General features: G+C 48.5%; 26 protein-coding genes across 103 annotated transcripts; 15 read left to right on the top strand and 11 right to left on the bottom strand.

Annotated features, from left to right (window-relative positions):
* Nucleotides 1-203: 203 nt before the first annotated feature.
* LOC115347527 (PTTG1 interacting protein) lies at nt 204-10,394 on the top strand. The gene is made up of 7 exons (XM_030029011.2): nt 204-485; nt 3,257-3,309; nt 4,281-4,389; nt 7,309-7,417; nt 7,525-7,590; nt 8,006-8,052; nt 9,606-10,394. The coding sequence occupies exons 1-7, from the start codon at nt 392-394 to the stop codon at nt 9,647-9,649; spliced, it is 522 nt and encodes a 173-aa protein (XP_029884871.1). The 5' UTR covers nt 204-391; the 3' UTR covers nt 9,650-10,394.
* Nucleotides 10,395-14,219: 3,825 nt separating this feature from the next.
* Nucleotides 14,220-18,753, top strand: LOC115346992 (small ubiquitin-related modifier 3). Its single transcript, XM_030027759.1, has 4 exons — nt 14,220-14,358; nt 14,794-14,922; nt 16,529-16,600; nt 17,264-18,753. The coding sequence occupies exons 1-4, from the start codon at nt 14,338-14,340 to the stop codon at nt 17,324-17,326; spliced, it is 285 nt and encodes a 94-aa protein (XP_029883619.1). The 5' UTR covers nt 14,220-14,337; the 3' UTR covers nt 17,327-18,753.
* Nucleotides 18,754-19,195: 442 nt separating this feature from the next.
* UBE2G2 (ubiquitin conjugating enzyme E2 G2) lies at nt 19,196-40,258 on the top strand. 5 transcript variants are annotated; one of them, XM_030027754.2, is made up of 6 exons: nt 19,196-19,318; nt 26,575-26,610; nt 26,698-26,743; nt 32,345-32,463; nt 36,131-36,271; nt 38,186-40,258. In XM_030027754.2, exons 1-6 carry the CDS (start codon nt 19,276-19,278, stop codon nt 38,311-38,313), a joined length of 513 nt encoding a protein of 170 aa, XP_029883614.1. In that variant the 5' UTR covers nt 19,196-19,275; the 3' UTR covers nt 38,314-40,258. The 5 variants fall into 5 exon arrangements, with proteins under 5 accessions (XP_029883614.1, XP_029883616.1, XP_029883615.1 ...); XM_030027756.2 differs by having other exon boundaries at nt 19,207-19,318; nt 38,201-40,258; XM_030027755.2 differs by lacking the exon at nt 19,196-19,318 and adding an exon at nt 20,531-20,602.
* Nucleotides 40,259-50,615: 10,357 nt separating this feature from the next.
* On the top strand, nt 50,616-66,721 carry TSPEAR (thrombospondin type laminin G domain and EAR repeats). 2 transcript variants are annotated; one of them, XM_030029266.2, is made up of 13 exons: nt 50,616-50,880; nt 53,695-53,915; nt 54,002-54,240; nt 54,367-54,457; nt 55,046-55,202; nt 55,615-55,746; nt 57,317-57,549; nt 60,476-60,662; nt 62,658-62,887; nt 63,183-63,370; nt 63,719-63,820; nt 64,116-65,727; nt 66,613-66,721. In XM_030029266.2, exons 1-12 carry the CDS (start codon nt 50,787-50,789, stop codon nt 64,267-64,269), a joined length of 2,028 nt encoding a protein of 675 aa, XP_029885126.1. In that variant the 5' UTR covers nt 50,616-50,786; the 3' UTR covers nt 64,270-65,727; nt 66,613-66,721. The 2 variants fall into 2 exon arrangements, with proteins under 2 accessions (XP_029885126.1, XP_029885127.1); XM_030029267.2 differs by lacking the exons at nt 63,719-63,820; nt 64,116-65,727; nt 66,613-66,721 and having other exon boundaries at nt 63,102-63,329.
* Nucleotides 65,942-69,330, bottom strand: LRRC3 (leucine rich repeat containing 3). The gene is made up of 2 exons (XM_030029268.2): nt 68,880-69,330; nt 65,942-67,402 (listed from the first exon to the last, which is right to left on the bottom strand). The coding sequence occupies exon 2, from the start codon at nt 67,398-67,400 to the stop codon at nt 66,537-66,539; it is 864 nt and encodes a 287-aa protein (XP_029885128.1). The 5' UTR covers nt 67,401-67,402; nt 68,880-69,330; the 3' UTR covers nt 65,942-66,536.
* A 282-nt stretch (nt 69,331-69,612) lies between these two features.
* Nucleotides 69,613-89,818, bottom strand: TRPM2 (transient receptor potential cation channel subfamily M member 2). Of its 2 annotated transcripts, XM_030029119.1 has the most exons (33): nt 89,496-89,815; nt 87,697-87,963; nt 87,267-87,352; nt 86,597-86,765; nt 85,550-85,730; nt 84,995-85,161; nt 84,375-84,555; nt 83,771-83,832; nt 83,342-83,542; nt 82,868-82,970; nt 82,506-82,627; nt 80,786-81,136; nt 80,194-80,331; nt 79,376-79,505; nt 78,927-79,072; nt 78,654-78,766; nt 78,335-78,548; nt 77,641-77,759; nt 77,186-77,318; nt 76,872-77,043; nt 76,242-76,425; nt 75,782-75,963; nt 75,499-75,631; nt 75,293-75,380; nt 74,563-74,650; nt 73,989-74,140; nt 73,364-73,440; nt 73,171-73,272; nt 72,759-72,845; nt 72,451-72,556; nt 71,801-71,902; nt 71,172-71,288; nt 69,613-70,896 (listed from the first exon to the last, which is right to left on the bottom strand). In XM_030029119.1, the coding sequence occupies exons 2-33, from the start codon at nt 87,889-87,891 to the stop codon at nt 70,771-70,773; spliced, it is 4,527 nt and encodes a 1,508-aa protein (XP_029884979.1). In that variant the 5' UTR covers nt 87,892-87,963; nt 89,496-89,815; the 3' UTR covers nt 69,613-70,770. The 2 variants fall into 2 exon arrangements, with proteins under 2 accessions (XP_029884979.1, XP_040982863.1); XM_041126929.1 differs by having other exon boundaries at nt 78,335-78,766; nt 89,496-89,818.
* A 6,603-nt stretch (nt 89,819-96,421) lies between these two features.
* THAP4 (THAP domain containing 4) lies at nt 96,422-116,104 on the bottom strand. Of its 5 annotated transcripts, XM_041126760.1 has the most exons (8): nt 115,869-116,104; nt 113,813-114,969; nt 105,967-106,017; nt 105,574-105,733; nt 102,524-102,633; nt 101,059-101,162; nt 98,739-98,890; nt 96,644-96,756 (listed from the first exon to the last, which is right to left on the bottom strand). In XM_041126760.1, the coding sequence occupies exons 1-7, from the start codon at nt 115,943-115,945 to the stop codon at nt 98,747-98,749; spliced, it is 1,803 nt and encodes a 600-aa protein (XP_040982694.1). In that variant the 5' UTR covers nt 115,946-116,104; the 3' UTR covers nt 96,644-96,756; nt 98,739-98,746. The 5 variants fall into 5 exon arrangements, with proteins under 5 accessions (XP_040982695.1, XP_029883691.1, XP_029883692.1 ...); XM_041126761.1 differs by lacking the exon at nt 98,739-98,890 and having other exon boundaries at nt 96,422-96,756; nt 115,869-116,090; XM_030027830.2 differs by lacking the exon at nt 105,967-106,017 and having other exon boundaries at nt 115,869-116,093.
* Nucleotides 116,105-116,640: 536 nt separating this feature from the next.
* Nucleotides 116,641-139,317, top strand: ATG4B (autophagy related 4B cysteine peptidase). Of its 8 annotated transcripts, none has more exons than XM_030027841.1 (15): nt 116,641-116,774; nt 123,120-123,218; nt 123,754-123,825; nt 124,416-124,448; nt 125,952-126,050; nt 126,922-127,023; nt 127,775-127,847; nt 128,949-129,028; nt 132,241-132,437; nt 133,506-133,584; nt 134,324-134,469; nt 135,127-135,183; nt 135,477-135,570; nt 136,079-136,114; nt 137,464-139,317. In XM_030027841.1, exons 1-15 carry the CDS (start codon nt 116,765-116,767, stop codon nt 137,535-137,537), a joined length of 1,251 nt encoding a protein of 416 aa, XP_029883701.1. In that variant the 5' UTR covers nt 116,641-116,764; the 3' UTR covers nt 137,538-139,317. The 8 variants fall into 8 exon arrangements, with proteins under 8 accessions (XP_029883701.1, XP_029883702.1, XP_029883703.1 ...); XM_030027845.2 differs by lacking the exon at nt 124,416-124,448 and adding an exon at nt 117,517-117,688 and having other exon boundaries at nt 116,694-116,774; XM_030027846.2 differs by lacking the exon at nt 124,416-124,448 and adding an exon at nt 117,604-117,688 and having other exon boundaries at nt 116,713-116,774.
* A 1,716-nt stretch (nt 139,318-141,033) lies between these two features.
* On the bottom strand, nt 141,034-148,787 carry DTYMK (deoxythymidylate kinase). Of its 2 annotated transcripts, none has more exons than XM_030027857.2 (5): nt 148,613-148,784; nt 147,935-148,043; nt 146,261-146,351; nt 143,864-144,061; nt 141,034-141,611 (listed from the first exon to the last, which is right to left on the bottom strand). In XM_030027857.2, exons 1-5 carry the CDS (start codon nt 148,740-148,742, stop codon nt 141,501-141,503), a joined length of 639 nt encoding a protein of 212 aa, XP_029883717.1. In that variant the 5' UTR covers nt 148,743-148,784; the 3' UTR covers nt 141,034-141,500. The 2 variants fall into 2 exon arrangements, with proteins under 2 accessions (XP_029883717.1, XP_029883718.1); XM_030027858.2 differs by lacking the exon at nt 141,034-141,611 and adding an exon at nt 142,811-143,587 and having other exon boundaries at nt 148,613-148,787.
* Nucleotides 148,788-148,959: 172 nt separating this feature from the next.
* Nucleotides 148,960-157,494, top strand: ING5 (inhibitor of growth family member 5). 5 transcript variants are annotated; one of them, XM_030027850.2, is made up of 8 exons: nt 148,960-149,100; nt 149,806-149,877; nt 150,605-150,771; nt 152,218-152,329; nt 153,315-153,408; nt 154,392-154,527; nt 154,685-154,746; nt 155,709-157,494. In XM_030027850.2, exons 1-8 carry the CDS (start codon nt 149,064-149,066, stop codon nt 155,749-155,751), a joined length of 723 nt encoding a protein of 240 aa, XP_029883710.1. In that variant the 5' UTR covers nt 148,960-149,063; the 3' UTR covers nt 155,752-157,494. The 5 variants fall into 5 exon arrangements, with proteins under 5 accessions (XP_029883710.1, XP_029883713.1, XP_029883714.1 ...); XM_030027853.2 differs by having other exon boundaries at nt 155,390-155,734; XM_030027854.2 differs by lacking the exon at nt 148,960-149,100 and adding an exon at nt 149,310-149,509.
* A 1,968-nt stretch (nt 157,495-159,462) lies between these two features.
* On the top strand, nt 159,463-168,541 carry D2HGDH (D-2-hydroxyglutarate dehydrogenase). 6 transcript variants are annotated; one of them, XM_041126764.1, is made up of 10 exons: nt 159,463-159,616; nt 159,910-160,061; nt 160,918-160,975; nt 161,767-161,906; nt 162,598-162,791; nt 163,916-164,084; nt 165,097-165,240; nt 165,667-165,809; nt 166,612-166,777; nt 168,024-168,541. In XM_041126764.1, the coding sequence occupies exons 2-10, from the start codon at nt 159,917-159,919 to the stop codon at nt 168,281-168,283; spliced, it is 1,419 nt and encodes a 472-aa protein (XP_040982698.1). In that variant the 5' UTR covers nt 159,463-159,616; nt 159,910-159,916; the 3' UTR covers nt 168,284-168,541. The 6 variants fall into 6 exon arrangements, with proteins under 6 accessions (XP_040982698.1, XP_040982697.1, XP_029883697.1 ...); XM_041126763.1 differs by having other exon boundaries at nt 159,910-160,310; nt 165,136-165,240; XM_030027837.1 differs by having other exon boundaries at nt 159,910-160,310.
* Nucleotides 168,542-170,833: 2,292 nt separating this feature from the next.
* On the top strand, nt 170,834-181,594 carry GAL3ST2 (galactose-3-O-sulfotransferase 2). 3 transcript variants are annotated; one of them, XM_030027848.2, is made up of 5 exons: nt 170,834-174,030; nt 174,067-175,198; nt 179,550-179,636; nt 180,073-180,352; nt 180,444-181,594. In XM_030027848.2, exons 2-5 carry the CDS (start codon nt 175,173-175,175, stop codon nt 181,293-181,295), a joined length of 1,245 nt encoding a protein of 414 aa, XP_029883708.1. In that variant the 5' UTR covers nt 170,834-174,030; nt 174,067-175,172; the 3' UTR covers nt 181,296-181,594. The 3 variants fall into 3 exon arrangements, with proteins under 3 accessions (XP_029883708.1, XP_040982702.1, XP_029883709.1); XM_041126768.1 differs by having other exon boundaries at nt 174,067-175,919; XM_030027849.2 differs by lacking the exon at nt 174,067-175,198 and having other exon boundaries at nt 170,834-173,197.
* Nucleotides 181,595-183,066: 1,472 nt separating this feature from the next.
* NEU4 (neuraminidase 4) lies at nt 183,067-187,045 on the top strand. 4 transcript variants are annotated; one of them, XM_030027835.1, is made up of 4 exons: nt 183,359-183,471; nt 184,333-184,538; nt 184,730-184,985; nt 185,397-187,045. In XM_030027835.1, the coding sequence occupies exons 2-4, from the start codon at nt 184,338-184,340 to the stop codon at nt 186,446-186,448; spliced, it is 1,509 nt and encodes a 502-aa protein (XP_029883695.1). In that variant the 5' UTR covers nt 183,359-183,471; nt 184,333-184,337; the 3' UTR covers nt 186,449-187,045. The 4 variants fall into 4 exon arrangements, with proteins under 4 accessions (XP_029883693.1, XP_029883695.1, XP_029883696.1 ...); XM_030027836.2 differs by having other exon boundaries at nt 183,453-183,471; nt 184,277-184,538; XM_030027833.2 differs by lacking the exon at nt 184,333-184,538 and having other exon boundaries at nt 183,067-183,471.
* Nucleotides 187,046-187,364: 319 nt separating this feature from the next.
* TM4SF19 (transmembrane 4 L six family member 19) lies at nt 187,365-196,216 on the bottom strand. 2 transcript variants are annotated; one of them, XM_030028117.1, is made up of 5 exons: nt 191,985-196,216; nt 189,904-190,126; nt 189,715-189,792; nt 188,982-189,166; nt 187,365-188,675 (listed from the first exon to the last, which is right to left on the bottom strand). In XM_030028117.1, the coding sequence occupies exons 1-5, from the start codon at nt 192,047-192,049 to the stop codon at nt 188,489-188,491; spliced, it is 738 nt and encodes a 245-aa protein (XP_029883977.1). In that variant the 5' UTR covers nt 192,050-196,216; the 3' UTR covers nt 187,365-188,488. The 2 variants fall into 2 exon arrangements, with proteins under 2 accessions (XP_029883977.1, XP_029883978.1); XM_030028118.1 differs by having other exon boundaries at nt 189,904-190,087.
* A 116-nt stretch (nt 196,217-196,332) lies between these two features.
* On the bottom strand, nt 196,333-230,518 carry UBXN7 (UBX domain protein 7). Of its 5 annotated transcripts, none has more exons than XR_005933319.1 (12): nt 227,616-227,745; nt 224,202-224,349; nt 222,187-222,254; nt 219,249-219,314; nt 217,176-217,288; nt 210,877-211,023; nt 210,377-210,467; nt 209,149-209,276; nt 208,337-208,730; nt 207,494-207,573; nt 201,178-203,024; nt 196,333-201,140 (listed from the first exon to the last, which is right to left on the bottom strand). XR_005933319.1 is itself a non-coding variant. In XM_030028116.2 (12 exons), the coding sequence occupies exons 3-12, from the start codon at nt 223,172-223,174 to the stop codon at nt 202,863-202,865; spliced, it is 1,269 nt and encodes a 422-aa protein (XP_029883976.1). In that variant the 5' UTR covers nt 223,175-223,268; nt 224,202-224,349; nt 226,935-227,582; the 3' UTR covers nt 196,333-202,862. The 5 variants fall into 5 exon arrangements, 4 of the variants coding, with proteins under 4 accessions (XP_029883976.1, XP_040982428.1, XP_040982427.1 ...); XM_030028116.2 differs by lacking the exon at nt 227,616-227,745 and adding exons at nt 223,155-223,268; nt 226,935-227,582 and having other exon boundaries at nt 196,333-203,024; XM_041126494.1 differs by lacking the exon at nt 227,616-227,745 and adding an exon at nt 230,040-230,518 and having other exon boundaries at nt 196,333-203,024.
* Nucleotides 230,519-230,825: 307 nt separating this feature from the next.
* On the bottom strand, nt 230,826-241,002 carry RNF168 (ring finger protein 168). 2 transcript variants are annotated; one of them, XM_030027299.2, is made up of 10 exons: nt 240,891-241,002; nt 240,041-240,212; nt 239,319-239,429; nt 239,113-239,195; nt 238,405-238,748; nt 237,418-237,494; nt 235,550-235,726; nt 234,727-234,851; nt 234,339-234,426; nt 230,826-233,666 (listed from the first exon to the last, which is right to left on the bottom strand). In XM_030027299.2, the coding sequence occupies exons 5-10, from the start codon at nt 238,703-238,705 to the stop codon at nt 232,602-232,604; spliced, it is 1,833 nt and encodes a 610-aa protein (XP_029883159.1). In that variant the 5' UTR covers nt 238,706-238,748; nt 239,113-239,195; nt 239,319-239,429; nt 240,041-240,212; nt 240,891-241,002; the 3' UTR covers nt 230,826-232,601. The 2 variants fall into 2 exon arrangements, with proteins under 2 accessions (XP_029883159.1, XP_029883160.1); XM_030027300.2 differs by lacking the exon at nt 239,113-239,195.
* Nucleotides 241,003-247,214: 6,212 nt separating this feature from the next.
* Nucleotides 247,215-253,538, bottom strand: WDR53 (WD repeat domain 53). Of its 15 annotated transcripts, none has more exons than XM_041126496.1 (4): nt 253,100-253,199; nt 252,200-252,365; nt 251,353-251,844; nt 247,215-248,522 (listed from the first exon to the last, which is right to left on the bottom strand). In XM_041126496.1, the coding sequence occupies exons 3-4, from the start codon at nt 251,827-251,829 to the stop codon at nt 247,935-247,937; spliced, it is 1,065 nt and encodes a 354-aa protein (XP_040982430.1). In that variant the 5' UTR covers nt 251,830-251,844; nt 252,200-252,365; nt 253,100-253,199; the 3' UTR covers nt 247,215-247,934. The 15 variants fall into 15 exon arrangements, with proteins under 15 accessions (XP_040982430.1, XP_040982429.1, XP_029883163.1 ...); XM_041126495.1 differs by having other exon boundaries at nt 253,095-253,110; XM_030027303.2 differs by lacking the exons at nt 252,200-252,365; nt 253,100-253,199 and adding an exon at nt 253,498-253,538.
* A 177-nt stretch (nt 253,539-253,715) lies between these two features.
* Nucleotides 253,716-261,396, top strand: FBXO45 (F-box protein 45). Its single transcript, XM_030027313.1, has 3 exons — nt 253,716-254,015; nt 254,203-254,559; nt 256,721-261,396. Exons 1-3 carry the CDS (start codon nt 253,731-253,733, stop codon nt 256,904-256,906), a joined length of 828 nt encoding a protein of 275 aa, XP_029883173.1. The 5' UTR covers nt 253,716-253,730; the 3' UTR covers nt 256,907-261,396.
* Nucleotides 257,147-274,375, top strand: NRROS (negative regulator of reactive oxygen species). 17 transcript variants are annotated; one of them, XM_041126480.1, is made up of 7 exons: nt 257,175-257,259; nt 264,681-264,784; nt 265,412-265,587; nt 266,439-266,635; nt 266,827-270,628; nt 271,242-271,365; nt 271,615-274,375. In XM_041126480.1, exons 6-7 carry the CDS (start codon nt 271,258-271,260, stop codon nt 273,580-273,582), a joined length of 2,076 nt encoding a protein of 691 aa, XP_040982414.1. In that variant the 5' UTR covers nt 257,175-257,259; nt 264,681-264,784; nt 265,412-265,587; nt 266,439-266,635; nt 266,827-270,628; nt 271,242-271,257; the 3' UTR covers nt 273,583-274,375. The 17 variants fall into 17 exon arrangements, with proteins under 17 accessions (XP_040982408.1, XP_040982416.1, XP_040982414.1 ...); XM_041126478.1 differs by lacking the exons at nt 257,175-257,259; nt 264,681-264,784 and adding exons at nt 262,393-262,538; nt 266,232-266,303; XM_041126481.1 differs by lacking the exon at nt 257,175-257,259 and having other exon boundaries at nt 264,690-264,784; nt 266,827-266,926; nt 267,036-270,628.
* Nucleotides 274,376-277,549: 3,174 nt separating this feature from the next.
* CEP19 (centrosomal protein 19) lies at nt 277,550-282,466 on the bottom strand. Of its 2 annotated transcripts, none has more exons than XM_030027401.2 (3): nt 282,446-282,466; nt 278,856-279,054; nt 277,550-278,553 (listed from the first exon to the last, which is right to left on the bottom strand). In XM_030027401.2, the coding sequence occupies exons 2-3, from the start codon at nt 278,983-278,985 to the stop codon at nt 278,192-278,194; spliced, it is 492 nt and encodes a 163-aa protein (XP_029883261.1). In that variant the 5' UTR covers nt 278,986-279,054; nt 282,446-282,466; the 3' UTR covers nt 277,550-278,191. The 2 variants fall into 2 exon arrangements, with proteins under 2 accessions (XP_029883261.1, XP_029883260.1); XM_030027400.2 differs by lacking the exon at nt 282,446-282,466 and adding an exon at nt 281,630-281,722.
* Nucleotides 281,768-287,494, top strand: PIGX (phosphatidylinositol glycan anchor biosynthesis class X). Of its 3 annotated transcripts, none has more exons than XM_030027399.2 (6): nt 281,768-282,013; nt 282,958-283,021; nt 283,499-283,640; nt 284,576-284,789; nt 286,071-286,171; nt 287,268-287,494. In XM_030027399.2, exons 1-6 carry the CDS (start codon nt 281,947-281,949, stop codon nt 287,424-287,426), a joined length of 747 nt encoding a protein of 248 aa, XP_029883259.1. In that variant the 5' UTR covers nt 281,768-281,946; the 3' UTR covers nt 287,427-287,494. The 3 variants fall into 3 exon arrangements, with proteins under 3 accessions (XP_029883259.1, XP_029883258.1, XP_029883256.1); XM_030027398.2 differs by having other exon boundaries at nt 281,838-282,013; nt 286,815-287,494; XM_030027396.2 differs by having other exon boundaries at nt 281,838-282,013; nt 285,957-286,171.
* A 4,139-nt stretch (nt 287,495-291,633) lies between these two features.
* Nucleotides 291,634-340,012, top strand: PAK2 (p21 (RAC1) activated kinase 2). 4 transcript variants are annotated; one of them, XM_030027392.2, is made up of 16 exons: nt 291,634-291,785; nt 301,210-301,276; nt 316,406-316,616; nt 322,330-322,430; nt 322,941-323,091; nt 323,978-324,009; nt 324,370-324,477; nt 325,699-325,831; nt 326,486-326,549; nt 327,348-327,396; nt 329,446-329,558; nt 330,095-330,212; nt 332,095-332,194; nt 334,843-335,039; nt 335,589-335,726; nt 336,221-340,012. In XM_030027392.2, the coding sequence occupies exons 3-16, from the start codon at nt 316,430-316,432 to the stop codon at nt 336,305-336,307; spliced, it is 1,578 nt and encodes a 525-aa protein (XP_029883252.1). In that variant the 5' UTR covers nt 291,634-291,785; nt 301,210-301,276; nt 316,406-316,429; the 3' UTR covers nt 336,308-340,012. The 4 variants fall into 4 exon arrangements, with proteins under 4 accessions (XP_029883252.1, XP_029883253.1, XP_040982426.1 ...); XM_030027393.2 differs by lacking the exon at nt 301,210-301,276 and having other exon boundaries at nt 291,635-291,785; XM_041126492.1 differs by lacking the exons at nt 291,634-291,785; nt 301,210-301,276 and adding an exon at nt 292,098-292,288.
* Nucleotides 340,013-340,346: 334 nt separating this feature from the next.
* Nucleotides 340,347-359,040, top strand: LOC115346856 (aquaporin-12-like). 4 transcript variants are annotated; one of them, XR_003925287.2, is made up of 5 exons: nt 340,347-346,872; nt 347,365-347,481; nt 348,099-348,403; nt 350,498-350,637; nt 350,773-350,860. XR_003925287.2 is itself a non-coding variant. In XM_030027395.2 (3 exons), the coding sequence occupies exons 1-3, from the start codon at nt 346,131-346,133 to the stop codon at nt 348,278-348,280; spliced, it is 1,041 nt and encodes a 346-aa protein (XP_029883255.1). In that variant the 5' UTR covers nt 340,347-346,130; the 3' UTR covers nt 348,281-349,182. The 4 variants fall into 4 exon arrangements, 2 of the variants coding, with proteins under 2 accessions (XP_029883255.1, XP_040982434.1); XR_003925286.2 differs by lacking the exons at nt 350,498-350,637; nt 350,773-350,860 and adding an exon at nt 358,959-359,040; XM_030027395.2 differs by lacking the exons at nt 350,498-350,637; nt 350,773-350,860 and having other exon boundaries at nt 348,099-349,182.
* LOC115347759 (galactose-3-O-sulfotransferase 2-like) lies at nt 350,906-363,922 on the bottom strand. The gene is made up of 5 exons (XM_041126490.1): nt 363,367-363,922; nt 358,933-359,005; nt 354,493-354,603; nt 352,947-353,898; nt 350,906-352,273 (listed from the first exon to the last, which is right to left on the bottom strand). Exons 2-5 carry the CDS (start codon nt 358,959-358,961, stop codon nt 351,425-351,427), a joined length of 1,941 nt encoding a protein of 646 aa, XP_040982424.1. The 5' UTR covers nt 358,962-359,005; nt 363,367-363,922; the 3' UTR covers nt 350,906-351,424.
* A 17,926-nt stretch (nt 363,923-381,848) lies between these two features.
* Nucleotides 381,849-408,358, top strand: TF (transferrin). The gene is made up of 24 exons (XM_041127025.1): nt 381,849-382,187; nt 384,336-384,499; nt 384,680-384,788; nt 386,117-386,308; nt 386,514-386,649; nt 387,084-387,139; nt 388,452-388,621; nt 388,748-388,934; nt 389,993-390,147; nt 390,890-390,983; nt 391,450-391,485; nt 392,162-392,320; nt 393,360-393,504; nt 394,404-394,468; nt 395,071-395,255; nt 396,070-396,256; nt 396,494-396,527; nt 399,255-399,418; nt 399,565-399,659; nt 400,028-400,105; nt 401,861-401,943; nt 402,387-402,523; nt 403,467-403,521; nt 405,944-408,358. Exons 1-24 carry the CDS (start codon nt 382,145-382,147, stop codon nt 406,158-406,160), a joined length of 2,946 nt encoding a protein of 981 aa, XP_040982959.1. The 5' UTR covers nt 381,849-382,144; the 3' UTR covers nt 406,161-408,358.
* Nucleotides 408,359-412,758: 4,400 nt separating this feature from the next.
* On the bottom strand, nt 412,759-441,556 carry SLCO2A1 (solute carrier organic anion transporter family member 2A1). Its single transcript, XM_030027296.2, has 14 exons — nt 441,353-441,556; nt 428,798-428,935; nt 426,611-426,773; nt 423,655-423,870; nt 421,466-421,564; nt 419,688-419,821; nt 418,422-418,503; nt 417,084-417,248; nt 416,346-416,535; nt 414,594-414,753; nt 414,054-414,223; nt 413,852-413,916; nt 413,575-413,695; nt 412,759-413,443 (listed from the first exon to the last, which is right to left on the bottom strand). The coding sequence occupies exons 1-14, from the start codon at nt 441,440-441,442 to the stop codon at nt 413,323-413,325; spliced, it is 1,914 nt and encodes a 637-aa protein (XP_029883156.1). The 5' UTR covers nt 441,443-441,556; the 3' UTR covers nt 412,759-413,322.
* Nucleotides 441,557-449,590: the final 8,034 nt, after the last annotated feature.

Below are 449,590 nucleotides of genomic sequence, written 5' to 3'. Positions count from 1 at the left end.
CGGTTGGAGCAGGGGGTCTCCGTTTCGGGCTGGCACTACCCAAACCCGGCGGGTTTAGGGGGAGGGCAGGTGCCTCCGCAGCCTCCCTCCCGCGGGGGTCTGGCCCCCTCCTGCGGCCGGGACCGGGGCTGCGGTGTCCGTCCGCCCCCCCGGCCCCAGCGGGCACCGGCAGCCCCGGGAGATGTGGAACCGGGCGGGACGCCCCTCCAGCCCCCGCCCCCCCTCTGCCCTACGGCTTTTCCTTCTCCTCCAGCCGGTGCTCGCTCTCCTCCGGCTCCGTACGCTCCGGCCCCTTCCCCCACCGGTAGCCGCCGACGGAGGGGCCACCCCCGGCCCGCCTCCGCTGCTCGGCCCTACATAGGCGGCGGCGCCCGCCCTGCCCGGCTCCGCCATGGCCCCGGTGCTCCGGCTCGGCGCCGCCCTGACCCAGGCCCTGCTCCTGGCCCAGGCCCTGCTGCCCGCCGCCGCTCAGGACGTGCCGGGAGGTAAGCGGGGTCCCGGCGGGGTGGGTGCCCCGGTGTCCGGTCCCCTGACACCCTCCCCCGTCGGGAGCCGGGGCGGAGGGGGGGCTCTGAGCCCTGCGGTCCCGGCCCGGTCGGGTGTTCCCCTCCCAGCGCCGGAGGGGATGGGGAGCGGATCCTGGCAGCAAGCGCTCCTCGCAGAGCACCCAAAACTCATGGTTTTGCGGTTACTTTGGACCCTGCTTTTGCGGGACGGCTGGTGGGTGAAGCGGGCTGGCACCCCGTGGCCTGTGCTCCAGGCGTGCGCTGGCTGGGTGCGGGGTGGCCACTGGTCAGGGTCCTGTGGCCACTCAGGATGGGGATGGGCAGTGGGAGCCGGGAAAGCAGGTCCCGTCTTCGGTGGGAGCTCCGCAGGGTGCAATCCTGCGCAGCACGGGGCACTGGCGCGTCCCTCTGGGGTCTGGAAGGTGGGCTGCTGGAAGAGAGGCTTTACTTGCCACTTTTCCAGCTGCCGCCGCAATGTAACTGTGCGTTTGGTGATGCTAATGGCTTGGCCACGTCTCGGGCAGGAGTTGGGTACCAGTCCTGGCTAGGGGGGACTCACTGGGTGACTGATGGCCCTTTGGAGGAGGAGATCCTCCTTCAGGACAGGGGAGATGGGCTGGGGGACCCTCAGGCTGAGAGCTTCACACCAGGAAGAAGATGGGTGCTGTCAGATCCAGGTGAGGGTGAGGAGCAGCGAGTGGCCGGCTGCTTCTCCTTGGTGGGTGGAGAACATAGCATAGCCCTGTGGGTGCTGTGCCAGGTGGAGAAGAAGCTCTAGCAAAGGGTGGGGACAGCCACCTTCAGGGGTGTCCCAAGAAGTCTGCCTGCTCTTCGGAGTGAGCGACTGTCCCCCACGTAGTGACTAGCCCTCTGACGGCTGCATGGTGCCTCCAGTTGGGAGGAGAGTGAGGACCAGCATGTGTTTTGCTGTCTTCCTTCCCCCCCCAAGCCATTCACTTCTCTTTTAGCCAAGTGACAAAAGCGTTGTTCAGGAGGCTTCTGACACAGCAAAAGCTGCTCTGCCACCTCTGTCCCTGAGGACTGTGGTGCCTCCTGGGCTGTCTCATGCTAGTGGGCTTGTCCCATGAGATGGAACTTTGGACAAAACCCCAATCCTGAAGGGCTGCAAATGTCCTGGAAATGGCCCATTCCCATACAGCTGTAAGAGGGTTGCTTTGACTTAACAGCTAAGAGGATGAACCCCAGCTGGGGGTGCCAGGAGAGGGGACACCCCTGGGGAAAGCAGAGCATCAGTAGGAAGCCCAGTTAAAACCGCAGGCTCTCCTTTTGCCTGCCGATGGCCTCCTGCGGTGCGAGAGGGCTGTTGCGTGACTCCTTGTAAGCAAACAGTCTGGGGGCAGCACAGATGCTGTAATGCTTTTCCAGCCTCGGTTGGAGAAACAGGGAAGACTCAGCTTCCTAAAGTGTTTAAAATCTGCAATCTCGGCCTCTCCTGGTGGTGTGTAAACACCCTTATCTGAGCTATGTTAATAAATCGCCCAGTTGTTTGGATGTCTGTGCAGAGCATGTGACTGTTGACAGTGGGTCACAGCTGAGGGTTCCTGCCAGCTGGAGAGAGAAAATGCAGTTTTGCTGCTTGTGAGCGTGGAAAACGAGCACCTCTGGGACTGATTTTTTCCTGATTAAGGTGCTGCGAAGCAGTGATCCTTCTGCCACCAGTTGCTGAGTAGTCAGGCAAATTGGTTTGTGGGTGGTTTTTTTTTTTGTTTTTTTTTTTAAAACCACAGTCAAACAGGCTGATGCTTAAACTCTTTAGGCAGGGGTGAGGTTTAAATGGCTGATCCTCAAGGGCTGGCAAACCACCCTTCCTGAGGACCTGGGGGAGCATACCAGTGAAATGGCAGGCAAGTATCCTGTAGAAAGACTTTCCTGAAGAGCCAGCGCTGCCGGGAGCTGCAGGCAAGCCGAGAAAGGTGGCTGGACTGGGCCACCTTGTCCTGTGTTCAGACCTGATCCATTCCTCCCCACCGAGCTGAGCTGCATCCCCTGGGGATGTTGTCATCCATGGTGACACTGGTGCTGAGAGCCAGCCGTGTCTATAGACCAGGGGTCTTCCTCTGCCAAATGGAGGTGGAAACAGGTTCTGAACATGGGCACAGATTTTGGCTGCGGTGCCGCTCCTGTCACCTGGAGCGTTTCCTGCTGAAGGAGGGTTTGGATGAATTGGCTGGGGCAGGGTACAGTCCTCATGTGCGGTGGGAGGGTACAGGCTCCCACAGGGACTGTAGCTGCGTGTCCCCCTTGTGTTCCTCTGTTTCTGCTTTTCCTGGTAGTAACTTCCTTGTCTGGGGCTTGTTTGCTTGAGCTGCTCCATCATCCGGTGTTATGGGACTGCACCACCTGCCCAATGCTTGTCCTTGTCCCCGCGGGGTCCCCCTGGACCGACCCCAGCTGTGTCCCCCAGCTGTCCTGCTGCCTGCTGGCCACAGCACATGCTCAGGCTTTTAGGGAAATAAGACCCAGGGAGAGGAACTCACAGCTCGGGGCTTTGGGTCAGCATGGGCAATGCAGATGACTTCCCTTTGCATTTGGGCTTCCCACCATGACACTGTGTTTTGCAGCTGGTAGCTCTTGCAGCAGCATTAAGCTGCATTGCTGCTGGTCCAACAGGAGTGACTGCCTCCTGGAGCAAGCAAAGCAGTGGGCAGGAGCAGGCTCCAAGGCACCCAGAGTTTTAAACCACTGAGAATCTCTTCAAAGTACTGAGGTGTCTTTTTTCCTTCCTGTAGATTGTCACCAGTATACGAACAGGAGCTGTGAAGAGTGTCTGAAAAATGTCACCGTAAGTAGCAGCAGTAAAACTCCCAACCTCTCATGATGCCTGAAAATGTAGCGTGGGCTTTGCGGGGCTGTTACAGAGCAGTTTCTCTCCTGGAAGGGGGGCTGCTCCCCTGTTCTTGTCCTGAGCATCCTGCAAATGCCACCCACCCATGACGATGAGAGGGCAAACACCCCTTGGTGCTCTGAGAAGAGGTTGCTAGAAACTGCTTGGGTTTTGTTGTATGCTTTTCCAGTCGAGTAATGGAATTGCTGAGCTCCTCCTCACAAATGGGAGACACTGTCAGGGGGATGCACACAGTGGAGGAGTGAGTGCGCTGGACTGGCTGGTCCAGCTGCCCCTCCACCAGTCTGTGGGTACCACGGCACTGGGTGGATGTGGGATGCGTATGGGTGTCCTGCCAACCTCTGCTGCCTTATCTCTGGTATCAGCAAACTTGAACTTGAGTCAGATCTCACAGCTGACGTAGCCAGAACCAGTTTGACCAAACCCAACCAAATGCTGGTGTTGGGGGTTGAAGCCACCAGGAGAGGAGGGTGCAAAGCCGCTGCAGGTAGTCTGGCTGTGGAAGACTAGTAAGGGCAGACACAAACCTCTTCTGCTCATCAGTTCTGCGTTGATTGGCTTGTCTCAAAGGCTTTTTTCTTGTCCCAAAAATGTTGCACAGAATAAACACAAAGGATTTGGTGATTACTACCACCATGCAAGCCAGGAGAAGGGTTCTCAGCACCTTTACTTGCTCTAGAAATCTGTGGTCCCCTCGCCTGCCTCTCGTGGTGCAGGCAAGCCTGATGCAGTCTGTGCTGATCAAACACAACTCTTACTCCTGAGCGTCCTGTTGCTGCTGGGTGGTACCTGGCTCTCTGGAGCAGGAGGCGGTACCCCTATTGCTGTGGCTAACAAAGCGGAGCGCGGCTAACTGGCAGTACTGCCGCATGCCAGTAACGCTGTGCTGCCTGGTTCCTGTGTCCCAGTGCCTGTGGTGTGCCAGCAGCGGGAGGTGCATGGAGTACCCCATCCGGAGAGTCCTTCCCCCAGCTGACCTCTGTGAGCTCCGCTCTGCACGCTGGGGAGTCTGCTGGGGTAAGTGGATCGCGCTTGAGCAATGACTGCCTTTAGTGCTTGCTGCTAAACGGCACTGACTGCCGCTTGTGCTAGTGGTAATGGGAGGTTTCCCTTGCCTCCCTTTCTCACTGCTGGTGTAGCAATGACAGGCTGAAGTCAATCAGGGTTCTGCAAACTTCCCGAAGAGTGGGTGAGAAAGCAGAGTGTGAGCAGTCCCTGCCTTCTGGCAAGAAGGACCTGCGGGGCTTTAGTTACTCTAAATATGTTCCTCGTGCTTTGGTGTGATGGAGGCTTCCAAACATGGCTAGCACCTAGGAGCAAGAGTCGAAGGCGCTCTGCAGGCAGCTGCCCGTGCAACCTTTCACCAACCCTTTGGTGTGCAAAGCATGCACACCAGTGTCTGACTCTTTGGCAGCTCTCTCCTCTGCACCCCATGCATCGTTCCTTGCACTGCTTTTGGCTCTTCACATTTAGCGGTGCGGCTGCTGTCCCAGGCGGGCTCTTCAAACTCACGGGGTCTCTTGGAACCAGAAGCGAGGTGACTTCTCTGGAGGCCTGCATGGGCTTCTAGTGCTGAGCGTGCCGTGGTCCTGCTCAGCTCTTACCCACCTGAGAAAATACCCTCTTCCAAAACTAGCCCTGCATAAGCTGTGCTGCAGCTGGCTGCCTGCCGGCTGCCTGCCAGCTGCCTGCCAGGTCACCTCCGGGAGCTTTTTCTGGCTGCCAGCTGACTGTTGGCTGCCTTTCCTCCTTGGTGCTCTGTTTCCTGGTGGGTTTCTGGTGAAATTAGTGTCTTGTTTAGACCAAGCTTGGTGCATGCTCCTGCTTGGAGCTTTTGGGGGCTGGGGCAGCTAGGAAGCAAGCTGGGGCTTGGTTTCTCTCGCCTCTCCCCTTGATGGGAAGCTTGGATTTGAATTGTGGTCGCCTGTCATCTATTGTGCTTGAGGCTGATCTCTCTTCTGTACCCACAAGGGGGTTAAAACCACTCCCATGCATTGTGGAGGAAGAATCTCCTCTTTGTGAGCACTATGTTATGCTTTTGTGAAACTTGTGTAAGACCTTGAAATAACTAGTTTTTATGTGAGTAGCTTCACAAAAGGTTTCATTATAAAAGAATGCATTCTTTTGCTTGTAAAACTTGCTTTAGAGGAGATTAGTCCTGTGGGAGATTAGCTTTTAAGTGAGTCTGCATTTTTGTTGTGTGTGACTTAAGCCTTTACCATCAGGTGGAGAAGTGCCCAGTGCTCTGCCATGGACCTCTCTCTGTGGGAAGGGGTGATCTGAACCCCAGGCTCACCCTGAAAGCCAAGGTTTCAGAAGCACCAATACAGACATGTGCTGGTGGAGAAACTCCCTTTTGAGCTAAAGAGGCTGTTTGGGTTTGTCTGTCCCCCACGGGGCTGACTTCTGATCCTTGGCTTTTTGGCTCTCCCCTACATGACTCCATGGGTCTGTCACAGCGCAGCCAGCAAAAGCTTCACATTGCTCCAAGGCAAGATAGTGCCATGGACAGTCAGGTCTCAAGTACCATCTTTCTCAAAGCCTTACTGGGAAAACAGACCTGCAGACCTCCCTGCTGCTGGGTGACTGCTGGAGAGGCTGTGCGTGCCCACCTGCAGGGACAAACACAAGTGTCTGCAAGCTGGTGGCTTGCTGACTTCTGGTCTCACTGGTGACCTGCTAGGCCATGGCAGCTGTCTGTGGTTGGTATCTGGAACCACATTCCTCATGTGGTGCTTGCCACTCTAGCCTGTGTAGGGACGCGGTATGATTTGAGAGTCAGATGGCACAGTTGTTGGCAGTGATGAAGCTCTCCACTGGGAGCAGGAGCTGAAGGCTTTGAAAGCAAGTTCAGTGGTGAGTCAGCTCAGCCTGGAGCACCTCAATAAGCCTGCTACTGCTGAGCCCCTGCAGTGAGGGGACAGGCAGGCATCTTCTGAAATGCCCTGAAATGCACCATGTGAGGTGCTCAGGCTTGCCACTGGGCTCGCGGTCTGAGCTGTGTGGTGAAGAGGGGATCAGAAGTACTCTAAGCAGGCTCAGGCACACTAGGGTTTCTGTAACTTGGCTGCTGTATGTGAAGTGGCTCCTAAACAAATACTTCCACAGGCCCATGCCTCTGAACAGTCTGAATCATACTTGGAAGACACCCCTCTTTGTTGCAAAGGATTTCAGGTGATGTCTAGATATGTCTGTTTTGGCTGGTGTCTCTACTGCTATTGCTGCAGGAGCTGAGCAGGACGACTGCCTCTCTAGGGCCAGGGCTCAAGGCTGCTGCTTCACCACCACGTCCCAGTGGGTTCTGTGCTGTGCATGGGCGAGCAGATCCCCCAAGCCCTGGGGAGATGTGGTGGTGGGGTGCATGAAGCAGCCCTCTGCCTTCAGCTGTTGGCCCCAAGCTGATAAATCCCAACAGATCTTGTCTCACTTTGTCTCTCTCCCAAGGACTCCAGACACCCATAAGTGCCTCCAGTCCACTGTCATCTCATCTTAGATGACTTCTGAGGCTGGCTTCTATGGGCAGTAATTCCAGTGCCAGCTGTGGCCTCTCTGTCAGGGGTTGCTCTTCAGCACTGAAGCCTCCAATTTTTTTTCCCTTGATGGGTTACTGTTCACCTGGATTAGTGATTAAGACAGCTTTGCTCCTGTTTCTGCCAGAGGAGTTTGACCTGAGTGTGTTTTGTTCTTGCCTTTCTTCATAGCCAGTAACTGAGGGCTATAGTTAGCAGCTACATATACTCTGGTGGTGTGTACGTGCTGGTGCCAATGCTTTGTATACCTATAGATAACTATGTCCACCTTGCTTTTCCGGGCTGTTATGCCCGTCTCCAGCCCAGTGACTGAAGCTGCTGGTGACAGTAGCCGTATGCTTGTAAATATTGTAATTCCAGGCAGCCATGTACTTGTGTGCTAAATGTGTTTTGTCAAATCCTTTAGTGAACTTTGAAGCCCTGATCATTGCAATGTCTGTGGTGGGAGGAGTGATCCTTATCATGTTGGGGGTCTGCTGCTGCTGCTGGTGCCGTTGTAAGACAAAGAGCAAAAAGCAAGTATTGGAGGGGTTCCCTGTTTTCTTGGAGTAACTCAGATGCAACGATGTGCAGTTGCAGAACTGAGTGCCTAGCGCTGCTAACGGGCTTTTCTGTCTGTCAGGCTAGACAAGGATGACGAGAGAGCGGCCAGGGAGCGGGAGAAGAGGCGGGTGCGGCAGGAGGAGAGGTGAGGTTGCCCCACAGCCCCCGCTTCCCTGTGAGCGAGCCACACTGCCTCAGGCTGCAGAACAATTTGGCTCCTGCCTGTACTGTCAAACGTGATGCCAGGAGGCACGTGGGGCTCAACACATGTAGTCAGTCGCTGCTTCAAACCTAGTTCAAATGTAAACCTCACAAGCAATGTCTTTCTGGGGTGACTCATGGATGCAGCATCACAACAGGGTTGTGTGTCCAAATTCCCAGGGCTGCTGATGTGCGTGGGCTCTGGTGGTCCCCAGAGTCTCCAGGAGGTGGGTGGTGGGGGGCTGAGCAAACCTGGCAGCCTGGAGCTCCCAAAGCTGGGAAGAAACAAGGAGCTCCTCTTGCTTGGTTTTGTATTGCCAGTCACTGACTTGTGGCTTTTCTGTTTTTGCTTCTTGCAGAAGAGCAGAGATGAAATCACGGCATGATGAAATCCGAAGAAAATATGGTACAGTAATGCGAGAGACTCAAACTAAGCTTTAGATCAAGCAGCCTCGATAACTGGGCTCCTTGCTGTGGTTACAGCTGCAGAGGAGACCTGGCCAGCAGGGAAAACATGGTCTCTGCTTCGCCCGTCTCAATGAATTGCTCTCTTGCCCTCTGGGAGCAAGTGGAGAGATGCTTGGGTCATGGTGTGTGACTCCACACAAGTGCCGCTTCTCTTGGGCAGGGATGAGGGAGTGTTTAACGCTCCCTGGGACCTGTGTCCTCCAAACTCACCATGTGGGAGAAGCTGCTGGGGCTTGACTGGAGGGCAGAAGCAGAAGGTGGTAGACACAGCACCACCCGTAATGCTGCTGCCCTTCAGGCACAGCCCTCTGGCAGCCCTTTGGTCAGCGAGTGGGTGGGGGGCCAGGCAGAAGCCCAGGTGCCCACAGCTGCAGGAGCACAGAGCAGGCACAAGCCTGACTGCAGAGCTGGTCCTCTGTACCGGCAGCGGTTCCCTGGGAGGTGGCTTAGTCCCCTGGTGCTGCGAGTGCACAGCCTCCCTCCTGGGGCTGGGTTGTCCTTCAGATGAGTCCCATGGCCCTGGGGCAGGTGGGGACCTGCCTGAGGGGGACAGCAGCCTGGAAGGAAGTGGGGAGCAGCCAGTCACTCAGGGCCAGTGGAGGGGTCTCTCCTGCCTGCCCGTTGGGGCTGCTGGGGACTCTTGCAGGGTGGCCATGGAGCAGGGAGCAGTCGGGCTCATGCACACTGAGTGGGGTGGTCTCTGGCTTTGGGGGTGCTGTGGGGAAAGCTGGAGACCCTTCCTCTGCCTGCAGCTGCTGCCCGCTGCAGGTCCAGGTTGGGTAGGAGATCTAGGGGCCTCTGGCTGGGCTGGCTTCTCTAGGGGAGGAAGAGCAGGCAAGGTTGTGCCTGAAGGAGGTCTTGGTGGGTGAAGCACCTGATTGTGGAAGAGCTGTGTGTGCTCCAGGACCATCTTGCCATGCCAGGGCTCTGTCTTGCTGCAGCCTGACTGCAGAGTTTGCAATCTTGTCCTTTCTGGCTGTTCCTCCTCAAAAGTGTTGGGCTAGGGCTGGGAAAGCAGCCAACAGAGTGGCATGGGGGCTTGTCACCAGCCCAGGAGTCAGCCCCATACCCTGCCTTGCTGTCTCCCAGTTTGTGGATGTAGGAGCAGGGGAGCAAGTCTAAGAACAGTTTTAATTTAATTTGGGTCTGGGCTCTCTGCTTCCAAGTCCAGTCCAACAGAAGGAGTGTGCAGAAGGGGTGCTCTGGAAGATCAGTTGTGCTGCTTTACCTGGACTTTATATGGACTGCCTGGGAGAGAAGTTTGCTATCAGGTTGATCTTCTTAATGGATCTCACCTCTTGTGTAGAGGAGGAGAGTGAAATAGTGCTGACTTCATGCACGGCTCGAGTAAGAGCAGGTCTTTCAGATGGACTGCAGGACAGGAGGCTGGATGAAGCACAAATGACAAGAGTTGTTACCAAGAAATAGGTTTCTTGCTGGCTGTGACTGGCATGGCAGCTGCTGTCTGAATGAATCTCTCTTCTCTTCTAGGCCTGTTCAAGGAAGAGAACCCTTATGCAAAATTTGAGAATTAGCATCTCTGGACCTGCCCACCCTGGTGAATGGTGCGTTACTGCAAAGCTGCAGGACTCCATGCTTCCCCTGCCATGAGGAGACCACCGTGGTGCCACTTCCCACTTCAGCTGCCACAGAAGATGAGCCAAATGCTTGGTGACACCATCGTCCCCACTCCAGATGCTTGGTGTGCTCCAGAGCTTTGCTCTTGCTCTGCTGGTGCAGGAAAACATGGTAGCAATACCGGAGGATGACACATTTCTTCTCACCCCTGGGGTGGTAACAGAGTTCAAAGCAATGCAAATAACAGTCCTTGTGCCTGGCCAAGGGCAAGAACAACCTTATGCATCTGTCTTGCTCCTGCCTCACCAAATACCCTTCACACACACAGAGCCAGGCTCTTCTGTCTCCCCCTTTTCTTTTTCTCTTTTTTGTTTTAGTACAGACAAAAGCCAGCAAGAGTTTCTTGACTCATTGGTCAGCAGGAGGCCTTGGCTGTTACTCCAGGTGCCTGTACTTGTCCCAGCACACTAGCATTCCTTTCAAAAAGCACAAGTTTCTGGCTATCTTGGGTCTCCAGGAGGAAGGTCCCATGTGCACGTTCTCACTTGCAACTAATCTGGGGAAATGCCCCAACTCTCCTACCTCTCCGTGCCTTTCTAGAAGGGTGGTCTCCTGGGCTTGATGGCCATGGCTGATAGCAATATGTAGGATTCAGATGCATTTACAATGTGTTGACTATATATTAAACTGATTTGATTACTATCCTAGTCTGAAACAGTTTAATTCTGCTTCCACACCAGGTATGGGTTGGCAGCGATGGCTGATGGAGTTGTCACTGTTACGTGGCCCTGGCTTGTCAGGCCCTGATGGGGTAGCTGCAGGAGGCAGAAGCAAGGCCTCCTTGAACTCTTGCTGGGCTTGAAAGGAGGTGTCTGTTCATGGAGATGGTCAGTTGTTAGGAAAAGCTGGGTGTTGGGAGTAAGGCTGCTCTCTAAGAAAGGAGCTGGGTCTTTCTGCAAGAGCTTGGCCTGTGTCTCTTAGCACCCCTGAAAGCCCTTGTCTGAGCAGGGTGGCCTGGGGGCTCCGGGCAGCATTGGGCACAGACTAAACCCCGTCCTGTGCTACCTGCGTAGGGGGCCCAGGGGTGGGGAAAGGAGGATGGGAGCTGACTGCTCTTACGTGGTCCTATACTTGACCAAAATTGGCTTTGTAGTGTGAAGGAGCCTCGCATGCAAGCAATACATCTACCCTGATAGTTTTGTCTAAGAAAAGCTGACTTGCCTTCTGCCAGGTGGGGTGACTCGCTCCGGACTGCAGATGATAGCATTTCTGTGGGCTTGCATAAACTTCTCCGTTTGCATTACCAGGCTTATGGCCCTTGGACACAAACTGCTCGAGCTGAACTTCTGAAGCTAAACCAGCTGTGAAACCTTGCTGCTGCTGCCTGAGCTGTGTGCTGGCTGCCAGAACCTGGCTGGCTTTTGCCAGGATGGTCAGTGATGCAAGACTTGCAGGTGACACTTAATCTAGGCTGTCTCTGGCTGCTGCCAGAAGATACTTGGCTTCAGGCGGTAGGAACAAAGTGAATGACTCTGCCAATGCTGAATAAGCACCTGGTCTGTAACCTGGCTCCTGTTAAGTGTGAACTAGGCTGCAGTGCTGGGAGGAGGGCTGAAAGAGTAGGGTTGGGTTGCCAAGCTCTCATGGGTGCTCTCCCATGAGCTGTCCTAGTCCGTTGGACTGGCTGGGCAGGGGCTATATCCTGGTGCTGCCAGTCAAGAGCTGTGGGAGATGGTGATAGCATCTTACCCAGCTGTGCGTGGCTGGGAGATGATGCTTTAAAGAAATCCCCAATGCCCTGCATTTGGTTTGGAGCTCCTTGTGCAAACTGCCCTGTGCGCAGGGAAAACAAAGCGTGGAGCCCTGTAAGGAGAAATGAAAATGTTGATAAAGATCGTGGTTGTGCCCTGTGCTTTACTGGGTACACTGGCCTGGAGGGGCTGTGGTCCCCCTGCTAGCCAAAGATATGGGGGACCCTGTGGGAGCTTTGCTTAAGAACAAGCAATATATGGGGGCAGCTGGTGCTAAACTGCAAAGCTGTTTACCCCTCCTGGGCTACGATGGGCTCTGGGTCCCATTCTGCCCTGGGGACTGGGACCAGTATAATCCCTTTGGGCTACCTGAGCACTTCCACTGGTCCTGCTCCCAGCAGTAAGGGGTGGTGCCTCCAAAACATTCAGGGATGGGGGACCCCTGCAAGCAGGTTCCCCTAGCTGGGACCCCACTCGTTACAGGCTCTGTGCTTCTCCGTTGAACCAGGGCAGCAGAGGGACCTGCTTCACCTGGGGAACTGGGTCCCTGCCTGGACGGAGCATAACCATGCCCTGGGGACAAGCAGAGGGCATGCCGTGCTGCCAGGGCAGCACCAGTTATCACTGGGCAGAAGTGCTGCATCCTCTGCTTGTATCCCTGGCCTGGAGGCTGCCTTCCATAGCATGTGATGGAGCTTCTGCTAATTTTTCTAATTACTCCTGTGAAGGTTGCTGTGTGCAGGTATCACGTGGCTGACATGCTCCAAAGCTGTCGATCCCTTTGGCTTGGCTGGCCTGCGGTGGGGAGGTGAAACTGGGTCCTTGGGTGGCTGAGATGCCTGCCCAGGTCCGGGAAGAAACATGTCTGCACTGGAACCGAGAGCTGAGCCTGGCATCTAAAAAGACCCTTCATGAGGATTAGTTAGTCCTTTGCGAGGCAACCATGCTGGGAAGGCAGCCCTGGTTGGGGTGGGGGGAAGCAAGATGGTGACGGGGACAGCATGACTGAGCGGTGGGACAGTCAGTGTGCCTCACCACCCATGGGGTGCACGGCCGAGGACAGTGAACGCTCGGAGGATGCACAAGGGAACTTGGAAAGAAGGGGCTAATGGGGTGTAAAGGGGAGCTTGGCTTTAAGCCATAGGACAGTCGCACATGCAGGGTGCTGTGATTGTGGGACAACCCTGCACAAAAAGGCTGGACAAAGCTGGTGCTGGGCCCATTCCTAGGGCAGGGCATGGCTGGCCACTCTGCTGTGTAATAGGAAAGGTGGGACAACACCGGTGGGACAACACCCTGAGGGAGATGCAATCCCTGGGTAAAGACTGAGCTGTGAGCACAGGCCTCCTGCCTGCGGGTGGAGGATGGCCATGGTGGGGTGGGCCTCCATCCCCATGGCCGAGTCCATCCCTACGTGGGGCTGTGGCAGGGCCAGCAGGGGCGGCGGCAGCAGCGGCGGGGCCCCGGAGGTCCCTGGTGCCGGAGACTCTCTGCAGAGCACGGGAAGCGCAGCCCCCCGATGCCCCACCAGCGTCTCCGGAGCCTGTCTGGGCAGTGGGACAGTGACGGGCACAGCCGGCTCCGCTACCCTCCAGGGAACATCCAAGACCCGTCATGGCTGCGGAGGGTCCGGGAGGAAGAGCCGGGCTCAGGGGACCATGCACGCCGCCTCCCCTGGCTCCACTTCTGAGCGGGGCGGCCGGTGCCCCCGGGGTCGCTCTGAAATAAAAACACCGGGGATGCTGAGAGGGGCCATGCCTGGTTTCTTCTGTGCTGCTTTGCTCGTTGCTGCAGAACTGGGGGAGTGGGAGGGATATGGCCCTGGGAACTGGGGGAGAGGGATGCACCCCCAGAAAGGGAAGGGGAAGGGAGAGTCCACTGGGCCTCTTCTAAGCAGATCCCCCAAGGGCCAGTGCCTGCTCTCCTGAAGGCCAGGGCGAGGAAAGAGGCTGGGATGGAGGTTTGGGGGAGACCCTCCTCTCCTCTCCTGGTCCCGCACACCCCCGTGCTGCGGAGGGCTGCGATCCTGTGGGGAGGCTGTCCGGGCTGGGGGAGGCAGCCCTTGCACAGCCGCCTGCTGAAGGGCAGCTGCCTGCGCTGCCCATGGGACAAGCGGCCCCAGCCAGGAAGTGCCTTGTATTTCGGGGGTCTCTTCTTCAGGGAAACCCGGAGCCCTCCCCCCAGTGCTCTCCAGCAGAGCTAACCTCCTGCCCTCCTGGCTGCTCGGCACCAGGCCGGGCCGGGCCGTGCCGTGCCGGCAGACTCCCGGACAGGCCCGCATGGGAGCCCCCGACCGCGCTGTGCTTTGGGGCTGGAAGCCTTCCGATCCTCCCCCGCCTCCCGCCCGGTTCCCCTGCCGGTGGCACGGCAGCTGCTCGGGGCGAGGCGCGGGGGGAGCGAAGCACCGGCTGCCCCGGGCGGCCGGCCGGCGGCGAGGCGGGAAGGTCGCGGCCGCCCCTTCCCCGGGCCGCTGCCAGCGCGGCGGCGCACAGCACCCCCCTGCGGCGCGGCGGGGCCCCGGCTGCTCTTTGCTCCGCCCCTTAGCCCCGCCCCATGCCCCATCCCCGTGGCAGCGCCCCCCCCCTCCGCAACGCTTCCGGTTCCCCGTGACGCACTTTCCAGAGCCGCCGGGGGAGGTGCGCGCCGTCGCTTTCCCCGCCCCCGGCCGATACGGGCCTCCCCCCCTCCTCACGTGACGGGGCGGGGGCGGCTAATGAGCGCGCGGGGCGGCAGGCGCGGCGGCAGGGTGGGGGCGGAGCCGAGGCGCGCGCTCTCGCGGGCGGCAGGCGGCGGCGGGAGCTGAGGCGGGAGCCGAGCGCGCGGGCCGCACCCTCAGCGCGCGAGCGCGCCGTCCCCTCCCCTCCCCCCCCGCCCCCCGTCCCGTCCCTGCCGCCATGTCGGAGGAGAAGCCCAAGGTGAGGCGAGGCGCGGCCGGGCCGGGGTCAGCCGCGGCGTGGCCGGGCCCGGGGCGGGGGGTGGGGGGTGGGTGGGGAGAGGCCTGGCCGCCGGGCCCCGGGGCAGGGCTGCCGGTGGGGCTCCGCCCCGACCGGTGGCGTGCGGCGGCCAAGATGGCGGCGTGGGCTGGGCCGGGCCGGGGCGCGGCGGCGGGAGGGGTAGGCGGCCGGCCAGCCAGCCAGCCAGCGGAGCCCCGGGCCCCCGCCGCCCCGAGGGAGGCCGCCCAGCCTCCGCAGACCGCAGCGGGTGGCGGTCGGCCCCACCACGACCTCCTGTCCCGCCTCGAGGGTGGCGGCGCGGCTGTGGGGCCGGCAGCTCGCCCGGGGGGCGGGGGGCACGGACGTCGAGCCTGGCTGGGGCTCTGAATCGGTATCTTCCTCCCGCTTTTCATCCAGGAAGGCGTGAAAACGGAGAACGATCACATCAACCTGAAAGTGGCGGGGCAGGACGGCTCCGTCGTGCAGTTCAAAATCAAGCGGCACACCCCGCTGAGCAAGCTGATGAAGGCGTACTGCGAGCGGCAGGTAGGCCCGGCCCGGCCCCGCCGGCCGCTCCCGCCGCTCTCCCTGGGGAAGAGTCCTCGGGACGGCGGGTACTCGGCTGGAAGGTTACGAGTACTAGTGCGTCGGGGTGCATATAGCCCTGTGGGCACGTGGGAGGGCGAGGAGTTGGGCTACCGCCGACTCTGAAGCGTTAGAGTTCTTCAGTTAATGAAAACTGCCTCTTGCTCATCAGGTGCTCCTAGAGCTCTAAACACGTGTCTTGTGACGGGGTTAGCAAAATTTTTCGAGTTGCGATTCTGGCTCTGAGACCCATTTGCTCTGAATTTTTAGCCTCACAACCCCTCAGTTCTATCATCTCTAAAAACTTTTATCAACTTTCTATAGACCGTGTTTGCCGTTTGGAAAACAGTAGAAAACAAATACTCCTATGCCATGACTTGCATTGTGGGTTGGTTTGGTTTTTATTTTTTTCTCTCCTCCCTTCATGTGTCTCTCCCCTCACCCACTGCAGAGTTTGGACTGCTGTGTTCTGCAGGTGGCAGCCAGCTGCTCTATGTTGGAGGCCGTTTCTCGGTGCCACCCTGAGCTAGATGGGAGAGGGATTTATCCCCACAGCCCGGTTCCCAAGTCTGTAGCCCTTGGTGCCTGCGCTTCTATGCTGTATTAGGTGGCGCAGAGCAGAGGGTGGGGATGTGAACGGCTTTCAGAAGTGGAGTCAGATTTTGTTTGCCAGCATTTCCCTTCAGCCAGAGACCTCTTTAGAGAGGTGCGGGGAGTTTTGGCGTTCCTGTGGCTCTGTGTATGACTGGAAGTGTGAATCGCATGGGGGTTTTGAAGGATTTTGGAGAGCAAAGCAAAGACCTCGATCCCTGGGGCAGGGAATAAAGACTGTCTCGTGTGATTAAACACTGTCAAAACAGGATTCAGTCATGAATTCAATTTGGGTTTTAAGGGCAACGTTAACTTTGACGTTAGACTCTAGCGTTTTTCTAATAAACCTTGCAGGTAAAAAATCCGCATCAAGTTCTGCAGGTTCTTTTTTCCTCAGTCTTCTTCATGGTTCCTTTTTTCATCAGAAGATAAAGACCTAGAACTGGGAGCAGAAGGCTGGCAGGAGTGAAAACTTGTCTTAACTAGGGGTAGTCGGTGCTGATAGCTAGTTACGCTAAAAAGTAGGGTGTTTTCAGATTTTTTTTAAAATTTTGTCCTTTGAGTGAACTTAATCTACTGTTACTTCTCTGACTGCGTGAGAAACAATTCCTGCTCCTTCCTGACATGTCCTCTGAGGCTTTATAGAATGGTGTATTGATTGATTGCTTCTTAAATTACCTTTGTAAATTAGCTTTTGATACTTGTGCCTTGCAGAGCAGGATCAGAACCTGGATCAGACCCAGGTGCCAAACCCACACCTGTGGTTCCATATAGAGTCCTTGCTGTGACAGTCACTCAAACAGTTCCGCTTCCTCAATGTATGTAGCAAGATAGATGCACTAAGTTTCCTGTCTGGTTAAATCTTTTGAGTCTTAATTTTGTTAATATTTGTTCTGACAGTAAATCCATAAATGTTTTGTTTGGATTCAGAAACAAAAGCATGGTTTCTCATATATTAATTATTTTAAACTTGCAGGGCTTGTCAATGAGGCAGATTAGATTCAGATTTGATGGACAACCGATTAGTGAAACAGACACACCTGCACAGGTATGAAAAACACTTTTACTGCAAATTGCCATACAGATATTTTGATGTCTGCTTGCAAATCAAAGGGGTTCAAAATCAAAATGATCCTGAAGTAGTTGCTCTAAGTTTAGTATGTTCCAAATAATTTGTCTAGGGTGGGATTTTTTTTTTTTTCCCTTGTATGTTTTCACTATTGGGGGGGGGGGGGGAAATGCGTAGGAGCATTGGTGCTGAACAAGCTGGCACCGGAGTGCTGGTGTGGAAAGGACCCCTGGCAAGTGCCGGCACTTTGGGCTCGGTCCTATTTCTGTGTCGACCTGTTCTGAGCCGGCACTGAAGCTGTAGCCGCCATTGGCTCTAGCAGTGCTGAGAGCATGGGGGATTTCTTGGGCTGGCAAGGCCGGAGGCAAGGAGCAGAGATGTTCGGCTGGGTGATTTGTTGTAGAAGACGCTAAACTGCCCAGTTCGGTCTGACTGACCAGCGTGCCTCTCAAACCCATTTTGGTGTTGGCGATCCTCCAATGGGAGGGGCGATGGAGTGCCTGATGGAAAGTGTTTCATGCATTAATTAATTAAAGTTACACCTTAAGTGCTCTGTTACTGGTACGGTTTAGGAGTAGAGAGCTAAGTGCTTTTGTAACTGTCTGTATTTCAAGTGTTGTATTTTCTGTATTACTCTAACAGCTGGAGATGGAAGATGAAGACACTATCGATGTGTTCCAACAGCAGACAGGTGGAGCGTGTTAAGACATGCCGTCCTTTTGAGAAGAGGAGTTCAAGGTTCCTCATCACACCTCACTCTCTCATCTGTCCTTGGATTTGCTATTAAACAGTAAACAAATGAACATGCCAATCACACGGAATTCTTCTAAACTTTAGAGGACATTTACCAAAATTGCTTGTTGTCTTTGACGTACTGCGTGTGCAAGTCAAAACAGTATCTGCAGGGATTAATCTATATCTTAAATTGGGCCAATTTGATTTAAGTTCAGATTAAGTAATATGCGTTGTCTCTCTGCTGTTACCTTTTTTTTTTCTTTTTTTTGTTTCTTTAAACCTGTGGCCTAAATATTCATCCATGTGTTAGGACATGGAGTGTTCATTCCTGGTTCTTGTTGGTCTTGCCCCTCTGTTTAATTCTAATCATGTAAATAATTCAGTATATTTTCATGCCAATTGTGAACGTAAAAGTTTCCTTTTAAGATACGCCTAAGAGAAGGAAAAGAGACGCTGATTTTAAGTTTTTAGCGCGTGTTGCAAACACAGTTACTTCAGAAGCGTTAAGCCTGTGACACGAGGCTGGTACATGCAGATACGATGCTTAGTATAGAGTTGGAGTTTAAAATATTGCAGATTTACATGTGCTTTGTCATATTATGATAAAGTTGTCTGAAATATACTTTTTTAATGCAGAAATGAGATTTGTCCTGAATTATTGTCAGAACCGGAGTTAGCAGAGCAGCTGGTCCAAAAACGAACACTCAACACTCGTGATAGAGCAGCAGCATTTTTTTTTGCTGTGCAAGCTTATAAAAACAGAAACCCGTCACTGCACCATCAGCTGTTTTTCGCTGAGTGCTGGGCAGAATCTGTCACCTTTCTCCTGCTCTCTTTAGTATGTCTCTATTTCTCAGTGGGTACTAGAAGTCTGCAGCCTCAGGTTTCTTTTTAATATTTGTTTTTGGTAGATTAACTTGATAAATGAGGGGAAAAAGCGCCTTTTAATGTCACCAAGCTCTATGTGCAGAAGAGCTGTGAAGAACCTGGTGAGCAAAAGGAGAGGTGTGTGCATGTCTGTGTGTTAAAAAAACAAACAAACAAACTACTGCCTCCCCAAACTTACTGAATTTTAAATGCATTTGTGTGATGGGCTTTGTGTGGAGCCTGTTCCAGATGAATTTTTACCGAGGCTGTCCTGTTGTCCCTCGGTAGGTTGTGTGCTGCTGCCCTGTGGAATCGTTACCTGCCTTTTATATTTACCTCACCCCTTTGGCAGTGTTAGATCATCTCCCGCTTGCTGGAAATCTTGTTGGAAAGGCCCTTATTTTCTTTTTCGTTTTCTTGTAAATGGGCTGGGGTGGGACATCCCATAGATCTTGCTGTTTATTCACCAATTTGTACATTTATTTGTTGTCCTTTACTATTGTATACAGTAAATATAGTTTGGTACTCTGTCTCATGCCTTCCACTCGATACGGCCGTGCTCCCCTTGGCTGGTTCTTTCCCTTCCTGCTGGGGAGGTGTATGTGGCGGCGGTGCTTCAGACCTCCACCTTGGAGGCTTCTGAGGCAGCAGAAGTATAAATCCCCGGGGGTATCCGCTGCACCCCTCCCTTAGCAGCAAAACCCACCCTGCCTGGGGGATTTTGCCGCACAATACGACTTTTTGCACTCTTTTCTCTCTCCTCCCCTCCCCGGCGAGCAGCTGTACTTTCTCCCTCCGTCTCTGCAGCCTGGTACCTAAAGGATCGCCGCCAGGCCCTCCTGTTTCCGTGCAGCCCTGACGAGCCCCTCGCCTGAGGTTTTTTTTTCTGCTTAGGGGGTGCTCGGCGCAGGGCGGGCGCCCGCTCTGCGCATGCGCGGTCCCGGCACTGGGAGGTCTGGGCGCGTACCATAGAGGCGGAGGGGCCGACCGCTCTAGCCGTCCTCTCTAGCCGCCCGCCCCGGAAGCGGCGGCGGGAGCGGCGGGGCCGCGCCATGGCGGGGACGGCGCTCAAGCGGCTGATGGCCGAGTACAAGCGTGAGTCCGGGGAGCGGCGGGGCCGGGCACTCCTTGGTCTTCCCTCCCCGCTGCCTCTCCTGACGGGATCCTTCTGAAAGCCCGGGAGGGCCGGAGGCCGCGGGCCGGGCGGAGCGGTGACGGCGGCGGGGCAGGCCGTGGGCCTCCCTCCCCCCGGGGCACTTCCCTGTGCCCCCGCCGGCCACGGTTTCCCGGACCCCGCCGGTTGCTCGGCTCCACTCGGCCTGTGGAGCTTTCCCTGCCTCCCTAGAGAGACACCCGGGGCGGGGGATTAGGGGGCACCGGGGTCTGTGAAGCGCGGCTGTGGAAGAGGGGAGACATGGTTGGCACTGCTTCCCTCTGTGAGGTGGTTCTCCCTTCGCCCTCGCTGTAGGCCTCGGTGGGAAACCGTCCTGTGCACCGACCCCGGCTGCGAGCCCCGGCTGTTTCGGTGGGGACACAGTGGCACGGGGAGCTTAGTCATGGGGAAGGCCTGGGGATCCTGGGCCAGTGGCCAATTCTTTTTGTTTTTTACCCCGTTAAATTTTCCAAGTGGAACAAAATGCAGCCAGGGAAGCCTCTGTTGCAGAGCTTTGTTACCTCAAAGATAATTAGAGGTGTTTGTCAAGACCTTAATGGAAGCGCAGCGGCTAGGAACAGCCTTGAAACTCGAATTTAGTGATCAACAACATAGACTTCTTTGTTTAAAAATCTGTGGGAGATTATCTTTGCCGGCCCCACCACAGGGAGCAGGGACCTGCTGCTGCAGGCTGGCTCCCTCTGGACATCCCATTTGTCCCGGGGTGGGTGACCTGCTTCCTGGTGAGCTTGCGGGGTGTCTGAAGGTGCTTTTTTTGGGCAAGAAATATTTTTTGCTTGTTTGTTTGTTAGTTGCTTTTGGCCTCTGATGTTCTGGCTTTTATTTAAGGCAAGGAAATAGAATGGAGAAAAAAAAGACGTGTTTGGTAGGGTAAGGATGGTGTTCAGCTATAAGAACTGGCCTCCTGCTCCAGTGAAGGTCATTTACAGAGCTCCCGACATTGTCAAGGGATGAGGAGTTGTTTCTCACTTTACCATCATTTCGTGGAAGACTCCAGCTTGTATAAAATAGAGTATTTATAGACACATGTTTCCTGCCAATATTGTGTTTATTCTCAGGCTGCTCTGCAGAGCCCAGGTCTCTAAGCTGAACCGTCACGCAGGTGTTTGTGAGGGCCGAGGCTGGCGTGGGTTCCCCCTGCTGCTCGGGCTGCTGCCTGTAGCCGCTCGGGATGGTGAGCAAGCCCCACCGGTGTGGTTGTGCAGGTAAAGCTTGTGCCAACAGCAAGTCCTAGAAACCTGCATTTTTCTATTGTAATCCAGAAGCACTGACCTGAAAGGCAGCTGCAAAAAGACTTGACTCTGCTTTTATCTGTTCTCTTACATAAATCCCCTTAGTCCCAAAAAGCATTTCTGATCCTTTATTGTTGAGAAGCCCTGAGATCTTACTAGAATGTCTTGTATTAATTAATTCTGTAGGAAAAAAGTGACATTAAATAGCGTCAAAAAGAATTTGACTTAATGTTACAGGCAGACATTACATGAATCTTCTCCGATAGTTTCCCAGGGTAACACTTGCCATGAATTGAGATACCATCTTGTTTGTGATCCTCCTCTATAAATACTTTCCCAACTCTAATGAAACATAGTGTTGTAAAAAATGAATGTAATCTACAATGACTAAGTGTACAGTGCTTTTACTTCTGGAGACCTGAGTTACAGAATTAGGGTAAGCCAGACTTTTCCGTTTCTGTGGCTGCCTGGATTACCCTATGCTAGGTGTGCATTTCCAGGGTTGTTACTTTCCTTTCGTGGGTGCTCTCATCAAACTTTGCTGCAAAGCCCAGAATCAAGCCTGAATTATAACCCTTCCCTAGTGTTTCCCAAAAGACTGGGCAGTCGCAGCTCTTCAGAAGCTGTTTTGTCCTGTAGAAATTTTCAGCGAAAGTTATTTTGAAAAATAAAAATAGTTCCTAGTTGTAGGTAGTTCTGCTGCCTCTTTTTGCAGAATAAGAGAAGGTCCTGTCTGGGGGCAGGGCTGTAGTCTGAGGTTCAGCTTTGCTTGAACTTTCAGCTCCCTCCTGACGATGCGTGTTCTCGATGTATGTTCCTGGTGTGGGCATAAGCACTGCATGGCCCTGGGTGAGTGTGAGTGTGGAAGTGACTTTAAACTTCCTCCTGGCCGCCCACCTCAGATGAAATCTTGTATATATCTATGTGTATATTTCTGCACACAATTTTTTTTTTCTTTAGTTTTCTTCTTCTCTATCTCTTCCCTTCAGTTACTTCTAGTCGCGACAGAGATGTCTGGCAGTAAGTGCATTGCTGGTGGGTGTATTTTGTTTACCAGACTTCTAATTCTTTCCTTACTTGCTTATTTTTTAGTTTTGGTCTTTGATTTTCCCTGTGTATGTGCGTGCTCGTGTTTAAATCTTTAAATAAAGGTTTATTGTTACCTTATGTGAAAAATGTTTGATGTTGTGAGGAGTTTCTACGTGTTGGAGCCCAAATACATTATGTCATTTTGGGAGAGGCTGTGAAATTGCACTGTTTTCCCTTCTTTGTGGAGAAGGAAGGGAAGGTGGCTCTGGGCAGCCAGATGAGATGGATTTATTTTTTGTCCTCATTCAGGTCTTTTTTTGCATGTTTGGAGTGTCTCATACTTTTTGCTGTCTCACATTTATTCAAGTATTTTTCTACTCTGCCAGAACTAATTTAGATAAGGCTTTCCAAAAAATCAGATATAAAAAAGGGCATACTTTCTGTTAGAGCATGTGTTTGTTGTTGATTCTAGATTTAGAATAGTGTTAAAGCCTGAAAAGAGTCTCTCAATAGCAGGTTATGTTTGTGAGAGTTAAGAGATGGAAACCTCCTCCTTGTATGTTTACTGTTTCCTGGTCGCATGATCTTGAAGATGTCTTTATCGCTGGCTGAACTTTTTAAATCTAAAATGGGTTACGTTGAAAGTATTACGTCAAATCTGTGGAGACACAACAATTGTAGTGCCTAGTTGTATGCACTGTACTTCCTTTCTATTACAAAGAGGCAATAGAGCAGTGGGTTGTAATGCCAACAGGTATCATTGGGAGTGCTGTTGGGTTAAAAAGAGGAGATTTACATTAATTTGGAGATTTCAGAGTTCTCAGAAGAAATACACCTTTGTTGTACAGAACAGAATCTGGCGGTGCTTCAGTGGGTGCTTCCTATCCTTACTGCTTAGAGACAGTTCGCGTGGAGCCGAAGAAAAGTCCCGCGGCAGCAGTGAGGGTTGTGATGAGCTGCTCTCTCTGGGGGGAAGAGAGGGATGAGTGTTTGCGGTAGGCCTCTGCAGCTGTCCCTGTTACACATACTTTGAAAATGCTCTTTCCTAAGTGTAACACTGAGGAAATATCTCAGACACACACTGCGCTGTGTGTCCGTCTGAGCTCAAATTGCCTTATGCCGATCAGATGCTACGTCAGAGAGGAGAGAAGAAAACAGAATTTCTGGCAGAGCGGAAAGAACAAGATTCTGGTTACAAGCATCTCAGTCCAGATGCTGTCAGATACTGAGGTGAGTATGTGCCCTTAATATTTCCTGAGTCTGGTGCATTTAAATCACCTTGGAGATATGCTAAATTGATAGAGTTTTTAGAAAGCATACTGCTGAACTTCTCTTTTAAGAATGTGATCAGCCTTTATTAACTGCTTTAACAAAAAGGTGTGTTTTCAGTTCTCCTCCTTTTGGCCAAGGCATAATTGGCCTGTGACAACTCCATAATGAGCAGTGAAATGAAAAGGGAGGCATTGATTGTGTGTGCACCCAAATCTGCCCCAAGTTCCTAATAGAAGTGTTGCACTTCGCTAGTGTTGGCTCCGTTTCATTCAGTCTCAGCTTACAAGCAAAAGCTTTTAAGTAAGGTTTAGCTGTGGTGCTATAAGCTGGGACTTCATCGCGTTTCGATTTGGAAGCAAATCCCCTGACTGTGTGCAGCAGAACCACCCTGCAAAACGAACAGGATGCCTTGTGGAGGGTGCAGAGAAGGAAGCTGCTCCAAATGCTCTCCAGTGCTGAAGAGATGTTGCTCTGAATCAGGTGGTGGGCTGCACCACCATGGGCTCCTCCAACATGCACCTAACACGTGTGTCTGAGTAGAGAGCTCCCTACACGCCCCCCAGACCCTGGGGCACCCTGAAGTGATTTTGGTGATGTATAGGTGACCTGGTGCCTATTCGTTACCACAACCTTGCCTTCCAGCAGCAGCTGCCAGCCTCAGCTTCTCCTTGTGACTCTGCTGTTCCTTTGTTTTCCACAGAGACTTTTCCTGGCCTTCCCTTTTACCTCTTTCAAAACTGATTCCTTTTCTGGCTTTGTTTTATCCTTTTTTCCACATTGACTGCTTATCCTTCCGTCTCTTGGAATTCCTTAATAGGATGTTGCTGCTTGTGCGTTTTCTCTGTAGGAACCGTGAAGGCTTGCCTGGCGGTAGGGTGCTCCCTGCATATCGGGAGGCTGCTTTATCCCACGGCTCCTGGTGGTGGCAGCTCTGATAGATAGCACCGTGTAAAATACCAGCACAGGAAGGTGGTGGCTGGTGTAGCTTCAGGATCCGCGTTTCCCCCATCAGTGCCTTGTGTTGGATGCTGTCCATGCTCAGCACAGGCAGAGGGTTCAGCTCCCTGCTATCACTGGGAAATAGCGCATGCAGGAACAGAAACTGCACGTCAGTGTTTGAGGCCGTCGGGTGATGGTGCCTGGGGTGTGGGTATGCGTTGGCATGCTGCTGTCGTGGGTGGACGGTGAGAGGGCAGCATGGCGTGGTACTTGCAGAGGGGGAGAGCTTTCCTTGGGAAAGCTTTAAACCATGCACGTGGGGCAGCAGGGGGATTGTCTTGCAGGCCAGGAGGCCAAACTTGGGCTAGCCAGAAGTTACTCCAGGCCGGATGCCGTGGAGAGCACAGGGTGGGCTGTTTCATCTGCTGACGTGCTCCTGTTGTGCCACGCAACTTGTTCGGGAGGACAGCCGAAGAGGGACGGGGTGGCAGAGGAGAGTGGGGTAGGAGACTGTTTGGCCGAGCTGACTTGTGAAAGTTTAAAACCAATGCTCTGATCGCGTGGTTTTTTTGCTGCTTACTTAAAAATAATTGGAAAATATCCCCCCTGACATTCCATTAAAGTGACCCTATTTTGGAGGCTCTGGTAACACTGAAGCCACTGATGCTGTGTCAGCTACTGGCAGTTCGTGCTGTGTAGCTCCCGAAAGCTGTGCTTCCAATTTCCCTTTGAATGGCTCTAGAGGAATCACGGGGTAGAATGTGACCATCCATGTGGAAAAGGGTTTTTTCCTTCCTCAATGACCAGGCATAGTAGCGGCCACTCAAAATCAAAGCTCGTGCTCCTGCACTGCCCAGTTACTGCTTTGCCTGATCCTTAAGGATGGAAACCTCTTTTGCCTATCTCCGAGGGGAGAGCTGAGCAAGGTGAAGTAGAGAATTAAACCTCCATCCTTGTGAAGGCCTTTGCTTGGCGGGGTTTGGCTCTTGTTTCCCATCGCCCCAATTTTCCTTGGGGGTGGAGAGCTGTATGGCACACCTCTGCATGGCTGCCTGCTGCAGGGGACATGCAGATGCTGCCACCGGGCAGCTGCAAAAGCTGCTGGGCTTTTCAAGGGAAATCGTGGGAAATATCAGAGGGATTTTCTTCTTAGAGAGCCACAAGATGGAGCAAAATGATTCCAGGAGCTCCTGGATTTGACATCTCCCTCTTTCTGTCTAAAAACATCAACAAGAAAAGCTGTTAGAGACCCACTATCAAGCTGGAAAAACCTGCTCCTTAACATCAGGACTTCGTGGGAAACCGTAATGCTGAGTTACAATCTGCTGCTGTGCTTTTGAACTTCAATTGGAGAGGTCTTTGCCAAAGTTAATGGCAATGTGAGTGAACAGAAGAGTTTCACTATCTTTCCTGTTGGTGTATCTCAGTACATTTTTGAATCCAACAGTAACTTAGCTGTTTTAAGACAAAAATCCTTGTGCTGTTTTGTGCAGCGCTACCCACAGTTTTCATGTATAGCCTAACAGAAATTAGGTCAGGCATCTCGTTTATCAGTTTGTGACTTCCCTATTCCCTGGGTCTGTATTCCTGCTTGTTTTCATGGGTGGGAAAGCACATGGCGCTTCCTGTGGCCACTTTTTGTGTGTTATGGGCCACTAGCAGTCCACAGGCCATCGGTTAGGAAACACTGTTCTAGGTAAGCAGCTCACAGCCCTTACTTAAGTTGACCTCATCCTGTCACTTCCTCCGGTCTGACACCCTCGGAGCGTCGCCTCCTGCCACCAGTCCTGCTGGCTGCCCCATGTCTCACTTGGAGCTGTGGGGCTGGTGTTCAGCCCCCCAGGGACTGCAGGTCCACTGGTTGCCTGTGCGCAGCTGAACTTTGCCTCACCAGCTGCTACCACCCTGCAGGACTTCGGAAACTGGAAGTTGATGGTGATTGCACTAGATAGTAGAAAAACTGCACAGAGTGCTGGGCTTCAGCAGGCTGGAAGTGAGGTACTGCTGCTGGAAGTTATTGTATGAATTGGGAATTGTACCGGTTTCCTACAGAAAGTGAGGGTTGATGAATCCAAACTGGCCTTGTGCAGCCATGGCTGCTTTATTGCTGCTGCTTTTTTTACTCGCATTTTCCAGGCCACGCAGGGGGAGTCGAATTAAATTCAAGGAACAGAGCCGCTTGTCAAGTCTCTCTTGCTTCTGCTTCTCCAACTTTTTGCATTGTTTTGGGGCTTGTATTGTGATGCTGCCAAGTCTGAATTGGTGCAGAGGGGTTATGGGAATACAACCCATTTTCTTTTCAGGCTGTTGAGTTTGTACCTGCAGATACCACAGTGCTCAAAGAGGAGAGTGTTCCTCATGCTTTGTGGAAAGAGGTTTTTTCCTTCCTTCTCAGTTTTAAATTGTTGCCCCTGGGAAGACTAGTTCTGGGAGCCTGAAAAATCACAAAACAGCAAATAACGTTGGCTACAAAACTCTCTTGCATGAAGAAGTTAAATTGTCAGCAGTGAGATACTGGGCCTTCTGGATGTGGAGTCTTGTGCAGTAAAGCATGGCCAGAACATTTCTCCCCTGGCGTCCTCAAGCTTTTCCCCCAGGGTATTTGCTGGCGGGGCCTCTGTGCTAAGCTGTGGCCATCCAAACGCTAGCCAAAATGCTTGGGCTTGCAGGTCATGTTAACTTTCCTTGTGTTTTTGTTTTTATAGAGCTGACCCTGAACCCACCAGAAGGGATCGTAGCAGGTGAGGAGCTGAGCAGGGTTTATGCACTGTGAAGTTGTTGCCTTGCTTTCAGGTAGCGCTAAGTGTTATTTTGTTTTTTCTTAATAGGTCCCATGAATGAAGAGAACTTCTTTGAGTGGGAAGCTCTGATTATGTAAGTTGATACTGGTTTGTATCTGCACGCTATGATTAGATTCTAGGAGAACAAGAATGCAAAAAATATATCAGTTCTGTGTATCATCGACCTTGGCCTAGCTTTGGCTGGGAGCTTCTTTTCTGACCCACACTGGGAATTATATTTGGAATTTAAACAGTGTGATAGAGGCAGCATTGGGACTTAAGTGATCATTTGTTGTACAGGTGTCATTATAGTAAGCAACATTCAGCATAAGTAACGGGCAAATTTGACAGGAATACTCATTTGGGCTCCCTTGGATATACGTTGCATATACAAACACTGTAGGAAACAATTAATTGCTTGTAGATCACACAAACCTGTTGAGAACTTTACTCAACTGCAAATATAGGACAGGTTTTTCTCGTGTTTTAAGTGGAGCAAAATACACAGATTATCAGTGACAGGAGAAAAAAATTAATGTCTAAAATTAGTTTACTAGCTATTCAGTTTTTTTCTAGAAAAATGGAAGGGGATTGATCTGAGAAAGTATTCAAATTAAAAAAAAAAAAATTCTTGTGAAATTCTTTACACTTCATGAATCGGCTGCTGGTGTAAAGATGTTGGGTGCAGTGGTTCCATGTAGAAAGCTCCTCTATTGGTGAATAGCTCTGATCACTACCTGTTGCGTTTTGGGGGGTGACAAAGACTTCTTTACAAAGCTGTGTCCTCCTTCTTCCACTCCTGAACTGATAGGCCCAGTTGTTTGTACCAAAACTTGCCATGAAAAGACAAAATCTTCTTGCCCAGCATCTTAAAAGTCGTCTTCTCTCTTGCTTGTACTCTTTTACTCATGCTGTGCCCTTCTTTGGGAACTTTGAGTGCGTGGAATAACTGGTGAGTTTTGCAAAATAAAGTTCTAAAATGGCCGGAGAGAGGAAGAGAGACCTTTGTCACTCAGGTCTGACAATTTACGCAAATGCTACAGAATGAAAAGATGAAGAAGCTCCAAAAGGCTAAGTTTGTCTTGAAGCTGATGGTCTGTTGTTAGGGTAGATCCAGGCTCTGTATTTCAAGATTCCTTTAGTAAGAGCTGGTGATTTCCTTTCCTTCAGCCAGGGCCAGGGGGTCCCAGAGGATGCTGGGGGCAGCAGGCGGTGGCCGTGGCCCCGCTCAGAGTGTGCCTGCTGTGTTCTTGGCAGGTTTTCACTGCAGCCCCTAGTGCTGACTTAGGAGATTCTCAGCGAGCATGGGTGGCAGAATTTTCCTAGCTCAGTTTGCTTGGAGTGTATTGTCTAGGGGTGAAAAACAAGATTTCTTGGGATCAGGCATGCAACCAATACAAAAGTGTACCAAGCTGTAGCACATCACCTATTCCACACAAGCTAGCTGCGTGGGTGATCCTATTTTATGGCAAGCGTGAGCCTCTGAGTTATTTTAGGCCTTGGTAAATGGAGATTAGGATTACCACTGCTTGTTTGCTGATTGATATGAAGAGTTGGCAAATGCCTCTGCTTATGTGCAGCAATTTATCCTGTGATAAACAGGTGGTACTTCCTGGTAGCTCAGTCTCCTGAAATTAAACACTTAGCATGGAAATAGGTGGTTTGTTGCCTGACACCAAAGATTTTGGCTGCAGTGTCTTACACTTTCTCTTTCTGCAAGTGGGATAGTTATCACTTTTCTGAAACATGCGCTTTGTAATGTACCAAATTTCAGTTCAGACAGCTGTGCGTTGCTTGGACTATGGAAATCCCAGAGGATTTAATGCACTTCTTGGAATCTGGAAGGAAATTCCTGCCTATTGGTACTTTCTCATAGCAGAGATTTTGTGGTTGAGTAGAGCTTTCATGGGGGACACACAGAAGTACTTTTGGATTTGGTTCATTACCTAGAAAATACTTTTTCTGATGTTTCCCATGACAAATTCTTAAACAACAGAGGAGCTGCTTGCAGACTTGAAAGCCATTGAAAGTGCTGAGTGTTGAGCTTCAGGTCTTTGTCAGCGCAAAATGAGGGGTGGAGGTGCTTTAATTTTGGTTTCTGTATAGTGTGTGTGTCATAATAAAATTATATTTTAAGGTCTGCTAAATTCTGAAGCTGTGGTACAATAGAAACATATTTACCCTAAACATGTTTGGTTACTTTCATCTCTTTACAAAATTCTTATTAGTAGAAGTATTTGCGTACATTTGGAAAGCAAGCTAAATGACTTGTTTATATTTGTCTGTGATAATCTTCTCGAATGTTTTGTAATCTCAGATGTGCTGTGTGAGATTATGGGAATGAAAGAAGTGCAGATGAGGAAATTATAGTTGGCGTAAAATTTTTAGGCAGATGAAGTGCAAAAGGTAAGTAAGTAGCACAATAATGAAGAACAGAATAGAATACTTTTTTTTTCCCTTCACCCAATTTATATAAAGCTAGAGCACATGTAATGGCAAATAAATACAAAAAAAAAAAGAGACCTAAGAGAGAAAAGACATAGCCTGTTTATCAATTCAGAGGTGGGCTAGGTAATGTTACACAGATTGGTGTAAGAGCTTGTCTCAGAGATAAAATAATGCCTTTTAAAATAATGGTGGTGATAATTTGTATTTCCAGTGTTCTTGCCTGCAGGAGCAGTGCTGGATAAATGTTAAACATATAAATGTTAAGGCTGTATTCACATGTCTGAATGATAGAACAGTTCTTATGCTCCCAAAGTGAGTGTAATAGATCCACAACTGAAAATAAAACGTGGTAGTCTTTCTGAATGGTGGAGGTTTGGACCCTGATGGTGAAATGCACCCTTTTGATGAGACATGAAACAGTAGCTGAATTAGAGTATTTATGAAAGCCAAATCTTTGCAACAGGGTGACTTATCTGTGGTGATAAATAGCCCCAGCATGTCAAGAGAGTTTACCATAATGCCGCTTGATTCCTTAGCACTGCGTGAGGTCCTACAGGCTGCATTGAGTTGTGCAAGTTCATGAATTGAATGTTTCGAGACCAAGTTTTGCCCTCTTTGGTTGGCATATGCAAGTGTGTGTTGCTATTAAAGTTTATCCCCAAAAGACGCAAAACCACATAATTGTTAAGAACTAAAGATTGCTTGAAAACTAAACAGTATAAATTGAAGTCAACTTACCAGAAACCTGTCTAGAAAGGTAATTAGATCTATAATTAGGTGTATGACTTTTGTTTAGCATGGAATTCCCCTTGACAGCATCTGATGACTGTGGGTTTTGGTCTTCTTCCAGCATCTTTTTACAAATAAGAAGCCATTTACAAATGTATGTGAAGCTATGATTATAGTATTAATTGTCCTTGTCAATGTGCTTTTCCCTCCTATTTTGGCAGATACCTGCCATCCTTTTCTTGCCCTTGCCTAAGTAATAGCCAGCTCAAGGAGTTCAGAGTTTCTTATTTTCATTCTATATCTTATGTCAACACAGTTGTTCATTACATCTCTCTCACAACTAAGCAGTCTGGTTGTCTAGCAAGTCATTTAATGCCATACAATGGCCGGAGGAGAACTGACGTGATCTGCTCCTCAGTGCTTTAGGGAAGTCTGTAGAGTAGCATCGGGTGTGGAAAAAGATGCAGAGACTGCCTGCTTTGTAGGCTGTAAAGAGTCTTAGATGGAGCAGGTTTAAGACAAGGTTTTTCTTAGAGTTACATGCCTCGAGCCTGTGCAGAATGAGTGCCTTTTGTGTGCATGTGGTTAGTAGTGGCCAGTGCTTTGTCTTCCCTGGGGTGTGGGAACTACTGAAGGCAGCTGGCCCGTTTGCTCAGTGCTCTGTGCTCAGTGGGACAGGTGTCACCACTGCATGGTCTGGGTGTTTCTTGGAGGAACCCTAATCGAGTACTGGGTAGTCTGGACTTCGACTAGCATAGCAGCTCAGACGAGATTATAGCATAAGGCACGGAGGCTTTGAATGTGGTGTACTTTGCAATCACACCACCTGCTCTGCAAAGATTTCAAGAGGTGCTGTGCTCTTTACCTCTCGGGCCCTGCCGCTGTCCTTTTTGAACTGAAAGTGATGCTGTAAAGTTTAAACGTTGTGGCCTCCTGAGCATTTTGTAGTTGCAAATGCTGTCTTGGATTAACTTTAATAATTTCTTTGAAGTTGATCCTGGCAGCAGTGAGTGGCTAAAAGAAAAGCATTTTGCTCACATAATACAGGGCCTGAAATGGAGCATGTTGGGTTAATATATTTGACAGAAGAGCCCTTAAGGCTTTGTGTTTGCTCTCAAAACAGAACATAAGACACCCACCAGCTTTTCAATGCGTGTATGTACATACTCTTAGAAGTTCAACAATAAGCCTTTAAAATGCAGCTCGAATTAAAATGTTCATGAAAAAATGCATTCAGTGTACTCTCAGATGTGAATTGAATCCTGACTAAATTTAGGGAAAAGGCCAGAAAGGGAACAAAATGGTTGAGATGGTTTAGCTTTCATTCTTGCAGTATGTTGATGCATTTCTCTAATCTAACCTGCTAGTGTCAATATTCAGGTTTAAATCACATAGTTCGTGTGTTTATCTAGCAGCCAAGTCTTTTGAATCCCAAAGTTTAAGAGAGTGAGCCTCCTAGGGCTTTAGGTTTTGCTGGTCTCAGTTTTCTTTTTCTGTAGATTACCACTTGCAGCCTTAACTGTTAGGAGTCCTTGAACTTTTATGTTCTTTCTGGCATGGAGAATGTGGATTGGAAGGAGGAGACATGAATATTTTCCTAAACCTTATTTCCCAGACAGTGTAACCCTTGTTTGAAGAGCTTTTTACTAAATACATGAGGTTTCCTTGGCTAAGACTTTCAGTGATGAAGCTTGTTTCATGATCTTTCCAATCAAGGGAGATCATGTTTGTGTTATAACTTCCAGATGGTTCCTCAAGTTCGAATAAATCATGCCTAATAAACTTTTTTGCTCACCTTCCAAAAACGTTTTATGTAGGGAGAGTAAAATAGTTGTCTATATTCGTAACTTGATTGCACTTTGGACTAGATGATGAACACAATAAGGAAATGTTTCTACAAAAACCCTGATGCAGCCATTTGTTCTCAGTGTGCACTTGAGGGAGTGCAAACTAAATACCTTTAAGTCTGCAAAGAAACATTGTTGTCCTGCATCTAGCAATTATGGTTCCTGAGCTGTGTTTTTATTTTTACAAAACATTGCTGTATTTTTTGCATCAGATAGTGCTGAGTGTTTATGTGTGGTTATGCTCAATACTGGCAGTTTGAATCTCCGAGGTTTTATAAATTACTTTTGAGCTACAGCATTTGACATCTCTGTCTTGTGCAGCATAACAGTATCTTCAAAGGCACAGGAGTCCCACACCTGCCTCTGCTTTCTCTTGACGTGCAGATGCTCAAATCCTGGAACATGCCTTGGAGCCAGATACTCCAATTATATGCAGACACACCCTGCTAATTAAGCAGTGTTGTGACCTTCCTAGTAATTTAGTGTGCAAGCTTTGATTTCCCCCTTCCCTCCCAAACCCCATATTTGGATTTAAGTTTATGAGGTGTGGGCTAAGAGTGCATTAACTCTTTGTTTTCTGGAGAAGATGATATAACCCAAACCTCCTAAAATGTCTTTTGGGTGAAAGAACTATCTAAAACTCTGGTGAATAGCTTTTAATCTGTTTCTAGGGGTCCTGAAGACACCTGTTTCGAGTATGGGGTTTTCCCTGCTATTCTGAGCTTTCCACTCGACTACCCGTTAAGTCCTCCGAAGATGAGGTTCACGTGCGAGATGTTCCATCCGAACAGTAAGTCTGATGCAGCCGGACATATGGGGGAGTGGGTTGCTTGTGCACCTTAAAAACAGACTTTTGCAGCAGGAGAGCTGGCATTCTTCCCAAGGGTGGTTCTCTCTGTTTCCAAGCTTGAGTATGCAGTAGGAGTGTTCAGCTGTCCAGCAATTTTGCTCTGTCAGTTTATCACATTATTCTTCATATACCTTTTGGTCATAAACAGTCCAATAAAGATTCCAACAATTTCACTGTCTTTAAGATCATTCCAGGAATACTTGTAACTATTGTCTAAATAGTCCAAAGATAGATCTTCTATACATGATGCGAGATTTAGTGAATTAATACAGACTCTTTCCAGTCTTGCTCTGTGGCTGGTATTTAAGTAGTTTGATGTTACTGTAATGAGTGAAAAGTTGTTCATGTTCACCAGAGTGTGGGTGCAGCTTCGTCAGGCAGCACGGCTTTTTCCCCATTAAGTCACAAGTTTAGTGACATTTCTGATGTGATCTTTCTGAATTACAGAGTACTCTGTCCAAGTAGATGACACGTTTGCAGGCATTTAATATTAAGACTTTGCTGGCCTTTTCTCTGCAATTCTGATGGTGACAATATTATCTTAAGACTTTTCATTGGAAGTAATTGAAGTAACAAGTACAGCTAACAAGTTTGAGCCTTGGACAGGTAAAAACCTTAAAGCCCCCTTTTGCAGCCTGGAGCACTGCTTTCTGGAGTCAGCCTTGGCATTCTTTGTAAAATTGTTGCTTATGACATCTGCTAAATCAACATGGATTGCATAAAGATTGTTTATCATCACCCAGATTTGATGGGCTGGATCTGTATTCTAGGCTGTTAGCTCTCTGCCACTTGAGAGCAGTAAAAGGAAAATGCTGCCCTCCTGCCTAGTGTTTCCTTCTCAGCTGACGTTCCTGCACTTGCATAACGCAGATCTTAATGGCAGCTGGGAATCGATTTATTTCATCCTATTCCAAGGAATTCTGCAATTTCTTGAAGTTCTTCTGTTCTTTCCTTCTCGAAGCACCACTGATGCGGATTCTTGCCCATTTAATCCACATCTTCCTGTTCTCCTGTGGAAGACACACCTGCATGTCACAGCATAGAACTGTGCGGATGTGCCCAAGGCAGTGTAGCATCGCCTCTGATGTCTGCAGCAGTGCAGCGTTTGGCACCTGGAAGCAGTGCGGCCACATTGACACCTTGCTCCAACTGGACTAATTCACCCAAACTTCTTGGCAGAACTGGTCTCTGTGAGCAAATCTGTGTCCAGGCAATACTCTGCAGCTGCAATTGTGGCCTTGGCTTGAGGTTCGTTGCTCGCAGCTGCTTTGTGGGCAGCATAGCCAGGAGGAGTGGGGTGCGGAGAAGCACAAACTGCCTGACTCTCATGTGTTGCAGAGTGACTCTACACGTGGGTGCTTCTCCCGTTGGGTTAACTGAAACATACTGGATGGTCAGCTTAGTTCTTTAAAGTCCCATGACTCTGGGTCATGTTAATCTAAAGTTGAGATCACCTAAAGTAGATACTTCAATCTTTCTTCTCGGGTCGGATTGTGATCGTCTGGTTATACCCAGAAAGGCTGTAGAAATGGGTGGCTGTGCTGTGCTTTTTCTGTTCTTTAAGTGCTTACTCCTCCACCTGTGAGGAGTTGCAAGTAAAATCTTTAAAAAGTCTGCTGTGTTCCCCTTATCTTTGCAGTTTGTGTTATGTACAGGAGGAATTGAGATACCACAGAACTATATTCTCCTAAAGTAAAACTATGTTGGTGGATGCTCTGGTGAAGATAACTTCAAAGTAGCATTTAATGGCAAGTCTTGTGTTAGCAGTTAGTGACAAAGTGGGAAGATGCATACATCTTCCTGGAATCAGCCTCTGCTATCATGACTGTGCCACTGTGGTCCAGCTGTTTTAAATGAGGCACTACATAAAAACATTAGAGTAAATTACAAGTGAAATACCTTCTGCCAGTGTGTTCCAAACTTGCAAGGAGAAGTGCTGATTGAGCACGTGCTGTTTTCATCTCTTCCAGCTACAGCTAGACCAGCTCCAGTCCCCAGCCTGGGGCTGCAGGAGGGGATGCAAATAAAAGTCTTCCAAAGTGCTTACGTGTTGCAGGCTTGTGCAGACATTAGCTGGGTGAATGGAAGGAACTGGAAATGAGCACAACTGCTTCCAGCGGTCATTCCCTCTTTTTGTTTTGTCTTGTTCACCTGGCAATGGCACAGGTTTGGACACCCGAGGAATAGAAGCACTGGAAGTACTGAGATAAAGTTGTCATGCCTTGGGAGGCTGCAGAATTAGGCCATGCTGCTAAAGCAGTGTTTTGAACTCCGTTCTCTTTGTGTTGCGTCTTCAACCTTTCTTAGGCCTCATTATCAAGTCAGTGGAGTCCCGCATCTGTGCAGTCGACTTGTACTGTTGCACGTGCTTTGCTTATGCTACAGGTGGGAGGGGAAGATGTCTGTATCCTTAATTGACAGGTTACCTTGTTTCCATGCACTTTAATGCAGCAGAGCTTTAAGCAAAATTTAAAAAAGTAGTGTGAACTCTTCTGGTTGCACCTCAGTAATGTTCAAAATAAGATCAATTATCTTGTTTATAACATACCACTTTTCCCTCCTTGCTGCAGCAGAGCAAGTTTGCTTAATTCTTTTTACAGTCACGGTCCAGTGGAGGACTCCAACATGCATTCAGTGCTGTGTGACTGTTACCCTTCTATTTAAGTAGGACTGGTTACCTACTTGGAGCCGTGTCTGTGCATAAATACTTGCCTTGTTCCACCAGGCTGCATCTCTTCTTTTTTCTGTGGAGCCTGTCACTGGTTAGTAAATGACAGGAGTGCTCCCAGCAGGCTTCTGTTAGGGAAGGATGACCCAAGTTTGTTAGATTTGTGTCATGGTTTAACCCCAGCCAGCAACTAAGCACCACGCAGCCGCTCACTCACTCCCCCCCCACCCAGTGGGATGGGGGAGAAAATCGGGAAAAGAAGCAAATCCACGGGTTGAGATAAGAACAGTTTAATAGAACAGAAAAGAAGAAACGAATAATGATAATGATAACACTAATAAAATGACAACAGCAATAATGAAAGGATTGGAATGTACAAATGATGCGCAGTGTAATTGCTCACCACCCACCGACCGGCACCCAGCTAGTCCCCGAGTGGCGATTCCCCGCCCCCACTTCCCAGTTCCTATACTGGATGGGACGTCACATGGTATGGAATACCCTGTTTTGGCCAGTTTGGGTCAGGTGCTCTGGCTGTGTCCTGTGCCAACTTCTTGTGCCCCTCCAGCTTTCTCGCTGGCTGGGCATGAGAAGCTGAAAAATCCTTGACATTAGTCTAAACACTACTAGCAGCAACTGAAAACATCGGTGTTATCAACATTCTTCTCATACTGAACTCAAAACATAGCACCATACCAGCTACTAGGAAGACAGTTAACTCTATTCCAGCTGAAACTAGGACAATTTGCTTAAAGGAAATTGTTGCTAGATTTTTGTCTTTCAGATTTTTGTGTCCGCTTGCCTTTGGAAGAGGAAATTTAAAACTGGGTTTAGCTTCAGTCATACAAAGGCCGTGTCCAAACATTCATCTGTGCTAAAGATCAGAGAGGCTAAGTGTTTCCACTGAGTAACAATCAATCCCCTGTACTTCTTGTGCAGTTTACCCAGATGGGAGAGTTTGCATCTCTATTCTTCATGCTCCTGGGGATGATCCCATGGGATATGAGAGCAGCGCTGAGCGGTGGAGTCCTGTGCAGAGTGTGGAAAAGATCCTCTTGTCAGTTGTTAGCATGCTGGCAGGTAAGGACTGCTGTTCTGTTAGCAGTAGCTCAGATAGCTGCTCTAGCTAACTCAGTAACTGCTTCTTGCTGTTTGATTTAAGTGAGCAAAGGACATTTAAAGCTGCTCAGCAGCAATCACAGTTCTTAAAGCCCTCGTATTTATTTATTAATAAACCAGTTCTCTGAAAACAGTTGAAAAAGTATAACTAAACAGGTGTTTCCAGCTTTGCCAGCAACTGCACTGCTTTTCTTCCAGGTCAGCAGCAACCGAGGAGATGGTGATGGGTAGGTGGGTCTGGAGGCTCAGCTGGTTCCCTGCTCCTGCATAAAACCTGTGCTCTGTCCTTGTATTAGCTATGATGCCTGTTTAGCTCTTGCAGGTCTTAAAGCTATTGATTACAGCTTGTGTTGGATTTGGCTTTAGCAGCTGAAGGGTTACCAGCCGGATCTAACCAGTACGGTAAACTGGAGTCTGTGGCCTCTGTGATTCACAAGCCAGCACCCTCCATTTCTGTTTGGTTTTTGCCAGCCTGGGAGTGTACCCCATTCTGCTACCTCTGGTTCAGGGGAAGGTTTCTTGAGGAATGGGGTGAAAAAACTTTTTGTGCAGCCTTTTAAATGGCTTTCCCTAAATCTAGCAAGGGCTGTGGATCAACTCTGTTGTGTACAGCTCCCTGAAAGTCAGATTCTTTACCACACAGCGGACAGAGACACTGAACTGCCCGAAAAGGGCAGAGCTGTGTCCCTTAGAATCGTTTTGAATGATAAAAGATTTTAGAAGGTTTAGAGGGTTTAGAAGCAGCAAAGTTGATCAAAGAGCAAGCAAGAGATTTTTACGTAGGACCATTTTAGCTTTAGAATAGTAACCTACCGTTGGGAAGCTGTGCAGACAAACAGTACCTTGCTGGGCTTCCTGTGGCCTCCAAGAACTTGGTTTGTTGTGCAGCCTTACCGAGACTGGTTAGTATGGGAGTCACCTGGTCTCTCTTATTCTCTGCCTGTGCATCCTGTTTTCCCACGGCTTCTGGTGGAATTAGTCTAAAACATCAATGGTCAGCTTCCTTCAGGCTGCTGGCAAACTCTTGGCTCTGGTTCTGCAGATAGGGTAAGCCCAAGCTTACCAAACTGGGTGACCTGGGTGTCTGCTTGGCTTTTAAGGGTGGACCATCAGCATTGTGTTGAGAAAGACATGAGCCCAAGATGTCTGCCATGAATGGGGCTGGGGTGGATTTGGACTAGTGTGTGAAGCAAAATGGGTAGAGTATGTTCTGTCTTAGTGGCTTGTGTAATCCTGTGACAGTTGTCCTGTTGTATGCTGACCACAAACCTGACACATCCTGTGTTTCAGCTTACCTCTGTACAAAATGAAGTGTGGGAGTCACAGGGGCTTAATGTGCTTTGTAAAGCGCTCTAAAATCCTCGGATAAAAGATGTTGGAGAAATGAAAGCATTCTATGGGTTTTCTTGTTTTGTTTTGTTGTTTTTTAATAGGACAAGCCATCCTAAAGAGTGACAGAGCCTGTTTGGGTGGCCTGGTCGGGAGGGCTTTGTGTCTGTGAAGCCGCAGAACCAGAAAAAACATTTTGCAGGGAGCAGTGTGCAGTTTTAAAAACGCTTGATGACACTGGTGGTGCAGCGTTGTGGTGTTCCATGTGCATGCTGGGGCTCAACTGCTGAGAGCATAAACAAGAGTCTTGCTCCTCTGCCATTTTTTTCTTACCTAAACTCAACCTTGCTGTGATATTCTCTTGTGATCAGTTAAATCAGAACCATTTGGGAACCCAGCAACTGTCATTGGATTTTCTTTAGTGGTGTTTCTGTAGTCCCAAGCAGGGGGAGTGTGCCAAAGCCACAGGGAAGTGGCAGTGCTGAAGCATTATTGAAAAAGTGAGAGGGTCTTGCTCCGTTGCCTGCCTGCCTACCTATCTTTCAGTCTTTCTCGTTTCAGAGCCAAATGATGAAAGTGGAGCCAATGTAGACGCCTCGAAGATGTGGCGGGAAGACAGAGAACAATTTAACAAAATTGCCAAGCAGATTGTGCAGAAGTCACTTGGACTTTAAGCTCACAAACAGACTGAAGTGTTTTGTATTTCTCTCCGCCTGAAAACGAGCAGTGCTCAGTGCTGGTACCAAAAAGGAAAACTTTGCAAAACTATTAGCCTAGTTATTCCTATCATTCGTTATTTATTTACCATCTCTTTTCTTCTTCCACTGCTCCAGAGAAGCCTCTAGTTCACTCACTAAATTGTGTGGAAAAGGGATTTAATACTATGGAAAAATACGGAGACAATGCTGTTTCAAAGGCTGCTTGTTGCTACCTCACTTCATTGTATGGAAAGCTTGGAGACTTTGCAATCTGCAGCCCGCCTTCACCAATCTGCTGTTTGAGAATAGAGCTGGTTTGGATCACCTGCTGGAAGAATTAGTTGTATGTTTTTCTAGGTAGTATTGTATCTGGAGCACCAGTAGGCAGGAAATAATCTATCAGTTTTATAATACTCGCTAAGTTAAGGACAGCATTTGCAGTCAGCACTGAGTTGAAGAGTATAGTTAGCAAGAGAGGCTGTAAAACAAGGTTATAGTCAGGATGCATTAGCAAAGAAAGTGATTGTGCAACATGTAACTTTAAAAGAAGATCTAGGGAGTTGTTGTCAGTGTCTGACTAGGGGTCCAGAATGGGCTGGTGTTCCCATTTAACACTGTGAGTTTGTATTGAGCCTTTGAGTCAGTGTTTGCTTGGAAGAAATCCCAAGAGCTGCTTTATTACTCCTTGAAGACACTTAATTGTAAACTTTACATTCAATTAGAGGTGCAAGATGTGAAAACTGGATTCTTAAAGGCTTTGGTCAGGTTCACCATGGACGAGGTAGGTCATTGGCAGCCTGAAAGTCCAATGAGAATGTGTCTGCTCCACTGGGCATGTAAAATATCTCTGCAATACTGTCAGCTCCTCTTCTGTTGACATTTGGGTGTTGAGAGGATTAGGTACTGCTGGCCTTTGCCATTACAGCCCAGGTCACCCGTTTTTCAGGTGAACGAGTGAAGAGGGACGTGATGGATTTTGTAAAATGAACTGTAACACTTCTTTATGCTGACTGCTCTTGTGTATTTAAATATGAGTCAGAGAAGACACTGACTGTGTTCTCTAAGGGATGGTACGACATGTTTAGAACTGCAGAGCATTGTAGCCAACCATTGGTGGAGGGTGTGGAAAGGATGAGCAGCCACAATCAGTTTGTAAAACTGCTTAGGGGCCACTGATGACCTTTGTGCTTTGTAAGTGAATCTCTTGTGTAGGTCCAAATCTTCTCCAATTTACTACAAGCAATAACATGCCCATTGATAGCACATGAAATCAAATTTTGTTGGCAGCTTTAAATGGGCTAAATTTGAAAAGGGTTTTTTTGTTTGTTTTTTTTTTTCCTGTGACAAGCCTGTGACATTGAAGGAGTTGCACCGTGGAGAAAGCTTTACGGAGGTGATTGTGTGCATGCGCATGTGTACAACTCATCAGTATTTATGTCTTGCTGTCCATGCTGCATATTCACGTGCTGCAGATCGCGGTATACCATTGTTCTGCACCTCTGAAGAGTTTGTATTGCTACAACTTGCTGATTCTGCCTCCTTGTAGAAGTAATTCTTCTTGCTTTGGTGTAAGGATGGGAGGGGGACCTGACATAGTTTGGGAGCAGAGATGATTAAATAGTGTTGTACCTAACTAGTATTTCAAGGCATACAGGAAAATGTAGCACATCTATGCAGACTGGGAGCTTTTTTTGAATTGTAGTTGATGGAGCACTGCTCCTGGGAGTACTGCAGCCACTCTTGGAAACAACTCTGGAGAGCTGCGAGCACCACGTGGCAAACGATGGATTCAGCAGACATGTCAAAAGTGGGCTTTTTTAAAGTGCAGAGTATTTTATTCATGTGTGCTCACTCATTATCTTTATTTTATGGTGGAATTTAGTCTGTATACTGAAAATAAAGTGATTATATTTTCTCCTTTCCTAGATGTATGCAAATGTATTGCAGTGGGTTTTTATATGGGTAACAACTGCTCAAAAGAGTCCAATACATGCTTAGTCCAAAGGAGTGGAAGGGTTTATACACAGTTAAAACACAGGGGATGCTTTAGAGGGGTCAAAGAGTTGGCACAGTTGCTTGGGCTTTCCGAGCAAGTGTCTTGTCTCTGATGCTGGCAATGACTTGATAATTCAAGGAAAAATATAAAAATCTGAGAGCTGGAAGATGTGATGCACTTTGCTTCTTACAAAGGTCTTGTTATGATCCATGTACCTGGCCTAGGAAGGTCTTGTTATGGCAACAGGTGAATCGTGAGTTTTAATATATCATTCAAAATCTGCTGATATTAGCTCTTGGATTTGAGAAGGACAGTTGGATGTCCAATTCCTACTGAGAATTTCCATAGTCCCCAAATCTCTGTTGTTTAGAAATAAAATAATTTCTTTTTAAGTGACTGGCATGCAGCGGGCTTGCTAACTCAGGTTGTTTTAAGCCACCGAGTGAAGATATATGCCGGGCAGTCTTGCAGACAGCAAAATGTAAGCAGAAGCCCACCTCAGAGGACTAAAATTTGCCTTGTCAAGGTGAGAACTACTGTCCTTGAACGATGGCTGTTTGCTTAGCTGAAACCGGCGGTGAGCATTTGTGTTCATTGACAGGCTTAGACATGGCACTGCAGTTGGAGTGTTAGACTCCCTGTTTGTTTTACTCACAGGAAAGAAATAAAACTTCATGGTCATTATTCTGTAATAAACTGAATCCTAGCATACAGCACGAGGGTTCGTCTCACAGCTCCATGACTGGGTGGAGGCAGGTGGGTTCCTGCTGTGCCCTGCTTACCCCAAGAGGGTTTCACTGTGCAGGCAGCTTATTACAACTGGGGAACACCTGAGAGTTGAAGCTCGTAAAGCTGCCATGTCGATCCTGTGATAGACTTCCCTGACAGGCTTAATCCCCCTCCTGTTGTGAAAGAATACTCCTGTTGGCAGCGTGTGTAATACTAGCCAGTAGCAATGTTTTCCTGAGCAGTTGCCTTTTTTCAGTCTGAAACAGTTACTATAAAACATGTTCCTTGGGGAGTGTCAGGGCTCTACAGGTGTTACGCATGCAGGTAAAGTATTAAAGATTTTAACCCCCCCTTTTTCTGGATTATATTTGCTTTAGGCTTTTATATTAAAAAAAACAAAACCTTTCAACAAAGCTGTAAAAATGCAAGCAACGTCCTCTTTAAAGCCTTTGTATATACATACATCCACACACGCACGCTTTTTTTTTCCTTGGCAAATGGGGCTGTGTCAGAACACACACAGTGGGATGCGAGACATTCGTTAATTGTGTTTTGTGTGCCTGTGTGCATGCAAGCGGTTCTTTGAAAGCGCGAGCTGCTGAGCTGCTGGGCAAGAGTCGTTGGAGCCACATGAAACGGCTGCAGCTTCAGGGCAGAGCCAGCCCCAGGCTTCTTTCCAGCTTATTTTTGGCTGGAGCTATATCATGAATGGAAGGTGGTGTGCTGCCTTCAAGATAAAATGGTGAAAGCTGCATCTCTGGAAGGTCCTTGCTTTCCTCCTGAATTTGCATCTTGGTGAGGATGCTGTGAGCATTTTACCCCTATGAGAATCGAAAGGAAAACTGCCCCCTCTGTGAGCCCAGACCCCAAACGTCCATGCCCAGTACCAGCCATGACACTGATACTGGGATTGTCTTGGATGTGGGATCAGCGCAGCTGTTAGCAGGTAGCTCCAGACAAGGGCCTTGAAGCAGCAGCTCCCCCTACCCCGTGGCGTGGGGCAAGGGCTGCGTGTGCTGGCTGGGCAGCAGTGAGCTGGGGCAGCAGCAGGCCATGGAGGTATGAGCCTGGGAGGTCCCCGCACTGCCTGGGCGAGAAGCGGCACTCGTTACCTGCCCTGTGTTGCTTCTCTCTCAAATTTCCCCGACTCGGTGGAAGAAGAAAATCACTCTGCCCTTCAGCGAGGTCAGGGGCTGGGAGGAGTGCGAGGTGAGGGATGCTGAGAGTCTTGCTGCCAGCTGGTGGGATGGTTGGGGGTAGCATGGGGAAGGGGAAGGTGCAGGAATCTGGAGAATTCCTCTAGCATCTGAGGGTCTGGTTGGGATGAGCTGCTCTCCCCATATGCTGCCTGAACAGCAAGGTGGCCGAGCCTCTGCACCAGCCCCGGTGAGGGCTCCCGGTGTCACCTCTCACACAGCTGGGTCCGGCCTAATGTTATGTACACCAAAAGCACCGTCAGGGTCACGCAGGCAGATACGGCTGTGCAAGGCTCCCTGGTGCCTCAGGAATGAAACCCAGTGCTGGAGAGGGAAAATCGCTTGAGCCACTTAATGCTTGGTGGTCCTGCGTAATGTGCTTGGTGGTCTCATGGTGCCGCAGGAGCATGAGGTGTCCGGGAGATCTGTGCCTTCCCCGTCATTCCAGCCCTGGTGATCTTCCTGCCTGTCCCAGCCCTGATCCTCGCAAACACCTGCTTGGTCCTAGTCCTGCCTCTGCCACCAGCCCCTCTCCCAGGGTGGGTGGTGTAAGAGCCAAAGGAGAACCAGTCAGGTGGCTTTTGAAAGCGGCTCGCACCCCCCGAGATGTGACTTAGCAGCAGTTAAGATTATGGGGTATGTTAATGTATAATTAATGGTAATGATACGGATGGTGGGTTATTACAGGGTAGCTGCCGGTGTTAGCGGCGTGTGCGTGAGCTCTCAGGGAGTGATTTGCAAGCGGGTCTGTCTAGTCATGTCGTTGCTGAAGGGTGGGGGGGCAGGATGAGCCAAGTCCTGGGCCGAGTCCCCTTCCTCCATGCGTGAGGCACCAGCCAGCCCCGGCTCGCCAAGGCAGGGCTCTCCAGGGGCACTTTGATGCGTTTAACTGGAGGATGCAGGCAGGACTCAGGCGTGTGTGGCATGGCTCTGCGCTGCTGTCACAGCTCTGAAAGGAGCCAGGTCACCCTGGCCGGAGGGGCTGCGGGGGGGGGGGGGGGGGCCGGGGGCATGGGTGCCCTGGGGCATGGCTCGCTGGGCTGTGGAGTGGAGATGGATGCACCCGCTGCAGCCGCCCCTCTGGGGGCTGCGGGGTGATGTGGGAGGTGGGTTCAAAGCAGCAGAGATGCAGGATGCAACATGCCGGGGGGTGGAGGGGTGGGGGGCACCCACGCGTTTGGATGCTGGGCCCAACACAGGGAGGCTCTCCACCCATGGCGGGGTTGGGAGTTTTGCCCCAAACCAGTTTTTCCCACGCCAAAACAATTTGGCAAATTGAACCCAAATTGGGGCAGGCATAATGATGTTGGGTGAATTGGGGTTTCTTTGCTGAGTCTGCCTGGGATGGGTTCACACAGGCTCCTCTCCTGGTGTGCTGCTTCACCAGAATCCCCATCTTCCTCTGCCGGTCTGGTCAATGCATCGATCCCTTTGAGCTTGGTTAACGGCAGCCATTCTTGCAATGAAGGAGGGACGCCAGAAGGGCAGGTGTTTTCAAATCTACTTTGCCTGGAGAGGCAATTAGAAGTTGAGTTTTGTCCTTGGGCAGGTCCTGGTTTGACACAAGATCTGCCTTGGAGCCTAGGCTTGGCTTTGGCGGGAGTGCTTGTGTTTGAGACCCTCATTAAGGTCTTAGGGCTCTATATGAAGCTTGGTTTTATGAAAACATTGGTGTCATTGCTGAAGCCACTTGCCCAAACTGTCCCCATGCAGCCTCGCTTTTAGCATTTGATGCTCTTCAGTATCCGTCCTTTTAACACCCAGTCAGTAACCAGGGGGCATCTGATGTATTTTACCAATTAATCACAATCCCCATCAAACAAGACTCATGTTAGGTTGAATTCCTTCTCATGGGTTAGATGCCTTCTTCTTCTGTAGACACCCTTCTGCTGACACCCTTCTGCTCCCCTGTTAGGACCTGTGGAGAACAATCAGCCCAGGGTGATGCCACATGCTGAGCACCTGGACAGCGGGACCCCAGCTCCCCCTCCTGCAGCAGCCCCTGCTGCCACCCTCACCTGTCCCCTCCTGACTTTCTCTAATCCCTCCCTGCTCTTGCAAAGTGCAATTAGGAGCAGCCTCGAGGTGGTTTCTGAAAGCCTGGACTTCAAAGGCAGTGATCTCTGGGTGCTGCGGTGCTGGCCCAGGAGAGGACGGGCTGTAATTAGAGCCCTGCTCAGGGGCGCAATCAAGGGGATGCTCGTCCTGCTCGTGTGCGGTCCCGCTGCGTGATGTCCCGCTCTCCGGTATGAGGCCCCGCTGCCAGCAAAGGCGGCTCTCCTCACCGCATGGACTGCATGGGACCAGCAAAGGGGAAGGTGAGCCAAGTTCCCCGAGACAGCCTGCTCCATTCTTCTCCTTCCCTACCACTTTGAGCTGTGGGCTGGGATCGCCCCTTCCCTGCTGTGGGGATCGCACCTTGGTGAGTTATGGGAAGATGGACATCCCCGTGCCTGAGCATCTCAGGGATGCCTGATGGTGCTGGGTGCAGGGGGAGAGTGGAGTGGGACCAGAGCTGTGGCATGTGGGGTAACCATGCCAGCTCCATCTCCCTCTGTGCTAGTGGGGACCAGGCTCTGAGAGTTGGGTGGCAGGCGCCTGTGGATGGGGGCCGTGTCCCTGTCGGCATCTGCACAGCTCTGAGCGCAGTGGGACCGCAGTGCTGCAGCCGGAGTGGCTGGGCGGCAGCACCACACTGGAGGAACTGGCCCGAATAAAGTCGTGGAAAACAATAGCAATTGTTCTCTGTCTTTGTTCTCTTCCCTCCCCGGATGTCAGAGGAGATGGAGCCACGCTCGGCTGCCGGTGGGTGGGCAGAGCAAGCGTGGCTGCCTGCACTCCCGCCTTGGCACCCGGCAAGCCCACCTCACGAGCCGCCTGCTCTGCTGCCTGCTGCCCTCCCAGTCCCGCCCCAGAGCCTGAATCATCGCTAATATAATAATAAAAGCTCTACATTGTCATATGGGCAAGCAATAAAATTGGGCCACGATTCTCATTGTCATGGGGCAAGAGGATTTTTAAGGCTGCAGAGCAAAGTGGTGCTAAAGCTGCTGTTCTTCACTGCAGGGCACTCAGCCTGCCCGTGCTCCGTCCATTGCAGCCTGGCAGGAGGGAGGACCTGGCCCCAGCCCTGAGTGCAGGCAGCAAATTTGCTGCCTGCGCTGGAGGAGCTCTGGCCGGCGGAGGGGCTTGTGGTGCCCACACCTTTTCCTACTGCCCCAGGCAGTCTGAGGTGGGCTTCAGCTGGGAAAGAAGGTGCTGGCCAGGCCCTAACTGGGGAGCCGTGGGATTGTTTCTGGTCCAAGCAGCATCATGCATCCCTTTTTCTATCCTTGACGGGCCCAGGCATGTGGGGGCAAGACCCTGGGCTTCCCTGCTGTGGCTTTTTCTGCTGTTCACCGCCATCCGCCTGCTGCGAGCTGGAGCGTGTGGTCACTACCAGGATCAAAGGGCTATGAGGCAAAGGCAGAAGGTTTCCCGCAGGACTGCCAAAGGAGATGCCTCTCTGCGTGGGGAGCGGCTGTCCCCATCCCAGAGCCAGCCCCAGGGCTCAGGCATTACCCCAAGGCAGCCTCCTGAGACAGATGCAGCACTTGGCACAGAGTTTGCTCAGCCAAGCTTCCCCACGCAGAGCCCTCAGGTTTGCATATTCAGTCTGATGAACTGCTGCTCCTGACGGAGGAAGGCTTAGACATTTGCAAACTCCTTCCCTTTTCCACTCTCCGCTTGCAAGCGCATGCTCTGCAAACCCCCGGGGTCTTCGGGCAAGTGCCATCGCTGAAGAAGCGCAGAGCTGGGAGCAGGCTGGGGTGAGCACGGGCACCTGGGGGCTTTCTAGCAGTAAGCATGAAATGAGAATGTTGCCTCTTTCCTCTTGGCCTTAGGAGCTCTGTTTATTCCCTTTGCAGAGAGATCTTAGCTGAGCTCAAAGGCAAGCAGGGCTTTCACGTTGCAGATGGAGCAGGGAGTCCAGGCAGAGCTCCTGGATCTCCTGCACCACCACTGAGTGACATGTTAGTCCCCCTGCTACTCTTTTGCCTCTGTGTAGACATAAGACCTCCAGAAAATACCCGGAGCCCCATTTCCATAGTTTGCATGCTCATGGTTGCTTGGGTTTGATGCCCTCCATCCATATGGAGCCACCTTGCTGGAAAATGGTGATTACAGAGAAAGGTTGGGGGTCCTGTGGCTGCGGGGAGGTGGCTCAGCCTCTTGCAAGAGGTTCAGGCGCAGTGGGGGGAGGTGGCAAAAAGAAAAAAAAAAACATTGTCGCCGAGGGACAGGCAGCGGTAAAGGGCTGTTTGTCACATGCAGGGGAGAAGCAAGGGAAGATGCAGCTGCTGGGCACTGCCTAGCCCCGTCCTGAGCAGCTCTGGTGCAGAAGCGTAGTCTTAAAGCCTGTCTTTTTGCTCATACTGGTGAAAGTTAAGTGACTGCTTTTTGCAGCCCTTTCGAAGTTTGCCAGCTTGGCTGCCATGTGTCCTCCAAACGTGGTGCATGATGCTCGGCTTGCTCCCAGCTACCTGGGAAGGGACCTGGGCTGCAGGTGGCCAGCCCTGCCTGCTGCCCATGGCCGAAGCCGGAGGAGCCCTGCCAGGATGGCAGCTCCCGGTTCCTTCATTCCACGGGACCATGGGGCTGGCAGTGCCAGGGAGGTGTGCGGGTGTATGGACACAGGGGGCTCTGGGATGTGAGCGATGCTGGTGGTTCACCGCTGCCCGGCAGGGATTGCTCCCGAAGGCAGCTCCGCGCCTGGGAAGCTGGCAACAAGACTTGCAGTGTTGGGGCGGCTTTGTGCTTTTTTTGGTGGCTTTCCTAAAAACAGTGCCTTTTGCAATCCTCCCAGTCCTTCGACAAAACTTTTCCTGGCAGAACCTCTCCAAAACTTATGGGAATTAAGTTTTTGAAAGGCAATGGGGTTAACGACATTTGCACTTCTTGTATGGCACTGACAGGTTTCCTAGTGTGGAGATTTCTTGTGGGAACTCCAGTTTATGTCAGTGGGTTGGGCTCGGGGAGCTGAAGTAGCTCCAGGAAACACAGAGAAGATTTTCAGCCTACAAGAAGGGGCAGAGGTGACAAGGGAGGAACCTCGGAAACTGCCAGGGATGGAGACCCACCATCCCAGGGAAGGTGTTGTTCCCAGTGTCCAACCTGAACTGGGATTTGGGGAACTGCGATCTGGAGTGTTGCTCTGAGAACAAATTTTCCCCCATCCCTTTCGTAACTGACCTCCAAGGGCTGATCCTGACCCTGCTGCTCATGCAGGCGAGTCCGGCTCCATGTGCTCACTGTTCACCTCCAGCTCCATCCCCGTAGGTGTGCGTGTGGCCATACCTGCGTGGTGGCCAGCTGGGCTCAGCCAGCTCCCCTGGCCCTGCCGGTGCGGGCAGGTAGATGGACACTGCGCTGCCCACTGCTGGCTGGAGCCGGGGCCGAGGACATCCGTGAGATGGGCAGCGCTGCATGTGTCTGGGCGTTATGTATAGGGTCCCTCAAAGGTTTGCTACAGCCGGTGCCTGTATGCGCGCTGCATTTCAAGGGAGAAAGATCTTGCAGATGTCAGGAATAAAGACTGAAATGAATAGGGCATAACAAGCCCTGAAACATGACTTTGTGTCTGCAAATAATAAGGAACGAGTTACAGTCTTGGAAGAGCGGGAACATTATCCTGTGTGCAGGGTCCAGCCTGTCCCTGGCGTTGATTAGGTGCCCTCCTTGCACTGTCCTCTGCGTGGAAGCTCTGCTTGAAATTTATTGCCTGCAGATGAGTTTCTCAACCTTTTCTAACCCAGGGATGGCCAAACCTTTTTGGTGGAAATCCAAGGATCGTTTTGTTCGGAGCCGCCACATGGTTTTATTTACGACCCATGCGAATTAGGCAAGCATCTCACTGTTTGTCTCTTTTATTTCATCCTCTCGCGCTTGCTTGTGCACATAGGAATGTGCGCGTGTGTGCTTAGGAACAATTTTGCGGACCACTTCCTACTGTCGTTGGGACACGAAGCAGGTCCTGGACCCAATGCGACTGCGGGCAGCAATGGGCCCCTGTCCTTATTTCACATGACAGCTTGGTTCCCTGGGCAGGTCCTCCTGGGAAGGGAGAAAAGCACTGGACACTACCCAAGCTGCTCCACCATTTTCTGCCATGCCAGGGTCCCCAGCCCAAGGATGGAGAAAATCCTTGAGGATCATCAAGGTCCCTGTCCTCACCAGGAGGACGTTCATTAACAGCATGTGGCTGAAAAGCAGCCTGAGCCCATGGTGCTGGGCTCAGTACGACCTGGCATGTCCTCCTTGCTTATCAACGGGGGCTTTGGTTCCTCCACCTCCTGCCTGGAAGTCCCCAGATCCCCCTGCTTCTGGAGGGGACACCCGCGGCTGTGTCCTTCGGTCTAGACCTGTCCCCATCAACCAGCTTTTTGGCCAAGGAAGCGCTCAAAGGCTGCTGCATCCCCTTTGGAAAAACCAGTCACCCCAGCATCCCCGGCTGGACTTTTCCTCCCTCCCTGGGAGGAGTCGCATGGGCCGCCTGGACCCTCGCAGAGCTGGGGCTGGCCTCGGTGGGAGACTTCCCAAAATCCGTCCGCTTGTGCGAGTCCCCCTGCTCAGAGCGGTGCTGCCAAAGCCACGCTTAACTTGACACATGTGTGCAGCCCTGGGAAATGTGGCGGCTCTGATTCTCATTTGTGCTGCCTTACCCAGTGCCAACCTGCCGGGAGGCAGGGTCTTGCCAGCAGCCGTGTTCCACTCTGCGCCAGCCTCCCTTCCAATGCACCGACCTCTATGCTGGATGGGCCGGGGATGCCGGACCCCACTCCTCCTGCCAGCAGACACAGTGTGGGGGCTCGGCGAGATGGCCGCTCCCAGCCCCAGTGCTGGCGGGCATCCCTGAGGCCACGGGGAGCAGCAAGAGGGGCCAAGCCTGTCAGGCGAGATGGGATGGTTCGTGCCTCCTGCATCCCTCATGGTCACCACCAGCGGCTGCCTTTTGGGACCCCAGGTTTGGGTGGTGGCTGTGCTGGTGGGCACCGTCCTCACTACGAGGATGAGGAGGGATGGGGAGCCAGTGGTGCCTCGCCTCTGCAGCTCTCTCCAGAGAGAGATTAAGCTCCACTTAAGCTCTGCTTAAGTGTGATCGCAGTGGAGGCCTAATTTGGGGGATGCCCAATGAGAGGCTTTGTGGGGAGGGGGAGCTCCATGCAGCCCTACTCACTGTAGAGCATCCCCGGACATGTGTGCAGCTGCCCTCCAGCCTTCAGGGGCTGTTTGACTCTGAGATGGAGGCACTGATGGCGTTTGGATGCCTCCAGGCACCAATAGCAGCTCCTCTCGGGATTTGGGACCGAGGCGCAGGGTGCTCCTTGCACCAAAAGCTCTGATGCATGCCCGCACCCCATGGGCTACACCCTCCTGGTCCCAGCACGGTGGGTTTCGGTCCGGTGAGGGGTGCGGACGGACCGGCAGCGAGCCACGTCCGCGGGTCCGGCTCTGGCTGCTCCTTGCTGACGAAACCCCCGGTTTGCGACACAGTTTTTTGGCGTTTCATCCTGGCCATCCGCTTTCTATTCTAGCACTTGCCTTGCGGGAAGGCTTTGGGGATGGGGGGGGTGGTGGGAGCCTATTTCAATTGTTCAGGGAATGGAAGTAACTCGTTTTGCGGCTGGAGAAACCCAGCAGAGCTTGCTGCGTGCAGGGAGTTTTTCCACTGCTGTGTCTCCCATTTGAACAGCGTAACCTCGAGGGTTTCCGAACCGATGCTGCCGCCATCCTCGTGGCAGGGCTGGATCCGGTGGCTGGCCTTTGGGCTGGAGCCTTGCCCGAGGCACTGGCTGTGCATCACTTGCCTGAAGTCATTTTGGGGGAGAAATATGCACCTTGTGGGGTCTGGGGTTTTTTTTGGGCAGGGTGGAGTGGACCGGAGGGGAGAGAGGTCCCCCCCAGTACAGGCTGGGATTGTGCTGCCGAAAACCCAAGGCTTTTAGGGGCAGGAAAGTTTCCACCTTGGTGTCTCCAGGCAGGGGTGAATCTCCCACCTATTCCCACGTGACCCCAGAAAAATGAATCACCAAAAATGAAAGGAAGCAAAGAAAAAAGAAAAAAAAAAAGAAATTAAAAAATCACTCCCCAAAGCCGCCTTCCAGAGGGTTGGGCAAAAGATAAAAGCTCTTCAAGGAGCTGGGACTCCTCCTCTCCCACCACGAACTTCTCATTTAAATGTCTGCGCGCAGGCTGCAGCCGGCACTGCCTCTGCGGCTGCCCCGGGGGAGCCCCCACCGGCCCCCCACCCGCCACCCCTGCCGTGCCCCCAGGGGCAATGCCCACACAAGGGGACAGCAGAGCCGGGGCTTAGCACCCCAGAAGCAGCGAAGCAGCAGCCCAGCATGGCACGTCCCTGAGGAGGTCGTCCCACTGGCAGACTATGCGAGAGCCCCCAGGGGAGCTGAGCCGAGCGGTGCCTGCCTGGGCACGGAGGAGCGGTCGGCAGGAGGGCCCCAGTGGATGGACCCTCTGAGGCCAGCCCCCCGATGTCGGCTCCGCTGCTGCTCTGGGTCATCCTCCTCCACTGGGCCATCGGAGGGGGCTTCAACCGGGGGGGCAGGACGTGGCGGCACTGCACAGGTAGGAGAGAAGGCCGGCGGGTGGGCTGTGCCGGGAGGGAGGCGTCAAGACAGGTGTTGGCCGTGCCGGGGAAACACGCCGGGACCCGTGTGCTCCCACGGATGGGATGTTCCCCGCGCTGCCAGGGCAGACCCCAGACAGTGTGCTCCGTTTTGGGGGGGATACGTGGCTGCTGCGGGGTGCCCCATGTGGGGCAGCCTCTCCCTGGCAGCCCAGCCCCAGGGTTTCAGTGCCCGGGTGCCAGTGGACTGAGTCTCGGGGTGACAGCACAGCGCAATGCCTTGGGTGCGGCAGCTGCCAGCATCCTGCCCGCACCCATGGGCAGTGGGTAATGGGGTCAACCCTGCACCTGTAGCCCCCTGGCATAGCACAGGACCGGGGAGCGACCAGCCCTTCTCAGTGCCATGGGGAGAGCTGTATGCCCATCCCTGCGGCACAAGCATTGTCCCAAGTTCTGCTGGCCCTGGGGACTGATGTGTGGGGAAGGGAAGGGAAGGGCTGGAAGGAGAAGTAGAGGAGAGCCGTGAAGTCCCCCCCGGAAAGTCCCTCCCGCTCTGGACTCTCCGGGGCACCCTGTGCTCTTGCCAGACACAACCTACGGCCCTCCCAGCAGCAAAATGTCCCGGAAAGTTTTGGTCCCGCCACCCCCAGCCGAGGAGCTGGCAACTCCGACAGCATTTCCTGCAGGGAAGCGCCAAGAGCAGCCTGCGCCAAAGAGGGTCCCCGTCCCCTGGCTCTGCCTTCCCATCCCTGTCCCCATGCCATGCGTTCCCTGCCCAGGCAGTGAAACTTCAGCCCAGCTTTTGGGGCTGCTTGGGCCCAGGCTGCGTGTGCTTGGGGGTTGTCTCAGTTTGATGGCACCTGTATTTACATTTTATTACAGCCCAGCCGGCGGTGAGAAGGAAAACTGGGAGAGATCAGAGAGTTTCTGTCCACCGCCTCCTCCCCCAGGTGCTCCGGTCTCTCCGGGGATGTCCCCGCTGTCCCCAAGCAGCCTCGGCTGGAGGTGTCCAGGGGATGTCGAGGCCCCAGCATCAGCACATTTAACCGACCCCGTGTCCCTCTTGCCAGTGCCTTGCCCCAGCTCCCGGTGAAGCCCTGATGCCATCTGGCTGTGGGCAGCCACCCTGTGGAGCAGGCAACTTCCAGGCACGTGCACTGCCGGACCTGGGCTGAAACACTCCAGCCGCTCTCCCGGCCATTAACCGCCAGCTCCGCTCTGATCGTTAGCAGCGCTTTGATGCGGGAGGCAGATTGGGATGCACATCTTTGGGTTTAGGGATTTGGTTTTGGTTTTAGGACTTGGTCCCTTCCCACCCCACAGCCTTGGGCACAGCCTCTGGCCCCGGCTGAGCTGTCCCACAGCTCATCCCAGCCGCCTCCGGGGCAGTTGGGGGCTCCTAAACCCCTCTGCAAATCCAAGCCTGAATTCAACTTGTGCTTTTTGCTGAGAAAAACAGGAACTGGTCATTCCCCAAGTCATGCATTTCTGAAATAAGTTGTTTCAGTTAAGCCTCCCCCACCAAGGCTGTGCTTTAGGAGCAGCTTAAACCAGTGGAGGGGCGGGCAGGGGGGACGCAGAGGTGGCAGGGTGGGAAGGACCTCGCCGGTGTCCCTGCTCCAGGCTGGATGGAGCCACACGAGCAGATTCCTCCTTGCTCCGCCCATCTGGGTTTGGGCTGGCTGGGGGTGCCTGGGGGGGGAATGCTTCCCCTCTCCAGCTGGTTTGGATTCACACACACGCCAGTCCAGCCTTGCTCACAGCTCCCTCCCTCTTAGCTCTCCCGCTGTGCCCCAGCAGCCGAGATTTATTAGTACAAATAGGAGCTAAAAGCCTGGTCTCGCTGGGGAAGGGACAGAGTCAGGGATTTTTTAGTCTAGCCAAGTGCTGCTTCATCCTCTGGACATCATCACCGAGCCTCTCTGCCCTTCACTACAGACACCGCAGTCCTGCCAGGGAAGCACTCAAAAATTAAAGCTATGAGGGTGCCAAGGCAAGGAAGGTCAGAGAAGCACCCACCGCGGGTACAGCCCTTCCCACAGCTGCCGACATGGAGCTTGCTGAGATGTCAGACTGACGGCGACCCTGGCACTGTTACATGGGGATGGCTTTGCAGTGCCGGTGCGCAGTGCTGTTCTTCACCTGGGCAATGCCCTGGGGCTGGGCACGTTGTTTTCTTCTGTGGGGAGAGGATAATTATTTAATGAGCGGTTTTGGTGCCTGCCAGGGGAGTACGTGCCTGTGTGCAATTAGGGCTGGGTTGGGAGAGCCTGGATTGGGACTGGAGCAGGGAGCGCCATGTCCCACCACCCTGGGGACGGGTGGCCGCCCCATGAGCGAGCCTGTGGGCACTGGATCCCTGCCCGCTTTCCTGGCTCTGGTTGCAGTTGCTGGTGCTGGTGGATCCCGAGGAAGCTGGTGACAGCCTGGGGCTGCCTGGCCAGCAGGTCCCAGCGCCGGGGTCAGCATTTGGAGCTGCATCAGTGGGACGGTTCATGCAAGTGAGCCTGCACACTTGGTGTTCCTGTTGTGGGGATGGAGATGTCAGCCTTGGTGCCTGGAGGCCAAACCTTCCCTGTGTCCCCGAAGCAGGGGCTTGGCGCAGACCCTGGGCAGGGGACGGCAGGCTACTGGGACACGCTGGGCCCCCCCTGCTGCCGTGGAGCCCTCTGGCCAGTGCTGGAGATGGGCTGGCTGCCTTCAGCAAACCAGGCTGCCGAGCACCCCACCTCAAGGTGGGGACGCCATCCCACAGCGGGGCAGGGTGGGATGGCTGCCACCATCGTGACGTGCTCTGCTGTCTCTTGGCACAGACCTGCGCCCGCTGGACATCCTTTCGGAGGTGGTCCCCACCAGCGGGCTGGCCCGCGGCATGAGGGTGTTCCAAGTGCAGGGGGTGCGCGGTTTCCAGCTCGCTGCCTCGCGGCCCCGTGCCCTGGGCTTCCCCGCCTCCCGGCTCTTCATCCACTGCGACCGCTTCCCCGAGGAGTTCTCCATCATCGTCACGCTGAGGGTCCTCAGCGTCCCTGCCAAGGTAAGCGCCGCCGGTTGGGCACAGAGTGGGCACAGCCCAGCCCTGCAGCTTACGGCACGCAGATTTGAGTCTGTGCCCTCCTGCAGAGAAACGAGTACGTCTTCACGCTGATGGCAGAGGAGAGCCCCAGTGTGCTGGTGGGGCTGCGCTACGCCCCCGACAAGCTCCACTTCCTCTTCTGGAGCCAGGAGCACGCCGGCGGCTGGCAGACCCGCGTCACCTTCCCCAACGTCTCCCTCTCTGACAACCAGTGGCACACGCTTGTTCTGGCTGTCTCCGGCCAGTCCTTCTCCCTGACGGTGGACTGCAGCCTCCCCAAGGATGTGTAGGTTGGGGGCGGTGGCAGGGGGGTCAGGAGGGCTGGCAGGGCGATGTTCCTCCACCAGCGTCTCCTCCAGCCACCAGCAGATGCCATGAAATTGTCCCCTGCCTCTTCTCTGCCCATCCGCAGGGTGGTGGAGACACCATTTCCAGCCTCTCTGTCAGTGAAGAGAGCCAGCTTCTACCTGGGCAACAGGAGGAGAAGGAAAGGCGTGTTCACGGTAGGTGCCCCATGGTGTGGGGCTGTCCAGGGGTGCTCGTGGCTGGCCATGGGGCGAGCTGCAGCCCCCTCCCAGCCCTCCTATGCTGGCAGGGCTTGGGCAATGGCACGGGTAGGGGAGGTGGCCGGGGGTCCTCCTGCTGGGCTCGGTCCCCGTCCGGCTGTGGACATGCAAGGGGTGGTGTTGGCAACTGGCACTTCGTGGGACAAATTTAAGAGGACGTTGCCAGTGGTGCGGTGGCAGAAAGACAGTTGATGGCACAGTCTCACTGATATAAAGGTTAGGGCAGTGCCTGATCCTGACCGGTAGTGAAAAGTGGAGGCGGTGAAAGCCATCTGCAGCTAACAAGCCCCTTGCCAGTGCTCCCCTTGCACCAGCTGTTAAATTGCGCGGGATGGAGATTTTGGTAGGCTGAACGTGTAAGGAGGATTTGATAAATGTGCGTGAGTCCCTTGGAGGCTTCCACAGCCCAGGAGGGAGGGCAACGAGCAAGAGTTGGGAGGGAAATCCAGGGCATGAATCACCTGCAGTTTCCATTTCTTGGTCTTGCTGGACTTGCTCTCCAACCTGCTGCTCCCACTTTCCCAGGGCTTGCTGAGGCAGCTTGTCCTACTGCCAGGAGCCGATGCTACCCCTCGGATATGCACAGCCATGAACTTTAAAGTAGCGACACTCTCTGTCCCCACTGTCCTCCAGGATCTCCCCGTGAAGCCAGCAAGCAACGAGGTGCTAAAATATCCCTACGGTCAGTAACTCCTTGCAGCACGGGCTCAATTGGCTGCCTTGTGTTTGTTGAGGAAGGCTCTTTGTGTGGGGCTGGGCACCGAGCAGGAGTGGAGGGGAAGAGGGTGTCCCCAGTACCCTCTGTTTCTCAATGTGCGTGTGGGATCCAGGTCCAAACCCCACCTGGAGAGCCCCTGTCCGGGTCCCTTGGCAGCGCTGGGCTCATGCCAGTAGCCCCACAGGTGCCAGCCCCCAGGGTTTTCTCAGTCAGTGCCTTCCCAGTTTGGTGCCAGCATGCCGTTTCCCCCGTTCTCTGGTGCCCATCATCAGGATGGGACTGGGACATCCAACCCTTCCTATGTGCATGGGGACGAGCCTTGCTGCTCCTCCATCATGTGCGCTGAGGCGCTTGCCTTGCTCCTCTCTGTGCCCAGAGACTGACACGAAGGTGACCCTGGGGTCCCGTCCACCCTGCACCAAGCAGGAGAAGGCGCGGTTCTGGTTCAATGCCTCCCGGCGAGGGCTGTACCTCTGCAACGGCAGCGCCTGGATTTCCATGCTGGAAGGTACTGGTGTGCAATGCGCTCTTGGGGTGGAGGGAGGCTCTTGCAGCAGAGGAGGAGCAGAGATTTGACCTTGACAGCACTTTGGGGCGGGAACCAAGTCAGGCAACAGCAGAATGTGGGGGCTGGGTTGTCCCCCTGCCTCTCACCTGCTTGGCCGGGCTTTGCTTTGCTCTTGGTGCCCACATCGACACTTCCAGTGCAGCTTTGGATTCAAGTGCCTCTGTGAGCCAGCTCCCCGATCACTCACACAATGACCATGTTGTCCATCCAACTTATCCATGTTGTCCGTCCCTCCTGGGGCTTCTCCAGTCAGGAACGAGCTCCCAGTCTGTCCAAGCGGGACAGCTCAGTCCATGGAAAGCCATGCCTGGGGTGCTGGGGTGCTCCCTGCCGTGGGGTCCCAAAGGCGCAGGTGCTCCCAGTGCCAAAGCACTTGCGGGTGGACAAGAAGGAGCAGAAAGACTCATCAGCTGCCAGATATACCAGAGGGAGCAATGGGAGGGCGGCGGAGGCAGGTCCCCATGTCATCCTAGCTCTGGTGGCCTTTGTGCAGAAAATAATGGGGCAACATTGGAGCAAGAAGGTGGCAAAGCAACCAGAGCCGGGAGGGATGGACGTTATTCGATAACGAAATGGATTTTGCCTACTGGCACTCTCCCACTTGCTCCAGGCAGTCTGCTCAGGATCCCTGGTGAGGACGTGGAGGATGGAGCATGCCTGCAACCCAGCCATCCTTCACCTCTGCCGGGGTTTTTCTTATGCTGGCGCCCACATGGGGGGTTTGGATGAGCCATTTGCTCCCCACAGGAGCTGGCAGTGGGTGGACTCCCTATCATTCCCTACCACAGGCTTGGCACTGTGTCCTTGTTTTCCCAAGGAGACCTCGTGCCAGGATCTTGCTGACCTGCACCACTTGGTGCCACCAGCACTGGCCCTTCTTGTAGCCCTTCTCCTGCCATTTGTCCCGTCCAGTGCCCACCCATTTGCCGTTGGGACCGCTCCTAGCGTTTCCGTTCTAATTTCTGGCATTAATTGTGTCTAAGTCTTCTCTAACTTCTTCCAGAGCTCATGCTGACTCCAGCCAGAGAAAATATCTGGTGCAGGGCTGCCGCACCCGCAGGTGGGTGCGGGTTAACCCGGCTCATCTCAGCAGCCCAGGCCCTTTCGCTGTAGGTCTCTTCCTCTCCTCCCCATTCTCTTTAGGATAAATATATCAACCTACTTTGTAAGATGCAATCAAAATCCGTGGCATGTCATTCTTCACCCCTCCCAGAGGAGACTTCCCGGCAGAGCATTTTGCAGCCCTGCCCTCTGCCAGAGAACAGGCAGGGGTGGATGGGGCTGGATGTGTTGCCCAATGAGATGGAGTCAAGCCTTTTACCACTCGCTTGGGTTTTGGCCCTGCACCACCAGTGACACCAGGACCTTCATTCCCCGCCCCCCCCCCCGCCCGTAAAGCTCCATACATCAGCAAGCACCACCGAGCCAGCTCCACTATGCAACGTGGAGCCCCTCTCCAGGCAAGGTCATCTGGTTTTAACCTCACGCCTCTTTTTTTGTGGTCTCCTAGTCAAACAAAGGCTGGACTATTTGGAGGAGTACCAGAACCTGGTGACCAACTCTGAGACAATGGGTGTTGAGGTCTTCACCATCCCCAACGTGGGACTGTTTGCAGCCACTGCCAACCGGTACACTCCCCCGGGATCGGCCATCTATAAGTGGACTGACGGGAAGTTTGTGCCCTACCAGAACATCCCCACCTACCAAGCTCAGTCCTGGAAGTATTTCACTATAGGAAAGAAGGTAAGTCTGCCTGGAAGGTTATTTCTGTGCCTTCATATTTCAGTATAGTAAACTGCAATTGCCCAACACCAGCTTCTCCTCTGAAGCCCCGAGTCTCAGGCAGGGTTTAGGGGGTGAATCTTTCTCTCTTCTGTCTTTGATGGGGTCGCACGGATACATGTATTCAGCCAGTAGGGGTCTGTCCTAGGGACTGCTGGCTGATCTGTGTGCTGCCCTCTGTGTATACTATTTTTGCTGAGAAACAACTACAGCCACCCAGGCCATTTTCAGCAACTGATGCTGGCAGCGTAGGTAATTGCGTGTCCGGAGTGCTCAGATCTCTTCCCCAGGGATCTCCAGGATGTCTGCGAGGTCAGCCGCCAAAGCCAGCTGTTGGATCTGGATCCCTCCATGTGCTGGGGTTCATTTCTAGCAGGCTCTGCCTGTTCCTGCCTCAGATGTAGTGAGTGCCAGTGTCAAAATGTCCTTTGTGCAGAGTACAGAGCCTGGCCTGGGTGTGCTCATAGTGCAGCCTCCACGCTGGTGCAAAGGCTGACTCCCCGCCCTGCCCCAGGAAGCAGGTTTTGCTGCAGTTCCTATCTGGCACCGTGAAGTGAGGCACAGGGATCACCCCAGGCAGTGGCTGTGGCATTGCTCTCAGGGACATGCAGCTCCTGACATGGGAGCACAGAGAGCAAAGCCCTCCCTGAGCTCTGACTGTGGTGGGTGTCCGGCCATGTATAAGGTCCACTCTGGTCTCAGAGATCTACCTGTGGTCTTAGAGAGCCATTGGAGCCCATAGCTCCCTCCTGAGACCCACCAAGTCCAAGCTTCTGCGTTTTTAAGCCCTCTTGCTTTTAAATCATTCCAGGACTTTGGAGCCATCTCTTCTCCCCTGGGCAATCTGCCATGGGACTTCTGCCTGGTTTCTCTCCCTGGGGAGCTATTTATCACTTTGTGAGGAGCCCCGGGCAAGACCAACAAACATCTGCTGAGAGCCAGCTCTGTGCAGAGCTCCCAGGGGTGTTGGGATCGTTTTGCCTCTGGCATGACCTGTTCTGGCTTTGTCACCAGATGCTACGCACCGTGGCTGCAGGGCTCCCCCATCATAAGCCAGTGCTCCAGGGTACAGAGGGATGGGCAGAAGTCCTGCCTCGAGGCTTGGTGGTACTGACAGCCCTGTTGTTTGGATTCAAATGGGCCACATCCCCCATTACCTGCCTGATGGTGGGGTCCTGCAGAAAACCTGGTCAACCCCTGAAAATGCAGCTGTGTTGCAAAACTGGCTTTGGGCTGGGAGCATGCCTGCCATCCCCAGCACTGTGCCCACTCTGCAAAGCGGCTGCACCCCCACAGGCAGAAGACAGGAACGTCCTCAGCTGGGTTTATCTGCTGACGGGAACCACGTTGAGGCTCCCCAGTGTTAGTCTGGACCCACAACATCCCCTTGCAGTGATGGCTGTGGGGGCAGAGATGGCCAGCCTGGGGTGTCCCAACTCCCTGTGGTTCCCACACGGCAAAGCACCTGTGTTGGTGCTCACCAAGGCTTACGTGCTCTGGGTTTGCCTTCAGGTCTTCACCGAGAAAAACTTATTCAGATTTACCAGGCAGGATGACCTCTCTCCTGCACAGCTTGGGGCAGGTTTTCTAGCTGGGGCTAGCTCAGAACAGCTGGGGACAGAGGCAGACACCCTGAGTGCAGCTGCCCATGCTTGGCACGTTTCTGCATGGAGATGATAACCAGATAGTTGTTGCACCAGCAGCAGTACAGACCTCTCCATTTAGCCCAGGTTCCTCACACACGTTGCGGGTGGGATGAACCTCTGGAGGTGCCAGCACCTTGTTACTGCACCAGGACCTGCTGATGCTCTGCCAGGATGGGGTGAAGAGCCCCAGAGGGAAGTGTCGGGGTCTCTTGGTGGCTCCTGCCAATGGAGAGCAAGGGACCGCAGGTTCCTGAGTTGCGAGGTTGGATCCAGGCTTTTCTCTTCCCTCCGAAGCTGCATTTCTGGAGATGCCCTGAAGAGACTCCCTAGACTAGGGCTCGCAGGGAGAGCTGCCCAGCGCTGCAGTTGCACCTTCCCTGGAGGGATGTGTGGACCCAGCACAGGCCTGTGAGGGGGAAAGGTCTCCATCCTCGGGGGTGGCTGACCCTCAGCTGGATGAAGTCCCAGGCTGGTGCTGGCAGGGTGTTGTGCTGGGCGGGAGGCAGGAGACCATCCACACTAACTGTTTTCTGCTTGCGGGCTGTGTCCCTGTGCTTCTTTGTGGCCCAGACGGGGGCATAACCTCTGCCATTCCATACGAAACACGCCGGAGTGGCGGAGCTAGCATGCCACACTGCGTGCTCCCATGAGCTTGGATGCGCTCCCCGCCTTGCGCAAGCCCATCTCTGCTGCTGCACACTTGTCCCTAACACTCACAGGGAGGTTTTCTTGGTGTGGAAAATATTTTGCCTCAGGGAATCGTCATCATCGTTATCGTATTATAATCACATCTGCGATTTTTCTTCTGAACAACCTTTCCTTATGAGGAAGGTTTGGTAGCTTGGAGGCCCCCCCTCTCTCCCCAGCCTGTTTCGCCAGCACAGCCATGCTCCCCGTCCATGGGGCTGGTGGGGCACGAGCGGCTGCAGCACGGCTCTCCTTCCTCTTGACCCTGAGGCTGTGGCTGTGGCTCTGCGGGCAGTGGGCTTTGCTGCTGCCATGCACAAAGAGACCTACGGGCCAGTGGGCCCCTGTCCTCCTGTTTGGGTGCACTGTGCTGCTTGGGGGCTGCTCGGGGACCCCAGCCAGCCAGGGCCATCTTGCCCCACACCGGCCGCCTTGGACCCTGGCCCCGCAACCCATGGGTGCCTCCCCCACCCATCCCGTCTTCACCCTGCCCATGCTTGTCCGCACCCCTTTGAGAGGAGAAAACCAAGATGTCCTGGCTTGTTATTTTTCAGATCTTCCTAGCAGTGGCTAATTTTGAGCAGAATGACAGGGGTCAGGAGTTCTCTGTAATATACAAGTGGAGCCGCAGGAAAGAGAAATTCATCACGTACCAGAGGATCACCACGCACAGCGCTAGGGACTGGGAGGCATTTGTCATTGAGGGAGAGGCTTTCCTCGCAGTGGTCAACCACAGAGAAGGTACCCAGCCCTTATATTCCCTACCGGCCCGGCTCAGCCGGGGCAGGCGGCCCTGGGGTGACAGTGGGGACCATGGCACCCTGCTGCAGGCACCCTGCTTGAGAGCATCCTCCCATTGCCGTGGAAACACTGCAGATCCCTGCGCATCCTCTGCCTGCGTGCAGGGCAAAGCCGGGGAGTCAGTGCACGCAGCTCAGAGTGTGGTGTCCCTCAGGAAGCCCGAACCCTTGCAGACCCTCTCATTTTAGGAGAGAAAAGCACTCGGGGAAGCGGCTGACACAGTCCCCCTCTGGGTCTCTGACTGCAGGGGACAGGGACAGGAGTGGGGACGGTGTCTTTGCTGAATCTCTCCACTTCTTTTCATTTGTTTCCCCAATGCTACATAACGTGGTGAACACGGTGGGGTGGTGAGGGCAGCTGTCTGGGTTTGCAGGGGCTGAGCCTTTTGAGAAGCCAAAGCCTTGGCCTTGTGGGCACACAGGAAACTGAGGGAAGCTGAGTGAGAGCCTGCTGACATCCCTTCCTCCCTGGGCACCCTGCAGACATGATCCAGCCTCGTTCCCCTCCCAGGCCATGAGTTGTTCTGCGTTGGGGGGTGCACCCCTCAGCACAGGGGATGAATGGGTCAATACCACAGCCCCAGGTCTCCAGGATGCTCCTAGCTGGGTTCAGATTCTGGGCCAGTGGGCTCCTTCCCTGCCATCAGGGCTGGCTCCTGGGGCATCAACTCCTCTTGCACCAGGCTCAAAGCTGGTGGCACGTTGCTTGGGCTAGAAGCTCCCCGTGTGACCTGTTAGACCCCACCATGGCCAGTTTGGATGAGACCTACTCCCGTGGCAGTGGCAGCAGAAAGGTCCCTTCACTGGCCGTGCACATCATGCAGGGGTTAAGACCATCATGGCCAAGCCAAACTGGGGATGTTCCCCTTAGGGGTGTTGGAGGGTCGGTCTCTGAAGAGCTGCCACTTATCCACGTGGCCATTTCCCACTCTCCCTGCAGCCCTTCTTGCCAAAGGCTCTTCCATTGCAGTGAGGATTGCCTATAAACCCATTAACACGTGGTCCTGCTGCTGCCCAGCCAACAGAAACACCAGTGGGACCAAGTGGAGTACAGCAGTGCTTAGTGAGTGTGGGGTGGAAAGGGGCTGGTGGTGCTCCTCTCCTGTCCTGATGAAGCCAGCTCTTTATTAGAAGAATGTCTCTGGCTGGAGGGGTCATGCCAGGCTGGAGGTGCAGAAAGGTTTTTAGCTTTAAAGCCAGCTGGGTCCCACACAGACATGAGATTGAGATGCTTCAACAGAGCCCAGGAGCTGCATGGAGCATGTGCTTTGGTGCTGGTGGGCCCAGCCCAAGTGCTCAGCACAGGGCAGGCTGTGGGCTGCAGCATCCCCTCCGTCTTTCTGGAGCTCATGCTATCAGCGGGGATCAGCACATGGAGGTCCCTGGCCAGCTCCAGTGCTCAGGAGCTGACCACAGGGACTTAGCAAAGGAGAGCTGAAAAACATCAGTGCAGTGCCATTCCAGCTGTGGCCCCCCTCCCAGATGTGCAAGCTTGTGTACGAAGGGTGACGGCAGCCCGTGATGTCAATAGCTTAGAGATTTGGCTCAGACTTGCCCCACTACACATGGCCACCCTGTGGGACAGCCAGCAGAACTTGGCTGCCCTGGGATGCTGGCATGGTGCCCTCTGGTGTGCTGCTCGTGTGGGGAGATGGCACCCTCCCGTCCCTCCTCTGCCAGGAGCTGCCACGAAGCTGCTACAGCACGCTTGGGAACAAGCTGCCAGCGTGTTCAATGGGGATGGAGGCTCTAGGTAGGGATGGAGGCTCTTGAGTCTCTTTGGCTACTTCTTGGGGAGCAATCGGTCACTAGCAACCAGCCTTGCAACCTGCTAGCAAATATTTGTGTAGCTGAACCTGTTTCTGGGTCTTGTTTCTTATGTGAGCCAGGTATTCCTTTTCCTCACAGTGCACGTCTGTCTGTCCATCTCCCCCAGGGAATAACCACAACATAGACAGCGTGATATACAGGTGGAACCCCAGGACAGGGTTGTTTGAAACCAACCAGACCATCCCTACCTCTGGAGCCTATGACTGGGAATTTTTCACCATCGGGCCATATTCCTTCCTGGCTGTGGCTAACACGTTCAATGGCACATCCACTAAGATCTACTCGCACATCTACATCTGGCTCAGTGGCTCTTTCCAGCTCTTCCAGTCTATCCTGGTAAGGCTTGGCCACTGATCAAACTCTACTCCTCAGTCCTCCCTCTGGGTTTAGAGAAGCCAGGGAATAATTACAGAGACAGATGCTCTTCAGTCCTCTGGAAAGATAGTGATAGTTTCCCACTGATTCTCCCATAGGGACTGACAGAGCGAGGTTTATTTTTTTCCTTGGAGTGTTTTAGCAGTGGGTAACTTCCCTGCTGTGCCTTCTGCAGGTCCCCCCCACACCTTGCAGCATCCTTGGCTTGCAAAGGCTTGTCCACATCTAGCTTCTCACGTGGCTTCCTTCCCCACAGACTTTTGGTGCTGCTGACTGGGAGGTCTTCAGTATCGGAGACAGAGTCTTCCTGGCTGTTGCAAACAGCCACAGCTATGACAGTGGGATGCCAGCACCCTCTAACTTCTATGCCATCAACTCCTCCATCTATGAGCTCAACATCACTGCCCAGATGTTTGTCAAATTCCAGGACCTCCTCACCTACAGGTACCTGTGCAAAGAGTCAGGGTGCTCCTCAGTCCCCTGAACAACCTGGAGGTCTCCTGGAGGGTTCATGCAGGCTTGAATGCTGCCAGGGACCAAGACTGGTGGGGAGGGCAATGGGTGACAGGTCCTTGGCACCAAATCCCAGTGGGAGCTAGGAGAAGGCCCTGGATTTGGGAACAAGGGTGGATTTCCTTTCAGGAGCAGCCTGGGAAGAGCGGGGTTTTCTGTGTATCATCAGGGTGGCAGAGATTAGGGTGGGGTGGGCTCAGCCCCACGGACGCACAGCCCCATCCTCGGCTGGCCACGGAGGGGCCACCTCACCTGTCCCTCCACTTGCTTCATCCCCAGTGCCCTGGACTGGGAGTTCTTCTCGGTGGGAGACGACTCTTTTCTGGTGGTGGCAAATTCCTTTGATGGCTTCACCTTCTCTGTTAACAGTATTATCTACAGGTACTGCTGTGGGAGGAGGGCAGGGTTGGGTGGTTGGGTGGAACGACTCTGACGGGAGCCCAGCACGGGGGGGGAAAATCTCTGTGGATGCTGGTGCATCTGCCCAGGGAGGACAGATAGCACTGCTCCCTGTTTCTGGGGAGGTTTCTGGGCAGGAATGAGAAGGCCCCGTGAGGGACATCCCACCCTGAGCCACATCGGGGAGGTGGGAGATGCCAGCCCCACGGCTCGGCTTTCCTGCCCCTCTTTCATGAGCCCAGCTTGTGCCCAAGAGCTTACTGCCCTCCCCATGCAGGTGGCAAGGCTATGAAGGCTTCGTAGCAGCTCACCACCTCCCCACTGTTGGCTGTAGAGACTGGGAGGCATTTCACACCGTCGAGGGCTCCTATCTCCTCTACTCTAGTGCCAAGGAGCCACTTTCCAAGGTGCTCAAGCTGAAAACCACCTGAGGTGGCTGAGACACGCTCAGCTCATCACCAGGATCGGGGCGAGCTGGGCATTGAGGTGAAGACGGACCACAGAGCCCAGGAATGGCTGCAGCATGAGCCCTGCAGCTGGCTGGTTGTGCTCTCCGCAGGAGGGGGAGGAGGAGGAGGAAGGGAGCGCCAGGACTCCCTGCAGCCTTGTCCATGGACTGGCAAAGGGGCTGTGATCCTGCTTTGGTGCTGTTTCTTCTGGGCAAGCTCTCCTGCCGTGCTCCAGAGCCATGTCCTACCCAGGGTGCCTGGCAACCAGGTGCTTCCCCAGGCTCACCAGGATGCTGGCGCTTGGCAGTCTCCAGCCAGGAGGGACCCAGAGCTGCTATTGGTTGTGGCCAGAGCTTGCACAAAGCCAGGGAAGAAAGAAACTGAGCAGAGCGTGTGCTGCCAGGGTGGGTGTGTGGCATGGGGAGAAAATGGCATGTAAGAAATTGGGGAAAAAGATGGCTTCAGACTTGGCACTGGCTGCCCAGCATGTGGGGCTGTGGCGCTGCTGAGGACCCATCTGGTTTGACATTGCATGCAACATTTTGTGTCCCTCTTTGGTGGCCTTGCCACCCCATCCTGCTGCCATGGATGCCTGCCCACCCTCCCGCTCCACCATGGCTGGTTTTGGTCATCCTCACCAAGTGACATATATATATTGTACAAATCCATAGATGTGTACAAGGACCAATGCCAGTCCTTACACTTCTTTGCATGAGGTCAGCGACTCCTGAGCAAACCTGCTGTGCATTGAGACCAATCCAGCTACCACGGGCATGGGAAAGACCCAAAACTGCTCCAGGTGAAACTGTGGCCTCTTTTCTTTTCCTCGCCTTTGTCTGGGGGACTCTTTTGCTTAACCAGCACTCTAATAAACTGTGTGCACCCAGCCTTCGTCCCACGCACAAGCTGCAGGTACCCGAGCTGCTCTGCCAACGGCAGAGGCTTCCCTCCACTCAACAAGCCACCCTCGAGCAAGACAGGGCCATGTCCATGGTCATAGGTGGCCCACGAGGACGAGGTGGCCCTGAGCACAGTGAGGTTCTGGGGTGAGGGTGCCCCTCTGCCTCCCCCTGCCTGGGACCCTCTCCCCACTGGCCCAGAGCACCGTTCAGCCTTCCCCGGCCCCGGGTTTCCCACTGGGGCTGGGCCACCCACCCTGGTGCTGGGGAGCCCGCAGGAGGTGCCACCCCCCCAAGAATGGGCTGGGGAGGACACGACCTGAGCTGCCCCAGGGTCCGGGTCTGGGAGAGCAGCCACAAGAAGCCCCTGCAGACCTTCCTCCTCTCCCAGCCCAGCCACGGGTGCGGCTGGCTCTGCCAGGAAGGACCATTTCTTGCTTATGAAACAAGGCAGAATTCGATTTGCTTCCATTGTGCTGAGCCACAAGCAGCGTCTCTAATTCGGGCCTGAGGAAGGGCAACATAAGGCAAGACAAACCAGGTGAGATGCAGAGGCACCATTTAGCCAGCTGGCCCCTGCTTGAGGCAGGCTCGAGTAAGGGTGGAGGGGATGTAATCTGATGGGAGTCGAGCTGGTACATTGAATTTAGGCTTGTCTGTTGTGGGAGAGATTGAATTAGGACAAGTGCAACCCCCTCGAGCACCACCACCCTCCCCGGACACCTGGCTCCCAGTGCAGCACAAACCCTGAGGGCTTTTCCTATGTGCAGGCTTTATTGAGAAATCAAAGGTTTGGGCGCTCACCCCTGGGTTGCTGGTGGCAGGCAGAGGCTGCTGAGATGCTGCGCGGGAGCTGGGGGCTGATGTCCTGCTCTCTGCAAGGCCAGTCCCTCACTGGGGCCGGGACAGGGTGACCCCACTGCACAGAGTGACCCATCCCTCTGCACCCCAGGCTCCAGGGACCTCTAGGCCCTATGAAAGCCCCCTCCCCCAGTCTGTCTCCCCCCCCAGGGGCTTGTTCTCTTTAAACCACATGGATCGCAAGCATGTGGCTGGGGCTGCTTTCCCTGCGAGCCCAACTCTGGCAGGGGAGAAGGGGTCTGCGTGGGGGGTGTTCCTCCCTGGGAACCTGGGCTCCATTGACAGGTCTGCATGGGGTGTCCCCAGCATCCCTACCCCATGTCATTTGTTCACACTCAGTCCAGCATCGCTGGGGAGGGGCAAAGTCAGTGGCACTCATTTGCAGGACTGGAGCAAGCACTGGAAAATCCCATAGAGAAGCTTAGAAGCCCACCAGGTTGCCACTGGCTCCCTGCAAAGAAGCTGGGAACAGGGCACCCCAATCCTGCGCTACAGGGCAGTGCTGGTGGTCTCTGCATGGCCCTGGGTGCTCGGCAGTGACTTCAGGTAATCCACATGCTTGCAGGTGTCCTCTCGATTGTGCCGGACATAGCAGATCACATAGACGATGACCATGGCAAACCAGCCGAACATGGTGATGAACATGGCCACGTCCGTGGTCCTCTGACGCACGCTGCAGAAGTTGACACCAGCATCCAGAACCTGGAGCAGCGGTTTGCCCACATACTCCTCGCGTGGGGCCGTGTGGCAGGTGATGTCCTGGACGGAGTCAGGGTCCAGCCGTGCCTCCCACAGCACCTCCTGCAAGGCACACTCGCAGTGCCAGGGGTTGTTGGCCAGCCGGAGCTTCGCATTAAGTGCCAGCAAGGCCTCCTTGGGAATGCTGCGGATGCGGTTGCTGGAGAGGTCGAGGGTACGCAGCCCAGCAGCCACCCCTTTGAAAGCTGCCCTGTCGATCTTCTCAATGGCGTTCCTGGAGAGATCGAGTTCCTCCAGGTGGGAGAGGTGCCTGAAGGCATTGCTAGGGATCCTGGTGATGCTGTTGGCGTCTAACTTGAGGAACACTGCATCTTTGGGGATGTCTTTGGGGATCTCCTCCAAGTGCCGAGAGCTGCAGAGGACGGCCTTTGCCCCTGCTCGCTCTGTGCATTGGCAGCTTGGGGGGCAGGAGCTGCCCCAGGGGACACACAGCAAGAGACAAAAGAAAGCTTGGGCAACGCTGGCTGCCGGCATGGGTGTGAGGGTCATCTTGCACCCAGCCAGCTCGGCATGGCTGCTGGTGATTCCCCAGAGGTTGCAGCAGCTCCTGGGCAGCAGGGCGGCTCCTCTGCGATCCTGCAAAGCCTCTCCCATTGCTGGAGGAAAGCGGTGGGTGGAGGGGATATGACACGGCATTATTTCCTGGAACACCACTTACGTCTCATGTGTAATGTGCCCTGGCAAAGCAGTGAGAGGCTGGGCTCAGGAGCCCAGAAAACAAGGGCAGAATGATACTGGCTACTATCTTTTCCAGGACAGCTTAATTTGGTTTAAGATTAATTATACCTGGACATAGAGCTGCAGAGATTAAACCTTCCCCCCACCCCCCATCTCAGCACAGACTGCCCAGGCAGGCAAAGGGTGCTGCAGGATGGGAGTGTTGAGACTGGCATGGGGCCTGCGAGCCTCTGCCCCAGCCTGCTGCCAGTTTCCACATGGGATGCAGTGATTTGCTGCTGGAGAACAGCAGCAGTAAATTCCTATCTCACCGACCCCGAGTGTTAAAAAAAAAAGATGAGTCAGACTCCCCGGATCATCAGACTGGCTTAATCACCACCGGCTTTTTAAATAACAAGATGTGGAGTTCTTTTGCTTTCCCCATCTGGTCCATGAGCTAGTACAAGTCACGTTTCCAAGGGTTTTGCCAAAGCTGGGGTTTGGAGGTGACTTCGTTTTTTAAAGTAAACAAAGTGTATGGTTTAACAGCCTGACTCCGGGAGCTGGAGCTTAAGAGAGGAGCCACTGACTATCACAGTAAAGGGGGTGATCTGGGAACCCCAAGGGCCACCCCAGCCCTGCTGGGGATGAGGCAGGAGGTGAAGCAGGTGGGTCTTCTTTCCTCTGCCCTTTGGTGCTACTCACATCTCTCCTGCTGCCTTGGTCAGGCTGGGAGGGGAAAAGATCCCCATGGGGGGGGGGGAAGTTTGGGGGTGGGACCCTGGCATGCCCAGGGAGCTTTTCACCCGGGAATTAAATTATCCATGGTGCCAGCTGGGCACCGCGTCATTATCCCTCTGGTACCAGCATCCTTCTGATAATGGCATCCCCCTGGTAACGGCATCCCTTAAGTACCAGCATCTCTCAGGTATGAGCAACCTCAGGGTACCACCCGGGGGGATGCTCATACTTGGGGGATGCTGCCAGCGGACCTGCTCAGGGGTGTGGGACTGTGCAGTGGACTTTTCCAGGAAAGGTTAAATCACGCTGCCGGGGAATCTCTCTGGCCCTACAAATGGTCCCGGGGTCTGCCAACCCAGTCTCTCCGGGGGAAGCGAAGATGCGCTTCACGATGCCGGTTCCCACCGCCTGCCCGAGCCTGCTCCCGGCCCTGGCAGGGCTCTGAGGGGCCGCAGCCGCCCCAGCCGGCCCCCGCCGTGTGCCTGCGGAGCGGGGGTGGGTGATGCCCAGCCCCGACCCGCTCTCACGCCCGGGACGGGGACCGGGGAACCGGACCTGCCCGGGCGAGGGGTTTGGGGAGCCGGGGCCCCACTGGGCTCCGCGCAGCAGAACAGTCGTCCGTCCGTCCCCGTCCCCACCCCCTCCCCGCCTCCTGGAGTCCCGGGGGTCCCTTACCGGCTCCGGCTCCGGCTCCGGCTCCGGCTCCGGCTGCGGCTCCGACCCGACCTGTTGCTACGGCTGCTCCCGCCGGGGCCCCCAGGACGGGCGGTCCCCGCCTCGGCGGCACCGGGCGGTGCAGGGGCGGTGCGGAGGAGACGGGATCGGGGGGGGGATCGGGGGGTGCCCTGTGACAAGAAGACCGCTGGACCGGGGCGGTGGGGCCACCCAGGCAGCACAGCCACGGGTGCTGTGGGCGAGCGGCAGCTTGGAGCCCTTTTGTGCTGTAATTGAGTGATGCTAATTAGGTTTCAGCAATTCTCCTTAGGCTGTGGTTGCTGCTCGTCGGTTCGGGGCTGCAAAGCTTTCTCAGCCGTTGTAAGGCAGGATTGTCTCTTCCCTCCCCAGCTGTGCCCCCGGCCTGGCCCTCCCTGCGCCTGCGCTGGCTCTTGGCTGAGCACGGTGATGGAAGACCACAAGCAGTCATCAAGCAGGCCAAGAGCAATGGGAGAAGGTAGTGTGCCACCGCCTTGGCACACAGCTTGCTTTCCAGCACCTCCTCACATTGACTCCAAACGTGTCAAGTCATCTCTGCAGCCAGCGTTGGGGGGGGGGGGGGGTGAGTCTGCGAGCAAAGTGAGTTCGTGCAACAAGATTGGGGGTGGGAACGCTCAAACTGGGCTTGTCCTGGAAGTGCGTTCCAAGCATTGCCTCCAGGAATGGCCCCTGGTTAAATAGCCGTAACAGACCATTTTAGTCATTTAATACACGGTTTATTGAGCTGGGTTGACTACATTGCCACTCTGACCGCACCCTCACCAAGCCCCAGTGCATCATTAGTGAAACTGCAGTTGTGCTGTGGTGGCCACCGCTGTGGGAAGAACCGCCCTGGCTGGCCAGTGTCTGATCCATCGGGAGAGGGTGGGGGAACTGTGTTATCCCCATGGCAGGCAACAGAAAAGGTGAGTGAAGGACCCCTTAAGAGCAGAGATGTCTGGAATGGACACACTGATGTCCTCTCTCCTGTCCCTACCTGCCCAAGGGACCACAGAACATGGATCACCTGGGTCCCAGCAAGCTGCCCCCTCCTTTCCCTCCATGTGCACAAGGGGACAGGGGTAGGCAGGCAACATTTAGCTGGTGCCTTGGCTCAGACAGAGGGAAGGAGTTCAGCTACAAGATGGTGCTCAGCATACACACGCAGGATCACAGAACGCTATGGGACGTGGGGGGTGGACTTGTGCAGAGCTATGAAACCATAGGTATATAAGCCAGGAGCTGCTCACACCTTCAGAAGTGCTGGATCATAGCTCAGGACCATGTTGTTGGGTCTGAGACAACAGAGATATGGGGACAGCTGCCACAGGAGTGACTTGCAGGGCAGTCGGGGCCTTTAGGTGCAAAAGACCCCAAGCCTTCTCCAGAGCAATCCTCCAGGAGCTGTGGCAGTGGGGCTGCCAGGGCTCAGAGCAGGAGCAGGCGAGCAGAGATGCCCGATGAATATCCTGGGTGGAGGGGTAGCTGAGGCTGGCAAGTCCCCAGTGCCCACACTGAAGTAAAGAGCAGGTGGGAGCTGAGAGAAGGAACACCTCGCAGGAACAGTCCCGTGGTTCTGCTTGGCCCAAGCCCTGTGGCTGATGTGGAAGCACCAAGACACAAGCTGGGCTGAGCTTGGTGGCTCGGGTGACCGGAATGCTGTGTAGGCACTGCCCAGGCAGTCCCTTGCCCCCGGCTGGTGGGGAGGGGACCATTTTCCTCCCAGAGACCTGCAATGTCCATCCACGGAGGCAACCAAAGTACCTAGTGTCCAGCAGCTGCCCATGGTCTCACAGGTGAGCTGGGGTAGAGCTGCAGGTCCCAACCAGAACCTGGTTTGGGGCAACAGGAGCCCTGGCCTGTGCTTGAGGACTCAGTAGTAGGCGCCGAGGAGGGTTGAGACCTTGTGCAGGAGCTCCTTGTGATTGGCATGCAGGGGGATCCTTTTGTCCAGCACCTGCCAGCGGATGCACAGCTCCGGGTCGCAGCCCTGAAGGAACTGGAAGGGGACCAGAGACATCACGTACGCACTGCTGGCAAGGGGCCATGCCAGCCACACTCAACAGTACTTCTAGTCCCCAGCCTCCTGCCCTTTCTTTTTGGGGCCCCCATTGCAGTGTCACCCCGTGTTCATCCCCATGTTCTTCCTCCACTGCATGCAGCTGGAGAAGCCTACTCCTGACGAGGGTGAGTTCTGGGTCTGGAGCTCTGGGTCCCCTGCCCCATGCCTGCTGAGAGCCGGGTCAGGGAACCACAAAGGCAAGAAACCCATACCGAATTCAGCCGCTTCATCTCCACATCGTTCTGGTTGTCAAAGTGCACGCTGACGGCGACCGTCTCAACCCAGGCGTTATCTGTGTTGCGGGGGTCATCAAGGTACCCCTTGTGTACCTGTGCATGGTGAAGGAATGCCACATTAGCAGAGCCCTCACCACCAATCTGAGGGCACCGAGAGGCCCCGGGGGTGGGGAGGCATCACTCCACAGCTCCTCTGCCCCGCTGGAGACCAGCACCCTGTTCCCACTTCAGCTGGAGCCGTGGAGAGCGATCACAGCAGGCACAGACACCAGTGTGTGCGGCCCACCCCATGGGTCCCTGGGCTGCCTCCCAGACCCCTGTATGGTACAAGGCCATTATGGCGTGTCTCCACCTCCCCCAGCCATTCCTTCCCAGTGGGAGCAGTGGCCAAGGTGTGATGCACCCTGCCCCTGTACCCTGGGTACACCCACATGCCCCTGTGCCACCATGATGTCCACATGTCCCCGTACTGTGGTGATGCCCCCGTGTGCCTCTACCGCTGTGACACCTGTGTGCCCCTGTACCAGGGTGATGCCTGCACGCCCCCGTACCGCTGTAACACCCATGTGCCCCTGTACCACTGGGACACCCACGTGCCCCCCCACCTCGGTGCCTTGTTTCAGCAAGTTCTGGAACTGGGACCAGAACTCCCGGCGCAGGATCCACTTGAGCTTCAGTGGCAGCGTCTCACCTGGCTCCAGTGACCCCTGTGCCAAAGCAGATGTCAGGTGTGGGGCCTGCCATCAGCCCAGCCCAGCCTCCCTCACTGCCACCAGCTTGGCCATCGGGCAGTTGCCACCACTGCAGAAGATGCCACAAGCTCTGGTGGGGGGAGCAAGCAGTGGTGGTGCCTCCCTCCCTCCCTCTCCTGCCAGAAGTCCTCAGCTGTGCCCAAGCAGATGTCTGAGTTTGCCTGATTCAACCCCGGGACCTCTCTGTCAAAGGATGCTATGCCAATGGTTTAACATGCTCACATGAAGGACATGTGAGGACTGAAGCCATGGAGGAGGAGGAGGGAGAAGCAGGAGTCAGTAGGTCAGGGTGGGTGGGGGTACGTAATGGGACCACCGCCTGTCCAGCACTCCTGGCAGCACAGCCCTGCACGCAGATGCTCTGTGGGAGGGGCAGAGGTACCTCCTTGGACAAGGCTGTGACACCCATCTGTGTTTCTCCCTTTTCTGCAGGGCATCCAGCCACCAGCTGGTCCCCATCTCCCCAGACCCTTCTGTGCCAGCTGGTTTACACCAGCTCTTACCCCGGGCAGAGCCCAGACATCGGACAGTGGGTACTGGGCCACTAGGACTTCCAGCATCTTCTTCAGGCTCTTCCTTATGATGGACCCATCCAAATTCCTCCTCCAGCTGTGAGAGAGGCCCCTGTTATGCTGCAGCCGGGACTCAGCTCCCCCCTGCCCAGCACACTGGCACAGGTTCCCACGTTGAATGGGCAGCAGTGGGCTTTGACAGGTGCCAGTCTCTCTGAGATGGCTTTGTGCCCCCTTTTTCATTCCACCTCCCCAGCCCCATCCTGGAGCAGGACACCTCCTTGTCCCCATGTGCTTACCGGGTCACAACGGGGTGCAGGGCATGGTTGGGCCCAAAGCAGCGCAGCCTCCCGCGTCCTCGCAGCCCCGTCCTTCCCATGGGGTTCCTGGCAGGGAGAGAGTGAGCAGGCTGGGATGGTGCCAGGGTCCCGCTGCGCACCCCGTCATGCTGATCAAAGCCCTATAACCGCATCCCCAAATTTCCCGCCACTGCACTGCACCTCTTCTGGGGTTCTGGACTTCTTGGAGGGGGTGGACAGCCCTGAGGAAGATGCATGCCATTATCCCTACCCCACCATTAGCCATAGGGAAGTGGGAAGGGGATGGATGCAACCAGGCCCCCCTGGATTCTCCATCTCCCTGGTGCTTTGCCTACAGATGGGCACCCCAGCTCCCATCAAGCCCATCTGCCCCCATGGCAGATGCACTCACAGCGGCAGCCCATCCTGCACGGCGTAGAGCCCGTGGAAGCTCTGCCGGTCAATCAGCCCGTCCATGGTGTTGTAGTTAATCTTCAGGAGAGACTCCAAAGAGCTGGGGGGCAGGAGGCAGCCCGGCAGGGAGGGCTGGCTGTGCCACCCAGAGGAAGGGGCAGAGGAGCAGGGAGCCTCAGGGGGACACTCACGGGCTGAACGGATCCTGCACAGCCATGTCCTTGTGGTCAGCTGAGTAGACGGGAGGGTCGTAGAGTGGGAAGTCCACCTGCAGAGCACGTGGCTATGTCAGGTCCCACTTACATCTGTGCCCTGGCGGCAAGCAGGGACTGGGACTTCCAGGGACGCTTTCTGCCCCAATCCCTTTCTCTGCCTAGCTTGTGGCATCACTCCCCGAGGTATGTAGGGCTCCAGGCCCTGCTCGGGGGCTGAGATCAGGCTCCCGGCTAGAGGGTCGGTGCCTCTCACTCATGCCCCTGTGGAAGCCAATGCCAGATCCTGTCCCTGACCCTGAGCCAGCCCTGATTCAGGAAACGCGGAGGCAGGTGTTTGTACCCTCTGTTTCCCCACCAAGCATCCCCAGGCATCCCTAGCACTGCAGAGCCAAGCAGGAGTGATGCCTGTTCACCTTCCCTTTTCCCTGGGAAGGCCTTGGAGCTGCTGCTCCAGGAAGCCACTTGTCCCAGGGCTGGGAAGAACAGGAGCTCCCAAGTGCGACACAGGTGCGATGATGGGCTTGTTCCTCTTCCCACCACCATTGGGATCTGCCCCATGGCCCCTGCTCCCAGCCCCACTGCCCAGGGTCACAGCTCCTACCTCCCAGGGCACCTTCTCATCCGGCACGGGGAAGCGGTGGGTGTGAGACCCTGGGTACAGGAGGTTTCGGGCAAGCACGTGGTATGGGGGCTGGCTCTCCTCAGCTTTCCCCTCCAGGTCAACCTCCTTTGTCTCTGAGGCTTTGCTGGAGCCTGCAAGGCAGATGTAGACAGCGAGGCCCCACAAAGCAGGGTGCTGAGTCCGGTGCTGCGGACCACGGCTCTGCTGAGGGGGCTGGCTGGGTCTCTCCATGGGGATGCTGCTGTACCCTGGGGACCTGGCCCCCGGCATCCCTTCTGGAAGGCGTCAGAGGAGCTCCCCTGGGGATGCTGCCATGGAAAGCCTCAGCCATGGGCTGCAGGCTCTGGTGTGGAGGGTGGGAATGGCTGCAGGAGGGGCTGGACAGCCTCACAGAGCCCCCAGACCTCCCTGGGCCCAAGGAACCTCTGCCTCTGCCTTACTGCTTAACAGAGGGGTGTGAGGGGCTGCTCAGCCCTGGTCTGCAGCCTGCGGGCACCAGCGTGGCGTCCTGGGCTTCCCCGGTGCTGCTGGGGTGGAGACGGGCTCCACTTACCGATGGGCGGCAGGTCCTCGCCTGAGCCGAAGCCATTGCCCTGCAGTACCTGCATTATCCACCTCAGGGCCTGGGTGCTCTGATGCACCTGCATGGGACAAGAGAGGGTCAGCCCTCCTGGAACCCAGCTTGCCCCTCCACGCTCCCTCGCTCAAGTACTGCAGGGTCCAGCCCTGGCAGGAGGCACTGCTGCCCTTGGATCCTGGCTGCTCATCCCCCCAGGGCAGCAGCAATCGTTGCTGTGCCCTGATGCTCCACCTCTGGGGATGTATTTTTCCAAAGCAGGTAGAAATGGAAGTGGAAACAGCAGCTGTGCTGTGGCTGTCTCAGAGAGGAGGCGTCAGGGCCTGGTCCTGCTCCCCAGGCACCCCACTGCTCGTGCAGAGTGTGGAACAGCTTCACAGGAGGGGGGTGGAGAGTTCCCCATCTCCAGAAGGTCTGGAGGGTCCTCTTGGGCCAAGGAGACCAGCTGGGTCAGATCTAACTGCTTGGGTGACCAGTGGAGGCGGGGGCTCATTCCACCACTTACTGCCTTCATCTTGTTCACTTTGGAGTCAAACAGAACATTTCCCATAATCTTTTCCTCTCAGATACTATTGATTTGGCAAGGAAACTCAAACTGTTTGAAGGGGGATTGATTCAGAGGGACTTTCTCTTGTGTTCTAGTTCAGTTGACTCAGCCCTTGGAAAACTCCCCCTTTCTTAGGTAGTTGCTCAGCTTTTGCCTCACCTGGTCTTCCAGAGAGACCAGTTTCTGTTCCACCAGCCCTGTCCTCTTCAGCCGGTCCAAGTCCAGCAGCTCTGCCAGCATGTCAACCCTGGAGGGACAGTGCAGAAAGGAAACCCCTCAGCAGCCACTCCTGCACTAATTCCAACTCTTTCCTGCCCAGGACACTGGAGGACAGAAGGATGTCCCTGTCTCAGGAGTGCTGGTACCTCTGTGCAATGTCTCGGATCTTCTGTTCCGTGTTCTGCTTCTCCTGGCACTGCTGGTGCTGCAGGTAGCTCTCCTTCAGGTACATCTCCCAGGAGAGGAGGGCAGCTTCTTCGTTCTTCTCCAGCTTCTCTTCTGCCAGAGAAAGGGGACAGCAGTGCTGTCAGATCTCCGGGCATTCCAAAACCCAGTACTGCAGCCCAGATGTCGTGCCTCGTGCCTCGGTGCACAGTGCCATGTCCCAGGCAAGGGGCAAAGGGCAGGAGGGAAGATGTTGGTCCTCACTGAGCAGCTTGTGGCGCGTGGCCGGCCTGCGGAGCAAGCCTCGCCAGACCAGGATCTGCAGGTGGTTGAGGAGGATGAAGGGTGGAGGTGCAGGTGGGCGGCCGTGGTACTCCTCAATCAGGTCGTGCCGCTGGAACTTCCAGATCTGGTCTGTGTGCTCCTGGACCTGCTGGAAGGTGTAGCTGGGGCAGAGCCCAGGTGTCAGCCATGCCATGGGGATGAGGGGGTACATCGTGTCTGTATGGTGCCCTGGCTCCTACCCATCCCTGATTAGCCCTGGCCTGCATCTGCGACTTCCACCATATCTACAACCCCCCCAAAACTCCCCTGTGCTCTGGTCAGCATGTGCCCCAGGACCCTCCTTGCACTTTCTCAGTGTGCGGTGCCCTGGCCGTGGCCAAGCCTGTAAGCAAAGCCAGCTCAATTCACTGTCAGGGCCATGGGGCCAGATCAAACTCACTTGAACATGGCGATGAGGAGGTTGAGGAGGAGGATGTTGGTGAAGAGCAGGTATAGGCACAGTAAGATGACCGTCAGCCACTCTGGGAAGATGGGTTTCTTGTTGTCCTCATTTGTCTCTGGGCACTTGGGCTTGTAGGGGTCAGTCCCATTGGGGCTGCACTGGTCAATGTTGAAGTTGACCCCTGCAAGAGAGCATGGCAGGACTTCATTGCAGCCAAACCTCATGGTGTCTCAGGGAGCACGCTGTGCTCTCTGAAAGCAGCCAGCATCAAGGGAGCTTAGCACCAGGCAGGGATTTGACCTCGATCTGCATCATCCCAGGTGCTCTGCTCACTGCCACCAGCTTTGCAGCTGTGGCACTGAGCTGGATCGACTCATGGTCCTGTGCCTTTGCTAGTGTGCTCTCTTGACTGCTTGGGCGGATGCAAGTCCCTGGGTTTGCATTGCTGGCAATGCTCCCAACATACTGGAGCAGCCTTATGTTGTGTTTGGAGAGGAGCCCTGTGCAGGACTTCCACGGGCCAACATGGCGAGAGCTAGGCAGACTGCGGCATGAGCTTGGTATCCCTCAGCCTTGTAGCAGCCACCTTGCTCATGCCACATGTTGTCACAGGTCAGTGTCCCTTACCATCGATGTAGGAGGGAATCTGCCCAAAGATGGTCAGGTAGGAGTGGTAGACCACACCACGGAAAAGCCACTCTACACGCTCCTCATTGTGGATCAGGATGGCCTGCTTGGCAACCCCAAAGGACACCACCCACACTGCTAGCAGGAAGAGGAAGAAGAAGACATCCTTCATCTGCAAAGACAGAGGGGAAGCAAAATTGTGTCCTGGAGCAAACCCCACTCCAGGATAGTATAACACAGGTGGCACATCCCTCCCATGCAGGCACCCAGTTGCTCCAGCTGATCACCCTGGCAGGATGCAGGGGAACTCTCACCATGCGCTTCACAATGATGATCTTGGGCCCCAGCGTTTTACTGACTGTAAAAATGTGCATCAGACGCAGGCAGAAAATGATAAAAGCCAGTGACAGTATGATGCGCCCGGGGTATAAAGTTGACGGGATCAACCTGGGCACACAAGAGAGGAAAGGAAACATCTCAGTGCCGCCGGTGTGGGGGTTTTTTTCTGATCTCACAGCATTACATTTCTGCAAGATTAGTGAGCTTCCCCAGTGCTGGGTGAGAGCTGCGGCATGAAAAAAATCTCTCCTAAAAGCAGCTGAAAGCAGAGGCAAATTGGTCAGAATTATCACATGACCACAAAAATCTTTGCTAGCCTTTGGAAGAAGAAATTGCAATTAAAAAACCTGCACAATTCTCACACTAGTTCTGTAGCCTACAGCTGTGGCTTGAGCCTACACACTGCCAGACAAGTGGCTGTGCAACTCACCTGCAAGTCAGTCCTGTGATAAAGACTAGGATGGCACAGATATCCAACTTATTCCAGAAGTCCTTGAAGTACAGGGAAGCCATTTTCACAACCCCAAACCCATCTGGATCATACAACAGCTGTTGGGAAGAGAAGAGGGGTTGGCATTTCAGAGAAAGCCTTGTAAGAGCTCATGTGCTTTGTAGATGGGAGGGACCACACAGACCTGCTGGCCATCACTGGACTCTCTTGCTTACCCAAAGTTAACCTGAGCCTACGGGGTAGAAAACCTGAGGGTTTTCTCTCACCTGAGGGGTGAGATACCTGATATGTGGGGCTGTTTAGTCTGGTGAAAAAAGGCACTGAGATGTTGAAGCAAAAGCTGAAAGAAATCAAATGTCAAGCAAAGCCTGGAAATGCTTCTGGGAATAAATGCCCAAGGAAGGAGGTGATCTCTCCAGCTCCTGACATTTTCAGCTCAAAACAGCATGTCTTTTTGCAAGTACCAGGGGCCAGACCAGATGTGGCCAAGGAGATTCTCTGGCCTCAGAGATGGGGGGATCTGGCAGTCCCTTGTGCTGGGACCTCTCCGAATGGATGGTGACATGAGAAGCATCATGGGAACATGAGCTACACAGGATCTTCCAGGAGCACCCAGGGGGGTGTCTCTCCCTCCTCTTGCCTCCTCCCAGCCTCTGCTCTGCCTGCCCCGTACCTGGCGGGTCTCCTCACACACCAGGGAGAAGAGCCAGAAGTAGATGAGGTACTCCCACCAGGATGGCAATGGCTGGAAGTCAACCATCAGGACATAGGCGAAGAGCAGGAGGAAGGTGAAGTAAGAGAGGATGTTCATGTGGAAGATGACGACAGGTGCAGTGAAGAAGGCTCGGAGGCGCGTCAGGCAGCCCACGGGCTGCAGCCTCTTCTCCCTGCGGGGAGCAGGGGTAGAAGCGGGGCTGAGCTGCCCAGGGAGATGCCACGGCACTTTCTCCCAGCCAGCCTTGGTGCATGCATGCCCTGGCTGCAAGAAGTACCTGAAGGTGATGAGGCTGGTGTACAGAAGTGGGAAGAACAGCATGCACGCAATCACCCGCCAAAGCCCATTGTCCACGCACATCTTCCCCCACCAGACTTTGGTTAGAAAGGCCTGTGAGGAGGGAGGGAGAGGAGCACTGGTTATGGAAGCCACCCCCCCCGTCAGAGCGGGGCTGCAGGGCAGAGCCCCACTGCTGCCAACAAGGAACCCTGGATCTGGGGCAGGGTTCACTTGGGCAATCCCCCTCCAAGCACTACTGCTGGGAACCCACCTGGACACCCCCATGGGACACAAAAGTCATGTTCTTTGCCTCCAATGCCAACTGCAGGCAGGTTGTTTTCCCCCAGGCCTCAGAGACACGGGTGAGGAGCTTCTGGGCTCTCTCTTCATCCTTGCGGTAGCAGTCTGTGAACACACCTGGCCGGGCAGGGACCCGGGAGACAAGGCTGAGCTCTGGGGCCAGCTTGGTGCTCAGCAAGGCGCCCGCTGAGTCACTCTTTGCAGCAGGATCTGGACATTGCACCATGCAGTGGCCACCCTCTGCGCTCCCACCACCACCCGGGCATAGCCCTTGTAGCCCCACGACCCTGACTGTGAGGAGGGGACCCCTGTTTGGCACCGGCCACCCCACCCATCGCCCCCCAGACACCTCCTGGGCAAAGCTAGCCAGGCCTGCAGGGCATGAGAGCAGTTCTGGGCTCCTGGTCCCCTCCCGCTCACCAATGGCCTTGTGCTCGTACTGCTCGGCCAGGGCCAGCATGTCGTCGGTGGTGTCGGTGTCTTCCTCCTCCTTGGCGAGCTCCTTCAGGATTTTGCTGCAGGCCAGTGCAGCCACCACACAGTCCTGGCTCTGGAGCAGAAGAGGCCAGAGAGAGTGTGGGGGTCTGCCGCTATCCTGCAAGTCCCGGCAGCCCTGCCAAGTCCTCCATGGCTCCTATGGGAGGGAAGGAAGGTGTCCCAAGCAGACTGCTGCTCAGGATGGACAGCTTGCTGTGACAAGGGCTGAGCTGTGTTCCCTTCTGGGTGCAGGGGCAGCAGGTAACCCACTGCCATGGGGAATATGGGGACACCCCTGCTCTCCCAGTGGGAAGCCTTGGGTGATGGGACGGTGTGCCTCCACGGCTCTGCATGGTGCACACACCATGCTGCCAGCCACACTGCCTCTTGCCCTGGGAATGCTGTTTATCAGTGGAAGCCTTCTCCACCCCAGGTGCCATGCACCTGTGTCCTGCCTGCTGTGTGCAGGCTTTGCAAGGAAGAGCATGCTTCTGGCCCAGCACATCACCTCTGCCCACAGCATACATTTTGGCAGGGAAGGGAGCGATCTGGCATCATGGTGTGTGTCTGGGGATGAACAACGAGTGTCCGCAGGCTCACTAGCTGGCTCCCATCTGGCTGGGGGTTGGGCTCTGGCACTGCCATGGGCCATCTCGCCTGCTGTCCCAAATGCCAGTAGGTTCAATCTTTCCTCTTGGGGCTGGGAGGTTTGGTTCCATCTGAGCCTCTCATCTGGGACCGTCAGCTCTGGGCTGTGATACCTGGGCCCAGATGATTTCTGCCAGCTCCTTGCGGTTCTGGACCACAGCCCAGATAAGCAGGTCGCGGACCGGGTCCATGGTGAAGGTGACTCGGCCGGCAGAGCGCTTGTAGAGGGACCGGAGACTTGACCCCTGAACCTGCAAGGCGTGCAATCGTCAGACCCATTCCCCTGCCAAGAGGCTGCAGAAAGCAGACAGCCTCTCAGCACAAAGCCACCCCTGAACCCTCGGTGCCTGCTTCCACCGCCCATGGAAGGGCCTTTGCTGCAGACCAAGACTGGAGTCCTCCTGGAAATGCCACTTTCTCTAGGGCCAGGATCACCTGGGGATGTGCCCATCCTGCCCAGTGCACCCACCCCACTGGGTCCTGCCCACCAGAGTCATGCAGCCACGTGGGGCTGCGGTGTAAGAGGGTGGGATTTGCACCTTGAATGTGGGGCAGATGACTTGGGCAGGGCTTTAAGGGACTTTAAGTGGGATTCTTGAGCAGGCAAGAGGACAGAGACCTAGCTGCAACCTCCAGCACGGTTTCTTGAGCCAGCGTCCCCCTCCCTAACGCAACCTTGCCACCCCGTAACCTGGAGATGCGTACATTCAGCTTGATGTGTGGGACAGGGATGGAGAGCCGGGGACGCTCCGTGTGCTTGGGCTTGGGGTAGAGAGGTTGCGTGGAGCAGCCCAGCAGCTCCCGCAGCACCTGGGAGACATGGTGCAGTTGGATTCTTGGCATTTTGGAGCCAGCTGTGTGCTCTCTCTCCTCCAGCAGCACCTTCTGCAGCTTGCTGTGGAACAGGCAGGATGGTGCCATGTTGTCGTAGAGGTAAACCAGGGTGTCCCAGGTGACAAACTCCTTGAGACGCACTCCCTGCTCCAGGAACAGCTTCACAAACTCTGGCTTGTTGGAGATCAGGGCAGCTGCCATCACGGGGTGGAGATCTGTGGGCTGGCAGGCCAGAGGCAGAGGTGAGGGGCTCCATGGCCCCACAGCAGGGCCCCCACCATGGTCCTCACTTAGGTGGGGGGAAGATTTTATCCCTGAGGACACAAGGAGTTTCTGGATATGAGAGAGCAGCTGGGAGGTACTGGGACTTGTGGGACATCCCCCAGAGACACACTTGTGGGTTAGTATGCCCTCTCCTCTGGCAGTAGAAGCCCCCTGCTTCCTTGGCTGCTGGCGGAGGGATGGGGTAGGGTAGAGGGTAGACCCTCTTTCCCCAGCTCATGAGGATGCACCACACAAATGAACAGGACCTCACAAGTTTGTCCCCTGTGCAAAACTCTTCAGCTGAAGAAGGATCACAGTGCTGCCAGCTGGATCTCAGCCATGGGGAGACTGGCTGCTCCCGATGGTCACCCAGTTCAGCCTTTGTAGGGTTTTCCTTTCCAAGGCAACCTTTACATGTGAAAGCACGGCCCGTGGGTAAGGGGGTACATGTTTGTCCTGGAAGGAAGGTACCTGCTCAGCTTCTGCCACAGCTTGGTTTCAGCCTCAGCTTTTCATACCAGCCACACCTGTCCAGGGCCGCAGGACCTGTAACAGCCCTGGCCTGCATCGGCTAATCTGAGTGCCTGCCTCATCCTCCCTTCCTGACAAAGCTGTGGATCTTTCTCGGGCTGTGCATTTTCACACCATCAAATATTTCCTTCTGGGGTTCCTAGTTCCCACCAGCCCTTCCCAGTCCCACAAAAGGTATGTGAGCTGGGGGAACACAAAGTGTCCAACGAAATAGGAAAATCCCTTCCAAGTCCCACAGCCCTATCAGAAAGGACAGATAACCCTGCTCAGCTTCGACTTCTTGGCAGCAGGACCAGGCGTGGGACAGCAGATCTGGCTTGTGCTGCTCCCTGCCCCACTCTGTAGTAAAGTTTGAGCAGGGAAGCACCAGGCTGTGTAAGAGGAGTTTAGGGACAAGTTGCCATTTGACAACATGGCATGAGCAGCGACCACAGGGCAGAGCTGGCAAGAGGTATTTTTGGGTCTAGGTTGGTGGATTGTCTTTAAAAGACACTGGTTTTGAGCAAAATATTGATCAATCACCTTTATAAAAAATATAAGCCAAATAGGACCTTTACAAGCAATGAATTGTAGGGTGTGCTCACCTCTGCTTTGGGTGTTTGAGTGCACTTTTGAAAGACAGGACAGATGAAGAGCCCCTGGCAATGTGGTGGGAGTTTAGGGTCCAAGAGAAATGCCCTCAAAAACTCTCCCTAGGCACAGCCAAGGTGAGCAGTGCCCTCAATATCCACAGTCTTCAAGTGGGACCTGACAAGCTGTAAGCCTCACCAGACAAGCAGCACAGGTACTCCCTTACCTTCCACTCATAGTCGTCCGTGAAGATCTCACTCCGAGCAATGTCCACCCTGTTCCAGGCCACAGCTAACTTCAGCTGGTGGTCCCAGTTCTCCCGACCAAAGTGGTCCTGGTTTCGGGATGCTGCATGCAAAGTGCATGTTTTAGAACAGAGAATCATTTACACAGCAAGACAATACTACCTGGAAGGCCCCTTGGAGACCTGGCCCTTTGGCGGAAACATCTCTCCCCAATCAGCTCAGCATCACAAGGTTTGGGGACCCCTTTGGTGACACCATAAGTCAAGCAGCTGCAGGAAGTGACTTGTGACCCCCCATCCCATTCATCTTGCCCCATCCTCCCAAGCAGCTCCCCACCCCTCACCTTTGAACAGGGCCTGGAGGATGGCCACATCCACATCCTGCTGGCCATATTTGCCCTCTCTGAAAATGGTCAGGAGCTGCCGGCTCCGCACTATGTCTTGAATCTACAAGGAGAGCCGTGGGCAAGCAATCAGCAGCAGCACCTCCTCCCTGCCACTTCCCACAGCCCCTGTCCTGTGTGGGGCAATTCCTTGCTCCCCTTGGGTTGCCTGCAGACCCCCTGTGCCCGGCTGGGGTTGGTCCCAAATGGTACCTCTCTACCCAAAGGGAGCAAGCAGTGGAGGAGCAGAGCTTCAGCCCTTGGGGTGTCCACCAGGACAATGCTGAGCATGGCTGGGGGGAGATGGATGGTTGGTGGAAGATGACCCTTAAACGTCATACTGAGAGCGTTGCTGCTGATGGGCAAGGAGCCCTGGGGACCCCTTTGATCTCCACAAGCTCAGCGAGAGGAGCTGTCTCCCTGCAAGAGGCTCACCTTCTTGGTCCACTCCACCAGCTTGTCCTCAGTGAAGAGCTCATAGGTGTCGTGGAAGAATACGCTCAGCTTCTTCTGGATCAAGGCAATGGTTATCTTGGGCACAGGCAGGCTGGCCACCTGTGCGATGACATCGGCCACACGCCCAGACCCTTCGACAATCACACAAGGAGTCCCGTTGGCGATGGCATTGTAGACGGTCTGCAACAGAGTGGGGAGGCTGGTCCTAATCCCACCAGGGCCAGCAGACCCTCTCTGAGCCTGAGACCCACACCACTGCTCCGCAGCACTCCTGCCCAGCTGCATTTCAGCTAGTGTGGCACCATGCTCACACCAACACCGGAGAGCAGCACCCTGGGCAAGGAGCTGCCCCCTCCCACCACCCCCACCTCTCAGCTCTGCTGGGAGCGGGCAGGAGGAGTTCCTTACATCCAGTGTCCCAGGGCCTCCTTCCAGCACCACGCACACGATGGGGATCTTGATGGCGACACCTGTGGGGAAGCAGAGCCCAGGGTCACCTCCCTGTGGGGCAGCCCCCACCACCACCCCTCCATGCAGCTGAATGTGGTCCCCTCTGAGCAGTGGGGTGTGAAAGGCAAAGTGGGAGCACTGTCCCTGACATACCAGGCTCCAGGAGGGAGGGGAGACGATCTCCTGGCAGTCATGCTGCTGGAGCATGTGTGTGCATATGTTAGAATAGAAGATCATTTGCACAGCGAGAAGCCCCCTTGGAGGCCTAGCCCTTTGGGAGAAATGACTCCCCCTGATCAGCTCAGCATCACAAGGTTTGGAGACCCCTTTGGTGACCCCATAAGTCAAGCAGCTGATAGAGAAAGGCTCTTTGATTTATGTTACTGAGGAACCAGGTTCCACATTTATCATGACAACTCACTCGAACCCCTTGCCTGGATCCTCCAAGGAAGCCACAGCCTCCCCTCTCACTGGAGGCCAGCATGGGCACCCCTTACCAATGGATTGCCCATCTCTCCTTGTGCCCTCCCCTGCCTCAGGCCTGACTATGTGTTGCCATTACCTCCTTTCACCTTGGTCTGCTCTGAAATGAACTTCTCCAGTCTGGTCCTCAGGGGGATTTCCACCCCATACCTCCCGTGGGTCCCATCGTCCACCAGGATGAAGTGGGAGTGGTTGCTGTCTAGGCATGACAGGCTGCCTTGGTTCTCCTCATCCAGTATGTATTCAGCTGGAAAGCCACCCTGTAAGGTGCAGGAGAGGCTCTGGGAAAAGCCTGGCAGGGCTGCGGAGGAGCACCAGATGCCCAAAGCAACCAGCATGTGGGACAGGAACAGGCCAGCACATGGGGACAGTCTGGCCAAACAGCTGGCCCTGCCCACCCTGCAGTCCTCACATCAGTCTTGCCCCATGCTCCTCCGTCTCTGCTCCACCTGCCCTCACACCCACAAGAATCCTCCCAGGAGAAGCACAGCACCTACACAAGATACTGGGTAGAGTAGAAGGGTTCTCAGCAAACATCAGCCCAGGACCATCACTCCTTCTGGTGCTGCTGGGTTTTACCACGGCTGCCAGCTATGGGCACATCTTGAAGCACCCTTTCCCACCACAGTCCTTGGCAGGACTTCCTCAGCAGTCCAGACAAAGGCAAACCAAACACATCTCCAACTCTGCCTGGCTCACCATGGGGCAGATGAGGCTCTCCCGGTTGTACACAGTCCCCCAGGTGGCTATGCCAATGGTGACAATCTCGCTCTCCTTGTGGCTGCAGCTCAGGATGAAGTCGCGCACTGCCTCTCCCACCTGTTTCATCACACCAGTGTGGGACCCCCCTGTGATGATCCAGGCCCCTGGGGGGGTCAGAGAGGGGCTTGGGAAGGGAGAGGCTCTGCTCACAGCAATCTCCTAACATCCCCCTGTATGGCTGCAGGAACACCTGGTCCTCAGAGGTGCTCCATCCCCCAAAAGATATCTTCCCTGCCCACTACATCAAGCCCTGGCAGCACAGGAGATGCCTTCTTCAGCACAGTGTTGCATCTCTCAGTCCAGCTCCCTGTGAGCCTGTTTGCAGCGACTGAGCAAGAACAGTCCATCCCTGGTGGTAGTCCAGACAGGGACCTACAGGCCTCCTGGGCCAGCTTGGCATCTCCACAGCAGCCCAACTCACTGAACCTGGCATGGCCAGATGACAGGTCCCTCTCCTGCTACAATCACAGGGAGAGCCTCTGCATCTCTTACCAGTCGTCTGGGCCACTTTGACTAGCCCTTGCCGGAAGATGTTCTTCAGCCTTGGCTTCATGACAAAGTTTTTGGCTCCCCCGGTGACTGAGATGAGCAGGTTGGGTGCATCAAGGCCCCAGTGCTGTGTCATGAGGTGGTAGATGACCCGTGGAGGGGTATCCGAGGAGACGCGCACATACTGCAAAAAAGGGAGCATATACACATTTTGGGTAAAACCAACAGGGTTGTCCTGGTTTCAGCTGGGATAGAGTTAATTGTCTTCCTAGTAGCTGGTATAGTGCTATGTTTTGGGTTCAGTATGAGAAGAATGTTGATAACACACTGATGTTTTCAGTTGTTGCTAAGTAGTGTTTACACTAAGTCAAGGATTTTTCAGCTTCTCATGCCCAGCCAGCAAGAAGGCTGTAGGGGCACAAGAATTTGGGAGGGACACAGCCAGGACAGCTGATCCCAACTGACCAAAGGGATATTCCATACCATGTGATGTCATGCCCACTGTATAAACTGAGGGGAGTTCAACACTATTCAGTACTCTCAAGGGGAAGAGAAGGTCTCTGGATCTAACAACAAGGCAACAGGCACTGCGGCCACTCCAACCCCCACAACAAGCACTGCAGCTGAACCAGTGAACCAACCCACACCAGTATCAGTTGCCCCCATACAGAAGAAGAAATATACAAAACAAGTGATGCACAATGCAATTGCTCACCACCCACCGACTGATGCCCAGTTAGTTCCCAAGCAGCGATCCCTCCCCTCCGACTCCCCCCAGTTTATATACCTAAGGACAAGGACAGGGAACAGCCACTCCTTGAAGCAAGGCCCTCAGAGCATGAAGATCAGTCTCATGGTTTCAGAAAGGGACTGGGTACAGGGCTGGGAGAGAGGAGAGATCCTGTCCCACCCCGTCTTCCTCTGCTTTGGGGCATTTCCACACTTTCCTAACCTCCTCTCGTTCAGGAGGGAGATACTGGCATTTCATCTGCCATGGCAAGACCTGAACACTGGCTGCCCATGCACCACAGATGGGGAAAAAAAGATCACCTTCCCCATCTTCTGTCCCAGGCCCATGAAGTGGATATCACCGAAGGCATCTGTTGGCATTTCCTGGATATGCCTGCTGGGGTCCCATTCCTTCCCCAGGAAGATGGGAGGTTTGGCAGCATCTTCCAGGTGCTGTTCCCTGAGATAGCCGCACTCGCACACAATCCTCCTGAAACACACACTACCAACTTTGCCAAAACCAATCTAAACCCAAAAGGCAAAGCCCAGCTGGCCCACCTGCCTCAGGCCAGGCAGGAGATGTTGGCGTTCTCATTAAGAACACCGCATGCACCAGCATCTCCCACCCAGCTCATCCTCCGGCTCAGAATGTGTGCAGAAACAAAGGCATTGTTTGGGGGAGAATTTAGCAAAAATTGGTATTTCTGCCTGCAGAGGTTTAGGACAGAGATATTAGGGTTGCTCTGGATGAAGCATGGATGGAAATGACTGCATACCAAAGCATCAGAAATGTTCCTCACTGGGACACGGGATATCAGCCATGTGGTGACACACAGCAGCGTGAAGAACCAGTCAAAAAGGAATTTGTGAATCCCCTTTACACCAGCTTCCTTAATCAGAAAGGTGGGATTTTCTGGTGCTGTAGCTTTGTCACCAAACACCCCTTCTGCTTTCCTGGCAGGGGAGGGGGATGAAGGACTATTTGACTTACCCAGAATCTGATGTCTGGGAGCTTTCAACAAAGTAGGTGCACTCTTTCTTCCGGATGTTTTCAGGAATCCATGAGATGAGATTTTCCTGAGGGAGCAGGAAAAGCAGCAAGGGGTCAGGGTTTCTGCAAAGGGCCAGAAGTTACGCCAGGGGCCAGACACCCTGGTGCTTGGAGCATCTCTGGGTGCTTCTTTTGACATGAAGGAAGAAAGCTCCATCGCTATCTGCAAGGACAAAGCCAGATGTACTCCAAGGAGAGGAGATATAAATGCTGGACACGTACCTCAGATATTTGGGTTTTTTTCTGTCTGTCCCTAAATCTAAAGTGATCTGTTATTAATGCTCCCATTAATGAGTCACCGGACAACTCATTAATGCTCTTCCGTCGTGTGTGGCTAACCACCCCCTCTTCCAACACCTCCTGAACTTGCCTTTTCATTGCTACCCATAGGGAAATGTGCCTTCCGCCTGGTCTTCGAGACACTGCTACTGCTCTGCTGGAGGTTGGGGACCACCTCGAAGTCGCTCATCTTCCTGGGGTGCGTGGCGGGATCGTCTCCTCTCTCGGGGCACACCTTGTTCAGTTCGGAGGGGAGCACCTTGGTGCGCCGGCCACGCACAGCCATGGCTGCTGTGTCTTGTCCCACTTGGCCTCCTCTCTCCTGTTCCTAGGCTGGGAGGTCCAGAACATCTCCATCCTGAGCGCAGCAGAAAAGGATACCCATGGGCTTAAAGCACTGGGGCATCCTGTCCATCATTTCCTGGGTGGAGAGACGTCCACAGGAAACCTGCTGGACCCTCGCCACGGTCCTGACACAGGGGCCACGTGGGTGGTGAACCAGCCTCAGTGTGCACCACGCTACCCCGGGGAAGCCCATCAGCCTCCACAAATTGACCCCACCATGCTTTGCCCGCCAGCACAGCTGCTGGCCTGCCTGATCCGCTGCCTGGCCATCCACCAGCCTGCAGCTCTCCTCCCTTGCTCTCCGCTGCAGGCAGCTGGGATATTTCTGGCAGCAGGGAGAGCAGAAACCAGGTCTCTTGTGTGAGCAGCCCAAGCATGGCCCTGCATGGAAAATCTGTATCAACTGCTGGCTGCAGAGACAGGGCACTCCTCCGCAGAGGCGGGGGTCTCATGCCCCCTGTAAAGGTCCCCTGAGACCCCAGAGCTAAAACCGAGGTGCACACAGACATGCTGCATAGCGGGGACTGCAAAACTCCTGAGCCCTCCCCAATGCCCACAGCCCCCATTGCTGAGCTCCTGAACTGCTGAGACGGGAGAGCTGCCAGAGCAAGGATGGAAAAGCTCCTGGGTGTTTCTGGAGCCCAAAGGAGAATGGTGTCCTCTCAGGGGAGATGTGATTAGGTAATGGAGGAAGCACAGCGCTCAGGTAAAGCACTGGCAAAGCTGTGGGGTCAGCAGGCCTGTGTTTAAGGAGGATTTTGGCTGCCTTTCTGCAAGGCAAACTTGGCATCACACCAAAGGGTGGAGAGCCCTTTGGGGGGACACAGCGTGGCGGAGCAAAATTATGGCTACCAGTGTATTTCCTTCACATCTCTTTCTCCCAGGCTCTGTGCTGCTGCAGGCAGGGAGCAGCGAGGAAAAGCCTTTTTGTCAGCCTCACTGGCAGGGTACTGGGAAGTATGCAGCCCCACCAACCTTAGGAGCCAGATTTTGGCAGACTGGCTTTCTGCATCAGCACAACCCACGGCAGATCTAATTGCTTGAGAAAGATCTGTCTAAATAAGGTCAAACACACCCTTAATTCTTCTTCCTGGCCCCCCAGGGCAGGCAGGCCGGTGAGGGTTTGGGGCATGGCCACAAGCAGCTCCTAAGCCCATGCAGAAGGGCTCTCACATGGGGTCCTCCATGGGCACCCCAGGGGTGAACAACCGTACTGGTAAAACACCCAGAATACCTGTCCTTAAGGTCTCTGGGGCCAAGGGCAGAGCTTCTTGCGCAGCACACGCAGCCTGTCCCCTCCGGGGCTCGGCAAGCACCGTGGGAGGGGGGCTGCACCCCTGAGGGGCCTGGCAGCCTGCCCCACTGCAGGCAGCACAAGGACCCTCACGCCAGGGGTCAGGTCACCTCTCGGCTGCACAGGGTGGTCACGGCACCGGTTGGGACAAGGGTGCAAAGCCCTGACCGCGGGCACTGAACAATGCCTATGAACCATGCCCACCCCCCCAGCCCCTCCATCGGCACGACCGTCAGCGAGGCTGCCCGTACCTTCCCTGCAGCATCCTCTGACCGCATCACCAGCTCCTCTGCTCTGTGCCTGTCACAGGGATTCAGCCCCGTGTCCCTCTCCTCCGGCGGGTCATTTTGTCACTGGAGACACAGACGATGAGCGGAGAATAGGGCAGAGCTGCCTGCGAGCTGCCTGCAGAGAGGAGGAGATGGCAAGGGCGGCTGGCAGCCTCCCAGCAAATCAGGCTGCAGAAGAGGTCCCTGCCGAGAAGCTGCAGAGCCCAGGCAAGCCCCGAGTTTGCTCGAGCGGCTGAGTCATGCTCCTCGCTGCCCGCAGCAGCGATTTCCATCTGCAGCCTCCAAGCGCACAGCCTGCCACTGCCCTCAGCCCCACGCGGGGTGAAACGCTCATGCCCGAGCCCCTCTTGGCAGATGTCACAAGCAGGGGCACATGGATGCTGCCGGAAGGAAGCAGCAGCCCAGTGGCTCTGATGGAGACTTGGGTGTGTCGCTGGCTTGGCAAGTGTGATGAAAAATCTCTTCTTTATCAATTTCAATCAGTCTATATAGTATGAAAGTGTATTAACTTTATTTATATATATATATATTTTAGTTATACACTGTGATGTGACGAGGTAGTGGAATTTTCCTGGAGACTCTGGTATTGTTCATGCCGAAGTAAAACAAATAAAGGACAGCCTGGCCCTGGAAAGAAGGACTTTGCTTTGTGGAAGCTCAGAGCTGTCCCTGAAGCATAAAGGGTACCCCAGTCAACCATGATAACGCCAGCGTCCCAGCCCTTCTGACACATCTTTGAAACCCTCCCAGCATCGTCTGGCATCACAGATCGGTAACTCGAGCAAGACCGACTCCAGGGATGCCGGGGTCAATAGACAAGTGGCAAGAATGCTGCAGAAATAGAGTGGCTTTGCAAAGTTTGACCGTGATTAGCAATTGATAGCGTGGCTGTTAGTGATTAGTCAAGTCATGTTGTACCTGACCGTTTGAAGGGTATAAGAACCCCGTGTAAAACCACATTCGGCGCCCTGATTTGGCTGGGACACCTCATGCCCATGAATAAGTATTTACCCTTGTAATTCTATGCTTTGCATCCCAGCCTCTCTCCTTGGTCAGCACGGGCCAGGTGTGAATGTTCGTAACACAAGCCCCGGGTGAGGAACCTCACTGTCACACCACAGGGATCAAAAGCCTCTCGGCTGGTGCTTCCCACCTCCCCGTTTCAGATGCTCTCCTCCTCCTATTCTGCTCCATGCCCTAAATGAACTGGCTTCTCCACTAGATTTGCAGCCACTTAATTTGCATTTGCCACAAGATTCGCTTAACAAAACCTGCATTCATCTTCCTCAGGACATGTGTTAAGCAGCAAAGCCAGGCCAGGAAGGCAGCCAAGGCAGTGGACGCTGCAGCAGCGAGCGATTTGGCCTGCTGTGGCTCAGCTGCAGCCCTGGCGACTGCAACTCGGGGCGAGCTGAGGATTCTGCAGCACTGGGGCCTGGACATCCCCGATCACTCTTGCTGGAGAAGACTGTAAAACATCATGGGGCAGTGTTGGGAGACAGCTGGGAAGAGACATGTTGCTGGTTCTCAAATGCAGGCACATCCTTCAGGGCTGGGGCTGAAGCCCTGTGCCGCCCTTCATGTTGCGACGGGCTCAGGGGCTGGGGCAATGCATTAAACAAACAAGTAGGGTCCAACGGAAAACACGGTGGTGCGATCACATCCTTTAGCTCGCTTTCCAGCCAAAGCATATAAGTTAGCATGGGCCATCTATGCAATGAGTTCTGGTTTCCTTGAACAAGAGCAAACAGCTGAGACATTTTGCTGGGAGAACAGATGCCACTAATAAGGCAGTAAATAAAATCCATGTGCAATGCTTTACAGTTTAGTTGTAATTAACTCTGCACTGCCAAAAGAACTGAAGCCAGAACTGCATATTAATTACACATTAATGTGAATGTTCATCCGCTCTTGGCTGGCTAGCTCTCTGGAGAGCGTGGCTTTTATTTCACTTTTGCATATGCCAAAACCACTGTGGCCCAGTGGGACCTGCATGGAGCCAGTGCACTGGGGTGGTTCCCACTCCTCCTAAAAGCCCAGCTAAAACCCAGCAAGGCTGAAAGCAAATCCTGGCAAGTTAACATCCATTTGCAACAGCGGGAGGAACAAGGTAAGAGCATGAAGGACTCTGGTCGCTATCGGGGGGCTGTGCCTGAACACACATCCCATGCCTCAGGTCAAATTCAGCCAGATTGATGTTTGGGAACTGCACCCCAAGGCATCATTTGGGCCCGTTTCTCCAAGGAGTTCCTGTGAAGGATGCCTCCTTCCTGAAGCAATGCCTCTTGCCTGGTGGAGACAGAGGCCAGCACTGGCTGGGAGGAAGGGAGCATCTGTAGTGGAGGCACTGCAGCCACCAGCCCCTCCCCAGGCACGGCCAGCGGCGCATGCCCACAGGGGCGAGCAAACCGGTGCAGAAGAAACCAGGCACAGCCCCTCTCAGCACCGCCGGCACCAGTCCTGGAGATGGTGGCTCGGCTCCAAGCCTTGTCCCGCTCCTCAGGCCAGCAGAGAATGTCCCTGTTCTCTGCTGAGCCTGGTCATGGTGCCTGCCCCTGCACACGGCCAAGCTATGTTTTGGGGACAGAGGAAGGGTTTTGCACTGGCTGGCATAGAGGGCAGGTACTGGCAGTGGGGGATCTTCAGCAGAGGGACCTGCTGCACCGCTGCCCGGACATCTGTTACCGATATTCAGCCACGTTTGTGTTCCTTCACTCCACCGCCATCCATTATATATGGCCAGGATGGATTAGCGGGGCTCGGATACACGTGAGAAATTCCATCGAGGGGCTGGAATACAATCAAGAAGCAGCAGATCGAAGCCTTTAAACACCTGTTGCCTGGTGAGGATCCATTACAGATTCAGCCTCTTAATCCCTGCCCGGTCCTGGCACGGGCTGATGCCCGGCACAGAGTGGCTCTTGTGCAGATCAGCTGATGCCACCCTGCAATACAGCCGCAGTGCCAGAGCAGGTTACGCTGTGCCATAAGGGGATTTTGCCAAAAGCCCTGCAAGGGTTGGATCTTCCTCTAGGTACCAGAAAGCCGCTTGCAAACATCCTGCCTCCTGCTCTCCTGGAGTGCCAGGGAAGGACAGAAAAGGCCACCCGGATGCCCGGCGTGGCCTGGGACCTCCAACAAGAGGATGCTGCTCAGAGGGAGCCTTTGGGAAGCGCCAAAGAGCCACCTCCTGCTTGCCAGAGTTTTCCAATCTAAATCTCCATGAGATTTTCGTCTTTGCATCCACGTCCGGGGCAGAAGGCACTGACAGCCCGTGGTCACCCTGAGCAGCCTCACCTCATGTTTGGCTGCCCTTGCCGGGGCAGATGTGGCCGCCGAAACTCTCGACACCAACGTTTGGGTCCGCTCACTGGGAAGCAAGGTCTGCCAAGGCGGCAGGCAGGTGTGGGCAGCAGCTCAGCCCCAACGCCAGGAGCTCCCAGCCACCCGGTCTGCGGGAGGGGATGGAGAGGGGTGGCAGTGAGGGCCTGGCACCCTTTGGGGCATTCTCCCACTGCACAGCTCTTGGGGAGGCCCTGGAGTGGGGGGAGCTCTGGGTTTCCCTGGAGACTTCCGAAATACAAGGCACTTCCCGGCTGGGGCCGCTTGTCCCATGGGCAGCGCAGGCAGCTGCCCTTCAGCAGGCGGCTGTGCCAGGGCTGCCTCCCCCAGCCCAGACAGCCTCCCCACAGGATCGCAGCCCTCCGCAGCACGGGGGTGTGCGGGACCAGGAGAGGAGAGGAGGGTCTCCCCCAAACCTCCATCCCAGCCTCTTTCCTCGCCCTGGCCTTCAGGAGAGCAGGCACTGGCCCTTGGGGGATCTGCTTAGAAGAGGCCCAGTGGACTCTCCCTTCCCCTTCCCTTTCTGGGGGTGCATCCCTCTCCCCCAGTTCCCAGGGCCATATCCCTCCCACTCCCCCAGTTCTGCAGCAACGAGCAAAGCAGCACAGAAGAAACCAGGCATGGCCCCTCTCAGCATCCCCGGTGTTTTTATTTCAGAGCGACCCCGGGGGCACCGGCCGCCCCGCTCAGAAGTGGAGCCAGGGGAGGCGGCGTGCATGGTCCCCTGAGCCCGGCTCTTCCTCCCGGACCCTCCGCAGCCATGACGGGTCTTGGATGTTCCCTGGAGGGTAGCGGAGCCGGCTGTGCCCGTCACTGTCCCACTGCCCAGACAGGCTCTGGAGATGCTGGTGGGGCATCGGGGGGCTGCGCTTCCCGTGCTCTGCAGAGAGTCTCCGGCACCAGGGACCTCCGGGGCCCCGCCGCTGCTGCCGCCGCCCCTGCTGGCCCTGCCACGGCCCCACGTAGGGATGGACTCGGCCATGGGGATGGAGGCCCACCCCACCATGGCCATCCTCCACCAGCAGGTGGTGGATGGCCATGATGGGCTGCCAGCAGAGCGGGCAGGTGGCAGCGATGGTGGTGGCAGCCCAGCGCTGAATGCACACGTGACAAAATTCATGCCAGCATGGGTCCACAGCAGCGGGGTCTTCGAGGAGACCCAGGCAGATGGGGCAGATGTCCCCCTGCCAGGACCTCATGGTGGGTCCCGGCACCGCCAGCTCATGCCTGGGCCCCTCCAGCGCTGCTGCTGATGGGTGCCGCTGGTGGGACTCGGCTGCTGGCAGGTCACGTCTAGTGTGCTGTTGGTAGGACTTTGATGGCTCAGGCACTGCCCACAGGATTCGACCTCTCGTGTATCACTGTCAGTACATGGGTGGCTCAGGTGCTGCCCACAGGACTCAACCTCTCATGTGCCACTAGCAGTAGGTGCCACTGGCATGTATCATTGCCCACTGCAAGTGATGTCATGGGGTGACTGTGACTCTCTGGTGACATCACAAGGCTCTCAGGGACGCACCCAGGAGCTCCCCCAGCCTCAGAGACACACCCTGCGATGCAAAACCCATCTGGCAGCGTGCTTCACACCTCTGCGTTTGCTCAGGCCCCTTTCAGGCGGTCCCTGTTGTTGTTGGTTGTTGTGCCAGCATCACACACTCACAGAGCGGTTGCGGTTGTCAGGGGCCTCCAGAGCTCATCTGGTCCAAGCCCCTGCTGAAGGAGGGCCACCCTGAGCCGGATGGAGCCTGGGCACCACTGAAAAGAGGCAGGCTCCATCTTCTTCGCACTCTCTCTTCAGATATTGATATATATGGAGAAGATCCCCCCAGCCTTCTCTTCTCCAGGATGAACAGTCCCATCTCTCTCAGCCCCTCCTCACTGGAGAGATGCTGCAGTCCCTTCCCCATGTTGGTGGCCCTTCACTGGACTCTCTCCAGTCTGTCCCTGTCTCTCTTGTGCTGGGGAGCCCAGCACTGGACACAGCACTCCAGGGGTGGCCTCACCAGTGCCGATTCCCTCCCTCGACCTGCTGGCAATGCTCCTCCTCGTGCAGCCCAGGACACTGCTGGCCTCCTTTGCTGGCTCATCTTCAATGTGGTGTCCACCAGGACCTTCTCTGCAGAGCTGCTTTCCAGCGAGGCACCCCCAGCGTGTCCTGGTGCCTGGCGCTGTTCCTCCCCAGGGGCAGGATTTTGCGTGTCCCTTGGTTGAACTTCAGGAGATTCCCATCAGCCCATTTCTCCAGCCTGTCGAGGTCCCTCTGGGTGGCAGCATGATCTCCTGGTGGCTCAGCCACTCCTCCCAAACTTGCCAAGGGTGCACTGTGCCCCATCATCCAGGTTACTAGTGAAGAGGATCAGACCCAGTATTGACTCCAGGGTACACTGCTAATAATCAGCCTCCATCTAGGCTTCATGCCATTGATCGACACCCTCTACTTAAAGACCTAGAGCATCAACATTCAAAATCACTTCTCCACAGATCAGAGACTATTTGCAAAGTTCTGCCTCCCCCAAGCATTCCACTGTTTCCAGAACCATGAGAAGTTTCTGGGCTATCATTTATTGGCCTCAGTTAGCATTTTCATCTTCCAGCTGCCTCCTCCACTTTTCCCAAAAATACCATTGTAGCACTACATGCTGAAACCACCTATCTGAATCATTTTGCGCTCCCTGCAAATACACTGAGGACACCACTGTGAAGCTCAGAGAAGCTCAGGGAGCCGCCAGAGCAGACATTTCCAAAACCACGAAGGTTTTAAATCCCTTTGGCCGAGAGGGATCTTGAGTCCTGAAGGAAGCTACAGGCGCAAACCAGACCCATCGTACCCTCACGCACAATGGCTGGCGTCAGAAAGCTTATGAGAAAGAAATGTCACCGCCAAGGCCTTCTCTAGAGCCGCACACCCACCACAGAAAGCCTTTGGAGACCATTGATGGAGAAACACAGGCAGAACTGTCTCTTCTACCTCCGCTGTAGACCAGAAGCAGTGCTAGACCTTTGCCTCCCTCACTGCTGAGGGACTCAATGACGCACTTCATGAAGGTCAAAGGCTGCATCATGACTGCCGAAATAGAAAAAATAACTGCTGAGATTGATCCCCACTGTTCACAGTTTCTCTTGCTGCCCGTTGGCTCACAGCTGTCACCCAAACTCTTGTGATATTCTGCACTGAAGCTGGTGAGGTCTCATCCTGACCTCCAGGAGTGCCCCAAGTCCATTCAAGTCAGCTGGATGGCACCATCAGGATCAGGTCCTGTGACAGTTCTCTTCATCCCACAGCAAGATGTAGGTGCTCCCTCCGAATATTTAAGCTGAGTTTCATTAGGCAAGAGCTGACGTTCTCAGGGTCTGTCTCTGCAGTGCAAATCCATTCCTGGTCCTGCTGCTTCTGTGGCGTTACTCAGATTGCAGAAAAGGGTCCAGGAAGTTGGATATGCAACCCAACGCCTACTAATGAACAGGCATCAAAAGCCCCTCTGTAACCACTGCCAGAGCAGAGGGACGCACAGACCGCTCTGCAATCAAGCCCAAAGACACAGCCATAAAAATAAAAGCTTTTTATTTTTTTTTTTTTTAATATACCATTACAGAAACATCTGAGTAACATTCTCAACAGGACGGGCAGCTCTGCGGCCCTGGGGGTGAGCGCCGGCAGCTAGCTCCAGGGTCTGCCATGCCGTGCTCCCGAGCTGCCACTGCTCTTGGTGCACAACACCCCACTCCTCGCCCTCGGCGGGGAGACTCAGCCCTCCCAGCATCAGGGTGTCACCTTTTTGTAGGTAATATGGAGGTGCTGAGTCATGGGCTGCGTAGTGGTTGCCATCGAGACAGTTTGTTCAAGTTTCCCATCGGAATTGAGCCTGAATTTTCTGGTAATCTAAAAAGGGGGTAAGAAAAGAAATAACGGAATCAAGCAAACAGCATCCACAGGCTAAATTCCTTACCTGCACTTTTGACCTTCCCTTTACCATCCTTGTGTTTGCTGTCAACGCACCACAGATGGAAGCATATGCTTACTACAGCTATGCGAGTAAACGAGAAGTTTTCTCTCCTAGAGAAAGGCAGTCCTTTCCAAAACACCAGCTCCAAGACCCAAGACCATTATCCATGGAGCGACACAGCATCCTGGCACTACTACTGACATCACCCCAGCACAGACAGGCCAACATCCCTCCCTCCACCAGAAGAGCAGCTCCCAGCCGGCAGCTCAGGGAGATGCTCTGCACTAGATGACGTGCCCAAGGCACCCTTCAAAACCACTCAGGCTCTCTGCCAGTCACCACACTGTGCCACAGTAAGGCGTTGCTCATGCTACACAGGGAAACAGGAGCCTGCCGAGCCTTGTCTTGCACCTGCAGCCAAGCTGGCGTTCAGCCCCGGGACAGGAGGGAAGAGCGCTGCCATCCATCGGGAGGGCTCGACAGGCAACATCGTCCCCATTCCTCCACCCAGGCAGGCTGTGAGTCTGTCTGTGCTGCACCAAACCTCAAGAGAGGCAATTTGGGGTTGCCCTGTGGAGCACTTAGGACCCGTGCAAGCAGATGCTCGAACCCAGGCTTCAGCAGCTTCCAAACTGGAGGAGGGAGCAGCTAAGCATTCACAGTGCTCAGCACAGGTTTTAGGTCTGCTCCTAGGTGTTGCCGAAATAAAGGAGAGAAGTGGGATCATCCTTTTTGAACCTCAGCTCCTGTTCCCGAATAACACTCTGGAGTGCGTCACTCCAGCTGCCCAGCCTGGCAGAAGGGCCACGTAACTGCGTGGATGACACCAGGGCATGGCAGCTCCCTGAGTGAGTGCTGCTGTAAGGAGGCAGCTTGGCACGGACCCCATGCACCCAGCACTTTGGCCCTTCACGTGATTTCAGCACAGATTCACTCCACGTCATCCAGAAGAGCTGTTTATACTGCCTGGTGGCCACTTGCTGCTTCTCATGCCAAACACAATCCCAGGGGTGAACAGAAACAAAGTCCTGGGGACAGCAGGATAACCTGCAAGCACGATTAATCTGCAGTCACTTAAACCAGCCCCATTTAGAAATTCCTAAAATGCAGAGGCTTTTGCAAATGCATTAGTTTCCAGTGAAGGTCACTCAAGGGCATGTCCATGAGCTATTGCCAGTCTGCGTGCTCAGAGACAGCGTCCTCTCCGTTAACACATCCATTCCTACGTCCACACTGTGCCCTTAATGCCAATATCCAACATGTCCTCCTCCCAGGTTATCGCCAGCTGAGAGCGAAGCTACCCAGGGCTGCAGAGGACGCACCGCTGTTCTGACATTCATGAGGGTGACAGCAGGAACAGGGTCATATACAAATGATGTTTTGATTAATGTTGGCTGATCAGACGGGGCTTTCTTTGTAATGCATGACAGTGTTCCTCAAATACACTAAGCAGGAAAAGGCGATTAAAAGGAATACAAAAGACACTCATCTTTAACAACAAATTATCTCACAATATGTGACCTTAGCTCAGGGTTCCTGAATGACCCATTTTTTTCTGAATGGACCACTGCAGCTCAGACAACTAAGTCTGAATGCCAAAAGGAGGAAATGAAATGAACTGGGCAAAAAAGAAGAGGATTCTCTCTTAAAAGCAAGCTTCAATCAAAGGCTGGCTGATGGGACCGTGGGAGGGCAAGTTCCATGTGCACCCAAGACGCACAGGGAGACTGCTACTTCCCACACAGGAGAGGAAACATGAAGCACTGGGAAAGGGCCGTGGGAAATCACCAAATTCAAGGTAAGCGACAGCCACTGCTCTCCCCTTGTCCACAAATCCAGTCATTTTATCACAGAAGACAACCAGGTCAGTCAGGCACCATTTACCAACGGTAAAACCACACTGACTGTGCCCAATCACCTTCTCTTTCACATGTGCAGAAATATCCAGGGGGTGAAGTGAGGCTGACCAGCTTGTAGCTCTCCAGGTTGACCTTCAGGTGCTTTCTGAAGATGGGTGACCCACATGCCATGTGTCTCCAGCCATGGGGAAATTCCACTGATCTCCGTCACCTTTCAAAGATAACACAGCAGCCTTGCAGGCACATCAGCCAGCTCCCTCAGTACCCACATACTGTGAGGACAGTCCTGGAGTCTAAAAATATTTGAAAGCGTGCCTGTTCTCCAGACACTTGCAGGGGAACATGAGCAGAGAGTTTGGAAACAAACCCGGTCCAAGAGTGCTCCTCCGCTCCCTGCAGAGCATCTCTTATCTATACAGACAGGGTGGGAGCTGAGAGCCACTTGCTCCTCAGAGAGGGAGGAAGAGTCTAAAATGCTGCAATTGTGCCTTACATCACATCAGCATCGCCTCTAGCAGAGACAGACTCCCAGGGACTGCTCCTCTCTGTCCATGTGGGGAGCTCAGCACAGAAAGCACCTGCAACACAGCCCTGCCCCAGGGAACAGGTCTTCCTGCTTGAACTATGGCTCAGCCAAGCCACAGCCATCCCGAATCACTTTTTGGTGGAACACAACATTATGGTGAAGTTTTCTCAAAATGAGCAACTAAAGCAGCAGCACATGTGCCCTTCTCAACACCTGTGGTCTCTTCATTTCCACAGGCAATTTATGCTGTTCTTGGTGCAGAAGAAAACACGTTGGAAGCTGGTTACCTGCCATACCCTCTCATTCCACTTCCTCCTTCACCAGCAAGGGCCTCCCAGATACTCACTACGACTAGTACCTGGGCCTGAGCTGCCCTCAGGTACCAGGCGAGCATGGACCTTCAGCTCGGGAGGTTCCCTCTTCCAGCCTTCAGCCAAAGCCAGCCTTGGAGCCCTCAACCAGTAACACATTCGCCAGCTTTCTGTTGCTTTGCCCCCTCTCCTCCTGCCAGTCTATCTGCTCACATTTCAGGCAGTGACTCTGAGAGGGCAGTCCATTTTATTTAAAAGTTTGTAATTAAGAGCTCTGCTGCCTTGACGATATCCATAGTACTTAACAGCTTCATTTCTCATGCTAGAGGAAGGAGGCAACACAGCTGCTCCTGGGAAAGGAGAAACCCAACAACTTGAAACATGCATCTGAGGGCAGGGGAGTTAAGACTGCCTTTCCGGAGTTAGGACATTGTTTGTGTAGGCACATACAACTTTTGGGATGTCAGTGAATTTTGGGAGCACTCTTATGACACTGGCTGCATCTCCACAAACTTGTGCTCTCAGTTAGGTATTGGTTGGTTTTATAGCGCATAAAAACTAGGTTGCAAAATTAAGCCTTAAAGTCCAGAATAAGACAACACTGTACTTGCTGCAATCAATCAAAGTAGTGTCTTCTCTCCTGAGAGCCACACCTCACTTATCACCCTTCAAAAATTGCAGTCAGTCACTTGGTTCACATGTTATCAGAGAAAACAAAACAGATGCAAGGACACGCCAGTACCTACTCTTTGTGAGAGCCTGTTCAACCTTGCTGTCTTTCTCAGCTGCTAGTCAGCCAAGACAACTTCATATGTGACAGGATTCCAGTGGTGACCTCAGAATGCCACACTAACTCCAGCAGTGCCATCTTACTGGCAAGCTGGCTGTACCCCATTCAGCTGCGTTAACAACAAACTGCCGCTACACACACACACACACACACACACACACAAAAAGTCAAAAACCAAGAAACATTCAACCAAGACTGGAGCTGACAGCAAGTGCCAGTCCTGCCAAGCAGCCACAGATGGGAAGAGAGCCCATAGCAACTTGTGAATGCCCTGAAAAGCAAGCAAGATTTGCAAAGACAAGGTGGAGCTCCAGTGAAAGGCAGGTGTTCCTAAGATACTCTGATGAGGCCCAACACTGGACATACTTTACGTGTGCACCCTCATACTGTGATTAATCCAGAAGACCAGCATTAAGAAGTAACACTGCTGCTGTACAAGGGCATTTAGACAAGACTTTCTTATTCTCTTCCCTAAGGACCTGCTACTGGCCACTGCTGGAGACAGGATTCTGGGCTGGCTGGTCTGATTCAGCACCATCAGTTCTCATCTTAACAATCCCTCTGGGTCTTGTAATGTACAAAATATCTTCTGAAGGCTGTTACAAAAAGGATAAGCCAGGATGCCATGCAATATTTCCAAGAACTCCTGATGGCAATCTGTAATTAAAGCATGCCAATCTGCCTATCCTCTCAACTAGACACCTTCTGGGGCTAGCAACACTATGTGAATTGCTCACCGTGTGTGCACTCACCTGCTCTACGTGGGGCTTCTTGGCAAAGGAGATCCTGGCTATGGAGTGAGAAGCTATAGACAGCTCTTGTCCATTCACCTCCCCTTCCTCCACCTCCACCAGACCTAGTGAGAAGCAAGGTCATAAATATTATTAGGCTACAAAGGTTACTTAACAATGTCACACTTATTAGGCTACATAACAGACCACCACTCTCCCTGGAGAACAGTTTTATTTGACCTAGCACATATCAACAACTACAGATCCACGCAACCTCAGACATGCAATGCTGCTTAGAAAAGTCTAGCCAGACTTACTCATACAGTGTGGGATGAGTATCGCATTGCAACTGGCATTTTTCCCTTCAGCGCCTGCTCTAAGTTTTAGATGCAACTTTAAGCATCAACTGGGTTTTAACACTTACAATAATTTAGATGTGATTCTCTCTCTCATTCAGTCCCTGTAAGGTGTGTAACAAGTACTAAGACACTACATACAGACAGTAGGAGGTTCTCCTAGTTTAGGAGCTAAGAAGACTGCACTGAGGTTACTCTCCGAGATTGTTAAGGGAACAGTGGGAGAGACGCTCTCCTGCTACAGTGCCATGGAGGCTCTTGGTAGTGCCACAGCCTGGGCAAGGTCTCTAACAGGGAACCTGCTATACAGGTCACACCAAACACTCCTAGATGGAGAGGCTGCAAAGGGGGTTTAAAACCACCACAGCCCCACCTTGCCAGGGCCACAACCTTTACCCTGCACCGCAGAATCAAATATGGCAAGTGTTGACATTGGTAACAACAGCTTAAGTGGGATGTTAAACCTGACTCTGCTTAGAAGGAGCAGCTGGCCAAATATGACACTAGCAATAGAAGGAGGACTCTAGACCCAGAAGGTCATCGACTAAGGCATGTACTTCTCTATTTCTACCACAGGGTCAACTGTGGCCAACTCACAGGAGCAGTGGGAATGAAGCATCTTACCTGTACACATTCCCCCTGCCTCCCCACAAAAAAAGACTAGGATACTACGAAGGCATCAAGAATGTCACTGGCCACTTATCACCTGCCATTATTAAGGCTCGGACTGCAATTATGGTTAAGAGGCAGGGGTTCTTTTGGTTTACAAAGCTATGTCTGAAAATACCAACATACCATCTGAGGAAGGGATACCCCTCGAGCTTCCTGCACGAGCAGTATTTCGACTTGCAGTCCTTTCCTGTCACAGAAAGCTAGAAAGCCACACTGTCTGGGCAAAGGCACATAGCCAGTCCTAGAAACTCAGTGCTTTTGACACAAGCTCATTTATTAATTTTTTTTCACTGTGGGTTGAGCGCCATCAGTTTGATGCTGCTCTTTGGCACTGAACCCACAGTGAAAACAATTTATATGAAACTGTAAGAGGTGCAATAATTTTCTGGAAAAGTGATGAAATGGCACAGCAGGGTAAGGACCTCTTCTTCTCCCCAGCGTGGATATCAGGTGTGTACCTGTGTTCTGGGCACTGATGAAGGCCACCTTATTAGTGTCAGGCTTGAGGCGGATGAATCCACATTCTCGGTGCATGGGCTTCCTGGTGTCCGGATGGAAGGCGTTGAACCTGAGGGGAAATCAGAATACAAAAGCTGCTGTTTGTTGCACTGAAAATACAGCATTTGGCCTGGTTTCGTCTCAGAGGAAGCGGTATTTTATTTAACCTCATGATTGCCTGCAGTATTATTGAAGAGTAAAAGACTGACAACGCTTCACGGTTGGGAGATGTAAACGTGTAAAAATACAGTTACGTTACAGGCACAGGTATTTCTTAGAGCTGGAGTTAGTTATTTAAGTTCAAGCTTCATATTTTCCACAGCTCCTGGGTCTTTCTAAGACCTACCTCAGAAACTCTCTCAGGAAGTCAGACATAGTCTCTCTCAAATATTTCCTTTTCTCAAACAAATATCTGGAATTACAATATCATCATTATTTAGCTTTTAAACCTAGCAAGTTGGGGTTTTTGTATATTACTTGCTGCAGGCAGTAACAGAGCAGACTTCTTTCTCCCACCATCCCCTTCAAAAAGAAAAAAAGTTCAGCTCAGATTCTTATTTATCCTTCATGAGGCCTGAGAGCTGTATGTTTGGTCACCCATAATGTGGGTGATTATATATATCACGCATGTTCATATATTACATTAGTGCTACAGCATTCCTGAGACTACACCGGTAACTGAATTACACAGGAGCTTAAACTCAATAGTAAGCTAGGTATCTATATAATGTAGCAGACTATCCTATTGGTGTTTCTTTATTCTAGACTAATCTCTTTCTTTTCATAGTGTTTTTCATAGAATTTCCCACTCTGCATCCTTCTACAGGAAAGGAGACAGAGGCAACCTCGGAGCTGCTGCTGCTAAATCTGCACCCAGAACTCCCTCATGCAACAGCAGTTTCCACACATGCCTCTGCTGTGCAGCTGGGATGGGCCTGCTGGAAATGGCCAACACCACTCACCTTGGCCACTGTGACCTGTCCTGGGACTGGGGATATGCTGTATTGTCAGCTGCCACCCAACGGTAATAGGGCAAGTGTGCAAGAACGTGACCAAGGGGCTTGTCCAGGTGCTGGCACAAGGCAAGCAGAAGCAGTTATTTAGTAAAGAAGCACTGAGAGCTGAAAAGTCCAAAGGAACTGTTTCCTATCTGAAGTAAAATACAATGAATCACACAGAGTCAACATTTCCTAGAAGACCAGCAGCACAAGGTGTAGCACATGGTACCCCTACACATGGTACAAGAAGCCTGTGGGCTTCAAAGAACTGGAGACAAAGAAGGGGGAACACAGCTAAGGCATGCAGTTAGGGAAGAGTCTGGGTGCCTTGCAGCTGCTTCTGGCTCCCCAGTGTCCTCTGGGTACAAATACACAAATTACTCCTCCTGTTTGGCTTTGTCTCTATATAAAGGTGGTCTCCTTTTAACCATGTGGCTATAGAAAGAACAAGGAATGACTTCTATTGGTGGTGCAGGGCTGTATCCCTGCTAAGGACTGTCCTAGCATCTCAGCCTCTGTGCTCTGCAGCTAGTGAAGCCAGGTACCCTACAGAGTCGTGCCTTATGGTGGGATTATCTAGAAGCAAAGGAGAAACAAACTTAAATCAGGCTTCTTTCAGTGCTTGGAGTATTCAAGAGATATGGCCTGTCTTGTAACAGTCAAGTGGCACTGCTGCAGGAACCAGGAAGGCACAGGGTCTCTGTCCTCCAAACCTGGTGCCTACTTTCCTGACGCTTCCCAGAATTCAACAGCTCTGAGCTGTATATTTCCTTGGCACAAAGAAATCCCAAACAACAAAAAATCCCAAACCAACCAACCATGACTCAAATCAGCAACTGTTCAAAAGTTGGAAAGGGAAGCATAGACAGAGCATGATGGTTGGAGATTTGTTTCTTTCAGAAACTGGACTAAAAATGTCACATGCTGAGCTGACAGCTCTGTCACAACACACGGCGCACACCAGGAACGCAGGGCATCTTTCACACAGTGTTGGCATCTTGTAATTATTCTTTTCTCTGGTTTTCAAAGCAACAAACTTTCCAACTCACCCCTCCCAAATGAGTACTGGAGCAGCACTGAACAGTTAGCTAACATGTCATTTCTCTTCCTCCAGATTTCTTTTCGTTTTCTCTTAGAACAATTACTTGCAGACAAAGCAGTTAAGCTATCTGTCTCCTATCCCATATAGCTTGTTAAACACTTTAATTTTTCTCAGATTTTCATGGTGGTGAAGACTGAGGATCACAGTTTAAAATGGACAAACTTGGCAGTCATGCCATAGCTCCTCCATTTATTATATCTGTAAGTGGGAGTTTCACAAAGCAGAATGATAGCAGTTGTAATGCTATTACCTGAAGATTCATTTCTAACTAGACAGCTACTGCCAGCAAGAAGAATGATGGGTTTTTTTCTGGCCACGAGGACAGTACATCTTTTGGCTAACATATGCACCCAGTGCACATCACATTAAAGTGGAAGAATCACTGGTCCTTCAAAGGCAGGTACGGAATTTGCACAAACAATAGTGATGTCCATGCTGGGGCCATTCTTGGTACCTGAAGTTACTCTCGCTATTCTAAGTTACAGTCACATTCACAGCACCCCAAGTTACTTCTCACTATGTAACCCTCAAGACTGGCAGGCCACAAGAACTGTACACTGCATGGTGCCCACAGTCCCAATCCTGTCCACATGTGCTTCTGCATGAGTTCACAGGTGTGAACTCACTTTTGAAAAGCTCTGTAGAAGTGCACTTTACTCTTGGGCTAGTGAAACTTCAGTGACTGCAGGTGTGCAGCTCTGGGTATGTTGCAACAGCATGCCAATTAATCACAAGTTTTAAAGGAAAATGAAAGTCAGCGCATGCAGTCACATATCATTACATCGTCTCATTTGGTAGGTGAAAACTTGTTTACTTTGCCACTGGAAAAGAAACACAACCAACAAATCTCACTGGAACCATGCCTGCTCAGATCCAAAAGCTACTGCCAACAGATAACCCCTAGACTTACGAGAAGTTGAGCATGGGTTGCCCCACGTGAGAGATGTGCACTTCTTCCAGGTACTGGAAGGGCTTCATTGTAGGGAAGGTGCCATCTCCTGGTGGGTCTGAGAGCCAGGTGCCCAGCATCCAGGACAGGGGTTCCATCACAGGATTCAGCTGGGGAGTGTCTGTGGAGGAAGAAGAAAGAATGAAGAAAGAAAATTCAGGGATCTGTGCTCTACAGCTTGCTGCAAGCTGCTTACAGCTGGGTGGAGGTGAACACAAAACACCTCAAAAACAGTCTAATGCAGCAGCAATGCTCCTCTCTAGAGCAGCATCAGCTCCAAGGTGCAAGGGGAGACTGGGAACAACAAACAGTCACGGAAAGTAGGTCTGTTTTCAAACCTGCTCTTGGCCTTACATAGAGCACTCTTCCCGGTGGTCCATTTCTGACTCCTCTCTGTAGCTTGATCTGAAAAGAAAGCCCCCTCTCGTCTACACACAAGGCAGAAAAAGACTGAAATCTCAGTGTGAAGAATTATCACTAAATGATAATTAAATCTCTAATGCTCTGGCTTGATTCTTCTCAAGCACTGAGTACGTACCGTGCCTGTTTGTTTCAGAGACCAAGGAAATGAGTCCTCACTTCAGAGGAAAAAGAAAATCAGGCTGCATACATATTCAAGATCAAAGTTTGACTCTAATTTTTTTTGAAGAGGTTAACAAAGACCTGCACTTGTACAAAGAGACAGGGATCATTCAGAAGTTGTTCTGCTTAGGCTCTGGACTAAGGCTAAGTAAAATGCTTTAAAGACTAGAGTGCCTGCAAGTTAAAGCGTAAACAGAAGAGAAAGCTACTTCCCATCGTCATTGCATTTATTAAGAATCAACCAAGGTCTGTTTCACAAACTTAAAACTCCTTAATAAATCATTTTAGAAGAGCTTTGATAAACAATGGTTTTGCATTTTGCTGTGATTTCAGAAGGTGTAACCTGAAAAAAAAAAAAAAATCAAGAGAAATGGAGACAGACAATTTAAAGCCATGTGAACAGCAAAGCAGTTCCACTCCTAAAGTGTAAGCAGGGAAAGTGATATGGCACTCACACGATCTCAGGAAAGACCAATACCAATAGAAATGAAGTGCCCACCACTCTAGATTAGCTATGTTATGCAGACAAGTATGACTGAAGTATACTTAAAGCATGTCTTCCTCCCACTCACTTGATAAATGACTCATACTGGCAGGGTGGGAGTTGAAGGGGGTTGTTTTCCACACCTAGTGATATTGCCTAATAAAAGAACAAGCTACCTGTCCAGCTGGTCTCAAAGGCACAGACACAGCTGCAGGGAGAAATTATGACTTTAAAAGGTGATGCTGTGGGTAAAAATTTGCTTGATCAGTCTGAGTTTCGCTGTGCTCAGTCCCAAATGTCAGGCTAAAAAGATTGAGCAAGGAGGAATAACGGAGAGTCCACACCTGGAATGCCAGAGGGGGAACAGAAACTTTCCAGGGTAAAAGAGAATCACCATTTTAGTTATTTATTCTCCCACAGACAGCAGGTTTAGAAAGCCAGCTGGCATGTCAGCAAGATGCTGCTAATTACTCCTCTTTATCCTGAAGTATTTTGCAAGTGAAGCAACATGAGAAAACATGAGGGATCACTGTGAAATAGGTGATAAAAATCTATGGCATCAGAGACAGCCTTTGCAGAGACTGTCCTGCCAGCCTGTGCATTCACCACCAGCTTACCAAGGTGTTAAGAAGGGGTTCCTACAATCCATACAGCAGTGTTAGTGTACTAGAGAGTAATTCATTGTACTTACCTTCCACCTGTACTGTGAGCAACCAAAGCAACAGAACATTATTTTCTGGTGCAGCAAAGACCTTAACACAGTGATGACTGATAACAAAAGTCCAAACTTATTGCTACAAGAAACCCCGTACTTCTACACTGCTTCTTAGGAACCAGTTTCCCTTTCTACTTCATGTTGAGAACATGCAGTTTTGCGAGAAAGGAGAGCATTGCTACCCCGTCCAACTGGTATTTGCCTTTCACTTCCTACTGCATACGATGCATTTCTTTCCAAGCTTTTTGCAGGCTCAAACTCCCACCGTGGAAGGGAAGAGCAAAGTTTTGGAAAGGCTAGAAGAGACTGCAGCCTGGGCTGCTGCTGCCCCCTCCTGGGTCACGAGGTGGCAACAAAGCCTAGGAGTGGGATGCTTTCTGTCAGACTGCTTGTAATAGGGAGCTTGTACTTTCTTCCCTTTTTAACGATCTAAACTCTTTGCACATCACTTTTACAAACAACCTGCTACTATGGCTTAAAAAGTAAGTGTGTTATGATATCAAGAATGCAAACCACATCTGAGAATTTGCAGTGCAAGAGACACAGGCCACCCTTCTGCATGTTTAAAGCTTCAGACTCAGATGGGGTGCTCTTAATGCTGGTTCTCTTGCATCCACATGCAGAGTTTCTCTTTTATCTACTAACAGGGAAGCTCACACTACAGCCTCTTTCTCAACAAGGACATTCCTGGAGCCACTTTCCCCTACCAGATCATACACTTCCTTGAAGCCATTAGGGACCCAGCATCTTCAAGACCTTCGCTCCTCAATGAAATTTGACTGAAATCAGCCACGATGCTCCCAAATTCCAACAGCTTGGGAGACAAAAACTACAGGCACATAAGCAACCTGATCACCTAGATCCCTTTTCTTCAGGAAACCACTCAGGACAAAACTGCCATGGTCCTGGGCACAAGAGTCAGCTCCATTTCACCATCTGACCCCACTTCATCCCTCCAAACTCATGATGGACTGTTTCCACATCTTTCACATTCACAGAGGGTTTAGAAGTCAAATCCCTCCCTGCACTGTAACAAAGTCAGACTGTAACCGGCTGTCCACGCTTTGCAGTAGGAGACAGTACGCTCTCCCTGCCATGAGACAAACCAGACAAAGCAGATGGACAACCCCCTCAGGCCATGTCTACACAGGCTTCAGCCAGTGTGGCTCTCAAGTGGGATCCTTGGCACAGAAAGCCACACCGGCACAAATTCCTACACAGCTTTATCAGTAAAACTGTGGCATAAGCAGCCAGTTAGTTGCTAACAAGGCAGCTAATCTATGTCCCCTAAGCTGGGGAATACTTGCTGCAGGAAACTTAAGAAAAAAACCCAACCAACCAAACAACCAACAAACCCCAAACAACAAAAAAAACCCCAACTCACACAGCACCTTCTCAGTCTTCAAACTACTGCATCTACAGCAACAGCTGGGCAGCTTCCTGCAGTCCCTTCTTCAGCTGAGTTGCTTACTAGATTTAAGTCATCATCAAGGTTCTGGCAATTAAGGAGCAGCCTTGTTCAGCATACTTTTTTGATATTTAAGTACAGAAGGTGGCTTTATACTCCGCTGCACTTCCCTGACTGTTGCACCCCTTTATGCACTTTGCTGATGCTCCCCCCAGTAAACCATTCCTAGCACTGACAAGCTTTAGCTCCGTCTCTGCTGTAAAAACTGGGAATGTCATTACATTCACAACTTTTCATCTTATGGCCTATCCTAGTAATTAATTTCATGACCAAGCACCAATGTGTTATTGCCTCTGTTTCTAACCTCTGTGGTAAAATGTTCCAGTGCCTGTAGTCACTGCCAGTGTTCTCCTGCACTACAAAACAGAGAAAACATTTTTAAAATTATACACTACTATAAGAACCATGAACATCCTACCTGAGCTTACCTCAATATGTTTTACTTTCTCTCAAGTTTTCCTAGTTAGCATTTTCATTGCTTCCTAGTTGCAAGCTGTTTTTTTGTTGTGAGTCATTGCCAACTCACTGCAGAATTAAATGCTTAACGCACAAGCTGTATAGGCTATTAGGGAAAAAACCTAGAAAAAACACAACCATTCCACTGGAAAAAAAAAAAGCAACAGCAGAGCAAAAAAGTCTTGTTTCCCCCTCTCCAACCAAGAGGGCAGTGAAAGAGCCATCTCTCTGCTCAACCTAGTCCCAAACCTGCTGCATGTCAGGTCAGTGCTGCACGTGCTCAGGCCATAGGTGCCATGAAGTCTCACCTAGCCTCTTTTGTGATGCCTTCTGCCACAGATTTAGCCCTGCTCTTAACCTATGCACACATATTCCTATTCTTTATGTCACTCTTAGCTTACTTTACAGCTCCCTTGTTCTTTGTAACACCCGCTTACTCTATTGACCAGTCTTCTACCCTGGCTGTTCCCATCCCAGACAAGGCAGACAAAAAAAAAAAATCACAAGCAGCACCTGCCATCTCAGAATAAAAGCATTTTTCTTCCAAAATCCAGCTCCAAGTTAACATGCAGCTGGCAGGTCAGCAGCGCCTGCCCTGGTAGAGGCTATTTTTCTGACAGCACACCTTTGTGATCCATTATAAGCATTAATTTTCAAGCTAAACTGTACAGGGACCCATTGCTGTTCAAGTCCTGCTCAGACAGATGAAAGTACAGCATCTCACATCCTTGCAAAACCCCACTTCTCACCGCCACTGAGGAAGATGATTTTGCTATTTGTTTCCTGCAAGACGAACGAAAACCTGTTGCCACCTTGATAGGAAACACCACCTCGGCCCCACAGACCAGTCATCAGGACTGCATCTCAGCACAAAACCAGACATTTAATGTTCGAGTCCTTCTGCTTGTCCCCAAAGTTCACCAACTATGCTTCACTCACATGTAAAAAGTGTTATAAATGACCCCATTTCTACGCTGACTTTGTACAAATACTTAAAGACAAATCTAAGCTGGAAGGAAATACGATTTCCTACAGATTCCTAGCAAAATTCTAACCATTTTTCACATGGATGCATTCTGCAAACTCTCCTGCCTTTAATATGACCTTCATGAAAGCAGACATGCAGTGTGGAAAAGGCTCCACATACGCTCAAACAGCTGAATTCTAACAGCTTTACCTCTCTGATAAATACAGACCCTTCAATCGCATTGAATCATACCTGTGTTTGCTCCATTGCCAGCCATAGTTTGCAGAGTTATTTTTCTATTGCTAGGTCTAGCTCTCTAACCACCTTTGCTCACCAGAAAGTGTTTTGCGCAGGGTTGATAAGATGGCTATAAGGGAAGTGATCTCATTATTAGGTAAGACAGTTATCCCGGTGCCTGCTGGGAGATGTAGTTTTACAAAAGGACAAAAGTTGAGCAAGTTAAGACAAGGTGATCTTGTGAAAGGACCATCTCAGATCTCCTGTCTGTACTAGCACTGGGGGAGCATGATGCAGCAAAGCTGTGAAACCTTCAAGCAGAACAAGATGGTCAGATAGTACTTGTGTATCAGAGGACAGTGCTATCAGACTAGTCTCCCCTTCCCCAGGACACTGGATCTGTATTTGCTCACTGGCTCTCCCTAATTTCTCCCAGTGCATCCTGCTGTTCTCCAGAAGATGCATCTAACCTTGTTCTGCCTGGTGCACTGTGCCTAACCATGCTCCTCTGCTGGAAGTATTCCTCTACCTTTGGTCCACGGACCTCAGAAGTGGCCCACAAAACAGAAGGAAACATTTTCCTACCAAACAAGAAAGCAAATTCAAAGTTTACACAGAAAAGGTCACTGTGACAGCTGTGCAGGCCACAGCCCAGGGCTTCTCCTAAAACCAGTTAGTCAATCCCCCTGTTAAGACAGGTTGGGAAACACTGCTTGAGCTCATCGTGACAGTTCGAGCACGCCATGAGCCAAACTCACCCAGACTGAGTCACCGATCCTCGAGTGTGGCTGGCAGGGACTGCGTGTGCAGCAGTTTTGCAGAAACCTGCTCTTTCCAGTCGGTTGTATTTTGGATACAGCCAGCAGAAATTTACTTGTCTCATTGGAGGAAAATATCAGTTGAGAACTAGTACCAAAATGAAGGTCTGCTTAATGGGTGTGGGCCTAAAGCTCGTTTTTCTGCTCACGACTTTGTGGAAGCAGCTGAATGTCAGGCAGCAGCAAAGAGATGTCCCGCAGTCTGTGGAGTTGGGATGCAGACACGTAACAACTTGCACGGTCAGTCCAGTCGGTTACTTTACTTACACTCCCCATCCCCAAGGCACTGCCTTTGGAAGAAAACAACATGCAGGCCCAGGTTCACAGCTAATAACATCACCTCGACTACATATCAGATGATTGAGGACAACTGAAATGTAGCTACTAACAAAGACTATAATTATTATTAACCTAATATGTTACCTGACTGTATCTTTATGAATACCAAAAAGCCTTTCTTCAATTCAGCTTTGTATTACAGTAAAACTTAGTGCCTAGCATAAACCAGACTCTGCCAAGCAGCAGTCAGCTGTACTTCATGAGGTATTCTGACCACCATAAACTGTTACTATGAGCACACAAAAAGCAATGCAAGGCAGAAGAGCACCAAGATTAAGCTAAAAAAGAAGAAGAAAAAAAAAAAGCCAGCCAGCCAACAACAAACCCTTTAAAAAAGTCACCAGCCAAAGAGTTCCATCAGAACTTCCCATCACACCAAGCTACAATCGCCGAAATGGTTCATTTTCACATATTGATCTCCAGTTTTGTTGATATGAGACAGCAGAACAGGTAACAAGTTAGTAAATGCATTTTAAAAAATGAAATTTTCCCTTAGAAAATAGAATATGTAGTTCTTATAGAAGATATCCTTAATATGTAACTCTCACATTCTCAGACATATGTATAAGAACATCCATTTCGGGAAAGAAAAGAAAAATCATAGCGCTTACTAGAATAAAGAAAAACATCCTTCAGGATGCTCTTTTTGCAATTAGTATCTCATTGAAGATATTCCAATAAAGCTAGACAGCCTTTATACATATATATATATATATATATATATATATATATATATGACAGACAATTATGGAACCCTAAAATTGTATTTAGTTATTTTCTTTAGTTAGACACCAAAACAATACAAAAATACAGACCAGAACGTACAAATAAGACTATGTCGATTTCCCATGGGGGAAAAGAATTCTTTTCCCCCCTCTACCCAAATAGAAGCATGAGTTTTCCCATACTTTGGAAAATCAAAAACATGTGGGAAAAGTAGCATTGGGTATTGACCTTCAAGAATTTTGTCAGGGTTTATTTTCTTGCACTTAGGCAAGGAAATAGGCCATGCTATAATAGTCTGGAGAACTTGTCTGACTATGCCAGTATCACATTTCTGGCCATGTCTAATACTATAAGGCTTTAGAAGAAGCCATGAGGTTTCTTCTCCTAAAGAAGAAGAGATGCAAGAATTACCATCAGGGGATACCTGACCATCCATCGGTGACTTCTTCAAGAAAGCCCCAAGTCATGCATCCTTCACAAGGCAACCCAACATTTTCTCAGCAGCCACACAAAGATCATTAGATGCTCCTAAACTCTTGCCCTGAATTGTATCTTGCAACTAAAGTAATGCAAAAGTTTTATCAGCTGTATATTAAAGAACTCTTTTTCTTGCAAGAGAAAGGGTTACGGCCCAATTTGACTTCTCTGCAACAACCTTTTTACGCAACCTCGTCCCTTCCTGAATTCCCCTACATTTTCCAGTATCTCAATTTTTTTTTTTTAGTTAGTAGAGAAGTCATTCTCCATGTCTTCCCACTTTATTATCCATTTCCTGACTTTTTCTGCCTTCCAAGGGAGGAAATGATCAAACCACACACAGACATTCAATCACAAAAAGTGACCTCGCTGTGTATCACGACATTGTCATATTGGATACCTACCACCTCACTTATATTTCATATATCCTGAGTACTGAGTGCAGTATATGAAATCTAAGCTCAGAAGTACTTCTTACATCACTGGAGAAGACTACAACAGCTTTCCCAGATACCTGCTGCCCATGACAGCTCATTAACACACCAAAAAAATTCACAGGCACACTCTAAAGGCAGGCAAATCCTAACAGGTGCTACTGAGTCACAAACAAGTTAAAATAATCCAAGAAGAAGAAGAAAAAAAAAAATTCATCAACATAGTTGTCTGCAACACCACAACCTAGTTTCCCATGCCGCACCAGGAATCACCTTGGAAACTTTTGGGATATAAGAAATAGCTCATATGCCCAAAAACTTAATTATTTCACCTCTATCTGTTGGTCTAATGCAAGCTACTACTTCTCCTTCCAAAAAACCATACCTTCCTCATATCTTTTACCCATCACATCTTTACAACCCCTAACTTAAACAGACTCTTATTGCTAAGAAAACGGTGAATTCTGCCTCAATGCAAAGCCACTGGGAATACTGACCACAGTCCCGGGATAGCAGGCTGTTCAAGTAAGGGAAACTGATCCTCTTCAGCTCATCTAGCTTCTCCTTCAGCTTCCTGACTTGACTGTCAGAGCGACTGATCCTCTGCCTCAAGAGTTTCAACTCTCCGTTCTTCTTTTCTACCTGCTCACGCAAGCAGCACACCTGACTTTTGCTCTGCCTGGAGGAGAAACAGTACGAGTGGAGGGAGTCGATGAGCTTGCAAGCTCCTGAGGCTGACATGATGACCTCGTTGATTGACATGGGGTTGGCATCTGTGTCACCCTTCCGCCCCACCACAGCCTCAGCGGCAGGCTGAGGGGTAAGGTCTGCTGGGGACGCCGACAAACCCTGGGAAGGTTTCTGAGGGGTCGCAGTGAGGGATGAAGTAGGGGAGCCTTCTGCTACGGCCTTGTCGTGTCCCATAAGATGGCTGCTGCAGCTTGGTTCCACGTCTCTCTTTGGCCTTTTCCTTTCCAGCTGCTCTTTTGGGAAAGATGGCCTCTCTCTGGCATGCTTAGAGGAAAAGCTGTAAGAATGAAGGGAGCCAATGAACTTGCAAGCACCAGAGGCAGGAGGCGTGAAGTCGTCGACTGACACACCACTTCTGTCTGCTACCCAGCTCCCCGTCCAGGTGGCTTTAGGACAGTCCTCCACAGAAGATCTCTCAGGCTTTTTCTGAGGTCCAGGCTTAGCAACCAAATTATCACCTAACGTCCTTCTCCGAGGGCCATCCAGCTGGCTGCGGAGGTTCTCTTCCTCCTCAGACATTGATCCGATTTCCGCCTGCAAAGTCACCTCCTCCATCTCTTTTGTCCCTTGCATCACCATGAAGTCCTGGCCAGAAGATGAGGTCCTCTGAACTACCTCACGGCCTCCTTCCCTTGGGTCTTCTCCATCCTGCAGTGGCACCTGGCTTGCTATTTTTCTTCTGCTTCTGACATAATCCAGGTTGTCGTGTTTTTTCTCTACAAGCTGGAAGATAGTAGGGACAGCAGTGGGCTTCAGCAACCGGTGCTGGTCTTCCAGCCGCTTAGAAAAACTGTCTTTGGTGAAGTGCTCGCTGCAAAGAAAGGAATACTTGGTGGGAGTCCAGTTGTCTCTCTGAACAGCTTTTAGCCACTGAATCAGACGCTTTGAATCCTTCAGAGGGAATCTAAAAAAAACAAACAGACAAAACCCATGAAAAGTTAAGTTGCGTTTTAGAAATTGGAAGGGTTGCTACTCTTCAGTTTAGGAAATTCTCACAAAAGCTGCGTTTTAACAGGTTACATTCATTTGAGGATTTGGCCCTTTGGGCCAAAACACTCAGTATTCATTCCCTCTGTTAACAGCTCTACTTCACCAGCAGCGCAGAACTAGAAAGCGTTATTTCTCTTTCCGTCAACACCAGACCCATTATTCACCTGCCTGTCCACCCTAGGACGAACGCAGCAGCCCGTCCGCAAGGAACGAGGATGCGACAAACCCCGAAACACCCCCACCACCCCCCGAGCTCGGCCAACACGTTGTCCATCCCCTGTCTCCATAACCCTGCTGATGTTTACGCCAGGTGTATTAAAATGAGGTGTAAAAATGCCTCGGACTGAAAAAAGACCCGAGGAGTTGGACGAAGCACCTTTTCCAAATGGGCCGGCAGCGGTCGCCCAAGATAACGACCTTCCCTTGGGGACTCACCGGTGGCAGCATCCCCGGCAAGGCCCCTGCTGCGGGCAGAGGCAGGGGGACACAGGCCAGGCCGTGGCGTGAGCCTGGGGACCAGGCCCCGCGGCTGCCAAGCCGACTTCTGGAGGCGTTAAGGAGCCCAAAGCCGGTCCCCGGCGCTGAGGGAAACAAAGGGTGGCCACTGCCGCTCGGGGCCCGGAGGTGCCGGGGAAGGGACGGGCGAGCACGGCGGGGGCGGGGGGGAACGGGACAGGGACGGGACGCAGCCGCCCACAGCCCGGCGGCCGGGCCGGAGCGTAGCCGGGGGGGCGGGGATGAGGGAGGCCCGGCCGCGGCACCTGCAGAGGGCCGGGGGCGGCGGGGCTGAAGCGGGCCGGGCGGCGCCCTTACCTGTGGAAGGAGACGGCGCCCCGGTGCGCCTTCCCCTGCCGGTTGGAACAGTTGGCGGCGGCGCAGCAGATCACCATCTCCGGCTGCCGCCGCCGCCGCCGGCCGGGCCCGCCCCGGCCCCGGCCCCCACCCGCCGGCCCGGGCCGCCGCCAGCCGTACAGCAAGATGGCGGAGCCAGGTCACCCCGGCCTCCCCTCCGCCGCTGGGGAAGGGGTTTCTGTACGGCACTGCCGTCAACCAAGATGGCGGCCGCCTGACGGCCGCCGCCATTTTGGCCGAGGCACCACCGTACAGCGCTGACGCTACGGGGCGGGGGGGGGGGAAGGGGGGGGGGGGCATCGCTCCCGGCACCGCTTGCTTGCCTCCTCGGCGCCCCAGGGCGTCCGCCTCCCGACGAGCACGCTCGGTCCGCGGCGGCCGAGCCGTCAAAGGCGTCTCCGAGAGGGGCGGGCGTGGGGAGTTACCCCCCACCCGGGGAAAGAGGGGCGGGGCTCGGCCGGCTCCGTACAACAAGATGGTCGCGCCCGTACGGCGGAACTTCCCCGGGCGTACGTGTCACCGGCCGCTCCCGCCGGCGCCGCGCGGAGCGAGTGGAGCCCTTACTCGCCACCACGCCGCCTCCCCCAGCCCCGGCTCCGCTGCCGACTCGACGCCTCTCCCCTCTCCGCGCCGCCCCTCCGTACGGCAAAATGGCAGCCCCCGGTGCGCGGGGGAAACCGCACGGCGCACCGAACCGTGACGAGCGCCGCCGGCAGCCAACCGCCGCGGAGCCCGGCGGCGAGCGGCGCTCCCATTGGGCGGGCGCCGCGCTCGCTCCAGCAGCCGCGCAGGGCTGCGCCGGGGCGTATGTGTCGGTGGGGACGGCAACGGTCGCAGCCCTCGGCGGGGCCGCCGCCATGGACGCAGGTGGGTGGCGGGGGCGGCCTCTTTCCCGCGCCGCGACCGAGGGGAGGGCGGCTGCTTTCCCCCTCAGGTAGCCCGCGGCCCGGCCCGGCGGCCCTTTGAGGTCTGCGGCTTCCCGGGGCGGCCCAGGCCGGGGCGGCCCGGCCCGGCCCGGAGCGGCGCGGCCTCCCCCGGTGCTCTGAGGCGCGGTCCCTACCCGGCCGGCGGCGGGAGAAGCCACCGCCCCCCGGCCCGATCACCACCCCGGGGCACGGCCCTGGAAACGGCGTCCCCAGCCCTGTGGGGCCCTAAGGGGCCCGGCCGCCTCCCCTGCGGGGAACGGCAGAGGCTCGGGGCGGCCCGGCGGTGGCTCCGGTACCGCCGGTGCAGGCCAGAGCCGAGAGGGAGCCAGCTCAGCGCGGGGGGGGGGGAATCTTTCCTACCCTTCCCAGCCCGTCTTTCGCCGTCGTCCCTAAAAAGCCTGGAGCCCTTCCACGTTGTTTGGCGATGTGGCCTGGACGGGGCCGCCCGGGAGGCGAACCGGAGGACCCGGGCGGTGGCGGGGCAGGTGTCCCGGTGCTGTGCTCGGCTCCCGAAGCGGTGGTGGGGCGGGTGTCCTTGTGCTGTGCTCCACTCCCCAGGCGCTGTGGCTGCCTTCTGCTGCGTCAAGGGGTAAAGGCGACTTGGCCGCTCGTCGTGACTGGTCGTCACCTTTACCGAGAGTGCCGGCAAGGCCGTTTGCAATAGAGATTTTGTTTTCATACAGGGGGAGATAAAAGGAAGCATGTTGGCATTTGGCTTGGGACTTCCTTCTAGCCTTCGCATAGTAACAGCTTTCATCCACCCTCTGCAGAGATAAGTGTTGTTCCATAATAACGAACGTTTTCCTGTGCCACGTGGGCTCCTCCTCTGCGTTGGGCGAGCATGTGTATGCGGAGGTAATCTGTAGTTCTCATTCCTCCAGACTGCTGTTTTGACTTGTTTTTGTTGTTGGTGCAGGCGCTTCTGTTGTCAGTGTAGTCCGGTTGATAGCATCCCAACTTTCTGCCTGGTGCGTCCTTGCACATCGTTGCATCCAGTCTCTCACTCCTGGGAACAAAACACATTCCAGCAAGTGAACTAACACAACATGAGCTGGGAGATATGTTTGCTTTTCCTTTGCGTAAGCATTGCAGGGCTTCTCAAGGGAAGGAAAACTTTGCTGGGATAGACAGTAGGGCTGGATCTCCTCTATACAAAGGGGGGGGGGGTCTTATTGCCTTGGAGCAATGAGAGCTCAAGCCCCTTCGCATCCAGCCCTGCTCCTGAGACAATTGGAGACCTGACAGGCAGACTTTGAGCTGCTTGCTCTGGGCCTCCAAGAAGATGCCACGCTCCAGTTAACTGACTTTCCTCCTTGGCTGTCTCTAAATTCCTTGTCGTTGCTTAGATAATCAGGATTTGTCTTGTTTGAAAGAGCTTAGCTTCTGCAAAGGCCAGAAATAAGGGTTCAGGCTGTTCTTTGGTTATCTGTTTTCTATGCATTTTTCAACAATAAGCTTTACTAACACAATAAATTTACCTGTTCTTGACTCTCTTTTGTAACATCCTGCATCCAGTAGCTTTCCTCCTCTCTGCTCTGTCTCAGGTGATGTACCTTTATCAGCTGAGGGAGATGATTGTCTGCCCCATTTCTGATTCTTTTGTGGGGGTGTTAACTGGAGGCTGAAGGACTCGGGGAAAATGTCTCTAAGCTGTTGCAAGTGCTGCCTGAGGAGCATTACAGGGTCAGAGAGAGAGGCCTCTCCAGAGACTGGGAGAAGACCGAGAAGCAGTTTGGGAAGGGAGGTATTGCAAAGCCTGGTTTTCCTCCAGTGTGGTGCTCTAAATCCCTGCTTCAGTATTTTGTACAAAAAGTTTTTCGACAAAACACCTAAGCTGTATAGGCAAACTGTAACCAAGATGATTGATGCTGGAGTGAACATCAGCTGTTTTGCTGTGCGGACCACAGGGAAAATCAGTTGCCATATTTCTATTTGAGTCATCAAAGTTTTGACTTGTTATTTGTTTTCGAAAGTTGATAGAAAAACGAATAGCTTTGCTTTTGGTAAAGCAGATAAAGTTAGTGGCTCTCAAGGACTTGATATTTGCCATATTTCTATTTGAGTCATCAAAGTTTTGACTTGTTGTTTGTTTTCGAAAGTTGATAGAAAAACGAATAGCTTTGCTTTTGGTAAAGCAGATAAAGTTAGTGGCTCTCAAGGACTTGATATTTGCCTTAAGCCCATATCTTGCCTTCAGCACATCTGCAAACTGACATCACTAGTCAGGGTCTGCTTCCCGGTGCCGGGCTGCGCTTCTGTGTTTGTTTATGTGGGAGCTTATTACAAGTTGGGATAATATTTTCAGCTCAGCTTTTCCACTGTACAGCTTAAGAATATAAGAACGGAGGCAAGATTTCACCCTCTACCATAATTCTATGTATTGAGACAGTTTTTCTTGGTCTATGTCAAGATGATGCTGTATAGCTGTTCAATAACCTTGCACGTACTCATGTTTAGTAAACTGATACTGAAAGTCTCTGATACTGCAGGCATGTGCTGGGTATGTCAAGGGTTGGTTCCCTGCACTTCATACAAGGCAGGCTTTTGTGATGTGGCCTGCTGTCTTATAACTGAGTAGATCTAACCACATGCAAAAAAGTGGAAGAGAACTCAAACATTCAGGTTTAATTCTGGTATTTAATGCGGTTTTAGTCTGAATGCCTTTACCTAAGTTGTTTAATGTAGGTGCTCTCTGTAGTGGCACATACAAAGCTTTGCCTTTTCTGTCGAGGCTTTCTTGGTAGGGTGTGGGATGAGAAGGTGTTCTGGGACACTGCAGCAGACCCTGTGGAAGGTGTGCCCATGGGGCAGAGATCTAGCCAACCTCATGTCATTCACAGCATGCCTGAGGCTCCTGGAAAGCGAGGCTACCTCTCTGAGGGTGTGCTTTGCAGGGCTGAAACTCTTGGCTTTTTAACTGTAAATCCACTGTGCACAGAGAGAAGTTGAACTGTTGTATTTGATGTGCGCTCGGATTTTCTGCAGAGGCTGCTGCTCTGCTGTCTTGGATGCTCAGAGGTCGGTATTTAAAATAGATTGAGGGCTTCTTGAAGGTGAAGTTTTGGAGTGCTGCCTGAGAAATCTGCTGATCTCACCTGACTTTTGCAGCTCTGAAAGGAGCATCTTTGAATAGGATTTCTGCTTGGTGAATTTCCAGTTTTATTTATTTTCAGACCCTTTGCCTCTAACTGTAAGAGGGAGAGAAAGGCTCCTGTGCAAGCTGTGACACTCTTTGTACCCCTGCCTGAATTGTTTGGGTCCCACTGGCTCATATTTGGCTCATATTTAGCTCATCTGGGCAATAGCACCGTGGATGTAGTTTTGAAAAAGTGCCAGAGTGTATGAAGGTAGGTGTTTGTAAAGGAAACACTTAGTGGCTTCAAGCCTTGTGGGGAGTTTACTGCTCCCATTACAACATCGTTGATACTAACTGGGAGCACTCACTTGAATTTTCCTCCCTGTGAAGGTGAAACCTCAACTCCTGCATTTAAAGGTTGTGCCTTTTCAGATGGTGGCAAGTATATTCTTCCAAAAAACCAACATGCGCACTAATGTCTGACTGCATCTTTCGGATGTGCCGCTGGAGCTGCAGGACCTTTGCACAGAGCCCAGATGCTGGGCATTCAGCTGAAGGACTGCAAGTCTGGAACTCTCCTCCCGAATGTGCAGTGTCATGGCACTTGTAGTTTGCGTGCGCTACGCTCCCTGAATATGCAGCTGGTCCAGCGGGCAGCCTGGGAATCCCTCCTGCCTGCTGACCCCTTCCTCTCCTAGCTTTGATTGAAGGGGAGAGACTCCAGCAGCCCCTTTCCAGCAAATCCTTGCCATGAGGCTGCCAGTTGTAAATCCTCTGCTTGCTAAGGACCTGATGCCCTGCGAAATGTGGAGCCACACAGGGTGTGACATTTGAGAAGGCGAGGAAATGTTGCTAGGAAGGAGAAAGAGGGTTGGTGCGTAGCTTGATAGTTTCTGTGTAGCATCCTTGTTTCAGCCATTTTATTTAAGCTATTTGAGGCTCTTTTGACAGAGCCCTGGATTTGCAGCAAGCTTGAGAACTGACATAATAAACCACAAAATACTTCTTGCACCTTTAAAACCTGAGAACTTCAGTTTTTATGTTAAGATTGTATTGGGTAACACACTGAATTTTAAAAAATCCTAACAACTAGCCTTCCTTTGAGCTGTTAGAATAAATTTGTAATGTCTCGTCCCAAAGGGGAGCTTCTGAAAGTTAAGGGAGAAAGTAGAAAGTGATGCACACTTGAAAACATCTGCAGAAGTCACGTCGCTTCCTTCCCTGGAAAGGAATCTCCAACATTGAGCAAGAAGCGGGGCAAAGCAAGCCAAGCTATTAGGTGGAGATAGGTACAGAAAACATGGACTGCTGGGGATTCATAAAGTTTGGCTAGTGTTTGGTAAAGAAATTCTTAATTTCCCTGCTAAAGTTTGTTAGAGGAACAGACTGCATTAATTTGCTGGAACTTTTCTGTGCAAGCAGAATTGCTTTGCTTAGCTGGCTGTTGAGAAGTCACATCACAGGATAGGAATGGGAACATGTGGGCCGTGCTATCCTAAATGTGCCTGAAACAGTCTGTAGCCTAATTCACACAAGGAACATGCTTTAAATCTGTTGGACTACGGTTAGGGCCAGTGTCTAATTCAGAATTTGATTTCTGAGCCTATTTTCATCGATATTGCCAGGGTTTCTGCTTAAAGAGTAGCTGGTCTTAGTGATGGTGTCTTGCTGCTGCTACTTAAGTATTTTCTTTGACATTTGGAATTGGAATTTCAGGTCAGAGAGCCCAGGGGCAGAAGGCTGATGAAGTACCTACAGGAGGCCAAAATGTCTTGTGTAGCTTGTTTGCCCAAGCACAACATGGAGTATCCTAGATGTCTGGAAGGAGGGGGAGCAGAACTTTGTGGTGACTTTCTGGAGCTATTGTTGATGCAAATCTGCTAAGTTCTTATTTACTGGTGCACCAGATAATGCTTTGGAAAGCTAAGCAGGGAATGATTGGGAGGAAAGCTCATCTACAAACATCTTCTACTCATGAGAAGGGTGAGGTCTGCTACGTAGGCATCATGGGAAAAAAGCAGCAGGTGACTCTCCTGGGAAGCAAAAAGCGAGGCGTGCACTACGGAGGGTGGTGGCTTTCACAGCAAACGGGGCTGAGAGGAGCTTGTGGTCGTTTAGTCCGTTGCCCTGTTTTAAACTCGTGTCACGTTACTGCAGATTCTATTGCATTTTCTGTGAGAGAGATTTTCAGTAGCCACTTTAACAGTTGCAGAACAGTCTGGCTTAGTTCTGCTTTAAATTTTATAGGTGGTTTGTTAAAGAATTGTCACCTACAAAATTAGATGGTTCATTTCCAGGGTTCCCAGACCACTTTAAAGTGCCTTATTTCCAAATACAGGCCTAGCGGAGCATGGTTCATCCAACTCTCCTTTTTTTTTTTTTTTTTTTTTTTTTTTCCCTCCCCATTCCCTGTGCCTTTTGCACAAAAGTTTAAACTACCCTGATCCAAGGGCAGCCTGTGCTGCTGAGTTGTTCTGTAGTGGTTGTGTAAGAGGATGGATACCTAGGCACTGATGGATGCCATGCTGTGAAGGGAGCCAGTAAAATAGACATAAGGTTTGTCTATCACCTGTGAACAAGTACATCTCTGCACAGCTCTGTGTTCCTCAGATTTTAGTGTGATAGTTGTAAAGGCAGTGCTGCTCCTCAAGCTGCAGGCTGTTTTCAGTGCATGTGATGACTACTGCTGGATTCATTGCCTTTCGAGGAGGGACTGACTTGCAGAGCAAAGTTTAATTCCCATCTTAATGCAATCTGTGCTTTTTGTGTTCCACCACCAAAAATTATATTCTCTGGAAGAAGTTTTTTAATCACTTTGCTCACTTGAAAAGAGGACCTCGGTATCATTGCTGATGACGTGCACGATGATGCCTGTTCTGGGAAACAGAGAGCAGCTGCCAGCTGAAGTCCTAGACGTTTTCTTGACCATTTTCTGCACCGGACAGAACATGCAGCTCACCAAACCTGGAAATCCCTCTGCTTTTCTGTTTGTGGAGCAGCCAGGAGTGAGCCAGGGCTGTGTCAGCTCTCGCTGCTTTCCAGAGTTGGTGGCCGCAAGGGGAGCTGTACCTTTTCTTGTCAGCTAGAGCCAGGTGCTCTGGATGTGTAAGTTACTGGGCCATAGCAGCTCCAATTCTGTAGTTTTGTATGATTTTTTAAAACACAAGGAAAAGCTATAAAAGATATATAATTTCTTCTTTTTCTTTCTAGCTACTCTTACCTATGACACTCTCAGGTTTGAATATGAAGACTTCCCTGAGACTAAAGAACCTGTTTGGATCCTTGGCCGGAAATACAGTGTTTTTACAGGTATTCTGCATGCACAATGCAACGTTCTCTAATACTCCAGAGGACTTTGTTAGTGTTGCACTTTGCTTTCTGAGCAGCAAGGTGACTGCAAACCTTATAAACACACTGCAGAGTCTGTCTGTCTGCTGGCAAAGCATCCACACCGTAACTGCCATACTTCTGTCTGGCCATCTCTGCAGGCTCTGGAATATTTTTGTGCAGAAAGTTACCATATAGTAGTTATTGGGACTTGTGTCATGAGGCCAGGATGGTTGAGGCCAGGGGATAGCTCAGGGGAAAGGCAAGAAGATGGTTTACTGCTTCATAATTTGCCATAGTGTCTTTGGGTTGATTGCACCTATGTGGGGGGAAAAAGAAAGTTTCTTCTGCACAGCGGCACTGTCCTGTTCCTCAGCCCGATTTTTGCCTCTCTGGGCATGCAGACTGTGTGAGGAGCAGAATGCTGTTGTCATTAGGGAGGGTGAGTGGGAGATGGATTTAGCTGTGTTTGGTGCTACCCTCATGTGCATGCCTTTCGATTCTGAAAATTTTTCAGAGAAAGAAGAGATCCTATTGGATGTGACCTCTCGGCTTTGGTTCACCTACAGAAAGAACTTCCCTGCTATTGGTATGTACTGTGGATGAGTCTAAGTACATCCTGGAAATGATGATAATCTGATTATCTCTACCTAATAAAACAGTCCCCACAAGCATAACATTAATGCACTTCCGTTTATAAGAATCTGAAATGCACTTCATTTAATTGGTAGGATAGACTTTTTGTTTATCTGATAATGAGAATTCCTCATCCCCTTGGGTATGAGAGATAACAGTGTTTTAAAAAAGGACATAAGAATGAGTTTGGGAAGCCTACCTAGAAACATCCTTTCTTTGAGCAGCATGGGTAGATTTTTGTACTTATGTTCATTAGATCCTACATAAGTCTAATGTGAAATATTATTTAATGAAGTTCTTGGGCTTGAAGTGGATTAAAATGATGAAAGCTGGAGATGTGATACAGAAATTACTGCCTTTGTGCATCTGCTCTAAACCATGTGTGGGTTTGTTTGTGTGTGGGTTTTTAAATGCCTGAAGTGGCTGTTACACACGGGAACTGTAGTAATATGGGGAACATTTCTCAGTGAACTCAAAGGAGGATGTCTTCGTTCCTTATGGTATTCTGCATGGTCTCTTCTGTGGTTTGGTTTTGTGTACTAGGTGGAAGGTGTATCAGAAGAGATCCGAGAACAGGTAAATGGGACTCCAAGCCCCATCCATGTCCCCAGTGTCAACATCATCCCCAGCAGTCAATGGGGAAAATGGCTTAGATTTGGAAAACAGGCTTCTTGGTAGATGGTCCTTCTGGCTTGTTCTGTTCTTTTCCTACTGGGAAACCCTTTGCCTAACAAGCTATGGGACATCTTGGATGCAGTTTAATCCCTTTAAATTCCTGTTCGTGAGCCATAGTTAAACATGTGTTTGAAACTGAAGGGTTAGCATGTGTTTAACTATGGCTCACAAACACAATTGGGGTTTCTATGTGAGTTATTAAAGGGCGGGGGGGGGAAAGAAATCCCATTTTCTGAGTCATTTCCCATTTACAGTATAGATACAATTTGCATGTCGTACAGTAAACCTTTTCCTTTTTCAGTCTTTCTTCTCCCAGTTATCCCTTTTATTGTTGGCCACTTCCCTCTTTGTGCTTGCCCACTTAAATAGTGTAAGCTCTTCAGAGGGTAAGGGGAATGTCTTATGCTAATTTTGTAACACATTATCAGTTTTGGATGTTGTATATGTTAAAAATTGCTGGCAAAATTACAGAAGATAGCTGCTGACCATCCAGAAGTTGATTAAATAGTTCTCTTGGGTGATTTTTCTCCCTGTGCTTTTTGTGCAGAGTAATTGCGTAGGATTGAAAGAAGAAAGCAGCATTACAAAGAAACTACTTCTACCAGCTGTGCTAAGGCGCAGCTGACTGCGTGCTTGTAAGACAGCTCACTTGCTGTGGTCGCACTAAACATTTTATCTATGAAGCTTGTAATAATAGCCAGAGCTTCAGTGGAGAAGCAGCAGTTTCCTTTTGAAGTTCTGTCAGGAAAATGCTTCCACCGTTGAGGCCTTTGTCTCAGACTTTCCAGCATGAGCTAATATCCAGCTTATTCTCCAATACTATGTAGGATGTGGTTTTTTTCATTGCTGGGGTGGGTTTTTTTGGCTGGTGGGTTGTTGGTTTTTTTTGGTTTAACTGTGATGTTCACTTTGGAATCTCATCCAGTCGTAGCTGCTTATGATGTGGGAGTTCCTCGGGACTGATTTGTTTTGCATGATGAGTTGCCTTCTCAAGATGAGGATTACAAGAAGTCGCCTGTAACAAGCACCTCTGTGTAGAAATGTGTCTCTGAAGTGGGCTGGGAGTCTGCAGCTAGGCTCAAGGGCTGTTGTGCTCCTGAGAAATTCAGCTCTCTTTCTAGTTGAGTTGTTTGGACTTCCCTTTGAAGTTTTTTTCCCCTTTCAGTTAGTATTAGAGGGTTTTGTTTGGTTTTTTTTTTTTTTAAGGGATGCCATTAAGTTACTCACTGATAACTACATTTTTGTTTCTTAGTCTTGGGTATGTGAGCTAAGGTAGTCCTTATTCCCTGCCTGATTTCTTGGGTGAACCTGCTACCCGTGCAGACTTAGAGTGCTTTCATTTCTTCTCCCTCTTGGCACTGTTTTAGTATTCATTACATATTTATATTCTGTCCTCATTTACAGGAGGAACCGGTCCCACATCTGATACTGGCTGGGGCTGTATGTTGCGGTGTGGCCAGATGATCTTTGCTCAGGCCTTGGTCTGCAGGCATTTGGGAAGAGGTAAACCAGTGCACAGCCTGTACTGACTTCCAGGGCCATGTGCTCCCACAAGTGTAGTACTTGTGCCCTTGTTATCTACTGTCCTTACAGCTGGTAATTGCTGAGGGCTCTAAGTTTTTCTTCAGTGTCCTCAATTTCAGGGCTGTTGAGAGAACAGTCTACTGGAAACCCTCCAGCAGGTTTTTCCCCACTGTCTACAACTCCACATAAATAGATATAGTTGTCCAAGCCTTAAAACAAAGCAGAGCCCTGGAACATGCTAGTTAAATCCACTGAAGCCAAGCACGTACTAGATTTTTCTTGAAGGGTTTTTTATATAGCTGAAGTTTAAAACAACTTAGTAGGTTGATTCTTACTTATAATTCAGATTTGTCACAAAGCCCTTACTTACTGCGTGTAGTCTCCTCTCCCTGAACACTTCTGTTCTTGTGCTTGACCTGTGCTTGGTTTGTAAGCAGCTATATTGGAGTGTTTTTTGACAGTTGTTGATGGCGTTTGAATTTGTGGAGGATGATTTTTATAGTGAGGTCACCTGTTTTTTCCCCAGAATACGTAGCTCACGCCTGTCAATGAGAAATTGTAATCCTATTTCCCATCTGTGGGATAGAGGTACAATTTGTGTTTTCTGATTTTTTTGTTTGTTTATTTGCTTTTCTGTGGGTGATATTCCTTTATCACAACTGTGAGAATGCTTACTTTTCTTTTAAAATTAATCCTTTACTGTTGGGAATGCCTCAGATGCCTAGTGATAAGATAGTGACATGAAAATTGGGTCAGTTGATTGATGCACAGGGAAAAGAATTGTAGCTTGCAGCCTCTAGTTGCTAATAAATACCATGTTTTGTTTCATATATCCCCTTGTCCGTCTTAGACTGGAGGTGGATAAAAGGGAAGAGGCAGATGGATAATTACTTCAATGTTCTTAATGCCTTCATTGACAAAAAAGACAGCTACTACTCCATTCACCAGATAGGTAAGAGTCTGGGTGCTGAAGAGTGTGGAGTTACTCAGTCTGGGTTTCCCACGAGTGTAGAACATCACTCCGTGTTTGTTTTACCAGCTTAGCCAAAAAAAACCCCAACTATGCTGCTTATTTTCTGACATGGTGTAAAACTACCACTCTTCATTATGGATTATGATGGATTTTTGTTCTTGACTCCATTAAGGCCGTCAGGTTTGCCTAATGCTTTAGGTTATATTCAGCATCACTTTCCATACGCTAGCTAAGGTGAGAGGAACGCATGGGGTTGCTGTTCTCACTAGGACCTTGTAATATGAGAAGATTGCTGAGCGAAGAAATTCTCAGAAGTAGCAAATGGGCTAAGGAAGGATCTCACTTTGTTATAAACTTCCCTGACAAATAGAAGAAGCCTATTCCAGTTTTTCCTATAGGGTGTTAAGGCACCTATAGCTTCAGCGAACAGAACTGCAGATTACAGGGGTGGTCTGGTAATCAAACTAAGTAAAATTTCTTCTGAGGTAACATTGCCTTTTGAAATTCTGCTTTATTGCATTTTGGGGAAAGGATTTGCTTTACGGTCCTTCAGGATATGCTTCTCGCTCCCATCTACGCTAAGATACCCCATGAAAGGGTAGATTCTGCCGACTCAAAAATGTTTCCAAGTGAGATTTCTTCCCTATTAAATACAAACTCTGATTAGGAAGGGACACAGTGTAGGTGAAATTGTTTGATAATTTTTTATGTTTTTTTTCATGTGATGCAGCCCAGATGGGAGTTGGAGAGGGAAAATCCATAGGTCAGTGGTATGGACCAAACACAGTCGCACAAGTGCTCAAGTAAGTGCTGTGTTTTTCCTTTATATCTTTTGAACCACACAGTGGGGTCATTTGGTTTGTAGTACCTCCTAGTTTACAGGTTTCTGCCCATTGACTGAAGTGCAACTGTATGTTTTAAAGCTGTTAGCAGGCCACCTGCTTGACCTTATTGACCTGTTTGGGCAGGAACTTGAAAGGAACCCTTCTGTCATTCAGATGCTGGCAGGATGTGAGAGAAAACAGATTTCAAGTTGAGGACAGCCCCCCAAAATCTCTCTCCATGTCCCACAAGTAACGTGCTTGACACTAGAACTGAGCGTAATACTCTGCAGCAGACCAGAAGCAAGTGTCAGAGTAGATGATTGTTGCTGTTGTTTGGATCTCTGCTAGCCTCTGAGTTGCCTCTGCTGACCTGACAAGAGTGTCATCATTACGAAAAAGCTGCCAGCGAGCCATCAGGTCACTAATGCATTGGCAGAGGAAACCATTAATATTTGCTGCCTGGGTTCCATGGTGACAGGCAGAGGATCAGAGCAGTGCTGGAGCATGGACTGCCTTTAATAACTGGGACAGAATGTATTTGGAGAAATGTTGTCCCTCCTGTCACCATTCTTCCCTCACTTTGATTAGATGAGCAGGTAGCTCCCTGGAGTAGCCTAGGATTGCCTAAAAGCAGCTTTCCCAGGTCAGACTATAGGCCGAATTAGCCCAGGATCTGGTATAGGTGATCAGGAGATATGTACAGAAAGTAAATGTGACTTTTTTCAGGTGTTGTTGTTATTTATTTTTTATGCTGTCTTACTTTCTGGTAACCAGCAGTTATGGGATTTGAGTGGGAGATTATATCAGGGCTCTTGTACTTAGTAGCTGCTGAGGGACAAATTCCCAGATGTGGTCCCATTTGCAATCTTGTTTATTCTTCTGGCCGTAATTACTAGTGGCAATGAAGTCTACAACTCTGATACATGTATAAAAGCGTACTTTACAAGATAATTGATGAAAGCCAATCTCTCCTAATCCACTTTCTCCTCTCTGATACGCCACCATCTTTCTCTTTTAGTTGTAACTAATCCTTGCTTACTGGTTTTTTGTTTTTTGTTTTTTTTTTTAATTTTCCTGTAGAAAACTTGCAACTTTTGATACATGGAGTTCACTGGCAGTACATATAGCCATGGACAACACAGTAGTGATGGAGGAAATCCGTAAGTATCACATGAAGGTAGAATGTGGTATATCCTCTGGCACGAAGAAGCCAGAAAAAAAATGGAGAGCATATAGTAGTACAACACAACAAGCATGAAGTAAATGTTCTGTCTTAAAGGTGTGGCCAAGCACGCTAAAACCAGACGAGAATTGCCGTTCTAGGGCAAGGAAACCCCTTGTTTGACGTTTGCTTCATCTGATAAAGCCTCTGACTTGGCCCTGTGGCCTCTGGATCTGGAGAGAGGGTCTGCTGACCTTCAGACAATAGGTGGGAGCCACTTGGAGAAGGCAGTGTCAAACTTGTTTATGGCCACAGGGAGCAAGCAGTAAATGGCTGCTTCCTCTCTCATATAATGGGGTAGGAATGTTTCTGCTATTAGGCAGAGTAAGAAAAATAGAACAGATAGCTGAAGAGGAAAATGAACAAAATTGGCAGGGGAGAGGGGAAGTAGAAGGGAATCCATCTCTGGAGTGGATCTCTCATCATCTTTTAAGGAGTGCTCACTGGTTGTTTCTTTTTTTTTTTTTTTCCTTTCTATTTTGGTGCATCCTGACAATAGGATGGTGCTGGAGGCTGAGCAGCTGTGCAGTGTGTTCATCCCTAGCATGCTTTCTTGGGCTGCAGTGCTGCAGTAACCAAAGCTGAATGCCTGCCTTGCTGGTTGCTGCAGTCCTGCATGGTCCTGGCTGCCCAAGCCTTCCCCTCGCTTGCTTTAGGCTAACTCATGAGGCAGTGCTCTTACACAGCACAAAACCATGCAACGTTTTCTGCCAGGTTAGTGTTCTGAAACGGCACATAGAACAGTCCAGTGAGCGCTGGAGCTGATGCAAGATTACAGGTGAGATCATGGCAGGCATCAGTTAGGCTGGCTTTGGCTGCCACAGAGCCAAAATCAGTTAACAGGCAATTTGTCCCTAGAGTGCAGGACAGTCACTTTACAAAGTCACATCTTTTATCAGGTAGTCTCAGTTGAGAGGCAAAGAAACGTGGGATCTGATTGAGAAGTGCCTGTCTAACCTTGGGTACTTGTAGTCCTATGAAGGTATGTGCTGATGCTCTTGGCTTAAACAAGGGCCAGTGTGAAAGCAGAAATTGGATTATCTTTCATCTTTAGCCTGAAATCATTACTTCTAGAACTGAAGCATGCTGGTTGTGAGGCTTGGGTATGCTGCAGGCTCTTGTCTGTGTGGCACTGACTGTTCAGCACTGATACCACTTCAAGTAACATGTCCATACAGCTTGTAATGTGCAGGGGGTGTTTGTTTATTTTCCTCAAATATAAATCATAATGTACCTGTTCAGCGCCTGAAAGTCACTGTATGAGTGGGTCTGATGTGTTACATGTCTGTAGGTATGTGTTACATATTTTGTGCCCCAAACATCTGTCGATAGTGAAGCATTCAGAAGTTAATGCTGTTTCATACTTCTGCTAAATTTGGTCACTAATACTGTTCAGCCTAAGGTTCATAGGAAATGCCTTTTGCTACAGCAGTGAAGAAACATCCATCTTTATCCCTTCTGAGTCAGTCTGTTGTATCAGAAAGGGGCTCTTAGCTGGGCAATGGAGGATCCTGTTCATCAGAAAGGTGACAAGACAGTAAAGCCAATACCTGACAGCAGCAGCTGCAGCAGGAGAGATGTTGTGTCAAATCTGTTGGAATATGTTTGCAGGAAATGGTTTGGATCCAGCCGGGAAGCTTTAGGCAGATTCTGCCGTGCTGTGGCACCACAGCACTGCAAAGCCTGCCAAAGAAGCAAGGTGAACTTATTCTGTGCTGAGCTCCCTACTGCTTAAACTTGGGTTAAAAATGTTCATATCACAGTGCAGGATTACCAGTTGTTTTGCCTGATGAGGAGACCTGCAGTGACACCCTATTCAGCAACAGCCCTGACTTGGCAGCTTATTTCAGATCATCAGAACAGGCAGGCTACTGCAGCAAAAAAACCCATGATTTTACTGTTTGAACAGGATAATTCACTATGAATAATGACTTTCAGTTTTCTCAGGACCTCCAGTAACTATGTTTGTGGATGAGAGGAGGGACAGTATAGGGAGCAACTGCAACCTCTTCAGTGCAGGTTGTCTCTCATACTGAGGCTTTAGATCAAAGTCCTATTTCTTCTAACCTTGGGTGTAATGTTCTCCTTGTTCAGCTGGTTTCGAAGCTCTTAGTAGTGAGCAAACACCCTGCTGAAATGGCTGGTGATGAAGGTGTTTGTTTACATGGTGTCCTACCTGCTAGAGTGTCCTGGCATTCACCTTAGGCCAGGAATAAATTAAATGAGCCTCTGGCATTTTGTCTAATTGCCTTGGCTTCATGATTAAAGTACTGTGCATTTCTTTGGGGTTTGAGTTTTTACTTCACATGCCCAGCAAGTAATGAAATTGGCCAGTGAGACACGTAGGCTTGGAGATGTTTCTGTACCAGAATTTACATAATCTGGTTGCATGACAGCCTGGCTGTGTGTTTGTCAAGCCTGTAGAATGAGGATGCATAGTGCTTATGTCATGCTTATGCCCCGAGGAGTTTTACTGCCCCATATCTTACAGGCAAAGCTCTTACTGAAATTGCAGAGTTTAATGATCATCCTGCTTTAGGTCTCTAAAGTAGCTTCTGAATGATCCCCGATTAAAATTTATGAAGACTTTAGTGAACTTGAGGAAAACTACAACTACTCTAGACAGACACTATGTTTGTATCTTGTTACAGCGCCAATTACACATGAATATTTCCTGTGTTAAGCTATAATGCTTTCCTCATTCAGTTCAACTGTCTTCATATCTGCCATGAACTCCTCTGGAGTTCAACACACCAGATTTTTCTCTGCCTACACGCTCTCTGAATTCAGGACTCTTGCCTGACCTCCTAATCAACTCGTTCAACCTTGTTGGCACAGGTTGTTGCTTAGCTGCTCACCTGCTGGAAGAATTTGCATTTTAACGTCCCACCAGATGGTGGCTGTGAGTACAGCATGCTTTGGCATAATCTTGATGTAAGCTTAGATGAAATGCTGAGCCCTACCAGAAGCCTTGCAGGGAGTACACACATCACACGATTCCAGCACTGGACCTCTTTAAGCTTTTCTTTTTATTAAGTGCTGTAGGCTTTTAGTGAATAGCAGTTGTTGATCAGAGCTTGAATAGAATTATTCAAGGTCTAGAAATTGAGGTTATTTCTGATGCTTTCTGCTCATGTTCCCTTTCTGTAGGGCGGTTGTGCCAGTCCAACTTCCCGTGTGCTGGAGCTGCAGCATGCCCTGCTGTGGAGTCAGACGTGCTCTATAACGGGTACCCAGAGGAAGCAGGGGTTAGAGATAGGCTCTCACTGTGGAAACCATTGGTGCTGCTGATACCTCTCCGCCTTGGGCTCACAGAGATCAATGAAGCCTATATTGAAACACTAAAGGTAGGGAACCTGGAGCTGAATTCCTGGTGTTCTGATGCTTAAGGACCCTGTTGTGAATTAACTCATTTCTAGAATTTGGTTTTGGGGCAAAAATACTTGGAAGTGATAGTCCTATTTGCAAAAGAAAAATGTGTTTAGAGACAATCCTTGCAGAGGTCAGGATATGGGTTCTTGCAGGCTGTAGTCAGGAAAATGTAGGGGGGTTTTGGGAAGTTGGGACTTTTTTGGTTGGTGGGGGCTTTGGGGGTTTTTTTTGGTTTGGTTTTTTGGTTTTTTGTTTTTGTTTTTTTTGAGGATCTTACCTCACAACTTAATCTTAGTCCCTATTTGTGTTTAGAGGTACTGGCCTGCTGAAGCATTTGTTCAGCACAACTGTACTGTGCTTGGAGGCAACCTACGCATTAATGAATGTAGTGTTGTAAACTCCTTGTGGCTCTGATGCTGGAGCTTGTACTGCAGACCGAGGCTAGAAGCTGGCAGACGGTTGCAGGTTGGAGTATCAGCAGGCTGCAGAATTTAGGGTGTGCAGAGTGCACGCATAAGACAGGGTGCACGTTGTCTTGGCTGTCCTAATGCTAGCAAGCTCTGAGCTGGACAGGTAAGAGAGCTCCAAATTCACGCAAGGTTACTTGCCGTTAACTCAGTAGATGGTGGCTGGATAAGGAACTTAAACTGTTTCCTGAATGATCGTTCCCTCCCGAGAGCACTGTTGCAACCAGTTGACCAAATGACAGCTCCAGGGGATCTTGTCATTGACTGCAGCAAAGCCAGGACTTGCCCGGACTGGGTCCTGGAATAGTGCTGCTGCTTCCATTTGGTCTGCCTGTGTGTTCCTGTCAGCAGTTAAAAGTGGTTTTGAGCTGCTTCCATGTTCCTTGAACGCCCTGCGTTGCAGCTTTCAGCCTTCCTGATGGAGCTTCTCTCCAGAAATGGCTGATTCTGCTGCTAGAGTTGCTGATTTTCAGTGTCCCTGTCTTACTTTCCTGCTGCATTTTTGGATGTGTGCCTTTGTTGCCACCTGCTGTCTCACTGTCTGTCAGCTGTGTGTTTTCTGTATTGCTTTTCCAGCACTGCTTCATGATGCCTCAGTCCCTGGGAGTGATCGGAGGGAAACCAAACAGTGCTCACTACTTCATTGGCTATGTAGGTGAGTGCCCAGAGTACTGAAAGACTTTCCAAGCATCTCCTCCCAGCTAAAAAATGCTTGTGGAGCAGTACAGCTCTCCTGCTTGGTCTGTGGTGCATGCTGCAGGGTTCTTCTGCTGGAAGCATGGAAGGCTGCTGCAGACTGAACCTCTTTGTGAGAACTGAGTGATGTAGCTTTGAACAGTGGCCATAGTACGGGCCATAAACTTCCACTGCATAATGCTAAATCTTGTCTGTAAAGAGGTGTGGATAGAGACTTTTTCCTGCATTCAGAGCTGACCTCCCTTTGGGGCTTGGCTGGATTTAACTGTCCTGTAGTTGTCCCCTTCCTGAAACCCTACAAACTGTTCTTTTACTCTCCTCCTTCCCTCTGATTTCTCTCTCTGCCTGAGACCTCAAGCTGGTTGTGCTTTGGATTTCTGGGGCCTACCTGAGCTTATACAGGACCCTGGAAGGCATGTGCAGGAACAGTATCCAAATAGTGCCTGTGCCTTGATCCCAGGGTGTTGCTGTGGAGTGGCCACCGTGGTTCTGCTGGCAGCTGGCTCTTTGCCTGGCTGAGAAGCATTTGGGAAAGTGGCTGAAAGCAAGTTGTCCCTAGAACGTGGGTTCCTCTGTGGGGTTACAAGAGCTGGCTCTGTCATCACTCTTCCTCCTCTTTCTGTCTCACCATTTGCTTCTCAGAAGACCAGCTTCTGGCATGGTTCTTCCTGTTGATGTCTCCTTGCCTGTCTGTCTAGGTGAGGAACTCATTTACCTGGATCCCCACACTACGCAGCCTGCAGTGGAGCCCAGTGACAGCAGCTGTCTCCCCGATGAAAGCTTCCACTGCCAGCACCCTCCCTGCAGAATGAGCATTGCCGAGCTTGACCCCTCCATTGCGGTGGTGCGTTCCTGCTGCTTGTTTCTGGTCACCCAAAGGAGCAGTGTTGTGGTCCCTCTGTTTCACAGCTGTCCCTTTTGCCCAGGGAACTGGCAAAGGCAGTGGTGATGGGTTGGATACTACTTTACAGGCATGCTGTGCTCTGGGCAAGTGCTGCTGTGGGTTTCAGTAACGTTGGTAAAGCAGCTCCTCGTGCAGGAAGCAGTTTGGTACAGGGAAGTTCCCCTTGCATGGCAATTAAATGCCATTCCTCATGGGGCAGTGTCCTTCTCTCAGGTTTAGTCTGGGCTTTCGATTCCTGCCTTTTGATGGGCAGATCTGAATCCATTCCTGAATCTGTATTATGATTCAGTGTGGCTTGTTTTCTGTTGTATCTGAGATGCCTGCCCTTTGTTTCCATATGGGTTTTTTTCTGCCCAGTGTTCCTTCTGCAGTTGAGCAGACCATTACATTGACGATTCCAGCACTTGGGTAGTCTGGTCACATCAAGCGTACGCAGAGTGTTCAGTTTAACAGAGCAGTGTAAGCCACAGTTTAAAAGCAAGGCAGTTAGGTGTTCTAGCTGCTTGCAGGCCTGGTCATGTTGCTTGGTGTTAATACAAAGCCTTGAGACTGAAATGATCAATCTACAATATATAAAGATAAATTCCTTTTTTTCAGGGCTTTTTCTGCAACACAGAGGAGGATTTTAACAATTGGTGCCAGCAAATCAAAAAGGTTTGTGTTTGTATCACTAGGAAAGGAATACAGTGTATTGTCTTGTTTTCAAACCGCTGCACAGACACCATGTTCTCTGCAGCATGATCCCATTTTAAAGCATATGAAAATAGTTTACTAAACTACCAAAAAGAGCATAGCTCTGAAATTCTGTTGATTGATGCGAGTCAAAGATTTGAGAAATGTTTTTTCAGCTGCAGCGAAGTCCCAACAGATCATTATTACCCCTTAAAGACCCAGAGCACCGCGAGTACAGAGTTGTTGGTTCTCATGGCTTTACTCTTGCTCCGCAGCTGTCCCTGGTAAGAGGAGTGCTGCCAATGTTCGAACTGGTTGAACGCCAGCCGTCGCATTTCTCCAACCCTGATGTCCTGAATCTCACACCAGGTGAGGCCACACGGGGAGGTAGAGCTAAGGGTGAGCTGGTCCCTTTGGTTTTCCAGAAATTGTGTGGAACTGCATGGTATTTCTAGTATGTTCCTGTTCTGCCTGGAGTTTGATCCAGAGCTCTTAGGTCAATTGGTCTAGTTCTTTGGCTTTCAACTAGTGGTTTGCAGATCCCACAGTGCCTCAGGATTATTTTTAGAATGAGTCTGTGAATGGTGATGTTGACTGAGAGCAAGAAAAAACAAGTTCATAGGCCATTACAGCAATGTGAATCTATGATTTGTAAAGGGATGCTTGGAGGAATCAAAAGGGTCCACTGAAAAGGCTGAAAATTGAGTTTCTAGCTAATGAAAATTGTCACAGACAGGGCTGGTCAAACTTAGTTCCAGTGTAAGGCACTCCTTCCCTGTGCATGTACCACTACCAATGCAAAAAGGAACAAGCGCTGGGCAGTATCTTGGCTGTCAGGCTCTGCTTATCATGTCAATAATGTGCACAAACATTGCAGGAGATAAAGAGCCACTGACAGCTTCTGCCAAGAGGAGTGAGTATGTGAGGACAAGCTTACCCTGTCAGCAGGCATTGGACCGTGTCCTGTCACTTGCATCCTGCACCCTGTGCTGCCTTGCTCGCTCTCTCTCCCTTAGCATGAACTTGCAAAGCCTTTTGTACCTCACTGTCCTTTTCTGTAAGAATGCTTGATTCCTTTAAACTGTCAGTTGATCCTTGCCTGTATTAAATTGTCCCTATTTGCTGCCTTTCTTACTCTTAAAAATGTTTTTGTAATAGGCTACTTGCCCTTCTCCCTCTTCCCTAGCTCATAGAGCCTCTCCCGTCTGCTATGTCCATTCTGTTTCTCTTACAGTCCCACCCCTCACTAGAAGGAGTAATTGTACTTTCATGACTGTCCAGCCCCTTGTCCTTATTTTCCCCAGCCGGTTGGGTTCTCTGCTGTCTTACTTAAGTGTAGGGGACTGCTCCTCTGAGGAGCACCTCTGGAAGTTGTGCTGCCAGCACTCACAGGCACTGCAGTTTGATCAAAATCAGTGACACTAGGCATTTGCACGCTCTACTGTGGGATTAAAGCTTGTCACAAAATGTTCGAGGTGGGGTCTGCAGCTTTGCACTGCTCTGTCCCCAGTCATCAGTTATTGCAGTTTAGCTTTTGGCTGGCTGTTCTGCCAAGTCCGGTGAGTGCTTTCTTGAAGCCTGAGTTAATGGAGGTTTCTTCTTTACTTCCCCAGTTTGCCCATACGTTCTCACCCGAATTTCCTCTATGGTAAAGTTGCTTCCCCTTTAGGTATGTGCTCCCTCCTCACCATAGGGTTGGAAGGATGGACAGGAGGGATCAATTACATTACGTTTCCTCACAAAATGGACTGTACTAATTGCTTTTGGGAGAGTGCATGTTGTGTAATTACATTACCCAGTAGTTGGATCAAAGGCAACTACAGCAGAAAGTCTCTAATACATGGGGGGGCGGGGAATGTTTCCATATCACTTAATTGGGCAAGAAATCTTCATGGATATTAGTCCAGACCTGGGCAAGTTCTCCTATTTTGAGCCTCTTGAGGCGGAACGGTCTCCTGCTAATACAGAGCTGCTGCACAGGAAGGTTGTACAAAACAGTCACAGCACAGAGTTGCACTGCACCAGGGCTGTGTTTGGGATTTGTGAAACGCGGCACACCTGCGCACCACGTAATTCTCTTCAGTGCATTTTCTGCTACATGTTCTCATCCCTCCTCAGAGCCTTTGTTCAGGTATGCCACTGAGTCTCTTGGAACTTGCGGGCACTTGACACTCAAACTCTGCTGCCCTCCAGCTGCTGGCCTCACTGATGATGAGTAGTCAATGCATCCCACGGAGGTAGTGTTTTCTTTTTCTCTTGCAGACTCCTCTGATGCTGACAGATTGGAAAGGTTCTTTGACTCGGAAGATGAAGACTTTGAAATCCTATCCCTTTGAAAACAAATAGGAAACTGACTCTGCAAATTTGTGTTATGTGTGGGGAGAAGGGGGGGAGGGAAGCTCCTTCGAGAGCCTGGGGCTACCGGTTTTCATAGGCGCTTGCTGCCATCCCCGCCTCTTGTCCATCCTGGCATTCTGTGCAGCCTCTGAGCGGAGCACGCATTGTCTGCATTGGGATGAAGAACCAAGTGGGTGTTATAGCCTTACTGGCTGGAGTCGGAATTTCTCAGCAGAAGATAGTTGCTGGAAGTGGATGCAGTGGTGCTTAGGAGTTCAAAGCCTATCTGTTACATCAGCAGGTCAGTTGGCCTTCTGGGGGAGGCATAGAAATCGTTAGAGTGCTAAATCCTTACATGGGGACTCCCCTCTAGAGCTTAAATAGAACCACCCATCATTTAGCAGGTGAAATGTACAGTTAATGCCCTTAGCAGCTTCTCTTCTCACTGGCCAACTTGGACTGCAGCTCACAATGCAAATGAACAGCAGACATGTCCCAACAAGACAGCTGTGAAGCCCCTGGAGTGCAGGTGGCCGGGCTTCCTACAGTACAAGTCCTGTTCCTGCTTTGCAGTACGCAGCACTTCCTCACAGGTGTAGTACCCCTCGCCTGCTCACATCCTATGAAAAGGAAGTTGAGGGAACTTAGAAGCAACTGGTAGTTCAATAAGCAAAAGGCTGTCTGGGAAAGTGTGGAGCAGACTCATGCTGCTGGGAAGGAACATCTCAATCTATCTCAGTTTAAATTACAGCGGAAAGAATGGAAAAAGAACAGAAAATGTACGTGTTCTTGCTCAGTGAGTCAATAAAGCATTGTGCTTCTACGATGGATTAATCTCTACAGCAAGTATCTTCAGGAAAGCTGCTTCAAGCAGAGAACTGGTTTCCATAGCCCTGGGGGAAAAAAAAAAGTCCACAGTTGAGAGAGGTGAAAACAGGACAACTGAGATCTGCCAGTCTTGTGCCTGCGCCCCAGCATGCTGGCATGGTGTCTAGGGAATTAATCCTGTTGGTACCAAAAATATGAGCTGTAAAATTCCTCAAGGTGTCCTCAGTGGGTTGTTCAGCAGTTCCTCCAACTACTCCTGTTAGACATTCCCTTTCCAAATCGGAAGAGGTGCCTGAAGGCCGAGTAGGCTTCCTAGCTGTGTCGGTACCTCTCCTTTTGTCTTCTGCCAGCTCCCCCTCCCTGCAGAGTATGCACAAAGGTACTGTAGGAGCTAAGCCAGAGAAACCCATGTCAAGTAATTATCCCAAAGAGGGCAGTAAAGACAGAATGCCTTGAGAAGGTCCAATTATACTGGAAATTTTAGCTACTTTAAGTTGATAGCTCTGCCTGGGGTCCTTCTCTGCACAGAATTCAGAGAGAGGTAAACTGTGGAGGAGAGCTGCCATAATGCAAACTGCAATAGAAGTTGCTGAAGTAGTTTCCTTAATGCATGCTGCAGATTGCAAACCTGTTTACAAGGCTTGGTTTTGTACATTTAGGATTGGAACCTGTCAGCTGATGCTTTTGTGCCCAAGGGTCGTGACAGCTGGCTAGAAATGACCTGTTTCCCCTGTGACTGACCTACTGATGCTCTAACTGTCCCTATGCTATCCAAAAGCAGAGGTTTGAACTGGGAACCACAATGCTTCTGTCACTAAATTATTATTTGCTGCTTTCTGCCTGCTTCTCCTCTTCTCTCTTGTAGTTAGGGGAAGAGGCTGCAGAGGAAGTGGGGCTGTGCTCCATTCATCTGCTTTCAATTTGTATCTGAATAAACAGATCTAAAATCTTTGCCTGTCCTAATGTTCTTGCACTTGAATTGAAGGTGGTGGTGGGTGGTATCTGGTAACCCTGCAGCGTGGTTGGGAATGCTGTCAAAATGATTGTAGTTTTTACCCTGTTTGGGCAATGAAGGCAGATGGGAGCAAAAGTCAAACTATGTGCAATGGTGACTTTATCTTCCTTTTGGTGTATCCGATAGAAGAGCTGCTGGCTGCTTGGGACTGCCAAGTTAATGTTCCTACCCCAGAGGATGAGCACCTGCAGACATGTTGGTAGAAAAGGAAAAAACACTTCCATAGCAATTCTGCTACTTGAATTTTAAGCAGCACAGCATCTCTCTGCGTCTAAAATGGTGTAAGCCCTTCAGAGACAGGACATACTTTTTTGGTGAGTGTCTGCCATGTGTGCTTTTGAGGTAGAGGGGAAAGAGCCAAGCAGAGGCTCAAAAGTTTTTGCATTGGTAGGTGGAAAGTGAAACTTGTTTCCCTTAAGATTGCATGCCCACTATTTAACTGATAGCTTTTCATAGCATCAGTTTCCAGCTAGCCTTTCAAGCACCAGCTCTGCAGTAGCAAATGTTACAGAAGTAAGCATAGTCAGTTCAATAACCATTTTTCCTATTTTGCCGTGCAATGGCAGGACACAGCACTTGAATCGGAAGGCTGTACCCTCTATTGTCACTGGCAGGTCCTTTTTTGTTGAGAGCTAGTCACTCGGGATGCATCTCCCTCTTGATTTGTACACAAGAGTTACTACTTGTTTTGTATTCATGCTTTTATGGTTAAGGACAGCTCAGCCAGGCAAGATTTTACCCAAGTGTTAATGCAACCCCAGTAACAGAGGTGAGCTCAGCTTTCTTAGATCTTTAACAGGTATTTCTGGCTTTTTAGTCAGGAGCCTAAAGCTAATATGAATTAAATGATTTCTCTGTGTGTTGTCTTCTTCCAGTGTTGCTGGAAGGGTCTGATTTAGCATTACAGGTGCTCACCTTCATGAGGAGTGTTTCTGCTACCAAGTGCTAGGTAGCTGTAGAGTGAAGGCAGCAGCTTTTTCCATTTCAGCTGATGCTTGCATTAGCAATTTTGCTTTAAATATTTACCTTCCTCTCCCTGCTAGTGGATCAGTTCAATCTACCTCTCTCTCTGAGACTTAGAGCAGGATTTAGTCTCTGTATTGGCCAGCTTGGAGATCAGTCCAGTACACACTGCTAGAAGACGAATTAACTGTCCAGCAGAGACATTAACTCTCCTGGTAATCGCTGTATCTCAGTGCACCTTGCAAATGATTCAGTTTAACATTCCAGTTTATTGTTTGCTGGTCATTAATGATGACTTAGATCAATTCATAGCTGATCTGGTTTGGCAGCCTGTGCCAGGCTGTTTAAATTGCACTATTTATTGCAATAAATAACTATTCCTCTGATCTTGGCCACAGGAGTAACTTGACCAGTCTAAAATAATTTGTGCCACTCACTCTTCAAACTGGCCTTGCTATGAGCTAGTACATCTATTTCAGACTCTTACCTGTTCATAGAAGTTCAGTTTCTGTACTGTTCTCAATGGACAGCTGGGAAGAAGGCCTGAATTCATCTCTCCCTTCATTTCACAGCTGTAGCACACTGCTCTCTCTGGATTTACTGCCTGAACCGCAGCACCTTCACCTCCCATATATCCTTCTAGAAGATAAATGATCGTACTGGGAAAAAAAAAATGCCCTGTGCAAAACTTTTAGAAGAGTAATTTATTAGCAAGTCCTCTACAAACTGGTTTCAGCACAGGGAATGCATTTACTAGAGAGGCAGAAGAATCAGAAACATGGCAGTTCCCCGAAACTGGGAAGGCTGTTACCTGCCTCTTGCTGCTGTGTCCAGGGGCAGACCTGGGCTCCATGCCCACATCTGCACCACAGGACTGGGGCTAGAACAAGAGCTCCTGCTTGAGGTTGGGAGGTTTTTATGAGGAATTTGTTACATGCTCGTTGCATGTTCATTTATAAAATACAGAAGGGACTATGCAGGATGGGAGGGGAGGAGTAGATAAAATCACAAGGACATCAGCACCATGCTGGACCCAGAAGAATACATGGGATCTAAGCTGTAGTTACTGGAAGGTGGTGTAGGGGAATCATCCAAGCAAGGAATATCCAAGAGGTGAGTTTTCCCTTAGGTCTAAAAGAATAACCTGTATAAAGTTTTATTTCCAGAGTTCTCCCAAAGGTTTATTCTGAACCTCCTGCATGGTTTCCTCTGCAACGGTCTTGATTTCTCTGTGCAAGTCTTCTATGCTCTTTGAAGCATCCATTGTCTGTTTCCAAGACAAAAAATACAGAAACATGTTACTCAATTAACACCACCAAATGAGAAAAACTCACCTTGCTGTTTTATCTGCTCCTCCTGTTACTCAGTATTGTTACTATTCATGAGCAGTGAAATGAGCTAATTACACCTCCTGTGCACTGTTTCTGGAGTGGAATTGGAAAAATCTGTTTTACTTAGGAATAGACATTTAAGAAGCAGATGTGGGGCTGGATGAAGGGAAACAGAGGAAACTGCTGCTGCTGCCTGTAGTTTGCTGACAGTCTTTGGGGCATGTGACATAAAGGCACGTAAACATTCTTCATCCTGTACTGTAGTCCCCCAGAAACATCAGTGTATTGATCCTTCAGTGGTTCTTCAAAATAAATTCCACCCATGAATGTAGGAACCTCTCAAAATCTATCACGCGATGTTCCAGTTTCAGATTTGTTGGTTGTTTTTTTTTTTTTAAATACTGCAAGCTGAGGTCAGTAATGGTGGTAGAGCTATACGATGCTGGTGATCCTTAGGCTGATGTTTAAAGAATAGCAGCATTGCTCCTGTGTGGTTCAGGGAGTGACCAAGGTGAAGAAAGGATTTGGTGAAAAGATGTAGAGAGGTGCAGATTTATCACAGTGACCCATGCAACACTGGCCCACACAGCACTGCTGAGAAAGAGCAGGCTGCGAGGATACGCAATAAATAGACTTCATGATGAAATGGTAGCCTTTTCATTGCAGCACAGCCAGCACCCCACCTTTGTGCTCACACAGTATCATCAAGTAGCTTGCTGATCTCAATTTATTTGTGTAACCGATGGTACTGAGCTGCGTTTTGTGCCTTGGACTAATCTGTTCTTTGGCAACGTTTGATGTCTGTTATTCTAATACTGAGGGGCAAAGAGACAAGAATGCTAACTATACCTTTAATGTGTACTGAAACTGGATTTCCACACTCATTTCAGGGACACCTCTTCATCATCTATTCTGATATTTATCTGTTTGATAGTTATGCACTTTGAGATATTTTAAACAGATGTGTTGCTTTAAGTGAAAACTCCTTTCAACCAATGGATAGAAAACAAAAGAAATAACAGAAGACAGGTAATAAGAGAAACGTGGTCCACTGCTGGAATCTCCAGAAAAAATCACAGTTTACAGACTATACACAAGTTCCATATCATCTCATATGACAGCATGCTTATTTTTGTTAAATGAATTATTTTGGGTTTTGTGCTATGGTACATGTTTTCTGTCAGCTTATTTTTCCAGTTGTTGTGATGTAGGGAACGTAATTTCCTAGCATAACATTTACTGGAATAAAAGTCCTAGTCTGGTGATTGTTGTACATTTAGGTCCTTCAGGTTCTAATAGTACACAAAAACTCTTTCATGTTAGAGAATGATGTTTACCTGAAACAGCCTGTGAAGAATTACTTTTACCTTACACAGTCTGCTCATTTGACAAATCTGTGTATATCTCCAGCTTCTGGTGACTAGTAACTTATCCATAACCTGTGTCCTCCTATGTCTGCGTGAAAGCTACAGAATAAGCAGAAGATGCTGCCCATATCTCATGATCGAGCACTGACAGGGTGATGGAGATGGTAAAAAGGATGCCCCCACCAGAAAACCTCAGCCTAGATGATCTACACACAGGGTAAATGGGGAACGCTTCCTCTTCTGGGATAAGGCTGCTGACTGTGCAGTCCTCTGCAAACAGCTCCAAGGGATGAACAAGAAGGAAAAGTGATGCAGCAGGGTGGAACAAAAAAAGATCATGTATTTGGAGAGGCTTCTGGTAGCATTCAGACAGCAAATGCTGATGGAAACTGGCCATGTGAGAAGGAAGGTGATCATCAGTATTGTGTCTACAAGCTGCAGGAGCAATTCCAGAATCCTTGGCAGATGCTGCAGGATGCCAAGGAAACAGGCAGGGAAGAGCATGGGTGTGTCCCACTGCTTTTTACCCAGGTTTGTCAGCTTATCTTTAAGAAAGAGAATGATTTCCAGAACGCTCTTTTAGAAAACAAATCAACCAAACAAAATTCTTCCCCCCATCCCAACAGGGTCCCATAGGGTGTCCTGGAATGGGGAAGTGCCCTCTCTGCCACAGACCACAGTGCACTTGGCTGATCCCCAACGTGTCCCCCTGACCAGAAGCAGGAGGGGGGACCACAGGGATGCAATGGGCACAATTTGGGAGCTCTCATGAGACACCCCCACCCTGGTCTACGACAGGCCTGTTAGGGTTGTTTCCTTACCTTCCAGTTTAATGTCTTATCCTTCATCAGATGATAGAAGGACTGTAGAACTTTCTCTTGGAAGGAGCTGTTCTCATAACGTTCATTTCCAAAGTTCCCTCGTTCCGCTGCTTCTTCCGGGCTTAACTGAAGAAACAGAATCAGATCTGGCTTTGGGAGTCCAATGTCAGGCTGTTTGCACCAGTCCAGGCAGAAGTTCTGTCCCAAACAAAGACAAGCAATTTTGAGGTGAAAGAAGGAAATGCGAAGAACGGGAAAGAAGCAGATTAGCTGGAGAGTGGGTGGGAAAGGAACAGCCAAAGAGAGGAGATGCAGCCCGAAACACTAAGCACAGGCTACAAACTGAAAAGGCAGTATCTGAGCTTATCATGTGGGAATTCAGTCCTGTTAATTTTGGGGGGCCAGGTTTAGCTAGATGCTGTGCACCTCTCATGCTCATTTAAGTTGGACAGAGCTGAAGATTTTAACATCTCTTCTGCAGAGCCCCTCAGAGCTAAATGCCAAGTCATGTTTTGAGTGTCTATACAGCCATTATCAGTCCAAAACTTGTGATCAGTCCAAAAGAAAGCTGCTGCCAAATATGAACACCACACAGCTTCAGTGTGGATCTTTCTGAGCCCATGAAGACTCCTTTTCAAATACCCACCCTACCCAGGAATTTCAGCCCAGACACAAGGACAAAGCTTTCAACTTCTGGATCTAGGTGAGAGATTTGAAGACTTCCATCAGGGCACGTGAATCCACAATCTTGTGGAGAGACCACCAAGGCTTGTCCACTTCCTACTCATCCACACAGGCACCAGCAATACTATCAGGGTGACCTTAAATGTATCAAGAGTGACTGAGGGCCTCTGGAGGTGAGGGTGCAGGGCATGGGGGCCCAGGATTTCCTCAATCCTTCCAGGAAGTGGGGAAGGGCTTGGGCAAGAATGAATGTAGGTCAACTCTCAGCTGCACAGCTGATGTTGCAGGCAGGGCTTCAGCTTCTATGACCACAGGATGCTCTTTGAGCATCGATGGCTGCAGAGCAGGAATGGGATGCATCTGATAGACTGCAACAAGAGTGTCTATGCAAAGAGGCTTGCTAAGCCTGTGAAGAGAGCTTTAAACTAGGCATGTCGGGGAAGTTGGCAATCTGTAGAGAACTGAAGGTGGGATGCCAGGAGGAAATGGCTGGGGGATGATATGATAACAGAAGCTCACCTGAAAGTAGGACAATCAGGGCAGAGTAACACCAGGGATGTTGGGGTGGGGCCTGCTACAGACTGCCTGGTTAAAGAGAGGGAGTTGATGAACACTCTTTAGACAGCTGGCTGGAAGAAGGATCACAACTGCAGGTCCTGGTACTCATGGAGGACCTCAAGCACCTGCCTATCTGCTGGGCACAAGCAACCCAGGTTTCTGGACCATGCTGAAGAGATTCTTGGCACAGTGACTGATAAGCCAGTGAGGAGAAGTGCCCTGCTGGATTTGTTACTCAGAAGCAAGAAATAACGGGTTGAAGATACAAAGTTCAAGGATAGCCTTGGCTGCAGGGAACATGAGACAGTGGTTTCAAATCTGGAGAGTAGTCAGCAAGACAAACAAAATTGTGGACTTCAGGACAGCAGATTTCTGTTTATTAGGGACCTCTTAGCAGGATGGCCCAGGAAACTCATGTGGAAGGCAGAGAGACCCAGGAGAGGTGGTTGATCTTCTGGAACAGCCTCCTCAGAGCACAACAATGAGCACAAGACTCAGGAGGATCTTACAGCTGTGTAGAATGACCCAAAAGGAGGCTGACAGAGCTGACTTGTCTTGAAAGCAGAGACAGGCCAAAAGGCACAAGTGGGAATGTGAGAAATTCAGGCTAAATGAAGAAAATAATTTTTACTATGAAGGTGAGCAAACACTGAAAGTAGAGACCAGAAAGGTTGTGGATCTACATCCCTGGAGATACTCAAACCTTGGCTGGATGTCGCCCCAAGAAGCCTTCTTGACGTTAGACCTACTCTTGAGCAGGAGGCTGGGCTTCATGACTTCCACAGGTCCCTTCCAACATACGTGGTTCTGTTATTCTTTGCAAATTTGTGGGCCAGCAGCCAGAGCAAGCGTGGAGAATCTCAAGTAAATGGGCATAATCATTCTCCAAACAGGCCAGCTTCCCCGCAGCCAGGAGTCTGTCCAGATTTACAAAAAGTAACCAAATGAGTTTCTCTGCTCTTTCTGAGGAAGGAGTAGACCCAGGCAAACAGACCATGTCAATACCTGAGCTGAAACGTCCATCCCTCGATTTCAATCCTCATTTCCCCAGGGGAGGAGCCTGGGCCATGCACACCTACATCAATATCAGGCCTCTAACTGGAGCTGCTTCCCCAAACACAGAGAGGGGCAGGGGCTGCTGTAGGTATCACTCACCTCTTTGGCACTTGTGAAGGCCACTCCAGAAAAGGCGTATCTGTCAACCACAAGTGTGATCCCTTGATGTAGTTTCTCTCTCATTGACGGTCTGAAAACCATGTGGGAGAAAAATAATAAAGTTACACTCCTTTATAGTGATACAAATGAAAAGAGTTCATCTAAAAGACAGCTCATGAGGCCAGTGCTTCTCTGTTAACTTATGTCATCATTAACAGTGATCATTAGCACTGTCAGGGTTATCTGTGATGCTGATCATGGCTAGCCATTTAAATGTATTCTGTCCTCTAGCAAACATTAAGCAAATATCCTTTCAAGACACCCAAGTTCTGGATCCCCCAGTGCCGGGCACTGCTCTAGGCAGCTCCACAGCTTACAGGCAAGATCACAAATGAACTCTAGTCAGACATGAACAGCTTAAGTCCTCTTCCCTTTTTAAGTCGTTGTCCTGGTTTCAGCTGGGATAGAGTTAATTTTCTTTCTAGTAGCTGATATAGTGTTATGTTTTGGATTTAGTCTGAGAAGAATGTTGACAACACACTGACATTTTCAGTTGTTGCTAAGTAATGTTTATACTAAGTCAAGGATTTTTCAGCTTCTCATGCCCAGCCAGCAAGAAGGCTGGAGGGGCACAAGAAGTTGGGAAGGGACACAGCCAAGACAGGTGACCCAAACTGGCCAAAGGGGTATGCCATACCATGTGACATCATGTCTAGTATATAAGCTGGAGGGAGCTGGCCTGGGGGGAATCACTGCTCAGGAACTAACTCGGCATCAGTCAGTGAGTGTTGAGCAACTGCATTGTGCATCACTTGTTTTGTATATTCCAATTCTTTTATTATTGTCATTATTATCTTCTTCCTTTCTGTCCTATTGAACTGTCTTTATCCCAACCCACAAGTTTTACTCCCCCCCCCCCCCCGCCCCGATTCTCTCCCCCATCCCACTGGGTGGAAGGGAAGTGAGCGAGCGGCTGCATGGTGCTTAGTTGCTGGCTGGGGTTAAACCATGACAGTGGTACAGCAGATTTGTGATGCACTCTGCCTTGGTCAGACAAAAGGATCCTTTATTCACGACAATGACACTTCTTTTTACAGCTCACTCATCTGCCTTATGCTTTCCCAGTTTGCTTGGCATCGCCACTACAGCAGAATCAGCAAAGCTTTTTTTTTAAATGAAAACATTTTGCAACATAGATTTCCAGGTAAAAACAAGAGCCGACACCAATTTCCCTAGCTCTACACGCAAAGACTCAGGGGCCAAAAGCAAGGACAGCCACTTACAGCTGAATGCAGCCTTCAGCTGGAGGGGAAGTTTGGACATGATTCCTTAACCACTCTGTCACTCACATGGAACTCTTTGCAAAGCAAGGTCTTTTCATTCAGGAAATAAAGTAAATTCACAGTCTAGACTGGTACTGTCTCAGCTTCCCAATTCTTGAATCTAGTATAGCACAGGGACTGGAAATATTACACCTAATGATTTAAAAAAAGCAAACTGTGGCATTAGATCTAAGATTAAATCCAAAGCTGTAAGAGTCCTTGAGACATTGCTTCCAGCCATGTTTCCCTTGCTAAACAGGATAATACCTACAGTACCTACTGCAAGCTAAAACCCTGGGAGGATTCAGCGCCATGCGTTTTTCTTTTACAACTTAACAAACATTGTCTTTACACATGTTCCCAGCGGTTAGCGGAGAAGAGCAGGTGAACGGCGTGGTCCTCCAGGTTCTTCTCCTTCACCAGGTAGGAGCTGATCAGCTGCCCAATCTCCGTTGTTCTCTCTGTAGGAAAGAGGGGGAGAAGGAGCAAACACTGCCCCAAGCTGCTCTTGCCAAGGGGGTGTCCACCTGTCCTGGGGGGCATGTCAATCTGGGGGTCTATCTGCCCACCATGGGTGGGAGGAGATCAGTCTGTTTGGGGTGGGGGTCTGTCTGTCTGTCACAGGTGGGATGAGAGCCGTCTGTTCCTGGTGGGGGTCTATCTGTCTGTCACGGGTGGCACACAGTTAGTCCATCTGGCGTGGGGTCCAGCGTGGGGGTCTATCTGTCACGGGCGGGAGGAGATCGGTCTGTCCGGGGTGGCATCAGTCTGTCACGGGTGAGAGGTCAGTCCGTCCGGGGATGGGGATATGTCTGTCACGGGTGGGAGGAGGTCGGTCCGTCCGGGGGTGGGAGTCAGTCCGTCACGTGTGGGAGGAGGTCAGGGGCCGGGGGTACCACGAAAACCCCCGGATGGCGCCCCCGCACCCCCACGGAGCGGGGGGGGGGGGGCACACCGGGCGCCGCGGCCCGGCCTAGCGGGACTCCCTCCCTCCCTCCCCGTTCCCTCCGGGCGTCGGCAGGCCCCGTACCCGGGAAGCGGAGGAGATCGGCGCAGTGGCCATCGGCCCGCAGCGCCTCTACCAACCGGCGGCCCTGCGTGCTCTTCCCGGCGCGGTCCACCCCCTCCAGCACAATCAGCGCGCCACGCCGGCCCGCCATAGCGCGCGCCGGCGCGCTACCGCCCGCCCCTTCCGCCGCCGCCCGGCCAATCCCGGCCAGCGCCCCCCCGCGCCGCTCTAGGCGGCGGAAGGGCACAGAGACGCCGCGGTCCTCCAGGGAGGCTGCGAGGCGCGAAAGAGAGGCTCCGCCCCCCAGCCCGCCCTACCCCTCATGAATATGCAGCAGGAGCGTCCCCGGCGACCAATGAGCGCCGGGCGGGCTATGAATATGGGATGAGGCCGCGGCCGCGGCCCTTGTCATGCGGGCCCGGCAGGCGGCGGGAAGCGGCGGCGGCGGTGGCGGCGGGGCGCGGGCAGCAAGATGGCGACCGCCATGTACCTGGAGCACTACCTGGACAGTGAGGGCGGGGCGCGGGGCGGGGGGGGGGCGGGCGGCGGAGCCGGCGGGGGATGGGGGGGTTCGAGGCGGCGGCCGGGGCGGCGGCGGCGGCGGCGCGGGAATTAGAGCTGCGCCACGGGCTGGGCGGGGGCGGGGGAAGGGGGCGGTGCCGCGATGCGTCATCAGCCGCCGCCGCGCGTCATCGCTGTGCGCCGGGTAGCGGGCCTGTGAGGCGATGGCCGGCTGCGCGGGTCCCGCTCGGCACGCTCCCCGCCCTCCCTCCGTCCTGTCGGACCCGGGTCCCGCCGGGCACGGCGGTGGTAGGGGCCGGCCGAGGCGCGGAGGGCTCGGGGATCTGCGCTGGGCAGCGGCGCCGCTCGGGTCCTCTCCGGCTGCCCGATAAGCAGCGGGAGTAACGCGGCTGCTGGGTGAGTGTGAGTCCCGCGAAGGCCTGCGCGGCTTCATGTAAGCTCTCCTGATGTATACAGGCGGTTCAGGGCACGTAAAACTAAAGGCACGTTCGGGTGCGGGCCTCCCGTTGCGCAGGCTTCGTTCTTGGGGCGCTTCTAGTTGGGGGCAGGGGCTGCACGCTGCTTCTGCGTCTCTCTGCCTGTGTACGCTCAGCGGTGGGGCTTCTAGGTCTGCTGAGTTGGTTTGGGGTCAAAGGAGGGATGGCCGCTATGAGGAGAACAGGCTGTAGTATTTCTTGGCCTTTACCTTCCAGGTATTGAAAACCTGCCTTGTGAGCTGCAAAGGAACTTCCAGCTGATGCGGGAGTTGGATCAGAGAACAGAAGGTGTGTTCAGGTATTTTGGTAAGCGAAGTCTGATGGAGAGCCTCGGCCTGAAGGACCGGAAGGGTGTCCTGTGGAGACTCAGCTTTAGAAAATGTGTGTCCCCTCCACCGCTTTTCCTTTTCTCGACGCAAGTGCTGTGCGGTGTTTGTTTCTTTTCTGTGAAGGCTACAGCTCACAGGACTAGATTTTTTTTTCAGCAGTTGCATATTGATTTGTAGCTGGTGATCGCTGTACCCGATGGCCCCTCGGATGGCCTTACTTGCCTGTATTTATTTCCACATCAGCTGAGTTGTAGATTGCTGTGTGTCTTGCAAGACCTTTTTTTTTTTTTCTCTTCTGAGGTTGTTGATATCTGGTTGCACATTAGTGATTTTCAGTTTGAGCCATTAGAACGGTAAATGGCTGTGCAGCAAATACGGTGTTCTGCCTGTGGGAAGAGAGGTTGAAGTTTGTGGACCCATGGGTTCAGTTTCTGATCTTAACTGTGAGCCCCTCCTCTGAATTAACTGTAAAACACTGGGGAAATCAGAATCACACCTCAAGTGTTGAAGAGTGAATACCTTTAACTTAACATGTTTTTTTTTTAAAAAGGTAAATTAAGGAATTAAGGAATCGGGGGAGTCCAAAAACTGTCAGAAAGGGTCCTCTAAATACCATAAAGAGGTAGAAGAAAAAAATACTTGCTTTGGCAGACAGCTTTCTCATGTGTATATACTTTGCTCTTCAGATAAGAAAGCAGAAATTGACAGTCTTGCAGCAGAATACATTGAATTGGTGAAGAGCATGTTACCTGAGGAACGAGTGGAACACCTGAAGAAAATCCAGAGTGCCTACAGCAAATGTAAAGAGTACAGCGATGATAAAGTCCAGCTGGCTATGCAGACGTACGAGATGGTGAGGATCACAACCAGTGAGACTTTTGTAAAAATGGTCATACTCTGGAATGGGGCTGTGGGTGGGCGTGGAAGACACTTCCATGGCGTCCATTTGCCCTGACATATTTATGTTTTTGCTTAAATATCTTACTGATGCAAATTATTAGTCCTCAAGTCCTCAAGCTTATTTTTCTTACTGTTGCCTTCCCCAAAAAGCTTCCTCTTGTGTCACCAGGTTTTGTGTCAAGTAGACTTTGCTTCTGGTGAAGAGCTAAATGCATTTAACCCACTTGGAGTTTGCTTGATTGGTAGTACCCATCTGCTGTGTAATAATACCAGCAAACTTACCCCACTCCCTCTTCCCCAGCATCTCCCCTGTCACCCGGTAATTTACTTAGGGCTGGTCTTAGTCATAAGCAACATTTTTGAAGTCAACTTCAGCACTATATTGTGGAGGAGCGGAAGGAAATCTGCTCCATTACCTTGGTTTCCAAGTGACAAAAGAAAGCAGACCCGTCAGCGCCACCATTCTGGTTGTATACTGGGCACCAGACTTTCCTCGATGGACCTGGTGGGAAAATCTTGTATCTTAAGCAGCAGCTTTTCACTTTTTTCTTCTTCTGCCCCTACTCCTGTGTCCATTTAGCTGTCCCTTGAATAATTCTGATCTCTGTGTATTTTATTCCCTAGATAAAACTTGAGTGAAGGGAATCCTTTTGACTGTACTTAGTGTGTTTTGTCCAGCTTCTAGAGATGCTTTGGGTTCTGCTACATCTGCGGCACGTTTTATTGCCATCAAACACTGCAGAAAAGGATTTCACAAGAATTGAAACGTGTCCTAGATAACTAATTTGAGGACTAGGTATTGCAGCAACACAGTCTGGGGGTGGTGGCTTAAAATACCTTTGCTACATCTCTGTTCTGGAAGCCATGTTATTGCAATCAGGGTCGTACAAGGTATTTAATGTGTATTGACTTGATATTGGAGATAGTCGGCAGAAGCCTGTATTTATTACTAAATTTCTTCTGATAGCGTGCCAGTAGAATACCAGAAAAAATAGACTGATCTACTCAACACATTTCATGGACAATAGTTGAAGAATGTGTTTTGAAAATTGCAGGGAGAAAACAATTATTTTTAGTACCTCTCATTGTCTTGTTCTGTTCTGCAAACCATTAGTCTGAGTTGCTTTGACTCTCCTTTATGCCGCCTCCCTTTTCCTTCCTTTCTCTTTGTAGATGGAGTGTGTCTTCTTGCTTTTGCCTGTTTTCTTTTTCTGTCTGCCTTAATTCCCTTTGTGTGTACCATTTCCCTTTTTCCAGTTTGGTACCCCTTTTATGCCTTGTTCTGAAGTAGTATGCTCCTGTTCATGCCGATAACAGCCAAGTTATTAGTCCTTCCTGTTTTCGTTTGGGGATTTTTTTATTTTTTTTAATTCAGTTTGTGGTTTCCTCTTCTGTGCAGGTGGATAAGCATATCCGCCGGCTGGATGCAGACTTGGCACGGTTTGAAGCAGATCTGAAAGATAAACTGGAAGGCAGTGACTTTGAAAACCCTGGCTCTCGAAGCCTGAAAAGTGCGTAAATTTTTTATGGTTGACAGCCTTTTCCAGCACTGTCTGGCTAACCAGAATATAAAGGAGGCTGTTATTTCTGGAGGAAGAAAAGAAGTACACCTTAGTGTACTTCTCTACTTGTTTTTAATGCTCGTCAAATATTTACAGTGTTCTGGTGGGCAATAAACAGATGAGGAAAGATCTAGTGCTGGGATCTAACTCACTGTCTCTGCTTGCCAGATCATCCTGAGGTGGCCCACGGTTACTGGTTGTAAGCAGCTTACTGGCCAAGGGGGAACTAACTGACAAAACTGAACTGATGTTGTTAACAGCTCTTGAGTTTAACAATCCTAGTTTCAGGCTTGATCTGTTACTGAGTAAGTTCTAAGCTCTTTTTGAGGAGAGGCAATTTGCCTATTTTCCTCCTTTTACCAGAATTTGAATACTAATCAAGCTGAGAACAGCAGGAAAAATTAGGAGTTAACAGAAGGTACCAGTTTCTATATACTGGTTGTACCAGTTAATGTATACTGGAAGTCTCATACGATTACAGTGAAATTAGAGCATGGCTTACAGCAGCACAGCCTCATGCCTTTGAACTATGAAATAAGGGGTAATATCAGGGATGTGGAAATAAAAGTTACATTAGCTATGGAGTAACAAATTAACTGGCTGAGTGTCTAAAAATATACTGAGATATAAAAAAAAAAAATTACAGCACGTCTAATCAAATATGGTGCTATTTATATCTTGTGCAGCAATATGGGCTAACATTGTACTGCAGTGATTTAATTGCCAAAACTGCAAATGCAAGAGTTTGGTGCTCGGTCATGCTACATGCCAATTTGGCATATTTGTGGCACAAAAATGTATTTCAGAATCAGTATTCATACTCAGTTACATATGAAATAAGGATTTTGAAACAACAGATGCATCAAAAGAAAAACATCTGGGGATGTTTCTGGTATTCAAGTGGGTTGAAATGATGGGGTTTTTTCCTTTATAGAGGGACGAAGTCAGAAAGACAAAAGAGGCTCTCGCGGTCGAGGCAGGCGAACATCTGAAGAAGATACACCAAAGAAAAAGAAACTCAAAGGAGGGTAAGGCATACCCAGTCACAGCTCTGGCGACTTTGCCTTGACACTTCATGAATTTTCCGCAAGCTCATGTTACCCTATTTATGACTCGTGTCTGGATGGTGAGCGGTGTTAGAGTGTTCTGGTCTTACTCTATTTCATTAGCGTCCTTCTTAGGACAAGTCAGCTTTGTTAATTAACTCCTTGGATGGCATGTGGAAACTCAGCATGCTTGGAATGCCCTCTGACTGGAAGGACAAGATGAGCATCTCTGTTGCTGTTGGCAAGCTGGGAGAAAATAGCTTTGTTGTCATGGGGCTATTTTTAACAGTTGCTTGTGGTCTTGATTGTAAAAAGAAATACTTGCCCCTCAGGACAAAAATTGATATTGTATTGTTGTTCTAGGAATCTTGGAGAATTTGGCAGGGGGGGCGGATTTCAAAGAATCGTGTCCTAGATAGTCTTGAATAATCTAATTTGGTTTTGTGAAGTAAGGCAAAAAGCATGTCCCCTCTCTGTGATATGATTTATATTAAAGGGGCTCTGTTAATTCTAATATTTGCAGTTGGCTAAGTGGAAGGGCACAAGACTAAAAATAGTTTCCATTGACTGTTACTGACATGTCAACTTAATACCTTCCTGTCAGAGCAAGAGGGTTTGCTCATGCCTGACGATGAGAAAAGAATGTATATTAAAACATATTGGGGGAAAAAAATTGAATTCTTCTGTCCACGAGCAGAAGTGTTCTGTATGTAGTCATGGCATCTATAAATCATTCTCTTAATCCTTTATAGTCAAGCTCATGTTTTGTGTTTGATCAAACCTACCTTATGATTTTAGTCACTGGATAATATGTGATAACGTGATCTAAACGCTAAACTAGGGTCAGTGTGTTTTAGGGAAGATACTGTTAAAAACTAATTTTCTCAAGTGGGATTTAGATCTTGGAAACATGGTGTTGCCTGCAACTGGAAAGTGTTTTGTCCTCAATCTGTCCTTGTCCACAGATCTGAGTTTGCTGATACCATCCTGTCGGTGCATCCCTCAGATGTCCTAGACATGCCAGTGGACCCCAATGAACCTACCTACTGCTTGTGTCACCAGGTGTCCTATGGAGAAATGATTGGCTGTGACAACCAGGATGTAAGCACTTGAGATGATTTATTTTCAGGTGTTTGCTACATCACAACACTGTGAAGTCCAAGGGGGGGTACTTGCTCAATTAGATCATGCAAAATGAAAGCAACGTTTCTGAAACACTAAGCATCTCCTCTGTGGGTTTTTCCTTTCTGTTTTGCAGTGCCCAATTGAATGGTTCCACTTTGCTTGTGTGGACCTCACCACCAAACCAAAAGGGAAATGGTAAGTATGACAACATATAGCTTTTTGATTTTTATCAGGCTACAATTTGCCTCAACAAGAATCGCAATAAGAATTAAAACCCCATTGTGACCCTTCCTGGCAGAGGAGCTTTGCTGTTGTCATTGGAGGGTTTGCATCCTCTGTGGTTTGGGATTGTGTTTGTGTGAACGTAGAAGGTACAAGGGGAACCTTCTTCCTAAAGTCTACTTCCACGGGAGTCTTTGTTTCTGGTGGGAGCAAAACGAGGACCTGGGCATATGCAAAATCGCATGATAAACAGCAGGTTTTGGTCTGAGGGTAAACGTGTATCTGATCTTGTGTAAACGTGTACATGTTAACATCTCAGGTTTGCTGTATTGTCGCATAGTTGTGGCTGTACTTAAAACTGAGAAGAGAGATGTGTTTATTTTTTTCACTTCTGGAAGCAAAGTTTGAAAACTGCTCTAGGTTTTGCTTATGTACGTGCTCATCTTGGAAAGAGTCATAGGTGTGTTCTGTACTTGGTTTCTGTTTAATGGACTGCTCTCATCTAATTAACAAGATGCCTGTTAGAAACAGGCTTAAGTGAAAGTGAACTGCAATCATTGGAGGGAGAGGAAGGAATGAATTGGAGGAACATATCTGTTTTTTCTTTTGCCTGTAGAGGAAGCTTGTGTGACAAACTTGGAGAAGTTACTTGGGGTAACTTCTAGGTGCATGAAGTAAGGTGAATCACAGCTGTGAGGGGGCTGATGAGCCCTGGAAGCCTTCCAGTGCTATCTGTCACTTCTGCCCACCTGAGTTGGTACAATTCCTTTCCTATTTGCCCAGGGTTCCTGCATGTCATGAAAACTGTTGCAGTTACTTGAATTGGCTGCTTTTAAACGACCCTCCTACCCACTCATTCCCAAATACTAAAAAGAGTTCTTAGGCTATGTGTTGTTAACTTCAGGAACTAATTACAGCCTCTTTTTTCCTTGTAGGTTTTGTCCTCGTTGTGTTCAGGAAAGAAAGAAAAAGAAGTAAGGAGTAGAGGGGAATACATCCTCTGAGGCAAGAAGAATTTAATATATTCCTTCATTCATGTTGCAATATTACCTTTGATTTTTTTTTTTTTTTTTTTTTTTTTTAACCTACCCTTCTCCTTTTTCTGGTATGTTATTTAATTGTCCAGCGGCCAGTTGTAATTCCTGTTCTTTCACGAGAAAATGACTTTGGGAGGGAGTCCCAAATCCCTTTGCCACAGGGATTTTATTTATGTTACACTTGCACAGCACTGAAATTGGTGTTACTCTGAAGTGCTAGGGCACTCAGGAGCTGTAGTCTCTGCTACTTTATAGGAGTCTGTGAAACCACGTAAGGCATTGCAGGAGAATGAACTACCTGTATCTTCAGCATGGTGCATTGCCATCGTGGAAATAGTTTAGGCCTGGAGCTTGGCGTGGCAGAGAAAAAGGAATTTTCTCTGATGTAGCCTGCATGAAAGAAGTAGGCTCTGTTGTTTAGGTGTGAAATCGATTTGTTCTGCAGCTTTGTAGTACAGAACGGAACAGGAAAGCTGGTTAACTGTTCCCAGTGTCCATTTCCTCAAAGCCAAGTACTGTGCTTAGTTTTGACAGGGGAGGGATGGGAGAGAGGTATGGTCGTATCTTCTCTTTTGGGGAATTTCTTCTGTCTACCTTTGCACTGCCTTTATTTTACTTCATCTTGCCCCCATTCACATGAACCTTAACAGAAGCAGACCATTTGACTTTTCACCTCCTTGTAGAAAAGGTTTGGGAGAAAACCTTTAAATAGCAAAGGAATTGTCCTGCAGTGTTTCTTAGTGACAGTAATATTGAGAGAGGGCACTATCTTTCCTGGCTGTTTCCATTTCTCTGAAGATCCTTTAAGTACATTACTGTGAAGATAAAACCTACAGTATTCTTGTAGAGATAGAAGGTCGGGTTTGTTCATAAAATAGGATGAAGGCCTGATTTTTGTTACTTGTGTTTGCCTGTGTTGCACCTGGGTAAATCAGGAAAATAAGCCTTAGGGGAAGGCTCTGTAAAGAGGATGTGTGTATGTTCCCCTGATGGTGTGGCAAAGCTGAAAGGTGGCCATGTGGTAGCATGGTGGGGGGTTTTGAATTGCATTTGGGATGAAGCACTGCTATTGAAGAAGGCTATTCAGCAGGAATGCTTTAAAATGACTTCTTGTCTTTTTTTGGGGGGGGGGTGGTGGTGCACATTTGCATGTTCTTGACTTCTTTAAGCTGCCTTTCAGATTATGAATGTGAATCCTTGCTGTCATCACAGTGTCAGTTGCTGCAGCGGAAGGAAGAGAAGGAAATTGGGTGTAGGAAAACAAAAGTCTTTCTGTCTTTTTCCTTCCTCTGAGTTATAGTGCATGCAGAAGTTGAGGGAAGAGCAGAGACAACTCTTGTCTTCATATATATCCCGTGTATTATGGGGCTTACCTGCCCGCAATAAAAGATATTGTAGGGAAAGGTGGTTCTGCTGGTGGAGGGGAAAAAAAAAATAAAAGCCTCAAACCAAAAACCCCTGCAGCAGGAGGCACCAGGGTTCATGAACTTTGCTGGCTGTGATCCCTGATGTGTGTTAATGGCAGCTCTGTGCAGGGCTGTGTACTACTTTGCATACCATTGTGCAGGAGCTCTTGGTATAGACTGCTGGAAAGGCATTAAGAAACTTCCAGATAAGCTTTTTTTGCTGCTGTAAAAACAATCTGAATAAACAGTACGGAAGGAAAAAAAAAAAAAAAACCCAACCCACTTCTAGTCAGATTTTGGCACCTGTTTCCCAAAGAAAAAAGTTTTTTCCCCTGTTATACTGACCCTCTTACTTGTGTTTTGCAATGAAAGAAAGTAGAACACGGTCCTTGCCAGTATTCCTCCCCTGCTTTGGTCTGTTGGGCTTTGTAGATGCTGCAGGTATGCCAAGACTGACATAGAAGAAACCTCTTGATACTGAGACAGCTTTTCTGTGAACGTTTTGATTTACTGCATCTGCTATGGGGAAAAAAAAAAAGAAAAATACTCATCTCCAGGGTCCTGTCATTTAAAGTGTGATGTTGCGCATGTCTTTGCTATGTTACATCACTCCATGTGTTGTATATGAAGTTTCCATGGATACGTTTACAAGATGATGCACGCTTATTGTTGCTATTGTAATAGCACCGGGAAAGCAGGCAGCCAAATTAAAAGCAGAGGGGGAAGGAGGAGGAAAGCATAGTCATGCAAACCTGAACTTAGAAATACAGTCAGCCCTCTTTTTCTTTCTGCCTGTTTTTTTTTTTTTTTTTTTTTTTTGAGAGCAAATTTAATCGTGATACCTCATGAGCCAGCCTGTAATTCAGTAACCAGTGAGTGAGACCTGTACCTCATTGACCTGCTACACTGGATTAATGTAGGAGCGTTACTGTGTCCTGAAGACTAGTGTTGGTGCCGTTTCAGGTTTTATTTTCCCCTTCCATCCAGTGAGATTGTATTTGACTTTTTTGTTTGTTTCTTTTTATTATTATTATTATTATTATTATTATTATTATTATTTTTTTCCCCTAAGGCTTTATTAGTAGTGGTATCACCATAGATTAAGCATTTGATTTGAAACAGTCTCGAAATTCCACTGCGCCTCTCTGGAGGTCTTGCTGGAAACGTGCCCTTACGGAAATGTGCAGCTGTGGATAAGTGAGTGCGGAGCTGACCACCCTCAGCTCAGGAAGGATGGTCGGGTAGGACAGTAAAATGCATTTTGTTAGCCAGTGCTTTCTGGGGCTCGGAAGAGCGGACCTTTTCCGTTTTAACCAGCAAAGCAAAAAGAAAAACAAGCTCTGGAAGTTACCATCAGCCCTCAAAAAGAAAGATAACTTTGCAGGAATCGTGAACAGTGTGAGATACAACATACTCCTCTTCTTTACGACGTAACATCTCTAATGTATCAGAACATCTAATGTCCAAAACCAGCAATAAACTGTCCCCCTCAGCCCATACAGGCTCAGGAGCGTCTCTTGGCCATGTACGGCTGGCTTTAGAGATTTTTAAAACTCCTTAGAGACAGAAATACCAGTAGCCTTCATTTTTGCTTACAAAAGGATTTAAATCTTTCTCCTGAATTTTGAATGTACAGTGTTAAATATACTTTTCTGGAGAAGGGTGAACAAGACTGTGATATATGTAAAGGAATGTTCCACTAAAGATTGTCGAAGCACCAGGAATACCCTGCGGCATTCAGCTTTATTGCAGCTCATCCAAACTGGAGGTGAAACGACTTTAACCCGATTGTTCTATTTTTTAAAGGAATTAGATCCGTGTTCCCTTTGTAAATGGAAGAGAATATAAATCTTTTTATTAAGGAGAAGCAAAACAAAAAACGGAATGTAAAGTAAAAAATGTATATCTGTATTTTTGGATCACGATATAGATAATGGATATATTGTTATAAATAAAGTATTTTTGGGAACAAAGACAGACGAGAGCGTGTTAGCGGTGGCAGAGGTGTGCTTCTGTCGGCGTTTGAGGGGGGTGGAGGGGTGGCGGAGTGCCCGGCGCTCCGGCTGTGTTGCAGGGTGGGCCGGGGGGGAACCGGCGATCAGCCCTGCCGGGGCAGGCGGCGGCGGCGGGGGGCGCTAGGGCCTGGGCGGTTCCGCGGGGCCGGTGGGCGTGCTGCGGCGGCCTCCTGCCGCCAGGCGGCGGTGCCGCCCGCCTGCGCTGAGCGCATGCGCTCTGTGCGAGGTGGCGGCGGTGGCGGACTTCGGCCCGGCCCCCGCAGGGAGCGGAGGGGAAACCCGGGCCCGGGGCCCCGGCCGCAGCCGTTCCTCACAGCCGCCCAGCCTCCATTGCTGCCTGCACCGGGACAGGCCTGAAGCTGCCAGGCCCAAAAGCACCCGAGGGGTGCGTGAGGCTGCCGTGTCCCGGCTGGGCTTGGGCGGGCGGTTGGTCACGGCAGCGGGGAGACCCGCTGTCTGAGGCGCTACGGGATGGGTATCCCCCCCCGCCCCCCATCCGCCTGATGCGTGGTATCGCCTGGCAGGGTGGTTGTCACACTCGAGGGGCCTGTTCCCAGCTCCTCACAAGCTGGGGGAGCGCTTAAGCTGCTTCCTCCGGGAGAGGACACCCTCCCGCCCCACCCGAGCCCGGGCGGCAAGGAGGGGAGCTCGGCCATGAGCTAGGCCTCTGCTTTTCAGGGTGATCATGGGGATTTCCTCTGCGGTCCCCCGCTGCTCTGTGTGGAATCGCTGGACTGGGCTAAGATGGCTGACAAGCTTCCCCAGGAGAATCTTGGCACAGCAGAGAGTGACTTCTGCCCCGGGGACGCTTCAGCGGAGGAAACTGTCAGGTGTGCCCACGAGTGTGGTTTCCAGGCCTTGGGGTATGAGGCCTCGGGGCAGGAGAGCACTCCACGCAGCCTCCTCCAGCTTCCAGGAGGTCATGCTGACTAGTGAGCGTTACAGAGTGCAGCGGCTGCCCTTCGCCCTTGTCTCTGACACTGATGTGGCTTTCTTTGAGCGTGTAATGCCAGGTAGAGTCATCACAAATCCGGAGGAATTGAAATCATTTAATGTGGACTGGCTTAAATCAGTCCGAGGTACGTGAGCTTGTGTTTATTTTCTTGATTTTGGTAAAACCTCCTCTCTGCCCCGATAATGTACCAGAATGAAAAGCCTGCCAAAGGAAATCTCATCTTTATTTATAGCAGACCATGTCTTTACAGGCCAAAATGAGTTTTCCTCACAGAAAATATTCCTTTGAGAATTACCTAATATCTGCCAATCTTTCAGGCTTTCATTTAAAAAAAAAAAAAAATCTAAGCCCAGTTAACTTACTAAGTAATTTTTTCCTGAAACAAATTGATACAGTTAACAGTTTTGGCTGAACCTCAGAAAACAAGTGGTGTGAATTTTCTGTTGCTTTTGTCAAAGATTGCATGAGAATATAAAACCTTTCCCATTGCCCCCACTGGGAACCGAGTCTATGGATACATGCAAAGTTTCTACGGTGGTTTAAGGGAAAGCCCACTATTGAAAATGTTTGGTTTAATAGTGGTTAAAATGCCTCTGCCTCACAGTGGAGAGAGCATTGTTATTTCGGACATCATGCTTCACCACCTTTTTCTTTCTCACCTCAACTTTAGAGCCCACAACTTCAGAGTTGTTCAACTTTAGAGGCTTCAGAGTCCCTTGCTTTCATTGCAGGCTGTAGCAAGCTGATGCTGAAGCCGCAGACAACAGCAGAAGTATCTCAAGTTCTCAGGTAACACACACCTTTTCTGCTGGGCTTTTGGTGAGGAAACTCTGGTGTAGTCAGGGAGGATCCGGCAGGTGAAGGGAAATTTTAGATGTTGAGGCACTAATTGCCCAAGCATTGGAATTGCTGAAGCTGTTTTCTTCCCGACTATGTGTCTTGTGGTTGAGCTCTGGTGACTTCAGCTCTCCCCTCTGCTCTTTATATCCCCATTTCCTTGGGCTGCCCAGTGTTCCCTGATGTACCTTTTGTTCCATCTGCTCCCAGGATGGGAAACGCTGTATGCTGTTGCTAGTCTGGGGGTATGCATGTACTGGTGGGGAGCCAGTGTTGCTTGTCTAAAAAACCTACAGGTTCCTAATTAGGAGTGTTTTCACTTAGGCAGCTGAAATTTTTCAAGCAGAAGGGGACTTCCACCTGTCCCTTGTATTTCCCAGGCCCAGTGCTCTCCCTGGACCTCCGCTTTTCTGGGGTGATAAATAGCTTATGTATAAACAGAGTGAGCGGTGACTTCCAGGCAGATGTTAAGTGGCAGATCTGTAGATATGCATGAGGGTAACCCCAAGTGTTCGTTCCTTTGCTCAGTGCTGCAATGAGTTTAGTAAGGAATTGTGCTTTCTCACTTTTGCAGTGAAACTGTCCCTTTATATCAATTTAATCTTCAGGCTAAACGCTGCTTAATTTTAAGGAGTGTTGAGTGCTGTCGCAACAGTAGACGTTCATGTGGAGGTGAAACTCTTCTGATAGACTGAATTACGGCCTTAAAATGCATAAGGCTTCAGAAACCTTTTTCCTTCCAGATACTGCTATGAGAGGAACCTGGCAGTGAACCCACAGGGGGGTAACACAGGCCTTGTTGGGGGCAGCGTTCCTGTCTTTGATGAGATCATTCTCTCCACTGTTCTCATGAACCGGATCGTCAGCTTTGACAAGGTGTCTGGTAAATATCATAGAGATGTGAGGCACAGAAATGAGCCCCAGGCCTTAAACCAGCCATTTTTCCTGGGAACTGATAACTGCAGCATCAGCAAGGTTCTGCCCAGCAGTGTCATAAGGAGCATCAGAGGTTTGTTTCATCCAGGCTTCTGCTGCTGATGTAATCCTTAGGCTATAACAGTAGCAGATATAAAAATACATCTGGTGGCAGAAGGGGGAAGAAAGGGAGAAGAGAAACATGGACATCCTATTATCTGCTCATAAATTAAATTAGAAACCCAGCAGGTGGAGCAGAATGACAGTGTTGAAGGCGGCACCTAATAACTACACTAGCAGAGGGAAGGGAAGGGGAGGGGAAACTTACATGTTGTTTGGATTTGGAGAGTTAGGAATCAGGCTGGTTTGAGTATTTTGGTTCGAGAGAGAGAACAACAGGCAGAGATACACTTAATGTCATTGTGTTTTACCAGTCCAGAGTTGTAGATGACTAGATGTTGAGGCAATGGCAAAGCTCCCCTAGGCTTGTGAAGGGGTAGGACAATGCCCTATAGCATGGACAGACTTCCTGTGCATTTAAACTGAATCCCAGACAGTTTTGGAGGAAGGGGTGGTTGCATCTGCTTGTACTTATCCCGCCTCTTGAGGAGGCACCTTCTTCTTGGGCATCAGCTTGTAGCAGGACATTTATGTTTCAGGAATCCTTGTGTGCCAGGCTGGCTGCATCTTAGAGAAACTCAACGAGTACTTGGAGGAGCAGGGGTTTATCATGCCACTTGACTTGGGAGCGAAGGGTAGCTGTCACATCGGTGGTAATGTGGCCACAAATGCTGGAGGCTTACGGCTCTTGAGATACGGCTCTCTCCGAGGGACAGTGCTAGGACTGGAAGTGGTAAGGCGAGTACCTGGCAGTTCCGTTCTGCATTTAAACCTCTACTTCTTACCATTTCCTGCTGTTCTAGCCCTTAGCTGTCCATGATGCAGACAAGTTCCTCTCCAGGCTTCCACTCTTAACTTTCCCTTGTATGGCTCTTTTGCAAGGGTCAACAAGTGTCCTCATGCATGTAGCATCTGTTACTGCTACTGTAGTTTCCAGCTTCCTCCTGTGTCCTTACTGACAGAAGTAATATCAGGTAGTTTTCTAATCCAGAGAAGTGAAGAGAATGTAGGGAGAGATTTGGTGATCGCAAGTTACCTGCATGAGGTTGGTTCCTCTGTGGAGCGGTGAGTCTCTGGAACACTCTGCTAAATCCATCCTACAGCACACTCTTTCTAGTGGCTGCTCACTCGACTTTTAATAGAGCCGCCTGCTTTGGGTTTGTTTGGCTGCTGGCTTTCTCCTAGAGTCTTTGCCGTTCCTCAGCCTGCTTCTGCCCTACAGGCCTGTGCCTCTGTGTGTAAAGGCTGGGATTAGTGGTTCTAAAAGATTTGGGGGCTTGGGAGCAGAGAGCTAATAGGAAATAAATTGGGTAGGTAACAAAAGCCTGGTTTGGTTTTATTGTGTAGGCCCAGAAAGGAGAGCTTTTGTCTCTCAGGTTAGTCCCTCTAGTGTCAAAACAGCCTTTAATAACGTGTCTTAGAGACATTCAGCCTTGATTTAAGGCTCAAGTGGTGGAGGGCTTGCTTCATTCTGGTTAACTATGTTCACTGTCTCAAATAGTGTTCCTTGTTTCTGTGGAAAAATGGGAGCTAGGGCTGCAAAGAATGGCTGATCTTCTCCACTGCTGGTAAGAAAAGCACAGCAAACTCCATCTTCTGTTATTACTTGTCCTGCTGGAACATGTGCAAACAGCACCATAAAAAAAGAAGCAGAAAAGTTTGGGGGAAGACTCAGGCAGGATACAGAGAGGAGGAAGAGCTAGGAATGGAGGAACAGTGATGAGACTGTGAGAATGGGCTGCAGCTGGTGTCCACTGCTCAAGGCTAGTGGCAGCTTTTCATCAGCTTGGTAGTAGACAAGCTTACGACAGCAGATTTCTACATTGGTGCTTTGACTGGGTCTCCATATTCCCACAGGTGCTGGCTGATGGCTCAGCTCTGGACTGCTTGGCGTCTCTGCGCAAAGATAACACTGGCTATGACTTGAAGCAGCTTTTCATTGGATCCGAGGGGACCTTGGGAGTTATCACTGCTGTCTCCATACTCTGTCCTCAGAAACCTAAGGCTGTGAATCTGGCATTCCTAGGTAGGAGCTGATATTAATAATTTCACACCTGAATTCAGAGGCTGGGAAGGGAATAGGAATGGGGGAAGAAAGCACTGGTCAGCCTGCTGAGCTAGACTACCAGCATCACCTTGTTTCTGAGAAACAGTATGGTGCTGTATGTTAAAATGCCTGTGCAGGTATTTGTAAATGTGTAAAATACCTGCAAGGACAGGTTGCTCTGCAAGGGAAGGAGAGCCAGGAGCTTAGCTGGATGAAGAGGCAGGCAGGACAGTGCCCTCACTGATGAGGGCCCAGTCTGACAGTACCCGAGTGAGGTGAGCAGGGCAAGTCTGGTCACAATCCAGCGGTCACTGGGTGAGTCCATAGTGACAAGGCAAGGCTGGGAAATCAAGTCTGCAGGTCAGGGTGTGGATCAGCAGGGTACATGGCCAGGCACAGCTGCTTAAAAGCTGCTTCAGAGTGAGCCTCAGCTGGGGTGTCCTTGCTGAGGCTTTTTGACAGAGTTGTTTGTGGGGAGCCTTCACTGAGACTGTTCTTTCCTCAAAAATCTCCAAGGCCAGCAGGGGCTTCTCAAACAGCTTGGTCACATCAGATGTGGCCTTGAGAGCAGAGAGCGAAACTCCTAGGAGGGGATGAGTAGACTCCAAGTGCTGACAGACCTGTGGAATATGTGCAGTGGACCCCAGAATTTGCCTGGACTCTTACAGTGGCCTTTAAATTTCTGGGGTCACCTTCTTGCCTGGGCTGAGAACTGAGCGTGGGGCAGACATTTTGGTATGAAGTGTCTTAGAGTGTTCAAGAGGTCTTGCCACAGCAAAGACTAATTGCTATATCCTCCTGCTGTTCTGCTCTGAAACCTTTCCCAGCTCAAACCATTACAAGAACGGCTGATCTAAACCCATGCGGGGTAGCAGGTTGCATTTTCTGGAGATGGGAAAGATGACCTGAAGCCTGATAGACTTTTTAAAACTTTTTACAAGGTTTTGGGGAGCTGGTTTTTGTTCCTGATTCCTCTCTGTTCTATCTGAAGGGTGTCAGAGTTTCACTAAGGTTCTGGAAACATTTACAGCCTGCAGAGCCATGCTGGGAGAGATCCTGTCTGCCTATGAGTTCATGGATGAGAAGTGCATGGAATTGGTTGAGAGACATCTCAAGCTGTCCAGCCCAGTGACAGGTACCACTGTCATACATGCATTGGGGATTTTTAGCCTAGTTTTATATATATACATATATATATATATATGTCAATGAGTGTGTGGGCATTCCTTATAATTTTTTTACCCAGTACTCAATCCCAAACAGGTTTGGTGGAAGTCTTTAAAGATAAGACTTTTTACTTCTACTTGTTCCCACGAAACTGCTAGTTTTCTGAAAAGCTAGCTAAAGGATAGGTGGCTAGGTAAAGGATAGAGTGTGTAAGTGAAGTGCCCTACAGATAAAAGATTGCGACTTGAGCTGCCCGTTCACCTGGCACCAGAGAATCTGGGCAGTAGAGCGACCTCATGAAATGTGCCAGGCTTGGGAAGAGCTCCAGAACCTGCGCTAAGTTCTGTGGTTTTACCCCAGAGCATCTGCTTATTCGGTTCTCCCTCACTTTCAGGCAGCCCTTTTTATGTTTTAATTGAAACTTCGGGCTCCAACTCAACCCATGATGAAGAAAAATTGAACAACTTCCTAGAACAGACCATGACTTCTGGTTCAGTCACTGATGGAACTGTGGCAACGGATGATAAGAAAATAAAGGCAAGTCATCGTTTCCTTTTGCGCAAATCTCTTTGACGTGATTCTCTACTTGGATTTGTATTTTTCATAGGGAAGTGTTCAGACTGATGTTTGGTATAAGCGTCCCCAAGCAATCTGGTAGCTTACTTGGCCTATTGAGTAGGAGTGCTAAGAGAGAATACTTACCACTGCTGACTCTTCCCAGAAGGCCTGAGTATTTGGTGGATGTTTCCCTTTTTAAAAAGATCAGGATAATGAATTACATCTTTCAGTAGTTGCTGGGGTAGGACCCAAACTGCCTGAAAATTATCAAAACCAGAAACAGAGTTGTCAGCAAGGCTGGGAGTGAGCAAATTCCTGTAGGCCAGCGTGACAGTGTGTTAGAGCCAGAGACTGTGGTCCCAGGGAACAAGACAGACACATAATGTCTCAGTGAGAAGGACAGTGATTTGTGTCCGCCCGGTGAACATGAGTCTTTTACACTGACCCATGGTTCTTCCAGCCCCAGTTGCCAAACCAATCCTTGCAGTTCAGTAGAGGAGGCACATCCCCACTTCTTGGGAAACCCAAAACAGCTTTGGAGAGAATGCCCCTGCCTGTGTTCTTTCTATGTGGGGTACTGTCAAGCTTGAAGAGTTGGTGTATCACTTTACTGTATGATGCTGCCAAGAAAGTGTTACTACTAGCTTCCAAGACGCAAAGGGTATCGAGGGAAATCAGAAGTTGATGCGAAGAATCAAGGCTTTTTTCCCTCCATGCCACAAAGCATGGAAGCCAAGAGGTACTTGGTTTATTTGGATTTCTTTGATCTTTGATTTGTCAGATGCTGTGGAGTCTGCGGGAGAGGATCACAGAGGCCCTCACTCATGATGGTTACGTCTACAAATATGACATCTCTCTCCCTGTGGGAAAGCTGTATGATCTCGTGACTGACATGAGGGCTCGGCTGGGCCAGAGTGCCAAAAACGTGGTGGGCTATGGCCACTTGGGTAAGTGTGGATGCTGGGAAAGGAGGTGATTGCTCTTTTGTGCTCCAGGTTTTGCTGTGCAACTTCCTAGCAGTTTTAATGGTGGTTTTTACATTAGTGAGAGGCATAGACTAAATAGCCGAGAGCTGTTAGAAGAGGAGGATGCGTAAGGATCTTTGTGCTTTAATTTCATTGCTTTCAGACTGTATTCCATATATTAATGGCAGTTTGGTAGCCAGACAGGCACAGAACTGGTCATTTGTATCTTCTTGCTCTGTACTTTCTGTTTAAGTGTGTAGGTTGTTTAATTGGACCATCAATTTGATTAACGTACTTAGACACATTTGGTAGATAAACACTTCCTTGTCCAAAGTGATTAGTCGTATTGAAAATCAATTTTATCTAGGCCATTAACCCTCTAAAGGAGAGTGATAAAGGTAATGCACAGAAAGGCTGGTACGTTTGTCAGAATGCTTTCAAACTAATTTGATTTACAAGCAGGTAAATTGGTAGTTTAGCAGAGCTGTTCTGTTTAAAAAAAAAAAGAACAGAACACTCTTGAGCATGCTTGGTTTGAGATGATTTGAAAGACATGGGAAGACAAGTCTGCATAATAAAGCCTGCCTCTGGTAGCTCTTGGTATTGAGGATTAAGCTGTGAGGGTTTGCTGGGATGTAGGAAGAGGTTCCAGAGTGAGAATGAGTAAGTTGTGTTTATCTTTGTGTGTTTTGTCTTCCAAATACCCAGCAACTATGTGCTTAATCAAATACCATCACACACAAATGGCAAAAGGAGAAAATGTTCTGCTTGTGTTGTTTCTGTTGACACAGTGCCAAAGTGCATTTAGAACATTGCACAAACATAATAGGGAGAGAGAATGATGGAGGGCCATATTAAAATCTAATGATCATTATGAAATACCATTGGGGAATTCTATGGCATGCCATCTCGGCAGTGGGACAATAATTAATGCAGCACAGTTGTTTGAATTTTAAAATCACAAGAGTGGGAATTTGAAAGTAGCTTAACTCAGAATACTTCCTCAAATACTGTATTGAAAGCATGGAAAAACAAAGGTCCTGTTTGAATTATTTGTGCATGGAGAGGCTGATGTTTGTAGAAGGACAATGAACTCATCCTTACTTGCACAGTTTGGAGACTAACAAAGGCACTGTTGTTTGAGTACGTGGAGGAGGCAGTAATGAGTCTGCACGGCAGGGCCACTGAGTTTTTCTTACAGACCCATCTCTGCAATGTTTTCTTCCAGGAGACGGAAACTTGCACTTGAACATCACAGCGGAGTCCTATAGCCATTCCCTGCTGGATGCCATTGAGCCATTTGTGTATGAGTGGACTGCAAGATACAATGGCAGTATCAGTGCAGAGCACGGACTGGGCTTCAAGAAAAAGCAGTTCATTCAGTACAGCAAACCCGATGAGGCAGTCTTTCTAATGCAGCGTTTCAAAGCCATGTTAGACCCCAAAGGGATCCTCAATCCGTACAAGACACTGCCCTCCAGTTCCTGAGAGCAACAGGCACTGAGAAACGAGCAGATACCATCATGCAAGGATGGCACCTCTAGCTCAGTAACTGCACTTTAGCCATAAACAAACTGATGGATCAAGCAAGCACATGGAATGGTCCTTCTTTTATTTCTTTGGTGTGATGGAACATGTAAAGGAACGTGGTTTCCCTTTTCAGGGGTGCCTGCTCTTTCTGAAGATGAGCATGTTACTGGGTTTGACCGTGTGGGTTTCCTGTTTAATCTGAACACTGAAACAGTGCATGCAGATACTGTGTGTGGATATTTCAGCTCTCCCCTCAGTTTGCTCTGATTTATTAGTGAAGTGACACCAGCCAGAGAAGGCATTTTCTCACTTGGGGTGTGCAAGTGAAGCATCAGAGGCACAGGAGAAGAACCTGTGGATGCTATTCCACCATCTCCAAGTGAAAATGTTGCTCTTCCTCACTCCTTTTGATGTAATATGTGTGTCCCAAAGCCCACAACAGCATCAGGTTATGGCCTCTTTAGTGATGCCACCTACAAGCTGTCCCCAATAGGCATCAGTGTTGTCCCACATACAGCACACAGGTACAGATTTGCAGTCCTGGAAGGGCTGGCTGGAGAAGAGAGGGTGCCCAGAGACCTAACTTCTGGGTAGTATCAATTGGAGGAAAAAGCCGGCAACCAGGCTGAGGGAAGGAATCCCAGGACATCTGTCTGGGTCAGCCTTTAGGCATGCCATTATTTCCTGCTTCCTTGTCTTCCAGTCTGACCTTGACAGCAAGTCCTGATTTGCTCTCACAGAGGGCAAGAGCCTCAAAATCTTAATGATTTACAGCAATATGTAAAATCTGTATCCCTCCCAACCCGCAAACTAGATTAGGCTGGGTGGTGATAATGACAGTGATGTTAAAATCACCCAGAGTTTTCTCTGCGCTGTGCATGTGGTGTATTAAGGCAAAAGAGATTTCTGTGCATACCAGTACTAACTTATTTTCCCGAGGTGCCCCCTTACCCTGGCAGAGATGGTTATAAGGCTCCCTGGCCAGTGGGCAGACTGGTGCCTGCATCCAGCGCCCTGCTCGAGTTGGTGAGGCCACAGAACAGTTCAGGCAGCTGTTTCCCAAAAGCAGCTCAGAAGATGTGGCAATAGTCAGGAAAATAAAAGAGTAGGAAAATAAAATCAGCCTGTCTGGCATTCAGGAGGATCCCTGATTGCAAAAGATGCATTAAAAATGTAGGCTTACTCAAGCAGGAGGGTGAGAGAAAGAAGATGGTGGTGTAGGAAAGTATCAGAAGTCAGCGCAAGACCTAATGAAGAGGAGGGTGATCTTATTTTTAAAGCAGGCTGATTTTACTCATGTTCATTCTCTCATCACTTTTGCATGCCCTCTCACAAGCATGCATCACCTGTGCTACATGTCCATATGGTCTGGCCAGGGACACTTGTGGGAGGATAAGGGATGTTTGGACATGTCTTTTATACTTCTTAGGAGTCACTGATTATTATGGAATGATCCTTTTGACTCAGGATCTTGCTTGACCCTCCACAAATCCCAGGCACTCTCTGTTTCCTCAGTTTGCGTATTTTTTTAGTAAAGATTTTAGTAAGGCTTTTGATACTGTCCCTCACAGCTTCCTTCTGGACAAGTTGTCCAACTGTGAGATGAGTGAGGTCACGGTGAGCTGGGTGAAGAACTGGCTGAAGGGCAGAGCTCAAAGGCTTGTAGTGAATGGGGCTACGTCTGGCTGGTGACCGGTGACCAGTCGTGTTCCTCAGGGCTCAGTCCTAGGGCCAGCACCGTTCAATAATTTTATCAGTGATCTGGATGCGGGAGTTGAATGCACCATTAGCAATTTTGCTGACGATACTAAGCTGGGAGGTGCTGTTGACTCTCTGAAGGGACAAGAGGCCGTGCAGAGGGATCTAGATAGATCAGAGCATGAAATTTAACAAGTCCAAGTGCTGGATTCTGCATCTGGGACAGAGTAACGCCAGGCACAAGTACAAACTGGGAGAGGAGTGGCTGTAGAGCAGCCCTGCAGAAAGGGATCTGGGGGTGCTGGTCGGCAGTAGGCTCAACAGGAGCCAGGAATGTGTGCCCTGGCAGCCAAGGGGGCAAACCCCATCCTGGGGTGCATCAAACACAGCATCACCAGCCGGTCAAGAGAAGGGATTGTCCCGCTGTATTCGGTGCTGGTGCGGCCTCACCTCGAGTACTGTGTGCAGTTCTGGGCCCCTCCATTTAAGAGGCATGTGAAGGTACTGGACATTCATGTCCAGAGGAGGGCAACCAAGCTGGTGGAAGGGCTGGAAGGAACGTCCTATGAGGAGTGGCTAAGGACACTGGGTTTGTCTGGTTTGGAGAAGAGGAGGCTGAGGGGGGACCTCATTGCTCTCTGCAGCTTCCTGAGGAGGGGAAGTGGAGAGGGAGGTGCTGAGCATTTCTCCTGGGGATCCAGGGACAGGACACCCAGGAATGGTTCAAAGCTGCACCAGGGGAGGTTCAGACTGGACGTTTGGAAACATTTTGTTACCCAAAGGGTGGTCAAACACTGGAACAGGCTTCATGGAGAGGTGGTTGATGCCCCAAACCTGTCAGGGTTTAAGAGGCATTTGGACAATGCCCCTAATAATATGCTTTCATTTTTGGTCAGCCCTGAAGTAGACGGCTCATCAGTTGGACTAAATGATTGTTGTAGGTCCCTTCCAACTGGAGTATTCTCAGATGGGTTGTTGGTTTGTTGGGGTTTTTTGGCTACAGTCTGTCTCATGTTTTGAGATGACAGGAGAGATTGTCATTTACAGTTTGGTGTACAAAACCACATTGTCACCCTTCTGTTATCAGCGGTCAGGCAAAGCCATCTGCTAGTGAGTCATCTGGTCTACTCAGTGTTGGCTAGTCACATCCATATTTACCAATACATGTCACTCTGTTAACACAGGCTTTGCTGTATCCAAATGAAGCAGGTGATTGGAAGAAGGCCAGGATTTGCCAAAGGTGAATTGTGTCACTAACCTGACTACCCTCTACGACAAAATAGCATTTTCTGCCGACATGGGGAGAGCAGAGGATGTTGTTAGCCTGGATGTCGGCAAAGTGTTCAACACGGTTTCCCACAGTCTTCTCCTGGACAAGCTGGCAACGTGCAGACAAGATGGGTGGTCTGCAAGATGGGTAGGAAACTGGCTCACAGGCTGTGCTCAGAGGGTGGTGATGGATGGTTTTTACTCAGGTCTGCTGGTTTGGGAGGCTTCACCAGACTCTGTGAGTCTAGGAAATGTGGTTGTGTTACCCAGTAGCTGTCTTCTCTATTAGCTGCTTTTCAGTGATTTCTGCTCTTCCACAGTACAGTGAAATAGATGTTCCATCCAGAGCCTTTTTCTTGGAAGAAAATCATCCTACAGTCTTTTTTCTTCTGTTTTTAACCAGAACACTGTCTCTACAAGGCTGCAAGCTGTTGAATTGCATTAAGGATGATGGCTTACGCTCAGCGCTGTGTTGCAACACCCTTCACGATACAATTCTAGGGTCACAACTGTCTTAACTTGGCTGCACAGATGCTTTTAACAGAAATACCTCCATATGTTATGCAATCTGCAGTGCCAATATCTAGGCCCTGCCCTCTGGTCTCTTCCCTCCCACTCCCTCTTTCTTTCTACTGTCAGTGCCCTCCCCACCTCTCCCTTCATTCCTCAGGACTGCTTAGAGAGGAGCTGGTCTTCTTCTGGGGTTAAGCAGAGTGAATGATGCTGTCATTAGCAAAGAGAAGACAATGTGAAACGCAGTCAGCCTGTGATGCTTGTATATCAGGTGATGCAAAAATATGGAAAGTCCATGATGATGTTAGAGAAGAAATTTACAGGATTTGCTTTCTGCCAAGTTAAGCTGATGCAGCTCGTTCTTTCCGGATCAGGCTGTTTATATTCTCTGCCTTTTTCCTATGCCATTCTTTCTCTTTTTTTTCCCCCAAACCACTGACCATAATTGTTTAAAACACAGGCTTTACATGTGAATGGTTCTTTTTGGGAAGCGGAACTTTCCATACTGCTGCTTTTCAGCTACATATGGAGAGAGTGCTAGGGAGGCAGTCAGGGCTGACTGACAACCTAGTGCTGTGGCCAGGGAAATTCTGGCACAGCTACATTCAGCTGTCTGCTTTACACATGAAGATCCTTAAGCTCAATGTAAGTTTACCGTTTTAGCTAAACAATAGAGCAATTATCCTGAGGGAATAGAAGGGAGGAGTTATTGTAGGGTTGTTTTATAGTATCTTTCCTAGACCTTAAACACCAGTATTATCCTTCTCTTCCACATTCTCAGTGCTGCTTTCAGATATTGGTTCACTGTTGTATATAGGAGGGAGAGACAGGGTGGGTACATGTATGTGCATGGGTGGTATTTTTATAAAGAATCATTGTGGTAGGAATTTCTTGTCCAAAATTCTATTTTTTCTAGGACAGACTTAAATATTAGAATGATGTGGATGCTCAACACTTTGAAGCAGTGGTCTTCTGGCAAAGTGAGGAAGCACTTGACTTTACTGGTTTTGGCTGGGATAGAGTTAATTTTCTTCATAGTAGCTGGTATGGTGCTAGGTTTTGGATCTGTGACCAGTGTTGATAGCACAGGGATGTTGTAGATGTTGCTAAGCACTACTTGCACAGCGTCAAGGTCTTTTCTGCTTCTCACCCTGCCCCACCAGTGAGCAGGCTGGGGTTGTGCAAGAAGCTGGGAGGGGAGGCAGCTGGGACGGCTGACCCCAACTGACCCAAGGGATATCCCACACCATATGACGCTGTGCTCGGCAATAAAAGCTGAGGGAAGAAGGAGGAAGAGGGGCAGTCAGAGTTACGGCGTCTGTCTTCCCAAGTCACTGTTGCGCGTGGTGGAGCCCTGCTTTCCCAGGGATGGCTGAACGCCTGCCTGCAATGGGAAGTAGTGAATGAATTCCTTTTGCTTTGCTTGTGTGCGCGGCTTTTGCTTTACTTGTTAAACTGCCTTTATCTCAACCTGTGAGTTTTTGCACTTTTACCCTTCCAATTCTCCTCCCCATCCTGCTACGGGGGTGTGAGCGAGCGGCTGCGTGGGGCCAAGCTGCCCAGGGGGGCTGACCCACAACACTCTCCCCTAAGCAAGCAGGCGCATGAAGCAGAGGCAGTGTGGAGCTATTAATTCAGCATGCTGCCCCAGCTAACTAATTCTGCATCAGCTGGCTTCCCTTCGCTGCTTCCAGCCTCGGAGCAGCCCGGCCCCACGTGAAGCCATGTATTTCTGCATGGCACCATGTTTTTCTGCATAACCAAACCTGATGATTGGTGTACAACAACCCAGGAGAGAGCAATGAATCAATTGTAAAAGTGTAAAAAATGGACTTTTGTGATTTGTGAGCTCTACCAGCTTCTGAGCAAGAAATCGCACAGCTGACGTGTATAATGTAACAGGAGAAGGAAGTCTATTAAACGTGACCCCCCTGCCAGCAGCAGCTGACACTGTGCCAAGAGTAACCCTAGAAATTCTTCGTAAAATAGCACATTGGCTCACGTTCTACCAAGAAACTCAAGGAAAGCAACTCTATACCTTGCTAATCTCTGAATCTTGATAAGCACTGGAGTTGGGGCTGGCCTGAGGAAGTTGTGATTTAAAAAGAAATGCTGTATATTTGGGTGCTTTGAAGACTTAGCAACATAGGTGAAGGATACCAGAATGCTGAGGACTTGGCTCTTGGTGTGGCAGGCTGGGCCACCAGTGTGCAAGGTTTAGAAAGGTGGCACCATGGGTGGGGAGGGAAAGGGGACCACAGGTGGCACCATGGGTGGGGAGGGAAAGGGGACCACATCAGGAGGTGCATGGGAAGCGGCGTGGCCGTAAGAGACCACAGCAACAGCTTAATCCCCTATTCCAGGCTGGGAGATGGGGGTAAACTTTTTGTTGCCCAAATGAGGAGAGCATCGACTTCATCCCTGCTGTGGGGAGCAGGGGAGATCACCCCACCTCCAGACCCGCAGGACACATCCTGCTCTCCCGGGGCAATTTGCAACCATCAAACCCAGTTTGTGAAGTGCTGGCATATGGGGGCCTTGGTGGAACCTCAAATTCCTGTGTAATGCAAGTTGTTAATAACACCAGAAAGTCACTTTGTAGACAAACCATAAAATAACACCCATTTAGAGCAGGAGCTCGCTCTCCCAAGGCCAAGATACAGCAAAGTCTCTAAGCTCTTAACCTCCAGCTACAACAATTGCATTTTTACCGGGAAAGAATTTGAAGTCTAAATGTTTTAAAGGGAATTTCCAGTAGGTGAACACTGTTCCTGTTTTGCTGTTGTCCCTAACTTCCTGTTGCCAAATGTGTCTGGCAGAGAATTCTAGTCCTAAACCACCGAGCAAGAAGTGGAGGAAAGGCACGGCAGGCACCGACCATGGCACCAAGCAGCGTGGCGGGGGGCAGGGAAGGGACGCCGAACAAGCAATGTGACGGTGGGCAGGGTGACGAAGGGGCCGACAATGCCCTCCCTCAGCCACTCGCCACCCTGCCTGGATCCTGCCCTGAGCCCCGCACGCCTCCCTCCTGCAGCCAGGAGAGAAGGGGGTTCCCACTAAGGGGTCCCTGCTAAACCCTTACTTCCCTGCAAAACTATTGTAAACTCCGTCTCCTGAGGCAGCTCTTTGTACCTGTGTTAATGTCATGCCATACCAGTGCTTTTCATGGCTTATTAATTAACTTCCACCCACCTCTGGGAACACCTAGCCACTCCCTTTGTCCTCACCTATCCCAGCCATTTATAGCAGCGATGGGATGCTAGAAATAGAGACGCATACACTAAGAGCCGGAGGAGCCTGTAGACGAAAGGAGTATTGGAGTCGATTTGCAAAGGAGATATTTTCTAGCTCGCAGCAGTGAGGCAGCATGAAAAGCCCTGGGTGCACTTCAAGGTAAGGGGAGAGGGAGGTGAATGCTATGGGTGCAGAATTAAGATGTGGTTTGTAGAAACATCTGGTTGAGGTAATCCCTGTAAGTTGTTAATAGCCTATGGAGTTAGTTACAGTTTGCTCCAGGGTAGAGATTAATTTCGCCGTGAATGTTTCTTTCCTGTATTCCAGGTCTTTTAATTTGAAAGAACCTTGTGAGGTTGACACGGAGGTGTGTTATTTTCAGCTTAAGCCAAATGAACGAGAAGGTTGTCCCAAGCCTTAAAGCATCCATAGCAGCACCTCCAAGTCTGACCTGAGAGGTAGTTTTCCATGTTTTCTTCCTGGCTGGCAGATGGCACGGCGCAGGTCAGAAAGGCAGGTTGAACCTCCGGCACCAGCCCTGCTGATAGCTTTGCAGGATTTTTGGTTTCTGAGAAGAATTCTGTGTCTTAGCAATCAGCTCCCAAGTGCTTCCTCAAAGAGCTCCCAGGCTGGTTCCATGTCTTGCGTGACTTTCATGCGATATTTGAATAGTGGCTTTCTCTCTTGAACTTTGCAAAAAACTGTATTAATGGGGCAAAAAAGTAGATGGGGACTCTGATCATACTCTGCAGCTCTCAGCTATGTTGGGCTTCATGCGCCGCAGGTGAAATGCTTCCTTTGCTGTGGTGTGCGGAAGGAAGAAATCGCTGCAGCCATGATCCTGTGCGTCATGCCCTCCACGCTCCCGTTGATACTCCAGGTGGTTACGAAATCCCTCTGCTTATGGCTGTAACTGTTTGTTTAAAAGATCAGCACTGTCTTCTGTAACGCCAGGTACTCGCCCCGTTCACCTTCAGCCCGTGCGTGTGAGACAGTCAACAGCAAAATAGCTCTTGGACAAGTGGGACTTGTCTTTCTTGAAGGGATTAAAGGATGGGCGATATTTTAGCCAACACTGAATATGGCATCTGTTGGCCCAAGACATACAGGTTTAGAAGTGGCTTGGTCAGAGACTTGCAGTCTTGTGTGCGTGTGACACTAAGGGAACAGTCTTTAAGAGTGGTGCTGGCTCTCACAGAGGTGAGCCAGGGCAGTGGCTGCAGAATGGATGGAGAAACCCCATGTGCAGGTTTGCAGGACATGCTGAAGCCAGTGACAGCCCCTGCGAGTGCTGCTGCCGGTGGCCGAGCCCGGGGGGGCAATGGGGACAGGACCCCCCCCCGCCAGTGATTAGGCACGGGACTCGGCTGCACGAGTGCACCAACCAGCACCCTGTGTACCTGCAACCCCCTTCTCTCGTCTCCCCCCTGGTCTCCATTTTCCTGTCCTCCTCCCTGGGGATCACCTCAATCCCTGCCTTTGGCCCTTCCCCTGAACGCCTCGGTCACTTGCCTTTGCTGGGTTGAGGTGCAGCGGGGTGAAGGTGGCTGCAGTCCCTTCCCTGTCCCCGCTCCCCGCTCGCTCCCTGAGCTGGAAAGCAGATCGTTTTCGACCCAGGCAGGGGAACAAACACCATGCCACAGAGTAGCGTTGTTCAGCACCCCTGGGACAAGAAGCCCATCGTTTCTGCATGGGGACTGGCACCACCATGGCCCACATGCTGAAGAAATTGGTCACTCTTGCTCCTTAAAACTGGCCGTTCCAGGAAACTGCCCTGGTTTTGGCAAGCCTGACATAGGCTGGGTGGCCACCACTCGCAGCAACAGCGTGGATGTCACTCAGCTGCAGGTTGCCGTTGTCCTCAGGACAGTGCCACAAAGAGCAGGGTGAGCTCTGCACGGGCCCTTGGGGCTCACTGGTGGCATGCTTGTGCCCAAAACTTGCCCACGGGGCACGTTTGGCACTGCAGTACCAGTTCCTTATGCGGCACCAGCAACACTTTGAGGCTTTATGTGCCTAGATAATCCAGACCGTTATCCCTCCCTGTGTCTCCAGGTGTAAAAGCCAGCTGTTGTTTGCAGCTTTTGAAGCACATCCAGACAAAAATGGGTCTGCTGGGAGCATCCAGTTACACTGGAGATGGGCTTGGTGTGCTGCATGTGTTTGAAGATTTGGAAGCAGGATGGCACTATGTAATCTCTTATTAAACAACTGTTAAAATATGGTGGGATGCCTTGAGATGATAAGATGTAGAGGTCTGCAGAGCCTGTCTTCTTGCAGTAGAAGGGACTGGTAATCATACTGGAGCGTGTTGTGATCCTGATCTATCTTCAGGATTGTTTTAGGTGTCTGCTGATTTATTTGCCCCTTAAAACATTGATCTGAGTTGCCATTTTGGGGACACCACCCAAACAAATGCGTGGACCATTATCGCACATGTTAAGCTCTACAGAAGTGGTGCAGAAGAAGGATGTCACTGGACCAGCTTATGAAAGACCTCCAGGCAGGCAGGGTGACATGTTTTGGAAAACCATCACACCAATGTCAGCTTCCATTTAAATGAAAGACCAAGAAAATAGACAGGGGCTGCATTTGACAGATATGAGCCTGCTTGCTGCCTGTGGGCCCCTCTGCATTTCTTCTCCTGTCTGGTCTCTACTTACATATGTAGAGTGATCAAAGGAAAAGGGATTTTCTCACCCCTGTCCCCCTAACAAGCCTGGGACAAAAAATTAGGAAATACTGATGACAGGCTGCCTGTAGCTATGTCTTGAAACTCTTCATGGAGAAGCTGTGCTGCAAATTCTTATTGGAGATTGGTACCAGCTGTGGCTGAGGGTCTTCCCTGGCTTTGGAAGGGCTCTTCTGCCTGAGGATTTCCCACTTTACCTGGGGTGCTGTTGGACAAGGAAAGCACTCCGGTGCAAAGCAAAGCTTGAAACAAAAGTGGTTTTGGGCAGGTTTGTGTGGCAGGCAAAGTCAAACGCTTTTCTGCAGTGCCATCACAGTGTTGCGACATCACTGCCTGTCTCCGCTCTTCCACTGTGTTTACATTTGGTTCGTGGCTCCCCAATCACAGCTGGCTACAGTGGCTGTAGCCATGTGCAGCTCTTCATGTTCTGTTGGACTTTTTGCTCTCATCCTCTCTCCAGTTTTCCATGGCCAGACCCAGGCTATCACAGCCTGGCTTGTCATACTGTGCCCGGTCAGTGGGAGGTTGTAGACCATGCCAGATGAAGCTGGTGGTTGCACTCTTGGAAGGCCAACTGGAAGGAGCGATTCAGCGTCTTTCACATGGTACAAGCTAGAGGCTATGAAAGCCACCATCCTGTGGAGCAGCACCATGTGTGAGGACCCCTTGGCCAGGAAGACAGTAGAAAACACCACCAGGTCCAGCCCACAGCGAGCCATTTGCCCCCATCGATTCTCAGACTGGGCAGGCTTGGAGCCCTCCTTGCTGGCTTGGGAGAGTGGGAACCACAAGTGTGACCATCCCATGCTGTAAATAGGACTGTATCTTCTCAAAACAACTTAAAGCCCAAGCCAGATCTGCTGCATTTTGGAAATGGCAGCTGAAAACATGGAATTCACACTGAGTTAAAAAAGCTTTTAGCATCGGGGAAGTCAGATCAAGCTTAGTGATGAAAAGTTCCCTTTTGGCGGGCATCAAACCTTCAAAAGATCCTGTACGTGTGTCAGCTAGAATGCACTGGCAATGATACATGGTGGTTGCCTAATTAGTGCTGGAAAAGACCCCTCATCATTATCCAGACAAAGCACAGATAGATGAGGTGCTTGGTCCAAAGGGCTGCCTCTGAGCTCAGCGGTTTAAAGTCTGGCCAAGGTGAGAAGACAGGATGAAAGGGAGACCTGGAGGAGGCTGAGCGTGGGAGCTGGGCTGGGAGGAGGAGCTGTTGCAGCAGGAAAGCAGTCCTCTTGTTTGAAAGCAAGACATAATTAGTCCGCTGCAGGTGCTGTTGGGTTATTAATTGGTTTTCTGTATTGAAAAATCTCAGTTATATTGAAAAAAATTCAGTTTAGTGGTTCTTTGAGATCCCCATCTTCTGGAGTGATGTGATTACAGGAGCTGCTCAGATTTCTTACGAAGGAAATCCTTATACCCCCTACAAAGGGCTGATTTTCTAGTGAATAAACTAGAAGCTTGAATAGTGAATAAGCTCTAAAGCCCCAGAAGACCAAAAGAAAGGAAAATAAAAGGCAGCAGAGCGGGAGGCTGTTGGAAGAGCTTAGGCTCTGCCTGAAGTAGACTGTGTCTTGCCAAAGGCCAAAATTAGGGGAACGGTAGTGCAAGTGCAATTTCTCACTGTCCTGCCTCTAATGCCAGAGCTGCTGACACAGCTCAGGGAGCCAAAGGTGGCTGGCACCACGAAGACATAAAACTGTGCTCCCGGTGATAAAAACTCCCAAGGGCAATACGCAAAGTTTGGTGGTTCGCATTCCGGGAAGGATTGTCAGATAAAAATCCACTGAAACTCTTCTTTCTTTCCAGGCATATCAAATGTTTCATCATTTTCTGCCTTTGCCTGGGACTCATCTTCCTGTCGGGATTCTTCCGTATGAAGAATAAAAATTACATGTAAGTGAAGCAGAAGCAAGGTTGCATGACTTCATCTGCCCAGGGCAGCAAGGATCTGACCTGTGATGCTCTCAATTTAAGTCTCATGAGGTTTAGGCTAATACTGGAAGGGCGGCGGCCCAAAGTTAGCTCCTAGATCCACATTTGGGCAGGCAAGGGACCAAATTAGCCAAAGTGCAGCTCGCTGGGGCAAAATCAGCTGTATGGAAAAAGAAAAGGGGATTGAGCTGAAGCCCTTGGGTAAGTGAGGACCTGGAGAAGCAGAAAACTGTTCAATATATATGCCTGAGGGATGGGGCTTGTTTGGGTTGGTGCCTTGCACCAGCTGCAGGTGTGGTATCAGAAGGAGAACCTGCTCAGGTTTGGCTTTGCCAGGTCTCAGAAATGGGATATGGCACTGGAGAGGCTCTTTTTCCCATCTGTTGCCTTCCTGCAGAATCTCGAAAAGCCACAAGGAGCTGCTGATACCTTACAAGCCTTGCCGTGCCAAGACTAATGTCATGTTCCTCAAGACCCACAAGACAGCCAGCAGCACCGTCTTGAACATCATGTTCAGGTTTGCGGAGAGGTACAACCTCACTGTCGCCCTCCCAGCTGACCAGCTCGTCCACCTGGGCTACCCAAAGACCTTCCTGGCCCACTTTGTGGAGGAATTTGAAGCCATAGGACAAAACTACAACATCATGTGTAACCACCTGCGGTTTAACCCCTCAGAGGTAAGAAAGAGCCACGACACCTGCAGAGAAACCTGGTTGAACAAGCAGTGCCTCCAGACTAACAGCCTGTCTTCTTCCTCCCTGCAAACAGGTGAAAAAGGTGATGGCAGCAAACACCTTCTACTTCTCCATCCTGAGGAACCCCATTCGTCTGCTGGAGTCTTCCTACGTCTACTACAAGGACAATGTCCCTGCCTTCAGGATCTCCAAGGACGTGAATGAGTTCCTGGCATCACCCATGAAGTATTACCATCTGGCAGATTACAAGAAAAACATGTATGCCAGGAATATCATGTGGTTTGACTTTGGCTATGATAACAATGCAGAGGACAACAAAAAGTACATCCAGGCAGTCTTGAAGGAGATTGAACAGAATTTCCATCTGATCTTGATATCAGATTACTTTGATGAGTCCATGATCCTCTTGAAGCACACTTTGTGCTGGGATCTGGATGACGTGATTTACTTTAAGCTCAATTCCAGAAGCCAGGACACTGTCCAGACCTTGACTCCAGAAAGCGAGGAGCAGATAAAAGTGTGGTGCTCACTGGACTGGAAGCTCTACCTGCACTTCAACCAGAGCTTCTGGAGGAGAATTGAGGAGACCATAGGATTCAAGGAGCTGGAGAAGGAGGTGAATCGCCTGCGAACAAGACAGAAGGAGCTCATGGAGACCTGTCTCTCGGACCAGGAGGCAGTGGGGAAGGATGACATCAAGAACAAAGCTTTCCTGCCTTTCCAGTCAGGGGTTGCAAATATCCTTGGGTACAACCTCAAACAAGACTTAGACAACATGACTCTGAGAACCTGCCAGAAAATGGTTATGCCAGAGCTCCAGTACACATCCTATCTTTACACTGTTCAACACCCGCACAAGAAGAGGAAGATCTTGCCCTTGCCGTGGACCAGTTTCCAGAAGACGCAGCTCCCAAATCCCAACTAGGGCATGCGACAACCCACTGTGGTTTCCCACCGCTTTGCATCACCCCATGTCTGGCACGTGACTGGCCCACAGGACTCTCGTGCATGAGGGGAGGCAGGGGGGGAATTTGTTCTGGACCACCAAGCTGGTGGTGGGTCCTTTTTTGGGGACCTTGAGCCAAAGGCTCTGCATGGGCCGGATCCTACGTGATCCCTTCTCCCCGTTCCCAGGGAGGGGGACAGCCAGCTGCTGCTGAGCGCTGGGTAGGCTTTCAGCTGGCTTAGATGTTTCTGCCTCTTAATCATTAATCACAGGCTTAATCATTTTGTTTGCATTCGACTTTATTTAATAGCCGTCATTACATCCAGGCTGGTCACAGCTCGCTAGAGCAAGTCCTGACTTTCGGCCTTTAGGGGAAAAAAGGGGAGGGGGAGAGAAACGAGGGGGAGAGAAACGAGGAAGAGAGCAGGATGAGGGGATGAAGTGCTTGAAGGAGTAGCAGAGACATTGGGTCTCCAGTCCAGCAGCATCCATGCTCAACCACGTGCCTTGTGATGCTGAGGCTGCTTTTCAGATGAGCGTCCCAAGCATCATGCCCAAAGCCAGGCACACTGTCTGTCAGCCTTTCCCCACCGACACATGAGACGTCCCTCTCATGTCATGAGGTGTGGGGGGCCTCTGCACCACTTGGGAGAGCTTGGTGCTCCCCTGGGAGGGCCTGTTTTGTGGTTTCACCCCTCTCTATTGGGTGAGGGTCCCTGGGCCCTGGGCATGGATGGTCCCTTGGGCTCAACATCTCTGAAGCCTTTTATCAGCAGAGACTTTGTTGGCCCCCCCTTGCCATTTTGGCCAAACTCTCCACCACCGATGAGGAGAGGGGTGGAGGGAGGCATGGCCGCTGCTTGTTTAGGGCATGACCTTGTTATTGAAGGAGGTAATTAAACCTGCCTGGGATATCTTTGCCCATTAGCCAGCTCCCTACTGCCATGCTGGTGCTGGGAAGGTTCGGCAGAAGAACGGCAGTGCCAAGCCCAACGGCTTTGGCGTCACCACTGTTAATAATTGCCCATCACCAGTTTCCAATGCACCTGCCATTACCGATGGTGTAATATTTCAAAGCGTAGTCAGTGTCTCTTCCCGCTCGCACCGGTCAGGGCAGGAGCAGGGACCTGGATGGCGTGACTGGGATGATGGATCCAGGGTCGCTCAGCTTGCAGCTTCGCATTGGGGTGAAGCTAGCTGGGCAGCAGCTCAGCCTGGGAAGCAGGAGAGATGCTGTCAGAGGAAAGTGGAGGGAGAAGCAGAGTTGGGATTTTCCTTGGCTATGTTTAAACCCAGCAGGTAGCCAGGGAAGCCAGCTGAGGCAAGGGTTAACCTCCTTGCAATGCAATCCATGCTCCTCTGCAACCCCACGAAACAACATGAGATTAACAGCACCTTCACTGTTTTCTGCTCCAGCAACCCTAGCTAAAATTAACCAGGCTTAGGAAGCATTTGTAACTAGCTGGGGCAGAGGAGACAGCAGCTGCATGTGTTCAGCCTGGGCAATCCCTGGGGGCTTTTCCCAGCCAATTCTGCAGCCTGAGCCTGAACTGTCACCTTGGAGCTTCTGATCCGTGACTTGCCATATGAATTTTATCAAGCCCCTTTAGTTAAGCTGATGCCAGCAATGGAATATAAGCGTAAAAATAATTTCTTAACAGCTGACCTGTGTCCGGATGGGTGTCCTGGGAAGGCTGGGACCCTCTGGACCACAGCCCACAGGCTGGGGAGCTCACGGCTGGGGTAGACCATGGTGAACATGGGTTGCAGCACCTGGGCAGGGAGGTCGGGCCTCTCCCAGCCTGCGGGGGGAGGGAAACTGAGGCAGGAGATGCAGACACCCCCGCCATGGCTCCCTTTGCATTCCCTCCTGGCGGGTTTGAGCAAGGTGGTTTGGCAGTCCCCCGGCTCTGCCTGGGCTGATAATGGTGCCTTTGTGCCGCCCAGCGCTGCACGAGCGGCTGCCACTGCTGACTCAGGGCTTTTTCCCGGCCACCGCCACTGCGGGAGCCCCGTGACCCATCGGTGGGGGGACCCTGCAAGGGGGGGGGGTAGCAGCGAAGCAGTGAGGCAACAGGCTCTGCAGAAAGCCAGCAGCTGCAGGAGCCGACATTACCCTGTGGTGGAGGGGACACTCCCAGCTGAGCAGGACCCGGTGAGTGCCTTCGCTTCTCTGTGGGGTGTTTGATCAGCAAAAGCTCCTAATTAAAACACCAGTGAAAGTTGCCCTCAGCCACTCCGGCTGCGCCCTGGAGTGGGATGCCCATCTCCTCCTGCGGCAATAACCTAGGACATGTAGGGAGATGTAACCTGGGGACAGCTGACCATGGCGGCTCTCCTGCTGTCCCTGAATGAATGGTGCTCGGGGATCACTCGCAGCCCGCTGCCGCAGGGACAGCCCAGCCGGGGACTCCATGGTTCATGTTGTGCACCCCAGGTTTTCCCTGCAGGGGAGGGGGGAAATGAGGAGCTGGCTGCGTCCGCTGTGCTGGAGGTACTAGAAACACAGGACAAAATGCTCCCTGACCTCCTCGCAAGGAGCCTGACCCCATGCTCCCAGGGTTTTGGCCATGTGGGGACAGGGTCTGTCCCCCCAACACTCACTTGACGGTGGGAGCAGGGAACCACAGGTCTCACCCTGCCCTTTGCTGACTGGCCTCAATTTACCAGAAACTGCTTTTGAAGAGAATCTCGAAGATTGATTTGATTTAATTTTATTTCAGGGTAGCCCAGGTCAGCCTCTTTGGTGTTACCCAAAATCCTGTCCCACCTTTGAGGGGTGGTGACTTGCCACCACAGCAGCACACATTCAGCCCCCCTCAACCCCAACCCTGCCTGTAGCAACCTGCCCTCCAGCCCATGCTCCCAGGGTGGGGGGTTCCCCAAACCCAAGCCCACCAAGTTAAACCCCAAACACCTCCAAGGACAATCCAGCTCGCAACCCCAGCCATGCCCAGCAGCTGGTCCCCCCGCCTTCATGAACCCACCGGGGTGAGGCTGCATCTTTCTGCCACAGACGCCATGGGCTCCCGGCACTTCCCTGCCCGGACCGTCCTCTTTGAGAAGGAGTCCAATGGTGTCACATACCGCGTGCCTGCTCTGCTCTACCTGCCCTGCGTGGCCAAACTGCTGGCTTTTGCTGAGGAGCGGCTGAGTGCTGACGATGCCCATGCCAACCTGCTGGTGCTGCGCCGTGGCACGATCTACGGGAGCTATGTGGAGGTGAGACGGGGGATGCACCTGGGGTTGGGGGGGGGACACGCTGGGCTGGGGGCACGGGGACAGCGAGGTGATTATCCTCCACTGCTTGGCACAGCCGAGCTCCTGGAGGCACCCGCATGGGGAGGGGAGGCTGGGTCAGGTGAAGTGGGGTGGTCCTCACCCCTCTCCCTCCTCTCCTCCTCCCTGGGCAGTGGGAAGACATGCGTGTGCTGGAGACGGCGACGCTGCAGCACCACCGGTCGATGAACCCCTGCCCGCTCTATGATGAGTTCACTGGCACCCTCTTCCTTTTCTTCATCACGGTGCTGGGCAGGACCCCTGAAGCCTACCAGATCGTCACCGGCCAAAACGTCACCCGCCTCTGCTGTGTCACCAGTGCCGACCAGGGCCTGAGCTGGAGCACAGCCACAGACCTGACGCAGCAGGTCATTGGCGGGGCCATCAAAGGTAGCCCACTGGAGAGGGGCGAGGAGCAGGGGGGGGACAGCCAGCAAGAGGACGACCATGGGTTTTGGCTTCCTGGAGCCACCTGTGGTGTGGCTGGAGGTGGCCTCGGGGTAGGAAGCCCACAAGCATCAAAAAGAGATGGGGTGGAAGATGACCTCAAGCAGAGGGGAGAGGGGATGGAGGGAGTAGCTGTATCACTTGCACGGGGTGGGAGAGAAGATGGAGAGGCCCTGTAGCTGTGGGTAGGCCCATGTGTGAGGACAACCAGGCAGCACTGGGCTCTGCTGCACTCCCACCCCACCACCTTGCTTGGCTAGGCTGAGGGGGATGCTCTGGAGACCCTTCCACATTGGGCATGGCAGGTGCACCATGGAGGCCACTCTTTACCCACATCCTATCTCCCCTCCCCAGACTGGGCGACGTTTGCACTGGGCCCCGGGCACGGGATCCAGCTGAGGTCCGGCCGGCTGCTGGTGCCTGCCTACAGCTACCACATTGACTGCAAGGAGTGCTTCGGCCAGCTCTGCAAGACCACCCCTCACTCCTTTGCCTTCTACAGCGACGACCACGGCCGGGGCTGGCGCTTTGGGGAGTTCATCCCCAACCTGCAGACGGGCGAGTGCCAGCTGGTCTCAGTGGATGAGGAGGATGGCTCCAACGTCCTCTACTGCAATGCCCGCAGCCCCTTGGGCTTCAGGGTCCAGGCGCTCAGCACAGACGACGGGGCTGTCTTCCACGGGGGGCAGCTGGTCCAGCGGCTGGTTGAGCCCCCCCATGGTTGTCATGGCAGCGTCGTCGGCTTCCCCGCACCTTTCGTGTATGTCCCCACTGCCCCCTGGGACCCCACGATGCCCCTCCGGGGCTCAGCTCACAGGCTGCTCCCTGGGATGCTCCAGGCATTTCAGTACCTGCCCACCCGGCAGGCAGCAGGTAATGAGCTGCCCGCTGTGGCCACCGGCAGCCACCACAAGCCAGCCGAGCCTGAGGAGGGCTGTCCTACCCCAGGGCTTCACGGCCATGCCCATGGTATTGCCTCAGTCCGAGGGGACCCTGTGGTGACCCCCAGCCCTGCTGCCTTCTTCCAAGCACCTACGTGGGTCCTTTACTCCCACCCCACCAGCTCCATGTCACGGGTCAACATGGGGGTTCACCTGAGCACTTTCCCCAGGGACGTGGAGAGCTGGACCGAGCCGTGGGTCATCTATGAGGGCCCAAGTGCTTACTCGGACCTGGCTTACATGGAGCTGCCCTACAACGAGGCCTCCATCTCTGGTGGCCCAGCCATCGCTTTCGCCTGCCTCTATGAGAATGGAACACGGTCACCCTACGAGCAGATCTCCTTCAGCATGTTCACGCTATACGATGTGCTCCAGAACATCCCCCTGACAGCCTCTGCTCCCCAGCAGGATGGCAGCCCTACACACCGCAGGAAGCGGAGGCGAAAGAGCTGCCTCATCTCCTAATGCCCCCCCAGGTTGGCTCCCCCCGCTCCCCCAGCACCGGACCCTGGGACACCAACCCAGAGCCCAGTGCACTGGGATGTTCACAGCCTGGGGTCCTGCCACCGGCCAGCATGGCCACATCACACAGAAGGCATGCGCTACCGTCCCAAAACTGGATTTTTATCTCATTTTTATTGCTATTTTTTAATTACATAGTTGATTAGGCATGGAGGCTTGTGCCACCAGCCCAGCCCCAGGCTCCTTTCTGAGTACATGAGCCACCCCATGAAATACATAACGGGGGGGGCAACAGCAGCAAAGCAGGGGAGAAGGCAGCTGGGGACACCCTGTGCTACCTGCCTATGCCAGGTGCTGGGCCGGGGGGACGTCATGCTCCAGCTGTGCCATACCTGGTACTACCACCCTGCTCCGAGGGTTTTCCTCCCATGGTCATAAATATTTATGTTCATTTCTTAATTGCTCCTTTTTAATGATGCTGTTTGAGCCAATGCCTCTTTTTCTCAACAGTCTCTCCAAAATCACTGTGCTGGTTTTGGCTGGGGTAGAGTTAATTTTCTTCATAGTACTATATTTTGGATTTGTGCTGAAAACAGTGTTGATGATACAAAGGTGTTTTTGTTACTGCTGAGCAGCGCTTACACAGAGTTAAGGCCTTTTCTGCTCCTCATACTGCCCTACCAGTGAGCAGGCTGGGGGGTGCACAAGCAGTTGGGAGGGGACACAGCCGGGACAGCTGACCCCAACTGACCAAAGGGATATTCCAGACCATGTGATGTCATGCTCAGCAATAAAACTGGGGGGGAGGGAAAGTTGGCTGGGGGCCGCTGCTTGGGGACTGGCTGGGCATCGGGCAGTTGGTGGTGAGCAATTGTTTTCATTTGTATCACTTGTCTTTCTTGGGTTTTATTTCTCTCTGTTACTTTCCTTTTTTTTTTTTTTTTCAATTATTAAACTCTTCTTATCTCAACCCACGAGTTTTCTCACTTTTACCCTTCCATTTCTCTTCCCTCCATTCTGCTGGGGAGGAGGGTGAATGAATGGCTGTGTAGTGCTTAGTTACCGGCTGGGGTTAAACCACAACAGTTGCCCTGTTACTGTTTAATCTGGCTGATTGTTTGTGGGTTTTTTTTTAAGCTACCCTGGACATTGCTACTTTCCTCCGAACCTTATCAGTTTTGTGGCAAACATCCTCCCAGCGCAGGCAGGTTCAGGTCTGTACCCATGCTTGGTCCCTGTGAAGGATTAGGGGATGAGGGCACAGGGATGGGGGACGCGCTGAAGCCAGTGACACCCCCTGCGAGTGCAGCGGTGGGTGGTGCGATGGAGGTCCTGGGCCGGTGGGGATGAGTGCGGGGCTCCTAACATTTGCTGCATGCATATGTGTGCGTATGGGTGAACTTCAGGGGAGCTACACCTCAATTCCAGCACTACTTCCCCCAGCACGACTCCATCCAAGCCCCACAGCCCCAGCCAGAGCCTGGCTTGGCTCCTCCAGTCTCCTTCACCTCTCCTGCCCGGCGCCGGAGACAAACACCAATGCAAGCTGCCCTAAATACAGACTGATTAATGAAAATAAGTTAGTGTTCCAGCTCTTGTCTCTACAAATACCATCGTGTCACATTTTGCACTTGGGCGGGTGGAAGCTGATGAGTAACGGCCAGGGGAGCCATTGGGCTCGTGTTGGGATGCCAGGAGCCAGGTCCTCACCTCCATCGCTCACTGGGCTCATTTCCATCCCCAAATGGCTGCCAGCCCCAAGGGCATCTGCTCCAGGGAGGAGGAAGAGGTATCGCCCAGGCGGAGGGCTCTGCATGGAGGCAGCCCTTTGCACACCGACCCCACGCCCATTGCTTCAACAACTCACGCAGGCTGGGATGTCTGTCCCCTGTGGGCAACTCTGTCCATCTTGCACAGGGCTCTTGTACTGGGCTGGTGTCACAGTTCCTGCCCTATCCCTGCTACAGCATTTGCCACCAGCCAAGGGACACCCGGGGCTGATACCTCCTCCAAGTGCCATCTTCCTGGCAGCGTCACAGGTCCCTACTTCCCCTCACAAAAGCCGCAGAGGCACCCAAGGCAGCCGTTGAGGATCTGGAGGGAGGCCAGCACCATCTCAGTGGCACTGACAAGCAGCAGGAGGGAGAAGAGGACAACATTCCAGGCCACAATGCCCTCCGGCTCCAGGCAGGTGCTCCAGGTGTGACGATCATACAGGTAATTCTGTGCCCTGCATGATGGGGAGAGAAGGAGATGCAAGATGCTGCCTCGCAATGCATCAGGAATCGCATCGCTTTCCGCCATGGAGGTGTGCCCCAGATGCCCCGTCCTTCATCCCAAGGATGAGTGGGGTCAGCAGGGGGATGGGGATGGGAAGGACCACATAGAAAGCCGTGAAAGGTGAGGACCTCTTGAGCTACTGGGGTCTTGCATGACCACCAGCAAGCCCACCTCACTCCACCCACCATAAATAATACAGACTTAATTAGCAATAAGCTGACAAGGTGGCACTGACGACTCAACCCTGCTGCCTCACCTGGTGTCAGGCTCCTTGCCACCGGCGTCTAGGAAGGGGTAATCCCAGAGGATGCCGTGCCCGCGGCCATGCTCGGAGGCATTGTAGAAGCAGAGGGGTCCATCGGTCAAACCCACGCCGGAGAGGACGAAGCAGGCGGCAGCACCCAGAAGTGCCAGCTTGGAGAGCACAGCAGAGATGAAAGCCTGCAGGCAGCACCCGGTGAGGGCAGTGTGGGGGGACTGAAAGTCAGGTGGGCTCCAAAATGCGGCTGTGCGTTACTGGTGGAGTTTGGTAAGCAGGCAAAACTCCCCTTCCCTTCACCCCAAGGGGCTGCAGCCCTGGGGAGCCGAGGCTGAGGACAGAGCCATCGCCGGGCTGTTTTGAGCCAGACAGAAGTGGGCAGGGAGTGGGGACAGGCAGGGAGCAGGGATAGGCAGGGAGCTGCCATGCAGAGGTTGGTGAGGCAGAGCCCATGCCAGCAGCCCATGCCACCTCTTGGGAGGTGGCACCATGCAACATCCCACCATGGGGCCAGGGGAGAGGAGGCACCCTTCCACGACCCACCATGCAAGAGGGGGCACCCTGCCACATCCCACCCTGGGGCCATGGGAGAGGAGGATCCATGCTGCGTCCCACCACAGGACCACAGGAGAGGTGGCACCCCACCACATCCCACCCTGAGGCCACCCACCACATCCCACCACAGGCTGCTTGGGACTGCTTTGGCAGGGGGGTCCCGGCACTGCCTTACGTTGCGACGGGTGCCGCAGTCGGAGCAGCCAGCACATTGCCACCCCACCGCCGTGATATGGGTCGCTGCCAGCAGCACCTGCAGGAAGGAAAAAGCAGCTGGGGGACGAAGGGGAGCCACCTGCTCTGTCCCTCCATCCCTGCTTCACAGACACGCGAGGAAGGGCACAGTGCAAACCACAGTACTCACGGTGATGCCGCCTCCCCAGACACCTGGCATGACCTTGGCTTGCTTGCTGATGTGCCCCTCCACCAGGTACTTTGATGTCCCGCCAGGGAAGAGCAGGAGGATGTTGGCTGCCACAGAGAGCATGCCCAGTGCCAGCAGACAGGGACCCACGATCCGGCTGCATTTCCCCACACACATGGCCACCCTGCAAGAGGATGGGGAGGAAGAGGAGGAGAGGAAGGGGCTGCCTTCATCCCTGCAATGCCCCATGGCTCCCCTACCCTGAGCCCATCTCACAGCCACGGGTGGATGGGAGTTTTCTGGTTCATGCTTTTGGGTCCCAGCCTACCCAGCTGGCATTGCCCTTATTCGAGGGCAATTTCCAGTGGAAATCCTATTTTCCACACACCATCTAATTAATGAAATATTAAAAATAAATCCAATGGTAATACTGATCTACTGCCAGCAAACAGTTTTCTTGAGATTGAGCTATTTTATCATAGAAGGAGAAGCCCAGCTACAGACCTGCTAATATTTCTTTGCCAAATGGGTAAGGGAGTTTAAGACAATGGCAGGTCCCACACCAAGCCTTGAAAGATGTGAGAACCACAAGGACGACTCCTCCAAAATGTTACCAACCATCGCAGCTCGGTTTGACTTTGAGTGCTTACAATGAGCAGGAGGGAGCCAGGAAAGGGGCAAAATCCTTGGACAAGGACTTGTGAAAGCACATCAGTCTCCAATCAAATCCAACAGCAACACCATCCCCGTCACACGCTAGTCCTACCGTAAGTCTGAATATGCTGAAACCAATCAAAGTTAATTAAGAAAAGGTTATCACCTATCCTCAGGCAAGCCATCCAGCTCTGCTGGCATTTTATTAAGTTATCAGTTCACCTAGGAAGTGCCTGCCCATCTCCAAGTGATACCTTGTCAAAAATTGACTCTCCCTCTTCTGTACCCCCAAGACAGGGGATATCCATTGGTCACTCTGGGACTGCTGACAACAACCTGGTTTGCTGTTGTCCCGGTTTTCCAGGTTTCTTCTACCCTGTATTCACTTTTGCTTCAAGTTGGTTTTATGCATTTTTCTCCTTTCCCAGTGGCTTGCAACCCATTTTGTGCAAGCTCCCTGAATCAAGCTGCTTCTCGCACTGGCTAATTTATTTCAGGCTCACTCTGGCTTTGCAGAAGCAGAAGCAGAAGCGAGAGGTGCCGCGTGGTTGTTTCCGTGGGAAGAGCTGCCTCAGCCCCCCCTCGTGCACAGCGTCAGCGATGGGGAGGAACGACTCAGGCTATGTGTCCAGCATCTGCATAGCCTGAGAGGCCGGGGGGCACCAGCCCAATGGGGCTTCATGTGGCTGCAACCTGCTGGAGACCAGCCACACCAGCCCCGGCAGGCTGCTGGGGGCTAGGGAGGGCTGAACGTGGAGGAACAGGGCTGCAAAACTCTGCTGCATGGAGATGACACAAGCCAAGAAGCCCAAGGTGGACCACCAGTTCCACCCATCCTGGAGCTTCACCTCTCCACTGCTTTCTATCCTCCCTGCCTTGGTTATAAGGAATTTAGGGCCTCTTGCCCTCACTGCAGTCCCACCTGTAGTCCAGGGATTATGCACGGTTGTCCCCCCCAGAGCCACGAGTGTTCAGTGCTGAGTCCCACCTCCCCACTTTGGAGGACCTTCCAGAATAGCTCTTGCTCCTCAGGAGCTCACAGCGTGGGCTGCTCTCACCAGCCCGAGGCTTCTGTGGTCTTCGGCAAGTCTCCCCTTAACCTCTCCAAGGACTCTCTTGCCCCTCCACTGCTGCCCTCTCTCTGGGGAAGGCAGCAGGTCTCCTTCCCCCAGGAAGCTCTCCACAGCTTGCTGTCCCCCCAACAACGCTCCCCTTGAGCATGAAGCAAGTTTGCATTAGCTGCTTTCTTCTACCTCAGCCAATACAGACAGACAAACCCTTCTGTAAGGGGAGGTAAAGCAGCTGAATCAGTCTCTGTTAGGACACTCGAAAGAAAGACTCCCTTCCTGCCAGCATGTCTCCATGGCCAAAAGCAAGGGGATTCAAGCAAAGCCCAGGCAACCTGTCCACCCGCCTTCCCGGCTTACCTAGAAGTGATGCCACGTGGAGCCAGCAGCATCCACCCCTCAGATGAGCCCTGTCCTGGAGGCATCACCCATGGGTGACTATTTATGATGTCCTAGCATGTGCTCCATGTCTTCCTCCTCCACCCTAAGGTCCACCCACCGCATCAGTCATGATCCTCCCCTCTCCCACACAACTGGCGGCTCAAAAGGAAGAATGACTGTCCCGTCTGAATGAGCCAGCCTCTGTCGGCGTTGCGGCTGATCCATCTGTTTGATCATGCCCCCTTCCACTGGCTGAAGCCACAAGTCCACCAAAACATGCACAACTTCAGATTTTAAGGCTTCTACCACGTCTGCCCCTAAATGCCTTGACCATTGCCTGAGTAGCAAACACCATTTCTCCTGGAAGAGCCTGCAATGACTATGTAGGGAGAACATTTTCCTCTCTCCTCTGCAGCCCACTCCAAACACTATTGTTCTGTCACCGTGAGTCCACGTTCCCCACCAAGGGCTTCTTCCATCACGTTTCACCTTATTTCCCTTGTTGTGCAAGAGCTTTGTGCGTGGCTGCTGAATAGTTCAGGTTTGCCTCTTCTTATTCTTACCTGCAGGAGGGAGTATACTAATATTTTGATAAAAGCTTTTAAATAAATATTCTCGTGTCTCAGCTGGTTCCTATCTTCTGCCTTTTGCTTTCTTGCAGATAGCCCAGCTTTTCCTCCAGGTGTTGAGCATACCCCCATTACGTATATATCTCGCATCTTGGTGATAACATTGAGAGAGAAAGGTTATTTCTGGGTATCTTATCTTAACTATTGCAAGTCACCAGACAGCAGCATTTCAAAGTCCTATCCGGGGTCTCCATGGCTGGCAGTTAGCATGCAATGGGAAAGCTCCTCTTCTGGTCCCACAGAGAAGGTCTGACAGTAGCAGCTCCAAGATGGGAAACAGGACCAGGAGAACATGACCTCCATGTCTGAGAACAGGAGACAGGGAAGCTGTAGTACAAAAAATGGCAAAAACGGAGCAGTTTTTCTGGCAGGGGATTGCGGGCAGCACAAGCAGAGGAGAACTGCTTGTGGGCTATGCAGGCAAAAGGAAGAATCTTCTCAAAGAAGAGTTTGGAGAAGGTTCATATTACTCGTGCATTCATCATGAGGACCTGAGGAACATCAGCTACTTGGGATGTGGGCTTCCCCATCTCCAACAGCCACAGGAGATGAAGTGTAAGTGCAGCTATCTTATAGCCCCGATACAGTCTTGCTCCAATATAGTAAATAAAAAAAGCAACTAGAGTGCTACCTTGCTCTACCTAGGGTAACGCACACCAGTAGCATTTGCCAACACATTTCAAAGTGGCTTTTCCTGCTTTCAAACCAGTGAGTACAGGACTGTCGAGAATATAAAAACTGCTCTAAGTACAGCATGTCACTGTTGGCAGAAATAGAAAATGGAGTTGGACCCCTTGAGCGCCACATGGAAAAAGATGAGTGGGTGAGACTGGGTTACATCAGCCAATTCCATTTTTCTAGGAAAAATAAGCTGAGAGGAGCAAATTATCCGAATAATGATAGTTCCTCTGAAAGGAAGATCAGAGTTTGCACCAGCACGTAAATCCCCGTTTTATTCTTAAATAAGATGAATTGGTCTCTAAAAACCAGACAGCAGCAAAGGCGAAACATGTAGGACAGCAGACTGCTGAGAATAATACAGTTTTTCCTTCTCTTTTTTTTTAATTTAGAAAGAGAGGAAGCGTTTTTCACTCTGCTGGAAGAAAATGTGTTGCAACCTCATCTTGTGCCCTTTTCTACGTCACGGCAATCTGAGCTTCCTACGTTGCCACACACATGATCTGGTCAATCATCTCCCACAAAAAACACCATGTCATTCATGATGAAGCATCAGGGTGAATCTTTTCCCCAGTATCACTGATCTTTCCCTTATACCCGCTCCAGCTCAAGTCCATAATAGTAATAATAATAATAAAAGGCTAATTTTAGCCCTGCACAGCTTCCCCAAGCGCCGTGAGCTGCTGCATGCCTCCCTTTCGCGCACAAGACCTTAATTATGAAAGTGTCGGCACAGCAATTCAAGTAACTTGCTGCCAAGTCACCCAGCCACAGCGCTGCCAAATGTAGTCCCACGCAAAGCGACGTTGGCTCGGCAAGGTCCTCCTGCCAACTCCTTCTCTGACACTGGATCGCAGCTGAAGAGATGCCGGCTGCTTTCATCCTAGTCATTTCGTGTCACTTTATCCTGTCACACTTAGAGGCATCCGCCTCTCCAGCCTACGGTTTGCAGGTCACATTTGGCAGTGGCTCTTCCTGAACTTTAAGGTCTGTGAGCTTTTTATAACCACTGCGTCCGCTCTCTTAACCATGCTCCCCTGCTCTTTGCTTCCCCAAACTCCCCTGGGGCTGTGGAAATTGTACGGCAGGTTGGGTTTCAAAAGTGGTTTGGCTTCAAGGAGAATCAAAGAGGCTGAGTTGAGTCTGAATCGGCAAGATCGAACCATTCTGTGCCAAACCAACCTCCACCTTGGTCCTGTCCAGAGGATGCTCAGCACGAGTCAGCAGTCTCTCCCACTCCTCTCAGTAGCATCTGCAAATCTGTTTCTGCCACTAGCTAGCTAGGACTTCTCCGAACTCAGGTGTGGGCATGTTCGCTGCCAACGGTGATCTCCCTAGACACATCCTGCACAGAGTTTGTGGCTAGAACTCAGACTGAAGAAATACCAACACGATTGTGCTAGATAATATGGCATTTGCTTTAGCTTCCTTATGAATTTCACCTGATTTAATACTTCAGATGAGATAAACCAACCCAGTCAAAAGTTGGAAGGCATCTGCAGAAAGGAAAAATAAATAAATTAAAACCAAAAGGTAGGTATCTGTAGTCTATCCTGTATCCCTTGACCTGCAGACTATGATGAAAAAATATTTCCGACTCAGTTGGAATGGGAAATATTTTCCTAAGCTGCATGAAGACATCAGGTTGTTTTCCAGCCTTGAGAGGCGCACAAGCAAGTCTTCATCACAGAAGCTGGCATCGTCCAGTTAACATAGTGAGAAGGAGAGGCACATATGCTGAAAACTAAAGAGAAAGTGACTTCCAAGATACCCCTGGAAAGGCAGCTGGAGCAACAGCCTTCTGGCCTCCTCTGGAAGTCAGTGTCTCCCAGGAGGGTGTTAACCACAGAACTCGGATGACCTCCCTCGAGAAAGTTTTGGGTTCGGATAAGCCAAGCCAAGGACATTTGCCCTCCTATCCAAGGCATGCTGGAAATGAGTCACGATGAACACTGCTTGAAGGTTTTAGCATGACTGTTGGCACAGTCAGTCACCCTATTCCATAACTTTTTGGAGAGTTCAAACAGAGCAAGACCGGGGCAGCGGCTGAAGTTATTGCTTCAGTGGACACCCACCTACAGTCAGGAACACGAGGATGACCTGAAATTGGCTTCCTAAGTTTTTGTTTCTCCACTGTACCTGCTAAGTACTTGCCCAGAAGGGACTCTGCTCATCAGCATTTCATGTGAGGCCATTATAGGAATGTCCCAAGGAGCCCAAAAGACAACTGCAGAAGTTTAGAGGCTCTGTCTTGACAACACCTGTACCAGGAGGACATTGATGGTTCAGAACAGAAAGCCGCATTTTCTCTGCCTTTCCATTGGGAAGGACGAAAAGTCCTAGCGCTGCCTCTTTTTATTCATTTTCATAAAGGTATTTTTCCTAGCAAGGTACCAAGTTTGTCTCTCTTAAAGATTTTGTAACCTCTAGAATGGGCTGAAGCTTTCTTGGGCTAAGCAAGCAGCTCACAGTAATCAACAATTCCTCATCAGCAGGAAGCGGATGCTTTCTACTGAAGTTACCTACTTGGTTGCATTTATGATCAGGCACCATATTGCAAATGGGCTTCAAATTCAGGTAAGCCCTGTCCTTGCTGGCTGGGCAGACCTGGAGCTAGTATCTAAAATAACACCCATTTGGACTTCTCCAGCTGAGCTGCAGCTTCTGCTACTTATTTTGTAATGACAGTCAACGCCAACGAAAGCTACTACAGCCAGGATAGGAAAATCGTAAACTTCCCAGAGGTTCAACAGAAGCTATGGCACCTGGACCTATTCTGCCTAGTCGAGATTCACAGACCCAGAGGCAAAGGAAAAAGAAAAGCACCCAATCTGACAATTTTACTGAAAAGTCAGATACACACACATAGGGAACTTGGCTTGATTTTCTTTCCTTCTACCCCCAATAACCTTAAGGAAAAACTCAGAAACTCTCCATATAACACAGGGACAAACTTTCATTAGAACTAAAACAACAAAAAAAAAAAACCCCAAACCCAAAACCCAAGAGATGAAGAAAGCTACTGAAAACCGTTTGTTTTATTTCCAGGATCAAATATTACAATAGGACATTTACATATATTTATAAAAAAATGCAGCAGTTGTGTATATAGATCAGAGGTTTCCTTGAGTTTGGTCCCTCCCAGCATGGTGAGCTGAAATCTTCCAAATTAATCCTCTCCCTCCTCCCACATGAAGTCACCATCATTGAAGAAGAAAGCGATGACCGTAAAAACTGACAGGCAAAGTCATAATTTTGAAAGTGTAAGTTCACCAATTAGAGGAAATAGCCTTATTTTTAAAAATCATCTATCCTATAGTCTCGTGTCTCTGACGAGGCACCACATCTCTGAATTTTACCCAGATGTTCTTCATACAAATTTGTTCTATAAAATAGCACCCTGTCCCCCTGCTCCATGTACTTCTAATATCTATCCTTCTATACCTTAAAGACTCAGCACCATTTAACAAGCAGTTACAAAATTACTTTTCTCTGTACTGCAGACACTCACAGTAATTAAAGACAGTGACCAAATCCCGAACTTCTGCATTCACTCGTAGTATACCCATGTAAAACAACAGAAGATAAAACTGAGGCAAGTTGAGGCACTGATGTCAAGTGCCACATTCTCCGATTAAAAACACGTGTGTGTGTGTGTGTATATACATATGGCTATATTTATTGGGAGTGGACAGACACTAAGCATCTCACGGACAAGAGGAGACTGGAATAAAAGTCATCCGGTACATCATCACAGAAAGGGTATCCATTAACCTCGCTGGTTCAGGAGCAGATAGCAGAGTAAAACCAAACTGCAGTAAGACCTCAGGCTCGGACAGAGAAAACCTCAGCAAGACTCTTTGCGGAATGTCAACCAACAGACCTCAACAGCCGGTTGTCAAACGTGTTCAGATCAACTCCAAACATGCGACTGCCGGTATTTCCAACAATGTAGATGGCCAATATAGGGCTCAAACCATGAGTTTTGTTTTCCCTTTAAAACAGTAGCTGTTCCATTTAAAGAAAATAATTTCTGTTAAATAAATGGAAAGGGTGGGGGAGAGGAGAGGCTGCATTCAATCTATTGAAACAGCTAGACAAGGCACACTGAGTCTTTATGGGACTGAGACTTTGCACTTCACCCATCTAAAGCGCATCTCTGCTACCCCTCCTCCTCTGGAAATCCAGGACTACCTATTTTTTACTAACTGGACTAAAAAGGGATTAAACAAGAAGAAACTAGTGAAATTTACTAAAAATCTTATCTCTTTCTTCACGTGGTTTAGGGGAAGGAAAAAAAAATAAAAAATCACAAACACCAGATTTTATGCATCTCCACAGCAGTTGGTACCTGACAAAACGCGGCCCAAGTGACGCCTTGCCCCCAAAAGAAAAATGCTTTTAGTTTAGCCCTTGTTGCTCTTCAATCGCTGCGAACAAGCTCAGTGCTCGTCAAGAACAGACTCAAAAAGCCAGGATTCAGCATCCCAGCTCCTCCCAGAGGCAAGGAGTGTGTTCTCAGATCTGGCTGTCATTAGCTGCCCACACAAGCTGCAAACTGCGTGTCGTGCCCTCTGCTACAGGGCAGCTGTGTTCAAAGACCTCCTGCACAGAGATGAAACTTTTATTTTTGAGGATGCTGGCTTTTCTTTCTAGTGCTTTCAAGAAATTTTTCCACTTAGCCATCAAGAACTCAAGTACACTTAATGAAAAAGTTTTCAATAGTCCAAACGTATATCAAACAGCAAAGCACAGAACTACATGGAAGTTTTCTAAAAAGTGTATTTGAGAAATCAGGCCCTTCAGTGGTGAGGTTTGTTTATTAAAACACATTCTAAAAACAGCTGCCAGTTTCTGCAATGGTCCAAACCACAGCACCAGTGAAAGTGGAAGCTGGTATAAGCTGGTGCAGGTGAGTATATAAATTCGGTAGTCTTTAAAAAAATGTATCTATGAAAGTAGTGGACCATGTGAAATGCAAGCTGTTTGCAGCAGCTAACAACAGACGTGCTTTACAGACGGGAGCTGTTATTCTCCTGTAATAGCAAGGCAGCAGTTCTAGTGAGCTCTGGAAAGTAGGCTGATGCAAAACTGCTGTTTAAATCTACTTAGGAACAATGGTACCTTTGAGTGCCTTTTTATAGACAACTGTATTTTACAAGGCTATTACGCACATACATGCACGTTCTTTTAATACTGATGTTGTCAACTTATCTGATTTATCAGGAAGGACAACATACTTCAGTCCATGAATGTCAGAAACTTAAAAATTGCAGACCTTAATTCAAAGCCTAAAAAAACCAACGTGAGTACACTCAGAAATGTTTGGCACAGTCTTCATCTGCCCTTTTTACGTCACTAGGGAATGCTGTGAGGTTGAAGCTGGTCAATCAGCTTGACTTAAGAGCATATATCATCAGGAAGACCTGAAATCCTTCTCTGGGCCTCTGAAGGATCACAAGCAGGAAGCCAACAGTAAATGTATCAACAGCACCTGGCAGGAAAAGCCAGTGCTCATTTTGCTTTCTGTTTCTGAATACGGGTTGTGACTGTGACTATTAGCTGCAATTAGACATTAAATGTCAAAACAAAGCATTGTTAGATGAAAAGCACATGCAAAGGAAACTTCTCCACAAGCAGCAAGAAGCTACAGCTTGAAACACGTTAGCTCTGTTTAATTCTCTTCTCAGAAAGACTTCCACTGTCTACATGCACTTCTGCTCCTCCAAACTCATGTCAGTCCTTGCAACACAACACACAAATTATGGCCAAGCAACACTCATACGAAGCCACAAACCACAGCCTTTGAAGGATTTTTTTTTTCTTTGTCCTTCATATTTCAACATCTTATTTTGCAAACAGAGATTTAAGGCATTTTTTTCCAACCTTGTCAAAAGCAACTTGAACTTCAGATTTAACATCTAGAAGCAATGGTCACAAAGGCTTTTTATAAATAGAGCCCAACTAGTTTACACCTTCACTGCTACAAGCTGTTGCAGGCATAACTTGGTTAATGTTTTCAGCCACGTTCCTCAGGCCAGCAAAACACAAAGCTTTCGGAGTTTGGAGGAACAACATGAACGACGTTGTATCCTGGTTGGTGCTTAACAGCTTTCAGACACCGCTGCACAGCTGATTGATGTGTGTGCTGCAGCACTGTTTTTATTTGGGTTGGGAAGAAGGGGGAAAAAGGGGAAAGGAATGAAGGGAGAGAAAAACCGCATGCAAGGACACGTATTTCTTAAAAACTTTTTTTCTCTGCCTCCTGCTCACAGATCAAAGCAAAAGAAAACTGAAAGAAAAAAACACATAGTGCCAGAAAAACAAACCAAAACAAACAAGCTCCTAACTTTCTGGAACAGAATAAACTACTAGGAACTGCAAGACAGAAATAAAATCCCATTTTCAATGTAAATTTTCAATTTTACATTCTTCTTTCCCTGTTAGGGGATTAATATTTTTCTAAGTAAAACCTCAAACAAAAAAAAAAAATTAAGTGAGAGCATAAGCACTCCTGGTCCTACTACACCAGCAGGTGAAACCATTTACTGTGCTCGAGAGGCATGCTTCTTGATGGTTTAAAAATAAACTTGCAGCAGCCAAGTGCAACATTTGCTTCCTTGCAAGAGAAGTTACTGAGCATAACAAAAGCAATGAAAAGCTAACTAACCTAGGGCTCCCTGTTTGTTTTTGATAGCAAGCAAGATGATGAGCATAAGGTTACTGTTTTCCTTACAGCCGAGCAGAGAAGAAAGGAGTTGTCAGCTGCCCGCTGCCCTGCGGCTCGCACGCTTAGCTCTGAAAAAGAGGGTAAGAAGGGAAGGTTCACAGTACAGGACCACACAGTGCACAATCTCTCCAGCAAGAGAACTGATGGAAGAAGTTCAGCTCTTGTCCGCAATGTGGTTTCCCCTCTTCCCCACTGCTGATACAGCTGTTAGTTATTTTATATCAGAATGCTTCAACATATCACAGCCTAGCCTCATGTACATTAGTACCACAGGGGAGGGGCAGGGGGAAACAAGAGAAACTACCAATAAAACAGACCTAGGACTGAAAAGGCAGAGTCAATTTTCTATGTTTAACTTAACTGCTAGAAAAGTTGATGCAAACAATGTTCCCAGAGCAGATACAAACCCAAGCCTGTGCAAAGTGAGTTGGCCCTCCACCAGCAAACATAGCCAGCCTGCAACAACTCAAAAGAGGAATCGAGGAATCAGCAGAACCACAAAGGCTCCCTGCCTTACACTGGCAGGAGAGCAGGAAAGGCCAACATGCTCCCAACCCCAGCCTGCTTGAGGGACATGAAAGGACTATCTATACATGTGTTGGGTACTGCATCCTGTTGGCAGCCTGCCTTAATTTTCCTGTGGCTAACCACAGAAGAGGTCATGAGTTTCAAGGCAACAAACATCAGAGTGATTATTTCAACTAGACAGCTGAAGCTACTTCGGGCAGCATTAGATCTACACGGAAAGGGTTTGCTTCTGTCCCGCTCTCGTACGACCAACTCTGAGTTATGAATTTGGATATCCTAGTTACACAAAGGATCCTTCAGTCTACAGGTGCCACTGCTGCTTCACAGGCCAAACACGAACATCCCCTCCTCCTCTGCTGGCCTTGCAAATCACTTTCCAATGCTGGGAAGCAGCCTCCACGCCAGGGTCTCTTTACAAACTAAAAATGCCATCTGATGTCACATGAACCATTGACCAGGAAACCGTGATCAGCTTTTGCTTTCTGGATACTGCATCTTGCAGTAGAATGCAATATAGCGCTTGTGTAGAAGGGAAATCAATTTATGCAATTGTATGATTACACATAAAACCTCAATTATGAGCAGAAGATAGTTGTACACATCAAACCTCAATTATGAGCAGAAAATAGTTGTGAGCTAGTATTATCATGGAGAATGCAAGACATTTTCTGTGATTTCCTTAAAGACTCCAAAGTATACAGGCTAGTATGAAATTAAAGGCAAAACATCCTGAAAAGTTTTAGTCTATGGTAAATTTCTGACCACTAAAGTCTTTTTCTTTAACAAGTATAATCATCTGACAGTTGCAGAAAAAGTTAGCAGTTATAGTAGGTCTCACGTGCCTTCTTCCTCACTGATGAAGAGCACACTAACTTGAGTTCTTAGTTGTAAATACACAGATTCGACATCCACCTTGAGGATGGCTGTGTTTGTTAACTTTTATCCCACTGTAATACCTATTGTAACACCAACTGATCAACAGCTCAATGTCTACGAGAAGACACTAGAAAAACAGGGCACTGCACAGCCCAGTGTACACACAGGATATGCCTGCATGACTTCTGGTGCCAGCTTCCAGAGCTGAAAAGAAAGCCTTAATAAAGCAGCAGCTTTCCATACAGCCTTCCAGATTTAGAGGTAAGTGACTGTAGATGAAGAGCATAAAAAGCAGCCTAGAGCGTTCAAGCCACCAGGCTGTGAAGTCTTTTATAAAGCATTAATTCATTCCACAGTTTGACAAGGCTGTGTATGTTTTTAATTAATGAAAGAAAACCTGCCTAGGACTTGCTGTCCTGCTCACTTGCAGTCAGTGCTCTAAAACCCCCGCAAAGCTAGTCACTCCTGGGGAAAACAAAACAAAACACCATGCAAAGCAAAAAGCCAACTAACTGTCAAGTTTTTATGACAAGTGTTTTCCAGAGAGTCCAAGTTCTTTACAGTATCTTGCCACTTTCTATCATTTGCAAAATCCTGAGAGTAAGTAAAAAAGAGACACTTAGGGGATGCTGGGAAGAGAACAAATGGAAACCCCACCTACTTCTACCAAGGAATCAGTTCTGCTCCAACAGTGGACACACAGCTTTTCCTCTGGGCCAAGCAGTCAATCCCATATAGAATATAGTTGGGGTTTTTTTGTTGGTTGGTTGGATTTTTTACTATGTCCGCTGGCAGCATTTAAAGCAGGAGGAAAACATGCATGCAATCTAGAAGCCTTGAAATTAGATGGGGGCAGAGTATCTCACCACAGCTCAACCCAACTCCTTCCCCAAAACCAAGTTTTTGCAGAGCGCTAGATAAGTGAAACCTTAAGAAGGCTGTAAGGTTAATGGAGACCTTTCGTGGAGAGAATCAAAACAAAGGAAAGACTGTACTGAAGATTACACTCTCTCCTTATAGACAGATGACACAGTGCCTTATCACACACTATTTTCAAAAATAAATTAAACAAAACAGATTTAAGAATAGCAGCGAGAAGGGTATGTATATTATGGCCACTCCAAGCCCCAGCATACTGGATACACAGATCATCATTTTACTCTATTCCATGAAAACAATGGAAAGATGTTCTTCCTAATGCTCTCTGCAGGGCCCAAGCTGAGGAAGAAAATAAAACTCTGAATGCTCTCATTTGGTCACTAGAGCAGGAGAAGGGAAGAAGAAAGAGAAGGGCCAGCCAGCTGCCTGCCTGATTTCAGCACTGCAATCCTATGACCCTCAACTGCATATTTAATGAATTGGTGTCCCAGGCAAAGAGGAGAGGGGAGGAAGGCTGGGAGAACTCAGGCCACCGTGCTAATTCCTTTCCTGCACAAAGACAGTCTCTTGAGGACACAGGCCTGCCTCCTGTAATGTGATCTCATAGTCCAGGTGGGAGAGTTTCCTTCGAGGGAAGTTGGTGAGAAGTTCAAAGCGTTCATTGGGGTATCCTTTTGACTGGACATGTTTCACAAGAGCCTGGAGAGAAAGAAAGGCAAAGAAGTGTCATATAATTCAAAACAACACAGAAGAATGTAAAAAAAAAAATCCCATTTTCCTTTAAAAAAGGAAGTTTGTAATCACAAAGGAAATTTTGAAGTTTTGCATATAGTATAGACCCTCTTGAATATCTAATTTGGCCCACATGGTATGAATAATCATAAAAACTAATTACCAAGTGATCCCTTACCTAACTGATTCTTTAAACAGAAGGAAGACATACATAATAGTACATTAATTCAAGCAAGCTGAATTCCACATCACACATTCAAGTCACAGTAAACTAAGATTAAAAAAAAAAAAAAAAGAAGCCCCCTCACTTGTTTATCAGACATTACCCTTACACTAAAACTAAAAGCCACCAAAGAAGCATTTTTGTGATGTAGCATTGACAAAAATAAATGCAGTATTTTTACTCCCCTCACCCCCCTTGCCTTCAAGAAACATGAGGTTTTGGGGTTGTTTTGTTTTTTAAAGCTCTTTCCAATTCATTGACTTCTCTGCCTACAAAAGCAATTGGGGCAGGATACAGAGGGCATTGGGATGAAGGGGTATCAGCCTCACAACCCAACAAGCAGACATATCAGGAAAAGCTAATGTCCATGCTATGATGAGAGAGATTTCCCAAGTTCATCAGGAAACACAGCAGATGAGAGTGTAAAGCATGAATAGACAGGGATAGAGAAATGGAGGTTGGCAGAACAGTAGGGGATACAGCAACAGTAGCTTTTTAAAGAGGGGAAAAAAGATAAATCAGTATGTAATAAAACAGAAAGTATGAAAAAATAAGGGGGTCCCAACAATACTGTTCACATAGTTTTGGTGGGCAACTTATGCCAGTAAATTAAGCGTAAGGAAGTAAGCTAGCAGTATTAAGCTTCCACTAGTACTAATTATTGCACTAGCTTCCCCTTGCTATTTAGCTGCTGCTTCGGGACCACAGCGACCCAGCACACAGAAAAAAGTGGTTGCAAACAAGCACTTGGCAGTTACTGCTGCAGCTCACAGGCAAGGGGCTCGGGAGATCACTTGGGTGGCTGCTCATTTTAATGTTCATGTTCTGGTAGGAAAGCTGTCGATCATATGGTGCTGACTTGACACAGGATATGGTCTCCCACAACAGCCTGCAGCACTCTTCCTAACGTTTCAGGGGCATCAACGCAGATGGAGCATGAGGTCAAGGAGCTGCAGGAAGAGGTCAGCTTGTTCTGCTGCATCAGGGAAGATGAGCAGGAAAGCAGCAGGATGCTGGCAGCAACACTGCAAGGGCAGGAACTGAGGCCTTGTGGTGCAGACAGAATGGGATGACCAGAAGCAAGACATGAATGCTGGGAGGACAGCAACTTGCAAGATAAGGCACCCTGAAGACCTGTGGCAGCAAAACAACAGCTCTCCTCTCATTTGGGGCGGGGGGGGGAAGTGAAAATCAGTTGAAAAAATGATATGAAGTCTTGGCAATAAATGGGGAGGACAAACAAGTTCCACTGGAAGACACAACTGGATGCACTGGTCCCACTCAGCAGGTCAAAACCAGCAGGGAGAAGCAGTGCATGCTGGTGGAAGGGACTCCGGCACCCAACTGCCAACCTAACTCTGAGTCTTGGAAGCCTGCTACTTGCCTAGAGCCCAGATCCAGGATGTCATGGAGAGACTGTCAAAACTCATCAAGAAAGCTCAAATGTGTCTGCACTGCGCCCTTGCAGCAGTGGCAGGAAACCTGAGCTGCATCAAGCGTATTGCCAGCAGATCAAGGCATACGATTACGCCACTCTTCTTGGCCATACCTGGAATACTGTGTTCAGTTTTGCTCTCTCCACATTCAAGAGGGACAAGGAAAAACTGGAGAGGAGCCAGTGGAGGGCATCAAAACGACTAGAGTATAGGACATGCCTTGGTACATGAATGAAGGTTGAAGGACTTAGCTTTGTTCAGCTAGAAAGGAAAAGGCTCGGTGGCAATACCATCACAGTGTTCCAATACAAAGAAGATAAAGGCATTTCTTTCATAAAGATGCACGGTGACAAGAGACAACACATACAAGTTGCTCCAGGGGAAATTTAATCTGTGTATAAATAAGGAATTCTTTACCGTGAGAGAAATTAAACTTTGGAGTAAGTTGCCCAGAGAATTGGTGGAATGTCCCTTGCTGGAAGTATTCTAGACTCAGTGTGAGAGGGCCCTGGATAACCTCATCTACAGCCCTGCTTTTCAACAGAGGGTTAAGACCAGATGATCTCCAGGGATCCTTTTCAACCTGGACCTTTCCAAGATTTGATGACTGCAGAACAGTCAGGGAAGTACCTGCACGGAGATTTCTTCTGAAGTCATCAAAATCCACACACAAACCTTTGGCATGAGGAGAGTGTTGCCCCAACCTCCTCTTTTACCTGTACTGTTCTCCAACTGGCTGTGCAGATTACAGTGCCTGTGTCTGATGAGGAATGCAAGTAAGTGGGTTTGACTTCCTTTTCAGGCAACTGTCCTGTTTAAAGGCCAGCCTTTCCTGCACACCTTGTAACACTTGCTAGACAACAAAAGTTATTCAGGCAATCAGTCAGCGGTGGGAAGGGCTGAGCTGCTGAACAGAGTGAAGTCAGCTTACTAATTGCTTCTATAAAAAGGCAGTGTTGCCTTTTTTTTTTGCCTGGGGGGAAAAAGGGATTACGGTAATATTGGAGGCAAAAGCACATCCTGGAGATAACAGTGTGTAAAGAAGACACTCTTGATCAATAACAGTGCAAAAATTTAAAAAAAAAAAGTTTTTCAAAATGGTCAGTGTTGGTGGGAGAACAACTTCATATCATCAGTTAAAACTTCTAAAGTGCAACTGTCTCCTTAAACAATTTCTTTTTATAGTTTTGGACAGCTTTAAAATGGGAGCAACTAAGGGCTAAAAAAAAAAATCAGCATGGAAATGATGCTCACAAAGAAACATCTGAGACTCAATCTTGATCTGACTGAAATGGCTTTAAAAGATCACATGACGTGAGCATAAAAGCTGCCTGTTCAGCTCTGCAATAAAAAGACATCTTTACCCACAAACCTTGACTCACCTAAATTCCTCTGCTGACTCTAAAGCAGACAGCAGCAAAGTAAATCACATGCTGAGATTAACTTCCTTTAACTACCACAGTCCATAAAAGGAGTCAAACCAGAAGTCAGGATTATCAGGAATATATCAATATTACACGTATGTACCACCTAAATAAATTAGTTAAGTATTCAGAAGTGCTACATGTTTAATAATACATGCAACTTTATTTAATAGACTTTTTTCAAAAAGCAGTTAAGATATAATAGAGTACTTCGAAAAAGATTATACACCAATCACTGCTACAACAAAACAAGAATGAAGGTCTGAAAGTAAAGCTGGTTCCTACAGTAAGAGCAATGCTCTGCCAGTGTTCCTCAATCTTTATGTTTCAGCCCAGGACTCCACATGTAGCACTGTAGGCAGTCTACATCCTACCTGCTTACGCTTGGTTTTGAGAGCTGACAGTGTAAAAAAAGCAGCTTTTTTTTTTTATCTTTTATTTTCAAGCAAAAGAGTTAAGGATGAGAATATGAGCTTGAGACACTGTACATTTCTAGAGTGCTGCAGACTAGGTTATAGTCTCAACTTCTGTAAAAGATGTGACACTTTTCTCCTAAACCTGCACAAGATCCTTCTGAAGAGGTGTGCTTTTGCCTTCCCCAACAGTTCAATGCAGAGCTTTTAGGTTGATTACATTCAAGTGAGCTTAACTGGCCACCATGTCATGAAAACTCACAGCTAACAGGAATACAGTGACCTCTTAACACACTGCTTCCAGATAAGCACCTCCAAAATTTTGATGGAAATGCCATCCACATCAACTTCTCCACGGTAAACAAGTCCAAAGCACAGTTGAGACACACACCTGAAGCACAGTAATTAAATATTGTAATAAATTTGTTTTGGGAGAACTTTCTCTGAAGTCTGCTTTGTCATCCACGTCCAGAAGGGAGTGTGGAAGTATGATGAAAGAGATGGAGAACAAGAATGAAGAGCTTTGCCTTTGATTTACCATTGTGTGACCATGGGCAATGACTGAACTTTTCATTTAGAAAAAAAACAACAAAAAACCACCCCACAAACAAGTGAGCTGAGAGTATTTTATGGTAATTTAATGATTAATGCAAAAGCCATTTAGAGTCATTTTAGAAGAGAAACTAGCAGGCTTGGAACTAAGGAAGACACGGGAGTGTACCCACAACCCAAGCAGCAATGGAAACATACAGAGCCAGCAGAGTCTGTTGATCAGAAGAGAGGAATGACACGGAAGAAACACAGCAGAATGACAGTGCAAGCACTCTCTGGATATACCACTTTCACTAGATCCGATTTCAATAGTGCCATCACAGGAAAATAAATTCTCCAGTTTCAGTTCTCCTATACTCAAACAAGGATTCCGATTAACTCCACTCACCAGAAGTTTAGCTTGTTCGGGCAGTGAAATTTGTTCCCTCTTTCCATCTGGATACCTTAGCATCAGCTGTGCCTTTGGTCCTAGCATAAAGGAAGTTACTACAAGTTAAAAAACAAGGCAGCTGAATTGAGGTCTTCCATAGATTTTAGGTGGCACGCTTTACCGCGCAGCATAGCAGGCTTAGGGACTGGAGACAAATACAAGGTTCCAGTCTATGAAGATATACTTCTACCACATGCATTTAAAATATACACATCACACTCAGGACTCTTTCAAGAGTTAATAGTAGTGACTGAAACTGGTCGGTGTTCCCAGAGAAACGCACACTGTGCTACCTCTGCCTTTGAGACCACCTCACTCTGCTGCATCCCAGCTCAGGCACCACAGGGAGGAACAGAGACTTGGGGGACTCGTTTGTATTAGCCAAAGTTGCATTACTAAAACTCAGTCCAGACTGTCAAGGCCGCCAAGCTAACTGAGCAGGAGGTGGGGCTGATATTATTCTGCTTCTCTTTACCATACTGGTAGAAGCCCTGTCATATGCACCTGCATTACACCAACGCGTACTTTATCCGAGGACAAAGTCTCAAACTGATAAACTTGAGCTCAGTGACTAATGCAACTCTGCAGTTTGTGGCATCACTATGCCAAAGTGGTGCTGCTGGCAAGGTGAATCACTCAAACATCTGGTGTCAAGGAGGGAGTAAGACAGAAGAAAAGATTTAGCTTTTCAAAACAACGGATGAAACCATACTGTCAGCGTATAAAGATTTTCAGGAGAAAAAAACGAAACACAAGTCACTATTAAAAAAAAAAAAAAAAAAAAAAAAAGTGGTAACTTACCATTCACATCTAGGCCCTGAAATGTACTCTCAGGCTTGTCAGTTGACTCTTCCAGTATCTCTGCATCAATGCAGGGCAGTACTCTGTGATTTGATGTTGTCCCAGGCTCAGTCCTTGCAGGGGGCTCAGGCTGAGGCCTCCGGCTCTCCTCTTTTTTATACCCCAAGTCCTTATGCGGAGACTTCCTCAACTTGGCAGGATTCTCTGATTCTTCCTCCTCCTCAGATCCACAAACTGAAATAAACTCTTCGCTTCCAGAAAAAAGCTCCGACTCTGACTCCTCATCTGACCGACTCTCCTGCTTGGCCTGTGAGGAATCAAAATGTGTCTCCTGTAACGAGGCTCTGATAGCAGCTTCCAACTGGCTGTCCTCACTGGCATCAATGAGACTCTCCTGTTGAATACAGACATGACACAAATACATAAAAATGGCTTTTAAATATGTACTGGACATCAGTCTTCCAAAGAGAAGCTACTAAAACGTCAGGAACAAACATCACGGAAAGCTAGTCGTGCTATGACTACTTAATGATTTCTCCTTGGAGTTTCTCATGGAGTAATATATTTTCCTTTCACACATGCACAATTGTGTGACTGCTAAATCCAAAATAAATGCCGAAAGCATAACTGCACAACAAAAATAGTTATCACAGGAGAAGGCATTCCCCAGCACACCATTTTTTGCATGCTCTTGCGCTAACTCATTAAGTCTGTTTATACTACTGAATGGGAAATCAGTGCAGTTGAATAAAGACAGGCTAGCATGTTCTTTCGGGTTTCTCCAGTCCTCCTAGAGAGGGCCTCATACTTACTGAACGAGAGCATTTTTGGGGAGGGCTAGTAGAATGGCCATCCAGCTGTCCATGCTCACTCAGGAACCCAGTCACTTGGTCCAAGAAAGAAGTCACGTCTAGCTGGTGCCACTCCACTAGTTTCTGGCCTAGGGAACGAAAGGTGTCATGAAACATAACTTCAGAAAAAGACTGCAGCTTAGTGGTCAAACACACCAAAACACACCAGTTCACTGCTGTGTGTGCACTCTGCAAGAGTCCTTATTTGTGGAACTGCAGCTTCCTACCGGCTACCACCTGCTAACTATGAAGCTTCCTCCTTCCACTCTCTTGAAAAGGTTTCAGTCATGGACAGACATAAATACAGATTTCTGTTCTTTTCTTTTTATCTATGGGAACATGTGCACAGAATGGTGAATTAGGCTTCAAAACGAAAAAAAAGCCAAACCACTAAGTTTATGAAGAAGCATTTTTACATTCTTGCCTGCTTTGATTCTACACCTTGGCAAACAGCATTTGTTTCCATAAGTAAAGTGCTAAGAAGAGTATCCTAACTCAAAAAAAAAAAGTTTTTGGGTGGTTTAAGTCAAATAGCAAGAAATCTCAGCTCTGATTACAGACACTACTACTTCAGTCCTGAGAAGGAGGAGACCAGACCATTAATATAGCTGCATCATATGATGATAAAAGAAGAAAAGGTGTTGGGATACAAAAGAAAAAGTAACAATTTCAGAAGAGCTGGAGGGGGAGGTAGAAGTTTGATTGTTCAGGTAAAAAAAACCCAAAACCAAACAACAAACCCAAAGCCAAAATGGTATTTCAAAATTAAGATGCAATTTAATAAGTCATCGCTGAGTCTCACAAAGTTACTGTGCAAGGAGCACGAAGAAGATCGATGTAATGTTTACAAATGTCAAGTAGCTTTCAAGAGGACATTTAAAAAAAAAAGAAAAAATTCTGAGTTTTACCACCAGGTGGTACTATTTTCAAAGTACTCGTTAAGCTATACCAAGTAAGATAACCAAATACATAAAATTTCAGCAAGCCTTGGGAGTTCTATTCCCTTAGTTCCTCCAAAACATACCGCTTCACTTCTTCAGGGACAACAAGGTCTCTCAGAGAGCAAAACAATGTAACTGAGATTCTTCAGCTGAATGCAACACATACTGCAAAAGACGGTATTCTAGCCTACAACTGCCAGTCCTTCTCACAGGATGTATGAACTGCAGGTAACCGCCACTTATCTTACCTGTCCTGGGATCCAGGATGGAGACGTAAGGGAAGTCTGCTAATTTATAAAACTGTATGTACCTCTGTCCTTCCTCACTGTCATGGTATACCTACAAAATACCACGTTGGCAGCAAATTACTGGGTGGAGACGGAACACAAACAAACTGTACCCTGAAAATGTACAAAGTTTTTCTCTATTTTACAGTATACCCTACAATTAGTACGTATAGTTCTCAGTAACTCTGACAAGCTGAAAAGGTGCCTCTAATGCTCCATGTATTAGAAGCTACATGGTAACATCTGGAGTGCACAAGTGAAAGGCAGTTTATGCATTCAAACGCATATCCACGAACTACACCTACCTCCATAAACTACATCTCCATGCACTACTGCATCTTTTCTGCAAGTTCACCAAGAGAACTGCAACAGTGCCATTTTATTTGAAGAAGTCCCTTTTTTTCCACTGCCCCACCTACCAGCACACGAAGTTACCTGCACAGCCCCATTAAATTTCTCACCTGCCAAAAAATGAAATGTTCCCGGATTATGTTCTTCACAGCCTCATTACTCCAGACATCGCGGTTGAGACACTGACACGCAAAATCTTGCACATTCTGAATGTTTATCATGAGCCATTTGTTCTGCATCTGACCGCACTCCTTGGCCTGTAAGCAGAGAGAAGAGCTTCATTACGTAAAACTGAAGAGCCAGACATAACCAATGCCAGCAATGATCAGCGATGGCTTCTAACACTGTCAGATTTTTCACCAAAACCCCTTCACAGTGACAAAGATGGACAGTGCTAGTGAAAAGGCATCCACAAAACAGAAGGCAGGGCTGAAAGACCTGCTTTAAATGAGACTGGTTGAATTACAGAATCACATCGATGAACAGAGCTGCTGGATTTCAACAAGCCAAGCACAGAGTGGGAAAAGCAACTTGGGGGGGACACAGGGATGCTGAATAAAGTATTTGTTTGGGAAAGAGTGTAGTCAGTCACACTGATCTGACAACAATGGAAAGACCTGCTCATTCTAAAGATAAACCTGTGGATCATCTTCTACTTAAATAGGTCGCATAATTGACAGAGCACTTGCATTAATTCAATAGGACCCCCTCTCTGCATGTTTTCTCTTTTCTCTCCAAGTTTTGAGTTACTCTATTACTGTGCAACTGCCGAATTAGGCATCCTTTTTTGATGCTCTTTATCCAAACTGCAAGTGGAGAGGAAGACAGGAAGGCGCAGGAAGAAATCTTACTGGTTTGAGTCACAAAGCTGGCATTGTCTGATTGCTTGGTTGCAAGTTAATGGTAGGAGTTTGATCAAGAATGTAATTCTGATCGCTGAACTGTCATACCTGTTGAAAAAAAGAGGGCTATATCAACAGCAGGAATGCTCTTACCACCTGGAAAGACTGGAACTAGCATATGAACTCCCTTTCCTTTTAAAAAAGAAAAAAAGAATTTATTTATAAGTGTGTTCACCATCCTGCTGGTAATGCACTTAACAGCAAATTCAAGGAATTAGGATGTTATGCAAGATTTTGCTGTTTTTGGCAATATTTTGTTCCCCAAACCGAAGTTTTTACTTTTAAAACGGATTTTAGCCAGTGCACTTTCAAATAGTCAGCCTATCTAATGTGTGATAGACAGACATGTGAACCCCACACACTTAGCTTCATGAAGTGAAGAATCTCAGTCTACAAAATTATTCTGCATGGCCAAGTGACCTGCAGAGCCAATTTTTATTTTACTCAAAGGAAAAAAATGAATGTAGAAGCATGGAATAGTCCTCCTGTTCTCACAAGGGACCTCACGCTAACTACTTACCACTAATATTACAGTGTCAGAATCCAGTATTTGGTCACCAGGAGAGAAAAGTGGGGCAGGTGACACCTACGTAACTGGTAAGGGTCTTAAATACAGTCATTATGCTTTTATTTAAAAGACTTGTTTTGCACTACCTGTGGATTTTGAGAACTAATTTTAGGAAATCAGTTTAGGACAAGGCCTAGAGGTACTCCCCAAGTTTAAAGGGAACAAAACCCCTTATGTTATTTGAGTCAATTGGATTGCCTTAGTCCTGTGTTCTAATGTAATCCACATTGGATTAAAAATATGTAACTAGAAAGCTGGAAAATGCATCTCACTATTCTACACTTACTTTGTATATTTTTCAATATTAGTGAAAACCTGGCTCTACCTCTCTTCCATCCAGCTAAGGTCGTTGAAAGGATGCAAGCAGGAAATTCCACACAGAACATTTGCAAAGATGAGTTTTCACCTGTAGAGCAGGTATAGCTTTTGAAGCTACTTTTAACTTCCTTCTAAAAACAATGGGCTTCACATTTAACATTTAAAAGGACACAAATTGCTACCATCTCACACACACACAACTCTGCTCTTGCACAGCTACTGGTGTTTTTCTGAGGGGGTGGAGGTGGGTGGAAGGAGAAGACCATGGGGGGAAGAAATGCTGTGGGTTTGGAGATTAAATTGGTGGGTTATTTTGGTAAGTGACAAAAGAACAAAGGAAGGCTCAAGAGCTGGTTTGCATATCCCGAAAGCTATGTCAGATGGCTTTAGAGTCACTGTTTCCAATATCAACGGCCCTCCATGTCTCCCCCTCCTTCGAGGTATAAAGGCCAGCGCCAGGCACTTAAAGAGCACACAGACAGGGTAAGTACAGAATAACCACTCTTTGCAAGCCTGTCTGCTCAAGCTTTCAGCAATCAGCAGAGTAGGAACTTTCAAAGACAGAGGTAGTGGATCTCAGATACAATGGACCAGATGCAAACCCAAAACAAAACCAATCTGTCCTAAGTTTACCTTTACCCTTTCTACCCATTCACCTTTTTAATCACTATGACAACTTATAGCAACAAACCATCAATCTGGTTAGACAATGTGAAAGAAGTCTTGTTTTACACTCAGTACTGGATCTCACCAGATAACCTCTAGCTCTTGCACTACTAAAAATAACATGTTTTCCTCTCATTTGACTTTTCTGAACCATGTATGGTTTACAAATGTTGTGGTGGTTCTTTCTGGCTCCGCTTTGTTGAAATGCACTGCTCCTTAAGTCAGCAGAGAGAAACAAGGAAGTGGAGCCAGCATCTTGTGACATTCTGGATGTCTAATAATCAAGCATGATTCAGTTTGGAAGACAACAGGTGACAAAATCAGAGCATGAGATTATCTAACAAGAAATATCCTATCTGTGCTACACTTAACATTTCTTGCCTGGGACAGGGCATACATCCTTTCATCAACCAGCCATTCCTGTGCCAAAGGTGCATCCGCAGGCTATGCTTAGGCAAAGGGCCAGTCTAGAAGCACCTTATGCAAAGATAACTGCACCATTTGAGTACAATGACTAGGTTAGCTTCCAAACTATGGCTGCTTGCTACATACAAAGGAAAAAAATCACTATCAGCTGTAAAGCAGGGAGCAGCTAGAAAAGGTTTAACTTGTAAAATGAAGAAACTTCATACAGACTCGAAACTCCGCAACATTACATACAGTCACTTCACAGACGTACTGAAATCCAAATGAGTGTTAAGCACAAAATTGCATGTGCCAGAACTATCTCCTCACTAAACAAGAAATGTAAACTAAGTCACTTTGGTGTGTACCCCACAATTTATTAATCACAAATTAAATCATATCTTACATCATATGCATGAAGACCTGCAATTCTTGAAAGCTGTCTTTGAGATTAGAACAAAACCATACTGTTCTTTACAAAGCATGTTTGGTGTGCCATTTATTTATTTATTACACGCTAGTGATTTATTCCTAGCGGATTCTACATTAAGAAGATACACATTGAAGCTCAATACTAGTTAGGAAACGACAGTTACAAATCCCTTGTGCAATGGTAACTGACAACAGCCTAATCATATAACCACACAACACTACTCAAATACAGACTTTTCAGTGACACTGTGTATTTAAGCTCTGAAAGTTTTTCTGAAATTTTCTACTAGGAAAAAAAAGGCAGTTCAGGTCAACATCTTGCTGGCCCATCAGTTGTTTGCCTCTGGTTTATATAGCCCCATTCCACCAGTCACTAGGTAACTAACATCTAGTGGCTCATGTTCCAAAAGCCTGCACGATTAGAAGAAAGCCTTTTACAGATTTTCTGTATCAAGTCTTTTTCACCACATTTCTATGGTGTAATTTAGTTAATCACACACTTAACTTTACAAGTTTAGTGATCGTAAGTTGTTCTGTGTGTGAAGCACACTGCTTTTTCACAAATAGCAAGTAAAAAAAATAAAAATCAATTTCATTCAACACTTAAATTTCTCTTTAATGAAAGTTAATTCTCACCTACTCTTAAAAGCTAGTATTACTGAGTTAAAATGAAATGGCAACTTTTTGCACCTTACTGATAACAAAGTTTCTTTCTAAGTGAAGAAAAATGAGCTTTCTTGGGGAATACCAAAGATAACTAAATCTACTATCAAAATCAACCTTACAGTACCCAAAGAGGAGCAACAGAAGATGAGCAACAAAGATACATGAAAACCTTAGGAAGACCAGATGCCACCACTCTTGCTAAGTCTGAATAAAATCCTAAATGATTCTATGATAACTGTACATGGCACAACACTGGCAGAATGTTCTTGCACACCCTTCCACCGGATAGAATACACCACACACTACTAATAGTAAGAAAACCCCACTTAGATTAACACTAAACTACAAGAGCATCAAAATGACAGTATTTAGTCTTTGGTACTTTGGAATGGAATAAACATCTCTGATTTATTATATAGTTTATATATGTTTATCTAAGCATACAGAGAAGGAAGAAGCTAACAGCAGCTTGCTAGAGATGAATTTTGAGTCTCTGGTCACTGGATTCACAGGAGGCCCTAATTGTCCCAGGCTGAAGCAGTACAGCAGTCTACAGTCATAAAAGGTAAAACCGAAGGGGTAACAGTCAACAAATTGAGAAGCTGAAGATTTTTATTGCAATGAAGTTGAGGAGCATTGGTTTGAAATGAAGGGTATCCCATGTGACAAGGAACTGTACAAGAACACCAAAAGGTGAATACCAATACCAGGAAGTGTACATGTCTTTAAATTTGAGTTACTGCAAAGAACAGGACAGGGTGTGTATGTACAAACCCCCCTCCCCCTTTTTCTTTTTTTTTAATTTACAAGGCTGAGTAAGAATAGAGAGACCTTAGGACAATCAAATCTATCAATCAGCTATTTCATCCTCTGAAACTACTTCTGACTGTGGCAGATGCCACAATCAACATTGCTAAAGTCTTGATATGTTTTCAGCAAGACATGAGGAAAGACTAGCACACACCTCGAATTCCACAGCAGAGGTCAAAGGACACTCGCTGACTGCATACGTTCCAGTCTGGAGCAGCACTGGCTGTTTTCATGTGAATTCCCTTTACTGTTGCCTTTAACTGTGCATTCGCTCGGTTCACAAACAGCTCTGAACCACAGGCCCAGTAGGTATCATCAGCTGGAGGAACTGACACAACCTGGTTGGAAGTAAACCCTGAACCACGTATTGAAGGGCAGGGATGCCTCAGCACCAACTACTTCAGTCTGCTCATCTGTTTCCATTGCACCAAATTACTTGCTGAGGCAGACACAGCTATTCTCTGTCAGCATCCTTTCAAACCCGGAATTTTGTTAGAAGATTAAACATATGGAGGGCACTGTCAGAATATAGGAATTAGTGACAAGCCAACTGATCCCTGGTGATTTGGGAAGCATAAAAAGAGAGATGAGGCCAACAGGATGAGAGCTGGAGACCCGATAAAGGCACACATCATGTCTCCAAAAATTCTCCAGCAGTGCTCTAGTATTTCTGCACAGGAGTAGAGGCAAATGTGAAAAGAATGTAAATAATATTTTTGTTCAGCTCGTGCAGTCAGATCTCCAGCACTGTTTGCTGCACCTGTATTGCACCACTTGATAAATAGTTTGCATTCTCATGAAATCATCATATAATTAATAATAATCTCAGCTACTTAAAGATGACCAGGTGGAAGTTCAGTAGTAACTGCAACTTCTGAAGAATATCTAGAAATTATGGACTCAAAAAAAAAAAAAAAATTTGCATATTTTCTAATCATTACTTAAAAGTCACTGATCCATATCATAACAACTTATGACTAGATCCACTCATGCCTACAGAGACAGGAAAGGTGACACCTGAAATTATTTAAATCTAACAGTCCCCTTCTCAGACAGACAATCTCTTGGATACTTTTTCCATTGCTACCAGATGCAAAAGACAACCACTGTGATTTTATAAAAGAGCAAGACCTCTACTGAAGATAAAGTTGTGCCCTCATGACAAAGCCATAAATACTTTTACTAGCTCAGGTATCAGAAACCACTTAGCCGTGTTAAGATAACTCTGCCTGAGCTTCTTCGCAGGGCTGTGCTGCAAACTATATTGCCCCTTGCAAAGTACCTGCTTACCTATCAAAAGAATCTTACTTTAGCTTTTTCTGTATTGTGCTCTACAGAGATTCTTCAAGGGATGCAATTTTTCCATTCTGACCGGCCTCTCTTGTGCACTAAAGTCTTTCACCAAGTGTGATTTGCCACACTGACATTTAAACATAAACAATGTTGTCTACCATCATTACTTAAGTCCTTCAATAAGTCATCAACATTTCCATAGGCAGTCCATCAAATATTTATCACTATACAGTCTTTTGTAACTTTCTGATCATTCGACAATGGATCCATACATGCCAGCAGCCTAACACAAGGATTCCACACTGCACAGTCATCACATAAGGAACTGCACCAAAATTTCAAAACTTACTGTTTCAAAGCTGCCTTTGTGCATCAGATCAATGGGAGGCCTGAAGAGGTCTGCTAGAGTAGTGAGTTTCTTATCTACTGCCCCTCCATTTCGTAGCTCCTGTTCCTGTCGAACTGCACAGCCCCAAGAGGAAAGGAAGCTGAATTAGACAAAATACTCACAAGATGTATTTATTATTGGCTATATGCTCATACACAAAACTCCAGCACTAGAGTCACAAGGTTAGGCCACACTGAACAAGATTAGTTGCTATGTATGGTAAGAACCCCACCTGCCCTAGCCTTCTCAAGCACTGGGCATTTATTTCACTTTCAAAAAACATCTTAATAAATTTATCAGCAGAGGGGGTCATATGCCAGTATTTGAAAACAAACGAGGCAAAAAAAAGCCGTGACTTGTCCCCAGTGATGCTTTTAAAAGGGGAAACTGAGCTCTATTGTAGCATCATAACTTTTACTCAGAATACTTCTATTCCAGTGTTTCTATTTCTTGGCTGTAAGGCAATCCCACAGAAAAGAAAAAAAAAAAACAAACCAGACTTAGTTTACATGGAGAAATATCTTTGGATGTTTATATTAAATATCTTTGGATGTTTATAGTAAATATTTCTTCCCACAATCGGCTGAAGATACCACTGTCTCTCTCAGGTGATGGGTTTTCAGCCTTTTTTATCCCCAAGTACCACACTTGGAGCATGCTTCTTTTCGTGGTATCAATTCCACTCAAAATAATACAGAACACATTCTTACATAGACATGACCATATACAATAAAGGTAAATCACAGCAATTGCTCACCTAAAATGCAGTGATACAACACATTTTATGGAACCAAGTCAGCTGAAATGGGCAATAACTACCCCATGACCAAAAACCTTCTATAAGTGAAAGGAGCTGTCAATGGGCCATAGCATACAAACCATTCTCGAGCAGACACTGGATCCCCACAGAGAAAAAAGCATCCCCATGGAGCAGGCCTAGAAGCCAGGAAATAATCTGGACTTTCATGGCCAGGGCCACTTTTTCAGAGCCAGTGGTATTCATCCATGAAGTTTTACCAAAAAGCATGATAAAGCTTCATCATAAGCACTCGCAATGATCTTACATTTTGTGCATCTCTAAATGTCTTGTAAGAGTGGACCTGATGAAAAAAACATTTAAGGGTATGATGATTCTGTAAATGGTATATTTTCATTTACAAAGCTGCCAGTGACTTTAGTACTTGACAAGTTCATTATTACTGGAAAACCCTGATCAAACCTGTCAGGGAAAATAAAGTAAATGTGAATACTTATTTTCAGTTTGGCATCCAACAGCACCTAACTATGTGGGAACCTGGTCCATGGTTAGACCTCTTGAACACTCCAGCAACATCAGCGATAACAACTGCACAACAGCTCTAACTCAGCTGTGAAATATCTGGCGTTCTGCTGTCCAAGAATCATATTCTATGAAACTTAATGGCTTAAATAACAGCCAATGCTTTGTCATTTGGAGATTCTGCATGTGAACAGATAGACAGTGGTAAACAGCAACTAAATTCACAAGAACCTTGTGTGCTGCCAAGGAAGAAGCCTCGGGGCTACTCAAATCTAATTCAAGTGCCAGAATGACCACTGGCTAGCCAAGAAAAATTCAGTGGATGAATTTAATTTCTACATGGGTGTTGGATTCTTCCCCCATTCAATTCCCTCTAGAGCAGAAAAAGTATATTTTGAGAGTTATCAAGAAAATACTTGCCATATGAAAGCAGACAGAATATAGTCTGTAGGTTTTACTTATGTAACACAGGCGAGTGTTCAGACCAGCATCCTCTCCCTTCAGCCACCCCAGAACAATAGACAACCTTAACTGTACCACTGATGTGGAAAAGACGTGTCAGCAAACAGTACTGACACTACAACAGTGAACAGCCTAATAATGTTATTAAAAAAAATTTTTCTATACAGCAGGCAATTTAAAAATCATTCAATGACTGAAAGCTGTCCTAACTTACAATGGAAACTATTTTTCAATCTTACTTGCGTTAAAAAAAAAAAATAGAACCTCTAGCTTACTGATCTGTAGACACTTACTGGTTTCTGTTTGAAAATCCCGAAAGCCATCAAATATTGAGCGCGCAGGTCTGCGTCTTTTAGGAGCTTAAAAAAAAAAAATACATTTCAAGAGTTATTTCAAAAGTATACTGTCAAAATAATTACATATTAGTACTTTCCATCACACGTGTGGAAAAATAGAATAGGAACCCAAACCATGAATGATGTGGGAGTAAGGTCATTAGGAAGGGCTGGAGGAGGATGGGAGGATGGAAACAGGTAGTTTGTAAGACCTGTTTCCTAACACATCCTCCCACCAGCAAAGCTTACTCCAGAAACAAAACATGTATCAACAATACACAAGAGTTTAAAGTTAGCCCTTTCTGATGGACTCACCCAGGCTGATCAGTATGTAGTGGCAGTGCTGTCACAGCATCAACATGTCACAATTCCAGTCAAGATTTTTACCAAAGGCCTTCAAGTTGATGAAAAACTTCAAAAGATTAAACCCCATGGGAGAATATTTTCTCTATTAGGAAACACATTTGTTTTTTCCACAATGCATTTCTATTCTTTTCTAATCTCTTATCCAGATCCTGTCCCAACTTCTTGGCTGGACTAGCAACTGCCACACTCTTCCATTGGATCCAGTATCACTATCCACAAGGAAACCTTCAGAACAGATTATCTGCACCTGGACAGACAGCGGCCCAGGCAGATAACTGGAATAGTACCTAAAAGTACCACTGAAGTCCTACGGTACAGCACAACCACTGTACTTGGAATGCAAAACAGAACTGGCTGCCAAGACTTATTCCAACTATTCATCTGCATTACTATTAACTGAGAGCAGAACAATTTTAACATAGAACTTTCAAAGCCTAATTGTTATAAGACATATTAAATAATAATCAAATTAAACAAAGTAAGATAAATACAATGTATACCTACCAGAAACCTGTAGTAAGAAAAATCCATTTACTATGAAAAAGCACAACCTACACACAGGTCACAAGGCAAGTACCTCCAAAACTCAATTTTAGAGACCCTTCTGGTTTTGCACTCATAGCGCATGCAGCATCTCTCACCTTGTGCCACACCAAGGGCATAAAGAACAGTACACAGTTCTTGTTCCTTGCATTCTTCTCGTACAGAGTACAAAGGAAAGAACCAGTGTATCTCATACAGACTATCATGGAAAAAGAAAGTAAGCCTGAATGAGGAACATGTTGGTGAATAATGCCCCTCTAACTCTAGTAAGTAACATCTCTTTCACCTCTAAATGCTTAGACACAAGCACAACCCATTAAAACCAACTTTTGCACAACTTAAACTGCAGCTAAGAATAGTAAGTGAAGGACCACTTCAGCAAAAGCATAATTTCCCTTGCCAGGCTTAGCTATTCCCTGGCAGCACTGGTGAAGATGTTCACAGCAGGCCAGGTAGATGTTTTTCTCATTTCCTTTGTATTGCAGATGGGATCCGTGTACCTGGCAGAGCACAAACAGACAGGGTCATCTCTTCAACTGGAAGAAAACCTAAGCTCATATGACCACCTCAATAAGACACTGTTAAAAACACAAACTGGCATGTCCCCTGCTTTGAGGTTAGAGCTGAAAAGACCAAGTGAAGTTATCTCTCCAATTTCAGCTAGCTTGTCAGGCTGCTTCATGTTATAAACAGAAGTGGCATTAGTGAGCATATTGGCACTGGTGGACCAGACAGTGCCAGGAGGCTATCACTGATCCAAAGATCGCCTCAGCTGGGTGGTCAATAACAGTGCGTCTGAGATCGGTGTGTGACAGATGGGTAGAACAGGAGCAAGCATTAGGGTCAGCAGATCTTAATCCTGAACTTTGATTCTTGAACCCACAGGAGTCTACAGACCTTTGTCAAAAGGTTTGTTTACCCAGTTCCAGGGTAAACTTGAAGCTTGGTCTCCTCCTTTCTAGCACAGGAACTAAACAATAGAAAAGAGCATTTCCTATGGGTACGAAACCACTTTAAAGACGAGCAATTGCATGCCCTTTCTTGATAAAAAGGGCAAGACTCTCAATGCAGTTGACATGGCAAAAGTCATACAGACAGCCAGAAATGGCCTGGTCAACATGAGAAGGACAGAGCCTCACAAAGCTAGAGGAAGTAAGCATAAAAAGAGAGAGCCTTAGATCTCCATACAGACATGGACACTACACAAAAGGCAAGGATAATGCACCAGGTAATCCAGTCCTGCTACAGAAGTTCCACCCCTGTGCTGCTGTAAAAGAATCACTACAGCAGAGGTTTGAGATTGAGGTTTTGAGATTCAGAACATTAGTGTACTACATGAGTGCTAAACAGTGTTTTAGATAAGCACCCAAAAGAAAACACCATTTCCACCACCTGTTCCCTTAGAGCAAAAAAATGTTTCAAAAGCAAAAGTGATAAACAGTTTCAGAAAACAAATAAGAAAACTAGCTGCACGATGCAGTTTAAAGAGCAAATTAAATTCCCAAATGAGAAATGGAGAAAGTGATGTGTAATCATACAGTTCAGCCCTTCTTTCTAATCTATCATCTCCCTGAGAAGCATGCATTTGTCCTCTTCATTTTCACTCGTCAATCAAGGCTCAATCTTTTATCCCACCTCCTTAAACTCCTTCACAGCAGTATCACATGGTTCTGAACTCCCAGAACACAGGTGTATACTTAAGCATCGCTAATTGGCTGTTGCCTCACAAAGTCTCATGAAACAGGGGTTAGCAAATTAGTACCACTGGGAATGTAGCATCTCTAATGTGTGAGGTTTTCAATAACACTGGTATTACTTCCAAGTATGCAATCATGTTACATGGCTGCAGAGTTGTAGCAGGAAAAAAAACAAGAATAAAAATACATACAATGCTTTCTTCACATTCAGCAAGTTCTGTTTTTCTTTTGTCACTTAGCTCATCTCAAGTTAAAGAAAACAAAAAAACAAAATAAGAACACAAGCCTACCTCCAAACAAGGGCTCAGGCTCTACTAAAATTTCCTGTTTTTGAGGAATTGGAGCTCGTACTTCATCCCTATCAAAGGGGAAGAAAAAAAAAAAAATCAGAGAGATTATAATATTTCAAGTACTATATAAACCACATCCCATTGTGCTCCAAAGGCTCCTGCAACTCAAACCAGCTAAGGATGCTGCTGTACCATTGCACAAAATCAAGAGATTTGGGGTCAAGAGGGACCTGAAGAGACCATCTATTCCCACTCATGGCACTGATGCAGGACTTGGTACACTCTGCATTAAGATCTGGCATGGACGACCTTTGTAAGTCTTGATAGAAGATTACACAAATCCCTGGGTGACTTGATCCCAGGCTTTGTCAATCTACTATTTAAAGTTTTTTTTTTCTTCTTTAATAACTTACTTAGAACTTGGAAAAGTTTCTTAAAACTTAGCAAAGGCTGCTAATTAATCCACTTGCCACCCTCCTCCCCGATTATCTACATGGAGAGAAAAAAATACTATCTTCCTTATTACCAGCTTTCTTCTGTTGGAAGACTTTTTGCTTCCACTTGAAACTCACAGCCCTCTCTTTTCCAGAGGAAGGAAAACAAGATGGTCAAAACAGCCATTTCCCCCCATTTCTGAAGCAATTCTTTGCTTACATAGCTGGGCTCCCTCACATAGCAACAGCTTAGTTACGCTTGCAGAGACTACAAAATAATCTGAAATTATGACTAGAAGAAAGGAAATCACAAGGCCTCTGAAACAGTTATCACTTACTCAGTGTGGTCACTTGGCTCATGGATCTATGTGAAGGAGGGCATGGGCTCACCCAAGGAAATCTATTGCTTTGTCCTGCCTATGAACTACTCCTGAAGTGCCCTCTTCCCTCAGACTCTTCCAAAGTGTGCAGTTTGTGGCTCTTGGCCATGCAGGTTTCAAAAAGTAACTCATAATGTCAGCAAGATGCACTAACCTTGCTATTAACCTCCACATCTTTGATTGCTGTTGTGAAGCTAGTTATTCTCCATTTTGCATTTGCATATTTATTGTTCTCTCTTCCTAGAAGTAACACTAAGCTGACCAGCACCTGGAGGGTGTCAAGTATAAAAAAGAAAGTATTCCAATAAAAACTTGAATCTTAAGTCACTGATGTGCCAGAAGTTGTCTAGAAATAAGAACTCTAACACCTATAGATACAGAGTTTTAACTTCATTACCTGTCAAAGGTTCAAGCAGGAAAGCACTTGACATCAACTATAAAGGTTAGTACTAAAAGAATTATTTAAATTTATGCATGTGCTTCAGAAGTATGAGTGGCAAGAACTTTCTTTAAAAGTTACTTCTTTTTCCTGAAGTGGAAGATCTTCATAAGACAAAAGCATGGCTAGGTTTAATTTAGAACATTTAATAAATGTGACTTATAGCAATTAGCTTCCACTCAAAATATTCCATTTATACCAAGCAGCCACATTAACAGGCAGCAGTGAAAGGCTCTCTGCCATGTTTAAGTCACCGATGCAGATTTTGTAGTTGCTTATTCCTCTGCATACTAGTGTACATGATCTAGCCTTTCCAGTGCCAAATCTGGTTACACTTAAAACACCACAATAAAACCCTACGAATGGGACTAAGGTCACTACATTTCTAAGAACGAAACCAACAGAACTCTCTAACTGCTAAAGCAAGATTGCTGGAGCAATTTAAAAGTAAAAATCTCTTACTACTGAATCCCCCCTTTAACATCTTGAGCTCTGTTTACAAAAACCAGAATGTATAAGCTACAGAAAACTTCTGAAGTACATGCAAGAGAGACTAACTGATGTTGGTCTACATACCAACTTACGTAATAACTTATTTACCCAGAACAATATGGGGGCCGTCTATTAACAAGATCATCAAAGAAGCACGTATTACAGGGAGCTGACAGCAGGTTAGAAGTGACAATTGCCTTATTTGTTCTGCCTTACACTATTCTTAAGACAGACTACTCATTTATACAGACATGTTCATCAGGTACATACTCAGTGTGCGGTCGAACAGCAGACACCCCTGCAGAACTGGTGCTAGGCTCCTCTGCTATGCCTCCACCATCCAGAAACATGGTGACAGCCATCTCCAGATTATTGTTGCATGCTTCAAGCATATGCTTTCCCACACTTTCACTGGCACCTGTAATGCCAAAGAAAAATTAAAGCATTCTTTGGAAAACATTTTGATTGGAAGCGCTAGGAACAGCTGACCAGCAAGCTTTCTCTCTCAAAGTATTAATAATTAGAAGGAACGGGTCATCAGTTGCCATTTATCTCTGAAGTACAACTATGAAATGAGACAAACACAGGTATCTCACGGGGGAAGGGAATGACTGCATATAGGACAGCCAGACTACTTCTTTCCATCAAGGGAAAACTTAGTGGAAGACATCTGAGGGATTTTAGCATGTTTGGGGTTTTTTTTTTTTTCCTAGAGGTCAGACCTTTTCCTGGTGGGCATACACCAAAAAAAAAAAGAAAAACTGACTTAACATTTTAACAGGGACAATACTGAATCAGCTGCTAAAGCTTTTTACCCACTCATAACAGATATTTAGAGATGGAAGAAAAGATATCCTGTTTTAGTGATTGCCCTAAAAGGCAAAAAAAAACCCAGCAGAAGCTCAGTTCACATAACGGGGGGGGGGGGGGGGGGGGGGAAGCCAAGAGGGAGAAAGTCTACAGAATTATTTGTATAATGACTAACATCTATTAAAATTTCTCTGAAGTGCAACTAAATCCAGTCTTATTCTTGTTGCTCAGGATGAAACAGTAGTTCTTAGCACCACTTATAACTCTTTCCTCACAGGGTCAGCCTCTACCTCCCAACTTCTCAAAAACCATACCAGCAACAGAAGCACCCTCATCAATGGAAGCTCTCCTGCACTCAACCCTTTAAATATCTCCTTACTACAGCATCTGTCTGCATAGCTGGTGGGCTGCCAAAGAGTTTATTTTCATATGGGAAGGCTGGCAGAGAGGAAGAGTGGCAAAATGCAGCTGAACCAGTCTGGGAGTAGCTTTTGGATCTGTAGTAATTCTTACTAGGTTCACTGCAAGTCACCAAAATGAAGAAAACACTTTCCCCAGCATCAGTCACAGATAAGATCAGTTTGGGCAAACCACATTTGGATGTTTTTCAGATTTTTGGGGAAGACTGAAGAAGCTCTAGTTTGAACAGAGAATACACTTTGAAACTGTCAAGATAAATCCATTCTAAATGACCTGCGCCACCATTGCATTAAATCACAGAGAAAGCCAAACTGACTGAGGGAACTGGTTTTCCAAAAAAACCATCCTGCCACAGCAAGCGTACTCAGATGGCAGTCAGCTGTATTTTAAGATCTTAATTGAGATGAAGGAGGTGCAAAATAAAAACTAGTGACATCTCAAAAAATGATGCGAGAGCATCAAGTTCACGTTCTTCAAAGAAACTGCTCTTTGGTATCTTCAGCTCACTTCGATGTCAACTGTAGCAATTAAACAACACCTGTCTAGTTTGGAATACATACACCACCCTACAACCTCACTGTACAGTCATGTGAAGTCATTCATTTAGAAGAAGTAGAAGAAAAATTATATTCAACCCTCTACTATTTACAGAGAGACCAACACAGAAAGTGATTGTACTGATTCTTCATCACTCCTAAGGAAACTGCCATCATATGAATGTTTTCAGTGCTTGCACTAGCAAACAGAAAATACTAAATACTTGTTAAGTCTCAAAGCAAATTTCCAAGAGATCCCATCATTTCATTGGTAAAGATACACAGGAGCTACGTTCTTTTTAGCAAAACTTTCCTGGATGAGAGCACCAAAGAAACACAATTCTGCCATCTGGATAAGAGAAATATATCAAGGACTATTTCTCCTCATTCCTCACCATCACCTACGCTAGAATCAAACAGCTGTATACTATTCACTCAGCCTTTTCCCCACAGACAGGAGTAATTTCGTACACTTACAACTTCAAGTTGAAAGCTGCTAACACAAACCACAGAGGGTGTGTGCTTCTGAGCACCTGTCAAATCATGCCAGTATTGGCAAGACAAGCTCCACAACAACAAGCCTTTAGATATAACCTTAAATGCTGTTAAAATGGAAAAATGAAACTTCAAAACTCTGCTTTAATAGTGGACGGGTGAAGCCCATCAGGTTCTTTTTCTCCTTTGTGAAAGCATAAGAGGGATGCTCTTACGTTTAGCATATATCATCTGTATAAGCACAAAAAGCTGCCAGGAAGAGCAAACTAGCATGGCTCCGCCTGTTCTAGTTTGTTTTTTAGCAAATCTCTCAGGAACTACTGAAGAGAAAACACAAGGCGCACACAGGCACATACTACAATGAAAACATATTTGCTGTAGTTTTTTTTTATTCAGAGAGTTTATTCTAAAAGGCTTCTTTAAGGATAGCTGAGCGATCAATAATTTCCCAGTGTACCCTGCCGGCATGTTCACAGCATACTGAACACCCTCAACACGCTTGTTCAGGATTTGAGTGCATCCAAGCCTGAGTAGAGGAACACAACCTGAAATTGAGCTGGTTAGACTAACCGAATTAAAAGCAGTTTCACTTGTATCTACTAAAAAGCCAAAGATGTTTTATTAAACGCTCCTTCAGTATTTGGTACACAACACCATAAGCAAGGGGGAACCATAGTGAAGCAGATTAAACACAAAGTGGGTCAAGCACTCAAAGTACACAAGCTAAAGCAGGAATTCTCACCTGCCACAAACTTCAATTGAAAAAGCGACTTGCTATTTTCGTTAGCAAACTAAATTCTCAGCAAGCCAACCGTACTTTCAGACATTTGTTTGTTTGTTTGTTTTGGTTTTTGTTTTTTTTTTTTTTTAAAGGTGGACTCGGGGTTCGGCTCCAGTCTCCCTCCCGGGCGTCAGCCTGATTTGCAGGAGCGGGACGCCGTTCCCGGGCCGGAGCGGAGCAGACCGCCGGGAGGGAGGACACGCACCCGCACCACCGAGAAGCTCAGCCGACCGGGGACAACTGAGAGGCCCCCTCCGAGCCGAGGGGGACCCCACGACCCACAGGGCGGGGGCACGGCCCGGGCCTCGGGCACCACCCGCCGCGGCGGGCCGGGCCCCGGAGCGCGCCCGCTGACAGGCCCGGGCGTCGCCAGCGCCTCTCGCCTCGAGGGAGCCCGCGGCAGCAGCGCGAGGGCCTCCCAGGAGACCGGGAGGGGGAGCGTGCCCGGGGCCGCCCGCCGGCGCCGCTCCGCCTCGTCCCGCGCACCGCCTCACGCCGCGGCCCGCTCCTCCCGCCCCCGGCCCGCCGGGGCGGCCGCCCCCCTGACGCGGCGGCGGGGGCCGGGCGGGTAGGCGCCCGTTAAGCACGCAGCGGCGGCGGCCTCGGCCGAGCTCGGCGGGCCCCGGCTTCCGTGTGCCTCACCCGTGATGGCGGTGAACTGCTGGATTAACCCCTTCAGCGCCGAGGAGGCCGCAGAGCCCCCGTGCGCCGCCATCTTGCCGCCGCCGCACAACAACACGCACGCCGCCGGCCCGCGCGCTCTGCGCAGGCGCGGCGCCCGCCCGCGCCCTTCCTCTGCCCGCCGCCGGGGAGGCGCCTCTCCGGGCCGCCGCGGGCGGGGCGGGGCGGGAGTTGCCGTGGCAACGTGGCCAGCCCCCGCCCCGTCGCCTCAGTCGCCCGGAGAGGCGGGAGTTGCCGCGGCAACGCGGCCAGCCCCGCCCCGTCGCCTCAGCGGCGCGGACAGGCGGGAGTTGCTGTGGCAACGCGACCCGCCCCTCCGCCTCAGCGGTTTTTTAAGTGCTATGGCTGCTGGCAAAAGTTTCCCCCTTACATATCAGACCCTCCGCTTTCATTAGTCGCGGGACGCGAGGAGCAGGGGCCATAGTGCCAACACTGAAACGCTCGTGACGTGAGGCCAGAGCTTCCACACAGATTTACCTCATCACAGATGCCTACAGCAAAGCAAGGGGTCTGGCAGGCCTCAGCCCTTACACAGAAGCATGCACAGGGCCCACAGGTGCTGCGAGGGAGGAAGTAGGACCTGAGGTGCCCAAGAAATGGTGTGGCTGCTCCTGTCGAGGCAGCCCATTACAGGGCTATCAGGATACTTTCGCTGTCAGTTCTTCAAAGTCAGAAGAGAATAACCCTCAAAAAACAAGCACACTGGGTGGTTTTGATCCCTACACTACCTGTAGAAATTGCACTTGCAGAAAAGGAACACTTTACTACTTTCCGTTGTTGTACAACATAGCACAGCATGTGGCTGGCTTGCTGCCAACACTGTCAACAGGCTGGAGTGCTGCAGAGCACCTTGTCATTAACAAGCATCAACCAAAGTGAGTGCCACAGAAAGCAGAGGTTTCCTTAGAAGTCTAAGAATTTAAAAACTTGCTGCCATGAAAACAGGCAGATTTGTTCCCTCTCTTGCTCCTCTCCCAACCTCCCATCCCCACACCAGCTCCAGCTCTCAAGGGAAGCCACCAAGCCTGTCAAAGTATTTGTTTTTTTTCATACTTGCTTTTTTTCCCTGGTAGTTGGATGAACTGAACTTGTTTACAAAGGGGACAAATAAACCACTAGAGCTAGCTGAAGGCAGAAGGTGAGCAGCAGTGAACTGTTACACCAGTTCAGGCAGCCTAAGTATGGACTCTTGCTTCACAAACACCATTAAACCCACCAAAGCTGATTTCACGCGCTTCAGAGTTCCCAGATTCTAGCAATGGAAACAGGGCACTGGTGCAACCAAAATCCACTCAAGCAGTGGCCAAATTCCACCCTCTAACAAGCAAAATATAGAAGGACAGGCCAAAGAGGTGCCTGGTGAGGAATATTATGCCATGTACGCAGTGAGGACTGTGATCATCTTTGGGACCCGAGGGTTTGCATTACCCCACCTTGGATAAGGCTGCTGGTACAAGTTATAGGTTTTGTATATTTGGCAGTTAAGGTTGGGTTTTAGCTAATGATCGACTTCTTAGTCTTGTGCTTTTTTTTTTCCATTCTGCTTAAAAAAATAATGATTCTTACGTAAGAGGTCATTCTTACACCAAGGACAAAATCCAGTAAGCTGGAAAAACACAAATAACCCCTAAATACTTTAACACATCCTCCAATATATGCACACACCAAAATACACTTCTGTACTATTTAGACCTTTGAAATGGCTAATTTCTGTAATTTTTGTATTTATTTTCAGTGGAATCACAGCAGCAGGATTTGCTATTGATGGCAAGGACGTAAGTCTGTGCAAGACTGAAGAGTAAGATGCAAAAAGTCCCCCCTCCTTTATCGAACTTCTAACTGGTATTAGTTTAGTGCATTTCATAAACCTTATATGGAAGAGACACATAACCAACACAGCAAAAGGGAAAAGAAAGAAACCACAGAACAGATTGTGGAGGAAAAGGGAATGAATGCACAGGGTGCATTGCTGCCAGAAAAGGAAATTCTCCCTTCTCCCTTGCCCACGCCCCTGTTGATGCTTCCCCTACCGCTTTAACATCTGGAATTAGATTGTGGAGAGTGCCCAAGTGCCAAACCTGGCACAAATGAAGGAACCTTGTCACTGGCAGTGAGCTGTCATGGCAGCTCACTCCATGTTGTTGAGGGGTAGACTGCATGATCCTGCTGAATTAGTGAGCTCTCATACTGTGTTTTTTAAACAAAATGCCTCTTATCTTATGACTAAGCATACGTTACTTAGTGTCAGCCTGCTACAAGGAGAGCTAGCCCCGAAACTAGGTGAGCAGTAGATTAACTCTAATAAAGATTAAGGCTATTGGGGAATATATATTTCACTTCTAGCTTCATTCTGTTCAGCGCTTTAGAGTTCATCTGGATATTTACCTGTATGACCACACATGCTTCCCCTCCTTTCTTTTTCACCGAGTATCTCTCAAACATCGGGACCTGGCTGTAAAAGCAACTCCAAAGCCAGCACTGCTGTAGTGGAGCATAACGATGGCTGATCTGAGAAAAATACAGCAATTAACCGGGGTCAGAATTTGTAATAAATGCAAGGCTGTTTCTTACCCATGAATGGCCAGCAGTTCAAAACACTTGAGATTCAGTCTTCTTCAGTGCTAGACATTAAAGGCAGTGATTGAGAAGAACAAGGCAGGCACCCAAACCCCTTAGAGGAGTACAACAGGACTGTCAGGACCACAGAAACGAAGTGTCTCATGCTGCAGGGACAGTTGCATTGGGCATAAATTTCAGGGTTTTGGCAGCAGGTGGCTGCAGGGGTGACCTGTGTGGGAAGAGGCCAGGAACTGCTCTGCAGCACTCCTAACCATTTCCAACCTGCTCTAAAATCCTAAACAACCCATTACACCAAAAAGGCACTAAATCAGAGGAGCATACAGTGCCTCTCCTCAGACATACTTGAGAACAGGCAGCAGTCGACAGGACACATGATCTGGGAAGGAGGAGCTCCATCCCAGAGCAGGGACCATTTTTTGACTAAGTTAAAAACAGCCATCAGACTTCAGAAATTGATTGTAAAATGAGGCTGAACAGACTTAAAAAATAAACTCTTTCCCCTCATCTGTTTTGAAAATGTAAAGTTTACTTCTTACGTGCTTATCATGACTGGAAGGGCCGAGTGTCACTAGCATGAAAACAGTCAATATCTCTGCCTTAAAGAACACTTTAATTAATGAAGGAACATACTTGACTGCATGGGTAAGACAGAAAACAACCCAAACAACAGTAAGGATTAAACAGAAACAGATCTATTTTGAAAGAAGGCTTCCAGCACAATGGTTGAGGCAGCAAGAGGAAAAGTGAATGATTTGCAACTGGTTGCCTGTTGTAACCTTCTCAAAAAGCACCTCAGAATAGATCATTTATTTATGAGAAACCCCGCATTACTGGAGAGATGCAGGCAAAGAAAAAAACCAATTCACATTTTTGGCTTGGTGTACTGTTCATGCTTTCAATGAAATTTCAGGTTTTGTTTTGTTTTTTAAACTTAAAAACTGCTTTGAAGTATTTTGTTACAAGTTTCCCAGAACTGAGTTGAAGTCTATAGATCATCAATGAGGTTCAAAAAAAGTACACATTTAAAACATTTGCTAACTTTGATGACTAGCACACACACTTCAGCAATGTAGATTGGTGCTTTGCTCTCTTTCAAACACGTACAGTGGAAAAGTATCTCATTACAAGCAAAGAAAGGCCAGAAGATAGGTTTCATAACAGCAACAGATAAAACAATCCAGCAAGATTACTTCCTCTGCTGAGTAGCAGCTGGTCAACTCTTCACCAGCCTCAACTTCCTACAGGCCTCAGCTTCCCCCCATGCCTAAATTGTAATTCTTTTGAGTGACGTTAATTTTGAACCCAACTGGAAGACAGTATTTGGTAGTCCCTCTAAAAACAGGGGCATGGCGGGTAACAGTTAGGGCCAGACATGTGTTTATGTGAATCTTTAATTATAGTTACGCCATTACAGACAACTCCAGTTTTCAGTTGCTTTTCCCCCTTTTGGTTTAACTTTCTCCATCATAGCTGTCTTCTGGACTAACTATTTTTTTCAATATTATGTGTTTTTAATTAGACTCAAACCAGTTTGAGTATGAAAATTAAATAGCACTAAATATAGGTAATATTATCATACAAGAATAAACTCGGAGAACACTAGCAATAAGAAAACAAAAGTATCTTTTTCCTAATGACAGTAAGAGTCAGATTTGCAGAAGTGACCTCTATGAACAGAGGTGTAAATACAAGCCCACAACCACTTATACTATTGGCATCTATGAAAGATCCTTGGCATTGGCAGTGGCAGAAGGACCTGTTTTTTCCCTCTTTGTCTAAGAAAGGGGTTAGTATATGAGAGGGAGAAGGAAAGAGTGTGACTGCAAGACTGGCTGTCTGGTTATGCTCTTGTTAACTGTCGCGTGAACAACGCAATTCAACAAACAGCCTAAATTCCCGTAACACGCTTCAATTTAACAGAACAGTGGTTGTGCAGAGTGAAGCTTCAACCTTGCAGTTGGCAGACAACTGGAAATACAGATTCCGTGGGTTTTTTTTTTGTTTTGTTTTTTTACTTGTTTCCTCCACGGAACATGCATCCTTTCCGTAGAAGGCTCCAATTGTTCATTTTAAGATAAGGCGATCAGTTATTTTTGTTTTTAAACACTAACAATATTCACATTCAAAATTAGGTAAATGCAAATGCTAGAAAACAAGCTGTAGTCAAGAAGACCAATTAAAATTTTTAAAGTCTGGGGGCGTATGTTATTAAAACTTCTCAGAACATACAACACTTTGTGGCCCAAAGTGATCCCCCTCAAAACCAGCAAATTTAAAACTGTTTACAGGAAGCTTTGCCTAACAGGAGGAAACAAAACCACCACAGTTTTAATTCTCATTCCACCACGTGTCTGTGGTTCTGTTGATCTACTCTGCAACAGAGCTTTTAAACATCTGAAGGATCGTCTTTTGCTTATTCTTAGGTAATGAACAAATATCATTTGCGTCACTGGTATTAACCACACAATTCAAAACTTTTCCTTCCTTGATGCTGGGCGATTTCATTCGGACTCTGGTAGGGGACTGCCAGTTTTCATTGCAAGAACCTTTCCGAGTCTTGCGGTGATTTGTTTCAGCCTGTTTTTTTGGTACCTTTGAGTCTTTTGCCATCTTAGAACTTCCCTTTCTAGCAGGAGAGTCTTTCACAGACTGAGGTGGTTTGGTGCGAAGAAGGTACTCATCTGGAGAGCCCTTTTGTCGATTCAGTGTCCTTTCCTCCTTGTTTATCTGTTTTTGTAGCTGCAGAGCCAGAAGCCTGTCCTGCTCCTCTTGCATACGCCTTTCATAGAACTCCTGCTCAAAGGCTTTCTGTATTTGCAAGTTAAAATCATTTATCTGCTCCCCTTGGTCCTCTAAACTTTCTGGAAAAGTTCTTCTCCTCTTATCAAGCACGCACAAGTCAAGCACTGCTTCAGCTGGTGGCTCCAGCAACTTTCTTTTTGGAGTCTCCTTAGTGTTCTGCAGTCTCTCTGGTTTCTCTTCATCTGAGGGTCTAGCCACCTTCATGAGATCACATATTACACTTTTGCTGCCAGACATCACAGAATTTGTTGCTGACTGAATACAGGTACAAGTTTCAGCAGAGTTTGCAAGGTTTATGCTTTCTACATGTGTTAAACGGCTACTGTCTGATTCAATTTCATCATCTCCTTTGGATCTACAAAGAACTGTTCCAGATCCTTCCCCTTTTGTGATTCCATGAAGTGCATCTGGAACTTTGTCTCCTAGACAATTTGGTCCTGGTGTTTTTTCCTGCTTGGCAGTGGCCATTTCTTCTGAAGCTGAGGCACTGAAATAGTTCATGCATGATTCCAAAAACGAGTCCTTAGCACTGGCATCTTTAATCACACCGGTCAGCTGTGGAGACAGTGTTGGCATTTCCTCTTGCTCATCTTGCCACGTAGAACTGCTGCCTTCATTGCTATTGGTCTCCTGCAGAAAAGGGAAAGACCACTAATAAAATAAATTTATCAAAAGCCAATGGGTATGAATAAAATGCAAATCTCACTTCTCATAGCTGCACTGCTCACAACTACTCTGGGATATTAACTTGGATTCTTCTCTTTTAAAAAAATACATAATTGTTTAATAATTATGAAAATATTTAAAACAACCTACAGAAGCCTAGCTAAAGGACTGAAAACACAACTGCAGCATTCTCCTCTTATCAATGACTCAAACCAACTGTTCAAGCCTGCTCACCTTCTTTTGAAGCCTAACAGGAAAGGTAGGACAGACAGACATATGGAATGATGAAAATCAGTGTGCAACCTCCTCCAGTGAGCTCCAGAACCATCATTTTCATTTTACACACTGTCGGTTGCAACCCAGAGCTTACTGAAGATGTTCAGGTAAGGTACTTGTAAGGCTATACAGGGTTACTATGGAAGTAAGCCGTAGGTGTGCATCTATGGACTGTCAAGCATGGTTTCTTCTCTTTCCGCTTTGGGGAACCACAAATACGGAAGGTAGTTCAAAAAGGGCAGGATAAACTGCCCAGTGCTGATGTGCAAGGGGAATATAGGATTGGCAATCCTATAGGCAAGGGGAAAAATAACCCATAATTACTAACACTGAGATTTATAACAAAATTATTCTAGTTACCACAGAGTCAGAGTCACTCCTGCCTCTTCCTGCTGTTCTGGAGAATGATGCTGATCCCAATGTATGATGAAGCTTTGGAGACAGATACCTTAAAAGGAAAAAAAAAAAAAAGTATACCTGTTAAAACTTTTTTTCTTGAATTGTCAGTCCTTTGCATTAATCAAGATCTTCAGGTTCATTCTGACAAACAAAAACAAAAGAAGGGCAAGTGTTTCCCTTCTTCTCCATACTATCCTATGCAGAGATGTTTTAACATTCAACAGTTTACATTTGCCCCAGATTATCCAGGGAAGTTGGACTACAGGATTCCAAGGAAGCAAATGGAGCAGAGGGACACTAAACCAAGAAACAGACCAATAATTAAAGAAGAAAAACTTGAATTACTTACTTCTGAATGTCTCCAGGGCTGCTTGGTTTGTTCCTTGTCTTGCACAAACTAGCTGGGGATGTTTCAGCTGAGAAACTGCCTGCTGGTGAAGGCCTGCTGAGCACATGTCCTTTGGAATCGTCATTCTTCGATAACAAGTAAAAATAGCATTATATAAAACAAAACACAACACAAACTGGAGAAAACTCAGAGAACTACTTCGTTTCTGCTGCAGAATTAGTTACTTTTGTCCAAAGAATTCTAGAACTGTAAGTCATGGATAGTTATGGAATAAGAAATGTCACATGTTGTACGTGCACTTTCCTGTGCCCGGCATTAAGGGACAAGAGGTTTTGCTCAAATAAGTACACAGGTTTCATCATTAGGACTATTATCGGGTAACAAAAACCAATCAACCAAAACCCCAAAACAAATTAACAAAAACAAACAAACCAACCCCAAAACATAAGGTAAACTTTCATTGCATGTTCCTTTTTTTCAGTACACGTTACAAACATCAATTTCTTCCAAAGAAGTATTTTGAAAACCATGGGGAAAAGGAAGTATTCAGAAGAAAACCAATGTTTTAAAATGTTTCACAACGAAAACATCCAGCACACATTTCAAGTGCATATTACACAGGTAGAAATGTTTGGGGTGTTTCACCCTCCCGCTGGTTCTTCAAAAATTAATGGTCAATCAAGGATCTAAAGTACTGGGGGCTGACAACAGCTTCCAACTACAATTACAATAAATTATTCAAAATTTTAACTTTTGCTCCGAAAAGTCTAAGTTGCTAGCGCTATATCAAGGTTTTCGACTGTCACCCTTGATCCTAACTCACCAGACTGTTGCTCAGCTGCCAGGCCAACTCTTCATCTTGCTTCAGCTGTTTCTCCATCTCCCTCCACCTCTCTTCTGCCAATCTGCGTTCCTCCTCCTCTTCTGCTAGAAGCCGTTGAATGTATTCCTCACTTGCCTTGTTCTCCTCTTGTTCATGCGCTCGCCTTTCTGCCTCCACCTAAAAAAGATTTTTTTAAATGCATCTGGTTACTCCTGTAGGACCACACTTTACGCCAGAACCTCTCAGCTGACACTCCTTAGATGTGAACGATCCACTATTCACAAAGACACTGCACACTTCAAAGCAGTATTTAATTACACAAGTCTCCAAAGATGTAACAAACTGATTCTGCATGTAAAGTTTGATAACAGTGACCTACCTTTTGGTTTCTGTAAGACTATACCATTAACCTTGCTTGCCTGCAAGGTTAAATTCCCTTACTCATCTTTTCAAGATGTTAGTAACAGAAACAAAGATCTCCAAATACATGGACCGACACAGAAACTCAGACTAAGATTCTTTACAAGGCTGGATGCCAGCTAGACCACAGCATTTGCTCAACCTGCTTATATCATCGTAACCCGAATATTAGTGCAAGATGCCTAAAAGACAGAACACCTCTCTTCTGGAAGAGTCCTTCTGCTCTCTTGAAACACGCAAAACCAAAAGCGGCAGACCAGGAATTTTAAATCTGCCTTCCTTATGGTGGACATCCACTCTTGATAAATCAGTTATGAGTAACTCCACAAGGACAGCAAAGTACTTTAAGAATGAATAAAGCTTTCTTAACTGGGTAATGGAATTTGGAAATTTGCTTTAGAGAAGAGTGTCAAGCTGTACTACTACACAAGCTATGTTAAGTCTGAGTTTGTTTCAAATCACGTATTAATGTCTTATGATTGGTGACAGACACCATTACTTATTTCACTGCTTCTGGGCACCATCTCCATCAACCATCGATACTATTGCTGCCAATCAATCTTATCCCCTAACTGCCATAAAAGAGAACCCCCCCAGTCCTCTGCTTCACATAGTTCCCCCTGCTCTTGTAACAACCAGCAACAGAAGTGTCAGGGAAAGAAGCATTCTTGCAATAATTCTTACTACTACTGTGTCTCAATTGGAGGAAGAAGGATACTTAACTAGGCAAACATTAAGATTTCTTAAAAATCTCTTCTGAGTTTCAAATGAACACAGATAACACAGGGAGTGAGCAAATAAGAAAGAAAATGCTGTATGTTCATTACTGAAGCTCATCTAATTGTGGTCTGTTACTTAAGGAGGGAAATCAAGAAGGCAAGTACAAGACCAAAGCCCAAACAGTTCCAAATTTTTGCATTTGCTAGCCCGAAATACTTTATGTGCATCTGAGGACCTATAAAAGGCATTTTGCCCACAGTATGTGTGGGCAGGGATGCAGATAGAGAAAGGTGACACTCTAACCCTGAAATAACTATTCTGCAGAGTTTTCAGAAATACGGGGTATTGACTAAGAGACACCTGCCTGGGCGTTCTGCCATGCTGGCACCTCTATGTGTTTCCTAGCCTGTGAAGCACACCTGCTTGCGGGGACAACAAGGCAGCATATGTTACTGGACTGACTGAGAGGGTGAGGTAGGAAGTATAGATCAACCAGCACAAGGAAACTCGGGAAATGTCGCCTCATGTCAAACACAAGGAAGTCTCTCCTGTTCTATAAAAGATACAAATTTAATTCATGCTTCAGGAATGACCAGTGTGTTCTTCCAGCAGCAATGCCCTTTTAAGTTCCTTTCTTTTTCATTAAATAACATTACAGATGTTTGTGGAAACAATTAAAATAACTAGATACAAAGCATTTATGCTTTTAAATATATTTTTAGACTTACCTTGCTAATCTCTGCTTCATATTCCTGCCTCAGTTCCCCAGGCTTGCTCAGCTGGTGTTGCGGATGGGGGACACAGACTAATTGAGAGGAAGGAGAGAAAAAAACACAATTGAGGAACAAAGCAAGATCACGACAGTCAACAATGAAAGATTTTAACAAAAGATGACTTTCATAGCCTGTCACAGGAATGATTTGACTTAAATCAAGTGCTATGAAAAAAAAAAAGCACTTTGTGTTACAAAGGAACAAAATAAAAAAGCACTGTGTTACAGAGTGGCAAGAACAGTCAGTGTTTTCCAAGCACTCTATATAAAGCAAATATGTATGCTGACCATAACTTGCGACTTTCACTTTTTGCGATTAAGAAGACTTCATAATACTGCAAGTGGAACAACATGTCATAGAGCCAACCTACCAACTAGTCTCCCCCAAGGGAGCTTACAACATAATAAACCCCCAAATCCTTCTTCAAAGAGTTAATCAGATTTCACTTCCTTTTCTCTGACACCACAGTTTTAGGCTTAGAGACTCTCACAAAGACTGAAGCCCTGGCACTTCTAACCAAACTAATTAAGAGCATCTAAGAGTTGAAAAATGTTTAACCACTTCACTTACTTGAAAGCGGTAAACACACACACACACAAATACTCCACTTACAGTTCTACAGCTGAAGTTGACCAGTAACGAATTACTGCCTTTGCAAGGACAGGCAGCCATACACCAATGCTTTGTACAAAACGCATGAACAAATATCCACTTATATGACCAGAAAATATAACTTACCCTCTGTATTACACATGGAAGGGGCATGGATGGCCATTTCTCTGCCTTGCAAGCCCCTTTCACAGGTGAGCTCTGACACTGCGTTTTCTAGCAGTAACACAGCCTGTCTACACACAGTTTCTTATTTCACAACATTCAAAGTCCACCAACAGTAATTACTTTGGTAAAGCAGAGACATCCCAGGACAAGTGACATTTTACTTACTTTCCTCTTCCAAATCCTGTCCGTTAATCCTACGCTCACACTCCTTTGGGTAATTCTTCTGAATCTTTTCCCAGAATTCCCAGTTGATAAGAGTGTTTCTGCGGGCATTATATCGTGCCCAGGAAGAGACTCGACGCCGACAAAAAGGGCAACAAAGACTGGCCTTTTCAACTGTCAGCTGGAAGCAAGAATTGCAGAGGGTATGGTTGCATGGCAGCGTCACAGGCTCCACAAAGATCTCCATGCAAATTTGGCAGAGACAGTCAGACAAGGAAAGCGGAGCCTCCAATTTCTGCGACATACTGACTCGAAGTAGAGGAACAAGACTAGTACAACATCAGTACCTGAAAGCAAAAAGAAACACGTATTTTACTTCTGCTAACAAATATAAAAGAAAATAGAAAATGCTCAGTTTTACAGCTACTTTATGAAAGCATTAGTGGATTTAAGAAGTCTGCTTAAAGTGGTTCCTTCTGCTTATGATCTGAATGGTTCTTGACTTTCAGAGGAAGATGCAGATCTTTCCAGAAGTCATGGAGAAACTGCAGCAGGTCTTCCTACCAGTTTCCTGTGAGTTATAACAGGTGCTTTGGGGATAGCAAGGAGGTGGTAAGGAGAAGAGGGAAAGAAGGCGAGAGTTCTTCCAGCATTCGGCCTCTATTAGTGACAAGCTATGCTCACGTTTGGTGGATATGTTATCACAGTTACCTTAACCTTCCATTCAGTCAATTTTTCAGTATATGCACATCCTTCAAAAGCTGCTTCTGGTACAGACTTGGTTTCACCATGTTCTGAAGGCAAAATACAACATCCCAACACATCAGAGGAGAGGAGGCTCTTCCTCGTTCACTCACTTGCTTAAGCTGGGACTAAAAAGCCAAAACACTTTTTGTTAATATAAGCAAAGAACTAACCAATACGTTCAACACTTCAGCATCTTCCTGTATGAATTAAAATGGTCAGGATGATCCAGCCTTTCTATCACCAATGCTCCTCATGGGATTTTTCCACTTGGCCCAGAAATACTGTGGAACAAAGAATAAAAGACACATACAGGAAACAGGATAAAAATACTGTTTTTTAAGTTACAGGAAGTTAAGAAAAGTTCTTACAAGCTTCTTAAAAACAGCCAGCTTCACAGAGACAGGAGGTCCTTCTGACAGAAAGACTGCAATTTCAGTCACACAGGAACTCGACATGGAGACAAATATACTTTAAGTCGGGCTTTATTGTTTCTGCTCTCGCTTTGTTGATTAAACAAATCCTTTAATTTTTCAAAAAAGGACACTAGATAACATGGAAACACCCGGTTTTACAGGGGGTTTGTTAAACAGACCTCAAAAGTCCACGCACACCTCTTCTGGGCCGATTTCAATTTGTACATAGACAGAAAAAAATAACGCGTTCTAAGTCCCGAAGACGGGGGTGCCCGGAGAAGCCGTGGGACAGCCCCACACACACCACCGCCGGGGCCCGGCTCACAGGGACGCCGCTCCACCGCTACGGAGCCGCCAGCGGGAAGAGGCTGGGCCTTCCCCCCCCCCCCCCGCCTCCCGCCCGGCGGCCGCCCCCTCCCCAGCCCCCCGCACACCCCCGGTCCCCGAGCGGTCGGTCAAAGGAAGGAGTCAGCACCCACCCAGCTGCAGCTCCGCGGCGGGGGCGCGGCTGCCTTCAGGCCCGCCGGCAGGCAAGGCTGCGGCCTCCCGCAATGGCCGCCGCCGTGGCGCAGCCCGCCCGCCCCGCCCCCGGCTGACGGGCCGCTCCCGCCGCCCGCTCTCTCGCTCCTCCGCTCCTCCTCCGAGCCGAGCCTGCCGGGAGAGAGAGACCGAGGGGCCCTCAGCGGGGGTGGGGCAGGAGGCCGGCCCGCCGCGGGGCTAAAGGCCGTCCTCCGCCTTACCCAACCCCCGGAGGGCCCCGGGACGCGCCTCCGTCTCCCAGCGGTGCTGCAGTTTTATTGTCTAAAGAAGTATTTCAGCCGTAAATAGTTACCGACGGATCTTGCTGAAAGGCAGCCTGACTAGAGCCTGTTTCCCCGGGTGCGTGGAAAGCAAGAAACTCTCGGTCAGAAGATGGAAAGACCGAGCCTAGGCTGGGTGCTAAAAATGTGAATCTTCTGGCCATATTTAATTGGAGAAAGTAATCACAGTGTTAATGAGTTGGGGTTTTTTTTCCTTCACTTACTGTGGGACAAGAGTTATGCAAACAGGCTTGACGTCCCTGCTATCCTGGAAGCAGCATGGCTGTTTTTAAACCACATAAATATTTCATAGACTGTGCTGTTGGTTTTGCTTTCTAAAGAAACAGTTATCGAAGGAACCGTACTTTTTCCTCATATTACCCATCTCTGCAGTAAATAGCAATCCCGACTGGGAAAGGAAAGTACGTCAGTAGGGGTTGTGCAGCCTGGCGTTGTAGAGCACCCACAGTCACACCAGCATCACCTGCGCGTGCGGGACGAGGACTGACCGATCCCTCCCCATGCTCACCCCTCTGCAGGCGCCCACATCCACGGGGCATCCTGGCTCATCTCTTTCTCCAGCATCTTGGCCTGCAGCTCGAACTTCTGCGCCAGGTTCTGCAAGCTTGAGTCCAGGTCTGTGAACTGAGCCTCCAAGGTTTGCAGCTTGGTTTCTACTCTGAGGGATGGAAAACAAGGGCATTTCATAAGGACTTGGGCATCAACCAGTGTTGCTTTCTGCAGTGATGGCGGATGACACTTATGTTGCACTGTGAACAGCTCCAGACCCCATTCTGGGGCTCCTCCCAAGCTGTATGGGAATGTACACCACTAGAAATTAAGTTTTTTTGATGTTGCCCAGGTCTTTTTGGCCCTTCCCTGGTGCAGAGGTCTTATAACTTGTAAAAACAGATGCAAGACTTGTATTTAGATATGTCTGCAGGTCTCAACCATTTGCATTAACGTTAGTGGCGCAGTTTTTTTCTCTCATACATTTGGAGATGATTTGTGCTTTTGCTTGTAGTGTCAAGATCTTTTGAACCATTTTCATTTGACATTGAACAGAACTTCTCATTCCTCCTCAGATTAAAAATGATGCAAGTAATAAACAAGCCACCCACAGTGTTTCTTCTCCCGTCAGCTCACCCTGCTCTGGTTTTCCCTTTTATAGGACTGTCCTTCCACAGAACAACTGTGTGATAAGAAGACCTTGGGGAAACAGCACTAAGAAAACTGCTTTGTAGCTGGTATTTGTTAGCTGCTTTTTCATTACTCAGTATCTGTTGCAGTTTTCCTTATTTAAAAAATAAAAAAGGCAAAAAAAGGTGCATCTTTGTAGTCTCTTAAATTATAATCCTAAAGGTGGGGTTCTGAGCCTGAGCTACTCCACTTTTGCTTAAGAAAACTGCCAGGTTTAAAAGAACTTACTGTGTTTAGGGACAAAGTATGAGGGAATGCAAGTATTTATGCTTTGTACCCGTTGGCAGCTCTTTACTCAAGGAGTAGGTTATGCTGGGCTTCTGTCCTTCCGGGAGTGGCTTTTGTAAAGACAGTTTGCTTTAAGTTTGCCTCAGTTAGCTGATTTACATCGAGGTGTGTCCTTGAGAATCCTGAGGATCTCAAAGCTATCAACATATGAATAATTGAAAGTTCTTTCCTAAATACTGAACAAATATCTCAGTACTATGTACTCTACAAGCAATTTACTAGCAGAACATCAGCCACTCCTTACAGACTTTTGTGATTTTTCTTTGCATTTTAGTGGCAGAACTTCAGGCTGTATCAGTTAAAAACTATGCCATTGCTAAATTTTATTACGGGCAAGACCCTACATTTTTTTCTTTAGCCCCTCTTTCTTCATCCCCGGTTTGCTCCACTGCTTCTGTTACTATTATTATTGTATTGTTCTAATGTTTAAGAAATTGGATTCTGATTGTGATCTACCTGTGTTAAACACTGTATTAAGGTCTTTATCTTGTTTGTTGTGGCCCTATTTCATTTATCGTTGGCTTAACTTTTTTGTAAGGACAAAATACACAGTAGCTTTCAGGTGATGACGTTAAAAAAAACCAACAACCCACAAAAAAAACCCTCCAAACAAACAGAGGTTAACTTCAGATTGGATAAACAGCAGATTAAATAATTTACCATTAGTTTTCCCTTCTTTCACGCATATTCCACCGTATTTTAAAGCCTGTTTTAAGAGAAGGACCAAGAACGTCATTGCTTCACTAACAGTAGCCCCCCCCCTACCTGCCTTCCTCTTCTCCTGCTTTGGGTTCTGTCTGCAGTTGACCTGAGTGAGGAGAAAATAAAAAGGCATCAACAGTGGCATGTTTTTCTAAGTCTCCCTGACAGCTTGTGCAGATCCTCATCTAATGATTTGCTGTTGTTTCCTGAGGCTAGGAGAATTCCTTTGCCATCTTGTAAAAACTGCTTACATACTGATCTCACTTTGGTAGGGCTCCTCTTGCTTCAGCAAGATGTTTATTTCTCAGAGCCTCCTGTCTCCTGCTGGGTCACAGCAGAGATTTTGAAACTGGGCACAGTTCTTACTGGGTGTTGGATTTCAACTAATTATTGTGTCTCATGTTGCACATCATTCCTGCACTCACTTTTGGGGGAGAGGGGATGTCACCTGTTTAAATGTATTTATGTGTGCATACTTGCCAAGAGAATTTTAGGACTAAAATAGAATTTAATTGGAAAATTGAGCTTGTGTGATGTAGAAATGCAGGTAGTTCAGAAGAATCAGAAGACTCAATACGTCATAACGGGATTGAGTGTGTCAGCACAGAGAGAGCAAGTGTATAACCTGAGGTGAGGTGGGTCACTTCCCATCTATAGCTGCACAAGCAGAGAACAACAATCTAATAGGATAATACAATGTGGTAGTGCAGAAACTCCAATAGTAAAAGTTTCAGGAATAACACGATGCAAGCACTCTTTGAGAGAGATTTGGGGAATTGTCAGAAAACGAGTATATTCTTCAAGGTTTGCTGGGTGGATAATGAGAGCTGTCCTGGGAGAGATACTTGCCTCTGAACTGCTCCCCGATTTGGAGCTTTTTATCAAGGTAAATAAGCTTCCTAATGGCTCATTGTTGCGAGCTTTCTCCTCTACAAATTAAAGTTACCAAAGATCTCAGCATTAATGCTACAGTCAGCACTGTAGTTGTTTTTCAGCAGCCTTTAGTCCAATGCTTTCGTATTTGCCCAGTTTTGTCTTTCCAGCACTTTTTTGATACGGGGTATATTGTACATCTGTAAATTACTCTTGTGTATTTTTAAGCATCGGTAGCAAACATTTCAGCATTTGCTAATTTTGGTTCTAAAAACGTCTGTTCGGTTACACCATGGTAGAACCAATCTCTGTAACTAATCATATACAGCTTTTTGTGAATTCTGAAAGAATCAGTGCTGCTGTCTCTTGAGCAAAATTCTGAATGAAATGAGGAATGGATTAAACCTCCTGCTTTCATTTCAGTCATGACCTCTAAACACTTCTTCCTTTAATGTAAGTGAAGTTACCATTGAGTCGGTCTAGTGTATGCACAAACCACATCCCCATTCTTTACCAGAAAGCTTTTAAAGTTCTTCTCTTCTTGTTAGAATCCAGAACATACTTGGAAGATTTGCAGTAAAAGCTCTAGCACTCCCACTTTTCTGAAAGCGTGGTTGTATGTGTAACCTTATTTCTGCTGTTCGGGCATTTACAGAAAATGACATTTTTCATTATTTTAGAGCTGTCACATCAGTTTTATTTTCCAGGCAAATGCAGAGCCTCACACTTCTCTACAGCTCTTCCTGTACACTCACTTCATGGTACCAATTAGATGCATGCTGCTTCAATCAGTTTCCCACAGACTTAATTTTCACTTTTTCTTTCAGGAGTGGTTTCTGCATTTCTGTTTCTCTCTCCAGTCGGGTCTCTAGTATCTTTTTTTGCAGTTACCGTTGTGTGAATCAGAGTCATAAAAGCCATTGGTGAACAATGTTAGTATCATCTTGACCAGAGGAGCAGTTTCTTACCAAGTCTGTCAGATGGTGTTAGTCTGTAATCATCAGCCGTCATAGCCTTGAGAGACAGTAATCGCTTTTACTACAGGTAAACCAGAGTTATATGTATGATACCTAAGCTGACTTAAAAGTTTCTTGCCTGATACCATTTGCACAGTACCTTTAAAGGTAGTATATGAAAATCCATATGTGAAAATCCACTGAGAGAGAACACTCTCTCATCTGTCTCTAACTGTAGAGAGTTTCAGACCATTTTTCAACTCTCTTTCCTGAAAGGCCACGCTCATGTCCTATATTTGATCCCACGATGTTGTCTGCCCAGCTGGTTAGAGACACCATCTACCAGCAACTGTGCTGTCGCAGTGCAGCTGAACACGTGGACTCGTGCCAGCAGGGACAGCTTAGGCCAGGTTATTTCACATGAAGCCAATGAACCTGTTGGTCAAGTGTTGCTCTTCCAAGTACAGGCTTTGAAAATGGACAGTGAATCAGCGTCACCTATGTCCCAATTCCTCAGCGACGGTGATTTTCTTTCTTTAAACTTCTAAGAAAGGTCCGTTCTCAGGGTTTTTTTTTGTTAATGATAACCACTTACTTCCTATCTTTGAACCCTCCAGACTCAGGCATTTTCCAAAATTCAGAACTTCATCCCAAATCTCCCATTTACAACAGTAGTGGAGTGCGAACCCGAATTTCCCGTTACTCATAATCGCCCAGCAATGCTTCATGCAGCTACAGGCCTATGCTGATGGAGCAATTGCGCAAATCCTGCAGCAAACAGCCAGGAGTAGCAGTCTGCATGCTGGCCAGAACGGCGTTTGTGAAAGGGTGCAGCTTGTGGCTCTATCCCCCCTCCCTCCCCAACGAGTAAAGGAGAAGCAGAAGATTGCTCATGAACTACTCCCTTCCTGTATACACACAATGTATATTTACATCCTCTCTATTACCCATGAAAATTTTCAAGGAAGCACAGGTTTGTCACGCTAACACAGTCTTGTCTCCTCTCCCCTGCCACAGTCCTCTTATGCCCCTCATCCTTCCCAGTCCCTTAGAGCAGTGCTAGCACAACCCTTTAATGACCTGTTTAACGTGTCGTTCAGGGAGCGCAGAGAGATGCTGGCTTTAGCCATCTTCCTGGAGAACACGAGGAGAAGAAATAAAAGCCAGAGTGGGCTTGATCCTCTCTCCCGAAGCAGGCAGCAACAACAGGGACAGGGGATCCAACTCTTGCGGGAGGTTGTTTGTACCGAGGCTTTTTATAGACTGTATATCCAAATATAGGTCATCAGGGCACAGACACATGCTCATGAACATATCACATACTGAACTACACATCCAGACCAGTTCCTCTGACCTACAGATCCTGCCTGTCTTCATACATAAATTAATTCAGAGGTAACACGAAAGGGGGTACCTACACTATTCTGCTTTTTTGCTGTGTTTTGGCTTCATTTTGCTGTAGCGCCCACCAGTTAGTTCATGTCTTGGGCCAAAGTCTCCTGCTGTTAAAGGCTGTACAAGCAGATCGCTTTTTTTTTTTTTTTTTTTTTTTTCCAAAAAAAAGGTATGATGGTAAAATCAAATTTGGATGAGAATGAGTTGTGTTTGGTTGTGGGGAGCTACTTTGAGCAAAACCAACACAACTGGCTAATGATTTTCAGGAGCTGGGTGATAGCATATTTCCATACATTCTGTATGGTATGTCTAAATATTTTGATGGTTTTAATATTTTGCACCAGCTGTGGAAACTGGTTTGCTGCTAGGTGACTGTAAAAGTGAGATTTGGTAAATAATTATTAGAAATCTTATACTAACACTATGATTGAAACAATAGACAAAAGTATAGCCAAGCAATTAACTAGTAGAGGTAGTTACTCATAAGTTTTGCAGTTCTTTGCTCTTATGACTAGATGTTCCTGTACGCTAGATGAGAACAATGTTGAAACTGACCACATGTGATTGAAGCTGCATTAAGCTTCAAGATCAAAGAACAAGGACAAGAATAAAGACTTCAAGGAGAGCCAACAAGAACTTCAAATGGATCGGTGGTCACAAAAGCAGCCCTTCAACTCAAATGGATCCTTCATTGCGCATGATCAGATGTAGGCAGTACTGACATAATCAGTTGCAATTATTTTTATGTATATGTATACTAATCTGATTAATATGCAATTAGTTATTCTATATAATCTGTTAGTGCTAAAGCTATGGTATGCACACTAGGTGGAACTATCCCCCGTGCACCCAGTGCTGCAATAAAGAATGCCTGCTTTCTAAAACTCCAAAATGAGTCCTAGAGAGTTTCTTCAACCGGCTTTTCGGTATCAGGGTATGCAAAAAAAGAGCGGGAAATTTTTCCATCAAAAAGAAAAAAGAAGGCAGATAGATAATGTGCGTTGGGTAACAGCACAGCTGGTGAAACAAGACAGCACAAACCCCCACATCAGTGAAGCAGGTCATCAGCCAGTACCAGGCACTCAGTTTTGTGAAAGGTTAAGGATGGCCTGAGGAAAAAAAAAAGCTTTTTTTCCTTTTAATTATTTGCCTATTCCATGGGAAATCCAGCATGAATTGAACATATCCAGAGCTGCAGCATTCCCATTTAGCTACATTATCCCCACCTTCAACTTGCAAATTAAGAGATGTTTCTAGCAAGCCAAGTTCTGCTCGTTGTGTTTTCAAAGCTTTGGGAAGACAGTGGAAGTATTTGGGTAAGGAGGACCCATGCCTTCGTCCCTTTATATTCCCGCTGTGATGGGGTATACAGTACGCTTCTTGACACAATTTTGTGTACATCTGGCAATATTAGAGTGAGTATAAGCACAAGGGAGCAGTGAGAGAGAAAGCATTTATTAAAACAAGTGTAATAGTTATTTTTCCCTGGGATAAACAACTAAATGCATAAGACAGCTGACCCATTAAACAGATGTTAACATTTTCCCCTGCTCCTTCGTTTCCTGCAGTGTGAAAAAATCCAATTGGCAATGACAGTTAAACTAATTTGATTACTCATTAGTTGATGCTTCTCTAGTCTTATATCCAGCTGCTGACAGACTAATGAAAAATATATTTCCACTATGGCCAATTTAAGCTAACTGTGACACAGTTTAATGGGGAGACTAACGTAAAGCACTGCAATAGTTCAAAATGCAAGGAGCTCAGCCAATGATATGTCTGTTACTGCCCAGCATCCTCATTTAGCATTGTGGGTGTCCCTGTTAGCGTGAATTTCTTCCTCCAACCCTAATTATGTCAGCTTAGTCATGAACTAACATTACCCCTAAATACAGTGAAACCCGTTTTACTTAAATTCAAGAAGCAAACTGCCAACTCCGCAAGAAACAGCTGCAGTGAATACCAACAGCCACAGAAAAACATGACATGAGGCCAGTTACATCACAAGTAATTGCGTGAGGACACAGCAAATCCCTTCCCCTTCTGAAGGACGCAGCAGGTTTCACTGTTCAGTGCATTGTCAGCGGATGTAACTGGACACATTACAAATGCTTCGAAAAGTGGTTTTCTCCCACAAATTTCTTTAAACATCTCAGTGTCTAAGATTCTGGCAATGGATACACAGATACAGAACTACTCTGATCAGCAACTAATACTCTCTTGGAACCTTTGATCTCTGTGCACGAGATCCAGTTCACCTTCTCTCCGTGCTCAATGGTTAGCTTTGGTAAAACTCTAGCATGTTCATCTGAAGCCACTTTGTTGACCTTTCCATCTTTTCTGGTGGAAGCAGGTGCTTGGGCCTTCCTTCTCTGCAGAGATTTTGCTGGACTTTTCTGCCGCCTTCCAACATCACTGCTGACATCCCAGAGCAAGACCTTCCCATCATTTCCTCCAGTCAACAACCAGTACGCTTCTGGCATAAAAAGGATCTGCGACACTCCCAAGCTGTGACCTTGAAACTCCAGCTCATGTTCAAACTTGACACCGGTGACTCTGAATATTCTGACTTTACCGTCTTGAGCTCCACAGCCAAAGATGTTGCCGCACGATGCGACAGACAGGGAATGCGCAAGCGGTGGGTTAAAGAACTGGCTGGCTGACTGTGGACTGTCTTCCGGCATTTCATACTCCTGCAGGTTTGTGGTCCACAAGGGGCGAGCTTTCTGCAGGTTCCACAGCATAACCTTGGAAAAAATTATGAATCAATAATTTGTCCATTTTAGGTAAAATCTGATTTTTCGCTAACAGCAAAAAAACCCAATCACACTTCTTGCTCTAGCAGAGTAAAGGCTATGCGTGAGTGCAAGAGATGCAAGATGTGTTGTGAGGAGTGGCTGAACTTCACCGGATAAACACAGCAAATCTTTACAGCATGCTTTCCAAACCCTCATACTGCGCTACTCCGCAAAGTCAGTGACTCAGACCTTTAGACCACAAAATGGATGAAAAACCTATTCTAAATGCTTTTGCATTCATCTCAGCAGTGGTAATCATGATCTACTGCACATCAATTATTTAAAAGGAGGGACATGGAAATGCTAGCAGTAAATAGAGATCATTATAATTCTGAATTTTACTTCTGTCTCTGCTACGTACTTGTCCTAAAATAATCACTTCCGTGAATGTGTTTGAAAAATGGAACAGCAAAAGGCAAACAGTAGTTCAGGCCCTCATTTTTAAACATACATATATGTATTTTTTTTAATATCCAATGAGTAGATCCAGTTTGCGCTATTACCATATCGAGGTAAGGCACACTTTTCCTGATGAGATGGGGGGAGGTTGCGCTTTTAGACTTGTTTTTAAAATGCCACCTCCAAGCCCCTCATGAAGCAGTAATTGTGTCTTCAAATGAATCCTGCATCTCTCATACAGCAATTCAAGTACTATAGATTTATACTGCGCCAGTTAAAAATAATTCTCTCAATACTTCTGTAGGATCTGAGTCGATGATGAGCATTTTCAAGGCCAACAGGTATGAAAGCACAAGTCAGTCTAATGCAGTACTGGTGTGCTGTTTGCTTTTTTAAGCAAAGCTTTAATTTGTTATTAATAAAAATATTCCTCCACTAGTAATCTCCAGTAGAAAGTACAGGAGCCTTTAAATTTGGGCCACAAAAGAGTTGTCACACTGGCTCTGTGTTTCTGGAATCCAAATCACACTAAGACATCTGAAATGTGTTGTTTCCTGTCACTTTTCTTTTTTAGTGACTGCTGCTGCTGCTGCTACATTAAAACTACTTTGTTACCAATGAAAGGGAAAACTTTCCACTACTGTGCAGAGAAAAGTAAATCAGAGAGGCTGGGTCCTAATGCTTAAGGCAAATATTCCTGTTTTCAGCACAGAGAGCACTGCAATAGCTTTATGAATTCATCAAGTGCTAACAAGTTTTCTGCAGACTAAGTATTTTCTGTCCTCATGGCATTTTCCCTGCTTCCATGGAACTTCTGAAAAAACTCCAGCAACCTAAATTTCCGTTCTCATCAGCTACAGCTTCACTGAGGGTTTGACATGCGAGCCCAGAACAGGTTTTGATGCTCGTAGGGCTCCTAACTTGTCCAAAGACATGCTGCAGCACAGTATTTCAGAGTATTGCAGCTCAGCTTCTCCTTGTGAAATGATGTATCTTAAAGCCAGCCTTGATGTGGAAAAATGCTCTTTTCGTTGTACAAAAACACACTAACAAATTCCTACTATTTTGGGATAATGACTTTCACCTAAAAACCAACTTGCTGAGCTACAGTAAACCATGCTAAAACTAAAAAGTCACAAAAAATAACCAGTTCACTCGCACAGAAGTGGTATATAAATGCTTACAATTCTGATAAAAAGTTTCCAGCCATAGGCCTGTAAATCTGCATTTTAGGGACCTGAATTAAGCCAGCCGTCTAAGGTGCTGAGCATTTACTCCTCTCAGACTGTCACTTCAGTGCCTCTGAAAAGAAGCGTCTCACAATACTTCATTTCAAATCCTACATCCATCTTTTAGTCAACCTAAGGAGAAAAAAAAAATAAATTTGGAAAATTTCTAAAAATTTGACAAAGTCTAAACCTGGCAGACTTCCATCAATCAGCCCCTATTTGGATATATATACTTACTGAATTTAAGTGATCCATGGCTTTCACATGGAAAGATACCGTTTATACTAATTATCAGCATGCGTTTGTTCTAATGGGAGTTAGGTACACTTCGGTTTTAAGAACATAGGGTGAAACTGCTCAACACTGTCAAAGTAAACTTCACCCTAATACTGCTAGAACCACAGAAACCTGTGTAGAAGTGATAGTTTTAATCTTGGGCTAAACCAGGAATGTGGTCACATCTCAACCACTGGAAAGAAATTACTGAAAAACATCTGTTCCTGGTGGCCAACTCAAAACTCCATTAACTGCTAGCATGGTTTTTTTCAGAACACCTCCACAAGCGGCATGCAAAGGACAAAGTTTCCTCTCGATGGGGACAGAGAAGCACAGAAGGCAAAGAACATTTAATGCTTCCAAGAGGTTAATCAGAACAAAGGATAAATTAGTAAAAAGACTTGTCCTTACAGTGATACATACCACTTGGAAAGATTTTATCTACCTGTAGTAAAGTGTTCTTGCTAGCATCCTGTCCGCTTCAAGCATTTTGGCTCTTCCTATCACTTGCATTTCGCCTGCAGCCATAGCTCATCGCTAGGGACAACTTCTGGTTTTGCTCGGTCCAACAGGGAGCTAATGTGGCACGAGCATGCTTTGCGCTATATTCTGATTTCCTCCCACCCTGCTCACTTTTAGATTGTATATACTAAGGAAGATAAAAACAGGGAGGGGAAGTGCTGTGTAGAAAATGGCACAAACAGCCTCGACATGTAAGTTTCTCCGCCAAAACTACTTTAGAATAGTTAAGGAGCTTTTCGGTGATTGCAGGCTGTACACCCTCACTCTTGGTGAAAGTCTGTTGGTGCCTCACTACACGGTTGGGTAGTTACTGTTCTGCTTCTCTAATAACCATCTACTTGTATGCAAATCACCTGCATGTCCAGTCCACAGGAAACAAGGCTTTGAGGCCTCTGAGGTCGAAAGACAACAGAGGAGCAGATGTTTGAGTGTCTCAAGGACCGGCTGACTTTCTTGTTTTCCAAGTCCACAACCTTTATTGCTCCCGAGTCATCTGCCGCTGCCAAGAAATTGTCGGTCTCATTCACTGAGAGGCAGTTGATCTCCTCCTCATTCACGTGGAAATGTTCAACAGGCTCCTTGAGGGATCGGACATCCAGCAAACTGATAGTTTCTCCGTGGGAGGTGTACAGCCTGGTGGGACGGCGGGGAGAGAACACCACAGAGGTCACATCGTCTGCCTTCGGGAGCTGGAGCTGTCCTGCTGGAGCACCTCCCCCATCCCAGAGCGTGAGCTCGCCTCTCTCTGCGCCTGAAGCCACCAGCCCTTCCGTGTTTACATTCAAGCACAATATAGAGGACGAATGTCCACCAGTCCATTTGACTGCCATGTTTCAGGGACACCTCTGAAACAAACAAACAAAAACCCTCAATTGAGCTGGTGTTGGTCTCATTACAGCAGAAAGCTTATTGAAGCAACAAGATCATCCCGTTGACTGTAATGCAGACTACTTGAAACTCTAGTGTCCAATTAAAACAGGCACCTCTACAGATCAGTACACAAATGAAGCTTTGGCTCAAACAGCATCAACGTCAGCCACAACAGCAGGGAATAGCAGCAGTTGCTGGCATGTGTACCTGTGCAGCATGCGGCGTAGATCTGCTGCTCTGAGGTGGCTGCCTAGGTGTGAGCTGCTTCCTCAGCGCATAAGGACATAGTGTGCCTGACAAAACAGGGGCATGGTTCCTAATGGGACATACTGGGAAGGAGCAAGGGGAAGACGGCAAACTAGTAAAGTCCATCTGCAGAGAAGCCACACTGTTCCAGTCCAGGTGAGAGCACATGCACACATCTGTCTTTCATCCAGCTGCCGAGGTGCTGGGTAGTCAGTGCCTAACATCAACTTATAAAGCAGTCTCGCAATACCTGGAGCAAGAAACTTGTGCTGGTGAGACTGGGATAAACTGATTAATGCTGAAAGCCATTGCCTTAATTATGGTTTAAAAGCATACATGTGTGTGAATAAATTTTCAACTTTTGTGCATGTGTACTTTGTGTTCCCAAAGTGAAGGTAATTTTCTCAACACTGGTAAACAGTAAAGCATAAAGAGATAAACAATAGCATCTTTTTAAAAAAAGCATTACCAGTTTGAGGCAGGTAGTTATGAGGTTTGCAACACATTTAATTGGGCTGCATGCCCATCGAGCTTACCATGCTCCAGGCCCTTCCCTTGGCATGACTGCCCGCACCAGCCCCTGTGACAGGGCTGTTTGGGGGACCACATCAGCAGAAAATTAAGTGGGGAAAAAAACTGAACAACACAAAAGCATAACAAGTTCTGGAGAGACTAGCACGCTGTGGGGGAAAAGGAGAGCTAATACCAGGGTAGGGGCGCAGACGGCAATGGGGGGTTTGCAGGATGGAGCTATGGCTGCCCCAGTAGCAGCTGCAGTGCTGCCTTAATGTCTATGGCTTTATCACATTATTGGGCAATAAAGGGTTTCTTTTTGGTTTTTGGGATTTTTTTTTAACCATGTTACGTTTTGCCAATGATTTTTTTTGAGCCTCGTCTAAAGAACAGCTGGAATTCCTTCAATCCACCAGGAAAATTTCAGCCCTGCCGATTAAATAAAATTACAGAAAGCGTCGGATACCTTACCGGCAACTCGGGTCGCAAATTGGCAGCCAGCCGCTCGCCCGCGCTTCGGGAACTGAGGTAACTTTTTCCCGGCTGCCGCCCTCCCTCTCTCCCGCCCCACAGCCCCACGCACCTGTAGGCCCCACGCACCGGTAGGCCCCACTTCCGGCTTTTAGGAAGACAACCGCCCCAGCGCTGGGGCGGCGGCAGCTCCCCCTCCCAGCAGGGGAGCTGAAGCAGCTTTGACGGCTGTCCCTGGGAGGGGGAACCCCACGCCCAGTCCCCTGCGGCTCCCAGGGGCGGCGGGCCCCGCACCGGGCCCCAGCGGCGACCGGGGCGGGGGGGGGGGGGGGGGGGGGGGGGAAGCCGAGCCCACCCCGCCCCCGCCGGGCCCCTCAGCGCCGCGCGCTCCGCCTCACCTCACCTCCGCCGGCCGCTCCCGCGCATGCGCGGCGGGCGGGGTGGGCTGCCCGCGGCGGTGATGGCGGCGGTGGGCGCGCGCGCCCCCTCGCCGTGAGGGCTTTGGGCGGGCGGGGAGAGCCCTCGGCCCGGGGCCCGCCGCCACCGCTGTCGCTGGAGAGGGGAGGGACAGCGAGGCCCCCGCGTCCCGGCCCGCCGCCCGCGGGGCGCTCGGGGAGCGGGGAGGGAGGCGATGGCGGCGGGCCCCGGCGGAGGCAGCGGCAGCGGCAGCGGGGGGGCGGCGGCGGCGGCGGCGGGGGGGCCGGGCTGGCGTTTGCCGGGGCGGGTGCTGGAGCTGGTCTTCTCCTACCTGGAGCTGCGGGAGCTGAGGAGCTGCGCGCTGGTCTGTAAGCTGTGGCACCGCGTCCTGCACGGTGACGAGAACAGCGAGGTGTGGCGCAGCTTGGCGGCCCGCTGCCTGGCGGAGGAGGCCCTGCGCACCGACATCCTCTGCAACGTGCCCACCTACAAGGGCAAGGTGAGCCCGGGACACCTCCCGCCAGCCCCTCGGGGACACCCCTCCCCAGCCCCTCAGCAGTCCCCCCCAGGTGCTCGGGGATAGCCCCCTAGCCGCTCGGCTCACCCACCGTTGGACAACCGGGGGGGGGGGCTGAAAAACGTAACAGGATTTTATCTGCCCCCGCGCCTTCCTCCATCTCCCCTAGGTCCGTGCCTTCCACCACGCCTTCAGCACCAACGACTGCTCGCGGAACGTCTACATCAAGAAGAACGGCTTCACGCTGCACCGCAACCCCATCGCCCAGAGCACGGATGGGGCGCGGACCAAGATCGGCTTCAGCGAGGGCCGCCACGCCTGGGAGGTGTGGTGGGAGGGCCCGTTGGGCACCGTGGCCGTCATTGGCATTGCCACAAAGCGGGCAGCCATGCAGTGCCAGGGTTACGTGGCCCTGCTGGGGAGCGACGACCAGAGTTGGGGCTGGAACCTGGTGGACAATAACTTGCTGCATAATGGAGAGGTGAATGGCAGCTTCCCCCAGTGCAATAACGCTCCCAAATACCAGGTGAGTGGGGCTTGGTGCGGGCTGGAAGCTCTACCATGTCTGATGGCGACTGGCTGTCAATACCCTCTCTCACGTGTCCTGGCTGGCTGCTGAATTGGTCCTAAAGGCCCACTTAAGGGTCTTTTTGCCTTCCCTGCAGAAGACAAATGATTCCACCTTGTGAGGCCTTTCCCCCTTTGTTTCCAGTTTCCTCAGGCTACACCTGTGTGTGGTGTTCAGTGTACCAGACCCTCAGTTGTTTCTGCACTTTTATGTACAATATTGAGCGCGAAGCATGTACCGTGGGTGTCTGTTTAGACACCATGTTGCTTTTTGAAATAAAAGCTGAAAAGACTGTTGTAGCCTTCTGAAGTAACGACTTGCCCCACAGCAAGGTGAACGTCTGTGGTATTTTACCCCTTTGTTGTACAGCAGTGTGAGCTGAGGTTAGTGCTTAGGTAAGAGTCTTCCTGCAAAAACCTGTAGCAGTGCTGAGTGCTGCCTGTTTGCTCGCTGGCAGCATTCCCGTAGGTGACATCCCTTGGCTGGGATGCTGGGATGTGATGTTCAGATAATTTCAGGTTATTAAAGAGCAAGTGCCATTCTGCTGTCTTGTCCCTATAGAGGTGTTTATCTTTGTTCTTCTGGCTGCTCTCACAACTACATTTTGACTGCTGGATTTCCTTGTGTTACAACTTAAGGTGTATGCATTATAATTTCCATCTCATATGCTGTGGCTTTGTATGAGTATTGGCTTATGTTTCAGTTCTGGGTGAAGATCTGTGTAGTAACTTGTATCTGGTATTCCTAAATTTCATGTGCAAACTCACCGCTGAGCACTCAGTTCTGTCTGAAGGTTATACCTGCCACTTTGGGGAATAATACCTAAAATCAGTGTAGTTAAAGAGATTCAGATCTCTTACCATTTGCATGTTCCCTAGCATGCAAATTGGGTTGGCACTTTCCAGACTTGACCCTTTGCGGTTGCTTTCTGCGGTCCTTGTCTAGGCCTTTCTGCAGCAACAGGGTGAGGAAAGGTTTTGAAGCCAAGAGTCCTGAGCTCATGTGGGGTCTCAAGGGTGAGCACAATTGCTGCTTTCTCTATAAAAATCAGAGCTCAAATTGGTCATCCTTTGGAGTATTTTGTGTTTATTAGGACATGTACAGTGATCTGCTCATAGAAAACATACTTAAAGGAAACACATGTGTTTATTAGTGTTGGCTAGAAGAAAAATGTGTTGGCTGGAAGAAATCCCCAGTATTGGGGCTGGCTGGTGAAAAATCAGAAGTTTGTGTGGCATCCTGCTGTGCTTGCTGCTGATGTCTGGGACTTCTATTTATGTCTAAAATAATGTGAACTAGATAAATGCAGGGAGCACCATGCATGCCTAGATCCAAGTCTCTTACTGTGTTAAGTGTTGGTTTCACTCGTGTGTGTGTGCGCGCAGACACACACAGACACACACAGACACACACAGACACACACAGACACACACACAGACACACACACACACACACACAGACAGACACACACACACACACAGACAGACACACACACACACAGACAGACACACACACACAGACACACACACACACAGACACACACTTGTTTTGCCTAGGCTTTGCACTGGAATTTCCTTCTGCCTTGGCAGGGGAATACCTCTGTCAGCAACAGCACCTGCATAGTAGTGTATCCTGGTATATTTTGTGGGTGGCACTTACCTTTCTAAAACAAGTTCATTGTCTTGAAATTGCTCTTACTGCTTAGCGACAGCAGCAGCTAAATACAGAGTTCTGGTAACTTGGAGGCCATTACAAAGTTTCCAAAACTCAGCAGTATTCTGAAGCACGTGGCATGTAGTACGCTCACTCTTGATGCTCTTGCAAGGCTCGTATGAGAAGGGTTATGTTTATTACTACGTAGGTGGTTAGATACAGGCTGCCTTCTGGAAATGGGCAGCCGAGGTACTCAGGATCCTAGTGCATTTGGGCGAAATTGAGAAATTTGAATCCTAAAAGTAATGCCATCATGAGAAACAGGAAAGCCTTGCTTTAAAATTACCTGCTACGTTATAGATGGGCTATGCTTTATTTTTGTGTCTCCATTTGAATATGCTGACTCTTTCTATGGTTTGTTTTGGTTTTTTTTTTTTTAATTCCCCCCTCCTGTCTCTGTTTACAGATAGGTGAAAGGATTCGAGTTATCCTGGACATGGAAGACAAAACATTAGCGTTTGAGAGGGGCTATGAGTTCTTGGGAGTTGCCTTCAGAGGACTGCCAAAAGTTTGCCTGTATCCAGCAGTGTCTGCTGTGTACGGTAACACAGAAGTGACTTTGGTCTACCTGGGAAAACCTCTGGATGGATGATGTGGATTGTTTCGTTGGGACATCGAGATGTGGATGATTGGGAGGAGAAATCTGCATGTTGGTTGGAGGGAAACGTGTATTAAAGGAAAAACAAAAAAGTGTGGGTGTGTGTCCAAGAACCGTCGAGGGAATCGCACGGAGTTTTGAAACGGAGGACCAGCCATACTTCAGGAATTGTGTTACATTTCCTCTTTCTACCAGGCCAGAAAAATCCTCAGGGTTGCAGTTGGTTGAGTGGGAAGCTGACACATGCATGTTGCAACAGATTTCATTGCTAAGATGGCAGTGTGTGACCTCAAATATTTGAGAAAGGATTTGATACAAAACTGCTTGAGGAAATTAACCTGAGATTTGTAAGTAGCGTGTTTTGTGAAAGACTCCCATTTTAAAACTGCTTGTTCCTTCCCTTCCCTCCTTTGGGCCAACGTGGGTACCGAAGGAGAACGAGTCTGGTTGGGTTTTATTTACAGTTTTTAACATACTGAGAAGCGTGGTCTGTCTGGACTGCCCTTCTCTAGTATAACGATACAAAATGCGTGCAGCTATTTTTAAGTGTATTTTAAGGGTTGTATATATAGAACACGTTGAAAAGAACAGTTAAAAGAAAGGGTTTGCTTTATTCTAACTGGGACATAATTTCTTAAAGGGAAAAAAAAAACCCCCACTACCTGGCATCAGAAAATATACCTTGGACAGGCATATAACATTCATGTAAGTGTACTTCTTCTGTTGTATTGTAAAGCATTTTGGGATGCTCTTGTGGAGTACGGTGCTACATTGGGTCATTTTCTGTGAAAGTTTCCATAGCTTTAGCAACAGTTTTGTTCTCTGTAGGAAACATAAAATGTTTTCCCCACGAGTTTCTTTTCAGCAAAATTTGTGGTTCCCTTTAGGGAAGGAAGGCACAACATAGCAGTGAGCTTGTCTTCCTTTCAACATCAAAAATACTAACTTTTGAAAGCATTCTTACACTTTCTAATCACTGTTGCGAAATGTTTCAAAATAATGAGGAAGGAGCATTCAGTTTCTGAATCCAGACCTTGTTTTCAGCTTAAATGGCTTTATAAGGCTTTAAGACTTGGCTGAACCTTTAATTAAGTAAAATCCCCCAGTACCCAAGTATTCACCTGCCCATTTTCAGTCTCACCAACCCTTTGATGGGGATTCTGGATCAGGTTCAACGTTTGGGCTTTTCACTTGCACCGTTTTTTTAAAATCCACGTACAAACCCCTCAGGTGTGTCGGTGTGCTGTGGCATGCGCAGGCCGGGGCGGCTGTGAAGCTGAGGGGTGTAGTAAGGAGGGATCTTCTGGTGAAACAGCTTTCCTCTGAGGTTGAAAGTTCTGTAGGGAGCCCCAGAAGGGCTTCTTTTAATAGGGCATTAAAATCTGTAAGCCCTGCGGCTAGCTCTTGATTCTTGTTTCTTGTTGGTTGGTATTTCTCAGAGCTGTCTGAACTATTTCAGAGTTGGGCATGCTTTTCAGAGAGGGAGAAGTAAACGTTTATACAACCTCTTTTTGCTTTATTTGCACGAGAGAATGTGAATTGCTTAATATCGGACACTGGTAATTCTCTGAACATGGAAGAGAGAGGAATTCCTCTTAGGCTGTTGCTCGTTTCCCCCACCCCTGCCTGCCCCATTAATCAAGTAATGCGAGGAGGGCGGTGCAAGCAGATGAGGGTGGCTCCTAGTCGCTGCTGCTGAGCTATCCTTGGAGTGCTTTTTAGCTAGTAGATAACCAAGTTCTGCACTGGAACACAGTATGTATGTACATCATTACCATTTAAGAGGATTTTGAAGTATTTATTTGTTTTGTGTGTTGTTTATTGCTTAAAGGCAATATTGAGGTCCGTTCCTCTTGGCTGCGTTAAAGAAGCAAAATACGCAGTGAGAAATTAAGATGTTTTAAGTGGTGCTTAAACAACCGAATAAATGATGTGGCACGAGCATACGAGTACCTTTTGGAAAAATCTCTTAGAAGCATTGATTGTACTAGACTGTAAATTATGTATCTGCATAGCAGAAGTGTGGGGCATGAAGTAGGGGGGGGGAAGGAAACAAAACCCTGTCCAATTTCAGAAAGTAAAATTGTCCCCGAGATGAATGTATTCTCAGTGCAGTCCTGAAAGATGTGACCTCTGTAGCTTGTTCATGAATCCAATTAGATGCAAGTAAACCCTGAGAACTTCCGAGGAATTTTATTCACAAATTAAGATTGATTTCCATTCTTCAGGCTGCGTCTTACCCTATAAATAATTTCCCTCTAAATTAGAAATGCTGAAAGTTGAACATTCCTTAAGGGTGGGTTTGGGGGGGACTCACTTATGTAAGATTATAACTTATTCCTGGAGACCAATGCTGGCTGTACAAAATATTAAAATAAACTCTGCTATAATTCAGAAGGATATATTGGTGTGGATTGTTGTAATGACATCAGTGGAGTGCTGATAGGAAAAATGGGGTAGCAGTTGAGTGTACCAAGAAGATAGAGGTGTTGGCACTGTGTGATTTGCTGCGTGACTGCTTGAAAAGAGAGAATCTGATGAGTGTTAAGGAGGACTTGAAAGCTCAGTAGTCTAACAGCTGTGTTTGGGAGATTGTATCCTCCAAAACAGGGATGCTGGCGCATGGCAGTGTGGGAAAAGGTTTTCCTCGTGGCTGGAGGTCTCTGGATTAGAATTGAGGTGTTGCGCTCACTGTTGCGGCTGCCCTGCCCTGCTGCTGTACCAAGGTGCCTCTTTCCCAGGTCAGCTTCTCGGCTTCTCTCTGTTTCTCTAGCTTTCTGTATGGAAGTTCAATGTTTCATGGTGCTTTTAGGAATAAGTAGGTGATTTTTAGGAAGAAGTAGGAGACTGTGTTGTGGTTGCAAGCTCTGAGGCACTTTCCAAACTCTCTGCATCAAGAATTTGCTTTTAAGTAGTGAACTTTTGGCTAACATCTCTGTGAGCTTCTTCAGGAGCAAAGAGCTGGCTCTTTTAGCTGGCTCGTAGATTCGCTTTTTCTAGCCTGAGGTACCAGAGTTAGCTAACAGCTGTTTGAAGTATTTTCCCTGCCCCGACTAGTCATGTAACTGCTTTGGTCAGGAGGAACATCAGCTGTTCATAGCTCCCATAACAGAAATCAGTCAGATTCACAGGTCTTGGCTTCAGAATCCTGCAGGACATCCAGAATTTTTTGATAAGTGAGCATTTTGTCTATCATTTGAATAAACCTCAGAATTCCTGGTGGTTTAAGTGTGCTGCGAAATCTGTTGGGAGCTTAACAGTTGGTCATCTGATCTGGTCACGTTTCTATGTCTGAGGAAGCAAACAGCTCGATATGGCCGTTTGTTTCAGGGCAGAGTCTGTTCTTGGCTTTGGTGGTGGCTTGTGTTGGCCTGAAGTCAGTTGCGTGACTTCTTTTTCCATAAGAGGACAGAGGTATTGCTGGAATGAACTAATAAATCAAGATGGCATGGGAAACTTGCCCTGGTTGGGGTATTTTCTTGAAAATGTTTCTTCCCCCCCACTTAAAATGGAGTGGTGAGTGTGCATTTTTGGGAGTCCTGTGTGTGCTTTCTGCTAGCAAACACCGTTTGGGTTTGTTACTTTTGGCCATGTTTCAGGTGACAAAACTAGCCAGGAGCAGATGGCCTTGATCTTGTGGGCTGAACTTCTGCTGCCTCAGATGTGGCTGTATTCTTCTCTGCCTGCCTCTGAATCTGATAGCAAGCTGGAACATACTAGCTTTTTTCTCTGCTTACCAATGATCTACATTTTTAATTCCTTAACACACCGGTGTGTTTTCTAGATGGCTGTCTCAACTTTTTTTTTTTTCTCCTCTTCCATTTTCACTGGGATGATGGCAGCAGTGATGAATTAAAATAACGCTTGGCCTGATAATAGTTTGATCACACAAAATTTATTTTCTCTAAGTATTTGAGAGGTAACCAGCCCTCTGATTCCTGAGCCTGTGTATTTCAATACTGATATTTCAGTTCTAGTTAAATCTTTATACATTATAAATAGCTCTGGATGCTGGCAGGAACACAGCTAGAAGTGCTGTATGCGCAGCTCTTCCCCGGAACAGCGCCGGTTCTTGCACAATACAGATAATTTGGTGAAATGTGTAGCCAGAAAATGGCACTACTGAAATCTGCTCTAGGATCCTTTCTACATTTACAAACCAGGTTTTTAAATGGTTAGGAGTGTGATGTGCTTGATTTCTGTAAGTGATAGTAGTCCACCTCGCACTAAGTTGTAATTCAGTTGAAAGGGAAATTAAGTGGTAAATGAATACAGAAAGCTTTTACTACAGTGATGCCGAAGCTGCTAATTTATACTTTAAGCGGTTTTTTTTTCATATTGCTGTATGATGCTGTACATATTGTGTGACTTCCGAATGAATTCTCACACCCCCCCACAAGAGGGCAAAGTTAACAGCACTGTGGGAGCCTAGACTTTGAATTTCTTAAGCATTGTGCAAAATAAATGTTTAATGTGGAACCTTCTCCGTTAGCATTTGCTTCCTGTTCTCTTAAAAAACCAAAACAAACTAAAAAACCTCAACAAAACAGATGATCGTGGAGAAGTGGATAATGGACATAGATTTTTTTTTTTTAAATATACTTCTTCATTTGAACTTGGGTTGCTGAAATTAGGCTGAGCAAATCTTTGCATTTCAGAAAATTATTTTCAGTGACAGCAAACTGAGCTGAGACTCTGAGATGACCTTAAAAGATAGAAAGGGATTTGAGAGGCCTAAACAAAATGTCATTGTTGCCATTGAAGGTCTGCTTTTTCCCAGACTTGCTTTTCTTCCTCTCAGGCATTTATGACCAGGAAATAGTGATATCATCAAAAGAGTATTTTAAAAAAAATAATTCCATTTCAGTTGGAAAAAAACCCCAAATCATTGAAAACGGATTTTAAAATAAAACTCATTGTATACTACAAGTGTTTATTCTTCTGCAATTTTACCAGCTCAAGAACCAAGGGTGTCTTTTTTCCTGCCATGCCTGCGCTTGCAGATTTGTTGTGAGCTAGCTGGAGTTGTTTCATGTTTGCTTGTTTTATTTTGTCTTTTTAATCCATGTTGTTCTACCTATGTTAACAGCTATATATTTTCCTGCAGGCAATGTTTGAATGGGGAAAAGTATGCAGGTATAACCTTGCCTATTATTGTCTTTTGTGTAGTGTCTGATCTTCCTGTGAGCTCCCAGTTTCTGTGGCTAAACCTTTGGTAGTTTTACCCAGAAACAGCAGGAGTGTTGCCATGCGTGTAAGCGAGTCACCATCCTGGGACATGCAACCTTTATATGTCTACAGTGCGTTAATGCTCAGGATGGGCGCTGTGTCCCCAGATATTTTACTGTGTGCTTTGCAAAGTGATTTTTTTATTTTATTGTCCTTTCTTGAACTTCTGTTTTCAGGCCATGAATGTGCTCGTTTGCACAAGTGCAGCCTGTGCATCTTTAGGGGCACGCTCCAAAGCCAGGCACAGGTGTGAAAACAGCTGTTTTACAACAGTGTGTAGGCTACAGCTACAAAATGCCATTCTCTTGCAAACATTCAAGCTCGTTTGCGTACCTGCAGCAAGACATGCTGGCATCCTTTGTTCCTGAAGCAGTCCGTCAGCTTCGGTTTGCAGCAGGTGAGTTGAAAATCGAGGCGAGACAAAACCTGATCAGTAACAGGAAGCAAACACATATTTTCAACCCAAGTAGGTGAGCATGTGCTCTGTGCATAACCTCTCCCTAGACTCTCCATAGCCCAATAATGTCTTAAATCTGAGAGTGAGCGGGATATGGGCTGTTCCCCATCCACAAAACCTCCATAGTACCTGTTTACAGGTAACAAACTGCTGGTTGCAGCTTCAACTGCAAGAAAGACTTCAGTGATTGGAGACTGCAAGCCTGCAAGTGAGTTATTAAACCAAGGTTATGGAGTTATTTTATTTCCTTAGCTTCCTATGCTTAGGAGAAGTAAGCCATATCTAATCACTTTTAAATAGTAATTTAAGAGAGTATGCTCTGCCAGCTTCAATATGTGACTTAATAATTATAAAGTGCTGGACAAACCTGCCAGTAAGGAAATGGATGTTGACCAAAATGCTTTTTGTATGATACTCTGAATACTGCAGTGGTTGAAGCTTTTCAGCTTCTATGTCTGCCATTTCCAAATCACCTTTTTTGGTTTTTTGTTGGCTTTTTTTTATTTTTGGTTGGTTGGTATTTTTGCTGTGCAGGTGACAGAGAAGGCTTTTCTCAGGCCAGATCCCATCTGACATGGGGGCATCTGAGCCCTTCTGCACGGTCTTGTGCAAGAGCAGAGCTTGAGGGGAGGATCTCATGCTTTGTAGGCAGCCAAGAGATTTTATCTCAGCTTTAGCATACAATTTTGTCTTATTCCTGGAAAAATAATTGATGCGTGCAGAACTGGAGCAGAGTTGGAACAAACATTAGTGGGACTCGGGAGAGTGTACAATACGGAAATAAGTTGGTTTTAAGGGTCAACCAGTGGCCCAGTGGTCTCACCCCACTGTGCTGTGCATCTCTGGTATGTGGCTTGTCTTTACTGGCAGACTGTTAGCGGCTCTTCTCAAAAGGAAAAGGGAGTACAGGAGGGGAAGATCTACTTTATTAATCGATGCATCTGTTTGAACTTTCCCCCCTCTTGCATTCCTGTATTAATTCAGGTCTCAGATTGAAAGGTGAAAGCCTGCTTTGACTGTCCCCCAGATCCAGCTGCGGGGATGAGGTTTCAGATACAACAATGATGTCGCCTTCGTGTTGGAGTTTGTTTAAAAAAACACAGAAACTTATATCCTGGCAGTTTTTTTCTGTTTCCTTAAGCAGAGCAAGGAATATGCCCAATGGGAAAGAGGGTGCTCCAATCCTGAAACCCTGCAGACTGGCTTTTCTCTGTCACTTGTCCCTAAAGTATCACGCTAGAAAGGAGGGGTGCTGAGCCCCACGGCTGACGACCCGGGAAAGGAAGACTTTGGAGTGTGAACGCTCCAGCTTGCTTCCAGCCCTGATTGCAATCCACCTTGAGAAGAGCTGCTTGTGAGATAACGCTGCCTAGCAGGGATGTTGGCTCTCCTGGCCAGAGGGGAAATCTGGGTGGGATACTCTTAGCTCTGTAAGGAGCTGAGAGAGTTTCACTTCCCTTCGCATTAATGACAGAATTACTCACTTCTCTTAAGCAGAACGGCAGCAGGAAGGGAGTACGTGTGACTACAGATGGGAGTAGTTTTTCTTGCCACAATTTGCATTGCTGAATGATGTTACAGCAGTGACTTGTCGCTATCTTCTCCTTCTGGTGACTTAGAGCCTCCAGTCCTGACAGTTTTATGCTAAAAACTTTGGTGAATGTGCTGGAGTAGATGGGTCAGGGTTTTTTGTTGCTTTTAATGGTTTATTTTATTGTACAATATAAAAATAAGGTCAACTTATCCACATCTGGCAATACTGTGGGGAAGAACTTGGGCAACACTTTCAGGTCTAGGTGCCAAAAGTGACCAAACTGTAGATGTAAGCAACTTGGTTGTGGGGCTTTCCAGCTCTTGAGGAGATCTAGGAGGAAAAATCAGTTGCCTTCTCTGGCTCCAGGCACTTGCTTCTCCTGCAGATGCATTGCAAGTAGTTCTCTAGAGCATCTGGACTTCCAGTAGTGTCTGTCTTGGATCTTGAGTTGTAAGGGAGTGGATGCACTTGGCTTCCAGTTGCTACAGAAATACAAGGCTCTGCTGCTTCAGCGTCTGATGCATCCTGCTGTGTGCTCTACTCCACAGACCTTGTGATCCAGATGCTCTGCTGCTCTCTGAGGAGGAGGTTCGCTTTGGTGTGGTGGTGGATCCCTTTTGCAGACCTCAAACCCCCAGCTTGGGAAAGGTGGGTGGGTGAAGGCTACGAGAGGCGGCAGGAGCCTGGCCACAGGGTGGGCTGGGCCGGGCCACGCGTGTGGGCGAGCAGAAAGGGAATTGAGATCACTTTTGCGGCTCTCCCTTCTGCAGCCCGCTTCCTCCTCATTTACATCTCGCACGTTGTCAGATGTGGGAGAGGGAAGAGCAGTGACCGCAGGGTTGGAGCTGCCTGTGCTGGACCTGCCTGCAGGACGGGAACCGGGGTGCAGCCTTGTCCCCAGTGCAGGGGTCCACGAAGCGGCTGTGGCTGAGTCGCTGACCAGCTCCCTTCTTCCCTTCCTGCACAGCGCTGTGCTCTCAGAAACATCATTTTGCTTTCTACTAAGACCTATTTCTGCCTTTCTTCTGAGCCCTGTAGAGGATGCTTGCACCTTCTGGAGACTAAAGGGACAAAAGGGGGGATCCTCTCTGAAAATTGCTGCTGTGGGGCTCCTGGTTGGTGCCTAGGTCCTTGGTCAAATGTCCTCCAGGTGTCATTTTCCCAATTGTTCCTGCTGGAAGCTCACCTGGGTCCCTGTGGGCTCATTGCATGTTGTCAGTCTGGTGGGGTTATTTCCTTCCCCCTCCACCCTGAGCTCACAAAGCCCTGATGTCTGCAGGTGTCAGGAACCAGTGCATCGCTGCAAAGGCAAGCGACCAAGCCCTGCGCTCTTCTCAGAACAACCCGGAATTAATTCTGAGTTCAAAGAAGTCTTCTTCTCTGAACCCCCTCTTTCCATCAGAAAACCTGGCAAGAGCTAGGAGACTCCTGATGGCTGAAAATGGGGGAGCAAAGGTGAGCTTAGCTGTGGATAAATGGGTAATTGTAGAGCGAGAGCCTGCCAGGAGCATGGGCTGCTGCTGGAAAGGGAGCAGGAGTGGGGTGGCGGAGTCAGCCCGGAGGACGATGCTCTGGCTACAGGGGGTTCCAGGCACATGAGCTGCTGCAAAACCAGAGCCTGAAGCTTAGTTTAGTGACTGTCGGTGCTAGCACATGCATTTCCTTGGAAGAGGACCAAGCGTGGCTAGGTAAACAACCAAGCAGGTTGTTTGGCTATAGCTGGGGAAAAAAAAAAAAAAAAAAGATGATTTTGAAGCTGATTATAAATTGCTGATTTTTGTCTCTTGGTTTCCCCTGCGAGAAATACACTGGAGGGAAGCTGTGCTTCTTGCAGAGCTCCAGTTCAGCTGCAGCGCTGGGGCTGTAGAGATGCCCATCCTCTTGTACGTCGATGCATCTGTGCCATCCTGGGATGGGACGTCCTCTGCTATTCCCTGGGGATAAACTGGGTGAATTCCCATAGAGAAATTCAGCCAGGTGAACTTGCAGAGCTGTAGTTTAAAGTCAAGCCATCCAGCTGGCCATTTTAGCTGTTCCCTTTTGGCTATGTAACGAATGATCTGTTTTCTTTTTTATGTTCATTGTTCATCTTAAATTAGAGGTGACTACCACAACCAGCAGCTTCTGAGGTACGGTTAGACCTTCAGCTTCCCTTGTTTTATCCGGAGCAGGTGATTAAATTAAATAACTTCTTCACTTGTGTCTTCTTGATATGTTTGCGCTGCCTGCGCACACTTCAGCCAAACAGCAAATGAAAATTTGATGTGGGTTTTAAAGATAATTAAAGAAAATCCAAATTTTTTCAGAGTCATTGCTGACCACAGTGCCTGGGAATGAACGCCTGGAGGGAGACACTGTTCTTCACCATGCAGCCGCTCCTCCCTGTCTGATGAGGTCCAACAGGCGAGATTCTGCTGCAACAGAGTTGGTTGCTCGAGCCTACCTAATATTTTCTGTAATGCCATTTGCAGCTTCCCATGAGCCTGGAGATGGTGATGTTTCTGTAAGTATTTCTCTAAGCCTTCCCAGGCTCATTTCCCAGAGTGGCTGGTTCTTCTCCCTGTGCCTTTTTCCCTTTGCTCTCTGCATCCTCTCCTTGTTAGCAAAATGCTAGAGACTAACCAGAGCAGGAGGCTTTCCAGGGATGCTTTGCACCATCATCCCTTGCAGAACGACTTGTTTATTTCTGTCCAGTTCTCCATTGCAGTGGGAGTAGAGGAAGCCCATGGAGAAACATTTCTGTTTTGCTTTGCCCCAACTTGTCCGAGGCTGTGGGCCTGCTGGTGTGTGAACCGTGAGTGACCTTTCTCTTGGTGCTTCCACTGAGGAAGAAATCACATTTTCTGCAGGAAAACAAGGGGCACGTCGAGGTGCAGTGATGAGTTTGCTGTTTTCTGTTGCAGTTTTTCCTTTCCCATGGGGTCCTGTGCTGGGTGCAGCAGTCCAGGGGTGACCGGGAGGCTGCCCTCTCATTGCAACTTTTCTCTTGGTTTGTGCTTGACAGTTTGAGGCTTGTTAAGGGGAAAAAGATGGTTTGGAGGGAAGAGGAGATGGGAGGAATGGAGGAAGCTCACTGCGTGTAAAACCGTATGGGGATTCCCAGTCCTTTCCTACAGCTGCAGTAATTGCAGCTGCATGTGTGGACACTGCTCCAAGTGGCTGAATCTCCTTCAGTTTAATCCACCAGTGCTGTTGAGCTGGACTGGAGCTTCAGGAAGAGCTGATCAGACGAGCAGCTCCTGGCAGCTCAATCCCTATCCCTTTACGATGCTGGTATTAAAAAATAAATAAAGAACCCTCAAAGCACACACCCAGTCCTTACTGGGAGGGCTGGGTGGGGGCATGATGCTGCTTGAGAGGAAGAGGAGGGGAGGAAGCAGTAGCTTTGGGATGTTTTCAAAACTGTCCGGCTGCAGGATGTGGGGAAAGTGTGAAATGCAAGGCTGCTGCCAGCTGCCCCAGCACGGAGCCAGTAGCTGCTCTGCAGGGAGCAGCCCTGGTGTGTGGCCGCTTTCTGAGGAGGACAGGGTGGGCGAAACATGGCTGGGCAGTGCGGGGGCTTTCCCACCCCATGGTGCCCCCTCAGCAAGCACCTTTGCTGCTGCGAAAAGGGGGACATGGTGGCTTGGCTTTGGTTGGCCAAAGCGATGGGCTGAGGATGAAGCACGTTGTTTTCTCTCCCATCTCCTCCTGGACTGCAGGGAGGAAGCTGGTTTGACCCTTGGGGCATCACCTTGTTTGGTGGCATCACATGAAGGTTATCTCATCGGAAGGTCTCCCAGGAGTCTCCAGATCACCTGAGAGTGGAGTATTGCCACAGGTGAGGATGCTCAAGTTTTACAGCTTCAGGACTTCCCAGCCCTGGGGTGAATCTCTGCCGGCTCCTGTGTCTCCAAGCATCAGATGAGTGGTTTTGGTGCGGGTTGGGCTCATGGCAGGGTTTTGAGGATGAGGAGCAGGTTTGTAATCATCAGCCCGTCTCAGCCCTTTGTGTGACCTTGAGCAACGCCATGGGAATTTTGCCCTGCTGCAGAGCTTCTGCCTTCTGCTCCAGTTCACTTGGATGAGGAGAGCTTCTCTCTTTTCCTTCTTGATTTTTATACATTCAAACTTCCTTGAAAATGGAGGAAATGAAACCACAGGGCTTTTTTGTGAGTGATATGAGAGAGCTCAGTCTCCTTCCAGAGAAGAAATGAAATTTAGGGTAAAAACTATCTCCCCAGTCATTTGTGCTGGGTGCAGGAGTTTGGGGGCCACTTGGTGTGGCAGGTGGGGGTGACCCAGGCTGTGATATCCCTTGGTGAGGTGCTTGGTGTGCCGCAATAACATGGTTCATCTCCTGACTGCTGCAGAAGGTCCCATTGGCACCAGTGCCTGGGACGTGGAGCATGGATGTTGCAGGGCGGTACCTGCTGATCCCACCGGACAGGATTCTGTTGCAGGGCTGAATCCTTTCTCCATAGTTTTGAACTCTTTCCCAGCTAGGTAAATCCAGGCAAACCATTATCCCTCCTCAGTGGCTGGATTTGCTGGGGATTTGGGGTGTGCATGAGGACCCTGGGAGAGGGTAGGCATGGGGTGGGAAGGGCGGTGGAGAGCTGGGGTAGAGGGGGGTGAGGAGGAAGGGGGCCCCCCTGTTCATATTGCCTTGGAAATGTGGATTTTTGTCTCGCTCTCTGCCTTGGTAGTTGTGGGAAAAGCCATTTATGCTGATTTTCACATAGGGGTCGGCACCTGGGAGGTCCCTGTATCCAGATGGGTCTGGCTTGCACCCTGAGTGCTGGGTTTGCCAAAATCCCGAGCAGACCCAGGAGACCCAAAGGTCTGTGGGCGGTGGGATCTGAGCATCCTGAATCTCACCTAGACAATGCAAGGGGCTGGGTGCTGGTGTCCCAAAGCGAGGACTTGACATGTGGGGAGATGTTCAACCTTGGCTTGGGATGCAATGGGAAAGAACAGCACCTTCTTCTTCCCCCGCAGGAAGCGCATCACTTGGCTCCTGTTGAAGCCCCTGTGCTGGGCACTGGAGGCAAGTGGGAGACTAGAGGGGCACGATGGGAATAGGCACCATGCAGGGGAGCGCCATGCAGCTGGTGGCTTTTCTTGAGCCCCGGCAGGGTCAGTGGCATGGCTCCGCAGGCAAGAACCTCCTCCTCCCCCCTGCCCCGGGTCACTAGCTCTGCTGCCTGAAACCCTTGCAGGGGTTTTGCTGCTGGAGCTGTGCAGAGGAGTCACAGTGCAAGGGTTGTCCCCAGAGATGGCTTGTCCCTGGGAGCAGCAGGAGAGCCAGGAGCTGTGTGACCCTTGGTGGAGGCCAGTTCCCCCTAGCATCCCCCTCCCTGCCTGCCCGGCCCCCACGGTTCCTCCTTGCTGGGGAGCTGTTTGCGAGTGCATGACCTGGGTTGTAAGTGCTGAGATCAGTAAGCGAAGTGCCTGGCCACGCTCTCTGCCTCCATGTGACTGCAGTTTCCGTTAGCTCCTTCCGCAAAGGCTATATTAGTGCTAAGCGAGAAAGCGGGTGGGAGAGAAACCCAGTGGGTTGCACCTACCCTTAGCCCCAAGAGACCCCACCGAGCACAGCCGGAGAGGCCGTCGGCTGCAGGATGAGTTGTGGCAAACCCTGTGCACCACTCCACGCGGTGAGTAACTGCCCCCCAATACCTCTGCTGGGGGGAAAACCCCACTGGGGGTTTTTGGGGAGCCCCCCATGCCAGCTTGAAGATCCATGGTGGCTGTGTGTCGCTAATGCCCCCACTCGCAAGAGCCATGGCTGTGTGGGCTGGTGCTGGGCCTGGCGTGCACTGTGGGGAGCACCCTGGGCGCTCCCAGACCTCTTGCATGTGGGCTCCTCTGTGGGGCTGTGGGCAGAGGTTTCCTGCCGGTGCTGCTGCCTGCTCTTCTGGCTGGGCAGACACCATCCCCGCAGCCCCAGGGAGGACTGTGGGAGGATAGAGGCACTTCTCATGTTGGAGGAGACCCAACGCTGGGCAGCAAAGAAAGGCTGAGCTGGGTGAAGGAAAGCGCGAGCTTCTGCGGAGGGGTTCAGGGGCCGAAGGTGAGGCAGAGCCAAAGTCCCTGGTTTTTGGATGCAGCGAGGACACAGCAGGGTCCCTCTCCTGCCACTGTGCCCGAGTGCAAGGCACTGCTGGAGACCAAGGGCTCGGGAGGGCGCAAGCTGCTGTGCATCAGCTCCAGCCTGGGGAAGAGGGGCTTCTTCTCCATCACCACCAGATTAATGAATGCCACTTTGATAATACACCAGCTTAATGCTTTTGGCTGTCCCAAGGAAGGAGACAACCCAGGATGTGTCCCCTGCTCCCTCTGTGCTGCAAGCCTCTGGCTACCTGGGCTGCCAAAAATAACCCCCCATTTCTTCTTCAAGCTCTGGCAGTTATGAAAACGCCACTTACTGAGCCCTCGACAAGACCTCGCTGCTCATTTGCCTGAGGTTCAGCTTTTCCCCAGATGCAAATGCCGTCAGCTCCAGTTCCACCAAGTTAGTAATGGGGTACTTTGTGCTGGACAGCCTCTGCTTCCCTGGGAGGACCTCTGGCAGGGATGGGTGCTGGAGAGGACTTGGTGGTGGCTGGGTCGGTGTCCCCCAGGGGAGTATTTGGCACCAGAGAGGGGGTACCTGAGCCCTGGCTAGGGGGGAAGCCTCTGCTCAAGGGTTGCAGTTCAGTGGCGTTTCCGAGCAGCTGTGCAGTGACGACAGTGCCTTTCCCATGTGCGCTGTCTTGTGTGGGGACCGGGCTGCCACCTCCCCGTCCCCTCTCTTCTGCCCTCCAGGCTCTCCTTGGTGGACCCCCACGAGGGCTCCTGCTGGGGCGGGTGGGCTTGGTGCAAGGGCTCTTCACTGTTTCTCCATGGGGAGCTTGTGGTGGCCCAGGTCTCGCGGGGCACAGTGGTCACCACTATGGCATGTTGGGAGCCCATCGCCTCTGGGTGCTCCTGGGGGCAATGATGGGAGCGGGCAGCAGCCATGGGCAGGAGGCCAGCCGTGCACAAGGATCACTGCTGCCATGATGGGCTCCCTGGGAAAACTTGGGTCTTTCAGGATGAGTGGTCTGCAGCTTTTGACCTTCTCACCTCTGTCTCCATCTCCGCAGGAGTGCCACCGCTGAGATGGAGGCCCCGCTCCCTGGTCTCTCCCTGCTTCTGGTCCTCCTGGCAGTGGGATGGGGAAGCGGGGCAGTCACAGCCTGGACAACGTCTCCCGGTGGCTGCGAGCTCGTAAGTCCTCTCTTGCAAATCCTCACCCTTCTGAGTGCTTGGTCCTGCCCTGCAAAGCCCAGGTGTCTCAGCATCTCCAGACTTTCACCCTCCCAGCTACTGGTTTAGCTAGGAGTGGACTGGGTTGCTGAGGCTCTAATCATAGAGCCACCTCCTCCATCCTCACTCTGCTTCCCAAACTTCTCCCTCCTCATCTCCCCCCACCTCCTGCCTCTCAGAGCAGCATTACATATCTACTTCTTGCTTTAGGTGCAGAGCACTGCAGACTGCACTGGGAGATGGCTGAGCTCTGTCCCAGGAAATCTTCGAGGTGATACTGAGGAGCTGTTGCTTGATGACAACACTATCCAGGTCCTGGGCAATGCCTCTCTGCTCTCATACCAGCAGCTACGGCGTCTCAGCTTGACCAAGAATCGGCTGGAGCTCATCAAGCCTGGTGTCTTCCTCAGCAGCCAAGGCCTCCATGCACTCTCCTTGGCAGACAACCTCCTCTTCACCAACTATTCGCTGACAGCAGCTGCTCTTTCTGCTCTGCCAGCCTTGAGGACGCTGGATCTAGCTGGAAACCGCCTCACTGAGGACATGGTATCGGTTTTGGTCTGGAATCTGTCTTCCTTGGAGTCCTTGTCCGTGGCCAGGAACATCATCATGAGGCTGGACTCGTCCGTCTTCACGAACCTGACACAGCTGTTGGAGCTGAACCTGGAGAAGAACTACATCTTTGAGATTGACCAAGCTTTTGAAGGGCTGCAGAGGCTGCAGAGGCTCAACATAGCTTACAACTACCTCCCGTGCGTAGTGGAGTTCAGCCTGACCCAGCTCAGGGAGCTCAACGTCAGTAACAACGTCATTGAGTGGTTTCTGGCCCTGGAAAGTGATGACCTCTTTGAGCTGGAGGTGCTGGACCTGTCCCACAATCGTCTCCTCTTCTTCCCCGTGTTGCCCCGGCAGAGCAAGCTGCACTCCTTGTTGTTGAAGGACAACGAGATGAGCTTCTACCAGCGCCTCCCCAATGGCACATCCCTGGTGGATGTCACGGTGCAGTTCCTGCTCATTGATGGCAACTCCACCAACATCACGACAGTCAGCCTCTGGGATGAGATCTGCCACAGCAACCTCTCCTCCCTGCACCTCCTGGACATGAGCCAGAACCAGGTCTGGTACCTGCCAGAGGGCTTCCTGGCCCAGATGCCCTCCCTGACCCACCTGAAGCTCAACCAGAACTGCCTGGAGACATTTCAGCTGTTGGAGGGGGACCCCTTAGCCATGCTGACAGAGCTGGACCTCAGCCAGAACCAGCTGGTGGAGCTGGGGGCAGAGGTGGGGGCTGGGAACATCCTGCCCAACCTCCAGCTCTTCAACCTCAGCACCAACAGGCTCCAGGTGCTTCCTCCTGGGGTTTTTGCCTACACCAGGAAGATCACTACCGTGGACCTCAGCCGCAACCGGGTCAACCTCTGTCCCCAGCCAGCTGTTGCAGGTGAGGCGGAAACTCCCCCCTGCGTGGACATCAGGGGTGTCAAGACCTTGACTCATCTCTCCTTGGCCGGCTGTGGTCTGCGGGGACTGGGTGGCCACCCCTTCCAGGGGACGTCGCTGATGCATTTGGACCTCTCTGACAACCATCAGGCACTGTCCGGGGACCTGGGGTGGCTGCAGGACCTTGCTCTGACGCTGCAGGTGTTGTCTCTGAGGAACACCAGCCTCTCCTCCACTGCCATGGACTTCTCTGCCTTTAACAGCCTTGTGCGCTTGGACCTTTCGGGGAATTCCTTGAGCGTCTTCCCCTCCTCGCTGGGCATCCTGAAACTGCTCAGCCTGGACCTGCGGGACAACTGCCTCCCGGCTCTGCCACCGGATGTCGCGCAGATGCCGCTGGGGAAGAGCCTGCAGGAGGTCTACCTCAGCCAAAACCCCTACAACTGCTGCACGTTGGGCTGGTGGGACTCCCTGCAGCGAGTCAAGGGGTTGCACATCCCCGACGGGCAGGAGATGACCTGCAGCTATGCCTCCCGCACGCTGAGCCCCAGGGCGCTGCCAGAGCCCGTCCTGTGGAGCTGCCGCTGGCAAACGGCCGACCTGGCGCTCCTCTACCTCGTGCTGGCTCTGCCCACCTGCTTGACGCTCCTGGTGGCCTTCGCTGTTGTCTTCCTCACGCTCAAGCAAAAGCTGCTGAAAATGGTGAAAAGCCGGTGTGGGGTGTCTACCCCTTACTGATGGCTGAGGAGGAGGAGGGAGGGAGGGCTCGGGAACAGTGAACGTGAGTGGGTTGTCAGGATTACAGGCAATAACCTCTCCGAGGTGGGTGAGATGGAAGCTTGGTGGATGTAGGACCACGGAGTGCTGGGAGAGCTCCTGTTTCTGCTACAGATGCCCTAAGGGTACCTGAAGGGTGTGGGGCTGTGTCCCGTGATGGAGCCTGGGGCCGTGCTGGGCATCCTCAAGGGACACATCTTCAGCAGAAACCTTCAGTTGATGCTGGCGAGAGCTGAGTGGACACAACACCAAACGCCTCTTGGCTGAAGGGGTACGGACAGTTTCCCCCAGCGCTGTTTCCCCTCCCCCCTTCAGGCAGTTCCCTTTATTTATTCACACCCTGTAGCCAACTCTCCACTGCAAAACATCCTCCAGCTCTGCAACCAGCCTCCACAAACCACCCCAGGCTGGAGCAAGCATCACCTGGGCCCTGTGGAGAAGGGTCTCTGTGGTCACAGCTTCTCACGCTACTCTTGCAGGCACCAGCAAACTCGCAGGCAGCCCTGGGCGTGCACCCGTGCGTGTGTGCTGATAAGACAGGCGTTGTCCGCAGGGCTGAAAGACACGTTTTGGGGTGTTGTTGCTTGGTTAAGTTGCGATCCTGGTTAGAAAAGCCCATTAAAAATAGCCCAAGCTGCAATGCTGTAAAATATTGATTGAAGGACAGGAGAATAAATTATATCATGGGTGATATTTTACATCGATTTCTTTTTCTCCAGCAACTGCTGGATTAAACAGATGCAAAGGAGATAAACTAAGAGAAAGCCTTCCTCCTTGTTGCGCAAGCCCCGCTCTCGCAGGCTGTCAGCTGCAGCGGCATGGGGGGGTTTCCTCCACCCAGCCCTGGTTGCAGCACGTACTGGCTCTCCCGTACCAGCAGTGCACTACCTGGGGAAGTGCCGCTTTGTTCCTCAGAGGGTTACTGTGGATGGACGTGAGAAGTGATGGTGGTTTGTGTTAACTCAAAAGCCCTGCTAAGAACCGGAGCGGCTTCATTCCTGTGGCACCATCAGGATTTTTCCAGGGAAACATGGCTCTGAGCTTAATGGGAACACAGGGTGTGGGGAAGCGAGCGGCAGCACCAGTGTGGGCATGCCGGGGACTTGTCCTTGCTTGGAGTTGGATGAGCTCAGCAGGGCGATGCAGGGTGTGCTGGGGGCTCGAGGCCCCGCAGCCAGCCCAAGTGTCACTCAACCTTACACTGGAGTTGTCCTGGGAGGTGGTGGAGGGAGATGCCCCAGGCTGGTGTGGGGCTGGGAGTGATGCTGGGGGGGCAGCGCAGGCAGCATCCTCCCTGGCACAGGTGTGGGGATGAGGATTGAGGTCATTGGTGAGCCTTGCATGGCTGATTGCTGTGCCAGGCTGGAAAAAACGGCGTAGGTCAGACCATGCTGGACCAGCTGGCAGCACCGCTGGGTCCAAGTGCTGGCAAGGCTCTGGAAACCCAGCTGTCAAATCTGCCTCAGAATATGGCTGCCTTCTGGCCCTATTTTAGACTGAAATAGCCAAAACCAAATCAGGCCCCAGCTGGGGAATCCCTCAACTTATTTCAGCTGTTCTTTTGCCCATAAGCTGCATGCCCAAGGGACAAGAGTGACCTATAAATACGTCCCTGTGATGTCCTCCATCGGGTCTGTGCTGGCACTGGGTACTGCAGCCGCGTTCAGTGTCTCCCTGCTGGCAGAGTGAACAGGGTGCCCCTGTGAGCACCCTTCTCCTTGGGGCCATTTCCCCCCACTGCGGGTGCCGGATCTGGCCTCGGAGGGTGGATACGTGCGTTTCTTCCACCACCGTGGCCACTGCTGCTTCTCCTTTTGGCAGGGGGATGTGGAGCACAGCCATGGGCGTGCACGTAGGTAGGAACCCAGGTGCCTGGCACTGCCTGGGGCGTGGATAAAAAGTGGGTGTTCTTGCTCATATTGAGCCGATGTGGGGGATACTCAACACTCCTTCATCACGGGAGGTGTTAGCAGCTTTGCCCAGGCACAGGGGCACGGTGCCCAGAAAACCGAGGCTCACTTGGAGCTGGTATGTGCAAGGGATGTCAGAGCAATGAGATGAGCTTCCACTTGTAGAATGGCTGACATCCTTACAACGCTGCTGTTCATCATCTTTGCAAGGTCATGGCGATCAGGGGAGGTCCTCAGTGACTGGAGAAAAGCAAATGTCACACTCATCTTCAGTAACAGCCAAAAGGACATCCTGGGGAGCAACAGGATGGTCACCTTCATGTTGGGAAAACCATGGAGTATGCTTTCTTGGAGCACATTTCCAGAAGAAGAGGGTGGCTGGGAGCAGTTGGCATGGATTGACCAAGGGTAAGTCATGCCTGACCAATCTGCCTGTGTCTCACGATGAAATGGATAGATTTGTAGGCAAGGGGAGAGCAGTGGGTACCATTTACCTCAATGTCAGCAAGGCTTTCAATTCCATGTCCTGCAACGTTCTTGCATCCAAGTGAGGATGTCATGGTCTGGATGGGTGGGCAACCAGGTAGGTAAAAATCAGCTGGATGATCAAGCATAGAGGGTAGCAGTTAGTAGGACGTGTTCTACCAGGAGGCTGGTGAGAAGACACCAGGGGTCTGATCTGGGATCTGTCCCGTGTGATGTCTTTGTCCAAGATCTGGATAAGGCCACGGAGTGCCTTCATGTCAAGTTCACAGAAGAGCCCAAATTGGGAGGACCAGTTGATATCGGGTAGGGCTGCCACCCTGAAGGACTGGGGTGGGCTGGAGGAAGGGGCCAGCAGGAACCTCATGATCCAGGGAGGTGATTACCCCCCTCAACTCAGCGCTCATTAGACCTCACGTAGACCTCATCTGGTGAGGATGGCCATGCCCGGGGAGGGGGGTGCAGGCAACCTCCTCCGAGCCCCTCCAGGACAAAGCCGGGTGCAGGCTGGCCTGACCCGGGGCAGGCTGGGTGGGAGGAGAGGTCCCCACGGGTACCCTCCCACACAAGTGGGAGATCTTTATATGCTGTTATGTTGCAATTTTTTACTGGAAACAGAGCAAGGCCTGTGCTGGAGATGTACACACCCCTTCCGTTCCTGGGAAAGCTGAGTCAGGCTTTGTATTTTTTTTTTTTTATTTTTGGCAAGAGAGGCACTGGCTTCCATTTCTCTTCTGAAGAATCCCTTGGAGAAACGTAAGCTCACTCATCTTCTCCAGTGATGACAAAGTACGGTGGTTTAACTGATACTCGTTTCACATTTTTCACAGAACTGACTTGTTATCGTTTCAGCGTGTAGGAGGAGAGCTCTTCTAAACCCCAGATTCCGTGCTATGATATGTCTTATTGATAAAATTGACGGGTTTTAATTCATTTGTGGTTGTAAGAAGGAAGACAGGAACTAAACCGGTCTTGGAGGCAATTTACAACTCCTCTTAGTTACCTCGGGCATCAGTTTGTTGAGCCACTCCACTCGGGATGAAGGGCCATCCCACTCACAACCCTCACAGCCATCCAGGTTCAGAAGGCCAAAACCTGGGAAGCTTTTGGAGTTGCATCATTTTCCAGAGAATTCTAAACTTAGTCATCCAGTTCTTACAAGACAGCAGGATTTGGCTGGTACAAATCAGCTGAGGCAGATGGTGGGATTAAAAACTTCAGTGGTATTAGTGAAATATTTGTTAGCAGAGATTAATTTCTCAGTCACCATCAAAATATTATGTGGAGGACCTTTTGCTGTAGCTTTACTTGTCACGTCAGGTTGTCCCCTAGCATGATTTTGAGTGAGCTGGGAACTGTAGTCTGATGAGGCAGCAGGGGGTAAAGGGTTTGTTTTACTCTAAAACCACCCCCAGCCTTTGTGACTTTCTGCCATGCTAACTTTTTTTGGATAGTTTAAGCACATTTTCCCAGAACTGACCACTTACTGAGAAAGCATTATCCAGCAGTATAAGGAAGCAAAACACCTCACTTCAGCAGTTTGAAATCACTGTATTTTCAAAAGTACTTTCAAGACTAATTTATTTTCTAGATATTCCATTTCTTAAATACAAGGATTTATATTTGTGTAAGCTGAAGCTGGAGATTTAAGCATTGCTTAGGAAACGTGACAGTAATATTTGCAATGCAGTGTTGATTTATCCAGAAAGACTAATATATATTTAACATTCCAGCAAGTAATAACAAATACCGTACTTATACAATAAAGCTTTCAAGACATAAATATTTAATGCTTCATTTTCAGACAAAGCTGAACAGAAATCACAGCAAGGGAAGCTGGTGAGGTTTTCAGCCAAAGCTGACTGAAATGTAAACAAATGACAGATTAAGTAATTTAAAATTATTTTAGGCACTCATACATAGGAAAAGGCTAAAAATACCCAATAAGTTCAGCTGCCTGATTTCCATTTCATCCAGTCTGGCTTCTTAAACAAAGTTCACTTAAACCTGGAATTGCTGTAGCACATTGGGCCTTGGGTTCTCCATAGCCAATGTAACGTGCATCAATTGCATGAGCTGAAAACAATGCGGTAGAATACGTACGCAGACATCGCACTCTCTGTTAGGACTGCGAAGTCTGTCTCTGGACTGCCCATCCAAGGCATCTTTGTCTGGAATCAGATTTCTTCACCTGACTCCGCATCCCAGCCACAGGACTCCAGCTGCTCATCCTGTGGAAACTCAACCTCAATGTCGTAGATGAAATCTGGGTCATCCTTCTTCTTCCTGTTCTTTTCGAAGAGCTCATCCATGATGCTCTTCCTTTTGGCTAGTTCCTTGTCATCTAGTTTGTTCATATCCTCTTCTGGGTCAATGGTCTCTTCCTGCCGAAACTTTTCCAAGCTCTCAGCCAGGCTCTCTCCTCCCAAATGCCCTTTCAGCAAACTGTACAGCTTCTGTAGCTGATGCAGCGAGACTCCTTCTAGGTACACCTTGTGACGAGGGTTATTCTTCAGCTGCTCGGCAGCCATGCTGCAGTCTAAAGAGAAAGCCACGATGAAGACTGACAGCTGCAAGCAAATCTCTTCCCATAAACAGATCCTCTTCTCCCAAACCCTTACAAGCGAGACCTCCAGACTTAGCAGAGCCACCACCCAGGTTAAGACATAGTCTTGGGCTCCTCAGGGGAGAGAGTGTTACCCCAAAACAACCCCTCTTTGCAGTCCCTGCATGCTGGTAAGAAGCTACCCAGCAGTTACTAAAAATGCTGTTGCCAACTAGCTGTTCCCCTCACTGTGCCTGGAGGGGACTTGGGGAATGCTACAAGTAAACGCACCACACCTGAGAACTTGGAGAAGTTTCTGACAGGCATGATGCGCTGGCGAGTCTTATCCTTGCCGTCGTCTTTGTAGATCAGGATAATGGATGGAGGCTGAAAGCAGACACCGCACTTCTTTGCAACGTAAGTCATTACAGTTCTTGCCACTGGCTGAAGCGTGGTCAGCTTTATCAGAGACGTCCTCAGCAACAGCAAAGCTCACTGAAAAACAGGAAAAGAAAAAACAGGAAAGAAAGTGTGAGCATCTCTCGGTACTGTTCTTTCTATCAGGGTTAGAGTGACCCAAGTTCAGCAAAACCATGCAGCCAAGGTGTCAGTCTCCCCAGTTTCAGTGAAAGCCGAACACGTCCATACGTGCCCCGGGTGCCAGGGCGCAGAGTGACTCCCAGCTGCTGGGTTACACCTCTGCCACTACTTGGCCAGGATTACATATCACGCCTAAGTTAATTCTTTGGTCTACCACCTAAGTAAAGTACTATGTAGTCAAATGATACCTAAAAGATGGGGTTTTTTATATTTATTCCTTTTTTAAAGTGAAAAATGTCATAAAATAGTAAATCAATGTATTACAGTTTCTTCACAAACAACATTTACTGCATCTTGTATCCATTGCTCTGGAAAGCCAGGAATCACTTACCTACCAAACCCTTTTCTGCTCTAACCACCAGGCTTTTAACTTTGTGTTGCCCGATAGTTCATATGAAAGCTCCAGGTGTGACTTCAGGGAGAATCTGATTTTTCAGTAAAGATATAATGATACATTTTTGCTGTAAGCTGATTTGAGCATATTTGGAAAAAAAATCTTCAGAAAAATGCAGATAAAACAAAAATTTGAAACGTCTTGGAACTCCACTGAAAGAGTTTCCACAAAATTAAATCTGAATGTTGCAAGAGATGCAACAAAGAGAATTCCATTATACATACTTGTGTATATTATACATATTTGCTTTGAAAAGATACAAATTGATTGATATGGTTGAAATATCCTTTCTTTGTCTCCGTTTCTGTCACAAACCTGGGGATATCTCACACTCCTTATTTCATAAAACCTTGCATCGATAATGTTGACGTATGTAACACTGGAATTCCCCCTTTTCTTTTTGAAAGATTTTAAGAGGAGGGGTACCTCGTCAGATTTTGTAAAGCTTTCTTACAGTTTCAGAGTGACCTCAATATAGCAGCATATCTGTGACTGATGACAGATGGGACAAGGAGAGAGAAGAGTCTCAGGAATGAAGACCAAAACCAATTAAACTCCTTATTAGGCAACAATGAAAATATGAATTCATTTCGAAGAGAGGAGATTATATTCAACCGTACTCCTTCTCAAACTAAAATACACCATCAATGAAACTGAAAAGCTGAGAATTTACAAGTGACAAATGGAAATGCTTTTTGCATAGCACATTACCGCCTGTAGAGCTTAAGCTATAAAACGTTCATGAAGGTCAAGAATGTCTTAAGGTTTCAAAATGCTGAGTTGCTGCATGTGTGTGTGTGTAGGAACCGGGAACTTTTGCATTACTTAAACAGGGGAGAAAAGGGGTTGGTGGGGAGGAAACGCTGACTGTCCCACTAAACATATGGCTGCATTTATACAGATAGCAAGAACATACTGTACAAACTAGAATTTCATTTTAAAGTAAGGACTACTAAACTCTCAAGTATCAGTGCGTTGGTCAGCTACTACATGAGTGAGGTTAGGAAGCTAATCCATAATTATCCTTTTTACTCTTCTCTGAAGCATTTTGTCTTGCAACAGGAGAGGGGGAACGTCAGTCTGACTGGCAGCAGCAACTTCTCTTTTTCTGCCTTATCGCATTTGTCCGTCCCCAAAATGCTGTTGAGAACTCCTCAGCGTCAGCTCTGCCCTTGGCTCCGACACCTTTTCGAGTCAGATGAAATATTAGAGGAGACTTAAAGATCTAAATCTGCTGCAGATCCTCTTTCCCAGCTTAGTGTACCAACACTGAATGCATGTGTTATTTTTCCCTTGGGTTTATATAAGTGAAAATATGCCAAAGGTGAAGGTTATCTCCTTCTCCAGCTACCCTACAGGCTGCAGTAAGGCAAAGTAAGAAATTATACCCCAAAAATGAATGTATGTCTCCAAATCAAGACAAGTTGCATTAATCTTCAAAAACTACTTCAAAGTTGAGTTGGAAAGTCTTCCTTCTTTGTTAAAAACCACATAGGAAAGAGTTCAAATTTCCAGTAATTTTCTCAATACTGAAAATTAACTACAGCTGCTCTACCTTTTGCTTTTAAATAGTTCTATGAACCAGGTGGAAAAGCAGAAGTCTCTCAAGAGCCACTTTCACTATCTTAAAATGAGAAACGATGCTTCAAGCTGAACTGAAATGGCTTTTCGAAGGGTGACTGACAATCACGAGTGGGCCTCTATCTCTGCAACGGCAAAGAAATCCTTAGACAAGAAATACAAACACGAGAAGCAGCCATTTGGATCCACGTAAAAGAGGGGAACGAGGTTTTGTATCTTCAGGTAATGCGGGCGGAGACCTTCGCTACCAGAAAGGCTGGTTTCAGTAGCTCTCAAACACAAATAGATGGGTTTTGGTTTGGTTTTTTTTTCCCTGCCAACTTCGGTGCTGCAGCAGAACTACTTCTGCCGCTACAAGGCCGGTTTTCTATCGCTTGTTTCCGCCAGACGAGCAAACCCTCGGGGTCGGGCGCGGCCGAGGCCTACACGTTGCGAGAGAAGGGAAGCGGGACAGGACCGGGTTCGACCTTCCCGCCTCTCGCCCCTTCCCCTCACCTCAGGCGGCGGCCCGCGCCTGGCCCGCTGCGTTCCACCCGGGCCTCCCCTGCGCGGTTGCCACGGCTACGGCCGCGCCGCCGGGCCCTCGCGCCGAAGGCCCTCTCTGGGCTGTCCGCGCCAGTCGCCTGCGGAGCGCGGCGGCGGCTGGCCGGCCCCTGGCGCTGCGGACCTGCGCACCGGGTGGGAACGGCGGCGAGGTTGAAGCGGCGGGGCAGCGTTTAGCGGCGGGTCTCGTCGGCGCCGCGGAGCGAGGCAGGGATAAGCCCCGCGGGGTCAGGCGGGCGCCGCGGACCGGGACCGGGGCAGCGGCAGCCATGGCAGCCGGCCGGCGGGACGAGGCGCCGCTCCGCGCCGGGCTTGCCGCGCTCCTCTGCGCCCTCCGTAAGTGCCGGCCCCGCACTCCCCTGAGGAGAGGGAGGTGCTGAGCTCTTCTCCCGGGGATCCAGGGGCGGGAACGCCCAGGAACGGGTCAAAACTGCGGCAGGGAGGGTTCAGACTGGACGTTTGGAAACATTTTGTTACCCAGAGGGTGGTCAGACACTGGAACGGGCTTCCTGGAGAGGTGGTCCATGCCCCAAGCCTGTCAGTGTTTAAGAGGCATTTGGACAATGCCCTTAATAACATGCTTTAATTTTTGGTCAGCCCCGAAGAAGTGGTCAGGTCATCAGTTGGACTAGATGGTCATTGTAGGTCTCTTCCAACGGAAATACTCTATTATTGAAATTAATAATAGAAGCAAGCAATTTTCCAGATTAGGTAACTGAAAACCAGCTGCAATACCTTCCGCAAAATTTCATGTAAAGCCAACGTCACCTTGCTTTAGGTCTCCACTCAAGCAGATACTGATGTTGTCCATAAGACGACTGGAGTTTCAGATCTAAAAGGGAAATCCTGTGGAAACAGAGAGAAAAAATAAAGACAAGAATGGCTGTAACACAAAGTTCAGTGTTAAAATCTGGATCTTACAGGGACTGATACAGAAGTAGGAGATAAGGAATCACACCTGGAATGGGGGTTGCAGTGGGGGAAAGTGGGGATTATTACAGACTCCTCAGTAAAAACAAAAGCACACTTTGGAAAGTTGCTCTACTGGGAAAAAAAGAGAGATACTTCAGCATTCATGGTAGCCGGAGCTTGATGTTCTACTGACAAAACAGCTGGTGGTTGTACTAAATTGAAATACTGTTTCCCTTTTACTGTGAGAGGTTTTGCAGAGGATGCACTCATAGATTATACGACTTCACTTGTTAAAGTTGTCCGCCCATGTGATAATGATGTGTGCTATGCTGTAAACACCGTTACTCGTTCGTTTTGTGTTATCTTAGATGTGTGGGCTGCTTGTCAGGATGCCACTGTCACGCAGGAGCTTCTGAAAGAGGGGTTTCACAGGTAAGTTGTCACCCTGGCGCTGCGTCAGAATAACATGCCGGGTGATTTTACGTGTGAAGAAGCTTCTCTTCTAATTCATGCACAGTTGTATCAACTCACTGAGCTGTGATCTGTAGGCATGGCTAGGCACTAGGACTGTATTAGCATGATCAAGTAATTAACGATTACAAGCTATAGTGGAGGAAGAACAGGAGGCCCCTTTCTAAGATCTGTGCAGAGGCCGTTGGTAGTTCTGAGAAGTTAACAAAGACGTGAAACTTCATTTTGGTAGTGGATGTGGTGTTAGGGTGAACTACATCATCCTAACCGGAGAAGGACGGCATGGCTCGACAGGGAACTATTTTCTGAATTTGTCGCACATAGTGTGTGGGAGCTGCATCGCATCTCTGCACATTTGAGAGTACGTTTCTTGGGGGGGTTTTGTGCCATCTTTTGAAGTGCAGGTATAAATGTTTTGCTTCTGTTGCTTGTTTGAAGGGACCTGCTGGTGAAGGTAGAACTTGGTGTACTGGGGGAAGATGCAGGAGGATGCGCAGTGGCAGCTAGAACTCGTCTTCCTCCAGGAATCTACGTGGATCCCTATGAGCTGGCATCGCTGCAGCAGCACAATTTAACAAAGGTAACAACCCCAAAGCTAAGACATCTGGCGGTTACTCAGATAATGATGAGTATGCTCAAGAAGTTGTAATTTCTGGTCATTATCTGGCTCGTTGAACCAACGTGATTAATTCCTTTTCCTGGAAGGAGATGCTGCACAGTATCATCTTCGTGACATCTCATTGTATCTCTCAGCTTGATTAGCATCACCTGGTGCAGGGCCTTTTGTGTCACGTGCTGCTGATATTTGTACACACAGGCATGCGTACTAGGGAGCCACTGCTACTCAGCTCACACCCAGATGAACAACTATGGTAAAAGCTATTCAACTTGAGAAGAGGGAAGGTTAACCCCCACAAAAGAGGCGGTGGTGAGCTCTAAGTAGTGTGCTGCACGTTCAGACTGAGTAGCTTCACAGCTTCATTTTCATCACAGTTTTCTGTGTTGTTTTCCAGTCTTTGCTTTGCATTTTGGGTAGAGAGATGTGCTAAGGCTGTGGCTTTAAGGTAATCTCCTTAGGCCCTTAATTCAGTTAAAACATACAGCTGCAAAGACTGGGCAACTTCTGCTGTTGGGATGCTTGCAAGTGCTGGTATGGCCTTGCTTATAGGCATCATTAAGCTAATGCCTCTTAGGTTTGGCTGTAGGCATGGTTGCACTGTAAACTTCTCACACGTAAGAATCACTCATTGGAGAGGATCTTGAAAAGTTATTTTGGAACAGTTTAAGGACAGAATTTCCAACTTAATCTTCCTGACCGTGAAATCAGGCCCAGTGTTAGAAAATAGAATGGGGAAAATAAGTTTTCCCGTCTGATGCTGCAGTAGGTGACCACAGCAGACAGTGGCCTCTTCAATCCCAGAATCATGCACAAAATGTTCATACATTTTTTTTCCAGCATCCCTCCCTTGTGTCGATTCTGATCACAACCACATCTGTATCTTTCTCCACTTGCAGGCGGTGTTAATTCCTGATGTCATTGATGTGGAGGCCCCTGAGTACTTAGCTACAGATCTTCTTCTTCTCCTGTACATGGAACCTGACCCTCGGTGCTCTCGCTGTTTTAAAGCTGCCTTGCCTGTGCACGGGCGGTACCACCGGCCGGCAGAAGAGAGTGAGGAAGCATTGATTGTTCTGAAGAGCCCAGAAGTACTGGTCTGCTGCTGTGACAGTGAGATTGTCATTACGTGTTCTTTTGGGGAACAGAGGAATAACCGTGGGCAATCCAGAGCTTGGAATCTGTCTTCCGGAGATGGAGCTCTCAGTAGTCATGTGAACACAAGGGGAAGATAGTGGCCCTGATAAAGACCATGTTGTCTTCCTCTTTGAATGCTGCTCCTGCCTGGCCAAGGGCAGATTAATTGTCAACAGGCTTCTTGGTGTTGCGCTGCTGCCGTTGTACCCTTGTACTGTAGCAGGCTGTTTGGGCTCTTGTGCCTGAAAGTGTTGGCAGTTGGTCTGTTTGTCACTATCCCGGCAGGCCCTGGGCTGTTAAAGGTCAGCTGCTCAGACTGCGTTTTCACAGCGTTTCTCTTGGCAGCTGAAGCCATGCAGGGCGTATTTAATATTCACTATCACGTATTTAGAGTAATCAAAGTGTTCTGATGGTTTCTAACACTTTCTTCCTGCATTCCCTACATATAAGGGGGGAATGTAGAAAACTGTGTGCCTGAAGGTTAGAATGGTTGGAGTCTCAGACTCCTGTGAAACAAGAACCTGATATCCACTGACAATTAATATTTCAGATTACATGGACAATGAAATTCTACATTTTTGCTACAAATTGTATTTCCTTTCACAAAATCATTCTTGCTAGCTGCCAAGTCAAATGTGCTAATGATTCTCAGCTCCTTTATCTTCACTTGTGTATTATCTGAGCAATGATTTTCTGGGATAAATTTAGGGGCAGGGAAGACTGCCTGGTCAGTTAAAAAAGGGGTGTGAAATCTTCCCTTTTTTTTTCCACATTTACTACGTATAAGCAAGAAAACATACTTACTATTAATACGAAAGCATTTGAAGTATTGGAGGGGAGTTCTTCTGTGTGCCAACAGGAGGTCAACAAGGAGAAATGGAAGAATGACTTCTTTGTTTTGGGGGAAGAGAAATTGTAACTGTGTGGCTAAAGTCGAGGGGTCTACAGGCCAATGATGAATTCTTTGCCCTGTTAAGGACAGAAGGCCCAAGATACCCCACAGGTGAGATCCTTTCTTGGGTAGCTACTGTATCAGGAAGGGAAGAGTTGCAAAGTTCATGAAAAGGACTGCCCAGGACCACTTTGACCATGCAGGTTAGCTGGTACATTTCTGTCTGTGCTGTTTCACCTATTGGCTTTCAGGGAGGAGATTCTGTCAAGCTGTTGTGGAGGAAAGATACCTCATTTGGAAAAGTCTTGCAGGCCATATTGCTTCCTCCTGTCTGGATCCTGCTGACGCATTAATGTCTTCCATAGATCGCCTGTCAGCAGAGTGTTGGAAGCCTGCTGAAGTGGAAGCTCCCTGTTCGGGCAAAACTGACAGCCCCTGTCAGTGGTACAGCGTAACGCATAAACCTGTGAGTTCTTATTTCTGGTGGGAATTCTTGGTTCTCATTTAACAATTGCTGCCTTTTTTCTGTGGTTAGCAACTTCCATAGCAGAGGAACTAATCTGTAAAAGAAAAGACTAGTTGTGTGACTCCTCTTTAGGGAGGCTCCCTTCTTCCTTTCTGACCAGCTTTTAGTGGGGGTCATCCTGCCCTTCTGACATGCTTGTGGTCACTCTGTGCTCTTCTAGTCCTTTATGGTGGCTGCTCTCCTCACCTTTTTTTAATAGTTTACTTGGAATTCTAGGATGTAATTGGCAGTCATCAAATTAAGAAAGGTCTTTGAAAAATAGGTGCTTCAGAGGAGTGGTAAAGTGGAAAGCTACTTTATGATCTAACTAAAGAAGGGTAAACCCCCAGAGACTGAAGGGATAACATCTTAAAAAAAGGCCACTTCTGTTTGGTTGGTTGTTATCTGATTGGCTAAGTATCTAGGAAAAGGTGAAGTTTCTTTATTCTGTGTTCAAAACCAAGGAAAGTTGGATCTTTAGTGCGGTCAACAACTGCCTTTGATACTCAAAAGGGTTGCAGTAGTGTAGAGATTCAGAAATAAGACTAATTTGTCTTGAACAAATCTGTTGTTTTTGTAACACACATGCCTTCCTATATTTAAGATACCTGCAGACATCCTGGATATCTGCTGCTCTTGTCCAAAAACATTTTGGAGCTTCCTGCATCACAGAGAAAGCACACAGTTGTTTGCCCTGGAGAAAACTGGCTTCTCAGTGATCTGCAAAATGCTCATTCTGAGAGCTTCTCTCCTCCATGCTGTATTACATACATATCCTCAATGGCAAACCTATTGCAAGAACAAAGATACAGGGGATAGAAATGGCTACCTTTTAAAATGGTAGCAGGTAAATTTACTGAGCTTTGCACTGCAGGAGCGGCTGGTGCTCTGTTTGCTGTAAATTGAAAGGTGATGTCCATCTTGGTTTTGATTTTGAATCCCAGAAAAAGCCTTAGCAAAGGGCTAATTAAATAATGGTCTGGTTACTAATCCTCTAAGTTGCAGTCAAAAAGAAATAGCTTGTTAAATGCATGTAATCCATTTATTTTCTTTGTAGGCTTATGAGGAATCGATTTTGCAGGTTCCAGTGGGGCTCAGGAAACATAGTTCCTTAGTGTGTGTTGTGACTCTTCTTGCCACGGTGCTCTGTTCCACTCTGATTCTCGCAGCTGTATGCAAACACGGACACTTCTCCCCGGTGACCTGCTCAGAATAAAGAAATACAGAATGGCTGACCTCCATCCAGCAAAACTAACTGAATATTACATCAGCTTCCTAAATTAATCCTGTTCTACTGTTATTTATATCTTGGTAATGTGCGAGGGTCCTGTAATGGGTTATAGTTCCCTTGGCCTAATTCTTACAAACACCCTTCACACACCAGAAGACTGTTTTGGTGCGTTGTCAATAGACAAAGCAGATGGAGGGTAGGAACAGCGCTGCAAAAAGCTGGAAGGACCGCCACAGTTTTGGTTCCGATTCCCTCCCTCTGGCCCAGAGTCTGCTTCGACTACAGTGCTGCCTCTTGCAGAGGTGTTTGTATTTCTTGAATTTAAACCAATGGACCCAGGGCTTGGTTATTAAAGGTGTGAAAAACATTAGGTAGTCATTAAAGCTGCTGAATTTTAAGCTTGTTTACACTGCCCAGATGGGTTACATATGAATTTGTGAGAACAGGAGAAGGCTTAAATAATCTCTCCTGTTCTAATAAGAGGGATTAGCTGCTTTTGGTCAAATTAGTTAGAGCTGAAGAAGTTTAAAAAATCTGAAAGAAATTTCACTCTATTTCAGAAGTGGAAAGAGTAACCCTTGGAAGATGGAATCTGGTGAAAAGATACTAACTAGAAGCAAGTATTTAGAAGACTTGCATTCAGCCACCAGAACAGTTGCTAAATACAAGGAAATGGAGAGGAAATTACTTAATGGAAAACCTGGGTTGTTCTGGATTGACAGAAGAGCTCGGCTGCTGTGTCTAATTGTCAGTAGGTGGCATTGTGAGCTTACGGTAACTCCTGGGGACTGTGGTGGAGAAGGTAGATTTTATTCTCTATAAACTGAGAGTAAGTTAGTAAAAGCAGGTGATTTTGGGGAGTGTGTGTGTGTGGGATGAATGAAAATTATGGTTTTCAAAGTCCGTCCTCCTTTTGAGGGCTCTGTGTGCAGCCAAGACTTCTCATCAGCAGAATCGTCCTTTCATCGCTGTCCAGCTGTAGCTTCAGGATCCCTTGGGCATCTTTCTGCTTCTGCTGGAATTCAATAGAGAGTTCGTCTTGTGATTTCGCCCACGACAGGTTGGCAAGTGCTCTGACACTGGGCTCTTGTTTTCCCTTGACTGTGCTGAATGATGATGGCTGCGCCAGTACTTCATCCACTACCTCAGAGGAGTCATGCATTGCATCTGCTTGGGGGAAGGGAAAAATTGAAGAGAACAATTGCAGAGGGATTTGGTGGCCTGTTTAACCACATCAGCGCAGCAGGGCTGTGGACCAGTGTTGTAACACTTGTCTCCAAGTGGGATTTTTAATTCCCACAGTTGACTTTGTTCTTGTGTTCTCTCTCTTATGCGGGTAAGTAATTCTGTGTTGCAGTCAGACCCTTGGAATGGCAACATCCCAGATTGTCACTCAGCTCTGGCAGGTCTTTATCGCCTGAAAGCTCACAATTTTTTTTTAAACATCAGATAACAACAGTTAAAAATCATAGGTTGAATTCCTTAGCTAAAACAAGCTGCCTGATATCAGAGCCTAGTGAAAGGAAATGGTAACGTCTTTTGGACAAACGAGAAAAAATATTGCAAATGGCAAAAATACATAAGTGGATGATCTGGAAATCTGTACAAGTGAGGATGTGAGAATGGAAACCCACATTAGTGGTAAGATGCTGTAGGAGAAACTGAGGCGGGGGGGCCTGAATTACAGGGGGGCTTAGTGCTGTCAGTACTGAACAAACAGTTGAGTTCAGAACAGTTTAAATGTGCACTGATAAGTTTGGTTGGCATGTGGCTCACTAAGTGTATCTACAATTCATTGAGATCCCACTGATAAGCTCTTCAGCTGAACTTGAGTAATACCAATTCTGATTAATATAAAATATGAGAGAAATCGCAGAACTTCTCAATGGATGTGTTATGGCAAATAGCAAGTATTTGCTGTTTTTAAATCCGTAGCATTTTTATTACAAATACAATAGCCAAGGTTTTCTTTAAAAGCTGTAAATAAGTTTAATAACTATTGTAGTGTTAAGTACGAAGGAATTTGCCTTCTAAAGTTTCTCTCCCATACCAGAAACCAGTGTCATTAAGCAAGCACTGCATTTAGCAGGCATGCCCTGATGGTGTGGCAGGCACAGGAGGATGCAGGTGCCAGCCCTACGGGGATCACTGGCAGGTAGGGAGGACGAGCTGTAAGGCAGTTGTTTCCCTGTGGAAAAATTCTGGCAGCTTTGGAGACAGAAGTGAGGTGGCTCTCAGTTCTCAGCAAGGGAACATAGATATAAGGGTCAGACACAAACATGTCTGTCATTAATGTGTGTAAGGACAGAATTAAAGTAATGAAAGGGGAAGGGGCACGTTAGGACTTAAGACTTTCTGAATTACAAATGAATGGGTGTAACAAAAAGAAAACAAAAAACCCCTCCTAGCTTGTTTAAAAAGATGTACCTGGGGAGGGAGACAGGAGAATGGGAGGGGGGTAAGGATTCTGAAAATGGTTTGGAGCAGGAGCTGAGTGGGTTTAGGGGTACAAGGCCAAAGCAGCAAGGAGAAGTAAGGTTACCTTACAGGGAAGGACAGTAGAGCTGAGGGAAGTGTGAAGTTCAAAAATCTGCTGTGGTTTCTTGAGAGGTACACGCAGACAGGAATTAGCAAAAGCTTGATCCTGGGAGGATCAACTACGGAGTTGAGTCAGAATGGGAAAGTAACAAAGCAATACGCAAAGAGAAGCAAAGACAATGGCCTTGCCCGTAGTAGGAAGCAGACCAGAGCGGTCTCCAGCAGCCACAGCAGGGTCACTTTGGAGTATTGTTCCTGGAAGAATGGGGCTGAAATAAGGTAGGTCTGTAGGGGCAAGTTTTCTGTGATCACTGGCTCTGCAGTAATTCTGTGGAGAGTAAGCGAGAAGATAGCCAGGAAGCATTGGTTGAAAGCAACGGAAGCTGGAAAGTCTGATTTGCACTCTTTGTGCCTGGACCTGCATGGAGGTTTGAGGCCTTAGTGGAAGCTTGCTACTTTCCCCCCAGACCTTTATGAAGAAGAGCTGCCTGATGCAAATCCTTCTCCTTTGGAAAGAAAAATCAGATGTTGCTTCAAGTCTGGACCGACAGAGGAGATGAGGTCCAGGCCGCAGGGCAGGTGGATGCTCGGGGAAGTCATCTGGAAAATTAAAAGTATCACAGGGATTTTTGGGGAGAAGTCTTGAGGGCACGTACACTGCTTTCTCAGCTGTGTTACTACTGCATCTCTTGGAACCTGGGCATCTGACTAGTGGCTTAGGTTGCTGATGGTAGGAGGTGGCAACGTGGAAACCCGCCCTGCATTCTGCTGCTGTAGCTAACGCATGCTGCTTGCACCGGTAATGCCGAACCCTGAGCCACCTAGACTTCTGGACCTGAGAAGTTAGTGGGAGAAGGGTTTATTTGTTGTCAGCTGTATTGATACAAAAATGAGCCCCTTCCAGTACTTTCAGGGCAGGAGAAAGAGCAAGCATAGCACAGAGGAGGAACACAAAGCATGTCCACCTTAGCACTGTTGGACACCCTTCCCAACCTCCTGGTTGCAGAGCAGGCTGGCTGCCACCAGCCCCGCTACCATAGCGAGCTGGGGCGGACCTCGAGGAGACACTGAAACACAGCATGAAGCCCCTGTGCTGTGCCGAACCGTTTTTCCTCATGAAATGAAGCACTGAGGAAATAATCTCAAATTTAAATGCCAGAAGATGGAAGCAAGGGGGAAGAAGAGCCGCTTTAGAAGTGGCTGCCTCTGTTTTTCTAGGGTGGTGGGCTTTTGCCCCTGCAGCTGGCTATATTCCACCGCCCTAGGAAAAAAAATAAATGTTATATATATAAAGCTTAGATGACGTGACCCGAAAACAGCACCGCTGCGCCTTGGGCGGGAGGGGAACGAGGCCCCGAGCAGCGGTCCCGCGGGCCTCTCCTGCTCCCCTCCCAGCCGGGGCCCTCCCCGGCCCTCAGGGGGCGAGGCCGGGCCGGTGGTTCCCCGCCGTAGGCACCGCCCGGAGACCACCCGCTCCCTCAGCCACCGGCTCGGGCCCGCCGGGACGCGCCGGCGCCGCGCTGCCCGAAGCGAAGCGAACGGCGGACTGCGCCTCCCACCACCCGCCGCCAGAGCCGCCGCTTCCTGCGCGGGCGCGTTGCCCGCCGGGAGTTGTAGTCGTGTGGGCGGCGCCCCGCCCTCGCCCGCCGTGGCCACGCGCGGCGGTTCCGCTTCCCCCTCCGGCTCCTGCCGCCGCCGCCGCCGCCTCGGTGGGTCCTGCCGCCATTGCAGAGGCGCCGTGTGGCGGCCGCGCCCCGCTCAGCCCGTCCGTCCCCCGTAGGCGGCAGGCGCCGCCCCTGCAGCCCGGTGAGTCCGCTCTCACCTGCCGGCCGCGCCTGCTTTCCTTTGTGGAGTCCCCCGGGCCGGGCCGGGCCTGCGGCGGGCGGCGAGCTCGGGGCGGCGGCTCGCCTCACGGCTCTTCCGGCAGCGCCGATCCTCCGTCCCCGCGGCGTCAGGCACCGAAGGCCGGCGGGCCGAGGGCGCCGGGCCTCCTCTGGCTTCAGGAGGGCGGCGGTGTGGGAGCGGAGCTTGGCCCCGGCTTCCTGCGGGCCTCGGTGGGCCCCGCCTCGGCCCCCCCGCCCCCGGGAGCTCCCGCCGAGGGGAGGTCGTCGGGCCGGGGTGATCGCCGCCCCGGGGGTCTCTTAATCCTTGGGAAATCGGTTAAAACCTCATTAATCTGGGGGGGGGGGGGGGGGGAAACATCGGTGCGGATATGGCCGTTGTAAATCCTTACGGAAAAAAATCTGCTTAAATACAGAAACAGAGCTCAGAGCCCTCCCCGTCCCGTGCAGCGAGTGTAGGCGATGCAGGTATTGCGGCAGGTTGTTAAATGCATCGGTTGTCTGTGCAGCCGCTGTCGTACCCGGATTGCCATTAGCCGGCGTCTTTCCATGCCAGTTAAAAACTGTTGCTCCTTGTGCACCTCACCTGCTTGGTTTTTTCCTCCTACCTGTGTTATCTGCTTTATTTTTGTTACTGCCTTCTGTATTTATTCTGTCAAAGCCATGTAGGACAGTTGAGGTGTTTAATGGTAAGCTGTTTGGGGAGCTGGGAGAATAAAGTTGGTTTTAGCCTGGTATGTGTGAGCAACTGCCCAAAGGTTTGTTTGGGAGCGGAGAGTTTGTCAGCTGGCTTTCCAGGAGCAATGTTGCACTTTGCCTGTAGCCAAAATTAGCCAGTTCACGTGCTGCCTTACGGTGAGTGAAGACAGTCCAGATATTGCAGCATTTTAATAAGCATTATTTTGGGGGTCTTGCAATAATAGCAATTTTAGGTGCAACTCAAACATGGCATATTGTGGGGTTTTTTTGTCTTCTTATTTCTTTCTCTGGTTTTGTCTTTTTTTTTTTTTTTTTGGTGTTTTTTATACTTGAAAAAGTGGGCCCGCTCTTGTGAAAGTCTAGGATCTACTTTGCAGTATGGAGTGTCCTCACAATGTGAGCCCTGGAGTGGTACCTCCCTAAAAAACCGGGAACTAGCTACTTCATGATTCAGTTTCTTCATTTAGGAGACTGAGGTAATTTAACTCACAAGGGTATTGTGGAGGCAGGTTAAGAAATATCCGTGTGTAACCAAATGTAACTCTGTGTTACCAGAGAACTGACGAATTCAGTCATTTCATTATTACAGACTAATAGACTTTAAAAAAAGTTCACTGAGTAATGTTTCAGAGGAAGGAAAATCCTTACTCTACAGTTCACTGGTTGGATATTTCAGTTCTTGAGGCCAGAGCAAAAATGATTGAGAAAGAGTAACTCATATCTTTGGTGTTGTCCAAGTTGTACATGGAATTTGACTTGGCTTTGTGCAGCCATAGTTGTTAAAACAAAAATGTTGGGCTGTTACATGGGGAATAACACTTCTGTCTATGTATCTTGCACTTTTTAACGTGGTGCAACGTGTTGAGGTGCATCTGAGGCATGCTCTCTGAGCTGCCGTGCCACAGCTTGTCAGGGGCTGATTTACTGGGATGAAATTTGTACTGAGTTACAACTTGGACATTTGGCCAACTGGGGGAGTTTCTTTCCAGAGGCACCTGCTTATGTTCCCTCTTCGGGATGGATGCTGGAGTGGAGGGGTGAATGCTTTGACCATGTATGGCAGGTCTAATCTTGTCCTTATTTTAAAATGTATCTTTTTAAAAACTCGTGTGTGCTTGCATTGTTTAAGTCAGCCTTTCGGTTATGGTTAAAAGAGAAAATTATTCAAGCACCTTTGGTTTCTAAATAACTTTAAAATAAGTGTTAAGGGTGTTGATGCTGCAGATTTTGTTCTTCTGATGGTATGAAAAGCCATAGGGATCCGAATCTAGGTCTCTGTGTTTTATTAATGAGATACTTCTGCTTCAGAGTTCTTGCATCAGTCTTGGGTTTGGTTTTTTTTTTACCTTTTATGTTTTATCTGTTTTCTGCATTAGAAGGTTTCTGAGGCACTGAGAGCTTCCCTGCGAGTTTTGTTCCAGTATATTCTTGTTTCGTACAACATGCACATTTATTGACATGGCTGTGTGGCAGCCACAACAAAGAAAAAGCTATTTGTTCTGAAAACAACCCCTAGTTACAGAGATGCTGTTCTAGATGGCCGGGCCCAGTGATAACACCAGCAGGGTTGCAAGGCCTGGGGTCAGAAACTGGGATGCAGGCAGGAAGCTTTGAAAGTAAGTTGGCTCACCAAAGCATCCAGGAGGAGGAGGTAGTGGCAGCATGGTGATGGGGAGAGCGAGAGGAAGGAGAGGTCTTTAGCAGCCAGGCACTGTGTATTAGCAAGCATCCTAATGAATTGTATTTCTGCTGGCAGTTGGGAAGAGGCAACCGGGTTGCCAAAAGAAGGCAACTTTTCCTTCTTTTTCTAGAAATGTAGTTGCTGCGATGAGTTCTAAGCACGAGGTAAATGGTATTCTGGCAATTACGAAGTGTTAAAAGCATTAGGAATCTCAAATTCCCGACAAGACAAAATTGCACGATGTATGTCAAGAAAAGCTTTATTTACTTCTGTTGATATTGTACATATTTTTGCGAGTCATTCGAGATCTACTGTAAAAATTTAATCATCTGTTACTGTTTTGTTTTATAACGTTTTATTTGCTATATTATAACCTGTTGTGCTTATTGTATTTATTGTTCTGTCTTACATTGTCTTTGCTGTATTACCACTTATTGTTTTACTGTATTACTACTTAATTCTTTAATAAAACTACCCCTGGTACTCCTGCTCTGTTACCCTGGCACTGGAAAGGTCGGGACAGCAAATTGGAACTCATATTCATGACGTGTCACACTAACCTAAATTTGGACAAAATACTAATTGGAAATATCAGAATTTTTTACCAATTTGGACCATTCTACCGGATTTGATGTAGGTGGACGGGCCACCTTTACTTAACTCGGAAAAGAAACGTATATAATTTTTATGTGTTTGTTAAATAGCCAAATGCCTCGTCATCTAATTAGTGACGCGCATGAATGGATGAACGAGATTCCCACTGTCCCTACCTACTATCCTACTCTGTTCTTGTCAAAGAAAAGGCACTCTCTTGGACTAGGAGAGAAATTGAGAAAGGCTGCAGCAAACTCCGCTTTTAGTTTTCCAAGGACGCACCTCCTTCCTAAATCTAAATCAAATTTGATTGTCTGGCCAAACCTTGGAGAGAGCTTTGTAATTGCATAGTGTCATCTTGGAGAGGTTTCTGTACCTGCTGTGGTAGTAACAGTAACTGAACGTACCTTTTCAATTCAGTTTAACATCACAAACGCTGAGGTTACCACTTGCCCTGTGAAGTGCAGTGCTACTAAAGGTAACTAATCTCTCCAGGCACTTGGGTTCCAGGCTGAGCTACCAAGTTGACTCTCAGAAGCGATACAGTCCTCTTAATGCAGCACTTGGCTGGTACTGTATTGATTTTGCACCTTGGCAAGGTCAATTTGACTGGGGAAGCACCATGGAGGAGGCTGCATCTCTTGCAAGCTTTCGCTATTTGCAGGACTATGTTAGACAAAAATCAGTGTTTTCTCCAGCCTTCTGGCATAGCAAGGCCATAGGGGAAGGGGTGCACACGTGTGTGCGGGTGTGTGTGAGCAAGAGGGGAAGCTCTGGACTCTTGACGTGGTGTGAGGGCAGCCGGGCTTGTGCAGGGGGACAGTAGGCAGTACGTGGGGAAGAGGAAAGGAGTCTGGGGTACTTGCCTTGTGGCAAAGGGCAAGACACCCTTGGGCAAGGCACTGGTTTTGAAGGCAGTTTCTTTTTAGCAAGGAAACACTGCAGCATTCCGTGAAGGCCTGAGGATTCTTATTGTGCTTTGCTGTTTGGAATTAGGGTGTCTTGAGGTTGCTGTGTTGTAAGATTTTTAGAAAGCTCTTATTTGCATTTAAATGCAGGTGGTAGGAGGTAGGGGATGTTTTCAGGTGAGAATAAGAGATCTCTTAGTGACCTACCTAGCTGGGGCCCAGATAGCAAGGTGTAGATTGAGTCTACCACTTATATTCAAGCCATACTTCACCGCTTAAGACTTATGAGATCTCAGAGTGTGATCTCATGTAAAGTTGTGCCTTACTTTAATTGGAAAATACACACTTCAGTGCTTGTATTTTGGCTGAAGTAGTAGACAGTGTCTGTCACTGCGAGTTGGAAACACTGGTTTTGGTCCAAATTCTGTATCTGACTTGTCAGTTTTTCAAGTCAATCATTCTTTCTATTTTCTCAGCTGGGAACAGGGGTTAATCAGGCTTTGAAAATGTCTCACCTGGCAGGCAGAGATGTAAATGTTAGGAACATGCCTTAAAATTGACAGGAGTTTAATTTTTGCTCTTTAGATAAATTTTGGGTGATTAGACACACTATCTGTGAATTCACAAAAGAAGTTCCTTATGCATTCGAAAGGCTGAGGTTATGGTACATTGAAACACTTCAGAAATTGGTGAGGCTGCTTTTTTTCTTCAGGCAAGACAAGTGGATTTTAAAATTCTCAAATTGATGTATTTAACTTCTATTCATGAATTTCAAAATCCTTTAAAAATCTTCGCTTCAGCTGCTAATGTTGTCCTGGTGCTTAGAATTGTTTTAATGAACACACCTTACTAGTGAAATACGGTTATTTTTAAGACTGCTAGAAAGTATTGGATGCTTTGTATAATAGACAGGTCATCGTTTCCCAAAAGATCTAAGCCTGGCATTGGTGTTGGTGTAGCTCTGGCAATGACAAGTTTGCCCAAAGTTGAATGCTTAAGCTGCACGAGTTTGTTCCTGAAATACTGGATGTTGTCCTGGAAGATATGTGCTTACCTGTTGCCAGCAACTGTACTACATTTGAATTTTTGGTCAGGGCTATTCTCTCTGCCAATTAGCAAAAATTGTTTCCTATCTTTAAAGGAGTTATTTTGATAAGAGAGGCTTAATTCTTTCTAATTTTATAGTTTCATTTCAAAGAAAAGCAGCTGTAAGATGGAACCAACATGTTAGGGCAAGGATGACTGTGATTTAAAAATGGTCTACTGTGTTAAGAAAAGGATTTAACATCATGTGAAACAGAATGAGGGCAGCTGGCAGGTCTATTAAGGGATGGAAATACACTAAAAACTCTTTCCAATTCAACTTCTATTTTTTTTTTTTCTGAAGTTTTCTGCTTCCTGTTTAGGTGCTGGATGTTTGACTCTGTGTACGCACAGGAGTTTGTAACTGTCAGCATACAAAGGCTTTCCCATAGTTTCTTCAATGAGTGAAGTTAGAGTTTTATATGATAGTGTAGGGTTTATTTTAGAAACAAGTGTAATACCTTCTAATCTAAGTTGTATTTGTTCTTCATTTACAATCATTTTAGAACTGCTTTAAAGCCTCTCTTGGGGTACCTCTTGGACAAGAGTGAGAAAAGGCTGTTTCTGGAAATGCTTTTTAAAATCACCTTTGAATGTTTAAGCCCTTTCCTCTTGAAAAGGTCTCCAATAAAGTGAGAACCTGGAGGAATGAAAATATCTTTCCCCTAAGCCTGTCTACTGCAAAAGGCCACCCTCCTTTAAAGAGGTCTTCTGGGGATTTGGGCTTCAGACAGAAGCTGGCTGGGCAGTTTCTTGTGGAAATAGCTTATTGGAGGGGAATGAATAGAAAGTATGCTTCAGCCTGTGTATTACCTGCTTTAGGGTGTTAAAAAAAATAATATATTGTTTAATAACTTATGTTAATGTTTTAAAGTGAGCAACTTTTAAAATTCTAAAACATTACTGAAAAGGTGTAAGGAGAAGAAACATAAGAGTCTTTCTGCTTTTTCTTCTGTTTTAAGCTGACAAATCAGGAATTCATAAGACAAGGAATTAAACATTTTTGACCTTTTTGCCAGGATTCAGCATATCAGAATTGAGGAAAAACAACTTCTGGCCCAATTCCAGGTGCTGCTGAAAAGGACCTCTTTGGAATTTAGGAGGTCACAGAAAGGATCTCCCTCTCTTGCTACGGACGGGTCACCTCAGTCTGACAGCCCAGAGGCTGCCTAAAATGCCAGCAGCAAATACTCCCTGAAGGTGCTGGAGGAGAAGGGACCAAAGGGCGAGAACAGTCATCCATACAGAGTCCCAGCTATGTGTCCATAAGCGATTTTTGGCTGATTCATACAGAAACGTTGCTCTAAATGCACCCCTGTGTTGATGTGCTGCAAGCACGCAGAGAGATGCTTCCTAGTTCAACAGCAGCTTCTTGGTGGCGTAAAAAGATGTGATCTTAGTTTTGCAGCTCATGTAGTTTGGGAATACAGAATGTAGCAATGGGGTTAGTGGTCAGCTTGGGAAACGTTTGGATTTTAGTTGAGTTGTCTTCTGAACCTGGCCAACTTCCTATGTGATCTCAGATAGCTGTTACCGTGTTTGCTTGCTTTGGGCCAAGAGGTTGATTGCAGTTCATGACATACTTGATGTTTTATACTAGCGTTAAGTAAGCTGAGTGCTTAAGATTTTTACCAGGACATTAAGTCCACCTGCTATGACTGTAAGAGTGCTGCTTGATTTTACACCTAGGTAAATACGAGAACCAGCTGTTTGGGTTGGAGGGGGAAAGGAGAGGGTCTTGCTCTCCCCAGCCCCCAAACAGTTGTTTCTAACCCACTCAGATGAGCTAGCGCTGTGGCATCCCTGAGTCTGCGGTGGTCTGCGTCAGGGAACTAAATTGATGGAAAAGGAATCACTGATGTTAAACTTGGCTTGAAAATTTTGCTCAGTGATCTGACACTAATGGCCCAGATTGTAATAGCTGGAGAGTTGTGTGTCTGGTTTTCTGCTCTTTCTGCCTTTTTCACCTGTGTTTCCAAGCTTTTGGGAATGTTACTTCAGATCAAACATAAAATGAACAAATGGGTGTTTATTCGTAGATCTTATCACAAAATACTAGCATCATTTTCTATGGCATAGAAAATAGGTTTCTAATGTTGTTAAATGATTTATTACTTTGAAAGAGGCCTTTTTTTCAGTGTGTGTAATGCTAGCTGTCACTATTAAAAAAATGAATTATGTGAAATGTTTGATTTTTCACTAAGTGTGAAATAGTAAAATCTTTTCTGCTTGTCTCCTTGCTTTTTCCACTGAAGGGTGCAAGTGATATCCAGGATTTTCAAAGATAGTTAGCAACAAGAACAGTTAATTTTAATCTGGTGCTAACATGCTGAGGCTCTCTGATACTAATGTCCAAGTTTATGAAGTAATTCTTTGTGGTAAAGAGGGCCTCGATAGCCGCTGTCAGGAAATTCATGCAAGTACCTCCTCCTGATGTTTGTTTCTGGCATGTTGCAAAGAATATGGCAGAGTGGTGGGATGAGGACTATTTTGCAGTAACCAAAGTATGTGTTGGCAGTGCCGGTGACTCATTGCTTTTGTGAATGCTACTTTTTTTTTCCAGCTCTTCTAGGCCTATTTGCAGGGATTTTATATATGTGGTATAGTACTGTTTTGGTTTTGGTTGGGTGTGGTTGGTTGGGTTTTGGGTTTTTTTGTTTTTTTTTTTTTGAGAGGGGATCAGTGTTGAGATTTTTAGGTATAGATTATTTTTCCAGGTAGCTGTTGGAAATGGAAAATAAAAATTCAGAATAGTTCAGTACAGCTGGTTTCGATGCTTTCTTCACAAGCAGGGCTCTGTGTTTTAGTGTGTGGTTGTGATGTCTTTTATTTTTTTATTTATTAATAATTATACCATTGTAAAATATTTTACTTCCGAGAGGCGTAATACTCATTATTCTTGGCTTGTTGTGTGTACAGTGGAAAGTCTTATAGTCTTTTTGCAGCACAAGCAAATGTACTCATGCTTGGTAAAACTGGATTGAATATAACTCGTGGAAGAAGTGAAGGCACCTGGTAAACCTATATGATAGCACATCCACAGCAATATTACTAGAGCTTGGACCATCTAACGTAATAAAGTCTTTGTGTCTTAAAAAAAATTAGAAAGAAGGGTTGGGGAATAAACTAAAAGAATGAACGATAAGTGAACATACCAAGATGAAATGACTTCTAATTTGGTTTAATTCATGGTAGTGATGATTTTGCTACTCCAGCAAAACAAAATTTGTATTAACACTAACAGGATTTAAATCATTTTTTTCCACTCCTTCATTGCTGCTAAGAGATGCTTGTCAGACACATGGTTGGCACTGACTTTTATCTTGTAACATTTTAAGCATGATTCTTTGGGGATCCTCTTTGCCCTGCTATTGAAAATCTTTGAAAGTTAGTATTTGGCAGTACTTTTCTACCAGGTCTTATTTGCTAAGTGACTGGTGGTGGTTGTGCTTTACTTCCTTAGCTCTTTCAAAGCCCACGGGCCAAAGTGAGATGCCAGCTTACTAAATTTAAAACTGCATCTTAACTGGAGAAGTCCATTTGTTTCAAGGATCTTGGTCAAGATTGAAAATAGATGTAACTCTTGTTCCATGTCACTCTGATTATTGAGAGTGATCATGTTTCCTATGCTGCTGAAAGAGCTTTCTCTTCCTAACCCTTAACTGTTTTGTCATTTTGTTAAATAACTTGTCAGTAATCCTCAACATTTGGGGTCTTAATGGTCCTTTTCTCTTTTTTATGTTTTTAATTTCCTAAATGAGGTACGGGTATCATCAGTGCTTTCTTTTTGGCTTCACATGTAACTGCCCATGTGCTCATACATACCTGGTCAATGGTGGATGATGGGCCAGAGCTGGTGAGGGGCCTGGAGCACAAGTCTTATGAGGAGCAGCTGAAGAAACTGGGGTTGTTTAGCCTGGAGAAAGGGAGGCTGAGGGGAGACCTTATCGCTCTCTACAACTACCTGAAAGGAGGTTGTAGTGAGGTGGGTACTGGTCTCTTCTATGGAGTAACTAGTGATAGGATGAGAAGAAATGGCCTCAAGTTGCAGCAGGGGAGGTTTAGATTGGATATTAGTAAAAATTTCTTTACTGAAAGGGTTGTCAGGCATTGTAACAGGCTGCCGAGGGAAGTGGTGGAGTCACCATCCCTGGAGGTGTTCAAAAAACACGTGGACGAGACACTTTGGGACATGGTTTAGTGGGCATGGTGGTGTTGGGTTGACGGTTGGACTTGATGATCTTAAAGGTCTTTTCCAACCTAAACGATCCAGTGAGCAGTGTGGCGATAGACTGGTGGCAAGTGACTGCTCAAACTGATATTTTGTGGTCTCTCTCTTTGTTGCCAAGTTTAATAGAGATCTTTATCTCTATTTTACTCAGTTGAAATGGCTTACTGAAATTCACTTCCTGTTTTCTTAACAGAATTGAAAGGACCTGAGAAAATTTTCCCTTAGATGACACGCTTTTGGAAAATTGACCGCTTCTAAAGGTATTATATTAGGGTTAACTTTTTCCATAGTTACAATGAATTTTATGAGAGGAGAATTTTTTTTTTTGTATTAAAAAAAATAAGTGTGTTTGAATTTTCATAATCACGGAATTTGTAAGTCTTCCATGCTCATTTGTTGCAACAAAATGTTTTACGCCCTTATTCATATGTTCAGACTCACTGGTAGCAGCTAACAGTAATGAAATGAAAAATGAAATGTAAATGAAAAAGAGGAAGACTTGGAAGGTGTAGAATTGTTGTGCTGGGTTGGGCTGTCCATGTGTCTTGCCCAAGGTACTGACTGCTGTCTCTTCTTGATGGGTATTGGCTTCAGTGTAAGAACTCTTTTAAATGGCGTTTTGGAGCTGGGATGTGGCCCAGGACTTGCTTCAGCTGCTCTCTGCAGTACCCTGGTTTTGCAGTACCTCCAGATGAAGGAGTGGATTATCAATTATGCCTGCCTGATATATCCTTCATCTTCCTGTGATTTAGGGCTCAGGTAGTGCTGAAGATTAAGGTAATGCTATAATGCAAGTCTTCAGTTCTTGTGTTGATGGCACAGCATGAGTGATGTCTTCTGTTTTTTTCATAGATTATTATCATGCATCCCTTGCAATGGAATTAGAGCCCCTCAGATAAGTGGGGTATCTCTTATTTCTATTACAGTAAATAGCTTTAGGATTTTTATTGGGGTGGTATGCATGCATGTGAGGACCTTGTGGACGGAAGCCTTCATTTCATGGACAGGTTTTTGTGTTTTGCAGATGGTAGACATTAGTCTTTGAGGTCTGTTTTATGTGAGTTCAGTCTCATCCTCACAGACACCTTCAGCTGCTTTATAATTGCACAACTGTTACTGGAGGCAAGATAATAAAGTAAAACTAGGTTTGAGAACTGCATCCTTTTTGTATGTAAATGCCTGAGCCTCACAAAAATGCATTTTCTGAAGCTTTACTCTTGCTCTGTAGTATTTCACTGAAATCTTATCATTTTGCCCGTAAGAATTTCACTCATTCTTTATTGAACAGGTAAGTAGTTATAATATGTGGAGCTGGAAGGGCTACTTAAGGTTAAATTTCTCCAAGTGCTGCAGTACTGCAGCATCCTTGCCTAGACAGCCCAGGTGTTACAGCTTAGCCGTGATGGCTGAAATACTAATAGTATAAAACACCCTAAGGAAACACTTTGAATAGTAAGTTCAATAGGATCACATTTACAGTTGCGTAACATCTTGTATAAATAGCTAAGAACCTGATAGATAGATGGCCAAAGATAACCTGTCACCAGCGATAGAGACCTTTCACACAGTGTTTGCTCTTTTATATATGTTTCTGTGTTAAACTCCTGTCACAATTTGTACAATGATATAAGCAGCTTTTGAAGTTCAATATTATGTTTTGTCAACTGTTTAAATATTATTTTAACTCGACAGCTTCCTTTGGAAGCTCTTCTGCTTCACAGGGTGCTGGTTATCCTGTGGTGTTGTAATTTTCACAGTCCTTTTGTCTATTCAGTTGGTAACTGTTGTTCATTTTGTATTTTTATTTTTTAAAAAGTATTTCTTGAGCTGTAAAATCAATTTTTGTGGTCCTGGTGCTGCAGCATCCTATATAAACAGTTGTAGATGGCTAGAGACAATTTGTGTCTGTCTACTTCTCCATCAGTAAAGCAGGGATAAAATAGTAACTTCTGTGAAGTGTGCTAACATAAAATGGTAGGATGTATTACATCACTTTGAAAATTTGATAAATTTGTTTGACCACTCATAATTGGTGTTTAAACAATTGTACATTATTTACATACATATATGTTTAGGATAGTTTTATCATACATTTGATTTGTGAACTGTAAGAAGTGTATGTAGTAATAATACACAGAAGAGGTTGGTTGGTTTTGGGGGGTTTTGTTGTTTTTTCTGCTTACTGGCTCCTATAGTTGTCTTGTAGGCTTGGCAAAAATTAGTTTCCACATCAGCATATGAGGAATAAAGATATGTTGTTTTTGAATTATGATACAATGTTAAGCTTTTTTTGGTGGATTTTTTAAATATGTTTTGATTTGTAGCTTGTGCACCAGTTCTAGTTGGTTTGGATTAATTTCTTCAGCATTTTGGATAAAAACCTGTTTATGAGTGAGATGAGTGAGAGAAGTAGTTTTACTAGAAATGACTTAAACTTATTTTCTAATTTTTCTTTTTTAAAAACTAATTCTGGCAACCAATTTTTTGAATGCAAATTGTTCTTTCCAGCTGCCAAATGAGTGCTTTGGCTCCCTGAAAGACATACAAGAACATTTGCCCAAACTTCAGGGAATTGCTGTGTTAAACTGTACTTTAATATGTTGCTTGTAAGCGTGCAAGTAATTTTAAAGTAGAAAACCTGTAACAGCATGTGAGGCAAACCAGGGCAGCGTCACAAAAAGAATACTGGAGTGTGAACACAGGTGAATGATTTACAAAGCCAGTTTCCCTTGCTCACTTTTCCCCATGTATTTCTAGGTATTACAGTTCGCTGTTTTTCTGTTGATGAACGCAGGTCTTCGTGTCCAAAATTTTATGTGCGTAGAGATCTTAGAAATTCATGTTGATTTGAGTTGTGACAGCTGCAGTTTGTGATTTTTGTACTGTTTATTGCTGTTTGAAATAATGAGGAAGGGATTGCCTGTGGTGTTGTGCAATGACTGCAGAATTTGGTTGTATGCCCCATCTAGGTATCTTTACCTCTCCTAATAGAGTTAAATATGCCAGGAAAAAATAGGCTAATCGCTTGTCTCTTTGTATAAAAATTTGTAAAACTTTAAACTTCAGCAGTGTAACGAAGTTATGTCTGAATGTGACAATATTGAAACACTCGTACAAACTAGCTGCGGGCACAACCAGTGTTAGTGAGTTTTTGTTGGTGAGCTCTGGGGAGTATTTTACTAAGATCTGATGCTATCCTACAGCCCTGAGCTGCTGTTGGTAGAGAAATGCTGGGGTGACCCTTCCTGTGTTGCTTTCTCATTGATTTTTGTTGTTGTTGTTGTTTTTATTTTAATAAATTGTCAGCCTCACTTCCAAACTTACAGGATGCCCTGCTTCCCCATCAAGATCTATGGCTGGCTATTGCTAACTGTCTTGCAGGGAAACTACTTTGCTGTTGTCTGCTGTTCCCAGTTTTCCTCCAAGTAACTGCAGCAATCAACCCTGCTTTGTACTTTTCCTGTTATCAGAAGCAGTCTGGCTGTGGTAGGGGGATTATCAGTTTTGCTGATGTGGGCAGGACCCTGGTTAGAGGCAAGAGAGCCAGACCTTGGCAAAAACATTAGTGGCAGCAGTGCTATCTGCAGCCTTGGGCATGACTGAACCGATTGATGTTTGTAGGTTATTCAGGTGACAGTGAAGTCTAGAAGCTATGTGTGTTTCTAAGAGGGCTTAAGGCTTGTACAGTTTGTGCATAGTAGCCAAGAATAGCTTTCCCAGCTAGGGGCAAGTGAACTTGCCTGGTGCAGAAGTAGGATGCTGCAGGGAACTCTTCTTGTGTAGTAGGAGTTTGAGCGTTTGAAGAAGTCATTGTACTTGTCTGTCATGGCACAAATAGAATACAATTCTCCCAGGAGAAATGATCTCTAGTTTTCTGTATGGTGCTGCTAGAATATGCTTAGGAAATTAGTTGTGTCCACCCACGCCATCTCAGGTTGTGGTTGGTTGTTTTTGGTGGTGTTTTTTTGTTGTTGTTGTTGAAAGACTTGTTGCCATGCTCAAGTGCTTTTTGTATTTACAGATCCTGCATTTGATTTCTTGTAGACTTTGCTCTTTCTGGCTGAATTTATGTTCAGTGTGGGTATTAAGAAGTAAGTGTCTTGAACTTGGGGCTGTTCACATAGGGGTTTTGGCAAACTGGTGGACTGTTCCAAGTGGTTGTGATCATCCGGGTGGCAGCACGCCACACTGGTGTCCACTGGTGTGCACCGTGGCTGGGAAAACCAATTCGGAAGAGGCAGAATTTCCCATTGTGGCATTTTGTGCCAGGCTGGCCCTGTCTGACAGTGCTGCAAGAAGAGTTGAGGGTTTGGTCCCCAGGGCTGTTGAGCTGAGCTAAAGTTACCACTATCTGCTAGTGGTAACTGCAGTTGAAGCAGGCCTTGGCCAGCCACTAGAGAGAAACAAAGAGCTCTATTCTAAGTGCATATGAAAAAGATAGCTTTTCTGGAAGGAGCTATTTCTCTCTTATTTCCCCTTTGTCTTTTCCCTTATTATTCCTTTTTTCCATAGCTGACATTTGACAGCTCTACCAGTGTGATGAGGGAGTGATGGATCTCTTAATCTTGGATTCTTTCTTTTTTTTGCCGTCCTGGTACCCACTGCGTGTTTCCTCTTCTCTTTCCAGTTAGCCCTGCACCTCTAATCTGGATGGGTAAGCCACGACCTTGTCTTACCATTGCCCAATAATATTTCCAGAGGTTAAAAAAACCCCTTTGCTTTCTATTAGAGTTACTGGTGATCTCTCCACACAACACCAGCAGCCTGGCATTGTTAGAGCTATGTCATTGCTCTACTGAGTGGTGATTGTCTAGGTTAAACAGTTATGAGTGCTGTTAGAAATACAGAAGTGCACTGAGCTGTATAGGTACCTTGTGCAGGGTAGCCTTTATTCAAATAACTTTTGCTCTGGAATGTGTGAGCCCTCCCTGCCTGTTGATGCCAGGTTTAATTAAGAGAGAATCTCAATGATGAGATGCAGACTTCTTTTTTTTTTTTGTTCTTGTAAACTTTCCCTACTTGCCCTTTTCCCCGTTCTCCTTTGATCTTTAGAAAACCTCAGCTCATGAAAATAAAGGCTGAAAAGTGTCTTCTAGTTAGTGAAATATGAGTAAGAGCAAACACCTTGAATCATGGATTTGCATGTGATTTGCATGCTGCAGGCTGTCTTGTCTTTCTTCAGTTGACTCAGGTTTTTAAGTAGGTAGAGCAGGGGTAAGTAATTTCCTTGTTGAGGGCTGAATAGGCTTTTTCAAACACCTTTGGGTACATGTTATCATTATGCAGCATTGCACAATGGTTCGTTGAAGGAAAACTAGCTGTGGGCTGTATGAAATGAAGCATGGCCTGAATTCAGCTGGTAGGCGGTAACCAGCCCTGCGGCAGAGGGTGGAAATGGATCCCTCTTGATTTACTTCCTCCTCTATCGTGCTCTGCGGACCTGCAAGGGCTGCTTCTTGGAGCAAGGTGGGAACGGGCACCCGTGGCTGTCAGCTCAGCCGTTTGGCTCATTTCTGTGTACTGCTGTCATCAGCTGCCAATAACGAAGTCGTAGCTTTGCTGAGTGAGTTTTCCTGCCAAACTTAGGGGAAATGGGAAGTAAAGACAGTTGGGAAGTCATTTCTGAGGCCTGTCTGGTACTGTGGTCTGTGGTGTTTGAGCTGTTTTGGAGACGATAAAGCAGAGAAGAGACTTCTAGTTCACTGGTGGTAAAATATGCCACCACAGTTCAATAGTGCCAAATTTAATTTATGAAGGAGAAATGACGATTCAGGTGGGAGTTGATTGCTATGCATGGTTTAAAGGGAGAAAGTGGTAGTGTATCACAAGACTTGCAGGTGGCCACAGTATACAGTGAAGTCGAGTGTCATTGATTTGTTTAAATTTTCTATGCACTAATGGGCTTTTACCAGGACTCTTGCACATCTTGTCTCTAGTCAGTGCCTCCTCTGATTTTTTTCCCTGTTGATATCTTTTTCAGTCACAAAACATAGCTGATAATTAAGAAATTATCCCTCCCTCCCCCATTCAGAAAGTCAAACATTGAAAATTTGGGAGAAAAATTTGTCCTTACCAAGGTTTCTGCTATTGCTGTTTCATGTTTTTTGTTTTGTTTTTGCTACATATACAGACTTTGAGAATCTGATCTGCCAGTTTGGTAGGCTGCCAGAACCTTAGAATTGTAATCTGCTTCACTTATCTTTATCAATGATTATGTGAAAGTTGTACTTTATTGTGCCTGCACCAAGGGGTGAGGATGACTCAGTCGTAAGCATTGTGTGCTGAAGAAGTACTAGGCGAAATATGCTTATTTGTCTCGGTTGTCAAGGGGATGAGAAGGTGATGTCTACCACTGGTTGCTTCTTAGGAGACTGGGCTCTTTTTTATTTCGAACGAGGCATTTTTGCAGACTGGCTTGTTTTCAGTGCAAGACTTTGCACATCTGCTACGCACATCTCATTACAGTTTTGGAGAGACTAGTCCTTCTTCTGAAGAAAAGATAGTTTCCTTTCTGCCTTTTTTTATTTCTTCTGTTCGACCATGCTTTTTTTTTCTTCTTTTTTTCACCAACTCTCTTCTTCACTTAGCAATTAAATGGCAGTCATTTTTCTCCGTGCTATGTTTTCCGTTCTGTTTGTGTGACTCAGGAAAAAATCATAAGGAAATTGAGGGAAAAAGACAAATTGGAAAGAATTTGGGTGAGTATGTTATATGTGTCATTCAGTCTGATTTTGCGAAAGACTGAGGTTCTCCTATACTATCGTCAGAGTGGGAGTATTATGCATTGTCTCTGTCAGATGTAGCAGTAAAGGGAAGATAGCTAGAAAGGACCTGTTTATAAACTTAACGGTTGTAGCCTTGCTGGTTCAAGGAGGGAAATTGGTGCTTGTGACTGTTAATCTTGAAAAAAAGACACTGGCAATTTATTGGCTCCATTAGTGGGTCAGCCTTGCTGAGCAGTCAGTTTGGTTAATGTGTCCCCCCTTGTATATCTTCATGAAAAATTTATGTTTGATGGGCTCAGATATTTTTTATTTCTGTTTTTTAGCTGTTTTCTCCACTGCATCATTTGAAGGGGGTTTCTTGCTTGTTTGTGCTTGTAAATTAGGGAGATCTGTGCTTGTTTGGAGTATCTTAGGTTAGCCTAGTTTCCTCTCCCCTCCCCATAAAGGAAAGTTAAATAAAAATAACTGTTGGTTTTCGTGGGTATGTGGTTTGGCATTGACCAAACACTTTTATCTGAGACCCCCTAAAGCTGGAAATAGATGTTTCAGCAAGTCCTGTGGAGATTGGTGCCTGCCGTTTTAGAGGTGGGAAGGCTTTGAGGAACTGTGTGTTGCATTAGAGAATCTGCACGTGTTTTTAGTAACCATAGGTGGAGCAGATTAGTCTGCTGGCTTTTACTGGCCATTATCAAGGTTACTCTTGTTCTTGCTTTTGCACGAGTCTTCTTTTGCCAGGCAGAAGATCTGCGACTGCATTTGCCAAGTCTGTGAGAGAGTAATTTTTTGTCTGCCACTGCTGGATTTTTTGCACAACTTTCTGAGTTGAAATGAAGAGATAAGTATTTTCGATCTCTGAAGGTAGTCTTGTACTATTCCAGAAAACTCCTTTTTGGATCTGATTAAATAAATCTCATGGATCCAAATGCTTCAAGTTGGAAAGCAAAACATCCAGAAAGATTTGTTTTCCTTTTCGTGGAGAAGACAGTCAGATTTGTTGGTTCTGTGAATTTTTCTGCAGTGGTGGAATAATTTCAAGTTGATGAGCTGCTGAACTAACATGCTGTTAGTGAAGGGGCAGGAAGTGAGCTGTGGCTAGGTAGCACCATCTGAATAAAAACTTGTCAGAAAGCTGCTTTCAGCTAATCCCTGGGAGGAAGTGAGCTATAATCAGCACTAAGTGAGCTAATCAGGGGAAATCTATTGCTCAACAGGGGCCTTTAAAAAAAAGGGGGGGGAAGGGGGAAAGAAAAATACCCATGCGGACATTTCATTCTGCTTTTGGACTCCAAAATCTGTTTGGTCCAAGAAAATTGAATATCTGATGAAATGAGCAGCTCTCCAATCCCCACTTAAAAACTGCACAATGTGTGTATCTGTTTGCCCTCTTTTCCAGAATAATGAAGCATCAAGTCTCTTCTCCTCCAGTAAGGTGTTTTTTCAGGTATTTAAAGGTGGTGGTGTGGGGAGGCTGAGAATAAGCTAGTTACCAAAACCACTGGAGGCTTGGGGTCAGTGTACTGGGAATGAGTCTCCAGACATTTTCAACAAGTATTTTTATAATATAAACTAAGAGTGGGACATGACTATCTTCAGTCTGTCTTGTGACATGGGTCTTTTCTTGGAGCATCACAAGCTAGCTCTTTTATTGTATTGTTTTTAATTACTCTATGCTTCTTTTCACTTGACATCATCTGCCTTGGAGATTTGTTTGTGAGACATTTATTTTGCTATTTTCCTCTGCTCTGGACCTGGCTGTTCCGGATGCCGCTCTTTGTGCATGACAAATGTTGCCAGTAGCACCCTATAAGGCTTTACAGGAAGACAGCAAATGACAGCCGCTGCCGTGCAGATTGCTGTAAGGATAACTTTCTTTTCTCAACCCTTATGCCCTCTGCTAGAGCAGGGACAGGGAAATGCACTTGCCATCAGGGCTTTTTTCACTTTTGATCTGTTCTCTTTTCTTCCGTTTCTTCTGTTGGACAACAAAAGGTTTCACTGTGTTGCTTTCAAGCGCTGTGCCCACTCTCTGTGACCGTGGCCCAAATGTTCTGCAGTTCTTCTTGCAGCAGTTCAGGTGGTGTCTCAATAAGGTCCCGCAGCTGTAGAGGCACATGAAGGATTATGATTTCAAAAGTAAAGTGGTTGTGTTTCTTAATGCATTGTTAGCCTGAAATCCCTTACTTCTGCTTTTTGGTCAGCCCTGCAAAATAGACTTGAATTTGATATTTGTGTTACTCCTTCTGTGTTACGTTGCTGATAGTAAATGAGTTGAGTAATTTTTAGCTGCAGTAAACAGAACTGAGTTCAGTTTGCAGCTCTCTGAGCCTCCTGTCAGGGTATGTACATACAGAGGATTTGATTTATTTGACTGTTTTAGTTCTGGCTCCTTGGAGATCTGTTGCTTAAGTGGCAGTGTAAAGCCAGGATATTGTGTGCCAGGGAGTAGGAATTTATGTATACGTGTCCTAGTTTCAGCTGGGATAGAGTTAATTGTCTTCCTAGTAGCTGGTATGGTGCTATGTTTTGAGTTCAGTATGTGAAGAATGTTGATAACACTGATGTTTTCAGTTGTTGCTACGTAGTGTTTAGACTAATGTCAAGGATTTTTCAGCTTCTCATGCCCAACCAGCGAGAAAGCTAGAGGGGCACAAGAAGTTGGCACAGGACACAGCCAGGACACCTGACATGTGACGTCCCATCTAGTATAGAAACTGGGAAAGGGGGGCGGGGAATCGCTGCTCGGGGGACTAGCTGGGTGCCAGTCGGCAGGTGGTGAGCAATTGCACTGCGCATCATTTGTACATTCCAATCCTTTCATCATTGCTGTTGTCATTTTATTAGTGTTATCCTTATCATTATTAGTTTCTTCTTTTCTGTTCTATTAAACTGTTCTTATCTCAACCCGTGGGTTTTGCTTCTTTTTCCCGATTTTCTCCCTCATCCCACTGGGTGGGGGGGGAGTGAGTGAGCGGCTGCGTGGTGCTTAGTTGCTGGCTGGGGTTAAACCACGACAATATGTTATCAAACAGCTCTGAGCTTGATGTGTTTTGTTGTTGTTTTGGTTTTTTTTTTCCCAAGCAGTAGTCCAATTTACTTTTGCATCAAATTCCAGGCAGTGAAATACAGATGCAGCCGAGACTCCTCAAATACATTAATTTGAACATCTTAAGAAGACAAATGAAAATCGTTATGATATGAGAACTTTCTACATCGGCTGTTTCATTTGACGCATGGTACCATCTTCCTATCCCTGCTTGAGGCCATACAGTACTACACTGTAAGACCGACGTTTGCGCACACAGAATGCATATTTAAAACTTAATCTGCTCAAGTAGAAGTGCTCCAGGAAAAATGTGACTCTGCTCTATAGCAGATAGGAAAGCAATTGTCATCTATTTAATTTTATTTCCCTTTAGTCATTCTGCAAACAAGTTTGAGAGGAAAAATGTTGGTCCTTTTTTAAAAGTCGGAGGAGCTAAATTGCAGCCCCGTGGTGGAGAGGGGCCTCCATGGTAGGGCCTGCTGCCAAACAAACGCACCGCTTCAGCTGGGATGGGAGTGCGTGTCAGCCTTGATACTGATCACGAGGGAGGATGAGGGAGCCAGGACCAGCACAAGAGCTGTACTTAGGAAGTTCTTCAGGAAGCAGCTCAGCTTTATGCTCACACAAGGGGGAATTGAGGGGCGGGGGGGAACCACAACAAAAAAATAAGCCAAAGCCAGAGCATTCAGATTAATGTGCTGCAGCAGTGTGTGTTCATTAGCTTTGTGAAAATGCTGCCCAATTCTCAGTTTACTTTCCAGCTTTTACTCACTGTCAAGGTTATGTTTCAGGGTGTTTTCCCACCAGTGGCAGTGACAGGAACTGCTGTGTCTCTTCTGTGACGTCGGTATGCTGTAGGTTATTGGGCCCTTTTCTTCCCCAAAAGATAGAAAGCTTAGTGAGCAGCAGAACTGACTCCTGGAACATCGTTGTAAAAGTGAAACTCTGAACACACGAGCAAATCAGTCACTGCAGGTCTGTCTCTTCAGGGGCTGGGAGGAAGAGGGTGGGTTAAGCTACACAAGGAGCTTTCCTGTGCTTGTCTTGCATCAGCCTCACGGGGCAAAGGTGGAAAGAGCAGAGTTGCACTTCTGAGGAACTTGGCTTCAGGTCTACCACTGTTGGTGGTGCGTGATTAGGATGGCACAGACCCTGGCTGGCTGCTTGCTGCTGCCTTTGCAGCAGAGGAGAGCACATTTGCTCTTCAGCTGCTGCAGTTTGTGTTATGATGGTGTCTGAGGCTGCTGAGGATGATGAGAGTACTTCTGTTTTTGCTGCCCCAGTGGAAGGCAAGAAACCTTTGTCAAAAGGAGGGGGACAGCTGTTGGGAGTAGGGTCATATACTGGAGATGAGGACTGAGAATCAGAGCCTTGTGGTCACCAGTGCTGGTACCTGTGAGTATGTTTTGTGGACTAAGCAGCAGAACTGTTGGGAGAAAAGCTTTTAGCTCTTTTTGTCTTTTTTTTCTTTTTTGTGAGTGTAATGGATTGCAGCACTGTCCTGTGGTGGGAATGAATCTGTCTGAAGTCTGTAGTTAAGTATTGTTTGCAGCTTCACAGCTTGTCTCTGTGGTTCATTCCATTGCTTTCTAGTTCTTGTAATTAAATGTAGTGTGACTAGTGATTGTGGGGGAGTTGCCGATGTGCTTGAATATATTATTATTACTGGTATTATCTTCACTGGCAAAGATGAATGTGAATCCCTTTCCTCTGATTACACCCTCTTCCATATATTATCTTTGTTTCTTTTGTCATCATTCTTCCATATCTAGCATACTTTTATGAGGTTGCTCAAACTTATGTTAACCATTTTAGTAAATGTCTTTCACCAAGCTAAAAAAAACCCCAACCATTAATTGTGTTGTCCAATTCTGTCAGAGAAATATGAACCTTACATCCCCTTTGCCAGTATACAGACTCCTGGCAGGCAATGTAAAAATGAAAATAACCCTGGTCCTTGCAATTCCCTGCGCAAGCCATGATTCAGCAAGGCAGCCACGTGGGTGATGGTGCAAGAGTGATTACGTCTAGCTGCTGTGAAACGAACCCGCTCCTTTCCCTCCGGGGGAGTGAGAGAGCAGAAAAGGAGCTTCATGGTATATTTTCACTCTTTTTTTTTTTTTTTTTTTTTTCCTTCTTCTTTTAGTCCCTCCTCCAGCCATTGCCCATAATGCCAAACCTCCGCAGCAACTTCAAAAGTAGTTACTGATGCTGTGGAAACTTTCCCTGCATAATGAAGACAGGGTAAGGATAAAGGAGAGGGGAACTGCTCTTTTCTTCTGCACTTAGCTGTCAGAAAGAGACTAGCTGTTGGACTTGAACCTGAACAAAATGATTGATTTTTAACTTCTGATGATTGCTTGAAGGATTAGACTTCTGTTTCCTGAAGCCATATGTAGTGAGTGCAGCTGTTGTAATTTATTTAAACTATGTGCATTGAAATGGTCCTTTGTGCAAAATAGTTTTGGATCTAGCACTTTATTTTAACAACAGTCTTTGAAACAGCCACTCAGAAATTATACTACTTTGTGTTATTAAGTAAATCACATCTCTTAAGTTTTTCCTGAAAGCTGAGGTTTTACTAAACCCCAGATTGAATGAGCTTGAAGAATTTTGTTTAACTGCAAATGCCAGAGCCAGTCCCTCAGGAGGGAAGCTGATGCCCAAGCTCTTTCTGTCACTTCAGTCTGCTCTACCAGCCCTGCAGTTTGTCTTCTGGCAGCCCTGCAGCTTGTTTTCCTCCTGTAGAGCTCTTGGGCTCTACTTAGAGCAAGGTCAAGGATCTTTCTGAATGCTTTGAACGCTGAACAGCTGATCAGAGTTGCAGCTCTGAGGGTTCTGCAAAGATGCTGTTATGCCAGTTTCTTGAAGGGCCTGATTTTCTTGTGAAATAGATGAGTTTTGGATTTCCATGTACTTGCTTCCAACTTGTTGCTTAACAGTTTCTTCTCTTGAGCACGCAAGGTGCTAAGGAATAATTCGTTTCAGATCAAGAAGCTATAATACTTAGTATGCGATGGGCTGACTTGTGCTCCTTGTGTCACTGAAAATTAAGAATTTTTACTATAGTGAGAATTTTATTTAAAAAATATGTAAACAAAAGTGCAGTAATTTTTTTTTTTTTTTTAAATTTGCAGCCTGAATACCACATTACAGCATTTTGAATATGGTGACTGGGCTTTCCAAGGGAGCATGCGGGGAATTAGTATGGGCTTGGAGGGCCAAGTCTGTTCTTGTACAGTTTCAGATGCAGGTTAGTTGTTTATCCTTACATCCTGCTCTTGCTAATATCAGGCAGCTCAAAAAACTGCACAGATGTAGGAAATAATAGGGTGTATTTTAGAAAAATACAAAAGGCTCCTCATGATGTTGCTTTCTTCACAAAGTATATAATTTTGGTGTTGAAGTTATGTGATATGCTTATTTACCTACTATGATTTCTTTAGCTATTTGATTGTATTTCTCTGCTCAAAAGGAGGGGTGCTTTCTTTTAAACATCTGTTTGCATTTGAATAGCTAAGAACCCTATATCCTACTCTTTTCTGAGATTTGATTATCATAAGGGAAATGGATGGTGGTCCCCTGTACTGCCATCACTCCAAGCCCAGCTTCAGTAGGGCTCTTGAGTACCATATATCTAATTTGGTGGTTCAGACCAGAAATTTGTATGTCTCAAATTGGTGGCATGCACTTTGTGCAAACAATATGTATTGCTACAGAAGCGTTTGGAATTAAAATCCCTGTGGGTAGGCTGCTCAGACCTGCTGTTAGATTGCAGGGTTCTTAATTTTTTCCCCATATTGCAGTGTAGGTACTGGAAAATACAGAAGATCCTGTAGATAACTTGCAACATCTGAAAGAGCAATCAGTAAATGAATTTGGAAGACTGTTGGAGGATGGGAATCGCAGTCTGATTCACAACTGCATCCCTGCAGACATGTTCGAGTGTTGCAGGCCTATTTCTTGCTCCATCATCAGGCAAAGGGCTCGAAGGCAGGTTTGTCTAGGGGAGTGTTGCACAGCTTGGACCACTGTTCCCCATCAGTCTTTAAGTCGATGGGGCAACCAGCACATGTCCAGTTTTTACCTGCACTGACAGAACTTTGCTTTGTGCTGCTTGTGCTTCTGTAGGTATTTGTATAGAAATTATATGCTTTCATGGGCATTTATGGTGGTAATTAATTTTAATCTCTCTTGAGCTTCACGACATCAGTGTGCTCTTGTGCTATTGGATTCAGGCTGCTAGCCTGATTTGTTTTCCTTTTTTGGGATTTGACAGTAGTCACCCACCCAATGAAATGATAAGGAATGGCAGTCTACATGTTTTTAGTTCTGCTGCAAAGACCATGTTATGCAAGATGCATATGTTGTGCTGAGACATTGTATAGCACAATATTTATACTTTGGAAATAAGGTGTGATAGTTGAGAGTGGATTGCACTGTCTTATCCTGACTTTTTTGAATGACACTGATAATGATTGCTCCAGTGGTGTGGCTGGGACTGAGTCATGCTTTGGGACTCTGACAGGCAGCTGGTAGACACCAGTAGGCCATTCATTTCCCAGACTGTTGTGAGAGGAGGAGGTCAACACGGAGGAGATGTATTGGCTCTTGTTGGAAAGAGGTAGCTCATCATTTGAGTGTATGGAGGGATGAGGGGCATATTTGTTATTAGCTGTCACTGAGAGGTAGTTTCTGTATATCTTTCTTTGTGCTATTTACTCTGTAGCAGAGAGGCTTGCCTGTTTCTTGGTGATCAGAGGAGAATCTCCAGGATATTATGGGAAGGGAGGAAGGGCCAGTGCAGATTTTCTTGAATGTGGAATGTGTCTTGTAGATGCTTTATTGTGCTGTGTTTTTAGCTTTAGCAGCTATTTGTTCGTGATCTTGCTCATGTTTTTGTTAAGGACTCAAAGAGGATTGTGGTGATAGTATATATTCTCTTTACAAATGGAGCAAGTGTGGCACAAAGTGGTGAAGCAATCCAAGTCCTCATTCAGAAGTGGAATGCATCCAGTGGATCTTAGTCCCATGCTCTTTAATGTAGGCTGCATAATTTGGGTAGAGATATTCTTCATACAACTTAATGTGGACAGTGTGCTGAATTGTGACTTATAAACATAAGCTATTCTTTTCTCCCCAAGATCTTGTCTGATAAATGACAAGAAGGGAAGCATCTAAGGCTTTTGAAGGTGTTTGACTCTGGAGTATGAAGATCTTTGGGCTAGACCTACCCCTAAAATATGTTGTACTTACACCCTTACATGTACTGTCCTTTTCATGTACGCAACCTTTGTGTGAACAGATAGTGAACTAGATCTGGGAATTGATCCACATTATAGCTGACAGTTCTTTTTGACTGGGTTAGTTTTATCACTGGAAAAATTTATCACTCCATCCCACAAATGCTGCTGCTGGCCCAAATGAATGGGTGGCCCAGAACTGGGAGCGGGAAGGGATCCGCTTCCTTTGGCAGAGACATCAGTGTCTGCCAGTGCAGTGCTTGCTGAGTTGCTCAGAGTTGAATTTGCACCTCCTTTCCCTGTTGGCCAACAGAAGAAATACTACATTTATGTATTCTGTGCTCTTTTCCTATGTTAAAACAAATATTTCTATTTCAGTGCTTTCACTAGCTATTGAGAACCATGTCTGACAACGGAGAACTGGAAGACAAGCCACCAGCTCCTCCTGTCCGGATGAGCAGTACTATCTTCAGTTCAGGGGGCAAAGACCAGTTGTCTGCCAACCACAGTTTGAAACCCCTGCCTTCTGTACCAGAAGAGAGAAAACCTAGGAATAAAATCATCTCCATATTCTCTAGCACTGAAAAAGGTAAGATGCCTTTATTTTCCAAAGTTACTACTTGCATTCCTTTACTCTTGTAAGTTTTGGTAGCGCTTCAGACATTTCAGTCTAGCCTGTCCAAGTGTAAGGGACTGGACGAAGTGTTGAAAGTTGGATATGTGTGCTCAATGAGCTGAGATGTTCTTTCTGTTTGCACTGGGCTGTTTGAAGATGAAATGCTAAGTAAGAAAAATTAAATAGCTCACTGAGGAAAACCACCACCTATTGCTTCTCATGTTTGCTGCCCAGTTTAAAGTAATGCATTTCCAAACAACCTTAATAAATGTTTGTGATTCCTTGGTATCATATTACTTACCATTTTGCTACACTAAATGCAGATTTCTGGTTTAAACTGAGCATCCAGCTGTTTTGGAAGTTACTTTGTGTTGATGACCGTTTATGTGGTAGCTTGAGGAGCAAAAGGTAGTAAAGAAATAGTGGGGAGGGTGCAGTGTGCATGAAGGAGAATTGAGAAAAATTAAGTCCTTCTGTCTGTGTAACTGCACTGTTAGGATTAATTACTAGTGGGAGAAAAATCTGGATTGCTGTAAACAAGGATTATTTCTGAGAAAAAATTGCTGTAATGAAACTAGACTGTATTTGTGCTTTGTTTCTGCCCTCTTTTCTGTATGGTGAATGTATGTACAGCGCTGGAGTCCTGATCCTGGTTCTCCAGGATGTTTGTATCCATGTACAACAAAATAGTGCATAGATAGAAATATCTTCTAACATCTGGTATGGTAAAAATGCGCAGAGACCTATAAGCCTGAACTGAAACTGCTATGCATTTCATTAATCTCTACCAGTTAGCATTTTTGTGATTACTCTTAAGATGCACAAGGGGAAGACCCTGCTGCTCTTAATGTCTTCTAGTTCTTCTCTTGTCTTCCTGCGCCTCATTGCTGATGTGCTGGGCAGGACTGGTTCAGTCATGCCGACACAGGTTTGTCTGTTTCAAGAGACTTTGCTCCTCTGGTTATTTCTTCACTTGGCTAAGTATTTTCCCCAGGGCTGGTTTTTCCTCTTGCTCAGCTGTGTGAGCAGCCCCTCTGCAGCCATGCTTCACCCTGGAGACAAACACTAGAGGCAGGCTTCCCTGTATTTAGAAGATCTGGCTTTCCATGATCTGGCAGAGTTTCTGTGCTCAGCAGTGGGCGTGTTTTCCTTTTTGGAAGATGGAAGGATTTGGCCAGTGTAGCTTTTGGAAGCAGAATAGTTATTTCACAAGGTCCCTTATTGTGAAATAACTGTCCGCGGCTGGGTTACAGCAGAAGAAATGGTCTTTTTTACTGCCATGGGTAAGCCTTAAAGAGGTAAGTCTATAAGAAGAACGTGAGAAGCTACTACATGTTGGTGGCAGCACCCCAAGAGAGACACTCCAGGCCTCAGAGGGTGGTGAAGCTGGGTGCTGTAAGCTAGGCGTAGTGCCACGTGTCTAGAGCAGGTTCTAGCTTAGCCCTTCAATACTGCAGAAACTGGTGTTTTACCATTATATTACTGATCATGGGAGGAAATACCTAGAAGTTGTCATGGTGAGTGCTGCAACAAAATCTTGTGGAAGGATCAAATCTGTCCATCTTCAGACTAGGAGACCGGTTTAGGAGCTGGGATGGCCCTTGTCATTATGCTGTTGCATTGATCGTTTACCAGAGCATTTGTAGCCCTTTTTTACAGACAGGGATATAATCAAGTAGAACATAAACCCCACATGAAAGAAGGTTTTCCTTGCTCTGAATTAGTAATACTGTATAAGACTTGCTTGTGTTGTGAAATGAATTATGAATGCAAGTAGGTGCAGCGCAGCTGGAGACCATTGTGACATTTTATAGTGCCTTTACTTCTTCTTGGACGTTTCCTCTTTCCATCTTGATAGTGGGTTTGTTCGTTGCTGAAATGGCCGGGGAGGTGGTTGAAGACTTGTCTAAAGTTGTATTGGCTCATCTGAAATGGAGTCCCATTACTTAAGCTTATTCAGACCACTCTGTAAATACTGACATGCACCACATTTATGGAAATTAATCTGCATACTTGTTTAGCATGTGTCTGCATACCTACTGATATTTAGTGATGCAAACTAAAACTTGAAGAAATAATTTCTGCTGAGAAAAGTACTTTTTAGAGAAAATGGTGTCAGTTTATGTTTTCTAGATGTTAAAAAGTAATGAAAGTAATGTCCTTCTGAAAAAAAGCAGAAGGTTTTACTGCATGGCAAGATAATGTGGTTAGGAAAAATGGTAATTGCATTATCTAGCTTAAAGAAACTATCTGAAAGTTGCATTTTTTTAATTTGAAAAAACTTGTCAATTGGATGACCCACAGCAAGGATAATGTAAACATCCAAAGAAATGTTTTTGGCCCTCAAGACTGCAAAACTGGCTGTCAAATGTAATCAGAATATAAATGGACACAGTGATTTTCTGGCACTAAAACAATAGTCAGATGTTGGTGGTTTTGTTCATTAGCATGGCTGAGGTGCACCCTCACCAGAAATGCCCATTTAAATACTTTTTTTTTTTTTTTTTTTTTAATTCTGCTGCTGGGAAGCTTTATAGAATTATTAACTTCCTGCTTGGATTTAAAAAAATATATTGGGACTATATGCAGAATAACTTGTGAACCTGGGATAGAAATTTTTTCACAGGAAATATTTCTCCAGCCAGTGCAAAAGTTTACAAATTACTACAAAAATGGTAAATTCACCATTTCAGAAAATGAAGGGATGCCTTACCAGGAGATGTACAAGACTACTGCAAACAGACCTGTTACTGGATTACGCTGTTTGGCTTTGTTCTGCAGATCTCTGTCCATATGGTTTTGCAAGCCTCATCGTACCTGTTGCCACAGCTCTGCCCCCCTCCCCTCCCCGGATCTTCTCTTGGGAGGTTTCTCTAGCTTAGGAGATGGTGTTGGGGAGGTGATGTGCTTTGGGGGAATCACTGCAGACGGTGAGGTTTAGCAAATGCAGTTCATGCCCCAAGCCTGAGCTAGTTCTGTGCTGAAATAGTCATTAATTTGAAGGGATTATTTAATGACCTAGTCATGGAGGTTTTTCTTCCCCTAGTTCCATTGTTTAGGATAAATGAAGTGATAGTCATCTTTTTACTGGAGTACTTAATTGCCATGAATTTCCTTGGCTAGACTTCTGAAGTCAAATGAACCTGCGTGTGTTTTTGGAAAGCTTTAAAATAGTCCCCTAAAACAAGAAATGTTTATCTTCAAGCAGAACTTATTAAAGGAGGTGCTGTGGGGCATCGCCCAGGACCTGGGATCATGCATGTGACATGCTCAAGACCGGTGGCTCAGGGCAGATTTCAGTGGGGTTTCAGCTGCAACTCAGTAACTCAATGTGTACCATCTGGAGTCATCTACCTACCACGACCAGGCTGTTGAGAAACATCTGTGTTTCTTGTTTTGTGTATGGAGGTTGTCTGGTGGGAAGTGAGGGATGCTTGAGGGTGGGTTTGCGATGCAGGAGGGTGTGTGAAGTACCTTGGGTGACGCCTCACTGAGTGCCTGTGGCTTCATTTGGGGAGGGGAAGAGTCCAGTTGTATTTGAGGCACTTTCTTCATCAGACAGAGCAATTCTCCAATTCACTGAATCCTGAAGGACCTGCATCTTTCCCCTCCCAGGAACAGAGGGACTATATGCTGCTGTCTCTGCAGGGCCAAGGGACCACATCTTAGATTCACTTGCTGTTTGAAACGAGTGTTGCCCTTTATCAAGGGATTCCCATTTAGATACAGAACTGTGTTGCAAACATCATCAGAGGTTGAAAAGCAACGTGGCCTCACAGTGGCCTTGTTCGGAGAGCCTCGAGTATGTCCTGCCAACACATGACTCACAGGACTTGCCTCTTGACTGGAGCTCACTGCTTGTGTTTGTTTGAAGTGCTGCTCCAATCTGCTGTTCCTGTGGGCAGAGGAGTGATTTTTACTCTTCTTGCCTAGACTACTGATAAGATTGGTGTATATTTGGAAGGAGTGGGTTTATTTGTGCAGCACGTGCTGGAGGGTTTGAGCACCAGCTCCTGTTCCCTATGTGTCAAGTGGTCCTGAACAGGAGCCTTCCTGAGGAAAAGAACTTTTGGTTTTTCCCCCCCTTGCTTTCACATAAACAACTGCAAGAGATTGGGAAGAAACAGTGCTTTCCTTAAAGGTTTTCACATAAGCAAGTTTCTCCTGTCCTGTGACTGAACGGTGTTAATGAGAACATTTGACAGTCTGTTTGCTTTTTGGCTCTGACCTGTGCAGCCATATTAAAGATATCCTGTTTATAATAGCCAGGTCTTTCCACTGCATTGTTCAGCTGGAGGTGGCCCACATGGCTTTTCGTTTGTAAGTATTGTCCTCGGCTCCTCGTCCTTCCTCTCACGCCAGCGTGAGGGGATTTCAGATGGATTCTCTGGCTCTGAGCGGCATGATCTATGCTTGCCCCACGTTTAGTAACTTTTTATCATGTAGTAACGAAGAGGGAGCTATTTTAGCTGCTCTTTTTCTGTACTGAAACTACATGACTTTTATTTTTAAGGTGAATTTAAAAACAAAGCAAAAAACCTTTTTTTTTTGACATACAAACATAAAATGGTAATCATTAGATTGCAAAATGGTGTGCTGCTTTCCTTTGTGGTTATGAACACTATGGCATTCTTGCTGGCTTCATGCATGCTATAATAAATGCAGCTGATTCAGCTATATGTTCTGCGAGCCCACAGGCGTTCCCAGGATTACACGTGCAGTTAGTTTTCTTGGTATCAGGTTAGACATGCTCCACAGCTCACTGCCAGGCCTCTGCCTTTCAGCAGAGGACTGTGAGATGAGACCTTGAGCATCATCCTTCTGCCTGGAAAGCAAATAGCAAGTACACTCCTCTGCTCTGGCAGGGAAAGAAAGCAAGGCTCGGGCTTTTTTGCAAGAGCAAGAAAACAGGTTCCTGAAGCCTTTCAATTTAACTCTGAATCTTTTCTGAGTAAAGGGAACAGAATGATGTATTTTATATTCAGAGTTAACTACAAATTGTCTGTCTTTTTTTTTTTTTTAATTTTCTCTTTGTCAGAAAAAAAAAAATTTAAAAACAAACAAACAAACAAAAACCCCAAGCCCCAGGCATTATAAAACATCTTATAAATTTAATTGAATCTAGGTTGGATTGTGCACATGGTCCTTCCCATTGTCTGTTTCTGCTTCTGGTACTTATTATGCTTGCTTCCCCCCCTTTTAATTTAAATTAGGTAATTGCTCTGAGGCTATAAACTCTTATCTTCAACACAGGAAGTCCTAGTTTGCATTAATTACCTTGAATTGAAGCAGTGAGGCAACTGAGTTTTAACTGTCTTTAGGGTGAACTTGAGGTTGAACTGAAGCTGTCTTCAGTGTTGTTCTTAATCCATATTAAAATGTCCTTTTTTGCATTGTAAACATTTCATATTCTCAACAGAGCTCCGTGCACTCCTGTGCTCTTAATTTCTTATTCGCTTGCTACCATAGTATAAATGATTTGAACAGAAGTTGTTGATTCTTACGTGAAGTCTATACCAACTTGAAAACGTCAAATCACTGTGCTGCATATGTAAACACCTCCATCCAGTAAACAGAATAATGGTTACAGTCATCCTAACTGTTGTAATGCTTCGATTGATTATATTAAATGGAGACAGTAGGACTTTAAATCTTTGCTCAGTAGATCTTTGAATGTCTTTTTCAGGAAGCAAGAAGAAGGAAAAGGAAAGGCCAGAAATCTCCCCCCCATCAGATTTTGAGCATACCATCCATGTTGGCTTTGATGCTGTTACTGGAGAGTTCACTGTAAGTATACCTGCCTCAGAGTTGCTCAGAAAACAGCTGTGGGTCAGTGCGGTGGTGAAGCCATTGCGATGTTTAGTTAGTCTTTGTTTTTATCAAAGAAATAATTTTACTGTGTATTTGTAGAGCATGCAGAGTAATGAGACTGATCTGTTAGTACTTCTGCAGTATAAGTGTCAGATCTGATGCTTTGTCTTACCTGGGACAGCCTTCCCTGAGAAACCCTCTTCAGTTTACTTTCATTAGTGGGTAACACTGGTTTTGTTGAGCACTTTTGTATTCCCATTCCTCACATCTGGCTTAATACACCTGAAAGAGGTGGTGTCATGTTGGCACGGTGATTTGCGTTGTGTCACTTATGGACATACGGCTCCCCATTAAAACCCCATCCTACTTGTTCATGTGTTTAAGGCTCTGTGTGTGTTATGCTTTTTGTAGAGGAAAGAAATTTGTTCTGCTTTTTAAAAATCTTTAAAATACTAGAAGGATGCTTAAAACAGCCTATTTTTTCAGGGAATGCCAGAGCAATGGGCTCGGTTGCTTCAGACCTCAAATATCACGAAGCTAGAACAGAAGAAAAACCCCCAGGCGGTACTAGATGTGCTGAAATTCTATGACTCCAAAGACACAGCAAAACAGAAGTATCTGAGTTTTTCTGCTCCAGGTGAGATCCAAGTGTGTGAAGGACAGATTAAAGAGGAGTTGGGTATTTGGAACACAGTCTTCCTCTCTTTCGGAATAATGAATCAGATTCAAATGCTGAAAGAGCAAGCTAATTTTCAATTAGGAACAAATATTTGAAGATGGATTTACAACTTAATGGAAACTGGCGTTGTCCAGTTAATTTCTTGTTTCAAGTGGAGAGGGGAAGAAATGGAACTGGATAATTCAAAATAGCAGCCAAAATTAACTTTAATGGGCTGTGTTTATGAAGCTGGGGCTCTGAGACTGTGATTAATTGGTTTTGTGCTGGAGACCTTGCCTATGCTGTTCATGAACTTGATGTCACCATGTGGTGACATCAAAGATGCAAAATAAGTTGTGGCTCCTAGATCAGGAGCTATGTGGGGGGGCTGAGAGAATGACTGCTCTACAAACAGATGGAGTTTTACCTAATTTTCTTCCAAATTATTTCTGAAAATAGCTTAGTAATAAATAAGACTTTGTAATATTCTCATCCTTGATTCAAGATACTGCTAAGGGAACAGAAATATCCATTTGATCCTGATTTAACATTTCAGTAAGACAGAACACAAGTGTGATGAGCAGTGCTCTATTTGGAAAACTGTGTGTGGGTACTCAAGAGAGGTGAAGAGCAAGTTGGGAAATGAGTGGGTTTGCCTACCCTTAGGGGAGGATTTTAGAAACTTAGAGCTTCCTTCTGCATGGTCTTACAGTGCAATACTGGTTTCTCTCATGTGTGACCATGAAGTTTTGCTTTCTGAGAGATGAAAAAATTCTCCAAAGTGATCTGTGTTCTTAACTCTGTAAAGTTCACTTTTAATCATTTTTCTGATGATTTTATGTATTCTGCTATTTGTCCTATTTAGAAAAAGATGGTTTCCCTTCAGGAACGCCAACAGTGAGTGTGTTTACTATTCTCTGTGTGTTCTTAGGCGCATACAAGTTCAGGTCTTTTGTATTTGTTATATACTGAATCTTGCAGTACAAAACAAAATGAGAATTTTTTGCAGAATAAAAACATAAATTGGGGGTGTCAACAGAGCATATTTCACTGGAGCGGTAGTATTTGAGTCTTGTAATAAAATGTAATAGGACACTTAAACGACTCAACCTATCCTTTTCTTTTGGTATCAGTAACAATTCTTTTATCTTCGGGGGGGGGGGTGTGGGGAAGCAAGTATTTAAAACTGTGGGGGAGACAATTTTGGTGGTTTTTGTTTTTTTTTTTTTTTTGTTTTTAATGTTGGTAAAAATGTAGACCAATGCCAAAGGTTCAGAACCATCAACAGCTGTGGCAGATGATGATGATGATGATGAAGAAGCTCCTCCTCCTGTTATTGCTCCACGGCCAGATCACACAAAATCGGTGAGCAGCTGTAAAATTTACAGTGCAGACCTGCATTTCTCAGTATTGTGGAACTTTTTCTATTTCTGTTTTCTAGCAAAGCGTTATATTTGTGAAATGAATTGTTGTAAGTTCTTAGGGAAAAGTTCAGTTTGTTATTTGAGTTTCCTAAGAAAATGCCTAATTTCTGGGCAACAGTTAGATCAGAAGTCCTGAAGTTACTGCTGATTTGTTTGTTGGCTTGTGTTGAAGGCACCCAGTTATGCTTATCCTTCAACCCAGCATGCAAGGAGGAGGCTTTTTAGTCCTAAAACTATAGCTAGTTTCTGTAACTTTGCACAGTACAGTGGTACAAGTGTAGTGTGTTTGATTATTTTATTTGATTGCAGTGTGATAGCCTCACCAAATATACTACCTAAACCCCAAACAATTCAAATTTAAGATTTGAAAGATTATTTCACTCACAAAGTCATCAGCATTACATGAAAAGTTAAATGCTTCAGAAGCTGTTCATTAAGTTTTAGTGTAGTCACCCTGAACTACACACCTTGTTAATAATGTCCCAGGGATCCCACTTACTCCAGTTCATTCTTTTGGTTGTGGTAGGTGTACATTTTGCCTCTCTGTTGCCCACTTATTCTCACTCCAGGAGTGCAAATATGAATTGTGTTTATTTGTCAGTGATACTGCTTTATAATTGCCCACTCTGGGTATGTAGATATATAAAATGTGACAGGTCTACAGTTTGATATTTCTAGAGTAGCTGAGTGTGTTTGTAAACGGTTCAGGAGGAAATTAAAGTGCCAAGAAAATCCCTTAAATTGGGGGCAACTGGGAAATTTCCGAGAGTCTCATGCTTCTTTTCATGGTGAAGCATGAATCTTTTTCCTTTAGATCTTAGCAGTAGTTGATCTTGCTATTAAATAGTGATTTCTGTTCTGTTAACTAGCATGGGTTATAAAGAATAAGCAGGTAGAAAACCCACAAAACGTCTATCTGTGGAAGTTAGAGTTAATCTCCTAGCATCCACTCTGTTCAGGAGGTGCCTGGGTCTTTCTTTCAGGGGTCAGGAAGGTTGCCAGCATCTTGACTTACTGGACTTTAATGTTTCTCAGATCTAATTTCTGCCTCCAAGTTGTTATGTAAAATGGTGCTTAGGGATCTTTGAAGAACTGTGATTGCTTTCAACTGAAGGTCAATGATTGCAAAGAAAATGCTCAGGTAAATGGTCTCTCTTGACAGATTTATACACGGTCTGTAATTGACCCCATCCCTGCACCAGCCAGTGACACTTCTGTTGACAGTGCAACGAAATCAGGTGATAAACAGAAAAAGAAGACCAAAATGTCAGATGAAGAGATCATGGAAAAACTACGTAGGTGTTTTTTATTTCAGATACGCAAAGGCTTTAGGACTGGGGAGGGACTTTAAGTTTTTACCCTCATCTTTATTTTTGTGTAAGGGTTGTATGAATACTGTGCTTGATTGGTTTTGTGTCAGACAGTAGCTGAGGGCGCTGCATTCAGAAGTTTTGCCAATTCGTATGCTTCAAAGCCCTATTCGGTAAAAAAAAAATTGTAGAACGTTTTTTGGAGTGAAGTTCAGTTGTGATAATGTGATCTGCGTGTATAATACAACCATAATAACACAAAATAGTTTTCTGCTGTTGTTTGTTCCATCATCATCTTGAAGATAATTTTTCACCATATTAATGTTCCTGTGCTTAAGTTCAGAACTGACTAGTTTCTGGACTGGGCTAAGCTGATCGATTTTTTATAACCTCATACTGGGTTTTGCTACACAGAAGACTATCATTAAATTGAGATACTAGGGGAAATAGCATGATCTGTCTCGTTAATATGATTGTCTGAAGTTGTGCCATTTGTGACTGGAACTGAATCAGGAAGCTTTGGCTGTTCATGCATCAGCCGTTACTACTTGAGCTGACCCACTCTTGGAGGTATCTTGGCCAGGCCAGCCCTACTAAAGGGGGACAGCAGGACTGACTTTTTTTGATTGTTTTTTTTAGGCACTATTGTGAGCATAGGAGATCCCAAGAAAAAATACACCAGATATGAAAAAATCGGGCAGGGGTAAGTATTCACCCCAACTTTTATTCCCAGTGAGACAGTGTTAAAAGCAGTGTACTGTTCTCTATCTGATACTATGATGTAGCCATCACTTACTGAAGCAGGCAGTAATGTTGGCTGTATTAAGCAGTGATAAACAGACGATGGTGGAAATTTTGAATTGGCTTTTACTGCAAAAGTGTAGCTCTCTAACTTCTCTGTGGGTGTATCTGTTCCTCTCCTCTCCCAGTAAGATGCATTCATCCATTTTGTAATATGACTGCTGAATAGCATGAGGCACGTCAGAAGGCTTTCTGTGTGCTAAGCTAACAATAATGCCTTGACTAAGTTATTATTCTTCTAGTGGTCCTCTGAATCCTTCTGAGAAAAAAGTATATACAAGTTCTAGCTTTTCCAGCTTTGGTTATACGTATGTCTAATTCCTACATTATACTTTCCAAATAGGTCTGTGTGTGTTGTGGGCAGGCTTCCCCTGGGGGAAAATGAAAAGTAATACCTACTACAGAAAGGGCTGCTCAGCTATCTGATCATAGGGAGCAGCACAAGTGCTGGGGGCTTAGACATCCTGAATGCAGGAGGCGTAGTTGGTGTCAGAAGAGAGCGTATTTGTGATTAGTTTGTTTTGTGTGAACTGACTGGCATTTCTATGATACTACTTACTTTTAATAGCCTTCTTTTTGATACAGCTCTTGCAACGTCGAAAACTGACACAATTTTGTGTTTGTGATTTGTCTGTTCGTGTGCATGTTTGTTACACAGAGAGATGCAACTGGCTGTAACATTTTTTCTTTTTCTTCACAGGGCTTCAGGTACAGTTTTCACAGCTATTGATGTGGCAACGGGGCAGGAGGTAAGATTTCTGGGTTCATTGCAATGAAAATATTTTTTCTGTATAAATGTTCTTCTGTAGGTGGCCGAAATGATTTGACTAGATTTCTTTCTGTGGCTCCCATCTTTGCCATCATCTCTCAGAATAATGTTTGTCATAGTCATTTGTAACAGTGTGTGCCTTATTCTGTAGTAATCAGATGATGAAAGCTAAAAATAGTTTTGTCTTTCCAGTGAAAAGCAGAGGGAGTGAGGTGTTCCAGAAATGGATTTTAAAAACTGTTTATCGTTCAAGAATTGTGCGCCATGGTGTCCTGCATTTTCAGAAATAAAACTTTGTTTAGTCTCTGCACACTTCTTTTATAGTCCTGTCTTGGTAGAGGTGATGGATGCACCTATCTGTATGGATACAGCTTGCCTGCATGATTCTTTGTTGTAGTTAGAATGCCTTCTCCACATCCTGCTCTTTGCTTTTACTCCTTGGTGTCTCCAAACCCACTTGGTGAAATTGATGACATCAGCAATACTCTGCATGCTTGTCATCCAGTGGTCATCTCTGGTTCCTGGGACTAAAATTTTAGGAATTACTTGCTTCTCTTTAAATTCACATTTCCTTAATTTTCCTTTAAATATCCACAAGTAGCCATTCCTTAGGTCACTGATAAGTAATTGCCCTTTCAACAGTAACCACATTTACCAGTACTGTAATGGAGCATCCTCATAAAATGCAAGCCTTTCAATCATCTCAATACGTTGTCACTTAATTTGCTTCCTACATACTGCAGTACTTCATGTCCTCATACTGACTGCAGAGTAAAATTTGTAATCCAGTTCCTTTTTAGACCTCCTCTGTGTCTTGTCAGGCAGGTGGGTTAACAGTTGATTGCTTGCAGTCTTCATGCATTAAACGGATGCAGTACTCTGGCTTCCTCAGTGCTTAATGTCTGAGGATAGAATTGGGTCTGTTCAGCGGTAAGAAGAGAAGGCCTAGGGAGGATTTTATTGCTATTTTCAGTGCCCTAATGGGAAGGTGTAGAGAATATGGAGCTAGACTCCTCTTATAGCTACACAATGACAGGAGAACAGGTAACAGACAAAAATTGCCATAAGGGAAATTCTGGTTAGATACTAGAAATTTTTCCCTTACATTCAGGATGATCAAACATGGGGCAGGAACCCAGAGAGGTTGTAGAGTATTTGCTCATTGAGATCTCCATTCAAAACTCAGTTGCACAAGACCTTCAGCAACCTGCTCCATGTTGGCTGTACTTTAAGGAAGGGATTGGACCGGATGACCTCCAGAGGTCCCCTCCAATCTTAGTTATTTTGTGATTCTGTGCCACAAATTCTCTTCTTTTAATGCCCTTGGCCATATGATAATGATCATTTCTACAAGATTATATTGGTTCTTGTGGTTGGTTTTGGCCTCATGGGTAGGTTATCTTGTAAAACTCCAAAATGCCTCCTCAGAGTGTTGTAGCTAAGATAACTGGGACAATTCTTCTCCATTTTAAAGTCTGGAATACTTGTCCTGGTTAGCTTATTTCCTGGACAAGATAGGTCTTATCTTCCCTTCTCTCTCTGGGATAGTTCATCGGCTTAATTGCTTTGAGAGGAATTCCTTCTGCCTCCCAGCATTCCTTATACCCAAACACTAATTTTGTTAGAATTTAGAAAAACGAATTGCCTTGCCTTGCATTGGAAAGCTTATACTTTCTCTCTTAGTTGCTACATGATTCTCTTCTGCTTTAGGCCTGTTGGTGTGAAATTGGGCAAGTATCTTTTTATCTCCTGAATGTTTCCTTTGCTGTCTGTTCTGGCCTTTGTTATTATTTGTGGATCTTTTCAGCTGCAAGAGGATGATGTTGGCTATGGGTGCAAGTTGCACACTCATCCAGTTACATTCTTTTAAGTTGTGTGCTAATAAATAAATAACTTGCCAGCTGCAAGCTGTGCTAAACTCCTTTAATCCTGTTACAGAATTTCTTCTAACTTTTCACTGTATTAAGAATGACTGAAAGGTTTTGATACTCAGGTTTGAGTGATTGCTGTTTTATTTTGTCCTATTCAGGTTGCTATTAAACAGATAAACTTGCAGAAACAGCCCAAGAAGGAGTTGATTATTAATGAGATCTTGGTAATGAAGGAGCTAAAGAACCCCAACATAGTCAACTTCCTGGACAGGTAAATGCAGACAGCTGGCTGATTCCTTCATCCCCAAGAGTTTCAAGAGGTTATAACTTGATATACTTACAAAGACCTGGATTTCCTGTACCTAAGGGTCTTATAAGCAAATGAGACTGTATTTAGACTGTTGTCTTAAAAAAACCAAATCAAAACAAACAAAAAAACCCCACCCAAAACCAAAGTCATCTGTTACAGGGAATGGTCTTGATGATTCAGTAAGAAGGCTTCTTCTTGAAGTCATGAATGCAGTGCTACATGTAGTTGGGGATCAGTGATGGACAAGAGCACAGCTGGAGCAATGCTTGTGTTGTGCATGAGATACATAGGGTGTTATCCTGCCCTTTCAGGTAGTAAGAAGCACACAGCTTTTATTGTCAGCATTTACATTTCAGGCTACCTTCCAGAGATTAACTTTCTTTACTGTTTGTCTTGAAGTGTTTATGAATCATTTCATTGACCAGCTCTTATCAGTCATTTTTCAGTTCTCCATCTCTTGATGGCAAATGGACATGCTTTTTGTTTTCTGTTTGTAGTTACCTTGTAGGAGATGAATTGTTTGTGGTGATGGAGTATCTAGCTGGAGGCTCACTAACAGATGTGGTCACAGAAACATGTATGGATGAAGCACAGATTGCTGCTGTTTGCAGAGAGGTAAGTATTACAGTTGACGGGTGGAGGAATGAAGGTGCACTCTATTCCCCTAGGTTTTATGGTATACTTAGGTTAGGACTAATTGCAACAATTGCTGTTGGAGCCATTGAGTGAAGAATGAATGATGCTGAGAGCAGAAATCAATGTTAAAATTACAGAAAATAACAAAATGAGTTTAACTCAGAAAATTGTGGGTTTGCAAGTTATAACACAAAAGAGCTATGGCAGTTTTTGAGCTGGATGTTTGGGAATGTTAGGTGATGGAGCAGATAAAGGTTTTGGGTTTGGTACCTGGATTGCCTAGTCCTGCTGACAGTTTTAACAAAGATATTAATAATGTGGACTGAATCAAGAAAGAGCAACAAAGAAGTTTAGCAGCTGGAAAGAATGTCTTTTTTTAACTGTGACTAATGAAGAATATTCAAAGGCACCAAAAAGAAAACTGAGTATTCATGTATAGGTAATGTAGAAAGTAGAGATGTAAACATATTTTTAAAAAAAGAAAAAGAAAAAGAAAAAAGCCTGAAAGCCTGAGTTTTCCAGAAGGAAAAAGGGGAACTCCGTTGGCTTTGAGTCTGGAAGTGGATCTGATGAAACAGGAATACTTTAAGAAACATGTACTAAAATAAAGATGAACTTGATGCAGACTATACCTTTCTCATTTTAGTAGTTTTCATAGTGTGTGAAGTCTATAGTTGTGTGACAGTTAAGCTTTCTTTATGGATTTCACTGAAAAATAATTCTCCACAAGATTGTCGTTGGAATAATTTTAAGATTGCAGTAAGATTTCAAATGGAAGACTTAAAAATAGCTGATGTCAGAACTTATCAGTGGTTTCTGCCCTGAGTCAGAGTGCCAGCATCCAGCTCAGGCTTGATTTATTATGGCAGAAGGAGAAGTAATTGTATTATCTGCTGTGCAGGAGAAACGTAGCCTTTTAAAAACCCCATTTGACTACGTCAGCATGACATCTGCTTTTGATGACTCACCCAAAGGGAGGGGATGGAAAGCAAACTTGTACACTAACTTGTATGGACAGGTAATGGTTTCCAGAGAAACTGAAGCTGGAAGCAGAGAACTGAAAGTAACTATTTACTGTAACGGTAATTAACTCTTCTGAGGAAAAAGTCTAATATTGAACTATTGTACTTCATCAAAACTCTGCTGCCTTGTATATTAGGTATGCTTCATTCTACAAATTAGTGCCACTTTGCTAAAGCAAATGAAGACACAAAAAACCCACTGGGGACTATATCTGTGCCAAGTTGCAAATGGTAAACAATCTGGTTGTATTAAAAGAGAAGAATCTTACAATTTTATTTGCCTTTTATTCTCAAATAGCAAAAGTAAATTTCATTATGTTTTTAGGCAGAAACTTAGTCTGAAAGATTTTAATCTAAAACCAGTGCAAAACCAGTATTAGTGACTTTCATAGTGAAGATATTTTACAGCCTTCACTGTAGGAGAAGTTGCCTGCATAGTGAGAATGAAGTCTCACTGATTCTTCTTGGTGAGACTTCAGGCTAAAATGCTCTCACTTAATCCTGTATGGTTCCTCTGTAGAATTTGTGGGATGCATCAAAATTAACGTCTGCGATTTCTGAGAGCATCTTGGGTAATGACTGGGTGATGAGTAGTTTAATTTATGGGTTTGTTAAGATAGCAGAGAAAATCCATGGTTAAATGATTTTTGACCTCATGAGATCTGGAGAGTATTTTTTAGCACAAGAGCTTCCTCTGCTGGTTATTTTAAATAATACCTGTTACTTTTTTGCACTCAGCACTGACTGAGGGTGTAAGCATTGCTTTTGACTTTGTGTTCGCATACATAAATTCTATTTCCATATGCTGAATATTTTTATTTCTTTTTTCTCCCATCCAGTGCTTGCAAGCGCTTGAGTTCCTACATGCCAACCAGGTCATCCACAGAGACATTAAGAGTGACAATGTTCTGTTAGGAATGGATGGATCAGTTAAACTAAGTGAGTACCAGACAATTGTTTCAATGTTCTGTTTTCCCTTTCACGGGAAATTTTGACTTGGAGAGTGTAAATAGGTAGAAGGAGAGTTGGCAGGGAAATTTGAGGTGAATTTTTATTGACTATGAGTAATAGAAATTCATTCTGTGTAGTAAAATGTATAACTCACAGGTAGCAGATATTGAAATTCTGAGGGCCCTAAGACTAAGGCTGTGAATGTGTTAGACCAGAAGGATGTTGAAGCAAACCTGTTGCCACATGAATATGCTGGTAAATGTGAAGTAACTGGCACCATACAATGAAGCAAAGATGCGAATGATTGCAAGAGAAAAGTTGCAGCTAATTGCAGTTGCTTTGTTAGTCTGTTCAGGTTGTCATGACTTGCTTTTAATGTTTTGCCCTTTTCATGAGAAGGTCACTAACAAGAAAATTGTACATTATTAACAATTTATATTGCAGTCTAGTCTTATGCTGTGCCTGTACTGGGTCTCCTTTTCTTGGACTGAAAGTGTAACACACTTTCACTAACATAGTTGTGAAATGACAAAAGAAACTACTTGCTTTTCAGGTAATTGTTATGCATGCATGGACTTTTGTACAGTAAGTCAGTTTCTGGTGTGTGTAAATGTGTGGCAATAGAAAAACGTGAAACCACTTGAAGAAGCTGTCGGGACTGTTGAGAAGAGAGGTGCTTTATCTGACTTCTTGGTATATAGGAATGTGCAAAGCATAAAATGACCAAACAGTTAAGGGATGGCATTTTTACAGTTGGGTAGGAATTTGAAATGCCATGAAAATGTATCTCAGCATTACTCCTTAGTCTAGATGGTTTGCAGTCTCATATTGTTTATAAGATGGAGTGTGAAGAAAGACTGCAAGCAACCTGATTTGCTTACCAGCATTGTTGGATGCACTGCTTGCTTGCATAGGAGGTTTTATTTTTTTTAAGGGTATGATGTGTTTATGCACAACTGTGGATTCAGAGGCTGAAGGTAAATGAATAGCTACAGCAGAGGATGTGGCTGAGAAGAGTTAGCTGGAGAAGGTTCAAAAATGTAAGAGCTGTCAAAGCAAAGCAGAGTGGCAAAAGGACAGGGTTAGCAGCCTATGTAAAGAAGCATCGGCCCCAGGAGATTGGAGGAAGGAAGGACAGGAGAAAACAGAAGTCAGCTGTAAAAATGTCCTATATAAAGGGGAGGTATTGTAATCAGTGTTGAGACAAGCTCTTTGGCTGTGTGATTATAGAGCTTCTAGCATTTGTTTAGGTGGAAGAAGCTGCACCTTCTTTTCAGGCTTTTCCCCTTCTCTGGGGGAGTCTGGCTTCTGGGAGACTGGTGACAGGAGAAGTAAGAGATACCAGTCTACCTGTCACCACTGTGTACCTACACACACGCTACTGGTTGGTGAAACTGGGTTCTACATCTTGCCTGTCTTTTCTTGCCTTGCTGGTGGCAGGGTGCTGAAGGCCTCGTTGGTAGGTCAGGAGACATACACTGCTGCTGCTTCTCTGGTGTGTTCATTGAAATAAGCTGTGCTTTGAGTTGAGTATGACACCTTGGTAAAGGCCAAGAAGTGCTGGTGAGGAACTTGGTAACTCTATAGGTTTGATTTTTTTGTTGTTGTTGTTTGGGTTTTTTTTTTTGTTTTGTTTTGTTTTTGTTTTTTAAAAGTCAGGGTGGGGGTAGTTCTTTTTAAAATTGTACTCTTGGTACAACTTAGCACTTTCATGACCATGGCTCTTTTGTTAGCACTGCTTGGCATAACGCTTTCTAAATCGACTCGAAATTTTAAATTCTCTCTCTCTTTCTCTTTCTCTCTCTCTCTTTTAAACTTAGTGTCAATGATAAGGTAATATCTGTCTCCTGCCTTAACTGTGTTCTTATTGATGCTTTACATGCCTGGGAAGTGGGAGTGCTGCAGCTGGATAAAGTAACATGATGGAACATGCATTGCTGCTGCACCTGAAGGCTATAGGAATAGGTGACTTTTCTCGTTTTCTTGAGTGTGGTTGTTCTCCTCAGTAGTTATCTTGTGGAAAGGTTTGTTTGTCCAGGTTCCTTCTGCTGAGTGGGGTAGCATTTCACATATCTGACGCCTTGTTTTCATGTCTCTTGTCAGCTGTAGTACCAGTATTTAATGGCCAAATTGCTGTGAAATGTTGAACTCAATAGCTGCACAAATAAAATCTGTTTAGCAGGGCAGAAGCCACGGTTTGTAGATTTGTTTTTTCTAGTTCAGGCTGTATAATATCCTATGCACAGGACACTTGCCTTCTGTGTTCTGCTTGATTACTTTTTTTGGCTGTTACCAGTCTAGGATCCTTGAAGGAAGGACTGGGCAAAATACTGTTCTTCTACAGGGTAATACTTTTGTCCCTTTCCCAGAGGAATAAAAAAAGAACTTTATCTTCATTCCACGGAATTCTGCCTTGCTTAAACACCTTCAGGTTTTGTATCTATCTTGCACGTTGGATTTTGTAATATGGAGAATGTAGTCGGGGGGGAGAGGAGGGGGAAAGAGGAGACATTCCCCCCAAGCCCCTCTCAAGTGTAGAGGAGTAAAATATATGTGTAGTAATAGAGAAGTCTTCTAGGAAGCTCACTTACTTGGGGTGCACCAATTTAACATTTTAAAATTCTGTTATCCTACAGCCGACTTTGGTTTCTGTGCTCAGATCACCCCAGAGCAGAGCAAGCGCAGCACTATGGTTGGAACTCCTTACTGGATGGCTCCTGAAGTGGTCACACGGAAAGCATATGGCCCTAAAGTGGATATCTGGTCTCTGGGCATCATGGCTATTGAGATGGTGGAAGGAGAACCCCCGTACCTCAATGAAAACCCCCTGAGGGTAAGAAGCCCAGATGTGGCTAGAACTGTTTGCAGGTTTTTACCATATGAATGTTTTCAGTAATTGTTCATTAATAATATCTACATTAAAAAGAAAATGAAATGAAAAAACCAACAAGCTTCAGCAGTGCAAGAAAATTCCTCCGAAAGGAAGCCAGCTGTTTTGAATTTGCAGTCAGCCCTACTCCGAATTTTTCTGTTTAGAAGATGAGTACCTGCTTGTAACTAAAACATTGGACTTTGAATTCAGTCTTCTGTGGTGGGTTAGGGAAAGTAAATCCATTAGGTTGTGAAAAATGCTGCTTCTGTCAGAATCTTTGCCAAGGTAAGTCTCTGTTGCCAAAAGATTTTGAACTTTATTTTGCTACTAGCAAGAATAGGTCATGACTGCCTATAACTGTGGCATTTTTACAGTTTTTCATCTCATCAGGGAGACGAGAAGTAGGCTGCAGAGCCCTTTCTCATCTAGACTAAGGGATTGCTTCTAGGCAGGTCAGTTTGGCATCTTCTAAAGATTTGGCTTGGTTATACAATATTCCTCATTTTACAGGCTTTATATTTGATAGCAACTAATGGCACACCAGAGCTGCAGAACCCCGAGAAACTGTCCCCAATTTTCCGGGATTTCTTGAACCGATGTTTGGAGATGGATGTAGAGAAAAGAGGATCAGCCAAAGAATTGCTACAGGTAAGAGTCAGCTTCTTCTCACAGTCTGAGATAACAGAAGCCACAAGTAAGGTCAGCCTGTGATAAACTGCACTGTAGACTGGCACCCTCTTTTTTGTGTTTTCTTCGAAGGACTGTAGTGGAGGGCAGTTGGTAGGAACTAGAGTCATCAAACATTGTAATATTCTGCCACTGCTAAAGCATCCAGCAATTTACGAACTTACTGTAATAGAGCCATTGAAGTGAGCAGAATGGGACTGAGAGAAGATGTTTGAGCAGGAAACCTCTTTGTAGTGAATTATTGGAAAAGGAGAGGCCTAGGCTCTTTTGGGACGAGGAGGAATGATTACCAGGCTTGAGGTGCTCTGGATCTGTCCCTTCAGGAGCTGGGCATTGATAGCATTTACATTGCTTTTCATATCTTAGAATGAAAAGGTCTGTGTAGATATGTGACTTTTACTGGCTTTTTAAACTATGTCTTTCACTAATTTACTGTGTTTCTCTCTTCCTGGCAGCATCCCTTCTTGAAACTGGCCAAACCTCTGTCTAGCTTGACACCACTGATCTTGGCAGCCAAAGAAGCAATGAAGAGTAACCGCTAACATTACTGCCACAGCCTTCATCCTTTTGTTTGTTTGTTTGTATTTTACAAATCTTTATAATATATGAAATTGTTACACTTCTGGGGGAGGGAAGGGATCTGGGGGGGTGGGAAATGTCTGCAAAAGGGAAGAAACTCTCATCCAGAAGACACCCAAAATAAATTGTGGTGACTCTAGCGATCCCTGTCTGGGGTCCGGAAGGAATTGAGGACTGAATTACTGGCTTTTTTTTTTTTTTTTTTTTTTTTTTGTTAAATTTCCACACAACCCAGAGATGCCACTTACTGTGCCTGGGGTTTTAGGGGTTTTTAACGACTTTGCTGTAACAGCTCCCATTCATTGTACCCTTCTGGGTACTCTCAATACTTGAATGACAGATTCAAGCTTTCAGAGAGCAGTACTAATTTTACCTGCTGATCTCTTTCATTCCCCTCTTCCTCTCCTCTACCTGTTTACTTTTAAATGGTTCTAGTAAGCTCCCATATGACTAGATTTATGGCAAGTGTGACAAATGTGAAGGTACATATTGCCCTTCATTTCTTTTATGGATTAGCTGTCACTGTACTGTAGAATTGACAACTTGGCTACTTAAGAAATTGTAATGTATTGAGATGTCTTTCACTTTTTAAGATGAATATGGAGAGAGGGGGAAGAGAAGTATTCAGCTGTTTCTCATATGCCAGTGCTCTGTGGACTTTTAATCAAAGATGTGGCCTCTTTGTAGAAACTTAATGATTGGTCAAGTCTTTGGATGTTGGTTTATGGATGTGTAGGTAGGGGTCAGATACTTTATTTATGATCAAATGATCAGCTATAGTCAGGGCAAGAAAAAAATTCCAGCTGTCTTCCTGTCTGCTCTTTTTTTTTTTTCCCCTGTTAGACTTGCTGGCCAGAAGCTTAAGGGATAATGTGCTTGGTGTGGTGGGTGGTTCAAAAACATGTATTGTATCTGTGCTCTGACTTGGGCTTTGGAAGTTATGCTGGTGCCTTTGACTTTCTTATTTTACATTTCCCTTCTTTGTATCAAATACATTTTTGTATATGTTGTAATTTTTTTCCCCAAGCAAATAATGCATCAACCTATGGAGTTGTCAGAGTTTAAGTATTAGAGCTATTTTTTCCAATTTTGTATGTGCTCCATTTGTACTAATGAAATCAGAAGAACAAATAATCACATCTGAGGACACTGAAGATACAGGATTTTTTAAATATGATTCAAACAGAAGATTATAAACACCTGGAAATGCCAAAGCGCTGTTCTGAAAAGACAAAAGCTGAGAGGGGAGAGCGGTGCTGTCAGAAGTTCATGGGGCTTATTTGACCGGCTAGTTCGAGGCTGAGGAGACGTGATGTGTCACACCGATCCTTTCTCACTAAAGACATTGTACCAGCTAGAATGGCTGAAGTCAAACATTCAATGCAAGAAAAAGTGCCTCCCTCTGAAGGACAGTGAGCAACGTGAGCGGTTGAGTTCTCGGGGTGTTACCAGGGGCAAGTGTAGAAGAGCCTGTGCCCCTGGCTTCTTCCAGTGCTACAGTCTATGCATTTCAATTTCACTAACGGTTTAACGAAGAGCCAACTGTAGTAACAATGTGCCAAATGATTCTGTGAAAGAACAACCATTACTTTAGTGGGATTTTATTGCATTCCCAGTGGGGCAGGACCTGGGACAGATAGGGTTATGGCTGATTATGGACAGAGGACCCTGAATAAGAAATTTTTGCACACTTTTACAAACATTGCTGGCAGAAGATAGAAGTCATTTTCAGATAATTTCAGTATTTGTATAGCAATAGAGATAACTACATTTTGGAGATTGGTAGCCAAGGTATGACAAAACCAACTTCCAGCTGAGAGCGGCTGGCCAGAACAGCGGGGGCTTTTTGTATTGATGATGGAGGGGAGGCGGGGCTAAGGTCTCACAGCATCTGCTGCTGTGACTCACTAGCTTCTAGGAATTGGCGTGGTACCAACAAGATGCCTTGTTGTGTAGGGCACTGCAGTATTGCAGTTCAGCTTGTGTTCTGCTCTTGCGTGGTAGTAAAAATTGACGTTGGGTAAATTATGTTAACTGCTTCATCACAGGAATAAATCCCTCTAGCTGTAAGCGTAAGAGTAGTTATGGTTTTAAATTCAAGGAAGTGTCTCATTCCAGGCAAGGAAATCTTAGATGCATTTCCCAGGCAAAATGTGTTACGAGCTCTGGACTCTGTAGGTGATGCCCCTGGTTTGAGTGTGTCTGGCTCCCTGATCAAATGAAGTAGTGAGGAGGCTTGGCTGAGAAGAAAACCCCTGTCATACCAATGATTCCCTCTTTGTCCATTGCTGGCAGTGGACTTTGTGAAACTCCTTGTGCCAGGGTTAAACTGGGAGCTTTTCTTTCTTTCTTTCTTTCTTTCTTTTTTTTTTTCTTTTTTTTTGATGGCACAAGCTAGACAGTAAGATAACTTGCAATTAAATTTAGTTTTTTAAAAATAGAAAACCAAGAAATGATAAGTAATTTTAACTTATTAGTTCACTTTTATTGATGAATGAGAATGGTTTAAAACACATGTTAAAAAATTTGTCCAATTTAGTCTACTTAGGAGATGATTTCCAAACTTTCAGCCATGTTGGCACACAAAACTTGGCCCAATCCAGAAGTTACCAAAACATATCTTGGTGCTTGCTGTGCGACCTGGAAAGGTGCTTAGCTCTGAGGTTGAGAAGTATCCCCATCTCCCCTTCCCCACGCAGCAGCTTTATTGTTATGTGGTAAGGTTTCTCACACCCTGCTGCCAGAAATCGGGGTTAGAGATGGAGCTGGCAGAAGAGGAGAGCCACAAGAAGGTTGCCATGCTGTGCAGTTTTGTCTTAGTTGATCGGGCATTGCTTTTCTAACGATGTCAGCTGGATGCGTCTGCAAGATTAAAAAATGCAAGCTGTGTTTGTTTTTCCCCCTGATGGGAGCAGATTAGCATCCTTAAGACTTGCAGCAGGGCTGTTCAACTCTGCTGTATCACTAGGAGAGACAGAGACCAGCCAGAGTTCGAGTAGATGATGAGAAGGGAAGGATTGCGTCTGAAAGTGCTGGGATTCCTGTACATCTCGCATAAGATCCTGAGTCAGGGTCAAATACGCGTGTGATACATAAGAAGTGTAACGTACAGTGGTGTGGTTAGTTGGGTATATGCAGCTGGGCAGCTTATGGCTGAGATGCACGTGTGCAGGGAATGCGTGACTCCTGGGATTTTCTTGTTATCGTAGAATAAACCGGACTTCTCATTAAAAGCAACCGTGGGGCTGGGAATGTGCACTTTGACCTGCCTTAGGTGTTAACAAGACTAATTGTAGGCTTCCCCTTACCCCCCCAGCTCTCCAGTGCAAAAGGTGTGGCTAGAGCAGATGGGAGAGGCTGGGTCCCTTTGTCAGAGGGGATGGTGCTGGGGAGGGAGCAGGAAGGTTGTTAAGGGTCTCTCCAGCTGGAACTGAATAAATAAATGTCTCTGATCCATTTTTCCCTCTGTTCCTGATGCTGTCAATGGAAATGGAAGTAGGTGCAAGCTTTCTTTTTATTTTTTTAACTCTGTTCAGATTTTAATGTTGCCTTTTGTGTAATTTAATCCCATTATGTTATTTAATTGTTACTGCAATATTAACTACTGTATTTGTTGACTTTGTTTAATAACTGTTCTTTCAGGGCTAGAAATAAACTTTTAAAAAACATTTGGGTTTTTTTCCCCCCTTGCCCGTCATGAGCTTATACCTTCTGAGACAAGAGTAGCTGAAAAGAGTACATGTTTAGATGTCTTAATGAGATTAACAATGTATTTGTTTGTAATTTAAGCTTCTTCCGAATGCTTTAATTATGATGGATATAATTTTATGCTATACTAGCCTGTCCTGTTTCTTTTTAAATTTTATTACTCATCAGTGCCTGTACCAACCTCATGATAACTGCAAGCTTTCCTTGCTGCCACGCACTGCTGGCAGACAGTTATGCCTCCTGCAAAATGCTCCAGATCACTGATGGGAGGAGAGCAGCTCTGAAAGACCCTTTTCACCCATGGTGGAAGAAAGATCCCTTGCCCTTCTTGCAAAGGGAGCAAAGCAAAGACCAGCCTAGTTCGTCACAGTCGCATCTTCTGCCATTCATTCACTGTCAGGTAGCCTTTTGATAGTGACTGGGGTGGGGACTGATGGGCCAGTAAACTGCAATCGTGGCAATATGATGATGTTCTAGTAACTATTCTAAACAAGACTGCTTTATTGGACCGTGAATATCATCCAATATCCTGCGTTTAAGCATTAAGGTGCAGGAAGTGCGGAGAATGAGCTGTCCTGGTGCCTGCTTGGAAGACGCGGCTCCCGGGTCTGCACCGTCTCCACTGATTAGCGTTTGACCGGCAGAGCCGAACAGGGCGAGGATGCTGGGTGTTGACAGCTCGCCTAGGACTTGGGATAGATCGATGATGACTGTTGGTAGGCTGCGGAGAGTCGCTTGTGGTTTTCATCAGAACTACAAACATGCTGCAGCGTGTTGGTGTGGCAGTCTAGCTAAAGAAAAGGACATCTAAATGAATTTACTTTGGGGCTGAGACCGGTTCAGTTGAAATCCAGATGAAGTTTCTGTCTTGGTTGTGAATGTCAAGGACTCATCGTGTGTTTCCCATGTGTTATTGGGAAACTCTCTCTTCCCCTTTCTTGCATGTTGTACAAGCTTTGCTCATACCACTGACAAAGGGAAATGAAGAAACCACTCATCTTCAGAAGCCTTTTCAACCAGACATGAGAATGTTGTTTTGCACAAAGCACTGTTCTCTTCAGGTTAATTAATTTGTTGTAGTATCGTCATCTTTATATATACTTGACCCTTTATGCATTTAAACTGATGTTCTCTAACTCTGCCTTTAAGTGATTTTGCATTTAATTTAGCGGGGAAAAGTTGACAAGAGGAGGGAGAAGGTGCTTAGTGGAACTCACTAATTATCTGGCTATTGGTACTTGGGCTGCTTGAAGGAGAGCAGGGTTTTGGCTGAACGTGGTTTGCACAAGTTGGAAGTTGCTAGTCCTTGCCTGATAAACCCTATTAAGTCTTGTGTGAACTTGCTCATCCCTTGCATGTATCTGGCCTAGACTAAAACCAAGAGCAGCCCCATCTTTTTGGATCTGTTTATTCAAGATTTGAGTGTTTAAAATGTTGTTCTTCAAGATGGTAAAGTTGGGGGCAACAATTTCTCCCTTTCAGGGCTGCTGTTTTGGCTGCGGTGAGTTCACTGCAAAGCTGAGCACAATTATTTGGATTGCGCCAGCAACACGCTGGTTAAAACCAGGATGGCTGAAAACTGAAAAAGGATCTTCATTTCTAATGAGCATTTTCGCAGTGGTGCCTGAAGAAAAGTGTTGGGTTTCAGTGCAATTCACATGGCTCGTGTGCGAGCACAGCAGTTGTCTGCAAATGCCTGCTTCCAGGGATTTGTACCGCTGCATTTTTTCCTACTTCTATAACTTGCATTTTGAAGATTATTTTTAATGAAAATAGCCATCCTCAGTCAAGTGAGAAAGGTATGTGAAACTGTGCTGAGCTCAGCTAAATTCTTGATGTTGCTCTCCAGACATGTGGAGGAAGGAGGTTTTTCCAAGAGCTTTTTTCCCTACTTTGAACTCCAGTCTAAGTAAGGATTTATTTTTTTTCTTGAGGGGAGAAAATACCAACAAATGAGAACAATGAATTTCTGACTGTAATTTCTCTACCTGCAGTCTGTTACGAAGGAGGAGGGCAGTGCTGATGCAGCTTCTCATGCTGTTGTTCCCTTATTGCAATGGTGATAACTGCTTTTTCCCGTTCCTGTCTGCCAGCCAGCGTCTGCAGGGGAATATCTTCCAGTACATCGTAACTTCATTTCAAATCCCATTTACCTATTGACCCGATTATTGAAACAACCTGTGGGGACTGATGATTTCTTATTTTTTGTTTTTAATGGGGTTTGCCCACTGGCAAGTTAATCATTGCTCATTCTCTTTAGGACACTAAAAGGCCACCAGATTGCTGCTTTGGAGAAGATGTAGTGAGTCAGTGGAGAGCAGGATGGGACTGGAATAGCAGACAGTATGTCTCAATCCAGAGATACATCTCAATGCACAGACTCCAGTTTCTGGTGTTTTCAGAAGGGCTTGTGAATAATGAATCTGGCTCGGTATAGCTGTGGGTCAACGGAGAAGATGCTGATGTGACTCGGGGCATCTCCATGGGATGTTCTGGAGGGGGGATAGATAGATGCTCTTTTCCCATGCTGGGTACAGGGGTGACCTTCCTAGGGACATACGTCTCCTTTGAATTCAAGGTTTCTAGAGCCAAGGATGATCCATCTTTGTTATTTTTTCCTCCCCATAAATGCTTGTTCTAAGGATCCAGGTCTTCTGATAAAGCCCAATTAACTTCTGGCTCTCCCTGTGCCCTTTTCATCTGGCTGCCTGTGGGAGGAAACCTGCTGCTGGGTGTCTGCTGCCTTGTCGCAGCAGCTCATAACAGGTGGCTGCTCTTGGAAGGCTCATACCCACCCCCCCATCCCAGTAAAACTCTCCTTAAATAACCTTAAAACTGCATTCAGCTGTAGCTGTTACCTCTTTGTGGATGAAAATAGTGTGGTGGGGCGAGCCACGGTGGTTCTGTTTAGTTTTTGTTACCCTTCAATGTTTTTGAAGAGTGTTTATTTACTTAACTGTGGCAATGCCGGCTTGTTCCTATCCCATGGCTAAAATAACCCCCATTTAAAATACCTGCATTTGAAGCTGTTGTAGTTCTTGACAGCCCTGAAAGCAAATTTGCTTTAGAAAAGACACTGATGTTCCAGCCATAGAAAAGTGGTTTTCAGTGGGAGTACTTGAATTTTTAGACAGTCTCATTTCTAGAAGAGCAGCCATGCGAAGCTGCATGGACTCTTGAAGGGGTTTTGCTTTTGCAGTGGCCTGAAGATGTGCTCCAGTACAGAGGTTGCAGCGTGCCCCCTTCTGCTGTCACCGCTAAAGCGAGGTAGGAAATGAGCTGCTTGCGTATCTGTCATTGGTGTTATTTAATCCCGTAATTATCCTCATAAGCAACAGCTTCCAGCTCCTCTCTCCAGCCTGGGTTAAGTGTCCCACAATTGCAGGATGTGCCGTGGGCATAATTTTAGGCAGTGGACGGGAAATAGTTTTTAAAGACCTCTGAACATTTACTTCCTAAGGCCCAACTCTTAAAATGCTTGAGAAGAAGGGAAAAAAATCAGTTCCTGTGGGAAGGAAGAGATGTTGGGATTTTTTTTTTTTTTTTTTTTTTTTTTTTTTTCCAGTTTTACCATGGGTGTCACAATGTTTTCCATGTCACAGCTGTGTTTGGAAGAAGGGGACAAGAATGCACTTGCTTCTTAGGCATTAGTGCATGGCAGCTTTCTCTTGTAAGAGTAGCTAGAAGTATTAGTGTAAGGGACATGTGTTTAACCCCCCTTTTTTTGTTGATCTGGATGAACTCTGCTCCGTGGCTGAGATGTTCTCCAGAGGGGAGCTCTGGAGATGTTCTCCAAAGGGGACCTGTCGGAAAGCTCTCATCTGCTCTTTCGAAACCCTCTGTTGAAACCAAGGTCCAAATGCTCGTAGGAGGGATTGAGACATGCTACAGAAACATCCGTGGCGTTCCTCTGTGCAAACTGCCCATCTGTCTCCTGCTTCCCTTGAGCCAGTGGTTCTCTTCCAGGGATTTGGTGTGGGCTGGTGTCACTGGGTCCTTGTAAGGTTTTGTTTCTAAAGATAAAACTCTACCAGTTTCTCTACTTTTGAGAAACACAAAAGTAGGGGAGATGGAAAGAAACTAATTGGATTGTGATGTTAAATTTTTTTGTGGTCTCTTCTGCAGTGATGAGTGGCTTTGTCTGACCAGCACTTTGATGCTGCCAGAAGTAAATTTTCACAAGGCAAAAAATATTAAATTTTTGGGTCTCTTAAAGCACATTTCATCTTCTGCAAGGGCGTTTCCTCATGTTTCCTCATTTGAGGTGAAAGATGCACGTTTCTCCTGTCTTTTGGAGAGAGGAATGTGTTAAAAATGGTAAAACTGTGATATGTTTTGAGGCAGGCCAACCAGAACCAGGGCAGTTCTGGTGGGGAGGAGGGGAAGGCTTGGACGATGGGCTGTTGCAGCGTGGTGCCTTTCCTTGCTCGGGCTTCCCAAGGTTTCCAAAGCAAGTGCTGTGTGTGGCAATCACTGGGGACCAGGTACCTTCCCCAAACCACCCTTGGGTGGGCACTTGGTGGTAGAAACAACTGTGGGAATAAAGGTGAAAGGAGGGAGAATGTTGCAGGAGGAGGTGCTGAGGCTGGCCGTGACCTACACAAACATCTCCAAAATGCCCTACCAAAACGTCGTGTTTCTTTTCCACTGCGGTAAAGGCTGTAAGGGAGAGAGGCCGAGCAGCTCCGATCCCTTTGAAGTGTACGCTCCTGGTTTTCACGGGTTGGTCTGCGTTGCCATAGCCGACTTGCACTGCATTAAGTGCCTCATCCCTGGCTCAAGCGTGCTTCAAACCTGTCTCCTAGCAATTTCTTTTACAAATGACTAAGCGGGGGGAAATAAAATGGCATTAAGAAAAGCCGTTGGCTCCTTGCATGCAATGGGGCAGTGAGAGGAGCCTGTGTTACCTGCCAGTGCTGCCTGCGCAAGGGTGCAGGACTGTGCTTTGCCCTGGGGATGAGGTACCCAGCATGGTGGTCCCAATGCCCAGCTGCTGCTTCAGAGTACATCCCACCACTTGTTCCCATGATAGCAGAGCACACCCTGGGCACATTTATCCCTGCAGCATGCCGGCGATGAAGGAGATGCTATTCTGACTGTATGGATGGGAAATGTGGGCTCAGGGTGGTGTAATTTCTGCCACAGAGCAGGGAAGTGACCCAGGAGACACATAATGAATTGTTTATGCTCTGTTGTCATGTTATCAGGGACTCATGGTTATTATCCACCCCATCCCATCCTTCCTGCCACGGCCTGTGCTGCTCTCATGCTTTCCATTGCTCACCATCCCCTTTCTTCCCGCAGACCCCAGCAGTGAGAGCCCTGGGTTCCCCAGTGACCTGGCGGGACCTGGTGCAGAGGATGCAACCACTGGAGTCATGTGTGGAGCAAACATGGCATATACTGTCACCTACAATTGCCACTGACTTCATCATGTAGTCAAAGGTCTGACCCAAATGCATTTAGATGGTGTGGGTTTCAGAAGTTGGGTAATGATGACACCATGGGGTCATTTTGGTGGAGCTGGGAAAGATCCTGTCCCCATTATGCGCGGTACCAGCAGGAGGAGTTGAAATGTCACTGTTGCTAAAATGCCACCTGCAGACCAGTGGCACATACAGTTGGTGCCACCACCAACAAATGAGGCGAGGTCTTACTCAAGACAAGGACAGGGAGCAGTAAGCAAGCCAGGCTTTCAAATTGGCCAAAGACGGATTTTGCTGTGGCTTAAGAGTGGCTCTGCCCCAGAGAAATGGGAACCCCTTGCATGGGTTACTGGCTTTCTAAGAGTCCCCTTGTGTCCCAGGCTTTGGGATTGGGGCAGTAGATTGCATTTTATGGTGCCAAGCAGAAATGAAATCAAGGTTTTTTCCTTCTTCTGGAAGACCTGAGCAGCTCTGGGGAGTTGCTGCAGCCTCTCAGATAAGAATGCTGGGGGTTGGAGGCTGAGTGACCACGTGACGGAGATAACACCGGCACCTGCTTGCTGGGACAAACAACTCGTTGGCTGATCCAGGTGCGGGTGAGTCCATCTGCTCCCTGTGGCAGCAGGCATTGCCCTGCAAAGGAGGGGGCAGCATGTGCTCTGTTTCCCAAGCCTGTTGGGCTGTGCCACGTTTGCTTACGCATGGCTTTATAAAAAGGAGGTGCAGAAGCTTTCTCTGCTCCTTCCCAGGGTTTGGTTCAGTCTCTCTCCCCTGCACAGCCTTGGCTATGGCTGGCCTGAATGTCTCCATTGCTTTTTTTTTCCTGGTTGTTGGGGTGTGCCAGGTGCTCAGGCAGCTTTCCAAGAGGCTTCTGTCTCCTGGAGCATATGGCTGCCTTGCCAGAGAACTTGCTGGCTCGTTACAGTTGTGCACAAGCTGCCTTGAGCTGAGGATGCTGTTGGAGATCGGTCTGTGGGGTGGCGGCTTTGGCCCAGACGTGGTCCTGACTCTGCTCTTCCTCCTCTTCGTGGTTCATGGTGCCTCTTTTGATGGAGCATCCGCCAACCCGACCATCTCTCTGCAGGAGTTCCTGCTCCTTGAGTCCAACCTCGCCGCAACTGCTGCCAAGCTGCTGGCCCAGGGTGTAGGCATGGGGATGGGCTGGGCTGTCACCAAGCTCTACTGGTCCTGGGAGCTGACGCATTTCCACCTCATCCAGAACCTGATAGCATCAGAGTGCAGCTCCTCCATCCATACCTCTCTGCACCATGCTGCCTTTGTGGAAGGCACCTGCTCTTTCTTTTTCCACCTCGTCCTTCTCAAGTTGTGCCAGAGTCACCTGATGTACCGGGTCCCTGCCCTGGCAGCGACTGTCACCTTCCTGACCTACACAGGTGAGCAGCACCTGCCTTTCTTTTTCTAAGAAATTAAGAAAAATACCTAATTTGTGTGGGAGGAACTGTCCCTCTTTCATCTTCCAAGACTTAAGAGATAATGATTACTAAGACGTTTGTTTTCTACTTATTTGAGGGAATATTCATTTGGGGATGAAGACTGCAGTTTAGGATATCTAGGCAGCAGGTGAAATGTTGGCACACGAGAAGCCACAGCTTGCCCCAAGACTGGGAGCACTTTCTTTGAACATCCCCTAACACAACCCTTTGGTCCCGCACTGAGCTCTTCTTCCCGCAAAGCTCAGGGTGACAAGGGTGGGATTTCCCCTTGTGCTGCTATTACACAGTCCAAGAGATGCAGCTGCCAGAGCTGGGCAGCAACAGAGATGCTCCTGGCAGGCAGGAGGGGTCGCGGGTCTCCCGGCCCAACTCTTTGTCAGTCTTTCAAAGGATGCAAGCGAGACTGATGGCCATGCTTCTCTTCCCATGCAGCTGTACCGTTCACGGGGGCCTTCTTTAACCCTGCTCTGGCTGCAGCCACCACCTTCCACTGCTCAGGGAGCAGCTTTTGGGACTATGTCCAGGTTTACTGGCTGGGGCCCCTTGCAGGTGAGTTCTGCCTAGGAGGTAGCGGGGGCAGGGGTTGGCATGGGGGGCAACGGGCAAGGCAGAAATGCTGGGCGTAACACAAACCATTCCTGGCAAAGGGCTAAACTTGTGTCTTGCCAGTGGCAAGTGTCCTTTTTCTGTCCCCCTTCCCTGTCGCTCAAGTCATCCCTTTGCTATCCAATTTTTTTAATGCAATTTCTATGTGGGGCATAGGCAAAAACTATTCCTGAGGCCAAAGTTTGGGGGAGATGAAGCAAAGATGTTTTAGGGCAACGATTATCTGAGCTGTGCTATTGAGGTTGTCCACAGCTTCAGCATGACCACGGGGAGTTGGATACATGCTGCCTAGAATGCAGAGAGCCTGGACAGAAGACTGCTGGTGTCGTTTACGGCCCTTTGGAGTCAAAACAAGCCTTGCTATGAAATTAAGGACACAATGGTTAAATTCTCCTTAAAGTAATATAGCAAGGGTCTTTCAGATACTGTTAGTGGGGACTTCAGTGGTGCTGAGCTAGATTTTGGTCATGATGAAGGTTGTGGCAAGGGCCTGAAAATGACTGCTCAGCCGTGGAGATGCTAGATGCAGCACACCAAAGGGGTCTGTGCTCTCATTTCAGGGATGCTCGCTGCCCTCTTGCTGTACCAAGGCAACATCCCACGACTCTTCCAGAAAAACCTCCTTTACAGCCAGAAGAGCAAATACAAGATACCCAAGGCAAGGATGGTGGCGCAGGTAGAGGGTGACAAACTGCAGCAGAAGAGGAAAGGGGAGAAGAGCAACTCCAATCCTTGTGCCTGAGCTGTGGACGGAAGCCAAGGAGGTCCCTGCAGCCCCTCTCCTGGGAGTGGGTTTCCTGGCGTGGAGGATTTTGCTGCTCGTCCAGCCCAGCACCCATCCTGCCCATTCGGTCACTGCCACAGGGTGAGATTTTGTTTTTTAAAGCATCACAAAGGAATTGGCCAAGCTGGCCTTGCAGGATGTCTGAATCCCTGAGCTCCCTTGGGAATAGCTTTGAAAGTCTCCCTGGAGAGCCTGAAATGTTTCAAGCCTGCATTGCTGGCTCAAGCCGGGGGAAAAAAACCTAACACTTTTGCATAAATTGCTGGTTGTCTTGTATTGCCAGGAAGCTTGCAGAAAGTCAGGACCATTATGTGGGTAGGCTTGAGCAACTCCCAGATTATTGCATCGTGCAACGCTTGAAATAATCTGACTGGGTCTCTTGCAGCCGTAAAAACAAAGCATAAACAAGTAACCGCCTTGGAAACTTGGGATGAGGAGGAAGCAGGCTTTGATCTTTCAAGTTACTAAATGGATATTGGTCAAAAATTGGTGTTCTTTGAGTTAAACTAAGGTCCTTGAATTGCATAAGCTGAACCTGGCAGTTCTTGGAGAGGAATTAAAAGTGCTCCAGGGCAAGGGAGTTCACTGGCCACAGGACACCCTGCTCCTCTGTGGATGCAGCGTTTAGCCTGGCTTTTGTGTGCTGTAAAGCATCAAGAAGCAGTACACAAAGTGTCTGTGGTTAAAAAACAAGACCCAGACTGCTGGTATGCAGCCGGTGTAGGTGAGCAAGTGCATCCCAGGGCTCCTCTCTGTGTCTACATGAAATATTCCTAAAGATAAAATTACAGTTTGTGGAAATAATAATAAAAACATATGTTGTGATTGGCATTTGGGTGAGTGATGTCATTCCTGTGAGCTGTGCCGGGGGGAGATCAGCCCATCTGATCCCCAAAAATGGGAGATGCCATGGTGATGACCAAACTGACTCTGCCCTGCCTGCCGCTTGCTCTGGAAGGGCGGTAATCTGGGTGGAAACACCTACTAGGTAAACGGGGCTCCCCCCAGGCAGTGCCAGGGCCAGGGCATCCCATGGGTGCTGCACACCTGGGGTCTCTCCACAGGGAAGAGCAGGGGCAGGGGCAATCCCATGTGCAGCATCCCTGAAGCAGGGCTGCTGGGCATGGCTGGATACTGAGCTGCTGCCCAGATGTCTCCCCTGTCCGTGCTGAAAATGGCCAGTTGCTGTATTTTGCAGAAAATAGTCTATTTTGCAGGACCTCTCTGGGTGGAAAATTCCTGCGTTGAATATATTCTTGATGCGCCCATGACTTTTTGGAGCAATTGGCAGGGTGCGTGCTCCGGGGCAGGCTGTGCTTTTTGTGCGAGTGGGCGCAGGGAGAGGTGATGCTGTGGTTGTACGAGTGTCCCTGCCCTGGGTCACCTTGGCAGGAGCTCGAGCAGGGAAGATCAGGTTCCTATTTACTGAGTTGCAAACAGTGAATAAGGAAGTGGCACCCGATTAAAATCTGGAGTGAAGGCGTCAGATGCAGGTTTGGTACCCAGGTGCCAGCCAGGCACCCCCACTATGTCCCCTGTAGGTTTTTGGGGGACGACCCTGGCTACGCTGCCCATGGGCTGCCCATCTCCCTTGCTTGCGTGGGGCATTGTCTTCTGGGGTGAACTGCAGACCACCCAGGAACCCAGAGGGGAGCTGGACCTCTGCAAACCGTGACACCACACCACGTTCCACTAGGAGAAATGAGGGAAGGGACCAATGCGGTGATACATGGACATGCCTCGGAGATGAAACTTTATGGACCAAGCGACACCCCAAAAACCATGCAGCAAATGCCCCCAAAATGATGTCCCCACATTGTGCCTGGCTGGATGCTCAGTGCTGCCTGGTGCCTTCCAGGGAAAGGCAGTGGGAACGCAGTCTGGCTTTTAGCCTGGCTAAACTGTGAGCAGGAGATGGGGCACCTTCGGGTGGAAACCGAAACCTTTGAGGCTCTGCATGGCTCGCCAAGGGAGAGCCTGGGATGCTCAGATCCCCTCAGCAATTTTTTCTGAACCTCTTTTGGTTTAGAAATTGTGCTGAAAATCCTGAGTCAGGGCCTCTGTTCATCCAAACTGATTTGCTGGCTCTGCTTTTGATTTGAGGCTAAGTGTAGGATGTGAAAAATAAGGTTGGCTAGACCACCGCAACCCATTCTTGTGGTATTTTTTTCCCAGGCAGAGCATGGAATATTCCTACAGCTGCTCCAAGCAGTGGATTGGGATATCTGGCTGCAGAGATGCTCCTGAGATGTCTCCTGGACGCATAGGAATTTAACTTGCAGTCTGACACTGCAGTCTTGGGCATCAGCTCTGGGGTAGGATGCTGATCCTATAAATGCAGCATACGAGTGCAGCATCTGAAGGCAGAACATAACCACAGAGTCGGGGCAAAAAAAAATGCTAAAAACACTAAAAATGCTGATTTATTTATTTCTTTTTTTTTCCCCCAGGATGTGTTCATTTGTTTGAGGCTTGTTTCTTGGGCTGCTGAGGAGACCATCTACTGGGCAGACAGATGTAATTAAGGGGAACTTAATAGGAGTGATGGTGAATATTTGTTATTTGTAATTAAGAGGCTGCTTTTCCAGCACAGTAGCATTAAGGCATAGTGGAGGAGAGTCGCAGCTGGACAGACTTGTTCCCAAGCTGTAAATCAAGCTCCGCAGCTCTGATTTACAGCTTGGCCATGTGCTGTTACAGTCTCTGTCGTGGGGCTGAGGACTTGGGCTGCCCTCCTGGTTCTGCTCCTCGCCACTGGAGTTGGTACTACGCAGCACAGACCCCCCCCCAGATTGCCTCCTTCACGGCTTCAGCTGCCAGTCGGCGGTTTTTGCCCTGTTTGCTCAGGACCTACCCTGGAAGAGTCATGTCGTGTTGAGCCCCTGGGACCGCCCCCCCATTGCAGCCTGTCCTGCTCTGCAGCAACGGCGGTATGTAGCACCCAAGAGCTTGTGCGCAGTCCTGCATGGAGGTGGCTGGGGGCTCTTGTGGGCAGCTGCACCCTGCTCCGGGGCAGAAGCAGCCCCGGAGTACAGGAGGTGAGCACCTTGCTGTCCTCAGCAAAGGCGGCTAGAGAACGATGCCTGGAGGGGAAAAGGAGGCTCAGTTTTGGGTGCCCTCCAGCTTGTGCCGCAGGGCACTGCCCCGCTGAGATGGAACGGGCTGGTGGGGCTTGCGGGCAAACTGCTTCTTGTAGAGAGCGCTGCTGTACTGCAGCTCCGGGGTCACCAGCCGCCGGCACATGTGCTCCATCTCCTTGTCCAAGCCCTGCTTGATGTTATAGCCCAAGATCTTTGCATTGCCATGCTGCAGGGGCTGCAGGGAAGAGTCCTTGATGTCCTTCGGGGCCACGCTGCCCGTCCCTTGCAGGCAGGTCCTCGCCAGCTCTGCCTGCCTCTCCCGAAGCGCCTTTACTTCCCGCTGCATGCGCTCCCTGCCAATGTCTCGGTCGATCCTTTCCCAGAAAGTCCTGTTGAAGTAGGTGTAGATTTCCCAGTCCAGCCTGTTCCAGTCCTTTATCTTCTCCACGATGGTGTCCGAGAGGGGGGACTTGGTGCTGCTGTCCCTGATGTTGAGCGGGAAGGAGACGACGCTGTCCAGGTCCCAGCACAGTATCTCCTTCAGCAGCACCATGGACTCGTCGAAGTACTCAGAGATGAGGAGCAAGTCAAAGGACGCCTCGATGGCCTTCAGCATGAGTTGCACCCGCTTAGCGGAGGCCTCTCCATTGGGGTTGAAGCCAAAGTCAAACGTCATGAGGTTCTTGGCATAGTGGCTGTCACTCTTTGCAGGGTTGTAGTAGTGGTAGGGCTGGCTGAGGAACTCCTCCAGGCTGCGAGCGCGGGAGAAAGCCGATGCGCCCTTGTAGTACGTGAAGGAGGACTCCATGAGCTGCACAGGGTTCCTCAGGATGGAGAAGTAGACAGCTGAGCTGGATACCACTTTCTGCACCTACGGAGGAGAAAAAGGAGGTTTTAAAGGTGGGGTGGGGAGGAGGGACCTGCTTGCTCACAATCCTGTGCTCTGCTGGCAAGCAGAAACCCTTGCTGGGGTTGGAGGTGGTGGGTGCTGGGGAGGGTTTCAGGGTGCCGCTCATCAAAGGAGCATTTGTGTCAGCTGTGGGGAGCCCCAGAAGAGGCACACGGGGAGAGCAGTGACCAAAGCTCCCTGCTACATGCTGCCACAGCTGGGTGGCCTGTCTGGACTTGAGATACATCCTATCTCCTTGCCTTTCCCCAGATCTGCGTGTCCTCAAGTGGCATCCAGAAAGGTGGATGCTGGGCATGGCTGACCTGAGCTGATGCACTTAAGGGGTTCTCCTTTTGCAGCTGGTACCCTCCAGGCCTGTCCAGGGAGTAAGACATCTCCAAGGGCCCACCAGACATGAATAAGATGATAGTTGCTGACTGCTACAGATGCTGTCCCCTAGCTTGTCTTGGGTCACAGCACAGAAGCTCTCAGGAGATGCCCATAAACATGCAAGGTACCTGGGGGCAATCCTGTCTCTCTTTAGCTTAATCCCTGAAGAGTTTACCTGCTCTATGGCTGTCCCACCTTGCTCCCCATGAGCCCTTCTCTCCCTTCCCTGTTTGCCCCTCCCGAGTCATTGCGGCTTTGCCCGTACCTCCGGCTGCAGGAATCGCATGTGGTGGCAGAGGATGTTGAACCGCTGAGGGCTCCTGGGGGAGAAGCCCTGCACAAACCTTGCAAAAAAGTGGTGTGGGTAGGAGAGCTGGTTGCCACCCCCGATGGGGAAGGCGAAGGTGAGGTTGTGCGTCTCGCCAAAGCGGAAGAGGACATTCATGACGGTGCTGCTGGCACTCTTGTGGACTTTCAAGAAGACAATGTCAGTCTTGGGCTCACACTTCTCCCTGTGAGAGGACACCCCTCTGGCCTGGTGGCCTTCTCCAGGTGTCACCTCTTCAACCTTAGAGACTTCTGTCCAGCTTGGGAAAAATCCTTTCTCCAGGTCTGTCTTGTAAAGGTCCTCTGCCTGTGGAGGTTGAGCTGAATTTGGCACGGTGTGTTTAAGTGAGCTGTCCCACTGATGGTGGGGGAAACCCATGGCTTGAGGTTGTGACTGGGTCTGTACCACTGCCTGTGTCATTCCTGGTGGTGACATTCTGCTCTGCTCCTCTGTGGTCATCCTGTTTGCAAAGGTTATGAACTTGCTGGTGGCAGCATCAGCATCTCCCAAAACTGTGGAGATCCTCCCAGGAAGACTTTGAGAAGGACCCTCTCTGGTTGCTTTTCTCAGGTCAGGAAGCTGGGATTTCAGCCTCATGGATGAAAGATGGGCTTTCACCTTCTTGCTGCTTTCCACAGGCTGCCACATCCAGTGCTCCTCTTGACTGCCTGGGCTGCTTTCCAGTGGGGTCTCCTGGCTGAAGTACAGATGCATCTGAAAAATGTCCTGCACACTCTCAGTTGAAGTGGGGTCTGGCATGGTTTTCCTCTGCCAGTGCAGGGAATTGTCTTCCCACAGCGGGTTGGGGGTCTGGAGGGCAGAGGTGAGCAGCTTCTGGCCATGGTCCATGGTCTGCCTCAGGGCACGGTCCACCTCGCACTGGCAGTTTCTGTAACAGGGAGGACACTAGGCTCAGAGGATGGAAGGAGCATGCAAAGAGGAAAGCTCCTCTGCAGCCCAACAACCCCCCCCTGCAGACACCCCGAAGCGTGTTCCCCTGTCTTTCTTGAGGTGGGTGGCATTGCTGGTGGGTGTAGGACTTGACCACTGCCCTGGGAGGTTAGGGTGGGTGCAAGAAGAGGAGGACAGGTCAGCAGCGATGTGCTAATGCCCCTGTCCTTTGGAGCACAGTGGGCTGGTGGAAAGGGGCAAAGCAAGAGAAGGCAAGGAGAGAGAAGAGCAGGTGGCGTAGAGAAGCTGGAGGAAAGTTTGCAGATGACCCCAGACTGGGAGGATGCTCAAGGGTTTTGAGGCCAGCCAGGACAAAGCCCAGAGCAGCCTAGTCTGAACATAGAACAGGCTCAGCTCTGGCCAGGGTGTAGGGGTTGGATGTGAGAGCCCCTGAGGGATCCTCTCCCACCTGGATTTTCCTCCTTGTCTAAAGAAGACACTGTTGGATGGTTTTCAGGAGGGCGGTTTTGAGCCCACCTCAGTGGTCAGCTGGAGGATGAGGTGCAGGTTTGCAATCCTGCTTTGGACCTACCTGGGAGGCTGCAGCTTCTCCATGACTTGAAGCGTGACCAAGAGGAAGATGAGGAGGCTGAAGATGACCCAGTACCGACCTGGCTGGCACCTGTATATTGCTTTCAACTTCCTGCAAGGAAGCAGACGTTTCAGACCATTAGTAGGTAGAAGAAATGCATGTGTGAGGCAGAGGGGAAAGACACCTTGAGACTTTAAAAAAGAATTTTTTTTTTAAGGTAAGGTCACGTTTTCATGGGTGGAAGAGGTGCAGAGGCAGTGATAACCAACGAACCTCAAAGGCTGTGCTCAAGCAGTGTAGCTTAGTGGAAATTTCCAGCTGGGACACAAATATCACACTGAAAGGTAAACAGCGATAACCACAAAGTCCCTTGGCTGCTCAGGGACGCCTCACCGGCACAGCCTGAGCTCCTGCTTCAGCAGCAGGAACAGGCACTGCTTGCATCTTTCCTGGCCTAGAAATATTGGGACCCTATATTTATTAAAAAAAACAATAAAACTTTGTTTTGCCTGCTCTCCCCTTCTCTCAATGCCTGCCATTGGAGGTGATTGCCACCTTCCCAGGATGCAGATGTGATGCTACCATGGGGGCCCCAGCTGTGCCTCTCCAGTGTGTGACCTGGCTTTTAGTCTGGTTTTAGCCAAGTCTATGACAGCAGTGTGATTTCTTCAAGTCATCAGCACTAAGCTATGAGGTTTTGGGTTGTGTATGGGGACATTCAGGCAATGAAAAAACATTTCCATGGGACTTTTACTATTTGTAGGGCTTGCTGCAAACCCTGGTGGAGCTTGATTGTAGTCTTACTCTTAGTCTCAATCTTAAGCGGAGCAGTTGGGGGACTAAGCTTCCTGGAAAAAAGGATTAGTTTGCATTTCATTTCTGCTGGTTTCTGCCCAGGGAACATATTGTTGCCTAACAGGAGATGATTTGTACTGAGAATCTGGTTAAATCCTCTGTTGTGGGCTCCTCCTTGGGTGGGAGTCCAGCCTGCAAGCCCCAGATGTCTGCTCTCCCCCTCTCAGAGTGAGGGAGCAGGCACAGGCTGCTTTGCTGAGCATGAAATGGAGGAACAGGGGGAATTAATGAAAGCAGAAATTTAGGCAGACCCTGCTTGGAAGCCACATTCTGACAGATAATCTGTGTTCATTGATGTTGCCTGCTTCCTTTAGTGGGCCTGGGACTGCACAGACCTGCTTGTCCTGGAGCATCTTCATCTCCCTGATGCTTTATCTCCTACTCCGGGCAGTCTTGTGACACATGGGAGAAGTACTACCTTGATGAGCTAGCAATGATGCAAACATGGGCTGCCTGAAGTGGTCACCTGCATGCCAGTGGTACTGGTCAGGAATTTGGCTTTGCTATTGAAAAACTGCATTTGTTCCAGAAAAATTGTCGACTGTTACTACTAATGGTAGTTTGCTTATTACAGCACTACTTCCAGTGGTTGCACATCAGTTTCAACACTCAGGGGTATGGTTCTGCTCTGCTCTCAATAATGTCACTTATTGAGTTGAAACGCTAAGCTCCTCCTAGGAGATTTTTAATGTCTAAAGTACTTGGGACTGTAAAGGCTGGGAGGTCTTAGGTTATGACGGTGCTACTGAGGATTCAAAAGGCATGTAATTACTAGCATGGTGAACAAGCTAGTCAGCCGCACAGCATCCCTAAAACCTGATGGTAACCTGGACCTATCCATGCTCATTTTGCACTTGAGGAGCAGATTGCCAGGCCCGGATGAGAGACAGGCGGCTGGCGAATGTGTGCATGGCTTGCTGCCTGGCCATGCAAGCAGCACAAGGATAGCCTTGTGCTGTCAAAGATGAATGGGTGTGACAAGCAACAGATCAGAAAAATGCCAAATGCTTAAACAGTGCTTACAGTGCCAAGACACATTAAGGGGAGAGGGTTGAAGTGGAGACTCAGGGCTGCCCCACAGCTGCTGCAAGGCAAGGCTTGTTGAAATACCCCTGTGTGGAAGATCACTGATGGGCAGAGAGACCAAAGAGGGAGAAGGCAGTGAAGGAGGAGTTGCTCCAGGATGAAGTGATGCTGCTGGACAGATCTTGTTGGAGACTTGAGCCAACTCTCCCATCACTCAAGGCGCAGCTGATGGTAAGTTTGTCTGCCTGGCCAGCCTAAGAAAAGCGGCAAGAAGGGAATGAAGAGCTAACTAACTGTGATATTTAGCAATATACCCAAACTCTCTCATTGGGGAGATCTGCACAAGCACCCAGTAGTGAAGGCAGAATGATGCAACACTTCCCTGGAAAGCAGTGTGGAGGTAGGCAGCGCCCTCTGCTACTCTGGTATCTGTATTTTGTGCAGATATAATTCTGGACTTGCTTCCACACAGGTCCCTGGTCAGTACTAAACTTTCAACCTGTAGAGAATCTGTGAAAGATCCAGGTCATTTTGCTGCTAGCCTGCTGTCTCTTTTGAGATGGGTGTTGTGTTGGTTGAACAACCAGTTGAGAACACACAACATGTTGCTGGCTGCTTGGGTCTAATCAGGCTACCATAAAGCCAGAGCCCTTTCTCCAGGCTGGCTCTGGTGGGACACACGTGCATCAGGGAGGGTGCACTGAGTAAAGGGAGAGCTGTGGCAGCAGCTGAAGTTTCCGCTGAAGATGCCAAGAAGTTGCACTGACGGCAGCAAAACCAGGATAAAATGGCACATGTAGCATGACAAGCCTTTGTCTTGGAGGCTGGAGCAGCTGGATGATTTGTAGCTGGATGATGAGCCTTCAGAAGGCTCAACTGCTTTCCATGGGTAACTCCTTCACAGCCTCCTCTCAGTTTAATGTGCCAGGATGAGATCATGGGTGTGGGTGTCTTGAGGCAGAGTTAAATACTTGAGATCAAAGCACCGGGAAGATGTCCAAGATGCACTCAGAGCTGGCGGGAGTCAACGCTGCCCCATAGGGTGGGGTGGACTGCAAGAACAACATGCAGAGTCTTTGGAAATGCCTCTGGCTGTGGGCAGGCTATAGCTGAAGAGCCCCTGCATATCAGAGCCTGTGTGCTGCCACCTCCAAAAGTGACAAAGCAGGGTGCAAAGATGGATGCAGCACCCTTTGGCTGCTAGGGCTCAGCAGCAGAGCCATAGCAGCTGAATCCTCCTATGCTGGCTCAATGGATTTAATCAAAACCCAGTCTGTTGGTCATTTATTTGCAAAGCATGATGCCCCCAGCCATGTCCTGCTGCCTGCTCCTGGTGGTGGTGGTGGTGGGGTGCCTGGGGCGCTGCTTGGAAGCAGGCACTTGATTGCAGCAGTACTGCAGATTTCCCCTCCATTTTTTCCCCTCTGCTTGAAGCAGAAAGGATGACCTGCTTCCCTCCCACCTGTGCCTCTTCCCTGTCCAACACAAAAATAAATGCACCAGTTGGGATGGGTCTGTGGTCGGCTGGCACTTGCTGAGCCGTGCAGGGTCTCAGCTGACTGCTGGGTGCTGCAGGAGGTGTCGAGGCTGAGTTCACTGGGCAGATAGGTGGCAAAAAATGACTTTATTGATTTGCTCTGGCTAGATACGCTCCAGGCAGTGAGCAATGTTGCATGGGGAATTAATGTACACTAAATGTACACCAGCGATAGCCTGCTTCCTCTGACCAGTGATTGGAGCCGTTTTCTTCCTTTGCTTCACAAGAAATGAGAAAATGGGGACAGTGGTCTGCGGGACGCTCAGGAGAGGATAAGTAGCACAGCAAGGGCATGACGGCACTGCCTGCCTGTGTCAGTACCCAACCTATCCTTGAAACAGCTGGGTTAGGAAAGACCCCGAGCCTCCTAGCACTGCAGCTTGGTGTGCAGCAGCAGGTTGTGCAATGCCCCAGATGCTGCAGGCACATGTGGAAAGGCTGTCCTGCCCCAAAATGCTCTCCCCACGACAAAAGGGCACCGCTGCAAAGTCAAGCCTTGCCCTTCTCTGCTCCTTGTTCATCCTCTCCAAAATAGAGGCTGTGGAAGAGCACACCTCACCCTAGATGCATTCTTTGGTTTGGCCGTGTAAAAGACTCACAGAGAGACACGTTTCTGCTCCACATCTACTACTCAGGTGAGCGTGCAGAGCTGAGACCTGTGAGCCCTTGCCTGGGACAAGGCAGGAGGGATCAGCATCCTACTTGCCCCACCAAGGTTTTGCCATTCTTCTTCCTTTGTGGTATCAGGCCTTACAAAAGATGCTATTTTCCTGGCTAGCACACAGGGGAGCAGTGCTGCCCTTAGAGCTTCACTAGAAGAGAGAGCCCCATCAACCCACACCTCTCTGCATTTATGCAAAGCAGAAGTGCTCCTATGCCCATTCCCATCATCACTTCAATCTCTAACCATTTCTCAACACTGAGGGACCTACAAGGACATGACGTTTGGGTAGGATGGAAGTAGAATTTTACTGAAGGAAATTGTATTTTACTTAAATAAATAAATAAAAAAATCCACTTACATGATCAAATACCTTCTGAATTTCAGCATGGTGAGCTGGAGCCTTGGCTGTGGAGCGGGTAGTTATCACCAGCCTGGGAGAATGGAAAGCAAACACCCGGAGCCTGGCTTGTGTGCCTGCGGCCGGTGGCCCCTCCCCGGCGGGGGCACCTGGGACGTCGAGCCCACAGCAGACCTTCCCACCGGTGCCCTGCTCTCCAGAACCTGCCCCAGGGAATGACCAGCCTCCACTCTGGTGAGTGGCACATTTACACGGCCGTGGCCTCGAGGGCTGCTGGCAGCAAGCTGCCTTCTGCAAACTACTGCCACATCATGTCAGTGGTGGGCAGGCTGATCCGGGCACTTGTGGACACTGCAGGGGCTGGCCGTGCCCCCCATGTCTGCGTCCCTCCCTTACTCCTTGGTTTCACCCGTGGCTGTTGATATTCTGCTTTGACACCTCATGTCCTCCTGCTCTGCTCTTTGTGGTTGTCCCTTCTTTTCCCTTCTCACGTCCTGCTTTTACTTCTTGACAAAGCTGAGGACAGAGATGGCTTCGTCATGAGAGTTTAGCTCTTGATAATCCCTATGTTGATACAGCCTTTAGGTCTGTGCTGCTGAGACCCTGTGCAGGCTGCGTCACACCTGCATGGCAGGGAGCTAATCCTCTCCAATGCAACCTGGCTCCATCCACCCTGGGCCGGGGTTATGGCAATCCCCAGCTGCCTCCTTTGCTTCCCTTCGCCATACTCGCTGCTCCAGGCACAGCATTTAACCACCTGCGACTCCAGGCACTGCTTCACATGTGGATGTCTTGCATTTGCCATCTTCTGACTGGCCTCCCATGTTCCCCCAAGCCAGCAAAGTCCTCAACCCCCCATGTTGGGACTGTGCTGTGCCAGGATGACCAGCAACAGGACAGCCCTGCTAGGAAGCCAACTGTTTTCCAGTACCAGTAGAAAAATGATCACTGCATCTGCTTCTTGCTGGCTGGTGGACAACATAAGACAACTCAAAGGTGGACTGGGAGGCTGCCCTCCATGATGGAGGTCCACAGCCGGTCCTTTAACCAGGGTCTCCTCCCTCTTCAGTAGCTTTTCCTCCACATCCTTCCCCTTTGGGGCTCAATCCCAGCATCCTGCACAGCATCAGCAAGACACAGCCACGGCTTTGTGTGACCAAGGGCCCTAAGCCCAAGTAGCGGGACCACATGCTTCTCATATTTGGGCACCAGACACCTGGGGTGGTGGTGGAGATGGAGGCTGCATGACTGTGATGTGTGCCATGAGGACCAGTGGCTCAGGCTGTGCAACACCCATTCTGCAGGAGCAGGCTCCCCATGTGCCTCCTGGCACCGATGGAGAGTACTCTGGCAATGCGTGCTTTCCCTTCACCCATGCCTATGGGTCTCAGGAAATACGTACCAGGCAGATAAGTCAGTTCCAGCCCAGACCTTGGCTTTCTCAAGGGACAAAAGGGCCCAGCTTCCTCCCTCCCCCCTCGCAGGTAGGGAGGCAGCTGTTCCCCTCACCCTGGCACAGGCAGGTGCTGCCTCTCCCCATCCACCTCACTGAAACCACACGTTTACTGTGCGGCTGTCGCATTCCCCGCCCATCCCGTGCTCCGGCTATCTACCCAGGCTGGCAGCTTATCTGGGAGTCCAGGGCTGGGTGAGACCCATGGGCTAGCTCGCTGTTTGCAGGGATCAAACCCCTTTCTGCTGTTGGGAGTGAGGGTTGGTGCTTCTCCCCTCTCCTTCCCTCTGCACAACCATGCCCCGTGCAATCTGAGATGGATAAGTCTGCTTGGGGGGCCACGGTGATGTGGGGTAGGTAGGTGGCTGAGAGGTCTGCGAGCATCCCCCAGGCAGGACCTTGGGGGACATCGTATTGCTGCAGGGCATGGGGCACCCTTGCCTGGGAGCACCCAGAGGCTCATCAACGTGAGGGTGCCCAGACTGGCTTGATCCTGCTCCTCTCTGGTTGTTTCCTCTTGCTGGATTGCCACTTGTGGGATTTGCTGCTGTTCAGCTCACTTGTTTCCCTAAGGATAAGCCTATCTGTCCATGGGCACCTCATGGGAGGTCCAGTTTCGGTACGTAATCCTGGTCAGGATTGCCTGTATTCCTGTTTGCTGCCTGGCAGCCTCTTTCTTGGGCATGACTTGATGGCATCTGCAGAAGAGAAACTCAAAAGGTAAAGTTGTCTGCTCCTGCTGGGATCTGGTGATGTGAAGCACAGCATATGCTCTCATCTGCCTGCACACTTCCTGTGTTGGAGGCCACATCTGCAGGACCTCAACAGCTCTCTTGAGCTGCTTCTGTTACCTTGCATCCCAGAGAGGCTGTTTTGGAGTGTGATCTGGATGGGATGGGACTCCACTTGTGGACCAGTGTCTGAGGGCCTTGGTGGAGATGGCAGTCCTCTGAGATTACACCCCATGGTCTCTTCTCTCCCACGGATGCTGGAGCAGGGGTCAGGATACGGGCAGGCAAATGCATCTTTTGCAGCTGTGTTTCTTGAGAAGCGAAAGGTGCCCTTGTAGGAGGGATTGGGCTCTGTCTCTGCTCACTGGGCAGCCGGGTCCTGCTGGGGTGACCTAACAGGCTCATAACTTTTGGGTAGGTGTGAGGACTGTCCTGGTGATGCAGAACTGCCCCAGCTGCTTGCCGCTGAGTATGACCCTTATAGGGTCATCATACTACAACGGTATGTGCACCCTCCTAGGTGGGTGCACATTCACTGCCTGGGGATGGGCTGATCTCAGCAGAAGGCAGATGAGGAGCCCCAGAGTCTCCAGTCCCTTCCTGTCCCCCATCCCTGTGCTCTCACCCCTGCTTAAGATGATGAGCAAAGAGATGTCAGCTTGCCTTGAGACACCCAGGGCCTTGCTACTCTCATGCAATGGCTTCCCTGCTTGGCCTGGCCATGGCTTGGAGGGGCTGCTGGTGGGTTTTTCCCAGGGCTGTTGGACAAGATGCACCTGCACCTGCACCTGGAAAGCAGGCATCTCTGGTCCATTTGCAAGCCTGTACCTGGGGCTGAGGTGAAGAGGAACATGTGGGAAGGTGACTGCCTCTCTGGTGAGGAGGAGAGACCTGCGACCCAGATTTCCAACCCTGGGGCTGGACCGATTGCTGGAGCAATGTGGTGTGAGGGAGAGCACAGGGGTTTGCAAGGGCTTGAGCCTCACTGTAACATCAACTAGCTGTCTGCCTCCCTTCACCTGTGCCTTATTCCTTTTCCTGCTGGGTGGGGACTACTCCAGCATAAAAATAACACAGCAGAAAGTTGTGTGTGTGTTTTTGTTTGGTCTTGCTAGAGGCAGATATGTTTGCCATCAACAACACTCCTTGCTGAGCCCCAAGGTGTGAACAGCTGCCTTCAGGTGGGTGGCACAACAGATCTCCTTGCAAAGGTGATGAGCCAGCAAGGGTTTTCCAGGCAGGAGCAGCAAAGCTTTGTTCTCCTGTGAGAGCTAGGATGCCAAGACAGTGCTGTGAAAGCGAGGTGCAGGAGAAAGGCCACCGCTGCTCTCTGGGACAATCTTTTCCTTGGCTAACGAGGAAGGGACTGATGTCTTTGCATGTGTTGGCAAGAGGGAGGCAACTGTAGCCTGGAGGGTACAGGCAACCAGGGAGGTGTCTTTGTAGAGAGCAGAGACTGGGGTCCTGGGGGCATATGAGGAAACTGCTTCTGGGCTTTGCCAAGAGAGGTTGGGGCAACCCCTGGGGATCTCCTGGGGTGGGAGCGGCCCGTAGAGGTTTCCTTAGCAGGGACTGGAGAGGGATGAAGCTCCTGCTGGAAATGGCTCCTTACTTTTAAAGTCAAAGCAGAACATCTGCAAAATAAATGAAAACCTCTCTGTATCTAAAAGCAGCAGACAATGATACTTAAATTCCTTGTGAAGCCATTAACTGGAGGGGGAAAACGAGGGTGCTACAGAAAAGCCATACCCAGGGTCAAAATTATCCTGGGAAGGGCCAGGTGTAAAAATACTACTGATCTCATGTTAGAGGAGCCTGGAAGACCTCTTGGCAGTGCCGTGGTGGGGGGCAGACCTCCAAAGAAGCCCAGCTGGTGAGAGGGGCTGAGGACCCCTCCCACAAGGGAGGACTGGAGGTGGCACTGGTTGCATCTGCGGTGGCAGTCCAGGTACCTGAAGCCAGAGTCTCCTGGCTTGAGACTGTTGTCCCTTTGCCTCATGCAGGTAGCTAGACTTCGAGGACCTGGAAGGAGGTTGTTGCCAGTGGGATAAGTCAGGGAAGGCATGTCCAAGCCTGGACTGGGTCCCATTCCTCACTGAGGATGACCACAAGGTCCTGTTTCCCACTGTCTGGTCCCCGCTGTGACTGTGCTGCCCATGCTGCCTGCCCAGGCTCCACTGGCCCATCTCTCATCGCACGCTCACAGCATCCCATGCTCACAGCATCCCATCAGGAAACCTCTAAACCTACCTCTGGCTCTTGGTTTGGGTCCTTAGTCCTAAGGTCACCTGGTGCTGCTGCCTCCTCCCACCCTGCAAGAAACGGATGAGCTGTGTCTGAGGCTGGGGATCTGCCTTTTACAGGTGCAAAAGTACAACCTGAGCTGGTGCATAAAACCGTACTTTGAGCAATGCCACAATTCATTATCCTGACCCTGGCAAGAGAGAGGAGCATGGCTGAGTCCTGCATGCTGCCAAGGCTGGCAGGGCTGTTTCCTGCCCACATTGCTGCAGCATTTCCCCCCTGCCCCGTCTTTATTTCTTTGCTTTCTTTTTTTTTTTCTCTGTGTGTGCACTTTGCTTAAGCAAGGACTTATCTTCATCATTTTCTGCCTACATGTGGTTAGTTTGGCCATGTCATTTGTACCCTGGCAGCCTGCAGCTTGGTGGATCTCAAAGTGGGGTGAAAAGATGAGAAGTTTGTGTGTGTCTCCCCAGCAGCGAGTCAGCCCCAGACGCAGTGATGGATTGGGGAAATTAGGGTCTAGGACATCCCGATTTCCTAGGTCTTCAGTCATTCCCGCACAACCCCTGATGGAGAGAAACTTCAGAGAGGGATGAGCTTTGGCCCCCACCCCCAGAAAACTTTTTGTGCAGCTTTTCTGTTTGCTTTTCAGACCAGTTTCTAGACAGACCTATTCACGAAACGACCTACGATAATTTCTACATGACTTTCTCGAGGGAATCCAGCACACCGCGTTATCAGCAATGTGCAAGTTTGCTTTCTGAGTCGTTTTGAAATCTATCACATGCTGGGCCTCCCCTTCCGCTGCTGGGCAGCCACTGGTCCATTAGCACCTACCTAAATTGATATTTAGTTAATTTTACCCTTTGCAGAGCGAGTGAGGCATGCCCATGTAATTAGTTTCTATTAGCTTCAACAGATCTCCTGGGACATTGAAGTCAGCCTGCTGCTCCGCAGTGGCGTGCCCATTGATACCAGCTCCCTCTGAAAGGATGCTCAGGGCCAACGGGAGCAAATACATCTAGCTGGGAAGTTGGGAGCAAAGCGTGGAGAGAGCTGAGCGCGGGACTGGTGCTGACGTGCTGTGGCGGCTGGCTTGTATGGGATCCCCGCCGATATGGGAACCCTGTCCCAGAGGGGATGAGGCAGAGCCTGTGCCAGCACCAGGCAGAGCTCCTCTTGAGCATGAAGGTTGAACAACAGCTGGATGTGCTCAAGTTTAGGTGAGAAGCACGTCATTGCTTCTGGCCATATGCTTTTCGGCTTGCGTTGGGACTTTGACCCTAACCACACACAATTTGTTCTTTAATCTCGGTCACCTTATCAGAAGCCTTTGAACAACCAAATACATCTCCACTCACCTTGGGAACAGTTCTTTTTGGTTGGTTTTGTTTCCTTGCCAGAGACCTCTGAGAGATTAGAGTGATCCCTCACAAACCCGGGCTTTGTCTTGAAGCCTCTGAAGCCTGCAGCGCCAGCAACACTTGGGTGCTGTATATTTTAGGGTGGCTTTGACATTAGACTAGATCCCTCAGGGCCTTGTAGGATCCAGGATCTTCTGAACAATTCCTGATGACTGTCCATGTCTTCTTCTCCAAAGACACCAGGTTACATGTTACTGGGAGGACTTGCTGGTCCATCTGTAAGTGTCTGGAAGCAGAAACAAAAGTGGGCATCCCAACTGTGAGGTGCCACGGGCTCTCCTCAGCAGAGGTGGAGAGAGGCAGCTCCCGTGGGTGACTTGCATGCATTTTTAGTTTGCTCCCATTGCCTCTTGTCCTGTCACTGGGCACCGATGAGAAGAGCCTGGCTCCCTCCTCTTCATTCCCTCCCATCAGATGTTTATACACATCTGTGAGGTCCCCTCCAAGACCACTCTTCTCTGGGCTGGACAGGCCCAGCTCTCTCAGCCTCTCTTTGTACAAAGGATGCTTCAGACCTTCATCGCCTTAATGGCCTTGCATTGGACTAGCTCCAACAAGGGCATCTCTCTCTTGTGCTGGGGAGCCCAGAGCTGGACACAGCACTGCAGATGCAGCCTCACCAGTACTGAGCAGAGTGGGAAAGGAGGCTGCTGGAGCTCTGGAAGCTATGTTTGACCTGGGGATGGCCAAAGACATCATTAGGACTCTCCATGGCCAGTGGGAGTCCTGTACAACTGCATCTGACCTGGAGGAGCGGGTAAGTGCTCGTTCCAGTCCTGGTTCTGCCTCAGCTAGCACCTAGAGCCCCCCCCAAAATAGTGGAAATGGTTTTCAGATGAAGCCTGGCTAGAAAAGCCATGTTGAACAAGGGAAACCAGGTGAACCAGGCGTTTACAGAGCAAATGCCTTTTGAAACAAATCAGCAGGCGAACAGGGTGGGGACCTCATGGTCTGATGCCACCTCCTATTTATGGAAAGCATGCCAGGGTGCCCAGATAAATGTTGATGCCTCACCTGGCGAAAAAAAACCCAAACCAGAGTGAAATCTAGGAGAGGTTTTATGGTTTCTAGGAAAGCTACAGCATTGACATGTGAGTACTAAACATTTGCCCCAAAGGTGGAGATGTGCGAGTTACCCTGGCCTCACCTCTCACTAAGGCTTATTCCCCAGGTTATGGAGGGAAGCTGAGGGTCATCATCTGAAGATGATGGCCAAGACGGGCTGCTCTGCTGGGTCTCCAAGGGGAGTATCCCTTACATACCTGCTCTGCTGACTGAGGTGTCTTTGCAGGGCTGTGCCACAAACAGTGTCCTGCCTTCTGCCTCGGACGACAAGATCAGAAGAAGGAAAACATTGGCAGTGGTGGAGGGTGCGTGGAGACATACTGCAAAATGTTCCCGTGAGCACCCTGCAAGAAGGGCATCACAGCAGGGTGTGTGCTGTTTGATGTTCATTTAACAGCCTTTGGTCTGAGATCTCTTAAAACATTGGTTCAGTTCATATTAGGGATACTTGCAGCCACGATGAAATGTAATTACTGTGTAGGTCATGGTCAGCTAGTGTTGGAGGAAGTGTCCACAGTTAAATCAGATCTTTCCATCTTCTCTTCATGTCTGGAAGGTGGAACGTGAGAGTTTGCTCTGCTGTCTCCAAGTCCCAGCTGTGCAGAAGTGAGCCTCAGTTCAGTAAGAGGAAGGATGCTGAAGTCATGGGTTTGCAGTTGTATCTTCCTGTAGATCATGACAGCAGAGCTGCCTCCTCCTTATATACTGAGAGCATTAGTCCTTGTGTGAGGCTGTGTGGAATCTGTTGGGAATTTGATCATGGAGTCCCATCAGCAAGGAGGAGAACAAGAGGACTAGTGTTAGTGTCCTTGAAGGACTTGGAGAAGAAAGAGTGCCTACCACGGACAGGGAAAAAGCAGTGGCTATGTGGCTGTGTAGAAGAATGAGCTTGAAAACAACTATCCGGAGATCTGGGAGTTTCGGGCAGGATGGAGGACCTCTGTATGTCAAAGGCAAGGGAGAGATGGAAAACACCAGTAGATGTCCTTGGACATGGCCAGTATCACTCTGTGCTGTCAGCAATGTGCATGTACTCATATTTTGGTTCTTCTGCAGCAATTTCCATGCAGCAGATGCTATGTCTGGTTCCTCCATTCCTACCCAACCACAGCTGGACGCTAGTGAGAGCAGTCATCCTTCCCTGCACAAGGACCTCAAACTCTCAGAGCTTCCTGTGAGTGTTAAATCTTTGCTTCCCCCAGAGAGGAGGGACTGGCCAGCCTTGATAGCTGTCCCCTACAAAAACTGCAGTGCCCATGTCCACACCACAGCTCTTCTAGGTGAGAAAGGGATTAAAAACTCAGGACTTTTTACTGCTTGTCCCTGCAGGGGTCATCAAAGCAGTGTGGAAATCGCAGGTAGCTGCCCAGAGAACAGTCAACAGTAAAGTATTTCCTGATCAGAGCTACTTTTTTGTAGGAAAAAAGCCCCTGAGATTTGCGTTTTCTATCCCTGGTTGTGATGGAGGAATCTGTTGACATGTCCAAAATGTTATCAGAGCAAGAAAAATAATTTTCACTCCTTGGAAGCCTGTAAAGGAGCTGAAGAAGTTCACAGGAAGCCTCACTTTGCCTCTCTGCTTTTCCATCAGCACATGCTGGTCTGTTCTGGCCTGGCTCTTTGCCACCGACATCTTCACCCCAACAAGGAACGACTTTTGAAGTCAAATCCCAACAGAAAGGCATTCAAGTCTGAGTTGTGCTGGTCCCACCAGCTTCTCAGTCTGGTCCCTGGAGCTACCGCAAGCGAGTGTGTGACACCTTTGACTATGAATGAAAAGCTGATGCTTTTTTCCTACACCCTACTCCATTGCTTGCATAATGTACACAAAAGGTAGGGGTCTGCCACTTCTCCCTTTGGCCAGGATTCTGGACTTGAAGTTTTCCTACAAGGGGAGTTGCTCCTTTTGGAGAGCCAGTGCCTGCTGATGGACCTGTTTATTTATTTATTCATTTGTTTGTTTATTTTTGCTGGTTTTGCATGTGATGATGAAGCTTTGGGGGGGTTCATGGCTCAAGGTATAAATGAGGAGCATTTGCTTAGAGCAACAGCTGTAGGTCAGGCTCCTGCTGGTGGTCCCACACTCTCTGCTTCATTCTGCCACAGCTCAGCTGGCATCGAGGCTGTAGATAAGCCATATTCCCATCACTTCTCATCCTCAGGACACTGTTGACACAGAAGGTATCCAAGGCTTGAACATTGGCCAAGCCACTCTTGTCTTCTCCAAGACCAGCAAAGCCCCACTGTACAATACTGTCTGAGGTTTATGCTTGATTACTGTATACAACTGCAATAATTAACCCAATTCCAATGTCAGTGCCCTCTGAGACACCGTGGGTTAGTTGAGGAGTGATGACGTGAGTCACGGGAGTGTGATCCTTCATCCTCCGCAGCTGAACTGTGGACACCTGCCTGCAAGCTGTTGCAGGCGCTGAAGCAGAGATGGAGGCACACAATGCGGCATTGTAAACCTGGTCAGGCAGTAGGTTGGGGTGGGAGGGAGGTCGGGGCATTGCTGCTGGGGAGCTGCGCCCCACGCAGAGCCAGCTCTGGCCATTGTGTTTGAGCAAGGGCTGTACAAACAGTACTACGTGCCAGGCCAAGGCTGCTATTGCTATTTCTTGCTGGCAGCGGCGGGTAGGAGGTTCAGAGGTACAGATTTGGGTCCAGAGTCTATGTGTGAGGAGAGCTGTGACTCATCAGAGACACGATAGGGTCTGCGGACTGAGAGCACCGTGCTGTGGTCTCAAGAGCCAAAGCAGGTGCTCTGTGTAGACCTGTGGGGCAGGAGCAGAAGAGAAGATTGAGGTGGATGCAGCAGCCTTGGGGATGTGGTGAAGTAGAGGAGCACAATCAGCTGGTTTCCTTCCTGCACACTTGAGCACAGGCACTCTGCCCCTGTACCAGCTCCTTCCTCCTACCCTGATGTCTGTGATGTCCTTTCTCATCTTGCTTCTGGGCCTGGAGAGCTCTCTCGTTTCCTGTGGGGTCTGAGGGCATGTTTGTCCCAGAGGGACCAAGTGCACAATTGCTACACATAGTCCTACAGAAAGCCAAGGAGCTGAAGAAGGTGGGGATGGAGTCCCTTGTGTGCTGTGAGTTTGGACATGGGTGTTTTACCAAGTCCTGTTGGTGGACTCTCCTGCATCCAGCAGAGCAAGGGCACTCCCAGTTGCACCTCTGAAGACCGATGATGGTGGTTCAATGAGGGGAATGGGTGCACTGTGGCTGCATGTGAATGTACGCCCCGCTGATATGCAACAGTTGCATAAGTGGTCCAAATACCAGTTCTTTGCAGATATTAAAACATCCCCTCCTCCAAAAATCCTGGCTGAGGCTGAGGCTGGAGTAGGTGTATTTGCTGAGCAAGCAGCTGCTGTTTGCACAGAGGGGATTCATTAGGCTACAGTTTGGTCGAACTTTGTTCTGGGGATCACATATTACAACTTGTGCCCCCCTCACCTCCGTTGCCTTGGCTTTGGATCCCTTTCTCTGCCATGGGCCAAGAGAATGACCTTCCTCTGGGCCGTGTGTTTCTGTCTTTGCTGCTTTATGGTTCTTCCTCACACTTATCCTCTGTATCTCCTGCAATACGCTGCCCCAGGGCAGCTGGCAGGACACCTTGGAGGGGCTCCTGTCCCTCCAGACATGAAGCTGGGTAGGGTCGATGCATACTTTGGTACCTCTCCCTGGGATGCTGTAAGGAGGTGAGAGGTGATATTTAGGAAAACAACTAATTCTCTGCAAAACAAGGCTGATGGAAATGCAGATGCCATGCAATGTTGATCAAAGCAAGAAGCACGCAGGCATAGCGGTACATATTACCACTGTTGGGACCAGTCATGCAGCAGAGTGGGCTCTAGACATATTTACCCTGTCAGAGAGAATATCTGTGTTGAAGGTAGCCCAAGGGAGACACTTGCCCAGTGAGGCTCATTAGTTCAACCAGCTGGGAAGCAGGGAGAAACGGAATAGAAACTGCTGCAAACAGTCTAGTGGGACACCACATGCCAGGAGGACCCTTCCCCTCTTCACATCTATTGACCCCATCATTGAAAAGGCAATTTCTGAATGAGAAGGCAGGTCTAGGTTGGGAAGAAGTTAAGAGATGAGGAACTGAGCCCCAGGAGAGAGAGACTAGAGCACTTCAGGCTTTTTGGCATTGAAAGGAGAAAAGGGGGAAGCCATAGACGTATGTATGGCTTAGAATCATAGAATCATAGAATCATTTAGGTTGGAAAAGACCTTAAGATCATTGGGTCCAACCATCAACCATGCCCACTAAACCATGTCCTGAAGTGCCTTTCTACATGCTTTTTGAATACCTCCAGGGATGGTGACTCAACCATGCCCTCAACAGGTCAGCCTGTTCCAATGCCTGACAACCCTTTCAGTAAAGAAAATTTTCCTAATATCCAATCTAAACCTCCCCTGCCGCAACTTGAGGCCATTTCCTCTTGTCCTATCTCCAGCCACCTGACAGAAGAGACCAGCACCCACCTTGCTACAACCCCCTTTCAGGTAGTTGTAGAGAGCGATAAGGTCTCCCCTCAGCCTCCTTTTCTCCAGACTAAACAACCCCAGTTCCCTCAGCTGCTCCTCATAAAACTTGTGCTCCAGGCCCCTCACCAACTTGTTTGCCCTTCTTAAAGTGGCCTAGGACAAATTACAGACATGAGGTCAGATACCAAGGAATGGAAGAGCTCTGCTGGTGTCTGTGTAGCTGCAGTGGTTTCCACCAACCTTGGAGAGTCTGAAGACTGTTTCTGGAGGGTGGTCTGTGTGCTCCCATGTATGGTAGCTCTGGGGAGGGGTTGGCATGATGCTCCTCCACAAGAGCCCCTGTGCCCGAAGGAATGGATATTAGCATTCAGAGACCTTTGGGCCATTGTCCTTCTGTTGGTGCAGGATGTGTCTCTTTCCAGATGTTCCTCAGCCAGTCTGGGAGCATTATTTTCCTTTGAACAGACGAACACCAGGAGATAGTGCATAAGGCCTTTCTCCATCTTTACATTGCTCTTTAACCTTAGCTAATCTTAAAGTTCGTGATCTTAAAAGTCTCCCCTGCTTTCCCTTTCACCATCAGAGTCTCTGAGTAAGATATGCATGAATGTGAGAGTTTGACAGCTGTGAACTGGGTAAGGGCTGATTTAAAGAAAAAAAAAGAGAAGTGGGATCTTTCCTCAAGCTGGGAACCCATCTTGTCATGTGTTAGAGCTCAAAAAGTGGTCCCAGGTCAAGCTGTATGAGCAGAAAGAGCTGCTGTTCCTGGAGAGGAGGGCTGTGTCTTGTGCCCAAGATGCTGGAGTTTGCTTCTTGGCTCAGCACCCTGCTGCTGAAGATTGCAGATGCAGGAAAGTGAGTTTAGCAGACTTAGCACTGCTGAAAACCTTCAGCTGAGGTTTGGGTTGGGATAGTGTTCCCTGGCTTGCCCCCTCAAACGAAGACCCTGTGTGCTAGCAGTGCATGAGCTAGGACAGGACCTGGCCACAGCCCTGAGCTCTCCATCAAGGTGTCCCAGAGGCAGGGGGAATATCCCTGCCAGTGGAGTCCGGCCACGGCACATCCTCTGTGTTTCCCTCCCCTACCTTTCCACCCCCGCCTCTTTTATTTTTAAGCGGTCACCTGTGACAAGAAGAAATTGCACCATGGCTGCTGGATAAATGAGCAACCTGTACTTTGGCATTTGTGAGTATAGTAGATTTAACCCTCTGAACTGCTCCAGGTACCTATGTCTCTCCTTAAAATCAGGACAGCTTGACTTGCAATCAGTTAATCCTTTAATTCAGCTTTGATTGCTGAAGGTGGGAATAACCCCCCTTAGCCACCAGGCAAGTGGGTGCCCTGTCTGAGCCACCACCTGCGTCCTCTACCACGTTCGTGGGATACTTTGTGCTACCTCTGCTATAGTGGGGTGAACTGGCCTCTGAAGATGTCTACCTCCTAGGACGATAGAAGCAGCCCAGATTTAACTCTGAGAGGGCTAAAAAAGAGCAAGATGGTCCCTTCTTTTGGCTTCTCCAATTTATTAAGTCCTCTGTCACAGACAGAGCCTCGAAGTGTTACTAATAGAAATATTACACTAATGAGTAAAAAGCTGATTGCTTTTCTGGTGTAAAACGCTCCCCGGAGAAGCTGTTTGCTGCTGTGGTCTTAAAATCTGTGCTAGCATCCCTCATGGCAGTCAAGAAAGGAGACACATCTTGGTAGGTCCAGCTTTCCTGGACCTCTTCATCTTTACACAAGTCTGATGTCCTTGACTAAAGGCCAGCCTGGGTTTTTTTCATGGGGATTTCCCACCTCAAGGGGAATGTGCAAGAGGAACAAATACCTTGTTTGTAATAGGATCTCCATAAAGCCTTTCCTGCTGTTTTTTCATTTATTTCTCCATGGTATGTTTATAGACGACGGTATTGATGTCGGCTCGGGGCTGTGGGACTCCTTCAAAAGCCAGCACTCAGTAGAAATGTATGGTTCAACAGGAAAATCTTTACTGCTGCATACAAAAAATAATTGCCCACGATAAAATGGGCTGTAAATGGACTGAAATATAGGCTCACTGCCCTGCAAGAGAGTCAAGGTCTTGTTTTCCATTCCCTGCTCTAACCAGGAGATGACTTTTTTGGTGTTCTCTCCTACATGCCAGGATACCACATGGGCTGACTGCTCCTGGAGGGATGGGTAGCCCAGCATGATGGCACATCTGGGCAGGCAAGGGACTCGTCCGTCACTGTCTCCATGCCAGGTGAGCAGGATGGGCCCTGGTATAGCAGCTGGTGTCAGCCCAGAGTCCAGATCCCCTGGGAAGCTGGTGGTGATGAGGCAGGTCTGAGGTTGGGATTGGGTCTGGGGACTGTAGCAGGGTTGGACACAGCCCGGGGACCACCAGGCAGGTCTGCAGTGAGCAGGCAGGTCCAGAGTCTGCTAGGAAGTCTGTCCATGGGTTGGGGACTGGATCAACAGAGCCAAGGCCAGGCAGGGACAGAGCTGTACTGGAGTTGGGGACCGGTGCTCCTCCAGCATTGCTCAGGCAGGGACTGATGAGCTGAACATGAACGGGCTCCTGGAGGCTTGTCGCTGGAGGACCCCGGTGAGGCTGAAAATGAGGGAGGATGGGGTTGTAAGAGCTGGTGATGCCTTTTGGTAAGGGATGTCTCTTGCAGCACTGCACAGCAGTGTTTCTCCAAAGCTTGTTCTCTCTTTCTGCCCTTGGCATGTGGTCCTGGTGCACTCTGTCTGTGGTGTCCATCCAGGTTTCACATGGCAGAACAGTGACAGGGCTTTCTGCCTGCAGTGGACACCACTGGCAGATGCAGATGATGGGAGAAGGGTGTTGGTGATCAGAGGAGTGTGTGTTGAAGGACAAAACCTCTGGTGGAGGGAAGAGCAACAGATCTCAGCTTGGGTCTTGCAAGGCTGTGGACACGGCCGTGCAGAGACCCTCAGTCACTGCCAGTGAGCAGACTCCCCAAAAGGAGTTCATTTTCTTTTTCCACTGTGATTCAAAGGTTAGTGTCACAAAGGCATTTCTCCCCATACAGCACCCTTTGTCTATAACACAACCAATCATTACACCTATAGAGCACAGACATGTTCCCCCACCTTATGCAACTTTTAGCAAAGCATCTGAAGTAAGAAATTTTTCTGGTTCCTTCCTTATTCTTGCAACAGTTTTCAGGAGCTGTTAGGGCCATGTCACACTTTAGCTGGGCTTTGCCATCGCTTTCCCCAGCACTGAGGCACCCGCGTGAGCAGAACTGGTAGGTAAGGGGCCAACGGATGATGCTGCAGGGGCTCTGGGAGAGGGCTGCTGCGTCCTGCTGACCACCCCACCCCAGAGCTCCCTCCCTGGGACCAGCCCCAGCTGGACACAGGCCCTGAAGCCCCCACACCTCTGCCTAGGATTTCTGCTCCTTTATCCCTGCAGCTAGAAATGCCAAGAGGATTAAAATGCCATGGGAATCTAAAAGCCTTTGGGAGGGGGTTTGAAATCTGCCCAGCTTGGCCTTTTGCTTCCCCCTCTCTGCTCCTCCCAGAGCTCTTAATAGTTGCAAGACTTTTATTATTTTCCACATTGCAAAACAGTAATTACTGGAAAGGACAAGGTGGTTTAAGAGCCAGGGTCCAGCAGTGCCTTCGGGGCTGTGCCAGCCCCAGGCGACCAGGGAGTGGAGCAGTGAGGAGGGGAGGAGCCGTTCCCCTCGGATTTTATCTTGATGAGAACATCTTGACCAACGACCAGGAAACAAATTCCTCTGCTGCTTGGGAGGGAGAAGGGGAACTGAAAGGTCAGGCCTGCCCATGGGCTCCCTACAGATCCCACAGGCAAGGAAGGTCTTTCACTGATGGTATGGTGGTCACCAACACTGTCAGGGAAGAGATGCCCTCCCAGGTCCTGGGTCCGGTATTTAGTCATTGGTGTCGTACTTAGCTATTGACCTCCAAAAGGTGAGATGTTTGCATGGTTTGTGACTGCTGAACTGCCAGATCTGTCTTTGAAAAGCTAAAGAGCAGAAGGAAAATTAATTTAACTAAAGTTCAAAGGGTCTCCAATAAAGACTAAGCCTTGCTGTTATTCTCAAGTCTTATTTCCGTTAATTCCCTTTAATGCTGCTTTAAAATTACAAAGTAGCAAGGAATGCTGGCCAACAGATTTTTTTTGTCATGGCTTCAAAACAACCACTATTAATCAGTGAGGAAGTGTATTGGCCATAAGAGTGTTTCAATGGGAAGGTGGCTTGAACCAGGACACATATAACGGTGTGTAGTTGTGGTGACAGTTTAAAAATTAGCTATTGTGAGGCTCCACATACGGACAGGGGCTTGGTATTAACGATTACTGCAAATTAACTAACTGGAAAGGGGTTGAAAAGCAAATGGTAGAGTTCAGCTTGACCCACTGGTGAGCTGACCTTTTTCCCGTTCATTTAATGCCTAAATCTCATTTCTGGCCAGAGAGACTATCCAACAGCTGAACACAATGTTTGGGCGCAGTGGTGGGTGGCTGTGCCAGCCCAGCTGGGCTGCCTGTGGGCTGCGGAGGATAAGAGGTTCAGCCGCTGCTCCTTGGGCCAGATCCAGCAGCGAGAGCTGCTCCAGCAGCCAGCCAGCACTGCCAGCGCTGGGCTTGTGCTGCCGGCACCGCTCCGTGAAGCCGGTTCACAAGTGCTCCCTTCTTGGTGACTCCCCTTGCTTTCTCCTTTTGTGTCCTTCTGGCTGCTGGCCTCTGGTGCCTTCTCCCACCGGCAGCTATGTGCCCACAGATCCTGCAAAGTCACTCTTGGTCAACTCGAATCACCAGCATTCCCCTGCAGCATGTGCAGGGCTGCTCCCTGAGCAAGGCTGCTTGCGTCTGCCAGGAGCTTTCTTCTGCCTGCTTCAGTGATGTCCCCCTGATCCTTTGGCAGTCAAAGATGTAGGACCCAGCTGGATGGCCTTTGTGGCGGTGGGGTGGCTGTGGCTCACGTCCAGGTGCACCTCGTGCTTCTCCACTTTTGTTCCCCTCTCACCATGAGGTCTTCTTGACCAGCTCCACCACCATCTTGCCTCTGTCCCCATCCTGGTGACCTGGGCTCTGTGACCACCACAGGGGAATGTCCTCACTCACACCCCTACTCCCTGGTCCCTGGATTTGTGCACAGGGGCTCATGTGAGCTACAGCTCCCTCCTCCCCTGGAAATAAGCTGCCCCTTCTCCTGTTCTCACCCAGCCACATCCTCCGGGATGGTCCATCTCATTGTGGGTACATGTCCCTGTGGAAACTGTCTGGCATGTCCCACAGAGCTGGACACAACCATTTTGTGGACAGAAGAGTTGTGCAACTACCTGGTGTGTGCCCTGGCATGGGACCTGGGGGTCCTGCAGGAGAGGAGCCGAGGTCTTTGTGGCCATGCAGGGCAGCAGGCACTCCTGCCCTTTCTTTCCCAGCTATCAGTATTTACTGGTTTGTTCCCACAGATCTTTGGAAAATACACGGGAAGCGGGGATGAATGTTATCAGGCTCCAGCCACTCTATTTGTAAGCGTATCTTCAGCAGGAATGATTAACCCACCGTGATTTTCTGCCTTCCCTTCCAAAAGCCCTTCGAGAATATCACAGCTCCCAAGGTTGCACAGAGTTGCTGGTAATCCTGTTAACCTTTGGGTTAATTAAGCAAACTGAAATCATTCATTAGGAGGAATGGCACTAATTGCATATCTGAGAGGGTGAGTTTTGCATGGACCGCTGGCTGGCAGAGCTGACTTCAGCAAGGGGGCTGGGGAGTTAGTTGTGGCTTGCTTGAGAGAGGTCAAGAAAACCTGTTTCCTCATTGATGCTGGACCACTTGGTGTTTTCTGGAGGGGGGGATGTGCATGGAGAGGATGTGGGGCAGTGGCACTGTCCTGCAGAGCTGCTGTGCAAGGCAGAAAGGGTCAAACTGCTGGTACCTGGCTGTCGAGCTGACATTAGTTTCCAACCTAAAAATGCAAACCTGTAATGGCATGACATAGTAAACAGCTCCGGACAAGAAGCTACAGTCTGCAGCTGGGCTTAGTGCTCTGAGTTGGGAAGAGCTGCTTAAAATTGACAGAGAGCTCTTTGTTTGCTGTGTGCAGCTTAGAAGTTAAGCAATACTTAGAAGCAAATATTGGTTCAAACAACACCAGCTCCCACTCTCCAGTGGCCCGTTAAGCTCATCCCAGGTAGAAAACAGCATATTGCAACACAGTCAAAACCTGACACCAAGTATTTCTCCTAACCAGCGAGGAAACTGGTTTGTGGCATTTCCTGAAAAATAAACTAACCACAATGACTCTGGAGTTGGAGCACAGCCTCAAAATTGACCTGTAGGTCCAAACAGGGGCTGAAAGCATGTTTCTGGAAAGGCTTCCACAGCTCTCCAGGTATCTGTCAGGCCTTGGGAGCCACGGGGAATGCCAAGCTGGTCCCAGTCCACCGTCGGCCACAGACATGCTCGCAGAGCTGGCAATCCCATGGTATGTCTTACAGCTGCTGCAAGTCCCATGCCAACCCAGGCTCCAGGGGCCGAGTGACTCCGTCTTCCAGGAAAGACCCAGCATCAGGCAGGGTGGCTGGGATTTCCCCCAGATGGTTACACTGACCAGGTAAGCCAGCCCTGCAGAAGCCCCCTGACTTCTCCCTGCCCCTTCTAGGTACCTGAACATTCACTCACAGAATGGTTTGTGTTGGAGAGGACCTTTAAAGACCATCTAGTCCACCCCCCCTGCCATAGGCAGGGACATCTTTCAGTAGGTCAGGTTGCTCAAAGCCCCATCCAACCTGTCCTTGAACACTTCAAGGGATGGGGCATCCACAGCTTCTCTGGGTAACCTGTCCCAGTGTCTCACCACCCTCACTGCAAAAAATTTCTTCCTTATATCCAACCTAAATCTACCCTCTTTCAGTTTAAAACCGTTCCCCCTTGTCCTGTCACTACAGGCCCTGGTAATAAGTGTCTCTCCATCTTTCCTATAATCCCCTTTTATATATTGAAAGGCCACAGTACATCTCCCTGGGGCCTTCTCTTCTCCAGGCTGAACAACTGCAACTCTCTCAGCCTCTCTCCATAGCAGAGGTGTTAAGCCTTCTGACCATCTCTGTGGTCCTCCTCTGGACAGGCTGTAGCAGGTCTTCTACTGGGGACCCCAGAGCTGGATGCAGGATTCCAGGTGGGGTCTCACCAGAGTGGAGTAAGGAGACAAAATCACCTCCCTCGACCTGCTAGTTACACTGCGTTGGATGCAGCCCAGGATACACTTGGCTTTCTAGGTTGCAACTGCACAGTGCCAGCTCGTGTCCAAGGTGTCACCCACCAGCATCCCCAACTCCTTCTCCGCATGGCTGCTCTCCATCCATTCACCACCCAGCATCATTGTCTCCCATCTCTTGAGATGGGCACTGTTGCCAGTTCAGTGCCAGTCTCAGTCTTGTGTCCCACGCTGGGCTATCGGCAGGGGACCTGGGAAAACAGCTCTCATCAGGCTGCTCTTGTCTTCACCTGCTGCGACGTGGCCTGCGGGGCCAGGACAGGACCAGAACTTGAGACCAGCTTTCGCGGTTGACCACGCTGATGTCCTTGTTGTGGGCAGGCTCCAGTCTTCTCCAAGCCACAAACTAGAAATTCACATTTCTAGAGGGAAACAAGCCAACTCTATAGACAAGCCCAAAGTCCTGGTGGGTGTATATTGCCTTCTGTCCTCAGCCCATCCCATCTTGAGTTTAGACTAATTTTTTTTTTTTCTTCCATTTTCAGTGCTTTTTCTCTGTAATATCTCAAGGTGACCAGGGTCTTCATCACACAACTGCCACACTGGTGACCCCTGGAAACAGCAGCATTAGCTCCAAAGGCCTCTGCTGCTGGATAGGAGCACCTCTATGGAAATAACCGCTCCAAAGAGTCGGGCAAGATGCCTGTGTTGGTGTGGTCACACCAGCTTGATCACAGCTTTCTCTCTCCTTGGTTAATGTTTTCCCCACAGGCATACACCACCAGAGCTCTGCTCCAGCCTCTGTTCAGCTGCGTTGGCTCCAGGATGAGCTCTGCTGTGGGGAGCAGCCAGCTCCGTGATAAAGCTGAGCACTTTTCCAGACAGTTGTGCCAGCTCTAACTTTATCCCAGCCCAATTACAACAAATGTCCTTTCGTTAGGACACAACCAAAACTCCAAGCCAGCCTCATCTCAACCGCAAACCACAGTGTACACATATGGGATTGCAGTAATAAGGGAGATGTAGAAATAAGTAGTATTGTTTTACCTTCAATTTTACTTAGCATGGGGCCGAGGCCTGTTCTTTTCTTGGAGTTCAGATGTTTTTATGCATCACCAGTGACCCGTGGTTGGTCAGAGGGTGTGTTAATTTGTATTTCTTCATCTTCCATGTAATTTTTAGCAGCATCCTCTTTCTGAAAACAGAACAGTCAGGATCCGAAGTGTTGAAATGCAACGAACTTGTGATGAGTAATAATAATTCAGCTCTTTTCATGAAGATGTCCACTATAGAAGACTTGATGCTTTCGGGATAACAAGGACAAAGTCTGAGAGGCACTGGCTTAGCTCTGTTCTTTCTGGTAAAGTTGCTCCTCCTTGCATAAGCCAGAGCATTGACCTCTTACCTTGAAAGACAACAAGAATTTCCATCGTTAGTAAGAATTGGCCCTTGCTGTTCAATCTCAACTTAGTCAGCCAGCTACATGCATTTGGGCATGGGAGGAGCTCTCTTTTTGCACAAAACCATGCACCCAGGCAGTGAGGTATGGATCTAACTAGAACTTGTAGAAGCATGTGTGTGTATTTAGTGAGAGAGAGGACCTGCTGTGTGAATAAGCGTGCATTTCTAACACAAAATTTGGAAAAACAGTTGTCTGATAGACGTTCAGGGGAAGAAGTTGGTTGTACCAAGAAGTCTGTCCCTCCTGGACTCCAAAAAGAAGGTATTTTTCAGCTGGAGGCCACCCAGAATACTTTGCTTTTTCCATCCAAGGCTTCCCTTGGTGGGATGTACTCCTCAGAACTGAGCATCTTGGAGGTCTGTTGGGTCCTTTGGAGATTGAGGTCTGAGGCTGCAAGTCCAGGTGGCCTAGAGGACACATGACCAATGTGCTGTGCTTCTGTCATTGGGTACCTCCAAGGCAAGCTGTGTGTTGGAAGAGTTTTTCCTGCCCAGAGCTGCTCTGCGGCAGGCTGGAGCAGCGGATCATGACCACAGGAGGCAAAGCTGCTGAAGGACGCAGCCACAAGATGGGTGCACACCACGAGGTGAATGGAGATCTATTATGGAGAAATGTAGGATTTGACAGCATCAAAAGGGGGTATAGAAGCTGCTTTGTATGTGGCTGGTGACTTTCCAGATGACTAGTGGCTGGACATCCGGAAATCCAGGAAGGTACTGGTAACGGCTGGAGGACAAGAGGTAAGCAGAAAAATCTATTGCAATCCAAGCCTTTTCCTTCACCCCTGGATTTGTCCTGATGCCATCTGGGAGGGCAAGGGAAAGAGGTGTGGAGTGAAAACTGCCCATCACATCACCGCCACCCCCTCAGCAAATACAAGGAATGCATTGGGGATGCAGGTGTGATTTGAGAGGGGAGAGAGGAGCAGTAGGTGGTCCATGTAAAAAAGGCTGGGAACCATGTGCAGAGGGCAAGATAATCTGGGCTTTTCCAGCAACTGCTCTTCTGTTGCTTGAACAGATCCTTTATGTTTTCCGAACATTCTTCTGCGTCTTTCCCCTTCAACTGTCATGTGGCAAAAATACCTTTATCTGCTCTAGATAATGTTGTACCTACTTCATTTGTGTAGTCAATATGTCCAAATATTTTCACCATTGTTTATGTGCTCAGATATCTTTGATTTTTCAGTGGCACTGCAATTTCTAGGCTTTCTCAGGATATCTGTTAGAAGAGCCATTTTGGAGCAAATCAACAAAAAGCTATGGAAGAATCATGTGGGACAGCCTCCTGCGAGCCCTTGTGCCTCTTCTTCTTACAGATGGGGACATTGCTAAGGCTACCTGGTGTGAGGCAAGGACTGGTGAGACCCAGGGGAGCTGGGGGTGGATTTCAGTGGCATCAACATATCTCAGTGGAGGAAGACCTTGGAGGGCCACAGCTTGCTGGAGTAAATACGGATGGGAGATTTTTAAAAGGGAAGGAAGGCTTGCAGTGGGAACAAGTCAGTCTTTCCCCAGTTGCCGTGTGTTTGGAGACGCTCTGGACACAAGAAGTGCTGCTCTTCTGGGAAAGCAGGGGATGAAGGGATGAGAAATAGGAACTAGCCATGCTCAAGGAACTGCTAAAGATGATGCTGAAATAACCAGCATGGCCATGAGTGCCTCTCACTCAGCCTGTAAGGACCTCCAGCAGCCAGGTCACAGGTAGGGCAGGCTCATGGTGCCACAGTAGAGGTGGTCATTGCCTGAAGGTCTCCAGCAGCCCCCTTCCCTCGGTCACTTTGTAAAGCCATATCCTTGACCTGACACTGGGCTCCCACCTGCACTGAGGCCACTCTGGCCACCACCCCCCAGCTGCAGGTCACTTTGTCCTCAGCCTGCTAGGAGGAGGGAGAAGAGCAAACCCAGGGTGCTTCCAGCCAACCTCAGCCAGGAGCCCACTGTGGGCAACCCCATGGCACTGCTGCATGGAGGGTGTAGGCTACGGGAGAGGAAGGACCTGTGCAGGGGATCCAGAAGATCACAAAGGGAGGCTGGTGCTCTTGAGAGCAAGCTTGGGAGCCAGACCTCACCGCTGGTCTTCCTACAACACTCTTGTAGCTTGTGTCAGGTGGACAGGAGGGTGGACCAGCCGTAGAAGCTGCTGTCTAGGGATGCTGCCAGGGCTTGTGAGCAAGTTGATGTGGTCCAGGGACTCTCATTTAGCGTGCACGTGCCAAAGTCAGCCTGAAGCTGGTCTTGTAGCCTGCAGCAAGGATGGGGACATTGAGCCTTGGACACCATCACGAAGGCAGACCTTCGTAAACCTAGCCATGCCCCACTGGTCATGGCTGCAGGGAGATATATCAGGAGTGATACAATCGGACAGAGAGGTTTTTCAGAGGAAGGGGGAGGAGGGTGATGGCTAATCTCAGCATTTCTTCCCAGGTTTATCCCAAGAATTTAACAAAGATGCAGCATGATGTTTCCTTCTGGCTGCAGGGAACTTATTGAGCTGTCTGGTCATTGCCATTGACTTTCTTTGCCTGTGCAAGTAGCTTGCCAGATCATGTATAAGGAACATTTACTGCCTTTCAACCCCATTGCCATTGCCAAGAGAGTGCAAGGGAGCTGGCAAGCATTCAGGGTGCTACAAGCCAAAGGGCGATAGGCACGACAGTGGCACTAACCAGCAAACATGCAAAACTCAGGGCTGGATCCAGCAGGGACTTTCTGAGATTAGGCTGGGCAAGGCAGGGGGTGGCTAGCACAAAGAAAATAGCCCCTCCTGTGGCGTTTCAGCCCACAGGGGAATTCAAATGTCACAACTTGGGAATTTTCCGTCTGAAGCCCCTTGTAAAATGAAAAGCACCTTGCCCTGCTCTGACTCCTGCCTGCGGAGGGGTTCAGTGCCAAAGTGAAAGGCTTCCTAAAAATGGGCTGAACCAGGGAGGGGGGCGATTTAGGAGCTATTGAGAAACAAGGAAGGACAAACAGTGTTAGGTCATTGCTTTTGCAAACACAGCCAGGGCTGTTCCTCTATAAAAGGGGGAGAAAGCGGCTCCAAAGCCATCACAGACTTGGAGGGGACAGTCTGTGACCAAGGCTGCTGCAACCCCTCCTCGGCACCTGACTCCCTGCTCAAGTATGAAACTGGTACTCTCTACTGTGCTGTCCTTTGGGATAGTGGGTAAGTGTCTGCTGAAAGCAGTTTTTGGGGAAAGGAAGAGTCAAAACCTCCCAGGACCCCAGGCTTTCCCCCTAGACAAGGCTGTCTGAGCTGCAGCACATGCCAGACCCAGGCAGCTGTTAAGTAAAAGCCAGGACATAAAATGATGCTTGCTTTGGCAGCTGTGGATCTGTCAACAAGGATGGTGTTTTAAGCATTAATGACAGCAGCTTTTTTCCTTGGGCCAGCCCATGGACGCTGGAGGGAGGTCTGCGGCTCCCCACAGCAAGCTGCTGAACACCCAGCTGGCAAGGAGGAGGGATGCTCGGCACCCACTGCCAGGGAGGGGACTGCTCGGGAGAGGCTCCGCACGCCTGCTGCCACGGGGTGAAGAGAAAAATCATCCTCCCTCAAGCTACTGTGCCGGGAGAGGAGCAGGGGTTCAGCCGGGGAGGGGGAGAAGCTGGAACAAGACCTCCCTGTCAAGCCTGCATGTGTGTTGCGTTAAAACTGAAGACAGTGACAATAAAATAGAAGTTAAATAACTAAAGACTCCCCATGCTCCTCCCTCTGCTCCTGTGCTGCTCCATCCTGCTGCTGCAGCTGCACTTTGCTCAGGATCCTGTGTAATTTTATGCCTAAATTGTGCCTCTGCAGAGCTGGCTCTGCTTGAAGCAATTATTTCTCTCCTCTCTCTCTGCTCACAGTTTTGGCAGGCAATGGGCAGGTAGCCACGGCAAGAAGATTGCTGCCGTCTGCACCTGACCTGGGGACTGCTGCCTGGAAAGGGAAAGAGGGATCCCCTTCTCGAAGTAGGCAGAGGGTCTCTTTCAATCCCCCATAAAGTGTGGTGGTGATTAATGTCCTCTGGTGGGAAGGGTTCCCTGTGCCGCTGGCATCGGAAAGTCCTCGAGCACCTCTGCTGAGTACTAGCATGCAATGATGTCTTGTTAACAGTGAAAAGTCCCTCCTCCTCCCCTGCACAGAAGGAGCCAAGAGGTTGCCCAAAAAGCTCTGCAACAGAGACTGTGGCACTCAGGCTCCCGTTGCCTTCCCAATGTTCACCAGAGGAGTCAGGCCGACTCCCTCAGGAGGTCCCCGTCCAGCCTCTGCCCAGGGCAGAATGGTTGCCAGCACTAGATTAAGGTGACCATGCCTTTGTGCAGCCAAGACTTGAAAAATGTAGATGGTGGCAGTAGGAATTAAGGCTAAGGATTCTCCCTTTGGCCAAATTCAGCACCTGCACTGGGAGGAGGGGAGGTGTCTGCTGGCAGGGTTATGGCTCAGAAATCAAGTAAGAGAGAATATTTCAGAGGTGAAAGAGAAAATGGAAACAGCACAGGTTAATCTAGAGATATTTGAATGAAATGTGCCATCAAGGGTTTGGAGGGAGCGAGCTGTGCATACAGCTGCTCTGCCAGGAAGGGGCAGAGTTAAGGTGAAGTGTGCAGCACAGGCTGCCCACTTACTTTAACTGCAAGTTTCCAGCGTTCCTGGTGTTTGGGTTGCTGAAGGAGGCATGAGTCTGTGTCCACCTGAGGTCTTTGCTTTGCTCTGGTCTCCCAGAGCAGCCGGTCATCTGCATTTGCTGGTCGGGGGACTCTTAGGAGAGAGGACTGTGGAGGTAGTATGGCATCTGTTACTGGGCATAGTGTAGGAGGTGAGATATAAAGAAACAGTTAAATATATCAGACTATCTAGCTGCCAAGGAGGTAATGTGTGGCAATATACAAAATACAGTCTGGCCAGGTCAGAGCTGCTCTCCCTCTGGGGTTATCTGCAAAGATACTGCTTCAGTGGACTGCCTTTTCTCTCTGTTTTTGCAAAGTCTTGAGTCTGATTTCTATTGAAGTGTGTGGATTTGTTCTCCTACTCCTCTGGATGTTGCCATGCTCTCAGGCTGCTTGAGTCACGATGCTGTACAGGACATCCTTTACCCAGGGACAGGAATGATCCTCCCAGATGTTCCTGCAGGTGCACACGTCAGGCAAGAAAGAAACAGCCTTCCTGCATGACTTAGGAGATGTGCAAGGGAGATCCTGCACCTGGCCATCACCTGAGGCCAGGACTGCAGGGAACCAGAGATCATGTATTCACAAAGATGCTTTTTCTCTTCACGTGGTGTCTTTCTACCTCTCTGAGACTTTCTATTTCTGGTTCTCTCTACAGCTCTGTGTTTTGCTGCTCCCCCCAAGGCAAGTGTCAGATGGTGCACAATATCCACAGCAGAAGAGAACAAATGCAACAGTCTAAGGGACCTCATGCAACAAGATGGTGTTGCATTGACTTGCCTGCAGAAATCAACATACCTCGACTGCATAAAAGCCATTTCGGTGAGTGGGCAGCAAATATATGTGCTGGGCACTGAGGATGTTTCACTGGTCACTGGTTGTTACCTGTGATCCCCCTGTAGAGAAGGACTCACCCACAAGGATCCAGGAGAGACTGGGGAAGTGTTTTCCCTCATGTGTCCCTGCTCTTTCTTTATTGACCAAAATCTTTTTGTTGTTTAGAATAATGAAGCAGATGCCATTAGCTTGGATGGTGGTCAAGTTTTTGAGGCAGGCCTTGCCCCCTACAAGCTGAAGCCCATTGCTGCTGAGGTCCACGACCAAAGTGGAGGTACATTTTCATGCAATATTTTTAAGCCAAGTGGTGGTAACAAGGTGGTAGTGCAAAGGCCATCCTTTCCACACAGAGCTCCCATATTATTTCTGTTGGGTGTCCGAGATATTGTCCCTGGCTTTCAGATCCCAGAGAGGAAGGGGTAGGGGGTAGTTACACAAAAATGTGAATCATCACCCATGGCCATTGAGTCACTGCAATAGAAAAGGGCAGAGCTAGTGTCCCATTTGATGTTAGCCGTGATGAAAGTCACTGATCCTGTGATGATGCAGTGGCCATGGAAGGAGAGCACCATGAGCACCACGGTCCTCCTGAAACATGGCATAAAAATTGTGCTGGTCCCAGAGATCTTCTGCTTTCAGTGACCTTGAACTACGTGGGTACAACACTGAGATAGACAGCACAGATAACCTGTGTGTCTTCATGTGCAGTCATCAAGACAAAAAAAATAGATTGAAGAGGCAAGAGCATTGCCATTAGTGGTTGTGGAGGAACACCCAGTTGAGATGGCTGAGGCAAGAGGTGCAGGCAATGCACAGAAAAAAGAAGAGAAGCATAAAAAGTGCTCTGCAGCAATCCCTTCTGATAAGAGTTAGCTCCATTGCTCTATCCTTACTCACTCTCTGTACCATCCTTCTTCTCTTCCATCTTTCTCTTGGGAGATGAACAGATGGTATTTCCCCATTTTTGTCTGCCTCATCTCATGAAATCCCACCACATCGAAAGCTCCCAATGTCTTTTGACCTCTGCCCTGGAGTTCAGCCTGTTTGTACACCATATTCAGGATCAAAACAACATGGGAGTCATTCTCAACGTGGTAGCTAAGAAAATACAGATATTAAAAGGAAGACCGTGGTCTCTACTGCCCCTAAAACGCAGTCATTTTATTTATACATAGCATGTGATGCACTAGGTATAATTTTAAAGACTAAATGTGGAATTTCAGTCTTGCAAGGCTCTACATGTATGTTTCAGTGGGCAATGGCATTTGAGAAAAGACTTGCCAAAGAAGATTTGCCAAAAAGACTTGTTGAAGTGTCCTTACAAAACTATGGGCAGGTCTAACGTCTGTTCAGTGGCATAGCATTTTGCATGTGATAGTATTTTCAGGTCACTTACCATTGCAAGTTGTAATGCACAGCATTGGTTCAATATTGGCAGTGTAACTCACCCCTAAGAAAGTGGGAAGACCATGAGTGTTCAAGCAAAGTTGATAATTATTTGGAAGTGCGCACTTTATTCTCTGAAATCAGCAGTTTGGCAGGATTTGAAATGTTCCTAAGTCCTGCTTTTTTATTGCTTTCCTGCTTTTTCCTGCACTGCAGTCTCCACAACCAGCTACTATGCCGTGGCCGTTGTGAAGAAAGGAACAGGCTTCACAATAAATAACTTGCAGGGCAAGACCTCCTGCCACACGGGCCTGGGTAGATCCGCTGGCTGGAACATCCCAATTGGGACACTCCTCAACCGGGGAGACATCAAGTGGGATGGCAAAGACTCAGCCTCCATCGAGCAAGGTGAAGTGGGAAACTGCGAGATAAATGAGTTGACGTTAAGCCAGGGGTGGTGGTACAGTGAAAGTGATGTTGCCTGATCTTCTGTGGAGGTCCAGAGGTGGCTCGCAGAGCAGTCAAGTCATTGACATTCTCTGTGCATCCCCTCCCTTCCAGGTCCTTGTAAAAGTGAATTTTAGACTAACTATTGCGTCTTTCTCATCCATAGCGGTGGCCAATTTTTTCTCTGCCAGCTGCGTGCCTGGTGCTACCACTGAACAAAAACTGTGCCGTCAGTGCAAGGGAGACTCCAAAACCAAATGCTCCCGCACAGCACCTTATTCTGGCTATTCTGGAGCTTTTCAGTGAGTGAAAGTTATTTTTCCTTTGGGGAAATATTCTAGCCCTGACACATGCAAGTTTTTGTTATACCAGGGAGGGCTGTGTTGTAATCAGGGGTCCTGAGGAGACTGAATTTATAGAACAACTGGGAGGACTGGTAATTAAAGATCCAGTTAGTAATAACAGGCAGGCAGCTAGTGGGAGATGAGAGAAGCAGCTGGGTTGTATGGTTTTGCACAGACTTAAGAATACACAGCATTAGCATTGTGCTAAGTCTAACTGGGCTTCTTGAGCATTACTTCTCTGCTGTTACATTTTCTTCCCTGCCAGCATAGCTTTTTGGGGGGAAAACCACTGCTCTATGGTTACAGTTTGTGCCAAAGTAATTTGCTGAACACGAGATAGGGAGCAACAATGTCTGTTTTTTTAACATCTCTTCTGTTCTTCCCACCTGCAGCTGTCTGAAAGATGGAAAAGGAGATGTGGCTTTTGTGAAACACACAACTGTTCAAGGTAGGCCTGCAAGATCACTTGTTTCTCTCCTTTCTAGTCCAACCTCTCGCTGCCATTCCATCCTACAACCAGTCTACACTGTGCAGGCTTTCATTCCTCTCCAGGTTTGCCCTAAACCTCTTCACCTTTCAACTCTAGAAACATGTTTTGCACACTGTGGACTGAGTCATCCTTGTTATCAAGAAATATGATTATGGTGGGGTCCACTTTTTCTTCTTTGAGGTTCTTCTTTGAAGAAGGAAAACCTGCTTAAGTTCAGTGGTATTATCACTGGTGCCATATCTCAGAGCCAGCTGTAATGTTATCACAGCAAACACAGGGTGAGCAATTGTGTAGGTAATCACTCACCCATCCCTCTGGGAGGGATTTTGGAGGGAATTCAGCCCACAGCAAGAGTTCACTAACTCTGCACTTCTCGGAGACAGAAGATAGTCTGGCACACCCAGGACCTGCAGTGAACTCAGTGGAGGGCCACCAAGGTGTTCATGGGGTAGGGACACTTGTCCTGTGAGGAGATGCTCAGCGGGGTGGGCTTGATTAGCCTGGGGAAGAGATGGCTTTGGGGGGACCTCAGAGCAGCCTGCTTGTACCTACAAGAAGGCTAGCAAGAAGGTGGAGCCAAGATCTTTACGGAGGTGGACAGTGGAAAGATGAGAAACAATAATCATAAACTGAAACAAGAGAGGTTTGGACCAGATACAAGGGGAAATTTTTTCCCCTTGAGGACAGTCAAGCAGTGGGATGGGTTACCCAGGACAGCTGCGCACTCTCCATCCTTGAAGGTTTTCAAGATCTACCTGGAGCAACCTGGTCTGCCCCTGCTTTGAGCAGGGGCTTGGATGAGAGGTCTTCAGAGGTCCCTTCCCACCTGAATACTCCTGTAACTCTCTGATCTCGGACCTGGGCTCTGTTTTCAGCCTTAGCATTGGCTACCTACGGCCTTCACAGATCATGTGCAGATCCTGACCTGTTCAATCCATTTGTATGGTGTTCGTAAATCTATTTGTAGCCATTTGTACATGTCTGGTTGTCTAGGCACTACTGCCACATAAATCCTCTTGCTATAGGATTAGTTATGACAGAGGCAGAGATAATCTCTCTTGCACAGGCACATGTATTCTTCTATCTGCATTGCCTTTGTATGACCACGATGGCCCCATTACCATTGCAAAGGGGGTGCGTGCAACCGCTCTTCTGCAAAGAATTCTTCCCCGAGCTTCAGCAGACATAAATTCACTACAAAGCTGCCCCAGGCTGGCTTTCTGGTCTTATTTTTGTGGTGATGCAACTCATGGTTCCTCACTTCCTCCAGAAAATGCCCCAGAGGAGAAGGATCAGTACGAGCTTCTGTGTCTGGATGGCAGCCGTCAGCCTGTGGACAACTATAAAGCCTGTCACTGGGCCAGGGTGCCTGCTCACGCTGTTGTGGCTCGAGATGATAGCAAGGTTGATGACATCTGGAACTTTCTGTCAAAAGCACAGGTATCATCAAGCTCTCCTTTCCTTCCCTTAGCATCCCCTCTTCTGTCCTCTGGCTCTTGCTTGCTCTCTCCAGCTTTCCAAGAGCTTTGGTACAGTCATTTGCTGATTATTTTTCCCTTGCGGCAGGAGAAATATGGTGTGGGCACAACCAGCACCTTCCAGCTCTTTGGGCCACCTGGCAAGAAGGACCCAGGCCTCAAAGACTTGCTTTTCAAAGATTCTGCTGTACAGCTGAAGCGTATCCCACCACTGATGGACTCCCAGCTCTACCTGGGCTTTGAGTATTACAGTGCTATCCAGAGCCTTCAGAAAGGTAGGCAGGACATGAAACACTAATGTTGTGTCAGTGTGAGCTGTGTTGAAGAGATGGGATCAACAAATATGTCTAGGCAAAAGGAACACGATTTTTTCAAACACAGACAGTATTCTCTGCAAAATATTTCCTGTGAAAGGTATTATCATTAAAATCACCCAATCTTCACAAACTTCACTTACATCAACAAAAGGAATTTGTTGATTCCAAAGTCAAAATAACATCATCACCACACTGACAAAGGTGGAAAATTTATACATACTCCACCCCTTGTCCCTTCACCACAATTACAACAGCAAAAATTGCTCACGGTTATTCAGCTTGTGGTAGAGATTGGGCATGGTCAAAACTGCTGCTTAGAAAAGACATTTCTGGGATGTAAGAGGAAGGAACATCCTGGGACACCAGATCCAGTATTGGCCACTTGAAGGAAAAAGTGTCCTTTATTTCCATCTAGACTCATTGAGCATTTACTGATGTCCTAGCTGGCTTTCTGAGAGTCAAACATCCCACAAATGACCTCCAAAACCCACTTAAAATGTACAGTTGCTCAGAGATCTCTGTGGTAGGCTCAGCTGCTATGGCATTTATGGAAGGGTGTGCATCAAAACAGATTATTCAAATGCTACTTCACAGAAACATAACTAGGCTGCATTTTTCCAGCTCAGTCTGGTCTTAGTCTCATGGTTGTCTGGGCTATGAGGTCTGGAGAAATGCCGAATATATTATAGGCAGCAACACTATGTACTATTAACGCATGGTGGTTTAGTGGTTGAGGTGTTTTAGCTAATAGGAATCTGCGTGAGTGGCTTCTGTTATGCAGAAATTCTCCTTTCTGACCTGTAAGTTGATTTTTGAGCATCGTTCAGCTTAAGAATCACCCCTTCTATTCATGCTGGCCCAGGGCTTATTAATGTCTTGCACTGGGCAGCAGCAGCTTGGTATGTACAGATGGTTTCATGGCTGAGTCCCATGCACTCAGAAAGTAGCCTGTTTATAGCCTTATTGTTCAGCAGGGCTGTAGGCTTATCCTTGTTTTTCCTCTGTTGCTTTTACAGATCAGTTGAACCCCAACCGCAGAGAAAACAAGACACGGTGGTGTGCAGTAGGCAAGAATGAGAAGAGCAAGTGTGACCTCTGGAGTGTGGTGAGCAACGGGGAGGTGGAGTGCACTGTGGCAGACAACACCAACGACTGCATTATTAAGATCATGGTATGGCTTTTTTTCCTTTTCTTCTCCCTGTGAACCTTTTAGGTGGAGAGCAGCATTGCTTCTTTCAGCCTGGGAATAGATGGGGCAGAGCTGGGGTAGATTTTAAAATAAAATACTGGGAGCTTTGTGAGAAATACCAGTAGGCAGAAACCAACCTCATCACAGGGAGAAGACTAGTTTTTCACAGATCAACATTTTTCAGAAAAATTTTTTGGTCAGTGTTCTTTTTTGAGGTTTCCTAAATAAAAAGCAATTTTCTGGTGCAACGTAACTTTTTATTTGGAAAAGGAAGGCAAAATACAGATTTTGTAAAATGCAGAGAAAAACAGTTGGCTGCTTAGAAGAGGAGTGATTCCATAGCACAGACAAGGATGCTGGTGGCAGCTCAGAGGGCTGGGTCAGTACCATGAAGACAGCACAAAATGGAAACTTGAAAGGACAGGGGAGATAAGGAAATCTGTGTGGCAGGGAAGCAGGCTAGGACAGACCCACGCCTGAGCCTGCGAGTGCCTAGGGACGAGAGCTGCTGCTGGAGGTGGTTACAAGCGCACAGGAGCGATAATTTCAAAACCGCCTCTGTTTGCATCAGTGACACTTCGTCTGTCTATATGCTAAGGGATGGCCTCTCACATCCCCACACCCTTCTCCCTTACATCGAGTGCTTCTTTTACAACCCGATTTCTGAAAAGCACTGGTCAGGGGACATACAGCGTCCTTTCATCACTGTGCCTTTTTATTGCAGAAAGGTGAAGCAGATGCTATCAGCTTAGATGGAGGTTTTGTCTACACTGCTGGTGTGTGTGGCTTGGTGCCAGTGATGGGAGAAAGCTATGAGGGTAAGCACAGCCCGGGCTGCCCTTCTGGGTCCAGGTGGTGGGGAAGGGGCTAGTGCAAAAGCACTGTTTTTATTCTGAAATCGAGAAAGCAGCCTCAGCGCTGCATCCTGCAGAAAACACATGGTTGCTCTGAGGCAACTCTGCTTACCGCTGCACGCCTCGTCTTTCCACGAAGGTGGAACAGCCCTGGGAAAGCGGGCATCGACAGTCAGGAACACAACGACCTCCAGCTCCTCTCTTCTTCGTTTTAATCATGATGTCCCCATCCTCTAGCACCGGCCTCAGTAAAACTAGTTGTTTTAGCTCAGAGGATCAGGTGGAGGTTGTGCTTTGGTCTGCTGATGCTGAAAGTGTTACCTGAAATAGTCACTTCTATTTCAGTTTCTCCAGAAATTAGTGAGCTCGATCCTTTTTTGGATTTGCCATATCTTTTACCTAATATCTTCTTCTTTTTCCCACCCCTCAGATGACAGTCAATGCAGCAAAGCAGAAGGAGAACCAGGTAATTACTGCCAACAGGGGACAGAAAACAGTCCTGATGGATACAAGTAGAAAAATACATATGTGCAGTCGTGAGTGGAGAACAAATGGCCAGTCTCCACACAAAGAGCCACTGTGTCCAATGCAGATATTAAAAATTTGGGAGACAAATTTAGTAGTCAGATGGAAAGTCAGGGTCTGCAAACAGATAGCAAGGCAAAGCATATGGTAGCAGCAGAGATTTGTGCTTAATTGCTGCTGTCTGGAGCGCAGTCACACCATAACGGTGCCAGGGCTGCAAACAGAGAAAGAGGGTCTGGGTTGTAGCATTAGGAAATTGTTCTTTATAGAAGCGGGAAGAGGGAGGGGAGGGAAGGTTTTTGTCCTTTGCTAAGGAGGGGATAAAAAATCATCATGTATGTCTTGCTACAGCCTTCTCGCATACCCAAGTGTCAGAGTTTTGGGGGGCAGGGAAATGTCAAGGATAACAATTTCCCAGGGGCATGGTGGGAGTAGATGCAACACACATCTGCAAACTCTTCCATTGTTGCTGCCTGGCAAATCATTTATAAGTGCAAAGTATTTCTGCTACACTGTTCATAGGTGTCCTCTCCCAAGTGGAACCAATGCTTTTCTAAGGAAGCACGGTGGGATCCTCGGGTCAGTCCTTAATTCGTCTCTATTTTATCTTCTGAAAGCATCCTACTTTGCTGTGGCTGTTGTGAAGAAATCTAACAGAGATATCACATGGAACAATCTGCAGGGCAAGAAGTCATGCCACACCGCTGTCGGGAGAACTGCTGGCTGGAACATCCCCATGGGCTTGATTCACAACAGGACAGGGAACTGCAATTTCAGTGAGTTGAGTTTTCCATCCATTTTTTCGAGCTGGGAATCTGCTTGCAAAAATGTTTTCCCATCCTTCATCTGATCTTCAAAGTTTCTTGTGCCTCAAAGATTCCCACCTGGAGGTGGAAAATGGAGAAGACTCTGTTATTTAAGGTTTCACTGAGCAAAGTTGTAGGCTGTTTGGTGACTGCTTCAGAGTAAGATACAGCATGTCAGCTGCTTTGGAGGGCTTTTCTTTCTTTTCACATCTCTCCCCTTCCCTTTGCAATAGCCCAAAAGGTATTCCCAAAAAGGGAATACAGGCTGCCCCAGGAATAGGGGGCCTGGTGCTTGTGCAGGGTGTAAAGTGGGGGTAAAGGATGGGTTTATGAATCTCAGAAGGGAGGCGAAGGGCTGAGAACAGGGGACAGAGACTGATCTTTGTTCAAGAAACTCAAACGGACTGATCTGACTGCCTGAGAATAAGCAGGTAAAAGTCTTCATTGGCTCTGGGACTTTAGAGATTGTTCAGAAGATCAACTTCTACATCCAACTTTCAATCAGTGAGAATTACAGTCCAACAAAAATAATTTGGAAGTATTATCAACCAAGGCAAATTAAGCATATAATTATTAAAAGGAAAGCTCTAACTGCAAGAAGATACTAGTGTGAATAAATTTTAGAGTCAGCCTCTCCATCCTCCTGCCTGCCTTTCCCACTGTCCCTTCTTCCCCCAGAGCTCTGCCATTGCCGCCAAATGCAACTCTGCCAACCCATAAAGGCTGTGGAGGCTTGGACTGGCTCTGTGTGAACTGGGAATGGTTTGCAGCAGTTGCCTATTGCAATTGAGCCTTAGGCCCCGCTTCATTATCAATAAAAACAAGACACAAGTTTCATAGTGAAAACTGGATGCATGCGATTTGCTGTCCACTGAATCGTGCTCCTTCTCACAGCCCGTTTCCAGCTCCCAGTGACCGCTAATACAAATTCAGTGTGAGAACATATTATTAAAAGAAAACCTAACTTTTCAGTGCAGGAAAAGTGAATTTTTCCTCTTCCTGCCTTCAGATGAATACTTCAGCGAGGGCTGTGCTCCCGGGTCTCCTCCTAACTCCCGCCTCTGTCGACTCTGCAAGGGCTCAGGGGGGGTCCCGCCAGAGAAGTGCGTCGCCAGCAGCCATGAGAAATACTATGGATATACGGGAGCTTTCCGGTAAGTGGTGGAAATGCTTGGGCTAATCACAGAGGTTATGGGTAGATCACGTACGGAGTACAGCCTCATGTTGATGCTAATTTGCTGACCTTCTCTTTTTCTCCATTACACTGCTGAAAGTATATATGTCTGTAATATTATACATATGCTATATGGTTTTTCTTTATGCAGCTTTCTGCAAAATGATGCAAAATGTTCCTGTTCTGTAAAACTAATGTCCTGGTGCCTCCAGGCAAACCTGGAGAGACACAAGGGTTTTGGCCAGACCTCCTACAATGGCAGCAGTGCTATACTTTTACCACAAATAAGGAGCATTAAAAGATGGGGACCTGCAAACAATGCTGCCACTCGATACACCCCTGTTAAAAATGCTGCTTGCTTTAGTTAAAATGAGCCATCCTCTAAAGAGTGCAGAGACCAAAGGTCAGCCTCATTGCCATCTCCTCCATACCTGCTCAGTATCAGCTCAAGTCTGAGTAATTAATTTTGGGCATGAATTTAAAAAGAGAATGAATCTTGTTTTATTTACATGTAATAGAAAAGAGACCCTGCTTCAGGGTTTGCAGTCCTTTCGGTGCCAGTTAGTGTTTTTACAAAGCTATTAACATGTGCAGGCAGGCATTACAGAAAGCAAAGCAAATTCTGAACCTGGCCAAACTGCTTCCTTCTGACAATAAACTAAATTGGCTACTTATCATGTGAGAAGGATGCATGTTTTTTTCCAGAATGTGTTAAAAGACTGTGTTTCAGTCATCTTTAAAATATTCATGGTAGGACTCCTAGACCTGACTGTCCTCAGAGATTAATTTTACAAAATAAGACATAGGCCAGAATCAAATCTGTGGGAAAGGGCCGGGATTCAAGCACCCACATCACTTGCCTTTCTTTGTACTTCCCAGGTGTCTGGTCGAGCGGGGGGATGTGGCCTTTATTAAGCATTCCATCGTTGAGGAAAACACTGAGGGTATGTGGTTTTTCTGTTGCACGGGTGTCTGCAGGGCTGCCTTCACCTATCTGCATTATTTTTGTTCCCAGTGCAGAGGGTAATAGCAAGCTTTACCTGCTTGTCCTGTCAGTCTCACCCCTCCTGCAGGAGGAGCAGAATTCAAGCAACAGCATGTGCCGTCTGTCCACGGTGGCTCTTCCCAGGCATTTCTGCAGAGACACTTCCCTGCTAACTATCCTTTAATTTCAGCTGCACAATTATTCAGGCAGTCCCTTAACCACAGACTCCTGCCTCGACACCTTTGCGCAGCACTCTAGCTCCCCGCTTGCCTGAAAATTAAAAGTTCAGTTCACATTTCCGAACGCAGCGGCTGAAGTTTTCCAAGCATTTGGGAAAAAATGCAAGGAAGGGGATGTAACTAAATCTCCCAGCCTGCTCTGAGAGTCTGACTAATCCCATCGACTTTTCCTGAGTTTTACTTACAGCCTCCTTTGTACATGCCAAGTCTCCAAGTGCCAGTGCACATGCAGGCAGGGACAAATGCCTTGCTTAGGTGTCATGAGGCTGACGTTCTTCTGCTACACAAGATCTCTGAATCTCCAAACCTATTTTCTTTAAAGGCAAAAATAAAGAAGACTGGGCCAAAAGTCTGAAAATGGATGAATTTGAGTTGCTGTGCACTGATGGGCAACGGGCAAATGTCATGGCTTACAGGGACTGCCACCTGGCCAAAGTTCCTACACATGCTGTGATCACACGTCCTGAGAAAGCAAAAAAAGTCCGTGAGCTGCTGGAGAGACAAGAGGTTAGTAGTACTGACAGTGGAAGAAAAGTTCTGGGGTTGTTTTTATGCCGCATGTTTGCATTTTTAGACCAAGGATGCTCTGAGTTTACCGAGTCAGCACAACGTGGAAGATTTTAACTTACCAATATGGGGTGACAGCCTTGTCCCTTAGCCTCCCCCTTCCTCCATCCCTTCCAAACTGCTCTTTCTCCTCTGCCACCTTAGCAAATACACCTTTAGGTAACAGCTGGATCATAGTGGTTGCTATTGTCACGCTATACTTGTGTGATGCGAGACTATCACCTTCTCCTTGGGCTATGCTCTTGCAGGTGTGTTTCAGAAACTCCCATGGGGTGCCTGGTCTCTCACCCACCTGGATCAGGCACAGCCCAGAGAAGACAGCAGCCTCCCTGCACACACACGGTCTTACAGCTACTGGTGTCAATGTAACCAGGTTAAACAAGCTCTGTTTGATTTTACACTGAAAACATTAATAGTTACTTCCCTGTCAGGGTCTGCTGACACTTGGGAAGTCAGCTCCTTTTGCTTTCAGCTCATGGCTAAGGCATAGGACCTGCTGGCAGCATCTGCATGTAGTGACACGTTAAAATGGAAAAAAATTGTTTTGACAGTCATGCCACGACTGTGCCTACCACTGAGATATCCCTCATCTAACCACACGGACAGAAGATTCAATCCTAAATTTCTGGAGCTTGGCTGGGGGCTCCCCAGGATGATGGTGAAGAACTAGGACTAAGAGCTAGGCTTGTACAAGCTGAATCTTGCCAGCTTTCTACTTTTTACAAACACTTACCTCTTCGTGCCTTTATTTCAGAAACTGTTTGGAACAAAAGGAATCGAGAAAGACAGGTTCAAGATGTTTGAGTCTCAAACCAAAGACCTTCTGTTTAAAGACTTGACCAAGTGTCTGGTCAAACTCCGCGATGGAATAACGTACAAGGAATTCCTCGGAGATCAATACTATGCTTCAGTTGCTAGCCTCAATACCTGCAATCCATCAGGTAACTGTAACAGCCCCAGGAAGAAGTCTGTGAATTGCAGTTCTTAGCCTCGCAGGCACGGACAGTTTCTTCTGTAGCTGTCCATTTAATTTTTTAAAGCAAAATGAGGATACACATTTTTTTGTGGCACACAATGTATTTTCCACACGATGACGTTGTTGGCATGGCTGGGTGTGTGCTGGTGGGACGGGAGTGTTTAAAGGCAGGATCTGAACTCGCTGTCCTTTCTGTTTTCAGATCTCCTCCAGGTGTGCACCTTCCTTGAGGACAAGTAGTGAGATGGGAAGGACCCTTGCTGGAGGGGGAGGAAACTTCAAGCCATGACTCCTCTTGTGCCCTCAGCACTGAACACTGACCTGCAGAGGGCCCTCTGCCTTTGCTGCTTTCTCTCCCCTTCCTCATCACTCTGAAAGTGGCTGTTTGAGACTTTACCGTTCTCTGCTGCCATCACAGCAAGAAATAAAATCTCAAATCTAAACAGGTGTCCTGAGATTTTTCAAAATCTTTTTTCCTTAAGCCCATTCCTTCCTCAGTACCTCTTGCTGTAGGACAGTGCCAGATACCAATGTGGCTATTGCCACTTAAGGCTATTGTTGCCAGTTAGAGGAATTTCTTTCAACATTTGCCAAAGCAAAATGGATTAAACATGCCCTAGAGCATAATTAACAGATGTTTTGTACTCTCTGTGCTTCTGCTTCACCCAGGTTATCTCATTATCTCCCCAGCAGATGACAGTTGTCCAGTGTGGTTGGGACACAGGAAGAGGGAGAGTGTTTATGTCAGGGAAGCTGAAGGGTAGAGAAGGAAAAAACCCAAACCAAACTGAAAACATACAGTGGTTGTAAGATGGAAGGTATGAACAGAAACCACTCCATCTCATATCTCAGCTGGCTGGATCCAAGTCATTTCCACCAGGCAGTACTCTTAAAACACATAAGTATATTGATGGGGGGAGTCCAGGCTTAGACTTCCTTTCTGAAAAAAATCTAGGACTTACTCAGAAACATGTATGTTTTGGTAGTCTGTCCAATGTGCTGCTGACCTGAAAACAAACATGTAGGTGGGCAGCCTGACTCTGATCCACAGTGAAAATAAAAAGGCAAGACAAAAAGGTCTGCTGAGGCTCTCTGCTTCAGAGGAACAGAGTCTGGGGTAATCCAGTGGGTCCCAACCCTGTTGTCAAGGCAGGCATGGAAGAGCTGCTGAGAGCAGAAAGATGCTTCTGGCTTTGAGGGAATGAATATTTTGATGGGCTCACAGTGATGATTTTTGGATGCATATGGCATGTGTTGTGAGAAGTGTGCTAGCCTGACCGAAGATCACCTTAGAAGACTGTCCTGGTTTCGGCTGGGATAGAGTTGATTGTCTTCTTAGTAGCTGGTGCAGTGCTATGTTTTGAGTTCAGTATGAGAAGAATGTTGATAACACTGATGTTTTCAGTTGTCACTAAGTAGTGTTTAGTCTAAAGTCAAGGATTTTTCAGCTTCTCACGCCCAGCCAGCCAGAAGGCTGGAGGGGCACAAGAAGTTGGCGCAGGACACAGCCAGGGCAGCTGACCCAAAGTGGCCAACGGGGTATTCCATACCATGGGACGCCACATCTAGTATAGGAACTGGGGGGGGGGGGGGGGGGGGGGGGGGGGGGGGGGGCGGGGGATTGCCACTCGGGGATTAACTGGGCGTCGATTGGCGAGTGGTGAGCAATCGCACTGTGCATCATTTGTATATTCCAATCATTTTATTATTACTGCTGTCATTTTATTAGTGTTGTCATTATCATTATTAGTTTCTTCTTTTCTGTTCTATTAAACTGTTCTTATCTCAACCCACGAGTTTTACTTCTTTTCCCGATTTTCTCCCCCATCCCACTGGGTGGGGGGGGAGTGAGTGAGCGGCTGCGTGGTGCTTAGTTGCTGGCTGGGGTTAAACCACAACAAAGACAGAAATGTAGAGTGTGATGGGAAGCAATGAAATTTAGTTCCTCACATTTATATAGGATGAAGTATACTGGACAGATGGCTTTTTTAACCTGTTCTTAAGAACTAGCAAAGAAAGAGATACAGTGCCTGTAAGAATGTGCTTCCACAACTATTTATGGCTACAGTTAGAAAAATTTCCCAAGAAAAGCTGCATCATCTGTACTCCGAATCAGGTGTAACCCTTGTCCCATAAGTAGAAGGCATGGCAAAAAGGAACCTCACTAGAGGATCACAGAGTAACTCAAGTGGGAAGGGATCTCTGGGGGTCTCCAGTCCAACCTCCTGCTCAAAGAAAGGGGTCAACCAGGTTGGTCGGGGCTTGACGCAGTCAGGCACTGAGAACCTCCAAGGATGGCGACTCCACGACCTCCCTGGGCAACTTGCCCCACTGGTTGACAAGGGGAAGAAGTTTCTCTCATACCCACTCTGAACCTCTCTCGTTTTAATGTATTCCCATTGCTCCTCATCCTGCACCACTGTGAAAAGCCTGGCACGATCTTCCTGGTGCCTGGTACAAATGTGACCATCTCTTCTCCAGGCTCAACAAGTCCTGGTCCCTGAGCCTCACCCCACAGGTCGAGCCTCCAGCCCCCTGACCATCTTGGTGGCTCTCTTCTGAGCTTGCTGTCCTTCATGGATGTCTTGCTTGAACCGGGGAGGGGGGCAAAACCAGATGCACTACCTAGGTGTGGCCAAACATCTCATGATGTTTGAGTCTCAAATCAAGGACCTGGTGCTGAGCCGAGGGGGCATGATCACCTCCCAGACCTCCAGGGATCTCAGGCCACTGCAGCCGCCCATTACCCCCGGCGCCCTGCTGTGCATTAACCCCCTCCCCCGAGGGCCAGTCCGAGCCGCAGAGCCCTGGGCCTGGGCCTGGGCCTGGGCCTGGGCCCGGCCCCGGCCCCGGCCCCAGCCCGCCTCCCCCTTCCTGCCTTCTCCTCAGCGGGGACCCCCCCAAGGAACTACAACTCCCGTGAGCCCCCGCGCCCCGGGCCTCCCGACAGCCCTTCCCGGCAGGCCGCGGGGCCGGAAGCGGAAGCGGTACGGCGACGTGTGCGGGCGGCTGGCCATGGCGGGGAGGCTGGAGCCGCACCTGGAGGCGCTGGGGCGGGAGCTGCGGCCGCCCGACCCCGCCGTGCTCTCCGTCCTCCTGGCGCTGCTCGCCGTCGCCATCACGCTGCGTGAGTTCTGGCCCGCGGGGGACACCAGCCCTCCAGTCGCGCCCTGGGGGCCTGCCGGGGAGCAGCGGCCCCCGGGCCGCGCTCGCTGAGGGGGGGCCGGTGCCGCCAACGGCGGGCTTAGGTGCCCCTTCCTCTCTCTCTCGTAGTGATCTGGAGGTTCGTGCAGGGCAGGAGGAGCAGCCGGAAGGCGGTGCTGCTGCTGGGCCTCTGTGACGCGGGGAAGACGCTGCTTTTCGCTCGGGTGAGTGGGGAGCTGGGGGCGGTGGGGGCGTAGCGGCCGTGAAAGGGGCCCCGGGCGGGGGAGCTGCCCGGCTTCAGCCGCCTGGCGCCCTCTTGCACGGAGGTGGAGGTGCTCTGTAGGATTTGCAGGCACACTCCCTTCCTTCTTGTTTTAGCAACGTGGAGGTTCGGTATATAAATAGATTTTTTCTTTCCTTAACGGGTGCTTTTTAAATTCTTTGGGGAAGAAAAAGCCTGAAATTGTTTCATGCACGTAAATTGAAATCAGATATCTGAAGTCTGTTACACCTTACAGATCACTGAGTGGATGAAATGCGATGCCAGTGTTTCTCCAGCCTCCTTTCTCTGAAAATTACTTTTTTTCCACAGCTGTTGACAGGCAAATACCGTGATACACAGACTTCGATAACTGACAGCTCCGCAGTTTACAGAGTCAGCAATGACAAGGTGAGCAGGCAGTTTTTTGGCTCTAACTTGTGCGTGGTTGCTACAGCCAGCTGGCACCTTTGTTTTTCTGCTCTCTCTGCTAAACCTGGCTTGATGCTTTTTGTGTTGCTCAGTCTTCCCAGCTCGAAATCAGTGCCCGGTTTGGTCTGAGTGTAGGATTTTTCTAGGCAACCTGCGCTGAGAAAGTAGGAAAATACTGGGAGGTATTAGGGACTCCTCGTCTCTGCAGGTTTTTTTCCTTTGCTTGTCAAATTGTGAAACCTTTTTGATTGAAAACCATGTCTGTGTATCGTGTTTTGAAAGGTGGGTAGTGTGTGGTGGGTTTTTCTGTAAAAGAGGAAAAGGAGCTGCTTTTACAAGTGGAGTAAAACACATGGCACTGTGGGGACAGCAGTGTGGTTCGGAGTAGGAGGGAGATTTGGGAGGGAATGTTGTTCTGTTGTGTTTGGTATATTTGCTTGGCAGTAATTTCTGTGTCTCCCAAGAAAACCTGAATTTAACAGGTTTAGCAGGCTTAAAAAGAGTCTCCAGCTGAACTTCATATGGTCTCAAAAAGGGTTTGGGTTACTTTCAGGTCTTGGGCTGCCACAGACCTAGTTATTTTCAGTTTATGCTGATCTCTTGTTTCAGAAGAGTTTCTTTCTCTTGCTGGGTGCACATGTGGCAGTGAAAGCTGGCAGCATGTTACGTGCTGGCGAATTGTAAAAGTAGAGGATGTTTTTGTGGCTTCTCTGAGGCAATCTTCAGTAACGGTGGTGATAATAAGAGGTTGAAAACTTAGTAAAGGGAAGTGCAGGGCTTTTTTTTGTATTTGTGTCTCTAAGATTGAGCAGACAGGAGGGATTTGGAGGGGGAGAGGTGCTGGAATGCTGCAATACGGACTGTTGTTTTTTTTTTTTTTAAATTGTAGGCAAGGGTTCTGTTAAAATCCAAGAGCAGTGAGTAGGCAGGGTCTTGTGTAGTGTTCTGTCCCCTCTTGAGAACAACGAGCATTATCTTGAGAATGGTGACTTGGCCCTACTTTGCCACATCTCAATCAGGAGCATGTGAGAGGCATTTGTTCTCTTTAAAGTCACTGCTTTCTCTGGCTGGCAGCCTGTGGAAAGGGAAATGTTTGTAGCTTTCAGTTAAAAAAGTGTCTTGCAAAGGCATTTTTGTGTTATTCCCAGCAAAGTTTTGTGTATTTAGGTAGTCTTGTAGTTGGGTAGATTCTGTGTGTGAATAGGTAACCTTGATTCAGAGACTGTGGGATTAGCATTCTGTATCAGGGACTTGCAGGACAGGAGTTCATGGTTTTGCTGTGCAGGGACCTACTTGCTGTCAGGGATGGTGTAGATCTGCTAGTGTACTGAGAGGTGACTGATGAAGCTTTGTCACTCGTGCTGTGCGTGTGGTAGTTGTAGGGGCAGGTACTGTGGATGAGAAATGGGTTGATTATTCTCTTTTCTCTGCGGTCATGCTCTGTCCTCTCGGCTCTGCTGGGTGGTTTGCTGGCGTTGGCACCCTCTTTACTGAGTCCGGACCATGAATGTCGTTCCTCAGCATTTCTTTTGCCTGTCAGAATTGTTTGGGCTGGTGGAAAGACTGCACCTTGGGGAGAGTCATGTGATTCTGCCTGCTATGGGGATTCACTCACCCACTGCTGCCTCAACGCCAGGCTAACTGGAATCCAAAATCAGACTGGTTTTCCCTGGTCCGTGATCACAGGTACCCCTAGATTAGGTGTTGCTGATACCTTTTTGCTTCTGTTCCCAGAGCGCTAATGTGACCTTAATCGACCTTCCAGGCCATGAGAGTTTGCGGCTTCAGTTCTTGGAGAGGTTCAAGGCTGCAGCCAGGTAACTTGGAGGAGATTGGCAGGGGAGGAGGGGGAAGGTGATGTTTCGGAAAGGGATACACCAAATGACGGTGCTGGGGATGCTCTGAGCTGGGCTGGATTTGCTCTGTGTGATGGTGCCCTGAGAGTCAGAGCTGTGCTGTGGGATAGCAGGGGTTAGTTATTGTTCTGCTTTCCCGCTTACCTGTGTTTGTAGTGCATCAGGAGGCAAAGCAGCTGCAGCAGGGAGGGTTAGGGGATGTGGTAGATCCCTGGGGCAGAGAGGGAAAGATTTCCTGCTGGGGCTGGACATGGGGTGTATTTCAGCCAGCACGTGCTAACCTGCTCTTGGGTTGGTTGAGATCGGATGTGGAAACTAGTATGTTAGCCCATGCTGGAATATTTGCAGGGGAAGATGGTGGGAGAGCTTCAGGCCCAGCACATGTTCTTCCCTCTTTCCTCCAGAGCCATTGTGTTTGTGGTGGACAGTGTGGCTTTCCAGCGGGAGGTGAAGGATGTGGCAGAGTTCCTGTACCAGGTCCTGGTCGATAGCACTGTGCTCAAAAATGCACCCGCGCTGCTGATCGCTTGCAATAAGCAAGGTATTGTGTGCTGCCTTGCGGGCTGGACATTCGATTCAGTCCTTGAGTGATAGGGGTTCATGCCATGGGTGCTGAATTTCTTAGGAGTTGGGATTTCAGCAAAATGAAGGCTAGAACTTAGTTTTAAACTTGGACTGCTCAGCAGGAGCATTTCTAGCAGCCATTGGAAGAATTCTTCAGTCAGGTGTGTCTAATAGCATAGTGGAGCACCACTTGGGAGAGCTGCAGCTTTTTAGGTGGGCTTAAGTAAGGCAAGTGGCTTTCTGCTTGTGCAGAACTGTCTTCCTGAATCTGCAGGCAGCAGAAAATAGGATCAACTTGAGCATAATGAACTATCTGTACAGATTTGGTAGCCTCAATGTTAAAATCAGACATCCGTTCAGCTGCCAAGATTATATATTCTCTGTTGATTGGACTAGCAGGAACATCCAGTTACTGGAAAGGACTAGATTTTCAGATCCCTACAGCATTTACAGTGAAGGTGTGGATCCCTGTATAACAATCTGAAGCTTTTGGGCAGTATCAGGTTTGGTTTTCTTAGTTGCTTCATGCCCTACTTCAGGAGCTGCCTGAGGCCTTCATGGCTCCATGTGCCATAGATTAAAAAGCGCTGTGTTGAGCTCCATAATGCTAGGGCAGGTGAGAATGCTGGGCCTTGTGAGTGGGACATCAAACCCTGTCCTCTGTTTGAAGCAACTTACGGGCTAGCAAAAAGAAATTAATTCCCTACGTTATACCAGACATTTGGATTGCTCCCATTCACGCCTGCAAACCCAAAGCTCCAGCATCCCTTATCCTAGTGCAGACACAGCCATCTTTGTCCCGGTAACTCTTATGACTGCACAGTGTGCGCAGGCCTTGCTGTACCTTTAGGAAGAGGAACCGGGTTCTGAATTCTGACATAAAACCAAAGAGCTGATTTCATTTTCTTTTCTGTCTCTAGATGTCACAATGGCAAAATCAGCAAAACTTATTCAACAGCAGCTGGAGAAAGAGCTGTAAGTATGAAATTGGATCTTAAACCCTCTGAGCTTCTCTATTTTCTCTTCTCCTTTCTATCTCTTACCTCAGTGCTCAATGAGCTTCCTTGAGCCACATCGAAGTTCATTGTAGAAACAGAGCAGTCTGTTTTGTCTGTGTAGGTGTAACCAGGATGAGAGAAGATTGCTCCTTGCTAAAGCATGCAAAAAAGCAGTAGGCACAGACAGCGTATTGCCTCCTAGAAGCTGTGGGTTGGAGAAACAACATACCAATCCTTTCCTAAAAGCTGCCATCCCTAGGCTAAGGGATATCCTCCCATGGCCCAGGGCGCTGTCCTTTCTCAGGTACAGGCAGGGTTGGCTTCCAAATGTCAGACTTTCTGTGAGTGGTGTGAAGATCTCAGTAGCTCTGCTTGGTTGTACTGGCACAGTTTTTTTTGCAGGGCTGCTCTAGCATGAAAGGGCTTGGCACGCAAAGCTTGAGAGCTGGGGAAACACCGTCTAGTTTTCCTGGTCTGCTAACAGGCATTGCAGGAGCCTGTTTGGGACCCCGTGTTGGCTCTGTATCCCCCCTAAGAAGGACATTAACCTGGGAAGACAAATGATGTATGATCTGTTGCTATTTTTAAGCTGTAAGAGGAAGTGGAAGGAGGAGAAGGTGGCTTGTAAACTGCGCTACATTGTAAGCTGCCAGCTGAATGAGCTGCACTGTCAACAGCTGGCAAGTCCGTCTGGGGAGGGGGCAAGTAGAAGATGATTTTTTTAAGCTATATTTAATCTCTCTGCATGAAGATTCTGTCTGTGAGTCCCCTAATTGTAGTTGGGTCAAATCGGCTCTGGGAGAGACATGTGCAGCTCTTGTGCTGTGGTGGACTTCTCCACAAGCATCTAGTAGAGATTTTCCTTCCCCACACACACTCAAAACTGGGTATTTTGCCTTCCTGTTGCCTGTGGGTCCTGTTCGCTGGTTTGCAGTTAATGGGAAGGCGGTCTTGGAGGTAGGAGGAGGAGTGTAGCTCTTTGGTCTCCAAACAAATGCATGTTTGTGGGATCTGGCCATCTTGTTGCCAAGTGGTGGACTTGGCAGTGTTAGGTTTACAGTTGGACTCGATCTTAAGGGTCTTTTCCAGCCTAAATGATTCTGTGATTCTACAGTCTCTTCGGCCAGTAGACGGCAGCAGGGTTATTTGTGCTGGTGCCTCTTCCAGGCTGAATACCTGACCTTCCCGTCTTTAAGGGAATTAGTTGCTACATGTTCAAGCTCTCCAGGAAAATAAGCATTCCTTGGTTTGCCAGTTGCCTGTGTGTAGAAGTTGGATTTCTAGGTAGGTTATATGTGCCCTGTTAGGCAGTGTTATTCCTGCAGGCTGGCAGATTGCTGCCATCCTCCTCTCTGCGCTGCCGTACTTGGATGTCCTTGTGTGGAGAACCCAAGGAAGTGTCTCGTTTCTTATTGCTGAACTCATACCTCTCGGCAGTGTTGTTCTTTGCCTGTGCCCCATTAATTTAGCTCCATCCCGTGAATAAGGAGTAGCTGGGGTTGACTGAGAAGCAGGCACTGCCAGACTGCTCTGTCTCTGGAAGAGACGGAGCAGTCCAGCCATGAGGCTCTACTAGGCAGTTGAAGACCCGGGGAGAGATTGGTGTTTGCGTCTCTGCCTGGTGCAGCCCCTTAACTTCCCTAGCCTTGCTTTTTGGGACCTCGGAGGCAGTCAAGTCGCGGTGCCTCTGCATCTGTTGGGCTGTTCCATCTCCCCGTGCTTCTTCTGCCTTGGATGCCTGGTGAGTGTGGACAAGGGGGTCCATCCTTCCTCTCCACGCGTGGCCGGGAGTTGAAATGCTGCAGCAAGCTGCAGAAGCAGTAGTGACGTTGCAGCCTGGTCCTTGGGCAAGCATTGCTCATGGGAGCAGTGGGGAGACTTGATCCCCCTTTCAATCCCCAAAGGTGTTTGGCACACTCAAGTGGCAGTGGGGTGAGGCCCTGCATGATGCTTGATATCATGGGTGCTTTTCTCTTCCCAGTTAATCTGTTAAACTAGTGCAGATCCTGAGCCCTGTGAGCTAAATCATGTGTAATTCCTGGTGACTGGTGTCTGCCACGGGGATATTGGGGAAATTCAGATGAGGACATCATCGCCTGACTCTTGCTGCTGTTTATTACAAAACAAAACCTGTTTAAGCACCCTCTTATTGAGTGGCCTCTTGCCTGTCTTGCTCTCTGGAGCCTCTCTGCAGTTGTGCCTTCCAGCAGGTATTTAGGAGAAGTTGCCAAAGTGCCTGCCCTTGCCTGTGCCTCACAGGGCAGAGCCATGGGACCTTGTATCCTTGGTGTAGTTGGCATCCTGCTGACAGAGTTGGGTCCAAAATATCTCAGCAGCCATGGTGTAGGTAATGTTCCCCCGCTTCACAGTTCTTGACCCTTTCCCTTCTCTGCTTGCAGCAATACTTTACGAGTGACCCGCTCTGCAGCCCCCACCAGTCTGGATGGCTCAGCTACTGGGGGACCTACCCAGCTGGGGAAGAAGGGCAAGGACTTCGACTTCTCCCAGCTACCCATGAAGGTGGAATTTGTGGAGTGCAGTGCTCGGGGCAGCAAGGGAGAGGAGGGAGATGCTGACTTCGAGGGCCTTGAGAAATGGCTGGCCAAGATCGCCTGAACGGAGAAGGGCAGGGCTGGAGGGAGAGACTTGGGGAGGCTGGGGGGCAGGACACTTGGGGACTGAAAGGAAAAAGGTGGTCTGAAGCACTCAAATCTCATCTTGCTGTAGAAAGAAGAAACTTAAGCTGGAAGTCAGCATTGTGGTATCTTCCTCTGCTGCTCATGGGCTTGGGAGCAACGTGACACAATAGCTGGTGTGATTGCCTCTGTCTCTTCACACTGTAACATTTTTTCCTCTCCCCTCTTCCTTTATCTTCCTCTGGGATGTTGATCCTCTGGCCTTCTGTGTTTCTTTAATCTTTAGGCTTTTCATTTGGTAGTTGCCAAGCAAATTAGGAAGGAGTGCACTGCCAGGTGAGATTGGAGTCTGCGTGTTGTCTTCTGCCTTGGTTTAGCTTTGCAACCCTGTTGCCTCTCAGAACTATTGATCACCTCCTGATTCGGACTTTTTTCCCCAGCCTCTCGCTGCTTGGGAGCACTGTGCGCATCACCTATGCTGCCCCAGCAAAGTGCACAGACTCTCTCTCAGTTGGGCAATCATTGAGGAGAGTATAAAAAGCTGTTTTCCTCTGTGTCTCCTACCTCCCTATTCTTCCAAACTGGTGCAGTCCCGTTTCTGTGGGACTGGAGTGATCTATTAAATGCCAAAACCAGGCTGGCTGCTCTGCCTTTGTCACTGTGCACTCCCTGTGTCCAGCTGAGGTGCCTGTGTCTGTGGGTGATTTCCACTGTTGGACAGTTCTTGGGAGTTTTTCTTTAACCGAAGGCTATGTCTTGAAAGCTTGTTTTGCTCTGCTTCTCCTTCCCATACTTCAGGCTCTTCTCCCACAGACATGTAAGCACACTCTCCAAGTGGCGGAGGGTCTTCACTTGAAACTATGAGGTGGGCATGTTTTTAGATTCGTACCTACATTATGTGTGAGATCTGGCATGATAGGCATTTGTTGTGCAGTCCCCTGCCTGTCTCCTGCTCCAGTGATGGCAGTAAGATATTTTTCGTGTATGTAATTAGTCAGCAGTTGTGGCAAAGTGAGAGGAAAAGTCAAGGAACTGCTAGCACATTAGTCTGATTCCTCCTCCTGAGGAAGATGCTCAATGAAGAGGGGGAAGAAATGTGAGATTTTCCCAGTTCGTTCTCATTTGTCTGTGGTGTTTAAAGCCAAAGCTGTTGCTGTGTGTGATCTCAACTGTTAATCTTGCAGGGAAGATTCAGGGAATGCCTGTCACTGTAGTTATCTCAGTGGCTCATGAGGCTGCTCAGAGGCTTGGAGTGTTGAAGGGCTCTGATTCAGCATGCTTTTAACTGTCCAAGGGGCATTTGCTCTCCTCCTTCCCATGCTCTGGCCGGGAGCATCGGTTATCCAAAGGGAGATCTTCCAGCAGCATTGGTGTTTGGTCAGGTGGGAGACAAGCCCCTGGTGCTGTGCTGGGCGTTCAGCTTCCCCTTCCTGAACAGCCTTAAAACACAGTTGCCCTGCCCAGCAACTTCATATAGCTTTGTGCTCTGATGGGCTGTCGTTTCTGTGCAGCACTTATGTGAGGATGATTGCTCTCCACACCACATATTGTGAGGTCCTATGGCATTGAAATTTTTCCTTTGTTTTTGTTGCTTCCCCTTTTGTTTTAGGGTAGGAGGGAGTGGCTGGCTCCTGGTAGGCTTTTTGTGTCCTTTGCAGGCTCTTCTCTGATTTGATGCTTCCTTCATCACTCAACTAGTCTGTTGTGTTTTTTTCCTTTTTGTCTGGGGCATTCTCTGCTTCCCTGTAGCGTTGCCAAGTATTAGTAGCAAGAGCAAGGTCCTGTGCTCGTGATGGAGCTGGGCCTTGCATTTCTAGTCTTGTGAACCCAGTGGCTCTTCTGCTATCCATGCAGGAGGTGGGGAGGGTTATATTCACAAAGTATGTTATATTCTTATATTTCCTGCAGCCAGAGCATTGTTGGAACATGTTTGTCATGCTTTGAACTCCTTTAGCTGGAGATCCTTCCTAGGCTGCCTGCTTTGAATCTGTAATGCTGAAGTGAGAATATTGCTGTTTCTTTGGGTGGTTATTCTACTTGCAAAGACTTGTCTCCTTGAAAAGCAGAGGCCAAGCACCAGCCTCTGCTGGGTTAAGGGGGGAAGGTAGCATGAGGCCATGGTTGGTTTTAAGTTATTCTTACTAAAAGTATTCCTTAAATAAAATTTTTTTGCCTAAATGTTTGTTCTCAAGTCTTGCTTTAGTCTGCCTGTATTTGCTTTGACTCTTCTCAGTGGTGTCAAATCCGCATGAACTGGGGCTTTGCTTCTGCTCGGCATGATGATGGAGATCAACCTTCCTGCTTGGTGGCCAGGTCTGTCTTGTCAAAAAACAATGCTTCCTCCACACACAGGGCTTTTGGGGTAGGTTGTTTTTGGGGGGTGTGTGTATTTACTCCTTACTCTGAATGTTGGAGACTTGATAAAAACCACCAACCCAGAAACTTAACAAAAAAGGTACTTTGCTCAAATGCACAGGAAAACTTGAGCCAGCTGCAGTGCACTGTGTGCAGCTGTTGTGGTTTAAGTCACAGAGCGCTTGCCCTGCTCTGTGGCTGAGGTGGGTATGGCACCCTGCAGCTTTACAGCTGGATGGAGAAGCCTCGGCTTTCCCTGCCTGAGCATGGGTGGGGGGTGGCTGTGCGGCTGCATGGCTGAGCTGGGGCTGCACCCAGTGCTGCTCATGCTGGAGGATGGAGCGTCCTTTGGGCTGTTGCAGAGCTGCATGTGGTTTTTTGGGCTGTGCTCTGTGATTTGCCTGTTAAATATTTGGGGCTGTTTTTCTCTGGTGGCTGAGGGAAAAAGGCGGAACTGGAAACTCTGAATGTTGTTTTCTTGGTTTTTTTCTTCCCCCCCCCAGTCAGTTTTGTGCTTTGTTTTTTGCTCTTACCTTCCTCCCAGCCTGTGGCTTTGTGCTGGCCAGGCAAGTTGCTCCTCAGGCTGCAGCTTGGCAGCCAGTGTGTTTAAATGGCTTTGGCGAGACAGTGGGATGTGATAAACTCAGTCCCTTCTGCTCCAGCTGCCTGACCCAGAGTCAGTCACCCTGCTGCATTTACACATCTGCAGGGATTGAGGCTTTCACTGTACTTTAAAGCTCTTTTGATCAATGTTTTTCGCTATGGGTTGTGCTTTGCCTGCAAATTGTTCCCCTGGAAAGGAAGGGTGCTGTCGGAGGAGATCGACAAGCACAGTGAGATCCAGGATAGCAGAATCCACATCAAAGTGGAGGAGTGATTGCTGAAAGGCAAAGAAAAGCAAAAATAGCATGATGCCTGAACACTGGCATCCCAGTGGTGGTGGTTTCCAAGGCTCCCAAAACCAGGTGTTGCAACTATGACCTTTCCTGTGCATGAAGCCATTGGCCAGCCCCAGCCACCTTGACACCTTTGGGGCCAGGAGCTTCTGTGTTGGCCCTGTTTGGGCCACCTTGTATGCTTTTGCTGGCCGGCACCTCCTGGGGCTTGTCCAGCTTGATGTTCCCCCTGATGGGATGAAGGTGGAGAAAGCAGAGTTAAGGAAGGTCACGTGGATGTTGAGGGAAAACTTGCCAAGTGGAGGGGGAAAGGAAAGAGGAATAGCATGGACAGACCAAATTTTCACAAAGACTTGGTAATCCAGAGCAAATCCAAGGCAGCTCCCTTCCTGTTCTCTTCCCTCCTCTGCTCTCCTGTCCCTTTACTCCCTTCATGAGCATGGATGCAAGCAGGACTGTTTGCCAAGAACACAGTGAAAAGAAAAGTCACACCTTGCCCTGCACAGCGATGGAGTAAGGACAGCAGAGGCTGAATACATTAGCCTAAGAAAACTCTTGCGCTCCTGTCCTGTCCTTCCCCATCCCTTCCAGGTCATCTCTCTTCTAGTCTGTGATGCTGCCCAGGAGGGGATACAGCTGCAATGTAAGGGAGGAGGAAAGTGTCGTGGCCCTGAGTGGCCCATGCTCCTTGCCCATGGGCCCAGGAGCCCCATCTTGCCCGAGCCCTGGCCCTTCAGTCTCTTCCTGAGCTACGTTGTAGGTGTAGCCATCTCCAGCTAGGCCATGTCCACTTCTGTGCCTGGCCATGGACCTTGCTGATCCAGACCCACCAACTGACTTTCCAGCATCCTTTTCTATCTCATCCCTGTGGATAGTATTGCTGATCCCAACCAGCAGCATCTGGCATGGTCCCCTACGGGTGGCAAATATGCTTCAGCAGCCACCCCTCCTGCAGAAGCCATGGAAGAGATGTGACCTTCTCAGACCTAGTGCATTCATGTCAAGCTCTTGGCTTCACCTTTTAGCAGCATCTGCTCGGTGAGGTGGATGGTGTGTCCTTTGCCTGGCACCAGGCACTCTTCAGATAAGCTCATGATGCAATTCTTGTGATAGCTGTCAAGTGGTGCTCCCATGTCACCCTCTACAGGTGACAGCAGGCCATCATCATCATCAGTGGGTGCATCCCCACATCCCACCAGCTGACACTTCTCTTCCCCTTCTAGTGGGTTGCCTTTATCCTGCCAGGAAAGGAGAGGTCCTGGATAGTGCTGTGGGGCAGGAGAAGCTCTGCCAAAGCAGATCAGGGAGGCCCTGGAGCTGCTGCACTCCCTTCAGTGATGTGACAGGCAGGGATACATCCTGCACAAACCTGCCCCCACCTGCAGTCATTTCCATGCTGCCTGCAGTCCTCTGCGCACTGCCTGTGGGCCTCTGCCTGCATCCACGTGCCTGATGCCTGCTTTGCCCTACCTGCTGCCCCTTCCATCAGTCCCATACCTGTGCACCCTGCCTGCAGCCCCCTATGCCATTCCTGCAGGCCCTCTGCCTGCAGCCCCATGAACCCTCCCCACAGCCCTCTGCCCACACCCCCTGCCTGCACCCTCCTGCACTATGCCTGCAGACCCCTGCCCGTAAACCCTTGCCTGCAACAGCCTGCCCACAGACCCTTCCTGCAGCCCTCTGAAAACTGCCTGCAGCCCCTGCCTACCGAACCTTCCCGCAACCCACTGCACCCTGTCTGCAACCTCCTGCCCACTGCCTGCAGCCCCAAGCACCCTGCCTGCAGCCCTCTTCCTGCAGCTCCATGCCCAAAGCCCCCTGCCCACAACCCCCTGCCTACAGCCCCCTGCACCCAGCCTAGAACCCCCTGCCTGCATCCCAACAACCAGAACCCCCCTGCACTCTGACTGCAGCACCAGGCTAACAGACCCCTGCCATCAGCTCATTCCCACAGCCCCATGCATCCTGCCTAGAGCTCGCAGCCCCATGCCCACAGCCACTTGCCCGCAAACCTCTGCTCCCTGCCTGCTGCCTGCAGACCTCTGCCGACAGATCCATGCCTGCAGCCCCCTGCCCAGTGCACCCACCTGCCTGCATCCCCATGCTGGATGCCCACTCTACCCTACCCACAGCCCTCTGCACCCTGCCTGTAGACCCCTACCCACATCCCTACCTGCAACCCCTTGCATCCTGCCTGCAGCCTCATTCCCACAGACCCTTGCCTCCTGCCCCTGCCTGCAACTCACTGCCAACACCCCTGTGCCTAGAGCTCTTGCCATCAGCTGCCTGCATCTTGCCTAGTGCTCCATCCCCAAGCCCTCTGCCCACAGCCCCATAACTGCAGCACCCTGCCCCAGCCTGCAGACTCCTGCATGCTACCTGCAGTCCTCTGCCTTCATCCCCATGCCCAAAGCTTACTGAGGCATCAGCCCCGTACCTGTAGCATCCTGCCTGCAGCCCCCTGGGCCATGCCTGCAAGCCTTTTGCCTACAGCTCCCTCCCCACAGACCCTTCCTGCTGCTCCATGAACCCTGCCTGCAACCCCCTGCCCAGAAGCCATGCCTGCACCCACCTGAACTATCCTGGCAGTCCTCTGCCTCCAGCACCATGCCTGCAACCCCCTGTCCTTTGCCTGCAGCTCCCTACACCCTGCCTGCAGTTCCTGCCCACAGATACTGCCTGCAGCCCACTGCACCCTGTCTCTAGCCCCACTGCCCAAAGCCCCCTGCCCACAGCCCCCTGCCTCCAGCCTGTTTTACCCTGCCTGCAGCCCACTGCACCCTGCCTGCAACGCTCTATGACAGCAACACCAGGGCAACAGACCCCTGCCCACAGCCCCTCCTGTGCAGCACTCTGCCCCCCCCCAGCCCCATGCCCACAGCTCCCGCCGCACCCTGCCTGCACACTCCTGCTGCTTTGCCTCTGCCCCCCACCCCTGCCCACAGCCCCCTGTCTACTGTGTGCTGAATTGTGCAGGCACCTTTTGGCATGGGGCTGTGGGCAGGGTGTAGGATGATTTAAGCAGGGTGCATAGGGCTGTGGGCAGGGGGCTGTGGGCAGGGGGCTGCTGGCATGGGACCAGAGGCAGGGTGCAGCAGACTGCAGGCATTGTGTTGCGGCCCAGCAGGTTTCATGCACTCTGCGCAGCCCCTCGTAGCCCCCACATCGCTGGTGGATCATGTGCCCCATCTGCCACCATTTCTTCACCTTTGCCAGCGAGGGATGCACTCAGCATCTGCCAGGATGCGACCTGCAGGCATCCCCACTGCCTTGCCTTGCCGGTGGGGACAGCTCTTGGGGTGGGGGGAGACCAGCAAAGCACCGCAGTTGGAAAAGTGACCTTTATTTAAAAAAAAAAAAAAGAGCAACAAAACCCCAAATGTTCTGCAATAAACTCCTAGTGATAACTTTTCACAATATGTGTGCCATGTCCACGCTGACCTCTGCGAGGGGTGCAGACGGCAGGGGGGACACAGGGCAGCCCCACAGGGTTGGCAGCCATCTCCCCTGCTCCTGTCCCAGCCTGGAGGGCATTACCCATCTGGAAATGTCACGTCGGAGCGGGGACCATCACCCACAGCAGGCACCTCTCTGCGTATATGGGATGGGGCTGCACTCCAGCCCCTGTCTGCCTCCTGCTCCAGGTAGCGGGAGGCTGCCTGCTCCCCAAAGCGATGGGCAAGGTGCAGCTGGAAAGCCTGGGAGGAGCCGGTCCCAGGATGGGGCTGACATGGAGCATCCCTCGCCGAGAGCATGACGGTGCCACGGGCTGCAGGAGAGGAGCTCAGAGCTGCTAAGGTGAAGTCGCTCCCTTAGGAGGAAAAACAAACCCAAAAAAGACAAAAAGTACTGGCAGTGGGTAATGGGGCGTGCAGTCAGTCCTAGGGTGGGCTACACCAGCCCCGCTGCCTTCTCCTGCACATTGTACTCCTTGCTCCTCTTCACCTTCCAGCTGATGAGGGCGAGAAGGATGGTGCCCACCACCTTGTAACCCACCTGTAGCCCCAGGTATCTGTTGGGAGAAGAGCAGGGAGATGCTGTGTCTGGAGGTGGCACCTCCAGCCAGCACCAGGCTGAGCTGGGGACCATCCCCATGGTCATCCCTGCCAGGAGGGATGCTGGGGGTGGGATGCAAGGGGGTACCTGTTGCGGAGGAAGTCATTGTTGTAGTAGGCGCAGAACCGGCGCTGGGTGCACTGCTTCTGCCAGTAGATGCAGGAGGAGTCGATGAGGGCACCGAACATGGCCGGAGCCGGCAGCCATGCTTTGGAGAGGAGAGGATGGAGTCAGGCTGCCTGCCCTGCCCTGCCTGCATCCTTTGCCTGCTGTCCCCAAGGAGGTTCAACACCTCCTGGGGCTCGAGCAAGCCTCTGAGCAGTCTGCTGCCTTCCCCCAGCCTCATTAGGAGATGGACACTCACCCAGCAGCCTCATTAGTAAGAACTGGACTCCGATGGCAAACGACTTCTCGTCCTGGTTCACCACCCTGCAGGGAAGAAGCCATGGGAGGTCAGAGCCGCCAGCCGTGGCTCTGCATTTGGCCAAGCACTTTGATCCCAGCATGGGGAACCTATCACTTCACGCTTCCCCCAGTGCCTTTCGAAACCCCTGCCCACTGCTCACCGTAAAACCATCATGTAGAGGGGGTTGTGGGACAGGCAGGCTACCAGGGCAGCAAAGGAGATAAGGAATACGGCAGGAAGGAGCATGTGGGAGCAGCTGAGTGGACAGGAGCCTGTCTTGGCAGAGGACAGCCCGTTCCCACCAGGGATCAGGGAACAGTTCTTGTAGATCTGTTGGAAACATTTGGAAAAAACAAACGTAAAACTCTCAAAGCCCAGAGCTGGGTTTTTAGCAACGCACCAGACCACAGCACTTTGCAGAAGACTGACGAGAGTGTCAGCTCCAATTTTAAGGCATGGCCATGACATCCTGCAATGGGATGTGCTACCATCCCGCCTTCTCCAAGCAGACTCCCAGGGCATTCATTACAGCAATCTTTTGTTGCACCTCCTCAGGACTTCAGTTCCTCTGGGAGACCTCCCTGCCTACCGTGTCAAAAAGGCTCTACCCCTTTATTGCATTTGTCAGGTTCCTACAGCATCGCTGCAGCCTCCACCAAGCAAGGTGCACTCTGCTTTGTAAACCACTTGTTTTACTCACCACTTGTTTGGGAGTGGAAGAATTAGCAGTGCTGTTTGTGCAGCCAGCAAAGCAGGGGGAGAGGTACTCCACGTTGTTTTCTCCGCACACTGGGTGAAAGATGTGCTCAGAGCAGTGGCACCCACTCGGCGTCTTAACCTGCTGCTGGGAACTCAATGTACTGCCAAAAAGGAGGAGAAAAAAATTTTAAAAAATTAAGAAATAGGACAGGAGGAAGAAAAATCCCTCTCACTAGTTAGCCAGTTTCCCCATTCCTATTTGCGCTGGGACACTGCCAGCAGCAGGCTGGCCTTGTGCCAGACCCTGATCCCCGGCAGGTACCTCTGCAAGTGTACAGTGAACTTAACAGTAATTATATTATGTCTGCAAACAAGTACTCACACACTTACTCCCCCCCCCCATCCCACTGAAAACTAATCAGCCAAATGCCTGGAGAAATGTATCTGGGCTCTATCCAGAACTGCACAAACAGATGTGCAAACAGCCCCAGCTGGAAACACCATTCAGACAGAAACTGGAAGTGGGCTTGTTTCCAAACACGCTTGACGACAGCATGAAAGTCAAGAGAACAAACTGAATTATCTGTCTTGTCTTGCCTTACTACCTAAAGGAGTTCATCTGCCGGAGCGGCATGGTCCATCTCCTATGGGAAGCTGGCACCAGGGACCTGCCCTTGGGCATGGTGGGATGGGGCAGAACTCATGTTCACCCATCCATGTAGCTCACAGCTTCCTGGGGATCCAGCAAAAAGGCATTTATGCAGTGCTGCCATTGCATGGGGGGAGGTTTCCAAAATAATATGAGGCAACAGACTCCTTTTCCATGCAAGTCCCTCCAGCAGCTCCTATTTACATCAGCAAAGCCCATCAAGACTGGTGTGTCCCAGGGGAGCTGAGACAGGCAGTCGACCTGACACTGGCGGCAAGAAGTGAATGCTGTGAGGCCAAGCTGCCTGCCAAAATTTGGCACTTGCAGCACCTGATCTTGAGCTGAGGGATCTCCTCACATTTGAAGCCTTGCTCCCACACAGAAAGCTTGAGATGCCAGTGCCTCAGTGGACTTCCATACGCTCCTGAATCTGCAGTGCATGCCATGCAGATCTCAGAGCAAAATATAAACACGTCGCCCACGCATGAATTTGCAGAGTGCCGTTGCTTTCCTTCACCATGGTTATTTAAGTGGCTTTTAAGTGGGAAAAGCACATGGACTGCTCTGTCCCTCATCCCTCCACCATATCCCTGGGACAGGAGGCTCATTGCCGGTGAAGGAAAACATTTGTATGAAAGGCCCTTGCTGGCAGTGCATTGGGAAATGAACACAAAGCACTTCAAAGCAAACCTGGGCTGGAGTCTAAATGTCGTTTTTATCTTAAAAAGACATGGTAAGAGCCAAAAGTTGCCACCCAGGTGAGGAGAAAAGTTGTGTCCAGCTGGAACAAAGGGAGCATGTGAGGTGCTCCTGTGTGGGGTTGATGTGGACATGGGCACCAATACTACTTATTTCCCCCTAGAAATCCAGAGTGAAAAATATACCCTGCTTGTTTGGTACAGAAAATCGGGAATAAATGCCCTGCCAAGCTTTCTGCGCTGTATAGCGCTTAGATCTCCTCCAGGCAGTGGAATCAGGAGCAAGAAGTAGCGTGGTGATGTCTACTGCCTCTTCTCCTTCACCTGCATGTATCCCACCCCATGGATAATCAGGTCAAGAGTTGGATGAATAAGGAGCTGGAAACAACCCAAGCGCCTGTGTTACCTGGGGGGGTAGATCCCATCGATGTGCCCTGTGGAGCAGCCCATGAAGAAAATGGGCAGGCAGATGAGGATGGAAAAAACGAGCACCACCACAGCAAACCGGGGGATGGCCCGGAGGGAGAAGGCAAAGCGTTTCATGATGATTCCTCCTAAGAGCATCCCGAGCGCTGCTGCTGGCAGGTTCACGGCTCCTGCAGAGGAACGAAGGCATTAGCCGGGGGTCCTGCCTGTCAAGCACCTCTCTGCTGGCATGGGGTGGAGTTAGTGGCTTCGTGGACTTTGTGGTGGTTGGGAGAACCCACAGACCCTACCATTACCTAAGACAGACCAAAACCCAAGGCGGTTGGTACCTATGAAAAACCTCAGCCTCAGGAATCTGGCTTAGAGATGCAAGATCAAGCTTGGTGCGTAATCGCTTGCTCTTGCCCTGTCTTTAAGCATCAGAGTGATCCAGACCTGCTTCACCCACGTGGTGGGGCTGCACGTTTTCAGTGAGAGCAGTTGCTGGCCCGCAAGAGCAAGCGGACAAATGTAGACAGTGTCTGAGAGGCTGCAAGACAGCCTGGCCTTCTGCAGGCAACTCAGGTCAGGGAAGTCATCAACCATCTTGAGGCGATCCCTAGTTCTCATCTGAAAATGAGTTTCCATTGACTTCCTCCTACCGGATTTAAAAAGCCTGGGGAATGCAGACAGGTGGTTCCCTGGTGATGGATATTTTTCACCCCACGGCTGCGCTCACCTATGAGAAAGTTGGCGTACGAGGAGGAGGCACCATACTGCTTCTCCAGGAACTTGTTGAGGAAGGTGGCCAGACCCGCAATGACTGAGGAGAAGCTGCATTGAGCCAGCACCAGTAGGATGAAGAGGGGGTTGAGGAGCAGCCTGAGGAAGATCTTTGGGAATCCTACAGGGAAACAGCAGGAAAGATATATTTTAGCTATGTGATTCTCATGTCAGCAATCCGTACTGTGAAAAAACCCCCACCCTTAGACTGTTCCCTGTGCGTTAATACAGGGGATGTCTAAGGCTATGGGAAAATGGAAGGGGAGACACCCTGATTTGGCCCAGCAGCTGGCAGGACCATGGCCAAAGTGCCCTGAGAAGCAAGGTGGAGGGCTAGTTCTGCCCACTACTCTCCCTCCCACACTTTCCAAACTCACAAGCCTCTGGAGCACTTGGCAGCCATGGTACATTTGTTTTTCTGGAGCAGGGGCCGTACCCTCAGGCAGTGCAAACAGACAAAGCTGCAGGGGTTTTGGCAGAGCCCCACCAGCTGCACATGGGCAGGGTCTGGCTCCTGCAGCTGATGTGTATTTTCCTGGGAGGACATCAAGTCCCCCTGCCCAGCCAGGACATCCTTTCAGCAGAGGCAGATTGACTCCAGGCTCCTCAGGAGCAGCTCTGTTTATTTGGTCTCTAATTAGCTTTCCCCTTCTAGCAAATAGTGCCACGGAGACCCAGCATCGTTCATCAAAGCCCAGTGAGACAGAGAAGAGGGAGCTGACAGCTCCAGGATGTGACTGCAGTAGATGGAGAGGGAAGGAGGGAGGGGCTTTAGCTGGAAAGAAGTCATCATGGAGCTCAAAAAAGTCATCAGACTGGTCTCTCTCTCATCAGTGACATCCCTACTCAAGCCCATTTCAGCTACACATAAACAAATCAGTGTAAGCTGCAGTGCAGTGACCTTCTCAAAGCAGTGGCTGGTGGCGCCGGAGGCCCCATGCCCTCTCCTGGAGCCCTGGATTAAACCACCCAGCTAGCATTTTCCAGCATGCTCATGCCATTTTAAGATCCTTAAACCAATTTTCAGAAACAATTCAGGCCCCACAGATCTCAGCAGCACCGTGTTACAGCAAGAGGGAGGCTGCATGCATCTTCCTGTGGTCCTTAGGGAAGGGCATGCTACAGCCCTTGAGGTGCCTGAGCCGGCCCCAGCATCTCCACGCAACATGGCGGACAGACTCAAAGGCTACCAACAAGAACCCTCAGCTTGAAAATGCCGGCTTGGTGGTCTTCACCCACCAAGCACGGCCCCGGTGCCCCCAGTCACCCTCGCCTTTAAGTGCCAGCCCTTTACTTTTTATAAATTCCAGCAGGGAGGTTTCTTCAGCCACCCCCTTCTCCATCTTCCTGAGCATGCCAGCCTCCATGTTTGGGTCCTGGGGAGGGAGAGAAGAGCAGCCTGTGGTGAGAGGGGAGCATCCATGCGTGGCTGGCACCGTCCCAGCACGCAGTGAGGCTCAGGAGGAGCAGGGTCTGTCCCAGATGCCTTTGACCCCCTGCCAAACCTGACAGTTTTCCTGCCCATCACAGCAAAGGGGCAAATTGACTTAAAAAATCACAGCAGCCCTTGAGCAGATCTGCAAGACAAAACCTTGTCCTGCTTGGAGAGGTTTTAAGAGCTTGGAAAACTTTCCTCTGCTGAACCCTGACAAGACACCTCTTTTTTAATTTTGCAAAAAGTCTGAAAATGAAAGTGGGAGACAGGTCAGCTCAAGACTGGTGAGTCCTCTAGCTATAAGTGTGAAATATTTGGGGTTTGATTTTGACCTTTAAAGAATTGATGATTAATCAATTTCAAAACAACAAAACTATTTTTGAAACTAAACCAGTGGGGCTTGGCTTTGAAAACACTGAAATTAAATGTTTTGATAGTTTGCATCTTTTAAAATTTGTTTTAATGGGAAACTTGTCTCTTTTCTGCAATTTTTTCCCAAAGGAAAAGCCCATTTGTCAAACCTCACTGCCCAGCTTTATCCCGGTGCTGCTCCTATGTATGCCACACTTGAGGATGTTCTGCTCCAAACAGGGGCTGTCACTGCTGCTGCTGCTGCTGCTGGCATCAGGGGAGTGTCACCTTGCAGAGGGTGTTGCAGTGGGGCGTTAAGATACAGCCATCACCAGCAGAACCAGGTCAGACACCCCAGGAGGGTCGAGGCCCCACAGACAGACCCCTACTAGGAAGGACTGCATGCAGGAACCCCAAGAAGCCACCCAGCCATCACCCTGCCCCAGGGAAGGCTCAGGTCTACCCAAAACCTTCTCAACAGATTCTGTCGATGCAGCTAGTGGGAAGGGCGTGAGGTCTGGTTTTTGGCCGGCTGAGCTGTGGTGGTTCTGGCTTTCCAGCTAATGGTGAGGAAGTGAACGGTCTGGTCCTTTATGTGTTAGACACACAAAGCTTGTTTGGAAGACTTCACTTGTGAGAAGTTGTAACCACACCTCAGAAGGGTTGCTGGGCTCCCTTCCTCCCTCCCACACCTCTCCTCTGGGGACAGGTATTCCCTCCCCAAGCACAGCCCTGGCACCAAGATGTTCTGGCCCTCTGGAGATGAGGTCTCACCTCTCCTTTCAGCATGTACCGAGGGAAAAAAAAATAAGGAATGGATGTGAGCACCAAGCAGCCTGAGGAAATCAGCAGTCCCAGCCACCAGGCTCCAACCCACCGCTGGTCCCTCGGTGTCAGGGCCACTGTAGCTGCAAGACACAAGGACCCATGGTAAGAGCTCTGCTCCTGCACATCTAAGGGTGAGAGGGACAAACGTCCATGCAAATATGGACCAGTGGAGCATGAACAGTCCATGTGGGCACAGTCCATGGGTGTCTCCACTGGCATGGAAAAGCAAATGGATGGAGGTGGGAGCTTCCACCAGCATTGGTAGCAAGAGCAGCCCTGGTCATGTTTGACTTCCTTTCCCCTGACCAGGATCCTGCACTGCTGCTCCCCATCCAAACTGCTCCAAGCCTCCCAAATGACTGTAGGATGGATTTAGTCAGCATTAAAGTATGCTGATGGCACAGGTTCAACTCTTCCCCACTGAGCCAGCCAACAAGGCAGTGATTACGGGGGGCCAGCTCCATCCTCCTCTGTCTGGGGTGTGTGGTGGGTTTGGACCATGCTGCCTGCCAGGGATGCTGAGCTGAGACAGGGACCGGGAAAGGTCACAGCCGCTTTCCTGGAAAAAATTGCTCTCCCATTGTTCCAGGCTTGGTCACTCTCTGCTTGCAGAGACCAAGGGAAGGATCCATGCCGGCAGAAGAGCACTGTTAATGAGCCTGGTTTCCGAGTGGATGAAACTCAGGGCGCCTTCTCCGGAAAAAGGAGGAGAAGGTGAGAGCCGCTCCGTCTCCAGCGCAGACATCCTTCAGCTGGGCCAAGCGATGCTCACGGGAGGTTGACAGATTGCTTGGCTTGGCATGGGGACCGCATCTCCCCATCGCCAGGACATTGTGGCTGGGAAAGGAACTAGCAGCAGCCTCCGGGTGGGAGCCCCATGCCAGGGTGCGGCAGGAGAGGAGCCCACACCCCACCAAAACAATTGCCCTGCTTCCCCAAACAGGACCACTCCACTCTGTAGCTTGGACGTCATCACGGAGCGACCAGGCAGAGGCTGCTAAATCCGTCTGCCGCCGCAGGGAGTGAGCCAAGGCTTTTTGCTGTTTCCTGCCCCAGGTTCATTTATTATTCTTATCAGGCACCGGACAAAAATGTCAGGCAAGCTCTGATCTCTCTAAGGAAACACAGGAAAAGCCACGTTAATGATGGAGCTGGGGAGAATTCTTTAGTGATTAAGTTACCAGAAATAATAAGCACACACCGCAGATAAAGAAAATAAGCCCTGCAGTGGCATTGGCTTGGTCTCTCTCTCTGCATATACTGGTGAAGGGTGGTGGGGAGGAGGACGCGTAGACTTCAGCCTTCCCGTGCACCCACAGCACAATGGTTGCCCTGTGGTTGTCTTCTCCATCCCTGGATGCTTATATGTCCCTGCTCCTCTCCACCACCATGCTGGTGTAGTGTGATGCTTCCTCAGCATAGTGGCAGTGGGCAGACCCCAGCAATGACCACCAGTGCTTCAGTGCAGCACCATGGGTAGGACATTGAAATGTCCCTACTGCAGGGCTCTGCTTCAGTGGTGGCTTCAGGACCATCTGTAGCCTTCCTCACAGGGAGATGGAGTGGAGAAGTGTGCTGGGGGTGCTATACCAGGTCAGGTCTTTCTAGGGGAGTGGGTTTTGTGGGTCACGGGACTGGTGGCTTCTGCCACCAGTCATCTCAGAGTGACCTTCTGACTCACAGAAGGCTTTTAGGAGGACCATTGCTACTTGAGAAATACTCACCAATGTCAACTCTTCCAATATCCACGAAGAGCCGCAGCACCACAGATCCCAGCAAGTATCCAAAAGCAGGGCCGAACACGGCAATGGCAAAGAGGATGGCTGAAAAAAGGAAGCAGAGAGAGCCAGTGTGGGCAGGGAACAGTAGCTTCAATGCAGATATGGCTTTTGCCTTCCCACGTGAGGCAGGAATGGTGTTACAATATGCAGAGGAGAGAAAACATCTTTTAACAAGTGGCAGATGATGAGAAGATCCCCATTGCTCAGATACTGAATGTGGTGTTTATCTAACAGGATTAGGAGGAGGGCAGGCAGCTGCCTGTAGAAAAAGTCCCTCTGCTCTGCTGCAGTCGAGGCTTTGCTGATGCGCTAAAAGTTGTCAGCCACACGGTGAATATCCATGATTCACTGCGACAAAGAGGGGAACCCTAGAGAGCAGCAGGACAGTGGCATTGTGGGCTCCTGCAGGTGACGGAGACCTTCATCTCCTAGAGGAGGCCACAGAAACAAAGCCATCTCAGTCCTTAGATCCAAGCAAAAACATTCAGTGCAAACTTCAGGGGAGGTGAAAGATGCTGGGAGCAAAAAGGCCAGCAGATCACCCTCAGTTCAGCTGAACTATCCTATTCAAAAAATAGATAACTTGGACCTAATCCATAAGGTCAAAATGTTTCCTTTTGACTTCTTTGGAATGAAAGGATTCAAGTTTCCTCCCTGAAGGAAACTCTTTGCACAACCTTCTTAAGAAGTGCAAAAGGAGACAGTTTGCTTGAGCTGCATTGACCATTTCTGTGCATTTGCTGGTCTGGAGCCTTTGAGCATACTGGGTAAGAAAGCGCCTGATCCCACTGCTATGCCTCAGCTGTGCACCTATTTTTAAAAGCTTTTTCTTCCCAATTAGCCAAGGCAGTGTTTTTGTTTCTACAACATAAACCTAACTATTGAAGGGCAGGGTCTTTAGAGAAGTATTTAACCTCATACTTAGACAGTAGTGTTCGTTTTCATAGGAAGATGCTGAGACCTAAAATAAAACAAGACTCAGGCAGTGGTATTTACGTTGTATTGAGGCAATCCAGACTCACAGTAGCCATACCCCCCGACAGAGACATTCCCACAGCCCTAAAATGACCACCTATATTACAAAGAACAAGCCAGTACCATTTTCCTTCACCATCAGGACCTGCAGGTTTGGGAATCCAAAGGCCACTCAGAGGTCCTGGGAACAGTGACCCCTCACCGCAGGGAGAAGACAAGGATGGTCTGTCCCTCCTTTTGCAAGCCCAGACTACTATATTTGAGCTGAGAGGAGGGAGTGCTGCCCGCACGGGAGACTTTCTGCAGAGGTCTTAGGTGGCGCAGCAGCCCTTTGCAGCCAGAGCCTGGAGCAAAGCATGGCTGGGTGGGTCTGGAGACCCTGCCAAGCACACCAGTGGTTGTCCAAATCCTTAATTCCAAAGGCTTTCCTTCTCCTTTAGTGCTTACCTTATTTTGGAACATCCACTTTTGACTCCTGAATCACTCCGATGCCTTTGGCTGCTTTAAAGACATTGTTCGGCACCAGGAGGAATTGGGTTTTTAAATAACTTATGCACTGAGCTCAAAGCTCACGTAGGCAGGCCAGCATCAGACGGGGTTTGCCATTCACAGGGGAAAAAAAATGCAGTTTAACATGGAAGCCAGCACCTATCTCTTTGCAATCAAGAAGTGCTCCTGAGCCTGGGAGCCCCCACTGGGCAGGGACTGATTCCACGGCAAAAATAGCGATTTTGAACCCTTGATGCAAAACCTCTGTTAATTGGCTCCTGCAGGCTGTCATACCTCTGGTTAACCCATGATCAGCCGATGCTCAACAAGAGCAGGAGATGGCCTCTGAGAAGGTTTCCTTACTACTCTTTCCCCCCATGGATGGCATAAGTTCTCACAGATGCAAGGGAGAAGCCCCAGCTCATCCATCTTATCTCCTTGCCCTGATTCTTTGGCTTCCTAACACCCACATCATAAATATAACCCTACAGAGAACAGCTGACTATCAAGGGGAGAGACAGCCCAGCCTTCTAATGGGGGAGGATCTCATCTGAGTCCCACTGGCTGCTCAACCCATGTCCACAGATTCCTTTCCAGATGAGCACCTCTACATCTCACCTCTAATGTCTGGAGGAAACAAACCAATACACAACAATGGTCCCACTTACCGACATACAGCGGGGAATTGTTTGCTTCTGCAAAGTCATCTACGTAGGATATCCCAAAGGGCTGGATGGGAACTGTCCCAATTCCAGCCAGCAGCTGGGCGATGACCATCATTGCCCATATGCTGCTGGCCTCCTTCTGGGGATCCTGGGTGGCATTCGGGCACACAAACTTATTCTCTGCATAGCAGAGTTCAGCCTGGACCTGGCTTTTGTTACCTGAAAGGGAGAAGAATGAACATTACAATGCAGGGCATGGCCCCTGCCTCCTCCCGCACTAAATCCCTAAATACTGCCAATCTCTTGAGTGTGCTGAGTAGGCACACACGGTTGGACTTCGGATGGATTGCTCATTTTATTTAGCAGTTGTCATCACCTTTCCCTTCCTTTGGGGTATTATACTGAGGTCAGCATAGCAAACAACCAGGCTGTGATTTTTATGAAACTTTTGAAGACAGGAGGATCAGAGAAGATAGAAGCAAATTAATTTCTCCTGCAAAGGGTCAGCTCTTCAGCCCAGCTCCAGCGAGCTGCATTCGAGCTGTCAGCAGAGGATAAAAACTTCTCCATCAAAGCTTCAGCAATGCCAGACCCAACCAACTGACAAAAGCCTTTGGACAGACAGTGTCAAAGCCAGTGGAAATCCTAAATATTCACAGATGGAAAAACCTGTTTTTCAAGCAAAATGAAGATGTTACAGAGTAAGTCCTGGTCTTTTGATGCTAGCTGTTCTCACTCTGGCTTTTCTTTTTTTCTTTTTTTTTTTTTAATATTTGCAATTAGTTCAACATTCCTATCACATCTTTCTCATTAATGTAATGACTGTGGATTTTCTACACTTCAGAGCAAATAGACACGAAACAAAACCAAATATTTGTGAGGTGATTAGCGGTATTCATTGGCATAGTGCGGCAGCACATTCTTAATAGTAGGTCACCACAAAAATCCTTATGGAAGACCATTTGAAGCCACGTTGTCTAAAGGGTCCAAGTTGCCAGACAGAAGGAGACTCCTTTTCTAATAAAGATCTTACCGCAGCAAAAGTGAGAGCCACAAAAGCCTCTCATGCCAGATGGCATGCCGTGGAGCGAGGCTGCTCTCGGTTTAATGAGAGCAAACCTAATCCATGGCTGGCTTTTTGATGCCAATGGTCTTTGCTCCCCTGTGGTACCCAGGCAGGAACAGGGAGTGATGTTCCCTGGGGTCACCTGGCTGCCCTGAGCAGGACAGCCTGCCCCTGAATCTCCATTGTCCTCATCGCTCAGGAGCAGCCCACCTCCTTCCAAAGCAAGGACTTTACTTCTTCATACCATTCAGATATGGGCTTCACCCTGCTCAAGACTGCCATGCAAACTCTAACCAGGACTGGAATATCTTCATGGGCTGTAAATGCTGGGCCAAGACACATACAGCTCTGGGCAGGGGAGCAGGATGATACCTGCTCCTCTGACTTGTTTCCATAACAGTAAGAACAGTCCCTGTCCTGAATCCTGACCAGTTTATAGCCTGATGCGTGAATTTAAGCTGTCAGAAAACTTGGCATCTGATGCCTGATCCACTCTCCAAACCAGCTTACTCAAAAAACATGGAGACATTCAAGGCTACATAGCAGCTGCAAGCCAGAAGAGAACTGGTCTTCGTATTTCTGCGTGAGCACTGTTGCATTCTGAGCCCCACGTCAGGCCATCATTTTTAATAACATTTCATGGGATCTGGGCTTGCAGATCAGCCGTGACAGCACCAGATTTCCCAGAGCTGATGTGGGAGAGCAAAACCAGAGGATCTCTAACCCTTTGGTGGGAGCAGAGATTGTCAGGCACTTGTGAGCAGCTCTGTCCTCGCTGTGCTTTGCTCCCTGGCTGGGGTTTGCATTCTCTTGAGCTGCGGCAAAGTCAGGACCTAACTAAAGGGAGCAACTTGCCTAAGGCCACCCAGCAGCTCCCTGGCACAGCCAAAGCTCCCTGAGCCCAGAGGATCAGGCTAGGACATGATGCACAGGGCTCAAAGCCTTTCCATGAGAAAGCATCTTCTAACTAGAGATGGAAGGCTTTCCCTGGCTGGCACTGCTGCGGCCGCTGCCATCCCCCTTGGTGGCACAGGCGTGGGGGGAGCAACTTGGCACAGAGCCAAGGTGACGTAGGGTTTTCAGAGGTGGCGATCCCCAGGGAAGCTAAGGCTCAATGGCATCCCGAGGATTTAGGGACTGAAGCCACTTTGGGAAGACCAAACACAGCATTGTGGCATGCAATGCAGCCTCTTCTGCGTATTGCATTCTGCACGGAAACTGGAGCTGTCGTCATACACACTAGCTTGTTCCTAAAGCCTGCCCAGTTAAACCAGTAGCCCTTCTTAGTGCAGATTCTAAGGCTTACAGGCTAGAGCAGAACAGGCTCTGCAGAAAAGAGACCTTAACGCTGCTCTATCACTCACATAGGGAGACGACCTCACTTATGATGAAATACTTCTGTGACTCCAATAAAGATAATGTTCCTTTCCTTTCCAAAATGCTTTGGGCTATAGGCGAACCATCAGATGCATTTGCGTTCAGCCTGGGCTCTCAGCAGGGCTGCAGTGGGAGTGTTTGCCCTTCTCCCTTGCGCTGCCACAGCTCTCAGCTGCGTGCAGTGAGACCACCAAGAGCAATGTCTTTTGTCATGCACAAAAACCAGGAGAAAGTAGGTGAAGGTCAAAGCCTAGCTGGTGCAACAAGGCATATACACACATCAAGACTGCACTTTCAAGCCTTCTTATCAGTCAGATGAACTGCTTTGCCCCCAGAGCATGTGGCACTGACTTACAGTGCCACAGCTATTAACTTTCCCTCCAAATGCTGCATTTAAATCGCGTGTGCACTGGATACAACCCCTCATTTTGGGTAGGCACGGGTAACCCAGGCCAGAGCAACTGGAGATGGATTTGTGCTGGGACAGCTCATAGCAATGAGGGTGGAGGCACTTACTGGTGCTAAGCGTGGTGTATTCATAGGGGTCTGATAGGAAATGAGGCAGGGTAACCAGGAATGCTCCCAGCGCCAGCAGCAGCCCCCCCACGCCGATCACCCGCGGGCGGTGAACTCGGCTGCCGAAGTAGCTGACAAAGATGATGAGGACCACGTTGCCGATCTGGAAAGGGCAGAGCAAAATGGGGATAACATTAGGAGACAACACGGAGGAAGTCAAGACCCTATAATGGTCCCCCATGACTGTGTCTGGGTGGGTGGAGAGCTCTCTTATCAGGTGGTGTTTGACCCCCACAGAAACAGGAACGGGACAGCCCTTCACCCAGCAAGTCAGCACTCCCTTCTTATCAGAAGCCAGTGGGCCAGCTCCTTGGCTTCTGTCACTTCTGTGCATCCCTTGTTGTCATGGACGACTTCACAACCTCCCTGTGATCTGGCTGGGGCTTTTTTCAGCACACACACCTGCCACCCACCCCACAGGATGTAGCATAAACTAATAATTCCCCCAAACACAGCAAAAAATGAAGCATATTGCCTCCATTCCCATGACTTTAAACAGACATGAGCCCAGCTATGAAGTCCAGCTCATAGCAAATGTTTGTGACTCTGGACATTTGCAACTGCAGCTATGATCAGCTAAAAAGATATGAAAACATGCAGCTTACTCAGGCAAGTGGATGAACATCATAAAATTACCATTACATGGGTTTTGTCAGCTTGGGACAAGCTAAACATTATTTTAACCTTGGCGTGTATGGCTAAGAATACTTTTTATTTATGTTTACATGGGCTCCCTTGTTTGTGGTTTGTGTTCTTGGAATTGCTGCAGCTATTAATGCAGAAAGGTTGTGGTCCTGGACAGGCAGGGCAGCTCACACGGAGCTGGAGTAAAGCACAGAAATTTCTCTCATAAAGCAGAGAAATAAAGGTGTATCTATTGTCTGCAAGCTGTTATTCTTTAACAGCATGGCATATGTGCTACTCCAACCCTCTTCCCTTTATATACATGCAGTAACACACTGCTCTACATGATGTTTGCTTTGGTATTACTTCTCCAGGCATTAATTCTTATAAGTATAGAGTTCTCTAGTGGATAAGGAGGACGTGGGTTACAACTTGTGATACTCTGCAGCACTTAATTATGCCAGTTCATCATTACCTATGTCACAACTGTGCATACTGGGTCTCTTTCTTTGCATGGTTTGGACCTAGTCACAATCAGTGGGAAGTCCTTCACTGTTCTCAATAGGCTTTGAACCAGTCTTTTTAACCCTAGATGTAGGTGCTGGTTGAGGTAAGACCTGGGCATCTGCTTCCCAAGGACCCGGGAGGATTCCCAGTGCCCAGCCTCTTGGTGGATGATCCCATGCGAGAAGACCAGTTGTATGCAAGGTGGGCTGCCACCAAGCACTTTGCACCATCCAAAGAAAGTCTCTGCCAGCAGGTATTTTCCTAGTTGGCCTTGAAGAGCTACCAGAAAGGATACAATTCATGACAATGTGAACTAGAAAACTTATTCCAGAGGAGTCATTAGAAAGTGTTTGTGAGAAAATCTTCAGCCAGCTCAGCAATATGCCAGTGGAAGTCAGTCCTTTGCCACAGGGCCATCAGGAGCTGGGAGCACTGGAGAAAAGGGCTAGATCTTGGAAAGACTGCTGGCCAGGGTCTCCTTTTGGACAAAGTTTGGAATTACTCTGACCAGGGTCATTCCTAAAGCCAATGAGAAATCTATGAAAACAGTTACTTTTACTGGAAATTGCTCACAGAGCTGTAGTTGTGTGGATACTACTCGTAATAAAATGCTCTTCTTCACAAAAGCTCTAAGAACTCTGATCAATGGAGAAGAATCACATTGCATGTTTTCTGTCTCCCAGTTATGTCTCTGCTGGAGATGTATGGCATCTCAGGGTGGAGTAGTCTCCTCTGTAGCGACCTGCTTTCTGCTGCTGCCCTCCAAGGCCACGTCCTCACCACATAACCCTGTGTTCAACCTCCCAGCAAGTGGTACAGCAGAAGTAAAGTGGGAATTGGTGTCCAAGTGCACAGCAACAGCTGCTTCATCCAGCACATGTAGGCATGGCTGAGGAAGCACTGGCTGTGAACAACCCTGAGACCCTGTTCTGGGAAGGTCCCTGCCACGTTCTGGCCACCCCTCAGGGCCCCTGCACAAGCTTCTCACCCAGTTACCTCGTGCAAGCTGGAGATGAAACCCGAAGAGAGACTGGAGAGCCCAAAGCGCTTTTCAATGGTGGTGAGGCTGCTCTTGAAGTTGGCACTGTAGAGGAGCTGGGAGAGCTGGAGAAGCCCGTGGCACAGCACAAACACCTGTGGGGGAAAAAAAAAAGGTCCCATCCCAGTTAGTACCCAGTTAGTGTCCTGCTGATGTGTAACTGCTGGTGACCATGTCCCGTGTGAGGGATTTGAGAGTCATGGACTCAAGTTGGCCAACACGGCTGCACCTCTGACGTGCAACAGATCTACTGAAGGGCTTAGTCCTGGATCCCTGATTAACTTAGCTTTGCAAAATGAGTGATGCAGTGTTCAGAAGAGAGGACAAGGGGCTCCGTTTTTATCTTTTCTCTGCCTTACCATTATTAACATTCACTGGTATTTGCACTGCGGCAACCCTTGTACAACCCTCAAGAGCAACCCTCCAACCCGAGGAGGACCTGTTGCACTGGGAGTTGCACAATGATAAATGAGACAGGCTTGACTTTGCATAGACTTGGTGGATGCTCCTGAGACTGTGTTAGAGCCGACCCCGCAGTTGCTGTGACGCAGCTGAAAGGGAGCCGTGCTGGTTTAGACTACCTGAGATCCAGTATTTCCAGTCGGCCCCTTGGATTCACTCATCTGTAAAGCCAATTAACAGAACATGCTCCAAGGGGTGTTGCACAAAAAAGCTGAAAAAGGGCTTTAAAAGCCCCAGAGGGAAAGCATGAAATATGCACAACATGGTCTCACTACTGGAAGATGTCTATGTAGTATTCTAAAACCAGCATCTTTCCCTTGAGCCAGGCTGTGAGCCAAGCCAGAAACCAAGCCGAATGGAGGCAGAGCTTGCCTGGAGCAGAAAAGGGAATACAGAGAATTTACGGGGTAGGGAAGAAGCATGGTTGAAAGAGCCCGGGTGGCCTCGGAGAGGAAAGCACTCTCAGCCAGGGATGCAAGAGGCAGCTCACAAGTGTCTTTTGATCTATATTTAGTCAGAGCAGTTTTCCTTTATTTTTCTTGGAATGGAATGCGTCCACACGGTGCCAAAAGTATTTTAAAATCATTTAAAAAAAAAAAAAGAGGGAAAAGGTCTTTTTATTTAAATTCACAGGAAATCAAATATTTGCTGAATACCGGAAGCGTGTCCCACAAAGATAACAGTGGGAAGCCTGAGATGATGAATGGGGGATCAAAGGTACTGCAGGGCTGACAAATTCCCTATGTCCTTGGCTAGGAGAGCAGCAATACTCGTTATTAGTATTTATTTGAAATGGCAGTAGCGCCCAGAAGCCCTGACCCATTGTGTGAAAAAAAAAAAACAAAAAAAACCAACCAAAAACCAAAAAACCCAGAAAAAGAATGAAACTGTCCACCCAACACAGAGGATGCAAATGCTGTAGGTGGGTGGAGTGTCTTTTTGGGGAGCAGTGGAGGACACAGAGCCAGGTCCGCCAATTGCAAGAGAAGATGGGCAAGAAGATGGCTTCTTGGGAAGCTTCTCCTCCGAGGGAGGATACCAGCAGCCAGAAGACAGCTGGGTATCTAAAAGCATAAGAGATGGGAGAGATGCTAACAGACAGCAGGAGAGAAGAAGACGGAGATGAAGGTGAAGGAGAAAATGGAGCCCTGGCAGTGTTAGGGTAGGCTGGGAACAACTGGAGACCACAGAAAAGTAGAAGGAGAAAGGCAAACACCAAAAAAGAGGGAAGAAGGGTCACAGGGACAAGCTGCTATCAGGAACTCCCCAGCTACATCTTGGAGGGGTGTCAGCCCACAGGCTACCATCACACAGGCATCTGCCACCGTGGTAGCCAAGCAAGAGAGGACCAAGTCTCAGGCTGGGACTTTGCCCCAACAAAAAGCCACAGAGCAATGATGTGGGGTGTAACATGGAAAACCCTCCCAGACAGGGACAAAGTGGAAGTGAAACATCTGAAAGTAAACTCTTGAAGCAGAATGACCTCTACACCCTCCAGCTATCAACTCCTACATTCAAAAACCCATCCCAGCACACAGTCCTGAGGGTGAAAGGTGGATCCACCACCTTCACCTTCCCCAATCCTGACCTGGGATCACTGTGTAATTAGTCCAGCCGGGCTGGTCTGGAGCAGAGACGTGACCCCTGCGAGGATGAGGAATGGAGAGGGGATCTTGTTGCCACAGAACATTAATTTTTGTTCCTGCAGCTCTGGCCGGATCCTATTGAAGTCATTTGAATAAGGAAGCGGTGGCTAAACAGCGGAGGGCTGGGACCGCCTGAGATGCAGAGCAGCTGGAGGGAGAGCTCTACCGGTGCGAAACATTAGCTGGAGAAGCAAAGCTGTTTACCAGCGGGGAGGGAAGAGGGTGGATCACCGAGGCTGAATTTAGCACAGCAAATGTCAGCCTAATCCCGGGGCAGCTGGGGAGATGAGAAGTGTTGGGAAGAGGATGCTGGCAGGGAGGGAAGATGAGGAGGAGAGGCAGTCTGACTCCCCAGAATGCTGGGGTTGGTGGGGGATGGAGGCATGGAAGGACCATGGGGAACCAGCATTGGCTGTGCTTCACGAGAGGATGGAGGGCAGGAGATGAGAGGGACAAGATGCGGTCAGAGAGGGCAGGCAGGAAAAGGCAGAGCTCGCAGGAGATGGCCTGAGATGGGTTTATGCATTGGTGATAACCTGGGGGACGGACAAAACGGGGCCATGGATCCCGAGATGCCTGGGAGCAAGCTGGGGCTGCCTGCCGTGAGGGAAGGCAAGGTGGAAGAAATGCAGCTGGAGAGCACCAGCAAGGGGAAGGAAAGACTTTGGGGTGTAACTGATCCCTCCTTGCCCATGTGTCCTTCTAATCTGGCTCCTGCGAGCAGGGCTAGCAGGAAAGGTAGAAGAGCAGGAGGGATGCTCAGGGCACCCGATCCTGGCCCGCGCTGCTGCTGGCACTGAGACCCCACAGCAGCCTCACTCCTTGGATGTGGAGAGCCCGCAGGATGGGAGGGGAAGGGCAGAGGAGATTTTTTTTTTTTTTTCCTTGGGAAGAAGCTGCCACCCAAAACAGTCAGAGCAAAGCGAAACAGCCTTTGCTCCAGGACTTGTGCAGCTGGAATTCGGCTTTTCCACATGCACTTCAGCTGTCTGGAGGTGAGAGATGTGCGTGATGTAAGACTTTCCCTGCATTCAGCAGGCCCAGTTCTAATTAAAATAACGATGGCCCAAACCTGAAGGCTCTGAGTGCGAAGAGCTGGGAGAGGGGCTTACTGAGAAGGCTCCCCAAAAGCAGCCCGTGCACCGCCTGACCTTGGCACTGACCAAGATGCTCCAGCTGTGAAAAGCAGACCTCTGAGGCTGCTGGAAATGAAGGGCACCACTCTCCTGTGTCCCCTCGCAGGTCCTCACAGTTCTCTCCCATCCCTGTCCCTCTCCCCATGTGTCCCCATCCCCACATGTTCATTCTGACCACCCGCAACCTGCTGGTCCATGGAAACCAGCACCAATCTGGTCCCTTCCAGCTGCAGAGAGCCCCAGATGTGCTGCGGTGGCCCCATGCACCCACTGAGCAACCCTGGGGGGGACTGAGCTGGTATCATCCATCTTCCATAACACTGAATGAAGGAGGTGTTTTTTAAAGAAGAGCCAATACCATCTGAAGGGAGGTTTTGCAGACACAAAGCTGGCACAACTGCAATGAAGGCTGAGGGCACGGTTGGAGGTTAAGGAGTCAGGGACCCTCCCACGAATATAAAGTGCTGGCCCTCCAGAGCAGATGCTCCCATCAGAGCCTGGTATATTTTTGGAGCTGCAGGCAAGCAGCAACCGCAGGCAGCCAGGGAGCAGCATGGAGAGGCCAAAGGTGTGCACCCACATACACATACAAAATCCCCTTTTAATCACCCCCATGTTTCCTTCAGAGTGCCTGAGTGATCCTGACTCCAGGCTGTTTATACAAGACACTTGACTCCTTTCCAAGACACACTTCATTTAAAAGGGAAGCAAATGCCTGGGGGAAGGTCCCTTACAGACATGCTCCCTCCCCTACCACCGGTTCATGGGAATTAGCACCTCCCAGGACAATGCTTTTTTGTAGGGAAAAGAAACTCATCCTGTTGCAGGGAAGAGGGGACTGGTCCCTCCATGGTCTGGACAACACTTCTCAGGTTCAAAGCAGAGAGCTGGCAGCTATTCAGTCAATCCCAAGCCAAATCTCCTTCACAGGAGACGTGTTCAACAAATCTTGACTCGGAGGGCTGGTGGGGCTGAGAGTGGGGGTAGGTGGGGCTGCAGGCAGCCCCCAGGCATGAAGATGGGGCAGCAAGGCTGAGACCCTATACTGGCACCAAGACGTCCCCACGGGATGCCAGGTATGGCCACGGTGGCTGGTGTGCTCCTGGGAGATATCTGAGACAGTGTTTCAGCCCTTGTAGCCAGCTCAAAAGACCCACCTGCACCCTTTCCACTTCCCTGAAGTTCACAGGGAATAAAATAAGGCTCTGGGAGGAGAAAGGGGGTCTCCCAGCGTTGTGCTGAACCCATAAAGGAGACAAGGATGAGGAAGCCAGAGCCAGGGGGTAAACCCATCCTTGGGGTGGGTGTTCTTGGGGTCAGAGGGAGGTTGCTGCTCCTGGGGCTGGATGTGTGCACTGGGAGCAGGCACCGTTGCAGGCAGTGCTGGTAGGCAGCAGGCACTTGCACTACCCCATGTCACATACTGGGTCTGCTAAGGTCTATTCCCTTATCTTGTGTCTCTCTCTTTCCATATTGCTTATGTAAGATAATGCACTGTCACCACTGTCCTTGGCCTTAACAAACAGGTACATGGAGACCGGACTTTGGAAAAGCCTATTATGAAAGGTGGGCTGTTTCGTAAGAGGATTTTTGGGGGGCAGGCTGGGGGAGTATCCCTTGGTCACCAAGGCAGCCAATAAATGCTTGGCAAGTTGGGTTAAATAAGAAAAAAACCAAAACACGAAGTGCTTGATAACCCCAGCATGCATGTGTTGGACATGGGTGAGTGTCAAGGCCAGGTAAAAAATTCAGGTTTCTTTTTCTTTCAAAAGAGTGAACTGCCTCAATGGGGCCTCCAGGAGCCAGGAGAATCCTCCAGGAGCAAGGCTGGCTCTGCTCTGCAGGGACCAGGGCTTTGGAAAGATGCTGCTACCTGCAGCATGGCCACTGCCCCTTCTTCTCTGCTAACTGGAGGAGGGAGTTAAGGGTTAATTCCTTGCTCTGCTTCCACAGCTTCATGCTCATCCCTCACCTCATTTTTCAGTGTCTTCACCTTGGCAGCCCTGCCTGGAGATAGAGAAGGTGGAAATGTTGACGGTGCAGCTTGCCCTGTGAGGAGAGAGCATTGGCAGCTCCAGGCTCCGGCTCTCATGTGCCCGCACCAGTGCCAGCCTCCATGCCCAATAGCATTCCCACAGCAGCACCGCTAGCAGCTTGGATGGAAGGAGCCAGGGCTTAATTCATTAGATGGATGCAAGAGCTGCCTGGGGAGCTGTAAAGAGGAGTGGAGATCCTCACAGGGCCCACCAAACTGCTCCCAGCTGACTGATGACACTGAGGTAGGACGTGGCCGAGAGCAGTTATTGCAGGAAGGTGCAAAATGAATCTGGCTGGAGTAAATGTGTGGAAAGGACTAAGAGTAAGGATGCTCTGTTAGCTCTTTCCCTCCACATAGTACTATTAGAGTTGCATTTTGGGCTCCGGAGGGCCAAAGCAAAATTGTTTGACCTTAGTGGAAATTCATGGCCCAAAGGAGGAGACCCCAACCTGCCCACCTCTGAAGGCTTCTTCCACTTTACTCTCCTGAGCTTCCAAGGGGAAAAAAGAAAGGGGAAGAGGGAACTTTAGGAAGTAATAAGAATATCCCCCAAATTTTAATAGTCAGGGAGAAGACAGGCTGTTTATTTTAGAGCTTGTATATGATCAACACTCACTACACTAAGAGATCCTCCTGCAGTAGGATGGCTGAGATCACTCAGTTCAAAAGAAATACATCAGCTGGAAATGAAAAATATATGGACATGTGTGGGGAAATACATCCCTCTTTGGCATGTCTTTCCTACATGCAGCTGCCTAGATTTATAGATCAAAAAGGACCATGAAAGATGAAAAAAAAAAACCCCAACGTTTCCACAGAAGGAACCAAAAACCCTGCCACGCAGCACATCCCTTAGCACAAAACCTCTGAGCCTGAAGCACGGTCCAGTGGCAGAAGCTGGCTCCTAAATTTTATTTCTACTGCAAAAAATAAACTAATAAAAAAATTAAAGTGGTTAGGGATTGTCTGAAGCACACCGCTGCCCAGATTATTAATTGCAATGATGACTGTCTACTGCCAAGTAATCCACGCTTTACAACCCCAATTATCAAGTGCAAAGACAATGTTTGCTCTTTTTGCAATGAAGGTACACATGGGATTTCCCTGCACTGTATCCTAATGCCCTTGCAAGGTCCGTGGAAGCCCTGCTTTGCTCAGTTGCTGTAGAGGGAGCACTCTGGGGGACATAAAAACATGTCCCTGCCTTAATGTGCAGGTGAGCATTGCAGATGTCAGAAAGAAAGAAGGGGTTTGGCTGTGGAGGATTGCTGAGACCAGCATGTGAGGTGAGAGAGTTTGCTGCTTCCCAAGCTGCTGCTGAGAAAATACTCCTGCCTGCAAAATATGATGCATATCGTTAAGCAGCCTTCTTTCTTCCTGCAACGAGCCCAAGCGTGCAGGTAGGTTGTGTGGTTGGGTTTTCGCTCTTTCATTTTTTCTGAAGGTCTCTTTTCTTTATGGTGCATCAGGATCCGATCATGATTTCCTTGAAGGTAGCTTCAGCTTGGCTTCATTTTCCCTGACCCACAAGTGTATGTAAACACTCCTCTCGCACGCCTGCAGCCCTGGCCATGCTTCGTGTTCCCTATCAGCGACACTCCTCTCCCATTTTGCTCATGATAATCTTATCTACGCTGACCACTCCTTGGTTGTGTTTGGGCACTGAACCACCTCACCCCTCATAAAATTATCTTGTTTCATGTCTCCTAGACCTTGATCCCACTAAACTTTCCAACCCGTTTTACCATCTGGCTCTTCCCCATGTTTTTCCTTATCCTGCTGCTGGTGTTGCTGGTGAAGGCCAGATGGCTCTTCACTTTTGAAACCTGATCCCATCAAAACCGGACATAAACACGGTGTTGGATCCATCCAAACCCAACCTTTGCTTTCTGATGCCAGCACCATCACCATGAATGCTGGAAGACCCTAGTCACAGTGGGTCCTTCTCCCCATGCCACTCCACTTGTCCTAAGGACCCTGCTTGCTTCTTTGCTACAAACACTCATCCAACTTGCTATATCTCCTTGCACAGTGTCCAGTATTGGAATATCCTTTGATTTTCTTGCTTAAACCAATGGCCTTAATCAACAATGACTTTCTCCTCTTGGTGCTTGCCTCTCCAAACCTACAGCCATACCATCTTCAGACCAATGACTTGATGAATCTCCTATTCTTGCTAACAGCTAAATAAAGCAACGCATAATCTTTTCCAACAGGATATGAGAACACAACTGTTACATCTCCAGGCTTCTGAAATACAGTCCTCAGCAAATTCCTTTCGTTCCTTTAAAGGAAGGGACAAAAAACTTGCCCTGATGCTGTTGAGACCTTAGAGCCCAAGGCGAGACTCCCGTTTCTTCTGCAGAAGGCACCCTGCCTCCCCAGGGAAGACAGACCTCCCTGCTCCTGGCCATTGCACCCCATATGCCCCCAACATCTTCACCCTGGGATGCTTTAAAGCCTTATCACCCTCTGAGAGCCCACAATCTCCTCCTGACCTTGCTGTCCCCTCTTCTACACTCTTCCATACTATCCCTCTCCCTGCCCCAGTATAGCACCTAATTTAAATCTGTCCCTAAGGCTTTTAAATCACCCCCTGGACTCCCTCCAGCTGATGTAAATGACAATAACTCTGTTATCCTCCTGCTTCCTTTTCCACGCCAGGTGGTCCGCAGGGTAAAAGCCTTCCCCTGCCTGCCCTCCCAACCATTTCACGCTGCTCCCCTGCACACTCCAGCTAACCGACTTCCAGCTGAAACCAGTCCAACTCAACTAAATAACAAGATAGTTATATCTGTCATGTTTCTGAGGATCCTGAATAAGCAATTAGCAATTATTAAAATAGCACAAAACCATGAAAGAGACAATAAAGGTGAAGAAGCCAAAACATCTGAGGCACTGCAAATAAATAATGCCTTTGAAATAATCCTTTTTCAGTGGATGTCTGGAAGGTGGGCAAGGACATGTTGATTGGAGACAGCAGTTAGGACTCTGGACTGAGGGACATCAATGACATCCATGGCCATGCATGGGTATCAAAAATACTAACCATCCACTGCTGCTCCACCTTTCAAATCTGTTTTGTTCCTTTAGACTGCGAGGTCCTCAGTGTCCCCGGTGCCACTGGGTGGTGGCATCCACCTGAAGCTTGGCTTCATCCTGCATTTGCCAAGCAGCACAACTGCAACCCCCCAAAATCCCAGTGCCAGTTAGCACTACCCTGGAAGCTCTAGTGAACTTCAAAGTAGGGGGCTGTCCTTGCTCATCATCACCCATCTCCACCACCTCTGTGGGATTACCGAGATGATTTAGGCTTCTCATAGGGGACAGTACTCAGCAGCAACCTGCCAGCCCCCCAAACTGAAGGCCTTTTGCATTCTGCTTTCTCCCTTCAAGGTGATTCAAGATAAAACAGCCAGCTTCTAGAGGGGCTCAAGCAACCCTGCCACATCTGAGATGGCACTCAAAAACATAAGCACAATGACCAGGTTTATTCCAGCTACAAGATATGGTGCAGACAGCAAACATGCTGTCAGCTGAGCCATATCAGTGTAGACAGAGCCTTGGTGCTGTTTGGTGTAATTGCAGTATTAGCTACAGTCATTAATACCCACGTATGACAGGGAGTAACTTCCACAGCAGCAACAAGGAACTGTCACCAACCACGTTCCCGTAGGGTACAGAGATCAGCTGTAAATGCCTGCTGTGTCACGGCACGAATATGAGCCAGCAGCCACATCCACAGGCCATTGCCTCCCCGAGCGCCTGCTTCTGCACCCATCTTCCCGCATCCCCAGCAGCCCCTCCATACCACCCAGCCCCAGAGCTGCCATCCCCATCCCACTCTTCAAGTCCCTGCGGAACCATTAAAACCGCTGCTTTCCACCAGGACCCTTCCCTCTCTGATGCCCATAGTGTAAGGCATCGTGATGCCCATTCCCGGCACCATCACGCTCTCCACTTCCAAACGTCAGCAGTAATGGGGCCAGTGCCAAACCCCTCCCAGAGAGCAATGGAAACTGGTGCAGGGAGGCAGTGGTCCCCTGTTGCAGGGAACACGGAGGAGCAAGACGGTTTGCACATAAAAAGAATTTGTTATTTTTGGCCCCAGCCCTGCAAAAGGCACTCTGAAAGTGATCCTGGCATGTGAGCTTTATGGATTAAATATGAGCTTCGTGATTAAGTCTTGGAGCCTGCTACAACTAGGGGATTTTGTTGTGTTGGAAATACTGTCCCCATCAGAAACTGCCATTGCTTATATGAGGACGCTGCGTCCAATTGATTTAAACCTCTTTGTAGTACCTGTCTCTGTGTGGGATGATGCCAGCAGCTTCCCACACAATTAGGTGCTGGATGAAGACTTATGTAATACATTATTCACAGCACCAATGGCTTCTCATACAAACAAGAGCTATAAAGCCATATAAACTGAGAGGCTTACCGTACGCCTTGCCCTCTCACGACCCGTTCACAACAAAACAACTTCTCGAACCTGGAAATTCAGTTGTGACACTTTGATTTTCTACTAATTTGGGGGGGGCTGAGAGGATTGACAACTGCACACAGGCTAGTGCTTTCCTACCTTGAAGAAGTTATTTTTTTTTTAATGTATATATATTTTTAACACAAATGTCATAGCACAGGAAGAGTGAACAGGTCAGGAAATGGTGGGGAATGTCATTGCCTGTCAATTTATATACATTTGCTTTTAAAAGCAAGAACTTATTCACTTAAGGATGGGTGTTCTGACTCCCCACCATCCCCGATGGTGCCTATCATCCATCTGATGCCAACAAGCATGTTTTGATAGAGCACAAACTGTTCCTTAATGCACTTGCATGGTGCCAGTGTTGGGCTGTGCTAAATCGAGTGCTGGTTCCCCTTGATTATGAAAAACCTGTTGACTTTTTACAACAAAAGGGCTGCTTTTCACGTGCTGCTTTTCCCTTAGTGCAGCTGTATTTGCACCAGGCAGGGCAGGCGGGAGGTTGGGGTCTCTGCTAGTATCTCCTGCTCCTGGGGTCACTCTGCACGTGGTTGCCATACCGGGTGCTGCAGCACTACCTCTCCCTCCGAAATCACCTCCGAGGACTTCCAGACAGGCTCAGTGGTGGGTGCCTGGCCGGTCTGGGGAGCTTCAGGCTCTTGAAATTAAGACTTGAGCCCTCCGGCTGGCATCAGATGCTAGGCAATTCGAGCTGGAGCTGACGAGAATAGGCAGCTGGCCAGGCACCTCCCGGCACAGCCAGAGCTCCTGCCACCGGCAAAGTGACACCCCCACGTCATCTGCCCTTGGCTGAATGCCCCTAGGTGGTCCTGGACACAGCCGCTGACCAAGTGCCTTTGGGTATGTGGGGTGCTGAGTGCCCAGCCCGACTACTGCCTGCATCCTGCGGCTGCCTATGGGATGCAGAAATGGATTAACATTTGTTGGGGCTTTTTTTTTTAACCCTGAAGTTCTACATCCTGCAAAAGGCATCAGGTTTGGCAATGCTTTTTTGGTTCCAGGATATTTTTGCAAGCGTGAAGGGAGCTGTATGTATTTCCAGTAAAGAGGATGAACTGCAAGAAGGGTTCTGGTTTTGGGCGACGTTACTCACCCTGAGCCATGGTCATTACTGGAGCCTAGAGGATGGTCATTACAGCCTAGAGGAGGTTAAGGCCACCTTTTGCACCCCCACCAGAGGAGGGATCAGGTCACCAGTCCCCTCCAGAGGCATGTCAGAGTAGCCCAGAGGCAGCCCTAAATTTTCCAGGGTAATCTCAAACTCTTCCTCCTGGATCTCACAGCCAAAGAGGGCCATCGAGTCACCTGCTGGAATAGCCCAGCCCAGGCAGTGGGGACCTTCAGGGATGTAGGACTGGAGGACATCATCTGGGATGATGCCTCCAGCCCTGGGAGCCCCCAGGAGGAAGAGCAGCCTGTTGGGAACAGCCCCATGGCACCCTACAGCATCCCCACGGCACCCCGACAGAACTGTTCGGGCCCCCCCAGTTTGGTGAAACTTTTGTTGTCCAGAAACCAACCCCAAGCAAGCACAGCCCAAAGAGGAGCGGGCAGTGCCAGCCTTCATGCAGGGTGAGGAAAGATGGGTGGCAAATAAAACCCCAACCCATCCGGGACTGCGATGCCCTACCCATGGCTGCACACTCCTGAAAACATGCTTAGCTGGGAAGTGCTGACAAATCCTTTCTCACAGCAAACACACGCTCATATTCAATAATACTAGTGGGAAATCACATCCCAGCCCTGGGCACAACCGGCAGCACCAGCACAAGGGGGTCCTGCCAACCGGTGGCCCCTCTCACGTACCCAAAGCTGCTCTGCCCATGGTAAGGTGCTGCTGGGAGCTGCCGTTCCCCAAAACTGCAGCCAGCTGCTTTGGATGCCAACATGCGGAGGTGCTGCCAAGCAAGGAACAAAAATCCCCCCCACCCAGAGAAATCCTGGTGAAGGCAGGCGGATTTCCCAGGGACGGGAACCAGCATGTGCAGCAGCCTCGGTGCCTATCCAAAAATGGGCCAAAATATGCCTTGTGGGGGAAAAAAAGACAGGGCAAGGAGTGGTTTAAAAGCATGATGGATAGCAGCGTTTAAAACATGAGAGGTGGCCAGGGTGGCTGGTGTTTTCTCACATAGGCAGTGAGCTCAAGAGCCTGAAGCTCTGGCAGGAACCGGCTTTAAGATGACAGTTCTCACCTTGCTAATAGAGGCAGGTGAGTAACTGCGCAGCCAACACCAGAAAACCCACTTCAACCTGCTGAGATTTTGCTTCTGTCACTCAAAATGTCCTTCTCACAAAGGTTTTTAAAGCAAGTCAGTGTTATTAAGGGCAGTGTTTTCTTTTCACACCAGGATGTGGTTAATCATTCCCTAAACAGCAGCACACTATGTACCGGACGCCGTGGGTAAGCTCCGCAGCCCACAGAGAGCTGCCCACACTGTTTCCACGGGGTGTAACACTTCCAGGGTACCGCTCCGAAACCCACCGAGCTCCGCCAGCCCTTCCCGTGTGCCAAGCGGGATGGACCTCAGCGGCATTCTCCAGGACTGCCCGAGGAGTTGACTTTCAAATTCCGCATCTTAGCAAACACACTTCATTTTACTGGCGGTTTGTATCAGGGATGTGGGGACCCATGAGATGGGTTGGGGTCACTCTCTGCGTGAGCATCTTCCTTCCTCCCTCCCTGCCGGGGAAGCGGCACATCCCTGCCAGGCACCACTCCTTACCTTGATGTTGCAGAAGATACTCCGGGAGCAGGTGCTGGACCTTTTGGGGACGTCAGCTGGGGATTTGCCAGCTTCGGGGTGGACTCCCATTGTGGGGGCTTCCTGGGGAGCCCCAAATAGCTGGGCTGTGTGTGGGCTCCCGTCCCTCTCTGGCCTGTCCCACCACCGGCAGCCTGCACAGTCCGAGCCGAAAACCCTCCAAGCCTGGGAGTGAGGCAGGCAGCCTGAGCGCAAAGTTTTTATAAGTCTGCTCTCCAGAGCGATGATGAAACCCTTTCTCCTCCCTCTTTTGCTTTGTGCGCCGAGGGAACTTTAAAGTCGCAGGAAGCTAACGCCCGTGTGCAAGGAGCAGGTGGGAGCAAGCGCTCACCGAGCCCCAGCTGCTTTGGGGATGGGGACGGTGGCAGTGTGACGATGCTTGCCCACCCGTGGGGGACACCCAGCTCCCCCCACCCGCTGCTCACCCCTGCAGCAGCTCTCCTCTGCTGTGCTCACGTCCAAGGCTGCAGGACACAGCTGGACAAGGCACCAGCACTGACAGCGGAGCCTTCCTGCAGAGAAAGTGACTGGGGTTTTAATTCAGGTCCCCCTGAAGGGGTGAGAGGAAAGGGAGGCACCTTTCAGCAAACCGAGATTAGGCTCCCAAATTTGGTGGTGGTGGGGAAATTGGGTGGCCAGACAGAGAAATCCCTCCCTGGGTTAAGGGGTTACAGAGAAAAAAACCTTCTGTTTTTCTCTTGTGGAAAAAACTGCATTTGTGAAGCTCCTGAGCACTGTTTTTTTACCAATACCTCTCCGGGGCTTTGTTTATGCAAAGCACTGATTTTTTTTGCAGGCTCCTCACAGGGAGGAAAAGTGTCAGAGGGAGAAGGGCAGGCTGATCCCAGCTGAGGGGAAGCCAGCTTTAAGAATTTTGCCAAAGTTATTGCTTTTCCGTGCATAAAGAAGTGGGGGTGACAGCTGGGGGGACCCCTCAGGAAACTATGGAGCCTGTCTTGGGGTGCCCTGAGCCTGGAGAAACCAAATGCCAGCTCCCTAAACAGTTTTCCCGTGGGAGGGTTGGCAGGTCCCTACGTATGCATCCCGGTAGGATGCCAAGGCTCCAAGCCCCGCTCAGTGGGCACCCACCTACACACATGCCCTGCCCAGGCACCTGCCGTGGCCGCTCACCACGAGAGGGTGCATTGCACCCATGGGAGACTCCCTTCCTCCCGCCTCGCCCAAGCCGTCCTGTGAGAGGACCCTGGGGTCAGGATCTTTGGGGTCCGGCACCAGCCTGGCCAGGCGTAGGGCTTGAAAGCGGTGTGAAAATTAGCATTGCTAAGATAAAAAGAGCTAATTTTGGCTGCCAGCTTCCCAATTTCCTAACTGTGTCCCAGGAGCACTGCTTGCAGGGACAGGTGGGTATCACTGGCCTATGGGTGGCAAAAAAAGCATCCTGTTTTCCCATCTCTCTTTTTCCACTCCCATCCCTAAATTTGCTAGATCTGGGGTCAGGACACAACGTGAAGAGACCCTTTTCCCCCATCAGACCTAGCTAAGCCCTTTTATCCATCACTCAACAGCAAGAGACAGAGAGTTTCAGGCTCGCCGATAGAAAAGCTCAAGCAAGCCAACATCTCCTCTGCTCGTCTCCCATCCTCCCTGTGAGCCTGACGTGCTGCTGAGCTCATTTTTCAGGCAATGCCTGAGCCGCTCGCTAATGGCCCTGTCTTTTCAGTTTATTCTGCAGGGACCCGTGACGCTCACTTTGTTATAACAACCACCTCCACACAGCAGCTGTTTCGGCCACTAACTTCATCTTTTCAGTACAAATTTGTCTTCGTGCACCAAAATGTACTGGGAAAGAGGCAGGATGCCTGACAAGCCTGTGCCCAGGATGCGCAGCGGGCAGAAACACTCCTGCTCCAATGCCGCATCCCATGGATGGGGTTGAAAACCCTGTGCTGGTGGGCTTAATAACCCCTACAAGGGGAAACAAAAAGCTGCAGTGAGTCAAAAGGGGATCCAGGCTCTCTGCACATGGCTTCTGGTAAACACCCCTGTGGACTGGACATCACTGCCCCACGGGGACGTGAGTCCTTGGTGGGAACCGACCACACGTCCTGGCTGGCCGAGGAAGAGACAGAGGCTGGGGAAGCCTCTGACATGCTCTCAGCCAAGGGACCTGGGTCCCCAGGCAGCACTGTGTTCCCCAGGTCTGGCTACCCACCCCCAGCAAGCCCCTGCTAGATCTTGGACATGGAGGGATGCCTCAGCTGGGCTGATTTGCTGGAGGGCAGGAAGAAATCATGCTGGCAACTCACGCTGCCATTGTATTTCTCAATCTGCAGGTCTTGCAATAGGTAAGGCAAGAAAACACCTGCTTCGCACCCAGCTGTGAGCCACTTACAGCACTGGGGACCTCCCTGTGGGGCTGCACACCTTGCTTTTACCTACACCATGCAGCATCTTGGTCTACTCTCCCATGAATAAGCTTCCAGCGAACAGTTTTCCCAAGCAAGGAGCATTGCCCAGGCCTTGGCAGCTCATCTAGCTATAGCAAATAATACCATAAAAGCTGACAAATCTGAATTTAAAAGTCCAGTCATGGTGGTTTCAGTTGTTAAAGGCAGGCACAATTTAAGGATGCATCCAGTACTTGGCTGCTGCAGCAGCATCACGACGTTCCCCATGGCCAGCACAGGCGCTTTGTCTTGCAGCAGAAGCAAAGAGCTATCCTGAGCAGGCTCTGTCTACCTAGATGGGACCATCAGACAGCACTGCTGACACCTCCTAGGCTTTTATCCTGCTGGAAGAGAAATTCCAGCCCTCGGACACAAATTCAGCTCTAGCTTTCTTAGACCATCTTTGCTTTTAAATTATGGACCTTAGACAACAGATTGTGCAACAGGCATAACAAAATGAGATGCACACAAGAAAATAGGGGACTCTCACCTCTTTTTCAGGATTCTCCGCTGCATTTTAATTCCCGCAGGATTACAGCCTTGGCAAGGAACGGTTTGGCCTGCAGACAAGTGCACAGAAGGAAAATGATTTACAGCGGTGCTGACAAGAGGAGGAGAGTTTGGTTTCAAATTGTGCTCTTGTGCTTTGTTAAAGCGATATGGTTGATGTTAAGTGCCTGGCAGGAAAGATCGCATATCAACAGGGTTTGGTTCATTTTACATGGCTCCTGGGGCTGCATTTCTTTCTCAGCCTTTGAAATGAGTTCCTCCTACAGCAGTCATGCCCCCCTGGCCAAGACATTGGCTGGAAGGATGCTTGCTGCTGCTGAGCAGGAACCAGCTACTTCAACCAGCAAAGCTGAATCAGGCCCACAGCTCTCCACGTACACCACCAGTTCATCCCCTACCCTACCATCTCCCCTCATCCAAACCAAGCCATCAGTTGAAACCTGCCCACCAGGCATGTTTCCCATGGGCAGACCAAACCTACACTGGTGTAGCTATGCAGGAACTGAGGCAGGTCCCTCTTTGCTACCAGGGGACACTCACCTTGTTTGCAGAACATCGGAACCCTAAAAGCCACTTTTCTTCTGCTGGGGATGAGATTGGGTCAAACTCTTCCAACATGACCACAGCTCTCCTCTTTCCCTGCATCATCCTCCTTACTTCTTTCTACCAAGCAGTAGGTTGATGCTTTCATGGGGTGAGGACCAGACTAGCTCTGCTTTACCACCTGGTTTCAATCCGGCAGGGACCGAAGAATCTCACTTTTCCTCCACGGTATCCCCAACCTATTCTTCTCAATGATTATTTGCCTGCTGGGCTTTAAAAGGTGATGTGTACCCACCGACACTGAATCATAGAATATCTCGAGTTGGAAGGAACCCATAAAGATCATTGAGTCCAACTGGGACTCAGCTGGGAAGTTCTTCCTGGCCCCTGGGAAGACTTGTTGCTAGATGAAGAGACACTGCATCCTAGCGTGGAAGATGATTTCCTGCTGTGCTATGCATGCACAGTAGCACAGTCCCTGCTACGTTTGAAGCTGAACCAGCAGATCCTTCTTAAAGGAAGGTGTTTCTTTCCCAGCAGCGTCCCTATCAGTGACTTAGGACTGAGACTTGGACTTTTGCAGCCAGTATTTCATTTCATAGAGACTTGCTTGAAGCACCATCCATGCTCTGGAGCTAGTCAGTCCTGGCCCCAAGGGAACGATGGGCCAAGGAACTCATTTTCCCATCTTGGAGCTGGCAAAATGTGAACTGTGTGGTCAGACATCCTGAGGAACCTGGTTCCTGCTAGGTTGGAAGTTATTTCCCCAGATCCAAAGGTGTGGATCCAGAAGACTCAGCTGCCTTCCAAAGTCTTTGGTGGCTTCATGTGATCCAGCAATAACAGGGAAGCCCATAGCAAGCCTGTATGCATCCCCCAGCCTGGGAAATCCTCTGTTGCTGGACAAAACTAGAAGCTGGAGAAGGGACTGCACCTTGGGACCCCCTGGCTCAGCAGAATAAGGGAGTGAGATGTAATCCAAGTGAACTTCTGGTCTTTTCAGACATAGGAGCAATGAAGATCCTACCACAGATATCAGCCATGGGAGGAGATGTGAGGATGGACAGAGAGACACATTATGTTGGGAAGACCTAGGGAGGCTCTGCAAGAAGCAGGAAGGAATGAAAGCAGGACCAGAGCCCTACATGCAGCTCATGAAACAAGCAGCCCTAGAGGTTATCGCCCAAGACATGCTGGGTCTCCTGCTTTGTGGGTGGTGCTGTCGCAAGCGGGATTAGGAAGGGAACGAAAGGTGATCCCTGTATTTACTTGGGAACCTTGCACAGCTTAAAAACAAACTTCCTGGAGGTGCACGACCCCCAATTTACTTGCTGCACACCAGTACCAGGACAGCACAAGCCTCTGCGGAAGCAAACACAAAGCCCCTGGGGCTCCTGGAGGGTTTCAGACTTGCAAGTACAAACATTGCTCTGGGAATGCAGATTAAAATCATCCCCCCGCTGCGTTACCAGAGCCAGTCCCTGGGGTTGTAGACCAGCACGTCAAACCCACCCCCTGGAAACCCCATTTATTCTCCAGGGCTGGTGGTGTGGCACAGTGGGGGACAAGGACCGAAGGGGATGGGGCGGGCAGCATGCACCAACGGCTCCTGCCAATGCCTGTGGTTGCAATGGTAATTACAGACCGTGACAGGCTGGATTTAATTTACCAGTAACATATATTTGATCTGGAGCAGAAATACTGGTCAGAGGGAGGTACACAGCCATACCTGAAGAACAGGCTTCGCTGGCTCACAGCCCAACCTGCTCCTGGGGATGGAGAATGAGGGGAAAGTGGTTTACCAGCACCTGAGGAGGTGGTCCAGCCTTGGTGAGGGGGCACCACGGTCCCCATGGTGGAGAGGCACAAAGAGAGGAGCTTTTGGGACAAGGAACATCCGAGCCCCAGAGTGGGATGCGACACTGCTTAGCCTTTGGCCGAGGCCACCACCAGCCCTGCAGGGAAGCCAGCCACACCCAGGCTTAGGATTGAGGTCAAGGCGGGATGTGAGAGGAGGTAGTTTATGATGAAGATGATAGCAGAGGTGTTTGTCAGCATTAAACCATCCCTCCCATGGTCAGCTGCCCGCAACCAGCTAACCCAAAGCGGGGGGTATTTGTCTGCACTGGTGACTAATAAATACATTAAGCAACTCTGTTGTGCTCTCCATCCCATATGCAAATCCCATCAAACCACTGGCAGGGCAGGAGAAAGGTGCATTCTGGAGGAATAAATGGGAAGGCAAGCTTTGCAGGGCTGTAATTGTACCACGAGAGTGATTGCAGAGCCTGGAAACTAGGAGGCTGTGTTTTTGGCAGGCTGAATCTTTAAGAAAAGCAGAGGGGAAAGCAGAAAGCTCGTCCACTTTTAATAGTGCTATAAGTCAACAGAGGAGTGGAGGAAATGCTTTTAAATGAGCCCTGGTAGTGCTTTATGTCGTATCTCTTAAACAGCCACTTTCTTTTCCTCCGCCTTTTCTAAGTAGGTCTTGTTTATAATTAGGCCACTTGAGTCTCACCACCAGTTGAATCCCTGCCATAATATACCAAAGGCTCTTCAGTTAAACTGGAGATGACCTGATGTGTGGATTATTTTGGTGGGTCCCCGTTGGACCAGCCAACTCTCCTTTCTCTGTAATACCTTTTCCACCTCTCCTTTCTCTGTAACAGCTTTCAGAGATGCCAGCCCCCCTGGTGTCATCTTTGGAGCCTTTTGCTCAGCATGCTCCAGAGAAGAAACTCTGATGGTTGGTAAAAGGAGGAGGTGGGAGATTGGAATTAAGATTATTTATTCCACACCCTCCCCAGCTAGTCATTTGCATGACATTTGCATGCACAATAAAAGCTGCCCCACCACAAACAAGAGCAATCACAGTGATGGAAGATGATGTGCATCACTCAGTGCAACATGAGTGCTGTGAATACCAGGGGTCAGCACCCAGCAGGGCTGAGCCAGCGAGGACCCTGCAACCCTCACACCCTCCAGCCACCACTGTAAAGCCCTCCTGGCACTCTCTGAGTACAGTATTCAAAATAACCAGATGTCTGTAGTCGGGCCAGAGCCCTGGCCTTAGCTGCAGGATGTGTTCTGCAAACCCAGAACAAAGAGACAGTCCTTGCCTTGAAGGATTTGCAATCTAAAGCATCAGTACCCTGTAGTAAAAGCAATTAAATGAGGCAGACAAGGATCTGACTGTGCCATTCAAAGCAGGATTGCATTTCCTTGAAATTGCTTCAAGTGATCATGATGAGACAGTCTAATTTAACTCTGCCCACTGCCAATAAACTCTACAGTTGGTAAATATTTCAGGAACAGTGCCCCTAAGCAAGGTTTCTGCAGCCTAGAAAGGTAGAGAGTCAAACATTTTTGTTAAATTCCTTAACCCTGATTCCTCCATGGACCTACATACCCAGGAGAGACAGACTTTTCCAGGCTCTCCTGTGCCTTAAAAACAGTTGGAGGGCAAACCTGTTATTTCACACCAAAAAGACTGCATCCGGCAGCACCAAAACCTGCTGCTGCTTGTAGGTATGTTGTTAAATCCCTGGTAGCAGGTCTACAGAGGTGCCATCCTAAAGGGTGAGGGGAAGATGTGTGACCTAATCAGGCCTTGAGCAGCTCAAAGAGGGTCCTATCCAGAAGGATATCCCATGCCCTGGCTACTGGCAGGTGGCACATCCCAGCACAGGGAAGAAGGCAGTGACATCTCAGCATCACCTATCTCAACAACTGCTCTCAGTTGGGTGCAATCCAGAAGCGCTGGCCTCCCCAGGAAAAGAGCTGATGGAGAGCTCACATTTCAGCCGCCTCCTTCTGTTGCAAAGATCTGGCAGGTGATGTGCGAGATGCATCACCATGAGCATCACGGCACCCTCTTATCTTACTTGCTCCTGGTGATGTGACAGACAAGGCATCAATGCGACCACAGAGTCCCCACAAAAGCCCCAGGAAGGGGCAGAAGGGCTGAGTGGTTTCGGAGATGGGAAGACCCATGTGCCCACATCTGTCACATCCCACTGGAAATCTTCACCTCCGCAAAGAGCTGATGCTTGGTGGATATATTGACATTTTACCTTGGAAATGATTTTATTTAGCAAGACCTCAGAGCGCTCTGACAGCCACCATTTGAATGGAAATTTAAAAAAATAAATAAATAAAGTACACGAAAGCTTTAATGAATATTAGTCCATTACACGAAAGGAGCTAGTCCAAACATTGTGCAGCAATCATAGCTCTGATTTGATCCCTCCTGAAGTTTTGGTAAGGACAGTTAAACCACAAAGTTTGGATGCTTGTCCACTTCCCTCTGGAAAAAAGGTTAAACTCAATAAAAAGAGGATAAAAGAGAGTGAATTCAGCACATCTCATTCCTAATATCTGACCACAAGACTTGCTCATACCATTGCAAGTCCTGAAGCTCTGGGCACTGTTAAATATGGAATGAGAGTTATGTGTTTGCAAGGAAAATGGTTCAGTCTCCACTAATATGCAGCAAAATATTTTTGTTATGCTATATATTGACTTATTTAATGACGATGGCAACAAGACTGCCAGCAAAGTTGCATAATCATCTAATTTTTTTTTTTTCCCCAACTAAGAACTTTCATAAAAACTCCTTGTTTGGTTCAAAATCTTCCAAATTTCCCTGATACTGTGAGAGCGTGTGCATGTGGTTTGGCTGTCACTGTGTAAGGGTCAACCCACTAAATAAAACAGCCTGAATTTCAATAAGCAGCAA

Source organism: Aquila chrysaetos, chromosome 10 (genome assembly GCF_900496995.4).
Source record: "Aquila chrysaetos chrysaetos chromosome 10, bAquChr1.4, whole genome shotgun sequence".
NCBI classification, from domain to species: domain Eukaryota; kingdom Metazoa; phylum Chordata; class Aves; order Accipitriformes; family Accipitridae; genus Aquila; species Aquila chrysaetos.
The sequence above is the reverse complement of the archived record's forward strand: the minus strand, read 5'-3'. Positions and strand labels throughout refer to the sequence as shown.

Bases quoted from the DNA above. Each gene is read 5' to 3' on its own strand.
- SLCO2A1 (XM_030027296.2), bottom strand. From the start codon at position 441,442: ATGGGAGTCCACCCCGAAGCTGGCAAATCCCCAGCTGACGTCCCCAAA. The intron at 417,249-418,421 runs GTAAAGGGCTGG...GTTTCCCTGTAG, and splicing joins CCTGCTGGAATTTATAAAAA to GATTCCCAAAGATCTTCCTC. The intron at 416,536-417,083 runs GTGAGCGCAGCC...GTTCCTCTGCAG, and splicing joins GTACGCCAACTTTCTCATAG to GAGCCGTGAACCTGCCAGCA.
- TM4SF19 (XM_030028117.1), bottom strand. From the start codon at position 192,049: ATGCCTCCAGGACAGGGCTCATCTGAGGGGTGGATGCTGCTGGCTCCA. The intron at 189,793-189,903 runs GTGAGTACTGTG...TCCTTCCTGCAG, and splicing joins TCTGGGGAGGCGGCATCACC to GTGCTGCTGGCAGCGACCCA. The intron at 189,167-189,714 runs GTAAGGCAGTGC...TGCTGCCTGCAG, and splicing joins ACTGCGGCACCCGTCGCAAC to GCTTTCATCTCTGCTGTGCT.
- PAK2 (XM_030027392.2), top strand. From the start codon at position 316,430: ATGTCTGACAACGGAGAACTGGAAGACAAGCCACCAGCTCCTCCTGTC. The intron at 324,478-325,698 runs GTGAGCAGCTGT...CTCTCTTGACAG, and splicing joins GGCCAGATCACACAAAATCG to ATTTATACACGGTCTGTAAT. The intron at 327,397-329,445 runs GTAAGATTTCTG...TGTCCTATTCAG, and splicing joins ATGTGGCAACGGGGCAGGAG to GTTGCTATTAAACAGATAAA.
- UBE2G2 (XM_030027754.2), top strand. From the start codon at position 19,276: ATGGCGGGGACGGCGCTCAAGCGGCTGATGGCCGAGTACAAGC. The intron at 19,319-26,574 runs GTGAGTCCGGGG...TTGTTTTTATAG, and splicing joins GCTGATGGCCGAGTACAAGC to AGCTGACCCTGAACCCACCA. The intron at 26,744-32,344 runs GTAAGTTGATAC...ATCTGTTTCTAG, and splicing joins GAGTGGGAAGCTCTGATTAT to GGGTCCTGAAGACACCTGTT.
- LOC115347527 (XM_030029011.2), top strand. From the start codon at position 392: ATGGCCCCGGTGCTCCGGCTCGGCGCCGCCCTGACCCAGGCCCTGCTC. The intron at 7,591-8,005 runs GTGAGGTTGCCC...TGCTTCTTGCAG, and splicing joins CGGGTGCGGCAGGAGGAGAG to AAGAGCAGAGATGAAATCAC. The intron at 8,053-9,605 runs GTACAGTAATGC...CTTCTCTTCTAG, and splicing joins TGAAATCCGAAGAAAATATG to GCCTGTTCAAGGAAGAGAAC.
- UBXN7 (XM_041126493.1), bottom strand. From the start codon at position 227,688: ATGGCGGCGCACGGGGGCTCTGCGGCCTCCTCGGCGCTGAAGGGGTTA. The intron at 224,350-227,615 runs GTGAGGCACACG...TTGGCATTACAG, and splicing joins GCAGTTCACCGCCATCACGG to GTGCCAGTGAAAGTGTGGGA. The intron at 207,574-208,336 runs GTAAGTTACCAC...CCTTTATGCTAG, and splicing joins TCAGGGCCTAGATGTGAATG to GACCAAAGGCACAGCTGATG.
- TRPM2 (XM_041126929.1), bottom strand. From the start codon at position 87,891: ATGGCTGTGCGTGGCCGGCGCACCAAGGTGCTCCCCTCCGAACTGAAC. The intron at 87,353-87,696 runs GCAAGTTCAGGA...CTGCTCCCTCAG, and splicing joins CTATGGGTAGCAATGAAAAG to GAAAATCTCATCTCATGGAT. The intron at 82,971-83,341 runs GTGAGCCTCTTG...CTCTCCTTGTAG, and splicing joins TGGTGGAGTGGACCAAGAAG to ATTCAAGACATAGTGCGGAG.
- TF (XM_041127025.1), top strand. From the start codon at position 382,145: ATGAAACTGGTACTCTCTACTGTGCTGTCCTTTGGGATAGTGG. The intron at 388,935-389,992 runs GTAGGCAGGACA...TTGCTTTTACAG, and splicing joins TATCCAGAGCCTTCAGAAAG to ATCAGTTGAACCCCAACCGC. The intron at 400,106-401,860 runs GTGAGCAGGCAG...TTCTGTTCCCAG, and splicing joins ACAGAGTCAGCAATGACAAG to AGCGCTAATGTGACCTTAAT.
- RNF168 (XM_030027299.2), bottom strand. From the start codon at position 238,705: ATGTCGCAGAAATTGGAGGCTCCGCTTTCCTTGTCTGACTGTCTCTGC. The intron at 235,727-237,417 runs GTAAGTCTAAAA...AATCTTTTTTAG, and splicing joins ATGAAGCAGAGATTAGCAAG to GTGGAGGCAGAAAGGCGAGC. The intron at 234,852-235,549 runs GTGAGTTAGGAT...TTGTTATCGAAG, and splicing joins GGCAGCTGAGCAACAGTCTG to AATGACGATTCCAAAGGACA.
- LOC115347759 (XM_041126490.1), bottom strand. From the start codon at position 358,961: ATGCTGAAATTCAGAAGGTATTTGATCAT. The intron at 354,604-358,932 runs GTAAGTGGATTT...GCTTCCTTGCAG, and splicing joins TTCAGAAGGTATTTGATCAT to GAAGTTGAAAGCAATATACA. The intron at 352,274-352,946 runs GTACGGGCAAAG...TCTCCTCCGTAG, and splicing joins TGCGATTCCTGCAGCCGGAG to GTGCAGAAAGTGGTATCCAG.
- LRRC3 (XM_030029268.2), bottom strand. From the start codon at position 67,400: ATGGGAGAGGCTTTGCAGGATCGCAGAGGAGCCGCCCTGCTGCCCAGG.
- ING5 (XM_030027850.2), top strand. From the start codon at position 149,064: ATGGCGACCGCCATGTACCTGGAGCACTACCTGGACA. The intron at 152,330-153,314 runs GTGCGTAAATTT...TTTCCTTTATAG, and splicing joins TGGCTCTCGAAGCCTGAAAA to AGGGACGAAGTCAGAAAGAC. The intron at 154,747-155,708 runs GTAAGTATGACA...TTTTCCTTGTAG, and splicing joins ACCAAACCAAAAGGGAAATG to GTTTTGTCCTCGTTGTGTTC.
- NEU4 (XM_030027833.2), top strand. From the start codon at position 183,067: ATGGTGAACATGGGTTGCAGCACCTGGGCAGGGAGGTCGGGCCTCTCC. The intron at 183,472-184,729 runs GTGAGTGCCTTC...CTCCCTGGGCAG, and splicing joins TCCCAGCTGAGCAGGACCCG to TGGGAAGACATGCGTGTGCT. The intron at 184,986-185,396 runs GTAGCCCACTGG...TCCCCTCCCCAG, and splicing joins CATTGGCGGGGCCATCAAAG to ACTGGGCGACGTTTGCACTG.
- LOC115346992 (XM_030027759.1), top strand. From the start codon at position 14,338: ATGTCGGAGGAGAAGCCCAAG. The intron at 14,359-14,793 runs GTGAGGCGAGGC...CTTTTCATCCAG, and splicing joins TGTCGGAGGAGAAGCCCAAG to GAAGGCGTGAAAACGGAGAA. The intron at 14,923-16,528 runs GTAGGCCCGGCC...TTAAACTTGCAG, and splicing joins AGGCGTACTGCGAGCGGCAG to GGCTTGTCAATGAGGCAGAT.
- DTYMK (XM_030027857.2), bottom strand. From the start codon at position 148,742: ATGGCGGGCCGGCGTGGCGCGCTGATTGTGCTGGAGGGGGTGGACCGC. The intron at 146,352-147,934 runs GTAAAGACAATG...CATGGTTTTCAG, and splicing joins GCTAACCGCTGGGAACATGT to ACCGTCAATGAGAGAGAAAC. The intron at 141,612-143,863 runs GTAAGGAAACAA...TCTTGGAAACAG, and splicing joins ATAAGACATTAAACTGGAAG to ACAATGGATGCTTCAAAGAG.
- D2HGDH (XM_030027837.1), top strand. From the start codon at position 159,917: ATGGGGATTTCCTCTGCGGTCCCCCGCTGCTCTGTGTGGAATCGCTGG. The intron at 164,085-165,096 runs GTAGGAGCTGAT...TTCTATCTGAAG, and splicing joins TGTGAATCTGGCATTCCTAG to GGTGTCAGAGTTTCACTAAG. The intron at 165,810-166,611 runs GCAAGTCATCGT...TTGATTTGTCAG, and splicing joins CGGATGATAAGAAAATAAAG to ATGCTGTGGAGTCTGCGGGA.
- ATG4B (XM_030027841.1), top strand. The intron at 127,848-128,948 runs GTAAGTGCTGTG...ATTTTCCTGTAG, and splicing joins ACAGTCGCACAAGTGCTCAA to AAAACTTGCAACTTTTGATA. The intron at 134,470-135,126 runs GTGCGTTCCTGC...CCTTTTTTTCAG, and splicing joins TTGACCCCTCCATTGCGGTG to GGCTTTTTCTGCAACACAGA.
- CEP19 (XM_030027401.2), bottom strand. From the start codon at position 278,985: ATGACTTACGTTGCAAAGAAGTGCGGTGTCTGCTTTCAGCCTCCATCC. The intron at 278,554-278,855 runs GTGTGGTGCGTT...CTTTCTCTTTAG, and splicing joins AAACTTCTCCAAGTTCTCAG to ACTGCAGCATGGCTGCCGAG.
- THAP4 (XM_041126760.1), bottom strand. From the start codon at position 115,945: ATGGTGATCTGCTGCGCCGCCGCCAACTGTTCCAACCGGCAGGGGAAG. The intron at 101,163-102,523 runs GTACACACCTGA...GCTTCTCACTAG, and splicing joins CATCAGTGCCCAGAACACAG to GTCTGGTGGAGGTGGAGGAA. The intron at 98,891-101,058 runs GTGAGTGCACAC...TATCTTTGAAAG, and splicing joins AGAAGCCCCACGTAGAGCAG to GTGACGGAGATCAGTGGAAT.
- LOC115346856 (XM_030027395.2), top strand. From the start codon at position 346,131: ATGTGCTCTGTTTCCCAAGCCTGTTGGGCTGTGCCACGTTTGCTTACG. The intron at 346,873-347,364 runs GTGAGCAGCACC...CTTCCCATGCAG, and splicing joins CACCTTCCTGACCTACACAG to CTGTACCGTTCACGGGGGCC. The intron at 347,482-348,098 runs GTGAGTTCTGCC...CTCTCATTTCAG, and splicing joins CTGGCTGGGGCCCCTTGCAG to GGATGCTCGCTGCCCTCTTG.
- GAL3ST2 (XM_030027848.2), top strand. From the start codon at position 175,173: ATGAAAAGCCCTGGGTGCACTTCAAG. The intron at 179,637-180,072 runs GTAAGTGAAGCA...GCCTTCCTGCAG, and splicing joins ATGAAGAATAAAAATTACAT to AATCTCGAAAAGCCACAAGG. The intron at 180,353-180,443 runs GTAAGAAAGAGC...CCCTGCAAACAG, and splicing joins TGCGGTTTAACCCCTCAGAG to GTGAAAAAGGTGATGGCAGC.
- WDR53 (XM_030027303.2), bottom strand. From the start codon at position 251,829: ATGGCAGTCAAATGGACTGGTGGACATTCGTCCTCTATATTGTGCTTG. The intron at 248,523-251,352 runs GTGATTTGCATA...ATTTTTTCCAAG, and splicing joins CCTGTGGACTGGACATGCAG to GTTATGCTGTGGAACCTGCA.
- PIGX (XM_030027396.2), top strand. From the start codon at position 281,947: ATGGCAGCCGGCCGGCGGGACGAGGCGCCGCTCCGCGCCGGGCTTGCC. The intron at 283,641-284,575 runs GTAACAACCCCA...CTCCACTTGCAG, and splicing joins AGCAGCACAATTTAACAAAG to GCGGTGTTAATTCCTGATGT. The intron at 286,172-287,267 runs GTGAGTTCTTAT...TTTTCTTTGTAG, and splicing joins ACAGCGTAACGCATAAACCT to GCTTATGAGGAATCGATTTT.
- NRROS (XM_041126474.1), top strand. From the start codon at position 271,258: ATGGAGGCCCCGCTCCCTGGTCTCTCCCTGCTTCTGGTCCTCCTGGCA. The intron at 271,366-271,614 runs GTAAGTCCTCTC...TTCTTGCTTTAG, and splicing joins CTCCCGGTGGCTGCGAGCTC to GTGCAGAGCACTGCAGACTG.
- FBXO45 (XM_030027313.1), top strand. From the start codon at position 253,731: ATGGCGGCGGGCCCCGGCGGAGGCAGCGGCAGCGGCAGCGGGGGGGCG. The intron at 254,016-254,202 runs GTGAGCCCGGGA...CATCTCCCCTAG, and splicing joins TGCCCACCTACAAGGGCAAG to GTCCGTGCCTTCCACCACGC. The intron at 254,560-256,720 runs GTGAGTGGGGCT...CTCTGTTTACAG, and splicing joins ATAACGCTCCCAAATACCAG to ATAGGTGAAAGGATTCGAGT.
- TSPEAR (XM_030029266.2), top strand. From the start codon at position 50,787: ATGTCGGCTCCGCTGCTGCTCTGGGTCATCCTCCTCCACTGGGCCATC. The intron at 54,241-54,366 runs GTAGGTTGGGGG...GCCCATCCGCAG, and splicing joins TGCAGCCTCCCCAAGGATGT to GGTGGTGGAGACACCATTTC. The intron at 63,821-64,115 runs GTACTGCTGTGG...CTCCCCATGCAG, and splicing joins GTTAACAGTATTATCTACAG to GTGGCAAGGCTATGAAGGCT.